Below are 576716 nucleotides of genomic sequence, written 5' to 3'. Positions count from 1 at the left end.
TACCTTCCTAACTTAGGGGCTATAGTTAGTGTTCCTTTGTGAAAACTAGGAGGTTTCTGTTGACTGCCTTCCTTAATGTAGTTTGTGGCTCTGTGTGATGGGGGCACTCTTTGCTTGCTTCCATAAACTTTTTAGACTTCTAAAAGTATTTTGCTGTTTAGAATTTTCCTTTTGAATTTGGGAGAACTGGTCTGGATGCAGGTCTGCTCTGTCTCTTTCAGGAGGGGCAGGGAGAAGGCACATCCATCTCTCCTGTGGTACTTGGGGAGTGTCATCCTGGCAGGTCATCCATCATGGGAGCATTCAGGACACAGCCGCTGGTGTACTCATTTACAGATGCTGACTCAGAAGCAGCTCAAATTAGAGTTCGATGAAAAATAGCTTGCTAAAGGGCAAGGGAAATATTTCCCATTTACTTTTCCGATATGTGGTGCTAGGTATGGGGACCTTGCATTCTGAGCAGAAGGTTGCTAATTTCTCACATGATCTTTATCAAGAAGTACAAAACCAGTGAGCAGCATACAGCCAGAGGAACGCATCTCAGGTGGCTTGTGAATTACACAGCCAGATCGCCTCAGCTGTCCAAGGACTGTTCCAAAGTCATACACATTCTTTATTCATTAATTTAAAATTTTGCTTAACATTTTTATAGGCATAAGTCTATTCTGCAAGGGGAAAAATCCATTCCAATGAGAAGAAAAAGAGTAAATTTGGACATTATTTGTTTCATAGGAAAGACAGTCCTATACTTACAGAAAAAGAGTAAATGCTAAGATAATATATGTGTTCAAAATACATTCACAATGTGTTTTTGCATATCATTTATCAAAACTATTTGTCTCACCATTATTTCCCTCTTCCTAAGATCCTATGCCTTATTAGTAGCAGATGGAGCCCTGTAGACTAAATGTTCGGTTTTAAATATAACATGAAGCTTATTGCATAGAACTGCTTCCCTTGTCCTCTTTTAGTTTACTTCTTTTTCTTAATCCTAAATGATCCTGATATTGTATTTTTAGTCAGTTGGACTCTTTACCAGTTTTATACAGAAAAAGGTACTGAGTTGGATCTCAGGGTGAAAATTTGATAGTTGGAAGTAAAAGAAAGGATTTAAGGAACCATGATCAACACCAGAAAAACTTTATGTTAAATATAGACAAGAAGATCATAAAATAATGGCTGTAACTAGATAATGTTTCTTTTTTTCAAAAACCCCACCCTCAGGAATGCCCTGGCCGTCCAGCAGTTAGGACTCCATGCTCTCACTGCTGAGGGCCCAGCTTCGATCCCTGGTTGGGGAACTAAAATCCGACAAGCTGTGGGGCACAGCCAAAAAAAAAAAAACAAAAAACAAAAACCCAGCTTGATGCTTATCACCATAGTATAATTTCTGAAGCAACTGTCATGGATATATTATGGAAGGGCAAAGGAAAATGAATCAGATATTTTTTTGCATTTATGTGTCTACTCATTCGATCGACATGTTCTTCCCTCTGTTTGGCGTAATCTGAAAGTGGTACTTTTGAAATTATTAACACAGCACAGATGGCATGCTCTCATCAGTAGGGCCTCTACACAATCCATGAACAGACCATGTCTGTTCCACTTCCAGGAGTTTCATTCTGAATCTCTCTCTTCACCTGTCCCTGTTCCTGCCCTCCAGGGTAGCACACAACTCTCTCTCACTAAGCCTTTTCTGGGGAGCCCAGTCTTCCCCTGCCTCAGAAAAAGTGTAGCATTTAATTACATGTTGCTTAGTCCTCTGCTATGTTCCTCTTTGGTATGAGTCTCTCTCTGCAGCACCTAGACCGTGGGTCCCTTGAAGATAGGGAACATGGCATCTGCATCCCTCAGCACAGAACGGGGCATCAGCTCTCAGCAGGAACTCATTGATTCAGAGTCTGCTTTCTGCTACTTTACTTTTATTATTTAATTGGGTGAGATTCTGCAGGGCATAAACTATACCCTTGAAACCAAGGCACCCTTGGGACTATATTACCTTAAGGCACACGGGCCTTATTTATTTACTGTTTCAATATACTGAGTTAGCTGTACTATCAATCACACCATCTGACAGTCTTAAAAAATGCAGTGCTTCTTCTACAGTTTCGCCTTTGCTCCTTCTCTTATGGCCTTTTTGAAGCAGTGGAGAGGGACTAGGGAGGAGGAGTGCATGTCATGCTCTGTCAGCTTCTAGAACCTCAATTAGAAAACTCAAGGAGAACAAGAATTCCTTTTGTCATATACTTTTTTTTTAAATAATAAAGAAGTACCTTCCTATAAGTATAGAAAATCCTAGTATTTCTTTTCACTCTTACAATTAGAGGCATGCAATGAGCAGGTGATGCTTCCCTTAGGGTGGCATTTGTCCAGGTGGATCTGTGGCTATGCTCCTGCTTTCTCTTTTCATTTAGAAGCCATCTGGTTCTAGTGCATCTGAGATGGCACAGGTGAGTGTTTGGGGGCTTGTTTAGGGGTGAGTCCTCAGGAACTCTCAGCCAAAGGACATTTCCAATGAAGTGTTCTAAATAGCACTTCCCTGGCCATCAGGTTTTCTGGGAGCTCTGGATTTGGAGGATGAATCTAGGGGCAATGAGCTGAAAGTAAGAGTAAGAGGGAAAAATTAATCCCAGGACAGAACCACTACAAAAACAGCCAACCTAAAGAGGTATACAAATTTTAGATGTATCCCGGTTAGTGTTGAAATACCCATTATTTGAAGGGTGTCTGCGCAGAGGGGAAAAAAAAAAAAAAAAGGTCAAACCTATCTTATGTAAGGAAAACAGAAAGCTGGGTCCAGCCCAGGCACAAGGGACTGCTAGGAACTTTGTGAAGAAACTAGGACAGTGGCCACTTTGGTTGAACTAGGACAGACCCTGGTCCTAGCAGAAATCTTGGGTGAAAACCCAAGACTTGGGTAAAAGATTCATTAGGTAAATCAGATACACACGAAGGGATCTGCAGTCTTATGCCCCTACAAGTACTCTGAATGCTAAATGTATGCTGAAACTGGGGGGGCATCTGGCAGACAGGATCCCTGACATTCTTTGCTGGATTGTGGGAGCTCTCAAGCTACTACGTGACATGACTCTGATTGCCTCAGGGTCCTGCACTCCACACACCGTTATTACTGGCCTCAGGGCAGGACAAGTGTTGGCCGGAATTCTTATAAAGACTCCTGAGAATTCAGGTCAGTTTGGCTTTCAGTTGAAATGGCACTAGGGTGGCCTCAGACTCTTGGGCCCAACCTTGTTCTTGGGTCTGCCCTAGAGTGAACCCAAACCCTCAATGCCTAAATTACTTGGATGTGTCCTCTGGCTTTCAAGACCACAAGGGCCCTCTCTAGGCAAGAGCAGACTCCAGGATTAGCCCAAGCAAAATGTATTTCTTTGGAATCCATCTAGGATGGAAATAGCCTTCCCAGGTCTGCAGCTGTGTGTGGTACAGCACTGCTCAACCCAGCACATTCTCCCTAATGTATGACTTCAGAGCGAGGGTGGCGCTAAGGCGGAGGCTGAGGGGAGAGGTTTCTCAGAAATGTCAGTTTCACAAAGCAGCTCTTTTTCTCAGTTGAACAACTTTGAGCCTATTGCTTTCATTTCCCTCAAATATCTATCAGGGCTTTGTAACTTATGAGCAAACAAACTGAGACAGAAAGCCATTTTTTAAGTTAGTTTTATATTTGGTACAGGATTAGAAACTGGGCTCTGTTCACACGCCAGCTATAGCCTGTAGCACAGAAACTGTGCCTGCTCTTCCAACCCATTGCAGTGATGTTCGGTTGGAAGGGGATTAAGGATAAGAAAAGTAAAAACAAGGTCAGTTTCTATTTGTAGGTAATTCTCAGTGTCCCCTCTCAGAATCTCAATTACTTCTTTCTTGTTTTCTTTTCCATGTGTCTCATGGCCTTAAGACTCATTGGAAACACTAACGTCCTACGTTCTCATCAATGGCCACGGACCGTAGCGCCACACACTCACATTTTACTGCAGTGTCCTGAGCTGCCCAGTCACCTCATACTAAATTTAGGATTTAAATAGAGTATTTTCGTTGCAGCACTACTAGAAAGCAGCTGCAGTAAGGATAAATGGTTCTGCTGCTTTTGTATTGCTGTAATGGGAAGCATAATTTTGAGAGTTACTTTTTGTTCTTTTTTTTAATTCCAAGATATTTTATGGGAAAATAAAATATTTTCCCACTACAGCAGGGGCAGACTACCCCCTCAGATAAATGAATTCCTTAGTTAATTTTTTTAAACTAAGCAAATATAGAGAGAAACTAATTCTTTTCTTGAGCGATTCTGAGTAAATTAATTGTATATCCAGATCTAGACTCCAAACCAGAAGTCCCAAGTTGAAACAGTGGTCATCCTCTCAGCCTCTTTAGTACCCTTGGCTGTTCAACTTCGCGTGTCTGGTGTTATTCTCTAATGATTCATACGGATGCATCTTGCTCCCCAACAAGTACCCTGAGGAGAAGGACGGATGTTAGTCTTCCTCAGACTCTCTCATAGCACCTGCCATGGACCTGGGCACACAGTGAAGCCATCAAGAAATCTTTGCTAAAGGGATGTGCCCTGTTGGCCTAAAACGATAAAAACAGACAGTTATTTTACCAGAGCAGAGTGGGCTTATTCAGTAACAGAAAAGAATCACAATTCGGGAAACGCAGGTTACGGTGAACCACAGGCAAGTCCAGAGACCAAAGGAGAGGAATGTTCTTTTATAGAGAAGGGGGAGTTGGGAGGAGCTATTATAAACAAAGAGTCCATTGGAGGAAACTGGGAGTTCAACGTGTAGTGGCGTTTCATTGGCAGAGTTGTGACAGTCTCTCATTGGCTGGGCTGTCGCTGGGCGAAGAGGAATCCTTCCTTCCTCCTGCTGGATACTAAGGTAGTAACCTTCTTGCTGCAGGAGTTGCAAAGGTTTCTCTCTTTGTTTTTGGTCTGTAACCGATCTCAAGTAGCAGGGTGTGAAATATTTCCCTTCTGCTCTACTGACTCCATTTTAAATGAGGTTTCTGTTTATTAGTTTTCACATCCTTAATATGAAATTGACATTTTAGAATCAAGACTTACTTTAATTTCTATTCTATGACCTCATCTGGACTTTCTAATTTGGAGTTTACAATAAAACTTGATTATTTTGGAGAATAATAAAAAGAGACTTACTTTAAAAAATAGTTTTTTGAACATATACAAGTATAAAATATAAAAGCCGCTACAAAATATAAACTTAAAAGGTAAGGCTGCTTCTTACCTCTATCTTCTAGTCACCCAGTTTTCTTCTGAGAGGCAAACAGAGGCCTCCTGTGTAACTCTAAAAATACTACATTCATTTACAAACACACAGAGAAATATATATGTACATTATCAAATTCTAGCAAAATATGTACACTGTCCTGCAATTGATTTTTTTTTTCTTTTACCTAACAGTATATTCTGGAGAATTTTCTGACAACACATAGAAAGCTAATGCATTCTTTTTAAGAGCTGCATAGGATATATTCTATGGTTGTATATTTTCCCAGACTTTTCACTATTATCAATTACATAGTAAGAATATCTTTGTATATATGTCATTTTATAAATGGGTAAGTATAGCTAAACCATAAATACCTAGGAATAGAACTGTTGCATAAAGGCATTGACAAATTGCTTTGAGCCAACTTTCTCTCCAGCCAACTTACAATGCATGTAGTGACTGTCTCCTTGACATGCCCTGTGATACCCAAGTAAAGAAAGTCACATTATTAATGGCAAATGCTTACATAGCACTCAGCCTGCACCAGGCGCTGGTTTATGTGCTTTACATATATTAGCTCAAACAAGACTCACTACAACCTTGTGAAGGAGGTACTTTCATCATCTCCAATATACAGATGAGACATTTTGCCTCAGGTCACCCAGCTAGTAAATAATAGATGACAGCTGAGCCCAGGCTGTCTGGCTCCAGGAGTCAGTTCTTGTAAGTATGACCCTAAACTTCACTAAATCATGACAATTTTTAAAAAATATTCTGTATGAGATATAAAAAGAATTTCTCAAGAAATAAAAGTTCAACTGTTGAATAATCATTGCATCAGACTCTACCATTGTACCCTCCTTGTTGCAATCTTCCACAGCACCCTGAGCCCCTCCCCAGCATTTCTTGAAAGCATTAGTTCCTGGTTCGCTAGTACATTTGTTCATAATTTGGCAGAATATCAATGCTCATGTAGATGAAACTTGCATTGCTCTGGCTTATCAGTTTCTCAGTCTCCTCTCCCTCAGTTACCTTACCTTTCACCTTACCTCAGCTCTTTTTCCTGCTATCATAACCAAGATCTAGATCTTGTCATCATCAATAACTGCATCTCATTTATAATGTCACTTTCAAGCATCCTACCTTCAGACCAACAGTTCCAATGTTCCTACTCACTTCCTCTAATACCCCTACTCCACCAACTCAGTGACCTTACTGAGGTCTACATTCTATTGATACCGTGAACAAAGAAAGAACAAAGAGCATCACTCATCACCCAGTTATATCAGAGTTAAATCATAACCTATGGCAGTTGCCCACCAACAGTGTACCGTGAAAGGAATTCAGGATGAAAAACAGGACAAGGCACTCTCTGCTTTGGATAAACAGCCCCTAGATAGTTGAAAAGCACTAAAATCATTAACTTGATTTTATACATACATAGAAAAGCACTAAAATCATTAACTTGAGATATCTGTTCTTGTATGCTTGACTACATGTATTTCCTAGCCAAAAAAAATCATATATATGCTAGCTTCTCCCCTATCTCTTTGGACCAGTTCCTCAGAGCTGTCTCCTGGGCTATAGTCCTCAGAAAGACCCTGAAAGAAAACTTAAACTCATAAATCTTATGTTGTGTGCTTTTCTGTAAGTCAACAATACTGTCATTTTTTCCACTGTCATCCCCACATTGGTGCCCTCACTTTTCCCATACACAGTAGCTTATCTGTCACAGTTCATTGCTGTAATCAATTTTACCCAGAATGTTGCATAGCCTGAAAAATCTCTCTGCTCCTTTGCCCCTTTCTATATATTCTTAAAACAGCAGCCAACTCTATTAAAATGTTAGTTAGATTAAGTTACATGTTAGTTTAAAACCCTCCAATGTCCTTCCATTTCACTCAGGAAAAAGGCTAAGTATTTTAAATGGTTTATAAGGCTGTATACAGCCTCTCTGGCTGTTTCATACCACTCTACTTAAGCCACATGTTTCCACCCGAAGTCTTTGTATTTGCTTTGTGACTTTGCCTGGAATATTTTTCTTCCAGATATCCACAAGGCTCTCTCTCTCACTTCCATGATCCCAAGAAAAATAGTGTTACAAGTATGATAATTTCAGTCACAAAAATCAAGTGTGCAAATGTTAATTTTGTTCCTTTTTTACTACTGAGCTCAACATAGTGTATTTCCCTTCATTAACTGAACTTTCAATCAAGCTTTAATCACTTACTGTTAAAACTTGGTGTTAAATTATGTCTCTCACACTCTTTCTCATGAGCTTTTCCTCATAGGTAATACAAATTCCTGGTTTTGGAGAGGTTTACTTAAGAGATATGACATGGGAATGGGGATACATTTGTTCCAGAGCAACAGGCTCTGCCAAGACTAATTTTTGCTTGAAGTGTATACTTCGTATTTGTTTGCAGCTTTGTTTGTAATAACAAAGAACTGGAAACAACTTCAGTATTCCATAAGTGGAAGATAGTGCTTGGCACACTTATACAATGAAATGCTATTTAGCCATTTAAAAGTAATGAAAGTGTATCTGAAAATGCTAATTTGGAAAGGTCATCAAACTAAGTGAGAAAAACATATAGAGAAAAAAGATATAAAACAGTGTATACAGTGTAGATCCTGTATATTTTCTCTAGATATAGGTGAATAATAGAGTTATAGTTAGTATAATATAAATAAATAAATATATTTCTTTTAGTATACATAGGCAACCGCTAAAAGAGTTCACTCTGGGAAAAGGGAGGCTGAGGAGACAGTTTTCATTCAATTTCTTTTTTTATAGCTTTATTTAAAAACCATACACATTAAAAAAAATTTTGTATTTAAATTTTAACGTACATTAAATTATTGAACTGAGTCAGTTAGCATAAACTTATTTGTTAGTTATTCAGTAAACAACAGATAACTCTTAGACTTTTACTGTGAGCATCGTACCATGTCAGGTGCGGGGGAGGCCATAAAAGAAAAAGAAACAATCACTGACCTAACAACACTTAAGGTAAAATAGGAGAAATAAGATTCACAGAAACAATAAGAGAACAGCATAAAAATCATATAATTCAGGCTAATGTCTATGAAGTGGATGATGGATATTATGTGAACTGAGACAAGGAGAAGACAAGTTGCCAGGTATCATCAGGTAAAAAAGATATAATTTGAATTTGGTGTTGAAAGAAATGTAAGGATTAGATTAGGGGAAAGAAGTGGAGAAGATAATCCAAGAAGGAGTAACATACATGAGGCAGCTTTAGTAAGCTCACAGGTAACAAACCAGCAAGGTCAAAATGTTTTAGGTCAGTGGATTGGCACGAGCATGAGAAGTGATAGAAATGGGTAGAGACTGGGGAGGAAATAAGTTTGAAGACTTAACATAGAAGTCAAAGCCTGAGTATTTCAGTCTAAAGTGGAAGAATAAAATTTGGATGCAAAGAAAAGGGTGAATCCAAAATACGCTGGAAAAGAAAAAACACTCTTACATTGAGCCTGATTAAATGTAAGCACTGCGAGATAATTTTCAGAAAATTAATGTTTCAGAAAAAAAGTTTCTACTTACTTTGGGTACATCTTGATATAATATATATTGATATAATATCATGTCTATCCAATTAAGAGCTGAAGAATAGAAAAAATAGATTTATAAAATGTCTGTCGATATATTACAAATAACTATAAATCTGTTTAATAAACCTGAAAGTAAATTCAAAACTCAAAAGAGATAAAATAAAAACATAATGTATTAAGAATAACCTAGATGCAAAATTTAGATATAACAAAAAATATTGAGAAACTAGGCAGATGGAATGAGAAAAATAAAAATACACTGCTAACTCATTTTCTCTTGAGGGACTGGAATGTTTTTATGCAACTCTTTTTTTTTTTTTTCCCGGTACGCGGGCCTCTCACCGCTGTGGCCTCCCCCGTTGCGGAGCACAGGCTGCGGACGCACAGGTCCAGCGGCCATGGCCCATGGGCCCAGCCGCTCCGCGGCATGTGGGATCCTCCCAAACCGGGGCACGAACCCGCGTGCCCTGCATCGGCAGGCGGACTCTCAACCACCACGCCACCAGGGAAGCCCCTATGCAACTCTTAATACACCGTTTCAACCTTGACTCCAAACATTGGGAAACAGTGTTGACTCCCTGCTACTTCCTCTGGATTGGCCCAGCTCTCCAAGGTGGTGTTAAGAGAAGGGAATAGAATCCAAGGTCTAGACTGATTAGATTGCCCTGAGCCCCTACATAGAACGCCAGAAGACTGAGCATCTGCTTTTGCTCAAGGAACATTTCTTTTTTTTTTTTTTTTTTTGCGGTACGCGGGCCTCTCACTGTTGTGGCCTCTCCCGTTGTGGAGCACAGGCTCTGGACGTGCAGGCTTAGCGGCCATGGCTCACGGGCCCAGCCGCTCTGCGGCATGTGGGATCCTCGTGGACTGGGGCATGAACCTGTGTCCCCTGCATCGGCAAGCGGACTCTCAACCACTGCGCCACCAGGGAAGCCCCATCAAGGGACATTTCTTAATAAATAAGGATTCCTTTTAAGTAACAATGCCACAGTAACTAGATGAGGCAACTTGGATATAAAACTACAAGATTTATTACTTAACATCTATTCCAGCCTGGGTTAGAAAGAGTAGTAATAAGTTTGCAATGCTCAGGTCTCTCTTATATTTCTTTTTACAGATGTCACACTCTTTCCCTTCATTGACATCATTCTTTGTCTTCATCAAAAATCCTTTCCAAACTCCTCCCAGACTCTCCCCCAATTAGGCACTCTATAGGCCACACGTGCCCCCCCAATTATTGTTCACTTCATTTGCATGTGGGTTTTCCTATTATAATTCACTTTCATAAGGTAGGATCCTGTTGTCAGATCAGTAAAATAAAGCTTTAATAAGAACCCTTAATGCCACCTGGTCTGATTTCTAATACATTCTCACTTGCCCTTCTGTAGTAAGCTGAATAAGGGCCCCTCAAAAATGTCTACTCTGTAGCCCCTGGGACCTGTAAATACGTGACATTTCATAGCAAAAGGACTGTCCAGTGTGATAAAGGTAATGGAATTTGAGATGAGGAGACTATCCCTTTGAGTCTAGTCTAATCACATGAGGCTTTAAAAGGGGAGAATCTTTCCCAGCTGAAGTCAGACAGACACAGTGTGAGAAGGATTCAAGCTATCATTACTGACTTTGAAAATTGAGGAAGGGGACTAGAAGCCAAGGAATGGAGGTGGCATGTATGTAGAAGCTGAGAACAGCTCTCAACAGACAGCTAGCAAGGAAACAGAACCTTAGTCCTATAGCTATAAGGAACTGAATTCTACCAACTGTCTGAATAAGCAAGGAAGTTTTTTTCCCCAGAGCCTCCGGAGAGGATCACAAGCAGTACCAACACCTTGATTTCAACCTTGTGAGACTCTTAGCAAAGACCAGAGCCCACTGGACTTCTGACGCATAGAAACTGTGAAATTTATAAATTTGTGTTGGGTTAAACTACTCAGTTTCTGGTAATTTGTCACAGCAACAGTAGAAAGCAAATATACCTTTGTCGTGTGGTTAAGAGGGTGCAGGTTATTCCATGGGTTTTACTTGTCTCTGTTCTTGTTCTCCTTCCCTTTTCCCCTCAATAGCTAGCTGATAAGCACAATTCTTTGATAAGCATAATCTAACTCCTTCAGTTGCTTCTGGCAAATTCTGATGCTTCTCCACCTTTATTGTACAATAGATTCTTTTTCTAATCAATGCATCCCACTCAACAGAGAAATTAAATAATTTTAAATGTAAAAAAATATTCATGAATAGGATTTAGAATATGATACATATGGTCTAAAACAACAGGAAATATGAAAACAGACAAACAAGAGTCCATATGGCACAAATTAGAAAAAAAAGAAAACATTATAAAAAAGATAGAAATCATTTAACAAGTAAGTGGAAGTAAGGCCAAATATTATTACAATTATAAATCTAAAAGGGAAATTAGACTCTAAAACAAAATCCAAATGACATACTTAAAGAAACACAAAAGAGTTAAGTATTAAAGCACTTACAGAAGCATATATAATGCAATCAAGTTATAAGACGGCATTAGTTACAGTAATAACATCAGACAATGAATTAAAAACAAAAAGCATAAAATAGAATAAAGGTCTTCTTTTTATATTTTAAACTACATAATTTATGCAAAAGATTTAAGTGATATGAATCATCTATTAAATAAAATTTTATTGAATTATATAAAGCAAAAAGTTGTAAGGAGGAATTGAAAGAAATAAATTGAAGATTTAAAAATATGTAGAATTTGACAAAAGAATAAAATAATGATGCAGGTGCTTTGAATTAAAGAATAAGATTTATTTAAATTACTAAAACGTATGCCTTACAATAGAAATGCAACTTCTTTACCAGTGACTATTAATTGGCATGCCAATGAATTCCTGAAAAGAGACATTTTATGAGTCATATTCCTATGCAAAATGCTTTAATTTATATTAGAAACCTGCAGCAATAAATTAACATTAAAAATCTAATCATTTAGAAACCTTAAAATAATTTACTTAGTATCTATTGATTCAAAGCAGAAATACAACTACAATATAGAGTATTTAGAAATCAACAACCATAGGAAAGTATATGGAACCTGGTCAAGGGAGTAACTCAGAGGAAAATTCATAGATTAATAACTGTATAGGACTAAATAAAAAAGCAGGACAGAGTTGCACTGAAAAGGATCATAAAATAAGAAAATGAAAAAGATGGTTAGATATGTTATGCTTTTCTAGAAAAATATAAATTACCAAAATTAATTGAAAGAAGATATGACTGAATCAAAAGAGATAGAAGCAATTCTTACCCCAAAATTGCCTATATGAAGGGTCTCTTGATCCATTCTAAAAACTATTACTGTGGGTCAAAATGCCATTCTAACAAGAGGATGGGAAAACAATGTACATATGTAGGTGCAATAGATGGTTTCCATCCACGATTAGTTCTAGCCAGTATGAGCAGACTGCTCTGACAGAGATGTGTCCCCAAATAATGCACAGTACCCCACCCATAAGAGAATCATTTTGCTTTAAAAATTCAGCCACCCTTAAAAGGTGTGAACCAGAAAGGCCCTTATACCTAGATGAGTTTGTCCAGTTGCTTTGCTCCACACGACAAGAGAGGTGAGTCCAAATGGACATTAATGTGGTTTTGGGAACACGTCCTTGAATTGGCTTTCACTACTTCCCTGTTTCTTCAGTTCCTCTGACCTTCATTCCATCTCCCTGAATCACTTTCTGAACAATCTCCCACACTGAAGGCTTTGTTGTAGACTCAGCTTTCTGCAGGACCTGAGTTAAAATGTGAGAGAAAGATGGTGCCGTCCTGAAAGGAAAGATGAGATTGTGTTTTACCTGAGTCTAGCTTTTTCTATGGGTGCTAGAAATGACTGCAGAGTAAAAATTTAAGGACCTAAATTTATACCATGTAGACTCGTACTGCTTTTGGTGGATAGATGGAAAGAATATTCTTCACTATTTCACTTTTGCTTTCACTCATTACTATTACATAGTGAGACTAATTTGAAAACCCCTTTACACATCCATAAATAAACTTTTCCTTATGAGAAAACACTCCCCTCCAATTTTTAAGAATAAATCATGCCTGATGTTGTTAATGCTCATGAGCTTTACTGGTCTTTAAATATATGTAATTTTTTTGGAATGCCTTAGGTTTAGAATAAAAGATTTGAAAAACAAATTTCAGGAAAGTCAGGGATACAATGGCGGAAGCTTTGCATGAAAACCCTTTGGCATTCTTTCAAAAATTTTTAAAACTTATCATTCAGCAAGAGAGTCTGTTTAACACCCTCTGTGCTTTCAGAGAAATTAACACTTCAGCGGACGCCAACGATGCTTTTTTTTTTTTTTCCTTTAAGTGACGGCCTTGCTCAAATTCAAGCTTTAGAGCAAATTTTCTAAATGCACATCCATAAAACATTTATGGACTATAATGAACACCTATTGTAGGAAATGTCTAAATTACCGGTTTGGGGAGGGGGAGGAAAAATTAAAGGCAAAAGGATGAAATAGACCAGTTCCTGTGCTTGACATTATTGTTCACTGTTTTTTTCTCTCCTCAGATTAGAGCTTTCTTTACAGCAGGCCATAAATACCTATTTCTATTTTATAATGCATGTGCTACTGCACCATGGGTAACCGAAAGGAGTTTTTCCTGTTGACTGCTACCTGTCCGTCTTGCTGACGCTGCTGGAAATGAACAGGGATACAGACCTGAGACAGGTTACCAATCCTGGGGAGAGTAATCTGCTCAGAATTTAGGGGCCCCGTTGCTCTGAGATTAGTCTGGATCTGTACAATTATAAGGTCAATCCCGAGAGAGAAGACCCAGAACCTGGGGAGGAAAAACAAGCACGAAGCTGGAGATAATTTCAAATAGTCAGAAACTGTGGTAAGCGCCGACCTTGAATGATGTTTTAGATAACTGCTTCATTCTTCCTTTCTTCACTGTGAAGAGACTTTGCAATTTTATGGCATAAGTTTTCAAGTCTCCATTTTGGCTATGGGGAAAAGTGTAAGAAATCTGATTAGATTTTACACTCAGATGTACCCTTTTTAGTTAATCTCCCTTGTGGGTCAAAGGAATTATATATGAACCCTAACTAATTGCTTAGAGGTTAGAGATATCTATTATTAATCACCAATGAGTCCAGAAATACAACCGATTTTAGGATCCACGCTCTATTCTAATTTCCTTTGGGTGCAGGGAGGGCACACCAATGGCACAAATTAAAATTTTTGTCCCATAGGGAAAACAGTGTCCAAGAACCAAATTGTTTTTCTTTGATCACCAAAAATAATCAGATCTCCAGCTGGTCAGGTTCCAATATGAATTTCCCTCCTAATGCAAAAGCTACAGAGGGGAAGGTGTTAAACATACCTTAGGGTAGAGATGACATTATCCTGCAGGGTAGCATATGCATACCATCTCTCTTCTAGATTGCCAGAGAGCACTTTATAAGAAGGATCTAGTGGCGCTTTTAAAATGCTTTACAATCTGCAATGTATGGGACTTCCTTTTCTTACTGTTTTGTATTTACAGACTAAAAATCTAAACAGCCTGGCAGCTTTCTAGTTAATTTGATTATTTGGGACAGCCAGATTAAATAATTCAGTTCCCAGCTGGAATATGATTGACCTGAATGACCTGGTTTGGTGGTCTGCAGTTATCCAGTTGACACACATATTGCCAAATCTCCACTTCATGGCAGCTTTACAGCGTTTGGAACCACTGCTTTAAGTATCAGTCCCATGAGACTTAAGCTGGCTCTTGCTGCTAATGAGTCTAGTTACACGTGTTGCCCGCTCACAACCTCCTTTACTGCCCAAAAAATCCAGTTATAGAAGTAGATAAAAGACAGTGGGAGGGGCTTCCCTGGTGGAGCAGTGGTTGGGAGTCCGCCTGCCGGTGCAGGGGACACGGGTTTGTGCCCCGGTCCGGGAAGATCCCACATGGCGCGCAGCAGCTGGGCCCGTGAGCCATGGCCGCTGAGCCTGCGCGTCCGGAGCCTGTGCGCCGCAACGGGAGAGGCCGCAACAGTGAGAGGCCCGCGTACCGCAAAAGACAGTGGGAGAGTTAGAGAATCAGGGTTAGGTGGCATTTCAAAGGGTTGAGCAAGGTCATGCCTTCCTGGTGAAGGAGGAGCCTGATAATTTCCATTTTCTCCTCGGCCTCACTGGGGACTTGGGTTAAAGCAGCCAACAGATGCACGTGACATCAGCAGTGACTGACAGCAAGCTCCTTGTATGGTTCATTCCTCTTGGGTCGAGCATTTCTCAGGAATCCTATGAGAGTTTTCACTTGCAGAGTTCTGGGGAAACAGCAGAGCTGCCCGAGAGCCCCACCCTCCTGGCATATTCTGGTTGGCAAGGCTGCCAACCTGAGTGGCCCTGAGCCCAGGCTGAGTGGCCAAAGCCACCCAGCCTGGCTGTGGAGCCAGGCAGAGTCTGCAGCTCAGCAAAGCTCTGCTTCCAGACATTTTTGGTCATAGATTTAATTTCTACTTTCAAAAATAGCCCTGAAGCAAGCAGGGAGCAGTCCATCAGAGATCTTTTCTGTCTTTTTCCCCCTGCTTCTATATTATCCACATCTAATTAAGAGGCATTTTTTCCCATGGGCTTACTTTCAAGTAGAACACTCAGTAGGGAAGTAAAGTTACGATATAAAATTGTTCTGAAAACCAACTTGGAGGAATCAAGTCACAAGATGTGCTTTTACCTCAAGAATTTTCCTCATCACCACCCTTGGTGCTGGAAACCACCCAGGTACACACCACACGAAGAAGCATATTTGTAAAGACTGAACTGTCACTCTAACTTAAACGTCAAAAATGAATGTGCATGGCAGCCGCATAGCACTCGGGAGATCAGCTCGGTGCTTTGTGACCACCTAGAGGGGTGGGGTAGGGAGGGTGGGAGGGAGACGCTAGAGGGAGGAGATATAAGGATACATGTATATGTATAGCTGATTCACTTTGCTCTAAAGCAGAAACTAACACACCATTGTAAAGCAATTATACTCCAATAAAGATGTAAAAAAAAAAAGAATGTGCAGTGCTAAGTGATTTTAATCTTATAACCAAGGTAAAAACCATCTAATACCTTTATCTAAAATATAACAGAAATAGACATACATGTGTATAAGTGTACTAAGAAAAGCAATATGTAAATATTGAAACAAGATGAAAAAATTATCTTAAATTGCAGCCAAACTTGAATTACATATTAGAAACTTTCTAAATGGAATGTTTTACTGAGGAGAAAGAGAGGTTGTCGGAAGATTTTTTAGGTAAGGTTTTATTTTTATTTATTAAAAAAAATTCAGAACATCTTGTTTATGTAGAAGTAGAGGTAGGAACTAAATGTTTTTTTTTTTTTAGTTTCTGCTTTATAACAAATTTAATCAGTTATACATATACATATGTTCCCATATCCCCTCCCTTTTGCGTCTCCCTCCCACCCTCCCTATCCCACCCCTCCAGGCGGTCACAAAGCACCGAGCTGATCTCCCTGTGCTATGCAGCTGCTTCCCACTAGCTATCTACCTTACTTTTGGTAGTGTATATATGTCCATGCCGCTCTTTCGCTTTGTCACAGCTTACCCTTCCCCCTCCCCATATCCTCAAGTCCATTCTCTAGTAGGTCTGTGTCTTTATTCCTGTCTTACCCCTATGTTCTTCATGACATTTTTTTTCTTAAATTCCATATATATGTGTCAGCATACAGTATTTGTCTTTCTCTTTCTGACTTACTTCACTCTGTATGACAGACTCTACGTCCATCCACCTCATTACAAATAGCTCAATTTCGTTCCTTTTTATGGCTGAGTAATATTCCATTGTATATATGTGCCACATCTTCTTTATCCATTCATCCGATGATGGACACTTAGGTTGTTTCCATCTCCAGGCTATTGTAAATAGGGCTGCTATGAACATCTTGGTACATGACACTTTTTGAATTATGGTTTTCTCAGGGTATATGCCCAGTAGTGGGATTGCTGGGTCATATGGTAGTTCTATTTGTAGTTTTTTAAGGAACCTCCATACCGTTCTCCATAGTGGCTGTACCAATTCACATTCCCACCAGCAGTGCAAGAGTGTTCCCTTTTTTCCACACCCTCTCCAGCATTTATTGTTTCTAGATTTTTTGATGATGGCCATTCTGACTGGTGTGAGATGATATCTCATTATAGTTTTGATTTCCATTTCTCTAATGAGTAAAGATGTTGAGCATCCTTTCATGTGTTTGTTGGCAGTCTGTATATCTTCTGTGAAGAAATGTCTATTTAGGTCTTCTGCCCATTTTTGGATTGGGTTGTTTGTTTTTCTGTTATTGAGCTGCATGAGCTGCTTATAAATTTTTGAGATTAATCCTTTGTCCGTTGCTTCATTTGCAAATATTTTCTCCCATTCTGAGGGTTGTCTTTTGGTCTTGTTTATGGTTTCCTTTGCTGTGCAAAAGCTTTGAAGTTTCATTAGGTCCCATGTGTTTATTTTTGTCTTTATTTCCATTTCTCTGGGAGGTGGGTCCAAAAGGATCTTGCTGTGATTTATGTCATAGAGTGTTCTGCCTATGTTTTCCTCTAAGAGTTTGATAGTGTCTGGCCTTACATTTAGGTCTTTAATCCATTTTGAGCTTATTTTGTGTATGGTGTTAGGGAGTGATCTAATCTCATACATTTACATGTCCCTGTCCAGTTTTCCCAGCACCACTTATTGAAGAGACTGTCCTTTCTCCACTGTACATTCCTGCCTCCTTTATCAAAGATAAGGTGAGCATATGTGTGTGGGTTTATCTTTGGGCTTTCTGTCCTGTTCCATTGATCTATATTTCTGTTTTCGTGCCAGTACCATACTGTCTTGATTACTGTAGCGTTGTAGTATAGTCTGAAGTCAGGGAGCCTGATTCCTCCAGCTCCATTTTTCGTTCTCAAGATTGCTTTGGCTATTCGGGGTCTTTTGTGTTTCCATACAAATTGTGAAATTTTTTGTTCTAGTTCTGTGAAAAATGCCAGTGGTAGTTTGATAGGGATTGCATTGAATCTGTAGATTGCTTTGGGTAGTAGAGTCATTTTCACAATGTTGATTCTTCCAATCCAAGAACATGGTACATCTCTCCATCTATTTGTATCATCTTTAATTTCTTTCATCAGTGTCTTATAATTTTCTGCATACAGGTCTTTTGTCTCCTTAGGTAGGTTTATTCCTAGATATTTTATTCTTTTTATTGCAATGGTAAATGGGAGTGTTTCCTTGATTTCACTTTCAGATTTTTCATCATTAGTATATAGGAATTCCAGAGATTTCTGTGCATTAATTTTGTATCCTGCTACTTTACCAAATTCATTGATTAGCTCTAGTAGTTTTCTGGTAGCATCTTTAAGATTCTCTATGTATAGTATCATGTCATCTGCAAACAGTGACAGCTTTACTTCTTCTTTTCTGATTTGGATTCCTTTTATTTCCTTTTCTTCTCTGACTACTGTGGCTAAAACTTCCAAAACTATGTTGAATAAGAGTGGTGAGAGTGGGCAGCCTTGTCTTGTTCCTGTTCTTAGTGGAAATGGTTTCAGTTTTTCACCATTGAGGACGATGCTGGCTGTGGGTTTGTCATATATGGCCTTTATTATGTTGAGGAAAGTTCCCTCTATGCCTACTTTCTGCAGGGTTTTTATCATAAATGGGTGTTGAATTTTGACGAAAGCTTTCTCTGCATCTATTGAGATGATCATATGGTTTTTCTCCTTCAACTTGTTAATATGGTGTATCACATTGATTGATTTGCGTATATTGAAGAATCCTTACATTCCTGGAATAAACCCCACTTGATCATGGTGTATGATCCTTTTAATGTGCTGTGGGATTCTGTTTGCTAGTATTTTGTTGAGGATTTTTGCATCTATGTTCATCAGTGATATTGGCCTGTAGTTTTCTTTCTTTGTGACATCCTTGTCTGGTTTTGGTATCAAGGTGATGGTGGCCTCGTAGAATGAGTTTGGGAGTGTTCCTCCCTCTGCTATATTTTGGAAGAGTTTGAGAAGGATAGGTGTTAGCTCTTCTCTAAATGCGTGATAGAATTCGCCTGTGAAGCCATCTGGTCCTGGGCTTTTGTTTGTTGGAAGATTTTTTATCACAGTTTCAATTTCATTGCTTGTGATTGGTCTGTTCATATTTTCTATTTCTTCCTGATTCAGTCTTGGCAGGTTGTGCATTTCTAAGAATTTGTCCATTTCTTCCAGGTTGTCCATATTATTGGCATAGAGTTGCTTGTAGTAATCTCTCATGATCTTTTGTATTTCTGCAGTGTCAGTTGTTACTTCTCCTTTTTCGTTTCTAATTCTATTGATTTGAGTCTTCTCCCTTTTTTTCTTGATGAGTCTGGCTAATGGTTTATCAATTTTGTTTATCTTCACAAAGAACCAGCTTTTAGTTTTATTGATCTTTGCTATCGTTTGCTTCATTTCTTTTTCATTTATTTCCAATCTGATTTTTATGATTTCTTTCCTTCTGCTAACTTTGGGATGTTTTTGTTCTTCTTTGTCTAATTGCTTTAAGTGCAAGTTTAGGTTGTTTATTCGAGATGTTTCCTGTTTCTTCAGGTAGGATTGTATTGCTATCAACTTCCGCCTTAGAACTGCTTTTGCTGCTTCCCATAGGTTTTGGGTTGTCGTGTCTCCACTGTCATTTGTTTCTAGGTATTTTTTGATTTCCTCTTTGATTTCTTCAGTGATCACTTCGTTATTAAGGAGTGTATTGTTTAGCCTCCATGTGTTTGTATTTTTTACAGCTCTTTTCCTGTAATTGATATCTAGTCTCATAGCATTGTGGTCGGAAAAGATACTTGATACAATTTCAATTTTCTTAAATTTGCCAAGGCTTGATTTGTGACTCAAGATATGATCTATCCTGGAGAATGTTCCATGAGCACTTGAGAAAAATGTGTATTCTGTTGTTTTTGGATGGAATGTCCTATAAATATCAATTAAGTTCATCTTGTTTAATGTATCATTTAAAGCTTGTGTTTCCTTATTTATTTTCATTTTGGATGATCTGTCCATTGGTGAAAGTGGGGTGTTAAAGTCCCCTACTATGATTGTGTTACTGTCGATTTCCCCTTTTATGGCTGTTAGTATTTGCCTTATGTATTGAGGTGCTCCTATGTTGGGTGCATAAATATTTACAATTGTTATATCTTCTTCTTGGATCGATCCCTTGATCATTATGTAGTGTCCTTCTTTGTCTCTTCTAGTAGTCTTTATTTTAAAGTCTATTTTGTCTGATATGAGAATTGCTACTCCAGCTTTCTTTTGGTTTCCATTTGCATGGAATATCTTTTTCCATCCCCTTACTTTCAGTCTGTATGTGTCTCTAGGTCTGAAGTGGGTCTCTTGTAGACAGCATATATATGGGTCTTGTTTTTGTATACATTCAGCCACTCTGTGTCTTTTGGTGGGAGCATGTAGTCCATTTACATTTAAGGTAATTATCAATATGTATGTTCCTATTCCTATTTTCTTATTTGTTTTGGGTTCGTTATTGTAGGTCTTTTCCTTCTACTGTGTTTCTTGCCTAGAGAAGTTCCTTTAGCATTTGTTGTAAAGCTGGTTTGGTGGTGCTGAACTCTCTCAGCTTTTGCTTGTCTATAAACGTTTTAATTTCTCCATCAAATCTGAATGAGATCCTTGCTGGGTAGAGTAATCTTGGTTGCAGGTTTTTCTCCTTCATCACTTTAATTATGTCCTGCCACTCGCTTCTGGCTTGTAGAGTTTCTGCTGAGAGATCAGCTGTTATCCTGATGGGGATTCCCTTGTGTGTTATTTGTTGTTTTTCCATTGCTGCTTTTAATATGATTTCTTTGTGTTTAATTTTTGACAGTTTGATTAATATGTGTCTTGGCATATTTCTCCTTGGATTTATTCTGTATGGGACTCTCTGTGCCTCCTGGACTTGATTAACTATTTCCTTTCCCATATTAGGGAAGTTTTCAACTATAATCTCTTCAAATATTTTCTCAGTCCCTTTCCTTTTCTCTTCTTCTTCTGGAACCCCTATAATTCGAATGTTGGTGCGTTTAATGTTGTCCCAGAGGTCTCTGAGACTGTCCTCTGTTCTTTTCAATCTTTTTTCTTTATTTTGCTCTGCATCAGTTATTTCCACTATTTTATCTTCCACCTCACTTATCCGTTCTTCTGCCTCAGTTATTCTGCTATTGATCCCATCTAGAGTATTTTTTATTTCATTTATTGTGTTTTTAATCGATGCTTGATTCATCTTTAGTTCTTCTAGGTCCTTGTTAACTGTTTCTTGCATTTTGTCTATTCTATTTCCAAGATTTTGGATCTTGGAAATAAAATCTTGGATCATCTTTACTATCATTATTCTGAATTCTTTTTCAGGTAGACTGCCTATTACCTCTTCATTTGTTAGGTCTGGTGGGTTTTTATCTTGCTCCTTCACCTGCTGTGTGTTTTTCTGTCTTCTCATTTTGCTTATGTTACTGTGTTTGGGGTCTCCTTTTTGCAGGCTGCAGGTTCGTAGTTCCCGTTGTTTTTGGTGTCTGTCCCCCGTGGCTAAGGTTGGTTTAGTGGGTTGTGTAGGCTTCCTGGTGGAGGGGACTAGTGCCTGTGTTCTGGTGGATGAGGCTGGATCTTGTCTTTCTGGTGGGCAGGTCCACGTCTGGTGGTGTGTTTTGGGGTGTCTGCGGACTTTTTATGATTTTAGGCAGCCTCTCTGCTAATGGGTGGCATTGTGTTCCTGTCTTGCTAGTTGTTTGGCATAAGGTGTCCAGCACTGTAGCTTGCTGGTCGTTGAGTGAAGCTGGGTGCTGGTGTTGAGATGGAGATCTCTGGAAGATTTACGCCATTTGATATTATGTGGAGCTGGGAGGTCTCTTGTGGACCAGTGTCCTGAAGTTGGCTCTCCCACCTCAGAGGCACAGCCCTGACTCGTGGCTCCTCAATTTGGGATGATTTGTTGTCTATTCATGTATTCCACAGTTGCAGGGTACATCAAGTTGATTGTGGAGCTTTAATCCGCTGCTTCTGAGGCTGCTGGGAGAGATTTCCCTTTCTCTTCTTTGTTCTCACAGCTCCCGGGTCTCAGCTTTGGATTTGGCCCCGCCTCTGTGTGTAGGTCGCTGGAGGGCGTCTGTTCTTTGCTCAGACAGGACAGGGTTAAAGGAGCAGCCTCTTCGGGGACTCTGGCTCACTCAGGCCGGGGGGGGGGGGAGGGAGGGGCATGGAGTGTGGGGCGAGCCTGCAGCGGCAGAGGCCGGCGTGACATTGCACCAGCCCGAGGCCTGCCGTGTGTTCTCCCAGGGAAGCCTCCCCTGGATCCCGGGACCCCGGCAGTTACGGGCTGCACAGGCTCCTGGAAGGGCGGTATGGACAGTGACCTGCGCTCACACACAGGCCTCTTGGCGGCGGCAGCAGCAGCCCCAGCGTCCCACGCCCGTCTCTGGGCTCCAGGCTTTCAGCCGCGGCTCGCGCCCCTCTGTGGAGCTCCTTTAAGCAGCGCTCTTAATCCCCTCTCCTCGCGCACCAGGAAACCAAGAGGGAAGCAAAAGTCTCTTGCCTCTTCGGCAGCTCCAGAGTTTTCCCGGACTCCCTCCCGGCTAGCTGTGGCGCATTAGCCCCCTTCAGGCTGAGTTCTTGCCGCCAGCCCCAGTCCTCGCCCTGTGCTCTGACCGAAGCCCGAGCCTCAGCTTTCAGCGCTGCCCGCCCCGGCGGGCGAGCAGACAAGCCTCTCGGGCTGGTGAGTGCCGGTCGGCACCGATCCTCTGTGCGGGAATCTCTCCGCTTTGCCCTACCCAGTTACATGGGGAGTTTCTTGCCTTTTGGGAGGTCTGAGGTCTTCTGCCAGCGTTCAGTAGGTGTTCTGTAGGAGTTGTTCCCCGTGTAGCTGTATTTCTGGTGTATCTGTGGGGAGGAAGGTGATCTCCACATCTTACTCTTCCGCCATCTTCCCCGGAAGCGAACTAAATGATTTTTAGGAGCCCTTGTAAATCTGTAATTCAGTAGTCTCTGTCCTGATAAGTCTGCCTGCCATGTGTAGCTGGGGCACTAAAACACAAAAGGGCATGATAGTCTCTTACTATTCTTTATTACCTCTAAAGATATTCACTTTCTCAATATTAAGAAAGTCCTTCTTGGACCCACTCAAGGGCATTCAGTAGAAAGTACTTAAGTTCAAAGTGGTACCAAGAATCGGCAGTTACGGCCACACTATAGTGGCACGCTAGGGTATACAGATCCTGGATTTCACTATAATTATCTTTTCTCTTTCTCCCCATCCTCCCTCCCCGATCCAGTCTGAAAGCAATTTTGCAACCCCATCATCCTTAGGATAGTCATTATTGACAGGAATTTGGATTTCAAGTCTTGAAAGGGTTCTTGAATTGTTAAACAAGGATAAGAAGAATGTTGTTTGGTGCAGGAGGGGAGGGGATTCTAAACACCTGGATGTGTCAGAAAGCCAGCAGTGTCTTTAAGATGCCCATTGTGAAAGCCCCTGGGAGTGGGATTTGCCTATTAATTATCACTCCAATGAAAGGCTTTGGGAAAGATGACCTAAGTAGTCCCAGGCATCATTCTCTTTTGGACTGCTATCTGTCTCTTCCATCGGGTTCCAAATAGGCCTTGTTCCTGGTGTAAGAGTGCCAGCTCTCTGTGGTATATCAATCACTACCTAATTTTTTGAATTCTTTTTACTCGTCTCTGTGTCTTCCACAGACTTCTGGAATCTGGGTCAACATGGCATCAATTATATATACTTGCAGAGACTCAGTAGCTTCCTGAACTTCATTTTCATCTTACTCTTTCTCAATGATTTTGGCAAAAGACAAAGAAAATAAAAGTTCATGAAAACAGGGAAAACCTGGGCTTGAAGCGTATTGAGGACAGACATACTGTGAACTAACGTTAGATACAGAACAGGACACTGTTATTTAATGTTCAATCTAGAATATGCCAGAATACTCCTCAAAATACAGAAACTCATTTTCATTGGACTGTTATTTTATCAAAATTAGACTAAATGAGACTGTCAGAGGCTCCACATTCTCCTAGTAATTGCATATGCCATCTGTACTGTGATTCTTAGCAACGGGTTGTTATTATTAAGCATAGGGTATGTTAAATGCCAGCAGTGTCCCCATATTCTATGGATATTTTTTAAAAGCTATGCTTTCCATTCTGACTGTCAAATAAATAGGAAAGCAGAAATTATATAAGAACATAGCCAAAACCAAGCAAAAGTTACATGAACCTTCCTGAACTGTCATTGCTCTTCGTGTTTGAAACACTCGTATTCAAGTATATTCCTTTTGCTATTTTATAATCAGATGGGCTCTCATAGGTGCAATTCCTAGGGGTGGGTACCATTGCTGATATGTGTAAGTATTCTTGCTGTGAACTGGACCCAAAGTACAACCCTATAAGCTTGCATTCCCCTGGGGATAAGATGAAGTGTTTGCTACCAACACTTGGAGTGTGTGTCACTGTCCTCTCCAAGTTACTTCCCTGGGCCAGCTTGAGGCAAAGATGTGAAGCGAGTAAAATGTGCTTTCGGTGCTCTAAGCCGTCTCATTTTTATTCTTCTGCATTCGTCAGCATTCACTCCCCTTAACTTCTTAGCCTTGTCAGAATCTACTCTCAGAAAGAGAGCTCCTCGAAATCCTTTTAAGTCTTAGTATGAAATTCTTTGTGTCACCTCTCCCAGGGTGACTTGTATGTTAGTTTCTAATGCTAACTATAGAATGAAATGCTCTTCCCCTTCTGAGAAATTCCATGCATCATTGGGCAGGTTAGGAAGAGATTCTGGAGGGACACCAAAGAAAGCCTTCTCATCACTCTGATACATACCTTGAGTTCACACACACACACACACACACACACAGAGTGTAAGAAAACATTAACAGGCATCATCTCTCCAGCATATGTTAGGAGGCATAGTAACAATCATTTGTATGTTTCTCACCAAATTCTGTACTGTTAGTAAGTAAAACTCAAGTGAGGGGTCAAGTGATTTTGTCAAGGTTACACAACTATTCCATACAAGATCCAGAATAAGAAAAGCTCAGCCAACACCCAGTCTCTTTTCTTTATATGTTCTAATCTTTTTTTTAAATATATGAATTTTATTTTATTTATTTTTTTATACAGCAGGTTCTTATTAGTTATCCATTTTATGCACATCAGTGTATACATGTCAATCCCAATCTCCCAATTCCTCACACCACCATCCCCACACCCCCGTGGCTTTCCCCTCTTGGTGTCCATACGTTTGTTCTCTACATCTGTTTCTCAATTTCTGCCCTGCAAACTGGTTCAACTGTACCATTTTTCTAGGTTCCACATATATGCATTCATATACGATATTTGTTTTTCTCTTTCTTTCTTTTTTTTTTTTTTTTGCGGTACGCGGGCCCCTCACTGTTGTGGCCTCTCCCGTTGCGGAGCACAGGCTCCGGACGCACAGGCTCAGCGGCCACGGCTCACGGGCCCAGCCGCTCGGCAGCATGCGGGATCCTCCCAGCCGGGGCACGAACCCATGTCCCTTGCATCGGCAGGCGGACTCTCAACCACTGTGCCACCAGGGAAGCCCTTGTTTTTCTCTTTCTGACTTACTTCACTCTGTATGACAGTCTCTAGATACATCCATGTCTCTACAAATGACCCAATTTCATTCCTTTTTATGGCTGAGTAATATTCCACTGTATATATGTACCACACCTTCTTTATCCATTCATCTGCTGATGGGCATTTAGGTTGCTTCTGTGACCTGGCTATTGTAAATAGTGATGCAGTGAACACTGGGGTGCATGTGTCTTATTGAATTATGTTTTTCTCCGGGTATATGCCCAGTAGTGGGATTGCTAGGTCATATGGTAATTCTATTTTTAGTTTTTTAAGGAACTTCCATATTGTTCTCCATAGTGGCTGTATCAATTTACATACCCACCAACAGTGCAAGAGGGCTCCCTTTTCTCCACACCCTCTTCAGCATTTGTTGTTTGTAGATTTTCTGATGATGCCCATTCTAACTGGTGTGAGGTGATACCTCATTGTAGTTTTGATTTGCATTTCTCTAATAATTAATGATGTTGAGCAGCTTTTCATGTGCCTCTTGGCCATCTGTATGTCCTCTTTGGAGAAATGCCTATTTAGGTCTTCTGCCCATTTTTTGATTGGGTTTTTTGTCTTTTTAATATTGAGCTGCATGAGCTGTTTATATATTTCGGAGATGATTCCTTTGTCCGTTGATTCAATTGCAAATATTTTCTCCCATTCTGAGGGTTGTCTTTTCGTCTTGTTTATAGTTTCCTTTGCTGTGCAAAAATTTTTAAGTTTCATTAGGTCCCATTTGCTTATTTTTGTTTTTATTTCCATTACTCTAGGAGGTGGATCAAAAAAGATCTTGCTGTGATTTATGTCAAAGAGTGTTCTTCCTATGTTTTCCTCTAAGGGTTATATAGTGTCCAGTCTTACATTTAGGTCTCTAATCCAATATGAGTTTGTTTTTGTGTGTGGTGTTAGGGAGTGTTCTAATTTCATTGTTTTAAATGTAGCTGTCCAGTTTTCTCAGAACCACTTATTGAAGAGACTGTCTTTTCTCCATTGTATATCCTTGCCTCCTTTGTCATAGATTAGTTGACCATAGGTGTGTGGGCTTATCTCTGGGCTTTCTATCCTGTTCCATTGATCTGTATTTCTGTTTTTGTGCCAGTACCATATTGTCTTGATTACTGTAGCTTTGTAGTATACTCTGAAGTCAGGGACTCTGATTCCTCCAGCTCCGTTTTTTCCCCTCAAGACTGCTTTGGCTATTCAGGGTCTTTTGTGTCTCCATACAAATTTTAAGATTTTTTCTTCTAGTTCTGTAAAAAATGCCATTGGTTGTTTGATAGGGATTACATTGAATCTGTAGATTGCTTTGGGTAGTATAGTCATTTTCACAATATTAATTCTTCCAATCCAAGAACATGGTATATCTCTCCATCTGTTTGTATCATCTTTAATTTCTTTCATTGGTGTCTTATAGTTTTCTGCATACAGGACTTTTGTCTCCCTAGGTAGGTTTATTCCTAGGTATTTTATTCTTTTTGTTGCAGTGGTAAATGGGAGTGTTTCCTTAATTTCTCTTTCATATTTTTTATCATTAGTGTATAGGAATGAAAGAGATTTCTGTGCATTAATTTTGTATCCTGCAACTTTACCAAATTCATTGATTAGCTCTGGTAGTTTTCTGGTGGCATCTTTAGGATTCTCTATGTATCATGTCACCTGCAAACAGTGACAGTTTTACTTCTTCTTTTCCAATTTGTGTTCCTTTTATTTCTTTTTCTTCTCTGATTGCCATGGCTAGGACTTCCAATGCTATGTTGAATAAGAGTGGTGAGACTGGACATCCTTGTCTTGTTCCTGATCTTAGAGGAAATGCTTTCAGTTTTTCACCATTGAGAATGATGTTTGCGGCAGGTTGGTCATATATGGCCTTTATTATGTTGAGGTAGGTTCCCTCTATGCCCACTTTCTGGGAAGTTTTTTATCATAAATGGGTGTTGAATTTTGTCAAAAGCTTTTTCTGCATCTATTGAGATGATCATATGGTTTTTCTTCTTCAATTTGTTAATATAGTGTATCACATTGATTGATTTGCATGTGTTGAAGAATCCTTGCATCCCTGGGATAAATCCCACTTGATCATGGTGTATGATCCTTTTAATGTGTTGTTGGATTCTGTTTGCTAGTATTTTGTTGAGGATTATTGCATCTACATTCATGAGAGATATTGGTCTGTAATTTTCTTTCTTTGTAGTATCTTTTTCTGGTTTTGGTATCAGGGTGATGGTGACCTCATAGAATGAGTTTGGGAGTTTTCCTCCCCCTCCAGTTTTTTGGAAGACTTTGAGGAGGATAGGTGTTATGTCTTCTCTAAATGTTTGATACAATTCACCTGTGAAGCCATCTGGTTCTGGACTTTTGTTTGTTGGAAGATTTTTAAGCACAGTTTCAATTTCATTACTTGTAATTGGTCTGTTCATATTTTCTGTTTCTTCCTGGTTCAGTCTTGGAAGGTTATACCTTTCTAAGAATGTGTCCATTTCTTCCAGGTTGTCCATTTTATTGGCATAGAGTTGCTTGTAGTAGTCTCTTAGGATGCTTTGTATTTCTGTGGTGTCTATTGTAACTACTTCTTTTTCATGTCTAATTTTATCAATTTGAGTCCTCTCCCTCTTTTTCTTGATGAGTCTGGCTAATGGTTTATCAATTTTGTTTATCTTCTCAAAGAACCAGCTTTTAGTTTTATTGATCTTTGCAATTGTTTTCTTTCTTTCTATTTCATTTATTTCTGCTCTGATCTTTATGATTTCTTTCCTTCTACTAACTTTAGGTTTTGTTTGTTCTTCTTTCTCTAGTTCCTTTAGGTGTAAAGTTAGATTTTTTTTTTGAGGTGTTTGTTGTTTCTTGAGGTAGGATTGTATTGCTATAAACTTCCCTCTTTTGACTGCTTTTGCTGCATCCCATAGGTTTTGGGTCATCATGTTTTCATTGTCTCTATGTATTGTTTGATTTCCTTTTTGATATCTTCAGTGATCTCTTGGTTATTTAGTAACATATTGTTTAGCCTCCATGTGTTTGTGTTTTTTACATTTTTTCCCCTGTAGTTGACTTCTAATCTCATAGCATTGTGGTCAAAAAATATGCTTGATATGATTTCAATTTTCTTAAATTTACTGAAGCTTGATTTGTGACCCAAGATGTGATCTATCCTGGAGAATGTTCTGTGCACACTTGAGAAGAAAGTTTAATCTGCTGTTTTTGGATGTAATGTCCTATAAATATCAGTTAAATCTATCTGGTGTATTGTGTCACTTAAAGCTTGTGTTTCCTTATTGATTTTCTGTTTGGATGATCTGTCCATTGGTGTAAGTGAGGTGTTAAAATCCCCCACTATTATTGTGTTACTGTCAATTTCCTCTTTTAGAGCTGTTAGCAGTTGCCTTATGTATTGAGGTGCTCCTACGTTGGGTGCATATATATTTATAATTGTTATATCTTCTACTTGGATTGATACTTGATCATTATGTAGTGTCCTTCTTTGTCTCTTGTAACATTCTTTATTTTAAAGTTTATTTTATCTTATATGAGTATTGCTACTCCAGCTTTCTTTTGGTTTCCATTTGCATGGAATATCTTTTTCCATCCCCCCACTTTCAGTCTGTATGTGTCCCTAGGTCTGAAGTGGGTCTCTTGTAGACAGCATATATATGGGTCTGGTTTTTGCATCCATTCAGCCAGTCTATGTCTTTTGGTTGGAGCATTTAATCCATTTACATTTCAGGTAATTGTCAATATGTATGTTCATATTACCATTCTTAATTGTTCTGGGTTTGTTTTTGCAGGTATTTTCCTTCTCTTGTGTCTCCTGCCTAGAGAATTTCCTTTAGCATTTGTTGTAAAGCTGATTTGGTTGTGCTGAATTCTCTTAGCTTTTGCTTGTCTGTAAAAGTTTTAATTTCTCCGTCGAATCTGAATGATATCCTTGCTGGGTAGAGTAATCTTGGTTGTACGTTTTTCCCTTTCATCCCTTTAAATATGCCCTGCCACACTCTTCTGGCTTGCAGAGTGTCACTGAAAGATCAGCTGTTAACCTTATGGGGCTTCCCTTGTATGTTATATGTTGCTTTTCCCTTGTTGCTTTCAATATTTTTTCTTTGTATTTAATTTTTGATAGTTTGAATAATGTGTCTTGCCGTGTTTTTCCTTGGATTTATCCTGTAAAGGATTCTCTGCATTTCCTGGACTTGATTGACTATTTCTTTTCCCATATTGGGGAAGTTTTCAACTATAATCTCATCAAATATTTTCTTATTCACTTTTTTTTTCTCTTCTTCTTCTGGGACTCCTATAATTCAATTGTTTGTATGTTTAATGTTGTCCCAGAGGTCTCTGTGACTGTTTTCAATTCTTCCTTTTTTTGTTTTCTTTATTCTGCTCTGCAGTAGTTATTTCCACTATCTTATCTTCCAGGTCACTTATCCATTCTCCTACCTAAGTTATTCTGCTAGCGATTCCTTCTAGAGAATTTTAAATTTCATTTATTTTGTTGTTCATCATTGTTTTTTTTTGCTCTTTAGTTCTTCTAGGTCTTGTTAAACGTTTCTTGTGTTTTCTCCATTCTATTTCCAAGATTTGGATATCTTTACTGTAATTACCCTGAATTCTTTTTCAGGTAGACTTCCTATTTCCTCTTCATTTATTTGGTCTGGTGGGTTTTTACTTTGCTCCTTCATCTGTTGTGTATTTCTTTGTCTTCTCATTTTGCTTAATTTACTGTGTTTGGGGTCTCCATTTCACAGGCTGCAGGTTCATAGTTCCCATTGTTTTTGATGTCTGCCCCCAGTGGGTAAGGTGGTTCAGTGGGTTGTGTAGGCTTCCTGGTGGAGTGGACTGGTGCCTGTGTTCTGGTGGATGAGGCTCGATCTTGTCTTTCTGGTGGGCAGGATTGCGTCCGGTGGTGTGTTTTCGGGTGTCTGTGAACTTAGTGTGATTTTAGTCAGCCTCTCTGCTAATGGGTGGGGTTGTGTTCCTGTCTGGCTAGTTGTTTGGCATGGGGTGTCCAGCACTGGAGCTTGCTGGTCGTTGAGTGGAGCTGGGTCTTAGCATTCAGATTGAGATATGTAGGAGCAGTCTCGCTGATTGATATTATATGGAGCTGGGAGGTCTCTGGTGGTCCAGTGTCCTGAACTCAGTTCCTCCACCTCAAAGGCTCAGGCCTCACACCAGGCCAGAGCACTAAGACCTTGTCAGCCATACAGCTCAAAAGAAAAGGGAGAAAAAAAAAGAAGAAAGAAAAATAAAATAAAATAAAATTAAATTAAAAAGTTATTAAAATAAAAAATAAATCATTAAAATAAAAAAGTAATTAAAAAAAGAAGAGAGCAACCAAACCAATAAAGAAATCCACTAATGATAACAAGCACTAAAAACTATACTAAGATAAATATAAAAATCAGAAACTAATCAGTTGCATACAGCAAACCCCAAGTCTACAGTTGCTCCTAAAGTCCACTGCCTCAATTTTGGGATGATTTGCTGTCTATTCAGGTATTCCGCAGATGCAGGGTACATCAAGTTGATTGTGAAGATTTAATCCGCTGATCCTGAGACCGCTGGGAGAGATTTCCCTTTCTCTTCTTTGTTCGCACAGCTTCTGGGGTTCAGCTTTAGATTTGGCCCCGCCTCTGCATGTAGGTCTCCTGAAGACGTCTGTTCCCCGCCCAGACAGGATGGGGTTAAAGGAGCAGCTCATTTAGGGGGCTGTGGCTCACTCAGGCTGGGGAGAGGAGAGGTACGGAACACAGGGTGAGCCTGCAGCAGCAGAGACCGGCGTGACGTTGCAACAGCTTGAGGCACTCCGTGTGTTCTCCCAGGGAAGTTGTCCCTGGATCCTGGAACCTTGGCAGTGGTGGGCTGCACAGGCTCCCAGGAGGGGTGGTGTGGATTGTGACCTGTACTTGCACACAAGTTTTTTGGTGGCTGCAGTAGCAGCCTTAGCATTTCATGCCCATCTCTGGTGTCCGTGCTGATAGCCGCAGCTTGCGCCCATCTCTGGAGCCTGTTTAGGCAGTCTTCTGAATCCCCTCTCCTCATGCACCCCGAAACAGCGGTCTCTTGCCTCTTTGGCAAGTCCAGACTTTTTCTCGGTCTCCCTCCCGGGTAACTGTGCCGCGCTAGATAGACCCCTTCAGGCTGTGTTCACGCAGCCAACCCCAGTCCTCTCCCTGGAACCTGACCTCAGAAGCCTGAGCCTCAGCTCCCAGACCCCAGTGGGTGAGCAGAAAAGCCTCTTGGGTTGGTGAGTGCTGGTCAGCACTGATCCTCTGTGCGGGAATCTCTCTGCTTTGCCCTCTGCACCCCTGTTGCTGCGTTGTCCTCCGTGGCTCTGAAGCTCCCCCCCCCCCCCGCCATCCCCCTGTCTCCGCCAGTGAAGGGGCTTCCTAGTGTGTGCAAACTTTTCCTCCTTCACAGCTCCTTCCCACTGGTGCAGGTCCCGTCCCTATCCTTTTGTCTCTGTTTTTTCTTTTTTCTTTTGCCCTACCCATGTACGTGGGGATTTTCTTGCCTTTTGGGAAGTCTGAGGTCTTCTGCCAGCGTTCAGTGGGTGTTCTGTAGGAGTTGTTCCACGTGTAGATGTATTTCTGATGTATTTGTGGGGAGGAAGGTGATCTCCACGTCTTACTCCTCTGCCATCTTGAAGGTCCTCCCAGAGTGATTGTAATGTCTGAAGTCTTCATTCATTTTTTTTTTTTTCCTTTTCTAAAGAGACACTTCATTTATCATCTTTGTGTCATTCTTGCTTTGGTTAATGGATGGTGTTACTCTTTGACTGCTGACTGATCTTTCATAACTTCTGTGCTATGAGGCATGAAACATTTCACATCAAAAAACATGGCATTCTCACTATGGAGTAACTAAATATTTATTTCCTTGGACATGTTCAGCAGCATCTGGGTTGTTTTGTTTTAGTATTTTCCAACTTTTCCCTTTTTGTTGATTTCATTATTACTGTCAACATTTTGTCATAAAGTTCTTTTCTTGAAAATCACACGTAAAACTAATTCAATGTTTTTCATCAATGCTACTGCCTTCTCTATTCCCTATGGAATGAGTGTCCTTTTGTTAGATGGACTTATAGGTACTCAGAACAGATAAGAAGCCTTTGTTATTGAAACTTCTCAATGTTTGACAGTCATTCTGCCTTTACTGCTCTTTAATTACCTATGTCCATCCTAACAAGGACAAGCCATAAACATAAGTTCGTAGTTTAATTATTGCTGTATTAAGCAAAGAGTATTTTAAAATAATAGATGACTTCCATTAGCAATGCAGGTCATGCAGTTTGAAAACTGTTTTCACTTATGTAGCAAGTATTGATAGCCTCCAATATTACACATGCCAGGCACTGTTTTAGAGCTAAGGAAACATTGATGAGTAAAAGATGCAGCCCTGCTCTCCTACGGACTAGTTGGGGAAATAGGTATTAGCCAAATGAGAATGCAAAAGAATGTATGATTACAAATGAAGATATGTGCTTGGAAGCAAGGGAAGGAAAAGAAGGAAGGGAAGGAAGGGAGAGGAGGGAGAGAGGAAGGGAGAGAGGAAGGGAAGGAGGGAGGAACTTCCTATGTAACAAAGGAACCTGGCCTAGAATGAGAATGTGAGGAGGTTAGGGAAAGCATTCAGTGTTCATATGAGGCAGTGGGATGAAGAAGAGCTTTATAGACAGAATGGTAAGATCAAAGGCCTGGCATTTGCAAAGAAAGTGGAGAATTTAGAAATTGAGAGAAGACAGTTTGGCCTGAGCTCATAGACTGAGTGAGAGAGTGATGATTACTGAGACTAGGGAGGTAAGCAAGGGGCAGGCCCAGTGGACCCTGAATCAGTGCTATGGATGTAGTTGTTTAGTGTAACAGTGATGGGAAGCTACTGCAGGGTTTTAAGCTTGGGGGTAACGTGATTGATTGGCTTTGCATTTTTGAAAAGATTCCTTTTTGCTCCTGGCAGACTTTGAACTTGGTGAAAGGGAACTCAATTATCAATTTTGTTCTCTAGTGTCCAATTATTGTTAAGATTTGGTGGGAGAGAAACATGAAGAATATGTTCTATAATGCTATCAGGGAATTTATCTCTGCTCTTTCTCCCCTCCCTCCTTCCCTCCCTCCTTCCCTCCCTCCTTCCCTCCCTCCTTTCCTCCCCTCTTTCTCTCTTTCTTTTTCTTTCTTCCTTCCTTCTTCCCTCCCTCTCTCCCTCCCTCTCTCTCCTTTTCTTTCTTTCTTCCTTTCCTCCTTCCTTCCTTTCTTCCTTCCTTTCTCTCTTTCTTTGTTTCTTCCTTTTTCTTTAATTACTACTATCAAAGCTGGCTTATTCAAATAGAAAAAATCTACTTAGAAAAGGCATCACTAAGCTTCACTTATAAAGATGTATAGAAAATTTTGAATTCCCATACAGAAAGAGAAGAAAGACTGATTAAATAATCAGTGGCCAAATACAGATTTATAAGCTAGGAGCAAATTTCTTTCTCATGTGAATATAATGTTGTACAGGGAGATGTGATATACTTCCTTATTTACAAAAGTATTTTAATCATCTTTGGAATGTTCTTCTAAGAAATGTGGCTGTTTTATAGAAATATGAAATCTCTTTACCCAGAGAGAAGTACACTGAAACACACTGGACAGATGTTTATAAGATTTCTCTTAGTGTGAAAAGAGGCTCATATTTGATTGACTGATTCATTCACTTATTAAACATATTTTTATGGATGTCAACCCTGTGTCAAGTACTGGTTCTAGAGATATAGTAGAGAACTAGAGATAGTTTCTGTTCTTATGAGGATTATATTTTGGGTAGGGTAGATATTAAATAGTCAAGTAAATATATAGTATGTTAGATGGTATAAACAAAGGGGGATAGGATTTCATGACTGTGATTGAAGGGTGTTTGTATATGTGTATACATTACCAGTAAGGTTTTCTCTCAGTAAGCACATACATACACATACACATACACATATGTATATCTACATATACTTGTATATGTACATATGTATATTGAGAGAAAAATCTCACTGACGAGGTGGCACTTGAGCAGGTCAAAATGCTGGCACCTTAAATCAAAGAGAATCAGAGAAAGCACTTTCAGAATTTTCTCTCCACCAATTGGTGAAAGACACACAGAGTCACCTTAATTGTTATTTTTTTTTAAACATCATGCTGAAATGGTTTTTTGGTGTTTGATATTGAGAGATTATACCACTGCAACCTCACCTTCAACTGCCACCCCCTCTTCTGCTTTATTCTTAATTCCTTATGGCTGATCTACTTCTGGCTCTGTCTGGAGTGCCTGCTATTTGATGATTATGGATGCTATGAGTAGCATGTTTGGGAAAAGATCCACTCCATTTGCAACACAGTTTAATTATAAAAGAAGTTTTTAAACTAATGTTTGCTTGCTAATTCCTTTCTCAAACTTGGTCTCTCTCTTTTGTTTAGCAGATGTGTTTTCATTACACACCCATTTGGCAATTTCAAAACAAGTTCTCAACAGACCCCATTTTCTAAACAAATCTGCACAAATATGCAAACTATGAACTTAACATTCAGCTTTACAGCTGCAACAATTGAAGGATAAATAGTTTTGTTATGAATTACCATCATGAGATGGAAGAATAAAATTCACTTTCAGGGCAGTATCATCAAACACTATTACTTGTCTTAATATCTGGAAACAAAATTATATCATATTTATTTGTAATAGCAGTGATTTCAAAGTATTTAAGAATCTATTTCTTCAATAGTATGAAAATATGTCAAGTCTAAGCACATTTAAAAAATCACTTTCATGTAAACACTTTAAAGTCGTAAGTCTGTCATTGGCTATAATACCTCATAAAATTTTTTTTAAATGGATCAAATTTCTGAAAGCACACATATGGGGTTGCATTACAAGCTGTATCTGCTATGTTAATAAATGAACTCAGTGATAAAAGCAATGTGACTGAATTACTAATCTGTATTTTCCATGTAGAGTATCAGAATAAGGAAGAAAAATTACAAAAAAGAATGTGGCAAGACACATACACAACTGGCATTCAAGTCTTCTGGTTGGGTACAAGAAAGTACTCAAGAAACTGACATCACAGGGGCCCCAATTTGCCTTGAAGACCCTTAAGATTCACAAACACAAGCAAATAAATTGCCCACCTCAGGCTTGCCTAACTTTCAATAAGGTTTGGTATACTAGGCAATATATTAAGGAAAATCAAAGTTGACATCTCACCATGGTGGTGATATTTATTTATCACCTGAAATTTTATTCTTTTATTTTAAAAAAAGTATATGGAAGTTCTACAATATTTATTAATTTAGTTTTTGGACCAGCATAGAATTATCTGAGGGGCAATTAAAGAACCTACATGAACTTATTGGTATGATTTAAATACTTTTTTTTTTGTAGAATTCTGAATAGCATGATATAGAAAGTTGGATTCAAAAACAGTTGTTATACCACGAAAGTGATCACTGTAATTTTTCCAAGAATAACATGCAGGATTAAAAAAAAAAAAAAAGCAGTTGTTAAACATGGTCTGACTTAGAGTCATGACTAAAAGTAAATTTCCTCAAGGATTTATGAAAGATAAATTATGAAAGATAATTCACACATACAAAGATAATTCACACATATGAATTTTTTCCCCTGTCCTTCTATAACCTAGAAGTGAAAGGTAAGGTTACATTACAAATATTACTGTTACCCAGAGACTAAGGAAGTGTGAGGAAAGTACCAAATTTAGTTTCTGAGTTATATTTAAAATCACATAGGTGTTTGACTCTTGGAAAGTCACTTTCTCTCCTCATTAATAGGGCCCATAATAATGTTATAACTTGCCCTTAAATGTCTGTTAAATAGCAATTAATGATTAATTACTAGGTTTTCCAAAAATTTTAATGGTTCGCTATAGGAGATAGCAAACACTAACTTAGCTCCTGGTCATGTTTTCTTTTCATATTAAATTACATTAAGATTTAATTCTATCTCAGCTGAAATGAATCACGCAGTTGAATATGATATCTTGCTCAGAGGAAAAAAAAGTCTCAAAACATAAAACACCTACCATATACAATTCAGTTAAATGTGACTGAGAAAAATTTAAGTGATATCAATTCAGGACCCTCTAGTGAGTTAACCTTTTTCAGTTTGATCATGTACCTTTAAGTTCTTTTAGGTGGATAAGAATGCCATCCTACCAAATTCTCTGTGTGTATGCATTAAACCTTAACCAACATTCATTAGCAATAGGCACATACTTTCATACCATCTCTTCTTTAAGCTCTACGTTCTTTTAGGGGCTCAATTTATATAAATAATCAATCATCAATTTGTATAAATTATCACACACAGCAGGCCAAGAGCAGACCCAAGAAGACAGCTGGATACTCATACTGCTTCTGCATTCCTGTTGCCATATGTTGCTTTGGTTGTAGTATATAAAAGGAATCTGCCTTCACACAGATATGTCATTGGAAAAAGGAGGAGCATTTTACTAGCCTTTCCTATTGCGAATATTATTCTTTGATACTATACCAATACTTGACCAATACTTGGTGGTTTCTTTAAGGTCAGTTGCAGTGTAGAATTTGCAATCATATCAATGAGCTTTCTTATAGTCTGTAATATTAAAATCCATAGGTTTGTCTAGCATTTTGAATAGATCTGTTACACATGTATGAATGATTTTGTAACATCATACATTGGTTACCTGTAAAATATTGGTTTATTGAGTTATATAGATTTTCAAAATTTTTTCAAATTTTGCACTTTACAATGTTAAAAAATCACATTCATTAATATCCCTACCGATCCTTTCAGAAATGTCTATAAGTTTAGGGACACTTTCAAGTTCACCACAGTGGATACAGTTTTTCAAAACAAATTTCCACTTGGAAGTCATATTTTATCACTTGCAACAAATATTGGAAGTTGTTTTCCTCAACTGACAGATTCACTTAATTCACTTTTGAAAAAACATATGCCAAATACTTAAGTTTGTATAACCATAATTTTTCTTCAGTCATTCTTTCAAGTAAAAATGGTATTCTGCAAAAAAGGAAAGAAAAAAAAAGAAATTGCGTAAGTGCTTTTCCTGGAGAACAGTCATATTATACTTCTATGTGCAGTAAAAATGCTTTATGTGTATTTCATATTGAGTTGCACAGAATGTTAAAAAGATGTTCACTCAGGAACAGAACCTTAATAAACGAAATTCATTTTATTTATCAAGGACCTTAAGTAAAACTGACTTTTTAATTTTTTTAAACTGGGATTACATACAGATAAATAATACACTGACCATTAGTAAAGTTTGGTGCTGCTGCCCTGATTTATGCCAACACATCTGTAAGTTTATCTACAATTGCTTTTGCAACATCAGTGCAAATATCAACACAATGAAAATAAAAATAACATTGTAGTATTATAGAAATAGCTTTTACCTCTCAGATACGCTGGAATAGTCTGGGGGACTAAGGACTCCACAGAACACACTTTGAGAACTACTTACTATTCTATATCAATGATTTTTACCTTTGTTTTGAGAGTAAAAACAAATAACACTGTAATATTGAGAAATTGATTTAAAAAATTACTGTGATAGTAAGAGCTGCCATCTGTTTAGGGCATCTAATGTGGCAAGTATATACTAAATATCTTAGACACATTATCTTATATAATCTGTACTGGAAAACAGTGAGAGATGTATTATTGTAAATGAGGAATATATGAGGATATTGATAGTCTTAAAAGGTTAAGTAGTTTTCCAAGATCATGTAACTTGTAATTTGCAGAATCGAGACTAGAAAGCTGGAATTTCTGATCTAAACCCTAGCTACTCTTAACCACTATGCTAATTTATTTTTCAATAGATATACATATTTGAATATAAATGTAAGGTGATTCGAGGACCCAGAGAAGTCTAATTATATAAACAATTATTGTTCTGGAATCTAGGTCACTTATAAACATTCCAAGGAAGACTTCCTAAGATGGTTTCTATAGAACAACATCATTTACACTTTTTCCTGTAGAAAACTCCAATTTTTGTCTCATCCATTGATTCCTATTTGTTCATCACTTTCCACTCTTTGAAAATTTAGTCTCCCATTCAGCGGAGCTTTACTTTTAAAATTTTGATGGAGAACATTGATCATGTCCTTCTTAAGGCCTAGGTCCTCTTTGAAACTGATGGAATTTCAATAGTTCATGCTCACTTGAGACCCTCATATCACTCTAGATTAATCAGGCATAACTAACTTCCTTTTCCAAAAGTGTGTTTTCTTTCAGATGCTAAGCCTATGGGAACAGGAACTTGTTTCATCCCTATATTGTCTCCTGTGTGACATAATTGGTGCTACTGCTGATTAGGAAGACAGAGTGATAAGGGGGTGTCCCCTGCCAGGGATTGATAACCCAGCAAAGTCTGTTCATTTCCTAGTTGAGTTGATTCTTCCCTCTCAGATAACAAGGCCTTGGAATCTGTGGGAACTATTCTCCAAGAGTGGTAACCAGGAGCATGGTGAATCACTGACATCTAGGCTGAGAGAGTTTGACTGATCACTAGATGTAGCAGATGCTAGCTATGTGAATGCCACATTTTCCCAGCACTTATTTCCCAGGGACTTATTGCAGGCACAGTGTTAGAAGCCAGGAAGCAACAGTGAACAGGACAGTAGGTTCCTGCCCTCAGAAGGCTTGCTGTCTTTGGGAGAAGTCAAATAGTCAATATATAATTAGACACATAGTTATTATTTACAAGCAAACATTTTAGTGAAGTTCTTACCCTTGCTTGGTTATAGGAAAAAATTATCTCAGCAAAGAGGAAAATCTTCCTTTTGGGTCAGGACCTGCTGAAGCCACCTGTCTGGTCTCATCCTCGGCTTCTGCTATGAGTACCAAGTTGCCTGCACACAAAACCTCTTCCTGACCATTTCATGCCTTCCTTTGCTTGGAATAACTTTGCCCTCAGGCTCTTCTTTCTTCACCTTTCCAGACAGAGCAAACTAGCCCCTCTGTTGTGTTCCCTGAGCATTGAGGAAGCCAGAAAGTGCACGCTTCCCTTCCGAGGAGTCAGAATCCAGAATGCTTGGGTTTGAAGGCCAGCTCTGCTCTGTCTTACTGTGTGATATTGGACTAGTTGGGTAAACTCTCCAAGCTTCAAGTTCCTCAACTATATTATAGGATAGGTGGACTGCGCACATTTCTGAAATAACCTGGTGCATAGTAAGCGCTCAGAGTTTATTAGCTAATATGTCAGTGATTGCTTTCATTCATTGATGGAGCCTTGTGAATCTGTGCGTGAACACTTAAAAGCAGAAGTTACAGCACTTCTCAATCTGCTCTAACTTCTACCATGGCTCCCCTCTTACTCAGAGTAAAAGTGAAAGTCATTCCAATGACCTATAATAGGGCTGTAGGTAATCTATCTTCTTTTATATCTCTGTCCGCACCTCCTACCACTCTTTTTCTCCCTCACTCTCCTCCAGCCACACAGGCTTCTGTGTTGTTTTACACTTCAGTGGTTTCTGCCTTTGAGCCTTTGACTCCTGCGCTTTCCCTGGAATGACCTTCCCTCCTGGATTCCTCCTTTATCTCCTCCACCATCTTTTCTTGAACTATCCTTTCAATGAAGAACCACCAGCCCCAGTCATCTACCATTGTTCTACTCCTCCTGATGTTACTCCTTAGCCCATTTAGCCCATTTCCTTGCTTTCTTTTTCTTTATAGCTTTCTTTTTCTTTCTTTCTTTTTTTTTTTTTTGGCTGCACCATGAGTGGCTTGCAGGATCCTAGTTCCCGGGCCAGAGATTGAACTCAGGCCCCAGAAGTGAAAGCGCCGAGTCCTAACCACTGGACTGCCAGGGAATTCCCTTTAGTTTTCTTTATAGCACTTATTATGGCTGTGCATCTTGTTTATTGTCTATTCCCGTACTAGAGTAGACCTTATGATGTAGACATTTGTGTCTTTCATTCACCACCCGAATCCTGAGCACCTAGAACAGTGCCTGCATCTAGTATGTGCTCAGTAATTGTCATTGAAAGAAAAAAGGAATGGTTTTACTCCTTCCCCTGAATCCCTTCATAGTTTCATTTACAGGAGATATTCAGCAAATACCAGTTTAATTTATGCAAATACCTTGCAGTGAGTGAACTGAATTAAAAGGTTACCTAATCAGTTTTTATCTTTAAAAATGACTTTGAAAGATGCTTTCCTGTGTGAACAAGTCTTTCTACTCTATGGAACTATGGTTTTTCACTGCTCGTACCAGGATCATTTTCAGAAACCCCCATGAAGGTACTTATTATTTAATGCTTCCCCCTCCCCACACCCATAACACTCTACAGCTCAAAACTGTAGAAGGTATTATTTATTTGACATTCAGTTGTTTTGTTTGAGTCTGGAGGCTTGAAAGAAGGTAGAACTTACCTTCGCAGTTGTGAAATTTTTATCTGGGCTTCTGAATCATAAGAATTTTTCATCAAAATGTTTAAATCACCCATGACCAGTTTTCACTCCAAGAAGCAGTGTCATATTTACATGGGCTTCAAACAAGTAATTAATTCTAATGCAGCATCAGGTTGCAGCCAGCCTTTACAGGAGTTGGCTTCCCCATCACTCCATTGTTATTACCATTCAAGAATTAAATCTATAGCCAGGTTGCTGTTTCATTCTTTCTCATTTGCTCAGTATTTTAAAATACAGTATAAATTATGTAATACTATTTTAAAAATATTCACTCTCAATTGTATCCATTCAGAACACATCTTTCAGTCTTAAAAACATCAATTTGTATCTTAATTCTATTACTGGAAGTCTTTTGCTCAGAATACAGGTGATGTGCATATACACTGTACAGAACTCCAAAAATACAAATACATAGCTAGAAAAGATGAATACGTAAGGTTAGAATATGAGACTCTGATAGCAGGGGAAGTGAATAAGGAGAATGTTAGTGGTCCTTAGACAACAGTTACTCTAAAAATACATATTATAAGTCTCTAATACCTAATTCCTAAAGTGGCTACAGAGATTAGTGGTAAGAGAACTTGGGAAGAAACCAGATGAATTTTCTATTGTGTTTTGTTATCATTATGAATTTTTGTTTTATCACTGAAGAAGAAAAAAATAGTTCTTTTACCGATTCAGTAATTTAACACCAAATGTAAAATGAGTCACTAAAAATAAGTTATAAGTACACGGGCAAGAAATTGCAAAATTTAAATGACTATAATCTTGAAGGAAAAAGCAAGAAGTACAGAAATGAGCCTCAGTTGGTTTGGGAAATTTTCAAACGTGGATGCTCTGAACTCACTTGCAAGACTCTCTTCTTTGGTGCTCTTTCCTTTCTACTGATCCTTTGGCAGCAGAAATGGCTCATTACTTTCTGAAAAGCAGCTCGCCAGCCAAGCTCTGTCTGCTCAGCCTGAAAGTGAAGTTTAAGGGTGATATATGAAGGCTGACTTTCTCATCAGGGCTGAGGTTAGGTCTGTGGGCTCCAACTAGTCAGGCATGTCAAGAAGGATTGAATATGTCTGGTGTATGCCAGCTTTAGTTTTGTTTAGCTGGTTCGTTCTATGGTTATTGTCATTACTGTTACCTAATTGCACTTGAGCAATTGTATACAGGACTTTGTTTCATATTAGAAAACCAGAGACTAGCAAGCATGAACCTTACATGTATATTTTATTTTCTCAACATAATTTTATCATCTGTTGGAGACAGGAAAACATATTCCAGGGAAAATGGCCATCCACTTTACCAGTTGTGAAACCGTGTACAAACTACTCTCTCTGGGTCTCAGTTTTCTCATTTGTAAAATGGGAAATAGTAAGATGATTGTGAAGATTAAATGATTTCATAAGTGGAAAACACTTAGAATTATGCCTGGCTCACAGTGTGTGCAGTGAACATTATCCACTTTAGTGTTGGAGTGGCTGTAATTTTCTGTTTAATGAACTTGCTCTAAATATAACGTCACGGGTAATAACACTGCCATTGGCCAAACGCTGCAAATGAACAAGTTTTTGGAGATAAAATTATGTCTCCAGCGCTTCCCTGGTGGCGCAGTGGTTGAGAGTCTGCCTGCCGATGCAGGGGGCACGGGTTTGTGCCCCGGTCCGGGAGGATCCCGCATGCCGCGGAGCAGCTGGGCCTGTGAGCCATGGCCGCTGAGCCTGCGTGTCCAGAGCCTGTGCCCCGCAACGGGAGAGTCCACAACAGTGAGAGGCCCGCGTACCACAAAAGAAAAAAAAAAATTATGTCTCTGCTACTCTACCCAAATCCAGTTCTTTACCTTTATCTCTGGTAATACCATCACATTTTAGTGAACACATCTAGAATCCAAGGCATACTTCATTACTCACTGGAAGAACTTCAGGTATTTCTTATAGATAAGTGGTTCTCAAACTTCAGTATACATCAAGAGCATGTGGAATACTTGTTAAAACACCGATCGTTGAGCCCTATCCCCAAAGTTTCTGATACATTTGCCTAGGGTAACGCCCAAGAATTTCCCTTCCTAACAAGTTCCCAGGTGGTGCTGATACTATTGATACATGGACCACACTTTGAGAACCAAAATGAAGTGGCGCGTTTGTTTAGGTGTCTTATAATTCCCTTTGTATTCCCCCCCCAATCTGTGTGTTTGTCTTTACTTATTTATATCTAGAGCTCTTGATTTCAGGTTTCAGATTAGAAACTAGTGAAGGCTAGGTCCTAGGAAGCACTGAAAGAGAAGCAAGAACAGAAGATCACAAAAGACAACAGAAAATTTGACAAAATGGCATTCTTTACACTTCTAATATTGCGCTTTAAAAATCGCATTACATTTTCTTTCCATTTTATAGCTGCTTTAAAAATCTTACAGAGATTTCCTCTTATATCTGTCTTGTGGGTTACATGGCCACCATTTCTAGCCCTGAGGAGCAGCACAAAATATAAGTAATAAAAATGATTCACTCTGCATATTTCTTTCTAAAAAGGTTAAAGCATGTTTTATTAATCTTTCTTTTGCTTTACTAAAATTTGGGAATCCACATTGCCTAGCAAATCAGGTTTAGAATCTAATGTGATATAGTACATATTAGACCCAATATGTGAGCAGCAATTCTATTTTTCATTGCTATTTTCTAAGTTTTTGTGGCATATAAGAACATTAGTAAGAGGAATGGCAACATCTCAGTTCTAAGAGTACTTTTTAAAAAAATTCAGCATTGGATGAGTACTTCTCAGGTTGAATATGGCAATCTCAAGATAAGTCACAATGTTCTCATTTTTTGAAAATTAAAAAAAAAAACCCTCCAGTTGATGAAGTTCAATAAACGTTGGGCCGTTTGAAATGAGCAATTGATAGGTGACAGAGGATCTATTCAGCTAATCATAGGCAATATCTAGAGACTGTCTCTTCTTACAAGTAATTTGCTATTTTGCAATCTTTTAAGAAGTGGTTATCAATAGAAACTACAAAGCCCTTTCAAGTCCAAAAATAAACTTACTCACTTAACATTATAGACTTTCCCAGTTCGGGGATGTACAGTTTCCATCACACCTGTAACTAAATTTGACCTTGTATTGGAAACACTTCACCTTGTTGGGTATACACATTTTTTAAAAACACGCATTTTAATTTGAAACATCTAATTTATTAAATTTAACCCCAAGTTAATACTCAGGAGATCCTCTCTCAAACACCTCAATCAGGAGGCCATTTGTAAGACATCCAAAGACAAATGACCACAGGCATGAGGCCTGGGAAGGGAGTTTGAAATAGCAGCCAAAGAAAACTGCATCTTGTTAAATAGGCATGTTATTTAGAAACAAAGTTGCCCTTTTGAGAAGTGTACTTTTGGAATGTTTCCAACATTGGGGTAACACTAAGCAAAATAAGAGTTAAAATGGAGTCCTTCAACCTTGTCTCATGATTTTGGAAGTTAGGCATCAGGCTGTCCACCGGAGGTGCCATTTTAGGACTGGAACGGGGAAGCAGCTGAAAGGAAAGCAAAGCAGTTTGCTGAGACAGGATGTGCCTGTGTGCTAGCTCTCCACAGCTGTGTCCTCAAAGAGGATAAATGAGGGCATATTCATTTATTAATCAACCAAGAGGATCACACACACAGAAAAAGGCCCCGATCGAGTTGCTCGGATGTTTTGGTCTTTAAGCGCAATCACTAATTGCCTGGAAACGTGCCTGCAATTCTTAGAGTTGGCCCTGGGCCTCTCTCATTGTGAGTCCAGTCCGAATAGCAAGAACTAGCTCCCCAAATCCTGTCTACAGCTGGAGCCTCAGATCTTGACACACTCAGCTGCTCTTACTGCATTTGCCAGAAAGTGGCAACCAGGTTTCAAGTGGCTGGAGAGATGGGGCTGGGAATGAAGTGGTGGAACGTCCTATCTCTTTCAGAAGAGTCTTAATCACTTAGTTTGGTTCCTCTCTGGTTTTTGTTTGTTTTACATCCCATGTAGCTTTCATTCCTACATGAGAGAGGTTGAAGACGCCACGTTTAATGCATGTCAATGAGACAGTGCAAGTCCGCTTGCAGCTGAGTTCCGTATGAGCCTGAGAGAAGAGCTATTTCCAGTTTGGAGTGAGTTATAACATGAAGCTGTGCTGTGAGACCCAGGAAGCAATTCTTCACAGCAAGAATTTATTATTTAAAGACAAGCTCAGAGATGCTTTGATTTGCTATGCTGTAAGGGGCCCTAGATTCAGTCTCTGATCTCGCTCTTTGTTTTAACTAAGAGGAAAGGAGGCCGGAGAGGGGCAAAATCACTTACAGAGGTTACTCAGTAGTGGATCCAAGACTAGTTCCCAAGGGCTGTAGTTCTCAACTACAGCGCTTCAGTTCGAAGTGAAGTGAATTTCCAAATCATTCGTATTCAAACGTGAGAAACAAAATACATTCTGAAGTGAAAGGTAAAGGATTTTCCCCAGAACACTTGCTTGCTTTGTCTTCATTAGGAATAGTCAAGTATTAATTATTATTTGCAGTGTGTATTTTAAAAAGGGAAGAGGGAATGATTAAGGCAAATGTATACCTATCCTGTAGGTATAATGGGGAAGTAACATTTTAGAAACACTTTTGAAAGAAATTTAGAATACCTTAATTAATACTCTGAATTTTATGGCGTGGTTAGGCAAGATGTAGGAAGGTAGGTTTGGTTGGGGATTGAGAAAAGGAAAGACTTTATTATTAAAATTCTCTTACCTTTTTGCATGCATGTGTTTCCCTTCAGCTCTCTAAACATCACAAAGGTTTTTTTTTTAATTTTTAATTTATATTGGGGTATAGTTGATTTACAATGTTGTGTTAGTTTCAGGTGTACAACAAAGTGATTCAGTTATACATATACATATATCTACTCTTTTTAAGATTCTTTTCCCATACAGGTTTTTACAAAGATGTTCTTACATCCTCTAAGCCATATGGGCAAGAGAGTGAGGTAGGGTTGAGTCTCCAAGCTTTGGACAAACTGCGTAAGCGTCCACTCAGGCATATGTGTTTTGCTGAGACTTACAAAGACCTTTCCTGGGAGAAAGGCAGCCCCAAAACTTAAACATCAAGACAATAATGAACATACAGATGTTAACACACTTTTAAAAGAGACACTGTATATAACAGAAAAGACAGGAGAGATTCTGCCTTTGTAAATTCTAATGTGACAGGTAGGTTTTCCTCAATAGATTTTTGACACCATGGAGTAGAGTTTTAATGTTCATATATGAGGTTTGTTTTGGAAGGTTCTATAACTTTTACCTTCTTAGCAGCCATAATTTTTCTTCAAGAATGTAATCTTTATAATTTGAGAAATTACTATATATTGAACCCAAGTTTACTAGTGCCTCAAAAGAAAGACAGCATGAACCATAAAGCACACAAAAACCATTTCAAGGCTATTCTCATCAATAGAGCTCAATAGATCACTACTGGGGTGAAGGGGCTAAAGGATTGTCCTTGGTAATTTAGCTCCATTCCACTCCACCTCTTCAGATTTCCCTCTCCTTTACTGTCAGCCATGTTTGCTTTGCAAAGATAGGATTTTTGAGACTTTAGGATGGCATTGCTGGTGGTAAAGGTTGGGGCTAAGAATAAGCATGGTAGGTAGTTATGTCAGGAAGCACATAAGTTCTGGGGTGGGCTAGAGTAGAGCTGGAATATACTATGAGGAAGGGAGAGAAGTGAGCAGGAGGGGCCAGGGCTGACTCAGAAGTTACCACTCAACTCAGCAAGCGGGTCTTGCACCAAACTGGATTTGGAGAGAAAAGATTGTCTTTATAAATTCTCATTTTTAATGCCTCCCTGTAATAATTTAGTAGTAATAACCTTTGACTGTATTAAAAAATTAAAGTAGATATTTCTTTTGTTTAAAAATAAACACATGATCATCATAAAACACTGCTACATTTTAAAGTCTTCCTGCCTATTTGTTGTATGAATACATTTTCAGAACCATGCCCAGGTGGAGACTGATGGGAGAGGCCACCCAGGTTTCAGGCTATCAGGGATCCATTGTCTGTGGAGAATTTAAGAGCAATATTAAAACCTTTAGTGTATCTGCTTTTTATTAACACCATTTGCCTACAATTCCAAAGAATGTCAGTAATAGAATATTCCTCCTCTCCAAAGAGGCCCACTACCACTGTCTTGCCCTTGCTACACTACTGTTTTTCCTTTGATGAAATTGGATCATTCTATAAATATTTTTTCAATGTTCAATGAATCTTGAACATTTTCTTTTATCACTAATCCGTATGCTTCTATATTATACATTTTGTATTTGCCTATCATGTCATCATTTATTTACACATCCCCTGTTTTTGGTTAATTTAGACTGCTTCTAATTTTTCTTTTATATTTAATTAGTTGTTTTTTTGTTTGTTTGTTTGTTTTTTGCGGTACGCGGGCCTCTCACTGTTGTGGCCTCTCCCATTGCGGAGCACAGACTCTGGATGTACAGGCTCAGTGGCCATGGCTCATGGGCCTAGCTGCTCCGTGGCATGTGGGATCTTCCCAGACCGGGGCACAAACCCATGTCCCCTGCATCGGCAGGCGGACTCTCAACCACTGTGCCACCAGGGAAGCCCTAATTAGTTGTATTTTAAAAGTGGAACTATTATTGAGTCAAACTGTATGGGAAAAATTTAAGACTTTTAATACTGAGAAAATTTCACTGTAGACAGTTATTACTATTGACAATCCCACCAGCAGTGTAAGAGAACAGGCATTTCCCAACAGTTGTGCCAACACTAGAATTTCTTATAACAAAACAACATAAAAACCTAAATAAAAATTGGTCAATTTGATAGACTGGTGATTGTGTTTGATTGTTGTAATTTACATTACTTTGACTAGTTGTGGGGCTGATCATTTTGGTGTGTTTGTTATTTTTAATTCTGCTCTTATAGTCCACCTATTAATGTCTTTTAATGATCTCTGCATGTGTATATACGTTCACACATTCATAAAATCTGTGTATGTTAAGAATGTTACCTTCTGTTCATTGTATATGTTGCAGATATTTCTACAAAATTTATCATTTGCCTACTGATTTTGCTTCTGAAACTTTGGGTTAACCAAATTTTTAAAAATTTAATACTATTCTATTCTCTCTTTAATATTTTCCGAAATCAGCAGTGGGATCATATACCCTCAGTATTTCTTCTAGCATTTTTCTACTTTAAATTTAATGTTATACCCCATTGGGAATGTATTTTGGAGTATGGTATGTTGAATCAGTTAAGATGCTTTATGGAATAATCATTCCATCCTCTCCCCTCAGATATATAAAGACACACTATATACACTGTATGTGTAATGTATATACACAGTTGGATTTAAGGGGTTTGTTTTATAGTCTATATATTCTATACTTATGATGGTGTCACTCTTTCCTAATTGTTGCTCTTGCATATGTTTCTGTGTTAAGTGCAGTATGTTCCCCTCATTAATATTCTTCTAAAATATTTTCTTGAGTTTGTCTATCATTTATTCTTTAAGATGTACTGGAAAATCATATCAAGAAATTCAAAAAAGAATTTTTATTAGGCTTTGTATTGGAATTATACTAGTTTCTAATTTAATTGCATGATAATTTTATGACATTGAAAGATGTGTATTTTTTTAACTTAATGAGGTTTCCCCTATAAATACTTCATGAATACTTAGAAGAATATGGGGGGTTTTTTGGTAGAATTATTATTGTTAATTCTGTTTTCCAAATTTCTGTATTTTCCCTCTGCTGTCCCTTACCACTTCTTAGTTTATTATTAACAGTCAGTTTTATGTTTGTTATTTTGATTCCTATTCATCCCTTTGTGAGTTGGAACACATTATCAATAAGTTTTCTATTTTTTAAAAAAGCCATAGAGAAGTATATAAGATATATTGGTTTTTATTATTGATAAATTTCTTGTATTTCTGACAGTTTAATTCCATTTATGTTGCTATTTTATTAAGTGACATCTAAATGTCAATGATTGTTGTATATTTCTTGAGAACTATTAGCAATATAAAATAGTGAATTTCTATCTCATTTAATATTTGTCCTTGAATTTGTTTCTTTTGTAGGCTATTTATATCACTGCTTTCTGGTTATTTGCATTTTCCTGATAAGTCTGTGCTCACTCTTTTATTTTGAATCTTTTACTTAATTTTAGATACTTCTCATGTAAAAAGTGTTTTTATAACAGAGGAATATAGTTAATTTAAAACCCAAATAGACTAAAACAGCATCTGTCTTGAGGAACTAAGGGAGGATATGGGAATGGGTGATGGACTAATTTATATTCGGGGGGAAAGTAAAATCTCTAACTCCCATGCACTTACATGGGAACAGGGAAAATGAGTAGTGAAATTTCAAATCCCATTCTTCTGGATTGCTAAAAGGCGAGACCTAGAGTAAAAGGGCTGTTTGAGTAGTGATATTAATAAGACTTTGGAAAAAGAAAGGCAGGATAAAAGACTATTTGTGGTTCAAAACTAGATAAACTGCCCTGTTTAATAAAGGGAGGATAGCTGAAATTTCTATAAGCACAATATTGAGGGGTTCTTGGAAATCCGAGGGGCCTGGAGATATGCAGGGCATCTTCAGAACAAAAGAACATGCAATAAATAGGTGTGTTGTGACCTTGGCATTGTCCCAAAGCTTCAGTGATGTCTGCAACCCACACCATTGCTTCTCTAGGGAGTTTGGGTGAGGGAAACCCACCTCAGAGCATTGATCTTCCTGTAAAATGTGAGATAATACAATGAGTGTTTGTTTTAATCACATCAGAGAATATGACCTCACCTGACACCTAGATTACATATGTTTAAAATTTTTGTTTAACCTAGCCTGGCCATCTTTGCGTTTTAATAGGAAGCATAATCTACTTATATTAATCATCATATCTGATATATTTGTACTTATTACCATCACATCATTCTATGCCATTTTAATCCTTATTTGTTTTTCCATCCTACCTTTCCATTCATACATATTGCGCCTAGTTTTTTTTAATCTAAAATATCAAGTAGTTTTCAGAATGGGTACATGAGTGGATACATATGTTTTAACCACTTGACTGACCGAAAATGTCTTTTTATAGCTTTTTCACATGAACAGAATCAAGGATGGATAAATAAATCTTGGGTTAAATTTTTTGTTGTTTACTTTTCAAAACTCCACAAACATTGCTTGATTGGCATTAGTGCTGGGAAGGCGATCTCTAAGTTCAATTCGAATTTTGTTCTTTTATAGATTATCTGCTTTCCTATATCATAGTTGAATGTCTCCCACCCCTCTATTCTATGAAATATGTCATAACTAGGATATAATACAATAATATATCTTTTCATTATTTTTATCTTATATTTGTTCAGTCTTTTAGATAAAGACTCAGTCTTTCTTCAGCTTAAACATTTTTTTTTTAAATTTCATCTATTACTGATTTTGTGATTTCTTAAAAATGGTTTTCCTTTTTCCTGGGATGTCTCTTATAGGTTAGATTCTCTGACTCTTTCCTCCATAACTAACATACTTCATGGTGTTATTTTCATCTTTTTGTCTTTATTTTCTGAATTCAGTGTTGATTTCTTGGGTTCATCTTCTACTACATTAAAATAAATATGCAAAACCCCATCTACTGTTCACTCTCATTATCAAGGCTCAGAATGCAGGTAAATAGGCAGTATGTTTTCTGTAGACTTTAAAAACAATAATAAAAACAACTAAAAGTCACTTTGCTTTCTCTTATCACCACATGGTAGGAACTATAATAATGCTGGCTTAGGATACAGATTATGTCTCCAATCCTAGTAGGACTACATATTTCTGCGCTAAAACAGTGAGTATAAAAATTAACAAATATGCTTTTATTTATGTCAAATCTTGCTTTCTACATGGCCAATGGAGTTGTTATTTGTGTCTAGAATTTAAAGCAGTGAAACAGTGTGAACTACAGGTGTGATATTTTTGATTGGTAAGTGAAAATTTTAGCTTATACATAAGACATTGTATTGCATTTAGATAATATTAAAAAATAAAATCTATTCTTTTAAATGATAATTTTTTAAAAATCAGTAAAATAATGATTATTACTCATTACTACATGATTGTGGTTTTTGTCATATAGAGGAAGGAGATATAAATCTGTTTTGGTCGTCAAATATTCTAGTCATGTCACTGCCAACCATGATGATAGTTAGCTTTTTGCAGCAGCTCACACCATGAGGAAGTTTGATCAATTAGGTTTTCTCTTTGGGACAGAGGTCTGTTCTTCAAAGAAGTCCCCATTTGCTGATATTTTTTCCTTCTGGCTGTTTACTCTGGGATAAAACCCTATTAACATTGACATCCTGCTTGGTGTGGCCATCTGGTCTACCCTGCCTGACCTCCTTTCTCTGTCTGCACCCTGATCCTGTGTAAATGGAACTATGTGGGATGTTTTATTTTTATTTATTTATGTTTAAATTAATTAATTAATTAATTTTTTGGCTGCATTGGGTCTTTGTTGCTGTGCGCAGGCTTTGTCTAGTTGTGGCTAGCAAGGGCTACTCTTCGTTGCGGTGCATGGGCTTCTCACTGCGGTGGCTTCTCTTTTTGTGGAGCATGGGCTCTAGGTGCGTGGGCTTCAGTAGTTTTGGCATGTGGGCTCAGTAGTTGTGGCTCGCAGGCTCTAGAGCGCAGGCTCAGTAGTTGTGGTGCACGGGCTTTGTTGCTCCGTGGCATGTGGGATCTTCCTGGACCAGAGATCGAACCCATGTCCCCTGCGTTGGCAGGTGGATTCTTAACCACTGTGCTACCAGGGAAGTCTGTATGTGGGATCTTTTTAAAGTCTCATACCCTTATTTCCCAGATAAACTGAATTTTTGCAGGTCTCTACTCCTCTTTTAGTACAGTCCTATCTGCACTCCCTCTTTAAGAAATTCATCAAAGCTTTCAATTTTTGATGGCACCCTTTCTAGTTTCCAACTGGGTAGAAGTTTTCCTCTATTTTATTTTATTTTTTATTTCCATACACATCAATGAAGATGGCGCGGAGCCAACAATGCTCATGTCATTATCTTTCCCTCAGTTCTCTGCTTTTTATTGATTTAAATTCCCCTAGCTCTTACTCACATTAAATGCATATCTAGAAGAAGTGTTAATAAGCAAGATGTGTGTGTGTGCACACAAGTGTGTTCAATGGTGTGCATATACGTGTGTGTGGATTAATTTTAAAGACTTGCAGCTGTTAGAAGGAAGCTCTTGAGTAATCCTGTAATTACAGTGTACCAAATAGTTTAATGAATTCATGCAGTTTTATTTTTCTTTCTTTTAAAGGAGTTAATGTAAGAATCTGAATAAATGTACTGTTATAACAATTTCTTGACAGAATTTTTAAAGTTTATACATGCTTGCATTCATAAAAGAGGAGACCCAGAAAATCACTTTGACCAGTTCAGGAAATATAGCCTTTATGTTCCCAAAGAGAACAACCACAGCAGCGTGTAGAGGTAGTAGAGAGGCTTAAGAATTATTGTTTTGAAGCTGAAAGTTCAGAATCAATTTAGGGAATTGTGGCATACCTAAGACTTTAAAACTCTTTATTTCGATCATATATTTCACAGCTGATGTTTTTCTCCTCTTAGATTTATCCAATGTAATGTACCTTTGATAAAACTGATTCTATAGAATGTGACTGAATCCCTGGCTTCTGAGGGAGTACTAGCAAGTTTATAATATTGGCTGCAAGTACAGAAAGGATATAAAACTCCTGGAAAACATCGGCGGGATTTAAACAATTCAGTACTAAAATGGGGATCTGGGATTAATAGGTAAAATCCTGTTACTGAGATAGTATTATTTGCCAAGTTCAATAGTTCATTTAATTGAAAATTAATATCTATGATGATTAGGAGGTAAGTCCATAAAGAATGGAGAAGGAAGGCTATTTCATCGTGACAAATTTTTAAATGAGAATAATAGCCTAGGGTGCAAAAGCAAAGTATTTGTTTGGGAGGGGGAAAAGAAGACATTTGAAATTTTGGTTCCTTGTGGGGTCTCTCTGGTTTACCTTCTGAGAGTAAGTCTCTCATTCCTCTCATATGAGGCCACCACCTCATATGTATACCCTATGATCTATCTCCAATGAACTGTGGATCATTTCCTGAACACACGTTTCTTTTCATAGCACTTCTCCTTTGTATATGCTAATCCCTCTTTTGGAATGCTTTTCCTATTCTTGCCTGCCTGAAAAACCCCTCCTCATGTATCAGAGCCCAGTTCACATGTCCCCTCTTCTGTTAAATTTTCTTACCAATTGTAAGTAAACAGTAGAAGTTGCTATGATCTCTGTGCCTATGCCCCTCCATCACCTTCACCAAGCCCAGCAGTTTGTTTCCACCAGTGCCTACCACATTGTTTACAGTGTTTGTCTTTTTCATGTCTGTCCCTACCAGACTGCATGTTCCTTGAAGACTAAACTGCGTCTTATTCAGCTTTGCATCTCCAGTACCTTAAATAGTGCTTGGTCTTTAGTAGAAGCTCATATATGTTAAATGAATGAAGGAGTGAAGAAAACAATCCTATAATGTTAGATTTAACTCCATAACATAGAGTTAAATTAACTTGTCTAAGATAGGTGGACATATAACTGCATTTGTTTTATTCAGAAATAAAGAAACTTTGAGTGCTGTGCAGCTTCCTTTGGGAGATGGGCTTTCTAGAACAATGGAAAATTAGAGTTACAGATATTGTTCAAGGGTACTTGGGTACTTGACAATACTTGTAAATAGTTCCTTTTAAAGAAGAATATAAATCATTTGTGTAAGTTTTTCTGGATTGGACATGAAAAAGACTGAGGACACTGACATAACTATTTTGCTTCATTCTTAACACTTACCAGAGCCTAAAAGGCTAATGTGGAAGCTCCAAAGGGGAGATAGAAAAACCACACTAAGAGTACTACTCCTGCAGCATCTTCTATAATGCTACGTAAAAGTGCTGCATAAATTAAGAATTCATAGCACGTGTACACGTATGGTCTTTCCCTGCCATCTGTGATCCACCGGCAGTGCTGCAAAGTATTTATACTGAATGCACTGATCACTCTCAACCATACTGCGCTTATCAAAATCGTCCTTACAATGAGGAATGTCCTTGATTTCACAGAAAAACTCTTCAGGTCTCCAGTTAAGTATTAATGGAAATGAACTTAATATGCATTTAATGTGTATCTGTAAATGAGCGTCCACTTTTGAGGTATTCACTAACATGTCTGTGGGCTGATTAAGAGGATATTCTGAGTCAAAATAACACAGTTAACCCATGGCCTAATTGATTTATCTGCTCATGAACTCATCCTCTTCACTGTTTCGCCCGTCCTTCTTTGTATGCTAGCTCCTCTTTCTAAAATTGGTTGCAATTTAAATGGAATGTTTCAGAATCTGCCTCTGCCTTGGAAAACTCTATCTATAGTAGCTAGTTATAGAGAATTATGTCATCGCTTCTCAACTATTGTGCTAAGAAACACTTGTCTGTTTACAGTTCCATCGTGTTATGCTGAGGTGCTGATTTCTTCAATCCCCAGCATAGCCAGAAAGAAAGCCCTGGGCTGGTACCTCTGGCCACAAGCAATCCCAGACTTATATTCCAATCTGCTGGTCAAATGTGATCATTTTTTTTTTTCTGTGCCATCATGTGAAAAAATTCAAGAAGGATTGAATTGTAGCATGTTGGTATAAAAATCCATGAATCATACGTGCAAGAGAACTACAAAGAAGCTGAGAGTGTCATAGTATAGTGGCTGGGAGCCTGGACTTGATGTGCTGGGTGTGAGTTTGAATCCTTAGTCTGTTCTTTACTAGTTGTGTGGCATTAGACAAATTACTTAGCTTCTCTATGCTTTACTTTTCTTATCTGCAAAATGGAGATAATAATGGAACCTAGCCTATTGGACTGAGAAGGTAAATTAATATAGCCAGAGTGCTTAGAACATGCCTGATATACAGTCAAGGTGATGAAAGTATTTACTATTATAATTTATTTTCTTGTTGAGAAATAAGCTCAATTATTGTAGAATTGAAAAGAAAGTTTGTCTCTAACACTTAGTATGCTATCATTAAGATGCATTCATCTCCAATACACTATAAGCAAGTACAAATATTTATAGTTATTTATAAATAAGTACAATATATTTACAGTTATGTAAAATCCATAGCGCTAAGGACTTCCCTTAAAAGTCTCATACTCTCACTGATATCACTTTGTAAGCAGAAATTGCTTATTCTGGATGAGTATTATAAAAATTCAGGGCTTCCCTGGTGGCGCAGCGGTTGCGAGTCCGCCTGCCGATGCAGGGGACGCGGGTTCGTGCCCCGGTCTGGGAACATCCCACATGCCGCAGAGCGGCTGGGCCCGTGAGCCATGGCCACTGAGCCTGCGCGTCCGGAGCCTGTGCTCCGCAACGGGAGAGGCCACAGCAGTGAGAAGCCCGCGTACCGCAAAAAAAACAAAACAAAACAAAACAAAAAAAATTCAAAATTTTTTTTCTTGGTCCAGACTTAATGGCTTATAACTAGATACATGGTAGAGAGGAAAAAATGCTGGTGAATAGCAACAGTTTGTTGGCTAGATAATTCAGCTCACCAGAGTGTTTTAGTAGAAAACATTGGGGGAGCAAACTGGACACTGGAAGCTCCATCATTCCTACCAGGCCAGTCAGGTTGATGGATCAGAGTATTTGCTTGGGAGAAGAACATGGACTTTTATTTGATAGGTTAGTACAAGGTAGAGGTCCCAAACAGAGCTGAATTTGTGATTTAATTGACTCAAACTATAAAGTTTCATACCTAAAAATAGGCAAAATGTGATGGTTACAAGATTCTTTTTTAAACTATAGGTGGCGCATGTGTAGTTATTTTGATTTGTAGTTAAAATTGACAAGGATTTAATACTTCAATAGCATCTTCATTAGTAGTACCAAAAGAATTGCTGTATACTTTGATACAGTTCAGGGATCTTTCTTTCTATCTATGCGATTATATGTTTGAGGAATACTAACAAAGATTTTTTTTCATTTCATACTATCAACTCAATGCTTCAGTTCACTTCTATCCAACACACATCCGATAACTGCTTCTTCCCTGAAAATTAAGTCTACCTATTAACTAACATTGCGATCAAACCATAAATTAATCATGCAGTTTATTCACCCCCCCTGCTGCAGTCATCCACCAGTAGCAACTTGGATGCCTTTGAGAGTGTGTTGACTATGGAAGTGCACAAAATGGCATCTTAATAACCCGAAAGAGCTAATACCCTTCTGTAAGTACCTTGCTAAATATCACAGAGTGACTTGGATGCTGGGGAAAGCTTGTCTCATTATTCCAACCTGCTGAGCTAAATCATTTGGATTCTCTTTACTTGCTGTTGGCCTTTCTCTTTTCCTCTTGCTGCTCATGCATAAACGATATTGATTTAAATAAAAGATACTGTAAACATGCACTTTGTTAGGGAAATCTGACTATGCAAGTACAATTTCAAAGGTCAGAGTTCTAGCAATGCTTGATTTACATTAATTTGTGCTTGAGGAAAATGCCTACTTGACTAAAAATAAATAAATAAAAAGAGAGAATTTGATTCACATATTGCTCCGTGTTTTTCTATCATGTTCTCCCAGAGCTGATCAAAGAGCAAAATCATATTTATCGGAAAATCTCACACTTGGGATCACTCAATGTAGTACAATAGATTAAACTTCTGGGAAAAATATATAGTCTGAATTTAAGTCTGAAAGAATTTGGGACCTCCATCCTAAAATGATTGCCATAGTGAAGTCAACAATTTGTATTTTTAAAGATTATTTTACAGCTTTTTCTATGACAACATACTTGTTTAATTCTGTAAAGATATATTCCATAAAGGTGTATCTTTACTGACACAGAAAAACTGAGAAAAAAATTTAAAAAGATGATTATATGCTCCATGTATTGCAAAAATGACAAATAATTTAACTCTTTTGCATACTCCAGTAGCAAATCTGCCTTTAAATGCCCTTACTTTTTGTACATAAATTCACCTTTTAGTGCTGATTTGCTTATATTAAAATGTACTTCTATTAATAAGGTTAATAAACATTTTCTTAGAGTGCTGTTCTTCTTAAAGTATTTTCAGAATTGTTTATTTACCATTTGTTACTTTATTCTGTGTAGTCAAAAGATAAAAATGAATTAAAACTTTGTAAGTTAATGACCAAATGCAGTTGACAATAGTGTCATAAGCATAAAATCCCTCTATGTAATATCATGTATTTTTTTTTTAACTTGGGATTTTTTTTTTTTTGGCCAGATTTGTTTCCAATTTGCAGATTTACCTCTTACTAGCTGAACTGTGAAAGGGAGGTAACAAGTACTACCTTATACATTTTTGAGGAAATTGCTGATAATAAAAGTGATCATTTAGTGATCATTTTATTGTGCTCACTCTCCCTGCAGGGTGTTAAGTTTCATACTGTTCCTTTTCATCCTTATGACAAACCTTTAAGGTAGGTAGCTAGGTTGTTAAATTTATTGATGAAACACTGGAAGTTAAGAGAAGTTACGTAATATTCAAGGTCACATACCTAACAAATTGCAGAAACAGGATTGGAATCTTGGTAGTCTGACTTACACACACACAAAAAGCTGAACCACTGAAGTGTATTGTTCCTACCTATAGGGATATAGAAAATTATCTGGAATCTGATAGATTAATAGTTGATTACTTTTCTTAAATATCATTATTGCTTTGATATTCAATAAAAGACATTTGAATGATTAGAATTCAAAATGAATACTGGAGTTAATGAGTTTTTACTTGTCTTGGTGGTTGAAATTCTAGACCTACAATTGGTTTGTTTATTGTTACATTGATTATCTTTGATGGCATGTACTTTTCTGTGCTTGAATTCTGACTTTAAGCCTAATACCTCCCTTCATTGTCAAATCCTCTGGAATTATACATACTTTTGACAGATTTATAATCTTTCAATTATCAGATGCTAATACAGTATATAGAATCAATTTTATTTCTGTTTGAGGTATATGTGGGTCATTTATCCTTCCATGCCCATAAGATTTCCTTAGGCTTCCTGTGCCTAGTTCATGAAACTTTTCACTCATTTGTATTATTCCCCACCCCAATTTACATCTCTACACTTTTGCTGCTTCTTTTTCATTGACTCCATACTCATTTCCCCCCATAAAACCCTTAGAGTACAAAATATACATAATATAATTTTTATATTGCTGTAATATTACTTTAGTATTTGCCTCTGTCTCCACATTTTGCTAAAATCCTCAATAACTTTTCCCACAGGAGGATATTAGAGCCCAGATAGTTTATATAAAATGTTTCCTGAATATTCTTAATCATTATTCAGGTATTTGTAGTCATTTTGTTCCAAGGTGAGCATAACCTTTTGTTGTCTCATGTTATGGCTCATTTTTTTTCTTTATAAATGCCCAGTGTATTGTGCACAGATATGGAATCATGATGAGGTTTTGTAAACTTGAGGTGTGGGTTGTTTTCAAAAGAGTGAAAGCTATTTTGTCCTAGGGATATTCCTGGTTATCCTTGTAAGAGTGGAATGAATGCTCATTGCTAGTTCTAGTGCTCCTTAAATTATTATACCTTGAATTTTTTCTGGAATAGAGGGGGTGAACAAAGGTCAAAAGGCTACTTGTTTAATCTCTGTAATGACATATTCTGTTTGTATCCATTACACACTGAAAGTTTATTCATTAAAACACACACGTTTAAGAAACATAATTGGAACAAAATTTACTATCTGTATCGATATATATCTATCTGGGGTTATAAATACTTGTTTATACATAAACATACATTATATACATTTTCATATATATGTGTGTATATATACAATCACATAAATTCTACAGGAATTATATTACTGTGTATATTATATAAGAGAGAAAATATATTGTATATAATTCAGTTGAGTAGTTCCTTTCATTTAAAAGAGCTAGATAATTAACTGTATTTTTATTTGGGTTCAATTATGTGGCTAATAGCTCTAGTTTTCCATTTCCCTGTGTGCATTTGTGTATATGTGCATCTGTGGAGTCAATTTATTTATGCAATAAAACCTAATCATAAATAGTTTTTCTATATCATCTTTTCAATTATATCAATGCAACAGAATATATTTTGAGGGTTCATTATGATACTGGGTAGTTCTCTCTCATTTTAAAAGCAAGAACCTGAAAAACGGATCCATGTCCCTCAGTATCACGTATTTCTTAATTACTTACATTGAGCATTTGGGCTTAACTTTATCATTATCCCCATAGTTTAAAAATTATAACAAAGACCCAAACAGAGTCACTGAACTCTAGAGTTGCAGTGAACCCTACGGGTCGTTAAATCCAGATTCTTCATTTTATATATTTTAAAAGGAACTTTGTGTATATATATATATTTTTATATAAAAATATAAAAAATTAGAACAAAATGCTTGATACTAAAGTGCTAGAATTTTTTTAACTTTCAGAATTTTCTGTGACATTTTAATGAGAAAGGAAAAATTATCTATTACTTAGTTTTAAGTTCCTCTTTACAATTTTATAACAGCATCACTCCTTGGGAAAGAATCTTCTAAAATGGCCTCAAGTAACCTCTATGGGATAATGGTTTATAAATACATTTTAGTTGATTCAGTGGTAATTAGTGACACATGAGTGAAGAACCATATTTTAAGTTCATGGATACTGAGCTTAGTGAATGATGTTTTGCTTTATAAGAGTCTGTTGGGGGCTGTTATGAATAATAATGAGGAAAGAACATATATTTGCATCTACAGTGAATGCCCCCCGAGCAGCAAGGCCTTGAGAATCCACAGTGTCCAGGTACCACTGCCTGAGTGACATCCCAGACTGTGCCCCCAAGCACAGCAAAGCTGCAATCAGTGTGTTGCTGCAGGGATCATTACCTTTTTGACACCACTTTCATTGCTTCTTTCATTCTAAATTTCTCTGAGAATGAGTTTTATTCATTCTATAAGTATAATACATCTAGTTTTGACACTTTTTGTCAGTAATTACAAAAGAATCAGTAGACTGGAATTTGGAGCAATTCAGATATTGTCTAACTCAAGTGTAACTCTTGCTTTTGGAGAGCTTGCTGTATGAAATAGGACAAGCACACTTTCCTGCCTTGTACAGTAAGGACCAGAGAGAGCATCTGCTCCAAATCCCCTCATTTAGGCAACCTTTGGACACATTTTCTAAACCAACACCTTTCCCATCCTTCTCTATGTTCTTTCCCTGCTTATGTTCCTTCTAGCACACATCACTCCCTAACATACTATTTAATTATTAATACTCTCTCTCTATCATTTTCCAGTGGAATGTAAGCTTTATGGAAATAGGATTTTGTCTATTTTATTTACCTTTGTATCTTTAGTACTAGAACACCGGCTGACACATTATTGTCGGATAAATGAAGAATGATGAGATTATAAGAACTTTGAAGCTGCTTATATATATTCCCTTACAGGTTGACAATTCCAGGGCAGTGGATTTCAGCAGTTATCCCACACTATGTGCTAGGCATTAGGATAAGTGAAGATGAATAAGATAGAATTCCTGCCCACACAGAACTTACCAACTCATAGGACATTCTGTTAATCTGATTTTCTGGGGATGGGTTTTAAGACTGCATAACTAGAAGAGGTTCCTTTACCTACAGAGTAAGAGGCTGAATTTGAATGTCATGAAAGATAGTTACCACAAATCCTATAAGAGAATTACTTTTACGAGTTAAGCCATTGTTTGTATCAGCTGTTGTTGAATGCAAACATGTTAGCAAGGGGTGGTAATTTACTAATGCAATGGCACTTAATAATAACACATTTTCCTTAAAATTTTTTTATTGAATCTACTCTGCACCAGGTGTATCTATTTCTATACTCACTTAGAAGAGGCACAGGAGAAGATCAGGTTTGTGGAAGGCAGAGGCTAAGGGCTGAGAGAAGTCTAGGTGGAGCATAGTGTTTTGTTAGGAGTCTCTGTCTTACCAAGGAGGAGGACCTGGGTTAAGCAGCAGAAAACATGAGGCCAGAGCACCTGGTAGGCAGGCATTAAAGGGAAGGGGAAGTCAGATAAAGAAGTGAGGTTTGCCAAAGAATAATATTTTGATTTAGGACTTTCCACAGGACTGTACAGTAAATTCAGATATTAGAAATCATCTAGATCAACCCTGCATCTATTTTTTTTTTTTTTTTTTGGCTGTATTGGGTCTTCATTGCTGCGTGTGGGCTTTCTCTCATTGTGGCGAGTGGGGGCTACTCTTCATTGTGGTGCGTGGGCTTCTCATTGTGGTGGCTTTTCTTGTTGTGGATCACGGTCTCTAGGCATGCGGGCTTCAGTAGTTGCAGCACGTAGGCTTAGTAGTTGCCGGCACGCAGGCCCTTGAGCGTGTGAGCTTCAGTAGTTGCAGCACACGGGCTCTAGGGTGCATGGGCTTCAGTAGTTGTGGCTCACAGGCTTTGTTGCTCTGCAGCATGTGGGATCTTCCTGGACCAGGGATCAAACCTGTGTCCCCTGCATTGGCAGGTGGATTCTTAACCACTGTGCCACCAGGGAAGTCCCTCTATTTTTAAATTTATTTTTTTTATTGAATGAAAGATTCTTTACATTCTATAGTGTTATACAATTTTCAAAAGTTTCACACACATGATTTCATATAATCCCGTAATAACCCTTTTTTATCCCCTACTCCTATATTGCCTTTCCCCCTTCCCTTTCCACACTGTTAACCACTAGTTTGTTCTCTGTATCCGTGAGTCTGCTGTTTTGTTTTATTCACTAATTTGTTGTATTTCTTTAGACTCCACATATAAGTGATATCATACAGGATTTGTCTTTCTCTGTCTGACTTCTTAATTCAACTTGGCATAATGCCCTCCAAGTAATCCATGTTGCTGCAAATGGCAAAATTTCGTTCTTTTTTATGGCTGAGTAGTATTTCATTGTGTGTGTGTGTGTGTACACACACCACACCACCTCTTCTTTATCCAGTCATCTGTTGATGGCCACTTTCGTTGCTTCCTTACCTTGGCAATTGTAAATAATGCTACTATGAACATTGAGGTGCACGTATCTTTTTGAATTAAGGTTTCTGTTTTTGTCAGATATATATCCAGTACTGGAGTTGGTGGGTTATATGGTAGTTCTCTTTTTAGTTTTTTGAGAAACCGCCATAATGTTTTCCATAGTGGCTGCACCAATTTACATTCCCACCAACAGTGTAGGAGGATTCCCTTTTCTCCACATCCTCGCCAACATTTGTTATTTGTGTTCTTTTTGGTGATAGACATTCTGACAGATGTGAGGTGGTATCTCATTGTGGTTTTGATTTGCATTTCCCTGATGATTAACAATGTTGAGCATCTTTTCATGTGCCTGTTGGCCATCTGCATTTCCTCTTGGGAAAAATGTCTATTCAGTTCTTCTGTCCATTTTTTTTTATCATACTGCATGGCGAATTTATTTTTATCTTGGCAAATTGTATTTTTAAAAATCCAAGTATATGCTGTATATTGAGATACACCTAAAATATAAAGACACAGAAAGGTTGAAAGTAAAAAGACAGAAAAATATATATACCCAGGAAATACAGCCCCCCCAAAACTGGTGCCACAATATTAGTATCAGGCAAAGTACACCTTAAGGTAAACACTATTAGGCACAATATGGTCACTACATTATGATGATATGAACAATCCATTAAGAAAGTATAAACATTCTTAACCTGTATGTATCTAATTATATTATCATTAAAAAGGCAAACATGGAGAAAATTACAAGAAGGATAAATACATTCAAATAGGAGAGATGTAAACATACTTCTCTTCATATTTAAGATACTATGCAGACAAGAAATTAGTAAAGCATAAAAAATGTGAAAGCACAATTAATAGTCTTTCTCTACTGGTTCTGTCCATTTTTTAATCAATTTTTTTTGAGTTGTATTATCTGTTTATATATCTTGGATATTAACCCTTTATCAGTCATAATCATTTGAAAGTATCTTCTCTCATTCAGTAAGTTGTCTTTTCATTTTGTCGATGGTTTCCTTTGCTGTGTAAAAGCTTGCAAGTTTAATTTGGTTCCATTTGTTTATTCTTGCTTTTGTTTCCATTACTCTAGGAGATGGATCCAAAAACCTATTGCTGCAATTTATGTCAAGGAGTGTTCTGCGTATGTTTTTCTCTAGCAGTTTTATAGTATCTGGTCTTCCATTTAGGTCTTTAATCCATTTTGAGTTTATTTTTGTATATGATGTTAGAAAATGTTTTATTTCATTCTTTTACAAGTAGCTGTCCAGTTTTCCCAGCACCGCTTTTTTTTTTTTTTTTTTTTTTTTTGTCGTATGCAGGCCTCTCACTGTTGTGGCCTCTCCCGTTGCGGAGCACAGGCTCCGGACACGCAGGCTCAGCGGCCATGGCTCATGGGCCAGCCGCTCCACGGCATGTGGGATCTTCCCAGACCAGGGCACGAACCTGTGTCCCCTGCATCGGCAGGTGGATTCTCAATCACTGTGCCACCAGGGAAGCCCCCCAGCACCACTTATTAAAGAGACTGTCTTTTCTCCATTCTTGCCTTCTTTGTCATAGATTAATTAACCAAGCGTGTGGGTTTATTTCTGGGCTTTCTATCCTGCTCCATTGAACTATGTGTCTGTTTTTGTGCCTGTACTGTAGCTTTGTAGTATAGTCTGAAGACAGGGAATATGATTCCTCCAGCTCTGTTAGTTTGGCTATTTGGGGTCTTTTGTGTTTCCATACAAATTTTAAAATTATTTGTTCTAGTTCTATGAAAAATGCCATTGGTAATTTGGTAGGGATTACACTGCATCTGTAGATTGCCTTGGATGGTATGGTCATTTTGACAGTATTAATTCTTCCAATCCAAGAACACAGTATATCTTTCCATCTGTTTGTGTCATCTTCATTTTCTTTCATCATTGTCTTATAGTTTTCTAAGTACAGGTCTTTATCCTCCTTAGGTAGGTTATTCCTAGGTATATTATTCTTTATGATGGGATGGTAAATGGGATTGTTTCAACCCTGCATCTTAAATATGAAGAAAATAAGGTCTAGAGAAATATTTGGTGACTTGCCTATGGTCAGTTGCTAGAACTGTGAGTATTTAATTGCTATGGTTTTATGACTGTTCAACAGCTACTTTTTTCTTTTGGTAGCAAACCCTGAGTTTGCTTAGGGATCTGCCTTCCTTATATCCCCAGCTCTTGTGGAATAGTGAGCCCTGTTCACAGATTCCATGGGTGGAGTATGAGATGTCAGCCTAACCCAATCAGAATAAGCCATCTCCCTGGACACACTGAGGTCTCACTGTGACTCACACTGTGTGACTCAAGTGACACTTGCTACTCCAAGTCTTTTCCTGGTCCCATGAGGAAGTGTTCTTTATTTCTAGTTGACTCAAACTTGAAAGATGAAAGACTAAAGCTGCTTCAGCCATCTTGTTGTCCCCAGGTAGAGCCTACCTGTGACTGGAGCCAAGGTTGAGGGCTTGGAGCTCAGGAGGAGGGAGGACTCAGAGCCTGGTGTCATTGTTGGAACCTCTGTACCAGGCAGTGCCTGGAGCACAACAATGCCTCCTGGACTTCCCAGTTTCCTGAGCCATTGAGCTCCTTCCCCCCCCCCCCCTTCTTTTTATACATGCTTGGACTAAAGATTGGGTTTGTTTGTTTTTGCAATGCAAATGTCCTCACTGATACACTGGTGGATTTCCAGTTCAGTTCTTACTTGTTTGGTGTTTGAATGTGTTTCTTGAACCCTGACATAAGGACAGTCACATAGGTGAGTGTGTCTGTTTGGTATAATTTGGTGGAACTAGTTTTAGTTCTAATGATATGGCCACAAAAAATTAGGATAGTACAGAGGTTAATAATACCAAGTTTGGAGTAGAAAACCAGGAACTCAAATCCCCTTTCTACTTCTAGGATCTTCAGTAATTTCCTGAAACTCACTTCTTTCTAGCTCTTTCAGATACACAGTAAAGATAATATTTATCCTTGCCTGGTGGGATCCTTGTGAAGATTAAGTGAGATTATATGCCTATACCATGTAACAGAGTGCAGCACATGGTAAACAGACGTATGCTATGGTGGTTAATATTATGTTAACAGTTGCTTAGTCATTGCAAGCTAAATGACAAGTTGAAAGATTGTTTTAATTTGGGATCAGGGGCTTCCCTGGTGGTGCAGTGGATAAGAATCTGCCTGCCAGTGCAGGGGACACAGTTTTGATCCCAGGTCTGGGAAGATCCAACATGCCGTGGAGCCACTAAGCCCATGTGCCACAACTACTGAGCCTGCGCTCTAGAGCCTGTGAGCCACAACTACTGAGCCCATGTTCTTCAACTACTGAAGCCCGTGCACCTAGAGCCCATGCTCCACAGCAAGAGAAGCCACTGCAATGAGAAGCCCGTGCACTGCAACAAAGAGTAGCTCCTGCTCTCCACAACTAAAGCCCCTGCACAGCAACGAAGACCCAGAACAGCCATAAATAAATAAAATCAATCAATCAGTCAATCAATCAATTAATTAAAAATTGGGATTAGAAGAGTTGACTTTATTCTCTTCTTCAAAGATTTTATTTTTAAATTCTCATTCTGGTCCTTCTCCAATTTTGTAACCTTTATTTAGGCAATTTTTTTAGGCTCTCATTTTCTCATATTGTTCTCAAAAGACTCTTTTAGGATTTTATTTCCATCCTTGATTTCCTTCTGCATGGCCAGGCTATTTAATAGATAGCCTGCCTGCTAATAAAACATGCTCTGAGAAACAGTGTCTATTTCATTTATTTTTATTTCCAACTTGTTCTTATACAGTCTCTAATGATGCTACTTGCAAGTTTTATTTTCAGAGATCCCAATAATTATTTTTTGGCCTAATAAATACCATTTTATGCTTTTGAAATATATGTTAGAACAGGTAGAAAAATAGATCTCTACTGTGTTTTCAGTTATGTTATCTTCACAAGGTAAAGTTAAAACTCCTTTTGCATTGATAGAACAATTTCATATATATATTTTTTGTATTTAAGGTTTATCCTCATTTTTGGTAATTACATATTCGGGGGTTTGGAATTCTCTGAGTATGTGTTAACAAACTCTCATCACTTTGTGTTAGCATGTACCAGAAGCATGATTTTAAGTGAGAATGGACCACATACTGAGGAGAATGGGATAACCTAGGCAGTGAGAATTTAATAAGTAGAGTAACCTGGGACTCTCCTTTATTCTCCTTACTGGGTGATTAATGAGAATCTGTGTATATAAGGTAATCCTAAGGCAAGATTTTCCAATTACTTTTCTTTTGTTCTACATAATAAAATTTTGTGTGTGTAACTGATGTCTTTCATATCCCACCAAAACTCCAATAATGAAGAATTATATTTTTATTTTTATTTTTTTATAAATGTATTTATTTTATTTATTTTTGGTTGCGTTTGGGTCTTCATTGCTGCGTTCAGGCTTTCTCTAGTTGTGGCGAGCAGGGGTTACTCTTAGTGGTGGCACGCACGGGCTTCTCATCACGGTGGCTTCTCTTGTTGTGGAGCATGGGCTCTAGGCGAGCGGACTCAGTAGATGTGGCTCCCGGACTCTAGAGCACAGGCTCAGTAGTTGTGGCACACGGGCTTAGTTGCTCCGTGGCATGTGAGATCTTCCCAGACCAGGACTCGAACCCTTGTCCCCTGCAGTGGCAGGCAGATTCTTAACCACTGTGCCACCAGGGAAACCCTGTAGAATTATTTTGAAGAAAATTATTTTATTTATAGGTCTTCAAACAGAACAGCTTCTACCATACTCTAGGGTCTGAGCTCCTAGGACCTAAACAAAAGCCTACAACTGATTTAGAATTCAAGAATATTTTTTAGAGCATAGGCAAATTAGTGGACCCGACAGCACTTCTATCAACTAGAGTCTTGAGTGGGCCACTTGGGTAAAAGCCCATTAAATGTTTTTGTCAGTGATACATGAAAATATAATTTTTTAGGATAAAAAATTCTCTGAATCCATGTGATCCAGTAGCTTGAATGACAGATTTTTATGAATTTAGTGCAATCTAGGTTGGGAATTAAAACGGTGACATCCATAGTTGTACAGATTTATCCTCTAGTAAATTTCTCATTAGCATAAATGGAATGTCTGAAAGAGGAAAGTATACTTAAGTAGTCTGGTTTCTTTCCACAACTAGAGTAAGTTTATCAGTCAGGGTCTTAGCTGCAGAAAATAAAATCCATTCTAGATGGTTTAAAATCAAGGGATTATTATGACTCATATAATCATTGGTAGACCTGTTGAAAGAGACACTAGGAGTTTTCAGGAATAGATTCCCAAACTGTATAGCAGAGCTGGACTGCAAAGGGAGCAGACAACTCTTCAAGAACCCAGGAAGCTATTGCCACAACTGTCAACTCCAGCCCCCTGTACTTCTGCCACTATCTGTACCAGAGAACGGTATGCCGTATACCCTACTCCTCTCCTCCTATGAAACTCAGCTTAGATTCAGAGTCTCTTGGGATTACATCTGATTGACAGGACCTAAACTGTTTGGAATGTTAGCTGCAAAGGAGTCTGGGAAATCTAGCCTTTGGCCTTCAAGCCACTGCAGATGGGAAGGCAGGTAGAAGCGGGTTGGAATGACTGCTGAGTGAGCTAGCTACAGTGTCTGCCACGTTGGACTGGAGGTGCACATATTTTAATAATTTAAGAATCTGATGTGTGGCATCCTTAGGAGCAGATAATTCAGATTAAATTCCTGATGTGTGGGTAGTAAATATCTGATGATTTGGCTGAGATGCATAGAGGCAAGGGAGAGAGATGGGAAGGAACAGGAAGGGATTAACAGAAGCCATGATCCTAAGATCAGACAGATTCATGTTGGTGAGATCTTTAGATTCTTCAGTTTCCTTATATCCCTATTTCTGCCCTACTTTCTTCATGAGCAGTCGCTTACATAAAACATCTTCTTGCTTTACCGCTTTATCTTGCTCATTCAACCTCTTAGCAGAGGACAGAAGCCACTTATCTCCTTGGACAAGACAGAAAGCTTTTGTCTGTGAGTGAGGAATAGTTGTCTCTGTGGCCCTTTCATTTTCTATATAACTAACATCAATTGCACCATTAAATACATTTCCATCACCACTACACAAGAAGAGGGTTAAACTGGTTCCTTACCAGAGGTGTGCACTTCATGCATTTGGAGCTTTCTTTGCAGAGATTCGTGCTACTACCAGGAATGTCTGCTTGGGGAATGCTCAAAAACTGGTGGAATTTTGCATTGGTTCAACTACAGGGACCGGAATGTGAGATTTTAGCAAACATCTTATTGCCCTGCACCAAGCTCTTAGTTCCCCAGCCCTGCTGAATTAGCTGCTTCTTTCCTCTGCTCTAGTGGCAGCATCTGGACCGGGTCTTCAAGATGAGGAGCATCTGTTCCCACCCTTGAATTTTTAGTTTCTCCCTAAAACTCAGACCCAAAGCCTAGTGCACAGCTGAGCCCATCAGCAAGTTGTGTGTTTGAGTGGCAAATTGGGGTATGAGTACCCCCTTTCTGAGCTGTTTTGCAGCCTGTCTCTTAGTCATGTTGCACATTTGGTCCATTGTCTGTGGCTCCCTAAGACTGGCTCTCTGCAGGCAGGGAAGCATTTTGAAGGCACTGAGTTCTTTTAGAGCTTCCTTTTGATGCTCTCTTGATTCTAATTATCTTTAAGTATGAGAAACTGAGATATCATGATCAAGATTGGAAAAGCCACCCTCGTCCCCCTCCCAACACTGCAAGTATTGGGAGACGTATTTTTAGGCTTCATTGGAGTGTTTGGAACAAGTATTTTCAAAGAATTATCTAGTAGCCCTTAGTAGAGGGCTTCTGAGCATTTTTGTTTCCCTTATAAAATAGACAAACTAATAGGAAAGCTATGCCAATTGTTACTTCAAAAATTCTGAATCCTCTGTGATTTTTTTTTTTATAAGATACCAGGCATTATCAAAGGTCTACAGAATAGGCTGTTACCTCGCCCACATGGATGACCTTGTCCTTTTAAACAATCAGTACAGTTGGCTGGGTGAGCCAATCCTATTAATGTCTGCTTTCTGGTAGAAAGTAAATGGTCATTTGAGTCTAGTAAAGGACAATAGTTATCTTCTAATAGGAACAGGCAATATTAAATGTTGGCTTTAACTGTGGAAGTGTCAATTGTATGTCAATTGGACAAATGCTCTTCCAAGTGAAAGGAAAATTCAGATGGTTAGAAATGTTTCCTTTTTCAGAATCATAGTCCTCAAGTTAATAAAATTTAAATTCAATAAATAGATTTTCACATGAATGTAATGCTGAAAATGTTTGTCTAACACTTGACTATTATCAACTTTAATGGCATTTATAACAAATATGCATTAATTAAAATGTTATGCAACAATAATTTTTTTGTGTTTATTAGTGTTAACTGAATTTCTTTGAAATAAATAGCCTTCGTAGAGGAAGGCTGGAGGTTTTATTTACTGTAGTAGGATGCCATCAGTGTAGTAAAAAGCCTACAGATTTTGAAATTCTGAATCCTATTATTTGGGGAAATTTGGGCAAACATTCTGCATCTGTTTTGTCATAGGTAATATGAGGATAATTATTCTGAAATTAAAAATTTATTGGGGAATTAAATACAGTCACTGATTTACTCAATAACAACTTATTGGGTACCTGCTTAGTGCCAGGCACTAAGCTATTATTCTGAAACAAGACTCATTATTGCCATTAAGAAGCTGTAATCTAGAGTATGAAAAAGCACTTTGGATGTATAAAAGATGTTAATCAAATACATGTAGTTACTACTAAAAATGTAAAGATGAAGTAGTTATCTATTTTATCTTTGAGATAAAATATTCAGTGCTCTAGTCTTAGTCTTAAAAATACCTTAAAGAGCAACTTGTCAATGTTAGACCAGTTTGGACAGTATCTGCTCTCAAAGAAAATCTCTACTTTTCAGAGAATCTATCAAAAATAACTACAATAATAGTATCTGTCTAATCCTAACTGTCACGTGATTCAAGCAAAGCCTTTACTGTCTCACCAATAACTAATTTCCAACAAGGCAAATCACTAGTTTTGCTAGTCATAGCCGGATTCAGCTTTTGTAGTGCCTGAAGCATATGCAAACGTGGGGATCTCTTTAAGAAAGCAAATCCAGTATCAAAAATACAAAATTAGGTTCAAATGTAACATAGATTTAGAATAAAATAATAAATCAAATGACAAATATTTAAAAAGGCATCAGATACCACAAACATCACAAAATTCAAAAATAATGCTTTATTAATTAATTTTCTCTAAAAGTTAGGATTTTTTTCCTATAATTTTGGCAGCCTACTCCTTGATCACCTCTCCATATGGCAACAATTTTTTTTTTTTTTTTTTTTTTGGTACGTGGGCCTCTCACTGTTGTGGCCTCTCCCGTTGCGGAGCACAGGCTCCGGACGCGCAGGCTCAGCGGCCACGGCTCACGGACCCAGCTGCTCCGCGGCATGGGGGATCTTCCCGGACCAGGGCATGAACCCGTGTCCCCTGCATCGACAGGCGGACTCTCAACCACTGCGCCACCAGGGAAGCCCGGCAATAATTTTTTAATATCACCTTCTATAGAGACAGTAGAATTCAACCTTTTGTCAAACATAGCTAATTGAAAACTGCTTTTTTTTTTTTTTGGCGGTACGCGGGCCTCTCACTGCTGTGGCCTCTCCAGTTGTGGAGCACAGGCTCCGGACATGCAGGCCCAGCGGCCATGGCTCAAGGGCCCAGCTGCTCCACGGCATGTGGGATCCTCCCGGACGGGGGCACGAACCCGTGTCCCCTGCATCGGCAGGCAGACTCTCAACCACTGCGCCACCAGGGAAGCCCGAAAACTGCTTTTTGTTAATTTAGAAATGTTTCTTTCAACTTCATAGCTCTCTACTGAGGTTGTCATATACATTTTTAGGACTCCTATCAAATTGGGGAAACTTCTATCGAGTGTCTTTGATACATGAATTATACAGTTTGGAAGAATTTTCTGTGGTCCAGTCCATTTCAAACCACCTTTCTCTTCGACTGCTCATACCTTCCAGGCACTAGACTAGAAGTTGATATTCTGATCCAGTCTCAGTTCCTGGGCCTGCGTGTCATGGAGCTGGATGAGTTGGAAGAACTAGGGGTAAATGTGTTCCTGAAACCATTCCTACACTGGATGGTCAGCGATAACTTAAGCATATGGGTAAATAACTGAAACTATATATCACAATTGAAGTGAGTCCTGAGAAGAGAAGATCAGGGATAAAGTAATGGTAGAGCCAGCCCTAAAATATTGGCAGAAAGAGTAGGAAAAACACGTAACATACAGGTGAGCACCTTGGTGCAATAAATTGACAAATATTTCTAAATATCATCTGGAGGCTGACCCCAAACTCCCAAGATCAATTTGAAGTGCAGAAAGTTAGGGAACAAATGGCATGACTTTTATCCCAAAGATTTGACCTACTGGAGCTGGCAATATCATTTCAAAATAATCTTTGAGGCATTTTTTTGTACTTTAGTTGTTCTAATTAGTAACTATCTACACGTAGAATTAGATCAGCATTATTACTCTAATTTTAAAAGCTCTCCTTTGTCTTCTAAGTATTTCTCATTTATTTATTCAACCTGTGTCATTGATTTCAAGAGGTATTTTTCTCCTTGAAACGTAGCAGTTACTTAAAAAAAAAACTTTCCTCTTGTAAAAAAAAGTCATTCTTGATATTGCTGAGTAAATATCTTTCTAATGTTATAATTATAGGACAGATACTACTTTATTTTGTAGTTAATTAAACCTTTATTTTGACCTTTTCATGTTTCCTTGGGGTATTTTTCTTTACACATTGTTATTTTAAGGATAGCAATATACCAGTTTATTAAAAATTTTAGTCCAAATCAGAAAACAACCAGAGCAGAAGAAGAAATGTGATGCTGGTGTGTTAGAAAGGCACTTGGTTCTATTCAATATTTTGTTTTTAATAATAATCTTGTTATGTTTTCTCAGTATTATTTGACTCAACAACTGCATAAATATATCACTACATATACAAGTAGAATTTATACTCTCTAAAATTTGACTTGGATAAACCTATTATTTTCATTTGGAAATAAGGTTAGTAATGACAAATAAAATATGATTATAGAATAAATACGAGGGAAGTGAAAGAATAAGACTTGTGGAGGTTCTACTGGCTAGGAGATAAGGTTAACTTTTGGAATGGGGCATCAAAATATTATTAGCTTAGACGATTTGAGCATGTGTGTATACAGATGTATGTATATAGGAATATGTATGTATATGTGTGATTATACATAATTTTATATGTACAAATAATATATATTATGCATAAATATATTATTTATATAACATAACACATAAATTATCTATTTTATATGGTAAATAATATACATTAATATCAGTATGTTATACATATTTTATATATTGTATATGTATATATATAAAACACATATAACAATAAAATATCTTTTTTTGAATTTTATTTTATTTTTTTATCCAGCAGGTTCTTATTACTTATCTATTTTATACATATTAGTGTATATATGTCAATCCCAGTCTCCCAATTCATCCCACCGCCACCTCCCCACCCTGCTTTCCCCCCCTTGGTGTCCATACGTTTGTTCTCTACATCTGTGTCTCTATATCTGCCTTGCAAACCGGTTCATCTGTACCATTTTTCTAGATTCCACATATATGCGTTAATATACGATATTTGTTTTTCTCTTTCTGACTCTGTATGACTGTCTCTATGTAAAATAAATGTATGTATATATTTATTTATTTATTTCCAGGAAGAAAGCTAGTGGAGTCATTAAGCTTTATGGGCGTGGAAACTATTTTTAAAAAATTAAAGAAATCAAAGCGTGCATTATGTCTTTAAATAATGCACTTGAGCTGTAGTTACTTGATTCATCAGTTTAAGTAGTCCTTATTGATCTCTTGCTATAAAATGTGGGCCAATCAGGGCACTAAACCTTTCTCCCACCTTCTTTCTACCATTCCATCTCCCATTTTTTGTTAGTTATTTAAGTTATTTTTGCATCTCAAAATTCCTAAGGTTATGCTTTGATTTGCCCTTGGAAACATGGCCCAAAGCAAAAGCTATTTTACTTTATATGAGTGTTTTTCTCATACTATACAATATTTTCTTCCAGAGCAGAAGAAAATCTATTGCTTATAGCAAAAACAGGTAAAAGTCATGAAACGAAATACATGAAAATAATCACTTCATAATACCAGGACGTCAAACATGGTAACAGCTTCATAAAAAGCCAGGTTCTTAGAGGCCTCTGGAAATATTAGTGTTACTGACCTGTAAAGTATTTATTTACCCCATGAATGGCAGCAGGTCCTTTGTACTCTGAGGGTGGGTTGTCAACCAATATATCTTTGAATCAATACCATTTTGAAGGAGACACCAAGCTCATTTATCCTTTGTCTTCTCCAAACAGATTGGCAGCTAGGCAGACAGCAAGAGTGTAATCCCATGTTTCTTAAAGTGAAATAGTTTGTAGAGGATTCTAGGTCACTCTAATTGCTATCACTCTAACTTAAACGTAATGGCAGGTTGCCTTTAATTCGGAGTCTGATGGTGTAAAGGGATTTGAAAAACGAAACAAGATTTTAATCCAGTGTGTTCGCAGAAGGTTGAATTGACAGTCACATGGGCAGAAGCAGGGGCAAGCTTTGAGTAAAACTGATAGAAATAATACATCTTAATTTCCATTTTCCCATAATTGTGATTGTCATGCTGATTAATCATAGACCATGTCATGAGTATCTCAAGATTTAGGGACAGGTAAAATTAGAATAATGCCTTTGATCAAAAACTGTGTGTTAATGGTTGTACATGGAATCGATCCTCTTGGACCATCTCTTGTCACACAGGAAGAAGGTTCATGCTTGATCCTCTTGAGCCCTGTTTTGCTGAAGCATCTACTTCCATTGGCTTTGACAGGAGCACTTTCCTAATGGAATCTCACTTTCCCCTTTTCCCTTCTAATTATTATTCAGAATGTTTCCGTCCTTCTCTTAGCTACCTGCATTGGAACAAAGCTGTGTTCAGTGATTTCTCCAGAGATGAAGCTCAGCTGGCAACTCACAATAGACAACGCAGATGTGACAAGAAGTTATCTAAGAATTTGAAACTATAAACAAAATGAAATGTATACCCAAGCAGCTTAAGCAAAGAGGTTATCTATGTAAATAACTTTCCTGATGCTTCAAAGATCTCCCAGAGAAGGAGCTTTTATTATCTTGCACACACTGGGTGCTTAAACTTTGCATCTTGATACTACTAATGATTGTTGTAGCTCTGCCTCTTTAAAAGGAAATACAATGTAGTAATTGTAGTCATCTAGCTGCTGAATTGCGTGGCCTTGCAAATTTTCTTAGCTGGTTATTCAGTGTTCCTTAACGTTGGCTGCACATAGAATAACATGGGGAGGTTTGTTTTGTTTTGGTTCGGTTTGGTTTGGTTTGGTTTGGTTTGGTACCTGGGCCTCTCACTGTTGTGGCCTCTCCCATTGCAGAACACAGGCTCTGGATGCTCAGGCTCAGCGGCCATGGCTCACGGGCCCAGCCGCTCCGCAGCATGTGGGATCTTCCCGGACCGGGGCACGAACCCGTGTCCCCCTGCATAGGCAGGCGGACTCTCAACCACTGCACCACCAGGGAAGCCCAACATGGGGAGTTTAGAAATATTGATGCCTGGATTCCATCATTAGAAATTCTAATTTACATGGGCCAGTGTGTATCCTGAGCCTTGGGATTTTTAAAACCTCCCAGGTGATACGTACCTGCAGCCAAGGTTGAAAATCATTGTCTAAATTGTGTTAGCTGGCATATACTGAGTGCTTATTTTGTTCCGACCCTGTGCTAAATGCATTACACATGGCATCTTGTTTGCTCAGCAAAACAACTCTCTGAAGTTGCAAATATGTAGTATCTCCATTTTACAGATGAGAACACTAAACTCAGGCTAAGTGAATTTCTCAAAGTTACATACATGTCTGGTGAGTAGCAGAGAAAGGATTTGAACCATGTCTGCCCACAATCCTGTACTGTTGACCATCCTCATTGGTGGAAGTTTTGAGGCCAATATAGAAGAAATGGCTTATTACAGGTTAAGTATGTGGTAAGGGCAGTTTCCTCACAGGGCAGGAGATTGAGCTGGCCAGTGTTTTCCACACCCTTTCCAGCATTTATTGTTTGTGGACTTTTTGATGATGGTCATTCTGACCGGTGTGAGGTGGTACTTCATTGTAGTTTCCATTTGTTTTCTCTAATAATTAGTGATGTTGAGCATCTTTTCATGTGCTTTTTGGCCATCTATATGTCTTCTTTGGAGAAATGTCTATTTAGGTCTTCTGACCATTTTTTGGATCCTACAGCCCATTTTTAAACATTTAGCAGCACACCACTGCTTAAGCATCCAAAGCTACTTACACAGGGTATTAACATTTCTGCCTGGAAAAGTCAAACCTTCACTTAAGATTTATTTTCCAATATTTTGCAGACTTTCAGTTTTGGTAAGATTTTACTTTAAAAATATTCAAATATAGGAGATTAGTGCCCAAAGTTTGAAAGACAGAATGCAATGCTATTTCTTCCTGTTAAGTTTTAAGTGATGGTGAATTTGGTGGAACAAAAGGAAATGATGTCTGTATTTTACAGTTCACATATCTAAAGAGAAGTAGGTAAATTTGATCTAAAAAATTCTGTAGAAGCCCAACCTAGGCTCAACCTAAACCTCTAGGTACTAATGTGTTATAATGCATTCATTTTTTTATGAAGTGCTTACCCAAATAGAAGTTTCACTGCAATCCATGATGGAAATTTGTTTCATGTTTACTTCATTAGAGTTTAGTATTTCTAAATTTCTATCTTGGAGACTTTATGACATAATCAAATATTTTAAGGGTTTTAGAAAAAGTTTCTATTTAAGACAGAAAAAAAATACCTGCCGATTATAAAAGCCATGTTACATGTGAAATCAGGGTGAACGTAGCTAAATCAAACTTCTCAGTCAAAGACTAGGCCATTTCTGGACTTCCCTGGTGGAGCAGTGGTTAAGAATCTGCCTGCCAATGCAGGGGACACAAGGCTCAATCCCTGGTCTGGGAAGATCCCACATGCCGCAGAGCAACTAAGCCCGTGCGCCACAACTACTGAGCCTGCATGCCACAACTACTGAAGCCCATGCACCTAAAGCCCATGCTCCACAACAAGAGAAGCGACCGCAATGAGAAGCCCATGCACCGCAAGGAAGAGTAGCCTCTGCTCGCTGCAACTAGAGAAAGACCGTGGGCAGCAATGAAGACCCAACGCAGCCATAAAGAACGAGAGAGAGAGAGGGAGGGAGGGAGGGAGAGAGTGGGAGAGAGAGGGAGGGAAGGAGGGGGAGAGAGAGAGAGAGGAAGGAAGGAAGAAAGAAAGAAAGAAAGGGAAGGAAGGAAGAAAGGAAGGAAGGAAGAAAGAAAGAAAGAAAGAAAGAGAAAGAAAGAAAAGAAAGAAAAGAAAGACTAGGCAATTTCTACTCTCTGCAACCCGCCAAACTATTCATTTGGCACTTAACACAACACCAAGAGACCTGTCTGTGCAAGGTTGGCTTTCAGGTTTCTTAAAATAGCTTCTGTCTTGTTACAAATCTCTTGCTTTGATATTCATCTTATCATGCATGTTGTTTTCTTTTTCTTACACACACTTCTTAGAATCTCCAATTCCATAGTATCTTCTGTTTTGAAGAGATTGTAAAGGTCTCCTTTCAACACCTATTAGATGAGATCTCCTCATGAAGTTTCCTCCTTGGAACTACGTAGTCATTGAGCCAGAGTTGACTTTGAGGGTGTGTGACCTGTGTGGTTAGATGGGGCTCCGTGTTCAGAAGGACCTCACACTTTGTTTAATGCTCTGCTGTTGTCTCTTGAAATTCTTCATAATTTTTGAACACTGGGCCCTGAATTTTATTTGGTGCTGGGCCTGTAAAGTAGGGAACCAGTTCTGCATCCAGCTGTTGATCCCTGGAGAACACTGACTGCCTCTTTCCTTTCTGTATAATAGTCCATTGCTCAAACTGTAATGATTGCTTCTTAGTTATTTTCTCATTGTGCGAAAAAGATTCCCCACTGATCCTTGCTGATCCCACCCAGGAAGACAGAGTGTAGGGGTGTGTCCAATCTCTATGAACGTAGAAGTTTCACAATGGTAATGGCTTTTATTGTGGAATGAAGTGGTTTGATGTTAGACATAGAAAAGGAGACTTTTCAGGTAAATAAACATGTTACATTATCTGATCAGGTAACTAACATTAAAGACAATTTTTATAACACTAAAAGTTAATGTTTTAGGCTTTGTGCATAATGTCAGTAATAATAATTTACACTAAAAATACAGTAATAACGTCAGGAAAAATCCATTTATTTTTGGATAGAATGAGACAAGAAAATGAGATTTCTTGTCTCATTTTCACTTAAGCCTGAAGGTATTAAAAACACCAGTTGGCAAATGTAGGTTTCCAATAATCAATTAGCAAAGCCTAAACCATTCCTTAATGTTTCGTTAAAATTTAAAACAAAAAAAAAGGAAAAGATTTTTATCAGAGACTCAGACTGAACTTATACTGTTCAGTGGGAAACTTTAATCAGTTCATTATTGTGTTATGTTATTTTCCTTCATTAGGTAAATGAATATTGAAGAATAAAATAATGAGCAAGAAAGTGGTCTTAGGTCTGTACCTTGAAAAACCAACAAAAGGTCCACCAGCCATTTAAGTGCAGAGTCTAATAAAATTGGAGCTTTTGATTATTGTATTTTGATGTTTGGAGGTAGAAGTGGTGAGCATGCATGACGAAAAGAGAAATCCTTACTGCTGTTTAAGGTACTTCCTCAAATACTGAGGTATTATCCAAGCAGTTTTATTTATGCCATATACATATTAATAAAACACGTCTCACTTTTATGTGGAGAGTTGCATAATTGAATGAAAGGAAATACTTAATCATATGTAATATTGTTGTAATAGTGTATTGACTTCCTAATGTGGGTAATAATACTGTTTTATGTTTAGAGAATGAACAAACTAAAAATCTTTGATATCTACTGAATTAATTTAGCCTGCCCTGAAATCATATAATTGAAGGAAATTCGACTGCATTATATTTTAAAGACGGAGGCTATATATACATAATTGTAAACACTGTAGGGACAAAAAAGGCATTACATTAGCAACCATTATTGTAATATTGAAAACGTACATTTTCTGACTGTGCAGGTAGTTTTCTATTCAAAAGCCAGGTTACCAAACTGTGGGTCAGATTCTCCCTTTGTCATTTTTATCTATTCAAGTTCCATGCTGAGAAATATTACAGGGTAAGTGTTCAACAGTAAGCATTATACTGATGATTTCTACCTAGATGTGTACTTTGTTTAAAATGAAACCATTTATTTGGCTCTGAAAAATCTGAGATTTTAAGAATTAGATTGGATGCATCGTTCCTGTTGTAAAGTGGATTGAAAGAGGCAGTGCTCTGAACTTTTAAAAGTTAAGGAAAAATTATAAGCTAATTTTTGGTTTAAATGTGAAAGAGCTCTCATATAGAGACATGTAAAATGTACTGAAAAATAGTGACTTTACAAACAAGTTAGTTGACAGTTCCCCCCCACCCCAAATACTGCATTCTGTTTTAAATAGTTAGGATTCATATATACATCCATTTCTTTGGTAGACTGTAACTCCTAGTGGCAGGGCTAACGTCTGTACAATTTTTGTATATAATACATTTGCTAAAAATATGTTTGTGAAAGGAATTGTTGAATTATTTTTCTCAGATTCTTTTCCATTATGGTTTATTACAGGATATTGAATATAGTTCCCTGTGCTCTACAGTAATAGGACCTTGTTGTTTATGCATTCTATATATAATAGTTTGCATCTACTAATTGCAAACTCCTAATCCATCTCTCCCCTTTGGCAACCACAAGTCTGTTCTCTATGTCTGTGAGCCTGTTTCTGTTTCGTATATAACTTCATTTGTGTCATATTTAAGATTCCACATGGAAGTGATATCATATGGTATTTTGTCCTTCTCTTTTTGACTTACTTCACTTGGCATGGTGCTACAAATGGCATTATCTCATTCTTTTTTTTTTTTTAGTTTTTTTTAACATCTTTATTAGAGTATAATTGCTTTACAATGGTGTGTCAGTTTCTGCTTTATAACAAAGTGAATAAGTTATACATATGTCCCCATATCTCTTCCCTCTTGCATCTCCCTCCCTCCCACCCTCCCTATCCCACCCTTCCAGGTGGTCACAAAGCACCGAGCTGATCTCCCTGTGCTACGCGGCTGCTTCCAACTATCTATCTACCTTACGTTTGGTAGTGTATATATGTCCATGCCTCTCTCTCGCTTTGTCACAGCTTACCCTTCCCCCTCCCCATATCCTCAAGTCCATTCTCAAGTAGGTCTGTGTCTTTATTCCTGTTTTACCCCCTAGGTTCTTCAAGACATTTATTTTTCTTAAATTCCATATATATGTGTTAGCATACAGTATTTGTCTTTCTCTTTCTGACTTACTTCACTCTGTATGACAGACTCTAGGTCTATCCACCTCATTACAAATAGCTCAATTTCGTTTCTTTTTATGGCTGAGTAATATTCCATTGTATATATATGTGCCACATCTTCTTTATCCATTCATCCGATGATGGACACTTAGGTTGTTTCCATCTCCGGGCTATTGTGAATAGAGCCGCAATGAACATTTTGGTACATGTCTCTTTTTGAATTATGGTTTTCTCAGGGTATATGCCTAGTAGTGGGATTGCTGGGTCATATGGTAGTTCTATTTGTAGTTTTTTAGGGAACCTCCATACTGTTCTCCATAGTGGCTGTACCAATTCACATTCCCACCAGCAGTGCAAGAGTGTTCCCTTTTTTCCACACCCTTTCCAGCATTTATTGTTTCTAGATTTTTTGATGATGACCATTCTGACTGGTGTGAGATGATACCTCACTGTAGTTTTGATTTGCATTTCTCTAATGATTAATGTTGAGCATTCTTTCATGTGTTTGTTGGCAGTCTGTATATCTTCTTTGGAGAAATGTCTATTTAGGTCTTCTGCCCATTTTTGGATTGGGTTGTTTGATTTTTTGGTATTGAGCTTCATGAGCTGCTTATAAATTTTGGAGATTAACCCTTTGTCAGTTGCTTCATTTGCAAATATTTTCTCCCATTCAGAGGGTTGTCTTTTGGTCTTGTTTATGGTTTTCCACATCTTTATCCATTCATCTGTTGATGGACACTTAGGTTGCTTCCATGTCCTGGCTATTGTAAATAGAGCTGCAATGGACATTTTAGTACAGGACTCTTTTTTTTTTTTTTTTTTCGGTACGCGGGCCTCTCCCGTTGTGGAGCACAGGCTCCGGACGCGCAGGCCCAGCGGCCATGGCCCACGGGCCCAGCCGCTCTGCGGCATGTGGGATCCTTCCGGACCGGGGCACGAACCCGTGTCCCCTGCATCGGCAGGTGGACTCTCAACCACTGCACCACCAGGGAAGCCCCAGGACTCTTTTTGAATTAGGTTTTTCTCAGGGTATATGCCCAGTAGTGGGATTGCTGGGGTGTATGGTAGTTCTACTTTTAGTTTTTTAAGAAACGTCCATACTCTTCTCCATAGTGGCTGTATCAATTTACAATCCCACCAACAGTGCAAGAGGGTTCCCTTTTCTCCACACCCTCTCCAGCATTTATTGTTTGTAGATTTTTTGATGATGGCCATTCTGACCGGTGTGAGATGATATCTCATTGTAGTTTTGATTTGCATTTCTCTACTGATTAATGATGTTGAGCATTCTTTGATGTGTTTGTTGACAATATGTATATCTTCTTTGGAGAAATGTCTATTTAGATCTGCTGCCCATTTGTGGATTGGGTTGCGTGATTTTTTGATATTGAGTTGCATGAGTTGCTTGTATGTTTTGGAGATTAATCCTTTGTCAGTTGCTTCATTTGCAAATATTTTCTGCCATTCTGGGGGTTGTCTTTCGGTCTTTTTTATGGTTTCCTTTGCTGTGCAAAAGCTTTGATGTTTCATTAGGTCCCATTTGTTTATTTTTGTTTTTATTTCCATTTCTCTAAGAGGTGGGTCCAAAAGGATCTTGCTGTGATTTATGTCATAGAGTGTTCTGCCTATATTTTCCTCTAAGAGTTTGATAGTTCCTGGCCTTACATTTAGGTCTTTAATCCATGTTGAGCTTATTTTTGTATATGGTGTTAAGGAGTATTCTAATCTCATACTTTTACACATACCTGTCCAGTTTTCCCAGCACCACTTATTGAAGAGGCTGTCTTTTTTCCACTGTACATTCCTGCCTCCCTTATCAAAGATAAGGTGACCATATGAGCGTAGGTTTATCTCTGGGCTTTCTATCCTGTTCCATTGATCTATATTTCTGTTTTTGGGCCAGTACCATACTGTCTTGATTACTGTAGCTTTGTAGTATAGTCTGAAGTCAGGGAGCCTGATTCCTACAGCTCAGTTTTTCTTTCTCAAGATTGCTTTGGCTATTCGGGGTCTTTTATGTTTCCATACAAATTTTTAAATTTTTTGTTCTAGTTCTGTGAAAAATGCCAGTGGTTGTTTGATAGGGATTGCATTGAATCTGTAGATTGCTTTGGGTAGTAGAGTCATTTTCACAATGTTGATTCTTCGAATCCAAGAACATGGTATATCTCTCCATCTATTTGTATCAACTTTAATTTCTTTCATCAGTGTCTTATAATTTTCTGCATACAGGTCTTTTGTCTCCTTAGGTAGGGTTATTTGTAGATATTTTATTCATTTTGTTGCAATTGTAAATGGGAGTGTTTTCTTAATTTCACTTTCAGATTTTTTATCATTAGTGTATAGGAATGCCAGAGATTTCTGTGCATTAATTTTGTATCCTGCTACTTTACCAAATTCATTGATTAGCTCAGGTAGTTTTCTGGTAGCATCTTTAAGATTCTCTACGTATAGTATCATGTCATCTGCAAACAGTGACAGCTTTACTTCTTCTTTTCCGATTTGGATTCCTTTTATTTCCTTTTCTTCTCTGATTGCTATGGCTAAAACTTCCAAAACTATGTTGAATAAGAGTGGTGAGAGTGGGCAACCTTGTCTTGTTCCTGATCTTAGTGGAAATGCTCTCAGTTTTTCACCATTGAGGATGATGTTGGCTGTGGGTTTTTCATATATGGTCTTTATTATATTGAGGAAAGTTCCCTCTATGCCTACTTTCTGGAGGGTTTTTATCATAAATGGGTGTTGAATTTTGTTGAAAGCTTTCTCTGAATCTATTGGGATGATCATATGTTTTTTCTCCTTCAACTTGTTAATATGGTGTATCACATAGATTGATTTGTGTACATTGAAGAATCCTTGCATTCCTGGAATAAACCCCACTTGATCATGGTGTATGATCCTTTTAATGTGCTGTTGGATTCTGTTTGCTAGTACTTTGTTGAGGATATTTGCATCTAAGTTCATCAGTGATATTGGCCTGTAGTTTTCTTTCCTTGTGACATCTTAGTCTGGTTTTGGTATCAGGGTGATGGTGGCCTCGTAGAATGAGGTTGGGAGTATTCCTACCTCTGCTATATTTTGAAAGAGTTTGAGAAGTTTAGGTGTTAGCTCTTCTCTAATGTTTGATAGAGTTCGCCTGCAAAGCCATCTGGTCCTGGGCTTTTGTTTGTTGGGAGATTTTTAATCACAGTTTCAATTTCCGTGCTTGTGATTGGTCTGTTCATATTTTCTATTTCTTCCTGATTCAGTCTTGGCAGGTTGTGCATTTCTAAGAATTTCTTCCAGGTTGTCCATTTTATTGGCATAGAGTTGCTTGCAATAATCTCTCATGATCTTTTGTATTTGTGCAGTGTCAGTTATTACTTCTCCTTTTTCATTTCTACTTCTATTGATTTGAGTCTTCTCCCTTTTTTTCTTGATGAGTCTGGCTAATGGTTTATCAATTTTGTTTATCTTCTAAAGAATCAGCTTTAAATTTTATTCATCTTTGCTGTAGTTTCCTTCATTTCTTTTTCATTTATTTCTGATCTGATTTTTTTTTTTTTTTTTTTTTTTTTGTTACGCGGGCCTCTCACTGTTGTGGCCTCTCCCCTTGCGGAGCACAGGCTGCGGACGCACAGGCTCAGTGGCCATGGCTCACAGGCCCAGCCACTCCGCGGCATGTGGGATCCTCCTGGATCAGGGCACGAACCCGTGTCCCCTGCATCGGCAGGCGGACTCTCAACCACTGCGCCACCAGGGAAGCCCTCTGATCTGATCTTTATGATTTGTTTCGTTCTGCTAACTCTAGAGTGTTTTTGTTCTTCTTTCTCTAACTCCTTTAGGTGCAAAGTTAGGTTGTTTATTCAAGATCTTTCCTGTTTCTTACGGTAGGATAGTATTGCTATAAACTTCCATCTTAGAACTGCTTTTGCTGCTTCCCATAGGTTTTGGGTCGTCGTGTCTCCATTGTCATTTGTTTCTAGTTATTTTTTGATTTCCTCTTTGATTTCTTCAGTGGTTACTTCGTTATTAAGGAGTGTATTGTTTAGCCTCCATGTCTTTGTATTTTTTGCAGATCTTTTCCTGTAATTGATATCTAGTCTCATAGTGTTGTGGTCTGAAAAGATACTTGATGCAATTTCAATTTGCTTAAATTTACCAAGGCTTGATTTGTGACCCAAGATATGATCTATCCTGGAGAATGATCCATGAGCACTTGAGAAAAATGTGTATTCTGTTTTTTTGGGATGGAATGTCCTATAAATATCAATTAAGTCCATCTTGTTTAATGTATCATTTAAAGCTTGTGTTTCCTTATTTATTTTCATTTTGGATGATCTGTCCATTGGTGAAAGTGGGGTGTTAAAGTCCCCTACTATGAATGTGTTACTGTCAATTTCCCCTTTTATGGCTGTTAGTATTTGCCTTATGTATTGAGGTGCTCCTATGTTGGGTGCATAAATATTTACAATAGTTATATCTTCTTCTTTTATCAATCCTTTGATCATTATGTAGTGTCCTTCTTTGTCTCTTCTAGTAGTCTTTATTTTAAAGTCTATTTTGTCTGATATGAGAATTGCTACTCCAGCTTTCTTTTGGTTTCCATTTGCATGGAATATCTTTTTCCATCCCCTCACTTTCAGTCTGTATGTGTCTCTAGGTCTGAAGTGGGTCTCTTGTAGACAGCATATATATGGGTCTCGTTTTTGTATCCATTCAGCCAATCTGTGTCTTTTGGTGGGAGCATTTAATCCATTTACATTTAAGATAATTATCAATATGTATGTTCCTATTCCCATTTTCTTAATTGTTTTGGGTTTGTTATTGTAGGTGTTTTCCTTCTCTTGTGTTTCTTTCCTAGAGAAGTTCCTTTAGCATTTGTTGTAAAGCTGGTTAGGTGGTGCTGGACTCTCCCAGCTTTTCCTTGTCTGTAAAGGTTTTAATTTCTCCATCAAATCTGAATGAGATCCTTGCTGGGTAGAGTAATCTTGGTTGTAAGTTTTTCTCTTTCATCACTTTAAATATGTCCTACCAGTCCCTTCTGGCTTGCAGAGTTTTTGCTGAAAGCTCACCTGTTAACCTTATGGGGATTCCCTTGTGTGTTATTTGTTGTTTTTCCCTTGCTGCTTTTAATATGTTTTGTTTGTATTTAATTTTTGATAGTTTGATTAATATATGTGTTTGCGTGTTTCTCCTTGGATTTATCCTGTATGGGACTCTGTGTGCTTCCTAGACTTGATTAACTATTTCCTTTCCCATATTAGTGAAGGTTTCAATTATAATCCCTTCAAATATTTTCTCAGTCCCTTTCTTTTTCTCTTCTTCTTCTGGGACCCCTATAATTCGAATGTTGGTGTGTTCAATGTTGTCCCAGAGGTCTCTGAGACTGTCCTCAGTTCTTTTCATTCTTTTTTCTTTATTCTTCTCTGCAGTAGTTATTTCCAGTATTTTATGTTCCAGGTCACTTATCCGTTCTTCTACCTAAGTTATTGTGCTATTGATCCCTTCTAGAGAATTTTTCATTTCATTTATTTTGTTGTTGTTCTTCTCTGTTTGTTTGCCCTTTAGTTCTTCTAGATCCTTGTGAAACGTTTCTTGTATTTTCTCCATTGTACTTCCAAGATTTTGGATCATCTTTACTATCATTACTGTGAATTCTTTTTCAGGTAGACTGCCTATTTCCTCTTCATTTGTTAGGTCTGGTGGGTTTTTGCCTTGCTCCTTCATCTGCTGTGTGTTTCTCTGCCTTCTCATTTTGCTTAACTTACTGTATTTGGGGTCTCCTTTTTGCAGGCTGCAGTTTCGTAGTTTCTGTTGTTTTTGGTGTCTGTCCCCAGTGGCTAAGTTTGGTTCAGTGGGTTATTTAGGCTTCCTGGTGGAGGGGACTAGTGCCTCTGTTCTGGCAGATGTGGCTTGATCTTGTCTTTCTGGTGGGCACGTCCACGTCTGGTGGTGTGTTTTGGGGTTTCTGTGGCCTTATTATGATTTTAGGCAGCCTCTGTGCTAATGGATGGTGTTGTGTTCCTGTCTTGCGCATTGTTTGGCATAGGGTGCACAGCACTGTAGCTTGCTGGTCATTGAGTGGTGTTGTATCTTTTTGTTGAGATGGAGATCTCTGGGAGATTTTCACCGTTTGATATTATGTGGAGCTGGGAGGTCTCTTGTGGACCAGTGTCCTGAATTTGGCTCTCCCACCTCAGTGGCACAGCCCTGATGCCTGGCTGGAGCACCAAGATCCTGTCCTCCACACGGAAAAAAGAGAAAAAGGGAAAAAATATTTATATATCCTTGCTCCCAAAGTCCACCTCCTCAATTTGGGATGATTCGTTGTCTATTCAGGTATTCCACAGATGCAGGGTACATCAAGTTGATTGTGGAGATTTAATCTGCTGCTCCTGAGGCTGCTGGGAGAGATTTCGCTTTCTCTTCTTTGTTCACACAGCTCCCAGGGGTTCAGCTTTGGATTTGGATCTGCCTCTGCGTGTAGGTCTCCTGAGGGTGTCTGTTCTTTGCTCAGACAGGATGGGGTTAAAGGAAGCAGCTGCTTTGGGGGCTCTGGCTCTCTCAGGCCGTGGGGAGGGACGGGTACAGATGCAGGGCGAGCCTGCGGCGACAGAGGCCGGCGTGACGTTGCACCAGTCTGAGGCGCAATGTGCCTTCTCCCAGGAAAGTTGTCCCTGGATCACGGGACCCTGGCAGTGGCGGACTGCACAGGCTCCCTGGAAGGGAGGTGTAGAGCGTGACCTGTGCTCGCACACAGGCTTCTTGGTGGCAGCAGCAGCAGCCCTAGCATCCCATTCCCGTCTCTGGTGTCCGCCCTGATAGCCGTGGCTCACGCCCATTTATGGAGCTCCTTTAAAGGTGCTCTTAATCCTGTCTCCTCGCGCACCAAGAAACAAAGCGGCAAGAAAAAGTCCCGTGCAGGTCCCGCCCCTATTCTTTTGTCTCTGTTTTTTCTTTTTTCTTTTCCCCTACCCAGGTACGTGGGGAGTTTCTTGCCTTTTGGGAGGTCTGAGGTCTTCTGCCAGCGTTCAGTAGGTGCTCTGTAGGAGTTGTTCCACATGTAGATGTATTTCTGATGTATTTGTGGGGAGGAAGGTGATCTCCACGTCTTACTCTTCTGCCATTTTGAAGTTCCTCCCTATTTCATTCTTTTTTATGGCTGAAGGAATTGTTGAATTATTATAGGTGTGATAAAAACTGATAACCTGATAAAGCAACCACACAAATCAGCCAGGAGAAAAATCAAAACCATTGGTAATGTGTGAAAATGATGTGAACAGAAACACTGAAATGTTCATTTTTGCCTTCTATAGACACATTATTATATGAAATACAATAAATGAAACTTCGTTGAATTTCACTGTTTCACTGAGAAGTTTTTTTGTTTGTTTTTTAATAGAATCCTCAAACTTCTCCTTGTTAAGAAACTAACAAGAGACTAGTTCCTTCAGTAAATCTAATCCCTTGGACTACATGTCCAACCTAACCTGCATGTCAAGCATGCTTTTCCATAGTCATACATCTGCAATTTATATCCTCTGAATATTTTGCTTGGAAGTCCGTAGGATGTTTAATGTCAAATCCTGTCTGTAATATCTACATTTAATTTCCGGAACTCACACAAAATTTGGCTCAAAAGTAATAGATTGGCTGCTTGAGTGGTAATCTTGCTAATTCACAGGGAAAGCTGATGCCTGCTAAGGCAGAAGTAGAGGCCAGGCAGGCACCAGGGCAGGGCTCACTTCCTGCCGGGCTCAGGGATAAGCTATCTCACCCTGCAGAGCAAGAAAGGAAGAAACCTGAAGGCCAGATTTTTGGAAATGTTATATGAAATTTGAAAACAGACTTCCCATGAAATGTAACATTTTCTCATTAAACTAATGATTGGATAACAGCTGTTGACTTTAGTTCAGTGAGCTTTGGGGCTTTCTCTTGTTCCATCTTTCATAATATGCAAGTGTCAGTGGAAGGATAAAGTCTGGGGCCTGCAGTTAGGTGACCTGAATTCAGTTCCCTTCCCAACAGTAAAAGGCTCTATGATCTTCATCAAGACTTTCCCCTGTCGTGCTTCATTGCCACTTATGAAATAGAGACAGTAATAAGGTGCCTTTTAGATATTTTTTAATTTTTGTTTTTACTATTATATTGAAAGGCAAACAGATCCACTACTTTTATTAGATAACTTCTTGTCTTTTTCTTCTGATTCTTTCTCTATCTCAAGATGTGTACACACACACATACACACACACACACACACACACACATCTTGTGGCTAAGTGGAAAATATTTGTGGCTAACCCTCTAGGCAAAAGTACCTCAGTGGTTAACATCTAAAATGTCTTTGTGTAAGTCTTCATGCAAGTTTCTTTCTGTCACAGTGAGTTTATTTTATTTTGCAGTTCATATTCCTTACTCTGTATTTATAGGTATATACTGCACACACCCTTTGGTTAAAATCTCAGTTTACATATTATTTTTGCTCACGTCAGAGGTTCCATTAATTTGCTTTGGTTCATAAAAGTCTGCATTTAGTTCACAGAAAATATTTAAAGAATGTGACCTTTAGAATTAAAATTTTCTCTGAGCAAAAGGTAGTGTGTCAACAGATTCTTTTCCTGTAGTTACACAATGATTGTCTTTTATGAAAAAATTAGACTATTTAATGCAAGTGATTTAATGATTTTAAACAGCACACATTTTATTTCTGTTTGTGATAAAACAGTATGTGAAAGAACCTGGATACCCCATGATTTTTATTTATTTTATTTATTAAACCCAATTTGCATTCAAAATGATATGGTGACTTGGAGGAACTCCTCAGAATTCATATTTTACAGAAGGTAAATATGGAGGGTCTTTAAGCTGCCTGGTTATGGGATTTAAAGTCAGATCTCCTGACTAACTTAAGCTGTTTCTATTCAAAAGAGCTCAATGAACTCTATTATTCCAAATACTTGGTTTCTTCTTGTTGTGGTATAAATCACCTTATTCCGTTTCCTTGAGATTCACAAAATTTAGTGTAGTGTTGAGATAGTAAGTGCATTTATCCAACTACATAACTTTCAAGTTGAAAAAAAAAGGTTGGAGTAAGACCAAAACTACTGTGAAAAAATAGAATCTATTATCAAAAGGTAGGATGTGACATTGGGCCAGTGCTTATGGAAGTCCCTGGTCTTATCATGTCCTTGACATCCTGAAGCAGCTGGTTTGGTAGAATGGTGGAATGACGTTTTGAAGACTCAGTTAAAACACCAGCTAGGTGGAAATACCTTGAAGAACCAGGGCCAGGTTCTCTAGAAGGTTGTATATGCTCTGAATCAGCATCCAATACCTGGTGCTGTTTCTCCCATAGCCAGGATTCATAGGTCCAGGAATCAAGGGGTGGAAATGGAAGTGGTACCATTCACTATTGCCCTTAGTGATACACTACCAACATTACTGCTTCCTGTTTCTCTAAGTTTATGCTCTGCTGGCCTACAGATCTTAGTTCCAAAAGGAGGAATGCTTCCACCAGGAGACACAACAATGATTCCATTGAATTGGAATTTATGACTGTCTCCTGGCCACTTTGGGCTTCTCAGTCCTTTGAATCGACAGTCAAAGAAAGGAGTTACTCTGTTGGCTAGAGTGATTGATCATGACAACCAAAGGGAAACTGGAGTACTATTCTACAGTGGAAGTAAGAAAGAGTAAGTGTGGAATACAGGAGATCCTTTAGAGTATCTCTTGGTCGTACCATGGCTTGTGAGTAAAATCAATGAAAAATTACAACTCAATTCAGGCATGATTACTAATGTCCTAGACCCTTCAAGAATGAAAGTTTGGGTCATCACACCAGGAGAGAATTACACTATCTGATGTACTTGCTGAGGGCAAAGGGAATACAGATTGAGTAGTGGAAGGTTGTTATAAATACCATTTATGACCACATGACCAGTTACAGAAATCAGGACTGTAATTTTCATGAGAATTTATTCCTTATTTTGTTGTGAATATGTTTGTATATACACACACAGAGAGACTAAGCAAATACATTTGTCTTCTTCGTTTTTAAATTTCTTTACCATGTAACAAGATGTATTAGCTTTATATCATAGTATTTAAGTATTATTAGTTTTACATCATAGTATTTAAGTTATGAGATGTCAAGGAGATAGTAAACATTACCCAAATGCTTTACCTCCTCTTCTGAGGAAAAGTTCAGTGTGTTTTCAGTTGTTTGAGGGATACTTGTATCATGTTAGGTGGAAGTATGATGACCTTGTCTTTATTTGAAGATTAAGTGTGGTTTAAGGAGATGTGTTAGATGCCAAGTTGACAAGAGGTGAACTTGTGATGGTTAAATTTATGGATCAACCTGGCTAAGCCACAGTACCCATATATTTGTTCAAACATTATTCTGTATATTTCTGTGAAGATTTTTTTAGATGAGATTAACATTTAAGTCAATAGATTTTGAATAAACCTTCATAATGTGTGTGGACCTCATCCAAACACTTGAAGGTCTTAATAGAAAAAGACTGGAGGCAGAGTCAAGATGATGGCATGGGAAGTTGTGGAGTTAGCATCTCCCCACAGCCAGGGTGCCTGCCAGCCGCTGGTGGGGGACTCTGACACCCAAGGAGACAGGATGAACCCCAAAGTGAACCGGTAGGACATAGGGGGACTGAGGAGGGAGGAGAAGTTGAGGCCAGACAGGATTGGTGCCCCTGAGGCTGGGGAGATCAGGAGAGGCAGGCAGGAGAGGAGAGGAGGGTGTTTGCCCTGCCCACTCAGGCCCAGGGAGCCTGCTGAGCTCCCAGGCTGATCCCCTGCCCTCCAAAACCCCCACCAGGTCACATGGGTCCTTGGGGACATAGGAGGGAGGCCAGAGAGATCAGGAGAAGCAGGTGGGAGGGGACCTCCCAGATCAGAGGAGCAGGAGAGGAGAGGAGGGCGTTTGCACTGCCCACTTGAGCCTAGGAAGCCTGCTGGGCTCCCAGGTGAGGTCCCCTGTCCTCTGAGACCAGGGGTGGGGGGCATACCTGGACCCCTTCTGTTCCCTGAGCCTAAGCCCCACCCCCACAGCCCCCAGGGCCTTCTCCAGCCCTGTGGGTCCTAAATGTAGGCCACACCCACCACCCAAACCACACCTTTGCTTAGGCCCTAACCTACACACCCAAGGCCTTTCCCCCCTTTACTTTTTCTCTTTTCCCTCCTCCTCTTTTTTACTATTGTGGCACTGATGTACCTTCCAGTTGTTGATTCATCTACATTTTTATTTTTAGATTTTTTCTAACATATCTGTTAGTTTCCTAGCCTAATTTTATTTTTTACTTTGTTATTGTTCTCTCTCTTTTTTTTTTTTTTTTGCCGCCTCACACAGCTTGTGGCATCTTGGTTCATGAGCTGGGGGTCAGGCTGAAGCTCCTGCAGTGGGAGCTCTGAGTCCGAATCACTGGACTAACAGAGAACCTCAGACCCCAGGGAATATTCAAAGGAGTGAGGTCTCATGGAGTTCCTCATCTCAGCACCAAGACTCAGCTCTACCCAATAGCCTACAAACTCCAGTGTTGGAAGCCTCTGGCCAAACAAACAGTAAAACAGGAACACATCCCACTCATAAAGATAAAAATAAAAAAAAAATGAGACAGCAAAACATATGTCACAGATGAAGGAGCAAGGTAAAAACCTACAAGACCAAATAAATGAAGAGGAAATAGGCAATCTACCTGAAAAAGAATTCAGAGTAATGATAGTAAAGATGATACAGAATCTCAGAAATAGAATGGAGGCATGGATTGAGAAAATACCAGAAATGTTTAACAAAGATATAGAACTAAAGAACAAACAAACAGAGATGAACAACACAATAACTGAAATGAAAAATACACTAGAAGGAATCAATAACAGAATAACTGAGACAGAAGAATGAATAAGTGAGCTGGAAGAAAAAATGGTGGAAATAACTGTTGAGGAGCAGAATAAAGAAAAAAGAACAAAAAGAATTGAAGACAATCTCAGAGACTTCTGGGACAACACTAAACACACCAACAGTTGAATTATAGGGGTCCCAGGAGAAGAAGAGAAAAAGAAAGGGTCTGAGAAAATATTTGAAGAGATTATAGTTGAAAATTTCCCTAACATGGGAAAGGAAATAGTCACCCAAGTCCAGGAAGCACAGACAGTCCCATATAGGATAAACTCTAGGAAAAACACACCAAGACCCATGTTAATCAGACTAACAAAAATTAAATTCAAAGAAAAAATATTAAAAGCATTAAGGGAAAAACAAAAAATAACATACAAAGGAATCCCCATTCGGTTATGAGCTGATTTTTCAGTGGAAACTCTGCAGACCAGAAGGGGGTGACAGGATATACTAAAAGTGATGAAAGAAAAAAACCTACAACCAAGATTACTCTACCCAGCAAGGATCTCATTCAGATTTGATGGAGAAGTCAAAAGCTTTTCTGACAAGCAAAAGCTAAGAGAATTCAGCACCCACCACCAAAACAGCTTTACAACAAATGCTAAAGGAACTTCTCTAGGTGGGAAACACAAGAGAAGAAAAAGACCCACAAAACCAAACCCAAAACAATTAAGAAAATGATAATAGGAACATACATATCAATAATAACCTTGAATGTAAATGAATTAAATGCCCCAACCAAAAGGCACAGACTGACTGAATGGATATAAAAACAACACCCATATATATGCTGTCTACAAGAGACCCACTTCAGACCTAAGAACACATACAGACAGAAAGTGAAGGGATGGAAAAAGATATTCCATGCAAGTGGAAATCAAAAGAAAGCTGGAGTAGCAATACTCATATCAGACAAAATAGACATTAAAATAAAGACTGTTGCAAGAGATAAGGAGGGACACTACATAATGGTGAAAGGATCAATCCATGAAGAAGATATAACAATTATAAATGTTTATGCACGCAACACAGGAGCACCTCAATACATAAGGCAAATGCTAACAACCATGAAAGGAGAAATCGACAGTAACACAATAATAGTAGGGAACTTTAACACCCCACTTACATCAATGGACAGATCATCCAAACAGAAAATAAATAAGGAAACACAAGCTTTAAATGACACAAGAGACCAGATAGATTTAATTGATATTTACAGAGCATTCCACCCAAAAGTGTCAGAGTACACTTTCTCTCAAGTGCACACAGAACATTCTCCAGGATAGATCACATCTTGGGTCACAAATCAAGCCTCAGAGAATTTAAGAAAATTAAAATCATATCAAGCATCTTTTCTGACCACAACACTATGAGATTGGAAATCAATTACAGGAAAAAAACTGTAAAAAACACAAATACATGGAGGCTAAACAGTGCACTACTAAACAACCAAGAGATCACTGAAGAAATCAAAGAAGAAATAAAAAAACACAAAGAAACAAATGACAACGAAAACATGATGACTCAAAACCTATGGGACACAGCAAAAGCAGTTCTAAGAGGGAAGTTTATAGCAATTCAATCTCACCTCAAGAAACAAGAAAAATCTCAAATAAACAATCTAACCCTACATTTAAAACAGCTAGAGAAAGAAGAACAAGAAAACCCAAAGTCAGTAGAAGGAAAGAAATCATAAAGATCAGAACAGAAATAAATGAAATAGAAATGAAGAAAACTATAGCAAAGATCAGTAAAACTAAAAGCTGGTTCTTTGAGAAGATAAACAAAATTGACAAACCCTTGGCTAGACTCATCAAGAACAAAATGGAGAGGACACAAATCAATAAAATTAGAAATGAAAAATGAGAAATCACAACAGACACTGCAGAAATACAAAGGATTATAAGAGACTACTACAAACAACTGTATACCAATAAAATGGACAACCATGAAGAAATGGACAAATTCTTGGAAAGGTACAATTTTCCAAGACTGAATCAGGAAGAATTAGAAAATATAAACAGACCAATCACAAGTAATGAAATTGAAACCATAATTAAAAATCTTCTGACAAACAAATGTCCAAGACCAGATGGCTTCACAGGTGAATTCTATCAAACATTAGAGAAGAGCTAACATCCATCCTCTTCAAAGTCTTCCAAAAAATTGCAGAGGGAGAAACACACCCAAATTCATTCTAGGAAGTCACCATCACCCTGATACCAAAACCAGAAAAAGATACCACAAAAAAAGAAAAGTATAGACCAATATCACTGATGAACATAGATGTAAAAATCCTGAACAAAATACTAGCAAGCAGAATCCAACAGCACATAGTTTTGGAAGTCCTAGCCACAGCAATCAGAGAAGAAAGAGAAATAAAATTAATACAAATTGGAAAAGAAGAAGTAAAACTGTCACTATTTGCAAATGACATGATACTATACATAGAGAATCCTAAAGATGCCACCAGAACACTACTAGAACTAATCAATGAATTTGGTAAGGTTGCAGGATACAAAATTAATGCACAGAAATCTCTGGCATTCCCATACACTGACAACGAAAAATCAGAAAAAGAAATTAAGGAAACACTCCCATTCACCACTGCAACAGAAAGAATAAAATACCTAGGAATAAACCTGCCTAAGGAGGCAAAAGACTTGTACTCAGAAAATTATAAAACACTGATGAAAGAAATCAAAGATGACATAAACAGATGGAGAAATATACCATGTTCTTGGATTGGAAAAATCAATATTGTGAAAATGAGTATACTGCGCAAATGAATCTACATATTCAGTGCCCTCCCTATCAAACTACCAATGGCATTCTTCACTGAATTAGAACAAAAACTTTTACAATTCCTATGGAAACACAAAAGACCCCAAATAGCCAAAGCAATCTTTTTTTTTTTTTTTTTTTTTTTTTTGGCTGCATTGGATCTTTGTTGCTGCGCACAGGCTTTCTCTAGTTGTGGCGAGCGGGGGCTACTCTTCACTGAGGTGTGCGGACTTCTCATTGCGGTGGCTTCTCTCATTGTGGAGCATGGGCTCTAGGCACTTGGGCTTCAGTAGTTGTGGCACGAGGGCTCAGTAGTTGTGGCTCGCAGGCTCTAGAGCGCAGGCTCAGTAGTTGTTCAGCAAGGGCTTAGTTGCTCCACAGCATGTGGGATCTTCTCTGACCAGGGACTAGGGCTCGAACCTCTGTCTCCTGCATTGGCAGGCAGATTCTTAACCACTGAGCAACCAGGGAAGTCCACCAAAGCAAGCTTGAGAAAGAAAAATGGAGTTGGAGGAATCAGTCTCCCCAACTTCAAACTATACCACAAAGCTACAGTAATCAAGACAGTATGGTACTGGCACAAAAACAGAAATATAGATCAATGGTGCAGGATAGAATGCCCAGAGATAAATCCACGCACATATGGGCACCTAATTTATGACAAAGGAGGCAAGAACATACAATGGAGAAAAGACAGCCTCTTCAATAAATGGTGCTGGGAAAAGTGGACAGCTACATGTAAAAGAATGAAATTAGAACACTACCTAACACCATACACAAAAATAAACTCCAAATGGATTAAGGAGTTAAATGTAAGACCAGACATTATAAAACTCTTAGAGGAAAACATAGGAAAAACACTCTGACATAAATCACAACAAGATCTTTTTGGACCCACCTCCTAGAATAATGGAAATAAAAACAAAAATAAACAAATGGGACTTAATTAAACTTAAAAGCTTTTGCACAGCAAAGGAAACCATAAACAAGACAAAAAGACAACCCTCAGAATGGGAGAAGATATCTACAAATGAAACAACAGACAAAGGATTAATCTCCAAAATATACAAACAGCTCATGGAGCTCAATATCAAAAAAACAAACAATCCAGTTAAAAAATGGGTGGAAGACCTAAATAGACATTTCACTAAGGAAGACATACAGATGGTCAAGAGGCATATGAAAAGGTGCTCAGCATCACTAATCATTAGAGAAATGCAAATCAAAACTACAATGAGGTATCACCTCACACCAGTTAGAATGGCCATTATCAAAATATCTACAAACAATAATGCTGGAAAGGGTGTGGTGAAAAGAGAACCCTCTTGCACTGTTGGTGGGAATGTAAATTGATACAGCCACTATGGGGGACAATATGGAGATTCCTTAAAAAACTAAAAATAGAACTACCATATGACCCAGCAATCCTACTACTGGGCATATACCCTGAGAAAACCATAATTCAAAAAGAGACATGTACCACAGTGTTCATTGCAGCATTATTTACAATAGTTAGGATATGGAAGCAACCTAAGTGTCCATCAACAGATGAATGGATAAAGAAGATACGGTAAATATATACAATGGAATATTACTCAGCCATAAAAAGAAACAAAATTTGAGTTATTTGTAGTGAGGTGGATGGACCTAGAGTCTGTCATACAGAGTGAAGTAAGTCAGGAAGGGAAAAACAAATACCATATAGTAACACATATATATGGAATCTAAAAAAGAAAAAACAATGGTACTGATGAACCTAGTTGCAGGGCAGGAATAAAGAAGTAGACATAGAGAATGGACTTGAGGACATGGGGTGGGAGCAGGAAGGTGAGGCAAAGTGAGAGTAGCATCAACATATATACACTACCAAATGTCAAATAGTTGGATGGTGGGAAGCAGCAGCATAGCACAGGAAGATCAGCTCAGTGATTTGCAATGACCTAGAGGGGTGGGATAGGGAGGATGGGAGGGAGGCCTAAGAGGGAGGGGATATGGGGACACGTGTATGCATATGGCTGAGTCATTTTGCTGTGCAACAGAAACTAACACAGTATTGTGAGGCAATTATACTCCAATAAAGAGCTATTAAAATTTTTTAAAAAGGAGAAATCAAAGACATAATGAAAGAAATAAAGGTGGGGGGGAAAGACTGGCTTCCCTGCAAGAAGAGAGAATTCATCCAGAAGAATGAACCTGAACTGCAACATTGACTCTTCCCTGGCCCTACAGCCTGCCAGCCTAATCTGCAGATTTGGGACTTGCCAAGTCCCCACAATTACGCGAGCCAATTCCTTAAAATAAATTTCTCTATATACACACTTCCTGTTAGTTCTGTTTCTTTGGAGAACGCTGACTAATATAGACAAGTCTCCAAAACAACTTAAAAACCAATAGTAACAACTTGCTCTCAGTAATATCATGGAATTCCACTAGAATTAAGCCCAGTGAAGGCAGGGGGTCTCTTTTTATTATTTTTTTAAACTTTATTTTGAATGAAAGATTCTTTAAATTCTATAGTGCTTTACAGTTTTCAAAAGTTTCTCACACATGATTTCATATAATCTCATAATAACCCTTTTTTAAAAATCCCCTACTACTATATTGGCTCTCCCCACTTCCCTCTTCCTACTGGTAACAACTAGTTTGTTCTCTGTATCTGTGAGTCTGCTTCTTTTTTGTTTTATTCACTAGCCTGTTGTATTTTTTAGTTTCCACATATAAGTGATGTTATATAGTGTTTGTCTTTCTCTTATTTCACCTAGCATAATGCCCTCCAAGTCCATCCATGTTGCTGCAAATGGCAAAATTTCATTCTTTTTTTATATCTGGGTAGTATTCCATTGTGTATATATATACCACCTCTTCTTTATCCATTCATCTATTGATGGTCACTTTCGCTGCTTCCTTACCTTGGGAACTTTAAAAATGCTGCTATGAACATTGGGGTGCATGTATCTTTTCGAATTAGTGTTTCTGTTTTTGTTGGATATATACTCAGGATTGGAATTGCTGGGTCATATCGTAGTTCTATTTTTTTTTAATTTTTAGTTTTTTGAGAAACCTCCATACTGTCTTCCACAGTGGCTGCACCAATTTACATTCCTACCAACAATGTAGGAGGGTTCCCTTTTCTCTACATCGTCGCCAACATTTGTTATTTGTGTTCTTTTTGATGATAGCCATTCTGACAGGTGTGAGGTGATATATAATTGTGGTTTTGATTTGCATTTCCCTGATGATTAGTGATGTTGAGCATCTTGTCATGTACCTGTTGGCTGTCTGCATTTCCTTTTTGGAAAAATGTCTATTCAGTTCTTCTGCCCATTTTTTAATCTAGCTGTTTGTTTTTGTGATGATGAGTTGTATTAGCTATTTATATATGTTGGATATTAACCACTTATCAGTCATATTATTTGAAAATATCATCTCTCATTCAGTAGGTTGTCTTTTCATTTTGTCAGTGGTTTCCTTTGCTGTGCAAAAGCTTGTCAGTTTAATTAGGTCCCATTTGTTTATTTTTGCTTTTCTTTCAATTACTGTAGGAGATGGACCCAAAAAATTATTGCTACAATTTATGTCAAAGAGTGTTCTGCCTATGTTTTCCTCTAGCAGTTTTATAGTATCCAGCCTTATATTCAGGTCTTTAATCCATTTTGAGTTTCTGTTTGTATGTAGTGTTAGAGAATATTCTAGTTTCATTCTTTTACAAGTAACTGTCCAGTTTTCCCAGCACCACTTATTGAAAAGACTGTCTTTTCTCCATTTTATATTCTTGCCTCCTTTGTTGTAGATTAATTGACCATAAGTGTGTGGGTTTATTTCTGGATCTCTATCCTGTTCCATTGATTTATGTGTCTGTTTTTGTGCCAGTACTATACTGTTTTGATTACTGTACCTTTGTAATATAGTCTGAAACCAGGGAGTGTGATTCCTCCAGCTCTGTTCTTCCTTCTCAAGATTGTTTTTGTATTCAGGGTCTTTTGTGTTTTCATACAAATTTTAAAATGTTTTGTTTTACTTCTATGAAAAATGCCATCGGTATTTTGATAGAGATAACACTGAATCTGTAGATTGCCTTAGGTAGTATGGTCATTTTAACAATATTGATTCTTCCAATCCAAGAATGTGGTATGTCTTTCCATCTGTTTGTGTCATTTTCCGTTTCTTTCATCAATGTCTTATGACTTTCAGAGTACAGGTTTTTGTCTCCTTAGGTAGGTTTACTCCTAGGTATTTTATTCTTTTTGATGCCATGGTAAATGAGAATGTTTCCTTACTTGCTCTTTCTGATATTTCATTGTTAGTGTATAGAAATGGAACAGATTTCTGTATATTATTTTTGTATCCTGAAAATTTACTGAATTCATTGATGAGCTCTAGTAGTTTTCTTGTGGCATTTTTAGGATTTTCTATGTAGAGTATCATGTCTTCTGCAAACAGTGACAGTTTTACTTCTTCCTTTCCAATTTGGATTTCTTCTATTTCTTCTTCTCTGACTGCGGTGGCAAAGTCTTGCAAAACTATGTTGAATAAAAGTGGCAAGAGTGGACATCCTTTTCTTGTTCCTGACCTTAGAGGAAATGCTTTCAGTTTTTCACCATTGAGTATGATGTTATCTGTGGGTTTTTCATATATTGCCTTTATTATGTTGAGAAATGTTCCTTCTATGCCCACATACTGGGAAGTTTTTATCATAAATGGATGTTGAACTTTATCAAAGGCTTTTTCTGCATCTATTTAGGTGATCATAGGGTTTTTATTCTTCAGTTTGTTAATGTGGTGTTCACATTGATTGATTTGTGGATTTTGAAAAATCCTTGCATCCCAAGGCAGGGGTCTCTTGATCACTGCTCTGTCCACCATCCAAAATATTGCCCAGGCAGTCAATAGATACTTGTTTAATTAGTGAATTATAAGCTTTCAGAGGAATAATCATTTGGTAAAGGAAAATCTATGTACAAAGTTTATGAAAGGATTAGTCAAACCTGCTAAATATTTAAAGTTTTGATTTGATGATGATTGACAGTCATTGATAGAGGGCTGGTCACAAATAGAGGAGTGGTAGAGACAGAGTCCAGTTTAATGTTGATGTAGGACTCAGTTGAGAAATAGATATACGTGTATATCTTTCAAAGAATTTGGTAATAAAAGTTCTTTCTCTGTATCTCTCTGTATCTGTCTCTCTCACACACACACACAAATGTCTTTTCACTTTACAGTGCCAAGAATTTTAAGATCAGGAGAGAGGAAAAATAAAGAAAAGGAGTGATAGAGGGACAAAGAGGAATGTGGGTGAGTTTGATGTCTATAGATTTAGAACAGAGAAGGAAGGGCTGGTTTTGGCCAATAGCAGTGCTGCTTCTGAGAGTGAAAGGGAGGGAGGCTGCCGTGTGCTGGGCTCAGATGGAGCTGGGTGAGGGAGCTGTCATAACCTTGATCTCTGTTCTGAGTGAGGGGCCCTTGATGGGGCTGAAGGACAGAGGGAAGTGATAATGGTTTAGATTTAGATCACTACTGTGGGGCACAGGAAAGGGAGCTGGCCAATGAGAGGCAAAGAGATTACTGAACAACACCGCATTATGAGTCTACAGGGAATTGGAGATGGAGAATTTGTCATAGCAGCAAACTGTATAGCACTGTCACATCCCCCTGGGGTGACATCAATCCATATACAGGCTCTGAAGAGGAAATGTTTGGGCTTGGTTGAAGGTTAGATACTTGCAGGATCAGTATGCTGGAAGCATGTGGTAAAACAGGAGGAAAGAATAAGTTTTCAATCTTATTTCTATCTACTACGTGCCAGGCACTCAATAACTATTTGTTTTGGGAGTCAAGAATGCTGGGCAGGTAAGGTCTAGATTAGTGAGGATGAACCCCCTCGGTATAGGGAAGGAAGGTTTGAAAGAGAATAGATAGCAATTATAGGAGAGTGAGGCGGTAAGAGATCCTGACAAGTGGGAGATTGTGGTGAGAGAGTGAGATTTTAAAGCTTAAAATATCAAGGGAATAATGTATCTTGTTGCTGACAGGTCTTGAAAATTGAGGAGCTATCTTTAATGACGTGAAGGAAATAGTAGACAAGAGGAATTCAAAGAACAGTGAGGTTAGAAATTATATTTGCTCCATCCTCCTGGACCTTCAATCTGCCTGACATAAAGATAAGGTGACTGCTATGGACTAAATATTTGTGTCACCTCAAAATTCATACGTTGACATCCTAACCACTAATATGATGGTATTAGCAGGTGGGGCCTTTGAGAAGTAGTTAATTAGGTCATGAGAATGGAGCCCTCATGAATGGGATGCGTGCCCTCGTAAGAAGAGACCCAAGGGAATGTGTTCCCTCTGTCTCTGCTCTCGGTTGTATGAGGACACGAGAGATATCTGCAATGCATGTTGAGGAACCTCTTCCTCACCAGACACTACAAGTGCCAGCATCTTCTTCTTGGACTTTCTGGCCTCCAGAACTGTGAGAAATGTTTATTGTTTAAGGTACCCAGTGTATGGTATATTTGTTATAGTAGCCTTAGCTGACTAAGACTGTGACATTAGGGTAAGCCTTTAAGGATGAGTAGGATGCTTCCTGATTAAAAAAAAAAAAAAAAGTGAGGAAGGATATACTAGTCATAGGGGACAGATTCAATAGAAAATCAGAGATACGAAAGCCTTTCGAGCCAAACTAGCCCAGCTATTGCCTTAGAAATGGTGGCAACAGGAACTGTTCACACAGGGATGAGAGGGGTTAAGCTGTACACGAGGCAGAAGTTCTCTCTGAGTGTCAGCTTCTCAATATATTTAGTAATATTTGATGTTTGAATAAGATCAATTTCTGTTTGCGATGTCAAAAAACTCAATTGTGAATGTAAACACATTGGTTATAAAAATGCACACTAAGTGTGTGAAAAGTTATGTGAAAGTATATCACCCCTTTAATATAACTGTGTTCTAAATTCTGATGTTCATGCACACATAGAGGGCAAAAGAAATCCTGACTTCTGGTCAAATAACATTAACAGTGAAACATGAATGAACGTGCTTAATTGAGATCTTAGGAACCATCAGACAGCTGGACGAAGGTTGTGCTTTTCTCTCTATCCACCCAAGAACGTGAACAATGGGCTTTATCAGTTCATAATTCACAGTGTGTTGTACCGTCAGTTTGAAAAATAACAGTTCGGCTCGAATCACTCTGTAGAGTGAAGAGCCCCGAAGGCAATGCGCATGGAAATTCTACCACTAATTACTGCCTCGGTTCAGCATGCTCATCAAGCAAGCCCGAGCCCCACATGCTGCTTTAGGCTCAGGAGGGCACCGTGATACTGAGCACAGAGGACAGCCAGTGGGCTCCCGGTGACCAAAGAGAATGTCAATTAACATGGGATCACAAAAGAGGATTTGCCTGAAGTGGCTGTTCTCAGGCTGCTGCTCAGTGGAGCAATTCAGTAAAGTATACAGAAGCCGTGCTTTTGGCAACACTGGCCTTGATCCTGGATGTGCCAGCTGCTCAGTCTCTCTGATGTCTGGCCTGCATCGTTGTCTTCCTCGTCGCTGTTTCTACCGTCACTGCTTTAATTAAATTCATCAGCCCACATCTACACTGTGTGGTGTTCTCCTAATGGATCTCCTCCTGCCCTCCAGACACTCTACTCACTTTCTAAAAGGATGTTTCTCAAACACAGTTTCAATCATTTCATTCTTTTTAAGGTGAGGTTGCTGTTTAGCTGAAGAATCCATTTCCCTGCTTCCCTGGTAGTTAGGTCCAGCCATGTGACTAGATTCTGTCCAAGGGGACATGAATTGATGGGTGAAAGTTCCAGTTTATGGACTTAAAAAGGAAAGGACTATGTCCTTTTCTGCCCCTTTCTCCTTTCCCTGCTGGGATGCAGATGTGACCATGGGGGCTGGATGAAGCATTTTAGGATACCTGTTCAGGATGTCAGAGCAACAAGATACAAGAGGCCTGGAACTCCCAAAGCATGACGTTGCCCTATCAGCACTGGGTTGTTATGCCCGGAACTCTGTGTAAGAGAGAAACAAACTTCCGTATTATTATTTAAGACACTATTATTTTGGCCTTAATTGTGGCAGTAAAACCTATATTCTCAGACACTTTGTTTAAAAGTTTTCATTGGCTCTCCATGGCTTGAAGATAAGTCCAGATCTGTAAGGAGGGCATTTAGGATTCTTTCAAATCTAGGTTCAGTCCACCTTTGCAACTTAATTCCCTGTCACTTGCCCTATGTCACAATCCTGTAGCCAAATTAGTCCTCCCTTTCTACCAAACATACCTTCACTTGGTGATTTTACATATGCTGTTCCCTCTTCTCCCCATTTAGAAAAAAGCTTCCCATTCACCCTTCAAGGTCTGAAGGTCTGGCTCTAATGTCACCACCTCTGTTCTGCTTTCCTGGATTTGCAACAATGTTCCCTGGCAGACTTAGAGTGCTGGCCTTCTAGAGTACTGGGTGGTATATGTGTGTTTGTGTGTGTAAGAAAAAGAGAGACACACACACTCATTTCCTATAGTTTCTTGCATTATTTGTATTTATCTCCCTCATTAGGGATTATTCCATTACAGTGTTATTGGCCAGAAGCAGACTACACTCCAGCCCTCCACTTTTAGTCTTGTCACAGGCAAAGTAAACAGTGAGTAATCAGGATGGACACAAAACTGAGGAATCTGTCTTTCATGAGGAGTGGAACCATGAATGAAATTGACATTCTGTTTGCAAAGAGAAATGGAATGGAGGTTTGGAGGTACTTTGTTTTCTTTTCTACTGGTATGCCTTTGATGACTGTAAGGAGACTGGGAAATCAAACAGCATGGGTCAGATGCCTTTGATTACTGGATTCAAGCTGGAAAAACAGTCCCTGATGAGCTACGGTCATTACTGTGTATTTCTGGAACTTTGAAAGATAAGGAGGAAATCTGCAGAGTAGCCCCATAAGGGATAGGAAGGGAATTGGGCCATTGTGGTCCCTGAAAACAGGCTTGTCTTATTTCACTGGATGCTGAGATGTCTTCCTTTGCATCTGACATCAACAGCTGCCCTTTGACACTGCTGTTCTGACATGTCTGACTATGACAGTCCCACTTGGTGTGGAGTGCAAGAAATCACAGCCAATGCATTTGGTTTAATCTGCTTTATCCCATGCTCAGCCTTAAACAAAGAACTGTTTCATCTCCTCAGTCTTCAACATTTGTGAATGAAGAATCTATACCTCCTGGCATCTTTAATTTCCATGGAAAACACTCTGCTCTCAGGTGTACCCCAGGTATCTAAGCCCTGTGAGAAGGGTCTGTGGACTAGACTTCAATGAAACCTAGTTATATGAAAGCAGGAGATATTGGGGAAAATAATGCACGCATCTAAAGTTACAAACTGATTTTGAAAATAAACTTTGAAATGAAAACCAACGATATAATTTTTGTTCCTGTCTTTTTCCCCCCCAATGTCTGAATAAGCTTAGTAGAGTAGAAGAAGCAGAATATTGAAAGAATGAATGGAAGATTGTCACTTAACCATAATGGTTGAGAACATGAGTTCTGAGGTCAGAATGAATGGATGGATGGCCTGGTTTCATTCTACAATAGCAGAGCCTACTTCAACCTGCTGTACTTTAGCTTCCTCATATTTAACCTGGAGATGACGTTACTGTTACCTCATAGGCCTCCTTTAAGAATTAAATGAGATAAATATATAAGATCTTCCTTTAGTGCTGGCACATAACAAGTACAATAAATATTAGAACTATCCATGACTATTTTATGTAACATTCATTTGTCAATTAACACTCCTTTTCCTTGACCTCCTAACAGCCTGAGACACTGGACTGTTTCAAAAATCATGTCCTATTGCCAGCACTGGGGACCTTATAAAAAGACAATGTCAAGAATTCAATATCTTTGGGACTTCCTGGTGGCGCAGTGGTTAAGAATCCCCCTGCCAATGCAGGGGACACGGGTTCAAGCCTGGTCTGGGAAGATCCCACATGCCGTGGAATAACTAAGCCCACGAGCCGCAACTACTGAGCCCACGTGCCTCAACTACTGAAGTCCACACGCCTAGAGCCCGTGCTCCGCAACAAGAGAAGCCACCGCGGTAAGAAGCCCGTGCACTGCAACGCAGAGTAGCCCCCGCTCGCCACAACTAGAGAAAGCCTGTGCTCAGCAACAAAGACCCAATGTAGCCAAAAATAAATAACTAAATTTATTTAAAAAAGAATTCAATATCTTCTTTTGTAGCATGCTAACACATGAGTTGGTAGAATGTAAGCTGATGTCTCAGTAATGGCTCCAGGTTGGATTTAGAAAAAGAGAGGTTCTATGATGCTGGTTCTTTTGAAAGTGTGGATAGGACTGCCTACGATGGAATTTTGTAGGTAGATTTTTGGAGGTGGTAGTGGATAAATGTCAAATATAGTGGAGGAGAAGGGCTCTTAAAATTAACCCACACAGCATTTTTGGCACAGATCTTTCTGTTGGCCACCCCTGAGACAGTGCGAGGGTTTGAAGTGGATTTATGCCCAAATTCTTCACCGCATAATTTAAAAGATTTTAAGCAAAATGTGCTGCCACAAAGAACACACACTCTATGCGTTATGAATGGCCTGTTTATTGCTGTGGCTCTGTACAACTAGAACGAACTGGTCTAAACTAGTCAAATTCATGCAGAGTCAGGGGGTTGTGCTTTAAATCGATCCCTCCCTTTTAAATCCACTTTCAGCTACTGTAATGTATAGATATTGCAATGAAATATACTGGCTTGTGCACCTTTTGAACGACTCCGTGTCTGTCACTATTTAACGTGGCGCCTAAAGGAATTTCTGATTCCCAGGCTTCAGTGTGTTCTTCCAGCCTGTGTGGGTCTGGCTGCAGGAAATAGCAGCTCAATCTTTGAAGCAAAGACTCTTCCTCTGCCTCGCAGAGTAAATAGCCCAAGAGAGCGTCCTCACTCCAAGGAAGTCGAGATAAGTGCGTGATAGGAAGGGAGAGGGGCTGTCTTTGTGTCTGTCAGAATGGCACCCGAAGGAAGGCAGCTGGCTCTGCTGAGTGATAAGGTTAGGGTTACACAGGCAGAGATAAAAAGCCCGCTTGGTCAAAATGCATTACAAACCAAAAGATTACCAACAGGAGTTTTGAGCGTTCCACCCCCGCAGCCTTCCTCTGAACAAAATGACGGTCTGTTCTGCTTTTTTTTTTTGAGGGGATTTAAGAAGTATCCTTCACTAAGCGGAACGAATGTAGGACACACACACCCCACCGCCAGGCAGACGCACATGCACACGCACAGAGTACTTTTTTTTACTAGCTGTAGGCGGCTGGCTTCTTCCCCAGTGGAACACTTTAAGAGGAGAAATCACTGCAAAGGACTAGAATAGACAGGACAGAGGATTTTATTACTTGAAGCAGGAACTTCTACTGCAGGCGCTGGTGCTGGTGGTGCAGGTAGTAGAGTTAGAAGTCAGGGAGTTCCAGGAATAAAACACCTACACGTAAGAGCTGTGGAAAACCTCACTAACTCAATACCGTAGTTGGTGTGTCTCAAACATTGTAAGCTCTCCTCAGAGTTGGATAACCATGTACTTCTCAGGGACACCCTTTCCCTCCTACGTTGGGGTGTTTCCCTCCCCTTCACAGCTCCCTCCGCCCCACCCCAATAGTGTCTGCACAGTGAGGATTCTATGGGGCCTTATTTTCCTCAGTTTCTTCCCCCCAGCCCCCCCAGATTAGTTTCCCCTACCTGCATAATACGAAATTATATTGTCTTGGTGACCTGGCTCCTTTCATACTGTGTGGAGAACAGTGCCTCATACCCCACGGATGGGGTTACCACCCTTTTTCACCCACATGTATTCTCTGAACCTTTTTCTAAAAAAAATTTTAAGACTTACAAGCTTCTTGACAGAATCCCCCAAACTAAAGCACTGGAATAACTAGTGAAATGACTAACCGTGCCTAAAAGAGACTTGACAAAATATGTGTTATCATATGGGGGTCTTAAAGGGAAATACTACTTTTAATTTTTAAAAAGCAAATAGACCTTCTCTCTCTTGCTGGTTTCTTTGAGATGCTATTTCAACCTCTATGTTTTTTCCATGCCTCCAAGCAACAAGCCATAGTGGAGCAAGAATTCCTGAACAAGAGCTTGTACTTTGTTTACCCACTGCCAAGTCAGATCTGTCTTACTGAGCAAGGTCGTCAGGGGGAGCTCTTTGAGTGAGCTTCTGTGAGGTCTGGGAGGAAGATAAGGTAAGACGTGTACAAGGTAGTAGAGTTGCAGGTCAAATACTTTCTGCATGCAGGGACCACAGAGACCACCTTCCCTCCAAGTTTGCCAGATAGGAAAAGAAGTGGCCCAACAGAAGTAAGGAACGGGTCAGCGTTTAAAAGGAGATGAGTATAGGGGCAATGCTTGATGGTTAGATGGGGAGGAGATCTTTGAGTATGGAATAGTTGGCATTCCTGTTATCTCCAGGCATAGTTTTTAGGAATCTAGACCTACGAACATGGATGAGAGAGGCCCCAGCAAAGACAGTAGCCTCAGGGGTGGAGTCAGCACCCAGTGACGGCCTACTGATGGAGTAGGTAAGGGAGGTGATTAAGAAGCAAAGGATCTTTGTGTTGACTACAGTACAGGGTTCGTTGGGGCAGAGTCAAAAAGCAGCTGCAATGATACTAATGTAGAAGACCAGGTTAACTGGTTTTCAGAATTGATGGAGGAAGTGGCAGATGCCACAAGATAATGGAAAAGGAAAAAAAAAAAGCATATATGAACCCTTCCATAGACCTCCGTAAGCCAGAAAGGAGAGATCTGAAGAGACCAGAGGCTTCAGAGATTTTGCTCACAGTGAGTGAGTCAGATTTACTGTTCTGATGCTGGATTAAAATCCTATCATCTAGGATGACTTGAGAAAGTGTATTAAATATTTTGCTTGCACACACACCATTTCCAAATTGTGTCCAAATTATGATTCCCCGCCACCCCCCAACATAAACCATGTTTTCTTTAGTAAAACAAGAGTGAGAAAGAGCAGGAGAAAAATACAAGGTGTAGCTTTTTTTTCCTCTCAGATTCCTGGAAGAGAATTCCACCACAAATGCCATCACATTTACCTGTCACCGCACTATAGTAACGCTGTCTACAGTCTCCCATGAAAAATGGTTTCTCGAGAACCTTTCCATGAGGCTAAGGTGGTGGCCTCTAAAAATGACAATCATTTGTTTTGGTAAATATGAAAAGCTTCTCACAGCTTTTGCTTGCAGGAAATAATTACTAAGAATTTTCATATATATTTTGAACTGCTTAATCTTACATATAGCTACTAAATATAGGATTCCTGCCAATTTCATTTAAAGTCTTCAAATAATGGAAGGGGAATACATATTGTCATAATTCATTGTGCTTTAATTTAATAAAGCTTCCTGCGTGTGAGGGCTTTATCTGTCTGAAAGTTACTCAGCTTCTTCATTTTACTGATAGGGAGACTGAAGTCAGAGAGGTTTATTATATTTTTGTTTATGCACGTGGCTGAGTGATATAGAAAGTATTAACTGATGTGTCCCTTCCTCAGAGGCCTTCATACCTTCAATCATTGTCTTCTCCCAATTCTTTAAGTTCAAGTAAAAGCTGAAAAGCCAGAGTCCAAGTGTCACACACAAACATTTTGGGGACAGCCCCTGCTGACTGCATTACTTCCCCTACACCTGAGACTTGCCAAGCCCCTTCAAGCTTGGGAGGAAGGGAGCGGATGGAAGAATGGCCCTTCTGCACTGGAGCAGGGCTTGCAGGATCTGGCTCCCCCTGAGGTAGTGTGATCAGGAGCAGAAGGGACCTGTGACTCCCTGTCAGTCTGGAATTCTGGGAGTTGGTGGCCTCACAGATGTGCTTATGCCACACTGTCTTAAGTGCCTAGAGTAGAGGCAGCTGAGTCAGGGTGTGGGGCTGCTTTGAGGGCAGCTCCATGTCTTCCTCTCTAAAGAGAACCTCAGGAGAAGTATTATTCATTCATTCATTCAACAAATTTCTACAGAGAATAGAAGTCTGTGTAAGACTGAGATTCAGCAGCACAAAAAAGCCCTCATGGAGCCTGTATTCTAGTGAATCATCTCAGTCACCCTAAGAAGGGCCGTGTCAGCTCAGGCAGAGAACAGTGGTTTGAGAGGTCATGGTAAAGAGCAGTAGCTTCTGATAGCAAGATGGAGCAGCAAGTGGACCAGTGGAGAATGGCCACCCCCATGGATGGCAACAGAGATGCCATCAACAAGAGAGGATGATTCTGTATATCCCACCAGATGCCAGATAAAAAGGAGACCTGGGTATCTCCTTTCCCACTCATTCACATGGCCTTCTAAACCCTTAAGCTTAGGCTTCACTTCAGGCTGAAAGACTAGCACGAGAAAATTAGTGAATTTGTGGAGAAATTAGTAAATTCATAAAATAACTTAGAAATCACTGAAGTAACTGAGTTTTCTTGGAAATGACTAACTTACTTTTTTGGGGTTTTTTTTTTTGGAGGGGGAGGAATTAGATGAAATGCAAAGAATAACATTTTTGTACACCTGAGTTTTGTGGTGTGTGAAACGTAAGCCTGCCACAGTGACAAAAACAAAAGTCACATCAAAAACCTGAAATTAACTGAGCAACTATATATATATATATATATATATATATATATATATGTGTGTGTGTATATATATATATATATATATATATATATATATATTTCCAGAGGAAAAAACTTTGCAGAGGAAAAACTCCTAGAAAGCTGCCCAGAGAGGATTTGATATTTGAACTCAGGGCTGTCTGATTCCCAAACTTGAGATTTCTGTTTTTTGGTAGAGGAAAACTTAGGTTCATTAACTGACAATACTAATGATACTAATTATTTGCATACATAGGTACCTTGGGTTTATCAATCTAAAGAAGGTATAGCCACCAAATGGAAGAATTTAGCACTCGTCAACAGATGCTGCAGAATCTTGTAGGATGTCTGGTGCACTCCCTAGGGATAGATTGGAAGATTTAGGTTTGTAAATAGAATTTACAATTTAAAACACCAAACTTACAGTGTGCTAATGATGTTAAAGTTTGTATATTTGTATTCTTTGAATAATGTCAATGTTTGAGCCTATGAATAACTCTTTTTTTGGAAATGAAATAGGTAGCAGAGGTAAGAATACAACTCTCAAGTGGATTAGTATTTTTATTAAAAGTTAACTCATAAAACTAAAACCATTTCTTTGGAATGAATCTATTCTGATAAATGTCCTCTAAAGTAAATTTCTGCTGAACCAGATTTATTATTTCAGGGCTTGATTTTGTGATAGGGGTCAATTACTTTTTTATTTAGGCAGTGTTACATAAATTCTGAAAACACCAAAGGGTTTGCCAATAGAAAGAAATATGACTTGTATAGGGAAAGCATTGCTTTTATTTTCCTGTTATTGTGAGGAGTAAATTTACTTAAACCAGAAGCTAACTTAGGAGACATGTGTTTTTAGTATTTTAAGAATCCCTTTAGAATATAAATCAGTGACTGTCATCCCCTATTAATTATGGAAGTTTTCTAAGGAAAGTTTTCATGGAATCACCTAGCAACTCGAGTTTGCAAAAACACAACACTTGGCCTTTCATTCCATGTTTCTCTGTAATATGCAATGTGGACCATAAACTATAATACAAATGTATAAATATTCAGTTTCATTTGCATTCTCAAATAAATTTTTGATTAAGATATTCCAATAAACATGCTTTGAAGGAAAAAGTAACTGAAATATTTTGTATGTAGGATGACAAGGTAAATCTTGGAAGATTCAACATTTTACCAGCTACAAATGTATTCTCCATGAAGGGTCAGTAATAAAGGTCTCAGGCACTTAATCAAAGGTGTCAATGCAATAAAAGAGCTTTTTCATATGGGGGGGTGCAAGTAACATCAGTTTCTTATTCTGCCTTTGGTGCCCCAAATTATACCATCATTATTAGCAAGCTCTCTCAGTTCAGGTAGAATGTTAACTTGGTTATGTGGGTCTTCAAGTCCAAGACACACTGAGTAGACACTTAACAGTAACTTTATTGAATCAATAAAGAAGATTCTAGAATTTTTGTTTTCATTTTTCTGTCCAATATGACTCACCTGATACATCCATCCTTATTGTAACTATTCTAGCCTTTATTTTTAGTATATTTATTTTATTGAAGTGCAGTTGATTTACAATGTTGTGTTAGTTTCAAGTGTATAGAAAAGTTATTCATATACATATACAGTAGGTCCTTGTTGGTTATCTTTTTTTTTTTTTTTTTTTTTGCGGTACGCGGGCCTCTCACTGTTGTGGCCTCTCCCGCTGCGGAGCACAGGCTCCGGACGCGCAGGCTCAGCGGCCATGGCCCATGGGCCCAGCCGCTCCGCGGCATGTGGGATCTTCCCGGACCAGGGCACGAACCCGTGTCCCCTGCATTGGCAGGCGGACTTTCAACCACTGCGCCACCAGGGAAGCCCTGGTTATCTATTTTATATACAGTAGTGAGTATATGTTAATCCCAAACTCCTAATTTATCCCTCACGCTTTTTCCCTTTGGTAACCATAATTTTGTTTTCTATGTCTGTGAGTCTATTTCTGTTTTGTAAATAAGTTCATTTGTATCATTTTTTTAGATTCCATATATAAGTGATACCATATATGTCTTTCTCTGTCTGACTTACTTCACTTACTTAGTCGTGATAAGCTCTAGGTCCATCCATGTTGCCTCAAATGGCATTATTTCATTCTTTTTTATGGCTGAGTAATGTTGCATTATATATGTGAGATATATATATATCACATCTTCTTTGTCCATTCATCAGTCAATGGACATTTAGGTTGCTTCCATGTCTTAGCTATTGTAAATAGCTGCTATGAACCCTGGGGTGCATGTATCTTTTTGATACATGCCCAGGATATATGCCCAGGGATTGCTGGATCATATGGTAATGATTTTTAGTTTTTTAAGGAACCTTCATACTGTTCTCCATAGTGGCTGCACCAATTTGCATTCCCACCAACAGTGTAGAGGTGGGAATGCAAATCTCCACACCCTCTCCAGCATTTATTATTTGTAGAGTTTCTGATGATGGTCATTCTAACCAGTGTGAGGTGGTGCCTCATTGTAGTTTTGATTTGCATTTCTCTAATAATTAGCGATGTGGAACATCTTTTCATGTGCCTATTGGCCATCTTTATGTCTTCTTTGGAGAAATGTCTATTTAGGTCGTCTGCCCATTTTTTTAAGGGGGGTGTGGTTTGTTTTTTTGATACTGAGCTGTAAGAGCTGTTTGTATATTTTGGAAATTAACCCCTTCTTGGTTGTATCATTTGCAAATATTTTCTCCCATTCCATAGGTTGTATTTCCATTTTGTTTATGGGTTCCTTTGCTGTGCAAAAGCTTTTAAGTTTAATTAGGTCTCAGTTGTTTATTTTTCCTTTTATTTCCATTACTCTAGGAAAGGGCTCCAAAAAATTATTGCTGTAATTTATGTCAAAGAGTGTTCTGCCCATGTTTTTCTCTAGGAGTTTTATAGTATCAGATCTTACATTTAGGTCTTTAATCCATTTTGAGTTCATTTCTATAGATGGTGTTAGAGAATGTTCTAATTTAATTCATTTACATGTAGCTGCCTGCTTTCCCCAGCACCACTTATTGAAGAGACTGTCCTTTCTCCATTGTATATTATTCCCTCCTTTGTTGTAGATTAATTGACCATAATTGACCACAAGTGTGTGGTTTATTTCTGTGCTTTCTGTCCTGTTCCATTGATCTATGTGTCTGTTTTTGTTGTTTATTTGTTTTTACCAGTATCATATTGTTTTGATCACTATAGCTTTATAGTATAGCCTGAACTCAGTGAGTCTGATTCCTCTAGCTCCGTTTTTCTTTCTCGGTGTTGCTTTAGCTATTCAGGGTCTTTTGTGTTTTCATAAAAATTTTAAAATTTTATGTTCTAGCTCTGTGAAAAATGCCATCAGTAATTTCATAGGGATTGCACTGAATGTATAGATTGCCTTGAGTAGTATAGTCATTTTGACAATATTGATTCTTCCAATCCAAGAACATGATATATTTCCATCTGTTTGTGTCTTCTTTGATTTCTTTCTTCAGTGTCTATACTTTTCAGAGTACAGGTCTTTTACCTCCTTAGGTAGGTTTATTCCTAGATGTTTTATTCTTTTTGATGTGATAGTAAGTGGGATTTTTTTAAATTTTTCTGTTTGCTATTTCATTGTTAGTGTATAGAAATGCAACAGGTTTCTGTATATTAATTTTGTATCCTACAACTTTACTGAATTCCTTAATGAGCTCTAGTAGTTTTCTCGTGGCATCTTTTAGATTTTCTATGTATAGTATGTCATCTGCAAACATTGATACTTTTACTTCTTCCTTTCCAGTTTGGATTTCTTTTATTTCTTTTTCTTCTCTGATTGCCATGGTTAGGACTTCCAAAACTATGTTGAATAAAAGTGGCAAGAGTGGGCATCAGCTTTTCACCATTGAGTATGATGTTAGCTGTGGGTTTGTCATATATGACCTTTATTATGTTCTCTCTGTGCCCACTTTCTGGAGAGTTTTTATCATAAATGGATGGTGCATTTTATCAAAAGCTTTTTCTGCATCTATTGAGATGATCATATGGTTTTTATTCTTCAATTTGTTAGTGTGATGTATCACACTGATTGATTTGTGGATATTGAAAATCCTTGCATTCCTGGGATAAATCTCACTTGATCATGGTGTATGATCCTTTTAATGTATTGTTAGATTCAGTTTGCTAGTACTTCGTTGAGAATTTTTACATCTATGTTTATCAGTCATATTGACCTGTAATTTTCTTTTTGTGTGTTATGCTTCCTCTGGTTTTAGTATAAGGGTGATGGTGGCTTCATAAAATGAGTTTGGAAGTGTTCTTTTCTCTGTAATTTGTTGGAATAGTTTGAGAAGGATAGGTGTTAACTCTTCTCTAAATGTTTGGTAGGATTCATCTGTGAAGCCATCTGGTACTGGACTTCTGCTCGTTGGGAGTTTTTAAATTACTGATTCAATGTCAGTACTGATAATTGGTCTTTTCATATTTTCTATTTCTTCCTGGTTCAGTCTTGGGAGACTGTACCTTTCTAATAATTTCTTCTAGGTTGTCCATTTTATTGGTGTATAGTTGTTAATAGTACTTTCTTATGATCCTTTTATTTCTGTGGTGTTGGTTGTAACTTCTCCTTTTTAATTTCTGATTTTATTAGTTTGGGTCTTCTCCCTTTTTTTCTTGATGAGTTTGGCTAAATGTTTATCAATTTTGTTTATCTTTTCAAAGAACCAGCTTTTAGTTTTATTGGTCTTTTCTAGTGTTTTTATTTTTTTCTTTAGGCTCTATTTCACTTATTTCTGCTCTGATCTTTATGATTTCTTTCCTTCTACTAACTTTGGGTTGTGTTTGTTCTTCTTTCTCCAGTTGCTTTAGGTGTAAGTTTAGGTTGTTTGTGTTTTTCTTGTTTCATGAGGTAAGCTTGTATTGCCATATATTTCCCTCTCAGAACTGCTTTTGTTGCCTCCCATACGTTTTGGATCATTGGGTTTTCGTGTTCATTTGTCTCTAGTTATTTTTTGATTTCCTCTTCAATTTCTTCAGTGATCAATTGGTTGTTTAGTAGCATATTGTTTAGCCTCCACGTGTTTGTGTTTTTTTGCAATTTTTTCTTGTAGTTGATTTCTAATCTCATAGCATTGTGGTCGGAAAAGATGCTTGATATGATTTCACATTTCTTAAACTTACTAAGGCGTGTTTTGTGACCTAGCATGTGATTTATCCTGGAGAATGTTCCATGTGCATTTGAGAAGAATGTGTATTCTGCAGCTTTTGAATGGCATGCTCTTTAAATATCAATTAAGTCCATCTGGTCTAATGTGTCATTTAAGGCCTGTGTTTCCTTATTGATTTTCTCTCTGGATGATCTGTCCATTGATGTAAGTGGGGTGTTAAAGTCCCCCACTGTTTTTGTGTTACTGTTGATTTCTCCTTTTATGGCTGTTCATATTTGCCTTATATATTGAGGTGCTCCTATGTTGGGTGCATATATATTTACAATTGCCACATCTTTTTGTGGGATTGATCCCTTGATCATTATGTAGTGTCCTTTTTTGTCTATTGTGACCTTCTTTATTTTAAAGTCTATTTGTCTGATATAAGTATTGCTACTCCAGCTTTCTTTTGATTTCCATTTGTATGAGATACCTTTTTCTTTCTCCTCACTTTCAGTCTGTATGTGTCTCTAGATCTGAACTGAGTCTCTTGTGGGAAGTTTATATACAGGTCTTGTTTTCATAACCAGTCAGCCTCTGTGTGTCTTTTGGTTGGAGCATTTAGTCCATTTCCATTTAGGTAATTATTGATATATATGTTCTTATTGCCGTTTTGTTAATCATTGTGGATTGGTTTTTGTAGATCTTTTCTTCCCCCTTTCTTCTTTTGTTCTCTTCTCTTGTGATTTGATGACTATCAGTGTTATGTTTGCATTCCTTTTTCTATTTTTGTGTGTATAGCTATTATAGATTTTTGGTTTGCAGTTATCATGAGGTTTTTTATAGCTCTCTATACGTATATGTGATTTTTTAAAGTTGCTGATCTCTTAATTTAAATTGCATTTTAAAACCCTGCATTTGTATTTTCTTCCCCTCACAATTACTGTGGGGTTTTTTGGTTGTTTTTGTTTGTTTGTTTGTTTGTTTGTTTTGACCATGATGAGTGGCATGCAGGATCCTAGTTCCCCAACCAGGGATCGAACCCATGCCCCTTGCTTTGGGAGCACAGTCTTAACCACTGGACAGACAGGGAAGTCCCATGACTACTGTTTTTGATATCATAATTTACATCTGACTGTTTTGTGTATCCCTTAAGTGCTTATTTTGGTTACAGAAGATTTTACTACTTTTGTCTTTAAACCTCCCTACTAGCTTTGTCTGTGGATGATTTCTTACCTTTGATGTATGTTTGCCTTTACCAGTGAGTTTTTTCATTTTGTAATTTTCCTGTTTCTAGTTTCAGTCTTTTCTTTTTCCTAGAGAATTTCCTTTGACAATTGTAAAGCTGGTTTGGTGGTGCTGAATTCTTTTAGCTTTTGCTTGTCTGTAAAGCTTTTGATTTCTCCATCAAATCTGAATGAGAGCCTTGGTGGGTACAGCATTCTTCATTGTAGGTTTTTCCCTTTCATCACTTTAAATATATGGTGCCACTCCCTTCTGGCCTACAGAGTTTCTGTTGGAAAATCAGCTGATAGGCTTATGGGAGTTCCCTTGTTTGTTATTTGTTGCTTTTCCTTTGCTGCTTTTAATATTCTTTCTTTAATTTTGTCATTTTGATTACAGTGTGTCTTGGTCTGTTCCCCTTTGGGTTAATCCTGCATGGGTCTCTCTGTGCTTCCTGGACTTGGGTGACTGTTTCCTTTTCCATATTGGGGAGGTTTTCAACTATTATCTCTTTAAATATCTTCTCAGGCTCTTTCTCTCTGTTGTCTCCTTCTGGGATCCCTATAATGTGAATACTATAGTGTGCTTGATGTTATCACAGAGGTCTCTTAAATTGTTTTCATTTCATTCTTTTTTTCTGTTCAGTGGCAGTGATTTCCACTACTCTGTCTTCCAGCTCACTGATGCGTTCTTCTGAATCACTTAGTCTACTATTGGTTCCTCTGGTGTATTTTTCATTTTGATTATTGTATTCTTCATCTCTGGTGGTTATTTATATTTTCTAATACTTTGTTAAAAACTTCTAACTTCTTGCTCTGTGCATCCATTCTCCTCCGGAGTTCTTTGATCATCTTTATGATCATTACTTTGAACTCTTTCTTGGGTACATTGCCTATCTCCACTTCAGTTAATTGTTCCAGGGTTTTATCTTGTTCCGTCATCTGAAATATTTTCCTCTTCTGCCTCATTTTATCTAAGTTGCTATTTGTATTTTTATGTGGTAGTTTAGTTATATTTCTCAACTTCGGAGAAGTGGCCTTGTGTAGGAGATGTCCTATGCACCCCAACAGTTCACTCCCCTCACTCCCCAAGCAGTATGCTCTAGGAGTTCCCCCTAAGAGGGTTGCATGGGTCCTTCTGATGTGATGGGCTGACCATGTGGGTGGTCTAGTAGGTTTGGTTGGTCCCTAGTCCAGTTGGTTGCCAGGCCCTACCTTGTGTGGATGCTGCTGCCTGCTGTTTAGTGTGTCCTGGTCATGAGATGACTGGTTGCAGAACCCTACAGGGCTCCGGGGCTAGTGTTGGCTCACTGGTGGGTGGTCAGGGTTCCTAAGACTCTGGGACTATTGCTCACCCACTGGCAGATGAAGGTAGATCCTGGGGATTTTGCCAGACTTCTGGCAGGCAGAGCTGGTACCTGGAGTCTGGCTGCAGGGCCCACGGATCTCAGAGCTCATTTCAGATTGTTGGTTGAGGGGGAGGTTCTTCACACAGTTGGCTTTGAGTTCTGGGGTGTCCTGAAGCTTTTGTTGGCCTGCTGATGGGCAGGGCCAGGGCCCAGTTGGTCACAGGATAGGGTCTGACAGGCTGTGGGATCATAATTTTTCTCCTTCTGGTGTCTGCCCCCTGGTGGATGGTGTTGGTCTATTGGCCTGTGCAGGCTTCCTGTTGGGAAGGGCTGGTGCCTGCTCAATGGAGAGTGGAGCTGGGCCTTGGCCCTGTCTGTTGGGCAGGACCGTGTCTAGGGGCATGTCTAGAGGCAGTTGTAGACTCAGGAAGTCTTTAGGAAGCCTGTCTGCTTCCTGTTTGGCCTGAGGCGTCCCAGCACAGGTTGTGGGTGGGGTCACATCTTGGTCTGATGAGCCAAGATGGCAGCTGCCAATAGCCGTGTTCATGTGTTTGAATGTTCCCCAATATGTCTGCCACTGTATAAGTACCTAGGGCGAGCCACAGCTGCCTCAACCCCCCAACCCCCATCTCACCAGGAGACTCTTCTAGGCCAGCAGGTAGGTCTGGCCCAGGCTCCTATCAAATTGCTGCTTTTTTGCTGAGATCTGGTGCATGTGGATTTTGCATGTGCCCTTTAAGAGTGAAGTCTCTCTTTTCCCCAGTCCAGTGAGGCTCCTTCAGTTAAGCCCCACTAGCCTTCAAAGCTGAATGTTCTGGGGGCTTGTCTTCCCTGTGCTGGACACCTGGGCTGGGGATCCTGATATGGGGCTCAGAACTCTCATTCCTGTGGGAGAACCTCTGCAATATAATTATTCTCCAGTTTGTGGGTCACGCACCTGGTGGGTATGGTATTTGATTATATCACAAGTTTGCCCCTCCTACCCACCTCCTTGTAGTTCCTTCTTTATGTCTTTAGTTGTAGAAAAATCTTTTCTGGTAGTTTCTAGTCTTTTTCATCAATGTTTATTCTGCAGATAGTTGCAATTTTCATTTGCTCATGAAAGGAGGTGAACTCAGGGTCTTTCTACTCTGCCATTGTGGTCACTCCCCTATTCTAGCCATTTTTAAAGGCAGGAGTAAGGGGTGGAAAAAGAGGATCTCCATACCCATTTTAGGTGCAACTTGTAATCTGTAGTACCATCAGTGGAGGGGAGATTGAAGCAAAACCTTGAATTTTCATTTTTATGCTTAAGGTTATACTAGGGTAGGAAATATTTAGAATATGCTAAATATATTACAAAAATGTAAAATAATAATAGTCTCCTATACTAGAAGATTGGCTTAATAAAATTGGTAGTTGGGCATTGAAACTAATCAAGCCTCTATCCCCAGAATATAAGATGCTAATTAAAATTAGCAAAAGTGCCTCTTGTGGGAATATGATACACACAAAGTCACTTTCTGTGGACAGATCTTCCTCAGGGTTTGAGCTTGCCGATGGAAAAGAGGCTAGACTTCAGCCTTCACTCGCATCCCTTGGCCTGTCTCCTTTGTGCATGGCACAATCTATTTGACTGTACACAGATGCCATGGACATAAATTTCACCCTTGATATTTTCATGAGTCTTTTTGTTTTGCCTTTAGTAGACACTAATTATCTCTTAGATGAGAGAGTGCCTGCAGCACAGGTTTCAAATCATTATTTACTGTGAAAATGGTTTTTAAAAAAGAAATAGGAATACATATATGACAATGTGCTTAATAAGGAAAAGAATACTGGCCCAAACCAAGACCCAGAATAACTTAATGTGCAGAAATGCATTAGAGATAATCAGATACTCATATTAGACTACAGACTGAACATCTTTCAAGCTTATAGGTGCTACTGTAAAATAAGCCTACTAAAAAGATAAACAAGATAAGGATCATAAATGATCTTTTCACTGTATTCAATGTGCCTTATCCAGTTTGAGGCCTTATATTTTCCGAAGATTATTTAAAATATTGAGTAGATTTAAAAAACATTAAAGAGAACTGAGAGGGCAAAAACAGAGTAATCACAAAAAGACCATAACTACCAGTTTTCTGATTTTAGTGAAATATATGATTTCAGCTTTAGCAAGGATATAATTCAAATATTAGGGGTAAGATTCATTGGTCATTAGAAATACTAAAGACTTACTTAGGTTATAGTACCTTTTCTTGAACACATTTAGATATCGGATGAATACAACCTAGGGAATTAAACATTTAAACAAATGCATCCTAGAGTTGATGGTCCCTTAATTCTAGTTGTCTAAGATTCTTTCAGCTTATTCTGGTTCACTGATGAATCATCGACAGAGAATTGACTATTTAAATCAAGCTATAGAAATTTCATTTACTGATTTCATGAGGTTGCACAGGGTTATTAGTCACTGGTTAAGCTCCTAATTCTACTAATTGAAAAGTCACCAGGGAATGAAAAAGATAATGCCAACTATTTATTGTTAAGAAGTTGATTCCTTAAATTGTGTTAGTACACATGCTTGATTTCCTAAGATATTGTGCACTACTCAGCTACTCTTCTAGTCAAGAGTACGTTGACTCATAAATATGGGGTACTAGAACTCAAGAAGAGGTGGTTTTATGTTTTTGTTTTTTGTGTGTGTTATTTGGAATTCTTTTTAAAAAATTGAAGATACCTGTGGTTTCTCTTATCTATTGAATGCTATTCTCAAAATTTTCTTAAGTATAAATGTTTTGATTATTACATTAACCATCTCATGCTGTACACATGGGGATAGGCTATTTACTGTGTCTTGGGATAGTAGATACTTTGACATTTGGGGCTTATTATTCTCCTTTTAATAAATCGATGCTATGAAATATCTCACAGTAGTCATTAGCTGTTCATCATTTGAGGATCTTTCCTCATATATTCGTGTGATGAGCAACACCTCACCCAGTAATTAGTTATTTCAAAAACTATGTTAGGGCTTGCCTGGTGGCACAGTGGTTGAGAGTCCGCCTGCTGATGCAGGGGACACGGGTTTGTGCCCCGGTCCGGGAGGATCCCACGTGCCACGGAGCGGCTGGGCCCGTGAGCCATGGCCACTGAGCCTGCGCATCCGGAGCCTGTGCTCCGCAATGGGAGAGGCCACAACAGTGAGAGGCCTGCGTACCGAAAAAAAAAAAATGTTAGGTAATACTGGTGTATTCAATTATTTAGGATAATATGCAAAGTTGCAAAATAAACAATAACTGCTCGTCTGGAGGCAAATCATTCCTGTTAAGTACCAGTATGTAACGAAACACATTTTCAGCAGCCTTTGACTTAAAAAAAGGAAAAAGGTATTGCAGTAGGAGGAGGATATCATCAGATCTAGGTACAGATCAGCACCCTATATCTTGGGCAAATCTCCTAACCTCTTTTAGCTTTTCTTTCTCCTCTTCCAAAGAGGAAATGTTAATCAGTTCTTCCTAGAGTTGTCATGAATAGTAAATTGGAGGTTTCAGGGGTCACGAGTATTAATTTAGACAGTTTTGATGTCATTTCAGATGTCCCCTCCCCCAGGGTGCTTTGCCTGACCTACTTCATTTACTGGTGTGAGTGCTTGTGTTCTGTGTTCTCTTTGCACTTCGAGCATATTTTTGTCACAGCACCCAATATGATTGTTGGCTTCCTTGTCTCCCCCCACCCCCACTCCCACCCTCCAGACTGTGAGCTCCTGAAGGTCAGAGTCTTTGCATCTTTGTATTTCCAGAACCTTGCATAGTTCTTAAATTTTCCTCAAAGAAGGATTTTTTTCCCCCATGGGACTTGCTGTTACAAGACTTTATTCAAATAGATAGTTTAGAAGTATTTAGGTATGGTAAACACAATTTATATCGAAATTTCAATGTCTGCAATTCAGAACAGATAAAACATCAAACAAGTAAATAAAACACAAATGACTTCAGCTTCCAGGGAATGAATATATATATATTTTAGGATGTGCAGGAAATTTCCCTTAAGTAATGTTTTATTGCTATTCTTATTGATGGGTTTTAATTATTACCTCCAAAAATAGTGCTGCTGAATAAAAGGCAGAAACAATGTATTATGAATTAATTGATTTTTTCCCATTTTACACTATTTATTTATTTTAAAATTTTTATTGGGGTATAGTTGATTTACAATGTTGTGTTAGTTTCAGGTGTACACGAAAGTTAATCAGTTATACAGATACATATATCCACTCTTTTTTTAGATTCTTTTCCCATATAAGCCATTACAGATTGAGTAGAGTTCCCTGTGCTATACAGTAGGTTCTTATTAGTAATCTATTTTATATATAGTAGTGTGTATATTTCAATTCCAATCTCCCAATTTATCCCTGCCTCCCCTTATTCCCTGGTAACCATAAGTTTGTTTTCTACGTCTGTGACTCTATTTCTGTTTTGTAACTAAGTTCATTTATACACTTTTTTTTAGATTCCACATATAAGCAATATCAGATGATATTTTTCTTTCTGTGTCTGACTTACTTCACTCAGTATGACCATCTCTAGGTCTATCCATTATTTCATTCTTTTTTTATGGCTGAGTAATATTCCATTGTATATATGTACCACATCTTCTTTATCCATTCATCTGTTGATGGACATTAAGGTTGCTTCCACATCCTGACTATTGTAAATAGTGCACTGGGGTGCATGTATCTCTTTGAATTATGGTTTTCTCCGGGTATATGTCTACGAGTGGGATTGTTGGGTCATATGGTAGTTCTATTTTTAGTTTATTAAGGAACCTCCATTCTGTTCTCCATAATGGCTGTACCACTTTACATTCCCATCAACAGTGTAGGAGGGTTCCCTTTTCTCCACCCCCTCTCCAGCACTTATTGCTTGTAGAGTTTTTGATGATGGCCATTCTCACCGGTGTGAGGTGATGCCTCATTATAGTTTTGATTTGCATTTCTCTGATAATTAGTGATGTTGAGCATCTTTTCATGTGCTTTTTAGACATCTGTATAACTTCTTTGGAAAAATGTCTATTTAGATCTTCCACTCATTTTTTGATTGGGTTGTTTATTTTTTGATATTGAGCTTTATGAGCCGTTTGTATATTTTGGAGATTAATCCCTTGTCAGTTGCATTGTTTGCAAATATTTTCTCCCATTCTGGGGGGTGTCTTATTGCTTTGTTTATGGTTTCCTTTTCTGTGCCAAAGCTTTTAAGTTTAGTTAGATCCCATTTGTTTATTTTTGTTTTTATTTTCATTACCCTCGGAGGTAGATGAAAAAAGATATTGCTGTGATTTATGTCAGAGTGTTCTGCCTATGTTTTTCTCTAAGAGTTTTACAGTGTCTGGCCTTACATTTAGGTCTTTAACCCATTTTGAGCTTATTTTTGTGTATGATGTTAGGGAGTGTTTTAATTTCATTTTTTTTTACATGTAGCTGTCCAGTTTTCCCAGCACCACTTATTGAAGAGGCTGTCTTTTCTCCCTTGTATATTCTTGCCTCCTTTGTCATAGATTAGGTGACCATAGTTGTGTGGGTTTATCTCTGGATTTTCAATCCTGTTCCATTGATGTATATTTCTGTTTTTGTGTCAGTACCATAGTGTCTTGATTACTGTAGCTTTGTAGTATAGTTTGTAGTCAGGGAGCCTGATTCCTTCAGCTTCGTTTTTCTTTCTCAAGATTGATTTGGCTATTCGGGGTCTTTTGTGTTTCATACAAATTTAAAAATTTTTTTGTTCTAATTCTGTGAAAAACGCTGTTGGTAATTTGATAGGGATTGCACTGAATCCATAGATTGCTTTGGATAGTATAGTCATTTTGACAATATTGATTCTTCCAATCCAAGAACATGGTATATCTCTCCATCTGTCTGCATCACCATTGATTTCTTTCATCAGTGTCTTATGGTTTTCTGAGTACAGGTCTTTTGCCTCCTTATGTAGGTTTATTCCTAGGTATTTTATTCTTTTTGATGCAATGGTAAATTGGATTGTTTCCTTAATTTCTCTTTCTGATTTTCATTGTTGGTGTATAGGAATGCAACAAGTTTCTGTATATTAATTTTGTATCCTCCTACTTTACTAAATTCATTCATTAGCTGTAGTGGTTTTCTGGTGGCATCTTTAGGATTTTCTACGTATAGTATCATGTCATCTGCAAACAGTGACAGTTTTACTTCTTCTTTTCCAAGTTGTATTCCTTTTATTTCTTTTTCTTCTCTGATTGCCATGGTTAGGACTTCCAAAACTATGTTGAATAAAAGTGGTGAGAGTGCACATCCTTTTCTTCTTCTTGGTCTTCAAGGAAATGCTTTCAGTTTTTCCCCCCGAGTATGACGTTAGCTGTGGATTTTTCATATATGACCTTTATTATATTGAGGTAGGTTCCCTCTATGCCCACTTTCTGGAGAGTTTTTATCATAAATGCATATTCAATTTTGTCAAAAGCTTTTTCTGTGTCTATTTATATGATCATATGGTTTTTATTCTTCATTTTGTTAATGTGGTGTATCACTTTTGAGTATATTGAAGAATCCTTGAATCCCTGGGATAAATGCCACTTGATCATGGTGTATAATCCTTTTAATGTGTTGTTGGATTCTGTTTGCTAGTATTTTGTTGAGGACTTTTGCATCTATGTTCATCACTGATGTTTGCCTGTAATTTTCTTTTTTTGGTGATATCTTTGTCTGGTTTTGGTATCAGGGTGATGGTGGCCTTGTAGAATGAGTTTGGGAGTGGTCCTTCCTCTGTTATTTTTTGGAAGAGTTTAAGAAGGATAGGTGTTAGATCTTCTCTAAATGTTTGAATTCGCCTGTGAAGCCATCTGGTCCTGGACTTTCGTTTGTTGGAAGATTTTAATCAGTTTCAATTTCATTATTTGTGATTGGTCTGTTCATATTTTCTTTCTTCCTGGTTCAGTCTTGAGGGACTGTACCTTTCTGAGAATTTGTCCATTTTTTCCAGGTTGTCCATTTTATTGGCATATTGTTGCTTGTAGTAGTCTCTTATGATTCTTTGTATTTCTGTGATGTCAGTTATAATGTCTCCTTTTTCATTTCTAATTTTATTGATTTGAGTCCTCTCCCATTTTTTCTTGATGAGTCTGGCTAAAGGTTTATCAATTTTGCTTATCTTCTCAAAGAACCAACTCTTAGTTTTATTGATCTTTTCTATTGTTTTCTTTGTCTCTATTTCATTGATTTCTGATCTGATCTTTATGGTTTCTTTCCTTCTACTAACTTTGGGTTTTGTTTATTCTTCTTTCTCTAATTGCTTTAGGTGTAGGTTAGGTTGTTTATTTGAGATTTTTCTTGTTTCTTGAGGTATGATTGTATTCAAAGAAGGATTTTAAAAAGAGGTTGGTTAGTCTTAATCTTCTCTTAATATTAATTTAGTAGTTTCTACAGTGTTATTTATGAAAGAATTTAGCTTTTATATCTCCAGTGAAAGGGAAAACATTTCAGTATTTTACAGGTCATGAAATACAGCCTAATGCTATTGTTTGGAGTTATAAGTATTTGTGATATTAGGTTTAGGTAGGAAAACTCTCAAGCATGGAATTAGTAGTATGAGTTTCTGAAAGGCTTAAAAGTTTAGATTCATGGTGTGGGGGCAATCAGATTATGGACTTTTAAAGTAGAAGTGACTGTAGAAAAATCCATTTAAAAAAAAGCATCAATGTCTATTCAAAAAAACAAACCAATCTATAAATCTGCAGTTTATTTAATCCCCCAAGTGCCAGGTCCCCACAGGCAGCCTCTGCTCATGGTACAAACCCACCTTCGGGCTGTACTCAACACCTGGGTGCATCTTCCCTAACAATGAAATGGAAGAGGAAAAAACTTATTTTATTAGAATATTTTAAGGGGAAAAGGACAAAGGGCTTTGCCTACCACAAAGAAAAACTTCACACAATTCTCTGTGTAGTATCTTTATTTGTTTTCTTAAAGTCTCTTAGACCTCCAACACCCCATGCCTCCTCTGTCCCCATCCAGCCTCTAAAAGCCTCCTATTAACAGGATCCCTCCAATTCTGGCTCTAAACTCACATTGGGCCACCAGCATACCTGTCAGCCAAGAGGTACCATGTGTTTAGAAAACTGTTCAGGGACCATGTTGCAGTGGCTTTCAAACTTTTAATGGCTGATTCAGAGTAAGAAAAATAATTAGCATGGTGATCAAGAATACATATATACACAGGAATATAAGTGAAATAAAAATGTTTTGTGAAAGAATTTTTACAGTGGACTTATTCCTCCCTTCCCTTCCCCTCTGCTCTTCTCCTTGCCTAATGTATTTAATTAAACAAAGAAATATTAGTCCTTACCCACCAATTTCTCTCCACTGGAAATTTGAAAAACATTTTACTATTGTTTAAAAGTCCACATCCCGAACAACTTATGAAGGTATTTATATCACTAAAAACAGATTCCTTTCTGGGATGTGTCTTAGTCTATTAGGGCTGCTATAACAAAATACTATAGGCTGGCTAACTTATAAACAACAGAAATTCATGGCTCACAGTTCTCGAAGCTGTGAAGTCGAAGTTCAAGATACCAGCATGGTTGCTTTCTGGTGAGGGTCAGCTTGCAGGTTCATAGTTAGTGTTTCACTGGGTAGAAGGGGCTGTGGAGATCTAAGGGGGCTCTGTTATGAGAGCACTAATCCCATTCATGAGGGTTCCACTCTCATGAACTAATCCCCTACACCATAGTCCCAACCTACTATACCATCACATTTGGGGGTTAGGATTTCAACATATGAATTTGTGGGAGGACATAACTTCAGATCATAGCAGGATGCTTCTATTGTTAAAAAAAAAATCCTATCATTACCTAAAACTTGAGAACTGAGGAAGTTAAACTCTTGGAGTTGATTATTTAGTGCTTCCTTTGTGATATACTGTTCAATTCTTTCCCAGGTCCAGGTGGAAAATGCCATTGGCCTTGAGAAGTGCTGTATTAATTATCTCTTCCAGAGCTGCTGGCCTGCTATGGTTCTCTTCCTGAAAGGCAAGTCCTTTTTATTATTTTTTTCTTTACATTTCTAAAAAGTGGGAATATTATAAAATATGTGTAAATCTATGTTTAATTTGTCATTTAAGTCATTTATCACTGAAAATATTCCTTCTGTGTCACATGCATGAAGCCTACTCCCAGTAGTCTTCCTGTTAATCCTCTACAGTGTTTTGGCCTGATGCCTAGGGAAGTTCTCTCAAAGCTGTTTCCACACTGGTCGTGGGGGATGTATTGTTTGAATGCACCATCAGTCTCACTACCACTACTTCTTTCTCAGGTGGCAGCAGGTTGAGCTTATGTCACCATTCATCATCATTATTAACATATTTTTATGTGGGCATATGAATGGTACTAATGGGGACTTTACATAAATATGGAAAATATGGAAGAGTGTGGTTCATGCCCTTGAGGATGTTAAAATTAAATTAGAGGCAGTCACCTATGCAATGCTTAATCATGTCATGTGGTGACCATTTGCTGATGCTCTTATGCCATATTTCCACAGCATTAGTGTCTTCAAAATGGCTCAGTCAACTCCTGCCAAGATATGCAAAAACAACTAAATGAGCTTTTCCCAAAAATTTTTTCCTATTTCTGCTACCAAATTCATCTAACAGAAATAAGTCTTTGAGTAAGTGCCACTTGCCTACTGTGGAAAATACTTTATTTGGTGGCAATGTTGAAATATCCAATATGGATCATAGCTACTTACTGCAGTAGAATCAAGGAATCCTGTTTCCCCCTTCAAAACCAATGGAAAACTTGCTACTTACCCTAGGTATTCTTTCTTTGTAAGGACAATGACAATGCATTCTCTTTCAGGGTAGTTCAGGTATTTCTCAACCAGCAAAGTGGTTTAATCCTCAGGTTTAACTGCTCAGGTGAGAGGGTCCTTTTGCATCTCAAAGAAACATTTGTGGCAATATTTTTCACAAATAAGTAACACACTAACTCTATTGTTAATATTGTTTTAAACTAGTCTTTGGGAAGAGAGAGAGCAAGGCATTTCTAACAGTAAAAGTTAATGTTTATTTATCAAAATCTCCACTTAAAATCATGTACTCAAAGCTGAAGTGCTGTATGTTTTAAAATTTTAGGTTATATAGAGAGAATATTTTCCATTCATGAAGTTACCTTTAGTAGATTTTTAAAGTCAAACTTCCACAGGATCAGACTTTCCTCCTTGGAAATGTTCTTGAACCAGTAATTTTAAAAGTCTCATAGTTGAAAATTTTCTGTTGAATATATGACAATGACTTTTTATCCTGTATAGATGTTGTCATAATTCTTTATTGGCCTTATTGAAAAAAGATATATATATATATATATATATATAATTGCTTGTATTTAATATAAACACATTTGTGTGTGCTTGTGTGTGAAAATTAGGCAAACAATGGAATCCTGTTGAACCATTCACATTAAAATGCAGTTAAATAGGAACATGTATGAATACATAAACATATGTAATTTATTATGAGAACTATCAGAGATTCACTGAAGCACAACTGAGTCAACATTTTTTTCCTAAATTTTTTGAATCTTAAGAAAATATCTTAGAAGTGGGAAGTACTCAGACTCAATATTTTACCAGTGACTTTCAGAGAGGCTGAAACAGGGTTTATGAAGAAGCCAAGTGTTATGATTTTCTTTAAGCAGCAGCTAAAGTTACTTGGATAATATAAGTGTTTGTGTTATTGCTTACTATTGACTAGATCTCTTCATTATACTCCTGAGAATCATGTACTTAAACAACAGAAGTAACAGCAATAGCATCTGTTTACCAATAGGCAGATCAATCCTGGAGCACAAGACTTTAAATAGGCATGAGACAAAAAGATGACTGACTGACTGGGTTATTAGTATTCCAATAAAATGTCCACAGCTAAAAGCAGGAGAAATGCACACATTTTAATAAGTTTGGAAAGGCCAATTTGGCTGATATCAATGTACATTTGAAGGCTATTGTGAGTTCCTTTTTTTTTTCCTGTGCTTGTTTCATTTTTCTGTATAAAGAAAAAGTAAACCAGCATGTAGTTAAGAGGAGTAGTGGGTATTGACATTCAGACAATTTGTGTGTTCTTACAAATGTGTTTGTTTGATTACAACTGCTTCAAAAGTAAAGTATCCCAGGTTTTCAAAAGTTTATTTTAACTCTGAAGACAAGGTCATACTGATTTTACAACATCCTACATGATTTAAGTATATATACAAAGAAAAAAACCCAACATTAGAATATAACACAGCTTGAAAGTTTGCAAAGGTTATTTGTGTCTTTGTTATTTCTGTACTTACTGACACATCAGATGCCAGCAGTGAATATATTTCATAATTTGTTGACTAGTAAAGATACAATCATTAGTACCCTAAGTCTTCAAAATTCACATAAACCCTTACGAAGCCATTCAGAAAGAGAAAGTCAACCCTAAAATTAGAATTAGTGATTATGATAAATGCTTTTAATAAGACATAGATAAACTGGATATGTTTAAAATTGTAATTTCATAGATTATAAAATTAGCATATTATAGTTACTCAATATGGTGAAGGCTAGGTGATTCTTCTGTGCCTTGTTCTTATGAGATTTTCCTTGTTTTACTGTGAATTTAAATAAATTTGCTTCACTTTGTCATTGATACAAATGACACAAAAGCTACATACTATTTCACAATAATTATTAACATTTCCACATGTAGGAATCCCTTTGTTGTCATTAATTTGGGGCATCATGGGATAAAGAGATATCCCATGATATGTCATGTTGGTGAAAAACAGAGCAGAGAGAAAATGTGCAAGCAACAGAAAGCCATTTGTATGTATTTCTAAAAGGTAACAGAATTTTAACAAACTCCCTTTGAAAATATTTTTTTGAAAAACTACCAATAAAATAAAATTTAAAACAAACATCATAAGAAGCCATGAATAATTTTGAGAAAGTAAATCATTACAAAAACTCTGAAAAGAATCAAGAATTGTGCATAACCTGCAAGAGAAAATGGCTAGAAATTTGGTGGGACAGTAAATCTTTAAAGAAATAAGGGCCATTGGCTACATAGTGAGTGTGTGTATGGCTTGGGAGCTAAGCAATTATTTGTAACATGACCTTAAAATTTAGCAAATTAAAAATACTTAAATTCCTAATTTAAAATGATCTTAAAAAGATGATATTGATGACATGGCAATTTTGTTTTTGAAAGAAAGATGCTAAAAACTGATCACCATTTCAGATGCTTCAAATCAACAATTTTATAATAAGAGCCTGAAGTAGAAAGCATGTGGGCATAGGACAAATATGTGGCCAGCCAGTCCTAATTTTGCTCTTATTAAAAATGCCATTATGATTGACTTTCTCTTTAAATTCTTCACTATGATTGAAGACCCACTCCATATATACATCATCAAGAAATGCTGTTAACACATGGACAGACAAGACAGTAACATTCTAGTGGCTTCTGTTATGCAGCACAAACAATAAGGAAAAAAAGAACTTAGCAGTGTTGCACAGGATGTCAATGTTTTGTACACATACCATACTTTCTTTTTCAGAACACAATTTAAAACCCCAGTAATTCTGTGTCTAAGCCTTATAAAAGAAATACTTGTAAAGCTTATAAATTAGATGTTGAGGACTTTCATGGAGGCAGTGTGAGCCTTAATTTGAGAGAATGGCAATGAAATCTCATTATCAATAACAAATCATTATGATAATTTCTTATTATTTTTTCAGGACCTTTGAAGCAAAATAGATAGAAATCAATTTTCACCCTGAAAATGGTTTTTGTCATTAGTAAACACTTCTCACAAATGTCTATGCACTGTGCTTTCCTGAGAAACCATCACTAATTTCAAACCTCAATAAAATTCTAGTTTCACAGGATGTGCAGAGATGAAGAAAGAAATGATGAATATGCTTGGCCAAGTTATGCAGCACTATGTCAATATTTGCTAAAAAAAAAAATAGACAATTTTTCTCTTATTTTAAAGTAAAGATAAGGCTATGGAAATACCATCAAAACAAAGATTTAAATTTTTTCGTAAAGAAACATAATGTGATTTTGTTGTTAATTTTGCAAAATGGTAGTATTTCCTTTATAAAGGAAATATTTGGAGATTACATAGCTATAGCTTCCTTCAAAAACAAGAGAATTGCAGATTCAATCTACTGATACTAAATATGCTCAATCTACTGATAATCATGTTTCATATATATATGTATATATATGTGTATATGTATGTGCGTGTGTATATATATACACACACACACACACACATGATACTTCTTTTAGGCAAGTAATAGGACAAAAGTCAATTGGGAAAAGTATGGACTTATTCAGGCAATATATAATATATAGAATATAGAATAGCACTAAGAGAAAGATCACATAATCTCTGATTAGAAATAAAAGTAAGATGAGAATCATAATTTCAGTTAGTACTGCATGTTACAGATTCTTCTTCAAATTTTGGTTAGTGTTTGTCAGGCACAGGGAAATAATTAGGATAATATAGACTCATTACAGAAGGGAAAAAAACTAATTGCTAACATTGCAGTATTCTTTTTATAAGAATAAGTTGAGTATTGATTATGAAAGCTCTAACAACTCTTGCTTTTATTTGATAACTATGAGATTTTTTTTTACCCTCGCTATCTATCAAGAGTGCTACTTTCTTTGCCTAATATATTTCAACCAGTATGAAGAAGTCAGAAAACAATGCGAAAAGTAATTCACAGCTAATGTGATGTTGCTTAAGAAATTTAAATGATACAAATCAAATTAAACCTTTGAAAAGGCAGGCTTAGACCTCCTTAAGAAGACAGTTAATGACCTACCGTAATTTGATCACTTTTTCATGAAAAATTCCATTCAGTTTCCGATAGATTTTGCAGAGTTCATTCCGTGGAGATACTTTTAGGGAAATAGAGAGGAGGGCTGTGGGATCTCCTCACTCCTCCTCTGTGCAGCCCAGCAGCTCCGACCGCAGGGTGATCCTCCCATACCAAGACCAAGGAAGGATCCTTATGTGCCGTGCATAGATGGGAGGGTCGATGACGTTTTTTCTGTGGGTATCATTGTCAAAATTGCCCTGGAAAACCTAGTAAAGATGAACAGACTATCAATCATATGGCCTTCTTTTTCTTGGGAATTATTTTTATTATTTTCTTGTTTGGATCATTTTTCTCATATGTGAGATTTGAAACTAATCTTGTTATATTTTTCAAGACATAATTCAGCTTCTTTTTAATGATCATCTTTAAATTGACTAGCCAATGAATGTTTAAAGACTTAAATAAGTTGAAAATGTATTTCAACTGTCTGAGGCAGGAATACATAGATTTATCATTTTTTTTAAAAGGTCAGGTTTTGTTTTTTTTTTTTAATGCAACAGATATTTATTTTTTGCTTCTGTCACAGGCTGCTGTTGGTTAGGCAGCTTGCTGAAGGTTTTTTCTTCTAAGGAGTGATGCAGAGATCCAGGCTGTTGCAAGTTACCACCCTTATCTGAAAAACGCGGCATCCACATTCATAAGGGGCAATGAAAGAGAAACCTGTTGGATTACACAGGATGTTTTAAAAAAACAGGTATGAAAGCAGCTTAAATCATTTCTGGATACATCTCATTGACCTTAACTAATTATATGACCTCAGCCCAACTGCAAAGGAGGCTGGGAAATGGAGAGGAGCATGTGGATATCTGGTGAGCATAACGGTCTCTATCACAATGTCTTTGGCTTACTTCTCACATAGAGAACAAAATTAACCCATTATCAAAAGAGACAACCACAATCAATGCTAGTAACTACTTTTTTCTTGCCTTGTCTATTAATTCCTGGATCCATACAATACTCTTGTGACCTATAATATTCTGACATGTTGGCATCCCATGACTTCTTCATACTTCTTTTGTTTCAAAGCTTTTTTGAGGTGTTTATGTCCATTTTTCTCCTCCTCTGTGAGGAGGAGCCCGTGGGAATCTGGTTTTGAAGGTCAGCAGGATTTGACTGCAGGAATTCCATAGGACGGGGGGAAACAGAAACTCCACTCTTGGAGGATGCACACAAGGTCTCGTGCACACAAGGACTCAAGGAAAAAAGGAGTGACCTCCAAAGAGACTGGGCCAGACCTACCTGCTAGTATTGGAGGGTCTCCTGTGGAGGCAGAGGGCAACTGTGGCTCATTGCCAGGACAAAGACACTGGCAGTGGCAGCTCTGATGAGTACTCATTCTGTGAGCCCTCCTGGAGGCTGCCATTTCCTCCTCACACCTAGTCTTACCCAACAGCCTGTAGGCTCCAGTGCTGAGTCTCCTCAGGCCAAACAACCAACAGGGTGGAAACACAGCTCCACCCATCAGCAGACAGTTTGCTTAAAGCCTTCCTGAGCACAGCCCTGCCCACCCACCAGTGGTCAGGATCCAGTCCCTCACACCAGGAAGCCTGCACAAGCCTCTTAGACAGCCTCATCCACCAGGGGGCAGAGAGCAGAAGCAAGAAGAATTACAACCTAGCAGCCTGCAGAATGATCAATCAAAGAACGATCAATCAAAGAAAATTAGACAAAATGAGATGGCAGAAGGGTATGTCCTAGATGAAGGAACAAGATAAAACCCCAGAAGAACAACTAAGTGAAGTGCAGATAGGCAATCTACCCAAAAAAGAATTCAGAGTAATGATAGTAAAGATGATCCAAGATCTTGGAAAAAGAATGGAGGTACAGATCAAAAAGATGCAAGAAATGTTTAACAAAGACCTAGAAACAAACAGAGATGAATAATAGAATAAATGAAATGAAAAATATACTAGAAGGAATCAATAGCAGAATAACTGAAGCAGAAGAATGGATAAGTGATCTGATAGACAGAATGGTGGAAATCACTGCTGCAGAACAGAATAAAGAAAAAAGAATGAAAAGAGATGAAACAGCCTGAGAGACCTCTGGGACAACATAAACACACCAACATTCACATTACAAGGGTCCCAGAAGGAGAAGAGAGATAGAAAGGACCTGAGAAAATATTTGAAGAGATAATAGCTGAAAAATTCCCTGACGTGGGAAAGGAAATAGTCACCCAAGTCCAGGAAGCACAGAGAGTCCCAGGCAGGCTACACCTAAGGAGGAACACACCAAGACACATAGTAATCAAGATGACAAAAAAATAATAAAAGAAAAAAATAATAAAAGCAACGAGGGAAAAGCAACAGATAACACACAAGGGAATTCTCATAAGGTAATCAGCTGATCTCTCAGCAAAAACTCTACAAGCTAGAAGGGAGTGGCACTATACATATAAAGTGAGGAAAGGGAAGAACCTACAACCAAGAATACTCTATCCAGCAGGGCTCTCATTCAGATTCAACAGAGAAGTCAAAAGCTTTACAGACAAGCAAAGCTAAGATTATTTAGCACCACCAGACCAGCTTTGCAACAAATGCTAAAGGAACTTCTCTAGGTGGAAAAGAAAAGGCCACAACTACAAATGAGAAAATTATAAATGGGAAAGCTCAGAGGTAAAGGCAAACATACAGTAGAAGTAGGAAATCATCCACACACAAATATGATATCAAAGCCAGCAATCGTGAGAAAAGGAGAGTACAAATGCAGGATACTGGAAATGTACTTGAAATTAAAAGACCAGCAACTTAAACAATCTTGTTTATATACAGACTGCCTTTATCAAAACCTCATGGTCACTGCAAACTGAAAATCCACAATAGGTACACACACACAAAAGAAAAATGAGTCTAAACACAGCACTAAAGTCAGTCATCAGATAACAAAAGAAGAGAACAAGCGAGGAAGGGAAGAAAAAAGACCTACAAAAAGAAAACCAAAACAATTAACCAAATGGCAGTTAGAACATACATATCAATAATTACCTTAAGCATAAACAGATCAAATGCTCCAACTAAAAGACATAGACTGGCTGAATGGATACAAAAACAAGACCCATATATATGCTGTCTAAGAGAGACCCACTTCAGATCTAGGGACACATATAGACTGACAGTGAGGAGATGGAAAAAGGTATTCCATGCAAATGTGAATCAAACGAAAGCTGGAGCAGCAATACTCATATCAGACAAAATAGACTTTAAAATAAAGACTGTTACAAGAGACAAAGAAGGACACTACATAATGATCAAGGAATCCAAGAAGAAGATATAATAATTGTAAATACATGTGCCGCAAACATAGGAGCACCTCAATATATAAGGCAAATGCTAAAATCTATAAAAGGAGAAATCAACAGTAACACAATAATAGTGGGGAACTTTAATACCCCACTTTCATCAATGGACAGATCATCCAGATTGAAAATCAATAAGGAGACAGAAGGCTTAAGTGACACATTAGACCAGATAGGCTCAATTATAGGACATTCCATCTGAAAACAGCAGAATACACTTTCTTCTCAAATGTACATGGAACATTCTCCAGGATAGATCACATACTGAGACACAAATAAAGTGTTGGTAAATTTAAGAAAATTGAAATCATATCAAGCATCTTTTCCAACTACAAAGCTATGAGATTAGAAATCAATTACAGGAAAAAGAAACCTGTAAAAAACACGAACACCTGGAGGTTAAATTTGGTAAAGTTACAGGATACAAAATTAATACAGAGAAATCTGTTGTATTTCTACACACTAACAATGAAAGATCAGAAAGAGGAATTAAGGAAATAATACCATTTACTATTGCTTCAAAAAGAATAAAATACCTAGGAATAAACCTACCTAAGGAGGCAAGAGACCTGTATTCCAAAAACTGTAAGATGCTGATGAAAGAAATAGAAGATGACAGAAACAGATGGAAAGATATACCATATTCTAGGATTGGAAGAATCAATATTGTGAAAATGACTATACTACCCAAGGCGATCTATAGATTCACTGCAATCCCTATCAAATTACTAATGGTATTTTTCACAGAACTAGAACAATAAATTTTAAAATATGTATGGAAACATAAAAGACCCTGAATGGGCAAAGCAATTTTGCGATAGAAAAACAGAGCTGGAGGAATGAGGCTCCCTGACTTCAGACTATACTACAAAGGTACAGTCATCAAAGCAGTACAGTGCTGGCATAAAAAACAGAAATATAGATCAATGGAATAGAATAGACAGCCCAGAAATAAACCCATGCACCTATGGTCAATTAATCTACGACAAAGGAGGCAAGAATATACAGTGCAGTGGAGAAAAGACAGTCTCTTCAATAAATGGTGTTGGGATAAATGGACAGCTACAAGTAAAAAAATGAAATTAGAACATTCTTTAACACCATGCATAAAAATAAACTCAAAATGGATTAAGGACCTAAATGTAAGTCTGGATACTATAATACTCTTAGGGGAGAAACTAGGCAGAACATTCTTTGACATAAATTCCAGCAGTATCTTTTTTAATCCATCTCCTAGCATAATGAAAACAAAAATAAACAACTGGGACCTAATTAATCTTAAAAGCTTTTGCACAGCAAAGGAAACCATAAACAGAATGAAAATACAACCCACGGAATGGGAGAAAATATTTGCAAATGCTGTGACAGAAAAGGGATTAATCTCCAAAATTTACAAAGAGCTCATGTAGCTCAATGTCAAAAAAACAAAAAACTGGAAGATGGCGGAAGAGTAAGACGCGGAGATCACCTTCCTCCCCACAGATACATCAGAAATACACGTGGAACAACTCCTACAGAACACCTACTGAACGCTGGCAGAAGACCTCAGACCTCCCAAAAGGCAAAAAACTCCCCAGGTACCTAGATAGGGCAAAAGAAAAAAGAATAAACAGAGACAAAACAATAGGGACAGGACCTGCACCAGTGGAAGGGAGCTGTGAAGGAGGAAAGGTTTCCACACACTAGGAAGCCCCTTTGCGGGCGGAGACTGTGGGTGGCGGAGGGGGGAAGCTTCAGGGCCGTGGAGGAGAGCGTAGCAACAGGGGTGCAGAGGGCAAAGTGGAGAGATTCCCGCACAGAGGATTGGTGATGACCGGCAATCACCAGCCCAAGAGGCTTGTCTGCTCACCCGCCGGGGCAGGCGGGTCTCGGAGCTGAGGCTTGGGCTTCTGTCAGAGCGCAGGGAGGGGACTGGCGTTGGCGGCGTGAACACAGCCTGAAGGGGTTAGTGCACCACGGCTAGTCCGGGGAAAAGTCTGGACCTGCCGAAGAGGCAAGAGACTTTGTCTTCCCTCTTTGTTTCCTGGTGCGCGAGGAAAGGGGATTAAAAGCACTGCTTAAAGGAGCTCCAGAGACGGGCGCAAGCCGCAGCTAACAGTGCGGACCTCAGAGATGGGCATGAGACGCTAAGGATGCTGCTGCCGCCACCAAGAAACCTGTGTGTGAGCACAGGTCACTATCCACACCTCCCTTCTGGGGAGCCTATGCAGTCCGCCACTGCCAGGGTCCCGGGATCCAGGGACAATTTCCCTGGGAGAACGCATGGCATGCCTCAGGCTGATGCAATGTCCCGCCGGCCTCTGCCGCTGCAGGCTCGCCGCCCATCGTGCCCCTCCCTCTCCCCAGCCTGGGTGAGCCAGAGCCCCTGATTCAGCTGCTCCTTTAACCCCGTCCTGTCTGAGCGAAGAACAGATGCCTTCCAGCGAGCTACATGCAGAGGCGTGGCCAAATCCAAAGCTGAGCCTGGGGAGCTGTGCGAACAAAGAAGAGAAAGGGAAATCTCTCCCAGCAGCCTCAGGAGCAGCGGATTAAATCTCCACAATCAACTTGATGTACCCTGCATCTGTGGAATATCTGAGTACACAACAAATCATCCCAAATTGAGGAGGTGGACTTTGAGAGCACGATTTATTACTTTTTCCCCTTTTCCTCTTTTTGTGAGTGTGTATGTGTATGATTCTGTGTGAGATTTTGTCTGTATAGCTTTGCTTTCACCATTTGTCCTAGAGTTCTATCTGTCCGTTTTGTTTTGTTTGTTTTTTACTTAAAATTTTTTTTTCTTAATTATTTTTTATTTTAATAACTTTATCTTTATTTTATTTTATCTTCTTTCTTTCTTTCTCTCTCTCTCCCCCAGTCTCTCTTTCCTTCTTTCTTTCTTTCCTTCCTTCCTTCGTCCCTCCCTCCCTCTCTCTCTCTTTTTCTTTCTTTCTTTCTTCTCCTGTTTATAAGAGCCAACTTCAGGACATGACACTGGTCAACAAAAGACCTCCCAGCTCCACATAATATCAAAAGGCAAAAATCTCCCAGAGATCTCCATCTCAACACCAACACCCAGCTGCACTCAAGGACCAGAAAGCTACAGTGCTGGACACCCTAAGCCAAACAACTAGCAAGACAAGAACACAACCCCACCCATTAGCAGAGAGGCTGCCTAAAATCATAAGTCCACAGAAACCCCAAAACACACCACCAGACATGGACCTGCCCACCAGAAAGACAAGATCCAGCCTCATCCACCAGAACACAGGTACTAGTCCCCTCCACCAGGAAGCCTACACAACCCAGTGAAACAACTTTAGCCACTGGGGACAGACACCAAAAACAATGGGAACTATGAACCTGCAGCCTGCAAAAAGGAGACCCCAAACACAGTAAGATAAGGAAAATGAGAAGACAGAAAACCACACAGCAGATGAAGGAGCAAGATAAAAACCCACCAGACCTAGCAAATGAAGAGGAAATAGGCAGTCTACGTGAAAAAGAATTCAGAATAATGATAGTAAAGATGATCCAAAATCTTGAAAATCGAGAAAAATGCAAGAAACATTTAACAAAGAGCTAGAAGAACTAAAGATGAAACAAGCAACAACACAATAAATGAAATTAAAAATACTCTAGAAGGGATCAATAGTAGAATAACTGAGGCAAAAGAACGGATAAGTTACCTGGAAGATAAAATATTGGAAATAACTACTGCAGAGCAGAATAAAGGAAAGAGAATGAAAAGAACTGAGGACAGTCTCAGAGACTTCTGGGACAACATTAAATGCACCAACATTTGAATTATAGGGGTTCCAGAAGAGGAAGAGAAAAAGAAAGGGACTGAGAAAATATTTGAAGAGATTATAGTTGAAAACTTCCCTAATATGGGAAAGGAAATAGTTAATCAAGTCCAGGAAGCACAGAGAGTCCCCTATAGGACAAATCCAAGGAGAAATATGCCAAGACACATATTAATCAAACTGTCAAAAATTAAATACAAAGAAAACATATTAAAAGCATCAAGGGAAAAACAACAAATAGCACACAAGGGAATCCCCATAAGGCTAACAGCTGATCTTTCAGCAGAAACTCTGCAAGCCAGAAGGGACAGGCAGGACATATTTAAAGTGATGAAGGAGAAAAACCTACAACCAAGATTACTCTACCCAGCAAGGATCTCATTCAGATTTGATGGAGAAATTAAAACCTTTACAGACAAGGAAAAGCTGAGAGAGTTCAGCATCACCAAACCAGCTTTACAACAAATGCTAAAGGATCTTCTCTAGGAAAGAAACACAAGAGAAGGAAAACACCTACAATAACAAACCCAAAACAATTAAGAAAATGGGAATAGGAATATACATATCGATAATTACCTTGAATGTAAATGGATTAAATGCTCCCACCAAAAGCCACAGATTGGCTGAATGGATACAAAAACGAGACCCATATATATGCTGTCTACAAGAGACCCACTTCAGACCTAGAGACACATACAGACTGAAAGTAAGGGGATGGAAAAAGATATTCCATGCAAATGGAAACCAAAAGAAAGCTGGAGTAGCAATTCTCATATCAGAAAAAATGGACTTTAAAATAAAGACTATTAGAAGAGACAAAGAAGGACACTACATAATGATAAAGTGATCGATCCAAGAAGAAGATATAACAATTGTAAATATTTATGCACCCAACATAAGAGCACCTCAATATATAAGGCAAATACTAACAGCCATAAAAGGAGAAATCGACAGTAACACAATCATAGTAGGGGACTTTAACACCCCACTTTCACCAATGGACAGATCATCCAAAATGAAAATAAATAAGGAAACACAAGCTTTAAATGATACATTAAACAAGATGGACTTAATTGACATTTATAGGACATTCCACCCAAAAACAACAGAATACACATTTTTCTCAAGTGCTCATGGAACATTCTCCAGGATACATCATATGTTGGGTCACAAATCAAGCCTTGGTAAATTTAAGAACATTGAAATTGTATCAAGTATCTTTTCTGATCACAATGCTATGAGACTAGATATCAATTACAGGAAAAGATCTGTAAAAAATACAAACACATGGAGACTAAACAATACACTCCTTAATAACGAAGTGATCACTGAAGAAATCAAAGAGGAAATCAAAAAATACCTAGAAACAAATGACAATGGAGACACAACGACCCAAATCCTATGGGATGCAGCAAAAGCAGTTCTAAATCCTACCTTAAGAAACAGGAAACATCTTGAATAAACAACCTAACTTTGCAACTAAAGCAATTAGAGAAAGAAGAACAAAAACCCCCAAATTTAACAGAAGAAAAGAAATCATAAATATCAGGTCAGAAATAAATGTAAGAGAAATGAAGGAAATGATAGCAAAGATCAATAAAACTAAATGCTGCTTCTTTGAGAAGATAAACAAAATTGATAAACCATCAGCCAGACCGATCAAGAAAAAAAGGGAGAAAACTCCAGTCAGTAGAATCAGAAATGAAAAAGGAGAAGTAACAACTGACACTGAAGAAATACAAAAGATCATGAGAGATTACTACAAGCAACTCTATGCCAATAAAATGGACAACCTGAAAGAAATGAACAAATTCTTAGAAATGCACAACCTGCCAAGACTGAATCAAGAAGAGATAGAAAATATGAACAGGCCAATCACAAGCACTGAAATTGAAACTGTGATTAAAAATCTTCCAACAAACAAAAGCCCAGGGCCAGATGGCATCACAGGCGAATTCTATCAAACATTTAGAGAAGAGCTAACACCTATCCTTCTCAAACTCTTCCAAAATATAGCAGAGGGAGGAACACTCCCAAACTCATTCTACAAGGCTACCATCACCCTGATACCAAAACCAGACAAGGATGTCACAAAGAAAGAAAACTACAGGCCAATATCACTGATGAACATAGATGCAAAAATCCTCAACAAAATACTAGCAAACACAATCCAACAACACATTAATGGATCATACACCATGATCAAGTGGAGTTTATTCCAGGAATGCAAGGATTCTTCAATATACATGAATCAATCAATGTGACACACCATATTAAAAAATTGAAGGAGAAAAACCATATGGTCATCTCAATAGTTGCAGAGAAAGCTTTTGACAAAATTCAACACCCATTTATGATAAAAACCCTCCAGAAAGTAGGCATAGAGGGAACTTTCCTCAACATAATATAGGCAATATATGACAAACCAACAGCCAACATCGTCCTCAATGGTGAAAAACTGAATGCTTTTCCACTAAGATCAGGAACAAGACAAGGTTGCCCAGTCTCACCACTCTTATTCAACATAGTTTTGGATGTTTTAGCTACAGTGGTCAGAGAAGAAAAGGAAATAAAAGGAATCCAAATCGGAAAAGAAGAAGTAAAGCTGTCACTGTTTGCAGATGACATGATAGTCTACATAGAGAATCCTAAAGATGCTACCAGAAAATTACTAGAGCTAATCAATGAATTTGGTAAAGTAGCAGGATACAAAATTAATGCACAGAAATCTCTGGCATTCCTATACACTAATGATGAAAAATCTGAAAGTGAAATCAAGAAAACACTACCATTTACCATTGCAACAAAAAGAAAAAAATAGCTAGGAATAAACCTACCTAAGGAGACAAAAGACCTGTATGCAGAAAATTATAAGACACTGATGAAAGAAATTAAAGATGATACAAATAGATGGAGAGATATACCATGTTCTTGGATTGGAAGAATCAACATTGTGAAAATGACTCTACTACCCAAAGTAATCTACAGATTCAATCCAATCCCTGTCTTACTACCACTGGCATTTTTCACAGAACTACAGCAAAAAACTTCACAATTTGTATGGAAACACAAAAGATCCTGAATTGCCAAAGCAATCTTGAGAACGAAAAATGGAGCTGGAGGAACCAGGCTTCCTGACTTCAGACTATACTACAAACCTATAGTCATCAAGACAGTATGGTACTGGCACAAAAACAGAAATATAGATCAGTGGAACAGGATAGAAAGCCCAGAGATTCACCCACGCACATATGGTCACCTTATCTTTGAAAAAGGAGGCAGGAATGTACAGTGGAGAAAGGACAGCCTCTTCAATAAGTGGTGCTGGGAAAAGTGGACAGCTACATGTAAAAGTGTGAGATTAGAACACTCCCTAATACCATACACAAAAATAGGCTCAAAATGGATTAAAGACATAAGTGTAAGGCCACAAACTATCAAACTCTTAGAGGAAAATATAGGCAGAACAGTCTATGACATAAATCACAGCAAGATCCTTTTTGACCCACCTCCTAGAGAAATGGAAAAATCAATCAATCAATAAATAAATGGGACCTAGTGAAACTTCAAAGCTTTTGCACAGCAAAGGAAACCATAAACAAGATGAAAGGACAACCCTCAGAATGGGAGAAAATATTTGCAAATGAAGCAACTGACAAAGGATTAATCTCCAAAGTTTCCAAGCAGCTCATGCAGCTCAATACCAAAAAATCAAACAACCCAATCCAAATATGGGCAGAAGACCTAAATAGACATTTCTCCAAAGAAGATATACAGATTGCCAACAAACACATCAAAGAATGCTCAACATCATTAATCATTAGAGAAATGCAAATCAAAACTACAGTGAGGTATCATCTCACACCAGTCAGAATGGCCATCAAAAAATCTAGAAACAATAAATGCTGGAGAGGGTGTTGAGAAAAGGGGACACTCTTGCACTGCTGGTGGGAATGTGAATTGGTACAGCCACTATGGAGAACAGTATGGAGGTTCCTTAAAAAACTACAAATAGAACTATCATATGACCCTGCAATCCCACTACTGGGTATATACCCTGAGAAAACCATAAGTCAAAAAGAGTAATTACCAAAATGTTCATTGCAGCTCTATTTACAATAGCCAGGAGATGGAAACAACCTAAGTGCCCATCATCGGATGAATGGATAAAGAAGATGTAGCACATATATACAATGGAATATTACTCAGCCATAAAAAGAAATGAAGTTGAGTTATTTGTAGTGAGGTGGATGGACCTAGAGTCTGTCATACAGGGTGAATAAGTCAGAAAGAGAAAGCCAAATACCGTACGCTAACACATATATATGGAATCTAAGAAAATAAATGTCATGAAGAACCTAGGGGTAAGACAGGAATAAAGACACAGACCTACTAGAGTATGGACTTGAGGATATGGGGAGGGGGAAGGGTAAGCTGTGACAAAGTGAGAGAGTGGCATGGACGTATATATACTACCAAACGTAAAATAGATAGCTAGTGGGAAGCAGCTGCATAGCACAGGGAGATCAGCTCGGTGCTTTGTGACCACCTAGAAGGGTGGGATAGGGAGGGTGGGAGGGAGGGAGATGCAAGAGGGAAGAGGTATGGGAACATATGTATATGTATAACTGATTCACTTTGTTATAAAGTAGAAACTAACACACCATTGTAAAGCAATTATACTCCAATAAAGATGTAAAAACAAACAAACAAACAAAAAACCCCCAACAAACAACCTATTCAAAAACTGGGCAGAAGACTTAAACAGACATTTCTCCAAAGAAGGCATACAGGTGACCAAGAGGCACATGAAAAGATGCTCAACATCACTAATTATTAGAGAAATGCCAATGAAATCTACAATGAGATATCATCTCACACCAGTCAGAATGGCCATCATCAAAATGTGTGCAAACAATAAATGCTGGAGAGGGTGTGGAGAAAAGGGAACCCTCCTACACTGCTGGTGGGAATGTAAACTGTCACAGCCACCACAGAGTACAGTATGGAGGTTCCTTAGAAAAACTAAAAATAGAGCTACCATGTGTTCCATCAATCTCACTCCTGGGCTTATATCCAGAGAAAACCATGGTTTGAAAGGATACATGCACCCCAATGTTCACTGCAGCACTCTTTACAATCACCACAACATGGAAGCAACCTAAATGTCCATTGACAAGGAATGGATAAAGAAGAAGTGGTATATACATACAATGGAATATTACTTAGCTATGAAAAAGAATGAAATAATGCCATTTGCAGCAACATAGATGGACCTGGAGATTATCATACTAAGTGAAGTCAGTCAGACAGAGAAAGACAAATATCATATGATATTACTTTTATATGGAATCTGAAAAAAAAATGTTACAAATGAACTTATTTACAACACACAGACTCACAGACTTAGAGAATGAACTTACTTATGGTTTCCAGGGGGAAAGGGTGGTAGGGAGGGATACATTGGGAGTTTGGGATTGACATATACACACGGCTATATTTCAAATAGATAATCAACAAGGACCTACTGTATAGCACTGGAAACTTTGCTCATTATTCTGTAATAACCTAAATGTGAAAAGAACTTGAAGAAGAATAAATATATGTATATGTATAACTAAGTCTCCTTGCTGTACACCTGAAACTAACACAACATTGTATATTCCAATATAAAATTAAATTTAAAAACTGAAGCTAGTAAATGTAAGCATATAAGGTATGTTAAAAATGAAGAAAAAAAAGAAAAGCAAAACACTGGGATGCTGATAGGAATGGCATTAAATTTTAAATTACTTTGAGAGAAATTAATGTATTTATAATATTTAAACTTGAACATTTTACCATTTTTAACCTATAGATTCTGAACATTTATTATTCATTCTGTTTTATATTTATATTTTTTCCGTGTTCAACTAGTATAGTGAAAATCTCTTCAACGTTTTGTCTTTTAGCTTTATGAGGCATCTTACAATTGGAAGATAATTTTTAGCTTGTTTTAGATAGAAACATGCCTACATAGTCAAAGAGAAACCTGAAAATAAAATTCCCCAAAGGGGAAAAAGAAACTCCATTATCTCATGACAGAATATTTAACCCATATCATTGAACATTCTGAAATTAAGGGGAATGTTTTAAAAATGGCCTTCTTCAGTTGGTTCAGTCTCACATGATCACAATAAGTCCCCTGGAAAGACCATAATAAAGATATTCTTCTCTAAAGCTCTAGAGAGTAAGAGAGTATGACACATTAATAGACACAACAGACAAGATGCGGTAATCTTTCTGCTGGTTCCATGGAAAGATTATGAGCCATTGAGGGTGAATGCAAAGGGCCATCCCCATCTTGTGGGGGAATAATTTTTCAACTTGACACAAAATATATCTCAAAGGCTGTTTCTGAATAAATATTTGAAGAAGGGAATACTGAACTGTGCCAAGTCTAGAATTCATCATCCTGGCATAACTGAATCTATGTTCTTTTAATACGAATTTTACTGTCAGCAATGTTCTGGCTTGCACTGGCCAAAAAGGAATTAGTTTTGGACTGAAATGTGTTAGTAAATAACAATGTCTCTGTTAGCAAAAGCTCACATGTATAGGATATACCATGCAAACACTCACCAAAAATCTTGAAAGATGTTGTCATTGCAACAGCAGAAAATAAGAGAGTATATTCTATGGTTTCCAGACAATCTCTCTGATGTATGGGTTCAAATGCTTCACTGAGACTGTGGTGTTAATAGAGAATCTAAAATCCAATTTCATAGCCCGGCTAGAGAACTTAATGTATATGTTTGGCATAATAGAGTTTAAATTCATTAACTTTCATTGCAAATCTGCAACAGTTCAAAATATAGTGTTTTACCACTTTTGGGGAAGGAAATACAGGAAGAAATAATTTTCTTTTAAATCACTGGTCTTCAGCCCAAGTTTCAATACAGAACTATCAATCCCCAAAGCAGTAGTTGAATTATTAGTTATACCTATCTCTTTACACATATGGAGAATACACAGAGGGAAAGAATAACAGCTCTGAAACTACATACAGCTATGACATTTCTGACTTAATGTGTGAAAGTTATAGATATTTGAGTGCTCATTAAAAAAATTAAATGAAGTTTCATAAAACAGGATAATTAAAAAACCAAAAATACCCACAGAAGAATAGCCTAAATCTGTATTGCAATCAACCAAACTAGGATCTAAAAGTACTAAAACTATACTTTCATTTTTGGAGGTCTCTCAGTGATGATACAGCAGCGAACACAAGGCACACATTTGCAAATTCTAGCATGACATCTTGTGCTTGCTGTGCAAACATGTGGCACATGTGCTGTTTCTTATCTCCAACACTAGGAAGATCCTGCTAAAGCATGCTATTTCAATGCTTTACCTGGCAAAGGAATGCAAACTCAGTATTTTTAGTTAACTTTATATAAAATCTGTAAAAATTCTGGAAAAGTGCTTTCACATACACATTTTAGAGATTTAAGCACCTAGATTGAATTCAAAGTCTGAAAAGACTGATGGAGAACATTAAATCTCCATATAGAAGGGAAAACAGTAAACCTGAGAAAGAGTTGGGCAGTTTTTAGAAAGAGTATGCCCCTGTTTACAATAGCCAAGACATGGAAGCAACCTAAATGTCCATTGACAGAGGAATGGATAAAAAAGATGTGGTACATATATACAATGGAATAGTACTCAGCCATAAAAAAGAATGAAGTAATGCCATTTGTATCAACATGGATGGACCTGGTGATTATCATACTAAGAGAAGTAAGTCAGAGAAAGACAAGTAGCATATGATATCTCTTATATGCAGAATCTAAAAAAAAAAGATATAAATGAACTTATTTACAAACAGAAACAGACTCACAGACATAGGAAACAAACTTATGGTTACCAAAGGAGAAAGGAGGGGGGAAGAGGGATAAATTAGGCATTTTGGATTAACATATACCTACTACTATATATAAAGTAGATAACCAACAAGGACCTACCATATAGCAGAAGAAACTGTACTCAGTATCTTGTAATAATCTATAAGGGAAAAGAATCTGAAAAAAAGTTTTATATATATGTATGACTGAATCACTTTGCAGTACACCAGAAACTAACACAACATTATAACTCAACTATATTTCAATTAAAAAAAAAAGAGTATGTGTAAGTTTCAGTTTTAGGAGGAGGCTTAGCTAATTAGCTGGTAACAAGTTTGCTGAGATACTCAAACATGATATGCTTAGGAGTCTCTCAGGTTTTTCCCAACACATGGGACCTGGACAAAAAGGCACTCAAGGTACTTTGGAGAGGCTTCTATAGTTACAAACCAGGAGAAAAGAGAGAGGATAATGAAACTGCTTCAATGTGATTGAGATCTTGGATTTGGTTTTCTTATGTCAACTCTCCTGTGATACTAGATAAAATTCAAATCAGATTGTAGTGAGGATTCAGATCTCAACACAGAGAGACTATCAGATAAAATAAAACAATTAAACATTGCTAGAAGCAATATTTTTTGTAAGATGAAGTTTGTCATTCTTTGGTAGGGACAATGGTCTGTTCAGGCCAGAGTAGCCATCGTCAGTAGCAAGCTCCCAAGCATCACGGAGGAAGGCAAGGTTATCTTCCATGACTCAGTCAGAGGGCTGGGCACATCCCCGGTTCTTTTAGCAGTCATGTGCTATGACTCTGCCTTTCACAAGTACTGAGAAATCCTTCAGGGATTTCTTGCACATACTACTTATTTACTAAGTCATCAGGTTTGTAAAGATGTACTTCTTTCTAATATTTGTCTTAAACTTAACTCATTAAAATTTTTTAAAAATTTAATTAATTTCTTTATTTATTTTTGGCTGCATTGGGTCTTTTTTGCTGCATGCGGGCTTTCTTTAGTTGTGGCAAGAAGGGGCTACTATTCGTTGTGGTGTGTGGGTTTCTCACTTGCGGTGGTTTCTCCTGTTGTGGAGCACAGGCTCTAGGCACGTGGGCTCAGTAGTTGTGGCTTGCGGGCTCTAGAGTACAGGCTCAGTAGTTGTGGCATACAGGCTTGGTTTCTCCGTGGCAATGTGGAATCTTCCTGGACTAGGGCTCGAACCCGTGTCCCCTGAATTGGCAGGCGGATTCTTAACCACCACGCCACCAGGAAAGCCCCTCATTAAAAATTTTAAAGAGATTCACATTGTTCTAACCTTTTGGAATTTATGTTCACATCATCCAAATAGCCAAGTGGTTTTAAGCATTTTTCTACAGTCTCCCTGAGCTCTTCAAGGCTAACGGGTCATTATTTTAGCAAGGTCTCAGGTGACATCGCTTTATCCCTGTGGCCTTCTGGTCATCCCCTTCTAGATTTCATTATTTCTCTTCTGATATGTAGAGACTAGAACCATATTTGGGATTCCAGATATTGTGGAAATAAAAGGGTTGAATCAAGCTATCTCAAGTTTCCTCTATTACTTGCATTTGCATTGTTAATGGTGTCAAACATAGCATTGGCTTTATTGAGTATACCTGTACACAGACCTGAGGTCCTAAACGGAGAAAGGCCAGAGATAAAAACCCATTTCCCTAGGGCAACGTGTGTGTGTGTGTGTACTGGGAGGGGGTGCAAAAGCTAAGAATTCTTCACTTAGTGTATATAATTTCAATTATTTGTCCTTTCATCCAGAATGCCTATAAAGAAGTTTGAAAAAAAAGTCTTTTCTAGCTCTCATCCCTGAAACACTGTTTTTATGGAATTCAGTCCATACAATGGAAAAATCTGAGACTTGGAAGAGAAGGCATAGATCTGGTAGTGCCAACTTCCCTCTCTAACATTTCTGACGTGGAACTTTCAGCTTATCTGTGGCAAGCCTCAGTATAACAAAGCAGGTATGTATTTAGACACTTTGAAATTCTGTCTTCTTATTAGGCTGAAATATGCCTCTTTCTAACGTCCATCTATCAATCTAGAGCTTTATTCTCAACAAGCATAGAAGTCTAGCTATCAAAAGAAAAACACCACTGACATATTTAACAATAACACAAACCTTTCAAACTCAAATTCAATGCTTTAGGCTAATCATTCATGGCTCCTTTAAAAAGTCCACAAGTTAGGTGATTTTCAGACTTATCTTGATTTCATTCCATTGGATACCCTCTGGTTTAACTGTGGTTCTATTAAAGTGTGGTATTTGCTTGGACACAGTACCTAGTTATTATACCAATGGCTCAAAAAATAAAGCATACCTTTGTAGTAGATACAATGCTTCTATCAAAACAGTCTAAAATTTAAAACTATTATATTACATTTTGGGTCATGGTGGATTGATTTATGGTCAAATAAACTCTGAATTTTTTCATAAAATTTTTCCAAAGCCAGAACTTCCCCAATTTCTTGCTTGTAAAATGGATTTATAGTGCATGTAGAAATTTACATTTATCCCAATTTCATTTCATTGAATTCATGGCATTTTAAAATTAGCAATTCCTAGTTAAAATTATGATCTATTTTAAAAATAGTGGAAATTTGGTAGATATTAGGATTTAAGTATCTATTTCATAAAGTAACCATTTATATATTATGTGAGCATGAAATCTGATGTTTGTGGGTGACATAAAGGACTTATACTTACTAGTTTATGGTTCAGCATGATAAAACTCATTTTTATATACTCCAACATTACTTGAAGTTTTTGGACTGTTAAAAATTTCAGAGTTACAACTTGAATCAATGTGCTGATTTAAAGTCTTATGAAAAATTTCACAGAATTAGTATGACAAATGATGTTAAACATAATATTTATCCATATGAATAGTGTTTATAAGAGGCTTCATTTGTTTCTGATGCTATGACTAGATTATTAATATGCTTTAGGCTAAGCTGCATTTTAAGTTATATCCTGCTTTGCCTTATGTTGGAGCATTCCAAAAATCAAAACTTTTCATTAAAAAAGCAAAATAAAAATTGTTTTAAAATGTATAGAAAATTGTTTTTTAAAAGTTTCAGTAAGTGGTGTAAATCTACGTCACGTTTTAAAAAATCTTATTGGAAGTTTGCACTTTGTGAAACTTCTGTTAGTGACTGGATATAAAAAGTTTGAACCTAAAGTTTGCGTCTTTTATCTGACATAGACTCTAGCTATTATTCAGTGAATTCAATTTCTAGGAAAATTCACCAGTACCCTGAAACCATTTCATGATTGAATGGCTGGTATATCATTCCTGATGGTTTTCTCTGCGATCAATTCCACTAAACCAATGAAAATCTGTAACAAAATTAGCCTAGATATACGTACATTCTTTCAGATGTAATAAGGAAACAAGAAACAAGTATCCAGGTAAATTCCAATATTCTAGGAAACATTCCTTGGAAAATAGTGCATATTGAGAATCACATTCTAAGAAGTACACCAAAGCGGGGGATAAGGCTTTGGTTGGAAAGAGTATTGTTAATAAGAGTCTACATTGATTATCAGTCTGCAGAAGAATAAGCTGGGGAATGAGTCCTCACTATAGTACATGCCAACAGTGCTGCAGCAAAAATCCTCATTAGCAGAAAGGAATAGGAAGCTGTCAAAATGTCTTCTAACCCAAAGCATCTTGAATAAAACAATTGCCCTCCAAAAGTGCAGATGAGGTAAGGCCATAGCCAACAGAAACAATTTGTCAGCAGGCGAACATTTCTGTATAGTTCAGGATTGTTGAATCTAGTATAGTGATAGTGTTTGCACATACACGTCATTCCAGTAAGGGTTGTCCAGTTCATACAACTTTGTGTAATATAAGTGTGCAGTGAAAGATTAACTTTATCCAAAGTGGTGGGGTGGGGGGTGGGGGTTTACTCTTTGCCCTCAGCTCCTGGGATGATAATCTCTATAAACCCTTGGAAAATCCTGCATTATAAGAGTGTCTTTGTGTACATGGGGGTCTTGGGTCACACAAGATAGCCCATGATAACAATGTGATGTATGGTGGGGGCTGTAAGCCACCTTGACCCACTGGAGGGCTGGAGACTAAACTCAGCCATGCAGGTGTTCAACCATGTCTATATGATTAAGCGTCAATAAAAACTCTGACCATCAAGGCTGAGGTGAGCTTCTCTGGTTGGCGATACATGATTGCTGAGAGGAATTACCACCGTCCAAGCCTCCACGGAGAGAGCAACTGAAAGCTCATGTTTTGAATGCTCCCGGATTTTGCCCCAAATGCCTCTTCTCTTGGCTGACTTTTATCTGTATCCTTTCACTGCCATAAACTGTAACTACGAATATAATAGCTTTAAGTGAATTCGGTGAGTCTGTCTAGTGAATTATCAAATCGGAGGTGGTCTTGGAGATCTCGCAACTCTCAACTGATGTCAGGAGCGAGGGTGGATTGGGAACGCCCAACTTTGCACTGAGTAGTTGATGTTGAAATGTTATAGGTTCCACAGGGCTTTTTGATATTTGCAACAATCATTTGTCTGAAAGAATTGTGTCCAACACTTCCTCTACATCATATGCCAGGCCTGCGACAGATACTCAGGCTTCAAAATTAATTGTGAAAATTTTTTTCTGATTCTTTGAATAAATCCTGACATAACAAGCTATTTAAATGTATTTATCGTGGTCCTGTGTACACTTTCTAAATCCTCCACTCTTAGTTTCTACTCTCTATTTTACTCACTTTTCTTAATTTCTAGGTGATATTTAATTCTTATGGACATAATATTATAAATACAACAAACAAACAACTGTATTTCTTTAATATTGTTTCTGCAAAGGTTTATACGTTCTTTGGAGAACATTACTTTGGCCTTCTATGGGGATTAATTCAAAATAGCCTGAGAAACTACAGTACAGTTTTCTGAAAGTTACAGAGCATGGTGACATATATAAATAATTCTGTACCATATTTCATACTGGCTACCAATTTTTATCTCTTTCAAAATACTGTTTTCTTCCATAAGCCCTTTTAAAAATCTGGTTTGAGATTTCTTTGCTTCCAAAAGCCCTCAATGAAATTATATAAGGCTTTCAAACTGCCTAACTAAAGATTTGACTTTAAAGGTCCAATTATAGAACACTTTTGTTTGACGGGGGAAGTGAAAAGTAAAACGTGGGGACAAGTTCCATGTCTTTCTTCCACCAGTGCATGAATCATTTTAAACCATTAAAATGAATATATGCATTCTCTGAGAAAATTATTTCCACCCCATGGTTGCTCTCAGGAGATTTCCTGTGGCTCTGAAGCTTGCTCTCTTTTGTAATTATGTTCTAGTAGGTCTTTGGCTTCAAGGAATGCTACATTCCACTGAACCAATCCTGCTTTGCTTCATGCTCCTGGTATATGTAGCTCTCTGATTATATCCCAAGAAATTTTTTACTAAACCACTTAGAATTTGATGTTCACTTAGAATTCTTGCTGCATTATTTGCCATCTATTGTTCTTTCTGTTAGGCATTTTTTTCAAAATGCACCAATGTGAGATTCTAATAATAATTGCCTCAAAATACAAGTATGTTGTCTTTTTTTTCCCCTACCCTGGCAGTAAAGGGCCTTTTATTGCTTTTCAAATTGTTATACATTCTCCTTCATTTTTCTGTAATTGATGTGAATGCTGGTTGGCTGATATTGAATTCTTGGTTGGGAAAGAGAGCTGTGATATCTTTCTAAAATTCCTTGTTTCCTGCGTAATCTGGGGGTTGCAAGTGTTGGGAAAGAAGAGGAAATGGCACAACTTTGGGAGTATTTTTGAGAACATTTAACTGCTGGTCTGTCATAGATGCACTCAAATGACCCAAATTGGCATGAGATTAATGGATATAACACTCCACTGTACCATCAACCTCTCTATAACTGACAAGCAAGCATAGGTTATCCTGTGATTCCCTAGTCCACTATGAGTATGACAAGTTGAGCTAAAGAATTGCTAAGAAAATAAACAAATGGGACCTAACCAAATTCAAAAGCTTTTACACAGCAAAGGAAACCATAAACAAAATGAAAAGACAACCTATGGAATGGGAGCAAATATTTGCAAGTGATGCCACCAACAAGGGATTAATTTCCAAAATATACAAACAGCTTATACAGCTCAATATCAAAAAAACCCCAAACAACCCAATCAAAAATGGGCAGAAGACCTAAATAGACATTCCTCCAAAGAAGACATACAGATGGCCAACAGGCACATGAAAAGATGCTCAACATTGCTACTTATTAGAGAAAACAAATCAAAACTACAATGAGGTACCACCTCACATTGGTCAGAATGGCCATCACCAAAAGTCTACAATGGTTGAGAGAGTATGGAGAAAAGGCAACACTCCTATGATGTTGGTGGGAATGTAAATTAGTGCAGTCACTATGGAGGACAGTATGGAGGCTCCTTAAAAAACTAAAAATACAGCTGCCATATGATCCATCAATCCCACTCCTGGGCATATATCCAGATGAAACTCTAATTCAAAAAGATACATGCACCTCAATGTTCATAGCAGCACTATTTACAATAGCCAAGACATGGAAGCAACCTAAATGTCCATCGACAGAAGAATGGATAAAAAAGATGTGATGTATATATACAATGGAATGCTAGCCATTAAAAAGAATGAAATAAAACCATTCGCAGCAACATGGATGGACCTAGAGATTATCATACTAAGTGAAGTAAGTCACACAGAGAAAGGCAAATATCATATGCTATCACTTATATGTGGAATCTAAAAAAGTGATACAAATGAACTTAGTTACAAAACAGAAACAGACTCACAGACATAGAAAACAAATTTACAGTTACCAAAGTAGGGAGGTGGGGGAGGGATAAATTAGGAGTTTGGGATTAGCAGCCACACACTACTATATACAAAATAGACAATCAACAAGATCCTAATGTATACCACAGGGAGCCATACTCAATATCTTGTAATTAACTGTAATGGAAAAGAAAAAAGAACTGCTAAGATTCAACCCAACCAGAGGAGAGGGGGAAGGGGACTGGGGACCGAGTTCCACCTCCATTCCTTCTGTGGTTTTCTAGCATAACCTTTGCACCAAGTAGCTGGAGACCTGGCAGCTTGAAAAGAGCCAGAAGAACTCCTCTGAGAAATTCATATGACTTTTGTTAATAGGTCTTGACCCTGGAAAAAGCTCCAGAGAAAAATCAAAGCAAAAGTTTCTAACTCTGTCGACTGGTATCTTCCTTCCCTGCAACTCAACTTGCTGGTATTTTGTATGCTTGCTCTAAAAGTCAGTAGGTAGGACACACTACCATATTTAAATTCTTTTATGATGAAAGTCTCCTTAAGTAACAAGAATATCCTAGGAAATATATCACATAGCATGATTGCCTATAAAGATTTATGAAACCTAAAATATGCCATTCTAAACTGTGGCTATATATTTAAACTATCTGCTTTCTAGCCACTCAGATTTTGACTGCCATAATAAATACTCCCACCGAAAAAACAGAACTGGAAAAAAATCTCTGCTTTTCAAAGATATCTCCAGGAGGTATTACCAAGAGTAGTCAGAGAGTAAGGCCATCTAATTTTTCTTTTTATTCTAACATCAGAAATGTGGAAATGTCTTTCCCCTTTTCTATAAAAGTACAGCACATCCTCCTTCTCTATTGAAGCTCAGTGCTCATCTTTCAGAATTTCCTAAATCATACCAGGCATTTTGCATTTTATCAGAACAATATGTGGTGTGACTTTACCCCTTTATAGTAGCCATCTAAATGATCTGGCAGTAGAGAAATTGGTATCTGATAATTTCCACCCCACATTAGGAACCTCTTCATCACTGTATGTCTCTTTGAAAAGCTTCACCCTATCTTGGTCAGAAATGACTTAGTACAGAGCTATATGTATGAGCACAGCAGTGATTTAAGCATCCAGCCACGTGTCTTCTAAGATAAAATGGTACTGAGGAGAAAGGAGTGTTAGGGAGCGGGAGAAGATAATCCTGGAGATGCATGAGGAGGTGGCAGAGGGGAAACTCAGAGCCGAAGCAGAGTGTGTGTGTGTGTGTGTGTGTGTGTGTGTGTGTGTGTGTGTGTGTGTGTGTGTGTGTCTAGGCACAGAAATAAGGCATTTTCCTTTCTCTTCTCCTCTGTGCATTCTCAGGAGACCAGCTGATCCAGCTGGGAAATTGGGGAGATCTTTAATGGAGATAGGGCTGTAAGATATAACATATGGGATATACATATACTAAAAAAATTCACTGTTCATCTGAAATTCTAATTAAAAGGTATCCTGTATTTTATTTGCTAAGTCTGGCAACCCTACGTGAAGAGCACAGGGAATCCTGGCCCTGAGCTGAGCCTGTGCAAACTCTGCTTTGGTCTGAGCTGAATCCTGAGTCTTGTTGTCTCAATGAGCTAAGGGTATACTGATTATTAAAATACACTTTATATCAGGAGGGAAAAGTCAACTTTGCTGTTACTTATAGATATTGATGAACTACCAAAAAGAAGAAGAAAAGTACAATATTGTATGTAAAGGTAACATTTTCACTCACTCAGGAGGAATGCCTCCCTTTATTATTAACGTTTCATTTATCTGTACAAAATTAATTTTGTTTCTAGTTTTATTGGAAAGTAGGACATTAATTTCTATGTTCGGTCTTCTGGGGTTTGGTAATCTATTCACAGCTGCAGAAAAACTGGGAGGAATGCCCTTTCATGCAGGTATGATTTCTGGATTCATCTTTTATTTTTTAAAGTTATCTTTTAATCAGCTTTGTGTTTCAAATTACACCAGAAGCTTTATAATGATGAGAAATGCATTGCCTCTTTAATAAGGGACCCAAGGGGTTTTGTACAGATGTGTGTCTCAAGAGTGCACCATACATATTAATATGTTTTTTCTTTGAGTTCTAACAAAAGGAAGTACATGAGAATCACTGCCAAATGGGTCATTTTATAGGGTGGGACAGATTCAGAAATCCTTTTATGGTTTCCAGTAAACATGGAACTGTGACAGGTATCTTTTATTCTTTTTCAGGTTTAAACTATGAAAGAGTAGACATGAATATTAATTCTTTTTTTTAATTAAAGTGAGTCTTTATTATCTCCTTAAAGGAAAAAAACATGCATATGTGTATATAAAATTCTCAATAGAGAATATACTTTAAAAGATATCACTTTGGTTGAAGTTAATGAGGGCAAATATCTTTCCTTGTTTTAAAACTTTGGTATTTTACTCTTTCATTTTAAAAGTATTAAAGTAAAGACTTAATTGCTCATGTATTGCAGCTGATGGTGTGAGGGTGGATAGGAAAATTGGCACGTGTACCATGGATGATGTCCTTGAGGAGTTTTTTTATCTTCAAAATATATTAAACAGTCAAAATATTCATTGCTTGGTAATTATTTAGAAATGAAATGGATTCATATTTTTTGCTGTATTCTAGCCAAAAGTCAGTGCATAGTTCCAACAACCAAAATAATGACATGGTTTATGTCTTAAACTGATTAAGCACTAATTTTCATAGTAGGAATGATAACATTCACATTAAATAATTAGTGTGAATGATTAGATTTACATTAAATTCACATGTGAATGTGAATTAAATGTGATTCACATTAAATAATACTATGTAATTCTTCTAGTAAAAATAATAAAAATTTTTCTCAGCTAAGTTCTGCTTTAATCAGCTTCATCACTGCCTTTTAATGAATAATAACATACTTGAATTTTCAATAATTTATTAAAGTTCGATAGCCTTGACCATTCTACTGGGGGCCTATCACCATTCAGTATACACATATATTTACTTTTGTTGAAACTTTTGTAAATTCACAGCACTCAAAAGTTGGCCTTTTGCCTCTCCTCCAAACAATACTTTTTATATCTTATAAATAACAGTGAAAACACAGCCATACAAAATCTGCGGGATGCAGCAAAAGCAGTTTCTTAGAGGGAAGTTCATAGAAATACAGGCCTTCCTCAAAAAACAAGAAAAATCTCAAATAAACAACCTAATATACCACCTAAAAGAATTAGAAAAAGAACAAACAAAATCTAAAGTCAGCAGAAAGAAGGAAATAATAAAGATCAGAGAGGAAATAAATAAAATAAAGATTTAAAAAACAATAGAAAAAAATCAATAAAACCAAGAGCCGGTTCTTTGAAAGGGTAAACAAAATTGACAAACTTCTGGCTAGGCTCACCAAGAGGAAATGAGAGGACTCAGATAAACAAAATAAGAAATGAAAAAGAAGAAATAACAACTGATACCACAGAAATGCAAAAAAAAAAAACAAACCCAAAAGAATACAATGAACAATTTATATGCCAACAAATTCGACAACCTAGAAGAAATGGACAAGTTTCTAGAAACATACAGCCCATCAAAATTGAATCAAGAAGAAATAGATAATTTGGACAGACTGATAATTAGAAGTAAAATAGAATCTGTAATTAAACATCTTCCTACAAAAAGAAGTCCAGGACCAGATGGCTTCACAGGCAAATTCTACCAAACATACAAAGAAGAACTTATACTGATCCTTCTCAAAAGTCTTCCAAAAGACTGAAGAGGAGGGAACACTCCCAAAGACATTCTATGAAGCCACCATCACCCTGATACCAAAACCAAAGACACTACCAAAAAAGAAAATTACATGCCAATACCTTTCTTTGATGAATATAGATACAAAAATTCTCAACAAAGTATTAGCAAACTGAATCCAACAACACATGAAAAGATCATACACCATGACCAAGTTGGATTGATCCCAGGTTCACAAGGATGTTTCAACATATACAAATCAATTAATGTGATATACCACATCAACAAAAGAAAAAACGAAAACCACATGATCATCCCAATAGACATAGAAAAAGCATTTGATAAAATTCAACATCCATTCATTATAAAAACTCATACCAGAGCGGGTATAGTGGGAACATATCTCAATAAAAGCTATTTATGACAAACCCACAGCCAATATAATACTCAACAGTGAAAATCAGAAAGCCTTCCTGCTAAAATATTGAACAGGACAAGGATGCTCACTCTCACCACTTCTATTCAACATAGTATTGGAAGTCCTAGCCACAGCAATCAGGCAAGAAAAAGAAATAAAGGGATCTAAATTGGAAGGGAAGAGGTAAAAGTGTCATTATATGCAGATGACATGATACTACATATAGAAAACCCTAAAGACTCCACACAAAAACTACTAGAATTGATAAATGAATTCAGCAAGGGAGCAGGATACAAGATTAACATACAGCAATCAGTTGCATTTCTTTACACTAATGAGAAAGGGGATGTAGAAAAACAATCCCTTTTAAAAATCATATGCAAAAAAATAAAATCCTTAGGAATAAACCTGACCAAGGAGGTGAAAGACTTATATGCTGAGAAATATAAAACATTAATAAAGGAAACTGAAGATGATTAAGAGAAATGGAAAGATATCCTATGCTCTTGGATTGGAAGAATTAATTTTGTTAAAATGGCTGTACTATCCAAAACTATCTACAAATTTAATGTGATCCCTATAAAATTACCCATGACATTTTTCACAGAACTAGAACAAATAATCCTAAAATATATGTGGAACCAATAAAAGACCCAGAATTGCCAAAGCAATCCTGAGGAAACAGAACAAAGCAGGAGGCATAACCCTCCCAGACTTCAGACAATACTGCAATGCTACAGTAATCAAAACAGCATGGTGTTGACACAAAAACTAACATATGGGTCAATGGAATAGAATAGAGAGCCCAGAAATAAACCCACACACCCTCTTCAACAAAGGAGGCAAGAATACACAGTGGAGAAAAGACAGTGTCTTCAGCAAGTGGTTTTGGGAAAGTTGGATAGCCGCATGTAAATCAATGAAGTTAGAACAGACCCTCACACCGTACACAAAAATAAACTCGAAATGACTTAAAGACTTAAATATAAGATATGATACCAGAAAACTCCTAGCAGAGAATATAGGCAAAACATTCTCTGACATAAATCATACCAGTGTTTTTCTTAGGTCAGTCTTCCAAGGCAATAGAGATAAAAACAAAAATAAACAAATGGGACCTAATCAAACTTAAAAGCTTTTGCACAGAAAGGAAACCATAAACAAAATGAAAAGACAACCTATAGACTGGGACAAAATATTTACAAATGATGTGACCAAAAAGGGATTAATTTCCAAAATACACAAATAACCCATATAACTCAGTAACAAAAAACCAAACAACCCAATCAAAAAATGGGTAGAAGACCTAAATAGACATTTTTCTGAAGAAGATATACATATGGCCAGCAGGCACATGAAAAGATGTTCAACATCACTAATTATTAGAGAGATGTAAATCAAAACTATAATGAGGTACTACCTCACACTGGTCAGAATGGCCATCATTAAAATGTCTACAAATAACAAATGCTAGAGAGGGTGTGGAGAAAAGGGAACCCTCTTATGCTGTTGATGGGAATGTAAGTTGGTGCAGCCACTATGGAGGACATTATGGAGATTCCTCAAAAAACTAAAAATAGAGTTGCGATATCCAACAATCCCGCTCCTGGGCATATATCTGGACAAAACTATAATTCAAAAAGTTACATGCACCCCTATGTTCATAGAAACACTATTCACAATAGCCAAGACATGGAAACAACCTAAGTATCCATCGACAGATGAATGGATAAAGATGGATAAAGAAGATATATATATATATATATATATATATATATACACACACACAATAGAATACTACTCAGCCATAAAAAAGAATGAAGTAATGCCATTTTCAGTAACGTGGATGGACCTAGAGATTATCATACTAAGTGAAGTAAGTCAGAAAGAGAAAGACAAATACCATATGATATCACGTATATGTAGAATCTAAAATATGACACAAATGAACCTATCTATAAGACAGAAACAGACTCATAGGCATAGAGAACAGACTTGTGGTTGTCAAGAGGGAGGGGGCTGAAGGAGGGGTGGATTGGGAGTTTGGTATTAACAGATGCAAACATCATATCAATATGTAGAATGGATAAACAACAAGGTCCTACTGCATAGCATGGGGAACTATATTCAATATCCTGTGATAGACCATAATGGAAAAGAATATAAAAAAGAATGTGTGTATGTGTGTGTGTGTGTGTGTGTGTGTGTGTGTGTGTGTGTGTGTGTGTGTATATATATGTAAAAAAATTTTTTTAAATAAGATACAAAGATATATTGTACAGCACATGGAATATAGCCAATATTTTTAATTACTTTAAATGGACTATAATCTATAAAAATATCAAATCACTATGTTGTACACCTAAAACTAAAAAATATATATTTTTTTATGTTTTAATATTTTTAATCGATGCATAGGGTCATAGTTGGTTTGACACTTGATAGTCCTCATGGTAGTAATACAAGCATGAACTAAAGAAAAAGTAATTCTTTTCCACTGAGGAATATTCTCATTATGCAACTGTGTCTCAAAATATGGAAGTCAAACATAAACATTAGATATCCAGAATTTTCAGTAAGGAAATTTTTATTAATTTTTGATGAGTGATGGTGGTTTAGAAAGACAAAAATTAGGAAACTTTAAGGTTTCTGGTATTTGAGTATTGGAAAAAGTAAGGCCATAAAGCAGGCAATAATAAAAAAAATTTTTTTTATTTATGAACATTTCACTTGAATAACTAATATATTCCTTGTGTTTTTCACATATATTTTTTCATTCATGCCGAAACATCTGTTAACTAGAAAGACTATATTGTTTCAAAATTTAAGGTAGTTTATCAAATTTTTTGAAAATAAAGAAGTTGAGTTTTCAAGACATATATAATTAACACAAAGAAAAAACATATATTTGTTCCTCATTACTGCACTTCTCTGTATTGTTTTCTCTTTTCTGCATAAACTTTGATCTTATTGAGAATGATGTTTCATAGCATCTGTGCTGGATGTTATCTGTCACTAAATATGAGTCATAGTGGCAGGGATGTTTTTCTTCCTCCAACCCACCCCCAAATTGATGAGTTTTATGGATTTTGTGCCTCATGTTTGATTTTTCTTTTTACTACCTGATGATATGTCCTTAGACAAGCACTCTGCTTTTGCTTTTTGTTTTAAATAAAGATTAAAAAATCCAAATTCCTTCTAAGAAATTTAAACACTTCATTGGCCAGAATTAACCATATATTTTACATTGCTAGTTTTAATATTATAGAATGTGAACTGACTTCAAAATTGATCCTTGAAGAAAGGCAACTAGATTTCTAATTCTGTCTCCAAATAAACCTAATGTCTTTTTAAAATTAATGAGCTCCTTCAGATACATTGGCTTCTGATGGTTCCTGTGGCTAGTCTGTCACTCTAGCTTGTCTTTTATTTCTAGCATGCAGATAGTTACTTGATTCTACACTTGTAGTTCTTTAAGTTAAATACTAACCCTCTCCCTGCTCAACTTCATCCCATAAGCTCCATTTCCTGTTCCTCTTCCTTTCCTGCTCTTAAACCCTTCTTCACCCTAGGTTCAGGAACAAACATCTTTGGGTAGGCAGGCCATTTGGAGGTCATGTTAAACATGGAAATGGAAATACAGGTCACCTTATAGCTGATCCAACCCTGTTTGCCTCTAGACTTGCAACCAGTCTTCTGCCTTGTTTCTGACCCAAAGCCCCCACTTCACAACTGACTCTGAGTTCCCATTATGTTCTTTGTGCACCTTACCAACTGCTTTCACACTACTCACTGGTGATAATATGCTGCTTTCCGAATTTAAATTTGTTCAATGTGTCTGCCCTTTCCCGATCCAGCAGGCAGATCTAGGTCTGCAAACAACATTTGATGGATCAATTCTTCTCTGCTGGAATATTTCTTGAGATGCAGCCATCTTGGTCAGAGGCCTTAGCAAAATTTGCAGGGATCCCATTCTATTTTTGGCAAGATCATGCATTATAAAAGCTATATAAGGAATTACAGGATTTCCTTGAATTTTGCAGTTGGTGTATGTATTGAAATAACTGAACTTATTTTCTTTTAATCCCTGAATTCCATGCAGCTTTTATTGCATTAAAAATAGAATTGTGACATTAACTATTTACCTCCGTTTATCTACTCCTGGGCAGAGCTATTTCATACAATTTAAAATTTAAAAGGATGAGCTCATCATTGAACTTTATATTCTGCCAAAGTGGAAATATTCTCAGGTGTTGTCCTAAGTACCAAAGTCCAGTAACACCCACATTTATGTGAACATAGGCAATTTTGTATTCTTTACACCAACTGTATCCTAGTCAGGTCCCATAATTACGACAAGGAAGAAAGCAGATAAAATTTTAAATAACAGTTGATACCAGATGGCGTTTTTTAAAATAACACTGTCCTTATTTTTAGACAACGCTGAAACTATATCCTTGTTTCTTTAACTTCCAATTAAGTCACTCACCAGATCCCTAAGTAAGTACACTACCGTGACTACATTACAAATCTCTAGCAAATAGAGGCACAACTCACTTGCTATTTTTGAATTTGAGTGTTTTGTGTAAAGTCAATTAGTTCTTGGAAATTGCTTTCAGAAAAGCAGCTTCTTTTCTTTCCCTCCCTGCCTTACTGGAAAACAGCAAAAGGACTCTGAGTGGATGAGACTAAGGGTTTCCATGAAAGATTGAGAGATCTGTCCTTGATCTTGCTATTCAGAAACATGTGGCTGGTCCTCCTTGAAAGACAATTCACCCCCTTTCATTTTCCCCTCCTAGCATCCTTCTCACCAATTGCCACTGAGGATCCCATTTATTTACTTCCTAGAGCATTCTTCAGGTTCTAAATTTCTGATCCAGATCAAATTTCAAAAGAACAGCATGGGTATTGATTACTGGACTGATGTCTTATTCAGTCTGCTTCACTGATGAGCTGGACTTTTGAGGCTTTAAATATTCAAATTTAATTTCAGCTACCTGATAGTGCTAGCATCAGCAGGAAGGACAGCATGTCCTGTGGCATCTCTAATTACTCTTGGATTTGAATATATCCTCCAATACAGATTTGGAGGCTTTATTAATGAGGGTTATGCTGCTGTTTCTCTTTTTCACACTGATGTTGAGAAAAAAAAGTAGAGAAGGACCAGGAATTCTTTTTTTACTATTGGAGAGTCACGAACTTTTTGAAATGGACATCTATGTGCTACTTCTTTCCTAGAGTTGTTTTATCAAATGATACATTGGGTAGATGATATTTTGATTCTTCAAAACAAGCTGACTGAATCAGTTTTTCCACCTTTCCTGAGCTCCTTATTAGACTGGGAGTTCTTTGAGCCACTATATCATATTCAGACTCCCCCCTGCCCCTGCCCCATACATCTAGCATAGAGTAGACAATAACTGCTAAACACACATGTCACATTCTCCTAGATGCTTTCCCACATAATCTGTGTTCCTAACTACTTAAATCTATTTAAATTTAAAATTTGTTTAAAGCTAGTACCTGTTTACTTTCTGATGTTCATAAGAGAATTGGCAAACATATTAAAATTTAAACTTAGTTTTGGAAACACTGATTCATATTGACTTCCACTGACAAATTAGAGGCCAACCAAAGTCTTGAAGAATTATAATATAATAAATTCCACTCGCACTAGAAAAATACAAAACTACATTTAGTTTCAAAATCTTAATTTGAGTTTTGGTATCAATTCGAATCATCTTTCCCACACTTACTTATTATTTAAATTAGCTGGGATTTCTGTAAACATTTAAATTCCCAGTTCCTCCCCAGAGAGTCTGAAGCAGGGCCCAGAAATCTATATTTCTTTCTTTCTTTTTTCTTTAAATATTTATTTATTTATTTGGCTGCATTTGGTCTTAGTTGAAGCATGCAGGATCTTTCACTGCAGCACGTGGGCTTAGTTGCCCTGCAGCATGTGGGATCTTAGTTCCCCAACCAGGGATCAAACCTGTGCTCCCTGCATTGGAAGGCAGATTCTCAACCACTGGACCATCAGGAAAGTCCCTGTACTTCTTAACTAGCTCCACCATGAGTCTGTTATGATCAGACAATTTTGGTAACCACTGAATTAGAGAATTCCAAGATGTTGCAGAATAGTTCTTGATGAATATGTGGAATTCATCTTTTTAAGAATCAATAAAAAACAGGGTTTGGGATTTTCTTTTACAGAAAACCCAGAGTAAAGTTGTAATTTTTTGACTTATGCTTTTAAAAAACCTGGGTAATTTCAGGGGGAGAGACAAAATAGACTATTACCTGCATTTTTTCTCTTCTCCCAAAGAAGAAAGCTCCCATGGTGTAAACTCAGGTTTACTTAAACACCATGACATTATGACTAATATATTGGTTAAGAAAACCCATTTTCATTTCTAAGTTTTCCATATAAATACTTTTCCTGAAATTTATTATTGTTTTACTTTGACTTCTAACCTTAAAAAGTAAATGCAGAAAATGTCTGTCAAATTTTGCAATTTTCCTGCTAACTGCAGTGAAACAGCTCCAAGAGTATAAAAACAAATGTCACTTTCATGAGAGCAAAGGAACATTTGGCTTTTAAATAAAAGTGTATCTGAATCCATGTTGTAGAGAAGTACAAAAGTTAGTTAAATGTTAGAAAATATTGTAGACTAGAAAGAGAAAAGTAAGAATGCAGGGATTGTATTGAGACAGTATCATCACATGTTCAATAACAAAAGATTTAATGTGGAATTTTGTCCAAAAATAGAACACTAAAGTAAATTACAATTCTTATGAAAACTTGGAGAGAGTAATGAGAAAGTGACATCTCAATGAAGAGAACAAGGCACCTTTTTTTCTGCAAGTGACTTCTGCTATGTATGTACATGTACACATACACACACATATATACATGCACATTCATACATATGATTAGCTTTAAACTCCTATGTATGTATATAATTTTTCCCTGTCATTGTTTTCTTGACATTAACCTTGTTTCTGGATCAATTGATACATTAGACTTCCACATCCATACTCCCAAAATCAATTAAAACAATTAAAGCAGTCGCTAAAAACAGGCATAAAAAAGGAGTTAGAAAACTCTGTGAGAGGGCAGACAGCAGAAGCAGGAAGAACTACAATTTTGCAGCCTGTGGAATGAAAACCACATTCACAGAAAGTGAGACAAAATGAAAAGGCAGAGAACTATGTACCAAATGAAGGAACAAGATAAAACCCCAGAAAAACAACTAAATGAAGTGGAGATAGGCAACCTTCCAGAAAAAGAATTCAGAATAATGAAGATGATCCAGGACCTCAGAAAAAGAATGGAGACAAAGATCAAGAAGATGCAAGAAATGTTTAACAAAGAGCTAGAAGAATTAAAGAACAAACACCTAGAAGAATTAAAGAACAAACAAACAGAGATGAACAATACAATAACTGAAATGAAAAATACACTAGAAGGAATCAATAGCAGAATAACAGGCAGAAGAACGGATAAGAGAACTGGAAGACAGAATGGTGGAATTCACTGCCATGGAACAGAATAAAGAAAAAAGAATGAAAAGAAATGAATACAGCCTAAGAGACCTCTGGGACAACATTAAATGCAATGATATTCACATTATAGGGGTCCTAGAAGGAAAAGAGAGAGAGAAACGACCCAAGAAAATATTTGAAGAGATTATAGTCGAAAATTTCCCTAACATGGAAAGCAAAATAGCCACCCAAGTCCAGGAAGCTCAGAGAGTCCCGGGCAGGATAAACCCAAGGAGAAACATGCCAAGACACATAGTAATCAAATTGACAGAAATTAAAGACAAAGAAAAATTATTAAAAGCAACAAGGCAAAAATGACAACATACAAGGGAACTCCCATAAGGTTAACAGCTGATTTCTCAGCAGAAACTCTAGAAGCCAGAAGGGAGTGGCACGATATATTTAAAGTGATGAAAGGGAAGAACGTACAACCAAGATTACTCTACCCGGCAAGGAACTCATTCAGATTTGACAGAGAAACCAAAAGCTTTACAGACAAGCAAAAACTAAGAGAATTCAGCACAAGCTCTATAACAAATGCTAAATGAGCTTCTCTAGGAAACACAAGAGAAGAAAAGGACATACAGAAACAAACTCAAAACAATTAAGAAAACGGTAATAGGAACATACATATCTATAATTACCATAAATTTGAATGGATTAAATGCTCCAACCAAAAGAAACAGGCTTGCTGAATGGCTACAAAAACAAGACCCATCTATATGCTGTCTACAAGAGACCCACTTCAGATCCAGGGAAACATACAGACTGAAAGTGAGGGAATGGAAAAAGATATTCCATGCAAATGGAAATCAAAAGAAAGCTGGAGTAACAATACTCATATCAGACAAAATAGACTTTAAAATAAAGACTGTTACAAGAGACAAGGAAGGACACAACATAGTGTTCAAGGGATCAATCCAAGAAGAAGATATAACAATTATGAATATATATGCACTCAACATAGGAGCACCTCAATACATAAGGCAAATGCTAACATCTATGAAAGAGGAAATTGACAGTAACACAATAATAGTGAGGGAGTTTAACCTCTCACTTACACCAATGGACAGATCACCCAGACAAAAAATTAATAAGGAAACACAAGCTTTAAAAGACACAATAGACCAGGTAGATTTAACTGATATTTATAGGACATTCTGTCCGAAAACAACAGATTACACTTTCTTCTCAAGTGTACATGGAACATTCTCCAGGACAGATCACATCTTGGGTCACAAATCAAGCCTCAGAAAATTTAAGAAAATTGAAATCATATCAAGCATATTTTCTGACCACAAAGCTATAAGATTAGAAATCAATTACAGGGGAAAAAATGTAAAAAACACAAACACATGGAGGCTAAACAATACATTACTAAATAACCAAGAGATCACTGAAGAAATCAAAGAGGAAATCAAAAACTACTTAGAGAAAAATGACAATGAAAACAGGACAATCCAAAACCTATGGGATGCAGCAAAAGCAGTTTTAAGAGGGAAGTTTATAGCCGTACAATCATACCTCAAGAAACAAGAAAAATTTCAAATAAACAATCTAACCTTACACCTAAAGCAATTAGAGAAAGAAGAACAGAAAACCCCTAAACTTAGCAGAAGGAAAGAAATCATAAAGTTCAGATCAGAAATAAATGAAAAAGAAATGAAGGAAACAATAGCAAAGATCAATGAAACTAAAAGCTGTTTCTTTGAGAAGATAAAATTGATAAACCATTAGCCAGACTCATCAAGAAATCAATAGAAATCAGAATTAGAAATGAAAAGGAGAAGTTACAATGGACACTGCAGAAATACAAAGGATCATAAGAGACTACTACAAGCAACTCTATGCCAATAAAATGGACAACTTGGAAGAAATGGACAAATTCTTAGAAACGTATAACCTTACAAGACTGAACCAGGAAGAAATAGAAAATATGAACAGACCAATCACAAGTAACGAAAATGAAACTGTGATTAAAAATCTTCCAACAAAAGTCCAGGACCAGATGGCTTCACAGGTGAATTCTATCAAACATTTAGAGAAGAGCTAACACCCATCCTTCTCAAACTCTTCCAAAAATTGAAGAGGAAGGAACAATCTCAAACTCATTCTATGAGGCCACCATCACCCTGATAGCAAAACCAGACAGAGATACTACAAAAAAAAATTACAGGCTAATAACACTGATGAATATAGATGCAAAAATCCTCAACAAAATACTAGCAAACAGAATCCAACAACACATTAAAAGGATCATACACAATGATCAAGTGGGACTTATCCCAGGGATGCAAGGATTCTTCAATACATGCAAATCAATCAATGTGATACACCATATTAACTCATTGAAGAAGAAAAAATATATGATTTTCTCAATAGATGCAGAAAAAGCTTTTGACAAAATTCAACACCCATTTATGATAAAAACTCTCCAGAATGTGGGCATAGAGGGAACCTACCTCAACATAATAAAGGCCATATACGACAAACCCACAGCAAACATCATTCTCAATGGTGAAAAACTGTAAGCATTTCCTTGAAGATCAGGAACAAGACAAAGATGTCCACTCTTGCCACTATTTTCAAAATAGTTTTGGAAGTCTTAGCCATGGCAATCACAGAAGAAAAAGAAATAAAAGGATTACAAACTGGAAAAGAAGAAGTAAAACTGTCAGTGTTTGCAGATGACATGATACTATACATAGAGAATCCTAAAGATGCCACCAGAAAACTACTAGAGCTAATCAATGAATTTGGTAAAGTTGCAGGATACAAAATTAATGCACGGAAATCTCTTGTATTCTTATACACTAACAATGAAAGATTAGAAAGAGAAATTAAGGAAACAATCCCATTCACCATTGCGACAAAAAGAATAAAATACCTAGGAATAAACCTACCTAAGGAGGTAAAACACCTGTACTCAGAAAACTATAAGACACTGATGAAAGAAATCAAAGATGACACAGATGGAGGGATATATCATGTTCTTGGATTGGAAGAATCAATATTGTGAAAATTACTATACTACCCAAAGCAATCTACAGATTCAATGCAATCCCCATCAAATTACCAATGGCAGTTTTTATAGAACTAGAAGAAAAAAATCTTAAAGTTTGTATGGAGACACAAAAGACCCCAAATAGCCAAAGCAATCTTGAGGGAAAAAAACAGAGCTGGAGGAATCAGACTCCCCAACTTCAGACTATACTACAAAGCTACAGTTATCAAGACAATATGGTACTGGCACAGAAACAGAAATATAGATCAATGGAACAGGAAAGAAAGCCCAGAGATAAACCCACACACCTATGGTCAACTAATCAATGACAAAGGAAGCAAGGACATACAATGGAGAAAAGACAGCCTCTTCAATAAGTGGTGCTGGGAAAACTGGACAGCTACATGTAAAAGAATGAAATTAGAACACTCCCTAACACCATATACAAAAATAAACTCAAAATGTATTACAGACCTAAATGTAGGATCAGATACTATAAAACTCTTAGAGGAAAACAAAGGAAGAACACTCTATGACATAAATCACAGCAAGATCTTTTTTGACCCAACTCCTAGAGTAATGGAAATAAAAACTAAAATAAACAAATGGGACCTAATGAAACTTAAAAGCTTTTGCACAGCAAAGGAAACTATAAACAAGACAAAGACAGCCCTCAGAATGTGAGAAAATATTTGCAAACAAATCAATGGACAAAGGATTAATCTCCAAAATATATAAACAGCTCATGCAGCTCAATATTAAAAAGACAAAAAACCGAATCAAAAAATGGGCAGAAGACCTAAATAGACATTTCACTAAGGAAGACATACAGATGGTCAAGAGGCACATGAAAAGCTGCTCAACATCACTAATTATTAGAGAAATGCAAATCAAAACTACAATGAGGTATCACCTCACAACAGTTGGAATGGGCATCACCAAAAAATCTACAAACAATAAATGCTGGAGAGGGTTTGGAGAAAAGGGAACGCTCTTGCACTGTTGGTGGGAATGTAAATGGATACAGCCACTATGGAGAACAGTATGGACATTCCTTAAAATACTAAAAATAGAATTACCATATGACCCAGCATCCCACTACTGGGCATATACCCAGAAAAAAACATAATTCCAAAAGACACATGCACCCCTATGTTCACTGTAGCACTATTTACAATAGCCATGTCATGGAAGCAACCTAAATGCCCATCGACAGACGAATGGATAAAGAAGGTGTGGTACATATATGCAGTGGAATGTTACTCAGCCATAAAAAGGAACGAAATTGGGTCATTTGTAGAGAGGTGGATGGACCTAGAGACTGTCATACAGAGTGAAGTAAGTCAGAAAGAGAAAAACAAATGTATATTAATGCATATATGTGGAATCTAGAAAAATAGTACAGATGAACCAGTTTGCAAAGCAGAAATAGAGACATGGTTGTAGAGAACAAATATATGGACACCAAGGGGGAAAGTGGTGGGGGGTGGTGATTGTGGTGGGATGCATTGGACATATATACACTAATTATGTATAAATAGATAACTAATAAGAGCCTGCTGTATAAAAAATAAATAAAATAAAATTCAAAGAAAAAAAAATCATGAGGAAACAGATGAAACCACACTGTGAGACCTGTGCAAGACATCTGGCCTAGACTCTTAAAAATGCCCATGTTTTGGAAGAAAAAAATGACAAGAGAATTACTCTAAAGGAGACTAAAGAGATATGATAAATACCTCATGTGAATCTTAATTGGATGCTCGATCAAAAACAGAAAGCTCCAAAGGGCATTTGGAGAACATTGGGTGTTTAAAAAAAAAAAAAAAAAGAAAAGAAAACCTTGTAAATATTTCCTTTTGAAATTTGCATATATGAAACATCTCACAGGCATATATTTTGCCCTGAAACACTCAATTCATTTATTATATTTATCTCCAGGAAAGCTTGTAGTTGAATTACACTTTTAAATATTGAAGACTTTTTTCCCTTGTGGAAAGCAACCATGGAAAACAAGACACAAATGATACTAAGAATGAATAGAAGATGGCTTATTCAACTTTAGAAAAATTAATTAATGAGTTGTATAGGACCTCTGGAAAGAAGAAGAGCACTTCTATAAAGAATATATGAAATGATACCTAAATTCCTAGTAATAATAACAACAAAGCATAATAATCACTTGTATATATATATAAACATATATTTTGATTGGGATATATATGTGTATATACGTGTGTGTGTGTGTGTGTAAAATGCCTGTATTTCCAAGTGCTGAAAGAACTCATGCAATGCATTTTCTCATTTATTTTATAAAATTTCCTTCTCTGTAGGAATGGAGATGTTTATGTCCTGCATTTCCTTCTTATACATAAAGTATTTCTTTATTATAATAGCAACTGCAGCATTCTATGTATTGTTTATTGGTGTTAGTTGTTTCCTTTGGTAATAAATAGTAAACTTATTAAGGTATTTCTTCAATGTACCAAACTAATTATAATATTAAAAACAGCCTGGCTAAATTTAATTTTAAAACTAACAGTTATATTGACTGAGTTTAGCCAACTGTCATATTTATAATTCTAAAATGGTTTATTTTTTCAGAAATTTTACATTGGATAGATGACGTGACTTATTGTCTCACATGAGGATTCTGGCTTACATCCTTTTCACTGAACGTGTCAGTTTACTCTCATGACTTTCCAACTTGCCTAATGGGAGTCTTTTTCTTTCTTTACAATAAGGCTTATTTGGGGAATGGCAAGATCATGTGTTATAGTAAGTGTGGCTCTTAAGTACACGGATTTATAACTATAATCTATTTTGCTAGTGCTTATGGAGGTATGTTTCCGGGGCTCTACATTAATTTGAAGGTAGACTCAATAAGTTTAAAATGTATATTACAAAACCGAAAGCAATGACTAAAATAACAAAAAAGTTATAGCAAATAAGTCAACAAATGAAGCACAATGGAATAACTAAAAAATTCAATTAATTCAAAGGAAGGCTGAAAATAGGAAAAAATGAAAGAAAAGACGAGACATATAGCAAATAAATAGCAAGATGATAGACTTATACCCAATTACTTCAATACTCATATAAATATAAATGCTCTAAATGCTCCAGTTAAAAAGCAGAGATAGTTGAATTGGAAAAAAGGAAACAATTATATGCTGCATAGAAAAAATGCATTTTAAATATAAAGTAGAAATAGTTAGAAGTAAAAGGATGGAGAAAACATATACCAATGTAGTACTAATCAAAAGGAAGCTAGAGTACCTCTATGAATAGCAGCAAAGTAGGTTTCAGAGCAAAAATACCACCAGGAATAAAGAAGGTCATCTTCTAATAATAAAAGAGTTATTTGATTAAGAGGACATTACAACCCTAATCATTCATATATCTTTCAACAGACTTTCAAAATACATGAAGCAAATACCAATAACTGCCAGGAGAAATAGAGAAATCAATGGTTAGAGTTGGAGATTTCCACATTGCTCTCTCTGGAATTTTTAGTACAAGAAGCTAGAAAATCAGGGAGGATATAGAAAACCTGAACAACACTATCTAGTCACTTGGCCAACTTGACACAAGGTTTTATGTACATTTCAGACTGAGATAATGAAATAAAATGCATAAATAACAATGCCCAGTCTATCAATTAGGGAAATTTTAAAAATGATTCACAAATAATCATTAAATCATATGCTTAATATAAATGGAGACAAGAAGTATTTCACCAGCACAATGGTTTACACCTCTTCCCTAAATCAAGTTATATAAGGATTTAAATATTACAAATGTGCTTTTCAGTGAATACTGCACATGGATTATAGATGAGAATACTTATCTTAAAATTAATTTCAAGAACTGTATAATTTATGAAGTTTAGAAAATTTCATCTTATGGAATATATTTGCATTCTTTACACATCAAAATGCCTACTGTAAAAGGTGAAAACAAGAACTGAAATAGTCATTTGCTGTAAATCATAGCAGATACTTGTCTACACCTCAAAATTTTGAAGACATTGTTACAAAATACTCAATATTCATTCAATCTAAGAAGCCACTGATTATAAAACATGCCATTATTTTACATTCTTCTAGAAAATAGTAAGGACTATTAGATTGTGACATTGAGATACACCAATTTCTGAGATGTTAAAACGCAAAATGTGTGTGTGTTCTGAGATGTTAAGTGAATATGTCTGTCCTGAGATGCTAAATGGGCATATTCTGAGACATTAAAAGGTAAAGAGTTGTGGTTTTGTAATCTTAACCTAAAACACATCTCCCCTAAAATAAATTTTGTGTGAACTGAATTCATACTTTATAGTCTCATTGAAATAGTCACTCCAGTCTTGGTATTTCTGGGAAAATTAAATTAATACCTTGGATACTTGAAGAAAGAAAGATATTCCCAACCTTTCTATTGGTTAATAATACAACAACAGTAAGGAAATAAAGGGGTTACATGAAATGGAAAAATCATTATTAACTCAGAAATGCTTAACATGTATGAAAGTGTATTATATTTTCCCCGATATCACTGAAATAAGAGATTACGTTTCTACTGATGTCTTCAGAAAGGTACAGTTCTTTGCACAGAATCTAAGCAACAAATTCATTCAATTTCATTAATCTAAGGCCATATTTTAACATCTGATCCTATTAGTTATTGATATTACCCTTGAGCCCTTTCATTCTGCAGAATCCCAGAGACATTCAGACCAGTAGCTACCAGTAGATACAAAGATGTTCAACATAGTAAGAACTTTTAGCAAAACAATTAGAGATCATACGGTAGAAGTTTAAGTGCATCAATATATAATGATCATTATAATATTAAAACACAGATTTTGCAGGTCAAATTCATTAATCCATGAATTAAAACACAATCAAGGAAACTGAGCAGAGAAACATCCCTATTTTAATTTCAATGAATTAATATAATCAACAAATCTGTTCACTTCTATAATTATAATTCTACAATTCCTAATTATCAAAATAATCAAGGAAATAAAAAATGTTAAACAATTTGATCCTCTGCTTCTGTATGTCATCAAACCACCAGAATGACTTACCTTATCTTTTCTTTGCTTTTCATCCTGGTATACTGTCCAGTGTTCTCCATCATTGCTGTAAGCTAGTTTGTAGGAGCCTACAAACTGCACATGACCAAAATCTTTAGCTCCTTGTGTAATAATGCCAGTCACTTTGGTAGGGACCAGAAGATCCACCTACAAAAAGGAAAAGACATAATTCAAATGCCATGATAGAGTCCATTATAAATTTGCAATTCTTTTGAACTCAGATTAAGAAATATATATGCTAAAGCCAAAAATCCACTTGATTATTTGTATTTTGAAATAGAAGACTGAGTCTATTATTGGCATGTGATTTTGATTATGCCACTGGGTAAACCTGGCTGAAAATTTGAACAACCATTTTGAACATTTTTAAATAAAGTGGTGGTCTTTTCAGTCTACCAATCAATTTTATATTAAACTGACTCATCTAGCATGTGGTTTTTGTGTAATTGAGATAGTACAGAACTGGCAAGGCTGATCTTTTCAAGACTGATCATCATCTCCCAGAGTCTGTGCTTATAAATCAATTTTCTGACTTTATTGGTCAATTTTATAGTAATAAAAATTATAGCTGTGTACACATCAGGAACAAAAAAATTTGATGTTTCCTAATTAAGCATTAAAAAGTCAACCCTGCTTCCATGAATTTTAATCAGTTCAGTTATATATAATTGAGTAATAGTAATCATTGGCCAATGAAAATCATCTTTCAGATAACTACAACCCTAAAACTGTTGAGGAGGAAGTCAAGTATTCTTCAAAAATGAGAGAGAATTAAAATATGCATCCATGACCTGTGGGATCTGTGCTCATAATGTGCTCATTGTTGCAAAATATATATTAAAGGGCATAAGACCCACGGTGATTTAGTAAGCATTGAATTCATCAACTGCAACACTGAAATGCAAAAGATAGGAATGATTTTCATCAAAGAAGAAAACATAACATTGAATAGTATTTCCCCTCTTTGTTCTCTAATTCATGCATCTTCTCTTATATCTTATGATGCTAATTAAAAGAAAAATTATAGGAAACTTTGTTTTCCATGTGGACAATTCCTATTAAGACCTTTACCATTTGCTGTACTAATGTTCCTTGATCTATAACTTCCTCTCTCCTCCCACAATAGCCACCTACTTCTTCCTACTTCCTATGACTAACTGCACTGCTACATCCTTGATCTTATCATATTCAACTGTCATGATCTCATGTGTGACCTTAGTGGCTTTCAACCACTATGACCTTTTGTTTCTATTTCAGGTTCTCCATCCTGAGAGATGTTTGTGGCTACAAATAGACAGTCATGGGTCAGACAAAGGCCATCAATGAGAAGAGGGGTCTAGGGAGACTGCATTGAATAGACCATATTAAGTGACATAGATGCTCATCAATAAAGATATGAAAAAGTTCCCAGTGTTTTATGGCATAAGATTATATTTCTTAAAAGATTCACATGGGCTTTTTGCCCTCTTTTTTTTTTTTTTTTTTTTGGCAGTACGCGGGCCTCTCACTGCCGTGGCCCCTCCCGTAGTGGAGCACAGGCTCCGGACGCGCAGGCTCAGCAGCCACGGCTCACGGGCCCGGCCGCTCCACGGCATGCGGGATCCTCCCAGACCGGGGCACGAACCCGTATCCCCTGCACCGGCAGGCGGACTCCCAACCACTGCGCCACCAGGGAAGCCCGCCCTCTTTTTGTAACATTCATCAAAGACACTAGGCTCAAGCTGGACAATGGATTAAGACAGAAAACCACCCTTAATGCTTTATTAAAACATTGTAGAAAGTTTATAAAAAATTATAAAATATAATGTTGTTACTACTTTCCAAACATGTATTATGTCACTTAAAATATCTTGCGTGTCCAGCGGCAATGCAGGATGGCAAAATTATGATATCCTGGGAAGGAAACTGTTGCTGCCTCACATAATGATAAATGCTTTGTGGTATGTCTTCAGTGACTCCTCTTAATACTCTTTTCTGGTAGGATATCATCTCCACTTTAGAGGGAACAGTTGCTAGGGAGGTAACATAACATGACATGAGATGCAAAGATCAACAGTCAGTAAAGGGAGGATCCCAGATTCAAATCCATGTCTTTCTGATTCATAGTTCTGCATATGGATTCTCACTCAATGATTTCTTCCCATTCTCTGTGACTATTTCAGAAATTTCTGAAGAATCTCAAAGCTTTCTCACCACACTCATCAAACGTACAGCCCTCTAAGCCCCAAACAAAAGCAATCCGGGCTTTACAATATCATGAGAGCCCTGTCTTTAAACATGAATTTCCTCTCTGTTCTTTAGCTGTCTAGGCTTAAAAATATGGATTGCTTTTGCTGTACTAAATCCAAATCTAATTGCGCAGAAACGTCTAGGCCTAGCCACTGGTCTTCAAAGTGCTCTTAGTGTTACTGACAATAAATGGAAAAAAAGTCTTACAGTACTCTGAGTCACTGTGTTGTCATCAAGGCTGTAAACATACAGGAACTCAAACTGACACCAAGAATACCTCCAGTGGATTCTTCAGTGCCTAAATGTCTATAAGTCCTAAGCTAAGATGATGCAGTGAGGAGTCTTGGAGCATTTCTTTTTCAGTGGCATTTCTTAAAGTCAGGGTTTCCTGCTGGGTGGAGATGTTTTCTCCTTAAGTTGTGTGTCTTGGCTCTTTCTAACAGATCTGTTTTTCTCCCACTTTAACAGCTCCCCTTCTCCAGCTTTTTTTTTTTTTTTGATCCAGAAATGTTTTTCTTTTTTGTTCCAGTTAAGTCAACTCCTCTATTTAAATAGTCAGCAATCTGTTTCAAGCTGGGTTTGGTCCTAAAATTTGCTACATTATAAACTTAGAATACCAGACCTAAGCAAACCTTCTTTCAGTATAAAAATAATCAGCATCCCACACTTAACATGAGGTTGTTACAACAGGGATGTACAGATCTCACTCTGCGACACACTGGAAGGACACATCACTCTCATGTTCATCATACAGGATGATCCCAGAAAAGCCCACTCTTCTGGACCTATGCCTACCCCTGGCCCAGGACCACTCTGTCCTCTTGCAGATTTTCTGAGTTAAAGTTGTACTGCAAATATGATTCTGCTATTTTAGACCCTCACCTCCCAAGGTTTGGCTCAGATAGAGCAGGTTATTTAGGGCACTAAGCTGGGACATGGGTAGACATTTGGCTTAACGCACTGCACTTCATGTCCGGATCTGCATTAAAAGTACCTAACATGGGGCTTCCCTGGTGGTGCAGTGGTTGAGAGTCCGCCTGCCGATGTAGGGGACACGGGTTTGTGTCCCGGTCTGGGAAGATCCCACATGCCGCGGAGCGGCTGGGCCCGTGAGCCATGGCCGCTGAGCCTGCGCATCCAGAGCCTGTGCTCCGCAACGGGAGAGGCCACAGCACTGAGAGGCCCGCGTACCGCTAAAAAAAAAAAAAAAAAAGTACCTAACATGTAACTGTCCTCAATAAAGGTTTTGCTGGATTAAGCTGGAGCTACTTCCAAAGTATGTTCTGCAGACAAAACCAACCCATGGCTAAGGATGCTGCAGTGTATCACAGCAGAAAATGCTAGTTGCTTTCCTCTTGTTTCTCTACATGGCATTACTGGTTAAGGAAACATCATCATAGTTGTACCAACAATTTTTATTGGGAAGGCAACTAGTTAAAAATCCTCTCCAATCTGCAGGAATGTGATTGTGAAAGCCAGCCTATTCTAGTAGAGCTGAATGGTCTGGGTTCACAAACTGGCTCTACCCTTACTAGCTATATGCCTTTGGGCAAGCTACTTTACCTCTCTACAGCTCAATATCCTCATTTGAAAAAATGAGAATAGTCCCTTTATTAGGATTTTAAGGATTTTATGAGGATAAGATGAGTTAATATATAAGTGTGTAAAATAATATATAGGAGTATTAAAACTTTGTTAACAAACAAACAATGAATAAATCTGGGGGAAGAATCTAATATTGGTCTCAGAGTACCTTTTAGTAACATAAATATGGAAACAGGGAAATCGGGTGGCCAGATTGTCCTAGAAGCAACTTCTTGATCATAGCATATTTTGGCCAGCTTCTCAGGATGTACACAAAGTCAGTCATTTCATCTTTACTGAAAGTAGAGAAAATATTGAGTAACTAAAATTCACATTTATGGGTGAAATGGGTAATTAAGGATATAATTAACTTTATGGAATGTTGTGCATCTCTATTTAAATATTAAGATTTTATTACAGGAGGGAAATGGTCTCACTCTTTGCAGATGACATGATAGTATACATAGAAAATCCTAAAGATGCTATCAGAAAACTACTAGAGCCCATCAATGAACTCAGTAAAGTTGCAGGATACAAAAGTAATACACAGAAATCTGTTGCATTTCTATATACTAACAACCAAAGATCAGAAAGAGAAATTAAGGAAACAATCCCATTTACCATCGCATCAAAAAGAATAAAATACTTAGGAATAAACCTACTTAAGGAGGCAAAAGACCTGTACTCTGAAAACTATAAGATGCTGATGAAAGAAATCGAAGATGACACAAACAGATGGAAAAATATACCATGTTCTTGGATTGGAAGAATCAATATTGTGAAAATGACTCTACTCCCCAATAAAATCTACATATGCAATGCAATCCCTATCAAATTACCAATGGCATCTTTCACAGACTTAGACCAAAAAATTTTGTGTGGAAACAGAAAAGACCCCATATAGCCAAATCAATCCTAAGAAAGAAAAATGGAGCTGGAGTAATCAGGCTCCCTGACTTTGCACTATACTACAAAGCTACAGTCATCAAAACAGTGTGGTACTGGCAGAAAAAGAGAAATATAGATCAATGGAATAGGATAGAAGGCTCAGAAATAAACCCAGGCACCTATGGTCAATTAATCTACAACAAAGGAGGCAAGAATATACAATGGAGCAGAGACAGTCTCTTCAATAAGTGGTGCTGGGGAAACTGGACAGCTACATGTAAAAGAATGAAATTAGAATATTCTCTAACACCTTACACAAAAATAAACTCAAAATGGATTAAAGACCTAAATGTAAGAGTGGATACTATAAAATTCTTAGAGGAAAACACAGGCAGAACACTCTTTGACATAAATTGCAGCAATATCTTCTTTGATCCATCTCCTAGAGTATGAAAATAAAAACAAAGATAAACAAATGGGACCTAATTAAACTTAAAAGCTTTTGCACACCAAAGGAAGCCATAAACAAAATGAAAGGACAACTCACAGAATGGGAGAAAATATTTGCAAATGATGCAACCAAAAAGTGCTTAATCTCCAAAATATATAAACAGCTCATGCAGTTCAATATCAAAACAACAAACACCAAATTAAAAAAATGGGCAGAAGAGCTAAATAGACATTTCTCCAAAGAAGACATACAGATGGCCAAAAAGCACGTGAAAAGATGCTCAACATCGCTAATTGTTAGAGAGATGTGAATCAAAAATACAGTGAGGTATCACCTCACATTGGTCAGAATGGCCATCATCAAAAAGTCTTCAAATAATAAATGCTGGAGAAGGTGTGGAGAAAAAGGAAATCCTACACTGTTGGTGGAAATGTAAATTGGTACAGTCACTATGGAGAACAGTATTGAGTGTTCCTTAAAAAACTGAAAATAGAGTTACCATATGATCCATCAATCCCACTCCTGGGTATATCTGGAGAAAACTCCAATTTGAAAAGATACATGCACCCCAATGTTCAGGGCAGCACTATTTAAAATAGCCAAGAGATGGAAGCAACATATATGTCCACTGATAGAGGAATGAATAAAGATGTGGTACATATATACAATGGAATATTACTCAGCCATAAAAGAGTGAAATAATGCCATTGGCAGCAACATGGATGGACCTGGAGATTATCATACTAAATGAAGTAAGTCAAAAACAAATATCTTATGATATCACTTATATGTGAAATCCAAAAGAAATGATACAAAGGAACTTATTTACAAAACAAAAACAGACTCACAGACTTCAAAACAAACTTATGGTTATCAAAGCGGAAAGGTGGGGGGAGGGATAAATTAGGAGTTTGGGATTAACATATACACACTACTATATATAAAATAGATAATCAGCAAGGACCTACTATATAGCACAGGGAACTCTACTCAATATTCTGTAAAAACCTATATAGGCAACGAATCTGGGAAAGAATGGTTATATGTATATTTATAACTGAATCACTTTGTGGTACACCTGAAACTAACACAACATCGTAAATCAACTATACTACAATATAAAATAAAAATTAAATTAAAAAATATTAAGAGAAAATTAGACTCCAAATTATAGTGGGTGATTTGTTTTCCTTTAATTATAAGAGTGAAAAAAGAAGGAGCTATATAGAAAGAGGCTTAAGTGATATATAAGTAAAGAAAAAAGTATTGCATGAGTGTTATATAGGAATATACCTTTTTTTGTTGTAAAACATCCTACAATGTTTTAGCAAAGCATACATATTTTTAGAGTGTCTAGCTTAGAAAAACAGTGTAGAAAAACTAAGAGCATTTGTTTGAAAAAGGTCAAGATGAACTACATTTCAGATTATCTGCATAACACCCTGACAGATGGCTCCCTGGGAGGAGACAAGGCAGACCAAGGAAAGCCTGCTGATTTTCATGGAGATGTTCTTAAAGGGGTGAAGAAAATGAAAAGCAATATAAATAGGTGTTTAAAAAAAGTGAACAAAAAGACCAAAGAGATTTATCACAGAAATATGGTGCTCTGCTACATCTACAATGCTCTAGTTTTTGCTTTTATGTTATATCAGTTATTTTGGATTATGGATTTTATAACTTCAAGGAGCTTTGTAAAATTAACTCATTAAGCAGAAATAACTTTGAAGCTAATATAATTATCTATATTTAATAATTAAATTATAGGCAAAATATTTAGACTTTTTGGTTTCAATATAGAAGTTTTTACCTTAACATTACATGAAACAATTCTATATAATTGTAGCCACATTTAAAGCACATAAAGGCATACTTTGTTTTATTGCACTTTGCAAATATCGCATTTCTTATGTACTGAAGGTTTGTGGTAACCCTGTGTCGAGCAAGTCTATCGCACCATTTCTCCAACAGCATTTGCTCACTTTGTGTTTCTGTGTCACATTTTGGTACTTGCAATATTTCAAACTTTTCATTGTTATATTTGTTATGGTGATCTGTGATCAGTGATCTTTGATGTTACTATTATGACTCACTAAAGTCTCAGAAGATGAGTATTTTTTAGCAATATTTTTTAACTAAGGTATGTCATGTTATATTTTTAGACATAATGCCATCACACACTTAATAGACTACAGTTATAAACATAACTTTTATATGTACTGGAAAACAGAAAAATTCATGTGACTTGCTTTATTGCACAGGTCTGGAATTGATCCCACAATATCTCCAAGGTACGCCTGTAATTAACTATACTTGACATTTGGACAACATTTTTGGTTATCAGATACTGGTCACACTTTTACTCCATATTTGCAGGCTAACTAGTCAATGTGATCAACTTATGATGAAATATTATCCAGTCCCTGTATCTCATACAAGTTAGTAGCTCTAAGATTATGGATTTAGAATCCTTAAAATACTATTGAGGCCTCATAATACACTCATTCCAGCACCCATGATTGCATTCCTCCTCTTACTAAAAAAAGTTTTAGTTTCCAATAATATTTAAAAACATTTAATAAAGCAATTGCTTTTCCTATATTGCATTTTAAAATTATGAACACTAATACAAAAAATATATACTATAAAATAACCTTTCAAAGAGAGAGGGAATGTTCTGTTTTATTGATGTTTTCTAGTGTGCCTTTTACATGTAAAACCAAGCATGATATATGTTTGATGCCATGAACAAACTTTTTATGCTCAGGAGTGTGTTTTGCAGCATATCAGACATATTGTAGACATTCCAAATATCCAGGAATGATCTGCCCTGGATTCAAAATTGAGATAATTCCATATTTAACAATTATCTACAATTATAACATAACTGCATATGTCAACCTGAGCTGCACCCCATGATTGCTGTCAGCTCATAACTATGAACTTTTTAAAAGAGTTTGTTTAGAGTCATGCAGGTAGTTCAACTGCTTATCTTAACTGAGGATGGGAGGCAGAATAATTATGAATATTTTATATGTAATATTGTTATTTTAATAATCTTTCTCAATATAAAATACATGCTAAGAATAAAAATTAAGAAATACAGAGAATATTAAAAAACAGCTCTGTCTTACCATCAGATACAATCAATGATTTTCATACCCCTTAAATGTGGATATTTTAGACAAATTTGTTGTATTTGGCATTTGAACAATATTATTGGTTACCAGGTGTTGGTTGCACTTTAGTCCACATTTGCATGTCAATTTATTCCTTTTTTTTCTTAATATTTCACTAGTAATTCTCTATGTCAATAAACTATTTTTAAGACTTTTTTTATCCTAACAAGTCATTTCAAGAGTTTATCACAATCATTTATTTACTGTAAAACATTTATTCCTCCCTGTATCCTTAAATTTTCTATTAAAATTAAAACATTCATAAAATCCTAGTCCTTTCATTTGGCCACATAATCTCATTTATTGGGTTGGCCAAAAAGTTTTTGTTTGGGTTTTTCCATAACATCTTATGGAAAAATCCAAATGAACTTTTTGGCTAACCCAATACATAGGATAAATTAATAGAATTTGGTCAGAGAATATGGAAAATAGGATTATTGCCTAAACATAAAAGTAATAAACAGTTGTGATTATTTCAGATGGTATGAAGAGATATAAGGAATCCAGATAAAATAACCAAAACTCTATTATCTAGAGTTAATTCTTGTTGACATCTTAATATTCATATTTGCAGACATTTCCTATTCCCATATATCTATCTTCATGAAAATAAGCTCACAGTATGAATGTGGTTTTATAATTTGCATGTGTATATTTTTATATCTAAATAATAATAATACTTTGTAATGGCTGTGTAACAGGCTCACAGATACAGAAATAAATATGAAAATTATTTAACCAGTCCACTACTGATATTTTAAAATTTTTGTTTCTAATTCTTCTTCATTGGTAAAAACCTAAAATGAACTCCTATGTGTATTTATCTTTGCTCGTTGGTGCAACTGTTTCCTTATCGTCATGAAGGACCTGTCATTTGAAATGTGGTGTATACATTGTTTCATTTGTTTCTGGAAAAATTATACACTTCCAACTGTGGTATATGATAATTTTTTCTCTACATACTCACTAGTCCTATGTTTTATATAATTCTATATTTTTTACAATTTGAAAAATGGCATTTTTATATTTAATGTATATAAATGGTGAAAAGTGGCATTTCATTTGCATTCTAATTATTCAGTCTCATTAATAATGTATATTATTATTAATGTCTCATTAGTATCCTTTATTACTTCTGGGATTAGGGATTTTCTTGTTGCTTTTAAAGAATTATATAGCATCAATATTGGCTTCTGTTATATTTATTACATTTTTTTCCTAATTTGCTATGTCATTTAATTTTTTTGACACAAGTTTTTAATTTTCCTGTACTCAAGTCTATCAATCACTCCATTTGCAATTACATATTTTCATATGCCTAAAAAGACCTTCTATTTAATTAGATTGGTGAAAAATGATTTACATGTTCCCTTATAATTTCCTCTGGGTTTTCTTTCTAAGTTTTCTTCTTTACGTCCCTCCCTTCCTTCCCTTCTCCCTTCCTTTCTTCTTTCCTTTTAACATCTAAATCATCTTGGATTTCTGTGTACATGTGATGTGACATAAAGTTCATACTTTATTTTTTATAAAGATGTAATTTTCTCAATACTTTTTCTTGAATAATCCATTTTTAAAATTTTTGTTTTTTCCCCACTATCTGGGTGATAGTTATAAGGTCTGCTCTTTATTCTTGAAATTAGTACTATAAATTATCATTGTCATCATCGTCATATAGCAGGATATACCTTGGTGAGAGTCTCTTTTATTGCTTTTGTATAGAATAAAGTGGATTCATTCAAGCTGTAGACTTGTTCCTGGGAGAGGGAAGTGCGCTCAAAAGGTTTTCTGGTCTTATATTTTAAAATGTTGCTTCTGCTTCTTTTAGTATCTCCCACTAGAAGGTCAATTATCCAAAGACTAGCTCTTTACTTCTAATTTTTCCTATTTATAATATTTTCTCACTCATCATTAAAAAATATTATTCTCCCTTGTATTTTCAGAGTTTCTCCACTTTATCCTCAATATTATGGATTTTAAAAAAATAAATTTATTTATTTATTTTTGGCTGCATTGGGTCTTCATTGCTGTGTGTGGCTTCGTCTAGTTGCAGTGAGCGGGGGCTACTCTTCGTTGCAGTGCGTTGGCTTCTCATTGCTGTGGCTTCTCTTGCTGCTGAGCTCAGGCTCTAGGTGCACGGGCTCAGTAGTTGTGGCTCGCAGGCTCTAGAGTGCAGGCTCATTAGTTGTGGCACATGGGCTTAGTTGCTCCACGACATGTGGGATCTTCCTGGACCAGGGTTTGAACCCGTGTCCCCTACATTGGCAGGCAGATTCTTAACCACTGCACCACCAGGGAAGCCCTGCATTTTATTTATTTATTTTTTTTTTTGGGTACACGGGCCTCTCACTGTTGTGGCCTCTCCCATTGCGGAGCACAGGCTCCGGACGTGCAGGCTCAGCAGCTATGGCTCACAGGCCCAGTCGCTCTGTGGCATGTGGGATCTTCCCGGACCAGGGCACGAACCCGTGTCCCCTGCATCGGCAGGCAGACTCTCAACCACTGTGCCACCAGGGAAGCCCCGCATTTTATTTTTCATAATGGAATTTCCACTGCTAAATTTTTAAATTTCCTTGAAATACATAATTTAAGATCCCTCCCTCATCATCTCAACTTTTGTCTCATTCTATTACTCAAGGAAAAAATATGTTTATATATATTCTACTAATCATTTGTTTCTGTAAAAAATTTTCTACACTTACAGTTTTCATAATAGCTTTTGAGTAATTTCTATCCTTTTCCTGTTCTGCATATTAAAAAATAAGCCTGATATAATCTTGTATTATTTTCCCTTACTTGAAAAGAGAGAGAATAGTCCTGGTGTTTGGCAGCACACTGCTCATAAGCATTCCCCATTGTCTCTCACCATCTATCAGGCTGTTTTATGAATTCTTACTGACCTTCAGATATAAACACTGCCAAAGGTCTTATTAACAAGGTCCAGCAGACATTTAGGCAGTATAGCTTAGCTGGTCTGAAGGATGAACCACTCCTACTCTTGCTGTTTATCCTCTACATACAGGAAGGATAACCTATTTTCTTGATAATACAAAATCCAAAGCATTCTCCTATCACAAGTAAAATCACAGTGGCAGGCACCTTTGTCCCTGTTGTTCACTGTGCACCTGGCATACACAAGGTATTTCAACAAGTATATAATGAATGAATGGCTTCATATTTTAGGATTCAGTGAGCTAACATGTAGCCAACATGTACTCTATTCCACTTTTACAGGTTTGCATTATGGGGTAAATGGGTGTGATGGGACATTGGGAAGTAGAGTGCTGACCACAGCTTGCAGTCTCTGGCTGTAGTAAACTGACCTTAGGTCCCTCGGTCCACAGGGCAGCCTCTGGGTCTTGGCCAGCCCTGTTCTGATTCAGATGTTGGAATCCTCACACTGTAGTTACAGGAAACTCTGCCTAGAGCCTGGAAAGTCACCGGCTGGCTTATATTTGTATGCATACTGTATGGACGATGGTAAGGGAATCAAAGGCGGCAGCAGTCACAATTGAGAAGTTGAATGTAATAAAATAATGTAAGTGATTTCCTGATAAGCTCAACATAGGAACATTTAAAATCAGGTCTGCTTTTGCAGCTCTAGAGGAACCTTCCAAATGTAGTTCTCACAAAAATGTTTGAGAAAATTCATTCAGGCTTCACTAAAATTCTCTATGTAAAAATAGTTCTAGATGAAAGTCCAACTATGATGAGTTTCTCACTAAATCTCAAAGAAATTTAAAAGATAAAAACAAAGAAATTGAAGACCACACAAACAGGTTTAAAGATATACCATGTTCTTGGATTGGAAGAATCAATATTGCCAAAATTACCATTGTACCCAAGACAATCTACAAATTTGATATAATCTCTATCAAATTACCAATTGCATTTTTCACAGAACTAGAACAAATAATTTTAAAATTTGTATGGAAACACAAATGACCCCGAATAGCAAAACAATCTTAAGAAGGAAGAACAGAGCTGGAGGAATTATGCACCCTGATTTCAGACTATACTACAAAGCTACAGTGATCAAAACAGTATGGTACTGGCACAAAAACAGACACATAGATCAATGGAATAGGATAGAGAGCCCAGAAATAAACCCATGCACTTATGCTCAATTGTGGTCAATTAATCTATGACAAAGGAGGCAAGAATATACAAAGGAGAAAGGACAGTCTCTTCAATAAGCGGTGCTGGGAAAACTGGACAGTTACTTGTAAAAGAATGAAATTAGAACATTCTCTAAAACCCCATGCAAAAATCAACTCAAAATGGACTAAAGACCTCCATGTAAGACTGGATACTATTAACATAGTATCTAAAACATAGGCAGAACAGTCTTTGACATAAATCACAGCAACAGTTTTTTGGATCCCTCTCCTAGAGTAAAGGAAATAAAAGCAAAAATAAGCAAATGGGACCTAATTAAACTTGAAAGTTTTTGCACAGAAAAAGAAACCACAAATAAAACAAAAAGACAACGTACGGAATGGGAGAAAAATACTTGCAAACGATGCACCCAACAAGGGATTAATTTCAAAGTTATACAAACGGCTCATACAGCTCAATATCAAAAACCAGACAACCCAAGAAACAAATGGGCAGAACAACTAAACAGACATTTTTCCAAAGAAGACATACAGATGGCCAACAGGGACATGAAAAGATGCTCAACATCACTAATTGTTAGAGAAATGTGAATCAAAACTACAATGAAGTACCACCTCATAACAGTCAGAATGGCCATCATCAAGAAGTCTACAAATAATAAATGCTAGAGAGGGTATGGAGAAAAGGGAACACTCCCACACCACTGGTGGGAGTGTAAGTTGGTGGTGAACAGTATGGAAGTTACTCAAAAAACTAAAGATAGAGTTACCATATAATCCAGCAATCCCACTTCTGGGCATATATCTGAAAAAGACAAAAACTCTAATTTCAAAAGATACATGCACCCCAATGTTCATAGTGGCACTATTTACAATAGTCAAGACATGCAAGCAACCTAAATGTCCATTGACAGATGAATGGATAAAGAAGATGTGGTGTATATATAGAATGGAATATTATTCAGCCATAAAAAAGAATGAAATAATGCCATTTGCAGCAACATGGATGGACCTAGAGATTATCATACTAAGTGAAGTTAGAGACAAATGTCATATGATATCACTTATATGTGGAATCTAAAAAAAATGATACAAATGAACTTATTTACAAAACAGAAACAGACTCACAGACAGAAAACAAACTTATGGTTACCAATGGGAAAAGGGAGGGAGTGGGATAAATTGGGAATTTGAGATTAACATACACACACTACTGTATATAAAATAGATAAACAACAAGGACCTACTGTATAGCACAGGGAATTATATTCAATATCTTGTAATAACTTATAATGGAAAAGAATCTGAAAAAGCATATATACATATATATGTATATATATATATATAAAACTGAATCAACTTGCTGTACACCTGAAACATTGTAAATCAACTATACTTAAATTAAAAAAATATAAAAACAACCAAAATTATAAACATTTAGAGTTAATAAAATACTATTATAAGGATTGAATCTAATGCCCTTATATTTACTTAAATCATGATATATAAAGAGAAATTAAAATAACTTGATTTTCTGCTTTTTTAATGAGCAGATTTTTGTAATATTCTATACAAATTTTGTTTGAAAAAATATTCTCAAACAATTATACTTACAAGTAACTAAAATTGACATCAAATTAACAGGTAAGCTATTACCCAATTTCTCCAAAACCTATATCAGAAACACTAAAACATATGTGAAGAAAAATATGAAACTTAGGAAATTTTAGGGAAAAGAATCATACATTTCTCATTAGGCTACTGAAAGTGATTTTCTGCTGAGTTCATCAAAAATAAGATCACCCTGAGAAATTAGAACTAACATATCTACTTTATTTACCTTTCAATCCTGATTTTGATTAGGCTGGGAACTTTGATTTATTCCACAAACAATAATTCAGGGTGGTGACTAATTGTATTAGTCTGTAATTGATAGAGTAATTATTAATAGGTTAATGGAGACTTAATACAAGTCTTTAATCAAACAGCATGATTATATCCAATAAATGTTATTTAGGTACTTTAATTATAGCAGTGACAAAGCCCAAATGAAGTAGAAAACAAAGAAAATTACTGGTAAATTTATGCATGTAATTTAGAAAATAATAATATAACTTTTAAGTAGGAATTGAAATAGTTTTTTATTTAGTGGTTTTGAAAGCACAGTGAGAGGAGAGCCTACGTAGAAACTGTCAGCATCTCTTTGTAAAGCTAAAGATTCATTGAACTGGCATGCACTTCAGTAGCCAGAATTTGATTGGTTGTTGACTTGAAAGAGCTGTTGACAACTACTTCACTGAATAATAAGTTTATCAAAGGCATTTGTGTTTTGTATAACCATTATATATCTTATAGACTGACATTTACAAGCACAAAACATCTATACACAAATATGTGTGTCAATATGCATATTTACATAAATCTTGTTCTGTGACAAATAAATGAAAATCATGAGAACTCTCAAAAGAAAACATCCACAGCATACAGTATACTGCAACGGCAAATCACATTGCATATCTTAAATATTTAGAGGCCCATGAAAGGTAGGAAAGTTGACAAGAACGCACAACATATTTTTATGTACTATGCTTGCTTGAAGGAGCTGCGCATTTTATGTTGATATAAAGCTTTGCAATTCCCACAATTTGTAAATCATCTGTAGAGTCCTGTACATCATTTTGTTTCATCAGATCATGCGAGCCTTAATTCTAGATTTTTCAGTCCTAACTGGACCTGTGCACATTTTATCGTGATTGATTTTTAGGCTAAAACAACAATGTAAAGAAACCTAGATGTAATTTTTCTCCCCTTGTCCTTGCAAAAGAAAGTAGAAAGGGGCATGGCCTCTCAGGAATCAGGATGGTTCGGGAAAATGGACCATCAATGTCAACAGTTGAAAAACAGCCCGTTAGCACATTGCTCTGAAACGATTGGAAAGGAAAGGGTGGGAGATGGCTCAGCAGGAAGAGAACTGACTGCAGATTATAGGGTTAAGAGCCATTGACACAGAAAGTGGACTGCCTTAAAGGGCTACTTATTAAAAAAATATTTTGTCCAGAGTGTACATGTAGTATGGATAACAAGGATACAAATTATTTTCATTCAAATACATAGTAACACTGTCAGCATTTTATTTGTATAAGAAGGACAAGCCCGACTGGTGAAAATGGCAGGCAGGGCTATCTAGCTCATCAAAACTCCAGTCACCACAAATTATAATTGTCATCTTAGAGAGCCTCATTAGAAGCCACAGTTAGAGTCCCTCATTGAATATGCATAGAGCCAACATGTTTTATTTCTTTATATTTATTTATGGTAAAATGTCTTATCTATATTCTTCACCATTATTGACATTAATTTCCATTTGTTTTGCTCCCAAGTGGAAATAAGGAACAGCTGTTATACACTTGAAATCCCAGTCTCATCAAGATTTTCCTTTAGGTCCCAATATTAATTTTCTGTTTATTCTCCTTAACACTGTATCCAAGGTCTTTTGAGCTTATTAAGAGGAAAAATGTAAAACTGGGTGCTGAATGCTGATAAAATCTGAATAGTATCTGATGAACATATTTTAATTAAGCCCCACAGTACAATATGGTCTGGATATATCTTTAATGAAGGCCCCAATAGGTATATGCCTAACAGTTATAATGATATGGCTCAAGTATAGGGTATACAACTTTCAAAAAATATGTGTTTTTTTTGAATTTTTGAATTTTATTTTATTTATATTTTTATACAGCAGGTTCTTATTAGTTATCCATTTTCTACATATATGTATATATGTCAATCCCAATCTCCCAATTCATCACACAAAAAATATGTTCTTCTTGATTGCATGTGAACAAGATGCTCATGCTCTCCTTCTTTCTAGAAGTGGCACTTTATTTAAGGGACGCTCGTATATATTCCTGTCTCAGAACAAGGGTTCATTTCTTTGTGCAGTCAGCTCCAAACAATCTCATATTTTTAAAATCACATTCTTTAACTCTAAAACTATTCATGCACTATATTTTCTATTACTGTAAAATAGCTTATAAACCACAATGTTAAATTAGGTATGGAATTAATAAATCACTTGAAACAAACTCATTTTATTAAATGTACTTATTTTTTTTGCATATGTATTCAAGATTTTAAAACTCTCCAAGTTATACCTCACTTCACTGAAGGCCCAGTTATAGATTTAAGTGAAGAATTTCAAGAGACATCCCCCAGTGGTTGAACATCTTTGCAATATCTATCTTTGATATTCCATCTGAGACTTCAGGTGCAAAGCTTCTGACATTTTAAACATAATTTGAAAAAAAAAAAGAAGTGAAAGAAACAGAAAATTGAGGTATACCTCCCTTTTATTTGATATAAGTGCTTAAGGATCCTGAGATCCAAAGATATTTTAATGAAATTCAAACACTGATTTAAAGAAAAGAGGTATCATGTAGAAATTATTAGATAGAATAACACTAAATGTATAATCTTAGAAAGTAATTTACAGCAGAAACAGTCAGCAGGGAAGTATAAAAACAAAAACAAAAATTTAAAAAATGTTCATCCTCAACCAGCTCACAAGATTTGTCTCTTATCTTGTGGCTTGTCATTCCTAAACAGGTTATTTTGACATGTTTTTCCCATCATGGAAAAATCTGGTACATTTCAAGAAATGCTGAAATAACTGTTAGTTTATATATCAGAAAATAAGCTTTGACACTTCTATATGGTAAACAGAATCACTATTAACCCAACACAAATGACTTCTCCAAGTCTCCCTTTAGGGGACACTTAGGACAGAGCCCACAAATATAATTTACTACCTTTTAAATGGTTCTAGGCACTTTTGCCATAAGTATCTTTGCTGTAGACATCTTTGCTGCAGACATTTCTGCCACATAACTAATTGGCTGTCAGGCAATTTTGCCATAAAAGATAAAAATAACTAAAAAGAGGGACATTAAAAAGGACATAAAAAATAAAAAAATTAAAAAGGACATAAACACTATGCATAAAAATGAGTAACAAAATTAAAAAGACTTTATTATGAAATACAAAATATTTGAACACGTTTAAAATGCGTGTAGTTTCATAGCAATACTGTGCAAGTAACAGATTTTTTTGTGGGTTGTACCTATGCACTTATCTTCCAAGTTTTTCATTCATAGTTATCTTTTTTTTTCTTGCTTGTTGATTTGTCTCTTTATTGGGCATCACACTTGTTTCTTTTTTGCTAAAACTTCTTCCTTCATTGAGAGAGGTATTTGTTTCCAAATACTAGGATGCATATTTGTATCTGACATTTGTATCCTATTGTGAAAGCCTCTATACTGTTGTTGGTTCTTGACATACTGTTATATGTCCATTGACAGATGTTCCAAAGTCCTGTAGGAAATGTGGTCAGTCAACTCTGTACCTTCCAGGCCCTTGGCCTAGGCCTCCTCCTACTCCAATGCAAAGTGTTTCAAAATAAGGAACCAACTCCTGGGGCAAACCATCCTCATCTGTCAGCTTGATAAAGCCACCTACAACGTCGCTGCCTGGAAGAAACACTAACGCATTTCGACCAGTTGAAACCAAACTGTCAAACCCAAAACTGTCAACCAGTTATTTTATCTTTCATGGCAAATTGTCTCACGGCTAATTATTTATGCTGTGAAAATATGGCAAAAATGCTTATAGCAAAGATGTTTAGGACAGAAAAACTAATGGCAAAAATACCAGATATGCTTTTTAATACCCTGTATTCTAAAAAACTGTGGACTTATAATGCATTGTCTCCAACCCCTTTGTAGAGAGACACTTTCTTTAACAAGTTACAGCAAGTGACAAAAACGATCAGGTAGAGAGTATGCTTTAGGAGCAACACACGTCACTATTGTTGGGGAGACTGAAAGTTAAAATGTGAAGAAGCATTCAGAAATAACATATTCTCTTGAAAACTTTCAGGTCACAACAACATCATGTATTTTCAAGATGGATTCACTTTGTTATACAGCAGAAACTAACACACCATTGTAAAGCAGTTATACTCCAATAAAGATGTTACACAAAACAAAACAGTATGGCTGACTTAAAAATTGCTTCAAAATTTAAAAGGCTAGACCTCATGTTAAGTGCTCTTACCATAATAAAATTTTAAAAATTTAAAGTAAAAAAAAAAAAAAGTAACCCAACAATAAAAATCCAGACATTAAAAGAATGTGTCTAACATTTCTCCACTGAGAATGCTTTTTGATATTGTTTTTTAAAGATATATTTTATTAGATTAAGGACTTTCCCTTCTATTGTTTGTTTCTGAATTTAAAAATTATGAACAGGTGTTGAATATTATTAAATTATATGTCTATTCATATTGAGATGATTATACAGATTTCTCCTTTAATTAATTAATTAATTAATACATAATGAGCAGCCACAGACCCAAGCAACCCAAGAACTATAACACTGCCAATACCTATGTGGGTGTCTTCCACTGTCTTTCTGCTTCTCTGAACCAAGGTTATTCAATCTTACATTTCCCATTATTTCCTTGCTTTTTCAAGCACAGTTTTATTAGATATGAAAGGATCTCTAAATAATATTTAGTTTTCAGTGTTTATAAAATTCATAAAAAATGACATATAGTAATCTTTTGGGACTTGCCTTTTTCATTCAATATTATATTACTAAGATCTATCTATATGTTTATAAAGCATATTTATTTTAACAACTGTGTAATATTCCATGTGCACATATAAGACAATATATTTACCTATTCTACTGATATGAGTATTTGATTATCTCCAGTTTTATCTTTTAAAATCAATGTTATGAGACTTACAGATATAGAGAATAGACTAGTGGTTATCGGTTACCAGTGGGGAGAGAGAGGGGAGGGTAAATACAGGGGTGGGGAAGTGGTAGGTACAATCTATTGGGTGTAAAATAGGCTACAAGGATGTATTGTAAAACATGGGCAATATAGCCTATATTTTGTAATAAGTGTAAATGAAGTATAACTGTTAAAAGTTGTATAAGGGCTTCCCTGGTAGTGCAGTGGTTAAGAATCTGCCTGCCAATGCAGGGGACATGGGTTCGAGCCCTGGTCTGGGAAGATCCCACATGCCGCAGAGCACCTAGGCCCGTGAGCCACAACTACTGAGCCTGCACGTCTGGAGCCTGTGCTCCACAACAAGAGAGGCCACAAGAGTGAGAGGCCCGCACACCGCCATGAAGAGTGGCCCCCGCTTGCCACAACTAGAGAAAGTCCTCGCACAGAAACGAAGGCCCAACACAGCCAAAAATAAATATAAAAATAAATAAATAAAAATTTTAAAAAGACCTAAAGAAGAAATACATGGCGAATATCTTTCTTAAAAAAGAAAAAAAAAAGTTGTATAAAAATAAAAAATTAGAAAAATATCAATGCTATGAACCTTCTTGTACTTGTCTCCTGGTATACATACACAGTACTCAGAAATTTTGTGATCATGTACCTATAAGTAGAATTTTTTGGTTGTAGAGTACATGAATGTGCAATTTTATAAATAAGCTGAACAATTTCCAAAATGATTTAATCAATTTACATTCCTACCAGTAAGATATATACATTCTTCACATTTAATTTTCTATCTTGGAGATAACATTAGTAGATTTTTTTGAGTGTTTTCTTTTTTTAAGTTTGATCATTTTATACATTCCTGGGATAAATTCTTCTTTATTAGTAAATGTATTTAAACCTTGATGGATTCCATTTAGTAATGTTCTATTTAAGGCTCTTCCATTTTACAAGTGAGATTCTAAATAATTTTCTTTCTTTTACTTTCACTCAGTTTTAGTAACAGGAAACCATGATGTCATAAAAGAATTTGGGAAGCCTTTTTCTCTCTGTGTTTTTTGTGTGGAATATTTCATGAAACACAGAGGGTATATGTTTTTTGAAGGCTGTAAAATCTGACTCAATGTCTTTAACAATGGTAAGTCTATTGAGGGATTCTTTTACTTTCTTCCTCTCTCTCTTTTTTGTGTGTGATTTTTCTTGGCCATATAGGTTCCCAGTTTTCTTTGAGTAAATACATTTTGGTAATGTACCTTTCACTATAAATAGGTATATGTATAAACATGTAATATATATATGAAGTAAATATGGCATGATGTTAACTTTTGTTAAATTTGGGTATTATATTGTCTTCGTATTTGTTTTCACTTCTTAAGAAGTATGTGGAGGTGAGGGCTGGGTAGATTTTCTCCAGTAATATTGACACTATGTATTCAGTTGTGAAATATGCCCTTAAAACACATTCAATCTTCAAATGAAAAGTAACATAATTAAGCAACTTCTGAATGTTTTTAAAGAAATTCTGCTTGTCCAACAACTCTAGGCCTAACAAAAGCTAATGTATTTAAGTGTTTAAAAATCAAAGTTCTTTATTTTATTTTTTGGCATTTCACATAACTTCTGTTTATTACTGCAGCCCTACCACTAACATTGAGCTATTTATTTTAAAGAAAGATTTTTTTCTGTTAGCTGAATTTATTGTACAATTAGTTTTCATGTTTCTGCATTTTTGCTACCTTTGGCACAAGACAGCTATAGCAAAATCATGTAAACATGAAATAACAATGAAATCTGAAATATTTCATAAATTATATTAAAAATCTAGGTATTTCATAATGACAGATAGGTAAGGAAAGTAAATATAATTATATTCCATAAATTTTATCATCTTCTTATTATAAGTTTTATGGAAAACAAAATGTAACACAGCGACCTTAGATTTTTTTAAAAACATGCATAAGAGTAAAAGTTAATGGAGGTAATTGAAAAATATTTATTGCCTTCATAACAGGTTCGGCCACCCCTCCACCCCAACCCAGCTTTTCTTATACTGCATGATGCCTAGTACAGAACTAGATGCTCAACAAATTTTATTGTTTTTCCCATTACTGAATGGGACAGAAAATTAGTATGTCAATTAACACATCAAAATTAATATATCAACATTTGATATTCTGTGAAACACAAATGTAAAGGGCTCTAAGCCTTTTTCCAACTCTCAATCTATGTTCTTTAGCCAATCCCTCCATCATAGTAGGTATCACACTGTGTTCATAATGATCTGTTTATGAATGTCTGTCCTCCAGTAGATTTTGAGCTCCCTAAGTGCTCCAATCATGTTTTAGTCATCTTTGCATCTTCCAAGTTTATTGCAAGGTCTGCATATATTAGGTATCCAGGAACATGCTTATTAGATAGGTGGACAGATAAGATGGAAAGAAATTGGATCAGGAACATAGGTTGGGGTTTGTTTTTAAAATATAGCAGGGTCAATTTTTTCTTCATAGAAAAGCAGCAAGGAAAAATGATGTGTAAATATGTAAAGAAATGTTTGAGTGAAGGAAAAGATTTTCCTGAGAGAGAAGTTTTAAGGTGTAGTATTAAGAATTTCATGTTTATACTCCTTGGCACTGTGAACTTGGCAACACTGTGAAGTACAAACTATGGCAGGAAACAATTAGTGAGGATGACTTTAATGCTTTGTCAGTAATGCAGAATGAAGTAAAGGTCCCTAGATTCAAAGAGTGGTAATGAGAATGGAAAACCCAGTCTCTCTCTCTCCTTTTTGTGCTTTTTTTGCACTGTTCACTCAATTTAATCAGCTTATATCAAGGTAAAGAGCGCCAAAATGACAGCCAATGACAGCCCTCAGGACTTAGAGTGAGTTAACATGTCTAGGTCAGAAATAGGTAGGTAAGGATCTGGGGACAAGTAGAAGAAACTAGTAGAATATCAAGTCCAAAGTCATTTTGCCAAGTAAGTTTCAGAATCAGGAGGCTAAGGGAAGCAGTATGGGTTGGATTCTCTTACTAGGGCTGGAAAGGTAGACTCTGCAAATATGAAATCCACATGGGCTGAAGAGGCTGGACCAGTGGACTGACAGACACAGAGGCAAGGAAAAGAGATGAAGTCAGGCCAGTTGGTCCAGAGTGTCTTGCGAGACAACATGTTAAGTTTGGCTGATGGACGTTTGGGGACCCAAGAGTGACAAAAGACAAGGGAGCTGCTGCAGAAAGTTGTAGATCTCAGAGAAGTCCAGCAATAAGCACTATATAAGTAGAGTGAAAGAAGTGGTACCAAATGGGGACTGTCAGGGGTTTTGCAGATGTCTGGCAGAAAACAACAGGTAAAGTTCCAAGCACATAGACACTCTATATCATGGAGCAAAGACATGGGCATAAAACTGTGCCCCCTCAGTGGCTGGATTCTGTTCTCAGGGAATATTGGTGAAGCTAAATTTGGAAAGGGATGGAATATCATGCAGGGGATCAACTGGGAGATCAAATAGGATTGTTGTCCAAAGCTGCCTATGGTGACAGAAAGGAACAGCTGCATATGACCCAGAGTTCATATGACAGGATTTTATATGTCCATTGTCTTGGAACAAGATAAACTCCAAAGTGTGGGACTCTGGTGGATGATACTGCAAGAATGCATGAGGTGCCCTCAGTTGTGGGGATAGAAGTACACAGAAGTAAAGAGCCAGAGTGGTCATTAGACTGATGAACTCCATCCAGATCAATGAAGAGCTGAGGGTCCTGAAAATTGCTGCACCAGATGTCATCTGTTCCTCCACCTGTTCCCTGGCATAAATGCATCCCATTCACAACCAGACAGCTTCTGCCTATGACAGACTGGATATTATGATGAACGGAGGCTTACCCACATGGGTAACACATCATAGTACTAAGCAAAGATGTGCATGGACACACACACACACACACATTGAATGAGTATGGTTTCTACAATTTTTAAATTACATTGATTTGCTCCTCAAATATTTCCTTCATTCTCTCTTCTTCCATCCCAGACTAAGTAAAAGGAAGAATGCAGGAGAGTTAGGAAGGCTCTTTCTGCTTGGTGTCTGTAGATTCTTTTTCATGCTAACTGAATGTTATATTCCCTGGTATGCTGATTACTCCAGAGAAAAATAATCAGAAATAAATATAATCAAAATCTCTCAAAATCAATATAGGGCACTGCACTAGTTTTCTGTTCTGGCATAATGATTTCTATAGTTTACCAAGGCTTGGTTTGGCATACCCGCTAGTAAAAATGGAAGGTATTCTTTTGATTGGACAAAATATTCCTTAAGAATCCTCATTTTTTTCTTTACTCTTGGTTATAAATATGAAGTATGGGCTTTTAGTGACAGGATTTAATTGAATTTAATTGTAACATCTGTATGTTGGTGCTGTGTCTAGAAAGCTTTGGGAAATGGATAACTTTTGTATACTAGAGTAGTAAATAAGGGCCATACACTCTCTGCTCTAAAATGTCTTGCTCATTCTTGTTCCTGAAATCAAGTTTTGGTTAAAAGAGAAAAAAAAAAAAACCTTATCTTTTTGAAATGAGTAAACTGGCCTTGATTTTACGTTTGCTTGAACTCTCCTGATGATTGCTTTATGTACTTTACCTGTTTAGTGCTAGGTAAAATTTAGTGCTAGGTAAATTCATTACTTTAAAATTCAGTAAATTAATTCATGCAATTTGAAATCTGCTTTTCATAGCTGTGTGTTTAGTTTTGTATTATTATCTTAAGTACTAAGATCTGAGTTGTTTTCGGTCACCCTGATGTTAGAATTGATGCATTTAAAAACTTTTAGGGTCAACTAAGGTTTACAGTGAAACATAAAACTTCATATTAAAAAGTATAGGGTTGCAATGCAGAACATGAAAATAAAAACTGGAAATATTATTAATGCTTATTGAAAAAAAAATGGAGAGGCTCATAAGTGCCCTGGTTTAAAAATATACATATATTATAAAATGCTCAGTACCACTTCTTTTGATCTAAAAAATAACAAAGATATAATCAGCAAACCACTCCAATAATTAAAAAAAAAAAAGAAAACAATCATTTGCATGAAAGATCATTCATCAAGTGCTCACTAATACTTGCAAATATTTTTATATTTTTATGAACTGGTACAATTCCAAATAACCAAGATATAGTTTATATAACAAAGTTTTTTCATCAGATGGTTTATGATATAAAATTAAAACTAGACGACATGGATTTAAACCTTGAATCTGTTGTATACTAGCTTGGTAACCTGAAGTAAGTGAACTAACCTCCTTGAACACACTTGTAAAATGAGACACATAGTTTGCAGCAGTCCCCAACCTTTTTGACACCAGGGACTGGTTTCATGAAAGGCAATTTTTCCACGATGGGGGTGGGGGAGGGGAGATGGTTCAGGCGGTAATGCGAGTGATGGGGAGCGATGGGGAGCGATGGGGAGCGATGGGGAGCGATGGGGAGCCGTGGGGAGCAGCAGATGAAGCTTCACTTGCTCACCCGCCACTCACCTCCTGCTGTGCGGCCCAGTTCCTAACAGGCCACAGACCGGTACCGGTCCATGGCCCAGGGGTTGGGGACCCCTGGTGTAGAGGATTTTCAAGTTTCCTTTGTATTTGAAAATCTCTGATTCCCTATGCTAAATGTTAATCGATAATAACCCTATTACATTTCCTCTTCTACTCTACTTATCCAAACATTAATCCAATACTTACTGAGTGCCTACTATGTGCTAAGCCCTCAGGTGACTAAAATTCCCTGTGGAGCTCTGGTGTCAGGGGAGAAGCAGACCCCGGTCTGCACAGGTTACAGCAGTGGTATAGACCCTTGAGACATAGGAACAAAGTGCCTGCAGGGTGTAGATTACAGCAGGGGAATGGACCCCTTGAGGCATAGGAACAAAGAGCCAGCAGAGCCCAGGTGAGCCTGAATGTTGAAGGATTAGTATGAGTTGGACAGTGAAAAAAAGAGGGAGGGACATTCCAGACCAGGAGAAGTGTGCTTGCAAATGTACAGTATCTTTAAAGAGCTTTCTGTGTTTAGAGAAGGAGGAGAATTTTCTTGTGGCTGGAATATATGGCAGAAGAATCTTTGGAGAATGAGGCTGGAATGGAAGGTTTGAACAACTTGTAAAGGGCTTTTCTTAGTCAGTAGCCATAGGTAGTAAATGAAGAAATTTACGGCCTAAGGAATTTAGATTTTAACTTAAATGTGCTGTTTTAAAGGGAAACATAGTTAGGTTTTTATCATGTACTCTACTTGAACAAATCCTTTAACATCTCTAGATTTTAGGTTCTTTGTAAAATGCCTAAGCCCACCCTTCAACACTATGTTTCTGGTTTTCAATCTTCTTAGGTTTATGTCTAAATTTGGGGAGTCCCCAGCTATCAATTTTTATATAAACCATCCCATTTGCAAATGGCTTTGTTTCTTCTTGTTTCAGTGTTCAATAGCATAAAAGTCTATTGCCAATACATAATTTGTGAGTCCAGTGTGCAATTCAGTAGCATTATATGCATTTTAAAAAAAGTACCATGTATTCATATGGTATGATGTAAATTTAAATCTTTTGACTTAGCCAGACTACCAAATAGTATTCTATCTTTAATTTCTGGTGACATTAGTATGCTGATTTTTTAATGTTTACTATTTGTCAAAGTATATAGCCAATTTTTCATCTAGGGAGACATTTCCTACATCACCGTTTAGGTGTGCTAGAAAAAAGGAAGATGCTAAAAATCAATTTTCCATTTCTGAAAAGTGCAGATCCTTTGTGTATCTGCAGCTTATATCTCAAAGTGTTTCTTCTTACAGCTTAATCTTTTAAATGGTTACTGCAACTTTGCCTCATTAACCATATATAGGTCCAGTATATGCAGACTCATCACTTGTGTCCAAACCTCCACATTTTTGTTATAGTCTCTGAGGAGGAAAAATTACATATTTAACAAAGAGTCTGAAAAGAATAATGTAACACATTCTTTTTCATATTTCTTTGGAAATACTATATTATTATATATAATATAGTAATTAACTATGTATCATATATTTAGTTTATTAAGAAAAATCTCAAATAACATTTGTTATAATATAACCAATATCTATTTTGCTAGAAAGAAAAATAGAACTGGGGCTGGGGCCCCACCCTGGAACACGGTGAATATCACCAGACCTCTCTTAGATGTGGTATTTTCTTCTGACTATACAGGATACACTTGCCTGCAACTTGCTTTTTCCCACTGAAAATGACTCTCCTTGTTTAGATATTACCATTTCAAATCTATACTAAAATTTATCATAAAGGTATCTTTGTAAGTTCTTTCTCATATTTGAGGAGAAAAGTAACGGCAGCATTAAGGCAGCCAAAATCAACACATTTGTGTATTGACATTTCAAGTGATTTATGTGCTTATCAGACTGCTCAATAAAATAATGCATAATTACCAAATCTACTGACACATAAAAGAACTAATCATATTTTCCTGACTTAGGCAATTTCTCTTTAAAAGGTAAATGAAATTAAGTCAGTTTTATGTTTATTAAATTCAAATGTATTTTCCTCTGAAATTTAAAAAAAAAAGATCAATTAAAACTGTGCTCCCACAAGAGCAAGAGGAAAACAGCCCTTCTTTAATGTTCTCCTCTAGATTTGGTGTCTGTCCCATTTTGCACAGAGCTCATCTGTTCTAGCCAGGAAGTACATGGAAGAGCTTTCTCTGTAGAGCTGGCAGCCCGGATTCACTGGGACCTCAGTCATTTTTGGCCTGGGTATCCCTGGATGATCATGTATCCTTTCTGAGACTGTTTCTTATAAAGTGGATTCATATCAGCTGTCACTATCCTCTTCATATAATTGTTCTCTGGGTCAAATGAAATATGAAAATATTTCTATAAAAGTAAAATGCTATACCAAGATATATTTTTTAATGATTTTCCTTTATATTTAGTTAGAAACATGTTTGCTCCTAAAGCGCAATATAAGCTGAGTTTCCTAAAAATAAAAGGACACCAATTTAAAACCCAACATAAAGATGTAATAAAAAGTAATAGCAGCTATATTATGACCACCAAGGATGACATTTCTTAACCCTAGATCAAGAGCAAATATCACTACTTGTAGAAGTGGTCAGCTTTTTAAGTTGAGAGTCCTTTGAGAGGGAGTATTTTTAAGTCGTGGGAAGATGATTTTAAGATACAACTGAATCAAATATTAAGGCTTTTATTCACAAATTGATTTAGGGTTACAGAGTAAACTTCAGATTGCTTACTTTCACTTCATGAGGTTCAGGATAATTGAATCCCTAGCTGTGGAGTTACCAGTTCTTCCTTAGGTACTTAAACACTGAGAACTGAGCTTGTGGAGAAATATAATTTCTCTTACGTTTTAACAAATGCTAAGCAGAGAGAAGCAGCAGCTCCTCTCCATCTGCTCTTCCTCTCCCAGATACAAGAACAGATTAGTCCCATTAGATAAAGATCTGGAATCTCACTAACTTCCTTTTTGCTCCTCTCCCCCACCCCATGTGCGAGGGTTGCCTCTGTTCCCACTGTCCAAATGTGAGGCTTTGCTAACAGCTCTACAGAATGGAGATGGCTCCCAGACAGAGGAGATATATTGCCAAGAGAAACGTTCTGATTTTTTCCCTTGCTGATGCTATCTTGAAATATGTATTACTCTTTATTTTTGGGGAAGGGGAGATGGAATGTTCCTGATGGTTATTTTGAGCCTTTATAGAGTGTGCTTTGGGATCAGTCCTTTGAGTGAAAGGGGACAAAGGACACAAGGAGATACAGGATGGCTAAAGAGATAAATGGATCTTCTAAGAGGTATCTGACTAAAGTATAGACTTTAGGTGTGGCCCGTGGGCTTTCGGGTGGCCCCATGATTTCACCCTCCCTGCTGTCCACACTGTTGTATAACCCCTCCACCGAGTGCAGGCAAGACCTGTGACTTGTTTCTAACCAATAGAAAATGACAAACACAATGGAATTTCAGTTCCTGTTCACATCACATTATATAAGACTCTTAGCAGATTGCAGCTAGAGTTTCTTCTAGCGGCTTTCTAAATTCAGAGACCATGTTGAGAAATCTATGTGTCAGGAAACCATGGGCTACCTCTAGGAGAACATGGCCTCTAGCAACTAAATGTGTCCTCTAGCGCATGAGGGCAGCCTCCAGCTAACAGGCAGTAAAACAGCTGGGCACTCATACAGGGACAAGGAAATGAATTCTGACAACAATCTGAATTTGCCTGGAAGCAGATTTTTCCCCAATCAAGCTTCCAGATGTGAATACAGCCCAATTGACACCTCGACTGCATCATTCTGAGTCCCTGAACAGAGGACCCAGTTACTAGACCCCCTGACCCACAGAAATATGACAAAATAAACATGCATTGTTTTAGCTTGTAATAATTTGTTATTCAGCGACAGAAAACTAATACACCAGGTAACAGGAAGAAGTCAGAAAGATGATGAAATGATTAGATGTCAAGTAATAGAGAAAAGGATGAAGGCAACAGATTAACTGAAGGGCACAGGGGAATGGATAGCATAAGAGTGTCTGTATTATTTACGAAGAGAAAAGACCTGTATTTGTGAATGTAATGTGAAGCATTGCTGTTCAGCATACCCTTAGAATGCAAAGTCATTTCAACTTATCCTGTATTTTTCAGATTCTGAATCTTTCCTTCCTATTAAACATTTATGTTGCTTGCTTCTTAAGTGCTGTCCCTGTATTATATATTTCATTTCACAGCTTTGTTCAGAATCCCTATAGCAACTGGTCTACTCCCACTTTCTTTCCTTACCTAGTTGAACTGCAAAAACTCTACTTTTCCTAATAACATAAACAGTGAGATTTCACACTGTAAAAGTCTCTTTTATTAAGGGTAAGAGTACAATGAAGTCGTTAAATCTTTTTTTTAATTAGGAAAAGCTAGATGTACTTTCTGGTAACCAATCGCTCTATCTTACTGTATTTGCCTCATCGATTCACCATCTGCTTCCAAATTTCATCCAACAACATGTTTTTTCTTCTTTGATCACACCTCTTATTTTCTCACTTTTATTTAAATTCACATGAACCTTATGAAAGTTCACATGTTCAATGTTCTCAACACTGCACATACGATCAGAGTCTCTTGGCCACTCACTACCAATTAATCTGGGCCATGAGTTAAACAGCACAGGGAAAACGGTATCTGGACGACTTGGTGTTGATGGCACTGGGTAAGGGGGTGAGGGGAAACAGGGTTGTATGTAATTGCATGCTGCACAGCTACAAATAGCATCTCTTAGGCTTTGGCAAGATGCTGACATATACTTTGACTATCTGCCACCCTTATCATAGGCAGAATGTGGGTTTTCCTTACTGCTATCTTTCCCCCTGATGTCTTGGCCAAAGGAGCCTATCTCCCCAGAGTCCCCCATGTCAAATTGTGAGTGTACTCACATCCCCTGCTTCAGTGAACCTACTTGTCATCCACATTTGGCAAATCTGTAAATTCAGATATGCTCTGCCATGTATTAGTAGGCCTTTGGAGGTTTCACAACGCTTAGCAGGTGCAACATAAGGATTCAATGATGCAAGAATGATGGTAGATATGAAGTGCTACAGTTACAGTGCTACGTTTCTAGATGGCAGCTCACAGCATGGACCTATAAAAGTACCTAAAGGTAGATTTTGTGTAACTCCAAGCCAGTTCATAGCAGCAAAGAATTGAAAGAATATGAAAACTGTGTTCAGAAGTTCACTTTATACACTCTCTAGTTAAAAAAATCCACATTTCGGGCTTCCCTGGTGGCGCAGTGGTTGAGAGTCCACCTGCCAATGCAGGGGACACGGGTTCGTGCCCCAGTCCGGGAGGATCCCACATGCCGTGGAGTGGCTGAGCCCGTGAGCCATGGCCGCTGAGCCTGTGCGTCCGGAGCCTGTGCTCCGCAACGGGAGAGGCCACAACAGTGAGGGGCCCATGTACTGAAAAAAAAAAAAATCCACATTTGTTTCATAGACACAAAATCATGATGCTCAGCTGTTGAAAGAAACCAGAAAGAATATAGCCTCAGGGTGTCATCTGAAAGTGAGAGAGCCCTACTGCCATCAGTGTGGGTTTCCAGGCTGCCTTGGGCTGTGTCTGCTGCAGCAAAGTCTTTTAAAGATACTTATTACAAAGAAACAAGCAACAAAAAAATACTGATTTGACCATTATCAGGTCAATTTAGATAATATGCTTCATGATTATTCATAATTAAGACTAAACATACTCTTAATCCTCAAAACTATCTTCATAATACATGGTCTTACAATGACTATTTCAATCAAAGATTCAAGACATTGCCATCTAGACACTGATTAACAAAGTAGCAAGGAAGAGATGGAGGCAAGTTAATAAATAGAAAATTTTGCAAGCATCTAATACTGAAAATATGTTTATATTTAAGTTATTAAGTTCATAGCCAATTCCAGTTTTAAGGTACTTTATCAATGAAGACACTGTGATATGCATGTATTTCAGGGTTTTTTTTTTCACTATTAAATTATTTTAAACAAAGTGCAGCCTGGGAAAATGAAAGGTGTTTTATTATACATAAATTCATTTTTAATGGTACAGAAATATTGTTGGCTAATATTTTATCATCACATTCTGAAAGTTATGACTATCAAACTATTTTTAAAATGATATTGTTTGATTAATTAGTTAATGATTATTTAGTTTTCTCTTCTGGGTTAGTAATGTACAAACATAAAGCTTTAAAATTTTGGTCCAGATTAAGTGCCTACCCAAATCAACTACTGCTGAATTATCTGTGGAATTACCTGTTGCTGTTGTAGAAGATTCAGTTTACCTAAATAAGAGAATATCTTAAAATAGTCACTAATATGGAACATTAGAATGAATAATTCCAGTGAGGAAGGAATAAAAGAGACCAAGTGGTAATAAACTTCCCTAAATGCAAAACCTTAATTATAGTAAAGCAATATTTCTTGCCTTTATAAAAGGCATGCTTCCCTTTGTTGAACATAAAATTTCACAACCTTGTTAATGTTATTTGAAATTTTAAAAACATTCCATGAATAAAACAAAATCAAAGTAATGTGACAAATGGTGTTTTATTATAAATCACACATATTCTCCTCCATTTCCCTTTAAATTAAGAAACCCTAGAGGTGCACTACTTTCTCCTATCTGCATCCTTACCCTTCCATTCTGTAAATGACATCCTTTAATCATATTAAAGGGAAGAGTGGAGAGAATCTTCAGATCATTTCTATTGAATCCCCTCATCCACCTGCCATAGACCTTCTTAAATTCTAAACCAATGGTATTCAAGCATGCTGAATTTTAAAGTGATCCCAATAGGAAACAAATTTCTTTGAAAAACAAAATGAGGAATGATTTATTTGTGTATAATTTAGGTTACACCTTATTTTTGCAAACATAATCTTCCATGGAACCTGAGTCTGCAAACTGGACTGTTCAGAGTGGTTGAGGGGGGGAGCAAGGCTGCTCTAAACTCACTTTTTTTTTTTTTTTTGCGGTTCACGGGCCTCTCACTGTTGTGGCCTCTCCCGTTGCGGAGCACAGGCTCCGGACGCGCAGGCTCAGTGGCCATGGCTCACGGGCCCAGACACTCCGCGGCATGTGGGATCCTCCCGGACCGGGGCACGAACCTGTGTCCCCTGCATCGGCAGGCGGACTCTCAACGAATGCGCCACCAGGGAAGCCCTAAACTCACTTTTGAGTCTTTCCTTTGCCCTCTAGCACCCACTTTGCACCCTCTAAGGCAATCTGGAGTTCTGAGGTATATAACTAGAAAACTCCCAATTTAAAATAGTTCTAAAACCTTCTGTTATTGCTCATATTGTACCCTTCCTCTTCTGATTCAATTCTTGGCCACTCTACTCTCTAAGGCTATCCAGAACAGTTCCCTTAAGGGGAATGTGGTAACAGTGTTTCATAACATGGTTACTTTAAATTAGGACATAATTGGAAAACTTGCAAATTACATATCGCCATCATTTTTGTATTTAAGCATTTTGTGCTTCCTTTATGGTGCAAATAGTCTTAGATCATCCCACAGAGTATGAAACAATTTATAAGATACTTTCAGATAATCAGATTCTTTTTCAATAATTATATACCTGCTATACTTATATCATCAGCAGACTACGTTAAATAGAAGAGATTTTGATTATCAAGTTACTTTTTGGAAGAGTATTTGAAACTGAACTTACAGAGATCCACTGGGGACAATTTCACAACACTTTTTCCCCCCATTTCATTTATTCTACCATTTCAGGCTATCCTGCAAAGGTTTTTATTTAGCAAAAAACAGTTTGTTTTAAAAGTTTCATTTTTTTCTCTATACTCAAACAAATGTAAATTGCATTAAAAGCACCCATTTAATAACTTTTTTTCCTATACTGGCTGACAGAAAGAAAGATCCGAATAAAGTCTTAAATTTGGAGTTTGGTAATTGTTATAGATTCTCTTTTTGGCTGGCATTTTATGAGAAAAAAACACTGTTTACCAACACCACATTGCTTAGTTCTTTCCAAATCACTTCTTGCCTGGAGAGAAAACCTGGATCTACTGGATGTATTTCCACCTAAATAATGTGCAGAGTAAAACATTTCTCATTTTGTTTTTCAAGGAAACTTGTTTCTCATTGGAATTACTTAAAATTTGGCCAGCTTAGAAAATACAGTTATGTGTAAAACCCTTTCCACAATTTCTAACCCCTCCCTTCTTCCCTCCCTCCCTCCCTTTATATCTTATTTATCTGGACTGTTGGTAAGTGAAAAATATTGTCTCTTCCCTTGCAGGAACAATTGGGATTAAACATACACACACACACACACACACACACACACACAGTCTGGGTTGTCTTTTCCCTTTCTTTATAGCGGTAGTTATACTTACAATACCTGTTTATTGATAAAAGACATAATGTGAAAATAAGCATTTAAGAATCCAGTGACTTTTTTTTTTAAAGAAGGTGTTGGGGGTAAGAGTTTAGTAATTTATTTATTTATTTTGGCTGTGTTGGACCTTCGTTTCTGTGCGAGGGCTTTCTCTTGTTGCGGTGAGAGGGGGCCACTCTTCATCGCGGTACGTGGGCCTCTCACTATCGCGGCCTCTCTTGTTGTGGAGCACAGGCTCCAGACGTGCAGGCTCAGCAACTGTGGCTCACAGGCTCTAGAGCACAGGCTCAGTAGTTGTGGCACACAGGCTTAGTTGCTCTGCAGCATGTGGGATCCTCCCAGACCAGGGCTCGAACCCGTGTCCCCTGCATTAGCAGGCAGATTCTCTACCACTGTGCCACCAGGGAAGCCCACAGTGACACTTTTAAATGCATTTTAGGGCTTCCCTGGTGGCGCAGTGGTTGAGAGTCCCCCTGCCGATGCAGGGGACATGGGTTCATGCCCCGGTCCGGGAGGATCCCACATGCTGTGGAGAGGCTGGGCCAGTGAGCCATGGCCACTGAGCCTGCGCGTCTGGAGCCTGTGCTCCGCAATGGGAGAGGCCACAACAGTGAGAGGCCCGCGTACCACAAAAAAAAAACCAAAAAAATACCCTCCCGCCCTCCTCTCTCCTCTGCTGCTCCCTAATAACAGGTTTACAGGACCCTGGCTGGGAGTCACTACCTTTGTATATAGGGGAGAAGGGTGAGGAGCTAAGGGAAGGCATTTATTCCACAGATGTCATTTTCTACAGTGTCCCTGCACCAGTACCTGGCATATAACTGATGAACAATTTGCAAAGTTATTTCTACAGCAGTCTAAAGGGTAGAATTATCTGGCAATAATAATTAAAACTGCTGAGCTGTTACATGCTAAAAATAAATGTCAAATCTAGGAAGTTGAAATTTTAATCCATTTTCATATACTCTTAACATTTTTAATAAAATCCAAAGTCTGTAACACATCACAATCACTTTAGGGATTAAAAATATCATAATCTTGCCTGATGAGTCATTTTAATGGTCAGTGAAATTTGTATGCTATCTGTGATCTTACTTAGTGGATATGTTTCAATTTCTGCTTTATTACATTCCATTACCATGTTTTATTCATTTGCCTATTCCTCTCCTGCTCAAAATTTCCAACTGAGAACAGAAAATGCCTTAACTTTTATGAAGGCTCATCCTCCCTCCTACCCAGTAAGCAAGGCTGTGAGTCTGATTATGTTCTTGACAGACGTATGTTTATCCATAATGAGCTAAGACAATGTGTACCTTAAATTTACCTTGGCTTCTGTAGTTGATCAATTAGGAAGCATAAAGTATAGCTACTATGTTCATATTTTCCCCTGACCTGTTTATGAGTAATCTTAAGTTTCTCTCATTTCAGTAGTAAAATTTAATGATCCCGGGTAAACCTAAAGATATTTTGAGATGAATAATCTAGATGAAAAGAGGGCAAGGTAGTTCTGATTGACTTTAGTTGTTCCTACAAGCATGTCAGCCAACATATTATGTAAGTGCCATCGGACAAGTGTAAACCTTTCTAATAATATTGGACACAGAGTGATTAAGTAGTAAAATCTCACACTACAGTATTGAACAAGGATGTTCATGATGACTATATTTCTGGATAACTATAGCTATGCCTTCTACTTTGGTATTCAAACAGAAGCTACTCTGACTGAAAAGAATGCAAGTACCCCTTCTCTCACCCCAATATGTGGAAGGCTATAGAACTGGAGAGAGAACATGGCTTCCAGAGCAGCACAAAACACTGATGGTGCCAGAAAATGCACTCACCATAGAAAATGTGAGTATTCTCCAACTGAGAGCCAGTACCACAGGTGATGAGGGAGCAAAAGCAGACACAGCAGCAGTAATGGCAGAGAGCAATATCAGTATGGGACACACTGTAGCAGATCAAGAGTGTTCTGGGCATACTGTGGGTTAGGAAGATTGAAATGGAAGTAGTCTTGTTCAGGCTTCAGAGACGCTATTAGGCCTCTAACTGACTCGTGACCTTGCCTGGACTACGTGCTTGCTAGTGAGTCTGCCTGCCGCCAGTGAATACGGCGGCACCTAAGAAAAAGAAGTGAGTGGATTGTGGAATTTCTTGAGCCTCGGGGACCTGGCCAGCTCCCAGGGGTCTAGAAATTCTCATGATACACGAAATGAGATAAACAGCATTGTTAAAGAAACCTAGAGCTGCATATTTGCACGCAAACTGACGATATCAGTGTGCGGCCTGGTATTATAAGTGAGACTCCCCTAAACTGCAATTTGAAGTCTCACTCGCGGAGTGGACGCACTGCCTGGGACCTTTCCCAACTGGGACTCCAGATTGCTGTTTTCGGGACTTCCCAGCTGTTTGCATCTGGATGTAGGTGTCGGCCCAATTTGGTGATGTACATGCTTTTACTTTTCTTTCCCTTTTCATTTCTACTTCTCTCTTTTTAATGACTTTCTCTTGAAGTTAAGTTGAAATTGTCTATTTGTGTGACGAGTCATGTCTTTTTGCTAACGAATCCTTCGAACCTAAAACAAAAGTAAAACCTTCGGCAAAACGCTGTGATATATGATGATGTTGCTGGTCCATTAGACTCGGGTAACATTACAATAAACAGGCAGTAACAACACAGGGTCATGAGTGATATGTGGGAATACTCCACATGTTAATAAAAGCAGCTTTCTAACCTAAAAGGTCAGGCAAGTCTTCCCAGAATGAGTGATATCTGAAGTGAGTTCTAGAACCTTCCTAGTCGGAGTGTCATCTACCAGACTGTTGCCATCATCCGGAAGCATTTTTTAGAAATACAGAATCTTGTGCCCAGTCTGGACCCATTGAAACAAATCTGTATTTTAACCAGACCTACGGGTGATTTGTATGTATAGGAAAGTTTGAGAAGCACTGTTCTGGAAGACAACTTGTAAGCAGCCAAGTGAACAGGCAGGAAGATAGCCTTCCAGGCAGAGGAAACAACATTGGCAAAGGGCTGGAGGGAGGACGAATCTGTCCTGTACCGGGAACTGCAGGCACATACTGGTTAGTATGGGCAGGAGGCAGAGTTTAATGTCCCATTAAATGTCACTGGAAATGAGGCATGAGAAATGTGCAGAGGTTGGATACTGATAGATAGATAATGCTATATAAAGGAGTTGGGCCTTCTACAAGATAATGATGAAGAGCACTGGTTTTGTATTTTAGTATGATCCCCTCAGCTGTTATATGGAGACATTTTTGGCAGAGAGCAAGTACTGAAGCAGGGAGACCACTTAGAAGCCTACTGTAGCAGTTAAAGGGAAAAATGATGATACTTCGACTAAACAGTGGCAATGAGGGTGGGAAAAAGTACACACATATATGGGATAGTAATATGAAAAATGTGAACAGATTTAGTGACTAAGTGAATACAGAGAACCAAGAGGGTGTAGGTATGAGAGAAGGAGAAATCACAGATACTCTTAAATTTCTGGCTTGGGCATTTGGGTAGTTGGTGGACCCAATCCCTGAAAATAAGGATTGAATTTGGATAGAAAAGGTAAGCAACTGGTCGAGCATGTTGAATTTAAGGTATCTGAGGACATACAAGTGATATTATCTAGTAGTATTTCGATATGGGGGTCTACAGCTAGAAATTTGGGAGTCATCAAAATAGAGTTGTTGACAAAGGATTAAGAGTGGATTGTGTTACCCAGGGAAGCATGGAATTTGAATGGCAGAGGAGGCAGAAGAAGGAGTACTGGGCAACAGAAAGAATATCCCTAAAAACATACCAGAAAGGATTAGCCAAAAGGTTAGAAGAAAGAGAACATATTATTTCCACAAGAAGGAACTTCCTACGTCAACTGTAAAATCTTGATTGCTGATATGATCTTGCTGAAAGTTTCAAAGTGATGGGGCAGAAGAGTGAGCAGGAGATGAGAGGAATGTGAAAAAAATGAAGGTAATGAATAGTTGGTTGACTATTAATGGCAAGGCAGAGAGGGGATATCTTGGAGTCTCATGTTAAAAAGCTGCATCTGGGATTGTTAAATATACATATCTGAACTCGGTGGGCCCCCTCCGGTTGTCTTTTTTTTGTTTGTTTCATTTTAAACTTTTGGCCAAAATAGGAAAAATAAAGACAGCCATTTTCTTGATAAAAATCTGCTTCATGAGGCTTATATCCATTTGACTTTGTTCATATTATACAAATATCATAACTGGGAAATTATGGAAGTGATCATCAATAACCTGATGATCATTTGATTTAGGGCCAAGAACAGAAGGAGCCAGTGGGATCTCCTGACATTCTTTCTGAACTTGGAAGATTCAGACTGCAATCTGAAGAGTTGGTGTTTTCACTCCCTGGGCCTTATTAAGCCTTTGTTTTGAATAACAAATATCTTTAACACATCGAAGTCACTATCAACCTGTGATATGATCATCTGTAGAAATAATCTGAGCATGCTAACATTATTGTCAGGTTATTAAGCAAAATTATAGGTCGATGAATATTTCATTTAATGAGGCTAACATTTGAGTTAAGAACTTGTGAGCTTAATGACATTGAGAAATGTCAAGAGTGAAAAACACTGTCATGAATAGGCTGCTGCACACACATCAAAGTGAGCCTTTATAAAAGCACACGCGCCTTTATAAAGGGGAATTAGATGGCTGGAAACTGGAAGGTCTCTAGGAATTGCTGAAAACTACAACCAGAATCAGATACCTGAAGTGATGAGAATGGAGAACTTTTCTACTGACCAGGCAGGATGGTCATCAATGCCACATGCAGTCTTTCTTTTCACCACATTGGCCCTGACCCTGACCCTGGAGCTGGCCCTGGCCCAGATGCCAGCCCACTACCACCAATTCAGGCACAGGGTCAAGTTCTATCCTGTTATTTATTTCATGGACAACAATTCGTTAGGTCAGGCGTAATTATCCCTATTCCAAAAAGGTGGGAACTGAGCATAGTGAGGTTAGGCAGCTCCCGCAAGTGACACAGCAAGCGGATGGGCTACCTGGGACTCAGTCTGGCAGATGCCAAGACTCATGCTTGTTACAGCGAGGTCCCTGCCTCCCAGGAACTCACTGACTACTTATTTTCACGTGCATGGTTGGGTTGTGTTTGAAATATAAGTTTAACATCCGAGCTTCCCATTTCTTCCTCTTTCTTAATACTAGGGTATGACTTTCTATTTCTATATCAAGTTAACCTTTTCCTACAATTACCTCACGTGCATTTCTTTTTTTTTAAATTGGGGTATAGTTGCTTTTACAATGTTGTGTTAGTTTCTGCTGTACAACCAAGTGAATCAGCTATATGTATACATATACCTCCTCCCTCTTGGGCCTCCCTCCCCACCATCCCACCCATCTAGGTCATCATAGAGCACAAAACTGAGCTCCCTGCAGAAATCCGGGGACTTTATAACAATCATTCTTTCTACTCATATAATCTCATTCTTTGTAACATTTTGCTTGTACTTTTCACTCCTACTATGTCAGGCTGTTCATTTTCTCCAGCTTTGTCTTCGTTTACTGTACTACATTGTCCTCTCCTTCAAACATATTATTAATTCTTCCAGATTACCTTTCCAGGACAGGTTCTATTTCCTTCAAAATTTAAATGTGTGGTTGTAGTTGCTTTTACAAGTGTAAGGTACAGTTTCTTTCATATTCTTGTCTAGTTTCACAGGTATTATTTAATGTTAGTAATGCTGTATACTGTTTTGTGCTTCTCAGTTTACAAAGCATAGGCATTCTCTCGAGTAAGTATTCTTTGTCATTTACATATATAATATCCCTCATTGTATTGCTAATTCTATCATGTTCTTCATGCATTGATTATATCTGGGATCTGCTAGCACTGGGGGTTTTATAAATGCATGTCTAAGTGGCAATTCACACTTACATTCAATCACATTCTCCCCTACAGGAGAGAATTTCAGCTACACTTGAAGCCTGAGGCAGCCAGGAGTGCTTCTGGGAAACAGACCTAGACTTCAGTCAAAAGTAAATCTACCCTGGTGACAAGGTGGCACATAACAAGAGTCTCCAGAACAGGGTGGGGGTCATGTGTGCAATGGGAGTCAGCAAGCCTCCCCGAAAATGGCTTTATATCACATCTCAGTGTGGGAGGTTTCATCTATGCTCCAGCAAAAACTCTGGGGCGCTGGCAGAGCCAAGTCTCTTGACTGTAGCCTGTTGTGCTACCAACTGCTTTGTGTAACATTGCCTTTGCCTTTAATGATATTTCACATCATCTGTGTCCTTACACTTCTTTAGTCAGCTACATCACCATCCACTACAGACCCACAAAATGCTAAACTTGCTCTTCTCCTAATCTTCCCTATCTTGGTAATCAGCCAAAAACTTAGAAATCATGCTTGATTTCTCTTTGCTCTCAAACACTACATTCACTCTATCAAGTCTTTATAAGTCCACCTTCAAAACTTAATCAGAGGCCCTCTACTTCTTATCTCCACTGCTGTCACCCAAGTTCAAAATCTTCTCTCATTTGAGTACTGTGCTGTTCTCTTAGATGATCCTAAATGGTCTCACTGCTTTTATTCTTGCCCTTCTATAGTCAGTCCTCTTCATAGCTGCCAATATCATCTTTAAAAACCATACATGGCTCAGATTCCTTCCTCCTGGTTTAGAGTCTCCAGTGACTTCTCATCACACACAAAGCAAAGCGGGTGGCCTTGTGTGGTATGCGCCCTGCCCACCTTTCCAACCTCAACTACACGTGTGTCTGACTTGTTTACACTGCTCTGACCATGGTGTTCTTCTTCTGTTTTCTCTAGTACACCAGTTTATTCCTGCCTTAGAGCCTTAGCTTTTGCCTTTCTCCCCAAGAACTTACTTTGCAAGCCTTGCTTCCTCACTTCATTCAAGTATCTATTCTAACCTCAAGTCTTTAAAAAGGTGGCCCCTCTGACTATCCTACTAAAATAGCAGCCCCACTTCTATGCATGCACACATATGCACATGCACCCTCACTCAATTTTACCAATTTTGCCCTGTTTGGCATTTACTTTATGGCATTTCTCACTACCTGGCATTATCATTATTTTAAATTCTTCGTTGATTAATTGGCATCCTCTCCGCTAGAGTATAAGTTCCATGAGGGTAGGGATTTGGTGCATCTGAGTCTTCCCTTTATTCCCAGTGCTTACCATGATGCCCAGCACATGGAATGTACTCAGTAAATGTTGGTTGAATAAACTGTAATTATTCATATCCATCTTTTCAGGAAGAATTGAAAAAGGAAGGCCTGACAGGGAGGGTTCCCTTAAGAACCAGCATGATAGATGAGGGAAGAGGATGTGATTTGGAGTTAGACAGACTAGGACTTGGACTGGCTAGAATAGCATGTCTGCCCTTAATTAGCTAACTGTGTGATCTTAGGCAAGCTACTTACCTCTCCAAACCTGTGGTTTTTTTTTTTCTTTGTTGACTTGTAAATAGTGATGATGAGACTTACTTTTCATAGTTTTTGTGGAGATCAAAGATAACTTCTATGGAAATCCTAGCATTCTGCCTACCACTGCAATTGGTTAATTCCTACAGGAGTGTCACCAGACAGGGTACAGTCCAAGTATCAATACATTGACCTCATTCTGAGTTCAAGTCACAAATATCAATTCAATAAAACAAACTGTTTGGATTTAAACAAATGTTCATGCTCACATTAGAAATACAGTCCAATGGCATTTGGAATAATGCCTGTTTAATATTGACTGTACCAAAGCTTTTTAAAAAAAAATTGCATTTAAAAAAATTACACAGATTTTGAGCATAGTGGACCAGCTTCCCATTGAATTGAAAGCATTCCATTTGTAACTGTAAACACACTTTCTCAATTTGCTGTTATCCATGGTTTAAGGCATATTTTTAAATTATAATTACTCTATCCTAACCTACTGAAAGAGATGATAAAGTAATCAAAGAAATTCCAAATCCTTCCAGATATGATTTAATTTTTTTCCCAATTGAAGAAGCCAAGCTCATTACTCTACAAATAGCTTTCATTTTCCATGACTCTAACTGAATATATAAAATCTATTAGGTACATTTCCATTTATATGAAGATTTTTACTGTGTTCAGATAAAATGTGCACTTCGAACCTTACTAGAGTTTCCTTCTAATTAAAGAACATATGGCTGGCAGATTTAAAGAATTTGAAAACATTTTAAATTGCTTTACAAATATAATTTTTAAATGATAAGAAAACATTTCCATGCTTTCAGGGAAGGATTTTTAACCTATTATGCTAATTTTATTTCTAATAACAGAAGCTTAAAAAGTACATCTTCCATTTTAACGTAGTCTCATATACTAGTATAATATACATTAAGGGAACTTCAAAATTAAATTTCAAACCTTTACTCTAAAAACAATAAGGGGTATTGTTCACTACAAAAAGGAACCATTCTATTATGAATTCACAGTTGAAGTGCTAAGCATGGTTTGTGATTTACAGCAGGGCTGATTAAGAGCTGGAATGGCTGATAGTTTAGTTTTTTTTTTTAAGAATTCTTTAATCATGAAGACTGAAACGATCTGATATTTATCAAAAGGCTTCAGGAATATTATTCTGCCAAGCACAGAGATTCTTCTTTGTGGGTAGTGATTGTTAATATATTAAATGAAGAAATGTTGACGTATATCAGATAAACACATCATTCACTTATTCATTCTTTCTTTCATTCATTTAACACATATTTACTGAATGCTGACCACATGGTAAGCATGGTTCTGAAGGCTGGGATTCAGCAATGAAGAAAGAAGAATGTGGTGTATAGAAGGTGAAGTTTAAAGTACATGCTCAACCCAAGTCAAATGATGCAAAATATACAAATATATCTTCTGGAACAAAATATTTTGTAAATCTAACCTGTTTTCTGGGCATAACTCTTAAGTGGAATTAACAAAATGCTGAAGTACTGAATCAATCTGGTTGAAAAGTTAGCCAATCCAATGATGTTACATCATACAGACTGAATTGTAATAAACTGAAAGCTATTTTGTTCTTTCTCTGTTTTTAATGAGTCATGATGTACCTTAAAATCAGCCACATCTACAGATATTGTTTTTGACTTTCTAACCTTCAAAATCTTCAACCCTAATAATTGGACAGCTCTATATCTACTCTGTATGGTAATATTTCATTTGGTTAAAAAAAATCTTGACTCCATTATGCTTAACAGGATTTTTCAATGTGCTACTTTCACTATTCTTCTGAGAGCACATAACTGTCATATCAGTTGTCTAGAACAGTTAACTCACTTTAGAAAAGTCTTTGATCACATTTGTGACTAAAAATTAGACTCTCTAATGAAGTATAATGTGAAATGAAAAGCTGCTTTAACAAGAATCAAAGAGAAAAAAAAAAAGAAAAGGAAAGAAAAATTAGCTAACTACCTAACTAACCAAGGAAACTACTTTTCTCTGTCTGTGGGTCAGCTGGCTGTGGGTTTGGCTAACTGAAGAACAGATAAGGAGCTCTGGATAACCAAATAATACCAGAAATCATTGTGTCCTGCATCTTGGCTACAATAAGATTTGCAGTTAAAAACAGAAGGAGGCAGGACAGAGTGCATAGTGACCTCTGTACCATAGAGCAGTTTTGTAGACCTGCTACTTCTGATGATTACAAAATGTACTGTTCTTCTTTTACAGATGAATGACCTAGGTCACTTCGATGAGCTGAAGAGTGATTTTAGTATGTGGTACACTTTGGACCCAACAGGGTAGAGCTAGTGACTGCTTCGTAAGCATGGCTTTCTGAGAAGTGAAAACACTCTTTGTGAGTGAAGCACTTCTGAAGGGAAAAAAATCTAGGTTGAAGAGAAAAGCAGGTACATCACAATAATACAAAGGCATGTTAGAGCTGGATAAATGGTACAACTCATCTACTCCAAAGGGGAAGTAAGTAAGACTACTCCCTAACAGGTGGCATAGCTCAGACTGAAATGCTAGACTCTGGTTCTTAGGCCAATATTTTAGCACAGACCCATACCTTCATTCTAGAATTTACTCCTAAGTTTCTTTTCTAGGTATAGGTCACCCATTTTTTCTCCAAAGGTTGCAAAAAAGAACTTGGAATCAAGTAAATAAGAGTATTTGATTCCTAAAATGAAAATTTAAAAAAAGATTATTTTTATACCAAAAATGCATGTTTTCCTAACAAAACTCTCTGTATGGTATGAAGAAAATCCCTTGGCTTAGATGAAGCAAATAATAATGTATATCATCAACTTATAGTGAGAAATATCTCAAGAGTACATGCATAGGAAGATGGCTGGCTGGTGTTGAAATAGGGTGAGGAAAATAAGGTTTGCATCAGCACAAAAAACTCATGGAACTTCTATTAAAAAAATGAACCAGGCTGAGAAGCCTTTAAGAAATGAAAAGATTCATATGAATAGCAGAAGTTCTCTTAAGAAGTAAATGTTAAAATTGTGGCACAGCCTTGAGAGTTTTTATTTAGAAGTACAGCTTTTCTAGAGAACTACTTTTCTTCTATACCTTTGTCATCTGTTAAATCTGTTTATTACCGTGTGTGTTACAGTTCATACAGCAAATTTGCTCTAAACGGCATGTGATGAGATTTGTAGCCAAAGGAGAATGTTTAAGCCAAAGGTGGACATAAGTCTAGTTTATCTTCATGCACACCAAAACCCTGGTTAGCTCTAATAAAGCTTATCTCATTTATTTCCCTTCTTCCTCTAAAGTCTTTTCTGATCCCAGTGTTGTGAAATGTGTGGAAATTAATGTTCTGAATTTATATTCCATATTGTATTTCATATTTGACAGGTGCTGTAATTCATCTAGTTCAACAGATATTAATTGAGTGTAAAGGCTTTGTGTTAAGAATATATGAGATAACAGATGGTTTAAAAGTCCTAAGATTATTAGAGCTGAAAAGGTTTCAGATTATTTGTCCATCCTTCTTATTTAAAAAAATAAAGATACTGAGAAACTGCCAAAGATTTCTGTACTTGTTGGTGGGGCTGAGACTAAAATGGGGGCCCCCTGAATTCTGATCTACTTTGCTTTATACTACACCTCAGCAGGCCAGAATCCCTGAACTTCTGAAGCTTATTATTTTGCAAGGATAATAAATAAACATTTTTATAGTTGGCTTAAGGAAAGGTAGAAATACAGGATGCTATAAGGGCTCAAAATATTATGTTGGAAACAAAGAAAACTTCAAACAAACAAGAGCATTGTGGAATTTATTACAGTAAAGGTGTGATACCTATAGTCTCTGCTGTCTGGACACATGTAATCCATTTGCAGTAAAGTTATTTCCTCCACTTGGATTGCTATACTTCTTGCTGAAGGCTACCCAACTGCTACTATAGAAACAAAGTGTGAGTCAAGATGGGTGGTGGTCATAGAGAGAACTAACAACAGGAGTCTTGAAACTACCCTAAACTCTTCTCTTATATAAAAAGCCAAATTTAATCCTCTCAAGGATCCTCTGAAGGAGCTAGCAGATATCTTCTTTCAAAAATTATAAATAAAGAGCTGAGGAAAACATTACCTAAATGAGATTAATCTGGCTATCTGGAGTTAAAAGTTTTCGTGGAAGAATGTGAATTCATACCCAGACCTTACTGTTCAAAAGTATATGCCCTTGGGGCTTCCCTGGTGGCGCAGTGGATGAGAGTCCACCTGCTGATGCAGGGGATACGGGTTCATGCCCCAGTCCAGGAAGATGACGCGGAGCGTCTGGGCCCGTGAGCCATGGCTGCTGAGCCTGTGCATCCAGAGACTGTGCTCCGCAACGGGAGAGGCCACAACAGTAAGAGGCCCGCATATGGCAAAAAAAAAAAAAAAAAAAGTATATGCCTTTCTTTCACAGAACTAGAACAAAAAATTTCACAATTTGTATGGAAACACAAAAGGCCCCGAATAGCCAAAGCAATCCTCAGAAAGAAAAACGGAGCTGGAGGAATCTGGCTCCTGGACTTCAGACTACACTACAAAGCTACAGTAATCAAGACAGTATGGTATTGGCACAAGAACAGAAATATGGATCAAGGGAACAGGATAGAAAGCCCAGAGATAAACCCATGCACATATGGTCACCTTATCTTTGATAAAGGGGGCAAGAGTATACAATGGAGAAAAGACAACCTCTTCAATAAGTGGTGCTGGGAAAACTGGACAGCTACATGTAAAAGAATGAAATTAAAACACTTCCTAACACCATACACAAAAATAAACTCAAAATGGATTAAAGACCTAAATGTAAGGCCAGACACTATAAAACTCTTAGAGGGAAACATAGGAAGAACACTCTATGACATAAGTCACAGCAAGATCCTTTTTGCCCCACCTCCTAGAGAAATGGAAATAAAAACAAAAATAAACAAATGGGACCTAATGAAAATTAAAAGCTTTTGCACAGCAAAGGAAAACATAAAAAAGACGAAAAGACAACCCTCAGAATGGGAGAAAATATTTGCAAATGAAGCAACAGACAAAGGATTAATCTCCAAAATATACAAGCAGCTCATGCAGCTCAATATCAAAAAAACAAACAACCCAATCCAAAAATGGGCAGAAGACCTAAATCGACATTTCTCCAAAGAAGATATACAGATTGGCAGCAAACACATGAAAGGATTCTCAACACCACTAATCATTAGAGAAATGCAAATCAAAACTACAATGAGGTATCATCTCACAGTGGTCAGAATGGCCATGATCAAAAAATCTACAAACAAGAAATGCTGGAGAGGGTGTGGAGAGAAGGGAACCCTCTTGCACTGTTGTTGGGAATGTAAATGGATACAGCCACTATGGAGAAGAGTATGGAGGCTCATTAAAAAGCTAAAAATAGAACTACCATACAACCCAGCAATCCCACTACTGGGCATATATCTGAAAAAGACAAAAACTCTAATTTGAAAAGATACATGCACCCCAATGTTCAGAGTGGCACTATTTACAATAGCCAAGACATGGAAGCAACCTAAATGTCCATTGACAGATGAATGGATAGAGAAGATGTGGTGTATATATAGAATGAAATATTATTCAGCCATAAAAAAAATGAAATAATGCCTTTTGCAGCAACATGATATGAGACTCTTACATCTGATATTTTTCTAAAACCTTTGCCTCAGTGCAGCATCTGCTTTATTAGGCAACCATACAAATCCTGTTGAGATTCATGAAGCAGTGATGGCTACGAAAACTTCCTGATATTTTTAACCCTTATTTCCCCAAGCCGACTAATTCCCTTAATGACAAGAGGCATGTCTGGCTCCTCTAATCTCTCTGAGTTTAACAAACTGGTAGGCAAGAGCGGCATGAATGAAATGCTCAGTGAATCTCTCTACTGCTGTCCTGACTCTCACATTTGTCCTTACACTCAACCTTGTTCTATTCCCAAGAATCATAAGGTACCATCAGTACCTGGCTTCTCTCACTCACTCCTTATGATGTCCTCTACCTTCAGATGGAGTAACTGGGGAAGCTCATAAGGTTCCCCATTCAAAGAACTGTTCGGGTCTTCTGAGGCAAGCCTTTCTCCTGTGGTGTTAGAAAGTTATTAACTTTGGAATTACAAAATTTCAAATCTCCAAAAGGTAAAGGGAAACTCTGCCTCTGGGGCTGGTTATAATGTATATTGCAAAGACTCTTATTCCTCTCTTAAAATGCAGAAGAGGGATATAACACAGGGAGTCTAACACACCTTTCTTGGGTTTTTAAGTAATTACAAGTGAAGGGTTGGATATGCAAGGCCTAATTTCATCTGATTTGCTAGCAACATAAATTTGAAAAAGAAGCCCAAAGTAGGCTGATCATGCTGGTTCTAGCTGAATCTTTGGTTCTGTTCCTGAGTCCTTGGAACTTGTGTTCTAATTTAGTCTAGCTTTCTGGTAAGACCTCCTTGGGAGGTCCTGGGGCTACTCCACAGAGCAATGGGCTGGCAAAAGTGCTTTGCAACCAAAGGGCTCCTTGGCTAAATCAGCGTGGGGAACATTGCAGTTAATGGCCCTTCCCTGATATTTATGTGTATTAGTGTATTAAACTGTAGATTTAACTTTGTGCAGAAAAAAAAGGCTTTCCTTTTACAAGCTCATGTATTTCCTTCATTATTAGCTTTCTAAACATAATGCTTTGTAAAATGCTGTTTTGGTACAATATACAATATACCTTTTACATATACAGAGAGGTACTTCTTAGATGCCTACAACAGATTTCACCCTCATCTGAGCCTTATACTCAGCTATTAATTCCTTTAATAATTTAGGATACTTGAATGGATCGGGAATGACTCAAATTTATATTCACCCAAAGGAAATATGGATTAAGAAGATTGCTTTCTCATGGGCCATTTCTCCAGAGATAGTTTGCTGAATTAAGGAATAAAATGTCAGGTCAAACTCATTTCTTATTACAATCTAGCAATCTAAATGGCAGCCATTGAGATAAGTCCAGAGGGGGTTACATTTACAAGGGAACGGGTTTATTGACTATTTAAAATCAATCCTTCTTTGCATCTCTTCGACTTTTAGAGGAATAATTTTTACAGGGTTAAAGTGGTCATTCTCTTTTAAAGAAATCTTGACCTCGATATGGTTAACTTTGCAATGGGATGTAACAAGTTGGTTATACACATATACACACACACAGACACACGCACACACAAACATGCAAACACATATCCCATGTAATGACATCTGTCCCAGTGATTCATCTCTCTATATAACTAGCTGCTTCTCTCAACAAGAACAGTAATATTTGATGGGAAAGGTCTAAATATATACATAAATCATCTTCCCCTCTAGAAGAATTGTATTAGAGAAATATCTTTCCAATTCTTTTACATTTCTTTACTAAAAGACTACATAAGTATACCAGTAAACAGTCATGGTGTACATGCTAACAGTTTCTACTTTTAGGTAGAATAAGGAAAAAAATTACTTGTATTTTTAAAAAGAGTTAAAAGTAAATCAAGGAGAAAAAAATGTTATTATGGGATTATATGAAATCATGTATATGAAACTTTTGAAAACTGTAAAGCACTATGGAGTTTAAAGACTCATTCAATAAAAATACATTGGAATATTTTAAAAATTTTTAAAAAGGAGAAAAATGTCCAATGCAAAAGAAGTGCATTAAAACTAAAGATAAATAATAATAAAATTGGAAGAGAAAATAAGTGGATTTTAAAAATGAGCTAAAGAAATGACTAACAAATTCATTCTTTATATTCTAAGACAGTAAATTGTGGAAATTATTTATGCCTTTTATATCATACAGTAATGTATGGAGTGGAACATTAAGTACCTTTTGTAAATATTTGAGTTTATTTTAGTCCTATATGAGTTCAAGAACAAATAGATATTGGATAGCACAAATTTAGTCCAAGTACTAGTAACGTATCATAAAATCTTGTCCTTTGGAATAAGATAGCTATTAAGCAATATTTTGATGTGAATGTTTATAATGATTTAACAATTTCAAGATTGCACAAAATGTTTAAGTATAGGCTATTTGCCTGAATACTGCCTCACACGCCCTGTAATAACATGTTAAATGTAAATGCAAAAAATGTATTTGACTATTTAGATTGTATTCAAATTTGAAGCTGAAGAGATGTGTTCTGTATAAGAAACAGTTGGGTGTCAAGGTTCCTATTAACCTGTCTCATTAGGCCTTTCTTCTTTATTGTATACTGTGGACCCAATTAGTAGCTAATATAGGGCAAAATGACAAATCATTCCATTATCAACCAAAAAAGAGAAAACCTGAAAAATTATTTCAATATTTATATCACTTGCAAGATTACAGTTCAAATGACCCAATAGCATTGTTCAATTTAAACTTACATCTTTCTGTAAAACTGAAAAGCAGATTAAATTTGAATAATTAATTTTAATGTTTTCATTTATATGAGGTACATTAAAATTTTACTTGCTCTGAGCTGTCAATGATGGCCTATAACCCAGTTTCCAGGATTTAGCGATTATTTCCACACAGATTAGCCTTGTTGTTTATACCAGGCAAACCTTCTAAGAGGCAATGCAAAATCTGTAACTATACTTTACTCCTAATTGGCCTGACTCAGGCATGCTATAACTAAGACTCTTCACAGTATATGATTCTCAAAGGTATTGCAGCTATTTTCTGGGAAATATCCTGTGTTAATTAATTTTCAATCACTTTTAAAGTACAATATAGTCCTTTAAAATTATTCTTAACAGTCTACTTTAAATCAAACATTATTTAGTATAGCCAAAAAAAATGTTTTAATAAACTCCTATAATACCTCAAATTTTCAATCACTATTCATTCATTTAATGTCTATGTGCTAAGCACCCACCATACCTAATGCCCTGAGCCAGGCACTTTTCAGAGTATAGATGTTTAAGTTCAGAACCTGGTCACTTTGTAGTTTATTGCAGTGGTGATATACTATAAGGCAGCGTGGCAAAACCTGGAGGAGGAAGAAAGGGACTGAACAGGGAGTCATAATCTGTGGGTTTTGATCATGAACCTGCTACCTTCTAGCTGTGTGATGCTTTGAGCTCTAAGTGCCTGAAAAACTTAATCCATAATGGCTTAACTATATCATGAAATTTATTATTTCACATAACATGAAGTCTTAAAATCGGGTTGCTCCAGGATTAGTTAATTGAGGGGCTCATTAGCCTCACCAAAGACACAAGTGCTTCCTACTTTTGTCACCCTACCATCTTCAGAATATTGATTTTATCCCTTCAACTGGCTTCCTTCAATATCCCAAGATGGCTGACACAACTACATACCATATTACACGCCAACACAACATTCAACATTCAGTATTCAGCAAAACCATGTTTATTAAAGAAAAGGAGTTGTCCCTTCCTTTGTAACTATATGCAAAAGACTGGGCTTTTGCCACCATGAGTTTACTATGTGCCCTTTTTACCCTTTGCCGCTTCACTCAAACTGCGTTAATCAGATTTTCTCAAAAAAATTGAGACTGAGCAATGGCTTATTAGTTTGGTCTAGTTGCCTGATGAAGATATAAATTCGATTCCATGAGAAATCCTAGTACTTTTCTACTCAAAGTGAGGTCTCTAGTCCCCTTCTACTCAAAGTGGCATCACCTGAGAGTTGGTTAGAACTGCAGAGTATCCGGCCTCTCTCCAAGATGTACTGACTCAGAATCTGCCTTTTAACAGGATGCCCAGGTGATTCATATGCACACTAAATTTTGCATGGTATCACTCTTGTAGAATATAAGATTCCTGTTTTGATCCCACAGATGTTTTGAATTCAAATATTTCATCAGAATTATGCTAACATTGACGCTTTTATAAGAAAGCATTTTCTGCAGTAAATTGCTTTGAGCCAGTTTAATTCTTTAATCAGTTTTCTTTTCAGAGAAAATGTTTCTCTTTTTTATTTTCTTCAAATTATTTTATTGGATCAATTCTTCCTTAAATAAATTTTACAACAAATTCAATTCACTTATCTTTTATTTTTCATATAAAATTATAGTGTTTAACCTGCTGCCACTGTGTCTTTTTTTGGGGGGGGCATTTCTACTAAATTCAATTTTCCTGGCTTAAATTTATCAGTTCTTTTTTCAGAAATATTTCTTACTATATTTTGTTTTAGCCACAGCTAATTTTATTTTTATTTGATTATTTCTAACTGTAATTTTCTTTATGAATTAGAAAAAAATCATCTCCAAATACTTATCTTAAAACCAATTAAACAGCTGCAGCTATCCTGATATGTTGTCTACTAAGGACTTCAATGAATAAAAGGTCTTAATATTTAGGTTCAAAATGACTCATGTGAGAGCATCTTGCTTTAGCTCTGGTATCATTTGAACTCAGGCTAGATTATATTAGTTTATGTTTGTACAATATAAAGACATTATCATATAAAACAGTATGTGTTGGTTACTATATGAGTATCCACAAATAAAGATCCTACTGGATTATAAACGCCTAGAGAGTAAGGTCTATGTCTCTCATGTTTATTCCCCTAGAAGAACCTGTGGTACAAGTGTTCAAAACAATTGTTGAATTAGAGAGAAATAATAAATATACCAATCTTCAAACACATGCTATGAGAATTCAGAGAAGGAAAACTTGCTCCTATCTGGGTTATAAGAAGTTTTTATGGAGTAGTTGGTATCCTTCCAAAAGGTAAAGCATAATCCAAACATGGAGATGGAAAATGCCCAGAGATTTTTCTGGGACACTGTCCATTTTGATTAAGTGTAAAACACTCATGAACTAGCATTAGAATGTAAATCTGGACAGGTGGGAAGACTTTGAAAGAGAGTCTGAACATTCTGATCAGTGAGATAATTAATCTGATAGTCAAGTGCATACTAGATAGAGATAGAGAGTGGAGCAGGATGAGAAGAAAGTAGTAAAAAACTGGAGAAATTAATGAATAGTATATTGCACAGGTAATACGAGCCTGTACCTAGAAAATAGGAACTGGAGTGGAATAAAAGCGATAGATCCTGAAGACGCTTTGTAGCACTGGTGTCCATTGCCTTTGACCCTCTTCTCTTTTCATGCTGTACATTCTTCTTGAGGAATTTAACCCTCTGTGAAGTTATTTGCTAGGAACTTTCAAATTCTAGTTTGCTTTCCCCTAACTGTAGACAACATTTAAATCACTTTAGTCTACCTGCTGGGCATTTCTACTACCATGTTTTATATGAACTTAGGTGTCCCAAGAATAATCCTCCATGTTCTTTTCCAAATTAAGATTTGCTTTCTCAGAAACTACCTGGTGACATGTAAAAACAATCTTATATACTACTGTCATGCAGGGCTACTAATTATAACTCTTAATTTGCTCTTCCAGTTTTCTCCCTGCCAATTCCCACTCCTACTGCCTCTACTACACTCAGGGCCTTATTATCTTCCACTTACCTTTACAATTTTTTTTCCTAACTTGTCTTCCTGTCTTATGTCTCTATCCTCCCAGTTCATCCTTCACACAGCTAACAGACTAAACATTCTGATATGCAAATATAACATGTCACTCTTTGACTTAAAATCTGTCAGTGGTTCCTAAATCTTGTCTTTGGGAAATGTAGTGAGTTATAATGGAAAGGGCAATATGATTTAGAATTGGACATGTAAATCTGAATCTTAATTCTACTATATATTAGTCATGTGGCCTTGAGCAAGTTATTTATCTGGTCCTCAGTTTCCAAAACCTTTCCTTATAAGACTATTCTGAAAATTAAATGCAATTGTATACATAAAGTGCTTAGCACAGCACATAATGGGCATTGATTAAATACATATGTAAGAAAATTACCATTGAAAAATAGACAATAATAAATTGTAAAATATTCTGGGCAAAACCAAGATTGAATATTTTCTTAGCCTAATATGGCTAAATACCATCAATTATCTAATGAGGAAGCAATGAAGTTAATATTAGGATCAGTGTTATTGTTTAGGAAAACACAATTCAATTTAACTGTAGAATTACCTATTTTTGGTGAATCTTGGCTTACATCATAATAAAGTCATACATAAAGAAACTCTCTTTGTTATGTTGGTTATTGGTCTCTGAACCAAGTAAACCCAAGTAATATGTCCTGAAAAAATCCTGGTGTCCTATATAAGCACATTAGGTTGGCTCTACTGCTTTTGGATTTTTGTCCAAGTTAAGTACCATTTCTGTCTGGACATGCCACATGGTAACTGATGGGGAGAGAAGTGGCAAGATGTGGCCACCTTTGGAAGGAAAGAGAATTAGCAGTGACGGAAGTTGAGGAAGTGAATGGGATGAAATTTATCTTTTGGTGGTGGAGGGAAAAGAAATAAAGGATTATGCTTTGAGTTATATTTTTCTAGAATTAAGAGATACCTAATCTTCTTTGTAGATAATGAATAGGAAGAAGTGAGAGACTCAACCTGTTTCTCAGGTTGCATATAACTGAAGAATCAGATGAGGTAGGGGGTGTAATCAGAGGTAATACTTGATAAAGGATCCTTGATTAAAAAAAAGGATATTTGATAAAGGTAATCCTTGATAAAGTTAAGTCTTGATAAGAAGGAAGAGTCCTATTCTATTGAAATAGAAAGAAAGGGGTCAAAGATTCTTGTAGTCGAGATAAATTTGCGACCATGAGTGATTTCCAACCTTGTCTGCACATTAGCATGACTGAGGGAGCTTCAGTAAAATGACACTAACGGGGCACCATTCCGGGATTCTGATCTAATACATCTGGACAGAGATTGGGCACGGGAATTTGTTTACGCCCCCAGGTCATTTTAATGTGCAGCCAGGGCTGAGGACTACAGAGTTGCTTTGAGGTAGAGGAGATAAAATGGAAGGGAAATGATATTAGGAGAGATTGTCTTGATCTCAGTAGCTATGAGGAAAGTAGTTTTTTGCAGGATGAGGGAAGCGTTTATGGGATGAGGGCAGGGAAATTGTTGAAGGTTGTGAAAAAGCTTCCATTTCTTGTCATACTCCTTCTGCCTACATCTGTATGTGCTAAGTAATACTTAAAGACATCAAGAACACACTCTACAACGAAGAGGAGCTTCATGGAACCATCCATCCATCCAATTCCCAAGGTGATGTTTAGTGGAAATGGGGGTGGCTGATTTAGAAAGAAGAGATGGCACAAGGAGTGGTTTAGTGGCATATTTTTCTTACCCACATTAGAGGAAAACCCAAGAAAAAAAATTAGAGGAAAACCCAAGAGAAAAATTTACATAAAGAAATACCAAAACAAAACAAGGGCACTGTTAAGAATGTGTATGTGTGTAGATTATACTTGCAGTAGGTATTATGAATTTATACTTTTATTCAACGACTTATAATTCTGCCACATAAAACATCTAGTATAGGAGAGCCCAATTAGGCAAACCTGATACATGAAAATATACACAAAAAATCAATGGAGAGTTTACTGGAAATTTTAAACTTCAAAAAATATTTCCAAAGGTTTCTAATAGTCCTATATGTACATATGTAAGTATGTATATACATGTATGCATATATATAGTTATACATATATATTCACACAGTCTTTAGATATATATAATATTGTTTATGTATAATTTTAAATTTGCATATATAATATCCATCTGTACTGAAGTTCTAAACAGAGACTTATATATTTATATTCCATGAAAAATAATAGAAATAAAAGCATAGAAATAAGTTACCTTAATGCTTTCACTAAAAGGGAGTATTCAACTTTCCTAAGGCTAAGGTGATCTTTATCACAGGTATATCTTTGGGAATTGCTTTGGCAGCCTGCAGTTGGAATAGGAAACAAAATCTTAAAATTTTATGCTGGGGTATACTAACAACATGCAATAACTTCTCTCCTCTTTTTTCCTGTAAGAAATGTAATGTATACCAAAAGTGTGATAATACTGAAAGAACAATAAGAAAACCTTCCCTAGTGCTGGGCTGCATTAATTCAAGTCCATGTCTACAAACTCAGAGGCAGGGACACCCTCACAGGGCACTCTGCCCATCTCACTCCACACTGATTAGAACAGTTACGGAGCACTGTGATCAGTTCTGAGGACCACATTTTAAAAGAGCTAATATCTTGTATCTTGTAATAATCTATAATGGAAGAGAATGTAAAAAAAGAATATTATATATATATATATATATATATATATATATACACACACACACATATATATATCCGAATCACTTTGCTGTACACCTGAAACCAACACAACATTGTAAGTCAACTATATTTCAATAAAAATTTTAATAAACAAATAAAAATAAATAAAAGAGCTATTAAATAAAAAAAATTGTATGGAGAGAGACAAATGAGTTGGCTAGGATTACCATACTTTATTTACAATGTGAAGGTCACAAAGTGGCTAGAAACTGAGGGAAGTTTTTTTTAAAGCAAGGGCAACTTATTATAAAAATCTAGCAATGGATGGAGTTTCCTGTAACTGGAATTATCTAGGCACAGGCTCAATGCTTATATGTCTATAAAGTCTATGTTCAAAGGATTCTAAACATCAGGTAGGTCTGACTCATCACATCTGATTTTTCATTTGGATGACCTTAAAGCCTCTTTCTAAATCTACAACGTAATTATTAGGAAAAGAGACACATGCAGGAGACAACCAGTTAATGGTATAAAGGTGTCTGGGTTTTTCTTGTCTAAGTATTTTAAATATCTTATATGTGAAATACTTTATATACATATTTGCATATCTAAATGCAAGTAATATTCTTTAAAAAATTACATTTGTCAGAAAGCTCAAACCATTTATCTACAATTTTGTTATTTTGTTTACTTCCAACCTTGTAACCTCTACTTCATAAGCATTAAACATGAGGTTAAATGGCTTTCCCTAAGGAGCAGATGCATCAAGAGTTCTAAAAATATCTTATCTACTAAGCAAAGCAATTTTCTAAGATATAGCTGGGATATGGTAAATAGCCCAAGAGCATGTATATTGGATTTCTGTTTATTCTTAGGTCTGTATTTATATATTCATAATATAGAAGGGCTTAAAGGACATTCAGTTAAACATGTATCTTGAAGCATCTGACAGATTGTTGCGATGCTGTGGATTGCCAGTTTCTGGGATTTGGTTTTATCATGAATGAGGCAGCATTTTCTGTCCTCTCTAGGTTATGTCCAGGGAGGAACACTAGGGCACCAATTCTGATTTCTAGAGTAGCAGAGTCACAGGCGACTTAACAAGTAGGGCGCAGCCAGGGCCCATGAGCTGTGGCAGCCTGCACTTCTGGACCGTGCCTTCCTTGAGTTTCTCACACAACCCCAACCATCGTTCTACTTCTCCCAGACCTCATCACTTCAAAAACTCCTGCCACAGACTGACTAGTTTCAGTAATTGTATTCGTTTGGTAGGGCTGTCATAACCAAGTACCACAGACTAGTGGCATAAACAACAGAAATTTATTTTCTTACAGTCCTGGAGGCCAGAAGTCTGAGACCAAGGTGTCAGCGGATGGCTGACTTTTCCCTGTGTCTTTACATGGTTTTTCCTCTGTGTCCTAATTTCCTCTTCTTATAAAGACACCAGTTATATTTGATTAGGGCTTTCACATATGACCTCATTTCACTTTAATTACATTTTTAGGGTCCCCGTTTCCAAATAGAGTCACATTCTAAGGTACTAGAGGTTAGGACTTCAGCATACCAATTTGAGGGCGGGGTAGACACAATTCAGTACATAACAACAATTTTAAAAAGTAGTAATATACTAAGCTGATTTTTTATATGAAATACTTGTTTGACACCCTTGTTTTTCAAGCTTTGATTAGATGTTTTTGCCTTATGGAATCTTGGTAAATTAAAGAAGATAACTGCACTTTCAGGCAAAAGTCTGGATACTATTTTGAAGTTGTGACTTAGTTGATAATTCTACCTGTTCACTACTTATTACCAGAGAAGCTCTAACTAAAGATGACACAAAAACCTTTTTAATAACTTAAAATATTACAGAGGAATTTCAGATTTGCCGGACTTATTAGCACAAAACTTCTTTAAAGTTTGTTAACATGCCCCATGAACCATAAGAGAGAGAAGTGCAGAGTGGTATTTGAAAGGTGTACTTCTTCTTTACATATGGAGAAATCAGTGTTTTCTTTTTCCTTTGAAAGAACTCCTCAGAAAAGAATTCATGCAAGATTGCTAAGTGCCTTTCTTATTTAATTAAAAATAAAGTTTTATCTGAAGTGGATTAAACACAACTACTGTTTAATTAAACCAAAAACCTTTAAGAGGATCATTCCAATAAGATCAATTAGCATTCTGTTCCATATTGAACATAATAAGAAAGGCAATTCTTGTATTCCACTGGCATAACCTTTAAAATATGCTTGGCCTTTATGACATATCTATATGGCATTTCTTTAAAAATCCACATAAACAAAAAATTATATACTAAGTTTAATGTTAGTCCTCATTTAAAATAAAAGTTATTCAAAAAATAGAACTAATAAATCTTATTTGATAACTGGTACTTCTGATTAACTTGAGAATTCTCCATGAAAAATATATTCCCATAGGTGAAAAAAAAAGAGACTTAAAGCTTAGATTAGGGAACTGGAATACTGAACAAATACAAGAAGAATTTGAGTTTACATATTCCTTTTTAAATCTGAAGAGTTTTCAGTCAGGTTTTTTGAAATATTTGCTTTCAATTTGTGAGTCACACAGCTTAAATACACATAGCAAGATCTCATTAATGCCAATAGCAATTTGAAAAAAAAAGCTTACATTTTCAAGTATTTGTATGAAACAGCGAGGAAAACTTCAAGACAAAAAAAAATATCAAAGTGACCTCTGACCACTGTTGCTTTGTGGTACAGTGATTATTAATGGAAATTTTAAAGTATGCCCTACACTTTAAGAAATATACATGACACTGTTTGCTGCCAAATATATGCAGCTATATTTTTCCATTGAAAATATTTTGAAATGTGCTCTAAGGCAACTAGGTGAGTGGTTGAGAAGATGTTTGAGTGTAACATTCAACAATGCTCAGGTGGGCTAAGCGACCCTTCAGAGGGATCTGGCCTTGGGCATGCTCACCAGGGAAAGCCAAGCCACCTGACAGGGTAGAGTTTCAGAATGCACAGGTTTGAGCAGCTCCTTAGTTCTAAGGTCATATTTTCAGGCCTTGTAGGGCATCAGCCCCAGCAGGTGCACCCATTAAGGAGTTGCCAGGGGTTGCCCTCGGGCTCTTTTTACATAATTAGCTTCTCCGATCCAGATCCACTATTCCAGTATAGGATGTTTCTCTGGAGAGACGGTGCTTAACTCCTACACTTTCTTTACTACTTGCATATTGCACTGCTATGTCCCTTGCTATTTTGGTGATTCAACTTGATTATTTCCTGTCCAACACCCAAATTTGCATTTGAAAACTCCAATCACTTGACCAGTAAGAATTAGTAACAAATCTTCATCTTTTCCATACTTTCTTAAAAATTTTTTTCTTGTCTTGTTTCAAAATTAATCTAAAGCAACCTACAAGATACAATTAATTCAAAATTATTAAAATATTAATCAGTTGGCATGTGACACCTAAAGAAATAAGATTTGGGGGAAAAAATGTCTCTAGAGCTCTAATACACTTTCCTGTGAGCCACGAGTTACCTCTAGACAGTTGTACTCTGTGGGATATACTAAGTTAGTGATCTGGACTCTGAGTTGTACTGGCACGACATTTTAACATGATAGTCAGACAAAAAAGGGTCTGTTCTCTTAAGCCCCATGGCTATTTTTCTGACGCAAGAACAAAAGTTCCCTCTCTCCCTGAACAGTCCTTTCTAGAGGTGAGGCTCTTTTGGGAGGGAAGAGGGGGCACTGTCTGGCTTGTTGCCACTCTCAACTCAGCAGAATACAGGGCAAGATTCTGAGCGTACTGGAAAGAGTCCATGCTGTCCTGTTGGATATAAAAGCTGTGTGCAGCTACTGCATGAAATTAGAAGACCAGAAATCTGATAGCTATAAAGGCTTCAGCTTTAAATTTACTCATTTTAAAGGGGTAATTTGTTATGTATTTTCTAAATAATCAATTTTACTAAAATTAGAAGAGCTGCACATCGCAGGTGCATAATTACACTTGCCATTAAACACAAACACAGATGCTCACAACAAAATTAGATGTGATCATTTCATTGAGAAAAGAATGGCACTTGTTTCCCATTTTTCATTTTTGATTCAAAAAAAATTAAACTAAGCTTTGGTTTTTCTCAAAGACCAAAGGATATGTTGTACTTTAATTTTTTTCCCCACATTTTAGTGGGAATTAATGATCAGGTCATTCTAGAAGTAACAGAAAGAAACTTTATCAGACTGTAGGCTAGGCCTCCTTCACTATAGTCATGATAATCATCACCATGTCATAATCAACTCTACAAGATAGGCATCACAAAAAGCAAATGTGCCTTCAACCAATCTAGAATGGCCCTTGTTATAATTTTGTCTACTGTATCCATGTGGGGAAAAGACATTGCTTATGTGACAGGCAGTGTGGTAACAACTTTCATGGATGCCCTTTCATTTCAGCTCCACAAAAATCCCTTGAGAAGCCCTGGGGTGGTGAATCCATTTGCCCTGCTAGTAAAGACAGTAAGAAGCAGAGCTAGAATTAAACCACAGAAATTGGAATCTATCCTGGCACTTCATCTCCTCATCATTCAATAAATCCTCAGAAGACCAAGCCTTGTCTAACCTTGGTAAGACTGGCCACACCACTGTTATCAAGTCTCAGCATATAGGTCCTGTAGGCAGAGTGAGTGACCCCTCTCTGCATTTGACCTTTTGGAAGACAAAAGTCATGGACATTTACTTTTATTTTCCTGTGATTTTGCTTTTTATCATAGACTGTAAGACCATACTGATGTTTCTAAATTGGGCTTATGAAATTAGAATGAACTTCTCAAACCAACATGACCTTAGGAATGATAAACTGAATCGCACATCAGAATTCTCATCTATTCATTTAAGCATCTGTATAAATAGAGCTTTTTATTTTAGACTTCATGCAACTTTAGGGGCAACAGGGAGCAAAGTTCACCCTCATGTTGATATAATGTCTAAATCTCAACAAAGCTATGCTGATTAATTTAGGTTTCTTATGCTAGAATCATAATCTCAATTCTCTTCTCCAGCTCTTATTATAGAAACTTTCAGTTTTAATATTAAATGCTGTGGTTTAAAATTTTCTTAGCTAGAGGATTAAGAAATAAATCAGTTACATTTTAAAAAATGATGCTCCCTTAAAATTAGATTAACTTAATTCATAATAAATATTTATTAGTTACAACTAACTCCTGCTTATACTCTAGGTCTCAGCTCAAACATCACGTTCACAGAATGTCTTCCCTGATCCGCAGGCCAGATCAAATTTCTATTATATGTTCTAATAGAGTCTTCTATATTCCCAGGATACTCATTTTTCTTTTCTTTCTTGTTTATAGCTCTGTCTTTATGAGCAATAAACTTCATAAGGGCAGAAACCTTGTCTTTCTTCTTCACCTCTGCATCCCCAGAGTTTGGAGCTAGAATTCATTCAGTAAATATCTGCTGAATGAGTGAGTGATACTGAGTACTCTTGCAAAAATGTGCAAATTTTGTTTAAAAATCTCATAGGATAGCATAATAAAAAGTATTGAAATGAGGACCAGTAATCACTCTTTGCATCATTCCCTCCTGAGTAGCCTGAACTGAAGGTTCGGGATAAATAATGATAAACACCCAGGAGACCTCTATCCTGGCGATGGCAACTGGGAACACAACATGTGGCTCCTGGGGTAGGTATGTGTTGAGTCAGTGCAATCAAATCTGTGCTTTTGTGGAGGATCATTCTGGGTTTGGCCTGTATCAGATAGGGTCTTAAGGCACAACTGTAGACATGACACTTTTCCTCCCTGTATAGCAGGCAGGTATCAGTAAGAAAGATAAGCATTTTTATTTCTGTTTCTGGGATGATATCCCATCTACTTTAGAAGTAAGGAAGCTGGACTTCAGAAGAGGCAGGTCAACTGCCAAGGGACTTCTCTACTTTTTCATACATTGTAAGGCTAACCTTTCTAAACACCTCATTTTAAGACATTACTTTGGAATCATACCTTATTGCCAAGGCCAACAAATCTTAGACAGGTAGGGATTTTAAGGAGACATGCATTCAACATCGATAAGGGGATGATTCTAAAAGCCACTAAAGACTTAAGGGATTACAGTACAATGCGACTGCAAAAGTATAAAATCTTAGTTCTGTGAGAGAACTCATCTCGTTTAGAGGTGCTTGAGAGCCAACAGTTTCTTCACTCCTATTAAAGTACATCCTTCTCTTTCTGATGTTTAGTCTCTGCTTGTCAGGAAAAGATCAATGTCTTTCACTGAGAAGGTAAGGGGCTTGGCCAAATGTATAAGACCTTGCTCTCCCCAGCTCCCCTAGCTGACCCCATCTCATTCAAAACTAGACCAAGCCTGACTTGAAGCAGGAGGTGTTACGTACCTTCTCCCTATCTGTCGGGTCACCTCAGGTTTGCAGTGTATCACTGTACAGGTTGTGTCCACACAGGGCATCCAGCTGAGGGGGCTGGGTTCTGCTCACCAAGTGCCTGGCCTCACTGGTCCACTCAGAGGAAGGGGCACTTTCACACAAACATACCTTATGGGCATGCAGTGGCCCGAGCTTACTCTTATTCTAGAGCTGTGATGTTCCCTTGTTTTCCCCCCACCAAGCTCCTGTTCTGTCCTCATGTGTCAGCTCCCATTTTTTGTGGTACACGGGCCTCTTACTGTTGTGGCCTCTCCTGTTGCAGAGCACAGGCTCTGGACGCGCAGGCTCAGCGGCCATGGCTCACGGGCCCAGCCGCTCCGCAGCATGTGGGATCTTCCCGGACCAAGGCACGAACCCATGTCCCCTGCATCGGCAGGCGGACTCTCAAACACTGCACCACCAGGGAAGCCCCCTGGTATCACACTTGAGACAAGAACTGGTTCTGCTTCAGGAACCGTGGTTCCACAGCTGAGGTCCTGCTCAGGACACCTCTCTCCTACTGAACACTTCTCTCTTATTACACTACAAAACTGCTACAAGTGGTGTTCTAGTCACTGTGCCGATTCTTTGCTGGTACCTGGGCTACTTTGTGTGTGTGTGTGTGTGTGTGTGTTTATCATCATTTACAATTATTTGCCTGACCTTTACATTTTGTTTACCATTCTTTGTTTTCCTCCTCACCTGACCATGTTTAGTCATTTTCCAGAGCTGGGCAAGGCTCTGCAACAACCTCTAGTCCCAAGCCCCCAGCCTCAGCTTTTCAGCCATTCAGCACCTTTCTCTCTGCCCTCTGTTTTGAAATAGGATAGAATGACAGAGCAAATTACAAATTAAAGAGCTTTGTTTTCTCTAAGTCATATCTCAAGACTGGAAAAAGCTGGGGGACTATCTCTTCCTTGAGGTTCTTAATTTAAAATCAACTGAAATCAAAGCCTTTTTGGTTGTCTTGAGCAAATGAAATGTCTCCACAGGCCTGCAGAGAATGAATCAAATGACAATTTGGGATCAAAAAAGTAAAATCAAGTGGTGGATTGTGGTGAATGAGTGGGCATATGCTCCATTTAGGCCATTCAAATTAGAGATTAAAAAGGACCCAGTGCCATCTGAAAAAAATTAGGCTGAATTTGAATCCAGCCCACTGCTACTGGTCTGCAATCTATGTCTAAACATTCTTTGCAAAGTTAGCTAATTTTGTGCAATTATTATCATTACTACTATAAAATGTTTGCTTTCTCACCTGGTTCTTATCAATTCTACTTTATTGACAAATATCTCCATCTGGGTGAGGTCCAGAGTAGCACTGCTGTGATGATCACTATCTGCATTCTCCTTATCATAAACTATTTAATGAGGGTTTACTAGGAGCAAGGCATTTTGCTGAGTATTATACCTAAATTATACATTTTAACGCTTAGAACAGCCCTATAAATTAGTAAATACTATTACTCTTTTTTTTTTTTTTTTGCGGTACATGGGCCTCTCACTGCTGTGGCCTCTCCCGTTGCGGAGCACAGGCTCCAGACGCGCAGGCTCAGCGGCCATGGCTCACGGGCCCAGCCGCTCCGCGGCATGTGGGATCTTCCAAGACCAGGGCACGAACCCGCGTCCCCCGCATCAGCAGGCGGACTCTCAACCACTGCGCCACCAGGGAAGCCCCCTATTACTCTTATTTTGTACATTCTCTCCCCTCTGGCTTCCAGACGTGTAAAGAATTTTATGGTTGACTTCCTTCTGTCTTCATGAGAAGCTGTAGCTGTCAGATGAATCTATGTGACAGTGATATCATGCTCCTGTGACTAGTTTTATGATGTAAATCAGGATCCACTTTTATTTTTCTTTTCATTTCCAAAATTTTCCACTCAGAAAAAAAGAAGCATTACTTTGCTACCATTTGTTGGCTAAGATTAAGTCACATGACCAAGCATGAAGTTAGCGGTTGAAAAGTTTTAGACTTTTTCAGAAAGGAGAACTGCAGGGAAGAGCAGCAGCAAATCTTTTGAACAACAGTATAATCTTTCATGCTTTATCTCTTCAATAGGTATCATGTGTCTAGATAATCATGGGCTAGATTCAGTACTTGGTAGTCTAAAATTTTTAAATTAAATTCCCATGTGAAAAACAAACTGTATAACTTATCATACTGAGATACAGTTGTTTTACGTTCTTGCCGCATTACTATTATATCCTAACAGGTATGGGGCATCTATGATTGAAACTTGAAGGTCATGGACAGCACTGTCTCCTGTTAATTAGCATTAACTAGCCAGCTTAATGCTATTGTTCATTTCTCCATTTTCTTTGTGATTCTGTGTGTATTTGGTTAAGTGGTAGAAAAATAGTAAGACTGATTTACTTGACTTTTACTATGAAATAACTGCTGCTTCTAATTTATTTTGGAGATATTGAAAAGTAGGTAAACTTTTCAAAATTATAAATGAAATACTAAGAAATAAGATAGATTTCTTTAATATGTTTTGCATTTATTTGATCCATTAAAAAACCCACTCTGGGGGCTTCTCTGGTGGCGCAGTGGTTGAGAGTCTGCCTGCCGAGGCAGGGAACACAAGTTCATTCCCCGGTCTGGGAGGATCCCACATGCCTCGGAGCAGCTGGGCCCGTGAGCCATGGCCTGCGTGTCCGGAGCCTGTGCTCCGCAACGGGAGAGGCCACAACAGTGAGAGGCCCGCATACCGCAAAAAAAACAAAAACAAAAACAAAAAAAACAAAAAAAAACCCCACTCTGGAAATGAAAAATTTATGTTCTATATAAACAGATTTTAGTATATTTTAAAAAACTCAAAGAATAAAACTTCCTAAAGAGATTCTATACTTTCTATATTTAAAACTAATTAGCATTTTTAAAAATTAATTAATTTATTTTTGGCTGTGTTGAGTCTTCATTGCTGCACGCGGGCTTTCTCTAGTTGTTGCGAGCAGGGGCTACTCTCTGTTGTGGTGCACAGGCTTTAGGTGTGCAGGCTTCAGTAGTTGTGGCACAGGACCTCAGTAGTTGTGGCTCTCAGGCTCTAGAGTGCAGGCTCAGTAGTTGTGGCACACGGGCTTAGTTGCTCCGCGGCATGCGGGATCTTCCAGGACCAGGGCTCGAACCCATGTCCCCTGCATTGGCAGGCAGTTTCTTAACCACTGCGCCACGAGGGAAGTCCCCTAATTAGCATTTTAATCCACGATATTATTTACAGATAAATTTTTTCAAGTGCTGTACTTTTCAGTTGCATTTTTTCCCAAGACCTAATAGGCAGAATAATGTTTTCTACTACTATGTTCCCATAGAACTTCAAAGCCAAAAAACAAACAAAAACAACCCCCAAACAATCTAGTGGATAGACTTTTCTACTTTAGGTCTTTCACCACAAATTTTTCTTAAATACTGGCCATCCTCTTGTTGGGTACTATGGCCTGGCGGATAGAAAAAAAAAAAAAAAGGTGTCAATTGATATGAACAGTGAGCTCAAGAAAGAGCAAGGCATGTTGGGATTCTCTTCTCCACTAAACACTACTGGAGTGGCTCTCTGCATGTGGTAGTTTGGGAACAGTCAGTACCTATCCTGTCTCTCAATTTCACACTTGAGGGTGGAGTGGGTGCTCCAAGGAGTTGGTGGCCCCAAGGTGGCTGGGAGTTTTTAGTTTCTCCTTCAGCTCTCCATAAAGCCTCTCTAATAATCATTTTGTCATAAATTATGGTGTTCTTGCTCTACAAGGGCAACTTAAAGAAATGTCTCCTACTTCTGTTTTTACCTTTTCTGTGACAGCTCCAACAAGATGTTTCCCTTTTACCAGGAAGTTCTGGGCTCTGCCCTGAAGAAAGCTGCGGTGAGTCAATACATGACTCTGTTGGCAGATCCTATTACAAATACCAGCTTAGACTGGCATTGATCCCCAAAGGGAGTAACTTTCCAGAAGGAAAGATGGGCTGATAAAACAATGGATAATCTCACAAAGGGGGTGAGGGAGAGGAGTTTTGTAGCATTTTCCAGATAGTTAAGTAGAACTATTGTGGAAAAATTCAGGAGTCTAGGCAACTTTTGAAATATATGAAATAATCTGATTGAAAGCTAGAGACACAAAGTAGCCTTTGTTTCCTCCTTACTTTGTCTTGTGATTAAATATAATATAGCCACAGGATTTGGGGTGAAAATTGGTTCCACTACTGCTAATCTCTAAATTTTCTGCCTTAATGCTATAGAAGAGGCAGGGAAGAGAACTCACACAGGGCACTTAGCCTGTTCCAAGAACGCTGAATTATGTTTTTCTTCTTTTTTTTTTTTAACATCTTTATTGATTGAGGTATAATTGCTTTACATTGTTGTGTTAGTTGCTGCTGTATAACAAAGTGAATCAGCTATATGTATACATATATCCCCATATCCTCTCCCTCTTGTGCCTCCCTCCCACCCTCCCTATCCCACCCCTCTAGGTGGTCACAAAGCACCGAGCTCATCTCCCTGTGCTATGTGGCTGCTTCCCACTAGCTATCTATTTTACATTTGGTAGTATATACGCGTCCACGCCACTCTCTCACTTCGTCCCAGCTTACCCTTCCCCCTCCCCGTGTCCTCAAGCCCGTTCTCTACGTCTGCATCTAGTATCTCATGGTCATTTTTAGCAATATCTATTATTGTGCTATACAAATCAAAGGACTAATTAACAAAAATCCATGATAATTTAAATTCCATAATTCCACTAGAGCTATATATATTTCATACCGAGAGAATTCAGTCTTCCAACAGCCCTGTGGAATGGGCATTTACTAAATTTCTCAGATGAACAAACTGATGATGGAGTTTGGGAGGGATACCATCTCCAGTGTCATTCAGGAGATCAAGGGTCGGGTCCTAAGGACTGTGTGTGTCTTTTTATAACATAAACTCAACTGAGCCAAGAATCTTTGAGGATCCTAAACGCCACCTAGTGGTAATTTCTACAAACTGTAGACACAATATCCCAAATGTCATTGAGAGTCACTTAGGGGCATTCCTGACAACTTCAACACATTCACATGATGGAAAATATTATACTGAGTCCTTTTATATTGAAAGAGACTGACTTCCTGCATAGATCTCCTTGCTCTACGTGTGGATCTAAAAGGGTTCATCTTACCCCCATAAATCCACTAGACACAGAAGAGTCAGAATAGAGAATACCTTCTTTTTTTTCCAGAACAAAATAGGGATTAATAATTTTGAAGTGGAGGACAATTTAAGCATATTTGTCCGGGATTAGATTTCTAATATCTATTCATCTGGAATATAGGCACAGTATAAAATAATTATAGGTGAGCAACTTATTCAAACCATTATCTACTGATGAAATCATCACTATATCACCATGATAGCTTAGTTCAGTTAGAGATTCCAGGGGAAAGAAAGCAAACTAGACAGTGTGAAAATAGGGTTGCTGGATTTAGCAAAATAAAATATAGGATGCCCAGTTAAATTTGAATTTCAGATTAACAACATTTGTGTGTGTGTGTGTGTGTGTGTGTAAGTATGTCCCTTGCAATATTTGGGACACCCTTATATTAAACAGTAATTCATTATTTATTCTTAACTAAAAATTCTAGACTTTTTATTTGGCAACCTTAAATTAAAGAAAGTGCTATATATAGTTTCACTGGTAACTGATTCGTTCTGATTAATAAAATAATAGTAACACATTTTTATAGTAATTTTTAAAAGCACTTTACTATGTTAATTCATTTTGTCCTTAACACAACCCTATAAGATACTACTGTTACTATTTAGAAAATGAGACTTTTGAGACACTAATGTGTAGAATCGCTCTTCCATAGTCCCACAACTGGTTAGTGGCAGAGAAAGGGTCTGAACCCAGACAGTTCTGCTATAGAGTTTACCATCCTAACATTACAAACTACCTTTTCTTATCAAATATACTAATTAATCTAAAATTAACTCTGTAAACTGCACATACATCGACAAGTTTTGAAAACATAATTCAACAGACTTTCAATAAGCACCTACTTTAAACAAGGCCTCTTTATGAGACAAAAACAGTAAACTTAATACTCTATCTTCACTGAACATATTTTACTCTCTTCAAATGTTACTTCAGAAATTGGTAGTATCTCACGGTAATTGTTAGGAATATCTGTTATTGCACTATACATATCAAAGGACCACTTAACAGAAATCTGTGATAATTCCATAATAACTCCATAATTCCATACACTAGACCTTACTTCTATCTATCTATCTATCTATCTATCTATCTATCTATCTACCTACCTACCTACCTACCTACACACCCACCCAGCTACTTTTCATAGCCAGAGGATACTAGAGATACAGAAACCAACACAGATCCTCTTTCTCGGATTTTAGATCTGGTTCTATGTGAGTATGCTCGATACAACCTATTTCCTATAGAATTAGGAGAAACTAAAGATTTGTTGTTGGATGCATTCATTTAATAAAAGTCAGATCAATATAAGGCTGAAATTTTTGAATTCTGCCTACTGGTATAATGACATTTCCTTAATTTGAAGTATCTGATACTCTTCTCCTAAGGTGCAGTTAGATACACACTCAAACAATTTTCAATTCAACATATCTAAGCAAGTCCCATTAAAATGGTAGCCTCTAAATGAATATGTTTATCAGTCAAGCCATAAATTACCAGTTCCTTTCTCTCCAATTTCACACAGTGCAAGAATCCCTCAATATATATCCAGAAATGTACATTTCTATGCACATTCTAGACCTAAAAACATCAGTCTTTGGGAATGGCATTTGGGCATCCACATTTTCAGCCAGCTCATGCCAGCTGATTCTGAAGCAGGAGGTCTCTAAACCACACTTTGAGAAAATGACTTTGACACCAACATGCAAAAAGATACAAGCAGCTGGTGGTGTGCTTTTTCCCAGTGAGGGCGTTAAAGCTGCTTTATTTTTAGAATTTCCCCTATTTCCCATTATGGAGCTTTGAGGCAGGTGTAGAGACATATATATATATATATATATTTAATGTTACATTCTAAGTACTCATAGATCCATTACCTTGTATATACAGCTCCTTCCACATCACCAGGCATATACCTAACAGAACAGATGGGTCCTGTGGTACTCATGAAGGGCCATCAAACCCTATAGCTTTGGGATTAAAATCCATAGTGCTTCTTATGAAAGAAACAAAAGCTGAGCCTCAAATAGCTGGTAGCATGTTGGGAGAAGGGAAAAAGGTGACTCAGAGTTTAACTGGAATGACAGTTATTCAATTATCCTTGCTTTTATTTTATTCATTTACTTTCAGCCCTCTTAACTATATTAGGTTTTGTCAGCTATGTTGCCTATAAAATGGTAATAATAATCATTATACAATGCCACAATGATAATTAATACAATTTTGAATATAATCTACAAAGTTTTATTTTAATTTTAAAACTATAGATATCATATAAATAGGTACTAATTAATAATTATTATAGGTAAATATCTCTTGATTTCTCTCATATTGGATAACCTTGGGTAAAATGCTTTTTATCTGCTTTTAGCTTTCTCTATCAAAAGCCACTGAGCACGTATAAGAGAAAATGTATGGGGCAACAGAAATCATATTCAAAGAGACTGCAGTCTCACTTCTTAAGTGAGGAAAACCTGCAAGGAACGTATCTGTAAAATAATGATGAGTTCACAGTTCTGAGCTTGCTTTGCTCAACAGATGGATGCTACAAAATATCCGTTGCATGTATTTAGTGTCCTATTTTACTGTAAAACAGTAAGTATACTAATATGAATTCTATGTTTAAGTTTAATGCATGTCAGTTACAAAAGCTTCCATCATTGGAATGAAGAGAGAGACCTTTACACCGTGAACGCAGAGAAGGCAAAGCCAAAGGGTATGAACATTTTCAGGAGGGCCAACTTTACAGTTTATTTAAAGATAAGTTCCAGTGAAAATCTGTCATTTTAAATGAGAGGGAAACAGTTTTAAAGAAAATTATCAGATACACTTTTCAACAAATGGGAGAGAATATTTTTTACCACTTGAGTTGACAAACATTTGTGTGCTGCTGTGAACTTCTCTAGCTAATAAGCTCATTAGCTTATAGGAACTGTTTCTTAAGAGGCAAAACTGTTCACATGTTACTTTCTGTGCTTAGAGTGGTCAATGTACAGAGTCCATTTTATTCATGACATGGGTTGACTATGCTTCAGGCACACCTGGGCTAACTTTAGCTTATGTGCAACATTCTTTCTGAAGAGGAAATGAAAATAATGCTTTGAAAGCACGTAGGCAATTTTATTTTATTTTATTTTGCGGTACACGGGCCTCTCACTGCTGTGGCCTCCCCTGCTGCGGAGCACAGGCTCCGGACGCGCAGGCTCAGCGGCCATGGCCCACGGGCCCAGCCGCTCCGCGGCACGTGGGATCCTCCCGGATTGGGGCACGAACCCGTGTCCCCTGCATCCGCAGGCACATAGGCAATTTTAAATGCTTGGTTTGTACATATATGGACATAGAATTGATGAAATTGTGATATTGAGTAGGTCTATCACAAAAATAGAAGAATGAAGTGAATTGGAGAACCATATTTCCAAATACACATATTTTGCATATATTTTGCTGTACTTAAAAAAAAAAACCATGAAAATCACGAACAAAATTCACACACAAAAAAGGCTACTAAGGTTAGACTTCTTCCTACATGATGTCAGATGCAAACAGCCATGAAAAATGGCACTCAAAGGAAAAGAGAGAAACTGGAATTTTGAGTCAAGTTCTGATACTTACAGGATTAAGTCATATAACCTCTATAAATTTTTTCCTATTTTGGGACAGAACACTTTACATAAATAATTATATGTCTCCAGATTATTATAAAGATACAGATTATTAGAAAAGCCTTTTGAAAACAACGAAGTGCTACAGAAATGCAAATTAATTAATACAGAATATTCTAAAGTGGTTTCTGGAGATGTTAAGGTAGTTATTTTTATTTTTAATTAATTAATTAATTTAAATATATAGTTTTTTTTTAAAGATTTTTTGATGTGGACCATTTTTAAAGTCTTTATTGAATTTGTTACAATATTGCTTCTCTTTTATGTTTTGGTTTTTTGGCTGTGAGGCATGTGGGATCTTAGCTCCCCAACCAGGGATCTAAGCAGCACCCCCAGCACTGGAAGGCGAAGTCTTAACCACTGGACCACCAGGCCAGTCTCTTGGCAGTTATTTTTAAAAAGCACTCCATGACCAAATAAGTTTGAAAATCACCAAATAAAACAAACCTCTTTCCTATAGGATTCTTAAGCATCCTATGTTAATATTCATCTGAATCAGTAAGAACAGAGAAGAGGATATAGACTTTACTAAATATATTTCGGCATAGAATCTTTTATTTATTTATTTATTTTGTGGAGAACCTTATAGAAACTGTTTTTCAGGGTACATTTTGAAAAATGCTGATAAAAATGACCATTGGGGGAGAAAGGGAATTTAATTCATTTTAAAGAACACACATCTTCAGGATGAAAGAGTGATATACGTTATCCTAATTTCATCAGTTCATAATCAGACTGAGAAAGAAAGGACCTTTTAGAAACTCTGGGTCTGTAGTCAGGGGGACTGGATTCCGCTGGTAGAACTATGTGAAAAAAAGATGCATCTGGAAAAATAAAAATTTTGAATGCCAGGACCAGGAGCTAAGAGAGCTAAGACTGAGGTCAGCTATGGCCCTGTGAGAGCCAGGGCAGGGCTGAAACTCCACAAAGATGAAAATGAGCTGATGATAAATAGGCAATGAGCCTTCAGAGGGCAGGCTGGAGCCCTAATGCAAGACCAAAGAGGAGATAAACCAAAGAACAAGGACCCAGCAAAGCTCAGATGAGAAGAGGGCACAAGGGGAGGGCAGTCAGATGTGCACCAGGTTTTGCAGGGAGTAGCAGGCAGGCCAAATGGAAGAAGCAGCATTGGATATCTAGACAGACCTGGGCAAGGAGCTTAAGTCATGAGTTAAGAAGTCAAAACTCTGGTTGGCCTTGATATTGAACCCACAATCTGTCCTGGCCAAGGAAATTGATATCTATTTTCCTCTGAAATATATACTAATTCCAGAAAGTGATTAAAATATATACTAATTCCAGAAAGTGATAATTGGTAGGCAGCTATGTCCTTAGGCACATCATAAAGGATATGAGAGAATATTCTAACCAAAGGCTAATACGGAAATGAGCAAGGGTAGATGGACCTACACTTTCCAGTAGACATACCATGCCAAAGAAATACAATAGCAGCATAAAACGGAGACATAAGAAACTTCAAAGACATTTCACTGAGGCATGTTTTCCTCACAGAAATGCTAATTTAATAGTGAAAGAGAAAATGAATGTAATATTTGCTATAAATAAATTTATTTTATGTCGACATTAGCTGGCAAATAAATACTTCACAAATGAAAGACACCTTACTCATAAATGTAAATGGAAACTGAATGACTATTCATCATAGCACCACTGGTTTAGAAGAAAAATTACAAAGATCTCTAGTATAAACCAAAGTAACCAGGCCAGGTGAACTTAACTACAACCAAGAGTGTTGGGCAAAGAAGCGCTGTCTAAAATGTGGTGTGTGCACAAAGGACCCACCATCGAGTTGTAGGAAGAAAGCTAGAATATTCATCATATTTCCTATTTGTTTTATCTTAAACCAAAAAATAGATATTATATTTTCTAAATATTTAACTTGTGTGTGTTCAATATTTAACAACGTAAGGGGTATACAATTTTTACAGTGTAGAAGCACAGATTTAGAGGGCAAGCTGGATCCAAAGAGGTAGCAGAAGCTCTCCTTCAAGGAAGGTATGGCCAGAGCTATGCTATGCACTGGACCCTGGAAGAGCTTCCTAATCCAACAAACATTCCCTGAAAAAAGGAATCCCCTCACTCACTAAATGGTTTACAAAATACTGTGGTAAAAATCATTGCGTGAGTTTCCTGGTGTATTGAGCTCCCCTTGTACTGCTGACTGGCTGTGCAATCTTTAGCAAATCTCTCAGAATCTCTGTAGCCTCCTAAAACAGAAATAACTTAGTCACTGAGTGGGCTGCTTTAAAGACAAAATGAGATCACTGATTAAAGTTGATTCCCATTTTATTTGAAAGCCTTCACAAATGCTCATCTTACTTGAAACAGTATTCCCAAGTTCTAAATTTTACTCACTGGCATATTTTCAGTTCATATTTTTAGAGGGAAATGATTACTATTCTTATAACTATATTTTGTTACTATAAAGATAGCTAATATGCCACAAATTAAAATTTATCTGCATACAAAGGAATCAGAAGTCATTCAGTTTTCATTATCATAAAAACACGAATGGGCCTGCTGTGCATATACAATTCTTTTAAATCCTGCTGTTCAGTTTTTCAGTGGTTTCAAATATGGCTTCTAAGTAGAAGCATCCAGCTTCCCACGTTCCTGTTTATTGCTTTTGGAATGTTGAATCCATAACAATTAGGGCATCAGTAATCACACCTGCAGGTGGACACAATGCCGAATGTATCTTTCAATTCCTTGCACGTGGTATTGTATTTTGTTGTAAGAGGGGTTGCAAAAATATTTATTTGAATTAAAAAATTATGAAGCCATTTAAAATAATCTCCGAACCACAAAGCTTCCATCCAATTTTCATGTACCATCGGGGCTTGCCTTCCAAAACTGCACCCTGCACTCAATCTGATCTACTCCTTCCTCTGCCACCAGAACTATTGCTTTGTGTATTTTTCATGATGTGCTATATGTAAATGCTAATGTGTTAGTACTTCATAATGGCTTGATGGGTCTCATTGCCTTGTCTTAGGGAATTCTTTTCTTTCAAGCTGTTTAAAGAGAGATATAAAACAAAGAAATGACTCAAAATGAGAATGGGTGGAAAGGTAGGGGGAAAATTTTGGGTATTGAGTAGTTATAATATGCAGAATATAAAAGTTAGCTTTTTTAAAGGTTAATTTTAAGATTATATGGCTATACCATAACACTAATTAGATTATATGATGTTGTTAACTTCACCAGAAATTATCTGGTAGGTTTGGTAATTTTCTGACTACTTTGGATTTGGCCAATCATCATTTAGATACTAGAATCTTAATGGTGTGAGAGTTTTTTAAAAGGGAATGTTGCCTGAGAGATTATCTTTTTTTGTAATAGCTACATTTTAGAAAAAGAGCAAAAACTGATCCCAGAGTATTGCTGTGATTTGTCAGCCTTCAAAACCAGATTTTTGGAGTTCGAATTATGCCCTCAGTACAGCTACACTGATGTTTATGGCACTTTTCTTTGTGCTCTAAGTATTTTCTGTATAAATATCCTATTCAATTGTGTTTTGCTCATTAAAAGTTTTTTTTCCTAATGGATCATGGAGATTTCCTTTGATATTATAAAATTATAAAAAAATTAAAGATGAATTCATAATCCAAGCAAAGTATAGACCTCCTTTGATTCATTTCATACACTCCAAAATATATTGCCACTTATGAAAGATGGAAGATGTTTTACAATCCTGCATAAATTGTTTCATTATTTGATCTCTTGTAGATCTGCTTTATAACTGAAACCTTCCTGCAGGCTTACTGTTTACTAGATATGAAAGACTGAAATAGTGAATTGGAAATCAGAATATTCCTTCATATTGCCAAACGTTTCCCAGTGGCTTAGAGGTCCCTTGATCCTCAAAAACCGTTCCTTTAGCTCTTCTGTAAATAAATTGTCCAGAGAGCAAGGGAAGTGAATGGCTTTAAAGAAGTTATTAAATTTATGGCTAGAATACTCCCTTTTAAAAATCTGAAATGGACTAAATTAAACAAGGCTTATTTAATTTGAAAACCTAAATTCAATTGCCTTCTTACACATTTCCACAAAATTAGTACTGAAATGAAACTATAGGGTTAGCTGCAATTTTGACAAAGGTCAGCATTAAAATGTGCAGTCTAACAACTCTATTAATTCTACTAATTTGATTGAAATACTATGCAGACTACCTTAAATTAGCAAATGTCCCATGAAATAGACCAAAAGGTCATTTCCTAAGTGACACTCGGACATTTTTCTTCCTATTAGTCATTTATATTATGCTACCCTTTATGAAATCTGAAAAAATTTTCATAGATTCAATTATGGATGATGAATTATCCATTTTCTATAGTCACCACCAAAAAATAGGGCAATGAGTATATACACAGTGTATTCACTATAAGAGAATTGATGATGTCTTATTTAAAACAAGTTTTTAATCAATCCAAGTTAATTTGTAGAGTGTTCTTTGTTTAGATGCAACTACTCTAGCAAAATATTTCTTCACAATTTATAAGATTATCATCAAGAATGTTCCTACTCCTGATAGAATGTCACTAAACACCTCAACCTCATGATGAATTTTAATCAGTTTGTATAATCTGAGCATAAATAAAAAGGAATTTACTCAATCTGTTGAAAAGGCCCTGAAAATGAACATTAAAAGCACATAGACATTCTAAGAAGAACATGATTTCAGTAGAGAATAATATAATATATAATATATATATAATATATATATAATATATATATAAGATATTCCTTAAAAGAATGCATAAAGATTCCTTAAAATATATCACAATTGGGTAAAGGATTTTTTTTTTTTTTTGGTTTCATTTTCAACAATTGTATTTCCAGATACTATATGATCAGGTTTTGGAAAAAACTATCAAACTGAAATAAAATTCTCATTATTAAAGCGTTACATGTATAGTTGTCATATAAAAGAAACTTCTTAAAAAACAATTAGTAGGAGACCGATAATGAAGAAATAGGATTTAAATGGAAGCCATGCTATTTTTCAGAATTGATGCATTTTAGTTAAGGTCACAGCCAAAATTTATAAGTTCAGAAGCCTTAAATAAGGATAAAAATTGATTCTATACCAAAAATTAAAAAGAAATCACCCTATACATTATCTATGAAAATATTAGTCTTATTTTCAACAAAGATACTAACAAGTGTAACAATGTACAGTTGAACAGATTCTACTCTCTTGAGGAGAAAACACTAAAAATTGTCAATTCTGGAGCATTTTCTTGCATGATGTCAAAAAAGAAAAAATAAAAATAAATAAAGATGTCAATTCACCTTGCCTTGGAGATTCTGAATATGTTTTGACACAACAAAAAATAGACATATACTACGAACAACTAGTTCTTGAATTGTCAGAAAATCTGTCACCAACAGAATGAATCAATTTCAGTATGCAAGTGACTTTAAGAAGACAGATGAAAAGTCATCTTAAAAAAAGTGATGGGGGCTTCCCTGGTGGCACAGTGGTTGAGAATCTGCCTGCCAATACAGGGGACACGGGTTTGAGCCCTGGTCTGGGAAGATCCCACATGCCACAGAGCAACTGGGCCCATGAGCCACAAATACTGAGCCTGCGCATCTGGAGCCTGTGCTCCGCAACAAGAGAGGCCATGATAGTGAGAGGCCTGTGCACCGCCATGAAGAGTGGCTCCTGCTCGCCACAACTAGAGAAAGCCCTCGCATAGAAACGAAGGCTTAACACAGCCAAAATTAAATAAATTTAAAAAAAAAAGTGATGGATGAAGGTTTGCATTGAACATTACACCCTGATTCATGTAAAAATACTTGTTTTATTTTGATCTTTCTAAAAAAATTTGCCATTGGCAATACCATTATGTGGGTATTTCTAGAGTCTACCAGCCTGTCTGAGTTACTTATGGGGTGTAAAATATTTTGTCTTATTCCACATGGCATTATGATTCACAAATAATGTTGGCCACACCCAGTTAATCTTAGATATGACTGAAATGTTTTCAATTTTAAAAATATTATACAGCAACAAAGAACAAGTTTAGCTTCACCATTCAAATCTAACAAATGGAAAGGATATTTTCCATGGTTTCTTCTAATTAAGAACTTGAAAAGTTCATAAAGGCTATCAATTATGAAAATTTAGTTCCTTTATTAAAAAGGCCAGACCTTTAATATGAAATTTTAGATTTATTTTTCAAATATTACTTAAAACTTTGAGGATATTAGCAGTTGATCTCTTAAATTGCGGAGCAAATTATATGCATTTTAGGCCCAAATCACTAAATTGAATAGTACTTTGATCGATTCACTCATTCTTTCATTCAATGGCACTTATTTTGGGAATGTAAATTGGTACAGCCACTATGGAAAACAGTATGGAGGTACCCTAAAAAACTAAACTTACAGTTACCATATGATCCTGCAATCCTACTCCTGGGCATATATCTGGAGAAAACTATAATTTGAAAAGATACATGCACCACAATGTTCACTGCAGCACTATTTACAATAGCCAAGATACGGAAACAACCTAAACGTCCATCATCAGATGAATGGATAAAGAAGATGTGGTACATACATACAATGGAAAATAGCCATAAAGAATGAAGTAATGCTATTTGCAGCAACATGTATGGACATAGAGGTTATCATACTAAGTGAAGTATGCCAGACACAGAAAGACAAATATCATATGATGTCGCTTATATATGGAATCTAGAGCAAAGAAAAAGATACAAATGAACTTATTTACAAAACAGAAATAGACCCACAGACATAGAAAAAAAACCTGTGGTTACCAAAGAGGAAAGGGATGGGGGAGGGATAAATTAGGAGGTTGGAATTAATATATACATGCTACTATATATAAAATAGATAACCAACAAGGACCTACTATATAGCACAGGGAACTATACTCATTACTTTATAATAACCTATAAGGGAAAAAAATCTGAAAAATATATATATATATGTTCACTGCGCTGTAGACATGAACCTAGCACAATATTGTAAATCAACTATACTTCAGTAAAACAAAAACAGTACTTATTGAATGCCTACCACATGTCAGGTATTGTGACAGGTATTTAGTTAGGTACTGGACAACAGACTGAGAAAGTAGAAAAAGGCAAATGTGGTTCCATCCTTCCTGGAGCAAATAATGTAGCATGAAGATGCAATAGAGTGTGATAATGTGACAGTGAGAGAATTACAGGGGACACAGTAGTATCCAGATGAGAACTTAAGCCAGATTTGGTGTGGGATGGAGCTGGCAGCAAAGTCTTCCCAGAGGAAAGTGCATCTAAGCTAGAGTTGAAGGATTTAACCAACAGAAGGTTGGGGATGCTCTGGGCAGTGGTGCTGTCTCCATTCTTTTCCTCTAGGAAGAGCACATTTATAACGGAAGGGGAAGAGAGAGGTAGTGTATGGTTTGAGAAACTGAAGCAAATTTAGAAGTGTGGTTAAGAGGTGAATTGAGGCCAAATCACGCCAAGATTTTTAGGCTATCTTAAGGAAGCTGCACTTGATTCTGAGGCTGATGGGGAACAATTGAAGGGCTTAAATAAAGGAGTAAAAGAATCACATCTACATTTTAGGGAAAAAAAAAATCACACAGGTTACAATTTGGGAAACAGGTTTTTAGAGAGTCAGACCAGAAACCAGAAGGCTGGTTAGGAGGCTTCTGAAAAACCAAGGTGAAAGAGGGTGGCAGACTAGATCCTGGAAGTGGCAGTGGGGATGGTGAGAAGAGAAAGAATTTTAGAGAAGTTGAATCCTTTTTTCAGTAGTTGAAATAAACAGTACTCACTAAATTGGCTAATGTGAGTGTGTGGAGTTGGTGAAAATGGGGTTGTCAGGAAGTTAACAGGCAGAGGAAGGGTGGCCTGGAGGACAGTGGGAAGCAGCGGCTAGATGGATGAAGAAAAACAAAGTGTGGTGTCATGCAAACCAAATGAAAGGAATGGTTTATGAAAGAGGTAATGTCTTAGGAGCAAGAATAGTGTGTTGCTCACTCATGTGCAATCACTATTTATCATGGTATGTGACACTTCAGAGGTACATCACAAACATTTGTCAAATGAATGATTTAATTTAGTAGTACTGCTACATATAGGCAAGGACATGAGGCTGGGTTCTGGGATGATAAATGTGTCCTGTATTACATATATATATATATATATGTATAATGCCTACCTTCCAAAAGTTCACAGAATAGTAAAAGGAGAAAGACATACATAATTATCCATTATGTATGGTAATGAAAGAACTAAATAAAGCTTCAGATCAATAAAGATCCAGGTAGAATGTTAGGGGACAGTAAAGAAAAAAAAGTGAATATTTCTGTAAGAATAGGGAAAAGTAGGGTCAAGAAAGAAGAGACTATTGGAAATTTCAGGTGACTTGGTAAGAACAGTTTCATATGTGGCAAATCTGGTTTGATGAGGGGTGACATTTGCTATTGTAATTGTTTTCATGATTTCCAGAAATACAATGAATTACCACAGTTTTGAAACTCATACATGCAGCATAAAAATCAATAAGAGGAGAACACATATCTTTCAAATACAATGACCTCATCATAGAATTAAGCTGTCTTACTTTTCTTTGCTGCAGAAGACATTAACAAATATGTGTATACTTAAAAGTACTCCACAAATAAGTGCGCTTCAAGAAGGTTGTTTTAAGAAGCACTGACTATAATCTTACCTCATTTGCAAATGATAAACAGACTGCAACGTCTATGCTCTCCTTCTACAAGCAAGCTTTCTTATGAGAATGTAATCAAATTGCTCCATTGCTTAGCAACCACAGATAAAGAGCTAATAAGTCATGAGTCATGATTCTATGGGAACAATCTGCTGGTCAGTGGCATGATTTCAAGGCAGTTTGGATTCCTGCTGTGATGCTTTCAAACCAATATTGACACAAAGCATTAGAATAGATGAGGGTTAAAATGCAAATCCTCTCACAATCAATCAAATTGACCTATATGTAGTGTGATTTGGTCCACCCTGCTGCATCAATCTCACAGTAGCATCTATAAATCAACATCAGAGTAAAAATAACACATGAAAACAGATTCATAAGGAATTTTTGTTTTACCCATTTAGTTAAGCCACAGAGGAAGGCGCATTTAAACTAGTATGAAGATAATGACTCCGATATTTATCTAACCAACAGGAAATCCTCTAAGGAAGAGGAAAAGTGGGTAGTGAGACATTTTTAGAAAATATTACCTGTAACCATTGTGACTGGTCACTGTGGCCGGAGGTCCAGGCATTCACTTTGCCCTGCTTGTCCAGCCGAGCTTTCCTTGGTTCCCAAGTGAACATGTCCATATTGAGAGTTCTGAAGATGCTGGAAGCAGTGATCTGATAGTCCTGTATGTGTCCTGATTTCATCCCCAGAGGCTCAGAACAGCCTGGAAGAAAATGATAAGGGCTCTATGAGAAAAACAGTTGATCATGCTGGGAAGTTTTCTGCATTCATTTTGGATAGGCAAGAGAAGATTAAGCATAATGCTATTCATTCCCCCAAAGAGAGAGCATCTAAATTCAAAAAAAGGCTATAATCAGAAATAAATCGGGAAAAAAATCAAAAAACAAGATAACCAATTCAAGTTATTTTGTCTGAATATATTTTGGAAAAATTGAAAACAAGACAGACAATTCAAACTATTTTTCTGTGATAGATGATTTTGCAAAATGAAAGCAATGTTGACATGCTCTCTCCTGTCTTATTACTGATAACCTCATGACGGTTTCCCGGTTTTCAAGAGTTCCATTTTGTCTTTAAAAATGGAACATTTTCTCAGAAAGGATATTTGGTTTTCTTTTATTTGTTTTCATAATAATGAAAATGAAAATTCCCTCAGTACAAGGTCACTTTCACAAACTGCTCCAATGGTATATTCTAAACTGGACAGCATTTGTTTTCTAAGAAACCTGTTCATCATTATCACTGATTCTTATAATACCAACATGGCTTCTTCTGGAAGATAGGAAACTAATATTTATTCAGCATATACCATATACCTCACATTGTGCTAGTGTAGAATTTAAACTAACAGATAACAGAAAAAAAATAAGCTAATTCTAGCAAAAACCATTACTGGACAAGACTTTTCATAAATTTTTATGTTTTAATCATACTCCATAACCTCTAGTATTGGATATTTTTTGAAGATTTTCAAATCTGCCACATATATTTTCAGGTTTGACATGATACAGAATTTGGGTTTGTTTGCCCTTGAAAAATCTTGTATGTATGTATGTACATATATACAGTATTTCCCAATGTTGAATTGCAATTGTGACAAAATTACATTCACAAGGCTTGTAATGGAAAGTATGATTCTATTATCATATTAGCCAGAGGCTGAGTCTCCCATATGTAAAATTTTACCTTTTGGCCAAGGAACACACAGGTAAGTTTGATCATCAAGAAAGCCAAGATAAAATAGGAGACTTCTCTGATCAATGTCATCTCCTCATACTCTGCTAATGCCCTACATACTAGTGGTGTGGCCTTGTACTCATTATTTAACTGCTTTGTGCCTCAGTCTTCTCATCTATAAAATAGTGATAATAATCAAAATTATCTTTAAAAAGTCTTCTAAGAAATTAGTTGATGAAATATTTAGAAACAGTGCTGGCATATAGCTAGCATTCAGTAAATGTTAGCTATTTTTATTATCTCCATAAAGCTTATTCCAACAGATGACAGTATTAAGTCCCCAAATTAGCATACCAGTGAGTATTAAAGAATATCTTATGATTGGTTGCAATTTCTGAAACTAGACCATTTTCAGTCCAGGCTCTAAGAGAGGTGGTTTAGAACTTTTCACTGATAAATATAATTCTTAATCACAATTACTTGCTTTCTGTTCTAGTCGATCTAGATCAAGTCTTCCTTCTTGAAGCTCCTCCATATTTGCCTTCACCTCCACCTTCTAGGAAATTCCTATCCTATGCAAACATGACAGAGACTGACATAGAGGGCTAGCCAATTGTATGTCTTAGCTCAAGTTTTGTTGAGTTGCAGGCATAGGAGACCTATACCCCAAGTTTCATGATATAAGTAGTTCTAAATCCTAAATACAAATTCTGAAAAAGAAAAATTTCAGGACAAAAATCTCAAAGATTTTAGAAAGTTCTAAAGTCGTAATAGCATGCTCTATCTTCAAGCAGTTCTAAGGTAACGTGCGTTGTCTGTATTATGGATTTCTGACTTTTTCTTCTGTTATCACCACCAGCCCCCCACCTTGCCACTGGAATCTTTGTACAACTGCTTGGCTTGCAGAAGAGACACAAAGGAAAGAGACACAAATTTGCTTTTCTCCTTTTTGAGATGTAACACAGTTTTTGAAGTATTGGATAGAAAAGGCATACCTTTACTTTGACCATTTCTGCTTAGTTATAGAATTCATTTCATTACCCACTCTGCTGTCTCATACTCAGCCCAGGGAAGTGCTGAATAATTTGTTTAAAGAATGAATGAATGACTATTCTTCTACTAATTACGGTCATGATCCATTTCATTCTAAACATCTTAAATCATATCTCTTTCGAGAATTTAGGGGAATTTTCTTTGTAAGTATCTGGAAAAAGATTAACTGCTATCTTCTAGGCAGGCTGACAGCTCTTATTAACAGTTTATTGAATACAATAAGGCAGCCTTGGGCTTTACAGTGTTACTCTAGATTGTGGGAAATAGTTTGGTACATTCCACTAATGTTTATTTCCAAGTGTTATAGCTAACCTCTCTGTCAATTTGCCTCACACCACCAATTTCCCTTCTCATCCATATGATTTTTATATGTATAAATTAACTCTTTTACCAACATGGAGAGCACCTGAACAAAATGAGGTATTAACAACAAAATTGATTATTTCTAAAGTGAGGTGGTGCCCTAGCTTTACATTTTTATTAATTTTTTTGGCCACACCAAAAAAATATGGGATCTTAGTTCCCCGACCAGGGATCAAACCCATGCCCCCTGCATTGGGAGCACAGAGTCTTAACCACTGGACTGCCAGGGAAGTCTCATTGTTTTTTAAATTTTTATTTATTTTTTCATAAGCATTCATTAAGAGATATTATTCTCTGCATACACTTTCAAAATCATTTTGTGGGGTTGGGAGATGAGGTGTGGCTTCTTTTTGAAAACAAAAATCCGTAAAGGGTCAGGTGTAACCTCTTGTCAAACTTGAAAGTAAAATATATTCATATCTTAGGGGTGTAACTGTGCCATGTCTGAGAGACTGGCCCTCATGAATCAAAAGACTGAAAAATTGGGGAAGGCGATGTTGTAGCAACTAAAAAGCATGGGACTTAACAGCAAACTTCATCATATGGTGGCTTCCTCTTGATTGCTTTATGATGAATGACTTACTGATGACACTGGCCTGTGGTGATATAGTGGCATGCAATATAAACACCGTGCAGCAATAATTCTGCTGAGATTTACTGGTAGTCAATAAGCCAGTTCAAATTACCAAAATAAGGAAAACATCCCCATTACGATAATTAATGGTACTAAAACTGTATGTTGATTGCTTCATAAAAAACAGCCATATATAATATGAAAATGTGATTCTTAAAATCTCAATAGATTTACTCATCTGCCCAAATGTCTCTAACTCCTTTGAATGTAATGGGTTCATTTAAAGTTTGGTTGTTTTTTAATAGTAACTTCTGTTTCCCTGAAAATCATTCCCTTTCTTAACATCACAAATAAACACAAGAAGGGAAATAGATAAAGTGTGCATTTTAACCTATATGCAACAGTTTGAAATGAATAAAAAGCTCTCAGTTGTCTCTTTGCAAGGATGTGTCCTATTTTTAACTAAACGGCACTTCTGTAAGTATGACAAAAGTCTCTCATACTTGGAGGTTACACTAAAAAGTGGGGCACACATGAATTTTTAGTTTTCTTAAAAACACAGTGGTTTGAACAAAATCTCAGGCCAAAGTGGCAAAGATAGTTTGTAAATGTTGATGACAGAAATATAAGAACAACCACCAAAAATATAGCACAGTGAAATGCCTAGACAGATTTTCTGTTTAGTTCAGAATCTAGCTAGATTGAAAGTGAATGACTGTGAGATCCACTCATAAAGTCTTTATCTTTATATCTAGTCCTGGTGCTCCTGGAAGACAAGGATTATTTATATCTGAGTCCCTTGATAGATTATCTTTGTGTTCGAAAACCACTGTTCGTACAATAAGCAGGTTGTTAGATAAGAATGATCTAAGAATGAATTTATAGTGGCAATCTTGGTTGTAAAGTATTGTCTCCTTGGAAGCAATGATAAATTTACATGTTTCATAAAACCTAAAAAAAAAAAGAGACAAAACTAAATTCTTATGGTAGATGTACAAAGATAAAGCTTACTTTTGTATGCTGTATAGCCTAAATGTAACTGCAATTTAAGAGGACAGGCAGATTCCAGTTTTTACTGAAATTTTGTCATAAAACATAAATCATAGTTACTATTAAAATCAAGAAGGAACATTTATATCTGACAAAAGTTTCCAATGAAAATTTGTTGTACTTTCTTTGACCACTCAAAGAAATACATTGCCCTTCTACATTAATTCTATTCTGTAGCATGTTTTAGAACTTGTTTATCCTCCTCTCTCTCTCTCTCATTGAACCAAGCCCTAGACATTTTGTAGCAGAAATGAACATCTACAAGTGTTGAAAAATTGCAAGTTCATAACACACTACATACAAATGTACTTTTTTTTCCTTTAAAGAGAGTACAGAAATACATAATATGAGACTCACCTGACAGTTCACATCCAAGAAGCTCCATTCTCAAAGTACAGTGTCTTCGACAAACTTGGGGATAGAGTCTCACATACTGAGCTTTTATGGGGGGCGTGAAAGAGTTAGCATAGGGTGTGTTGTTATCAACATTTCCACGGAACACCTATGAAAAGAGATAACATAGAGTTTAAAATTATTAATTGCAACAGCTTTTTTTAAAAACCTATTTTCATATATTAACCCTATATCCTACATACACAATGTAATCTCTCAAAGATTGGATTAAATAATCCAGGGGTCTGGAGCATTTAGAAAGCACCTTGCCATGAGGAGTGAATATAAATATAATTTTCTGTAAATTCAATATTTAATACCTTTCTGCAACCTTAGTATTTTATTTTTCTTCTATTGATATAAATAAAATATCATGCTTTTTTCCCTAAAAAAAAACCAACAAACCTATAGACAGAATCCTCATTAAAGCTGTAAACCACTGTGACCTATGGCTTAATCTATACCCTACTATGATGGTCATTTCAATTTAAGGCCAGTCCTTCAGACTACCTTAATCTTTCAACTTAATCTGGGACAGGGGTCTGTCTGCTCATTTTGCTACTTAGTAATTATAGTTTTTTTGTTTCATTTTGTTTTTAGGAACGAGTCTTCACTATTGCTTCTTGATCACTCAGTTTCTCTAATACTGTGATCAAATTTATGACATTTTAGGGTCTGATTCCTCAAGATTACTTCCTTATCAGTCTGTCCCAGATAAGAGACTCCTAAGTCTTCATATATATATCCAGTGAAAAGCTAATTTCTCTCTAAAACTTAAGTGCTAAAATGTGTTATTTTTAATTCCTTTAAATCTCACTCTCATTTTACCCTCTACATAACCTGGTAATCAGAAAACCTATTTAAATTCATTTAAGAAGGTAACTTAAAAAATCGTTCATAAAATATATGAGAGTCTAGTCTAATGACTCAGTTTTAAATGGAATGAGCTGCAGTGCTGATTTTTTTAAATTAAAAATTGGGGGTAAAATTAATTTAAAAATTAGAAATATCATATGAAAAGGCAAAGGATACATAGAATATTATATCCATTTCTTCTAAAATATTTTATTCTGCTAAATAACAAAATTTTCTTCCAATATGAAGTATATAAAGATATTTATGTTTTCTATAACTTGGTGTTTTTCTTTAAAAATTATATTTTTTCTTTAAAAATAATAGTTTTGATCTGTATTTATTTGATTAAGGAGAGTGCTAATCTGTCAAAGAAATAAAATGAAATTGAAAGCTGACTGTTGTTAAAATAAAACTTAATTTCATACACAGGACTATGCTAACCTTGTGATAAAGTGTTTATAGGACCACCAGTTAAAATCTGAGAAAGATTTAAAAGGTAGCTACTGTACATTGATAATTTGGGATAACACTGTACCCTCTCCACACCACTGGTCCAATTAAAAGAATCATAAATTTATTTTCAACAGCATAAGACTTCTGTTGAATATTCAGTAATCATTTGGTAATCCATGATCATTTATGGGAGTTTACTTTCAAATTAATAATGTCATGTAAGTCTTACCATATCCTCATTGGTGCCTTTCACTGTGTACATTGTCCAAGTCTTTCCATCATTACTATAGGCAATTTTGTAGGATTTTGTATACTCTGGGCTTCCAATCCTCTTGGCTCCTTGAGTAATCACACCAGTAACTCTCATTTTTCTTTGTAAATTTATCTGAGGAGACAAGGCATAATCAACTATAATTTCATTGCTTTCAGGATAACGATGCTGATGATATCAAATTTGAAAATGGAACATTTTTATTTATTAGTAAAGATTTTAAATAATACAAAACAAGCATATATCAAGCTTAGCTTCAAAATGCCTTTCTCTGATGGTATACTTTTTTTTTTAAAGTAAAGCAATATGTAGGAACAAGATTTGAAAAGGGCAATGTGTCCCCAAAATATAAGTAATGAAAGCATTTGGTTGATTATGATATGTAAGTATGAGTTAGCAAAGTGAAAAATGAGAATGTTATCTTCTCAAAATAACCTCAATGACATTACTATGAAACTAATGTCAATATAACTGTTAATGTATCTCAACTGCTTTAGCTTTCAAGAAATTACCATTAAAATAAAACATGCAAACCTCTTTGAGAACTTTGAGTATTAGAAGAAGAAAAGGTAAAGACAACAATGATGGCAAAAAACAAGTACAAAAGTATCTTCAGTTTCTCAATCTTTATACTGTAGTCTCTGCTATGGGTTGTGTAAGTACACACTGGTCATGGAGGGTTTTTCACCAAATACTTCTCATTTCATTATATGGAGATGTTCTAACTGATATTTTCTTCCCATTCCAAATCACCCTACAATAGTTTGCTGCAGCATAACTGTCACCTAATAAAATTTTCAACATTTTTCTCATATTTAAATAGAAGTCTCCTTTTGACAGAACATAATCATTCATTAAATGCTACCATGTAAGAAAAATACTTTATTCATATATGGGCAAACATTAAAAATTGTTCTATTCACTTTAAAATGCCTTTATGATGTCTATAAAATCTTAAGCTCAGTAGAAAGGTACTGTTTCAATGTTCTTGACAAATCGCTATAAAGCTCTCCTCTCCACCAATTACAAATCAGAATAATTTAAATCTGTTATACTATAATATTGTTAATAATTCAGAGACCATTTCCTGAGAAAACCAGAAAATCTTAAGATTCATGTAAGTGATAAGGATTTTCCACTCTTTGATGGGACTGTAAGAGTTAACATTTGAAATGGCGGAGGATGTGCATGAAGAAATCAGTGCCTCTAGAATTATTGTTTTTATATGATGAAAAACAGGTCATACATTTAAAAAGTCAAAAATTGGAACTATGAAAGCAATCATTAAAGAGTTCCCACCCCAGACAAACACCGTGACTCATTAAAAGACCTACAATGTTTTATTTCCCTGGATTTATAGATTTTAAATGTGTTAATGTGTTAAGGGCAATCCTGAATCCTGCATGTAGCCAGTGCCCTTTCAAGCTTCTGAAAGTTTGCTAACATGGCACAGTCCACCTTCCTCTCTATTCTGAGTTTCCCTAAGTCTCATCTTCCCTCTCTGATGGTTCTTCCCCAACTAGTGTTCATAAAACGAGTCTCTGTCTTACTCATGTATAAAGAAAATCTGGAATTTGGATGAGCTAAAGAACTGGGGTGGATGGTCCCCAGCCTCTTACTGGCGAGCATGCCAATATTTCACTCTTGTAAAGCAAACCTATAACAACATTTTTGTTTTTAAATTCTGGGCCTGTGGTTCCTTTTTTCTTCAATAGTGTGAAGTGAGTTGACTCATATATCTGATTTTGCTTTTCTCATTTTAATACTTAAACATCAAAATTACTGACATGAATACATTTGATGTCCCATTCTTGTTTGGAGGTACAAATAAAAGAATACTCCCCATGAAGGTAAATTTTACTTATTACTCTTTTATCTCAACTAGTTCTCTAAGGGCGATTTTGTGATTTTAACTGTGAGATATGGTAAAGGTAACCTCCGAAAGAGACTTTATCTGTATGTTAGGTAAATGAGCACATTGCTAGGAAAGAGCCATATTCTTCCACTATCATATATGGCATTCCTTTTTCAAATGGAGACTCTTCATAGTCTAAATCTTTCTAATATATATAACATAAACAGTGGACACTATGAATCATGTTTCCTACCATTTTGGAAGCCAAACTCCACACTTGATACTGCTGAACATTCCTTTTTCATTATCTTTTATCTTGTAGATGGCCAAATTATCTCTGCTAGAATTTTAGCTGATGAGCTGTAGACTAATTTTCTGAAGCTTAAATCATGTAACAATCAAAAAATGAAAATCTGAGTAGATGTTTCTCTCTAAGTCATATCAGAAATGATGTTTTAAAAGATTCCTGTTTGCTCTAATATTTACAAGCTCTGAATATATATCTCAAGGAGCTGGAATTTCAGAGAGTAAACAGCACCCAACTTGGGTGGTATCTACTTTTAGTAGGTATTTGGAATTAAATATCAGTACTGTTTTCATCAAATAAAAAATAACAACCAAAAAGTGATTCATAGGATACTGGTTCAGGGATTATTAGCAATTACTAGGTTTTAGGCTTTTGAGTTCTCCTGTATCTAGCATTATTAAACTTGGAGTGTGGAATCTGAAATCTACCAGTGAACTTCTCATATTCGTTATGTTAAAATCCATTGGTTTATCTTGCACTGTGAATGGGTCTTTTACCCATGCATGGTTTTGTAAAATCACGCATTGGTCATTTGGAAAATATAGACTCACGGAACTATGTGGACTCTCTAAAAGATTACACATTTTATTATATAATATCAAAAAGTCACATTCATTAATATCACCACCAATTTCATTAAAAAATCTTAAAACACTGGAAGCTCTCAAGTTCACACTGGCAGTTACATTTTTTCCAAAATTCTAATTTTCCCTTGAAATTTCAAGTTATATCTAGCAACAAATACTGTCAGTTGTTTTCCTTAATGTGGCAGGACTACTTTGTTCATTTTCAAGAAAATATCTGCCAAATACCCAGGTATGAATAGTCATGGTTTGTCAGTTGTTCTCTGAAGTAAACATAAGGTTCAAATAAGGAGGGGGTAGTTCAGCTTGCAAATCATACAATCTCCCAAGTGCTATTCCTCGAGATCATCCTCATAGTTCAGTACTCAGCAGAAGTGCTTTATGTGTGATTCCCACGTCATCACGCAGAATATTAAAGACATGGCCAACATCGGCATTTAATAAAATTAATGATCGCTACTGTTTCATCAAGGATATTCTTAAATGAGCTGGAGTTTTCTCTTTTTTTTTTGGCCTCCAGCGTCTGCATAATGGGGGTGAATACAAAGACTACTAGTACAGTTTGATGCTACTGTCTTGATTTGTGCTAAAGCTCCAGCAATTTTACTCACCATTGTTCTGTGGCAACAGTACAAATGTCAACACAGTGAAGATGGCAAAGAAAATCTTATAATTATTATGGAAATAGTGTTGATCTGTGAACTTCCTGGATGGGACTTGAGGGTCCCTGCCTCCACAAGACATATGGGTACTTCAAGTTCAGTTGAGAACTACTGATGTGAAATATACAAGGGGTTATTACACACACACACACACACACACACACACACACTCCAAAGAGATGGAAAAAACAACAGAAAATGGAGCAAAGCATATTAAAGGGCAATTCAGAGAAAAGGAAATGCCGATAGTTAAATTTTCACTATTAATTAAATAAATGCAAATTAAATAAAAAGAGCAATTTATAGCCAACAACGTATAGCCAGAATGATGAGCTAATATCAAGTATTGCTGAAGTATTCCTCTGCTGATGGCGGGAGTCCTTATTAAAATTAACCTATTCCTGGGTATTCCTCCCCCCACCCCACAAATTTCTGCATAGGTGCTCAATGAGAAATGCACACACATATTTATTGTAGAATTTTTTATGTTAGCAAAGAAGAGCAGCTTAAGTGACTATCCCAAGAGGAAGAGAGATTGAAAATATAAAATGTATGTGTGCACATGCATGTGTCTGTGTGTGCTTTTGCACACATACACAAAAGCATACTTTCTGAGAGTCAGAAGTGATGAACTGGATTCATACATAGCCATCTAAAAACATAAGAATGTGGAAAAAAACAGAATGAAATATACACAACACCATTTATGTAAATTGAAAAACAAACACATGTACAACATAACATCATGCACTTTCCCATAATTCATGTGTCTAAATCAACACAGGAGGAACACCTCTTGAGCTCCACAGTGACTGGGGAACCCATTTTACTAGTCGAAGGGTAAGCTGGGATGAAGTGAGAGAGTGGCATTGACATATATGCATTACCAAATGTAAAATAGCTAGTGGGACGCAGCCACATAGCACAGGGAGATCAGCTCCGTGCTTTGTGACCACCTAGAGGGGTGGGATAGGGAGAGTGGGAGGGAAACACAAGAGGGAGGAGATATGGTGATATATGTATACGTAGAGCTGATTCACTTTGTTATACAGCAGAAACTAACACAACATTGTAAAGCAATTATACTCCAATAAAAATGTTTTAAAAATTAAAAACAAACAAACAAACAAATAAATAAATCAACCCAGGAAAGGTGAAATGAAAGATTACACATCAACTCTTCTAGGCTGAGTTTCTATAAGAGAAGGGGAATGAGACAGAAGGTGGGGAATGAGTAACAGTGCCAGGAAATAAGGAGGTTCATCCTCAAATCGGTGCTGGCAAAAGATATTCAAATTGGGGGAAGGGATCATTGGTTCCTCTCATTTCCTCCTCTGTTCTCAAGGAAAAAGACTTAAGTATGGCCATCTGATGTAAGAGTACCATTACATACAAAAGTATTTTCTGAGACTCGTTCCCCCGTATAAAATACAGTGCCATAAGCATTTCAAGCATACTTATTGTATAACATACTTGAAAGTATTTATAGTTGTACTTTAGGCAAAAGCTAGTATTAAATAAGCAATTATGTTTAAAAGTAGCTTTATGAATAGCTAATTGTTTCTCTCTACCTCAACCTAGAAGTTGTGATGCACCTAAGTAATGCATTTCAGTGTGGGTCTGACTGGTAGCTGGTATCACTACATAAAAACAATATGAACATAAAATGTAAACAAATACAGCTTGCCAAAAGGAACTACTTTCTTATTTTATTAAACTGAAAGAAAAGCTTTCAGTTTTTTAAATGTTGTAATACTTGGGAAGTGGAAGAGGAAGAATTCCTTTTTGAAGAAAAGGAAACGTTTGCCAATTAAAGATTGTTAAAAGATAAACTGAAGCATATTAAAAATTTTAAGAGTTTATTTGATCAAAAAGTGATTGGAATGGGGTAGCACTAAACAAGAAGTGGTTAAGATTGTTCCACAAACAGGAGCTTGGGGGAGACTTACAGAGAAAGGGGGGAAGCAAAGCAAAGAAATTATGATTAGCTATAGCTTAAGGAGTTGCATCATTTGGGAAAGCCTAGTTGGCTGTTTGTGATTGGTTGTCCTTAGGTTTCCATTTCTTAACCTTGAGGAATTTACAGGCTTAGGTCTGTGCTTGCCTACGTAGGCTGCTAAGGCATTAAAGTCAACTCAGTCTAAAACATATAAACAGCACATACAACTCAATATCAAAAACACCAAACAACCCAATCAAAAAATGGGCAGAAAACCTGAGTACACAGAAGATATGCAAATGGCTAACAGGCACATGGAAAGATGCTCAACATCACTAATTATTAGAGAAATGCAAATCAAAACAACAATGAGATATCATCTCATATTTGTCAGAATGGCTATCATCAAAATGTCTACAGATAACAAATGTTGGCAAGGATTTGGAGAAAAGAGAATCCTTTTGATGGGAATGTAAATTGGTGCAGCCACCATGGAAAACAGTATGGAGGTTCCTCAAAAAACTAAAAATAGAGCCAGCAATTCTACTCTTTGGTGCATATCTGGAAAAAATGAAAACACTAGTTTGAAAAGATCCATGCGCTCCAATGTTCATAGCAGCACTTTTTATAATAGCCAAGATATGAAAGTAACCCAAGTGTCCATCAACAGACAAATGGATAAAGAAGACGTGATATATACATATATGAATATTACTCAGCCATAAAAAGAATGAAATTTCGCCATTTGCAGTAACATGGACAGACCTAAAGAATGTTATACTTGGTGAACTAAGTCAGACAGAGAAAGACAAATACTGTATGTTTTAACTTATATGTGGAATCTAAAAAAGAAAACAAATGAACATATATAGCAAAAGAGAAACAGACTCACAGATATAGAAAACAAACTAGTGGTTACCGGTGGGGAGAGAGAAGGAAGGGGGGACATGTTAGAGGTATGGGAATAAGAGATACAAACTATTATGTGTAAAATAGATAAGCTACAAGGATATATTGTATAACACAGGGAATTATAGCCATTATCTTGTAATAACTTTTAATGGAGTATAAACTGTAAAAATACTGAATCACTATTCTGTATACCTGAAACTAATATAATATTGTAAGCCAACTATACTTCAATAAAAAAGGCAAATCAGACTAATGGTCTCCTTGTTTAATTAATTTAATAAGATCAATCAATAAGAGAAATAAATGCCTGATTCATAACTTATTATTAGGAAAATCATATTAAAATCAAACACTTAGTGGTTGTTTACTTCATGATTATTGGGGCACACAATCAGTAGTCTGTGAGTTGCTACGGAAAAAAATGCAGATTTGAAGATTACACAGCATATTACATTAAAGTACTATGTAAATAAATAGTACTTAATGATACCCTATAGCAATCATTATGCATACCAATGTTTTAATACTTTGCACAAAATTTATGTAAATTGACCACTAAGCGCTAGTGAAGAGAGATTTTTTTTTTTTTTTTTTTTTTTGCGGTACGCGGGCTTCTCACTGTTGTGGCCTCTCCCGTTGCAGAGCACAGGCTCCAGATGCGTAGGCTCAGCGGCCATGGCTCACGGGCCCAGCCGCTCCACGGCATGTGGGATCCTCCCGGACCAGGGCACGAACCGGTGTCCCCTGCATCGGCAGGCGGACTCTCAACCACTGCGCCACCAGGGAAGCCCCAAAGAAAGATTTTTAAATTACTAATTTTTCTTTTCCTAATGATGAGGGTTATGGATTATCATATAAATATTAAAAGTATCAAGATTAAGTAATGAAAGAACCTGTGAGACAGGACGATGTTGATATATGTCCATCATTAGAATTGTTAAAACATAACTTGAGGAATTTGCTATAACTGTGTATTAGCTATGAACACAATCATGCTTAAACTAAAAGAAAAGCACATTTCTTAAGGAAACAATGACCAAACTACAACCATCTTTTAACTTAAGGAAATGAGTATTTCACTCGAATATCAGGACTGTCCTTATGTTGAATTAGAAACATTATTTTTTGTGTGGTTATTATAAAGGACATGAGTAATTAGAGAGAATTAGAGCACCCTTGAAATTGTAAATCATCATTATTCATGACACTTTCATCTTAATAGAGATTTTATTTTATGTACTAACATTCTACCTCTGGTGGAGTGGAGATGCAAAAAGACATGCATTCAATTAGCTCTGGGTCTGGAAGTATGAAAATAAAAATGTATATATATATACACACACATACACACACACATATGTATACATGTATATGTATATTTGAAAATTCCAGATAACCATTTTATATTGATGGAATTTAAACTTTTAAATCTGTAAATGAGATTTTTTTTTTCTCCACAATATTTTTCATAATCCACCTCATTTAAGTATGCTTTCACAGGTCACAGTAAGGACAATCCCTCCAGGAGGGCTGTCATTTGGGAGCTGGCAATACAAATAAGCTTCAGGCAAAAAAAACAGGGAACCATCTCTTTTGAGTGATATGAGAAATAACTTGAGCCTCTGAGGCAGTTCTAAATATTTGGATTGTTCAGATGTCACTTAGGGGTTAAAAAGAAACAGGAACATTATTACCAAAAGTTTCTAGTTAAAAATTACAGGGAATTAGACTCCCCTGTAATTCACATTATCTTATTAACATAAAGTATTTTATCGATTGCATCTTTAACATCTTCTGTGGAGACCTGGGTGGTGGGAAGCATCATGAACGTGTCTAAGGAGGAAGACCTCTGGGGTGTGTCAGGATGAAAGGAGTAACTCAGACCAACGGTGCATAGTTTCATGGTTTTGATATGACTGGCCTAGTTATAACAGAATTTCCCTTAAACAACCTCCATACCACCAACGACCTGATTCACTAACACTTCATCCCCCCTGTTAAACACATGCACTGCTCTGCACATCCTGGCACTTTGGCTGGTCTCTGCCAGGCCTATTCTCCTTGTTGCCAGCTGAAACGCACAGTAACCGTGAGTCAGTTGTGTTTGATCCTCAACCTGTTTTTTTTCAAGTTGTGCTTGTTATTTTAATTACGTAATTTGATTAAACATAATTGCTAAATGTGACTGGGAAAGGAGAGGGTTTTTTTGCCTATGAAAACATGAAATAGCTTTGAAAAACCTCAAAAAGGCAAATTACTGAAAACAATTAATATTATTGGGAAAGTAATTAATACCTAGGGTTCTATGCTTGAATAACTGCCAATATGTTTAAGCAACAAATAAAATAAAAACTGAAATCAATAATGCTTCATGGGTGTGATTCATCTAAGAAACATGAAACAGAATTTAAATGCTTTTTTCTTTTAATAGGTTTTTATTAATAATCTAATACTTAGTTCTGAAGCTCCAGATAAGAGGGCTCCTAAATTGCCCTCCACTGTTCTGAATGCTGGTCAGCCTTTGATATGTGTTTAATTAACCCAACTGTCTTCTTTGAAAAAAAGATGGGACAAGAACACAAGCAAGTAAGCATAAAAACTATAATCTCTTTATGACTCTTTGCACCTGGGAAAATTTCCAATCAAAGTGAAACACCTCATTCACTAAATAGCATGCAACAGAAGGAATACACACACCATCATGGGTGTAACCTGTTAGTTGTTCCACGAGTCCTGGCATAACAGCTTCCTCTGAATTTCCCCCTATTTCTGAAGAGCTTTCAGTATATTGAACTCTTCTCCTGCTTCTTGGTACTTGCTGTGGCTAGAGTTTCTTCATATCCTCCAGTATTTATATTCAGGAATGAACAGAACTGTGGCTATTTTGTTTAAAGACTTCAATCTGTATATTAAGTTTCATGTAATAGTATATATTAAGGTAGTGGTAGTCCAGAACCCTCATAAATAAAGTTTCATGGTCTGAGGTATGGATTTCAATTCTTGCTCTCTGAAATTTAGATTTTTCTTGTCTTTTTCCTGGTTACTTTATACGGCCAGGGCAAGAATTAAAGGAGTCATTGTCTGTAATAAACCTGGTAATTTGAATAGATTCAGTAAAAAGATGGAAGGAAGGAAGGAGGAAAAGATGGAAGGAAGGAAGGAGAAAAACAGAAACCTCAAAGAAAAGATAGAAGATGGGGAAGAAACAAGAGGAATTAAAAGAGAAAATGATGACATTACATGAGTAGGAATATTAACCTCAATAAAGATACATTAGAAATAATAAAAATAAGGTCACTTTGCTAATCTATATATTTTTAAAGAAGGCTGAGGTGATACCAAAAAGGAAAAAAAAAAATCTTGATGCACAAGCACATGAGCAGTGGGTGCACCATGAAGGGGAGAGGAAAGAGGGAGGCTGTGGGCCAGAGACTGGACTTGCTTAAGTTCCTATAGGTGGCCAATGTCAACAGCAATAGCTCCTAGGTGGATGTGAAGAGGGCAATCACCTGCTCCACCAAGAAAAGAGAGAGGGGGGAGGAGCGAGAGAGGGGGGATAAATGAGCATGTTGAAAAAATTTAAAAAGTTTATCAATTAAAAAAAAACTTCAAGGCAGATGTTAGGAGAGGTGCATTACTTTCTTTTCTTTTTTTTAAACTTAATTATTTTATTTTTGGCTGTGTTGGGTCTTCATTGTTGTGCGTGGGCTTTCTCTAGCTGTGGTGAGTGGGGGCTACTCTTTGTTGCGGTGTGTAGGCTTCTCATTGCGGTGGCTTCTCTTGTTGTGGAGCACGGGCTCTAGGCGTGTGAGCTCAGTAGTTGCGGCTCACGGACTCTAGAGCGCAGGCTCAGTAGTTGTGGTGCACGGGCTTAGTTGCTCCGTGGCATGTGGGATCTTCCTGGACCAGGGCCCAAACCTGTGTCCCCTGCACTGGCAGGCAGATTCTCCACCACTGCGCCACCAGGGAAGCCCCAGGTGCACTACTTCTAATAGCTGGCTCAGGAACAAGGGGGAGGAATTTCACTTTAAGGCCCACATGAATGTTCTCCTCCACTTCAACCACCTCGCTGAGTGGCCTTCAAAGTGAATGTGACTGAGGACAGTACTGAGGGAATAGGAAAAGAAAAATAACAACTGGATCTTCAATTACTTTAACTATAGTCTTAGTCAAACCTGAGAATTCCCTGATGTTCATATCCCTAACCAGGACGATGAAGGGTTGGCAGGTAGAGAAGAACGTATTATCCCCTGTGTTCTCTAATTTTTCTTATTTCAGCTTGTTGATTATAGCACACAAACAACAATGCCAACAGAACAGTTTCCAAGTTTTGCTATGAGAACACTCTATACTTTTCCCTTCATGAAGATATTATTGGTAGTGGCAGTAAGTGCCCTGAAATTTAAAATGCTGACATGGGATCACTTAAACATCAAGACAGAAACAAAAATCACATAATAAAAACTTAAAAGGTACTTCTGGGAAGCAGAATACTATGATACTCTTCATTTTTTATGTACTGAAGGAAAAAGTCTAAGCAAACATATGCTCTAGCAAATAAAGTGGCAAGTTTTCTAGGATATTATTTTCTAGCATTGAGCAATATGAATGAATTAACCAAAAAGAGAAATCAGAGGGCTAAACAGAAGGAGTGGAAACCTCTGGGAGACAGATGCAGCAGCCATTACCAAGAAATAACTTAGTGTTCTATAGTCTTTGTGTACTTCTGGCTTTATTTTAATCTAAATAAGTACACTCTTCCATCTGTGTTTCAAAAATAAAATTAAATAGTTTTAGAAATTAAATTTCATTGTCACTTTGGAATATATCAGCAAACATTCTGAACAATAACCAAACAGACAATATTTCATGGCTTTTTCTGAGAACTTAACTTCATGATTCAAAAACTCTGTTTAAAAAGACAAATCAAGGGCTTCCCTAGCGGCGCGGTGGTTGGGGGTCTGCCTGCCGATGCAGGGGACACGGGTTCGTACCCTGGTCCGGGAAGATCCCACATGCCGCGGAGCGGCTGGGCCCGTGGGCCATGGCCGCTGAGCCTGCGCGTCCAGAGCCTGTGCTCCGCGGCGGGAGGGGCCGCAGCAGTGGGGAGGGGCTCACGTGCCACACACACACACAAAAAAAGACAAATCAAATAGTGCTTGGTTGTTTTTCCTTATTATTAAATTGTTACTCTAGACCTAAAGGTAGCTGCTAGGAATGTTATTACCTGAGCTAACCAGATTATTTAATTTCAGACATGCTGAAAGTAAGTTTTTAATATGACTCCAAAATCGGACGCACACTGGCAATATTCCATAGTCTCTTAAAGTGCTGCCTGATACAAAAGGTTCTTTGCAGTCTATAGTGAAGTCTCCCTGGAAGAGGCAAGTAATATCTTTTAATCCTTCTACCTGCTTATACACTTCTATGGTAAGGATTAATTTGTAACTTGCATTGTATTTCTATGGAAAGTGTGGGTACTCCACTTAAATATCTAATTATTTTAAAATAAAATATGGAAGGTAAAATGCTTTAAGCTGTTTGAACATTTTGAATCCCTTTATGAGCAAATAAATCTTGAAATTTGCAGTCAGTTTTTCACAACAAACCAACATCTGGAACTGGACTTGTTGAGTTTGGGACTTCTTATTAGGTGTTGGGAGAATGATGGTGCTATGGGAACACTGGAAAGATGAGAAACAAAGAGAAGCAAAAGCCTGCAATCGGAAGTCCTGTACTGCATGTCTTTAAGATGTGCATACAGACCCCTCCTTTTTAGGTGATGATCAGTAGTAAGAACCACTAAGACCCAAAATTGCTTGCTTTCACCAAGGGGTATTAGAAGGAACAACACAAATTCTGTTTCTTTAGGGTGGGAGAAGATCACTGTACTTAAAATGTTTGTCTTCTGAAAACCCATGCTGGAAAACTGGTTGTGCCACTGTGCTTCCTAACATGGCCTTGGGCAAGGTTCTTAACCTTCCTGAACCAGAATTTCTTCATCTGTACAATATCTAACTCACAGGGTCTTCTGAGTATTAAAGGTGATGTTGACCCTTAGGTCCCTAGCATCTTTAGGGATTCTTTGATTGTTTGCTATCAGTACCATTCTTTCTAGGAAAGAGGAAAGTTGAATTTCTCCTTTATAAATGTAGGAAAACAACAAAAAGAAGAAAATGATTCTTTAATTCATACTGATCAGGCATATTAGACTCCATTTCTTTAACTTTTACTTTTCAAAGTGCTTTTATACATATTACACTATTTCTTTGCTCTTTATATTAACCCTAAGAAATAAATTGTATAATTCTGGTCTCCCATATGGGCCAAGATGGGAAGATGATGGGGGAATTTTGGTCATCTATGCTCCCTTAGAAGTAAGGAGAAGAATACACAGCGGGCAAAGGTAAGCACAGAAAAAACTCTACTCCCCACACAGCACTCTTGTCCAACATGGACTCCTTGATAAGGTAGAAAGATAATATTTTTACATGTTTTCAAAGAAACACAGTTTCACCACTACCAAAAAGTCTGCATAGCAAAACATTAAAATATTTCAAATTTAGGAGGAAGAAAATAGAATACACCTCATTATTTTAAAATAATAATTTTGCTGAACAGATGCTGGCAATTAGACAGTCTTTAAAAAATGTAATGACTGTACTGTTCATAAACTTTCGTTCCACTTCCCCTAACTAAATACTATAAAACAATTTGATCTAACATTTTCTTTTTTTTTTTTTTTTTTTTTTTTTTTGCGGTACGCAGGCCTCTCACTGTTGTGGCCTCTCCCGTTGTGGAGCACAGGCTCCGGACGCGCAGGCTCAGCAGCCATGGCTCACGGGCCTAGCTGCTCCACGGCATGTGGGATCTTCCCGGACCGGGGCATGAACCTGTGTCCCCTGCATCGGCAGGCGGACTCTCAACCACTGCGCCACCAGGGAAGCCCTGATCTAACATTTTTGAAACCTTGAATTAATTATTTTTAAATGGAAAAATATCACTTTTTAATTTTTATAATTTCATTAGAGTGTGACTGGAATTTAGAAAACAAGTTATTTTTTAATGGTCAAGAACTACACATACTAACCACTGACCAGATTTATTCCTATAAAAATTACATCCGTAACTCTAGCCTTACAGTTCATTTTATGACCCATTATTCTAAGATTCATATGATTTTAAAAGTGACATAAAATTTCTGATGACAAAATACTATAATCATGTTATTAGGACATTCAAAATAAGGCAAAGTACATTACACTTGACTTTTTCTTTTTTTTTTTTTTTGGTAGCTTGAACTGTAGATTTTCTCCAGTCTTAGATCACTTCTTCGTTTTCAAACCTTCAGTGGTTTGCCTACCCACCACCAAATTAAAACATGCACATCTTTCACTCTGGCATGCACTAATTCCTACCATGTCATTGCAACTTATATTTTCAGCTGCACTTCTGATTATTTAATGGATTTAATTTGTCCCACATGTCTATAATTTACAAACATGATGATAGAGACAGTGGGAAATGGAAAGACAGAAAAGACCTTTGCACATGTAATCTAAAGAGGACAAACACACAATTACCTGTAATTCGAAGCAGAATATTACAAATGATAAAGGGACCAATGGGTTGTTATGGACATAAAGAGAAAATATCAATTAATAGTGACTGGAAACAGAAAACTAGGTCTAGAAAGGTCAAGTTGCCTCCCCAAGGTCACATGCCAGGATTGAATGGTCATCTCAGACCCAGAGGAGAGCAAGAGAGATAGCCCAGGAGGTGGAGCACTCACTAAGCTAATGAGGGTCTGGCGAGGCTGGACAAAAAGGTAATTCTTCTGTTGTTATGTCTGTCTGTCTGGAAGGCCCCTTTCATCTATTGGGGCAGTCTGAAAGCTTCTCTGCTCTTTAAGCCTCCTTTTAAATAGCTTCCTTTGCACTTACATGTAACACTTAAAAATTATTATTATGACACTAATACATTTAGCCTTGGATCTAATATTGAATATGCTATTTTCAGAATCATATTAGGTAAGATTCAGTTCAGATGTGAGTGACAAAAGCCCGAATTAACAGTGGCTTAAATAAGAAAGAATTTGGCTTCTCCCTTGTGTAAACAGGTGACTAGGCAGAAGGGGCTGATATAGCAGGGCCCCGGGTGCCTTCCATCTTGTTGCTACTGTATGTAACGCTGATCTCATGGTCCAAGATGGTGGCATCTGAGTTTCTGGCAGCAGGATGAAGAAAGGGATAAGAGGGGAGAAGAGGGCATGTGGGTACAACCTCTCAAGGAAGATTCACAGAAACCACACTGTGATGCTTTTGCTTATATGCCTTGGGCCATTTAGTGGCCTTGGGCCTACATCTAGTGGAAAGGGAGGTTGGGAAATATAGCCTAAAAGACTATATTTTTATATAGAATATATAGAATATTACACTGAATAAGATATATAATCTTATACAGAATAAGACTATATTCTGAGGTAAAACGTGCTTATTAGCTAGTAATCCTCTTGCTATGGAAATAGGTGAAAAGGATGTTGGGAGACAGTTAAAAGTCTTGGCTACAACTCTCAATAAATATTTGTTAAATGAGTGAGAATGTACATTTATTAATCACTTGCTGTATGGTAATATGTGACAACATCCATTATAAAATTTTCACAACAATCTTAAAAAGCTACTCTATTGGGCCTCCCTGGTGGCGCAGTGGTTGAGAGTCCGCCTGCCGATGCAGGGGATGCGGGTTCGTGCCCCGGTCTGGGAGGATCCCATATGCCGCGGAGCGGCTGGGCCCGTGAGCCATGGCTGCTGAGCCTGCGCATCCGGAGCCTGTGCTCCGCAACGGGAGAGGCCACAACAGTGAGAGGCCCGCGTACCACAAAAAAAAAAAAAAAAAAAAAAAAAAAGCCACTCTATTTTTGTTACCACTTTATATATAAAGAAGTTGTATCTTAGAGTGGTTAAGTAATTTTATCCAAAGTGACAGTGGCCAGTTGAATCCAGAACCACTGATCTTGGACACCATATTGCTTTACCATAGAATATAACTGCTTATGCAAATGTGTTTTACTTGTGTTAGATTTATAGGTAATGTGGCTTATCTTCACATTATTTATTAATTCACTTAATAAATACTGAGCAAATAAAAATTGTTCTAGGTCTTGGTGATACCAATTATGATAGCATATATTTCCTTATTTATTAAAGGTTTAGTCACTGGGATTGGTGAGAATACAAAGTGACCAACAGTCCCCCTACCCTCATTCAGCTTACTTAATAAAATAATCTCTTATATAGTCTTTAATTATAAGCAACAAGCAAAAAAGAATAAGAAATTATAAGAACATATATTATGAGAACTGTATCTAGTCTAGGGTGAAGAGTTGAGTCAGGGAAGGCTTCCTTGATAAACTTGCCTCTAGAAGAGAAATTGGCACATGGGAAATGCTCAGTGAATATACTGAATTAATGAATGACTGAATTTATTAATTAAAAGGGAGTTGGAGGTCACTTTGGAAGATGTTTTTGCCAAGCCTGGGAAGTAGAAGGGAATACCCTTCAAGAAGTCCCATGTGGCTGGAACTCAATAAATTCTCCCCACTTCCCAGAGCACATCGTTGAGTTCAATTATTCGTTGAATTAAATCAAACAGCGGTTTTTTTTTTCCCTCTCAAATGTCCACACAATGAAGTAAAATTTTTTTGCATAAGGTCATCTAAAATGTTTTCTTTACTTAAATAAGCTCCACATAGGCTCAGAAAACGTGTCTATTGCCCAAATAGTTCTCTGCAAGTAGGAGCGGCTAAATAAATACTGATTCATCTACAGCAGATTCGAAACTAAGGAAAACATTCTAAAAAATTTTTAATGTACTCTTCTTTCAACATTTACATACATCTTTCCAAATCTGGGTTAATGCTCCTAAGAAAGAAAAGCTAAGATCCACTGGCAATATCAAAATGTCCTATTTGTTGTTTTGTTTTACAAGATAATCACTTGAAAGAACTTCTTGAAAGCTACCATTATGTAAAAATACTGGCTTAGGTTGGCCTCCTGCTAGGAAAACTAAGAAAAATTTACATCTGCTTTTGAAACTCAGCACTCACTCTCATAGCAGTGCTAATGATAGTAACTAAGGAGACCTGAGTTTAACACAGCTTTCTTTTAAATCTGAAAAATGAAAATATAGCCTATTATTATAAACTCAGAGAAGAATACTTCAAACTTAAAGTAGCATTAAACACATAATACAAGCAAAAATCTGAGAGCCCATTTGTGGGAAAAAAAAAAAGAAGATCTTTGTTAGTTTTTTAAGAACCAAAATAACAACAAAATAAAACAATCTACACTAAGTACACCAATGTTAAGTTGAAACAGCTACTATTCTAATTAAATATATCAATCTTGGGGAAAACAGCAGCAACCACAGCAATAACAACATTAAAAACAAATACATGGAGAAAATGTAACCAACATATAGTACAGAAATGAAATGTCCTGAAAAAGGTGTTAATGTGTAGAATGAATACACTTATTCCCAAGCTCAAAGTTCAGCTCTTTTCTTCCAAAGGGTCCTGTGCAATGGTGCTCCCAGGTGAGCTATGGTCTTATACACTGTTTTGATGAAAATGGAAATAGAAGAGAGAGAGACTTTCACCTCTGTGGGAGGATACTCTGTTTTAGAGTTCTCATCTGTCCCCTCAAAAATCTATTTCAACTCTATGTGGACAGGCGTGGCCTTGTGACTCAAAGTGGCCAGTGGTAATAAGGAAGCGTGTCACTTGGTGGTGGTGTCCACTTGATCCACTTCTACTCTCTATACAGAGCAAACTCACTTTTCCAGCTTTATGCTGGATATTATTTTCTCTAGGTAAATCACTGAGGCCCAAAATATATGCATCATTTTCCAAGCAGACCAACTCCTTTTCCTGATTTCTACATTTCTGTTAATGGTACCAAAATCATGCTCAAGCTCACAACCCTGGAATTTAATTTTTCTTACTTTTTTCCTCCCTCCCCTCCCCTAACACACAGTTGAATCAGTTGTCAGTGATGTACCCTCAAACCCTCTTACAGTTTGATCTTTTATTTTTATTTCAACAGCTGTCAGTCTCATTCAGGTCCTTCTCTGGGCAGTTAGCCATAAAAGCCTCTCAACTGGTGTGCCTGCTCCTAGACTCGTCTCTGCATTAAACACAGCATTTATTCAATAAATTTTTACTAAAAGCCTCGTTAGCACTAGGCTTTGTGTTGTATACAACACGCACCACACCACTGACATGTCACCTTCCTAAACTCTAGTTCTGACAGTATTAATAACCTGCTGAAAACTCTTCAATAACCATCAAGTGCCACCTTCATCCAGTATTGATTTATTTCACCTTCTGATGTCTCCTTACCTTTGTAGACCCTTATCCTCTTATTCCGCACCCTCCCGCCCCCCTGCCCCCCCAACATGTACCCAAATTTTCAGTATAGTAAACCAGTCCCTGTGGTACCTTGAGTTCCCTCCATCTCCTTTGTGACTTTGTTCATCCTGTTCCTTCCCTCTGGAATAAGCTCTTCAAAGTCAGCCTCAAAAATGGTGAATATACTAAATTCACCTTTAATAATTAAAATGTAAATGGCTTTTTGATGTTTTCATTATACTCTGGTTGCATAGAAAATAAGTATTTCTTCCTTAAAGACTCCTAAGACCCAGCTGAGGATTTAAAAATAAAACATTTAGGGCTTCCCTGGTGGCGCAGTGGTTGAGAGTCCGCCTGCCGGTGCAGGGGACACGGGTTCGAGCTCTGGTCCGGGAGGATCCCACATGCTGCGGAGCGGCTGGGCCCATGAGCCATGGCTGCTGAGCCTGTGTGTCTGGAGCCTGTGCTCCGCAACGGGAGAGGCCACAACAGTGGGAGGCCCGCGTACCACAAAAAAAAAAATAAATAAATAAAAATAAAATAAAATAAAATAAAATAAAATAAAACATTTAAAGCCTGGTCTTCCAGAGATGTGGATATTTTACGACCCTTTTACTGTTTAATTATGACTTAATTATTGAAAGCCTCACGTCATAGGCAAAAATCCTTTGAAAACGATTAAGCATTACTATTTCCAGTTCATGGAGGAATGGGGATTCCACTTAAGGCAGACAACTCATACAGGCAGGTTAATAATAAAATATCACCAAAGTAGCTTAAGTAGTTAGGTCTTAGAATTGTGATGTCTGGATGCCATCCATTACTTTAAAATATCCCACACTGATGTCTCATTTGGAAGAACAATATACTATTCTCCAACATCTTTATTTAATTAAGTTGCTTCTAATAGTGAAAGGGGCACATTCAAGGAGAAGTGTATCTCTCTTGCTAGACTGTGAGCTCCATCAGGGTAGTGATTACTACTTTTTCCCTAAGGATCACCACCATCACAATCCACCTGAGGTGTCTGCTTATTATGTAGTCCCCTGGGTTCCAACTCTGACCTATTAATTCAGGAACTCTAAGGATGGGGACCATATTTAAAAAGCTCTCCAGGGGGCTTCCCTGGTGGCGCAGTGGTTGAGAGTCCGCCTGCCGATGCAGGGGACACGGGTTCATGCCCCGGTCCGGGAAGATCCTACATTCCGCGGAGCGGCTAGGCCCGTGAGCCATGGCCGCTGAGCCTGCACGTCCAGAGCCTGTGCTCCGCAACAGGAGAGGCCACAACAGTGAGAGGTCCATGTACCGCAAAAAAAAAAAAAAAAAAAAAAAAAAAAGCAAAAAAGCTCTCCAGGTAATTTTTATGTAGTTGACATTTGAGAACTACTGCCCCAGCCTAGAGGTGCACATATAAATCTTATAAAATACAATAGCTACTTTATAAAGCTTTAAGAAAATCCAAGACTCCCCCCATACCCACTACCAGTGCCCACCCCGTACCTCCAAAAAATAAATAAATAAAAGGGCACTTCCAAGAGCTTTCAAAGTAAGGATAGTACAGAGGTTAGGAATGGCTTAGCGCTGGCCTCTCACACAAGCTGTCTGTGTTTAAATCCCAACCATGCAACTTACTAGATTAGTCAATTTGGACAATTTATCGTTCTGTGCCTAGATGTCCCTATCTGACTAATGGGTATAAGAACAATACCAATTACATGGAATTATGGATTCAATATGCACCAAGTAGTTGAAACAGCATATAGTGCTAGCTGTTCGATTATTTTCAAGCTAATACATAATAGTATGGATAATGAGACTCAGCTGGATCCAAAGTATAAGTGACTAGAGTAACTTTTTCTGCACTTAAATCTAACCATATTCAGTTAGTTTTAAACAACAACTGAATCCCCCAAATTGAAATGGCTTCCAATTAATTACTGTCTCAATAAACTAAAGCTTTCAGAATCAGGCCAAGTGGCTTGGTACTTGGTCACATTTTCAACACAAGGAGGTTTTCAGTGAGGCCTTGGGGCAGAATAAATTTGTTCAGTGTCTGCAGTGGAAATAAGGGTTTCCTTCAGCTCAGTCCAAATAGTAATCCCACTAGTTCCCAGACGATAAACATAAAGAGACAATCAAACCTTTAGCTCAGACTCTCACTTTTCCCCTTGCTTCTCGGCCTTTCTACCCCACCTAAGGGCTCAGGACAGGCTGCCAGTAGACCTCCTCTGCCCTTGCAGGAGGTGCTGCTTCAGCCCTTTCAGAATGAACTGTTGCATTTGAGGCAGTAGCTGACACGGACTCACAAGCAAAATCTCCCATGGGCAGGTCTCATAAGCACGGTTAACACCTTGGATTGAAGCTGGACCCACAGGCATGGCAGACTCACGTTCACGAGCACGTTTGGTAACATCGGAGAAAAGTTACTAGAAACTCTGAAAGATGATAGGAACTTAGGGTTCTGTCTCCTTTAGTGCTAAGTGCCATAAATTGGGATATATAGCCCAGAGGCTGCCCAGATGGTCACGTGAAGATATTTGAAGAGGGAACCAGAGTAAGTTTGCCATGAAGGTGATCAAGGTAGATTGGAAAACCAGAGATATTAAACTTTGAATGTTTTGTTTTTTCCATGACAGAGAGTTATTTTCAATCAATTCAGATGATCTCCATTTCAATCTACCAGTATCATAAACTAAAAAAAAAAAAAAAATCACTCTGGTAATACTCATGAGACATTGGGAACTAAACGAACCACAAGACATTTAAAATCTCAACCTTTGTAAATACAGAAGATAAGTTGGAAATGTTTTCCTCATGGCCAAAATGTATAGCAAGTACGTATAATGAAAAAGTCTTTTATATATGAGTGTTTTACTGAATTATCTACTAACAGTTTAATAGATGCTAAAAATTGTGTTAAAACAACTCCCTGTAATCTTCATATTCTATATTTTATAAATAATACTAATACATTTAGTTGGGATTTTTTTGACATTTTTGTAAGGGCAAAAATGACATAGTGTAAGCTTGGGAAATACTAGTACTTCAAATGTTTCTCTATGGTAAATTAATCTTAGAGAGAGACTAAGAGAGACATTAAAATATGATTATTTTAACAACGGTAATGTCTAAAGTTTCAAACTCTGGTGGTGTGATTATAATAACAAACTTATAAAAATTTTGCAAGAAGTTAAAATAGACGTTTTTTTTCTTTAACATTTCTGGAACAAAACATAACCAGGATAGGAGAAGATGAAAATTTTGGTGTTTGGCACTCCGGGTTTAATTAGCAGACTTCCTGGCAAACACCTTACAAATATTACCCACGCTCATATAACGTTGCATATAAAAGTGGTTTGCAGTGGTTACGGAGGAAAGTATGGGCCACTGGAATTACAGAAAGCTTGATTCCTCTGTTGCCCAGATGCGTGAGGAATTCCTTATATTGTGGAGAGTTGTAGCTCATATGGCACCAATGGGATCATGTTTAGAGGGCACAATTCACATGTAAGTATACAACAGCTGAACATAGAGATGAGCTAAGTTGTTTGGACATTCTCAGTACCACTCAGTGCAGTATGATTACCACGTGAAAACAACCACTATCTCTCTCCCATCTATTTTGTTCAATAATCTCTTTTCTTCTATCAATTATCTGCATCTATCCAACACAGTTTTTTTTTTTTATTCAAGGTGCTATGGAAATAGACTTAAATCAGGTGTAATACTAACTCTCAAGTGATATAGGAGAAAGGTAAACAAAGACCCTTTTATGTTAAGTATATTAGCTGCTATGATTGAAATATATAGTTGGCAGAGTGGGAAAAAAGGACAGTGTAGGCACTTATGGCTTTGGAGATAAACAGCAGGAATTTCAGGAATCACTTTATAGAAAAGGCAATAAAGGAGCTGAATCTAAAGAAGGTTGGTAGATGGTCAATAGAAAAACCATGAAGTGTATGTGCCTAACCACAACAGCAGCAACCAGCCAGGTGAAGTTGAGCAACAGCAAGGAATCCAGGTCAGTGAGGTCTTGGGTGCTGAAAGAGAGGAAGCAGCTTAGAGGAAAGAGAAGAGATTCCCAATGCAGCTTCTTTTATATTAGAGAACAATTGCTATCTGGTTAGTCATCTATTCCATAGCTCAGAGAACCTGGAGTTAAGACCCAAAACACATCCATTAAAGCAAATAAGCAAGCAATATGCACTAGTATTAGTATAAATGTAATTAGAGACTAACTATATTTATTGTCAATATTATATATTGATAATATATTTATTATCAATATATTTATTTATCAATAAATATATTGATAAATATATTATATCAATATATTTCAGTAAAGATGCATCATGTCATTTTTAGTTAATGCTAAGTGCCTTTTTGTTTTTAAACATTAAAAAGTAACATTTTTTAAAAGCATACACAACTATGTGTGGAAGCTCACTTCTAATAAACAACTTAAAGGAAAATAGTAATTTTCCATACAAAATTACTATTTTAAACAAAGATGATTAGAAGCAATATATTAATGTCTAGGTGTAATTAACCTTAGAGAGATGTTTAGTATGAATGGGAGTGTATCTGAGAATGCAGCTTTTTTCATGAAAAAACAGGCTAAGACATATTCTACTTGAATGAAGAAGTAGTAAAGACAGATTTGATTCTGTGCAATTCAGGTTCTGTAACTAGAAGACAACCTGGAAAAAAAAATCAACTTTTGAATTTTATGATTTTAAAAACGGTTTTTGTGTTTCAAGGAGCTCCAGGTGCCTATAAGTACCAAAAAAGTCTTCAAACATATTATATATAGGCTTTTGAAATGAAATACATGATTACTCTATTTTCTGCAGCATTTTAAATACCTAGTTCACAAAGTTTAAAAAATCCCACCACATATGGAATTTATATTCCAGAAATGTGAACTTGTAACATAACTTGTGCTCACATAAGTCTCTTTTGGGTCCATGTATTCTACACTAACTATTATTTTGTTTAAATGCAAAAGTCAGATGGTCTTGCTTTTGGGTATTTAAACTTTTCTAACAAAGAAGAATCTAATAGCCATTTAAGAACACTAACTGTTGAAAATACTTAACGACTTTATGACTAATGAATAATGACTACTTAGGAATTGCTGCTAAAGGGGGGACGCACTTCTGACTAGGATATACAACATGGTTCTGCCTCCCTCTAGTTTACAGACTTTTTGCGGGTCACATAATTCCTACTATTCTTCCTCATTTTTCTTCACTGTCGTTTCCTCTCTTTCCACCCATGCAGTTATCACTACTTGCAGTTCCAACAACAAAGTGCTCAGATCATCAAGCAAAAGTGTTTTTTGCATTTTATTTATTTATTTTTAATGTATCTCAGGCAGTACAAAACCAGGCTTTATGAGCTGATGAGCCCTGTTTTTACAGTGCAGTCTGAGGCTGACCTGCAATAAATAGGTCTGTGGGACAATCCAGAAGTTTTTATTTTTATCCAGTGACCTATGTGATTCCTAGGCACATTAAAGTTTGAGAAATAACTAATCCCCCTCACCGCCCACTAAACTCTGTGGGATATAGAAAAGGAACATATTAAGTTCATATTCACATTTTCTAAAAGGGTAATGAATTATTTAAAATAGAAAGATCTAGATCTATTTTTCTGTGATAAAATACTAACACTGAAACAACTACTGGTAAATTAACTTTCAAAGGAAGATTATGGCTTTTCCTTAATATACCCATCAAATAGATCAGCATATAATAATATATCTATGTAATATATAGTGTAATGGGAATTTCTCTCCTTTCATATTCTATAAATATGCCAAGCTAGTTTTTAGTTTAACAAAAGCTCTATTAAAAATAGACTGTTTGGATATAATAAAATATTATGGTTCAAATAGAATGGTTAGCAGATGATGTAAGACCAGGCTACACATGTTATACTATTATGTTTACTTACTTTTCTATATTCTAGATTGAAAGCATTGTGAAGGCAAATACTATCTTTTTTCTAGTGCCCAGTAGAGAACAGACCACAGGGTAGACATTCATTTAGTAAATGTTTGTTGAATGGATGAATAAATAAATGCCTGGAAATCCAATGTATATGCATCCCAGAAAGAACATATACAAATAAAATCACCTTGGAAATTTAAAAAAACCAAACAAACAATAAATGAAAACTACTTGTAGCTATAAAAAAAAGAAGAGAAAAATAACAGGAATAGAAAATATTTATCTTTTAAAATGAATAATAAATAATCATCCTGGCTTATCTGATTCAGTGAGCAAAGTTCCCAGAAGGTTTAGATAAGCTTTTAATTTTTATATATTACAAGGCATATTTCCATAATTGTGCAAAGTTGTTATTTCTGACATATCAGTCAAAAGGGAAATTGATATTCCAGGGTGCTAATGACCCAGTTAGTGTTGAAGGTTATTAATTACTTGGAAAAAAATCTGGGTGAGGAAATAAAGGTCAGAAAAACTTGAAAAAAAATAGGAAAAAAACCTCCCTTTTTGTTTAACTGAATTTACTGTACTAACCCCTTAAATTCAGAACTAATTATGAATATTGTGGTACTATCCATAATTGCATGCTGAGTGTGTAAATTTAAAAATGGCCATTTCAATTTTCATTTCATCAAGACAAGGAAGAAAATGAAATTGAATACTAATTAGGGCATGTGTCTCATACACCTGAAAGATTAGGGGAATACTGTGCTCATTATAAGTGAGTTTAAGTAAAGTACTCAAATGTTTCATTTGAAGGACTGAATATAAATAAAAGAATTAAATGATAAGGGAAATTACTAATGCTCAAACAAAGAATATTTGGTACATAATTAGACTTCCCAGAGCCTCCTAGATACAGTTTTCCTTTAAGAAAGGGATACACGTTTTCTTTTTAGAAAAATAACTTAGAAAATAAGATGTTATTAGAGAATATAATAACATAATACTCTGAACACAATCATGAAGTACGTATTGAATAACAATGGTGAGTTTTCAGTTTTCCTCCCATCATATGCAAGATTTCCTCATCTAATATAAACCCTTTTATTTTACTTTTACTTGTTTTTCTCTAAGAGTTCATTATCATCTTCACACCAAAAGAAAAATAATAATAACCACAGTAATAATAGTTAAAGACTGTCCTTAAAAGAAGTATTTAATTATTCTACTTAGGTTGATAAAGTTATATTTAATCTAAGTTCCTCTAAGAGTCTACCACTGTCCTGTTTCACTGAGGTTATTTCTACCTATAATCACTGGGATAAAGAACTTAAAATTCATTCACACTCTGAAAGACTTCTGCATAGTGTTAAGTAGGCAATAAACTGTGACAAAATAAATGAAAAATCAGGATATAAAACAATCATAAGGTGTTTCTCAGAGAAAAAAACTGCCAAAGTGTGTTATTTATGGTTTATTGAAATAGGAAATCACTGACGCTCACAAACAATTTGTCAAATAGAAACCCTGATGCAAACTTGTGACATCATCTCTCAATTGCTCTACAATTTCTGCTATGAATCATAATTTCTAAAGTTTTATCATGACCTCAATCCTATAAATACATTTCATAAGGTCAACTTAAAGAATGATCTCTGGAATGATTTTTAGCAAATAGAATACAAGCATTTTTTGTCGTTTTGTGTTTATTTAAAACTTAACTGTAACTTCATTAGTCTACGATCAAAACTGTACAAAGGTGCCATTTCCACTCTCTGGAATTTTCTTTGTGCATGTGGCTGTAGATTAGAAAAATCATGTGCAACTTAAGAAGGAATTTCTGCAAATGCATGCAAATTAAATTCATAAAACAAAACAAGAATATCAGGCAACCACATGGAGCCATATAGATAAAAGAAATGTATATAAGATATGTAAAAATTCATAAGAAATCTGAGCAAAGATATATCTGAAGGAGCTTTTGGCCCTGTTTTGAAAGTACTACAGAAATCATACTACTTGGCCGTAAATCAATTTCCCTTTCTATTAACTGCCTATAAAGCAGTCTCTATCTTCTGCTATAACATCACATCATGGATTCCTATCTTAAACATTACCTCGGACTCAAACTATGTAGTCAACAGATAAAACAGATCAGCTACCTAAACAAATCAAAATTCTCTAATAACTCCCTATTCCAATGGAATAAAGCCAAAACCTTTTGGTATTCATAAACCCTACGGCGTGCTGAACTCGCACACTAAATCTGAACGCATTCCTCTAGCAACCTAAACACAAGTCATGATTTTCTACATGGCGTTGCCCAGATTCTCACCTAGCATCCTGGATCATGCTGTTCCCTCGATATCTGGTCTCTACTGAAAGCCATCTTCCAAGGCCTATCTTAAAAGCTATCTTCCAGTGAGGCTTTCTCCTGATAATTAATTACTTCCTCCTCTGACCCCAGTGTATACTGGATTTTCCCTCTCTTCAGCACACATCAATGACTTATTAGATGTTGTTAACATGCTCCCCACCAACAGAGGTATAATCTTTCACAGAAATCATGGTTTGATTACCTTTTCTGTCTCCAAATAGGTAGTTTCCTGTCTCACTTCAGCTAAGGGCTCAAAAAGTATTTAAGTAGATAAAATATAAGAGGCAGGCATTAGTACCCTCCATCACATCTTTGGGAAATCACTTAGTCTCTTGGTATGGCACTGTTTTCTCATGTCTTAAAAAAAATAGCTGACTGATGCTAATAAATAATAGAGTATGAATTGAAACACACTCAGCTAGTGAAAGAGGGTGTTAAGACATTTGAGTTATTATCACAATCCATTGCATATTCTGTATTTGCACATATGGAACTACTTAAGACAGAGAAGGAAAAGACACAATTTTTATACTCTTGAAGTATCAAAAGTTGCTACTAAATGTTAACACAGTACTAAGGAACACATGGCATATGTAAAAACCTCCCTCTTTGATATGTACCTTAAGATTGTGATATAACCCAAGAATTTAAACATTTTTAACCCCCTTAACACACTTTCCAATGGAATGTGCATGTTTCCCACAGTTTCAGAGTTTACAGTCCATTTGGACTCTAGCTAAATCATCCTTTCCTCTGTGACCATGAAGAAAAGTCACACTTTGGACCCTCACTATCTTCTTTGTGAAATGACTCTGGTCATTCCCTGCCAGTAACCTTGTTCCATCCCATCTGTTACCTGAATCCATGGCCATCTGTCATTTTCTGCAGCTGTCCAGGCATTTATAAGCCCCTTCTTATTAAGACGTGCATAGTAGGGATACCATTTCTGGAGTCCAAAAAGAGCTCGGTGGGTAGATGAAGCCGTGATTTGCTGATTTGAAATGATTCCACCTTCAATTCCCAATGGGCCTGAGCATTCTGGGAACAAATGAGGGAAAAAAATTGAATGTATTAGAAATAATCCATATCAAAATATGGCTGTTAGATTTGATGGGAGATATTTTTAAAGTGATTTCAACATGGACCATCATGCCATTCAAGCCCCTCGGAATTGACAGATTTGTTACTGATCACTACATGAAGGAAATAATTCTTGCTCTCATGCCACTCTCTTCTTCCTTTGCTTTGAATGTGGCACCTGAACAGACATGTCCCTTCTGCACTGCGATTCTGCGTTATGTACTGTTATCCTTTGCTGATCAATTAAGAAAAGTGTAATGTCCTTAAAAGGTCTCTCTCATATTTTATATTCCCATTAGCATGCCCCACAAATCATAATTCCTCAATAAATATCTGTTGATCCATTATTTCTTGACTAGCCTACGTCTGAGGTTTGTATCAAAATCATTTTCATACTGACTTAGCATTTCTCACTTCTATAAATTTTTTAAGTTAAATTTTTATAACCACTGTCAGTTATGTTTCCACAAAAAGGGCAATGTGTAACTCTGTCAACATTTAAAATTATTATAATAATAACTTGTGATATAAGTAACAGGAAATATGTAGACAAATTATTTTTATAGAGTAAGCAGGTAAGCACTCAGACATTATATAGAGCAGTATAAATAACACTCAGTAAATCAAGATATTAAAATATTTATATTTTGAAATCCACAACTCTACCAATTGGGATTCTACACAGACATTTTAGCTTTTTTCTTTTATTGTTCTTTAAATTTGCAACTTGGAAATTCAAGATAAATTTCCTAATAAAAATTTTAAATACTAAGATTAAAGCATAATATACTCAAATAATATGTTCTCAGATACCAAATGTGTTTAGATTTTAAGATTAGAAATGAAGATAAATCAATCTAAAAATTATATATGTACCATATATCGTATACATTCGAATTTCTTAATTATTTCCTAAAATTTCACCAGAAAGTACATTTATTGTGAATTCAGTTTTGAAAATTCAGAAAAAATAATATGATATAATGAAAAGTAATACCTAGTTTTCTTAATTTCATTAACATTTCATATACTACATTAAACTTACTGCAAAATTAGATTTGTAAAATAAATATGATAATTCTATTATAAAATACACTATAATAACATACTAGAATTCCTGAAAATATGAAAGAAGCATACTGCTGTTATTAAATGTTAGTGTATATAAGTCAACTTGATCAGTGATTGCTACCAAGCATATTTTAGATTTTAATTACTATTGAAGTCTAATGATTGTCAGTAATTAAATGTTTACACTCAGATTGAGATTGCAAATATGAAAGGAAGAACTTTACCATTGGACTATAATATTTTAAAAAGTTACTAAGATTTTTCTCACTGGTAACCATTTTTTTCACTAGGTGTAAACATGTTTCTTTTTTCTATTCCAAGCTCAGATAATAAGTAGTTATAAGCACATTACTTACTAACATTTCCCCAATGAATTTAGAACCTTTAACACTTTTTATAAAAACAAAAATGTGTGGATAAGTAATCATCTTAATCAGTTGTTATTAGTAAAGATGACATTAATACAGCAAAAATTGCATCTCTGTGATTGACAGTTGACAAATCATTCACTTGATAAGTTAAATTTAGGTAGTAAGATCTTTTCTAAAGAATTGTATCTAGAACTCTTTAGCACTTTATAAAGGTGCACTATATCACTTTGAAGTCATTAAATTAAGAAGCCATTCGTTTTTAGAATAGCAGTATTAGAAGCCACCAATAATAATCTGATTTTCACATTCCTAAAAAATTAATGTTGAAAACTCAAATGTTGAGTCTTTGGCCTCTTGCTTTGCTTTGCATTTCAAATTTCAAGATCTTTACAGATTTCATAAAAGCACTAAGAAACTTTCATGATGCTCTTTGATTTTAAGCAACTGCAGGAGCCTGGCTTTTTAAGAATATTGCCATTAAAAAGAGTCTCAAGGATGCCTGTCCTTGATTTGTACAATGTTTGGATGGAAAAATGCAGCAGGCAGGGAGGCCATTTATTGTAGGCCAGTCAGTGGCATGGCAGAGTTAGAGAGCCAGCTTTGATTAATTAAACTGCTTAGCCTTAGAAAGAACTGTGTACCATTTAGTTGCTTACTTCTAAAAACCTTCTGCTGAATTGGATACCTTCACCAAATTTGTAACCATTTTAAACAAAATTAGACCTCAAACTACACTATTCAGTATGTCTACTTTGTCAGCATTCTTAACCTACCAACCTCCCCTTATTAGCTACTATATCAACAAACACAGTGGCTGTGAACAGTTGCATTATCATATAGGCCAAACACCAATGAGCAATGTAAAAAATATATTTGCAATTTTTTACTCCGCCATAAGGCTCCCAATCTTTGTCATGCCCTCAACAGTCATTCATTCAAATAAAATATAATTTAAAAAAATTTGACATGTTATACTTATATAGGGCTTCACAGCTTACAAAATATTTTCACATGAGCTATCTCATTGTTGTGATGTCAAACTGATGAATATTTCTTTTCTCAGTCCTCAATTCCACAATTTTTTTTTTAAATAAAGTTTTGTAACATTCACTTACATACCATACTTTACGTTGCTGATCACTAAAGCCCAGCAGAGGGAACATGACTCTGGGGGGTTCTTGACCAAAGCATGAGTCTGTGAGGTATCAGTTTAATTCCTTAAAAATTGAGTGGTCCTCAATTTTTCTCATTTTAAAAATTGTGGTTATGGTGACCCCTAATTCACCAGCTGTGAGGTACGGAAAGGTAAACAGTGCTTTGCCTTTGTGACTATAAATTGTGAATAATGAGCTTGGTTCTACAAGTCCACTTGCATTTCTCTCTTTAGAGATGAGGTGATCCTGGCCTTTTAGCTCCTGTGGAGAAGGCACCAGATCTTACACTGCTGCATGCTTAGATGCTCACAGTGGCTTGGCTTGTACACAAGAAGAGCTCAATAAATAAGTGCTGAATATTGGTATTGGGTTGTTTTTTTTTTTCCCTAAACAGCAAACTAATAAGCAAATCCAACTCTTACATTTTATTTCACACTGGAAAGTTGTCACAACACTAGCTTTTCTTCACTCATCATTTGGACCACAGTCAAATGGATGTCATCATAATAAAAGGTCCAAAATCTAATTTCCTTTTGCCTGTGCCATCCATTTCCCCAATGTCCTATTAAATGCAACAATTAAAAACTAATGAAGGAGTTGCAATTCAGAATGCAAATGATTATACACCTAAGATTAAGTGACCTTAAGCAGCAAACAATAAGATGCTTAAAAGAAAGATAATATGGAGATATACACTGCTATCGCTATCCATAAGTGAGGGAAGGATATGAAATAATACTTGAAAAACAATATTAGATGAGCATTCTGAAGTTTGAAAAATGCATCCACATATGTTTCCTCACATAATCAAAATAATATTTCAAGGAAAAAAGATTATCACACCTATTTCATAAATGAGGAAACCTTTGAGGAGGGAAGTTAAACTCATAAAAGATGAGTCTAGAATTTAAGCCAAATGCTCTGTGCACAAATAGAAAATAATGTCAATTGATAGAATGAAGAGTTCAGTAATTCTTTAAAAGTTGATTCTGAATTTCTTTTTCTTCTGTGTTTTTATATGGGGATGTGTGTATAAACATACTAGGATAGAAGATAGGAAAATTAACATGAAGGAAACGTGTAGAATATTACTAGTGGTACTTAGGATATGACAGAGCTTTCACAAATTGGGATACCTTAAAATAGTAGACAACAGTCTGTGGCAGTGAGTCACAGAAGTAAATATTGAGGTATTATGGTGGTCTGTGTCCCTTTACAGGTGTTAAAAAATTGACCTACTACCATTATTGGCCTATATACTGCTTATCTAATATGGATAGGTTTATTCAGTCTTGACTAATTTATTGACCTCTTACTACATGCCCATCTATTCATCAATATATCCATCCATCCATCCATTCTCTATTCATTAAATTCAGTTTTGAAAAATGCATATTCATTAAAGGCCTACTATATACCAAGCACTTTTCCAGGCAGTGGAGATACAGGGATGAACAAGGCAGAAAAAGTCTCAGCTCTCAGAGTTCATATTCTAGTGGAGAGACAAACTATACACAAACACTTAAATAAACCATAAAGTGATAAGTGAAAGAAAAAAAAAAGGGTGAACCAGGTGGGAGTATGAGATGATCAGAGATGGCCTTTCTGAGAGGTGACATAAATCTGATCTCTGAGTGAGAAACAGAAGTCAGCTACTGAACTAGATTTACTGCACTGGTTTTCTGAAGGAAACATTTTAATATAATAGAGTAGAGGCTGTGATGTTGGATGCACAGGATTCCCTGGGAGAATGGGAGAGGGAATTATAAGCCAGCTTGGGCTTCAGGGAAAGACTTCCTGGAATAGAGTAGGGATTAACATAGTGAAGAAGAAAGGGAGGGCAGACAGAGAGATAGGAAACAGCCTGGTATGATTAGGGACATAGAGGCAGATCAGTATTACTAGACCAAGATGGGCTGGTCAGAGGATAGTCAACGATGGGATGAAGAAGCAGAGATAGCCTAGATTATTTTGCTGAGAAAAAATTGATTCTATTAGTGATGGGGAGCTTTTGAAGGATTCTAACTATGGTGATATTGTCACTTAATATAAATGACTTAAGAGGGGACAAAACTATGGCCAAATAGCAAGCTACTACCATGGTCCAGGTGAAAAATGATGCAGGTCTGAAAGAGAAATGGAAAAGAAGAAGAGTTCAAAGCATACTTAGAAGTTAAAATTGAGCAGAGCTAGTATGAATTAGATGTAGAATGGAAGAGAGAAATGGAGTATCTTCCAGGGTGACAGATAGTAAATAGCAGATAGCAGCTCCCAGTTAAGGGATTGGCCATGTCTCACAAATAACACCTTTGAATCTAATTCCTTCCTTAAAATTTTCTCAAAAATTATTCTCGCTAGTGGATTGCATTTGAGGGGACCTGTTTTAGTCTCACCTGCTATTACCATGCAGAACCCTATGGGCTACCTTCACATCAACCAGGCTGCAGGGACAGGATTGAAAATTGAAAACCTGCCTCTAAGCTGAGGCCACACCCAGAACTTCCTTGCCCCATGGCTCATCCATGTGTGTACATCTGCTGTCCCACAAAATGGGGAGCCCCTTTGTAGACAGGGATTATGTCCCACATAGTATCCAGCAGCAAGCCTCATTCTTAGCAGACAATTAATCTTCAAATAAATATAAAAGGTAAATAAACAGTAAAAATTACAGCTAACATTGTAACATTTTATTTGTGTAATTTATTTTAAAATTAAAAAATTATTTCACTTAGTCTCTCAAGAGTACACAGATACTGAAGCCTTTAGACATGGTTTACATGCTGAGTAAAGAGGGAACGCATTTCTTCCAGAAGAAAAAAAAAATGGACTTGCAGTCAAATGGGTTACTTCTCTTTCAACTAGTTGCCACAAAGCAACCAGGTATTTCTGAAATTGTCCACCGTTACCCTTAGAGTGGGACCAGTGGCAATTTGATCACTGTCAAATATGGCAGTAGGACATGGTGGTCTACATTTCCTGACCATAAGAGCTGTGTTTATGTATCTTTGGTATTGTGCTTGCTTTTGCCAGATTCAACAATAATCCTAAATTAATGAGTCCAACCAACAACGATTACCAAAGGCTTTTAGGTGTCATTTACATAATCAGTTAAATAACTGCTTTGCCTGAATTGTCTGAGTGGCCTGGAAATGCCTCTGACCTGAGGCCCTGCTGTTCAGATGAACTGAGCAAGTGAGTGATGTCACCTGGAAGGCTGAGCAAGAGCAACTGGGCCAGCTGGGGCCAAGCCTCACATGCTGTCCCCAGAGTGACTTCTCTGCCTTTGCCAAGTTCACACGCAAATAAAATAGCTTCAAAGTGAAGTTCTTCTCACTCTGCAAATTCATTTTCTGGATCGTGGCAAAGAATGGCGTCTGCATTTTATTGATCTTTCAGCTGACAAGGAAGCAGTGCCTCAAGATGTCTCACATCTTGTTCCTGAGTGTGCTGATTAAGCCTTTCAAAGAAGGGAGATGCTTGGCTGAATCTGTAACAGGAATGTACTGCTTTCATTCGCTCTATCTCAGTATCCAGACATCTTCAGAATGAAAGGATTTCAAATTAAAGCCATGTAAGAAACAAATCTTTAAACATCTCCAGTCTTCTCTTTCTCTGGGCATCTCATCTTACAGGAGTGTGAGACCTCTGCTGTGCTTAGCATAGCACGATAATTGTGCTGAACAGGAGCACTGGCGAAGGAATTACTGATGACCTCCAATACTGCAGAAGTGAATGCTGATTCAAGCAGAAACTTCCCTCTGTGCCACTTGGACCATGGCCTTTCTTTTATTCCTAGTGTTTGTTCTACTTTAGAGTTGTCTTGATACTAGGTTCTAAATTGGTGAGGGAGAGATCAAGGCCACCATTCCTCACACTGCAGCTCAGAGGTTAACAGGAGCCCTGAAGATTTTTTGCTTGTGAGTCTTGTCACTTAAGTTCCCCCCGCCCCACCACACACACACACACACACACACACACACGCACACACACACACACACTTGCTGATTTCTCTCAGGCTATCATTTTGCTGGTGTTGTGGACTGGTGTCAGAGGAAAGAGGACAAGGGATAGAACGACGACAGGAAGTATAAGAAAGGCTGACTGGGCTTCCCTGGTGGTTGAGAATCTGCCTGCCAATGCAGGGGATACGGGTTCGAGCCCTGGTCTGGGAAGATCTCACATGCCGCGGAGCAACTCAGCCCGTGAGCCACAACTACTGAGCCTGCGCGTCTGGAGCCTGTGCTCTGCAACAAGAGAGGCCGCGAGAGTGAGAGGCCCACGCACCACGATGAAGAGTGGCCCCCACTCGACGCAACTAGAGAAAGCCCTCGCACAGAAACGAAGACCCAACACAGCCTAAATAAATAAATAAATAAATAAATAAATAAATAAATAAATAAATAAATAAATAAATAAATAAATACATTTATGAAGGGAAAAAAAAAAAAGAAAGGCTGATCTCAGGAATAGGGTTTGGATGCACTGGTTTGGTGGTAGGAGACCAGGGAGGTGGGAAGGAGCTCCCTGCACATGGTGTGAGAATGTGAAAGTGGACACGCACAGCACAGCCTTCCCTTCACTCACAAACCCCTGAAGAGCACCCCGGGGGTCAGCCAGCCACTCCCCATTGCACTGGAAGTGATCACCTTAAAAGGACTTAAAGCGAAAATCCCATTTGGTGATGTTTGTTTCTCTCCACACTTAGAGAATGCTGCTTTGTGTCAAGACATAGATTTCACACATGGCCACAGTAACATTGCTTAGGGAAACCAGTAGCTGAAAAATCATCAAAATGTTTTCCAAAAATTAGTTAAGCATATTTGGAATTCACATAAAATGAATGTGTAACTTGGAGAAAACTCTATTTCTTTGCATCAGATGGGCTGCTTACCCTTGATAAATGCTAATTTTCTTCACAATCTTGAAGATTGATTCTGTGATACGTGGCCACTAAAGAATTTTCCCCATTCTATTAAGAACTGTATTATTTTCAATATTGAGAAGCTCAGAGGTGCCCGAGATAAATGATGAGGAACAACTATTTGTGCATATTTTTTCTCTTAGATAATAAACTTCTTAAAGGTAGAAACCAAGCCTTTTGCATTAGTTATGTTTCCAAAGCACTTAGCACAGTGTCTTACAATTGGCAGTTCTCAATATTGTGGGTTAACATAAATTAAAACAAATCATTGTTGTTTTGGAATTACTTCTCTTCCTTTCTTGAAACTGAATTAATCTTCTGAATGTAGATATTATCACTCTAAGGATTCTACATACTGGGTGGGTGTTAAAATCAGAAATTCTTTCTTGGTATGCTGGAACACTTGAAATATATAAGAAGTAGCTCTTGGAGGTAGGGGAAGTATCTGGAATGAAAACCAGCCTTCATAAAGTTACAAATTCAATTCTCAGCCATCTAGCTATTTTCCTGTAAAATGTGGTTATGCTTTTCTTCACACTGTATTATCTCAAGTCAATTATGATATACTATCAGTTTAAATTGTTTTAAATTCCAGAAAAAATTAAACTCATGAATAATCTAAATTTGAATAGGAAACTGTCCATTAATATTTCCCCAATCTAATTTTTGAGCACATTGATGCAGAATGATAGTGTTACTTAAATAGCAGGGCCAATGGATTCTAGTATTCAAAGGCCAAAATTTGTATTGAGATAATTCACAAAGGTCAATCAAATCTAATATTATCATCCTGTCACAGCTAACAGCATTGCCATAAGACTATCAAAGAGCACATTTTAGTTTGTTTAAGATATATTCTTTCAAAAGAGAAAAGCATACGGGCTTTTCAAGCACTGAATGTACTTTTGCAGCCAGGCAAGATTTCAGTAACTTGTACTCAGGCTTCCACTTACACTACACAATTCATCTTCTACCAACTATGAAGATAACAACATGGTTTGATGAACCATTTGTCTGTAGAGTCAAAAGCCTGCAATTCAAAAACCTGAAGATGTATACCTATTCTTGCCTTCCGACAAAACATACATCTGCACAGGAAAGAGCTAAAAAGGGGTATAATGCCGAGGTAAATGCTAAAGGTGGGATGCAGTTGTTCCAAGAAACATGAGTCGAATAACCATGTAAATATCCAAACACTGCTATGCAGAAGGCACTTTTCCACACTTATAAGTTATTTACATCTTTTAAGTGTCTTTGGTAAATGCATATAAGGATAAGTACCGCAAGGTGTTGCCTCTGATGTTTTATTATAGCAATATGATTGGCATGTCAAACAGACTTTTATTTGAGAGATAAATCACTGTCCCATATCCAGTTATCAGCTATCTGGTCATTTTTTTTCCTGTACAATGCAGCTTTGCTTTTCTTCACGCTGGATATTATCTCAGGTCAAGTATGAAGTCTCAGTGTTCCAGAGGTCAAAAGCAACTAAGCAAGAAGAGGATAAACAGGAAGCCATTGCAGATGGCAGGTACAGCATAATGAGCCCTCTGTAATGCTAGCATAATTTGGAAAGTTGGTGGAACAAAGGATGGAGGGCAAAATGGAGCCTGGAAGTACACAGTAGATGATCTGATTATTTGAATTCTAGAGATGTCTACATGTACATTCACTGCTAAAAACATAAAGAAGCATTTGTCATAGAGAAAATAAGTACACAATAATCATAGAATCAGAGAACTGTTAGTGTTGGAAAAGGGAACTAAAAGTTCTCGCAAGTAATTTTTTTAAGTCTGCTCTCAATGTCACAACCTCAGCTCCATTATTTTTCCTCCTTCCAAACTAAATAAAAAAGTAAATCATTTGTCAGCATTTCTAGTAGAGAACTGAGACAGAAGATGAATTCTTGATGATAATGCATTTACTAATCGAACAATCCTAGAGAAGAAAGTATCACAAATGCTTTGCATATAGTATTTGCAATGATTTTGGTAGTTCTGAAAGGGAAAACCCAATGTAGAATTTTAAACAAAACAAATGTAAAGCTACAAAAACAAAGGATGCTTTATGAATTTTATAGAAAGAGCATTCTAGGAGAATTTAATAGAGTAACAATTTTATTACAAATCTGTAGAAGCTAGGCCAGCTTTTCATACATTAACTCTTATCTGAGATTCATATGAGATCTATTTTATAATGTAATGAATATAGGTCAGCCTATTAAAATAAGAAATTTAACTTTTGTTTCTTTTCAAAGTAATTTTATATAATAATGGTAGACCCTGATATTTTGTTATGCTCAGGTTAAATGTTCATTTTTGTTGGACAATATTTGTAGAAAAAACAACTAAAGTGTGTATCAGAGCTACCTAATAATGCACACATATATTTCAGAGAAGTAAGGTACTAAAAACCTTAAATCTGGATTTAAATCTTCAACTGCTGAAAAAATGATAGAATATTAGCCATGGTCAACAAAATATTCATAATGAGATACATTGCTACTTTCTGGTATGTTCAAACAGAATATATTATTATTATGTAGTCTGACCTAATGATTAAATAAATAGGTATGCTTCTTACAAACTTATGTTAAGAATAGATGACAAGGAGGGCCCTTCAAGATGGTGGAGGAGTAAGAGGTGGAGATCACCTTCTTCCCCACAAATACAACAAAAATATATCTTCATGTGGAACAACTCCTGCAGAACACCTACTAAATGCTTGCAGAAGACCTCAGACTTCCCAAAAGGCAACAAACTCCCCACGTAGCTGGGTAGGGCAAAAGAAAAAAAGAAAAACAAAGACAAAAGAATAGGGATGGGACCTGCACCTCTGGGAGGGAACGGTGAAGGAGGAAAAGTTTCCACACACTAGGAAGCCCCTTCACTGGGGGGGGGGGACGGGGGATGGGTGGCGGTGGGGGGGAAGCTTCAGAGCCATGGAGGAGAGCACAGCAATAGGGATGCAGAGGGCAAAGTGGAGAGATTCCTACACAGAGGATCGGTACCAACCAGCACTCACCAGCCTGAGAGGCTTGTCTGCAGGCTGGGAGATGAGGCTCAGGCTTCAGAGGTCAGATACCAGGGAGAGGACTGGGGTTGGCTGTGTGAACGCAGCCTGAAGGGGGCTAGTGTGCCAGAGATAGCCAGGAGGGAGTCTGGGGAAAAGTATGGAACTGCCTAAGAGGCAAGAGACCATTGTTTTGGGATGCACGAGGAGAGGAGATGCAGAGCACCACCTAAACAAGCTCCAGAGATGGGTGCAAGCCACAACTATCAGTGCGGGCACCAGAGACGGGCATGAGATGCTAAGGCTGCTGCTGCCACCACCAAGAAGCCTGTGTGCAGGCACAGGTCACTATCCACACCTCCCCTCCCAGGAGCCTGTGCAGTCCGCCACGGCCAGGGTCCCATGATCCAGGGACAACTTCCCCAGGAGAACACATGGTGCCCAGGCTGCTGCAACACCACGCTGGCCTCTGTCGCTGCAGTCTCGCCCGGCAATCTGTACTCCACCCTCTCCCCAGCCTGAGTGAGCCAGAGCCCCCTAATCACCTGCTACTTGAACCCTGTCCTGTCTGAGCGAAGAACAGACGCCCTCAGGCGACCTACATGCAGAGGTGGGGCCAAATCCAAAGCTGAACCCCAGGAACTGTGCGAACAAAGAAGAGAAAGGGAAATTTCTACCAGAAGCCTCAGGAGCAGCAGATTAAATCTCCACAATCAAATTGATGTACACTGTATCTGTGGCATAACTGAATAGACAATGAATCATCCCAAAATTGAGGCGGTGGACTTTGGGAGCAACTGTAGACTTGGGGTTTGCTTTCTGCATCTAATTTGTTTCTGGTTTTATGTTTATTTTAGCTTAGTATTTAGAGATTATTATCATTGGTAGATTTGTTTATTGATTTGGTTGTTCTCTTCCTTTTTTTAAATATATATATGTATTTTTCCTTCTCCTTTTGTGAGTGTGTATGGGTATGCTTCTTTGTGTGATTTTGTCTGTACAGCTTTGTTTTTACCATTTGTCCTAGAGTTCTGTCTGTCCATTTTTTGGTTTGTTTGTTGCTTTTTGTTTTTTTTAGATGTTATCATTGGTGGATTTGTTTCTTGGTTTGGTTGCTTTCTTCTTTCTTTCTTTCCTTTTTTATTATGTTTTTATATTTTTGATTTTAATAATATTTTTTTCTTTCCCTCCCTCCCTCCCTCCCGCCCTCCCTCCCTTCCTTCCTTCCTTCCTTCCTTTTTTCCTTCTGAGCTGAGTGGCTGACAGGGTCTTGTTGCTCCAGCTGGGTGTCAGTCTTGAGCCTCTGAGATGTGAGAGTTGAGTTCAGGACACTCGTTCACCAGAGACCTCCCAGCCCAATGTAATATCAAAAGGCAAAAAACTCTCCCAGAGATGTCCATCTCAAAGCTAAGACCCAGCTCCACTCAATAACCAGCAAGCTACAGTGCTGGACACTCCATGGCAAACAACTAGCAAGACAGGAACAAAACACCACCCATTAGCAGACAGGCTGCCTAAAATCATAATAAGTTCACAGACACCCCAAAACACACCACCCGACGTGGTCCTGCCCACCAGAAGGACAAGATCCACCTTCATCCACCAGAATACAGACACCAATCCCATCCACCAGAAAGCCTACACAACCCACTGAACCAACCCTATCCACTGGGGGAGACAGCAAAAACAACAGGAACTACAAACCTGCAGCCTGTGAAAAGGAGACCCCAAACACAGTAAGTTAAGCAAAATGAGAAGACAGAGAAATACACAACAGATGAAGGACCAAGGTAAAAACCCACCAGACCAAACAAATGAAGAGGAAATAGGCAGTCTACCTGAAAGAGAATCCAGAGTAATGATACTAAAGATGATCCACAATCTTGGAACTAGAATGGAGAAAATACAAGAAGCATTTAACAAGGATCCAGAAGAATTAAAGAGCTAAAGAACTAAACAAACAATGATCAACAACAAAAGAAATGAAACTAAAATTTTTCTAGAAGGAATCAATAGCAGAATAACTGAGGCAGAAGAATGGATAAGTGACCTGGAAGATAAAATAGTGGAAATAACTGCTGCAGAGCAAAATAAAGAAAAAAGGATGAAAAGAATTGAGGACAGTCTTAGAGACTTCTGGGACACCATTAAACACACCAACACTCAAATTATAGGGGTCCCAGAAGAAGAACAGAAAAACAGGGACTGAGAAAATATTTGAAAAGATTAAAGTTGAAAACTTCCCTAATATGGGAAAGGAAATAGTCAATCAAGTCCAGAAAGCACAGAGTCCCATACAGGATAAACCCAAGGAGAAACATGCCAAGACATATTAATCAAACTATCAAACATTAAATACAAAGAAAATATGTTAAAAGCAGCAAGGGAAAAGAAACAAATAACATTCAAGGGAATCCCCACAAGGTTAACAGTTGATCTTTCAGCAGAAATTCTGCAAGCCAGAAGGGAAAGGCAAGACATATTTAAAGGAATTAAAGGGAAAAAGCTACAACCAAGATTATTCTACCCAGCAAGGATCTGATTCAGATTTGACAGAGAAATTAAAACCTTTACAGACAAGTAAAAGTTAAGACAATTCAGCACCCCCAAACCAGCTTTACAACAAATGCTAAAGGAACTTCTCTAGGCAGGAAACACAAGGGAAGGAAAAGACCTACAATAACAAACCCAAGAAAATTAAGAAATTGGTAAGAGGAACATACATATCTATAACTAACTTAAATGTAAATGGATTAAATGCTCCAGCCAAAACACACAGACTGGCTGAATGGATACAAAAACAAGACCCGTATATATGCTGTCTACAAGAGAGCCACCTCAGACCTAGGGACACATACAGACTGAAAGTGAGGGGATAGAAAAAGATATTCCACACAAATGGAAATCAAAAGAAAGCTGGAATAGCAATTCTCATATCAGACAAAATAGACTTTAAAAAACAGATTATTGGGCTTCCCTGGTGGTGCAGTGGTTGAGAGTCCACCTGCCGATGCAGGGGACACGGGTTCGTGCCCCGGTCCGGGAAGATCCCACATGCCGCGGAGCGGCTGGGCCCGTGAGCCATGGCTGCTGAGCCTGCGCGTCTGGAGCCTGTGCTCCACAATGGGAGAGGCCACAACGGTGAGAGGCCCCTGTACCGCAAAAAAAAAAAAAAAACAAAAGATTATTACAAGAGACAAAGAAGGGCACTACATAAGGATCAAGGGATCAATCCAAGAAGAAGATATAACAATTGTAAACATTTATGCACCCAACATAGGAGCACCTCATTACATAGGGCAAATGCTAACAGTCATAAAAGGGGAAATTGACAGTAAGATAATCAGAGTCAGGGACTTCAACACCCCACTTTCACCAATGGACAGATCATCCAAAATGAAAATTAATGAGGAAACACAAGCTTTAAATGACACATTAAACAAGATGGACTTACTTGATATTTATAGGACATTCCATCCAAAAAAAACAGAATACACTTTATTCTCAAGTGCTCGTGGAACATTCTCCAGGATAGACCATATCTTGGGCCACAAATCAAGCACTGATAAATTTAAGAAAACTGAAATTGTATCAAGTATCTTTCCGACTGCAACACTCTGAGACTAGATATCAATTACAGGAAAAAATCTGTAAAAAATACGAACACATGGAGGCTAAACAATACACTACTACATAACCAAGAGATCACTGAAGAAATCAAAGAGGAAATCAAAAAGTACCTAGAAACAAACGACAGTGAAAACACGATGACCCAGAACCTGTGGGATGCAGCAAAAGCAGATCTAAGAGGGAAGTTTATAGCAATACAATCCTACCTCAAGAAACAAGAAACATCTCAAATAAACAAGCTAAACTTATACCTAAAGCAATTAGAGAAAGAAGAACAAGAAAACCCAAAGTTAGCAGAAGGAAATAAATCATAACGATCAGATCAGAAATAAATGAAAAAGAAATGAAGGAAACAATAGCAAAGATCAATAAAACTAAAAGCTGGTTATTTGACAAGATAAAGAGAATTGATACACCACTAGCCAGACTAATCAAGGAAAAAACGGAGAAGACTCAAATCAATAGAATCAGAATTGAGAAAGGAGAAGTAACAACTGACACTGCAGAAATACAAAGGATCATGAGAGATTACTACAAGTTGCTATATGCCAATAAAATGGACAACCTGGAAGAAATGGATAAATTCTTAGCAAATCACAACCTTCTGAGACTGAACCAGGAAGAAATAGAAAATATAAACAAACAAATCACAAGCACTGAAATTGAAACTGTGATTAAAAATCTTCCAACAAACAAAAGCCCAGGACCAGATAACTTCACAGGCGAATTCTATGAAACATTTAGAGAAGAGTTAACACTATCCTTCTCAAACTCTTCCAAAATATAGCAGAGGGAGGAACACTTCCAAACTCATTCTAAGAGGCCACCATCACCCTGATAGCAAAACCAGACCGAGATGTCACATAAAAAGAAAACTATAGGCCAATATCACTGATGAGCATAGATGCAAAAATCCTCAACAAAATACTAGCAACAAAATACTAGCAAACAGAATCCAGCAGCACATTAAAAGGGTAATACACCATGATCAAGTGGGGCTTATCCGAGGAATGCAAGGATTCTTCAGTATACCCAAATCAATCAGTGCGATACACCATATTAACAAATTGAAGGAGAAAAAACATGGTCATCTCAATAGATGCAGAAAAAGTTTTAGACAAAATTCAACACCCATTTATGATAAAAAACACTGCAGAAAGTAGGCATAGAGGGAACTTACCTTGACATAATAAAGGCCACATATGACAATCCAACAGCCAACATCATTCTTAATGGTGAAAAACTGAAACCATTCCCACTAAGATCAGGAACAAGACAAAGTTGCCCACTCTCACCGCTATTATTCAACATAGTTGTGGAAGTTTTAGTCACAGCAATCAGAGAAGAAAAAGAAATAAAAGTAATCCAAATTGAGAAAGAATAAATAAAACTGTCACTGTTTGCACATGATATGATAGTATACACAGAGAACCTAAAGATGCTACCAGAAAACTACTAGAGCTAATCAATGAATTTGGTAAAGTAGCAGGATACAAAATTAATGCACAGAAATCTCTTGCATTCCTATACACTAATGATGAAAAATCTGAAAGAGAAATTAAGGAAACATTCCCATTTATCACTGCAATGAAAAGAATAAAATATGTAGGAATAAACCTACCTAAGGAGACAAAATATATGTATGCAGAAAACTATAAGACACTGATGAAAGAAATTAAAGATGATTCAAACAGATGGAGAGATATACCATGTTCTTGGATTGGAAGAATCAGCACTGTGAAAATGACAATACTACCCAAAGCAATCTACAGATTCAATGAAATCCCTATCAAACTACCAATGGCATTTTCCACAGAACTAGAACAAAAAATGTCACAATTTGCATGGAAACACAAAAGACCCCGTATAGCCAAAGCAATCTGGAGAATGAAAAACAGAGCTGGAGGAATCAGGCTCCCTGACTTCATACTGACTTCATCCCTGACCATACTACAAAGCTACAGTAATCAAGACAGTATGGTACTGGCACAAAAACAGAAATATAGATCAATGGAACAGGATAGGAAGCCCAGAAATAAAACCATGCACATATGGTCACCTTATCTTTGATAAAGGGGGCAAGAGTATACAATGGAGAAAAGACAGCCTCTTCAATAAGTGGTGCTGGGAAAACTGGACAGCTACATGTAAAAGAATGAAATTAGAACACTCCCTAACACCATACACAAAAATAAACTCAAAATGGATTAAAGACCTAAATGTAAGGCCAGACACTATAAAACTCTTAGAGGAAAATATAAGAAGAACACCCTTTGACATAAATCACAGCAAGATCCTTTTTGACCCAACTCGTAGAGAAATGGAAATAAAAACAAAAATAAACAAATGGGACTTAATGAAACTTAAAAGCTTTTGCACAGCAAAGGAAACCATAAACAAGACAAAAAGACAACCCTCAGAATGGGAGAAAATATTTGCAAACAAAGCAACTGACAAAGGATTAATCTCCAAAATATACAAGCAGCTCATGTGGCTCAATATGTAAAAAAAAAAGAACCCAATCCAAAATGGGCAGAAGATCTAATTAGACATTTCTCCAAAGAAGATATACAGATTGCCAACAAACACATGAAAGGATGCTCAACATCACTAATCATTAGAGAAATGCAAATCAAAACTACAATGAGATATCACCTCACAGCGGTCAGAATGGCTATGATCAAAAAATCTAGAAACAATAAATGTTGGAGAGGGTGTGGAGAAAAGGGAACCCTCTTGCACTGTTGGTGGGAATATAAATGGATACAGCCACTATGGAAAACAGTACAGAGGTTCCTTAAAAAACTAAAAACAGAACTACCATATGACCCAGCAATCCCACTACTGGGCATATACCCTGAGAAAACCATAATTCAAAAAGAGTCATGTACCACAATGTTCATTGCAGCTCTATTTACAATACCCAGGATATGGAAGTAACCTAAGTGTCCGTCGACAGACAAATGGATAAAGAAGATGTGGCACATATATACAATGGAATATTACTCAGCCATAAAAAGAAACGAAATTGAGTTATTTGTATTGAGGTGAGGTGGATGGACCTAGAGTCTGTCATACAGAGTGAAGTAAGTCAGAAAGAGAAAAACAAATACTGTGTGCTAACACATATATATGGAATCTAAAAAAAAAAAAAGGTTCTGAAGAACATAGGGGCAGGACAGGAATAAAGATGCAGACATAGAGAATGGACTTGAGGACACAGGGAAAGGGAAGGGTAAGCTGGGACAAAGTGACACAGTGGCATGGACCTATATACACCACCAAATATAAAATAGATAGCTAGTGGGAAGCAGCCACATGGCACAGGGAGATCAGCTAGGTGCTTTTTGCCCACCTGTAGTGGTGGGATAGGGAGGGTGGGAGGGAGACGCAAAAGGGAGGAGATATGGGGATATATGTATATGTATAGCTGATTCACTTTGTTATACAGCAGAAACTAACACACTGTTGTAAAGATATTATACTCCAATAAAGATGTTAAAAAAAATTAGATGACAAATATAAAGTTTTAAACTACAAATAATCCTATGACTGCCCATTAGGAAGTTTTACATTTTGAAAAAAATAGTCAAAACTAGAATTTCATGCTTTTTCTTAAGCTTTTAATTAAAAGAGAACTTAACGTGTCTCATACTTTGGAGTTATGTAAAAGACTAGTTTCTCCAGAAGCTTTCATCTAACTCATGTTGGACAGCTCACCAGGAATCTGATAAAGGCCAATAAATCACGAACATAAAATAAAGCCCAGTCATTAACCCAAAATGGAGATGGAAGAATTATCATGATTTCTAAAAATTCCTGTGCAAATGAGGAAAATAGTGATTTACTTTTCTTAGGAATCCTTCACTTTAGTCTCATGCTTCAAAAAATTACTAAAAGCAGTTATTTTGTACCTTAATGTCATTAAGATACTGCAAGATATGAATACTATTATTAATATACAAGAATGATAAATTACACAAAAATAAATAGAACCAGGGATATAAATTTTACCTGCATTACTAATATTTCATTTGTTGAACATTTTTTTCAATTACCCAAAACCTCTTTAGCTATAGAAAAAAGAAATGACTGTGTGAACTATAAATTGCTCAGGTTGGGGTTTACGACAATATATTCTTGGCACCTCAGTACTTTCAAAAGTTATCTGTTCAGCTAAACCGAAACTGCAAAGATAAAAAGACAATAGAAACACTCATTTTATATTAATAGAATTAAAGTTCCACAATTTCATAGGATCATACAGTTTACAAATGTAAGTAATTTATCTGGGAAATAAGGTAACAACTAACTGTAATATACTGGTGATTTGTGATGTATATAAAGTGACTTATTGAGTCTTAGAGAATTTTCTGTTATATCAGTTCATCAAGACTGTTTTCATTGCAATTTTGGTTAAGGGCATGAACAAAAATGCAGTTCCAGGTATCTGTATTTTTAAAAACCTGGGTGATACCAATATATAGCAAAGTATGGAAACTGTGAGTTAATCATCTTTATTACTGGGAAAATAACACCCACCTTAGGTTTGTGTCATAGGTTAGAAACAATATATGGTAAGCACATAGTAAACCATATGGCAATCAATATGCCCTTAGTGAATGGTAGCTCTTCCACTGTAATTGTTATGGTTGTTATTTTATTGTTATAAAGAAAAAGTTAGAGTTAAAAGTTATGGTGGGAGAGACTGACTTCCACTGTGACTACCTGAAGAATCCAAGATTGAAAAATACACTGCCAGTTCAGCCAGGTTTTACATGCATTTACTTCTTATTCAGAAAATAAAAGAAGAGTAGAACATCTGTTCCCATTTCCCATACAAAATATTCTTTAATAAAAATACATACATAAGCACAATTATTAATCATGAACAGTTACTGAATATGATTCAAAATGTCATGTCACTTGGCATCCCTTAATATTATATTCATCATCACATAATTCTGTCCCCAAAGCATTCAAATTGTCAGATAAATCTCTGCCTGGGGGAAATATAAACTATAGCTTCTTATAATGAATGAACATGAAATGATTCCCCACAGTATAGCACCAGACTCACTGGAAATAAAAATAACCAATTAAATAATCTCTTTTTAAAATAGGTCTGTGACTGGCAGGCACTTTTCTTCATTGTGGTAAAAAATAAGGATCTCTCCTATGGAAAAAGTCCCATATTAACACTTTGATAAACCAGATTACAACTCTGAAAAGCGCCTTTATAATCAAGGTTTTTTTTTCCCAATTTAATATCCGAGTAATCCTATCTTTAGGTTAGATGGAGATAAAGTTTTAGCTGGTGGCAATTTTGCAGTAATCTAAGAAATCTCATTTCCTCAAGTCCATAACTGAGAGTAAAGTAACAAACCTTTTCTCCCCAAATTGAATAATACCTGCTTCCCATATCTTCAGCATAACCATTTTTGCTTCATTTTTCCAATCAATGTGAGAAGAATGTTAATATTCATTGCTTCAGATTTCCAAAGACATAAAGAGGATGTATTGGAAGAAAAACCATGAAATGCCCTTAGCACCTAGCCAACTCTTTTTTGATCTGATTTTGAGGTATATGAAAACCATGCATGAATACTGTTTTTTTTTCTGAAATGTCAAATAAACAAAGTAAAGTGAAGAGACAGTTTCAGAAGAAACTTCTTTCCTCCAAAGGTATGGATCTTTTCTCTCACTGACATTCCTGAAGAATAAAAATGAAGCCTGAACATATTTATTGCAGAGAAAAATATGTCAGGCATTTCAGCCTCAAAATAACCCCGTGAATAGCAGGTTCATTCCCAATTTTAATTAAGGCAACTGAGACTCGGAGAGGTTAAATAACTCCCGTAAAGTCATAGAAGGAAGATTTGACCCCAGGTGAATCTATTACCAAAGGGTCATGATAAACACTGTGATACAATCTGTTTGCTGGGGACATTCTGTTTGCTGCATTATGTCTTAAGCAGTGTGGAGAAGTGATGAGAAATGACAAGCACGGCACTTGGCTATCATGTTTATAAAGACAAAGAGTAGTAACCTAGCTCACTGTGTGTTCTTCATCATTGTTTCTGCCATGGCTTGTAGACTGAAGGGTCAACATTGATTGTTATTCATTAAACATTTAAAAATATTTGTTGAACCTCTTCTTTGAGCAAGGCAGAGGCATGACATTTCATACTCTAGTCTTTTAAGGTTCAAGTGATGCTAATTTAAATGCTAATGATGCTAACTTAGCATCATTTTATAGCTAGAGATCCATAAAAAAGGACTAGAGTGAACTGCCTACCTCAAGGTTTTCTACATCTTTATTTTTCTTCTCTCTCTCGCTCTTTATTTTCTCCCTACAATATACGAACTGCTTTCAATGTTCACTTATAAGAAAGCCAATTATGATATAAGGCTTTATTCTCTGGTTAATGAAATGCCTCTGGCTAAATTTTGGAGGCAATTGTTTTCAATGTTAATATTTTCAAACAAGAAATTAGCGTCTGGGTAAGTATCACAACATTAGTCTAATTTAGGATACAAAGGTTTGTGTATAATTTCCAAAAGTTGTATCATTACTTTATCAAGAACTTTGTGTTCTAACCCAGAATTGCTTTTGCAGTAGCTGTTAATTTTTGTTTTTCATAGCTTTATATTTTAGGTGCACAATAATCATTAGAAAAATAAATAGACACCAATTAAACATTCATGTGCACATAAACTTGGATTTCCCCAGTATATTTCTCTTTTCTCCCATATTCACTTTATTGTAGATCCATATTTCATTACCTGTGCCAACAGATTAAAAAGTAAATATGAAGAAAATAAATCTATTGACTATATTTACTCCACATACCTTACAATCATTTTAAAATTCAGTTTTAACTCCCATTTCTCATAAGCATGGCTATTTAATAACACTAATTATTAACTGAAACACGATTTTTACAGTATTTAACTGCTATCAATACTCTCTGGTTAGAGTAGAATACTAAAAGAAAAATTCATTTCAACCAGTAATAAAAACAGCCTGTAGACCATTTACTTGGCTTGCCAGCTCCTGGAACTTCAAAAACTGTATGTACTATTATATTCTTGGGAGTATAGAGGCTGCTACTAGAATATAAAACAGTCATTCCTTTTTACTTATATGCTGTTAAAAAGTGTAAGACCAAGCCCATAAAATTTTCCAATATTTTTCTTTTTTAAAATTCAGTTTAAATTTGGATTATATGTATCTAGTGGTCTGTTCATTATGTTTAAATAAGTGATAATCTGCTTCCCATTTTTATGTTAATATAGATGAAGCCATCTCTCCTTTCTCTCTCTCTCTCTCTCTAACATTTTTTTTTTCTCTCTCAAGAAATCTTAGCTACTCAACTGCCTGGGTTTGTCAAATGTCTAATCTATCCATGCAGGGAATTGAGGTGTTACAGAGACTAGGAAAGGAAGTACTTTGAAGAAACAATGTCTCCTCTTGGAAAACTTTAGATCTGAAATGGGATTTGACCAACTAGACACATGTTAGACACACTCTAGAAAGAATAAAGTAACAATAAATAAATGTTATAAGGGCAGTCTTTGGTAGTATACTCTAACTGGTGGATTTAAATGGACTCTATTTCAGAACGAAAAGAAATTAAAATGCTAATTTTGTTTTCCAAGTGTTATTTTTTAGCCATATATGTAACTTTGTAATCAGAAAAACAAAATGTTTAAAAAAACATTAAAGGGGTGCTCTCTTCGGCAGCACACATACTAAAAAAAATTAAAGGGTCATTCAAAACAAGTGAAATGTAAACAGTTTTTCAAGTTAGACCATCAGAGATGTTATCACCTGTTGCTAAGTGCACAGAGATACTCACTAGAAACTACCTGATAGATAATTGTGTCTAGAAAAAGATAATCTATTTTCTAATTAAGGTAGAGGTGTGTGTGTGTGTGCATGTGTGTGCATGTGTGAGAGAGAAATGTTATGTAATGATCTTATTGGTTTTGAATTATTCTGAACACATCTATGTATTTGGGAAGGGTAATCTCTGGACAAATACACTGGCTTCTATAGATGTGGTCTGACGTAAATAATGGTAAAGTATTCATACAATGGGAAATAAAAATGGACAGCATGAATTTATGCATCATTTTCTTTAGTATTAATCCATATTTTTATTTTATTGATTTAAAAATCATTACTTGCAGAGCTTAGCTTAGATATAAATGCTTGCTGGTAGTACATTTTTTGGAATGGTCATGTTACTTGAATTTCTGTTTTATTATTAATTTAATAGACTTTAGTGAGACAAAGATCCCATTATTGTGTACCATTTTCTTAAGTACCATTAACATATCAATGATTTTAAGATGCATCCCAAATTCAGAGATGTTAGTATAAAGGCATACATTTTAGAATTGTGGAAATGAGGAAGTGTATATGATGAATGTTTATTTTTTCTTTTAGGGGTGCATGTTTTAATTTTTTTGGACAATTCTTTATTCCCATATTACTGGTATTAGGCAATTAGGTAATTCTACAATTGATACAGTTAAACCAGAACTACAAAATTCTCTCTTCCAGGTCATACTAGAAACCAAAATCTGAGGGCTTATTATCAGACTGGGAAAATGAAAAAAATTTTTATCTTTTATATTGGCTTATCCATTTCATTGCACAGAATTTTATATATTACTGTGTAATATTTCCAGGCAACAGTGCCATTATCCCCAGAATATAAAAAATTTTTTTTACTTTTTATGACTAGACAAAACACCAGGACACAGTTAATACTTCTGTGAGGACTTTTGTAGTGTTTGTAGTGTTCTGCATAATGAATGAACTCATTTAGGCTCCTATGATAAAATCCACCTGACTGCTCAAAAGGTTAAATGTGTATAAAAAGCTGGTATTTTGCTACGCTAGGAAGAAGAGTTAAGAGACACTAAATGAATTGTTTTCCCTTCTCAGATACAATTGTAAGCTTATTGCATTGTTGTATTATAAGTAACCTTTTCATGTGCAATCCATAGCACTATTTATTATTCATTAAAAGAAGCTACCCCAGGTAAAAATACTGTTATAATTGAGGAATATTCAATAAATTGAAATTCATTATTCATGCAAAGAAGGAAAGATAATTAAAAACAGGGAAAAGCAAAAATTCTATGAGAATCTATGTGACCTAGAAACAGGAATAAAGACATAACAAGAAAGCAAGACAGAGGTCCAAGTAGTATATAAGCCTTCTTTATAGTTTTGGTTCACATGTAGTCTTGAAAATAGCCCTCTTAATGAAATAAATTGAGTGGGTATATTTTTCCTATAATCAAATAAAAAACGCCAGAAAAAGTACATCAGAGCAATATTTCAAATGTTTTAATGTCAATGACCTTGTGTTATATATTTTGATAGTTGTCTCAGCATCTAGCGTCATACTATTTTCATAGTCCTGTTGCAAAAGATCTAGGTTGTTAGATGTCCAGTCATTTCCACCTTTTTATTCCAGTCCAGCCCTCACAGATCTGTGCAAACTTATCCTCCATAAAGAAAGAAGTCCAAGTAAGTGATAGAATCACATGAGTCTTGGAAGCGTACACTGCTTAAAATAACTCTAGGTACCTGTAAACTATGAAATAAGAACTAAATTCGAAAATAGACTTAATTATGCATTTAGTGACAATACCCTGATGCTTTAAAACTGATGTGAACATCAACTAAAAATATAACTTAATAGATTGGCGCTTTTTTTTTTTTCTCATGTGATGAGCATTCCACATTTACTTTGTACTTGATGCTGTGATTCTGGACCACTAGCAATTTTGGGTTAACTCATATACAAGTTGCATTCTTTTAAAGCAACTGTGCATATGTCACTGGCAACCCAAATAACTAAACTGATTATAGAATTTTACACAGATTATAGTTGGTTTTGAGAAAATTAAAAAGGTCCTGGTAAAAGGCAGAATGTGCTCAACTTCAGACTGTAGCCCTTGGATGGAAGGGATATTATTTAGTTTATCTCTTTTCTCTCATCTTTTAAATATGGGTTAGTATCCATATCTAACTCAGAATACATCAATTCTCTATAGGGTTACACACTTTCTAAACCTGCACTGTTGGTGAGAAGCAGCCATGGGTTCAGTAAAAACTCAACCCTGCTATTAAAACACCTGTAAACACAGTGACAAAAATGTGGCTTCACAGTATCATTTTCTGCTATTTTGCTTATATTTTTTATACATGGAGCTAGAGAACAAAACTCAGAAGCAAGCCTAGAAATGGACATTCAATGAAAATGGATCATTAATAGCTTTTATTTCCAAAAGCTTCATCCATTTTATCCAGGAGGAAAAAATATCTTTTGAAACCAATAAGCCAATAACTCAGGATTCTGAACTTTTTTGCACTACGGATATTTCTATCAGTTTTGTAAAGCCTAGAGGCCCTTCTCAGCATAATGTTTTTTAGTTCATAAAATGAAATAAACAGAAGTACAAAGTAATTACCAAAATATTTTAAAATGTGTGATACAATAATACGTGTGCTCATCTATTAACACATTAAATAACAGAGGTGGTGGCAGGACTACTATAATTTCTTACAGTGAAAATGGTAAATGGTATTTTCAGCTATGTACAAGTATAATGTGGTATGAAAATATCTGTGATTTCTATTAGTGACAAAGTCATTGGTATTGCTAATGCGATGATTCATTGTTGCCTACGTTTGTAATGGATAGAAATTCTAAGTTTCAGGGAGCCATTAGTAAAAATAAACATATGATTTTTGTTTTCTCATCAAAAAACACAGACACTCTGAATTCTATCCACCCCCGAAGATCCTGTACCCTTGGTCAAAAACTCTGCATTAAGCACTTAAGGGGGTGGGACTGAGAACATCCTTTATATTAATCTCTGTAGGAAAGTGCTCATGTTTTGTTATACTGAAAACTATTAACAGTGGTAGAATCCAGGAATAATTCTAATGGGAAAGGAAAAGGCATTATTAAGTGACTGCTGAGTGGATATGAGACAACATTTATAAATGAAATAGTCATTTTATGGATATTCAAAAAGTTGTGCGTCTGCCTGAGTGTACCAAAAAAATATAAGGTGAATTTTATTTTGAACATACCATTACAAATATCCTCGGATTTCTTGGAGCTAAGAGGTGCGGTTTCAATTCTTCAGTGTTTTGTAGTTGGATAGCAGTGCTGAGTATTTATAGGCTCCCTTATTATAACTAGAGTTCTGTCCATTTTTCTTGTCAGAATAGTTTATCTTCTGTCCCTGCTCCTGTTTTCCTTGAATTTTATTATTGAATCTACTGACTTTGCTCTGACTCTACTTCTTTTTATAGAACCATATTCCTCAAGTTCAATTTATTTATTTATTTTTTTGCGGTATGCGTGCCTCTCACTGTTGTGACCTCTCCCGTTGCGGAGCACAGGCTCCGGACGCGCAGGCTCAGCGGCCATGGCTCACGGGCCCAGCCGCTCCGCGGCATGTGGGATCTTCCCGGACTGGAGCACGAACCCGTGTCCCCTGCATCGGCAGGTGGACTCTCAACCACTGCGCCACCAGGGAAGCCCTCAATTTATTTATTTTTTTATTTTATTTTTTTTTGCGGTACGCGGGCTTCTCACTGCTGTGGCCTCTCCCGTTGCGGAGCACAGGCTCCGGACGCGCAGGCTCAGCGGCCATGGCTCACGGGCCCAGCCACTCCGCGGCATGTGGGATCTTCCCAGACCGGGGCACGAACCCGCGTCCCCTGCATCGGCAGGCGGACTCGCAACCACTGCGCCACCAGGGAAGCCCTCAATTTATTTTTAAGTTGGATAATTTATGTGTCCATTCCCTTTAGAGCTCTAAAAAGAATGTGTATTAGTGACCAGATAAAGCTGGTCACTAAAAATATATTTTTAGGTCCTTGGCCACCTTAACGGCTCTTTGAGTTTTAAGATATGCTCAAAGTCCAGGGCACTATAATCTGGGAGGAGCGGTCTGTGGCTATTATTTCTTCCTCAGCACCTGATTGATCTGGGAGAGCTGCAATCTGGCATTCTCTTTACCACCCACCACAATTATTTAAGGACTAATAATGATTTCAGGATCCAAATTAAAAAGTCTTTTCTTAGGTATCCACTTCCTTGACCAGCTCCTGTTCTGGAAACACTATTTGCTTTGCCCTCTCTAAGTCTTGATTCTCAATTTCTCTAATTACTTTTATTTTTTGTCCCTTTGCAGATAGAACTTCTTTATCTTAAATTCTATCTTTGGTAATCTTCTATTCTTTGTTCTTTTTAATATCTCTGTTGGCACTAACATTCAATCTTACCACTTCACCATTCTCATCTGGTTCTTGAATCTGAGTCTTTGTTACCTATGCTTCCCTGAGTTATCACCCGCATTTTAATAACTAGCTGTCCTAGCTTACCAGGATGTGCCAGTTGCACCTATAATTCAATAGGCCTATGCAGGAAAGAAATCTATTGGGCCCTTCTCCTTCACGTGAAGAAGAATGCTTTGAAGATGAAACTCAAAACATGTACGAGGCTCTTTGTGTTACATGCTGCTGGAAGCTATCACTTCCAAGTCTACTTATGTAGCTGACAACTGCAGCCAGGGGCATGCTGGGATTGGTGTGCGCTCAACTCAGCTCCTTGGGTGCCAGTAAAATTTTACTGCTACTATTTGAAACCCTTGGGATTTCAGGAAATCCTGGAAAACTGTGCACATTTGGTAAAAGATCAGAAACCATCTATGTTCTTTTCTTTCTCCTTTTTGAGAAAAGCATTATTTATCTCTGCTGTTCAGTGACTCTGATAAAAGCAGAAATCACAGTGATTTGTGCTTGTAATTTCCCCATTATGAAACCATGATTTCAGCCTCACTTTGATATTCAGACCCAAAATTTCACCTAAGTACCCAAAAATGCCATGGCAACACATGTAAAGAATAATGACTAGCCCACAAATTACATTTTAACCATGTTTCAACTTTCAAGTCCTAGGATGACTTCTTTTCTAGCAGTTTCCTTATAGAGAGATTTTTGGTATTCTATAGTGTAATATTTTATTTGAGTTCTACCTTTATTTTTTGTCAAGGGTGAGGATGGGGTGATGGTTGAAAAGATTGATATTTACAGTCTGAGAAAAATACAACATTTCTCAATCTTACACTACCATTCTAAATGTTATGAAGATGAAATCAAGTTATACTGTTCCCCAATTCTCCTGATCTCTGCATACTTTATCTTATTTGGTTTCTGAGATAGGATATATTAAAATGAGTTTTAGCCTGGAGAATAAATGCAAAACTAAATTTTAATCCCTGGACATATGCAGGTTAGTGCATAATGGGAATGTTAACATAATTTGAAAAACAAGAAGGTCTTACTGAATGTTTCAGTAATTATTTGTAATCAAATACAAAATACAGTTAATAAGAATCTGATTCAATTTGTTAGATGTATTTAGTATGTCCTAGGGGGTCTATTTGAGCATTCTGCAGATATTTTTTCTGTCTTTCCTTTTAGATTATCACTTTAACGTAGAGCAGGTGAACTTTCAAAGTGTGATATGTCTGAACAAAACTGTTGGGCAACATTTGGAAAAATATACCCAGAGGCAACTGATTGAAGATGGAACTTCCGTGTAAGACACAGAAAATCCAATCCGGTTTTGTCATTGAGTCAATTTTTTGTGTTTATTGTTGCAAAGACTTCATCCTGCAGTAATGTTGGAATCACTTCTTTCCTTGAGGGCTACTGATATTCTTGCATAGTATTCTGGGTTTTTTGTACTTATTGTCATGTCTTTAAAAAGAATTTGAGAAATTAAGTTAAAATAATTATCTATACTCAAGTATTTATAGTTATGGTTATTTCCACTTATATCTCTATATATTTATGGGTAGGTTTTTAAATATTGTGTATATTGGATTAACATTATACAGTTAATCCTGAATATAAAACTTTCATCAACCCATAGTCAATTTCTTTCTTTCTTTTTTTTATGTTCACAAAAGGTGACAGCCTGAGGTAAGCTGTCCTTCTCCTGTCCTATTGGAGTTCTGGATTAATTCCTATCCTATGTATTCAAGGAAAGTAATCTTACATTGATATTAGGCAATGCATTCAAAGACAAAAATTGTTGCAAATCACCATTTCAAAATTCTAAAACAGCGCAGTTATTTTTTATCTGGAAAAAAACTATAATTAGCATTAATGATTATTTTTCTTTGTTTTTTTGATTTCTTGTTACACTTGTAAAAGTTAAAGTCTATTTTGGTGTTTTAAAAATCCCTTGTAGATACATAAAAAGATAGTTTATGAGATGGATTATTAATATATAAATATGCTTGCCATCAACTAGTCTTGACCCCATATTGTCAAAGCCTAAAAGGTAAGTGATCATTCTAAAAACCTCATCATATGATTATCATACAGCAATGAGAGCTCATCCACTTAATATTAAGATTCTTAAGGACAAAGGGTCTGTTTATCCTTGAGCATATTGTCCTTCTTGTAAAATTTTCATCTCCATAGCCTGCCCTCTGTTTGGTACCTACTATATGTGCTTCTGGCCTCAGTTCAAATGTTACTTCCTTAAACTCCCCAGAACAGAACAGGCACCCCTGTCATGGCTCTCTCTTCTTTTCATTCATGGTACTTATCATGTTTTGTAATTAGACATTATGTAATTCCTGTTTTTCTCTCCCACTAATCTCTATACTCCATGAGAATAGGAACTGAATTTAACTGCCATTGTTGCCCCAGCTCTAAGGGGTGGCTAGTGTTGGATCCAATTTGGTGAATGAATTAATTCCTTAATACATGTTCTGAAAATTCTGTACATAGTTAAGAAAAACTCAATAAATATTTGTGGCTAGTTTATTTATTGAACACATAATTATATACATTCAGTATGTTTTAATACTGAACTTAACACAATTGTCTCATTAAATTTATGTGTCTTAATTCTAATCTTTACTTCCTCATAAACACCTTTTATTTTTAAAACTCCTTATTTTAATCAGAATCTCTTATATTTTGCTTTTGGATCTATGTCATAGCTGGATATAGCAGACTAGGAATTTAGTGTTAGATAGGATAAAACTATAATCTCTGACCATCTATATTAGGTAAGAAAATACTGAAATTATTTTTCCACTGTTAGTTCCTGTTCATCATTCACTAAAGTACTTGATCAAATAACAGTGACAGCTTACAGTAATTGTAAACATGAAAACATAAAGAAATGAACTTAGGTGTTTGTGGTTCAGAAGTATGTTATGATGTCATATTTTTCAAAAACTAAAGCAACTCCTATCTCCTATAATGGTTTTGGTTGAATTAACAATATTTGTTTATTAAAAATTATGTTAATGCCACTGGATTTCCTAAATTTATGTACTTGTAAAACATAGTATGCAAGGCATTAAAGCTGACTTCTACATATTTTGTTCTCAATACACACAGTCAGTTACTAAAGATAGGCAGTTGTTTAAAAATTTAAAATTTCACAAAATTATAAAAAAGAAAAAGGGGACTAAACTAGATTTAACTTTTTAGAAAACTCAAAATCCTTGTGTCTACTTATTTATTTATGCAATTATTTGCTTTTTTACAAAATGTATTGACCTAGGTATTTTACTAAATGGTTGATATATAGGTTTCTCATTCCAGTTAATCATCATTGTCCTTTCAACCTGTTTAAGAAAATGGCTATCTGAACACTTGAACTTATATCATTTAAAAGTGACAAAGGAATATAAATTAGAACTTAAATTAGAAGAGTATCTGTAACACTGTAATAGATACTATGGAAACATCTAAACGATTTTCACATATCAATCAAAAGTAACTTCAATTAAAATAAAAAATAATCAAACTTAAATCCCCTGTAATGAAAAATGAAGAATAAAACTAAAAAATAACTGAGATTTCTCAGAGTCAATGATAAGTTGTATGAACCCTATATGGAAATCTAAACTGAAATTATATAAATCAGATGTATTATTGCCTTAACTCACCTGTAAATATTCATTAGGAAATAATTAGTGTGAAAATTACAGGCAGATCCTTTGCCAAGTATTAAAACATTTGTTGTTAACATCTGAAATAATTATATTGTTACTGAAAATGTTTAATAGGTGATTGATATGTGTAATAATTATTACCACATAGGCATTGTGTTATAATAGATAGGGTTAAATATAAATTTATTCCTTACAAAGTAAAAGTACTTAATAGCTATATTAATTAAAGACATACATTATAAATAAAGAAGTCACATAATTAAAAAAATAATATTAAAGTAGCATCTCAGCATAAACATCTTACCTTTAATGGTTTAACTGAAAATGAATAAATATACTTAGGTTTTTAAAATGTAGAATATCATTAATATTAAAAATATTTCATTTAATTACACTGATAAAGGTAGTAATAATAAATTGGTTAAAATTGAAGGTACAGTAAATATGAGAAAAATGCAGAGAAAAGGTTAAGATCTGAGAAAAACAAATCTTTTGATGATAAAGTAGACAGATATCAAGATCAGTCTGTCTGCACCCTGAAAAAAGCAACCTCCAAAATTACCATTTTTATATTTTCAAGGCTCATTAGTAGTAGTAGTTGGTCAGATCATAGCATTCATATGTCTGTTGATTATTTGAAATGAGTGAGAAATAAATAAGTGATCTCAGATAAACTATCAAGATGTCCGCATGTAGAAATGGCCTAAAATGAGAAACAGATCCCTGTCTACCTCTTTTATTTCAAATCCATTTGCATAACCCCATTGCAAAATATACTAAAACTTAATTAACCCATCAGTATAAATAAGAAAGAAGTGGTACAAGTGAGGCAAATATAAGTGCAGCAGCCCCAAATTAGGCTGACAGCTTGAATGTGAACACAAGGAAAACAACACTTCGGTATGGGTGTCCTCTAACCCCCCAGCAGTTAGTCTCCAACATTCTTCTTTCCCTCTCTCACATGAAATACCTGCTGAAACAAATGGCTTCTCTCCCATTATTGCAGGTGTAAGTTGACCTAGTGGACCCCTGTGGGAGAGCATACGAAGCCTGAAGAAAGTTCATCAATCTTACTTCAGAGTGGAAGTACGCAAATTGGTTATAATCTATGTAATGTCAACTCCTAAGATCCTAAACTCAATCAGCTGGGAGCTAGCATTACCTGTAACCTGCAGGTGCTTCTATATGCCATGTAGTGAGTGAATGTTCTATGTTCTCAATGCATATCACTAAATCATCACTGTGGCAAGATGTACTTTCTTACTGTGGATTTTCTAAACATTCTAAAAAGCCACAAAAAATAAAGCAAAACCATAGCCTCAGAAACCTAGACAATGGGAACAATCAGAATCCTGAATTTATTATATACTCTTATAAATCAATGCAATAGAAACAAATACCCCAAGAGGAACATATTTTAGATTGTACCTTAGGTGACCTGTTCTGATATCTGTCAGGGCACAGAGATGAACAGAGGGAACAGTAGAATGTCAGAGCATATGATAGGTTAAGGGAGGCACCTCACTATCACATGCGTGTTCAGAGAGCAGTCTGGATTTACATATAAATATTTTACAAATATAAAACCAAGTCAGAGAAAAACAAAGAATTTCATTAAACCAATAAGAAAGCCACTAGATACGAACTTATGGCCATTAAGTTCAAAGTCTATTTCAATACATCCTTCCTAACCTATCAGGTTTCTTTCTTTTCAAGGGTATTTTCAGATGTGGTGACCTCAGTAAAATCTCTGATGGAGGGATGAATAGGCTTTAGTCACTGGTTTCAATTTCTAGCTCACATCAAGGTCTCCTTCCATTTTCAATAGATAGGAAACAAACTGGCTGTCTAGTTGCTCCTTGGTCAGTACAGGGGGCAAAGGCTGACTAGGCAGCCATATTCAGGTCCCATGAACCAAAAGAAAAAAGATGCAAGAGCTGGGCCTGGGTGGGCCAAGGACCAGTTGAAACTGAATTTAAGTTAACTTAGTGGGCGGTCAGTTAAATGCTTTATAGGAAGGTTGCTAGGTTTGTTGACTGGGTGGCTATTGGTCAGCCAGTTGTATGATCAACCTGCTTACTCATACTGTCCTTTCCTTCCATTCATCCATGCCTGAAGCTTCCTTTATTAACTCATGCTCCATGTCCTTCTCCAATTATTTTTAAGCTTAGAAATATTTCCCCCCATCCAAGGTATTTCTTTGATATTCACAATTTCATTATTATTATTATTATTATTTTTTTTTTTTGCAGTACGTAGGCCTCTCACTGTTGTGGCCTCTCCCGTTGCGGAGCACAGGCTCCGGATGCGCAGGCTCAGTGGCCATGGCTCACGGGTCCAGCCACTCCGCGGCATGTGGGATCTTCCCGGACCGGGGCACGAACCCGTGTCCCCTGCATCGGCAGGCGGACTCTCAACCACTGTGCCACCAGGGAAACCCTTCAATTTCATTATTTTAATGAAGTTTTTCAGGACTAGGGTAATGAGAATCTCCAGATCATCATTTTGTTTATATATATAACCCAAATAAATTCTTCATTAATTTTCCTTGTTTTATTTTATAAATTACCATTGTCAAGGAGGAAGAAAGAGAGGGAAAGTGAGAAATAAAATTGTTACTCTGGCTAAAGAGAGAGAGTGAGTGAGTGTGTGTGTGTGTGTGTGTGTGTAAGAGACAGTGGAGGTGGAGGGTGCTTTCAAGTTTATCTTGTTCAGCTCTATCCAAAGAGATATCATTCTTGGTTTAGAGAAAAATACACTGAATTGGGAATCACAAGACCTGATTCTAGATTCCTTCCAGTCCTGGTTCTGTCACTGACTGTGAGAACCCGGCAAACCACATAGCCTATGTGTCTCATTTCTATGTCTGAATTCTTATCTGCATTTGCCCTTTGAATTTGCATAATGTTATGATGCTCTAATAGCATTATACACAACAAAGTAGTAGCACTATGAAGTTTCTATAAATGCCCAACAATTATTAAGCTACATGACTACTGTTCTTGTTAGCATGAATTTGTGCCCAATTCCAGTCTCCTCTCACTGACTATAATCCTGTTACTACCTCTCCCTAGGTTTTTTATTTGTTTTGGAGAAGGTGGGGTGCTTTGTGTTTGTTTGTAAACACTTCAGGCAAATTATTATCCTATAATTTGATCCACCATCTCAAGACCCTATTGTCTTAGGCTTTCAAGAAGACAAATAAATAGCATGTAAAACTCTTACTGATGTGTTGGCCAGTTCAACATGAACCCACATTAATCTCTACCTTTTATTTGTGACAAAGGTTATCTGATTAGAATGCGCTGAATTTACTGTTTGAAACAGAGTAACCACTCCGGGAGAAAAATAGGTCATATGCTCAACTCAAAAGCCAAAATGTGATTCATGGGAGAGATGCACTTGGGTCTCTGAGGAACTGTTGACCTCCTTTGAGACCACAAGGCAACCAGTCCTATGCCTACCATGCTCCAAGTGAGACACATCCTGGAGGATAGATGCACATTAATAACATTAACGATAACAAATATGAAATGTGCCATTTCAATACATTATGAAATCTGGAAACAAATTATTATTGATTTTGGCCCAGATTCCATAATAAATGGAGGCTATGCATATAAAGGTTTATATATATATGAATACTTACTGTATTGACAATTTCTTCCCATGAATTCTCCTGGGCACTCACAGGAATAGTTAGCAACAAGGTCTGTGCATATTCCACCATTTTTGCAAGGCTCAGCTTCACATTCATTAATATCTGAGGAAAATAGAGAGAAGAGAATTATTGGTGAAAAAACAATCAGTTATTAGAAGGTTTTAGGCGTTTCAAATAAAACAAAGTCTAAATAATGCTGTGTGTGTGTATGTCTCTAGTCAATAATATAAATGGTGCCTACAATCGACAATTTATTAGCAATCAAATTAAATCCAGTTCAAATGGAATTGAGAATCCAAATCCAGCAGAACTAAACCACTCTCCTATCCTGAAAATAAATATGAATAGTTTGAGGAAATATTCAGCGTATCCTTAGAATTAAATCAAACAAATTAACCCAGATAGAGAAATGAATTGGTATCACAAGATCTAGAAACCTCCTCAGCAGCAACCACTGCCAATTAACACTGTCTCATTTCATCTTAATTCATTAAAATTCTAACTGACAGAGATGTTTAGCTTCTAAATAGTTCGCCTTTGATGAATGTGATGAGAAGTAAATTGGAGTTAATAGCTAAATCTTGTTATATGCAAAGTATAATAAATATAAATGATGATCACTTCCTAATCTCGTTCAAGGGTTTCTAAAGTTAGGAGGGCTAAAGGGACTTACCTTTTATATATCATTATTATACCTGATGCAAAATCATACAAAACATTCAGCAAATTATACTAATTTCCATGCTAATTTTGGACAACAAGGACAACAAATGGGATTTTGAATGAAAAAAGAATTAAAGACTAATTCAGTCAAATATAATCACTGATATTTACACATCATTTCATCTAAGCTCAGCACCAAGCTAGGTTCTGTGGGAGCTAGTAAAGTAATTGGAGGACATGCACTCTCCCCATCACTTTCCCTTCCTATCATCTATCTCAATTGAAATCCTGCTCTGCTCTTATTCCCACAACTTCTTCTTACATATCTAAATGGTGTTACTTAGGGACTGTCTGTTTATGTGCCTTTCACCCTTTCACCTAGTCAATCTGTGAAGTTTACAAATGCAGCTCCTGTCCTGCACTGTTCTTTGTACCTCCACAAATGTCACACTCTATCTGGAAAACCACTAGTGCCCAAAAAATATTTCTTGATAATATTTATAACAAAATAGTGGTGCAAACAATCTGAAAAAAATTATTTCAGATGTGTAATGTGCCTTCGGATACACTACAACGTATCAAAAGTTATTCTAAAGTCCTGGGTTTTCATAGTGCTTTAAACAATATGATCATTAAACTACCCCCTCAATATCAAACAAGGACAAAATACTAGAAAACCTCTATTTTGCCCTTTCCTTTAACTTCTTTCTTATAAACAGCATCTCCTCCTGGAAGCAGATTTGGTCATCCTTTCATTCTAAGTTTATGGCAAAGTTTGGTCTAAACTTCTTTAGGCAGGTGACCACTTTCTCTGAAAAAACCATCCCTTTTGGTTTCTGGTCAAATGGTACAGTTTGAGAGTAGAGACAATTCATGACTGTGTTCAAACAGAATCTGAATAATTTGATCATTTTATAATATCAAACAATAGGATAAAATCAGAATCTGATCATCTCTAAAAAACAGCTGTGTACTATAAAATATAATAGACTCACAAATATTTGACACTAAAACTCTTAAGCAAGAAGGGAGGAAGGAAGGAAGGAAGGAGGGAAGGAGGAGTATGTCACTTATTCATTTTCTCATCTGATGAAATATTTAGCTCTTTTTGTCTTAACAAAAATTCACTTTTTATTTATATTGGACTAACATGCAAAATATTTTCATTAAACTTTGAAAATAGCACAAAAGTCACTGTGCTATTTATTTTCTTACCAGATGAATGTCAGGAAATGGCAATGACTGGTTACTTTGGAACATGCTTAATATGTCTTTCCCTGTATCATATCTACTACAATTTGTTTTAGGTGAGATATGTCAGAGCCTGACAAGAAGTTAAATCTTCATGTCTTAAAGAATGCATTGCCTTATTTTGTAAAGTTAGACATAAAAAGCTACTCTTTTATATACTTATAGGGAAGAAACTGAGAATTAATTAATGTCTGAAAAAGAGCACATAAGGGAAATAGAATTTGATCTTGGATTTGAAGGAAAGTTTTAATTAGGATTAATAAAAACAGGATGAAGAGGGTATTGTATTTCCAAGCAGGGATCCAGAATAAGTCACAACTTTGAAGAGAAGCGTTCATGGTATGACGGTGTGTTCAAGTACACAAATAGCACAGTTTGTCTGGGGGACAGAGTGGGAAGGGGGTGCTGGGAACCAAGTCTGAGGATGTAGATAGGGACCAGATTACCATGAACTCTTAGTGCCAGCTGAGGGAACTGGCCATTCTCTTTTGGCACTGAAGGCTTGGAGCCAGCTGGGAGGTTATCCTCTATACCCTTGTACCCTAGAAAGATTTAGAAAAGCCATATGTGGGATGGACTTAAATAAATGAAAGGAGGCTGGACAGAGACCCACCCAGGATTTGATGCTAAGAGTTACAACATATGTTTTAATTCTCAGGTAAGAGAATTACCTTACCTGAACATTTCTCATTTTTATATTGACCTATGTCATGAGTAAAATCAAACCCAGCTCTTGCTACTTTGAAATGTTAATAGAAGGAAGTTTTCATAGTTGATGATGTGAGAACAATCAAGAGTCATTATATGTATTATTAAGGCTATGCAGTTACCGTTGTTCTTTGCTTCCTCATTTCTTCTAAGTTTTTACACGATAAGTAGTACTTAACACGAGAATGTGAATTTAATTGAGACTAATCGATCTTTGAACTTCTATCTATTTGTTCATCAGACCAGGTCTACAATCATCAACAATGGAAGTTAAAATTAAGAACATTTGTTTCTAAAAATACAGTTACACATTTACCCAGAGGTTAACATGAGGTGGAATGAACTGGAATTGCATTTGCTGAAATGAAAATTCTTTCTAGCCATACTTAGTTTGTGATTAAAAAAAAATGATCCTTTACTGTTTGTGCATTTTTTTAAACCAAAAAACTACCTTGATCTAAATTCATAAAAATAAAAACATTATATTAAATGAGTTACATACTTTAATATAGTAGCAAATAAGTAAAACATTTCTGCTTATGTACACATCTAGTAACATGTAGGCTCAGATAACAGATGCAAATTACACAGAAGCCTTTATATATCAGTATAATGCAAGAGTTCTTTCAGCGGTGAAGGCTATTTGCACTGTGATTAACACTGCAAGCAATCTAAATGGAAACAGACCTCAATTGGAATAAATCATGTTTAATTAAAGACTAGATATAAATACTCACAGAATATAATGAAATGAAAGTTAAACTTCTTTGTAATAAATCACATACATATTTCTCTGTCACAGATCATGACATTATTATTTCCAGAAAAAAGTCCTCATTTATTCCAAATATACTGGGATATAATAAATTATTTTATAACTAAGAAAAATTTGACATAGCAGTTCCATACAAAATAGGAATTTCCATATTTAGTCATTTTTATAGTTCATTTATAATAATAATAGCTATCATTTTTTGAGGATTTTAGTTCTATGACTGCTTCCTGAGAATTGTTTTTAAAAAATAACATCATTCAAAGCTAGATTTTATAATTAAGACACCCAGCTGAGTCCTGATTCCTTCCTCTGAAAACATAAATTTTTGCTGTCCACCCTCTAGCTGACTGAAGCACAGTGGTAGGAGCTGAGCATGCTTTCCAGATACAAACTCGTGATGTGTATATGTGTGTGTGTGTGTGTGTGTGTGTGTGTGTGTGTGTGTGAAGGAATTAAAAAGCAAAGTGAAGCAAAGCAAAACAAAGCAAAGCAAAGGAGGGAAGGAAGGAGAGGAAGAGATGAGAGAATAGATAGTTGGTCACAATAGCATGCGTATCTTTGAAACAAAAGGTACTCTAAAAGGATGTCCAGACACTTTTTCTGTTGTAAAGACTTACATAGATTCATTCATATTATATGCATAATTTAATCTCTTTATCTTTACCATTATTTTGCCCTTAGCCCACCTTATACAGATTTGGGAAGGTGTGCTGTAGTCTTCCCTCTTATGCTTGCCTTTTTACTAACAGAAATAATGTCAACCCATGCACCCTCTGGAGATGTCACTGTGAGAAGCCTCCTCTAGTAATTGAAAAACACATATATTCATTAAGATCATTCTGAGTACTCCTGAACTTATACACATGTGCATCATGAGAAGTGTTCAGTTACTCCTAGTCTTTTTTTCTGGATCTTTGTCAGACCCATCACTGTGCAAATTACAGCCCCAAAGCCCATGAAACGGACTTTGGAGTGGTAGGCTGTCAAAGAGTTTTTGAAAATCAAAATTATATTTGCTAGTTCCTTTATCAGTGCCTGCAAAAAACAGTGGCTTCTCTGGGCATGATTTCTTGCCACAGAAATGATGTTGCTTCTTTTCAGATCATTATATTTAAATATTCAGAAATCCCATTCTTCATTATAGACTCCACTAGCTGGTCAGAGAGGAAATGGAGATTTGCGGAGTCTAACTGCTAGGGCATCCTGTGGAAACTTTCAAAATTAATCGATTAACTAAATAACTAATTAATTAATTACTTTTCAAACTGGCTCCCATTTGTAATCTGCAGAACAGGAATGATTGCACATTGCACTCTTGGGCCATCAGTGTCCCAATTCACCCTTGAGTCTCTCTAGAACTCCTGAGATGGATGCCAATTGGCCCCAGTAGTTCAACTACATTTACTTTGCCAACTTGGCCTAGAATATTTTGAATATTGACCACCATTTAGACTAGGACATCCAATCCTTTTTAGGACAGAAATCTATGTAACCTCCTCTTGAGTGGAGGAAAAAAGACAACTTAATTCACTTGTGAAACTACCTCCTTTTGATCCCCAAGTATATCCAGGTCCCATGAGCATCAAGAAAGGAACAACTGATTCTCAGGCTGAGCACCCCTATTTTGATATATTAAAAGGACACCATAACTAAGCCCTTTTTTTTTCTTTGCAAAGATATAATTTCTTGGCTTCCTTATTCCCTTCCCTTGGACTGTCTTTCCTCCTGCAATATTGTTATTGACTGTTAAATAGCCCGCAAGGGCTTATTTTCAAGAGTCTGCGATTTTTGACCCTTTGTAACCCATCTTCCCTGGGCTCCCCATTAGCTATTAAATATTCTCCAGACTTCCTGTGAGTGATTGCCTTTTAAAATTTAACCTTTTATATTTTTTCTTACCTAAAGTCAATGGTTTTTCAATTTCTCTTTTAAGGCTGAATAAATTATGATGAATTTCTAGCAATTCTGTCCTCCCACTCAGGTATTGAATTTAATTATGTCATAATCAGAACTATCTACAGGATTTCCCAATCATTTGGGGGGCAAGTCAGTATATTTTTAATCTTGTGTGCTTGAACTCTGTTTTGATCTGGCCTTTTGCTATATTGCTACTAATTTATTTTAAAGTAGCAAATTAAAATGAGCATTCTTCGATGAGAACATACCACAGGGAAACCTTTTATAATAATTTACTGATAACCTTTATTTACCAAGAACAATAGTGCAAAAAAATATCTAAGAGGTATTTAACCATCACCGCTTACTAACAAAGATAATACTCTATGCTCATCTGTATCCTGGCATCCTCACATTTATTTTGAGATCTCAATTTTAATGCAAGAAACTTTGTTATTGGTACCCAGGTAGAGCCCAGTTCTCTAGGATGTCTCCGTTTAAAATTATTTCAGTACGGCTTTAGTTGTCTTAATTAGATATTTGGCCAGCAAGATAAGACAGCTATTCCAAGATATTTATAAAGCCAAAACCAGGGAAGATAGAAGAAGGGTTCAGGGAGGGATAGTCAAGAAGGTGATATAACTCAAATATTTGAGGCCTTGAAGAAATTCATAAATAAAAGCTACACGAAAAAACACAGTAGAAGCCAAAATGAACCAATGCCTCTGGTAAAATTTTTACCAAAGAGCAAACAATTGCAAAGAACATTACCTTAGGGGTATGCAGCATAGTAACTTGACCTGCAATAAATATTCATTGATTGGTAAGAAAACTGAGAATATAAGAGACCTGGGGAATCATCACCTGTACTGTGACAGTGAGTTCCTTGATTTGGGCAGATGTACCTGCCTACTTCTAAAGGGGTTCTATTAAGGAGAATGGATTTAGAACAATGCTCCTTTTAAAAGTTAGGACCTTTAAAATATACCAATGCAAAGCCTCCACACCAGAGATTCTAATTTAAATGCACTTGGGTGGAATGAAGGCATAAATATTGTTTTATAGGAGTCCAGGTAGCCAGGGTTGACAAACACTGCATAGAACCTCTGTGTATGAAGTCCATCTATCCATCCACCCATCCTTAGTTCTCTGCTAAGTTCTAAGAATGCAAAGATTAATATATCATGGACCCTTACTTTTCTCAAGGCTCTTATAGTACAGCAGACAGACGAGGAAATAATCAGTTACAGTACAAAGTGACAAGTGCTCTAATGAATGAACACACAGTTTCTCAGAGACTTCAAACAGCAATAACTAAATTAGTCTAGCAGGCTAGAGAATGTTGAATTTTAGAGGTGTCTATCTGACTGTAGAAAATGCTTCTGAGTTATGTCAAGTTATAACTAATTACTCTGTAAAGTTATTTTTCTAAATTAATATGCATCTCATTATTCTACATATCCGAGAGTGATTCTTCATTGTCCCATAGTTCTCTGCTCCAAGTATAAAACTCATATATTTCCTTTTATTATGTATGTTATAATTTATATATTTTTGTATATTCATAATGCTTTATCCAAAATCAATCACTCTATACTGTCAAATGCATGTTAAATTAGTTTGCTTGCAGTTCTCTCTAGTTTTAATGGTCAATACTAAAGATCAACAATTTTGGATTTTTCTATAGTGAGTTATCAGAAATCCATAACTGGTTAAAATGAGATGGGATTCACATGGGAAGCATAGCTATGATTCACATGGTTGCTTTCATACACCCATTCACTCACTCATTCATTCATTAAAACTTTGATGAGCACCTTCCATGAATCAGGCTCTAAAATACTGAATATATGATTGGATACATCAGTGAACAGGGATAGTTGCAACTGTTCTAAGAGGTCTCACCTTCTATAATTGGAACATAAAAGGACACAATGTTTTCAGAGAGAACTGAGCCCTTTTAAATGTCTGGATATGCACAGGGACTATGTGGAACTACTAGGGATGGTGGTTACTAGGTAGTCTGGGACCAGATTTTTATGGCCTTACAAATCAAATTAAGGAGTTTGAACTTTAGTCCTTGGACACTGAGAAGTTAATAGAGAATTTAAGAAGTGTGGAAAGGGGGCATGGGATTGAATAGATCTGTGGTTTAGAAAGATCATTCACTCTAGAATTTCATTACTGGTAACATTTGGAAAAATAATTCAAAGAGTTGAAAGGGCAATTTATGTTGAGTCTGCGTCACTCAGACCATACATACAACGTGATGACTACAGCATGTATATTTAAACATTTGGCTTGGTTTGAAATGCATACAGACTTCCTAATATTTAGGGTTGCCAGATTCAGCAAATAGAAATACAAGATGCCCATGCAATATTTGGCTCATACTTTATAAAAGAAAAAATTTTATCTGCAATCCAAATTTACCTGGCCATCCTGTATTTTATTTGGGAATCCTACTTGAATAGTCAACTAGAATATGATTTCCCCATATTTTCTTTCTTTCTTTTTATATAAGCACTTTAATTTCAGCATATGGTCATGCTTTCCATTTTGTATATTCAGCAGACCCCAAGGAAAACTACCTACAGTAGAAAATCTTTATTGACAAATGAGTCCTCCTCAGGCTTTTGCTCAAACTAAACTTCGTTGCTTGCAAAGCAGTTCATAATCTTTAGAGTTTACCTGTATGTAAGCTTCAATGTACTATTTATATAGTTATACTTGTATACATATCAATACTTCGGCTATATAAGAGCCAAAGTAATCCATTTCTAAATAGACAAGCAGTTATGGATTTTAGGAATAAAATTATAAGAGATGCCCATTAAGCCAAAATCACTTAAGATTTTCAGAAAAATTACTAAGAGGAATAAAAGAACTGGGGGGAAATTTGCACTCTTATCATCAAATTAATTCATAATGGTTTGGAATATATAGTATGCATGAAACTTAGAGTAATCACTTATTTCACTTCATATGCAAGTTGTAAGTAGAAGGACAATACCTTTGAGATGTATTTTTTTATCGAGAGGCTTTTAAGGGAATAAATTAAAACTTACCACTCACCAGGTTGAATTATTTTTCTCTTCAATGACAGTAATTTTTTCAAAAAAACCCCACATAGACAGTAACTTATACTAAAAATGATGAGCCACTAAAAGCATACAAGCAATGCCACATTTAAATAACAGGCAATGATACACAGTTACATTGCATATATACAGAAAAATAATTTCACTTAGTTCAGAATTAATTTCTTAAAAATAACTCTATAACATATTAAGTATGGACAAACAGCTCATCAGGATGACAATTGATTGACAACAATTAGCACATTCACCCACTTGTATTATGAGCCAAACCTTGTTTTAAACATTTTGGATATATCATCACACCCTCTGAGCTACTATTATCATAACTGTTTTCCAGATGAGTGAATTGAGACATGGAAAATATAAATAATATGTCAGAGTCACATAGGTGGTGAAACTGAGATTAAAACCCAGATAATTTGTCTCAGGAATCTATGCTTTTCAGCAGTTAACTTTACCACCACTAGAAAATATGAATTCTCCTTCACCTTTACTTCATACTTGCCTTCAAGGTACCACTCTATGTGCTGAGGAGGACAAAGAAGCCAGAATACAGAGCCCTTGATCTCAAAATGTTTAAAATGTTCTAGTAATATTACTATTACTACTCTAGGTCAAAGACTCCAGTCCTAAAATCTTAGTTTGGAACACTTTTCCCCCCTAATTCCTTTATTCCTTTTAGTATTTTTTCTCAAACTCTTAAGTAGTTTGGGCTTAATGGGCATCTGTTCTAATTTTATTCCTAAAAGCCATAACTGCTTGTCTGTTGAGAAATGGATGTCTTTGGCTCTTACACTCTTTTATACTTGACTTTTAACTTTACATTCTGATGAAAAGAATACATTTATTTTTGTTTCTTTCTTTACAGAGGACATGGATCTATTTTATACATGTCAGCTGAAATTCTTATTTTTCAAAGAGGATAATCCACATTTTTTAAAATCATTATTTGCAAGATAGCATACACATAGAAAAGTACACAAACCAATAGAGTTAAATGAATTATTGTTAAGAGACAACCTGTTTAACAGTCACCAAGGTCAAGCACAAGAACAATGCCAGCACTTGAGAGCCTTTCCATGCCCCTTCTATTCACAACTTCCCCTCCACCCTCACAAAGGTAACTGACCTCTTGCTTATTATGGCAATCACAGCCTCACTCTTTTCATGGTTTAGAGTTTTGTTACTTCAATACTCATTCCTAAATAGTATCTTTTATTCTTGCCTATATTTGAATTTTATAGTAAAAAAAAAAGAAATCATTCAATACATGCTCTTTTGTTTGTAGCTTCATTCACAATGTTTTTGCAGGTGGTTACAGTGAGTTCATTGTCATTGCTTTATAATATTTCACTATAAAATGCAAGACAATGCATTTTCCCTTTCTATTGTTAATGGCATTTGTGTTGTTGCTATAAATAAAAGCATCCATGAGTGTGCTTGTACATAAGTATATTAAATTTCCTCTGGGTATACCTAGGAGTGAAATGGCTGAGTCATTTATATACTTTAGTGGATAATGCCAAATTGGTTTTTAAGTGGTTGCACCAACTTGCACTTCTAATCAGCAACTTAATTCATAGTATTTTTGAAGATACAATACACGTGAAACTTGCAGGTAACCACTTATTTCACTTCATATACAAGTTGTAAGTAGAAGGACTAAACACCAATATATCATTTTAAGATATATTTTTATCAAGAGAGGTTTTTAAGGGAATAAATTAAAACTTTCAACTCACCAGGCTGAATTATTTTTCTCTTCAATGACCATGCTTTTTTTTAAAAAAAACATAGACAGTAACATACTAAAAATGATGAATCGTTGAAAGTATATAAGCCATGTCACAATTAAATAAAAGGCAGTGATACACAGTTACATCTTGTATATAAAGAAAAATAATTTCTCTTAACTCTAGAATAATTTCTTAAAAATAACCATAAATCAACTCTTACCTATAGTTATATGTAGACTCAGGTAATAAAATAATAATAGTTCCTGCTTTTGCATTTCAATATCTTTGAAATTTTATATCATAGGCATAATTAAAAATGATGAATTCTATTATACTTTAAAGCTACTCTAAGGATTAAATGAGGTAATTTATGGGAAAAATATACACTTTAAGGACTGTAAAAAAAGCTATTTACATTATTATAATATGGACTAATCGATATTTATATTGTTCTGTTGAATGTTTCTTCATTAGATTGCTGGATAAAAATGATACTGCTGCTTTTGGGGTTATCATCAGAGTAAATAAATGGGTAGGATTTTCATAAATGTTCTACAGAAGAGCAGCTCTGCCTTGGAGAGGCATAAAAGATAGTATTATCCTCATAATTGCAAAGCCCATGGAAATTTTGATCCCCTGAATGGGATAATTCAACAGATACCCTCAGTATATTTCATTCTAAAATGGCGACATTTACTATTTTCTAAACATTGACTCTCCATACATTCGGCCTGAGAGATCACTGAGCTCTATATCTGATAGACATACATTATGGCTGGTAAGGTAGAGAACACTCCTTTTAAAATTCTTAGGCATGTCAGTTTCCATCAAAGTAAAAGAACTGGGTGGCTAGATTACCCACAGTTCCAGAATCTCATTTCATCATACTTATAGGAGGTTTCCTGGCAGAGCTGGAGGCAACAAAACATCTGCCACACTCAAGGCCACCACGGAAGAATCTGCTTCAGGAACCAACTCAGTTCTCAGCGCCAAAAAAGTGCTGCCTACAAGCCGTTAATTTTTATATTTTATTTTTTCTCCCGTATTTATTGCTAAGGATGCCAAATCAGCATATTTTCTTCATTAAAAGTGACAACACATTGGGAGATTGGGATTGCCATATACACATGACTATATATAAAATATATAACTAATAAGAGCCAGCTGTATAGCATAGGGAACTCAATGCTCTGTAATGGTCTATATTGGAAAATAATCTAAAAAAAATGAAAGAGTGGATATATGTATATTTATAACTGATTCACTTTGCTGTATACCTGACACTGACAGAACATTGAAAATCAACTATACTCCAAAAAAATTTTTTTTAAAAAAGTGGTAACGCATTGGGATTCAAGAGAACTCCTGCTTCTGGCCAAGATAAAGTTCAGGGACCAGATTTGCCCTCCTGCCTGAAACAACCAAAAAAATAAAACAGACAAAACATATAACAGTTTTCAAGACACTGGATATTAGGAAATGAAGGATAGTAACAAACCAGATGAGTTCTACAACTGCCCAGGTTTACTGCCTTAAGAGAGATTCCAGGCCATGGCACAGTGAGAAAGAATCCAGGTGGAACCTGGCCAACTCTATGAATTAAAAAGAGGGAGCTGAGAGTCTGGAGAGCCCAGGAGGCTAGAGTTTGCAGGACAGAGTAAGAGGAGAGGGCTACAAAGAGGCAGCCCACAGGGACCTACAGAGCATATCCTGTATACTGCAGTGCTCCCTCAGGAATTCAGCAGAGCATGCAGCAGCCCATGCAAGTGAGGAAACTACTGAGGAAAAAACCATCTAAATGGACCAGAGGGAGAAATATTTGGAGATCACACTGGGCCAGGAAAACTTACAGTTCCCTCCAGTGGGACTAGAAAATAAACTAATTCCTGGGGCACCGAGCAGAGGACTTAGAAGGGCCTTGCCTCAGTAGTGGGGAATAAATTAGTCCTGGACTAAAGATCTCATTTGTCTCACCTAACAAATCTCAGAAGTAAGACCCAGAAGAATCAAACCATTTCCAAGAAATTTAACCATGTAAGAGAATTAAGCTCAAGAAGATATATAGGACTACAGAGTATGAGCACTCCCACTCAGCGAGGTAAAATTCATTAGTCCTGATGGGAATCCCCAGTCAGGATTAACAGACATGTGCAAAAGCAGGAAGCGAGCCAGATTTTAGAATTATCAGACAAGGATTTCAAAACAGGTAGTATAACTGTGCTCCGTATATTGAAAATGTTAAGTACAGACATGGAAAATAGAAAAAGAGACCCAAATTGAACTTCTAGAGATGAAAACCACAATGTGTGAGATGAAAAATACACTAGAAGGAACTAAAGCAAATTAAATATTGCAGAAGAAAAGATCAGTACATTTTAAAGATATAATAGAAACTATACAGAATAAGATACCAATAGGAAAAAAAAACTGGACATCTGTGAGTTGTGGGACACATGTATATAGGTAACCTAAAATAGATGTGATTGGAGTCCCTGGAAAGAGTGAGCAGAAAAATATTTGAATAGACAATGGCCAAAAATTTTCCAAATATGATGAAAACTATATCACAGATCCAGGCACCAGAAATCCCAAGCACCAGTCAGTATCAATGTGGTCAAAATCTGGAAGAATATTCTCCCAACTGTTAATAGTATTTACTATCAGAGCATAAGTGTGGGTGATCAGATGAGTGGAGAGCAGATTTTCACCTGATGTTTAACTTTTTTTTTTAAACTTTTTGAAAAAAAAATTAGTGGGATTATGAGTAAATTTTTCTTTTGATTCGTAGTAGTATTTCAACCAATAAAAAGAAAAAAGAATAATAATTAAAAAAAAGAAAGCCCAAGCACCAGAAACATGAGGAAAACTAGACAAAGGTACATCATGATTACAAAAGATGTAAAAGTCATTCTGTAGATAGACGTAGTCTTTTCAGTAAATGATTCTGGAACAACTATTTAAATAACTACATGAACAAACAAACAAAACCAAAAACTCAGGTCCATATCTCATGCCATATACAAAAATTAACTCAAAACGGCTTGTAGACCTTAGAATAAAACGAAAACCTATAAAAAATTATAGGAGAAAATCTTTTGGGGTTCAATTTAGGCAAAGATTTCTCAGATACAACATCAAAAGCATGAGCCATCAACACTGATAAACTGTACTTTAACAAAATTATAAGCTTGTGTTTTTCAAAATCAATTTTAAGAGAATGGAAAGACAAGCCACAGATTGGGAGAATATATTTTCAAATCAAACATCTGATAAAGCACTTGTAACCAGAATATGTAAAGAACTCTAAAACTCAATAGTAAGAAAAAAAGTGACAAAAAATGGACAAAAGATTTCCTTCAGAAAAAAGAAAAAAATATATATGAATGGGAAAACATATGAAAAGATGTTTGACAACATTTGTCAATAGAGAAATGCAAATTAAAATGAAAAAGATATCACTACACAACTATTACAATGGCTAAAATTACAAAGATTGACCATAGCAAGTATTGATGAAGATGTAGAGAAATTGAACTCTCAAACACTACTGGTCAGAATGTAAAATAGTACACTTATTTTGAAAGATCGTTTGACAGTTTCTCCACTATTTAAACATAGAGTTACCATATGGTCCAGCCAGTCCACTCCTAGGTAGTGACCCAAGAGAAGTAAAATGTCATGTCCACGTGAAGACATTTATGAACGTTCATAGCTGCTTTATTTGTAATAGCCAAAAACTAGAAACAACCCAATGTCCATCAATCAGTGAATGGCTAAACCAATTATGGTATAGCCATACAATTGAGTCCTACTCAGCAATAGAGAAGAATGAACTATTGATACAAACAACAACATGAAGGGTTCTCAAAGTAATTATGTTGAGTGAAAGAGAACAGCTAAAAAAAGAGTATATGTATATTTGACTACTTATATAAATTTCTAGAAATGCAAACTAATCTATAGAGACAGAAAGAAAATCAGTGGTTGTCTGGGATGAAGTTGGAGGGACAGATGGAAGGGATTACAATGGGTAGGGAGAAACTTCTGAGGGTGATGGAAGTGTTCAAAATCTTGATTAAGATGATGCTTGGGTAGGTGCATATATATGTCAAAACGTATCACATTGTGCATTTTAAATATGTGTCTTTTACTGTATGGCAAGTATGGCTCAACAAAGATGTTGAAGACAGTGATCATGTCAAGGTTCTTTTTACAATCCACTTATTTACCAGCTGTGAACTTGGTTCTACACACTCACACACACACACACACATGCATCCATGCACACACAATGCATCACAATAACAGGCCCACAAAATTAATGAGGGACATCAGCCTTCTGAAATTCACATCAGAAGGGGTTTGTTTTCCTTTATGCTTACACCTCAAACTAAGAGCCATGCGCTCAAATGAAATGAGGCAGGCCTTATTGGAAATATCCAGTAGTTTAATAAAACATACTAACAGAAGGAGCTGTATTCATAAAAATGACAAAAATACTAATTTTTTCACAGTAGTTCACCTCCTGCTTTGCAGGTTATTTTCATTACTCAAGAAAGGCTTTGCAGGAAGTCTTAAATGAAGACGAATGGAAAAAAAGTAACATAACTGCAAAATTTTCTATTACTCATATATTTTTGGTTTTAGATTGGATTTATTTCTGCTATGACTGACTATCAGAATACTGAAGATTATTAAACTATAACTGATGTTACCCATACCTACCCTAATAGTTCTTATTTCCCAGAAATTTTTCTGCAGTAAGTTCATAAATTATATTGATGTGTATGTTTCCTGCATTCTTAGGATCTATTTAAGAAGTTGTGATTTTCATATAAAAAGCATGAAATAACTCTTCTAGTTCTCTGTGGTCCTCCTATATGAGAGGTATAACTTTAACCTAAGGATTTTTATTATTAATTTCTTTTAATATACAGTAAGATGGAAATCTTAATGCCATTAATTACTTACTATGTAATTTCACATTTTAAAAGTAAGCCTTCAAGACAACAATTTCCATCATCTGCAATGAACCTGATTGAAATAATTGGCTATTTCCATAACAAGCACTTTAACAAATGGTCCTATGTCAGAGAGGAGTGGGTCTGATTAGAAACTGCATTGCCGTATTATGCTATTATCAGATTAATGCAGAAAGAGTTTAGCTCCTTTTAATAAAATCCAGTGACCTGTGAATTGAACTAAATATGAGTTAATAATAAGTGTAACCCCATCTACTTAACTTAGTTGTTTAGTTTGGCCCTGAGCATAATGATTTAAGCTTACACAGCAAAACTTACTTCCCTACCCTCGTTAAATCTCCTTCTGTGTTTCAGAGGATAAAGGAAGGCTTATGTAGTCTCAGTTAAATGTACTACAGAGTTATCTTCAGAAGTGATGTTAATATTTTCCCAAAGTAGAATCCATCCACAAAGTACCACAATATTTAAAGTATTTTGATTAAGTCATGCAGAGGTAGAGAACAACCAAAATCTACTGATGAAATCTATTACACTGAATATACAAATATATTTTTGAAATCTGTAGATCTCTTTATAGGTACTACCACTAAAGTATACTAAATTCATATCTTAAAGAAATTTAGAGGTTATTGTAATTATACATAGTTAAATACAATAGACACTTTATCTACCTGCCATGTATATATTATATATATAATATATATACACATAATTTTGCAGGTGTACAATTATTTAGTCCATGGCTTTTATATTATTCTATCCTATTCATTATCAATAGTAACTCATTATACAAGTGAGAAAATGATCTCCAGAAACTACCTCCTCTTATTCTCTGTGCCTTCTAAATTTTCTTAAATAATTATTTTCCTTCTTCTATTCATTATTTTTACAATCTTATCCAATATATATAAACCTGCTGTTTGTGCATAAGCTTTAGATATTAGAGCTATACATCACTTTTCACATTTTCTTTCCTGCCTCTAGAGTCCCACTGTTTTTCTTACTACCAAAATGTTACTTATGTTTTTCCAACACGTTCTGTTTTATGGTGGTATGTCAGTCAATGAAAGCTACAGTTAGTCTGTGTAATAAGCACAAACCTCTCTGGCACATAATATGCATATATTTATTTCCCAGTGAGAGGCGGTGGTGTCAGGAGATCTCAGGTGGGCTCCGTAGAGGAGCTCAGCTTTGACCTAAAGATATTGCCATGCTCAGCCCCTCACTGACATTTGCACTCAAGTCTGCTCCCTGTGTGACCATTCTAAGATCCAAGCTGAGGGTATAGCAACTGTCTTTTAACCTCGTCCATGTGACAACAGAAGTTCAGAAAAGAAAATGAAACATGCAAGACCTCTTAAGGCCTGGGCTCATTCAGTTAGCCAAACCAAGTCACATCTCTAAACTCAAAGTCAAGGAATGAGAGAAATATATTCCTCCTTCACAGGAAGATCCAAAGTCACATATGACAAAGGGTGAGGATATATGGAGAGATGAAGAATTGGGGCAATAATGCCATCTGTTGTATATTAATTCTCCAATGTCTTGTGTATAATTGTGAGAACTGGAAAATGAAGAGCATTTGCAATGACATGATGATTTATAAATATTATTCACTATAGAGCCAAGGAGAAAAATGTTAATGTATCTCACCAGAAATGTACCACACTATGGAGGCACAAATCTACTTCCTTTTGATATATTTTATGAATTGCTTAAAATCATGTCTCATTTAAATGCTTCATATTTACAGAGGTTTTTTTCTCTTTCTCTCATTTTTTTCTGGAATATTTAATTGTTCTTCTTGTTGCAAAAGTATAAAGGTATTCACCATATGATCACAATCTTTCCATATGTTGATTGAAATTTATTCCCATGCTTCTTGAAGACGTTCTTGTGGAGCTCTCTGATTTCTTGTTCTGAGCTGGGCTGACTGCTTTCCAGGCATGCTGCGAGCTACCTCCTGGGACTTCTTTTCCTTGCTCCCCTTTCTTTCCTTTTATACTTTCCTGGAGGCTGTTTCTTTTTCATATCCACTTTTCTTTTGCCAGAGAACATCTTCAGGTAATTTTCATGAAAGGAGTAAGGAAAGTATTATTTTGTGCCTTTGTCTTATTGTCCCTGCACCTGAATAAAATCTGGCTGGTAATAGAAGTCTAAGTTCAAATTCATGTATCCCCAGAAATGTAAAGGTACATTCATTTCTTCATTAAATTCTAATATAAACTGTCACTGTCTGAGAAGTTTGAAGTCAGTGTAATTTTTGTGTCTTTAGAGTTGACATGTTACCCCTCTTAGGGATTTGGGGATTTCCTCCATATCCAGATTTCATTAGAATTTATCTGGATACATCTTGCTTTGTGTTCACTGTGTTGGTACTTCTTATTTCAATATGAAGACTTGTTATTACCTCCAATTTCTCTATTTTCCCTGGATCTACAAAATTAGTCCTATGTTCAATTTCTTAAATAGATTCTCCATGTTTGCTAAACATATATCTCATGTTTTTCATTTCTTTATATTTTTATCTAAGTTTTGCAAGACTTCTCCAACTTTATTCTTGTACTGCATTAATTTTTTTCCAATCATATTTTTCATATCCATAATGTTTTTTTCAATGCGACATTTTCTAGTTTTATGAATATTATATTTTCTTTATATTTCGAATTAAGACGTTTTAAAAGGGTCTCGCTGATCCATGAATCATGCTTGCTTCATCTTGTATCAGTTATTCTATGTGCTCATTTTGGATCTTCTGTTTTGCGTAGTTGACTTCAGTGATTGACTACTTTTCTGAATGAAAAACTAGGTTGATTAATATACTTAACTGTTGTGGTCTCTTCAATCTCTTTATAAGTTTATTTTTACCAAGTCTTCCCTCCTACATTGAGGGACTGACTGGAACCTCTAAGCACGCGGGAACGTAAGGAAGCAGGCAGCAAGGCCCCCTCCATTTACCGAATGAAAAAGGTTTTGTTCAGTGATACCTACTTCCACACTAGGAACCCAAGCTCTCCCCAAGGAAATTCTGATTAAGGTTTTTAGATAGCAATCTCCCAGTTTTAGACTCAGAAATTATGCTTTGTATATGGTGGCGGCTGGTGGGAAATCAAAGGGTCGCTGGGGTCGCTGCTGCAAAGAGAGTTCTTAATGAACGAACCTGCCTTCTGTCCACTCATCTCTCTGTACCAGCTGACTCCAGGTGACTCCTAGCCTGCACTCTTCCCCTAAAAGAAAAATAACCTTTGACACTATTTCAGACTTTTCCCGATCAAGGATGTAAATTCTTGGCCCCCTTCTCTATTAACATTATTCGTTCCCACATTCCATCATCTAGAAATGTCTAAAATCACTGGGGTGCTAATAGTCCCATCTCACTATTTTTGTACCATTAACATCCTATCCCTTAAAAAAATCTTCACTGTCACTTCCATGAGATCTGAGGATCTGAGAATAAAGGGTTGGTAAATATGTATGCTCAGTTTGCCATCATGAAAGGCTAAATTTAAATAAGTAAATAAATAAAAATTAGGTGGAAACATGGAAGCAAGAGGAAGGTAATCCATTGGGGCATCCTTTTCCCAAACAACTTCACTGAAATATTCACTATTTATTTTAACAGTGTAATACTTTACACTATTACAAGGTTGTTAATAAAATAGCTTTTTAAGCACTTGGAAATCAGCCTCTTACTACAGTCCCTTGGACTTAAAGATGGCCCTCTGGGGAGGGTGGCAGCCCCACACACAAAACCGTTTCTTCTGACTGTTCAGTAAAGTTACAGGAGAGCATATTCCCTGAGACAGCAATAAGTTCAGTACCAGAGTTTGTTTAGGAAAGCTTCAGGAGAAGTTATTCCTTTTTTCAAATCGAGCATCCACTAGATAAAATCTTCATTATATTCATTTGAGACACCAGAGTACCGTCAGCACATGTCAGAGACAGAAAGAGAAGTCAACACAGTTGGACGTCCTCCTTCTCCAGTGCCACCCTTACCAAAATTTTTGTGCCAGAAATTAACCATAGTCCACAATTTTTCTATAAGTTTCCTTACATGAAGAAAGAATAGAGGATTCTTAATAAACCTCTGAAAATATCTTTTTTACCATTTGATTCTAATAAAAAGTTGAAGAGTATTTGACAAGAATCTCAGTATAACCCTTTGCTTCTTCCTTTAAAACAAAGTGGGGGAATTACATCATTGACTCTAAAACAGCTTTACATACAATCCACATGTGAAATAAGGTGCCCAGTAAACAACATTCAAACTACCATGAAGAATCAAGATGAAGAAAGGGGTTGGTGATCGTTGGGGGATAAGACACTCAAGCCTTTTCAATTAAACACACACACACACACACACACAGAGTTACACAGTTTCTCGAATTATTTACTTAAACTCTATTTTCTTGAATATTCACATTCTGCACATCCAACTAGTTTTAAAATTACAAAGCCTGCTTCTATGTTTTCCTAAAATCAATTTCTTGGACCGCTTCCATTCTGCCCACATCATATAACTCAGTGTCACTGACAGTGGCAGAGCTGCCAATCTGTGTTATCTCTGTAAGGAGGCCTGTGGAGAGAATGATCTATAAGATGATGAGTATTTTTAATTCTTTTGAAGTCTTTTTGGCAAATTTGTTTTTCCCATTTAATTACTCCTTATTAAGATGTGTTATGAATTAAAAGTAGTGGCATATAGAAAAGTGAATACATTACTAAATGCATAAATATTCAGAGGACATAATTAAAATAAAACAATATTTCAGCCTTACAATCTTGCATGTTTTGGTGACAAATAAAAGTGGTGGATGTTTCTGAAACTTTCTAGACCACAATAACTAGAATATATTACTGAACAAAGTGTCACTATAATGAAGCAGCATGCTGCATATAACTGAAGTATTAAAATAGTACACAGACAAAACTGGTAGGCACAACAAGCTTCATTACATACAAGGAAAGAGAGAAAAGAATACCTTTGTAAAACCAGATGTCCTAATAAGTAAAAGTAAAAATAAATTGAAATCTGACTGGTTTATAAATCTACCAATTATATTGTACAGAGTCAAGTAACTTTTGGCATTCTCATTTCTCTACTTTTATCTAGCAATTCACAAAAAGAGGTAACCTTAAGGGTTTTACCAATTTACTTCTTAACTCTCAAAGTGAACACTGCTCTGATATTTTAAAAAAGAGTATCAGCATTGAAGAAAATTAAAGTGAATACTGGAAAAATAATTTATCCAATTCCCACTAGCAAAACACAAGAAAGTTCAACTGCATTCATACATAGCCAAATATGTCAGCATTTTCTCAGAGCCATACCTTGAATTATCCTACAAAACAGAAAACCTGGGAGATGAAAAAGCATTCAGAACATCAACACAGAAATACACTGATTACTAAAACATAATTTTAAAGTGCTTCCAGCATACACAGATACTTTTATATTCCATAGTTATGTTGTGCATAGTCCTACCTTATTATAAGATAAGCTTTGCATCTATTTGCTATTTATCCCTCAATTACATGGTGAAATTGGATAGTTAAAAATAGAGGACATATAGAAATGTTTGGTTTTATGTCCTAAAACCTTTTATCTTAAGATGCTTAAGATGTGCAAAAAAACTATTACTTTGAAAACAAAGTATTTATGATAAATTCTCCATTTTCTGTAACAAGGTGTTTACCTTAATTTTTGAAACATTCAGGTCGAGATGCAATTGTGTCATTCCATACTTTTGTGTTTCAGTGTTATTCTCAGTATATTGACCTAATAATCATACTCTACTACCCCAAATATCTCTAGTCATTTTATATCCTCCCAAACTAATTTATTATAAAAACCCATAAAATTAACCCCTGTAGTGCCTATAACAAAGGAACTAACAGAACAATAAAAAGACACAATGTACATTTTTATTATATTTTAATGATATCCCCGTTGCCTATACATGTACAGCCAAGTGGAAATATTTTAGCCACAGGCATCTCTAGAGATTCACTTTTTGCCACTTTGCAATACAAATTAATGGGTAGAAACTTCCATTCACAAAATAAGGTAAAAGGCAACTAGCTATCCATTATAAATAAACAGTGCATTTATGAGTTAGCTCATCTTAAATCACTGTATGAAAACTAGGGGGCAGACAGTGTTTACAAGTACTGTATTTCTCCGAGGGCTGCATAAATCCCTCTGACTGAGGTTTTATATTGTATCGATAATCCTAATGGACTACCAACTGTTAGGTAGAAAATGGTGTCTTTGAGGTTAGCTAGAAGCAGAGGAAATGGGTTAACATAAATATAATAAGACATTCATTTGTCTTATAAGTTGAAGCATACATGAGCTCAGATTTTGTATTTTTTTCTTTCAAAAAATGTAAATACTCTTTAGTCCTTTCTAATCATGACCTCAAAATTCTTGATCATATATCAAGTCTTACTAAATGAATATATTTTTTACAGTATAGAATATATGTAGGAAATATAAATTTTAAAAGAATGAGAAAGGTTGCAATACAATTTTTAAAGCATCTTCCTAATTGTGATGGCTTCATATTACCATTAATATCTCAAAACATGGTATCTACTCTGGGTGAGTTCATCAATAATCATGGTAGACGTAAAATATATATCATGTTGACAGTCTCAATTTGGGGGCCAATCTCCTGTTAGCTATGATAGTTTGACACAAATTATCTCATAATTTTTTGTGCTTAGGTCACAAAGAAGAAACCTTAGCTACCATTTTCTTCTCTTCTTGCATCATTGGTAATTTCTCCAATCTGACATTTCCCTGTAGATTTCTTTTTAGGCCAATTGTGGATTTGGTGAGGGTTAATTTAATTGAAAATAAATAACATAAGCAGCCACATTGTGCTGATAGTGTGCTGCTCTGTAGAACTCCTACCTTCCCACAGAACCTCTGCACTGGTGTCCCTCTGACAGATAAACCCAGTGAGGTGCCTCTGTCAATCCACGTGGCAAATAGTAGTATGATTAATATATGTAATTGTTAACAATAAAAAAACATAAAAGTTATCTTACTTTCTTTGCACCTATCAGGATTGTCTCTTGCACTCTTCTGGAGTATGTGCATCTCAGTGTGGAAACAACTACACTATAGGTAAAGTGTCTAGGAAGATGGATCTGGGGCTGTAACATATGTCCTATTTCTTTTTAATCATAAAAACATGCTCAACTACTTATGACTTGTAGAGAATAACTAATAGTTAATAGAATTAGACTTTTCTTATTTCAATTCTTTCTAATCTAATGAAGTATTCCAAATTTAAGAAAAAAACTGTTCTTCAGCTAACTTCAGGACAATTGCCTTTTTAAAACCTGGGTTTGGTATGACTAATCTTGTACTCAAGCCTATGTATCTTGGACAGGTGCTATGATCACAGGGTGACTATAAGAGAATGATCCACCCAAACAAACAAACAAAAAAATGAACACTGGGTTCTTTATTAACCAAAGAGTTTCCTAGTATGTAAGATTTAAAACAAAATAAAAACATCCTTTATCTAATACTAGATATTTATTTCTATCTATCACTGAATCAAATCTTGAAGCAGCTTCCACAGTTTTTCTGGTTACTTTTGGGTAAAAACTATGCTTAGCTTACTTTCAGTTAATAAACTGTCACTTATATTTTACATACTAGAATAAATCCACTCTTGTAGCATCTAAAAATCCATAATCATACCCAATTTGGAAATTTCTTCCCCAGCTTAGTTTTACCTTAGGCTGGGAAAATTGCAGTGGGGAAGGAGCAGGCCCTCCCTTAATATTTGCAGTGTCTCTTACATGTCTAAATATTTAAAAATCATAAATAAGGTTAATACATTTATATATATATATATATATGTATATATATTAATTGTGTGTATATATGCCTGCCTGGAGAGGTCCAAAGACAAGAGATTGTGACTGAAGCTGCCTCTACCTGTTATGGAGCAAGGGCAAGGTATTGTTTGAGGAATGGACAGCACTTGTAGAGTATGGCAGGGAAGGGATGTGTATATCTAAAGGATATATATATATATATTCTCCTACACTTCTAACACTTTGGAAGACCAAGTTTCAATTGATAATCCCAGATACTTCAGAGTTCCAGAAAACAAAGTGAGGATGCTGGGGGAAAGGACTTTCAACTCACCCTTCTCCATGGATACCCAAGCTCTACCTCCCACCCAGCAAACAGCTACCTAATGGCCTGTCACTGAGCTGAGGCGGGGTATGCACACTAGTGACACAGTCCATTCATGGAAGGGCAGATATGGAGAAGAGGCATGCATAGGCCCTGGAAGTATGTTGGATGCCATTTGACACAGTATTCTGGGGTCCTGAGTACCTTGAGCATGGTCTAGAAGAGGGGAATCTGTCTCCAGGTGGGCATGCTCTTTATGCCCATTGACTCCTTGCCCCACGGAGAGGGTTGATGCCAGAGGAAAGCCAGAGCAAGGTTGCCAGTGTGAGATACAGAGCAGGGGACCCTCCTGGCAGTGTCCAAAGAGAGAACTGGGAAGGAAGTGAGGGACACACTCTCTCTCATTCCAACCTATCCTCTACTCTCTAGCTGTATTTTGGCCTTTCCAGTTTCAGAGTAGATGAGATGAAAGTCTTCCCTGATATTCAGGTTGAAATATGGCATTGGTGACCCTGGATGTGGCAGATGTGTAGTTGTGACCTCATTCTCTTGTGGAGCAATTCTGTAGGTTCTTTGAAAATATCTCATCACTAGGAGTTCTTTGCCTCTAGCTTGCCTTCTCGGATGGGTCACTATGCTCTGCCCCTGGTTCCCTGAGGACCACCATGTTGGCGGGTCAGAGAGCTTCCCTGGGCTTTCTACTTAGGCTCCATTCCTTTTAAGACAGCACAGTTGTTTGGTTTGGGGTCATATCTGACCCACAAGAAATCTACACACATCCTTTCCCTGCCATAGACTACATGTGCCATCTATTCCTCAAACAATACCTTGCCCTTGCTCCATATCAGGTAGGGGCAGCTTCAGTCACAGTCTCTTGTCTTTGGACCTCTCCAGGCAGGCATTAAATCACCAGTATGTAAGTGAATATAAGAAGTCATTGCAAAACAAACAAACAAACAAACAACAACAAAAAAACAAGTATTGTATTGCTTTCTGATCTCCCATGGTTTCTTTTTCCTTTATTAGCGATAATGTACTTAATATATGCCATGTTTTTTAAAAGGAAATATTTGGAGGAAAAAAGGTTGTCTGCTTTTAAAACCTACCAAGGCTCATGTGTTTTGTACTTGAGAAACTTTTAAAAATAAAGTGGGAAGAGAAATTAGAACCTCAAAGAGTGATTCTGCTTTCAAATGACAAAACCAAATCATGTCCAAAGTCCCTGAAAAACAGAAAATGACCAAAAGGTTCATTTTAAATATACTCTTTGAACCATTTGAGAATGGCAGGCCATAAACTACAGCAGAAAGATAGCTGGCAATAAACATTTTTCTTCAATCCAATCACTCTGAATAGGAAAGAAAAAAATTATGCTCTCAGTTAAAACGTCATTTACATTCTTACAAGACTACACTTAAAGAGAAATTGAAATAAGTCATATTGCCTATGAGTTTAAAATATCAATTTAAAAAAACCCCAGAGTCCATTGAGAGTTAAACTACCCCAAGGGAATAAGACAATTTCACATCTGTTTAGCTTTTGATATATAAGACCATCAACACAAAAATATACTAAATACTTTATATGACTTTATAAGTTAAAAAAGTAATTGACAGTACAGGAACTTACCTAAGCAGACTTAAAAGATTAACCAGTGTATCTAGAGATAACAATCAGCCATCCTGAGTCAATCCATCTATATCACTTAGGGTAATGTTGATAGTAATGCATTAACACGGACATTATGTTATCTTTTACTGAGAGAACAAAGCACGTAGCAAGTTTTAGCAAAAGAAAAAAAAATTCACAGGTGTAGACTTGCAGATATACAATGAACTTCATCCTAAATGAAGACACAGAAAATGATTCTAGAAAATGCTAGCCATATTGTCAGCCAAAAAATACCTTATTAATGTCTAAGTGGACTCTATTGCTTGCTCTATTCAAATATGGTAAATCATTTATACACAGCTCCTTAGAAATTTGGAGTAATTGCTCTGCCTCGAAAAAGGCCGACTTGGACCTCTGGAGCTGGCCATGAGGGATTTATCTTTATTGCTATACATGCTGTGCTATGCTGTGCTGTTCTCATTATATACGCCAAGCCAACATGGAAGCATTTGGAATAATTATTTATTTTTAATATATACCCTGCTTTTCTACAAAGCAGTTGAAACAGCTTGCAATAAAATCTCTACAAATTAAAATAGCTGAAAATAAAAATAGATGTCCAAAACCGATAAGTAGAGTGGGAGCAATAGGAACTTAGGATAGAATACTTAGTGGATTTGAACACTAAGTTTGTCTAAGCCAGCCAAGCAAAACAGCTTTTATAGTTTTCAGTATCTGATGACATGGAGCATCTTTGTACCTCAGAAAAGAAAAACACATGCTTCCCTGAATTTATATAAAATATACAAGTAGTGCATTGATAATGTGTCCTCATATTTATTGACTCAACAAATATTTATTATTGTACACCTACTATGAGACAGGCACGTTGCTAGATATAAAGGGTAAATTGATATATAAAACATACACATAACTCTGCCAAGTAAGGGCAAGTAACCCCAACAGGTCTAATGTCTAGAGACAAAACAATTGCAATTATCTCTGCTGTAATTCACCATAGTTTTCTCTAGATTTCTATTTTAGTATTCAAACAATAAGGAAGGGTTTACTGAGCTCTTCTTAGTCACTCATTTATTCATTAATTCATCAACTATATTTTGAGTACCTACTACATGCAAAGCACAATTCTAGGTTGTGATCAGAAATCGAAGATGACTCAGGTGGAAAGTGTCTTTAAGCTACCTAGGGAGACAAGAAATACACAAATCAATACAAAGCAAGGTAGACAGAAGGAAAAAAAAAAGTGCCATGCAAGGTGGAGAGCAGGGGGGCTTTCTTGCTTGAGGATGGACTGGGAATCATGGAAGTGCTCCTGGAGGAGCCGGGGCTGGTTTTATAGACAAGTGATGAGGGGAAGGGCTCCCGGCACAGAAAGCACATCAGCAGAGGCAGCGTGATGGGCATTTAAGGAATGTGAAGGAAGAATGGCAAGTGCTCAGTTGGGTGACACATTTGGTGAATAAAGGGGAACACAGAAATAAAGTAGGGAAATTAGGTCAGGGCTAGATTTTAGGAAGAGAAGAGGTTCAGCTTATGCAGCTGGTACCCCTAACTGTGCCGCTTGCTATGCAAAAGCTGGTAAAGGAAACACACAGCTAGACTCTTGCCCTCAAGGACTTCACGATCTAATATGTGCATGGCCAGGCAAATGCCAGATGCTTGCATTTAATTATTCTCATTTACCTTTCTTCTACCACATGATGCATAGAGCGCTATACAGAAAGCAACTACATACCTGCCACAGCTCTGGGAAGGGCACGGATTCAAAACCATCTGATCAGAACCAGCTCTCCCTGTGTGTACCTTTTATGTATGACTAGGGTTCTCAGGACCCATTTCTCCCACAAGTATAACTCTTGTGCCACGTTCCTCTCTGAGTGCTGCTGGAATCTGCCTTACAACGTTACTCTTGAAGGATTCACTCACTGCCTAGGTTTCAAAAACATAGCTCACAAAGCTCTTGAGTTCAGTCTGAAGAGAAGCAGCATTAAAGTCTATACAACAGGAAAAAGGCAGCATTGGACTGAGCTGGTACAAAGGTAGAGGAAGAAAAGTGACTCCAAGAAAAACAGTGTGCTGGCTGTATACCACAAATAATGACAAAGACTCTCGTAGCAAAAGTGGCAAATGGCTCTCTAGATACTCTTGATGGAAAGCATCACTCATCACTCCTTCACCTCTCAGACAAAGGGGTCACCACAGGCAGGGCAACATGAACATAATCACTGTTTCTGGGAGAACTTTAAATGCTGAATCAATGCTCGTAAACAAGTAGGCATGGGTGGACATTCCTCTGTGTGTGTATTTGCATTAAAACATGAATATGTGCAGATGCAAAGGATCCCTGAAATAACTTTCTACCTCACCTTACCCTTGCTTCCTCCATATTTACCATTCATTTGGCAATAACCCCCTCACCTTCAGTGTCTCTACCTCACTTCGTTTTCATCTGTCCTCTCTCCTTTGCCTAAAGTTCCAACCCTCCATCTGAGCTTTCACTGTCATTCCCACTCCCACCTCTTCCAGATTATTGAGTTAAACAATATTAACCAAGTTTTTAAAATTATCTAACAATTAGTTATCAAATAAATTGACAATCAATGTATCGACAATCTATTGGCTTTCTCCAAAAGGAGGAAAAAATGGACCGTTCTCAAACTTATTTGGCCATAGGAGTCTTGCTAGATGACATGTTATTTTTCTCCACACTAATTTCACAAGCTATTGAAGGCAAATTCTTAGAGTTTTTTGTTCTTCCACGGAGCCCAGCATCATGGAAGACAGGGTATTAGTAGATGATACATTAATGGGTTAATTGTATAATAGACTAATGGTTTAGTTATTCCCTTATTCATTTAACAAATATTTACTGAGTACTTACTAGGAACTTTTCAGGCATAGAGAGCACAGCAAAAAGTAAACAAATCAAGCCCTTGCTCTCAGGAAGCTTACTGTTTAGAGATAGATAAATAAATAAATAAATAAATAATATTTCAGGTGGTGAGGAGTGCTAAAAAATAAAGAAAATAAAGAAAAAAAGGTTGGAGAGTAGAGATAGCAGAGGAAGGTTTTACAAAATGACATTTTATTCAGGGTAGTTGGATAAGGGCACTCTGGAGAATTACCACTTGTGCAAAGGTCTAGTACAGAAAAGAAAGGGAGAGAGACTTGTGCTTCTCTTGGAAAGAGAGGTCAGGTAAGTGAACACAAATGCAAAAGCCCCAGATTGGAAGCAGGCTTGGATGTTGGAGGGCAGCCAGAATGATGTGACCCCAGCTGAATCAGCACCATAGAGCATGGTTGGGAATAAGGTCAGAAATGGCTGGGAAGAGAATGCATCAGTCTCTTGTGGTCGATACAGGACTTTGGATTTTACTCCAAGTGCACTGGGAAACCGTGGAGGGTTTTATACACAGAAGTGACTTAACATGAGCTGTGATCTAAGAGGACCACTCTGGTTGTTGTTTTGAAAATAGCCTAGGGACAAGTGTAGAGACAGTACAATCATTAAGAGTTTGTCCTGGCGGATAATGGTGCCTCAGGGAAGAAGTGAAGGTGGTAGGTGGTGATCAGAATGTTATATAGTCTTTAAGTAATCACAGAGCATATAGAAGACATTGAGTATAGATAACTCTTCTAAGGCGCTTTAATGAAAAGCAGACAAATGGAACCAAAGTACTAATGTGTTTTGCTCTCTCTCTCATTCTCTTTCTCTCTCTCTCTCCCCACACCTCCTCTTCTCTCCCACCCTCCCTCTCACTCTTCCTCTCCCTCTATTTCTATGTCTATCTCTATCACTGTGTCTATGCCTAGCTCTCTCTTTTCTCCTTCCTCTCTCCCTAGCTATTGAGAAGGTGTATACTCTCAATGACAAGATTTCACTTTTTTCAATTGAGGCATCTAGGCTTCCTATTCTCTCTGTTGCAAAATTCGCTCAGATAAAATCAGTGTTTATTTTAGTACCAATTTCTTCTATAATGAGTAAAGAAAATGTATTTTGGAAACTAGTCAGAAACAGTAATGAGAGTTTATAAATGTACTTCTAAATTGTCCGTAACACTTTCACATATATTAAATTGTCTGGGCATCATTAACTTGGACCTAAGAGAAGGCAAAGGGTCCAGTTCTTTCTATTTTACAAAGAAGGAAACCAAGGCTTAGCATAATCATTAGTTCAAACTGATATGACTTATTAATAACATAGAAAGAATTCAAGTTTGACTCTCTTCTACATTTAACTTCTTAACCCCCTTAACAATCATGCCTTTACTATTCAAATTAACTATACTCATTTTATTTAGCAAGAGTCAAAAGCAATTCCTTTACTTACCACCGAAAGAGTCTTTTTCATGTGGTTGGGAGGAAGAATACTCATTTAGAAATGTTTTAGTTTAAGATGTATCTTATAAATTGGTTAAAACTTCCTGAATATCTAAGAATAATTTACTTCCAAGGAATATATTGCCTCAGATTTCTCTAAACTTATAGGCTGTAGCGTGATTGCAAAATCAATTAGGAATCGTGAGAGCAAAACTGATCAAGTTATATTCTAAAGGCTGATGTTAAATACCCACTCAATGCAATTGTGATTTCCGGATTTCCAATTAAAATGTAAATGTTGTCCTCTTTTTCAAAATCATTATTGTATTTTAGTATGTAATTGTATTTGTCTTGATTTACATATCACTTCCATTATAATGTTTTCTTTAAAATATACTGTACTATATTATTATGACTCAGCTAATGTGAAAGATAAAGTGACACAATGTATCTGGCCATCATCAAAGTCTAGAAACAATAAATGCTGTAGAGGGTGTGGAGAAAAGGGAACACTCTTGCACTGCTGGTGGGAATGTGAATTGGTACAGCCACTATGGAGAACAAGATGGAGGTTCCTTAAAAAACTACAAATAGAACTACCATATGACCCAGCAATCCCACTACTGGGCATATACCCTGAGAAAACCATAATTCAAAAAGAGTCATGTACCAAAATGTTCATTGCAGCTCTATTTACAATATCCAGGAGATGGAAACAACCTAAGTGTCCATCATCAGATTAATGGATAAAGAAGATGTGGCACATATATACAATGGAATATTACTCAGCCATAAAAAGAAACGAAATTGAGTTATTTGTAGTGAGGTGGATGGACCTAGAGTCTGTCATACAGAGTGAAGTAAGTCAGAAAGAGAAAGACAAATACCATATGCTAACACATATATATGGATTCTAAGAAAAAAAAAATGTCATGAAGAACCTAGGGGTAAGATGGGAATAAAGACACAGACCTACTTGAGAATGGACTTGAGGATATGGGGAGGGGGAAGGGTAAGCTGTGACAAAGTGAGAGAGTGGCATGGACATATATACACTACCAAATGTAAAATAGATAGCTAGTGGGAAGCAGCCGTATAGCACAGGGAGATCAGCTCAGTGCTTTGTGACCACCTAGAGGGGTGGGATAGGGAGGGTGGGAGGGAGATGCAGAGGGAGGGGATATGGGGATATATGTACACATATAACTGATTCACTTTGTTATAAAGCAGAAACTAACACACCATTGTAAAGCAATTATACTCCAATAAAGATGTAAAAAAAAGTATCTAAATATAACCAAATTTCTGAATCCTTTAAAAATATCAAATTTTGAAAATTCAATATCTTAATTAACATCGTACATATTTAAAGCATTGATTATATATGTATATATGTATATGTGTATATATACCTTTTTTCTTTAAAATTCTAGATTTTATCCTAATGATGATGTTAAAGTCTAAAAACAAATGTCAGTAACAAGGCATAATGAAAGTTATAACAATATATTATACTGCCCAAGTTCATGACAAGAAATTAAGTAAAAATAAATAATAATTATAATGCTATCGAAATTAATTAGAAAAAAAGAAGTATTTACGACCCCAGTGTAATCCACTTGAAATGATTTTCCAAATCTGAACATTGTTCAGCTTCCCTCAAGTCCTCATTACCACCTCAGTCCAAGCCACCATCTTCTTGCCCCCAGCAGAGCCTATTCTTCACCAGTCGTCAGAGTCATTCTCCAAACAAATGAATTAATATACTCCCTTGCTCTCCGCCCTCCAAAGGTGCTCTTCCAATTTCAATAAGATAAAAAGTCCTCTCTATGGCTTACAAGGCCCTACCTGATCCAGCCCTTGACCAGGCCTCCTTTCTGCCTCCCTTCTCATCATTCATTGTGCCCCAAGCACACACCCCTCTTGGGACCCTAGCATTCGCTACTCCTTCTGGTTTACTTGGCTGACCCCCGACATCATTCACATCTCTACTCAGGTGTCAATTCCTGGGAGAAAACTTTGGCCATGCTCTAAACTATCACTCAAAAACCTCTGCTCCTTAGTCCTTATCCTTATAACACATATTATTATTGTTGATATTACATGTTACTACTATATTACTATGCATTATACATAATATATATTGCTACATTTTTAATTAAATTTTTATTAAAATAATTGTAGAGTCAAATGCATTAGTAAAAAGTCAGACAAAGAAATATGTACACTTTACCGAGTTCTCCACAATGGTCAACATTTTGCAAAGCTGTAATATAAAAGCACAACTAAAATATTGCTATTACTATATCAACCTTATTCAGATTTCTCCAGTTTTACTTATACTCATTTGTGTATATGTAAGTAATTCTGTACAATTTTATCACATAAGTAGGTGTGTGTATCCATCATGCTAGTCCATATACGAAATAGTTCCAATACCACAAGGATACCTCATGTTGTCCTTTTAAGGACTCACCTTCCTCTATTCCTTCCCTAACACTTGGAAATCTGTCTTCCCTTTCTAAAATTCTGTCTTTTCAGAAATGTTTTACTTGGAATCATCCAGTAGGTATGCTCTTGGGATTGGCTTTTCTTTCTTTTTTTTTTTTTTTTTTCACTCAGCTTCATTTCCTGGAGATTTATCTAAGTTGTATTTATCAACAGTTTCCTCATTTTCATTGCTGAGTACTAAGTATTCCATGGAATGTATGTACCAATGTTTGTTTAACCACTCACCTGTTGAAGGACATCTGGGCCAATCTGAGACTTTGTTTATTACCAATAAAGCTGCTATGAACATCTACATACAGACATTTGTGTGAATTTAAGCTTTCATCTTTCTTGGATAAATGCTCAAGAGTATAACTGCTGAGCAATATGGTAAGTGAGTATGTCCTATTTTTTTAATTATGTTTTTCTCCATTAGAATGGAAGTCCTATGACACCAGGCACTTGGTTATTTTGGTCTCTTTCCTTGTTCCTGGCACAGAGCACCTAAAACCCTTGTAGTTTCCAGGGTGATAGGAGTGTCTTTTGTTTTAATGAGGCAGCTGTGGGTGGTCCCTTGGGTGAAGGATGGTCACCAGAAAGACCAAACCACGATTAGAAGCTTGAAATTTTCAGCCCTGCTCCCCATTTTCTAGAGAAGGGAGAAGGGCTGAAAATGGAATTAATGATCGATCATGCTTACATGAGGAAGCCTCCATAAAAATCTCAATAGTATGGGATTCAGAGAGCTTCCAGGTTGGGGAACATATCCATACTGGGAAGGTGACACCCCAATTCCACAGAGAGAACCTCCTGTGCTCGGGACCCTCACAGACCTCGCCCTGTGTATCTCTTCATCTCGGCTTTCACCTGTATTCTTTATCACATCCTTTAATAAACTGGGAAATATAAGCAAGAGTTTCCCTGAGTTCTGTGAGCTGCTCTACCAAATTAAGAGAACTTGAGGAAGGAATGTCCTATTTGTAGCCAACTCTGACAGAAGTCATTGGTAACCTGGGGACCATCCGGAGTGGGCTGGAGGCAGTCTTGTGGTACTGAGCCCTCAACCTGTGGGATCTGACACTATCTTCAGGTATACAAGGACAATAACAGCCACCACCACCACAGATAGAGAGAAAAAATGGATGGCTGCAAGAGGCAGCGGGTGAGGGAGTGGGTGAAGGGGGTCAAAAGATACAAACTTCTAGTTACAAGAAAAATTAGTGCTGGGTATGTACTGTACAGCAATGGTGACTATAATTTTAAATACTGTATTGCATATTTGAAAGTTGCTAAGAGAGTAGATCTTAAAAGTTCTCATCACAAGAAAAAGAATGTATGTTGCACACCTGATATGAGTATAATGTTATGTGTCAATTGTATCTCAATTTAAAAAAAAGAAGGTGCAGTTAGGTCAGGAAGTTGAGCAGTTGTGTCCATAAAGGGATGTATGAGGCTCTGGGGAAAGCCCTGTGATTCTCCAACCCCAGGGAACACAGTAGGACCCAATGTCCTTAAAAAGGCTCAACTTGGCCTGATGGTTCCTTAGACCATGTGCAGTTTCAGGTGCCTGGGTGGCCACCAGCAGAGGAAAGTGCAGCCAGCCCCTGAGCAATATTTTCAAGGTGGAACCGTCAGCAGAGCCAGGGAGCTCATACTCATTCCTAAGCATGTGGCAGCCTGGCAAAGTAGTAAGTAAGCTCTCAAAAATTACTTGTCAAATGCGTAAATAAATAAACTCCTGGCCTGAGTGAGGAAGACTTCAGAAGAGAATGAGGCCCCACAGGGGTAAATGGCACTGGAAAATGGTAGCTAAGAGGAACAGGAATTAGGAAATCAAAGTTAAATATTGCCACAAACTGAGAGGCCTGGGAAGTTTGGATTACATGCAACAAATTTCTTTTCTTAAACTGTATTTGTGGTACCATTTCTATTCCTGGAGAGATCCTTTATGAAATCATGAGTGAATCAGTTCTAGAAGGTCAAGCCTATTAGTATAAATACACCACCCTCATGAGTCTAACCTTTCTGGTAAATTTTAACATATTTTTTTCAGAACTTATGGTTTCCTGACAATCAGATTTCTTTTAATAAGTAACAGGGAAAAAAATGATATTTAACTGTCATTTAAAGTAGCAATTTTCAAATATTTTGAGTTTCACAATATCTGAATATTTCATTGCAAAAAATCACAGACTGTGTCTATATTTGAATAGTGTTTCTGTGTAAATATCTAGTACATAGCTGTGCCAGGACAGTGCTCTTTGTGAGACTCCTGAAAAGAGTGAAAACAAGAAAATGAAAATGCCTTGGAATGCTGACTGTTGCAGATAGATTAAGGGATAACATATTTTAAGAACAGTAAGCTAATATCTTCCTCTGGCTTGATTCTTTCAATCAGTTGAGGGTTCTTGCTGTAAGATGATTTCCGTTATATTAAGTAAAGCTTGAATGACAAAATTCAATAAGTTTGCCTGATTATACATTTAGTGTGGAGTTATATTTGTGTATCCTAAGCTTCATTCTCTGTGAGTATTTCTCTGTTTGGTATCTTTAAGACATAGTAATTCCTGGCAGTATAGTTCTAGAACACTGATTCCCAGCCTTGGCTGCACATTAGAATCATCTGGGGAGGTTTTAAAACTCCTAATGCCTAGGCCATACCCCAGACCAATTAAATCAGAATCTCTGGGGTGGAAGCCAGGCATTAGTAGTTTTCATAAGTCTCCAGGTGATTCTAATATGCAACCAAAGTGAGAACCGGTGTTCTAGAATTGTTTATGTCAGTTTTACTAGGGTAATTGTTAATAGGCAGACCTGGGTCCAAAATTACTTCTATTGAATTAGAATCTCTACAGATGAGCAAGACGAATCTGAATATTTATCTGTACTCCCAGATGATTCATATGCACACCAAGTTCGAGAACCTTTGGCTTATAGAGTTAAGGGGTCTAACATTGACCTGCAAAGTCCTCAGCGAACAGAAAACTCTGAATTCTCTATCTACAGTCAGAAACCTTTTGAGGTTGGAGGCAAGTCTATTTTGGAAGTCTCTTTAGAGGTCTTCTTTTAGCCACTGTGGTTATATAGCTTGCAGGCGTCAGTAATAACTCCAGGTTGTTTCCACACAGTTTTGAAGTGAATACTTTATTAGGACAAATTTATCCTCTAGTGGGAAAGCTAAAATAAAGAGGCCATCAAGCTAAAATTAGAAAGAGTAATTTAACAAAATAATAATTACCTCTTAGAATTAAGGATGTAAGAGAGGAATTCTTAGAGAAAAGCATAACGTTCCAAATTAGGCTTCCCTCCCTGCCCTACAACTCATTTTTTCGAAAAAAAAAATTACAATTAAAAATTTTTTTAAGAGAAGGGAAAAATTAAACACCAATAGGAATCCCCATTATATTTTAAAATATTCATCCATTAGGAATTTGTTACCCTTTAGGATATGTAAAGTATGTTCTAAAATGTTTCATCTTATTCTAACAAATATCCTATTTATGGAAGCAGGGCAAAGGATTATTAATTCTACTTTTTATAGACATATTATTCCCAGCACATAATACAGTGTGAAGTTCTCAGTGTTTATTGAATTGAATTGAATCATTAGATGAAAAAGCTGAATCAAAGAACCATTAAATACTAACCAAGTCTTCATCAATTGATCAAGATAGAACTGCATCAAAAATCCAAGCCTGATCCAGAATTCTTTCCCTAAAAGCAAGTTTACTCCCGTATAATTTGGAAATTAAAGGTCATTCTTTTAGCCAGTAGTCCTCAAGCTTGGTGCACCTAAGGACCATATAGAAGCTTTTAACTACAACCAGGGTATCAAGCAAAGGTTGTGATTCAATAGGGCTGAGGTGGAACCAGATTCTAACAAGCATCACCTATCAGAAAACACATGTAACTGCAAAATATGTAATTAATCCAATTAACAGTGATTGTCAAAACAGCAAATACCATTGGCTAACTCAGAAAAGTGAAACATGTAATTTAAAAAAGTAAAATGACACATGTCCCCAATAAATATTTGTTGAATGTTTGAATCCATTAGTTAATAGTATAAAATTAACACCAAACTGGTTTACAACATTTAGCATAATATACAAAGAGGAAAATTTTAGATTCTGTCATTTTTCTGGCGAACTTTCTCAGTTTGAACTTTTTGGCCAACCCAATAAAAGGAATTGAAGGTTGCAGAGCTGTGCACAGGTAGGGAGAATGCACAGAATGCCTTCAGTAGTAAGATAGGCAAAGAATTCTGAGAATGAAGAAACAGTCCTTCCCTAAGGCATTAGATTTGTAACTAGGCAACAAATAAAATATGATTACTTCTAGCCAGCCCAAAATGCAGCTCCCACCAGAAAAGTGCTTGCTTAAAAATGCCTTTCAGGAGTTCCGGGTAAGATGGCGGAAGAGTAAGACGCGGAGATCACCTTCCTCCCCACGCATACACCAGAAATACAGCTACACGGGGAACAACTCCTACAGAACACCTACTGAACGCTGGCAGAAGACCCCAGACCTCCCAAAAGGCAAGAAACTCCCCACATACCTGGGTAGGGCAAAGCGGAGAGATTCCCGCACAGAGGATCGGTGCCAACCGGCACTCACCAGCCCGAGAGGCTTGTCTGCTCGCCCGCCGGGGCGGGCGGCGCTGGAAGCTGAGGCTCGGGCTTCGGTCAGAGCGCAGGGAGAGGACTGGGGATGGCGGCGAGAACTCAGCCTGAAGAGGGCTAATGTGCCACAGCTAGCCGGGAGGGAGTCCGGGAAAACTCTGGAGCTGCCGAAGAGGCAAGAGACTTTTTCTTCCCTCTTGGTTTCCTGGTGCGCGAGGAGAGGGGATTAAGAGCGCTGCTTAAAGGGGCTCCACAGACGGGCGCAAGTCGCGGCTGAAAGCGCGGAGCCCAGAGACGGGCGTGGGACGCTGGGGCTGCTGCTGCCGCCGCCAAGAGGCCTGTGTGCGAGCGCAGGTCACTGTCCACACCGCCCTTCCGGGAGCCTGTGCAGCCCGCCACTGCCGGGGTCCCGGGATCCAGGGGCGGCTTCCCTGGGAGAACGCACGGTGCGCCTCGGGCTAGTGCAACGTCACGCCAACCTCTGCCGCTGCAGGCTCGCCCCGCACTCCGTGCCCCTCCCTCCCGCCCAGCCTGAGGGAGCCAGAGTCCCCGAAGAGGCTGCTCCTTTAACCCTGTCCTGTCTGAGCGAAGAACAGACGCCCTCCGGCGACCTATACGCAGAGGCGGGGCCAAATCCAAAGCTGAGACCCAGGAGCTGTGAGAACACAGAAGAGAAAGGGAAACCTCTCCCAGCAGCCTCAGAAGCAGCGGATTAAAGCTCCACAATCAACTTGATGTACCCTGCATCTGTGGAATACATGAATAGACAACAAATCATCCCAAATTGAGGAGCCACGAGTCAGGGCTGTGCCTCTGAGGTGGGAGAGCCAACTTCAGGACACTGCTCCACAAGAGACCTCCCAGCTCCACATAATATCAAATGGCGAAAATCTTCCAGAGATCTCCATCTCAACACCAGCACCCAGCTTCACTCAACGACCAGCAAGCTACAGTGCTGGACACCCTATGCCAAACAACTAGCAAGACAGGAACACAACGCCACCCATTAGCAGAGAGGTGGCCTAAAATCATAAAAAGTCCGCAGACACCCCAAAACACACCACCAGACGTGGACCTGCCCAACAGAAAGACAAGATCGAGCCTCATCCACCAGAACACAGGCACTAGTCCCCTCCACCAGGAAGCCTACACAACCCACTAAACCAACCTTAGCCACTGGGGACAGACACCAAAAACAATGGGAACTACGAACCTGCAGCCTGCAAAAAGGAGACCCCAAACACAGTAACATAAGCAAAATGAGAAGACACAAAAACACACAGCAGGAGAAGGAGCAAGATAAAAACCCACCAGACCTAACAAATGAAGAGGTAATAGGCAGTCTACCTGAAAAAGAATTCAGAATAATGATGGTAAAGATGATCCAAGATTCTATTTCCAAGATCCAAAATCCTGGAAATAGACAAAATGCAAGAAACAGTTAACAAGGACCTAGAAGAACTAAAGATGAATCAAGCATCAATTAAAAACACAATAAATGAAATAAAAAATACTCTAGATGGGATCAATAGCAGAATAACTGAGGCAGAAGAACGGATAAGTGAGGTGGAAGATAAAATAGTGGAAATAACTGATGCAGAGCAAAATAAAGAAAAAAGAATGAAAAGAACAGAGGACAGTCTCAGAGACATCTGGGACAACATTAAACACACCAGCATTCGAATTATAGGGGTTCCAGAAGAAGAAGAGAAAAAGAAAGGGACTGAGAAAATATTTGAAGAGATTATAGTTGAAAACTTCCCTAATATGGGAAAGGAAATAGTTAATCAAGTCCAGGAGGCACAGAGAGTCCCATACAGAATAAATCCAAGGAGAAATACGCCAAGACACATATTAATCAAACTCAAAAATTAAACACAAAGAAATCATATTAAAAGCAGCAAGGGAAAAACAACAAATAACACACAAGGGAATCCCCATCAGGATAACAGCTGATCTCTCAGCAGAAACTCTACAAGCCAGAAGGGAGTGGCAGGACATAATTAAAGTGATGAAGGAGAAAAACCTGCAACCAAGATTACTCTACCCAGCAAGGATCTCATTCAGATTTGATGGAGAAATTAAAACCTTTACAGACAAGCAAAAGCTGAGAGAGTTCAGCGCCACCAAACCAGCTTTACAACAAATGCTAAAGGAACTTCTCTAGGCAAGAAACACAACAGAAGGAAAAGACCTACAATAATGAACCCAAAACAATTAAGAAAATGGGAATAGGAACATACATATCGATAATTACCTTAAATGCAAATGGACTAAATGCTCCCACCAAAAGACACAGATTGGCTGAATGGATACAAAAACAAGACCCATATATATGCTGTCTACAAGAGACCCACTTCAGACCTAGAGACACATACAGACAAAGTAAGGGGATGGAAAAAGATATTCCATGCAAATGGAAACCAAAAGAAAGCTGGAGTAGCAATTCTCATATCAGACAAAATAGACTTTAAAATAAAGACTACTAGAAGAGACAAAGAAGGACACTACATAATGATCAAGGGATCGATCCAAGAAGAAGATATAACAATTGTAAATATTTATGCACCCAACATAGGAGCACCTCAATACATAAGGCAAATACTAACAGCCATAAAAGGAGAAATCGACAGTAACACAATCATAGTAGGGGACTTTAACACCCCACTTTCACCAATGGACAGATCATCCAAAATTAAAATAAATAAGGAAACACAAGCTTTAAAGGATACATTAAACAAGATGGGCTTAATTGATATTTATAGGACATTCCATCCAAAAACAACAGAATACACATTTTTCTCAAGTGCTCATGGAACATTCTCCAGGATAGACCATATCTTGGGTCACAAATCAAGCCTTGGTAAATTTAAGAAAATTGAAATTGTATCAAGTATCTTTTCTGACCACAATGCTATGAGACTAGATATCAATTACAGGAAAAGAGCTGTAAAAAATACAAACACATGGAGGCTAAACAACACACTACTTAATAACGAAGTGATCACTGAAGAAATCAAAGAGGAAATTTAAAAATACCTAGAAACAAATGACAATGGAGAAACGACAACCCAAAACCTATGGGATGCAGCAAAAGCAGTTCTAAGAGGGAAGTTTATAGCAATACAATCCCACCTTAAGAAACAGGAAACATCTCGAATAAACAACCTAACCTTGCACCTAAAGCCATTAGAGAAAGAAGAACAAAAACATCCCAAAGTTAGCAGAAGGAAAGAAATCATAAAAATCAGATCAGAAATAAATGAAAAAGAAATGAAGGAAACAATAGCAAAGATCAATAAAACTAAAAGCTGGTTCTTTGAGAAGATAAACAAAATTGATAAACCATTAGCCAGACTCATCAAGAAACAAAGGGAGAAGACTCAAATCAATAGAATTAGAAATGAAAAAGGAGAAGTAACAACTGACACTGCAGAAATACAAAAGATCATGAGAGATTACTACAAGCAACTCTATGCCAATAAAATGGACAACCTGGAAAAAATGGACAAATTCTTAGAAATGCACAACCTGCCAAGAATGAATCAGGAAGAAATAGAAAATATGAACAGACCAATCACAAGCACTGAAATTGAAACTGTGATAAAAAATCTTCCAACAAACAAAAGCCCAGGACCAGATGGCTTCACAGGCGAATTCTATCATGCATTTAGAGAAGAGCTAACACCTATCCTTCTCAAACTCTTCCAAAATATAGCAGAGGGAGGAACACTCCCAAACTCATTCTACGAGGCCACCATCACCTTGATACCAAAACCAGACAAGGATGTCACAAAGAAAGAAAACTACAGGCCAATATCACTGATGAACATAGATGCAAAAATCCTCAACAAAATACTAGCAAACAGAATCCAACAGCACATTAAAAGGATCATACACCATGATCAAGTGGGGTTTATTCCAGGAATGCAAGGATTCTTCAATATACGCAAATCAATCAACGTGATACACCATATTAACAAATTGAAGGAGAAAAACCATATGATCATCTCAATAGATGCAGAGAAAGCTTTCGACAAAATTCAACACCCATTTATGATAAAAACCCTGCAGAAAGTAGGCATAGAGGGAACTTTCCTCAACATAATAAAGGCCATATATGACAAACCCACAGCCAGCATCGTCCTCAATGGTGAAAAACTGAAACCATTTCCACTAAGATCAGGAACAAAACAAGGTTGCCCACTCTCACCACTCTTATTCAACATAGTTTTGGAAGTTTTAGCCACAGCAATCAGAGAAGAAAAGGAAATAAAAGGAATCCAAATCGGAAAAGAAGAAGTAAAGCTGTCACTGTTTGCAGATGACATGTACTATACATAGAGAATCCTAAAGATGCTACCAGAAAACTACTAGAGCTAATCGATGAATTTGGTAAAGTTGCAGGATACAAAATTAATGCACAGAAATCTCTGGCATTCCTATATACTAATGATGAAAAATCTGAAAGTGAAATCAAGGAAACACTCCCATTTACCATTGCAACAAAAAGAATAAAATATCTAGGAATAAACCTACCTAAGGAGACAAAAGACCTGTATGCAGAAAATTATAAGACACTGATGAAAGTAATTAAAGATGATACAAATAGATGGAGAGATTTACCATGTTCTTGGATTGGAAGAATCAACATTGTGAAAATGACTCTACTACCCAAAGCAATCTATAGATTCAATGCAATCCCTATCAAACTACCACTGGCATTTTTCACAGAACTAGAACAAAAAATTTCACAATTTGTATGGAAACACAAAAGACCCCGAATAGCCAAAGCAATCTTGAGAACGAAAAATGGAGCTGGAGGAATCAGGCTCCCTGACTTCAGACTATACTACAAAGCTACAGTAATCAAGACAGTATGGTACTGGCACAAAAACAGAAATATAGATCAATGGAACAGGATAGAAAGCCCAGAGATAAACCCACGGACATATGGTCACCTTATCTTTGATAAAGGAGGCAGGAATGTACAGTGGAGAAAGGACAGTCTCCTCAATAAGTGGTGCTCAGAAAACTGGATAGGGACATGTAAAAGTATGAGATTGGATCACTCCCTAACACCATACACAAAAATAAGCTCAAAATGGATTAAAGACCTAAATGTAAGGCCAGACACTATCAAACTCTTAGAGGAAAACATAGGCAGAACACTCTATTACATAAATCACAGCAAGATCCTTTTTGACCCACCTCCTAGAGAAATGGAAATAAAGACAAAAATAAACACATGGGACCTAATGAAACTTCAAAGCTTTTGCACAGCAAAGGAAACCATAAACAAGACCAAAAGACAACCCTCAGAATGGGAGAAAATATTTGCAAATGAAGCAACGGACAAAGGATTAATCTCCAAAATTTATAAGCAGCTCATGCAGCTCAATAACAAAAAAACAAACAACCCAATCCAAAAATGGGCAGAAGACCTAAATAGACATTTCTCCACAGAAGATATACAGACTGCCAACAAACACATGAAAGGATGCTCAACATCTTTACTCATTAGAGAAATGCAAATGAAAACTACAATGAGATATCATCTCACACCAGTCAGAATGGCCATCATCAAGAAATCTAGAAACAATAAATGCTGGAGAGGGTGTGGAGAAAAGGGAACACTCTTGCACTGCTGGTGGGAATATGAATTGGTACAGCCACTATGGAGAACGGTATGGAGGTTCCTTAAAAAACTACAAATAGAACTACCATATGACCCAGCAATCCCACTACTGGGCATATACCCTGAGAAAACCATAATTCAAAAAGAGACATGTACCAAAATGTTCATAGCAGCCCTATTTACAATAGCCCAGAGATGGAAACAACCTAAGTGTCCATCATCGGATGAATGGGTAAAGAAGATGTGGCACATATATACAATGGAATATTACTCAGCCATAAAAAGAAATGAAATTGAGCTATTTGTAATGAGGTGGATGGACCTAGAGTCTGTCATACAGAGTGAAGTAAGTCAGAAAGAGAAAGACAAATACTGTATGCTGACACATATATATGGAATTTAAGAAAAAAAATGTCATGAAGAACATAGGGGTAAGACAGGAATAAAGAGACAGACCTACTAGAGAACAGACTTGAGGATGTGGGGAGGGGGAAGGGTAAGCTGTGACAAAGTGAAAGAGCAGCATGGACATATATACACTACCATATGTAAGGTAGATAGCTAGTGGGAAGCAGACGCATAGCACAGGGCAATCAGCTCGGTGCTTTGTGAGCGCCTGGAGGGGCGGGATAGGGAGGGTGGGAGGGAGACGCAAAAGGGAGGGGATATGGGAACATATGTCTATGTATAACTGATTAAATCTGTTATAAAGCAAAAAAAAAAAAATGCCTTTCAGAAGTCTAACCTCTAGACAATTTTGGTGTTCAACTCATCTTATAATTTACATCTTATAATTAACACACACATGTATGTGTATATATACATATATGTACATATACATATATACCCATTATTACATATATATGTATATGATACACACTAATGTATGGTATTTTAAGAACATGTATAATTTGATAATTCTATATAAAAGTCAATACTGATCATTATTAGTTATAAAGTTAAAACCTCATGCTATTTTAATTACCAAAAAAGCATTTGTAATGGCTAAAATCCAAAATACTGACAATAACCAATGCTTGTGAGAATAGGAAACTCTCATTCTTTGCTGACAAGTATGCAAAATGGTACAGCCACTGTGGAAGGCAGTTTGGCAGTTTCTGACAAAACTAAATGTACTGTTACCATAAGAATTACACTCTTAGGTATTTACTCAAATGGGTTGAAAACTTATGTCCACACAAAAACCTGCACATGAAGTTTTATAGCAACTTTATTCATAATTGCCAAAAATAGAAGCAACTAAGACGTTCTTTAATAGGTGAACGAATGAACACACTGAAGTACATCCATAAAGTGGAATATTATTCAGTGGTTAAAAGCAAAAGGAGCTATCAAGTCACAAAAAGACATGGAGGAAACTTAAATACATACTGCTAAGTGAAAGAAGTTACTCTGAAAAGTCTACATAGTATATGATTCCAGCTACATACTGTAGGATTCCAACTGTATGACATTCTGGAAAAGGCAAAACCACAGAGACAGTAAAAAAAAAAAAAAAAAAATCAGTGGTTGCCATGGGTTGGGAGTAGGGAGGGAGGGATGAACAGGCAGAGCACAGATTTTTAGGTTAGTGAAACTATTTTGTATGAGGCTTTGGTGGACACATGCTATTACGCATTTTTCAAAATCCATAGAACTGTACAGTACAAACAGTAAACCCTAATGTAAACTATGGACTTTACTTAATAATAATACATTAATATCAGTTCATCAACTATAACAAATATACCCGATTAATGCAAGAAGTTAAGAAGAGAGAAGACTAAGGAAGGGGGATATATGGGAACTCTCTGTACTCTCTCCTCAATTTTTCTGTAAACCTAAAACTGTTCTCAAAACCAAAACCTAATTAAAAAAAAAAAACATATGTAGGTAATATTAATGCTAGCACTGGAAACATTTTTTCTAATTTGTAACATACTGATAAAATAGTTGTTAAACTAAACCTATTAACTATGTATTTGTCACTCCTATATCATGAAACATAAAATTCTTTAACTATTTAGCATATTCCAAAAGATATTTAATTCACATTCTGTCATATAGAACTAAATTAATAAGCCCTGCTATAATTGGATGTCTGAAGAATTTTTTTCAATTCTTTTCCCAAATAAAATGTTCATATCATATTGGTTCATCTCTGATTTTCACTATAGTTTTTATTAGCAAAAAATAATAAATATTTTTCCTATAATTCATTGTTATGTAACTGAATGCAGAAGTTGCTACCTTAACCTATGAGATGACTAGTTCTAGCTACTGAAAGCCTTGTGCAATTTTTCTCAAACTTCGATATGTGTGGGAGTCAACTGGGGATCATTTTAAAAAACAGATTCTGATTTAATTGGTTTGAGGTGGCACCTGGTAATCTGCATTTCCAACAAGCTTCCAGGTAATGCTGATGCAGGACTACACTTTGAGTAGCAAGGTTCTAGAGTATATCTAGGCTATAAGATAATTACCATTGTGAAACACAAACCCAAATCCCTAGCAATTCTTGCAAGGGACTAAACAGCTGCTGTTTTTGGTTCTCCCTCCCGGAAAAGCTCTTAGGGCTTCTGGCACTTCTAAATTTGCTTTCCCAATATATAATCCTTTTCAATTTTATCTGTAAAGAGGAAGACCTGATAACCTTTGTGCAGTAAGCAAGCTACCCATTTAGTCATAATACTCTCCTAGCTTGTATGAGCCAGACATCATTTATTTCTAGTTCAATTCCTCTGTTTATATGTCTTCAAGCACAGAAAGGTCAAGTGACTGGCTCAGGGTCACTTATCCAATAACTTAGAGGTCAGGTCTCAAATCCAGGTCTCTGATTTCAAATCCAATCCCTTTCCCTCATTCTCTGCTGCTTCTAATAGTGATGTACTTCAGAGAAGAGGGACCAGTTTGTTTAGACCACAAAATCCCAGTTCTAAATTGAATCCCTCAGCCTCCAGCTTCCCATAAACCTTAAACATAGGTTTAAGGTGTTATAGAACCTGAGTCTTGAAGGAGGAATAGGATATTGATCAGAGGGAGGGGAATAGGGGAATGGCGAATGTCCTAGCATGAGTAATGAATATATAAGCCATGAATACTACAGAGATGATTAAGACTGTGATGTTAAGAATGAGTAAGGCAAAACTGGATATGTCAGACAGAGCCAGATTTCCAATCATCAGCAAAAAATGTACAGTGCATCCTGGCTCTGAGACTTTGAGAATATTGTGTACTTTCCTTGAGACCTGCAATGGCCAGGAATTTGTGGAATTTCTGTAGAAGCCTGTTAGAATACACATAATACAGCCTACTGTAATACCTACACTGATTGTAACTGTCTCTAAGGGCTCAGATCACCAACAAGGGACTGAGAAGCTCCTGATTTTCGTCAGGCTGAGTCCAAAGTCACCACAGCTGATTTTTCCTTATTGTAGCATCACTGCTCAGCCTTCACACATGAATATCTCAAAACATCTCTGGAAAGACAGAGATGGGAGCCCAGAATCTTGGCTGCCTTGACATTTACCTAACCACCTGAAGAGAATACTACTAACTTATTGGCAAAGCTTTGTGACATAGTGTCAGAGCAGCATCCAGAGGAAGACGGTCTGGCAACCCCACTTGAGTCCCCCAATCAAGGGCTGCTTGCATAGAGCACACACACTTACAGAGGAATCGTCTCTTGAAATGAGAATAGAATTTTCATAATGGGATGCTGTCCAGTGTTTAGTGGCAAGGACTGCACCCAAGGTCATATCATCCTAACTTTTTTTTTTCCTGTGCTGCAGGGCTCTAGGGTGGAGAGTGTAAGAGTATACAAAGGCAGACTTTTACTGTTAGAAATCCTTAGAAGGAGAGTAATGTTGAGTCATACTTCTAAGAAGAAATCATCACAAGTGGACATATTTTGTTTAACTTCAGGTTAAATAAGAACAAGCATAAAAGAGAGATATGCAGATAGCACACTTGTTGAACTTACAAAGATTTTCACACTAAAAATGCTGACATGTGTGAAGGAGGAAACTGGCTTATAGATAGGGCAGAGTGGGCAGTTTTCTTTTCTGGGTATCATCTCTGAACCTAATCAACAGAATAATGTCTAGGAAGCTTAAGAATGCAGCTTTAGGACAAATGTGAAAGAAAGAAACACATATCAGTTCAGTATAAAAGCAGCATTTTGCAAGTATGGCTGAACAACTATGAAAAGGGCCAACACGCCTGGGAGTATAGAAACACAGTCTAGGAGTCAGTGGGGAATGTGCTGTATTCAGTGGGAGAGAAGTAGCATTAGCCAATGTCCAGGGTTCTTTGCTGCTCAAAAATTCTATCATTCTACTACAAACAAGAATAATGACTTGTATATTTTGCAATCAATGATAGTAAAAGCACAGTGACTGTGGATGACTTACTGTGCTGACAGTGAATCCCATTAAATCCTCGGGGACATTTACAGACATAGCCTATGAATGTATCCCCTCGGTATGCTTCACTTATTTCACAGGTTCCTCCATTATGGCACGGATTAGGAGTGCAGGGACCTGAAAGATAGAAAAAGAATATTGCTGCATGATGCATATGCTTTAAAGTAGACATTGGGTCAACATTTTGCAATTAATAATTTTATAGAGGAAAGTGTTCTGGATATTAGCGCCATAGGAAATGTAGTAGTTGTGGGAGTTCTAGAGATCAATGGCCTGGGTTTGAATCCCGGTTTCATCACTTTCTAGCCATGTGGTCTTGGACGATTTATTTAACCTCTCCTTACCTCAGTCTCATCTTCTGCTGAATGCAATACTAATACAATCTACCACAAAGGGGGATGATAGAGATGAAAAGAATTCCTACAGGGCTTCCCTGGTGGCACAGTGGTTGAGAGTCTGCCTGCCAATGCAGGGGACACGGGTTCGAGCCCTGGTCTGGGAAGATCCCACATGCCGCGGAGCAACTGGGCCCGTGAGCCACAACTACTGAGCCTGCGCGTCTGGAGCCTGTGCTCCACAACAAGAGAGGCCGCGATAGTGAGAGGCCCGCGCACCGCGATGAAGAGTGGCTCGCACTTGCCGCAACTAGAGAAAGCCCTCGCACAGAAACAAAGACCCAACACAGCCAAAAATAAATAAATAAAATTTAAAAAAAAGAAAGAATTCATACATATAAAATACCCAGAACGGACACATATGAAACACTCAGAAAGTATTAGCACTAAGTAAAATATTGTTATTAAGGTCTCTGAATTATAACATCTCTTCTGCATGTTTAAAAAGTAATAGTGAATGGCAATTTCTAGAGTCACAAACACAGAAGAGTTTTTGTATCCTCCTGGTGAAAGTAGCATAAGCTTTAAGTGACTATAACCACATGGGTCAAGTGGAGTGGATAGCTGGTTGCAATAGTTTTTTCGACTATCTGTGAGCTTGTGGTGGGGCATACTTCGGGAAAACTACAATTTTTGCCAATGTATAGGAAGTAGCTCATCGAAAGTTGCAAATATAGAGAAGAGACGCTGAGAGTTATTTTTAAGCTTCGAGAAAGTAACTTCACCAGAGTGACTGGTACTATGAGAGTCAATAGGATTGTGGTGCTCCACCTCCCTTGGAGAGAACCAGCTGCTGGCACGGTGGAGGTGTAGAGCTGGGCCAGTCTTGCCTGACCCTGGGACTCCTCTACTGCACATTCTTTACTCTGGGGTGCCCCTTTGGTATGGCTGAGATTTTTTCAACTGGCATAGCATCCAAGGCTTTTTCTTTGCAATATTCCCTCATTCCTTTTCTCTCTTCAGAGTTGACAGGCTTGTGTCACAGTCTGAAGGCTCATCCTACCTACTCTTGCTCTCTCCCGTTTGTCCATCACAGTTATTCCGCTCCCCCCCCCCACAATAAACCTTTTGCACGTCTAATTCTGTCTTATATTGTTAGTTGGCCTCTTGGAAGATGCTAATTGACTCAGGGCAGAATCCAGATTAGAGTTTGTGAAGAAAAGTTGAAGGAAGAAAAAGTTCTCCCTGGGAGATGAAGAAAGGCTAAGCAAAATATATAGTATTCTCTAATTTTGCCCTTTTTTTTTTAATTGGAGCGACTAGAACACACTTATGTGAAACAAAAATCGCTGAAGAGAAAGTTAAGATGTACATACTAGAAAAGGCAAGCAAGAGTAATTAAACCAAGTGTCTGACTCTGTATGTAGAGATAAATTCCTGAGTCTGGAGGAAGATAAGAAGAAAAGTGAGTGGTTTCAGCAGAGACTAGAAAGTAAGTGAAAGTGTTGGCACAAGAATGGTGATAACCAGAGTCAGCTGGGTGGGGGAAAAGCTATTAAATAAGGGGTCCCCAACCCCTGGGCCATGGACCAGTACTGGTCCGCAGCCTGTTAGGAACCGGGCCGCACAGCAGAAGATGAGGGGCAGGCGAGCGAGCGAAGCTTCATCCGCCGCTCCGCATTGCTCCCTATCGCTCCCCATAGCTCCCCATCGCTTGCATTACCACCTGAACCATCCACCCTCCCCACCCCTGTACGTGGAAAAATTGTCTTCCATGAAACAGGTCCCTGGTGCCAAAAAGGTTGGGGAGTGCTGTATTAAAAGGTCGCAATAGTGAATGGCTACCCAAGTGTGGGTCAAAGCCATTTAATAACTTGATGAGAGAAAAGGAAGTTCACCATCATCACAAAGTTGACAACAGAAAGCACTCAGAGTTTGGGCAACGCTATCCTGCAAGACTTCATAATTCTATCATCTCCTCCAGTAGCTGTTTGACAGTTTCTTCCAGTTTAAAATTTCATGAAATTCAATGGTTGTAGAATCTAATAAAGATATTTATGAAATAGGCAACAATGTGGCAACTCTGGTGTCTAGATCCTCAATTCTTGGTAGGGCTGACTTTCAAAGAGTGAAAAGAAATCAATGTACCTGTGATTTTTCTTCGGATATCTTCATACCAATTAAAAACAATACATTTATTCAAGTAGGTAGTTTAGTGCTATGCAGTACTTGTCAATTAGACCAACTAACACCTGTCCTTGAGGTGGTATGTTGTAGATGTTTGAGACAGGAAGAAGGTGTTAACACCAGTGGTCATTTTTTTCCATCACGAAGAGATGCAAACCATGTTACAGAATCCCTCCGTCATTCTCTTCTTTCTCACTTTCTATTTCCTCCCTCCTCTCAAATTAATCAACATTAACGATGCCTGACAACTTACAAATTCCTTTCACATAAATAATCTCATTTATTCCTCCTAGCAACTAGATGACGTAGTTGTCCTTACCATTCTCTTTTACCTTTTTCAAAAACTTAAAGACAGAAAGATTAGATAATATTTCCCAAATGAACATCTACGAGTGATGCATTTAGGTCTCAAGCTAAGAATCTATGATCCTAAAACCTATATTCTTTACAGAATCAACCAACTGGGGAGGAGTGAAAGAAATAAAAGTGACATTAGAGGGTTGACTCATCAGTTCACTCAAAATAAGAAAATACATGACTTAGATTTTTTTATTAACTGATAACTGATAGCCATGCATATAATTGCCAAAAAGATATTAATAATTATAGCCTAAGAATTATATAATTTTGAACAAATAAGGAGCGTTTGAGATCACCTAATCCAATCTTTCAATTTTACAGACGAGGAAACAAGCCTAATAAGAATTCAGTGATTTCTCAAAAATAAAAACCAAAAACCTCAACTAATATGAGGAATGTTGAGTTTAAGGAATTCTCTCTAGTAGGAAAAAAGTTATTAAAACCAAAAATGATTAAGCTATTTCTGACCCCTCAAGAGAGTGATATTATTTATATCAGAAAGAAAATAAATATTTTCCATGTTCCCTTCTACTTTCAGAGCTGGGTGAGGGAGGGATAAAAAGCAAACAACTGAAATAGTAAGGCCTCTGCCAGTCCTTGGGAGCAGTTAAAGCTGTGATTATGAGGAAAGTGGTCAATGGAAGTCACTTGGAAGAACAAGGAGCAAATATGAGCCTGGAATAGATGACTCTGTTTACTCATGCTTCCTGCATCTCTGGAAAAGTAGAACTTGGCTAGAAGCTGAGGATGAGTTAGTGGCTCTGCCTTATAGAAGGAAGAACTTAGGAATGAATGGGGACAACCCAGGAGGGGAGACCCCACAAGCAGAGATGGAAGTAAATTTCAGGGAGCGAGGAGGGTCAAGCAGTATGCTGTGAGGCTGTAATATGGGAAGAAAAGTAGCTGGTAGGAAACTGTGATGTCTAAAATTCAGGTTTAAGTTGTTGGCACTGCTGCAATGTGACCTGTCTCTGCTGGACTATCCAAATCGACAGTCAGACCTGTGTGTGGTATTGGGGGAAATCAAGGGGAAAGAGCTGTGCTATTCATCTGGCTCCTCCTGGCAGAAGGGAAGAAGTGTTGCAGGACATGACGCCTGAGGGACTCAAGAATCCAATGGATACAGGAACCTGAAGACCGAGCTGACAGAGGTATCTAGTCCTAGACACTCTAGATATTTCCTGAGGGCACAGGCAAAGTCTGCCCAGCAATCTTGGTGCAGCCTCTGAGATTCCCCAAAGATATGAGCTAGAGAGTTGGAGCTCATTTTATTTATACCCCCAAAGACATCATGACCTCAGCTGACATCTGGGTTTCAGAAAAAGATTATCTGTTACAAAGGTTGTAGCTGCTGTTATTTTTCCTACTCTAAGAAATTCAATGATTTTCATTTACAGGGCGAGGATGAGGTAAGGCAAATGGGGCAAGGATTTAACCTTTCTAGAGTGCTTTATATGCTAAGCAACATGAAATACATAGTATTCTTTATGATGCTCTGTATCTTTGTTCTACAGGCAAGAAAACAGGTTTGAGCAGAGAGGTTAAGTAACATGTGTAACTGCAAAAGCCAAGATTTTCTTTAACACATTCTGCCCGACTACAAACCCAAGCCCTTTCCATTAAACCACACTTCCTGCCCTGTTGAAGATCTGTAGATTAATATGTTAATCTTGACAGATGCCTACAGAATCAGCATGCACTCACTAAGCACATTCCTATAAATAATATAGGACTCCAAAGGCTTCCTAAGTGGAAATATTTCAGAGTATTTTCAGCAAATGGGTCAGTGTGTTAGATATTATGAATATAGAGAGGCTCTGCTATGCTAACAGTACTCCACTTCAGCTATGTTTGAAATCAACTGTCAAACGCATTTCCCCCTATTATTTTGCAATAATATATTTGGTATGTGTATACTGTTGCTTATACTGTGAAGATAAGAAGTTGACCCTGCCCAACATACAGATTTTTTTTTTTGTCCCTAATAATTATACCATGAAACTGATGTTATATGCCTTGTATACATTCTTTTGGAGAACTCACGGTAGAGTGTTGAAATGACTGGTTACCTGATACTTTTCTCCATTAGACTCTTAATTCTCTGCGGTAAGAGTCATGGTCAGCACACAGTAGGTTTCTGATAAATTTTTAATAAACAACGATATGGGACTAATGAGTGATAACCATCATATCTTTTGCGGGGACCCCATTAAAGCTTACAAGGTTTATAAGCTATACATATCTTTTGGCATTTCAACTGGTAATTAATTACGATACTTTCTGTAACTTTTCTAAACCTTTTAAGGTTCAAGTCCTTTAAATTCATAATTAGTTTCCAATATTTTTTGTCTCTAATGCGGTTTAAGCTCCTAGAGTATTACATTTGTAATATTATTATAACTGTAAATAACAGATCATTAGAATGTAAACTTTTGCCTAATTATTATACCTGTATCCTAATTCTTTGGCAAATATATGATCAAGAAAAATTTAACATCATATAATCTGATTAATAGTGTTTTAGTCTCCTAATTTAATAATTCCTGTATAAAGAAAGACATTCACTTAAAACATTAGCAAAAAGAAATAATGAGAAAACAACTTAGTACATAAAGATAAGATAACAAATGTAGCCCAAGTTCTCAACTCACAAAATTTTCTTGGTAGCCAAAAAATTTTATGTTTGATGTTAAATAATGAAAATTAAAATATGTATCAAGAGTTTCCAGGTTTCTTTCCCCAGATGATAAGTGAGCTGGTCATCTGAGAATTTGACAGCCTAGGAAACTCTTGTGTTTTTAAGTTTTCCCCCACATCCAATAATCTTCTCTATTTTGATACTGAAAGTAAGTAGGTATTATTTTAAGGTCTTGGCACACTGAAAAATAATAACGATCACCTATAGCATATACCATTGCTTGTACTGTGAGAATAAGAAAGAAACTGACCCTGACCTTGCTCAACGTAGAGGTGTTGTTAATTTGTTTTTTCCAGTTAAGCTTAAATAACATCTATTCATTAGGCATCTATTATGTGCTGAGTTCTGCTAGTAATTTGTGATAAATGTTTTGAATGGAATTGTCAGCAGCTGGATGAGGACGCTAACAACAAAAGAAAATACTTAGTGATCCAGTTTATGTATCTCATTTTTTAAACGTAATTTTAATGGCTATCTTTCACTGCAAATATACTATGCTCAGTATTAACATTTTTTAATTTATGTAATGGTTTCTGAAAATTTAATTCTAGAATTTCCTTAGTGATAATCATATTAACAAATGTTTGTAATATGGCCACATTCTTAACTTTTGCTGCCAAAACTTTGGAATATTTAGGACACCTCATATATTTTTTTGTAACACGTCAGTGCTAATCTATAACTTATACATCGCTTTGAAAACAATTTAAAAGCAGAGCAAAATTTGAAATCCAAGTAGTGTTACTGAACCACTCAGAGCTTGTAAAAACGAGGGCCATCTCAATTCATTTCCATTTCAAAAGTCTGCTTCTTTTTGTATTACAGGTGTACAGAAGAAGTATACACAATGGTGGTTATGAGCTTCAGTTCTGATTAGTATTCATAGAAGTCGAAATTATCTGATTAGACAACACTTGGTAATGTCATTCATTTTTTTTTTTTTTTTTTTTTTTTTTTTTTTTTTTTTTGCGGTACGCGGGCCTCTCACCGTTGTGGCCCCTGCCATTGCGGAGCACAGGCTCTGGACGCGCAGGCTCAGCGGCCATGGCTCACGGGCCCAGCCGCTCCACGGCATGTGGGATCTTCCCGGACCGGGGCACGAACCTGCGTCCCCTGCATCGGCAGGCAGACTCTCAACCACTGCGCCACCAGGGAAGCCCGGTAATGTCATTCTTAATGAAGGTATAAGCAGACTTGCAAGATACCAGAGGTTTCAGGGAGTTTTAAAATCGATAACGCTGTAATACTTTTGTAGGTAATCTTTAAGTAGCTCCTAACACAATGGGGGCAGCATATGATCAATATTAATGAACAACTGAAGTCAACAACATGCTTTTCAGGCATTTTTATGCAATTTCATATAAATATGTCAACAAGATTAATTGCTCACAAAAGCAATAGATCTGTATATGGTTTGCTGCTTTTCTGCATCTACCTTCTCACAATTCCAACAGTAGAGAGTTGAAGTGATTTCTATATGTGTAACATGGTTAGCTTTTCACACATTTAGAGACTATGCCCCACATCATGAATTCCTCATGGTGTGTAAGCAGATTATTAGAAAGTAAATAGGTTAACACTGTCCTGTGACAATGTGTACACAGACCTGGTCAATTTTACAAATTACACTCTCAAAACATTGGCACTTAGATATTAAAAATAAATGTACATTTTAGATTATGTAATAAGGAAATGCCAGTAAGACTATTGCAAGAGCTTAGTTTCACTAGTTGTTTTAGTAATGCAAGCAAATAGGAAGAGTTATGACCCAAAAGTTCACTCCAAACTCTCATCTTAAAAACACGTTAAAATTCTATCATAGTGTTGCTTTTATATTTAATAAGGTTTGAACATTTTGGCAGTTGCCATTTTGAGCCATTGCCACTCTATTTTAAACTAGTTGAAAAAGAAGGAGTTATTCTGGGAATGTTTACATGATTGAAACTTTCATTCCATTTTTAACACTAGTTGATCCTCTTCCTCTTTTCTACTCCTCCTTTTTAAACATAAATTGTAAATTCAGCCATTTGAGGAAAAAACTCTCAATATTTTCTGGGTATTTTGTATATGTATAGAGAGGTAAACTATAAATAAACCTAAAACACTCCATTTAAGGGGAGAATCAGCAAATTTAACAAATTGTTCCTTAAATATAAAATACTTGAATACATTATGAAAACTGAAATCTGAGGCTAAAGAGAGATTTTTTTTTTAATACCTATTGAAAAACTTTCTCCTCGAGAATTAATGCTGGACTCTCTTCATATATAACTGTCTAGAGGAAGGCACTGAGATGACTAGTGGCTACAAAGGTGTTTAGGGTTCCTGTGTTAGTTTCCCAGGGCTGCTTTAACAAATTGCCACAAACCTGGTGGCTTCAAACAATAGAAATTTATTCGCTCACAGTTCTGTAGGCTAGAAGTCTGAAATCAAGGTGTGTCGGCAGGGCCATACTCCCTCTGAAGATGCTAGGGCAAAACCCTTCCTCATCTCTTCCAGCTTCTGGTGGCTCTTGGCGCTCCTTGGATTGTAGCAGCATAACTCCAATCCTTGCCTCCATCCGCACATGCCTTCTTTCCTGTGTTTCTCTGTGTTCTCTTCTCTTCTTACAAGTATACCAGTCATTGGATTCAGGGCCCACCATAGTCCAGAATAATTTCATCTCAAGATCCTTAATTACTTATACCTGCAAAGCCCTTGTGATGGGCTGAATTATGTTCCCCCCAAATTCATATGTTGAAGCCCTAACCTCTAATATCTCAAAATGTGACTGTATTTGGAGATACAGACTTTAAAGAGGCAATTAAGGTGACAGGAGGCCATAATATGGTCCCTAACCCAATCCAATCTCCCTTATAAGAAGAGGAAATTTGAACACACAAAAGAGATATCAGCGATGTTCCAATACCAGAGGAAAGGCCATGTGAGGACAAAGTGAGAGGGTAGCTATGGACAACCCAAGGAGAAAGGCCTCAGGCGAAACCAAACCTGCTGACACCTTGATCTTGCACTATGAGAACTGTGAGGAAATGCATTCTATTGTTTAAGCTACCCAGGCTGTGGTATTTTGTTTTGGCAGTCCCAGCAAACTAATACAGACCCTATTTCCAAATAAGGTCACATTCTGAGATTCCTAGTAGACAGGAATTTTGGACAGGTACTCTTCAATCCACTGTAGTCCCTAAGTAGTTGTTTCTTGTAGCAATGAAGCTGACTAAGGAAACCAGAGCCCTTGTCTATTCTTAGAGTTGGCTGACAAAGCACTCATATTTATCAACAATTAACACCTTAGCTAAAACTAATTTCACTTGGCTCTCATCACACAGAGTGGTAAAAAATTTGATGATTTTGGAGATCAGGAGAGCAGTTAAGTTTGGAGCAGTGCCTAGGAAGAGTGCAGAAGTGGCTATTTAGGTGCCATCAAGGAGTACCTGTCACTGCACGATTGAAGAAAATACTGAAGAAAGAATTAAGATTTCTTGGGGTTGATCTTTAGCCATTTACTCTAGTTTAGAGTTGGGCTTACCAATGGTAGTACGTTTTTTACGTAGTCAGCCAACACTCTGAGGAAAGCCATTATACACATTATTTGTATAAACACATGTAATCATTTGAGTGACAATAGTTGATATGTCCTCTTTTCCCAATAAATAGATATCTTATTAAATATTAGTATGACTTTTAAAAATTATTAACAAAATATAGCAAGAGGATCTATCATTTACAAAGTGATAACTATTACTATAGCTCCATCTTACATTTCTTCCTCTGTCCATTCATCCTGCACTGATGCCAAAATAAGCTTCCTAAACTGCCACGTCAGCTCAGAATGTTTTATTACTCAAACAGAAATCTGTCTCATTAGTCTGTAGTCACAATGCATATACATTTTTTTAGTCCTTCAAAACATACTGCCTGTTTTGGGACATCTTTTACCTAGCCAATAATATTTGCTTCATGATTGATTATGTGATATAATCATTAACAGAACAATATGTACAGAACACAAGACAAAAGACAATGTTGCCCTTTGATTTCCTTTCTAAAATAAAGGACGCTAATTCTATAGAAGCCTTTTATAAACTACTGAATGCTGTATAAATTAAGTAATTATTACTGTTGAAGCTAGTAACAGAAGACCCAAGTGCACCTTGAAATCTTGGGTCAATAGGATAAACATTTCTAAAATCTACAGGAAACATGGATATCTAAAGTATGGATCATCATGATAATCAATGTCATGTTTTCCTTTTTTTCAGATAACCATTAGAGTAAGAGAAGGGATTTCCTTGTGAAAATTCCTATGAAACTTTAGAAACCATAAATGCAATCCAATCTAATTGAACAAATGGGCATTCAATAATTTTTGATTAATCTAGGGGGGAAAAATCTCTTTCTGCTTCCAGTGATTGTAATAAGCCAGCTCTGGTTATTGCCAATAAATCATAAGAATTTCTCTCTAATTCCTTAAAAAGCCCTTTAAAATCAGGGAGCTGCTTCCAAACAGAACTCAGCAAATCACCTGTTTGAAAAGTACATCTGTCAGAACTCACATTGCATGCAATGCAAAATACAATTCGAGCTCCAGAATACACATCAGCAGGTGGTGCAAAGTGGTAAGATACCATTTAAGTTTGCCATTAGCTACCTCTTCTACATGTCAGTAGGATGGGACATGGAGTAAAGACAGAGGAGAGACCAATGTGTTTCTGTTATAAGCAAATATCTGAGCCCAGGTTTCAGGAGCATCAAGCAATCTCATTGTTTCGAACGGTGTCTCTAAGCAGCTACAAAATTTCCATGTTCTTCATCAATCTTCCTCTGACAGCTCATCTTTTTCAGGCTTCTACTGAACTTACCGCTTGTACTGCATGATTAGCATCTCACTGTATACTGCTTCCTTCTCTAATTATTTTATGGGTCTCTTTTGTCTCCCTGACGAGATTATAAACACTCATGCACAGGAACCCCTACTCCTTGTATTTTTTTTTATCCCCATATATGCTGATAAAGTGCTAGATACTCTGATGTTGCTTCATAAATATATGACGATTGACTGAAAATTAGTATAAATTTTAGGAATAACAGCATATAATCTAAACTACTTTTCATAGTCTATAACAAAAACCTAAAGTTTAGAGGTTGGTTGGATTTTCATTTGTAGCCCTTTCTCATCTACACCTAGCAGGTTGCAACAATCCAATTTTAAGCCTGGAGCCAAGCTCAATTTTGTTTGCTGAAGGCTGTGGCAATTTGTAAAATATCAGATTGTGGATAATCTTTTAATTACAAATAGGTATTAAAAGTAGGTGCACTCTTTCCCCAAAACTACAGCTCTTTCTTTTGAAATTTAGCAAAGTGGCTTTGATTTTGAAGGCAATGACAGGAGGAGGGGGAAAGGATTTCTGTTTTTACTTTTGGAATCTGCCCTCTGTGACTGCCATCTTAACCATGAGGCAGTGAGATCCCTGTAGCTCAGGGATCCAGCTACACTCAGATGGGAAGAACACCTATCCAGACTGCACAGATGAGAATACTGAAGCACAGCTGGACAGGCAAGTTACTGTTTGGACAGCGGCCTTAGGTCTCGCATGTGGCTTCTTTGTGGCAGATTTGAGAAGACATGAAACGAAGCAGGCATGGATTCCGGCCAGCTGGCCATCTGTTCCTTCACCCACTGTGATAATTTGGTCTTGTAGAATTTTGTTAAGTGAGCATTAAGTAATGACCATGTCAAACAGAGTGTGTAATGAATGCTTCTTAATCACTGGATAAAAGCTTAGGGGATGCTTGCCCAAACACAGAAAAGGTCACCAACACAAATGAAGAATTAAAAACAAGAGAGCAATGAGATAGATGCAGAACAGCAATAATTAACTTATTTTCCATTTTCACTTTTAATCATATTGAATCCATGTCAAATGGAAGATAGGGGTCTCATAGGGAAGCTAGGTAATAGCATCATAGTTCCTACTATCCCGCTATGCATGTATCAAACTCAGGAAGAATTTTACAATAAAGAAAACAGGGCTTCCCACCAGTGGTTGAGAGTCCGCCTGCCGATGCAGGGGACACGGGTTCGTGCCCCGGTCTGGGGAGATCCCACATGCTGCGGAGTGGCTGGGCCTGTGAGCCATGGCCGCTGAGCCTGTGCGTCCGGAGCCTGTGCTCCGCAACGGGAGAGGCCACAACAGTGAGAGGCCCGCGTACCGCATGCATGCATGCATGCATGCATAAATAAATAAATAAATAAAATGAAGAAAACACACAAGGGGATTTATCATCCTGACCTGAGTTGAAAGCACTATGGTTTTAGTCATTAACACCAAACTTTTCCAAATAATTCTCCAGAATAAGACCAAGTAGTCACTGATTGGAAAAATACTTTCTGTATTGCTTGTTTTTAAAGATTAATTGAAATATCCTATTCTGAGAAAGCACCTTTTTGCAAAGTCATAAAACTTTTTAATTCTCCCAATGGAATGATGTACTAGATAAACTGTATTATTGGGACAGTCTCCTACTGCCTGGAATTCTGAAGTCCATACGTTTAGACTAATCTTGGATAGTCAGTGTTAACTCCACTGTTTATAAAAATGAACCAGAATGCTTTACCTGATTAAGTTACCATCTTATCACCTAAAGAAGATAATATCTATTCCTAATATTGTGCTTATGTGGTTCCCCAGCTCAGAATGCCTTTCTTCACCTTACTGTCTCTTCAAAATCTTTCCTTCTTTCCAAGACCTCCCCAAGTTTCATAACCTCCATTAATTTTTCCCTATCATTTATTCTAATTCTCTTCAACAAATTTTTTTCTGTTACTCTCTATTATAGTCATTGTTTCATTCATTCCTTCATTCATCCTTTCATTCACAGAATTATTCAGTTCATATTTAGAGCTCATACTGTGTTCCAGACACAGTGCTAGGTACTAGGGTTATAATGGTGAGCCAAACTGATACTCTTTCTGCTCTCATATAACTTCAATCAAGTGGAAGAACTGACACCAACCAAAAAAATCACATTAAAAAATGTAATTTTTTAATGAGTCATGAAGGAAAGGTATACAGTATCCTGAGAACCTATTAATAGCAGGTTTCCCGAGGAAGTTACACATAAGCTAGGAACGAAAATCCAAGTAAGAGCTAAAGTAAGGAAGGAGATGAGTTTTCCATTCACAGGTCTGTGGAAGGGTCTTCAAGGAGTCCAGTATAGCTGGAGTAGACAGAGCAAAGACAGAGATAGATAGGGACCAGATCAGGCAGACTGTCAAACACCATGTTAAAAAAAAAAAAAAAGAAAGAGAAAGGGCTTTATGGGGATACACTGACATATTTAAGCAATAGGATAATATGATTGGAATTTCAATTTTAAAGATAATCTGTGTGCTATATGGACAATACTTTGGAAAGTATCAGCACAGATGAAGGCAGACCCGTTAGGAGTCTTCACTCTAGTCCTGGTGAAGCATGATGGGAAGCCTGGATTAGAGTGGTGGGCTGGGGGATATGGAAGGAAATAGACAGATTTGAGAAAGAAGGGTCAAGGATGACTTTCGTGTTTCTAGATATCACATCTCAATGGTGCGTGCCATTCTCTAAGACAGAAGTACTGGAAGAGGGTCTAGATTGGAAGGGAAGATCATGAGTCAACTTTTGGATCTGTTATTCAACAGGAGGTATCAAGAAGGCAGAAAAGAGTATGGCCTAGAGATATAAATGTTAGTGTCCCCAGTATAGGTGGAAATTAATGGGTATGGATATAGCCACCTATGGAAAGACTAGAGATAATACGGAGAATCGAGGACCAAGACTCAAGATATGCCATGACTTAATGGCTGGATAGAAAATGCAATGTTCAGAGAAAGCAACTGGAGAGGTAGGAAAAATATTAGCAGGAAATCAAGTGAAATGATTATGGCACTTAACATATTGCTTTACATTATTAATAAACTATTTAACATGTATACATTTTATAATTCTGAGTAGATGTTAAGGTTCCAAAAACATGAGATTTCTGTTTTACACTTCTTTTATAACCCACTCGGTGTTTTATATACCATTTAGCACACAACAAATCCTTGCTGGATGGATGAAAAATGTTCACAACTCTATGGACTGAATATACTGGCAAAGTATGTTAGGGATTTAAGTGACATTATTCTATACCAAGAGGACATTCTAGTCAATCCTTTTGCTTATCTAGGGAGTCATTTTCATATAACTACAGGAAAAGTCAAGTTGGATAAACTGCCAATACTTTTTGTTGCTTCCAAAATAAGGCTTATTTGGTCTATAGGAGTAAAAATTTTTTTAGCAATCTCAATTCCTTTTAGAATCCACAAGAGGAAAAGAAAAAACATGGAGAACTAAAAGAGTGATATGAAAATGAAGAAAGGCAGGAAAAATACATGTTAGAAAATATACATGTTTTCCGATTTACCTAAAGGCCTTTGGCTGTTTTTGATTTTCCATGATCTCTCTGGCACTACTCTCAGTGTTGTACTGTCATTTCACTAACCTTAGAAATCCTTTTGTTTAACTACACTTCTAAAACTGGTTCCCATAAGATCATTCTGACAAGAGAACCCAGTTAATACTGCCATAGTATTAGGTTGAGAAAAACCTCTATAAAGATTTGCCCATAGGCATACAGACTGAAGTAAGTCATAAAGAGAAAAACAAATACCGTATGCTAACACATATATATGGAATTAAAAAAAAAAAGGTTCTGATGAACCTAGGGGCAGGGCAGGAATAAAGACACAGACGTAGAGAATGGACTTGAGGACACAGGGAGGGAGAAGGGTAAGCTGGGACAAAGTGAGAGAGTGGCATGGACATATGTACACTACCAAATGTAAAATAGATAGCTAGTGGGAAGCAGCCACATAGCAGAGGGAGATCAGCTCAGTGTTTTGTGACCACATAGAGGGGTGGGATAGGGAGGGTGGGAAGGAGACACAAGAAGGAGGGGATATGGGGATGTATGTATACATACAGCTGATTCACTTTGTTATACAGCAGCAACTAATACAACATTGTAAAGCAATTATACTCTAATAAAGATATTAAAAAAATGATTTGCCCATAGGGATAAGCACTGTGTATGTAAAAAAAAAAAAAAGGAAAGCCATTTAAAAATAATAACATCACACTTTATGTAAAGTTCTTGTCTGTTTGCTTCCTAGTAGATATGAAAATGTAGCAGGCAGTTAAATATTTGAGAACTCTGGAAATCCACCTAAAAATGTGTATAACAATTTACTATCATTGCAAACCCAATTAAAAATGTTGAGCTATTAAACACAATTCACTTTCTAACCCATGAGCAAAAGTATTAAATGTATGCAGTACAGATCTGCATTATTATAAAAATCTTTATTTCCACTTTTCCATCATTATGCATTTAAATTTGTAAATTCCATGTTACATTAATCACATGAACATAAATAGGCAACTTTTAGATAGAGAGCTATTGCAATCACTGTATTCCCTATAAAAGAAATCATTCCTGCTGATAATTTTGTGGTGAATTTTGTTAAAATCTGACTGTAGTTCATAAAATGGTAAGGTTTCCTTCACAAAAGTTATTAGATGTTTAAGCCCTTCTCAGCTTTATCAAAATAATAAAAAATTAAATACTACACTTTAATAGCACTGTCTTTGGACTCTGACATTGTACTCAATACTACATAGAATATGGCCATATAACCATTAAAAGAAGTAGCAATAACCCATGTTTGACTGCACTGTGATTTAATATTTATAGTGTTTTCATGATCCAAATAAAGTATGCTGATTAAAATGATCATGATGTCACCATCTGGATAGAAAAAGAAGCTGAGGTTCACATCTTCAGTATAAAATGCCTCAGGTTATTTCTGCCTGTTGCACCTTCTTATTTCCAACACAATTTCTGTTAGATGAAATATCATAATGAAGAGAAATTATATGCAGTAGTCAATAATTGAATTAGTCAATGAATGAATACCTTAAATAATTAATTCAAGAAGTTATTACCAACATGCTATTTAAATATAGTAGGTCTGAAATTTAAATACATTAGGTCATTCTTTAAGGTCTGCATATCAAATATAAAAGATTTTCAGAGCAACCAATAATTTACTAGAAGTGACAAGAACGTGTAGCTGCTACTTGGTCAATGTGGTATGGCTTTTAGTGTAATTTTTCCTGCAAAAAGCCTTTTAAAATAATTTAGGAGTCTGATTGAAGTAGGTAACAAACAATGAAGAGACTCATGATTGTTTATTTGGTGCTTCAAAAAAATCAGTTGTCAATGTACAGACATGGTAATTTCCAAAGAAGCAGCTAAGCAATGTCTTCACATCATTGTACAAGATACTATGGAACTTTGATAGGAAACACATGCTGAATTCTAATGAAGATTGGCAAGCAGCAAAAATGTCTCTAATTTGAGTATTCAAGGATAGCCACATTGTTCAAGATTAAATACGTTTTAGATGTGGACTCAGGCTCACCCTCATAACTGTAGTAGGAATGTTATTACACTGTTTTAATATTTTTCTGAATAAAATAATTTTGATCATGCTTTATGTCATTGAACTTGAGATGGGGGCTCCAAATTTTCCTTGATCTATGTGCTAGAGGGGAACCTGAAATCTTGAGACTATCAACTCTTTACACAGAAGCTACCCTAGTGCACCTCTGGGCTAAAAAGTGCAGTCTTTGATTCAGACACTTGTGCTCATCAGGCCTCTCAACTTCGCTAAGAGGAGGTCCTTCTGAACTCTGCCTATGTTGCCCCTTGGAGCATAAAATGTGTATATGCCTTTACCCTGCATCCAGCTCATTAGGAAATGCTACTGGTTCTATCTTCAAGTTATCACTGAGTGGCTATAAAGCCAGGGAACACAGATAAATACTCATAACAAATGATATATTGATATTACAGTACAAAACAATGAAATAATTTGTGTCTATACGGCCCCTGTTGCTGTATTGAACAGGCCAGTCAGGCTTCCACTTCAGGAACTTTGCACCGGCTCTTCCCTCAACCTAAGAAATTCTTTTGCTAACTCCTTCACCTCTATCAAACCTTTGCTCAAAATGATGTTACCTGTTTTCTACTCAAAATTGCAAACAGTACCTTTACCCCCAATATTCCTATTTCTCCCTTACTGTGATCTAGTTTTCTCAAAGCATTTACCACCTTCTAATATAACCTATTTATTTTTATCTATCTATCTCCCTATCTATCTATCTCCCTATCTATATATCAACTATCTTTTTGGTTTTTGCTTATTGTCAGAAAGCCCCCTTGCTAAAATATAATCTCCATGAAGACACAGAAGTTTGTTTTCTTCACTTATATAACCCAAGTATCTGTCAATGATATACTCAGAATATTTTTGCTGACTGAATATTGCATTTAAGTGGCTAAGTTTTCCAAGTTTTCATCAGGAAACAATATTAAACTTATTAAATACTGATCAAGGCTGGATCTAGCCCTGCATTATGCCAAAAAGGCCATTATCCATGTACATGGAATCATTCTGACAAACAAAAAAGTGCTTTTATAGGATTATTTTTGCTGTAATCCCACTGACCTACATAAAAACCAAACAAAATGAACAAATGAAAAAAACTTTCGGGGAAAAAAAAAAACCCACCCTGCTTAATTTACTGTGAGGATTCATGTTATCCAGGATCCAAGGAGCATCTCTGAACTTAAGACCAATAATAGTTTTCTTTTTCATGAGTGAGAAATCTAGTTTATTCTTATGAACAATTTAAATTTATAACATCATTCAGTCATCAGAAACTTATTAGGCAGCTGCCATGTGCCAGACACTGGGTATAATGAACAATATCAAAAACAGCCAATGACCACAAGAATCCTGTATGCCAAAGAAGATTACAGACAAGTAACTAGAAAACTTCAATATAATGAATTAGGTGCTAATGTATGGCAAGTACAGAAAGCTCTGGGAGAATGTAGGGGGAATACCTAATTCACTATCGGAAACTCAGTATGATATCTTATAATAATGAACATTTAAAGCTGAGATCCACAGGATGAATAGGAATAGGCTGCTAAGGAAGGTAGGTTATAACCCTCCAGGCAGAGAAGGGCTTTATCATGCATGAATACTCAAAGTAAAAAAAAAAAAAAAAAAGCATGACTAATTTGTAGAACTGAAATAAATACAGTGTCATTAGAGCCTGAAGTGCAAGAGGGAAACTGGTAGGAGAAAAAGTCAGATGGATTAGCAGAGCCTAATTATGACAAACCTCACAAGTCAAATAAGGGATTTAGACTTTATCCTGAAGATAATGGGAAGTTAAGAGTCTTAAGCAAAGAATGACTAATCAGATGCACACAAACTGAATGTGTAGGATTAGCTACTTGATGGCTTTACCAAGGGATGATTTCTATTTCCTCTACAAACTGTATGTCTGCCTCAATAGTAGAAAAGATACAACCTGCAGCCACTATGGAAAATAGTATGGAGGTTCCTCAAAAAACTAAAAATAGAGTTGCTATATGATCCAGCAATTCCACTCCTGGTCATATACCCAGACAAAACTATAAATTCAAAAAGATACATTCACCTCTAACTTCATAGCAGCACTATTCACAATTGCCAAACATGGAAACAACCTAAACGTCTATTAACAGATGAATGGATAAAGTGGATGCAGTATATACATATATATATATATATATAATATATATATACACATACATACATACACATACACACTATAGAATATTACTCGGCCATTAAAAAGAATGAAATAATGCCAATTGCAACAACATGAATGCACCTAGAGATTATCATACTAAGCGAAGTAAGTCAGAAAAAGAAAGGCAAATACCATATGTTAACACTTATATGCAGAATCTAAAATATAATACAAATGAATATATCTATGAAAGAGAAACAGACTCACAGACATAGAGAACAGACTTATGGTTGCCAATGGGGATGGGGTGGCGGAGGGAAGTATTGAGAGTTTCGGATTAGCAAATGCAAACTATTATATATAGGATGGATAAACAACAAGATTCTACTGTATAGCACAGGGAATTATATTCAATATCCTGGGATAAACCATAATAAAAAAGAATATGATAACTGAGTCACTGTACAGCAGAAATTAACACAACATTGTAAATCAACTATCCTTCAAAAATTTTTTTAAAAAGATAGTGGGAGGTAGTGTGATAGGAAACATAGCAGAAGACTTTTAAATAGCAACTTGTGGGGCTTAGGAGGTATCTGAGGAGGCAATCAGAGGATCTGTAGGTAGTACTGATGTTCAGTTGATGCTGAAGACTAGGAAACTGTAATGGCACCATTCTCTGCATGACATGACATTTCTTCTGCTGAGAGAGAAGAGAAGGATGATGATACCCTTAATCCAAAGTTAGGAGCTTTCTAGTTGTATGTGGCTCAGGAATGGCAAGGCAAAGGAAATGAAAATGCGTGCAAGAGAGTGTTTTTGATGATGGAACTTGTGGTCTTTACTAGTAAAAGGAGGGTGATCAGGCTCTAAGGAGATGAAAGAGAAGGCTGGAGTAACACAGGGATTGGAGGTTGGAGATCAAAGAAAAGGTGTAATTTAAGAACTAAATTAGTTCTGGATCTGAAAAAAAACAGGTAGTACTGAGTTAAGTCACATCATAAAGGCATATACACATTTTGAATATACGTTTACAAAATGTTAGAGACCTGTTAAAGATTACCAACATACTGAGCCATTCTTGACTTGATCAGAACGGGTAAAAGAGAATTAGCACGAAAGTAACATTCTATGTAACACTGTGTCATTCAGGGTTATTAATGTCTTGTTTGCCCACCAAGCTCATCCAATGACAACCAGCAGTAAGTACCATAATTTTGGAAACATTGTGTTAAGACAAAGGACATTTCTGGGAAGATGCCCAGCATGTCATGGAATTTGTGTGCCGTGGAATGGGGCTATTCAATTTCCAGAACAAGGTGAGCAGCAGAAATTTGGATGTGACCAGAGTAAGCAGAGCTGTATGAGAACATGGACTAGTGAAAATCACTAACCAGAAGGCTTCCAGTTTTAGGAGTCACCAAGACATTACGGTTTCTGAGATGGAATGAGATTGCCTGGTTGTAAGATTTCCAGACTGATTAATTCCCAATAGGATCCCTACTTGCTGGAGAGACTCAGACCTCTGTGTAAAGAGCAAATTGCAACTTGGATTGATTTTGCTTCTGAAGAAGTCTCTGTTCAGTGGGTAGTGATGAGATAGACTAATGTGTTAGGATCTTTTATCTGTTGAAAACAAATAAAGTTAAGGAAGACGTTTAGAGCCAAATTCATAGCTCACCTCTATCCTACATGTCTATGCCAAGAGTGTGCAACCCCTTTAGACACAGACCTCACCCCAACTTCATCTTAATTTGACTGCTTTAATTTTTTTTCCTTTATCACATGTAGCCAGAAGAACAATCATCCTCACTCTTTCTAACCAGTTTTGGAAAGAGATGGGAAATCCTTATACTACATATATTGAAAGTTCAAACATCACAAAAAAGGAAGACAATAGGCCCCAAAGGGTGATCCAGCCCAAAATGAACACCTCTTAGGTAAGTAGGGTGTTTTGCCTGGCAATACTTTCTAATGAACTTGTTCTCTTATACTTAAATAGGTCTTTGCCATTACCTGGAAGCATGAGATTTGCAATGGGAGAATTGAACAAGGCGACAGATTTCACAGCAAGAGGGAGGTTATTTTCTTTTTCTCTATTTTTTGGTTGTTGCTGTTGTGTCCTTTTTATTACTTCCAGGGAGCCTCAAATCTCCAGTAAAATTTTTGCAACGGGAAGCTTTTCTGTCAGTGGGATTGAAGAGGCTTTAGTGGTGCACAGTAAAAGGAAATGCTAGCTTCCTCCTATCATACCTCAGCTCAACTGAGGGTTCCATTAGCAGCAGCATATGGAGGAGCCCTGGAAACTTATCCTGTGACCAACTACGAAGTAAGCAAGGGCTGATAGCCAAGCTCAGAGCAACTAAAGCAAATGGTATCTAATGACTGAGGAAAACAAGCCTTTCCCAAGTCTATAGATTTGGGATTTCTAATAGTATATTGGTACAATTCCCCAAGAAGCTTCAAAACGTAGGGGAACTGGGGTGATTACAATCAGGATTACATCCAGGGGTTAATTTTCTTTCTTTTTTTCTTTTTTTTTTTGCGGTACGCAGGCCTCTCACTGTTGTGGCCTCTCCCGTTGCAGAGCACAGGCTCCAGACGTGCAGGCTCAGTGGCCATGGCTCACGGGCCTAGCCGCTCCACGGCATGTGGGATCTTCCCGGACCGGGGCACGAACCCGTGTCCCCTGCATCGGCAGGCGGACTCTCAACCACTGCGCTACCAGGGAAGCCCAGGGATTAATTTTCTTGAATGAGTTTATTTAGAATATGAATTATAAATGTTGTATAATTTATATCTGAATTTAAAGATGCCTCTGTAAAATCATTCTGAAAAAAAGGCAGAGTATTAATTAATCAACCTATCTAATGAGTTCAAAATTTCTCAGGGATTAAGTATGATTCTATGTAAAGATCTTCAGCACACATAAACAATGAAGCATATTCGTTTTCAATAAAACAAACCAGATAGAAAAATTAATATTTATGAGTAACTGAAGAAAATATAGCAAACTTTCTTTCCAGTTCTACGAAAAAAAAAATCACAAGTTTCAGAATCAGAGTCATAATATACATAAAGAAGAATAGCTATATCATCTTAAATTGTTACATATTTTAATTGATATTTGATGAGATTTCAAATTTAGAAGTAGGAGTATATTTTCATATGACACATCCAAATAATTAAAGTTATTACATAGTTTTGTGAAATATTATACTTGTCTTAATAAAACTGAAGTGATTAGTCATATAATTACTCTAATGAAACTGAAACTCATTTTAAAAGAAACAAAGATAAAATTTTAAAGTCCATATCAGGCCAATGTTAGCAGCAGATAGGCATTACTGATTATGTAGATTTTGATAGTAAGAAAAGAACTTCCTTGGAAAGTACTGGCATAGTGGGAAAGAAACTGGAAAAATTGTCTTATATGGGTAAAAACTGAGTGACAAATCTTCCAGTTGATATGATTTCCACTAAAATTCATCTTCACAGGAAAGCCTAAGATAATTATTTATCAAGCATAAGGCACTTAGGCATAGAGCACAGTAAAGCTGAGTGTTTTGTAATATTTTAATAGAATATATTTGTTTGGGTAATGAAAAAAATAATTTATTGTGTACTACATCTCAAAGAAATAATCTGTGATATGAATACTAATTCCCAAAGATATACCACTTTTGTCTTGTGGCGAGAGAAGCTAAATAATTAGTTTATAATCCATTTTTCTCCTTTTATCAGGGGTATGATCCAAGGGAAAGGAAGGCAGATATTTCTGTTCTTTGTAAACATACAGATAACTAAACCTGGTAGCAAATGTTTGCTAGGAGGAGACATCTTATCTATGAATGTTTTTAGTGGTATATCTCTAAATTTAGGATTATTTCTGGTGAACAAATCTTCAATCCAGAATTTATAAGGCATAGTTCCATGGCAAATGTCATATAAGCTAAGAGCTACATGAAGATAGACTATTATCTAAACACCCCCCGTAGACGTCGTAATCCATGTCCAAACTTAGAGACCTCATCTGTTTTTCTGGGTCAGACAGCATGTGTCCAGTGAAGGAAGAGAAAGACCTGGGGATCTGTCCTCAATGTCCTAAAGCTCTCTGTTTCACTCGTGCCTCTTGACTACCTGTATCCTTGAAATCATTAGTAAGCTTTGATATTGGCTAAGATCTCTGATTTGTGTAAGGCTGATTTGACAATCTAATCTTTTGAATTAGATCTACTTACTCAACCTTTATAGAAAAGTTTTATAGTAAAAGTGCAACACTTAAAAAAGTACAAATGCCCAAAAGTTGAGGAATAGTTAAGCAAACTTCAATATAACATAACTATGAAGTATTAATAGAATAGAAAATTGCCAATTAAAGATATGAAAACAACTTAGCTATATAATAAAATCTACATAAAATTCTATTAAGTACAGAAAGAGCACAGTTTATGCTACAACAAAGTAAAATGTGGTAAAAGTAAAATAACAGGCACTGAAAGAATAGATTTTTTTTTAAAATCTATGGATTTTGGATGGAGAATTTTTTGAAAAGGGTTTGAAGAAGGGAAAGGTCAATGTGGGCAGGAAACCAGTGTGCAGCCCTTGTAATTATCAGATTAAAATCATCAAGACTTCACAAATATTACAGGTCTCCTAATAGACAAATGGTAGTGTTGTACTTCCTCACCCCTTTCCAAGTTAGTAGTGGCCATGTGAATTTCTTTGACCAATAATGTGAGAAGTAATGTGTGTCATTTCTGAGAGATATTTTCAGAACTAATTAGTGGTTAATCATGCCTGCTTCACACTGTGTTAGTGATTATAGAAGCAACTGTTGAGATGTAGCCTTTGCTGGCCCAGGGCCCTGAGTACAATGAGCAGAGATCCCTTACTGACCCACACTGGACCTGTGTGACAAGCCACTGAGATCTGGATGTGGCTTATTCTTGAGGCATAATGAAGTTCATCCTGACTGATTCAGTAAAAAACAAAAAAACAAAAAACAAAAACTGTAATGGGAGTCTAATTCCTTCACTGTTTAACATTTTGTAAACCATAAAGAGCTAAGCAAAATTTGTGCAAACACAGATTTTTTAGTCCTATAGGATACCAGTTGGGAGTATTTAGTAGGGGGATAGACTTAGCAGTATTGCAGAGTAAGAACCAGATGATTGGGCTTCCCTGGTGGTGCAGTGGTTGAGAGTCCGCCTGCCGATGCAGGGGACATGGGTTCATGCCCCGGTCCAGGAAGACCCCACATGCTGCGCAGCAGCTAGGCCCGTGAGCCATGGCCGCTGAGCCTGCACGTCCAGAGCCTGTGCTCCGCAACGGGAGAGGCCACAACAGTGAGAGGCCTGCGTACCACAAAAAAAAAAAGAAAAGAAAAAAAAGAAAAGAACGAGATGATCTTAACAGGTCATGTTCAAGAAGAGAGTGAAATAGAAGGTTACGTGGATGTTTTATGCCTGACAGAGAAATTGGTAATGCCATTGAGAGAGGTAACACATGAAAGCAGGGGGGAAAGAAAGTTTAGAATATTCATTTTTGCCATAGACCATTAGATGTGTCTGGCTGATGTCTGAAAATGGAAATATGAAACTCAGGAGAGAGGCCAGAGCTAGAGAGAAGAGGGAGGAGAGAAAGCAGCCTCCCATATTTTATGAGCTGAGTATTCCCCTGGGTATTTTACATATAATATCTCCAATAATAATTAAAATGTCACCATTGCACTGAAAAAACTGAGTCACTAAGAGGTTTAGCTACCCAGATTTGGGAATACTCTATCCATATAGGAATTAAGAGAAGCCTGGGGGAGAAAAGGGGCAAGGAGATAGTAAAAGCTATATTCAAAAGACAGGCAAAAGAAAGAGGACACTAAGTAAAAACAGACAATTTTAAAGCCAAACAAAAATACAGAGCCACTGAGGTCAAGGGGGAAATGTCAGGAGGTAAAAGACTGTTGTTCACGTTGAATACTACAGAGAAAACTAACTAGATTCATTATCTTCAAACTACTGAATTTTGACTCAAAATGGTTAACTTATGAGAGGCAAAAGCTGAAAAGTATCCAGCTTTTAATATAATAATATTCTGCAGAACATTAAGCTGAATGAATCTCAGAGATGGGCTGTTTTATGAGCATTACACCTCATGTTTGCCTAAATTAAAATCTAGAGAATTAAGTAAACACCACTAGGAATATTTTTTATTTCTTTAGATAAAAAAATCTCTAGCAAAGATGACCCAACAAATGAATGAACCCCTTGACAGGCCTAAATCATATAGGTAAATTAATTCCACAAATTGCTTTCAAAAGGAATTTGAATCTTAGCGCTGATTTTGGTATGCCAACAGCACATATTCCTGGTGGGTCGTAATGCTTCATGAGATGCATGGGGACCTCTGAATCAGATGAATATTCAAAGTGATCTTCAGGGAAATCTTAAATTAGAATGCACTCCAATGATTTAATTGAAAGGTCACATAGGTGAGTGACTATTATAAAATCTATAACATAATGGAAGCATTGTACTCTCACAAGTGGCAGTTAAGAACTTTAGGTCAAGGGCTCATTGAATTTCTAGATTTATAAGAAGACAATATTCTTTACTTATAAAAAGTGTTCACATTTCTCTAAGGAAAAGAAACCTCTTTTTAAAATAAAACTTAAGACAAAATACTTGTATTTCTAATGTTAACTATCTCAGAAAAGAGGCAAATTTTAAGTAAAGCAAGTGCACGTTTGTAGATACATTCTTTTTTTAACATTTAAATTGTTAGAGGCTTTTGCCAATTCCTTAGACATGATGGACAATACTTGCAGATACTGAATTCTTCCATTAGAAAATAGCTTGGACTTACCTGTTTGTTCCACTTTTGTTGCTCTGTACTTTTATTACTTTTATTTTAAAATAGGTGTGAAAGCAAAACATCAAACACTAGTTTACCTTACTGAAGAATGTTTACAGCATTTTTGGGACAAATAAACCCAATAATCATTATTATAAAATTTATTTAAAATACTTCATTAGAAAGTTATTAGTTGTCCAAGGACAAATTACACATTTATATAGTCCTATTAGTCAAATTCATTTTCATATATATATACTTCAGGGAGTAATGTCTACTGTATATCCCCTGAAAGTAACAATATAGAATACAACAGATTTTAACATTAAAATATTTTGAACACCATTTATCCTAATTATATTTGGTACAGAATTTATTTCCTTTATTTTCATCAAAATGTAGGTAAAAATGTAACTGAATTTTCACAATCAAGATATTATATTTTTATAACCAACTTCTATACTTTTGATGTTCAGCCCATTCTTTAATTAAAAAATTATTTCTTTTTCTTCAATTCTATCATAAAATTTGCATGCATCTCCATTAAGAGCCTAGATTTAGTTATTATCCAATTATTTTCTGTCTCTAGGTCTACATGCAACCTGTTCTTCCCTTATTGGCTTGAGTTCCAATTAACTTGGAAATTCAGCAGGCCCCTTATGACTGTAATATCAGTCTCCTTCAAAGAGACTTCTGCTCTTCTTTGAAATAACATATTAGTGATCTCAAAGTAGCTCTTAAAATTCTCTCTTTTCTATTGTGACCATTTATAAGCATAAGTTAATTGGTCCAAGGCCAACTATCAAAAAATGGCTATATGACCTAAAAGGGAAATGTTACTTTTGTATCACTTTTAAATGCAATGTGTCTTATAAGAAGCCTTAATAAATAAAATAGTAAATTTCTACATAGTCATGTCTCTATGTTTGTACCTATCTGTGTCCTGCTTTTCTTCCAGGAAGGATTTTAGACAGCCCCAAAATAATGTAAAATAAGCTAGAAACATTCAAATAATCAACAAAAATAAAGATGAGCAGTAATGTAATAAAGGAGCAAGAAAAACAATGAAGGCAGCTGTGTCATTGCAAAAGACTACATCTCTTTCACAGAGGCAATAGGAAATGTGTAAGTCATAATATTTAAAATCTTGTAAAGAAGCGGTGTCCACTTGAAGAACTTGACTCTTTAATGACAGATGGTGAACAGTAAGGTTATTCTTAACTTCTATCAATCATAGGGTAGAGAAGTTGGCAGTGCCATAAACACTCAGCAACAGAAATATATGCATTTATTGGGTATCCTATTCACTGATAAATAAAGTGGAAGAAATTCTGTTAAAATGTTTTCTTGACACATTTTTCATAGCAATCTACTGGTATTTTCTGCTCTATCCCTCAAGTTACTCAACATGATGATTTCCCAAGGGTCATTTCCACATCACACTGAGACACTTGGCTTTTGTTACCTGAATCTTAGAAAGAGCTCAGACTCATGCCCAAGCACACTCTAATTCATCCTTTATTGCCACCACCTTCAAAGAACATTTTCTAGGTATAAAAAATGCCTTGACTTAACAACAAGATTTACTATATGTTAAAATTATCATGAAAGTAAAAGCTTAATACTAACAGTTTAAAAGTTCTGTATTCATTACAGTAAGGTTAAGCTTTGGCTCCCAAATTGCTAAAATGAATTTGAACAAAAGACTGTTCATATTTGCCACAGTAAATACTTGTTTTCTACTTAAAATAGATTACCCATATTGAACTTTTTTCTGCCAATAAATAATAAAACTAAAATAAAAATAAAGTAAGGTTTAATTTTATGTTTTCTCATTATGTGTTATTTTAACTAACCTGACTGGATAAAATAAATGCATTTTAGGCTTCTAAAATCTGGGGCTCTGCTTTTCTTTTTTTCTTGCTTTTACAAATAAATGAATCCAGCATTAAAGTTGGAGAAATTATAAAACATCAAGTAATTATAAAATTCTGTGAAAATAATTAGAAGAAATTTGTGAATAACACTTTTCTTCTTTAAAATGGAAAGGAGCTACTTTACATTGTGGTTAAGATGTTGCATATCTCTACTTTTTCCCTGCAGATGTTACTAAACATGTCTATTTAAATATATATTATTATAGTTACTATCTAATTTTATTTACTTAGAGCCCATTTCTTAGAACATATAGAGTTTCCACTGATACCGAGGTTAGTTCCATTTCACTGAATTATATTAGACTTGACAATGCCTTTAGGCTTTATGAGTGCTCTCTGTGCTGCTTTATTGAGTAAACTATGATTTCATCATTATAGTTTTATGACCAGTTTTTAAACAAGGAAATAAAAAATATTCAAGGTTCAAGAATAGTCTACCATTCTTGCAAATCTTTCATTATACATTAATATGTTCATTTACTTAAAATTTTCAGGTCCCAAAAAAGGACAACCAAATTCACTGTACATTTATTTACCACATTTACTTTAGCTGATGAAGTATGTTGAATGGTGTTCCCCAGAAAGATATGTCCATGACCAAATCCCCATACGTCTGAATGATACCTTATTGAAAAAAAGGGTCTTTGCAGATGTAAGGGGGAGGACCTTCAAGACAGCAGAGGAGTAAGGCACGGAGATCACCTTTCTCCCCACAAATACATCAAAAGTACATCTACATGTGAAACAACCCATACAGAACACCTACAGAACGTGGGCAGAAGACCTCAGACTTCCCAAAAGGCAAGACTCCCCACGTACATGGCCCTGTGCCTAACAGGGTCTTGGTGCTCCAGCCGGGTGTCAGGCCTGAGCCTATGAGGTGAGAGAGCCGAGTTCAGGACACCAGACCACCAGAGATTTCCCGGCCCCACGTAATATCAATCAGTGAGAGGTCTCCCAGAGATCCCCATCTCAACGCTAAGACCCAGCTCCACTCAACGAACAGCAAGCTCCAGTGCTGGACACCCCATGCCAAACAACCAGCAAGACAGGAACACAACCACACCCATTAGCACAGAGGCTGCCTAAAATCATAATAAGTTCACAGAAATCCCAAAACAAACCACCAGATGTGGTCCTGCCCACCAGAAAGACAAGATCCAGCCTCACACCAGAACACAAGCAGCAGTCCCCTCCACCAGGAAGCCTACACAACCCACTGAACCAACCTCACCCACTAGGGGCAGACACCAAAAACAATGGGAACTATGAACATGCAGCCTGTGAAAAGGAGACCCCGAACACAGTAAGATAAGCAAAATGAGAAGACAGAGAAACACACAACAGATGAAGGAGCAAGGTAAAAACCCATCAGACCAAAAAAATGAAGAGGAAATAGGCAGTCTACCTGAAAAAGAATTCAGAGTAATGATAGTAAAGATGACCCAAAACATTGGAAATAGAATGGAGAAAATACAAGAAACGTTCAACAAGGAGCTAGAAGAACTAAAGAGCAAACAATGATGAACAACACAATAAATTAAATTAAAAATTCTCTAGAAAGAATCAATAGCAGAATAACTGAGGTAGAAGAATGGATAAGTGAACTGGAAGATAAAATAGTGGAATTAACTACTGTAGAGTAGAATAAAGAAAAAAGAATGAAAAGAATTGAGGACAGTCTCAGAGATCTCTGGGACAACACCAACACTCGAAGGCACCAACATTCGAATTATAGGGGTCCCAGAAGAAGAGAAAAAAGAACGGACTGAGAAAATATGTGAAGAGATTATAGTTGGAAACTTCCACAATAAGGGAAAGAAAACAGTCAAGTCCTGGAAGTGCAGAGAGTCCCATAGAGGAGAAATCCAAGGAGAAAAACGTCAAGACACATATTAATCAAACTATCAAAAATTAAATACAAAGAAAAAATATTAAAAGCAGCAAGGGAAAAGCAACAAATAACATACAAGGGAATCTCCATAAGGTTAACGGCTGATTGTTCAGCAGAAACTCTGCAAGCCAGAAGGGAGTAACAGGACATACTGAAAGTGATGAAAGGGAAAAACCTGCAATCAAGATTACTCTAACCAGAAGGGATCTCATTCAGATTCGATGGAGAAGTTAAAACCTTTACAGACAAGCAAAAGCTAAGAGAATTCAGCACCACATAACCAGCTTTACAACAAATGGTAAAGGAACTTCTCTAGGCAGGAAACACAAGAGAAGGAAAAGACCTCCAAAAACAAACCCAAAACAGTTAAGAAAATGATAATAGGAGTATACATATTGATAATTACCTAAATGTAAGTGGATTAAATGCTCCAACCAAAAGACATAGACTGGCTGAATGGATACAAAAACAAGACCCGTATATATGCTGTCTACAAGAGACCCACTTCAGACCTAGGAACACATACAGACTGAAAGTGAGGGGACAGAAAAAGATATTCCATGCAAATGGAAATCAAAAGAAAGCTGGAGTAGCAATACTCATAGCAGACAAAATAGACTTTAAAATAAATACTATTATAAGAGACAAAGAAGGACACTACATAATGACCAAGGGGTCAATCCAAGAAGAAGATCTAAATATTGTAAATATTTATGCACCCAACATAGGAGCACCTCAATACATAAAGCAAATGTTAGCAGCCATAAAAGGGGAGTTTAATACTAACAAAATAACAATACTGTATTTATTTATTTTAACAGGACTTTAACACCGCACTTTCACCAGTGGACAGATCAACCAAATGAAAATAAATAAGGAAACACAAGCTTTAAATGACAGATTAAACAAGATGGTCTTAAATGATATTTATAGGACATACCATCCAAAAACAACAGAATACAATTTCTTCTCAAGTGGTCATGGAACATTCTCCAGGATAGATTATATCTTGGGTCACAAATCAAGCCTTGGTAAATTTAAGAAAATTGCAATTGTATCAAGCATCTTTTCCGACCACAATGCTATGAGACTAGATATCAATTACAGGCAAAACTCTGAAACAAAGAAAAACACATGGAGGCTAAACAACCAAGAGATCACTGAAGAAATCAAAGAGGAAATCATAAAATACCTGGAAAAAAATGACAATGAAAACCCGATGACCAAAAACCTATGGGATGAAGCAAAAGCAGTTCTAAGAGGGAATTTTATAGCAATACAATCCTACCTGAAGAAACAAGAAAAATCTCAAATAAACAACCTAACCTTACACCTAAAGCAATTAGAAAAAGAAGAACAAAAAAACCCCAAAGTTAGCAGATGGAAAGGAATCATCAAGATCAGATCAGAAATAAATGAAAAAGAAATGAAGGAAACAATAACAAAGATCAGTAAAACTAAAAGCTGGTTCTTTGAGAAGATAAACAAAATTGATAAACCACTACCCAGACTCATCAAGAAATAAAGGGAAAAGACTCAAATCAAGAGAATTAGAAATGAAAAAGGAGAAGTAACAACTGACCCTACAGAAATACAAAGGATCATGAGGAATTACTACAAGCAACTATATGCCAATAAAAAGGAAAACCTAAAAGAAATGGACAACCTAGAAGAAATGGACAAATTCTTAGAAAAGGACAACCTTCTGAGACTGAACCAGGAAGAAATAGAAAATATAAACAGACCAATCACAAGCAATGAAATTGAAACTGTGATTAAAAATCTTACAACAAACAAAAGCCCAGGACCAGATGGCACCACAGGCGAATTCTATCAAACATTTAGAGAAGAGTTAACACCTATCCTTCTCTAACTGTTCCAAAATAGAGCAGAGGGAGGAACACTCCCCAACTCATTCTACAAGGCCACCATCACCCTGATACCAAAACCAGACAAAGATGTCACAAAAAAGGAAAACTACAGGCCAATATCACTGATGAACACAGATGCAAAAATCCTCAGCAAAATACTAGCAAACAGAATCCAATAGCACATTAAATGGATCATACACCATGATCAAGTGGGGTTTATCCCAGAAATGCAAGGATTCTTCAGTATATGCAAATCAATCAATGTGATATACCATATTAACAAACTGAAGGAGAAAAACCATATGATAATCTTAATAGGTGCAGAAAAAGCTTTTGACAAGATTCAACAACCATTTATGATAAAAACTCTTCAAAGAGTAGGCATAGAGGGAACTTACCTCAACATAATAAAGGCTGTATATGACAAACCCACAGCCAACATCATTGTCAATGGTGAAAAATTGAAAGCATTTCCACTAAGATCAGGAGCAAGACAAAGTTGCCCACTCTCACCACTGTTATTCAACATAGTTCTGGAAGTTTTAGTCACAGCAATCAGAGAAGAAAGAGAAATAAAAGGAATCCAAATTGGAAAAGAAAAAGTAAAACTGTCACTGTTTGCAGATGACATCATACTATACATAGAGAATCCTTAAAATGTCACCAGAAAACTACTAGAGCTAATCAATGAATTTGGTAAAGTTTCAGGATACAAAATTAATGCACAGAAATGTCTTGCATTTCTACACACGAATGATAAAAAATCTGAAAGAAAAATTAAGGAAACACTCCCATTTACCATTGCAGCAAAAAGAATAAAATATCTAGGAATAAATCTACCTAAGTAGAGAAAAGACCTGTATTCAGAAAACTATAAGACACTGATGAAAGAAATTAGAGATGATAAAAAGAGATGGAGAGATATACCATGCTCTTGGATCAGAAGAATCAACATTGTGAAAATGACTATACTACCTAAAGCAATCTACAGATTCAATGCAATCCCTATCAAACTACCAATGGCATTTTTCACAGAACTAGAACAAAAAATTGCACAATTTGTATGGAAACCAAAAGACCCCGAATAGCCAAAGCAATCTTGAGAATGAAAAATGAAGCTGGAGGAATCAGGCTCCCTGACTTTAAACTATACTACAAAGCTAAAGTAATCAAGACAGTATGGTACTGGCACAAAAACAGAAATATAGATCAATGGAACAGGATAGAAAGCCCAAAGATAAACCCACGCACGTATGGTCACCTTAACTTTGATAAAGGAGGCAAGAGTATACAATGGAGAAAAGACAGCCTCTTCAATAAGTGATGCTGGGGAAACTGGACAGCTATATGTAAAAGAATGAAGTTAGATCACTCCCTAACACTATACACAAAAACAAACTCAAAATGGACCTAACTGTAAGGCCAGACATCACCAAACTCTTAGAGGAAAACCTAGGCAGAACACTCTATGACATAAATCACAGCAAGATCCTTTTTGACCCACCTCCTAGAGAAATGGAAATGAAAACAAAAATAAACAAATGGGACCTAACGAAACTAAAAGCTATTGCACAGCAAAGGAAAGCATAAACACGATGAAAAGACAACCCTCAGAACGGGAGAAAATATTTGCAAACGAAGCAACAGACAAAGGATTAATCTCTACAATATACAAGCAGCTCATCAACCTTAATATCAAAAAAAGAAACACCCCAGTCCAAAAATGGGCAGAACACCTAAATAGACTTTCTCCAAAGAAGATATACAGATTGCCAAAAAACACATGAAAGGATGTTCAACATCACTAATCATTAGAGAAATGCAAATCAAAACTACAGTGAGATATCACCTCACATTGGTCAGAATGGTCATCATCAAAAAAATCTACAAGTAATAAATGCTGGAGAGGGTGTGGAGAAAATGGAACCCTCTTGCACTGTTGGTGGGAATGTAAATTGATACAGCCACTATGGAGAACAGTACAGAGATTCCTTCAAAAACTAAAAATAGATCTACCACACAACCCAGTAATCCCACTACTGGGCATATACCCTGAGAAAAACATAATTCAAAAGGAGACATGTACCACAATGTTCACTGCAGCAATATGTACAATAGCCAGGATATGGAAGCGACCTAAGTGTCCACCAACAGCTGAATGGATAATGAAGATGTGGCACCTATACACAATGGAGTATTACTCAGCCATAAAAAGAAACGAAATTGAATTATTTGTATTGAGGTGGATGGACCTAGAGTCTGTCATACAGAGTGAAGTAGGTCAGAAAGAGAAAAATACCATAGGCTAACAGATATATATGGAATCTAAAAAAAAAAAAAAAAAGGTTCAAGAACCTAGGGGCAGGATAGGAATAAATATGCAGACGTAGAGAATGGACTTGAGGACACAGGGAGAGGGAAGGGTAAGCTGGGACAACATAAGAGAGTGGTATTGACGTATATACACTACCAAACGTAATATAGATAGCTAGTGGGAAGCAGCCACATAGCACAGGGAGATCAGGTTGGTGCTTTGTGTCCACCTAGAGGGGTGAGGTAGGGTGGGTGGGAGAGAGACACAAGAGGGTGGTGATATGGGGATATATGTATACGTATAGCTGATTCACTTTGTTATACAGCAGAAACTAACATACCATTGTAAAACAATTATACTCCAATAAAGATGCTAAAAAAAAGAAAAAAAAAGAAAGTTAAGGATCTTCAGATGAGATCATCCTGTGTTACCTGGGTGGGTCTTAAATCCAATGACAAGTGTCCTTATAAGAGACAGAAGAGGAGAAGCCACAGACAGAAGAGTAAAAGATGATGTCAATATGGAGGAAGTGATTGAAGTGATGTGGCCACAACCATAAAAGCCAAGGAATGCTAACGGCCACCATGAACTAGATTAGGCAAGGGAGGATTATCTGCTAGAGCATGCCCTTCCTGACATTGGTTTCAGACCTCCCTCTGGGCTCCAGAACCGTAAGAGAATAACTATGTGTTGTTTTAAGCCAACAAGTTTATGGTAATTTGTTACAGGAACTTTGGAAAACGAATACAGCTGTAGTCAAAGTGATTAAGGAATGATATAAATCAAGAAATGTGACTGACATAACTGTAATTTACACAAATCCAAGAGGATATAGTAGCTGCATACGGGTACTATCACACAGCTTACATATTTTGTATATTTGAAAAGCACTGTGTTCATTTAATTTCTCTTTTTTCTTTTTGTCTTATGATCCTAAGGAGTGATGATAATTTTAATGATATGTATCTACTGGGCACAATACAGATATTGATCCCTGACTCCGTCTTCAGCATTGCTGGGAATACAATAGAAGGATGAATCACAGTCAGGAGTGAGTCCCCAGTCCAAGTAGAGAAGTAATTCCAATGCACTTCCAGTACATAATAAAGGAACCCAAATCCCTTTAACGATAGAAAGTATTGTCTCCCCAACCTCTATTCTATCCCTTCTTTCATACTTACAGAAACATGGTTTATTTAAAAGGTAGTAGTGAAGATCCTGTGATCTCAGAGAATGTACTCCTTTCCCAGTCATGGTAATCTCAGTTACCTGCCACAAGAACATTCCTAACAGATACACAAGTTGAGACTTGGGAAAAGAGACATCAGTGTGGGTTACAGCAGATGGGAGATGTAGGACATGTGATGACTGTGAAAAGATGGATAGGTTTTGGAGATATAAAAGGGAAAGAAAAGTATGCCCTAGACAGACAAACATGAATTAAAGCTTTGAAGTGAGAATGAGCACAGCACGTATGACTTGGAATAACAGAAACTGTTTGTCTCCTAGGGAGAAGAAACACGGGTGTGATGGGTCATAAAAGCCAGGCACAGGTTTCATGGAGTGAAATAAAAGAATGTCTTTAAGAGGCCAGCTTTCATTCGTTTCCTCATTTTCAGAATAAGAATAAAATTAGTGGGAAGCAAAAGATTTGTCTCTCTATCTCCCACCACCCCCTAAACTGTCAAGGAGCATAGAAATTGGATGATATAAACACAGAGTACTGAAAAAAAACCCACGGTCTGAAAACTCAAGTTACTTAAAAATATGCTTATCTCCCTCTTCTGTAGTCCTATGAATCTTGAAAGTTAGACAACTTGCTCGAGCATTCTGCCTAAAAATATCAGATTAAGAATGGCATATCATAAGAAACTCAACATGGATCAGAATTCTCAGTGGTTTCTTCATGATATTATAAATAAAACTTACTGCAAAACAATGTGTTTAGATAGGTAAAGATGATGAAGGTTAAAATTCTGGGGGATAAATTCCCTCTTTATTCACTTCCTGATCATTCTTATTTTAGCTTTGTTTATATTCATGGCTTAGTACCTGCACAATTCTTCCCACACATTTTTAAACACTAAGTTATGGAATGAAATAGATTTCAGAGGGCCTCAATCTCAGATAGGTATCACAATGTCTTCCAAACAACATCTAAAGCCTTGGCACAAACCATTAGCTGATGTGAACAGTGGTTTTTATTTCTTGTTTCTATTTTTGAGAACTGGGTTGTTCACTCTTTTTCAAGAGCCTCTAGTAAGTTTTCAAAAACAATCAACAATATTGTAACATATTATTTAAATTAGGTAAGAAATATTGGATATTTTCTCATTTAGATTTATGTTTAGAAAAGCAGAAAATTCGATGCAAAATATGGAACGTATCTCTAAATCTTGGTGAATTCTAGCAGTTGAAGAACTGTATGGGATAAATAATTAGAAACAAAAAGGTGTATCCCAAGAATACTATACCCAGGTACATTTTATTTTATTTTATTTTTAAATGTATTATTCAAAAACTTAAAAAGTCTACCACCCACACAACGTTGAAAATAAAATTACCTGAAAATGTCTGTGAGCTTATTAATGAGACATGCATTGATAACAACGCAATAAGGAGGAAGTTATTGTACCAAAAAATTGCAGGCCCTTTTTTATTCTACTTGGAGTCCAAACCCAGGAAGCCAGTGGCCTTGCCCACATCCTTCTGCTGCCTCCTTGACCTAAGCCCACCCTCTCTTCTACCCATGCTCAGCACTAGATAGTGGTTGTTGCCAGGTTTGAAGTTTTTAAAATCACTGCTGCAGGTTCCGTTCAGTAATTCCTAACAATGGCTAAATTACTGACATTGTTAGGACACCACACTCAAAGAAGTACTAAACAAAAAGTATTTTAGCCTACTGCAACCAAAACGAAAAACAAAGATCAATGTAGTGGCTTTTCACTGCCATGGGATTTAAGTAATTTTAAAACATCTTTAAGATTCTTATCAAATTATTAGTGTTATCCTTTTATTTATTTCTTAAATTGGGAAACATATCTATCACCCCCTCTCTCTTTATATCATCATACAGGGAATAACTATGTATGTTCTTGGCTTAACGGTGCTTTAAAATCAGCATTAAATCAGTATGGCTGAATTTATTCATTAATTCAACCATACAACAAATGTTTATTAAGCATCTACCATGTACCAAACAATTGTTCTAGCAGCTAGGGATTCAGTATTGAATAAAATAGACCAAAAAAACCCCATCCCTGGGGGAATTTATATTCACACTGGACAGAAAATAAACTACATAAACTGGGCAGACTATGCAAACATTAAAAAATAAAGCAGAGCAGGGGACCATGACAAGGTGGAGAAGTTGTGACAGTTTTAGAGACAAAAAGAAGGCCTTTCAGAGAAGGCATCTTTAGGTCAAGACATGAAGGATGTGATGGAGGAGTCATGCAGATACTTGCAGGAGAAGCTGTCAGACAATGGACCTATGAGTGCAAAACCCTGCCCAAGACTGGGATGGGCTCAGGGTTTGTGTTTGTTGTTAGAAAAGGAAGGACAGGGTGGCTGTAGAGGAAATGCACCCAGGGAGGTAACGAAGGGGGCAAATTATATCCAGTTTCAATCCTAAATCTACTGCAGGGTTGATTGAGAGGTACTAAATTAGCCTTAAGGCTGAAGACTGATGGGATCTCATGGTCTTGTAGGAGAATTATCCTGGGCTCTCTGTTGAGAAGGACCTGCAGAGGGGTCAAGGGTACCAAGAAGAAGACCACTCAGAAGGTTACTGCATGATAAGTGAAGTGTGAGAAGATGGTGACTTTGACAAGGGTGATGGTGTATGTGATGGCAAGAAGTGATTAGATTTTGGGTATATTTTGTGAGAAGAGGCTAAAAGGGTCTGGTGAGAATGGGGTGTAGTGGGTGTTATCAAAGTTGACCCTGAAGATTTGGATTGAGCCCCTGAGATGGAGAAGAGTGTAAGAGCAACTAGATTGAGGCAGAATGTTTTCTGAAAATGCAAATATTCAATATGGATGAAGGTAGTCAGAGGGATTTCCATTTCCTATTTTATTATTTTAAAATTGTCTATAAGGTCCATACAATTACTATAGTAATCAGATTATCATTTAAAATAATAGGTAAAATTTTGCATGTTATTAGGTACAGCTTTATAATATATGCATGACAAAAAACTTGAATAACTGCATTACTTTTACAAATGAAAGAAATATATGTTATTTAAAACTATTTATAAGTGAATAAAAGGCAGTTTGCTTCATTAGAATAAGTACAAGTTTCTCCAGAGAAACTTGAAATTGAATCCTCCTTTTGTTGCTTGCTTATTATGTAACCTTGGGCATATTTCTTTATGCTTTAAAATTCAGTGGTCTCCTCTTTAAGTAGGAATATATATATATATATATATATATATATATATATATATATATATATATATATATAATTAGCTTCATTGCTTTATTGTGAAAATTAAATAAAAAACTGCACCTAAAATGCTTAGCACATTGCCTGACAAATAATCATAATCAAAATAACAATAATATGGGAAACAACACTGATGATAATAAAAGTAAAAAACAGCTTAGATTCCTTGTACTTATTATAGGATGGGCATGATGTGATAAACACTTTAATGTATCATCATGTTTGATCCTTCCATCAAACATTTAAGGTGGGCACTATTATTAATCCATTTTACAGATGATGAAAATGAAATCTGTAAAAGGAAAATACTGTACAGGTTGGAGACAGCTATTTATCTGAAGATAAAAACACCTAAAGGCATAGGTTCAGGCCTTCGGGTACATGGGGTTTTACCGTACCCATCATGAACGGGAATGCTTAATGCCTTCTTTGAGCCAACAAATCCCTGGAATATTAAATTAATACTTCTCAGTGCTCTATTTGTAACAAACTTGAGGTGAAACTTGGGACAGCAAAGAAATTGACCCAGACAATTGGAGATGGCCTTAAAGATGAATCTATCCAATGCAAGGAGTACTAGAAATTAAATAAGGCTTGAAGTCTAAGTGTACACAGATAGTGGGGCAACATGCATTGTTATTAAACATTGCAAATTATGCTTGGTCTATTTTCCTGAAGTAGGTTTGTTGAAAATTAAAATATTTTGTGTTTATATAATTTTTACTCACTTTCTGTGATGGTTAGATTTTAGTGTCAACTTGGCTAGACTGTGGTACCCAGTTGCTTGATCAAATACTAGCCTAGATATTGCTGTGAAGGTATTTTGTCAATGTGATTAACATCTACAATCAGTTGACTTTAAGTAAAGCAGATTACCCTCCATAATAATATGGGTGGGCTTCATGCAATCAGTTGAAGGCCTTAAAAGCAAAACGTGAGGTTTCCCTGAGAAGAAAAAACTTTGCCTCTAGGCTGTAAACCAGAACTCCTGCCTGAGTTCAGCCAGCCTGCCCTATAGAATTCAGACTTGCCAGCCCCACAATCACATGCGCCAACTCCTTAATATAAATCTCTTTATTTTATATACATATATAGCCTTTTGATTCTGCTCCTCCAGAGAACACTGACAGATACACTTTTCCTTTCCATATATATACCTTTATTACTATTTTTAAGTTTATCTTAAATATGAAATTTCTTAAATATGAAATAAGAAAAATACTATCTACATATAATAGAAATTTGAAAACCAACTATTTTTCTCACAATTCAATGTCACTATCAAATATCTATCAATAAGGAAGTTTTGTTTTATTAAAAAAGAAGTAAGCAGTATTTGTTCTTTAACGAATGTCTTAGTGAACTGACCAAAGATAAATCTTTAGAGGCAATGATTTCTTCCCTATTCCATTGAGAATCTACAAATAATGACTTCTTTCTATTTTTTAGAGATTATAGCAATAAACTTTTTTAGTTTTATATATTGGGTTTTAATATTTAAGCCTGCTTAGCATATATTTATGAACAAGAATATACTTGACAATATAATTAGAAATGTTGCTACAGGCACTAGAGGGAAAATAGGCATGTCTACATAAAAAAGGAGAAAATTTACAACAAATGTAAGGTGAACAAAAACGAGGATGTGAAGCTTTACTTTAGACCCCCAAGGAAATAAAGTGCTAAGATCAAAATGCAAAACAGTGTTACGCTCATTAGAGAATAATATGATTAGATATCATTCCTTTTCAAAAGCATGAGTTGTAGAATAATTGAGCATAGTCTGCCATGCAGAATTAAATTCTATAAGAAAACAGGAAAGAGATCTAAAAGAATCTGTAGCATAATTAAGAAAATCACAAAATCCACCATAAACAGAAGTAATGTTTTTGTAGGACTAAGATTGAGTATTTCAAAAACAAGAGAAAAATATCTAATCACTGTGTCCTGTGTTTAGCTGCACAGATATATAACATATTTGTTTTAAGCTATATATATAGTTTGTTTATAAAACTATGAATATATATTTATATGTAATATAGCCTGAAATCTTTATTACTGCTAGTCAATGTTCTATTATATGTATATATTATTAATTCTTAGGTGTACTTCCTCAGTGGCCAAACTGATCATTTAAAAGATTAAACAGGGCTTCCCTGGTGGCGCAGTGATTGAGAGTCCGCCTGCCGATGCAGGGGACACGGGTTCGTGCCCCGGTCTGGGAAGATCCCACATGCCGCGGAGCAGCTGGGCCCATGAGCCATGGCCGCTGAGCCTGCACGTCCAGAACCTGTACTCTGCGACGGGAGAGGCCACAACAGTGAGAGGCCCGTGTACCACAAAAAAAAAAAAAAAAAAAAAGATTAAACATACTAAAAGATTTAGAAGGAGCTAGTAAAAATGATGAAGTTCTGCTGTGCTGAATCAACACTGTCTCCACCTCTGATGGGCATCACAGAGGTCACAAGAGTCTACTATAAACTATTGTATCCAGGCAGTAACCTGTGTCATCACTACCAATTGGGATCTGATATTAATAGGTCAGAAATGCACTTTTACATTTAACTAAATTATGAAATTTTAACTTTATAAATGTGAAGAACAGTATGGCTTTTGCACTTTAGTGTTTTAACATAGCTGATTGCTAAAAAGATTTTCCTTTTACATTCATCTGAAAATTCCATTTTTTCTAATCATATTTTTTTATTATATGAGCTAACAGTATTAATAACTACTTTTATACAAATTCAAACTCAGTCGCTTTTTTTTTTTTTTTTTTTTTTTTTTTGCGGTACACGGACCTCTCACTGCTGTGGCCTCTCCCGTCGCAGAGCACAGGCTCTGGACGCACAGGCTCAGCGGCCATGGCTCACGGGCCCAGCCGCTCCACGGCATGTGGGATCTTCCCAGACCGGGGCAGTCCCCTGCATCGGCGGGTGGACCCTCAACCACTGCGCCACCAGGGAAGCCCCAGGCTCTTTCTTTGAAATTAAAAAAATGACAAATGACAATTAGAGCAATTAAAAATCTCCCTTTAAGCAAGAGAAGAAAAAAAAATAAGATTTGCTTCTGAGGTGGTATAAACAAAAAATAGTAAGTTGTGGTTTTATTAACTTTAGCCACTGATTTATTGTACAGCTACAATATCTCAACTGTGTCATTTTCTGACTGATTGATCCCATTCAGTAACATTTTCCATTCCTAGTACTCTTTTAATTCTTATAATGATTTCATTAATTTGATGAATAAATGGTATTTATAGAGAGGTAAAATAATAGCTAATAAGACAAAAAAAATAAAGAGGAATGAAGAAATTTATATGACAATAAGGCTAATTTGATAGACCTTATAGTTAATAAATTAAATTTTATATGGATTAGTTCATTTGTAGCAGTCAATTTTCTAATGTAAATGTCTTAATTTCTTAAAGAACACAGACAAAGGCATTGGCGTAATCAGTTTATCAAGTCTCTCCTTATTATGAAATTTAAATAGAAGATAAATAGAAATTGCATTTGTGCAACATGGGAGAAGCAGCCACTGACTTAACTCTATTAAAGAGTGTTATTAAAGTTATAAACAGATCTGTATCTTACACCTACAGATACACACACACACACACACACACATGCACACTCTCTTAATATTTGCAAATCTTTGTTTTTGAAGGCCTATTTTTTAGACCAGTGTCTGATGAATATAGTAGCACAGTTCTGAGACTATAAAAGGGAATAACTGATGTTGCAATATCTGAAGGAAATTTCAAAAGAGAGTTACCAAAATTATTTGAGCAGCAGCAACATAATTGGATTACATATATCACCTCTAAACATGACTCATTTGGAGGTACAGTATCTGTTATGGTTTCTTTAAAAAAATGAATCGCATTAGTTTATAATTAGATCTTAGGATATAACCTAGTTTGAAGGAATTTCTTGTACAGTTCATAGATGTGTTTTTGTACTCAATGATAAGATGTTTAAATAGCTGAACATAAGATTCAACTAAGATAAATAAAAAGAAACTTCTGGTAGTTAAAGAAACAGGTGTTAGGTGAAACTGCCCTAGTAACTCAGATACTACAAACATGTTGCTCTGGGCTAATGCATCCCATGAGAACATTTGAAGATGAAAATAATTAACAAATGGATGCTCCATATTCAATAAGGGGATACATCTCCATGAGTAGAAACACAGATGTGACATATTATGCATCCCCTCTATAAATCAACACCAAAAAAGCAGTTACTAAGCACTTGCTTTTTGCATGGCAATTTAGAGGTTCAAATAAGAGAAATTACACATATTTGAAAAAATGACTAAAGACAGAGCGAAGCATAAAAATATTGTAAACAGAAACATATGGTAACAGAGTAGAGGAATCACTTGTCTGTTTTAATGATGGCAGTTATAAAAATTCAAAATTTAAGTCAAATCAAATATACTCTATTGTAAAGAGAAAAGCACAATCATTTTGCATCATTATAACACAAGTAAAACACTATCTAATATCTCATTAATTTTCTCAGAGGTATATTGTCTCTTTCTAATTTTTTTTATACTATATGTTAGTCCAGACAGAAACCTATTATTTTCTCTAAAAAGTATTCTGGACAATGAGAATTTTTCTGATTATTGAATTATAATTAATCCAATTCTGTGTACCTCTGGGGTAAAAATAACTTAGATTTGCTATATAATATCCATACATTGCAAATATTTAATAAATAGTATCATTCAGTAGTATCCACTAGGCACCTGCACATTTAGATAAACCATGTATATATTTGTTTTTAAAAATATTAATTTTTAACTTATAATTAATATATTAACAACTGGTGATCATGAGCCTGTGACTATCTGGCAGCAAGAAACACCCCCATTTACTTTATTCCTTCTACTGTTGAGCTTTGAGGAGTAGCAGATCTATTAGAAATATCTGAATTATTTAATTTAAAGAAACTATTATTAGAAGAAGTTACAGTCCAATTATGCCATGAAGCTGAAGGAAGAATGTGAAACTGAAAAAGATATCACGTGGGGACATATGAAAGTTTAATTCAGGTACAATTTCTGTGGCAAACAGATGATTGCATTTCACTGATAATTTAAACAGAATAGAGAAATAACAGAAAGAAAGATAAATTAAAGAAGGATCAAAAAGATAAATTAAAGGAGTCTGAGCATGGGAAAGATCATTCTAGATAAACTGTTGATGGAAGGAGATGAAAGTTAAAACAGAGACTATCAACAATATATTAAATATATTTTGGGTAACAGCTTAAAATAAAAGATATATTTTGATAAATATTACTGAAAAAAGACACATAAACAGAATAATAAATATTTAATTGAGAAAAATAGTTGTTGAAAAAATTGGGGACAAGAAGTACCAAAAAAGCTCTAAAACAAAATCACAATCCACTTTCCACAATTATTCATATTCCTTATGAAATCAAGCCTTTACAAATCTCATAGTACCTTGTCAAAAGTTTTAATACAACTACACAATAATACTTTTTATTATACACTTTGATAAAATTAACGGAAGAACATTTGGCTCCCATTGGCATTTTTATATAAAAGGAATGTCTGCTTTACTAAATGCAAATTTTCTTAATGTTAATGTAATCTGTATGTGAAACTATTTAGTTAAAATATTACTTAATACATTTGCTCTATTCTAATCATCTATGCTAAAATCACAACAAAAACATCTGGTCATATATGAAAACAAACATATTTTAAAAACATAATTTAAACTCTATGATGTTCAGATCACTCTAGAGTCAAATAAATATTTGGGGAAAAATGTTCAGTTGCATCTACAAAAGAGTTTCTTAATAAGCAGAGAAATTATTAAAATAATTTTAAAATAAGAAAATTACACCAAGAAATAGTTATATGTATTACTTACATTAAATTAAAATTAATCTTCATCATGCAAAAATAATAATTCTTTTGCAAAGTCACCAAAACTGCTTGGCAGGCAACATAGCTAGGAATGAGGTGTAAGAATATTAGAGGAATGAAACTGCTCTAGAAAAACATAGGCTCACAAGGACTGGTACTCACACCAAGAGAAAATTCAACTAAGGCTGAGAAAGACAGAGTCTTTGAGCAACGCTGTCAACACTAAAGCCTCAAGTCAGGGCAAAAAGAAGTCAGAAACTAGGCAGAGGAAGGAAACTCATAACAACACATAAGTCTGCTACTGAGTCATGTGATTAGGTTGCTCCTAAAAATAGGCTACATAATACGGACTAGAGTAGAAGAAAATTATAGGGAGTTCTTATCATCCAAATCAGGTTATAAACTATCGAACAATATTATGAAAATGAAACATTAACTGAGAGTTTATCTTCTGTGATTCCATTTCAAGGCAGTGATAATGAGTAAAATGCAATATGGCATCCTTGGAGTTTACCAAAGATATTTGTAAGATGTCTATTTCATTTTCTTCCATTGAATTTTTGATGTTTTGAACCACTTTTACAGGTAAAAATCCCTGCCCAGTTCCAGAAGAAGGCAGAAATCAAGAAGTCTCCTACCAATTGAAATAAGTTAGGTCTATGAATTGAAAGGACCCTATTCTGTACCTGAGTTCCAATAACTGGGCTACATTCCCCATTTCCTATACAATCAAGCCCCATTTTTGTCCATTAGCTTCAGTAACCATTTCCTGCTCCTGTCTCTCAGGCCTAACTCCCTTCCTCAATTGCCTAAGAAAGAATCTGGTGCTAAGTTCTGGTCTTTCTCTTCCAACCAGCGTCTAACCCCTCCATCTCAGGGCTTTATCCCTTTTTGCTGATGTTGCTAGTCTGCTAGCCTGGGCTTTTTATTATTTGCTAACCAGATTGGCTGTGGTGCCTTCTTTCTCCTTATAAATGTGCCTGGTCTTTGACCCATCCCACTGTCCTAGAACCAAGTTGAAAATACCATGCCTTCTCTACCATTTGCATTCCTCACCGTATTTAGTTCAGACCTGAGCCTGTTCTTGATCAATGCTGATTAGATGGATGAGGAGCATAGTCATGATGCCAAGTTTCACTACCATTAAGTTATAACTGCAAAAATTATTTTCTTAATGAAAGTGAATATTTGAGGCAACAACATGATTTTTATCCTTAAACTTAAATGAATATCATATTCAATGTCAGTCGTATTTGATAACGCAGTATTCTATCATAGTAAGTCATATTTCTGAAAGTATGTTTTATCATTTTCCTCTTTTTTGTTTTTTTTTTTTTGCTGTACGTGGGCCTCTCACTGTTGTGGCCTCTCCCGTTGTGGAGCACAGGCTCCGGACGCGCAGGCTCAGCGGCCATGGCTCATGGGTCCAGCCGCTTCGCAGCATGTGGGATCTTCCCGGACCGGGGCACGAACCCATGTCCCCTGCATTGGCAGGTGGACTCTCAACCACTGCGCTACCAGGGAAGCCTATCATTTTCCTCTTTTTAATTTCAGTCTCCTCATTTTATTATTTTTCTGCATTTTATCATTTTAGTTTTTTCTCCCCATTTATTACTTACTGGCATTTTTCTCAATGTTTTAATTTTCCAAATTTCCTTATTCTGTAATAGTGATGTGATTTTTTGTGTTATGATTTCCTCTGTGACAGTTCATTTTCAATTATTTTCTCTTTTTATTTAAAACTTATAACCAACATCATTTAGTCTGGGACTGCATAATGGGTTCAAGAAATAAAGTAAATAAATAAAACTGTGCCAGTTTTGTGGTTGAAATCTGAACAAATACATTTCAAATGGTCTATATTATTAAGGGCATTAAAATAAATAGGAATAATCTTTACAGCACAGGAACTTTACCTGCTGAAGTTGGCTCTTCTTCATCTGATGCTATGATAGAGGAAAAGAGATGAGGTGGGAACAAAGAGAGGGAATGAGTGAGATGAGAGGGAAGGAGTGAGATGAGAGGGAGAGAGAGATGGGGCAGAGAGAGAGAGAAAGAGAAATTGAGATTGAACATAAATATATTTCACATTTCTAAATAATGACTAAAAGTCTCTGACTTGAAATTTTGTATATACATTAGAAATTTTTCATTAGATAATTAGATAATGACAGATAAATGGATAGTACTTACATTAAATTAACACTTAAAAACTCTCATATTTTAAAATAAGCAAGCATTAGAAGAGACCATTCGGTTGTCTGAATTTGAATTTTCTGTCCTTTTGCAAACAAGGTTGAACTTTTTTAGCTTGAGTGGAAATTATTATAAATAATATTGTTTAAAATATAAATTGTATATAACATAAATACCCCAACCATCCACTTTGTGCGAATTTTCTATTAGCAAAGAGGAATTAAAAGGTATTGTTGACAGTCAAAAATTCTGTTCCATGAGTTAGAAATTATAAAAAGGTAGGAATTTTTAAACCTTAGAGTGAGTCAGAATCACTCTGAGTGTTGTTAAACACAAAGATTCTCTCTCTCTCTCTCTCCCTCTGTCACATACACATACAAACACACTCAACTCATGTGTACCACACACTTCAAGATTCAGTAGTGGTGATTCTGCGTTGAAGCCACAGGAACCTGCATTTTAAAGGTTGACCCCAAGCACACATGGATAAGCATGGATATTACAAAAGGAGAGGTCACATTACAAAAACATAACTTTATGCTAAAGCAGTGGTTCATAACCCTGCATCTATACAAGAATTGCCAAACTCTGGGCCCATCTCAAACCAACTAAGTCAGAGTCTCTCTCAATGGTACTAACTTGTAGCCAGGATTGAGACACGACTAAATAATCAATATAATGTAACATGAACTATAACTCAAAGTGTGAATCATTTTGATTCCTTCTTTAAAAGGGGACGTTTTTGAGAGCAGCACAACTCCAAGGGTAATAATCTGCTGCATGTATGTGGAGGATGGATCATGGTGTTGCAAAAGTGAAGTAGCTTCACCATTTTGCCTAGAATGCATGTCTTCATCTTTATACTAACAGACTTGCTCTGTGAGAAGATATTTCTGCTCTGTGCACAACTGCAGCTTTATCAGAATATTACTGTTGAATTATATTACTCTAGCCAGTACTACTTCATTTGATTCATGTAGTTTTAAAATAAAAATTTACTCAGCTGAATTGCTTATAAAGGAGTTTTGTTTCCAGGTGATTTGTTCCTCAAGGTATCACTGTGTAACTAGGGAGCAGTCTCCACTATTTTCCATTAGGGTTACATCTGCACAGAGTACACATTAGACAAGCTTACTTTGTGTCCTGACAGTATTTTCCTCTCACACTGTTTGGCTTGTCTCCTTGGCACAAAAAAAAAAAAAAAAAAAAAATAGAGCAAACACACTTGGCACGCATGGTGTGGAGAACATAAATATTTAAAAGCTGTTTGCTGCTTTATCATGTCCAAAGTACTTCACAACATGTTCAAAGAAGAAAACTGTTGGTAGCTTCCAGGAACTCGCTTTTAGGAAAATACCACAGGGGTTTGTAGAAGTGCTGACTTAGATGGGTCATTGTTGGTAAAAGTCTGGAGATTCAAAAGGAACAAGAATAAAAAAGCTTACACTTATAGCTGGTCACTTTGTGTATGTGAACCGAATTTATAAAGCAACTGATGAGATGAAATGTACTCTTATTTGATAGATGAAGATACAGAGATTCAGAGTGACTGAACAATTTGTCTATGGTCAGTTTGAATTCAAGCTCACGTGACTTTAAAACCAAACTCTTTCCACTGTGCTTTACTGTCTCACAAAGTGCTAATTCAGTATCCACTAAAAGAGAAAAAGAAATGGGAGAAAGGATCATGGAATAAAGACTGGCTAGATTTCAGATAATGTTCATTGGACTTAGCCTAAGGGAAAAAACAAAAACAAAAACTGGTTGTAAGGGCTACAAGAGAAATTCCTTTAAGAAATGAAGTGGTCCCTTGGAAACTTCTTCAAGTCCCTTACAATCCAGGAACAGACATAGGCAGGAGAGGGACTGACTAGGAGGTTAAACAAAACATACCAAGCCTGTGATGCCTAAGAAAGAAATATCACAAGGGCTAAGATTTTATTCCTCCATTATATATGGATAAGCAAGAAATTTTAAGAAAGGACCAGCAAGCACAGAAGTTAAGACAATTCTAAACTTACAGGAGTCATAGCAATTAGATAGTCTTAAAGCCAAAGCTCCTGGGGTGTACTACCCTACACTTGAGCCTATAATACCTGAAAGCACGTTTGTAACAAATTAACAATATTAGAGGGACTTCCCTGGTGGTCCAGTGGTAAAGAATCTGCCTTCCAATGCAGGGGATGCAGTTTCAATCCCCGGTCAGAGAACTAAGATCCCACATGCCCGGGGGCAACTAAGCCCGTGCGCCACAACTACTGAGCCTACATGCCTCAACTAGAGAGCCTGCATGCTGCAAACTACAGAGCCCATGTGCTCTGGAGCCTGTGCACCACAACTAGAGAGAGAAAAACCTGCACGCCACAACTAAGAGCCCTTGTGCCGCAACAGAAAGATCTTGCATGCCGCAATAAAGACCTGATGCAGCCAAAAATAAAGAAATAAAATAAGTAAATATTTAAAACAAACCAAAAAACAATATTAGAATCAGCAGGTACACAAGTCTGCACAGAACTGTATTTCTTTGAAACATCTCCATAGTGGTGGTCCCTCATACCTTGCAGATGTAACTATATTCATACTACTAAACATATTCATACTATTAACCAATATACGTACTATTAAAATACACACACATATTCACAAAGGCACATATAGTGTTAGGATTGGTATTAATTCACCATTTCAGTTATTGCTGGCAAAGATGGCTTTGTAAGCTAACTACATTACCAAACAAAGCATCATGAACTATTAAAAGGTGGCAGCCAAGAGCCCCAGAAGTACAAATAAACTTCAAAGTGGACATTAGTAGTCTATTTAGGGACGTTTAAGTGAAATTAAGGATGATAGAAGTAATTTCATGGTACCTAAATGATTCCTTACTCTTCCTATTTGCTTCTTGGAATTCATGAATCAGCAAATAAACACACACACACACACACACACACACACACACACACACACACACACACACAGGTCTGTGTCACGTGCAAGTTCCTCTAATCCTGGAAATTAAAAACACATGCACCAAAAGAAATAAAAGCAAACTAACAACTCTGTATTGTTCTGCCTGGTGACAATGTAGACGAATGTATTGAAATTACGGTGATGGTAGGAAAAGAGAAAGTAAAAGTATATATCTAATATACAGAATTTAACTCCGTGTGGTCCTCTCATTGCCCATAACAGAATCACCTGGGATTTTGTTAAAATGCCACAGATCTAATGAGTTTGAATTCTGGGTGTTAGCCCAGGTTTTTGCATTTTTAAAAAGCTTAGCAGGTGACTGTTATGAACACTAAGTATTGAGAATTATGGCTCTAGCCATAAAAAGTTTATTGCAGAGCCATGGGTCCAATTGTTGGAACTGCAGCAGTAAATCAGCAGGCTTGTAGAAAACCCTTTGCAATGTACTCTGTGGTTGTTTCGCCGACTTTCAATGCTCTTTCTCTTGTAACATCTTCAGGTTTATTTGGGTATCTACATTGATGCCTTGGGGGAAGATGACTCTTCCTTTGGATTTAGAGAGAGAGTCTGTATCTCAGAACTAAGTAAATCTTTTCCTTTTTCCTGGCCACAGTTATTGGCTAGATAGGTAGTATATGATCCAACTGGAGACAATAATGTGTAAGGACAGGTTTGTAGGTGTTTGGTGAGGAGAGCTCTTGGAAAGACACTTTCTTCTGTGGAAGTACCTGCAAATAACCCTCTCTCTCACTTCTTTAGGTAAGGACCGGGAAGTCTGTGGCCCTAGAAGCAAATTGGTAGACATCTTGCAACCATGATGGGATCCAGCTTTAGAAATAAGCCAATTCTCAAAGACTGAGTAGATAAACAAAATGAAATTAGATTACTGATAATATTATTGAGCCACTGAATCATATCCTGACCTTACTCTAGACTTCTAGCTCTGAGGAAAAAATACTTGCACTTTATTATTTATCTAGTTTTAGTTGAGCTTTCTCTTATTTGCAACTAATGGCATTCAACTGCAATGGTAACCAGTTTTGTTGTTCTGATTTAAAATATATTAGAACGCCTGAGAAATTAATCATCTCTGAGGCAGGCGAGACCGGAAATACATACAGTCTAGGGCTGTGCTTTGAGGGCAGCTGGGCTTTCAGCAAATTTTTATTTTAATTTTCCCACAGAGTTTACCACCACATTTTGATACAATAAACCCATTCCTCTGATTCTGAAGTTGGTCACAGTTTTTTTCAGGACAGTCTGGCAGTGTACATGTTCATGAACTGGGTTGGTGCTTAACCGGAGAAGAAGGCATCCTACAGATTTTCCTTCCCTTCTCTCTTTCCTCCCTCCCTCACCTTGCTCCTTTGCTCACAGGATCAACTGTCAAGTACAATAACTACACAAACCCAGTGAGTTTTGTATTACCCTGATATACATGTGCTAGCAAAACACGCATACTTCTTCATTGAACAGGCTCTAGTCTCTTCATGTGGTCTCAACAATTTTGATATCTCCTGGGGTTTTTTTCTTTTTGTCTTATCCTTGGGTGTTTTAAGGAAACTTTCATACCTTGGAAATTCTATCCATTTAAAGCAATTCTATACCCAGCTCAGTATTGTTCACCATCAAATAGGAAAATCTCATTATGAAATACATAAAGTACATTTCTTAGCATATAATAATCTATTTTACATAGAGATGTTAGTTCATATTGACTTATGGATCATTTTGTTTGCTATACTATAAATCTAGTTAATTATGCACAAATATGCTTTGCAAATATACAATTATCTATGTAATTTATTATTTCCATGAGCAAAGCAACAAGAAGTATGTATTCTTGTACTCTCACAACATTTTATTTTATTTTTTAATTTTTAATTTTTTTTTTGCGGTACGCGGGCCTCTCACTGTTGTGGCCTCTCCCGTTGCGGAGCACAGGCTCCGGACGTGCAGGCTCAGCGGCCATGGCTCACGAGCCCAGCCGCTCCGCGGCATGTGGGATCTTCCCGGACCGGGGCACGAACCTGTGTCCCCTGCATTGGCAGGCGGACTCGCAACCACTGAGCCACCAGGGAAGCCCTCTCACAACATTTTAGAATCTTTTTATTCAACTGCAGTGATGCAAAAATAATGATGATATGTATGCATGATTATTCATGCCTGCCTAGAGGTTAAATGCTATAAATGTGTGTGTGTGTGTGTGTGTGTGTGTACGTGTGTGTTAGTACTAAAACAAAGAAGAGTAAATTAACATTTAAAATTTGTGAATTCAGTCATTTAAGTAAGTTGTGGAGTTGTCTCTGGAAGTATACAGAGAAGTATTTAGAAAGAGGTTTTATTAGTTTACATGATCTTTGTTTTATTGTTTGTTGATTTGTTTGTTCTTGGCCAATGGCCCAATGAGAATAAGCCTCAGGACTTAAAAGTTGCTATTACCAACTCCTTTTTTGTGAAAGTATGAAGAGAAGTGTTAGTCTCTCCTGGCCAAAGACTTCAGACAGCATACTATGTGGTCAGTTCTCCACTCTCAGAACTGCAGAATAATTGGGTCACTGTGAGGAGCAGCAGTCAATGGATTTGCAGAGAAAATGTTCAGAGAATTACAGTCTTCTCTGTTCTATCAGTCTTCTACATGCAGTTTGATTCTTGTGCTAGATTTAGAGGACAGCATTTATTTGAATACAGTTAATAATGTGTAGTACATAAAATATAATTATGTATATATGTAGTTAGCCTGTAAGTATGTATTCTTATTTGTATGTTTACTAGTCTTTTCCGTTAGACTAGGAGTTTCATGAGGGCAGGAATGTGCCTCTTTTGTTCACCCTTATAACTACAGTTTTTAGAATAATACCTATAACACTGCAGGGCTCAATAAATATTTGTCAAAAGAAAGAAAGAAAATATGTATAAATATTTAATACAGTCCTCTGTGTTACTCAATAAAATTTAGTTGCTTCATTATGCTACATTACTAGACTTGCCAAAGAGAAAGCCTTAAATGTCATCTATATTTTAGTTATATAAATTTATATATAATCATATATAATAACATATAACTATATAATCATATTTTCTTTCTTGGGGCAGGAGAGAAAAGGAATAATATTTGAAAAGACAATGATTGCTCTAATGACCATTAGAGCAAGAAAAAATAAATCTCATGAAAAAATAAATCTGTGATTTTAAATTAACTCAAAAAGCATCAAACTATAGTCTATTAATTAAATACATTCATTAAAATAGAACCACAAAAATGCACTTTCTAAAGTTAAGTAGTAATATAGCTCACATGAGTTTTACAAGCTACTTATACAGTTAATTATGTTAACAGCAATTAATGCATTTGTGATTTTATCATTTTAGAAAGAGGTACAAATGGGGAAAATAATAAAGAATAAATGAAAGCTTTGGTTTCATTTTTTTCTACTATGTAAAAAACATATGTAATTTACAAAGTATTCCCAGAGTATTGGGTAGCTGGGAAGTAATATGACTTAAGTAATAGGCCTATATTCATACCCCAGCTAGTATTAAAGAAACTTTGGGGACATAATTAGGACACATTTTGCTACTTAAAGGAAGCACTAAAGATCTTTAGGCTAGGTGATTTAACATTACAAAAGCCTATAATTCAACATTTCATGTATTTATACAACTGTCCTCAAAAATCCTTTGTTTATTCAATGTGCCCTCCCTCCCTATCCAAATTCACCTCGTCATTGTAGACTGAATGCAAGTCTCACTACCCTCATTTCTTTAGTATTTATTTTAGTTTCCTGATTTAGTTGCCTCCAAACATCCCCCACTAGCTTTTAAACTATAACCTAAAGCCATTTCTAAACAAAATGGCAATAATATTTTCCAATCTTGTTCCCAAGCTGGACATTATCCATGCTCCTTCTTTCAAAGGCAGTGGTTATGTTTCAGTTTTGTATAGTGCACATAATTAGTACTGAGTAAATATTTTTGGAAAGCTATCCAGTTTTAGACATGAGAAAACGAAGTCCAGTAAGTGAATTTAATGGCTGTTTTACATTACTGGGAGCCATCTAAAATGAGAATTGGGAATTAAACGTAAGGTAGCCAAAGAAAATTCATGGCCAAATAGAAGAAACTTGTGAAGGATAAAGCAGGTCAGAAGTTAGTATAAATGGCTGCTCACATTTATCAATTTTCAAATAAAATTAATTCATAATTTTTTGAAAACTTAATACAGGAGAGGAGGGAATAGTTCTGGAAGAAGAATGCTGTTTAATGTGACAGAAAAGCCATGCAGCTGAGGTTACTTGCTTATCATATGTGAATTTCAGATGGTTAAACACCTATATTGTTCTGTTTCACAGCAACTGACAGAAGGAAGCTAATACCACCAGGCTCATATTCTATGGATTTCTGCTTTATTTACGTGTGGGCAACTGCTCACTTTACCCTCAATTCATTCCCATAAGTCTGGACAAATGAACTAATCTAAAAAGTAAATCTGTTAAAACCAAAAGCACCAAAAATGAAAAAATAATGGATAAGTCAGCAATACTGGCACAAATTCCAGAGATAACATCCACTTAAAGAAACCACGGAATCACTGCACATAAAATGTTAATGTCAGAAGAGATTTTGTGATTAAGGGATTGGCAAAAAACACATTGTTATAATGGGTTAAGATCTGCATTAGAAAATAGGAATATATTTATTATATTTATTAAATCAACTAAATTATCAACTAAAAACTCAAAACAAACTGAATTTTGAAGTAAAAATACTTAAACAGGGCTTCCCTAGTGGCGCAGTGGTTGAGAGTCCGCCTGCCGATGCAGGGGACACGGGTTCGTGCCCCAGTCCGGGAAGATCCCACATGCCACAGAGCGGCTGGGCCCGTGAGCCATGGCCGCTGAGCCTGCGCTTCCGGAGCCTGTGCTACGCAACGGGAGAGGCCACAACAGTGAGAGGCCCGTGTGCCGCAAAAACAAACAAACAAACAAAACCTTAAACATCTGAATACATACATAAAAATATATGTAATTATAATTAAATATTTATACTATAAATAAAACTAGGATTATATAATATATGATGTTCTTTAACTTGCTTTCATTAATATATTGCACATATTTTCTATCTCAATATTATCAGTGAATATGGACAATAATAATATTTTATTTTATGGATAAACCATGATTTATTTAACTAAGTCTCTACTGAATGATATTTGGATGGATTCAGGGTTTTTCTCTTAGAAATACTATTTCAATGAATAATCAGACTCCATTTGAACAGTGGTAGAACCATGAAACAAAAATAAATGACCAAATAATTTCACTAAATAAATAAGAGCTCATAATCTTAAACACAATATAAAATATTCATTTTTTATAAATAAGTCTTTTAAAGGATCCTCTTTTATGCTGTCGGCCTATCTTTAGTAACATGCTTCTTAAATATATTGGACAATATTATATTTGTGACCTCTTCCTGTGAAAGTTACCTCCCTTGCAATAGAGTTACTATTAATGGAGATCAAGTAAAAGTTCCAGTGACCGATGCCCAAGCACAAGACACAAGAGACGAAGAAATGGCTGAGCTGTGGACTTGAGGAGATGCAGCCTTAGACTAACAGATTTCCCTGTCCATCACCCTCACCCCACTAGAGGGTATGTAGGGCTGTATACTGAATATAATATTCTTATATTAAACACTATAAAACTTCAATGTTTAAGAAAATTAATGGTGACTACTTGAAGACAGAAAATTATCTTATTACAAAATATTGGCATATAATGTGTGTGTGTGTGTGTATGCACACAAGCAAGTATTTAATGATACAGTTATTTTGAACATGACATTTATACCATTTATGAAATCTGAGAAGCCTTTTAGTAAAATATCATTCCTTTTTCACTACTTATATTCCAAAGAGGAATTCAGAAATTTTATGATGGCTTTGAAATGGTGGGTTCCCAAAATACAGATCCACACATCTGGCTTAATTAAAATATCTTTTGAAACTCAAAAGATGAAGGGAAAAAACAGTGGAAGGTGTAACTTGAATAGCGCTGAGATATCTCTGGTGGATCTATCTGTTTCTCTTTGGTCAAGGGGAATTATTTTTTTCATGTAGCTTGAACTCATCCCAAGGATACTAACTATAAGTGATAAAGCACAGTCTCTGCCTGCCTATACAGAGCTCAGTTAATCTAATGTGCCACTGACTTATTCAGCAGTGAGTTAATGACTGCTATAGAGGATTTTTTTCCTGCCTGTTAAAATAGAAGCTAAAATTAAATGCTTTCTTTTCAGAATCATTAGGACCTTCTTTAAAAGAAAATAGTCAGTGTATCTACGTTCAGGTGTTAATCAAATGACATTGACAATGTAATTTCCCTATCTTCAGAACTTGTCTCCCTAGGATGAATTTTTCCTTAATTGGAACGTCTTTAAGGAACTCAACTGATAAAAAAAAAAGTGGACAGGTCTAACTTTAAGGCAATGAAATTGAGTAAAGGTACAAGGCTATTCAGGGAGGGCCCAAGCCCCATTCTTCTTATCTTTGAGGTTATTTTCAAGTTGTGAATGCACACTATTAACTTCTACTTTTCCAAACTGTCAAGAAACAGTCTAGGAAACAGCCTGTTCAGAAAACAGGATGTAAGCGACTTTGCATAAATAAAAGTTTAAATCCAAACTGAAATTAAAGGTTACTTAGTCCAACCTGCCAATCAAAAATCTAAACATTGCTTCAAAACTTCAAGTGGCAGGAAACTCATAATCTCACAAAGACACACATCATATCACTCTCCTAAAGACAGCGTCTGGAAAACAATGGAATAATGTGGCTTTCTTTGACATAACAGCCATTCAAATATTTGAAGACAACTAACATATTCCCTATAATTCTCTTCTTAACTGAGACAAACATCTCCACTTAATTTCACAATCATGACGTACAACCTGGTCATCATTTTTGTTAACCTCCTCTTGATAAATTCAAATTTGTCAGGGTGTTTTAAAGCATAGCAATATGAATGAAATCTTACGGCAACAAGAATTAGATGTCCAGATGAGATCTAGCTAGCACAGAATACAATGGCGTTATTACCTGCCTTCTTCATGCTGCTGAAAGAATTAATTTCCTTTCTTCCCTTCCTCCAGCCTCATCTTATAGACCACTTCCTAGAACACTGGGGGCTACTAATCTTATCTCCTTTCTATCTGAGGGCAAGATTGGGCAGGAAAAAAAGAGGGGGAGGGAGATATGAGATGAAGGTCAAGAGAGAACAGACTGGCTTGCAAGCCAGTATCTAAAAGTACCTTAGCAATAGGAAAAATTGCAAAAGTTTGAAACCAAGCAAAGCCCTAAAGATATTTTTCCAATCTTTCATTTTCTCTCTAGCAAAGAATCTAGTTTGCATATATTTCGTACGTAGTTGATTACGTTCACAGACAGGAAAACCAAACATCTGTCTTCACTGAAACAGTTTCCTTAGTGTCCAGGACTAGGTGTCCATCCAGATGGATATATATATTTTGTGGTTTCTCATGGGATTTTCCACATGTCAATTGACATTTCTGTTCATAGGAGGGTCTCCTGAAAACTATTTTTGAAACTTTGCAGTTGCTTCTTTCAGCAATTAACTTCTGGTTAGAAATTAACACTAATTTAAGTCAATAAGCCACACTGAGCCTTTTCCAAATCAACTACCTATTAGACCGAGTCTTATTGAAAACAATCACAATAATTAATGAGTTGAAAGACAGGTTTATCTTGGAGGCAGAAAAAAACATAATGGGAAAAAAAAAAGTACAATTTAATCCTCAAAAGAAAAGCCTGAGGTACTACTTAAAAATTATCACAAATTTTGTTAATAAGAGTTTTGTGTTGTTTTGTTTTTATAATGTTGGAATGCTTCAATTATACATTATCAAAAGAGATTACAGAATCATGTTCCTGGGATGATATTGTTAATAACATTGAAAACTATATTATGGAAATAGTTCAAGAGGATGACTAAAGGCCCTATACAGTGTAGACCCAAACCACCTTCCTGTCTGGCTCCTCAGCATCTCTGCAAACACCAAATAATCTAGGCAACCACTAATGCTAATTCTTCCAGAAGGTTCCCATGTTTCTCATCTTTGTGCCTTTTATCATCCTGTATTTTGCTTAAAATATTCCCATCAAAAACTTTTTACTGGTGAAGTACACTTCCAACCCAGCCCATCTCAAAAGCTATCTCACCCATCGAATATGATTCCTAGGACTGGAAATAACCTTTCCTCCTCTTGATACCTACAGCACTTTGTTCTCCTCTCAGAATGATTATTTTCTGCATTGTGTAATGACAATTGATGTGTGTGTTTTAGAATCTTTCCCAAATTTATCTCAAGGTCAAGCTCTTTATCTTGGGGGCATAGACAAAGGGGAGGTTAGGCCCTGGGGGTCAGGAACAGCTCTCCAGAGATGCTCAGTAACATTCATTAAATGGAAGATTCTACTGTTCTTTTCTGCTCTGTGATTCTATCTTTATGCAAAGCCACAAAGAGCTTATTGTTGATGTATCACATCTGAGAATCTAATATTAATACATTGTCATAAATTCCAACTTTGTATTTATTATGCCTTTACAGGATTCCCATTTTGCAATCTTATAAAGAAAAATCAATTCATAAGTTATTTGCTATAAGCATAAGGAAAGCTCTATTCCTGCAAGGCCAATTCCTAATTATGCAAACATTACTTACATTACTCATAATTTTCAAATAATAAAACATAGGGTTCTCTTTTTTCCCATAACAAATGAGGTGATTTGTCAAATTATACACTGAAGAAAAGAAAATTTTGAAAAATTAAAAGCTGACAGCTAAATTGCCCCAGTTTGCATATTCAAGCACAAGCAGAAAAAATCCTGACATAAAAATAATAGGTCAGGATTTATTGGGCATTTCAATAATGTTATTAATGACTGAAACGATGGAAGAATATTCAGGGATTTAGAAACTTGATTTCTGCATGTAACTTTTGAATTGTCTGTAAGGTCTATCTATTTTTATTTACTTATTTTATAACTGCTACATAGTTCTTTTATAAGTCGGGAACTATTCTAAGAACCTTACCTATACGAATTCACTTAATTTGAACAAAACTATTTTGAAGTGGGTACTATTATTACCTGGATTTTACAGGTAAGGAATGAAGGCATCAAGAGGTTAAGCAACTTGGCCAAAGTAACAGATAGTAAATAGAACAGTCAGAATTTGAATTCAGTATGGCTGAGTTCTTGATCACAATATCATGATTCAATTCTTTAGAGAATGTGTTCCTACAGAATTCCAAGAGCATGCTCAGCATGACAACACTGGAATAGAGGTTTTAATACTATTATTATTGTTATTATATCTCCAGGTTCTCTCACTGCTTCAAAGTATCCCTCCCCATATGTGTAACAGGTACACTTTACTTTGGACACAAACACTGGACTGTAGAAAAAGCATGGGACAAAATTTCAGGTTTAATGCCTGTTCTGCCCACCTCTGAGCAGGAATTCATGACCTTGGTATAGTCATCGTGTTTATCACAGAATCCTTTTCCCATTTAACACTGAGATTGGTATTGGCTCAACTGGTTATTTCAAGATTATTGCAAGAATAATGCATACATTAGCCTTTTAATGGATAGAGTACTCTAAAAACACTATTAAAAGGAAAAGGTGAAAGAAAAAATGTCACTGGCATTATGGTGATTGGTAAATTTCATAAATGTCCCACTTCAATGTTCATTGATTGGTAAATTTCATAAATGCCCCACTTCAGTGTTCACTACATGATGACCTGATAACCAGAATGTCTGGGTGTGAGGTGAGACTTACCACAGAAGATTTGGGTCAGGAAATCATTGTGGAGGTAATATAGCTCAACCTCCATAGTTGAATAATTAATGGAAGCTGACCTCAGAGCCCAGAGCATGTTGTGTGATGCACCCTGATTTATGCCATTTATGCTATTCAATCAATGACATTGATTGAAATAGAGCTGAGTTGACACAAACAACATGTGTCTTGTTGAAAATATTTAGTAGCTACCGTGTTGACGTGTAGCAGTAATGAGTTCTATACTCAACTGCTCTCTATGATTTGGATGAAGCACTTGGGGGTCTGATTTCTCAATTAAAATTTTACCACATAGAGACACTGTGGGGATTTATCAATATACTATGCAAAGAAGGTGCTAATTCTTACTTGAAATTTGTTATATTTTCCCAGGATTAGTACTTAAGAAAACACCCTTATCTGTGGTTCGTTTACTGAGGAACTGAAATTGTGTCATCCTACTTTATTTGCCAAGCTTTGATTAAAATAAAATAAACAGAAAATGTTGATTATTGTCCATTTTAAATCATAGTTCAGTGAATTTTGTTCTTTCAGAGGGAAAAATTAAATTCTGAAAAGGATTCTGCCCCAATTCTCTCTCATTATATGACTTATTTAAAAATTATGTGTTGCCACTGTACTTTCAGTAATATGGATTCCAGAATTTGCCTTCACATAAATACTTTGATATATGTTGAAAAATAAATTGTCCTAGAGTACAAAGTTACCTTAAGGTGTCGCCCAGTTTTCCTATGACTTCAGGGACTGTGGCAAAATAAGCCTTCACACACAATGACATCTACTTGAAACTCCTTGAGAAAAGTTTCATGCTTTCTATTTCATTGTAGTAACCCTTATGCTTTACTCTAGCAATTCCTTGTAACAAACAGTATGAGCCTAGCACATAGTAGGTGCCAATAAGATTTATTGATCAATCTAATTTACTAATATTATAAACTACAGGGGGTTCTAATAGTTTTAAGAAATAAATATCATCCTATCAAAATACAAATTTCAATGAATTCTTAATGCTTCGTCTCTTTCTCTTCATTCATGTAACTAATGGTAAATGGAAAGAAGAGAGCAAATGTTCCCTCATTCATCCAGGAGCCTTTCACTTTCCATTTGAGTCATATTAATCTTTCCCTCACTTCCTACCTTTATCTAGCCTTCTTAGGCTCTCCTTACCCAGGCATTCTAAGTCTGTTCCATACTCTAGATGCTCTAGAGCCATTTTTAAGGTTTCTTTGATAAGATGCCTGCTCCCTCTCTCATTGGTCTTACTTTTATAGAATAGCCTTTTCCTCACAGTTTTTACCCAACTGGACTTTCTATATGCCTATCTATAGTTTGTCCTTTTTAAATGATTTATGGCATTATATAATAACTGTTTAAGTGAAAATAAAAGGGGATGCAGTCTTCATATGGTATTTAAAAAATATATTTGATAGGACAACAATCTCTTCTTTTGCTCTCCAAGTATATTTTTCTTCTCTTATTATACAAATCAAATAACTCAAAATGTACATTACTGTGATTAAGTAGATTTAAGCCCATTAAGCTTTCTTTTCATTAAAACAACCATCATGATAAACTGTTTATGTTTCCTATACAATACTTATGATAGTAAAGATTCTCAAATAACTCTTATCCCAACCATTTACTTTTAAGAATTTAGTCTAAGGAGACAATGGTGAATGTACACAAAATTTAGTTAGAAGAGTATGTACCAAAATATTTATAATAGAGGAAATTTGCAAGTAACTTATATGTCCAAAAATAGGGGCTGATACAGATTCCCAACAAACATATGAAAGGATGCTCAACATCACTAATCATTAGAAAAATGCAAATCAAAATTACAATGAGATATCACCTCACACCAGTCAGAATGGCCATCATCAGAAAATCTACAAACAATAAATGCTGGAGAGGGTGTAGAGAAAAGGGAACCCTCTTGCACTGTTTGTGGGAATGTAAATGGATACAGCCACTATGGAGAACAGTATGGAGGTTCCTTAAAAAACTAAAAATAGAACTACCATAACACCCAGAAATCCCACTACTGGGCATATACCCTGAGAAAACCATAATTCAAAAAGAGACATGTACCACAATGTTCATTGCAGCACTATTTACAATAGCCAGGTCATGGAAGCAACCTAAGTGTCCATCAACAGATGAATGGATAAAGAAGATGTGGCACATATATACAATGGAATATTACTCAGCCATAAAAAGAAACAAAATTGAGTTATTTGTTGAGAGGAGGATGGACCTAGAGTCTGTCGTACAGAGTGAAGTAAGTCAGAAAGAGAAAAACAAATACATATGGAATCAAAAAAAAAAAATGCTTTTGAAGAACCTAGGAGCAGGACAGGAATGAAGATGCAGATGCAGATAATGGACTTTAGGACGTGGGGAGGGGGAAGGGTAAGCTGGGATGAAGTGAGAGAGTGGCATGGACATATATACACTACCAAACGTAAAATAGATAGCTAGTGAGAAGCAGCTGCATGGCACAGGGAGATCAGCTCAGTGCTTTGTGTCCACCTAGAGGGGTGGGATAGGGAGGTGGGAGGGAGACACAAAAGGGAGGAGAAATGGGGATATATGTATATGTATAGCTGATTCACTTTGTTATAAAGCAGAAAGTAACACACCATTGTAAAGCAATTATACTCCAATAAAGATGTTAAAAAAAAAATAGGGGCTGGCTGAATAAAATGAAGGTAAGTGATGGAATGTTACCCTGATATTTTAAATAATGTCAGGAAAGAATTTTTAATGAATTGGAAAGATTTTAATTTCATATCCTAAGTGAAAAAGAGTGATCAAAGAATATGCTATGTATATTATGTTTTATGCACATATATGTATACACATAAACATATGTAGACAATTTTATATAAAGGTGTCAATTTAAATTGCTATCACTCTTTATTTGACTGTATATGGCTATAGACACAGACATAGATAGAACCTTAGATGTAGGTAAATGATACAAAAGATAATGAAAGCATATATAACCTAGGATTATGATACTTTTTACTTCTTTTATTTTATATTTCTTAAGTTTTCTTCTTTATTACTCTTGTAATGAAGAAAATCAATAATTCTATGTAAAATATAAATTCTTTTTTTTTTTTTTTTTGGCCTTTCACTGTTGTGGCCTCTCCCGTTGCAGAGCATAGGCTCCGGACGTGCAGGCTCAGCAGCCATGGCTCACGGGCCCAGCCACTCCACAGCATATGGGATCTTCCCGGACCGGGGAACGAACCCGTGTCCCCTGCATCGGCAGGCGGACTCTCAACCACTGCGCCACCACGGAAGCCCTAAATTCTTAAATATAGCTGGCTATGTCAAGATAAAAACAATGCATACACTGTTCACTTTTCTTCCTGTTAATGGTATTTAGCAACTCAACCTAAATTATGTTTTCATTTTCTTGTTTCTATTGTAATCATAGGAAGAAGATTTTGTTCCTTATATCAGTTTCCCTGAAATGATAAGATTTTAACACCTTGTCACAATTGGTTAAAAACAATGTTATTTTTTAATGAATTGCTCTGTTTAGGATACCGTGGGTTGATGGGTACTTAATTCAATTGAAAGGAAACAAACAATAGCTATAATTGTTAAAATCAAGCAGTAGATTAATGGTGAAAAATCAATGAAGAAGATACAACCAAGTAACAGTATAGAAGGTTTTAAAGATTGTTGGGCATGTTTTCTCTATTTTATAAGTCATTTGCAAGTCTCCTGTAGACCTCTTTTCCATTAAATTGGAAGAGAAAAATTTCCCAGAGTTTAATGTTAAATATGTCATTTAGCCTACCACATTAAAATAGTAATTTTCATAAATATGCAGAATTGTACATTTTGGTAGTGCCACAACCGATTTCATGCCACTCCATTTGGAATCTGAATAAAAGGAAAAATTAATGTCACTTTGCATTTTCACTTTTCTAATTTCTTCAATGTATTTCCCTAAAATAAACAGAAAATAATCAAGCTTTTCCTTTTAAAAGAGTTTTTACTTTTTCCTCCCTTATAAAAAATAGAGGATTTTTTGGATAAAAATCAGTGTTACTAAAATTTTTGTATTCATAGCTTGTAACATAAAAATAAATATCCACAAACATATCTATATGTTTACCAACTTTTTACACTGCCAATAAAAACTGTTAAAAAATCAAATAAAAAGAAAAGCAACTAACATTCTATGGTAAATTATAAAACTGGCTATAAATTCTTCCCCTTCTTGCATCCTCGCCTTTGCAATATGAAGCGGCAAATCCTCCCATCAAAACCGTAGTTAGCTAATGTGACACAGGCTGAGGTTTGATAAGTGCTTGTAATTGTGATTTGATCTTTCTCACTGCTCTTGGGACCTTCCCACCACCACTATGTAAGGAAGCTTGATCTATCAGAGAAAAGCCATACTAGCCAAGCCATCTTCAACTATCCAGTACCAGTGAACCAGAATACCACTTAAGTGACTTACAGAATTGTGAGATGAATTGTTGTTGTTTAAAGCCTCTAAATTTGTGATTTGTTAAGCATAAAAAGCTTAATGATACACATCTACTATCTCTTCATTCACGAAGTATTTATTCCGGTTTAAATGGTATACATCAAAAAAAAATAATTTGTTACATTAATTTGTTGTCTTTTCCTGAAAATAAAAGCCTTACCACAAATTGGCACTCATCTTTTGACTGGGCAAGAGAAGATTTCTGTACTTGATATTTTCTGAAGTCCTTTGATGTTATACATGTGTTTTCTGAGGTTAGTATATAAATGTTAGGGCTTGGAATTCCCAGCTAACAAACTCTGATTATTATAATTAACAGTAAATTAGAACCACTTTAAAATTAATAAGCTGGTTTATAAGCTATGTTATAGAAATTTAAATATATATAAAATAAAATTATTTTTCTATAATATATGCAAAAAATGGCAAAACATTTCTCTTAAATTATTAATTCTGTCATCTTAACTGTGTAATTCTATTTGTAAGAACACATATTTAATCATTTTTATTAACAAACAAGTAAGTAAACATAACTCTGAAAATAAATGCCTTGACTCTTATTGACTGAGAAATTTCTAAGCTATCATCCATGGCTAGCAGCTTTTGAGAAACTATTTTAGTGTATGCAGGATAGCTCTCATTATGATAATTTCTAGAAATATGGATTCAATCATGAGCTATCTTTCCTTAGTCCAAGAAGTAATCTTAAGGGGAAAAAAACCCTGACAATTACTCATAATTTCATCTAATATATGAATAATTTAACTGAAATTTACCAAATCTCTCATTTGGTAAACAAAGTTCATAAATCTAAAAGTAACCTCACTCTACCGAAGAGATCTACTTAAAGCTTATCAATATTCTGATATTTCACACTCACTAACAAGAAGTCTTTTAGACAGACTCAGCCTCTACTACAATACTTGAAATTCTGACACTGGTCATCTTCTAAAAGATAAACATGAATATGGTTATGCACGGTTCAAGACGTACAGTGGAAATTGGTGTGTATTTTTTTTTTAATTTTTACGAGATACTTTGTGTTTCTGGGGCAAATGTAACCAGTTTCTCATAAGGAAATGGAAGCAGAAGGATATTTAGAAAAAACCTGATTAGAAGCCAATGAAATGACAGGATAAAGAGGAAGAACTAGAAATGAAATTATATGCTTTGTTTCCCTGTACTGAACTACTCTCAGAAACACAGGTACTTTGAATTCTTTCTAAAAGTGATGATGGATTTTAAATTACTACAAAATTCCAATGTTTATGTCCTCTGTTGTCAGACTGATAGTTTTAATAGGTTAAGCATATGCTAAATATCATTAAAATATCTATATGAGTCATCTGATTTAGTTTATTCTTAGTAAAACACAAGCTTAGGTTTTATATCATATTTCTGAATCATAATGCCATTATATTTCTATTTTAAAGGAAAACCCCCCTGGGCCCAAATTCCTCTTTAGTTACTGTCCTCATCTGCTATCTGTATGCAGTGAAGTTATCTCAGCTCTTCTCTCTGCTCGAACATCAATCTTTCAGTCTTTCCTAATAGTCCTATCCAAAAATAACCTCCTTTTATTCTACCTCACGCTTGTCTTTATTTTTTTAATAGAGCTTACCATGATAAGTGTAGTGGTTTACTGTCTAGTTCCCCTTTTGACTAGAAGATTTGTGAAGGCAAAGCCTCTTTTTTAATGGTCATATCCTCACTGCCAGGAAGAGTGTCTATCACATAGTATGTGCTTGCTAAATATTTGATGGATGGGCAAATAAATGAATAAATTGATGAATGTTTGTTATAGTCATTTTTAAAAATTAAAGACTACTTTTTTACATCAGTTTTAGATTCACAGCAAAATAGAGGAAGGTAAAGAGATTTCCCATATGGTCTCTGATGCCGCACAAGCACCTCTCCTATTATCACCACTCCCCACCAAAATGGTACATTTGCTACAACTGATGAATGTACATTTACCCATCATAATCATCCAAAGTCTATAGGCTGCATTAGGGCTTACTCTTGGTGTTGTACATTGCATGGGTTTGGACAAGTGCATAGTAACATGTATCCAATGTTACAGTATCATACAGAGTATTTTCATTGCCCTAAAATCTTTGTTCTATTGCTATTCATCCCTACCACCCTGCCCCAGCATCCACTGATCTTTTTACTGTCCCCAGTTCTGCCTTTCCCAGAAGGTCATAGAGTTGGATTCATACAGTATGTAGTCTTTTCAAACTGGCTGTTTCACTTAGTCATATGCATTTAAGCTTCCTCCATGTCTGTTCATAATTTGATAGTTCATTTTTTAAAGAGCTGAATAATACTCCATTGTCTGGATGTACCACAGTTTATGTATTCACATACTGAAGGACATCTTAGTTGCTTCCAAGTTTTGTCAGTTACAGATAAAACTGCTATAAGCATCCGTCTGCACGTTTTTGCATGGACATAAGTTTCCAACTTCTTTTGGTAAATACCAAGGAGCATGATAGCTGGATCACATGGTAAGAGTATGTTTTGCTTTGTAAGAAACTGGCAAACTATTTTCCAAAATGGCTGCACCATTTTTGCATTCTCACCAGCAATGAATGAGAGTTTCTACTGCTCTACATGCTTTAGAGCATTTGGTGTTGTCAGTGTTCTAGATTTTGGTCATTCTGATAGGTGTGTAGTGGTATCTCGTTGTTTTAATTTGCATTTCCCTGACGACACATGGTGTGGAACATCTTTTCACATGCTTATCTGCCATTCGTATGTCTTCTTTGGTGAGGTGTTTTTTAAGGCTTTTGGCTCATTTTTTAAATCAAGCTGCTTGCTTTCTTATTGTTGAGTTTTAAGAGTTTTTTGTATATTTTCGAGAACAGCCACGATTTTTTTTGGAGAACACCTATGTTTTTTCCAAATATACTCTCCCAGTTTGTGGCTTACCTTCTCAATCTCTTGACACTGTCTTTCACAGAGCAGAAGTTTGATAAAGGCCAGCTTATCAATTCTTTCTTTCATGGATTATGTCTTTGGTGTTGTATTAGAAAAGTTATCTTCATACTCAAAGTCTTCTAGATTCTCTCTCATGTTATTTCCTAGGGGTTTTATAGTTTTGCACTTTACATTTAGGTCTATGATCCATTTTTTTTTAATTGGAGTATAGTTGATTTATAATGCTGAGTTAATTTCTGCTGTACAGCAAAGTGATTCAGTTATACATATTATACACACACACACACACACACACACATATATATATATATACACACACACATATTTGGTCCATTTTGAATTAACTTTCTGTGAAGGACATCTATGTCTATATTCATTTTTTTGCATTTGAATGTCCAGTCGTTCCAGCACCATTTGTAGAGAAGACTCCCTTTGCTCCATTGTATTGCCTTTGTTCCTTTGTCAATGACCAGTTGACTATATTAATATATATCTATTTCTGAACTCTCCATTCTGTTCCATTGATCTATTTGTTTATTGTTTCTTGACACCACACTCTCTTGAGTACTATAGCATTACAGTAAGTCTTGAAGTCAGGTATTATCATTCCTCCAACTTTGCTCTTCTCCTCTAATATTCTGCTGGCTATTCTGTATCTCTTACCTCTCCATATAAGCTCTTGAATCAGTTTGTTGATACATACAAAATAACTTCTTGAGATGTTGATTGGGATTGCTTGAATCTATAGATCAATTTGGGAAAAACTGACATCTTGACAATACTAAGTCTCCCTATCCATGAACACAAATACCTCTCCATTTATTTAGTTCTTCTTTGATTTCATTCATCAGAGTTTTAAATATCTAATTATTTAATTTTTGTGGGTGCTAGCGTCAATAGTACTATGTTTTTTTAATTTCAAATTCCACTTGTTCATTGCTGTTATATAGGAAGATGATTTACTTTTGTATATTAACCTTGCATCCTGCAACTTTGCTATGAATCCTCATTAGTTCCAGGAGGATTTTTTTTTGTTGTTGACTAGGATTTTCTAAATGATTATGTCATCTGCAAACAAAGACAGCTTTATTTCTTTCTTTCCAATCTGTATACTTTTATTTCCTTTACTTGTCTTATTGCATTACATAGCACTTCCAGTACAATATTAAAACGGAGTGGTGAGAGAGGTCATCCTTGCCTTGTTTCTGATCTTAGTGGGAAAGCTTTGAATTTCTCATCATTAAGTATGATGGTAGCTGTAGGTTTTTTATAGATATTCTTTATCAAGTTGAGGAAGTTCCCCTGTATTCCTAGCTACTTTTTAAAAAATTTCCTCTAAATCTTCCATGTGCCACAACCTAGCTCTTTCCTCACAACTCCAGCAAAATTGATCTTGGCAAGATCATCCATAAGTCACATGTAATCAATGTAAGTGTTTACCTTGGTCAACTTCTCCACAGTATTTGACATTGCTGACCACCCATTCCTGTCTACCCTTAACTTTTGGGGCATAATGCTTTCCTGGTTACTCTTCTGTCTCCCTAACTACTCCTTCTCAGTCTTCTTTATAGCTTTTACTTTCTCTACCTATTGCTTAATTATTGATGAACCTCTCATCAGTTTCCATTTCTTGGTCCTCTCTTCTTTTCACAAGTTATTCTGATTCTGGACAGATTCATACAGTCCCTGAGCTTAAATCACTGTCTATATAATTATGACTTCCAAATCTATGCCAGACTTCTTTATGAATGTCTAGCAGATTCCTCAAATTCAGTATGTGAAATACTCAACTCATTTTGTGCCTTCCAATCCAGTGTATCCTCAATTTTCACTGTCTCAGTAAATGGCCCCAAGTTGCTCAGGCCAGAAATTTGAGATGTTTCTTCTTTACTCCTCCCTTTATGCAAACCCCTTTTATCCAGTAACCCCATAAGTCATGAAAATTTATCTGTTGTATCCTTTAAATACTTATTGAATCTCTCCTCTCCATCCTCTTTGTTACTACACTGACCCAGGCTAAGATTGTCAAGTCTGACCTGGTCTCTGCAGTAGCCTACAAATTGTCCCCTGCCATACTCTGCTCTAATTTTTTCCCCATATTGCAGTGACAGTGATCTTCTAAAAGTACAAATCCTCTCCATCACTCTTAGAACGAATTCCAAATTCCACAAAACATCATGCAACCCTGCAGAATCTGCCACCATCACCATCTCCAGACTCAGTAATGGCCATAATGTCTCTCCCCTTTTAAGCCACAGTAAATTTCTTTCAGTTCATGGAATTATGACTTTTCTTATATCCTGGTTTTCCTAAAAATTATTTCCTCTGTCTGGAATACTTTTAGCTTTCTGCCTGGTAGATTAAAATTATTTTTTAGAATTATGTCAAATTATTATTTTTTTCAGGTAGGCATGCATTCTCTGACACCTAGCTTAAAAGAGGACACCTGCTTTATATTCTAATGGCTCCATCTACTTCTCCTATTACAATACCCATCATATTTATCTACTTATTTATTTATCTGCTTTCCTAGATAAACAGTAATTCCTGTAAATTTGTTTACCAATGCATCTCTACCATTAAGTAACTACTACTTAGTCAGTGCTAAATAAATATTTGTTTAAGAAAAAATGAAAACTAAGATTTTATTTATTTTTAAGTCAATCACTTACACTGTCCTCTTTGGTTGCATTAATATACTATGTAATTGAGTTTTAAAATATATATTTCGGGCTTCCCTGGTGGCTCAGTGGTTGAGAATCTGTCTGCCAATGCAGGGGACATGGGTTCGAGCCCTGGTCTGGGAAGATCCCACATGCCGCGAAGCAGCTAAGCCCTTGCACCACAGCTACTGAGCCTGCACGTCTGGAGCCTGTGTTCCGCAACAAGAGGCCACGACAGTGAGAGGCCCACGCACTGCGATGAAGAGTGGCCCCAGCTTGCCGCAACTAGAGAAAGCCCTCGCACAGAAACGAAGACCCAACACAGCCAAAAATAAATAAATAAATATATTTTAAAAAATAAATAAATAAAAAATAAATAAAATATATATTTGTTATTAGTTTACAGAAATACTCCGATAGCATACAGAGGAGAATTATACCATGGAACTTGGACAATTTAATAATTCCCAAGGTTTCCATATATGAGTGCTAGAATGTTCACTAGTAATACAAATTTTTCTATGGAATAAATGTGTCAACATTTGGCTCCAAACTACACAGTGCCATTCAAGAATGTGAGCGAGTAACTGGGGAGTAATTAGGGTCTTAACCACATGGTGCTTATCTACCAGACCCCTGGAGAAGGTTGCATTGTCCACTGCAGGTCTATGCAAACACTGGTAAATCTGGCTGATGTCTTCAAATCAGAGGATGCTAACTAGGCTTTTTTCCTTTCCTTTGCTTATAGAGATGCTTTCCTATTGCCTTTTGTGGATATCAGAAGTTGAGTTTTCATAACTCTAAGAGGCTGAGAACATCACAGTCTGTAGGTATGTCTGTATAAGGGTGATGTGTGTGTGCTGGGTGGGCAGACAAAGAGACAGGGAGTGATAGAGAGAGATAAAGTATGGATATTGGAGTACACAGCCAGATCAAGAATTAAGTACAAAGAAGAGCAATGCTGCCTAGAGAATGAAGTTCACAAATCTGAGCAAGTTAATCTCTCCAAACTTCCACAGGTAGCATAGGAATGTAAGTGATGTGAGGATTGGTCACAAAGGGAGTAAAGTGTTTTGTGCTTACCTGACACTAGATGCTTTGAGAGGGAAGAGTAAAAGTCCAAAAATGAATGAGGCTCTCTTTGAAATAAGTAGCAGCAAGAACTTATAATAAGGCTACTGCAAAGTAATGAAGTTTGAGGTAAAATCAAGAATCAACTTTTATCTCTGAGAGTAGCATATGTTTGATATTCCCCTCTCCAAATGCACTACAATAGAGTATATTTTTGATTGTAGAATAAATAGAGTAATAATAATTTTTAAAGTTAGATCAAAATGCAAGTTTTAATAAGGTGATTTAGAACTTCATATAATCACAAAATATATATGGTTCAAAAGGCTAGCAGCATATCTCCATCTTTGCAAGGATTAATGTTAAAGTAAAAATACAGCAATGGTGACAGTTCAACTCTTTTGTCTTTTATGATATCACATCAAAATACCTATAGCTTTTGAGGTTTTTCTGGTATAAAATTCTAGTATTACACTCTGCTCTTCTGCACTGGTGCTACCCAACAGCAGGGAAACAACAAGAGCAATGTCCCAGAACTGTTCCAGAAAAGTTGTAGATTTTTTTAAATTAAAAAGGCAGGATTGTCTTTAATGATCCAATGTTCATATATTTTGTACCAATAATTAGTTTTAAAGACACGAAAAAAATAAGGTAGGCTAGATATTAAAGGCATTGCTATTAAATATTTTTATTCAATAAATACTTAGTATTCTCTGATTATATGCAAGAGTTAATAAAGAGGTAGAAGAAATGTGAGGTGTTTTAATAACAGAGAATAATGAATCTAAGTAAAACTTAATTCTATAAGCATTTGATTTCTCAAAGTCTCATTGAACTAAGAGGAATATGGCAGTATGTTTAGTTTTTAAAGTGTTGCAGCCTATAGTATCATTCTTCTGATAAAATGACAAATGTTGAATTAATGTTTAAAAATATGGCCTGAAGTATTCAAGTATTTACTTCAAAATTCTATAAAGATACTGGTTTCTTAATTATTTAAACACATTTGCCCTTCAGTTCCAGATATGACTCTTACAAAGTAGCAACAAAAACATTATATACTACAAATCTATGGCACTGCCGATTTGGGGTCAGTAGGCTTAAATATATAACTTAAAATATAACTTAAAATATAGCTTAAAATATAACTCTAAATTTTTATTCTATTCATATATTCCTGTTGGGAATATTTATCATTCTAATTTTCTTCAGAGATAAAGACTTTTGGGAGGATAGAATTCTCATATTAAACTCTGAAACTCACTGTACATATTTGGAGACTTGGTCAAAGTGGTTACAACAGTTTTATTTCTATGGTACTGAATCAAATCCCCTAAAATAGCAGCAAGTTAATAAAAGCCTTAAAAGAGAATTGTCTTTGAAATGAATCAAATGAACATAGTACTTTTCAGCAATAATATAATTAACTTTTTCGAATGTAATACATTCATACCAATGTAACATAAAAATACAAGTAAAACACATTTAAAAAATAAAGCACACTAAAATGCAATTAGTAGTGGTCAAAAATGGCTGGTTAGTGGTTTTATTTAATTATTCTTTCATTCATTCAACCAAGTTATTGGGTATTGGGCTCCTACTACACATAAAGGAACTAGTTAGGTGCATTAGATACAATGGTGAGTAACTCACACTGATCCCTTCCTGTAGACAGAACTACTTTTCTTCTTCAAAACTATTTTTGAAAAGCTATGGACATCTCTGACTTTTCCAAGGTTTATGCTGGCTGACTGAACTTTAATCCAATACATGTTTGGTTTTCCTATATTGAACAGATATAGTTCACTTTTTTCTTCTTTGTACTGACATGAAAAAAATTTTCTTCCAGCTTAACCATGGTATTACTTTTAATCAGAGAAAAAAAATCTCTATACAAATTTATGTAGTGCTAAATTATTTAAAATACCGATATCTTCTTAATGGAGAACTATTTGGAAATTATGGAAGCTACCCTGAATCTACAGCTATACACGCCAATGAAGTACTTCACAGATGAAAAACATTTTGAAATGTGATCACTGACTAATATTTGCCAAACGTGTTTTTGAGACTTTGAAGAACAATGCAGCTGGAATATTTTTTCTTTCATCATGTATTTATAGTCTTAGAAAAGTAATGATTAGAACAGCTACAAAATACTGATGAATATTTTCAGTCACTAAAATAAGTTCTATTTTATTCAGAGTGACTATCTAACTTGAATAAATTGACTTGGGAATTGCTTTCCAGTGAAAATAAAATTTAAATGTATATTAATATTAGAAAAATAAATTTATTATATTCAAGTAGTACATGTAGTGCCTTTAAAGTATAATGTTAATCACTAAAATATATTTTTAAATTTTTGGAGAGCATTATGAATAAAAATATACTTTAAATATAAAATAAAAATGTTAAAATTAAGAGGCCTACAGAGAAGTAAACTAATTAGCAACACATAAGAATCTTATACAGAGTACCCATAATGCACTGACAGCCAAATTTGTCAGTCACTCATGAAAACAAAGAGGATAACTATTAAAATGCTTAAATCTTACACTTACCAACCTCCACAACACTAGAACAATTGGGATCTGTGAAGCCATCTGGGCACTTGCAGGAAAAGGAATCATCAGCCAATCCTGACACACAGGTACCTCCATTTTCACATGGATTGTGATCACAAATATCACCTGAGGAACAAAAAAACAGATATTGACTTTTCTTGCCTTAGGCAGTGAACTGTACTATTTCACATACCCCACTCATCTTCCTTTGGTAAAGTCACCATAATATTTAGATTTATAGGTAAGGTAGGCAAGACCCATTTGAAACCATGTGCTTCTAAGAGAGATAGTATGTAACATGGTAAAAATTAAATTTTACGATTCAAACACTGCATATTGAATTGCATACTAAAAGCGATTAACTCAGGTTGGGTCCCTTCATTACATGTAAATGAAATATTGTCTAATTTGTTAAAGAAGATTAACTGAAATATCTGTGGTTGACTGGTTTATTAATTATTCCAATAAATAACCTATCTATATCCACACGCTTTGCTCTGTAACTTTGCAATTTCTCTCAATAAAGGGGTGGGGTTTATTTCTTGATCCCTAGAGTCTGGGCTTTTCCATGTGACTTGCTTTGGCCAATAGGATGTTAGGAGACCTGAAGTCAGCTGAGGTTTGAAAAAACACTTGAATATTTCTGCTTCCTCTCTTAGAACCCTGCAACCGCCCTAAGGATAAAATCTCTCTCTTGCTTGAGAGAGTTGAGAGAAACACGGGAGGAAAGAGAAATAAGTTGTGCAGTAACAAAAACCTAAAATATATGGCCTTGGTTTTGATACTGGCGGCAGATGGAATCTGGAAAGGCACTGAAAGAATGGCTACAGGAGGCTAGAAAAAGGGCTCTCCCTGCTATATAGAGAGAAGCAGTTGGTAAAACTATCACCTGAGGATACTTGGGTGATAGAGAATGTACCTAATAAACTTTTGTATATGAATAATGAGATTTGTAGAATGTTAAAGTGTCACTTGACTCTTAATAGCTGTATCTGATAAGGCACTACAAGAAAGAGACATGCTAAATAAAGAACTGATGATTTTGAAAGTAAAGAAAAGGAATACAGAGGCAGCAGGACTTGTGATAGAAAATAATTTCTCAACTTCAGCCTCTCAAACCAGTGAAAGATCAAATCCAGAGCTTTGTCAGAAAGATGGCCTCAACATAAATATAAAATGAAGGATGTAGCTACAAGACCTTTGTGAAAACATTTCACATAATTCAGGTGTAGCCTGAAAGAATCTCTCAGCTAAATAAAAAAAGAATTCTAGAAATCTTAAGGGTGTTATCCCTGAGCAGCCTTAAAATACACAAAGTAGCACAAAGTAGATTAAGTCTGAAGTGAAAAACAGGGTTCAGAGAGTCACGGGTGTGCTTTTATTTATTTATTTTTTAAACAACTTTACTGGAGTATAATTGCTTTACAATGTTGTGTTAGTTTCTGCTGGGTAACAAAGTGAATCAGCTATATGTATACATATATCCCCATTTCGCCTCCCTCTTGCACCTCCCTACCACCCTCACTCACCAACCCTCTAAGTGGTCACAAAGCACCAAGCTGGTCTCCCTGTGCTATGCAGGTGCTTCCCACTAGCTATCTATTTTACATTTGGTAGTGTATATATGTCAATGCCACTCTCTCATTTCGTCCCAGCTTCCCCTTCCCCTTCCCATGTCCTCAAGTCCATTCTCTATGTCTGTGTCTTTATAAATGTCCTATCTCTAGGTTCACCAAAACCTTTATTTTTTTTTGATTCCATATATATGTGTTAGCATACAGTATTTTTCTCTTTCTGACTTACTTCACCCTGAATGACAGACTCTAGGTCCAACCACCTCACTACAAATAACTCAATTTCATTTCTTTTTATGGCCGAGTAATATTCCATTGTATATATGTGCCACATCTTCTTTATCCATTCATCTGTTTTGTTTGTTTGTTTGTTTGTTTTTGAGGTACACAGGCCTCTCACTGTTGTGGCCTCTCCCGTTGCAGAGCACAGACTCTGGACGCGCAGGCTCAGCAGCCATGGTTCACGGGCCCAGCCGTTCCGTGGCATGTGGGATCTTCCCAGACCAGGGCACAAACCCATTTCCCCAGCATCGGCAGGTGGACTCTCAACCACTGCACCACCAGGGAAACCCTGATTTCATCCTTTTACATGTAGCTGTCAGTTTTTCCAGCACCACTTATTGAAAAGGCTGTCTTTTCTCCATTGTATATTCTTGCCTCCTTTATCAAAGATAAGGTGGCCATATATGCGTGGGTTTATCTCTGTGCTTTCTCTCCTGTTCCATTGATCTATATTTCTGTTTTTGTGCCAGTACCATACTGTCTTGATTACTGTAGCTTTGTAGTATAATCTGAAGTCAGGGAGCCTGATTCATCCAGCTCCATTTTTCTTTCTCAAGATTGCTTTGGCTATTCGGGATCTTTTGTGTTTCCATACAAATTGTGAAATTTTCTGTTCTAGTGCTGTGAAAAATGCCAGTGGTAGTTTGATAGAAATAGCACTGAATCGGTAGATTGCTTTCAGTAGTATAGTCATTTTCACAATGTTGATTCTTCCAATCCAAGAACATGGTATATCTCTCCATCTGTTTGTACTGTCTTTAATTTCTTTCATCACTGTCTTATAGTTTTCTGCATACAGGTGTTTTGTCTCCTTAGGTAGGTTTATTCCTAGGTATTTTATTCTTTTTTGTTGCAATGATAAATGGGATTGTTTCCTTAATTTCTCTTTCAGATTTTTCATTATTAGTGTATAGGAATGCAAGAGACTTCTGTGCGTTAATTTTGTACCCTGGTCCTTTACCAAATTCATTGATTAGCTCTAGTAGTTTTCTGGTAGCATCTTTAAGATTTTCTATGTATACTATTATGACATGTGCAAACAGTGACAGTTTTGCTTCTTCTTTTCCAATTTGGATTCCTTTTATTTCTTTTTCTTCTCTGATTGCTGTGGCTAAAACTTCCAAAACTTTTGAATAACAGTGGTGATAGTGGGCAACCTTGTCTTGTTCCTGATCTTAGAGGAAGCAGTTTCAGTCTTTCACCATTTAGAAAAATGTTGGCTGTGGGTTTGTCATATATGGCCTTTATTATGTTGAGGTTTGTTTTCTCTATGCCTACTTTCTGGAGAGTTGTTGTCATAAATGGGTATCGAATTTTGTTGAAAGGTTTTTCTGCACCTATTGAGATTATCATATGGTTTTTATCCTTCAGTTTCTTAATACGGTGTATCACATTTATTGATTTGCAAATACTGAAGAATCCTTGCATTCCTGGGATAAACCCCACTTGACCATAGTTTATGATCCAGTTAATGTACAGTTGGATTCCGTTCGCTAGTATTTTGTGGAGGATTTTTGCATCTATGTTCATGAGTGATATTGGCCTGTAGTTTTCTTTCTTTGTGACACTATGGTCTGGTTTTGGTATCAGGGTGATGGTGTCCTTGTAGAATGAGTTTGGGAGTGTTCCTCCCTCTGCTGTATTTTGGAAGAGTTTGAGAAGGATAAGTGTTAGCTCTTCTCTAAATGTTTGATAGAATTTGCCTGTGCAGCCATCTGATCCTGGGCTTTTGTTGGAAGATTTTTAATCACAGTTTCAATTTCAGTGCTTGTGATTGGTCTGTTCATATTTTCAATCTCTTTCTTGTTCACTCTCAGAAGGTTGTGCTTTCCTAAGAATTTGTCCATTTCTTCCAGGTTGTCCATTTTATTGGCATATAGTTGCCTGTAGTAATCTCTCATGATCCATTTTATTTCTGCAGTGTCAGTTGTTACTTCTCCTTTTTCATTTCTAATTCCATTGATTGGAGTCTTCTCCTTTTTTTCTTGATGAGTCTGGCTAATGGTTTATCAATTTTGTTTATCTTCTCAAAAACCACCCTTTAGTTTTATTGATCTTTGCTACTGTTTCCTTCAATTCTTTTTCATTTATTTCTGATCTGATCTTTATGATTTCTTTCCTTCTGCTAACTTTGGGTTTTGTTCTTCTTTCTCTAGTTCCTCTAGGTGTAAGGTTAGGTTGTTTCTTTGAGATTTTCTTGTTTCTTGAGGTAGGATTGTATTGCTATAAACTTCCTCTTAGAACAGCTTTTGCTGCATCCCCTAGGTTTTGGGTCATCATGTTTTCATTGTCATTTGTTTCTAGGTATTTTTTTATTTCTTCAGTGATCTCTTGGTTATTTAGTAGAGTATTGTTTAGCCTCCATGTGTTTGTATTTTTTATAGTTTTTGTCCTGTAATTGATATCTAGTTTCATAGTGCTGTGGTTGGAAAAGATGCTTCATACGATTTTAATTTTCTTAAATTTACCAAGGCTTGATTTGTGACCCAAGATATGATCTACCCTGGAGAACGTTTCACGAGCACTTGAGAAGAATGTGTATTCTGTTGTTTTTGGATGGAATGTCCTATAAATATCAATTAAGTCCATCTTGTCTAATGTGTCATTTAAAGCTTCTGTTTCCTTATCTATTTTCATTTTGAATGATCTGTCCATTGGTGAAAGTGGGGTGTTAAAGTCCCCTACTATGATTGTGTTACTGTTGATTTCCCCTTTTATGGCTATTAGCATTTGCTTTATGTATTGAGGTGCTCCTATGTTGGGTGCTTGTATATTTAGAATTGTTGTATCTTCTTCCTGGATTAATCCCTAGATCATTATGTAGTCTCCTTCTTTGTCCCTTGTAATAGTCTTTATTTTAAAGTCTATTTTGTCTGTTATGAGTATTGCTTCTCCAGCTTTCTTCTGATTTCCATTTTCATGGAATATCTTTTTCCATCCCCTCACTTTCATTATGTATGTGTCACTAGGTCTGAAGTAGGTCACTTGTAGACAACATGTATACGGGTCTTATTTTTGTATCCATTCAGCGACTCTATGTCCTTTGGTTGGAGCATTTAATCCATTTACATTTAAGGTAGTTATTGATATGTATATTCCTAGTACCATTTTCTTAATTGTTTTGGGTTTGTTATTGTAGGTCTCTTCCTTCTCCTGTGTTTCCTGCCTAGAGAAGTTCCTTTAGCATTTGTTGTAAAGCTGGCTTTGTGGTGCTGAATTCTCTTAGCTTTTGCTTGTCTGTAAAGGTTTTAATTTCTCCGTCGAATATGAATGAGATCCTTGCTGGGTAGAGTAATCTTGTGTGTAGGTTTTTCCCTTTCATCACTTTAAATATGTCCTGCCACTCCCTTCTGGCTTGCAGAGTTTCTGCTGAAAGATCAACTGTTAACCTTATGGGGATTCCTTTGTTTATTATTTGTTGCTTTTCCCTTGCTGCTTTTAATATTTTTTCTTTGTACTTAGTATTTGATAGTTTGATTAATATGTGTCTTGGCATGTTTCTTCTTGGATTTATCCTGTATGGGACTCTGCACTTCCTGGACTTGATTGACTATTTCCTCTCCCATGTTAGGGAAGTTTTCAACTATAATCTCTTCAAATATTTTCTCAGTCCCTTTCTTTTTCTCTTCTTCTTCTGGAATGCCTATAATTCAAATGTTGCTGCATTTAATGTTGTCCCAGAGGTCTCTGAGACTGCCCTCAATTCTTTTTATTCTTTTTTCTTTATTCTGCTCTGTGGTAGTTATTTCCACTATTTTATCTTCCAGGTCACTTATCTCTGTTCTTCTGCCTCAGTTATTCTGGTATTGATTCCTTCTAGAGAATTTTTAATTTCATTTATTGTGTTGTTCATCGTTGTTTGTTTGCTCTTTAGTTCTTCTAGGTCCTTGGTAAACTTTTCTTGTATTTTCTCCATTCTATTTCCAAGGTTTTGGATCATCTTTACTATCACTACTCTGAATTCTTTTTCAGGTAGCCTGCCTATTTCCTCTTCATTTGTTTGGTCTGGTGGGTTTTTACCTTGCTCCTTCATCTGCTATGTGTTTCTGTATCTTCTCATTTTGTTTAACTTATTGTGTTTGAGGTCTCCTTTTCACAGGGTGCAGGTTCGTAGTTTCTGTTTTTTTGTTTTCTGCCCCCAGTGGGTGAGGTTGGTTCAGCGGCCTATGCAGGCCTTCTGGTAGAGGGGACTGGTGCCTGTTTTCTGGTGGGTGGGGATGGACCTTGTCTTTCTTGTGGGCAGGGCCACGTCCGGTGATTTGTCTAGGGTGTTTGTGAATTTATTATGATTTTAGGCAGCCTCTCTGCTAATGGGTAGGGCTGTGTTCCTGTCTTGCTAGTTGTTTGCCATATGGCATCCAGCACTGGAACTTGCTGGCCATTGGGTGGAGCTGGGTCTTAGTGCTGAGACAGAGATCTCTGGGAGAGCTCTTGCTGACATATTACATAGGGCCGGGAGATCTTGAGTGGTCCAATGTCCTGAACTCGTCTCTCCCACCTCGGAGGCTCAGGCCTGATACCTGGCTGAAGCACCAAGACTCAGTCAGCTACATGGCTCAGAAGAAAAGGAAGAAAGAAAAGGAAGAAAAATAAAATAAAATAAAATAAAATAAAATAAAAATTAATTTAATTTAAAAAAATTTAAAAATATAATAAAATTTAAAAAATAACAAATTTAAAAAAAGAAAAAAGAAGAGCAACAAAACCAATAAACAAATCCACCAATGAAAACAAGCACTAAAAGCTAAACTAAGATCAACATGAAAATCAGAAACAAATCAGTCACAGAAAGCAAACCCCAAGTCTACAGTTGCTCCCAAAGTCCATAGCCTCAATTTTGGGGACATTTGTTGTCTACTCAGGCATTCCACAGATGCAAGGTACATCAAGTTGATTGTGGGGATTTAATCCACTGCTCCTGAGGCTGCACGGAGAAATTTCCCTTTCTCTTCTTTGTTCGCAGAACTCCTGGGTTTCAGCTTTGGTTTTGGCCCACCTCTGCATGTAGGTCGCCCTCAGGCATTTTCCCTGCCCAGACAGGAGGGTGTTAAAGCAGCGGCTGATTAGGGCTCTCTTGCTCACTCAGGCCAGGGAGAGGGAGAGGTATGGCAGTCATAATTGGAATTGGGGGTGAACCTGTGGCAGCAGAGGCCAGCGTGACATTGCAACAGCCTGAGGCGTGCTATGTGTTCTCCTGGGGAACTGGTCACTGGATCTCGGGACCCTCGCAGTGGCATGCTGCACAGACTCCTGGGGGGGTCAGGGTGTGTGGATAGTGACTTGTGCTTGCACACAGTATTTTTGGTGGCAGCAGCAGCAGCAGCATTAGCATTTCATGCCCATCTCTGGGGTCCAAGGTGATAACCTTGGTTTGAGCTCATCTCTGGAGCTTGTTTAGGTGGTGCTCTGCCTTCTGTGGGCACACAGGGAAGGAATCCTCTGTCCTCGCATACCCCGAAACAATGGTCTCTTGCCTCTTCAGCAGGTCCAGACTTTCTCTGACTCCCTCCCAACCCCCATCTGCCCCAGCGGGTGAGCAGACAAGCCTCTTGGGTTGGTGAACGCTGGTTGGCACCGATCCTCTGTGTGGAAATCTCTCTGCTTTGCCCTCCGCACCCCTGTTGCTGTGCTCTCCTCCGTGGCTCCGAAGCTTCTCCCCTCCATCACCCTGCAGTCTCCGCCTGCAAAGGGGCTTCCTAGTGTGTGGAAAACTTTCCTCCTTCACAGCTCCCTCCCAGTGGTGCAGGTCCCGTCCCTATTTTTTGTCTCTGTTTTTTCTTTTTTCTTTTGCCCTACTCAGGTACGTGGGGATTTTCTTGCCTTTTGGGAATTCTGAGGTCTTCTGCCAGTGTTCAGTATGTGTTCTGTAGGAGTTTTCCCATGTGTAGATGTATTTTTGATGTATTTGTGGGGAGAAGTTCATCTCCAGGTCTTACTCCTCCACCATCTTGAAGGTCCCCCCACAGGTGTTGCTTTATTGCACAAAGAGGATGTGAATCAGATTTAGAAAAGCCCATATAGTATCTAAGGGAGCTTTATAGGTGAAGGTGCCACCTCCTGGATTAAAAAAGAATGAGGCTTTTCAAAATTTAAGAAAGCAGTGAGGTCTCAACTTCCTTACTGCTTGGTATTTCTTAGGAACTTTATTCCCTCACAGGAGCTTTCCCATGAATTATTTCACCTCTTTTCCAGACTAATTGCTTTAAAATTTTAGAAAAATGAAAATGGAGGTTAAGATATTTGTTAAGTTTATAAAACTAGCCATTAGCTATATTAACATGATAGAGAAAAATACTACATTAGAACTGGAGCATATATTAGAAAATGGAGTCATGAAATAAGTAAATAAATGAATGAATGAATATATATTTTTTGAATACTATAGAATTTAGCATGGCTGGACCCTGGAGTATTTGATTGTCAATGGCTGAGAAAGTATATTTATGTCAGATCAGGGAAGATTAAAAAGTGACAACATAATTTGTAAGATGAGGAACCAATGAATGTTTTTAACATACATTTTAAAGTTTGACATGGTCAGATCTATTTTAAGAAGACTCTCCTGGCAGAATTCTATAGAGTGCCTTTGAAAGTGGAGGTTGATGACTGGTAAAGATATTTCAATAGACTATCTGTCTGTCTCTTTATATATTTAGCTAGTGAGCCATTCAACCATCCCTCCATTTGTCCATCCATCCATCTATTCCTTGAGCATCCATTTTATGATAGGCACTGAGGTAAGTGCTAGCCATACAGAATTAAGACAGTCCTTACAATCAATAAGTACAGAGCCCACTGTGGAAGATTAAAAAAATGGGAATGATTACAGCACATAGTAATAAGAGCTGTGATTAGTATACATGATCCAAATCTTAGGACCACAGGAGACTTCTAAACAGATGCAGTGCTGTTAGATGATGCAGAAGAGGAAGGGGGTATATGCTCAACATTCTAGGCAAAGAAAATAACATATACAAAGGAAAAAGATCGTGGTTTATTCCAGGAACTTCAAGTAGGCCACTATAATTAAAGCATAGACATCTATGATGAGTAGACAGAAATGAGCTCAGAAGGGTAAAGGCCCTGTATGCTGTACAAAAAATTCTGAAGTTTATCTGCAAGCACTGGAAAATCATAAAAGGACTTTACATATGGGAAAGTATATTATCACATTTGTGTTCTGGAATGATGACTCAGGCAGCATTGTGTTGAATCAAATGGAGTAGTCTAGGCTGATGGCAGAAGGACTAAGCATTAATCTTTTGAAGTAGTCCCAGCAAAAAATAATGAGGATTTTCTTAACCCTCTTTAGAGATAGCTGTGGACAGGGGAAGCAATGCAGGCACCATTTAAACCCAATCCAGTTAATAAATACTAGGTAATAAAATAGGAAATGAAAGTCCTCCCAGGTCACTACCCCCCATTAGAAACAAGGCATTATTGTTGAGATTTTCTAGAAAGAGCCAATTACCAGTTCAAAAGTATGATCCTGCCTCTCTGCCTTTGGTGTGAGCAAAGCAGCGCAGCTTTGTACAATCAGACTAACAAAACTGCCATCTTTTAACTCTGTACATTGTATGAAGATGAGTACTAACACTCAAACTTTATTTGATAAGATGTCAGTCATATTTCTGGTATTGTGCATACTATAAAAAGAGAAGTTCTACATTCCCCAGACCAGGGTCTGTTGTTGCAGCAATTGCAACAGATCAAGTGACACTGTAGATGTTTATACTGATTTATTCACACTGACAGAAGCAATCTCTATAGGAGAAAGGCAAGGGATGAACAGTATCTTAGAGGTTCTGGAGAATACAGACTATATATATTTATCCAAAATCAAGATCTCTCATTCTGATCCCTCTCACTCCCACTGCCAGGTTCCTGCAAAGTTTATTAACTGATGTGAGCTTACCCAAGGTCACATGAGGCCACAATGTCTGGTCCCTTTGGTTATGCCATCATCATGGGGAGTCTTGGTGTCCTAAGAAAACTTTCTTGGTACTTGTGCTGCCCTTTCTGGTATTAATACTTAATAGGTTTTCTACCATGTATGTGTGGCAGTCATATGATGCTTCTGTGGTCAAAATGAGACAGGACAATCTGTTCACCTCTCATTATATCTCGTAGATGCCAGCTGCTGTTCAGCTGACCTGTTTTCTCTCTTGTCCTTGTACTTTTTTTTCTTTCTTTCTGCTTACTACTTATTTCTAAGAAATTAATACTTGTGAAAACTCATATTTTATCCCCAGTATTGAGATTTACTCAGTGTCTTTTTGAAACATAGAAAAGAAGTAATAGGTATGACCAAAATGTACCAGGTAGAATCAAGATGACACTGTGACCAAATTGATGTGGGGTTGAGGGAGAGCAAAAAATCTGGGTTGATTTCTAGAGCTCCTGTTTGTATGACTATGAGGCCATCTTTCATAAGCAAATATAATGGGCTTAGTGTCAAAGGAATTATTGTGTTTGAGAAGTCTGTGGAATATTCAAAATGAAAATGTCTCATAAAGCTATTGAATAAGCAGATAAGCAATCAGAGAGCTTTTGCTAAAACAGGGATTGTTAAGTACGGACGTGAATACAGTATTCCAGTGACAGTCATTAAAAGGAGGGGAGTGAAGCAGAGAGGAAAGGAGAGGGGAGGAGAGGTCCTTGGGCACACCAACAAATAAGTGAGAAAAAAGAAGGAAGATTCTTCAAGAGAGAAAAAGGAGGAAAATAGTGATAGGTCTTTCCACTACCATATGAATATCCAGTTTATTCACTTAGGGTCTATTATGTCAAGGTCTGCCTGAGATTAAAGGCTCCCACATGTACCTGTGATAGATGGACAATGTCAGCAAAAAACAAAGTTTTGATGGGCACAACAGAGCCCATCAAATATAATTAGGGTTATTAGAGGCTGTGCTATATATCTGTTTCCCCACACCTAATTATCAATAGCACCCCTTTGTCAGTTGGGTTCTCCACAAAGACAAAGAGTACATCAAGTTTATTGAGAAGTAATGCCTAGGAAAGATAAAATGGAGAGGAAGCAGAAAAGGGCAGGAAAAGCCCTTCATCTTGTGATGCAGATCTGACATCTGTGTAAAGAAAAGGGTGGAGGGTGGTTATTGAACGAGGATTGAGCAGGGGAGCCTCAGTCCATAGTGCAGACTTGACAAAGTCTTAGCCAATCTACCAGGGAGCTCCAGAGCAAAGATTAAACTTTAGAGGAATCCCCCAAGGGCAGAAATGACCAGGCACTAGTGCCCTTCCTGTGTTCAATCATTGGTTGGAGGAGGCTCAAGGCTCAATCATAAGGCTCAAGTGGGATCATAAAAGTGCTAGAGAAGAAGGTCACTGGAAGCTAATTATATTCTTTGCAGCCAAACAGCTTGTTCTTTCTTGAAAGGACATTGGAGCCATGCAACTCCACTGGTACCATAGTCTCCTTTCACTCTCAAAACTGTCCTGGTTTGGATAAGTTACATAGTTACTTTTGTCAAAACCATCAGATCTTAGCCTACTTTTTTTCTCTCTACACCCACTACCTCAGTGGGTGGTACAGATGTAGGCTGATACCTTAAGTAGAAACAAACCCTCTCTGGCTAAAATTTCAAGTCTAATTAAAATGCACTTTAGGGACTTCTGATTCCCTGTCATTTCAATTAATCTGAGAAAGCATCAGTTTAGGCAAGAATCCTGATTAAAATGCAAGAGACTTCCGGATTTCAAGTTTTGTTGTCTCTTTGTTTGTTTCCCAGTGGATGTATTGGTTGAGTCTTAAAACTAAGATGGCAACCAGTACAAGAAGGCAGGCTCAGGAAAGGAAAATAGGACAATACACGCTTTCATGATTCTTTATTTCACTGTCAGCAGGCTCCTAACATATACTTCCGCATATAGTAATCTGTGTGCAGTGTTATACCTTGATGCATCTTGGCTGGCTGGCCTCACCTGCTTTAGATTAGGACAGATGTGTTTAATTTGAATCTAACTATGTTTTATGATTCCATCTGCAGTTTACGGCAGACTCAGGCAAATTAAGCTGATGCCTATTTGCCTTTTGGCAACAGAACGAAGCAACTGTTTTTCCCAGGGGCAAGAAATCATTGCAGGCTAAATTTAACTTCCCATTTGCCTCCTCTTCCCCACCCCCTTCCCCCGCTCTCCAGGGTTCAGCTTGGACTGGGACCATCCTGTCTGTGTTCAGTGTCCGCTTCATTCTTCTCATTGACCCGCCACCTGTTGCCAGTTACCTCCTGTTCAAGGTGATTCAGGGACTGTCTTATTTCACTTTATTATCAATTTGCCTGAGCTTTTAGCCTGGATTGCAAAGTGTGTATGAATCTATAAAATATCATATAACGCTGCCCAAGACAACGCAAATAAAAAACTCCAAAACACTAAAAGTTGTACCATTATGAATGTGGTTGTGTTTTTTCTGTGAGCTCAGTATACAATCGTGCAACTTGTAATGCCAAGTAAAGGAGGAAATTCTATGTTGGCACTACAATGGGAATCAGGTGGATAGAACAGCTAATTTCTCTCATTGATATATAAACTCTTGGATGGTGTATGCATTCAGTTTTCTTTATATATTACTGCCTATCTCCAGTTCATAGATCAGAGGCTCACTGATCCAGTTATCATTATTGATATTCCAGCAACCACATTAGACATTGGGAATACAGCTTAGATGAAGACACATGGCTCCTGCATTCCTGGAATTTACAGTCTAGTGGAGCAGATGCATAATGAAAAACAACAAATAAATAAGCAAGGTATTAACCACTGTAATAAAAGCCATGTTAGGGGTAGGGTGGGTCAGCGAGTAGAGAGGCGAACAAACTGGATGAAAAAGGCTGTTAATAGAACTGGTTACTTAAGATAGCTAGTCAAGAAAGTCTTCTCTGAAGAGGTGCCACTTGAGCTGAAGGATGAACATTAGCTAGGCATGTTAAAACCTAAGGAAGAGTCTTGTAGGCAGAAGGAACGGCAAGTGTGTAGCCCGAGTGATAGGCAAGACAGTGATGAATTCAAGAAATATGAAGGAGGCCGAGTATCTGGAACACAGTAACTAAGTGTCACTAAACTTATTTTGTCAGCAACACAGTTTTAGTAAGAACCAAGTTATAACCAAGTTAACTAAGTTATAATTTAGAGCCCTACATTTAATTCTCTGTCCTCATGATTATCAAGGACATTTCTGCTAAGCCTATTCTTCCTATGTTATCAAACATCTACTGAAAATATATAATTGTATTTACATATTAATGTACTTATATATTGATATCTTTTTTAGATATTAATATATTTACACAGTATTGCTAATGTACTCCTGTATTTACATAGTATTGTAAATATATTAATAATTTATTTGGATGAATGCATGCATCTCCATTTTCTCTGTTCCTTTAGCAATGCTAGAAGCCACCTAGAATATGTCTGTACCTTCATCCTTGCCCTCTGTTCATTTCTGAAAAAAAATTGGTATACAGATGTAAAATAAAAACAAAAACGTAGTAACATATCTCTCAAGCATGTAACTATACTAACACAAGATATTATTTAATTTCTTCAACATCTCTGCAAATTAAATGTGAAGAATATTACAATACATATTTATATGTGATAAAGTAAAAGAGACTATATTTTTGTTTGTTTTACTTTTTGATCTTTTTTAATGGAACTATAATTGACCTCCAATATTGTATTAGTTTCAGGTGAACAACAAACACAGTGATTCAATATTTTTAAACATTACAAAATGATCACCACAATAAGTCTAGTTACCATATGTCACCACAGTTATTACAATATTATTGACTATATTCCCTATACTGTACAGTTAAATCCCTGTGACTAATTTATTTTATAGCTGGAAGTTTGTACCTCTTAATCCCCTTCACCTATTTCACCCATCCTGCCACCCTGTTCTCCTCTGGCAACCACCAGTTGCTTCTCTGTATCCATGAGTCTGTTTCTATTTTGTTTCATTTGTTCATTTGTTTTGCTTTTTAGATTCACAGTTAAGTGAAATCATATTGTATATGTCTTTCTCTACCCGACTTATTTCACTTAGCATAACACCTGCTAGGTCCAAGCTTACATGGTTAATTAATCTATGACAAAGGAGGCAAGAATATTCAATGGGGGAAAGACAGCCTCTTCAATAAAGGGTTTTGGGAAAACTGGACAGCTACATACAAAAGAATGAAACTGGACTACTTTATTACACCATATACAAAAATAAACTCAAAGTGGATTAAAGATTTAAATGCAAGACATGAAACCATAAAACTCCTAGAAGAAAACATAGGCTGTAAGCTCTTTGACATCATTCTTAGCAATATTTGGGGGCGGGGGTGAGATGTCTGCTCAGGCAAGGGCAACAAAAGCAAAAATAAACAAATGGGACAACATCTAACTAAAATCTTCTGCACAGCCAAGGAAACCATCAACAAAATGAAAAGACAACCTGCTGAATGGGAGAGGATATTTACAAATGATATATCTGATAAGGGGTTGATATCCAGAATACATAAAGAACTCATGCAACTTAATATCAAAAAAAAAAAAAAAAGAAAAAGAAAAAACAAACAACCTGATTAAAAAATGGGCAGGGGATCTGAGTAGACATTTTTCCAAAAAAAAAAAAAAAAAAAAGACATACAGATGGCCAACAGGCACATGAAAAGATGCTCAACATCACTAATCACCAGAGAAATGCAAATCAAAACCACAGTCAAAGCCACAATGAGATACAAGAGACCATTTAAATTCATGTTCCACAACCAGGACAATGCAGGTCTGTGTACTACAACCTTATCTTCAGTTTATTGCTCTCCCACTGAACTTGGCAGCTATACTATCATTTTATTTAAAAACTGAAAGAAAATAAAAGCTTTGTCTTCAATCGCACAAGTTAGAATTTGAACCAACCTGTAAACAGAGTACTTGGCAAAATGAGCCAATTCTAGTACACAAGTGAGCAATAACTCTAGTTAAAATGAGAATTTGCATACTCAACCTGGTAAAACTCACAGAAAATGTTAGCACGCTTATGACTTACTGCCAGTGAAACTGTACAGAACAAAATAAATGTCACTCTGAATCAACAATAGGCCTCTCAATTTACTTTGGTGCCTCTTGAGGCAACTTTTATGCTGAATATTGAAATTTTATTTGTTGTATGCTCTAATGAGTCTGATGCATGGATTTTGATTTTAAAGCCTTCTTTCACAAGCTAAAGCTTGATAATATGTCCAGTTATAAATTTCAAAAAAAATACAATTCAAAAGGTATGATGTGATTGTTAGCTTCATTTGTGCTTTAAAACTAAATTTTAGTTGATATTTCAGACCATCCTGCAATTTGGAAGAATAGAGAAGGAAATAAGATAAAAAAGCCATTAAGAATAAGTTTATTCACGTTGAGAGGATCTGTCATTTTACCAGAAAATCACGAGACATACTTGTAATAAAAGACCATCCAATTCTACACCTTAATGTTCACAGTGCCCCCCAAATGACCACGTGCGGTCATGGAAGACACAAATCTAATGAATGAACAAAGAAACTTTGTAGATTCACTCAGAGCCATACTAAAGCTAATTTAAAGCAGAATGTTTCTTAGCTGTTAGCCTGTGGTTTATCCCACTATTTTTAAAGACATTTTTTCTTTTTAGATAACTTTTTAATGCTAAGGAAATACAGTATTGAATAGAATTAGAAGAAAATAAGCAATAATTTTGAGTGTTGACTATTTGAATTTTACATCCTTTAACACACGGCTTTAATCAAGGCTAACTACTTGAAAAGACAAAGATATTTTGGGCTCTACATTTTGAAAAAAAGTCTTTTGGCATATTTTGTATTTTAAAACACTCCGGAGAGTCCCTTAAAATAACAAAATCTAGAGTTTTTAGAATTGAAAGGGACATTAGAGATGATCTAACCCGGTGGTTCTCAAACTTTGCTGAATATTAGAATCACAGGGGAGCTTTTAAAATTCCTGATGCCCAGTCCAATTAAGTCAGAATCACTGGGGTTGGAACCCAGCCCTCCACATTTTTTAAAGCTCATCCAAAGATTTCAATTATTAAAGAAGAAGGAAAATGAATAAGAGAAAGTGAGGAAAGAAATAAAGAAAAGGAGGAGGAAGGAGAGATGGATGGAAGGAAGGAAGGAAGTTTGTATTTTCCTACCTTCAATTGAGAGGAAGACAAAGGAGGAAAGAAATTTATTAGACTAGCTTTCTTTGTTGGTTCACTATGAGTTGTGAAAAAAATATTTGCAGGAAACTAGAATCAGCAAATTGAAAATAAAGGCACACAGCATGTTAGGGAGAATAGAACAGATAATACTACTAACAAATATTGAATTTCCATAGAATACTTAGCTGAATTTCATAAATCACCAGAAAATTCAACCATATAATGGAATTCCCAAGTGTTTTTTGACTACATTATTTCTACCTATGAAGAATATCTGTCTAGTTAATGTAAACTGAAGTCCATTTACATGACATTAAGTGATAATTGCTGCACATATTATGGGGCCCCTGACAGACAATTACCTGTTCTTTAGAGTCTAACAAAAGGCACAAATAAGTTGACAAGTAGTCACCACTATATGTTAGGTCTATGAAAAAGTAAATGCCTGATGCCAAAGGAGCACAAGAGGGGGCACCAAACTCAGCACTGTGAGTAAGGAAGCCTTCCCAAGGCAAGTGATCTCCAATTTAATACAAGAGGATTAGCAGAAACCAGCCAGACAAAGGGGTGGGACCAGAAAGACCATGCAGAGGGGAAAGCATGTGCAGACACAGGGAGAAGAGCCAGAACATGTGCTTAAGAAACAGCATGAAACTCACTTTAGCTAGAAAGAAGAGAGAAAACAGAAATGGCAAGAGATAAGACTGAAGAATAGGCATTGCCCAGGGTATGCGGTGTCTTTAAGACACTCCTAAGGAGTCTGGGCATTCCTGAACATAAAGCACAGCCATTTAGCGGTCTAATCAGGAGGGTGACACAATTTGGACTTCAAATAATTCACCCTGGATGCAATGCAGAGAATGGATTACAAGGAGGCAAAGTCTAAGGGTGACAGACCAGTGAGGAAGAGGCAAAGTTTATTCTGGCACAAGGGATTGCCGGCTTGCATCAGAGTACTAAAAACTAAATGGAGAGAAGTGAATTCCAAAAGACATATTGAGAGACAAAATTTATAGATCCAATGTGATGGTTGAAAAGAAAGAGAAGAACAAAGGAGGAAACTCATACATCAAAATTTAACAAAAAGCTCTGCCTTTCATTTTGATAGAAAATATGGTCTAAGGAGCAAGTTTGGGGATGGTGGTGAAGGGGAATGAAGAATTCTCTTTTGGAAATGCTTGGACTGAAATGTCTATAGACATCCATGTGGAGATATTTAGTGAGAAGTTGATATTATGAATTTGAACCTGTGGAGAAAGATTCAGGTTAGAGGTAGAGAAGTTAGCATAAATTTGATCTTTTAAGTCATGGGAATCTAAACAAAAATTCTGAGAGGTGTTTTTGGAAACATGGTCTAGAAGCAGACACATGTTTCTACCTTGTAAACTCTCTTAAGTTTGGAATCAACTTATTCACCAAATTCTCCCCGTGCCAAAGATCAGTGCCTGGCATATAGTCAGTGTTATTCAAATAAAATGTTATCCAAATGAAAATGGGGTGGGAGACAGGGTTGGAAGTGTATTTAAAATGGCAGAAACCTGACAGTGTTTGGTGCTGATGGGAAGCATCTACCAGAAGAGAAGTTAAAGATGCCATAGAGAAGGAATACTCAGAAGAGTAGGGGGTGAGAAAACACTATGAAGGGTGGGCTTCAGAGTACATGTGGAAGGAATTACCTCTGGCGTGAGGAGGGAGATGACAGAATATGAAGTTTCACCTGGATGCCTGCATGTTTGTAGATGCTGTTAGACAAACCGAGGGAGCTCCTACCTGGCGTTTTCTGTGTGTAGTAGGGCTGCTGAAAATGTGATGGGATCACATAGAAAAAAAGACTGAGGGAAAGAACTGAGGGCCCTGCTGGGTTTGGAGTCAAAAACTGATATTTGCAACATGTATACCCAACCATGTGTCTGGTTAGAGGACAGCAGCTAGTGCTCGTACAGGAAGGAGATACCCTGATCCAGCTTTGTTGTTTTACCAGATAGGTGTGATGAAGGTCAACAAAACAAAGGAGTGACACCTGACTGCTTTGGATTTTTTAAAAAAGATGCATAAATAAGATAGCTTATTGAATTTTATGCTCTAAGATTATATATTTTTATAATTATGCAAAAATTATAAACCCAGTTAATTGTTCTTTCAGACTACCGTAGTTCTTCAGTTGACAGCAAAGGACAAACTAAAAGATAGAATTTGATTGCTTTATATAAATAATGCAGTACATCATGATGATAACACTTAGTCCATCAATCTTTGTCAAGAGCACAAACTCACACTGACTTTACAAAAACAATCAGGTGACACAAGAAGATGAAATCCAGTGCCATGTCCAACGGTGGAAATTTCACATTGCCTTCTTATTTAGGTCTTAGATTGTGAATTCTTCCTTTTCTAAATGTAAAGCCTCATGGCCACAATAGAAATATAACCTCCAAGTAAAATGGGTAGGAAAACAAATTGGCTACATTGATCACCTGTTAAGCACAGTGACCCAAAGAAACAATGGGACATTTTATTAATCACTAAATAATCCATTTAATCTTTTTTTTTTTTCAGGTAGAAAGGATATGCCATGTTAAAATTACAGAAAAAATTTGCAAAGTCTACTTTTGTGTTTTATTTAGAATCTTCTTTTAAAAAGTCATAATTTAAGACAGCTGTAAAATGACAGTTTCAAACTACAGCATGTAAAAGCTGAAGCAATATATTTCACTGTTTTAAGGGCAGCCCCAACTAGTCACTGCTAGAATGTTTAAAGTAGTCAATCATCTCATTACATAACATGTTTATAAACTGTGCCACTGACCCTGACTACATATGTTCATCCATTTGGTGGGTGGAGAAAAGAAATCACAGGAATTAAAGCTAGTCCTCCTTCAACTAAAAATAAGTGACAGACACCTATCTAATTTACAGAATGTAAGTCATATTTTAAAAGTCTGATTTAGATCTTGATTAAATTTTGTAAAAAGTGAATGATTTCATATTCACCTTTTACAGCAATATTTTCACATGAAAGCAACACTTTATAGAATAGTTGCAGAATGCTCTAATTCCAGATAATCTCTAACATTTCAGAATTTATACCTTTTATCCACAGACAAAACAGTCTTAGCTTATCACTTTGATAGGCCACTCTCTGTAGACAGCTTCCTGATAAACGTGACAACAAATGAGCTCTTTAATTCTTTTAACAAACATGGAATCTGCTATTCAGATTTAATGGCTATATGGCCAATGTGTTTTCTTAATGCAGGGGAGTTCCTGACAACTCAGTGGAAGTCAGAAATTATGGGCGCTCTTTCCATCTTCCCAGTTTTCCTCAGGTATCGGGTTATTGCTGTTAGCACACCAATTTGCATCTTTCTAGGGAACAACTTGATTGTAAAGAGGAAAGCAAAGTGCCCTTTCTTCAGGAGTTCTAGATGCCTTAATGGAACTCCATTTAGAATATTAGTGCTTTTATACTAAAAAAGACCAGGGAAATAGTTCGGAAGTGAAACTGTGTTATCCCTCTGGCCTACCAAATAGAGATGTGACTTGCTAAAAGAAGCCACTAAGCACAGAAATGGACAACTCTTTGAGAAATTGAATGCATTAAAAAAACCACTGTCTCTATTTTATCAATAGTCTGGATTCTGCTTTGGATCACACAGTGTGAGGTCTTACCTGGTATTCAATCTCTGTACCCCTCCTGTCCTCACTGTTGTGATCATTTGATACCTACCAGCACCTTCCCAGTCCCTGAACCAGCCCTGATCTGAAATGGGAGGGTTTTATGCAGCTCTGGCCAAAGGCTCAGAATCCAGCATCAGTTTATCTCTGCTATTAGTGAGGCTTTGACTTTGTCTCCCTTTTCTCGTTGGCTGAGTTACTGTCTCTGCAATTTTGTCAGTGACTCTCATACAAGAATGGTATGAATGCAGTTTAGAATAATCTGGGGTATGGGGCTTCAAACTACATAAACCTTTGGGAAACTCCTTGTCCCAAGACTCATAGAGCTCCCTTTTGACATAGCTGTCTTGGTGACATAACTATCCTTAGTCCTAAAATCACGCAACCTGTTCCTGAAATTTTTTTTTTCTGATACAAATTACCTGCTTGCTTAAATTTCCATATTTCATATATCCTTTGATATTTTTCATTCCATTACTCAGCCAATCTGTTAGAACATTTCATTATTTTTTAGTAATATTAGTTAATAATTTTGTGCCTTATGTGCCAAACATTATACTAGGTACTTTATGAGTAGTATATCACTTAATCCTCATAATATCCCTATGATAAACTTTGCTGATATTGTTAATAAGCCTCATTTTATATATGAAAAATTAAAATTTACTAAAGTTCCAGAATTTACCTAAAGGCATAGAATAACAATGGCAAAACAAAATTCACATATAGTCAGCATGGCTTCAGAAATAAGAAACTATGCATGTTGGGATGGTTTTCCTTGGCCTTGTTTTCCTTCACCTTGCTGTTCACCACTTCAAGTTCTTTATCTTTTTCAAGTTCTTTTCATTCTCTGACTAGAGGCCAATTATTTAGTATTATTGTGTGTTGCCTACCTTCTCATCTTTGGATAATTTCAGCCTCTTGGAAAATTACATGGATGAACAACATATGAATCACTGTTTGAGTCAATGATAGCAAGTACTAGAATAATATCTGGTTTATAGTAGGTAATATATATATATGGGGAAAGAATCTCATATATTTACATTTGAATGAACTTATGTATAAGCTCTCTTATCACAAGAAATATAATGATGACAAACAATTAACTGAAAATAACAAAACACTTGCAATAGAAATAAAGCTTTTAGAAGCTTGAGGTAGCATATATCAGCAGTAATTTGCCTAGAAAGAGGTCATTGTCCCTCCTATTTAATGACAGATGTAGATTAATAATCACTAAAATAGAGCTAATAGCAGGAGTAATGAATGACTTCTGGTCTGTGTGGCTTATGATTGTTTTTCTTCAAGTGTTGAAGGATATTTTAAGGAATAGAATCTCTTGTGCTTTTTCTCCATGTAAACATCAGTCCCCTCTGAATCACTGTTATAGTCAAACCTACCTATGAAAGTAAAATGGTTCATCATTGAAAACTTAAGTATAAGAGCATACAATGCAGTTAACATTTCAGACATTGATATCACTCTCATTCTATTGATGCAGTCTGTACTGTATATAAACATGCTCTGAACATAAAGTTTTTCCCTTAGGTTTTAAGATAACAATAATGATAAGACCTCCATTTTATTGATCACCTACTGTGATCCAAGCACTTTCATTTTTAGAAAAAAATTAAAACAATTGCCTATATTCAGAGCATTTGAACTCTGGCAATATAATTCAGGACCCTGAACTATTAATCACCATTTTTTAACATTCTATGGAAAAATTCAACATTTCTTCTCCTAATTCTAAAAACAGTATATGTTCTAGGAAAAATTGGATAGCCACATGAAAAACAGTGAAACTGGACCCCTTCCCTGCATTTCATTCTTGAACCCTAGAAGTAGCCACTGTTAGCTTGTTCTTTTGTGTCCTTTCTGAAATTTACAAATCAGTACTCTCTTTTATGTTTGTTGTACACAAATTGACAGAAATGGCACTTATACTGGGACTATAACCATAGAAGTAGGTGTTTGCTTCAAAAATGTTATTGACATTGCCTAGTAGCCTTTCAAAAATATTATCCCAATCTAGAATATCACAAATAGTACATTGCTCTTCTTTATGGTTCATGTCATTGGGCTGGGACAGTTTGCAAATTAACCTACATGATTGTAAGCAATATATACACATATGGTTTCCATTCCTCCTTAATAGGAGCAGTTTACAACTTAGTTCCAACAAGATAAACGATGAGTTTTTGTCACCTGGAAAGAAAAAATAAAGGAAGATCTGCTTAACCGCTTAACTAATCCAAAAGGCATACAAATATGGAGGCTCTTAAAGCTTTAATTCTATTCTGAATGTGGGCCACGTAGGTAGTGAGATTATTGTTGGCCATTTTCCCAAACTCAGGGTTAGGAAACTCAAGAGGCATATCAGTACACACTAAAGTGTTTCCAGAGGACCTACCTGCCATACTTCCCCCTTTCTCCCCAACCTTGACGTTAGAATAACTTTACAGGTGATCATTAGAATTTGTAAGCAAAGTGTCAATACACAAATGCTGTTGGATCTTGTCAAAAACCTGTGTTAAATGAAAAAGAAGGAAATGTTCTACGAGTTCTTTCTAAAGTTGGAGAGAGGAAGAGAAAGACCTGGAAAGGTATACGCAAAAAGATCAAGAGCGGCCATCTCTAGATAGGGAGGTCTTCAGAGTATTTAAATATTCTTCATTGTGTTTATTTTAATTTTGTAATGTTTTGGACAATTATGTGTACTGCTTTTTTGTAATAATAAAAAAACTTAATTAAAAAACTCATAACATTTAAAAATGCAATTAGCATCTAGCTAGAAACAGAAAGGATAACTACCAAGGTTGAATTGAAAGAAATAGAGGTTAGTGAGCATTATGATGGGCCATAAGTGTTTAATGTTTACTTAATGCAGGGAATACTAAAAATGTGCTCTTTAGGAGCTCAGCCTATTCTCATCATAGGCACATTACAGGTGTGAACTCTCAAGGTTTATTATAGCTGTTAAACTCATAAGTGTGACTATATATAGATATTTGTCAGTAAATATGCTGATATTGTTTGCTTACTTTATGCAGTGTTCTTTGTCAACTTACAACATCTCTCTGATAAAACTAATGCATAATTCAATTCCAATTCATTTTTTTACTTTGACTGATAAGTATTCTGGGAGGTTAAAGTTTTTATTTAATTTTATTTAATTTTGAAAATACCAACACCAACAACTATAAAAGCTAACTGTTAAGTACTAATTATATACCAAGCATTGTTCTGCACTCTTTATAGATATTATCTCAGTACTTCACAATAACCATATGACATGGATACTACTATTATCACTATTTTGGTGATTAAAAACAAATAGTGAACTAACACACCATTGCAAAGCAATTATACTCCAATAAAGATGTTTAAAAACAAAACAACAACAAACAAATAGTGAATACAAAGTAAGGTTAAATAACTCAAGATTCCACATCTCATAAGTAATATCACCTAAATTCAACCCCATTCAAACTGATTTCTTATTCTCTGATCTAGAACCTGACAAGGAATGAAGTAATATCCATGGAGTAGGCAGACATGAAAATATTATAAGAAATATAACTAGTGGTCTAGATCACTTATACAGCCCAGTCCTGAAAAGAAGTCTTAGTCCTTCATCCATCACTTGAGTCATTCAAAAATAATTCATCATGTCCCTACTAGATTCAAGGCAGAGGGTTAATTAGTGTGAATTAAATTACAAACTTATGACACAGTCTGGGTCTTATTGAATTTATTCTTCAAATTTTATCTAGACAACTTAAAATTCACCTTTTCTGGGTCTTCCTAAAAGAAGAGAAATAGACAAAATTGACTCTATTTGAAAGCATTCCATTATTAGTATGAAACTTAATGTGAAACTAGAATGCCCCTTTAAGTGTCACTTAAAATTAAAAAAGGGGGCATAGTTTATTACAGAAGGAAAACTAATGCTGATGTTCAGAGGATCCCTCATGAATGATTTATATGCCTTTGATTTTCCCCATGAAGCCACTAGATACTGATGTATGTATTGTAAGCTTGTAAGCCATTGAGATTTAGTTTACCTCTGGAAAGAGACTCTATTTTATGTTCATTTCAAATCCCTTCACAGGTTTCTCACTTTGATTAATATAATTATGTCTCATGCTTTTTAAAGTAATTACATAATTACCATATAAGCTACATTCTAATACTATTGGGAGTAGAGGTCAATTTTAGTAACTTTATTGACAGGACAAAATCTAGAAGTATTTTCAGGGTCAATATAGAAACTCTTCAGGCAGAATGACATAAGTCATAGCAGTCAAAGGAATTATACACTGCATCCTCAGTTGGGGAATTATTCAGATTTGGATACTCCACTACCACTATTTTCTTGGAGCTTTTCTTCTTGATTTAAAAATTTTTTTAATTTAGTTTTGTTCTTTAACAATAAAAGGAAGGGAGGCAGGAAAGGAGGGAGGGAGGGAGGGAGAGAGAGGGAAAAGAGAAAAAGGGAGGGAGGGAGAGAGAAAACTTGGAACTACTTACGATTTCTACAGTTCCTATTGTTTAAGGGCATGGAGTTAAAAGCTCAAGAAGCATCCAAGCCTGTGGCAAGCATCCAAGCCACTTCACGTGGTGGCTTCTGAGTAGACAGTGAATCTACCTATGTTCTCTGCAGTTCTCTTGGGTTTGTTTGTCCCTAGTCCCTGGTAAGGTATCAGAAGGGCTTCTCATACAGTGCCAAAAAACCCAAAGCAGTAATAGGATTTGAAATCTCACACTATGATATCCAGAAGAGAATCTCTTATAAACACTCTTTACTAAGAGCAAGGGGATTTCTTTCCCAGAAGACATGGGAATTTTCCCCACTACTTATCGGTCCTAAATGTGTATATACAGTACATATTTCTGATTTGATTCCTATCTTTACGGGAAGTCTTTGTGCTAATGTCCTTAATCAGAATTCCTGAATCAATCACTCAGCCAAAGAGAAGGGTCTTTTTTTAGAACAATCAGGCCCATTTGTGGGACAGGCAGAACATGAATCTGCTAATGATGAACCCCGCTGGACTCTTGGGGTCAAATTTAGCTTTCCTGCATACTTGGGCAAGTCCCTTAACCTCTCTCTGCTTCTGTTTCCGCATGTAAAAAGTGGGGTTAATAATAGTGAGTACTTGACAATGTTGTTGTGAGAACTAAATTAGTTGATATTTATAAAATGCTAAACAAAAAAGCTCATACTTAACAGGTAGTACTTTATTTAATCGACCCATAAAATCGATTTAACAGTGAGACACACAACATTGTCACAGTGCCCTGACAGCTCTCAACCACACATTGTTTCAGTTAACTGTTAATGCAAACTCCAACCCTGGCATTTCTTTAATTTCTAGTTTTACTTCACCAAGGTTTCTACTATAATTCTCACATATAGTGCATTTTCATGGTAGCAGTCCTATGGCACTGCCTTCTTTCATGCCTCGAAATAGTTCTACACACCCATCGTCTTGTATCTCCAGGTTTTTATAATATGGAAAGAGGTTAGGCCACCTTGCTTCATTCCTGTACAATTATTCCTTGATTATAATCTTAATATTAGTTCACATTCTTCCCAGTGTGAGCAAGTACGTTTTATAATCAAAATAAGGCCAAGAGCTTGACAACAGGTGGAGATGAACTGACCTATTTTTCTATTGTCTTTGTGCCATGCCTTTTGTTTTTGGTGCATATCTGCTTTTCCTCAGAATGCTGTATTTCTGATTTAAAATATTTTGTTTGAATTTGAACATCCTAAAATATTTTAGTATCATTTTTACTCCTCAATATCTAACCTCTCTACATTCACCATTTTCTAATTATATTCCAGCCCAATTTTTACAAATATTAAGACAAGGTTTTTAAGTAGTGCAGGAAAGAGTACTTTATTTATTTATTTTAATATGCATTAGAAAAAATAAAATTGACCTATGAAACTCACTTTATGCATATCATTGTTAACTTTAAATTAAATGTGAGATGATTTTTTAAGATATTAAATAATTTTTGTATAAAAATATTGGTAAAGAGACATAGTAAAAATTCTGGCTATCATAATGATGACTGATATTTGGAAATACTATACACCATTGAAAATCAACAACAGCAAGAACAACAACTACTACTACTACTATACACACACACACACACACACACAGAAAGATCTTCAGAGCACAATAGTCATCAGAATGGTAATAAAAAGAGTAATAATAAGGTAATAATTCATTGCATTTTATACCAATTTAATTCTTTGGGCATATGATCACAAATGTATATTTTATTTCAATCTCACAAAATAACCCTTTGACTTCATATATAATACATCAATAAAATTTCAGAGATAAAGAGGACCCCAAAGATTGTATGATCCATCTCCCTTGTTTTTTACATGAGTAAAGGGAAGTCTAGAAATGTAGTGATGCGCCACCCAACTAAACAGTTTCACATTTGGGATTGGAATCTTGTTAATCTCCTGATCCCCGAAACAGTATTTGGTTTTTATTTAATTTTACTGTACCACACCATCTACCCCATAATTATTCTTATTTTAGGGAAGAAAAAACTTAGGCTCTGGTGCTAATAAGTGACTAGAACCCAGTTTTGATAAGTCAAGCTCATGATGTTTCTACTACCTGCTACACCACAAGATTGAGAACATAATAAAAGCCACTCTCCAGTTTACATTCAGTAAAGATTTCTTTTTGTCAAACGTGCAAAATAATTGACTATCACAAAAGTCTTACACCAGTTTTTGATTTCCTACTTTAACCACTCACTTAAAATATAGTCGGTTCATTTAGTAGCACAAGAAGGAAATCAGAAGCATCTATATAAAATGTATTAACATACTCTTAGCAATCACTCTCAATTATGTATAATTTATAATTTGTTGGTTTCATTTACAGATTGAATTCCTGTTGAATGTCCTTCCACTTCTTCCCAACTGAACTGGTTTTGGCGTGTGATATCTGTTAGATATTAAAAGAATACTCTGGAAGTTCTTTATTTTTATTCCGAAGGCAATCTAACGAATGGTGGGAGGTGATAAACTGCAGTGCTAATGAGTGATTAAAGAAGCATCATTATTCACAGATAGCGGATATGAGAGAATTGCAACAACTAGGCAAATATATTAACTGAGTCCCTTGAGGGAGGTGGTGAATGATTTTGACAAATATGTGCTCAGAAACAAAGATCTGATAGGTAAAATACAAAAGCAAATCTTAAGCATCAACATTTTTCTTGTCAAATAGAACTATTAATACTAGCTCAGTTTGCAGGGCAGAAATAGAGACACAGATGTAGAGAACAAACGTATGGACACCAAGGGGGGAAAGCGGGGGGTGGGGGTGGGGGTGGGATGAATTGGGAGATTGGGACTGACATATACACACTAATATGTATAAAATAGATAACTAATAAGAACCTGCTGTATAAAAACTAAATAAAATAAAATTGAAAAATAATACTAGCTCAGGGCCTCATTACGGCAAGACTGAACTACTTTTTATTCATTGGATTTATATATTTGCTGCAGGCAGGTTTCCTAGTTTGCATTGTTCATGCATGAATATTCGGTAAGTTTCCCCTTGTTGGTGGGATCTCAGTTTCTTACTACATTGAGTCTTTTAAAACCAGCCCCAAGTTATCTACAGTTTTCCTTTATAAACCTGTTTGAGCCTTTACAGGCTGGTCCTTTGCCATCTCATCCTATTGCACGTTATCTCTTTTGTTGGATGATTATTCATATTCATCTGTTTGTAAAACTTTTGGTTTGCTTAGTAATACAGGGAATCCCAAAATAAGAAATATGGCTCTCTAGTTCCAAATCACTTTTAGAACACTACAGTGTGAAGGTGTGCCAAAATTTACACTCAGATGAATTTAGAAAGTATCTACATTTTCTTGCTTATGAATTTTCAATGCAAATTCAAGATATGTTTCCAGAATTCTCAGCTCTGGTTGTTAATTCTCCTCCATTAATCGCTAACTGTGCTTTAATTGCTTTTCTGTAACTTTTTAATACTTTTCTTCACAATCTGTCAATATGAATTTGCTTTTTGATCTGTTTATTTTATTTGCAAATATCTCTATTTCCTCCTTGGCATTAGTTTGTTGCTATACCTTTTGACTTGATGTTCAAGTCAAATAATATTGGTTTTACATAGCACACTCTAAGAATAGATAAACTGAATCAAAAACATTTTTCACGATTTAAACTTTTAAAACATATAATCTATAATAATCACAACTCTGTTACTCTCGTACCTTGGTCCATTAACACCAGCAGTCTATAAAACACTTCCTCTCATATAAAGTAAGCCATTTTTAAAATTAAAAAGCTTATGTCATTTTTTGCTTAATTAAAATTTCAATGATTGATTATTGGCTATTTTATGTTATATAAAGAATTATATTTATTTGAAAAAAATATTACCATTCATTTACCTTCACTTCAAATACATAACTACTACAGTTATTAAGACCAGTATTTTAAATATCTTATATGTTTACTTCTTAACAGTTCATAAAACATAGTTCAGTATTACTGTCATAATTTTAAGATTCATTCATTCATTCCACATGTATATTTCAAGCACCTACCTGTGCCTAACACAGTGAAATAGCAATTTATAATGTCACAGGTATAGTTTCTACCATTTACATGGAGATCTTGTAATATATTTTCTTTTTTTTTTGAAAACAGTGAACTAATAACAATCAAATTAAAATCACTTATGTTAATTTAGAAATCAGTTTCAATGCAAAAAATTGAACCCCTTACTTTGAAAGTTAATTCACATCATAATGAAGTTATTTTTAAAAATGTATGCCCTTTTATTAGTACTATACCCCTGAAGTACTATCCCTGAAGACTCGGCCTTTTAATGTCTCCATCAATGTGACTAGAATTCTAGTAATACCTGATTGTGTGTAACATATCTTCCCCCAAGTAACTCAAAGCACTTATACAAATCTTTTTTCCCTAATGGCCCATATCAATCACATCCTCTAGGTTGTTCCTTTGATTTTAGATAGAAAAGCTGTATGGGAATAGACAGAAAAGGGAATGTCTGAGAATGATCTTAAGGATGAATGAGAGTTTATGGAACAAGAGTAGATGGAAGGCAAGAAAATTTAGTACAAAAAGTGTAAAAGAATGGATGCATAATATAACAGGGTGTGAGTCCCTCTCGTGTGTCTCACAAAGTACTTCATTCATTCATTCATTCATTCATTTAGACTACTGCCTCTTTTACTACATTGAGAGTATGCACTTGAGCATATGGATTGAGTCTACTAAATATTTGTGTTTCTAGCATCAACCTTTGCACGAAATAGAGACTCAAAAATTATCTGGACTTTTATAGAATCAGGTAGGTAAAATTACTTCCTCAAAGACACAAACTTACACATAAAGGTTGAAAATTCTGATCTTTTCATTTTCATCCTTTCAACACAAATTAGCATATCAAGGACCTACCAAGTGCCCAATCTTATGTCAGGGATAAGGGACGAGAAAGACTGTCTGATGCCCCCAGCACTGAGGAAAGGAGCCATTAACATACCTGTAAGTCCACTGTTACTCCCTAAGTTCTAACCTTGCCTCAAAGAGACCAAAATTCTTCATGGAAAGAAAAAGAACAGTGCAGAATGTCAGTACATAACACTTTTGCCTTGATCAAGGGCTTTTCAGAAGTAAATGCAGATCTGCTAACTCCTCTCCTGGGGGAGTAGAGATTCCCCATCCTCCTAGAGCTCTTCTTGACATCTCTGACAGGGAGTCACCAGTAATTGTCCCTACCCAGGTTCCCTGCTCCTCTTGAGAGCACACAAAGGACAGTATTTCATAATACAAGGGCTGTAGGCTCTAAGAGCCAGATCCACTTCTTTCATACCCCAGCTCTACTACTTTTAGCCTTGTCACCTTGGAAAAACCTTCTCTGCCTCAGTTTCTTTTTCATTCTTAAATTGGGAGGCTTAAGTGGGATAACAGAATAATGCGTGTAAAGCAAAGAGCACCACGCTTAGTGCATAATAGGCATTCAATGGCTATAAATTCCCTTCTTCCCTTCTTTTGATGAAAGAAAACGTATTCAAATCCTGCACTAGAATAGAAGTCCAACTCCCTCCAGTGAGAAGAGAAGGAATAATTTAAATAAATGTGGAGTCATCACATCAAAACACTCTCTTAACTATTAGTAAACACAATCAATAAAAGAAAACCAATACTTTCCTTGGAGAAGTTCCCTCAGCATCCCACTGACATGCTAAAAATTGTTTTCTTATATTTTCCTTAGGAATCCAGCCATACAGATTAGTGTAAACACTGTAAACTGCATTCTACATATACATTCTTTATCTGTATGCAGTGGTATTTACAGAGATTACCAACACCATGTGCTCCAAAACCTACAACGGCAGCTGCTTTATGAACAGATTATACTATACTGTACCTATCTTAAAACCGTTCCTTTTTGTATTTGCAGTCAAAGCTAGTATTTGCTGAGCCCTTTGCTGTTTGTAACACTGTCTCTCCTGTTTTACTTTTGGATGGATACGTTGGTCTGCAAGGATCTCTGCCCTTCACCACTGCTCTATCTTGCTCTTCCTGTTACTCGTGACTTGCTGCCCACAGCGAAACCACAGGGTTGAATCTTCTTTCAGATATTTCTCCTGCCCTTTCTGCTGACACCTTCTCTTTTCCAGCTCCCATTCCAAAATTGTTTGAATACTCCACTGATGCACGTTCTCTCCAGACACCCAGGAACTTTGTACTAAAATAAGCATTCCTTTAGTGCCAGTGGACTGATACACACCAGTACTTAATCCCCAGGGTCTCTTTCCTGCTATTTAATGCACCACTGCTCAAGATTTGAAGCTGTCCAGTTTTCACAGATGACTGAAAGCTGCACATTCTCATTGCTTTATGGGCTTGACTCTTTGGCCACATGGCTTTTCATTCTTCCAACATGACTGGTATCACTGAAGGACAATGGCTAAGTGAAGGGAGGGAAAGCTGTAATGTTCTTGTCTCTTCACTCTCAACATGCCTAGCAAAGAATTGTTTCCCTGTGGCATCCAGGATTCATGTCCCTTTTTTGCTCTTCCCTTTCTTTCACCATTACTGGGTAGCAAAGGGTGTGTCATTTACAAATGTCATGAGGGATAACAATAGCATCTCCCAAGAATCCTGCCAGACACAATGAGAACATGAAGCCCAAATAGAATGTGCTATGGTACAGAGACCTGGATCTCTGGTCCAGAGACCTATGTTCAAATGCCAGCTCCACCAAGTATGAGATGTACAACCTTGTACCAATTCATTAATTTCTTTAGGGTTCAGTTTCATCTCCTTGAAAGTAATATCATTAAATAAGATAATGATCATCCAGCAGGCCTCTATTCAATGGTGGCTACTGTTTTACCAGTACATTGTAAAAGCCCCTCTTTACAGTGTTTTCTCTTCACTGTCATGCTATTTGTCTGTAAAATTTTTCTTGGTAGACTGTATTCTTACAACTATTAAATAATGTTGTTGTCTTTTCTTCACTTGTGAACTACTGTCTGCAGATATAATTTTTCTATCACTTTTTCACATCATTACTGTTGGCATTACACTGTGGTTAAGAATGTGAGCCCTGGGGGCTTCCCTGGTGGTGCAGTGGTTGAGAGTCTGCCTGCCAATGTTGGGGACATGGGTTCAAACCCTGGTCTGGGAAGATCCCACATGCCGTGGAGCAACTAGGCCCGTGAGCCACAACTACTGAGCCTGCACATCTGGAGCCTGTGCTCCGCAACAAGAGAGGCCACGACAGTGAGAGGCCCATGCACCATGATGAAGAGTGGCCCTCGCTTGCCACAACTAGAGAAAGCCCTTGCACAGAAACGAAGACCCAACACAGCCAAAAATAAAAATAAATAAATTAAAAGAAGGCTCAACATTAAAAAAAAAAAAAAAAAAAGAATGTGAGCCCTGGAATTCTGTCCTCATAACAAACTAGTTTTGTAAATTTGGGAAAATTGCTTACAATTTGTGCTTCAGTGATCTTTTCTGTAAAGGAAAAAAAATCTAAGGACTTAACTCACAAGGGTCATTGTGAGAGATAAATGAGTTCATGTTTGCAAAGCCCTTAGAACTGTGGCTAGCACATAGTAAATGTTCAATAAATTACCGCCCTCATCAACTGCTAACTTTCCATGATCTAGTTAATAGATTTGGTACGCTTCCTGAAGTGTAATATGTTACTTTTTTCTTATCACTTTATTCTCATTCAATTCTAATTCTTACCTTTACTGTGACCATTAGAAATCAAAGCTGACTTTTATGAGTTCTGGTGTTTTATGCATAGGCTACCATTTAAATCAGTTTAAAGTGGAAAGCAAAGTTGACTCCAAATAGAGGAGGATGGGGTCTATCTTATATGATATCACTTCATCCCCAAACACATTATTCATTTGACTTTTAATGCCTTTTGTAACCCACATTCCTTGTCAGTAATGGGTGGTCCACTCTAAAGCACTTTAGGTCTCAAATGACTTTCGTTTTCATCTCACTCTAATGCCATAATCCACATAAAACATTCAGCAAAATATCTAATCAGTGGTTTAAAATGGTAGCTGTTAGTATGACTTGTGGGCGACATGTGTGATCACAGTGTGGAAATGGCTTGGTCTTCTTCTGCATGAGCGGTTGTGTGTACAGGCCTGACTCCCGCTTATTCTCTTCTGATTATGACAACCAAATGCTCTCCAGTCCTGCCTCTGCTTATAATAACCTGTAACCTCAGGCAGTTCAAGTTCTTTTTTCAAATTATGAAATATTTCAAGAAAACAGAAAAGTGTGACTAATATAATCAATACCCATGTATTTATCTCCCACCTAATTTTGCCAAATTTTAACATTTTTGACTGTTTCACTTTTTTTTTTAAGAAGCAAAGCATTAAAGACATGGTGCTAAGTTCATATCCACCCCTCCTTGATTCCATTTCTTTCCCTTGCTCATTCTAAAGAGGAAACCACTAATATAATTTTTATATTTATAATTTTAATACATGATTTATACTTCTATATAAGTATGGATCCACACAAATCTAGAGTTTTATATTACTCTCTAAACTTTACATATAATATTATAATCAACGTACCCTTCTGCATTCTTCGCTTTTTCTTAAAACTGTATTTTTGAAATATATCCATGTTTACCCACAAAACTCCAATTAGTACATTTTAATTGCTTTGTTGTATTCTACTGTACACATATACTGGAATGCATTTACCTTTTCTCCTGTTGATGGATATTTAGGATTTAGGTTTTTCCAGTTTTGCTTTGTTTTTGCTAATACACTTTAGGATGTTTCTCCTTAAACACTGTGCAAAAATGTCTTTTGGATATATATCTAGAGGCAGAGTTGCTGGGTCAAATGATATGCATGTACTAAACTATTTTCAAGTTGCTCTGCAAAGCAGTGGCACCTACTAATATTCCCACTATCAGTGTGTGAGTCTCCGTTATTCCACATTCTTGCCAACACTTGGTGCTGTTGGGCTGTTTATTCTCTGCAAACTGATACGTATAGTACCACCTCTCTTTATTGCTTTAGTTTGCATTTTCCTGATTACTGTTCAGTCTTCTTCTATTTAAGTTGAGGAAGCTGACATCTGTAGTTAAGTATCCAATATTGACATTCACTAACTGACTATCCATTATGTATTTTTCAGTGTGTTTCTTAACATTTTTTTGAAAAACTACTACATATTGATTATATTTTATCAATGAATTTGTTCTTGGGATTACCTAATCAAATATCATGTAAGAGAGATAAAATGGTACAAATTAACTTCAAATAAACTGTGTCTGTTTCTTTCTGTTCTTCTTTATTTTTAAACGTACATGTCACTGTGAAAGAAGATAAGCTGGTGAAATTCCATATTGGGTTGCTATGTTCAGTATTCACTTATAAGAGCAAACATGGAATATAAGAAACATATTAAAGAATTGACTATAAATACCCACTAAGCAGGGCTACAGTTTCTTCCCAATTATACCATCTCATGTGATTATTTAATAAATAGCTGCTGATGCTACAATAATCATAACATTATGATTGTAATCATTATAAGAATTATAAGATCAGTTAACTATTCAGGTTTATGTTCTAAGAGTTAGAAAATGCTCTGATTATAGTTGACTGCTTTTTTCAAATAAACAGTTTTCTTCACCCTAACTCTATTTTTCTTTCACGAGAACAAACTGAGATAACTCCGCTTTGCCAAGGTATCTTTACTTTAAGGACTCCTATTTTTACAGCTAAGTATAACCCCAAGTTTTCCTTTAAAGGTCATTTTAAAGTAAACCAGACTATAACTTAATATCCTTCAGAGGTGCACCATTCACTTTAAAAGAAAAATCTCAATTATTTAGAATTAGACACAAACTCTTGTCCATGTCTGGCCATACTGAACTACTACTACTTGCAATTCACAAATCTTTCTCAATCTCTCATCCTTTAGCAACACAAGCATTATCTCTTCAGGAAACACCTTTAACATATATTCCTAGTTTCCTAACATATATTCCTAGATTTCTTCCTACTTCTCTGGCCATTGTTTGTCTTTTTTTGTCAATTGATTATCTCAATTCATATACCGCTATAGCACCAAGTTTATTATATTCAAAATTGAACGTATGTTCCCTCTAACTACCCCAGAGCCTTCAGGGAAGAGCACAACCATTCATCCAGCTACACAAGACAGGACTGTGTACAGGAGCTCTCTCCTCCCTCATCCCCAGCATTCAGTCTATGACCGCCAAGTCCTCTTCATCTTCTACCCTGTAAATCACCTTGGAATCCACTCCCTTCCCTCCACCTCCACTCCCAACACCAGCAACACACCTCCGCACTTTCCACACACACTTGACAAGAATCCTCCCCCCAACACACTTCTGAGTCTTCACCTCTTAACTACGGACTGACCTTCCCAAGCTGGAGCCCCTTTCCCTGCCCTCCCTCCACACCCATTTCTGGGTGAAAGAACTCCTCCCAGAAACCCCATGGCAAGTCTCCTATGGCACTGCTACCATACACATGCACCTGTTCTGTGTACTGGTCCTCCCTCACTAGGCCACAGCATCTCTGTGGACAAAGGCCTATCCTTCACCACTTTATCACCAGCACCTATAATGGTACACAGTGCCATCATCATGTTCAAAAACCATTTGCTTGGGCTTCCCTGGTGGCGCAGTGGTTGAGAATCCGCCTGCCGATGCAGGGGACACGGGTTCATGCCCCGGTCCGGGAAGATCCCACATGCCACGTAGTGGCTGGGCCTGTGAGCCATGGCCGCTGAGCCTGCATGTCCGGAGCCTGTCCTCTGCAACGGGAGAGGCCACAACAGTGAGAGGCCTGCGTACCGCAAACAAACAAACAAACAAACAAACAAACACACATTTGCTTGAAGAATTGATTATAATAAATCTAACGAGATGGACATTATTAAGGAAAATAGTCTTAGGGTTACTTAGTTGCTTTTCCTCTTTGTTTGCTTTTGACGAAAAGATGTTTCTACCTCATATAACAATAATTCTAACTTCTAAAAGTCTTTAAATAGTTTTGTCCTAACATCGTAATTAAGAGGACTTCAATAAAAACAAAAGTCTTGAGGAATTCAGACCAAAGAGCATAACTGGAGACAGATGCCACAGCTTATTGCTGTAATGCTACCTTTGTTTCCAGTACAACAAAGAAAACGCTGTCCCACTCCTTCTTGAAAGATATATGTTTTGATTAGTTGCTAAGCATCAGTTATCATCCAGAAGACAATGGGAAAAATCTATAAAAACTATTATTTTCAGTGACATTCTGTGTACCAGTGAAAGCTCTGTGATGGGTTGAAATTTAGTTTAACAAACAAACCAAACAACTGTCACAAGAAGTCGATATCTACAAGAATGTTTCTAAAGGCACCTGTAAGTGAATCTACGCTTAACAGCACTATGATGAGGGTATGGTTAAACTATGTACATAATCTGTGTAACAGTGAAATTGAATATTTCTGAATAAGTAGGCTCCTTTTAAATGTCAAAAAATTGTGAACTCTCACATAATCTGAATTGCGTTTTCAAGGTTCGTTGATTAAGAAAAAGCTAAATGACAAAATGCTATTAAGTAAACTAAATTTAAATGTTCTAATCCCAACAGTGTCCACATATCTTTCAACAATAATAGTGTGTGTGTGTGTGTATGTGTGTGTGAACTTAGCCTTCAAATGCTACTTTGCCTACATAGAGACTTGCTAATCTGAAACCGGTTGAGAGCTACTGATACCTCACATACAAGCATTACCAGTTAGAAAGCAGGGACCATGTCTAGGAGGCTTAGCATCCTTTGTGCTTAGCACAGTGTCTGCCATATAGTAGGTATGCAATAAATGGCCATTTGAATGAAACAAAACACTTTGCCTTTACAATATTAAAAAATTAATATGGTTCTTATTACCTGAGACAAAATACATTCATAAAAGGAAACCATAATGAAAAGATAATCTTATATTAGACTGAGGCTTCCAGGTTGTTGAAAATAAATTCCACCATGTAGCTACTAAGATGTTTGGGTCCACTTGGTATGCATTACTGCACTTTCAGTGATAGCTGCTGCTTTCACCATGGATTTAATGAAGGGAAGTGATGGACTGTGGAAGGCCTCAGGTAGAAAGGCTTAACAGGAAAAGTGTCAGGGTGATTGTTCTGTCAGTGGTATGAGGGATCCAGTGGCACTGAATAATTTCAGTACTTTATATGGGAATGGGGAGAGACACAGAGCACTAAATTGGAACTATATTATACATGGAGTTCTTTTTATCTGTTTGACCATAATTGCTGGCAGCCAGAATTTCGATCTATATGATTCCATGGGAATTTTTTCCCATGGATTTTCCTAAGATGAAACTCTTGTCCTGTAACTTTAAATTCTTGTTTTAGCTTTAGGCTCTATAGTCAGACTGCATAAATATTCTTGAGCCGTGCTTTGAGAAGCCAAGCTCTCCAGACGATAGCATAGGCAGTAGACTGCAGTTTAGGATATTAAAAATGTTTTTAATTCTGTGATACGTATTTTCACAAAAACTGATGTGTGTTTTAGCTTGCTACACTCTTTCCATTCTATACTTTTGAAGGGAAAGGATCATAACGAGTAACAGTCTGTCCCTGATTTAAAAGAGAAAGACATAGCTATCCATCCACATGAAGGAACGGAAGATTTATTAATGGAAAACAGAGTAAATAAAATACTCTTTAAAGTAAAAAAAGGTGATTCAGCAATAAATCTTGCGCTACAGGCTGATAGGCTGTGCTTAAGGTCTTATCAAGCCTGTATTGAAGGAATTCAGTAGACAGCCACACTCTGGATCAAGACAATATACTTAGCATCTATTCTTTGAGTGCTTGCTTGTTTTATTTTGATAAATGTAAGTTAGAGATCCACAACACTATATATATATATATATATATATATATATATATATTTAATTTTTTTGCGGTACACGGGCCTCTCACTGTTGTGGCCTCTCCTGTTGCAGAGCACAGGCTCAGCGGCCATGGGCCACGGGCCCAGCCGCTCAACCCATGTCCCCTGCATCGGCAGGTGGACTCTCAACCACTGCACTACCAGGGAAGCCCACACAATGCTATATATTTGGTTGGATTCTTTATACAAAAACCCTTTATTGCCCTTTTTGTATATTTTATACCTTATTAGGTTAAATAGGGCAGCAGAATATCGAGAATAATGTAGAATCTATGTATTCTCTCTAAAGATTTCAGATGCAATGCTTTCTCTATTCATGGTGTTTCTCTTGCCCTCATAAAACAAGGCCCCACACTTCAGGTTAGAATCAATTAGGCCGATCCTCAGCTGTTCATAGGTCAGAGTTCCCAGTGGGGCAGCCCATACACAGTACCTGCTTTCCCCATTGGGGCTTTAGGCTGCACTCTCGGAACTCCACCCACCTTTTACACCCTGCACAATGTTCCAGCCAGGCTAGTGTGTAAGGCTAGAGAACACTGTAAGAATCCTGCTTCCTGGTGATGGTAACAATTTATTGGTATGCTGGGCAGAGGGAAATTTCCCCCTCCACCCCTCTCGAGTTCTTGTGCCTGGACTAATAATAAAAATGACACAAGGCAGATTAATAGAAGAAAAAAAAAGTTTTAGTTCATGCACAGAAACGAGATCTAAGAAGTGGCCAAAGCAGGCAGCTTTTATACATTTTAGACAAAGAAACAATAAATTTATGAGGAATTGACAGGACAAAGAAACAGGTTTTAGGTGCCCAATTAGCAAGGAATCTAAACAGAGTTTGGGCTTTGGGTAGTATAATAAATTAAAGAAGTAGCAAGGTTTTTTATATAGGCTTCTTGGCCCAAATTCTCTCTCTTTGGTGATAAGGGTGTCCTTCTAAATCCAGAGGCAGGGAGCACACCTCTGACATGAGAGACTTATTTCCTGCTTTCAGGGAGACAGAAGAGGGTCAGAGTATCCCTCTTGTGTTGACCATTTCTTAAATAACTTTAATTCAAAATAATCAATATGTCATTGAGGCACATTTGGGGGTAGGCTACTCTGGGCCCCAACAAGTACTCTTCTGAAAACAACCCCCTACCTAAGATGTCTATAACTGAAGACTATTCCCGGAAATGAGAGAGGAAGGCAGCCACATAACAGCAGACACAGACTTTTGGTTGGTGATGATTCACATAATATTGTTGAAAGATGTAATATATGCATATGTTTTATAAACTGTAGAGTTCTACTGATTTTAAACCTGTGTTTGTCAACTAGCCTTATTTCTATAAGGTATACATAGTAATTTACTTTCCAAAGAAAAATGTGCTATTTTGATCCTTTATACAAGCTTAGTTCTGGATGTAATATGATATGTGACATTATTTTAAGTGGAAAACTTATTAAGAATATAAGAGATTGATGTCTGACTTCCAAAGGTGTTGGTCTTATCCATGGCATATCTTTACATCATCATTAAAAGAACTGAGTTGAACAAAAATGAAGAAAATAATAATACTGCTTTTCAGAGTCTGACTATTTAGGATATTACATTTTGAGGTGAGATCACTATGTAAATATTTGTCAAAATGATTTCCAATGTTGTTTGGAATTCTGGTTGAATTTTTAAATTAATCAACAAAATTACACAGGTTTAATAACTGGGGATTGGAATGCAAGAATGTCTCCTAGAAGGCCTGATTTCTATATGCTCATATGGTAAAATGAAATGAACGCTTTAAAGTTGAAAATGCTACTTCATGCAACTGTCAGTTCTTAGTCTTCATCTTACTTGACTAGTCAGGAGTCTTTGACATAGTTAAGCACTGCCTCCTCTATAAACTATTTTCTTCACTTAGTTTTCAATACACTTCTTTGCCCTGGTTTTCCTCCTACTTCTCTGCCATTTCTTCTTTGCAGGCTCTTTCTCTTCCTCCCTAACTCTTAATTTCAGAGTACTGCGGGGCTCAGTCCTTGGACTTCTTGTCTCTTTTATCTATACTCACTCCCTTTGTGATTTCATCTAGTCTCCTGGCTTTAAATACCACCTATAGACTGATGACTTAACATTTTTACCTCCAGCCTGGTACATCCCATTAAATTCCAGACATGTAATTACAAACTCCCTTGGATGACTAATGGGCATCTTAAATTTAATGCATCCAAGCTCCTGATCATCTCTGTCAAACCTACTTTTACTTTCCTGCTGTCTTTCTCATCTCAGTTAATGTCAATTCATTCTTCTAGTTGCTCAGGCCAAAAGCCTTAGAGGCATTCATGACTCATTACTTTCTCTCATACCCACAAGCCTCTCTGTCAGCAGTTTCTGTTGCCTCAATCTTCAAATTACATCCAGAATTTGACCACAACTCACCCCTCCACTGGTTACACTCAAGTTCAATCCATAATCATCTTTTGTCTGGATTATTGCAATAACCTCCTAACTGGTTTCTTTACTTTCACCCTTGTCCCTTTCAGTATTTTCTCATATGTCAGCAAGAGTGATTTTGTAAAAACATGTCAGATCATGTTACCCCTCTGCTCAAACTTCTCAGTGTAAGGATATATTCGAAAACTTTAACAGGGAATATAACATGGCTCTGACAGACTGAAATAGATGCCAGCGTCAGTCTAAGACTGGATCAGTACCTACTAAAATAAGCCTCACATCCATTTCCAATGTGGGTGTGTGAGGGGGGTCCCCATACCAACAAGCAATTCTCAGACACCAGCTGGGTGTCCTAAAACTCAACTTAATTCTGACAATATCTACTCAGAGATAACATCAGATTCCACAGGTTAAGGGTTCAGTCCTACCAGACTGCCCCCTCCCAACACACTTCAGATGCCAGTCACAAGCACAGGTTGTCCCTGTGCTTCAAACTGACTGGCTATTATAGATCAAAGGTTCCAATGACCCCCTCCTTAGGTTCCATTAATTTGCTAGAGCGGCTCACACAGCCCAGAGAAACACTTTACTTACGACATTACCATTTTACTACAAAAGGATATAACTCAGAAACAGCCAGATGAAAGAAATGCATAAGACAAGGTATGCGGAAAGGGATGGAGCTTCCATGATCTCATGGCGTATACCACTGTCCCTCAAACATCCACATGTTCACCACTCCAGAACCTCTCCTAACTTTTGTTTTTTTATAAGGGCTTCATTGCACAGGCATGGTTGATTAAATCATTGGTCATTGGCAACTGATTCAACTTCCAGCGCCTCTCTCCCCACTTGGAAGTGGATGACCTGAAAGATCTAACCCTCTAATCATGTGGTTGGTTCCCACGGCAACCAGCTTCCATCTTTAGGTTACCTAAGGGTTTCCCAAAAGTCACCTCATTAACATAACAAAAGACACCTTAATTGCTCTTATCACAGGAAATTCCAAGGTCTGTGTCAGAAACATAACAGATATATATTTCTTATTATAAACCACAAGATTACACTTACCAACTAAATATCAACCATACTCCAATGGCTTCCCAGATTCTTGTTATCTCTCTGCCCTCATCTCCCAATCTTCTTTCTCTCCATCTCTCAGTTTGTTCCAGCCCACAGACCCCTTGCTATTTCTCAAATATTTCAGCCATGCATTTACCTCAGGATCTTTGCATCTAAAAAACTTCCCTCTGTTAAGAATGCTCATGATCCACGCATGAGAAGACCTTGTATCCTTGCCTTATTTAGTCCTTTACTGAGATATTACCTTCCCAAAGGCCTCTGCTGACTACTCAACTTAAATTGTTAAGTTCCTTGCCCCCAAATCCAGGCATTTCCCTTATAATACTTATCACCAACTATCATACTACTAATTTTACTAAAACATTTTGTATATTGTTTCTCTTTTCCACTAGAATGATCACTCACAAAGGTAGGATTTTGTTTTTTATTGCTATACCCATTACTTAGAACCAGCCTACATATAGTAGGTGCTTTAGAACATTACTTAATTTTAAAATTAAAGCTTAATGATTGAATGAATCTATAAATTTGAAATGTGCAGTATAGAGCTAAGAAATGCAGATCAAGGCTTGGGGATTGTGACTAAAACATCCCTGCCCTACCTTGGAATGCTGCATTTTAACAATATTTCTGTTTTTTCCAGGCAAACTGCTAAATTCAGTAGTTCACATCCTTTAGATTTCTAAATGGAGCTGGGCATATAAAAACAATCAAACAAATAAAGAGAATAAGTTCTACAATGTAAGCTTGGCTTTTGGTTTTAATGTTACATACTTAACATTCTGTTCCTTTATCTAAATAAATTTACTTAAAATTAGCCATTAACAACAATAGAGTGTTTTGTTAAATATTTCTTCCTTTAAGTTAATAAAAGAGCTTAATTAGGTAGACAGATTGCTGTTTGAGTTTTCTATACTATGTCTTCTTTCCAGAACATACTCTTTTCCACCTCCTCATTGGTGAGAGATGTTAGCCCCTAGGTCTCTGTTCTTTGAATTTCTCTTCATAAGCTCCTTCTGGTCAGCACTGACACATGTTCAAATTGTCAAATACACCTTCTCTCTTATGAATCAGTCAATCACTTCTTCACTCCTTGCAAGCTGTTAATCGGTCTCCAGTTCTTCACCTTAAAAGGAACTAAGGACCACTTGGTTGTGAATCTAGTGGGTATTCCTCAGTCCATATCTTTCTGACTTCCTGTCAGCAACTAACACAGTTGACCATTCTCTGATTCTTAGAACACTTTTCTCTTGATAGCATTCACTCCCTTTTATCCTTCCATCCCTCTAATCTCCCTAGGTTAGTCTTTCTGATGTTACTTCCTTGTCAGAAAAAAATAGTTTTACTGAAGTTATCAATAATCATTTCAGACACCTCCACCTTTCAAGTTAAGGAACTACTTAAGCACTAAAATATACTGAGGAAGTGAAAACCTTAATATATGAATTGTATACTCTTCCAGAGAAACATCCTGACTGTCCGACATAAGTAATGTCATTGTAATACCCCAGTGCTTAATGAAAAGAATTAAACACAAACTTTTCCTCTCTTCTAAGTAGTATGTTGTAAAAGATATATTGGTGGGCTTCTTGGATCCCCTGTCAGGAACAAAGCATTCATTTTTCCCCAGTTGGGAGTATTAGCTCCTACAAGCTCAAAAGTTAGTTCCTTCTCAGTAACTGCCTGGACAAGGGAGCTGCCTCACTAGAGACTGCACCCCCTCCCTGGGGACAGCAAACATCCAGGGACTGGTTGATGCTGGAGTACAGAAGCACAGACACTGGCTTCAATGCCAGACAACTTGCAAGGGCCATCTCAGCTTCAGAGCTGCCCATGATACCACCTGAGACTTCATTTACAACCTCATCATGGTCAACCTCTCCTTCTGCCCATTCCTGCTTCCCTTACTCCCTGCAAGTATTCTTCCTGCATGCAAACTTCCATTTTAGAGTCTTGTGTCTGGGGAGTCCCATCTGGATATACAGCATCTCTAATACTAAGATACTGAATATCTATGCTATTTCAAGTAGCTCAGTTTCGATCCTTGAACAGACTGCTCACTGAATACTTGCTATTTTGGCTTTCCTCTGACTGCAACATTTAAGCTAAAATATTCTCCACAAGGGAACATTGTAACCAGGATAGCTTGCTCATATTATAATATGCCTGATAACCCAATTTAAAATTCAATATATGGTACCAAAAAAATGCAAGGTAATGCCTGTCCAACAGTGAGGCTATGTGACATTTAGAATCATACAAGTTACTTGGTAGCTGTTTGTAGAACTGAACACAACTAAAGAGAGAAAAGAGCTCATAACTTTATATTCACCTAAATCAATTAAGAGCTACTGTTTCTCCTTACTAAATTGATTTTCATTATCTGCACCAGCATGTTAGACAAATGATAAGAGACATTTAATTATATCTTAACTCTATTTACACACACACACACACACACACATAAGCACACACAACTGGTTTGCTCAAATATAGTTAAAGAATACTAGAACAAAGGAATCATTTCACGTTTTAAGACAGAGGTAATCAGACTGAATTTTTGGAAATCCATTTCTAAATATACCTTTTGAAAAGGGCAGAAAGCAAAACAACTCTGAAAGACAGAAAATAATATGATACTCTGTGTGTGTATATGTACGTATACACAGATATACCTATACATAACTTATAGAAAAACTATATAAATATTAAAAAATGAAACTTTAGACAAAATTCTACACAAGGATTATAAGAGAAGTGACAATCCATCAAGAAGTAAGAACATTGATTATCACATACACACATAAACACATAGCCCATGTATACAGAAGATAATAACTGAAAAAATGTATAGCACAAAATATAGAAAAAATTTAATTATGCTTTATAGTCCTCCCTCTACACATAAAAAATATACCATTGTTTTTTTCAGATACAGTTTAAAAAAAAACTCTAAAGATGAACTAGAACTTTACTTCCAATATGGCAGCACTGGTTACAGTGGCTATGTGAATTTAATTAAAGTTAAAAATAAAATTACAAATGCAAACTCAGTTCTTCAGTCACACTAACCTCATTTTAAATGCTCAATTAGCCATGGGGCTATTGAGTAGCTACCTCACTATATTCATCAGACACAGAACATTTCTGTCATCACAGAAAGTTCTATTGGGCAGTGCTCTTCTAGAGTACAGATCAAACTTTTAACAGAGAAGAAACAGGGATTGGGGGGAGTCACTGAAGACTAAGTTCAAATTACTTTTAAAAATGAATGACCACTCCTCACAGAACTGATGACTTCAGTGAATGATTCTATGCATGATAATGTCTTAGATATTTACATTTATGTAAATTTTGACCTACATCATGATATGTCACAGCTGGAAGAAAACTTATATAGACCAGATCAGTTAAGTGTCTAACTAGACTCTTATTGTTATAGCAAAACAGAATCAGACACTTTGCATCCTGACACACAGGTACTTGGGGCCCAATTGTGTCTTCCCAAATCCATAAGTCCTAACCCTCAGAACCTCAGCATGTGACTGTATTTGGAGATATGGTCTCTAAAGAGGAAAATAAGCTAAAATGAGGTCATTAGATGACCCCTAGTTGAGTATAACTGGTATCCTTATGGGAAGAGAAAATGTAGACACAGAAATAAATGTACAGAGGGAAGACCACCTGAAGATACGGGGAGAAGACAGCCATCCACCAACAAAGGAACAAGGCCTCAGAAGAAGCCACATTTGATGACACCTTGATCTCAGATTTCTAGCCTCCAGAACTGTGAGAAAATAAATTTCTGCTGTTTAAGTCATGTAATCTGTGGTACTTTGTTATGGCAACCCTAACAAACTCATACATCAAGCTTGACATCTTTCTGCTACATCATGCTCATACCTGTTCACCAACAGTGACTGTGAATATCAATGTGGTGATCATATTATTTAGGAAAAAACCTTCAAAATTATAATTTTCAAAATTTAGACCTTGTTTTCAGAATAAAACATTAAAAGGCCCTCACAGTATCAGAATCTATCTCATGCTGAATAGAATATAGTGTTCTGGAGCCAGGAAAGCATTCGCTCTCTATTAAAGCTTTTTTGTTCAGTTATCTCAGCTGTGTGCAGAAGAGGACAAGAGCATGGCACAGATTTACACGGCAGATTGTCAAGCCAACAACAATGATACAAACTCTTCATGGCAGAAGAGCAGCTATCTGTGTTTATCATTAATGGCTGAAGATAGAAAGAAGTATGCTACAATTGCATCTTCACTATTTTAAAATTTTTTTGAGAATACCCTACCATTAAAATATTTGGCTCTCAGACTATATACTCTTAGTGATTTCACAGACTGATGAATATATCAGATATTGGAAATTCATGAGTATGTTGAGTAAACCAAGGGTTATTGCTAACAACACAATTATAACAGTTGTTATATTTACTTAGTAAATGCAAAGCACTTTACCAAGTCAATTAACTTTATTTTTCTAACAATCCTATGATTTAACACTATCATTGTAACCAAGCAGGATGCTATAGGGCTTTCCTGGACAGACCCCTCCCATCATGTCCTCTGCTTGCCTCTTGTTTCTAGAAAAGCTGTAGCCTCCCAGGCTTCCCCTGGCTCAAGAATCAATGATTAAAAGGATGTGAACACGTAGTGACAAAAGTAGCAGGTGGGCCATGAGAACCGGTAAGAATTTAAACAGTAAATCAGCCATATGGCAGTCACAGAATCTTTAGTTCCTCCCTGAAGTACCTAGATAACAGTATCTGATGCACATTTCCTGAGTTGTTTTACAGATGCTAAAACCCCCACCAAATGGAAGAAGTTAACTACTTGTTGAACATGAGCCCATAGCCCTCAGACCTACTGGCACCTGAGGATTGATAATGTTAACCCCTATGACACCGCCCTGTTACCTCACCATCAACCTATCACAGAACTGTGCATGAGCTGTCACATACCCTGTGACTCCCTTCCCGCACCTTGTCTTTAAAAATGCTTCCCTGAAACCCATCAGGAAGTTCGGGTTTTTTAAGCAATAGCTGCTCCAGACTCCTTGTCTGGTGCCTTACAATAAATGCTGCACTTTCTTTTACCACAACCTGACCTCAGTAGATTGGCTTTACTGTGTGTGAGCAAGCAGACCCAAGTTTGGTTCAGTATCATCATTACTGAGTTATACAGTTTGAGGAACCTGAGGTACAGAGGTGTTGAAAAACCTTCTCAAGGTTACTGAAGCAGAGCCAGCATTTGAACCCAGGTTCCCCAGCTCTACAGAGTCTGTGCTCTTAACCGCTGAGGCTCTGCTAATACTTGTTTTCAAGTAAAGACTTACCCATGTGTGGGGAAAATGAACCATGTCCAGTTCAATCCATATGTGTCCCAGTAAAACCTTTACATAAAGACAAAATTTTAAACTAGCAAATCTATAGCCTTTAGGGATACATTTTCAGGTTGTAATATGGTAAAGAAACCAAGAAAAATGATAGCCATACAAATGAAGATACCATTTCCTTTGCCAGTTGGGAAGAACAAGGGAGGGGAGGGCTGTGGATAGTAAGGGGCACCAGAGATAGCATATCAGGGCTAGAGATTTTTAGACTAGGTGATGGTTACATGAATTTTTTCTTTTAAGTAATTCAGTCATCCCAATGTATACTTGTTTTTATTCACTTTTCTGTTTCTATATAATTTTTCACAACAAAATTTTAATATATAGACATACAAATACATCTTTTGCATTTGTTGGAAACAGAAGAATGTACCTCCCATCTGCAAGTATTTATATGAAATACATGAAGTATGGCAGCATGTAAAATATAGGTCAAAATTACATACTGCAAAGTAATAGATTCCTTTTAAAAACAGCACAGGGAGCTCTATTTAATGCACTCTGGTGACCTAAATGGGAAGGAAATCCAAAAAAGAGGGGATATATGTATATGTATAGCTGATTCATTTTGCTGTACAGTAGAAACGCACACAACATCATAAAGAAAGTATACTCCAAGGGCTTCCCTGGTGGCGCAGTGGTTGAGAGTCTTCCTGCTAATGCAGGGGACACGGGCTCGAGCCCTGGTCTGGGAGGATCCCACATGCCGCGGAGCGACTAGGCCTGTGAGCCACAACTGCTGAGCCTGCGCATCTGGAGCCTGTGCTCCGCAACAAGAGAGGCCGCCATAGTGAGAGGCCCGCGTACCGCGATGAAGAGTGGCCCCCGCTTGCCACAACTAGAGAAAGCCCTCCAACAGAAATGAAGACAGAACACAGCAAAAATAAATTAATTAATAAACTCCTATCCCCAACATCTTCTTTAAAAAAAAAAAAGAAAGTATACTCCAAGAAAAATTAATTTAAAAAGAAAAAAAATATCAAGCAGGACACCTTAAATATAAGCAACTTTATTGTCAATTTTACCTCAACAAACCTGAAAATAAACCTAAAAAACCCCAAAAAACTGCATGTACCATAATGACCATAAAGTGACCCATCATAAGATAGAAATGCTGTGAGAAATTCCAACTAGCCATATACACTATACAGATATTCCTAAGAAATAAAATGTTTTGAAACTAAGTTATCATCAGAGTGTAGTCTTTTAGCAGATGTATAATACATACATACGTATATACATGTGTATATCTCACTTGAGTACTATACCAAGTCAAGGTATTCCTATTTAGAAAACCCCTGCAAAACAGTCATACTATCTGAAAGCATTTTAAAAAGCCAAGTGGATCTTCCAGTTAGGAAATATATTAGCTAACATTTACTGGTTAATCTTTATTGAGTACTTAAGATATGTCAGATGGCGTGGTAACACATTATGTGTACTACCTCCCTAAACCTCAGCAATGAATTAGGCACCATTACCATCCTCATCCTACAGAACTTAGAGGTTAATAACCTGAAAAGGTTACACTGCCAGTACATGCTGATTATAGGACCTAGAGCAAGGAAGACTTTAGAGGCATCACGTTACTTCACAGAGGCAATGGCAAAATTGAAGTGTGCAAGTAAGTTGAACACAGTGTACATTACAATGTAATGCATCTTCATATTTATACATTTCAATAAAGTGTAAGTTTATCTGGAGCTCTTATCTAGTTCCCATTGATGTTGAACAGGGAATTCAATACAACAATGGTAGCCAGAAAAGAAAAAGGCAGAAGACACAACAGTCATGAGAAAATAGAAAATTTTAGTATTTTTCTCTCTTCCTATGCCACACATCATAACAAAGAGGAAATTAAAGGAAAATGTCATTGTCTATATAAATTTTAAAAATAACAACTCTGTAAATGTGAATATGTAGGCGTGTCTGTTTTAAGCCATACATTTAACTAGTATGTTATTTGAAGAAAAGATGTTACCCCACCCTAAAATAATATTAAATTGCATTTGTGTTCTAAGAATATGAAACACCATAGGAAATCACCTAAAGTAATTCAGACAATGGTACTCATGCATAATGACAAATTTAGCAATTATTACCGAAGCAACAGGAAAGTCTGTCATTATAACGATGGGATATTAAAGCATACCTAACATAAAGGTTAGCTAAATTAAATTGTTAAGAGTTTAGGCATTCTTTTGAATATTCAACAAAGATTTCATGTGTAAAGTAGGAAGAAGGCAGACCTACTAACTTTTCCTAAATTTAATGACAAATTTTTGAAAGCTGCAGAGTTCATTCCTTCATTTTAAAAATAGCAGTAAGAGTAATAATTAAGGATATGGCTCTTTAATTTAAATATATCACTCTGAAAAGACAGCTACAAATTTTTCTAAATTGTTTATAATACAATAAGGCAAACTGATATTCACTGCCACTGTCTATTATACAAAAACATAGGTTGGATCATTCCTCTATGTTTCCTAACTGCTACAAAAACACCATTTACTATATTGTAATAGAAACATTTTGAATGCCCAAAGACTTTGTCTCCCTGAGAACACTGACTTAGGATGTAAGCAGTCATATAGGGAAGGAAGACTTATCATAGGCATTAACAAAAGTTAGTATATCTTTACTTCAAAGTTGGGTTTTACCAATTTTCTACCTGGGCCACATTTACAGACAGTAAGAAAGAGGTAAAGTAAACCTCTTCTAGACTTAGTCTCCTCATTTGTAAAATGAGGATAATCAGAGTTACTACCTCTATTTGTTAAAAGGATAAATTTATACTACACAGAAAGCAACAAACTCTGTATATGACACATAGTAGGCAATTTACATCTGTCAGTTACTTTCCTTCCTCCAACTCTAGCAAGGATTAGGTAGTCACAGAAAAGATATTAAACTTCTTCCCTCCTTCCTCGCCCTAGGGTATTCATCTTCCTTTCTACATCATTGGAGCTCCAGGCAGTAAAGTTCAGACTAGCTAGGTAGGTACCTTATTACTGTGTATCAATGTTTACTTAAGTATTTTAGTGATGTTTATGGATAACATTTATATTCTAGAATAAGTTTGTTCTATTCTGTATTTCCCACAGGACCTAGGAGAGTGACACATACTCAACGAACATTAAACATGTAGTTTGAAATGAAAATGAAACTATATTTGTACCTGAAGAGCACAAGGTATTTATTTCTTATTTTGAGAAACTTAATGTGCCTTTAAACTGATAAAACTAATCATATAAGTTAATCTTTATGTCACCTAAATTTGAAACAAAATGATGTTTTACAACAAGGGACCTAAGGTAAACTTGTCACCACCATGTGATGCATGCCCTCTCTAATTCACTCCAGTGGAGCGATTGGCTCCAGGACTCTGAAGAAACTGCTCTTGCCAAGGTCACATATAACCTCCGAATTGTGAAAGCAATGGTCACCTCCTCATCTTCCACTCAGATTGAATGTAACTGACCTATCCATCCTTCTTGAAATCACTCCCCTCATGTCTGCCACCATCCACTTGTTCCTCTCTTGTCTCACTGAATACTGATTCTTAGTCATTCTGGTTGGGGCCCCACTGGGTTCAGCCCTATGGTTGCTATTTCAAGGACTACCTCATTCTCTCTAGAAACCCCATAGAGCCTCATTTACAAGCTGCCTACTGGTCACTATAACATCTAAATCTGCCGTGAAGAGGGGACCCATAACCAGCAGATTAAATATTTAACAAATGTCTAGAAAACCTATGAGCTTGTGCTGAGAAATTAAATACTGAGAGGGACAACTTAGTTCAGAATACTCTGTTAACAAGTTGCAACGGAGATAAGGAGGATCTGCCTCTGTAATCCACTAACAGGTAATGGATAGAAAGACAGGTACAATCCTCATTACATGTGGTAGGACTCTAGTGTCCAAAATTGTTGAACTAACAGGTGGTGGTAGACATACATTTTTAAAAGCATGTAGGCTAACACGAAAAGAAGGAGCTAAAGCAGGTGAAAGTGGTGATGCCTAGAGCAGCAGGATAGGGCTGGGTGGCAGGGGATTGCTATTTCCTCTATGAGGACTTTTGACATTATTTGATATATTTTAAAAACCATATAAATTATTAATTAAATATATTTTCCATTATATGTATATATAGTTGCCTTGAGATCCCCATTCCCTATATATACCTACACAAATGTATATTATCATTAAAACAGACCCAATAATTCTACCTCCTTGAGTTGATTTTCTTTTTTTGCAGCAGAAAATATTTTATCTATCTTTTGAATCTATCCTCCATTCTCCCAATATAAATTTAACTATATTTATATGGAATTGTTTCATTTTTATGACTATAATTATTGTTCTCTGCTGTTCTAAGTAGTCTCGATTTAGTATATTTACTTTCATTTACAAAGTTCAGGGGTTTTTTTAGAGTTAGCAACAGCCTTTTTTTATTTTCATGTGTTTAGTGATCTTTGTATGTAATGCCTCTATTTCAATTACATCTCAGAATGTATAGGGGGTAAACACAAATGATAAGTTAATCACCAGAATCCCACATCACCTATATTTTTGTCTATAGAACAATCATTATTAACCAATACATTTGGAACATTCTGTATATCATTAACATATTGGAAATTTATATTACCATATGGTATGTCTCTATTTTTCTGAAATTTATATTACCACATGGTATGTCTCTATTTTTCCTATCTCTCTCTCTATCTATCCATCCATCCATCTGTCTTTTAAAAATCTACCCTTTTGGTCTGAATTTACCATTTCCCAGTACAATAATTTTCTACCGTTGTCATAAAAAATTACCACAAATTTAGTGGCTCAAAACAACACAGATTTATTATCTTAGAGTTCTGTAGAAGTGTGACATAGTTCTCACTGGATTAAAATCAAGGGGTCAGCAGGGTTGCATTGCCTTCTGGAGGCTCAAGGGAAGAATCTGTTTGATGCCTTTTCCAGTTTCTACAAGCTGCCTACATATTTTGGCTCTTGGCCCCCTTCCTCTACCTGTAAAGTCAGCAACATTGCACCTCTCTGACTACTCTGTAGTCACATCTTCCTCTCTTCTGAGCTCAGCTAGGAAAGCTTCTTTGATTTTAAGGCCCATGTGATTAGGTTGGGTCCACCTGGATATTCCAGGATAGTCTCCTCATCACAAGGTCCTTAACCTTAATCATACCTGTGAAGTGCCAAGGAAAGCAGCATATTCATAGGTACCTTGGATTGGGAAGGATGTAGACAGCTTTGGGAGGCCATTATCCTGTCTCCCACATATTACCAATGCAATCTTATCAATAAAAGCTCTTAACCATGGGTATGCTGTATGGTCTGAGGGAATCATTTTATTTCCTGAGTTAAATGTCTATAATTTCAAATTATTATTTTTTATTTTTTCAAATTTTTATTGGAGTATAGTTGATTTACAATGTTGTGTTAGTTTCTGCTGTACAGCAAAGTTAGTCAGTTATACATATACATATATCCACTCTTTTTTAGATTCTATCCCCATATAGGCCATCACAGAGTATTGAGTAGAGTTCCCTGTGCTATACAGGAGGTCCTTATTAGTTATTTATTTTACATATAGTAGTATATATATGTCAATCCCAATTTCCCAATTTATTCCTCTCCCCCTTCCCCCCTCCTTTTTAAAAAAATATTTATTGGAGTATAGTTGCATTACAATATTGCGTTAGTTTATACTGTACAGCAAAGTGAATCAGTTATATGTATACCTATACCCCTCTTTTTTTGATTTCCTTTTCATTTAGGTCACCACAGAGAATTGAGTAGAGTTCCCTGTGCTATACAGTAGGTTATCATTAGTTATCTATTTTATACATAGTATCAAGAGTGTATATATGTCAATCCCAATCTCCCAATTCATCCCATCACCACCTTTCCCCCTTGGTATCCACACATTTGTTCTCTACGTCTGTGTCTCTATTTCTGCTTTGTAAATAAGATTGTCTATACCATTTTTTTCAGATTCCACATATATGCATTGATTATATAGAAAATAAAGTGTATATCCTTACGAAAAACATAAACAGAAATCCATCCTTAAGAAATATTTGTTAATTAAGAATGAATGTACAGCATGGGGAATACAGTCAATATAGTCAATAATAATGTAGTATTTTTGTAGGTTGACAGATGGTAACCAGACTAATTGTGGTGATCATTTTGTAATGTATAGAAATATTGAATCCCTTATGTCATGCACCAGGAACTAACACAGTGCTGTAGGTCAATTATACTTCAAAAACAAACAAACAAACAAACTCATAGAAGAAGAGATCAGATTTGTGATTACCAGAGGTGGTAGATGGGTGGAGAGGGAATTGAATGAAGGTGGTCAAAAGGTACAAACTTTCAATCATAAGATAAATAAATAAGTACTAGGGATGTAATGTACAACACAATTAGTATAATTGATGCTGCCGTATGTTATATATGAAAGTTGTTAAGAGAGTAAAACTGAAGAGTTCTCAGCACAAGAAAAAAAACAAAAACTGGGGTAAAAACTTGACTAGAACTAGAATCCAGGTATGATGAGTCCAAGCCAATCACACATGCTCATAGGCACACGTACACACACACATATATAGCTCATAAAATATTTTAGAAATTTTACAGAATCATATGGAATCAGAATGTCAAATGCAAACTCATGAAGTAAAATGAATCCAACAGCATGAACTACAAAAGATAGTTATGACAGGACAAATTTTAGACTTGCCAATTTCAAAAGAATCCTTTAAATCAAGTCATATGTAATACAGCATACTCTTATTCTTGCAAGCCTTAGTATCTGCTTGCTGTAGTGGGCCAAGTACAGAAATAGAAATGTCAGATCCATCCCTGCTAAAATGTCAGCCTCCATCTTGTCATATAAATCACAGTTATCATCACTTTAACAAAAGTCTGTCATACTTGTAAAGAATGAAACTACAACTGTAAATCATCAAGTTGCAGGCCACTGTGACTTATGACTTTGTAAATAAATCATGAATCCAATAAATTCTACATTTTAAAAAGTCATCAAGACCAAACTCTCCTTTGTGATGATCTTTGCTGATCCTTTCATGGAGTATCTCTAATTCTTTGGCACTGATTGGTCCAAAGAAGATAAAGAGAATTTGAGGAAGAAGACGAAAAAGTAACAGGAATTCTGTTTCTTCACCTGGTGTCCAGATGTGTGTGTTTTGTGTGGGATTATTTTTTTCCTGACTAGAGAGGTCATAGTTTTCATCATATTATCAAAGTAGTGTGAGACACAAGAAGTTAAGATCCATCCTAAGATGAATTTAAATAGCTGCAGAAGCCAACAATAAACTAGTTTTTTTGGTAACATTTTCTCTATCAAGAGTATTAACTATGTAGAGTGTATATTTGTATAACATCTGTCTTAAAAATCAGTCTTTTAATGCAATTAAAAATCTGATTGGTAACTTCCTGAGAGATTTAGTATTAATCATAGAGTCTTCATTTTATTTTTTTTGTCAGTTCGATTTTAATGTTTTACTCCTTTTTTTCTGCAGCTTACATTACCACATTAACAGTTATACATGATTTTTTTAAACTTGAAATATCAAGTACTTTAATTTAAAAAAAACCTTTGTATTCTGTAGATGGTTCAGTATGGATTTATTTCCTTTCATTTCTCAAAAATGTCCATGAAATGTCACTTCCCAAAGTCTTTCCTGTGTTATCTATCTCTATTATACATCTTCTATTCTAGGCGACCTCATTGTCTTATCTACTGGTGATTTTGAGCCCACAGGAACAATAGTAAAAACTAGTTCAATCAGCGTTAGAAGGTGGCCAATCCTCAAAATTTGTGGAGAAGATAGATTATCTAGAAGAAACCCAATGAACATCATTCGTTTTTTACTCAGGATAAAAATATTTCATTTAATGCTTCCAACGAACTTTGAACTGTGCTATCATGATGCTTACAACATATGAAGTTCCTAATTGAGCCGTCTCAGAGGCAGAGATGATTTCTTTTCTATAGAGAATTTCTCTACCTGCACTCTGGGTTTCATCTCTTGCCACACCTGCTACGCTTTTATTTCTGCTGTCATTGCCCCCAGCACTTTAAATTATTCTCTTATCATGAAGCTTTTCTTTTGAGCTCTTATTTGTGCCCAGGTCTTTCTTAACCTTAAAAATGAGGGACTATACTTAAGCCTCAAAATTCATCTAGTTTCTCTGTTAATATCTTCAAAACAGTGATCTCTATAGTCTCCACTTCACTGCCCCATCTCAGGCCCTTTGAGTGGAACAAAATCATTTAATCATACATTAATTTACTGTATTCAATGAATAGGCTAGACATCGTGCTTACTAGAGCTACCTCCATCATAGTTTGCGGTATGAGCCACAGTCTCTAAAAGCAAATGAAAAATACTGATACTTTTCCTTGAAGCAATTTTCTGATCAAATCATGAAGATCTCTTTCAGGACAGTGTGGACCACTGAACAGGTAGTGCACTGCACAGCTCCAGAGGTGCCTTATATAAGGATGTGAATGGTGGCAGCTGCAGTTGTATAATGTAGGGGCCTTGGTCTCTTTAATCTTGTGCCTCTATTACGTAAATTCTACCTCCGTCTTCCATGGGTCCTGCTTGGACTGGTCTGTCATTATCCACACAATCCTGTTCCCTTATAAACAGCTGAATGACAAAACACGTCACCTAGCCCCCATCTTTGAGTCATTGCCTATATAACCTTTGTGCAACATCAAGGTGAACCTGTGCACTTATGCTCTAAAGAACCATTATCCATTTTCTTTCTGGTATCCACTCTCTGCTCTCTTTCTTAGCTGTTTGGCCAGAATCCTCCCCACCCCTATTTCTTTTCATTATGTATAATATCTAAAGACTGGCTTCAGTGTGTTTGGAAATGCTTTCTGCTACTTCTGTCCTGATTTCACTGTCCTCACATCCCATTAAGAGAACTAGAGAACCAAGAACCACCTTCAAGCTAAACACACTACTCATCCTAGCCTTGCTCTCCTAACCTGCCTTATAGATGTCCACAATTAATTTAGTGATTAACATCCATGTGGGAACATAATAAATAGTTTATATTTTAATTATTTCTATATTTTATTATTATTAATATTAAAATATATTGTTAATATATTTTATTATATATTTTATTATTATTCGTAAAGTTAATCAATAAACAGTTAAATTTTTATTAGGTATAAATTATTTTTAATAGTTACAACTTAGTTTTTACAGTACAGAAAAACATAAGATGACAATTTAAAATTCCTTCTTTTCTTCCCTCTCTCAAATATGACTTTCCTAATGCAAGCACTTGAACGGGTGTGTTTTTGTGTGTATATGTGCGTGCATATTTGTGTCTGAGTGTGTCTGTTTGAGATAAAGTGGATCATGCCATATAAACTGTTTTGCAATTAGCTTTTCCACTCAACAATATATCTTAGGCCGCTTTTCATGGCACCCTATATAATCTATCACTTTATTTTTAATGGTTGCAGAGTAATGTTTTCATTGGTGTGTACAAGCCATAATTTATGTAAAAATCTGACTCTAAATGCTTTTGGAAAAATCTGCTATAGCAGTAAATATATGAAGATATGCACAAGTAGATGGTCCAGTAAACAATACAGCTCATGTTTAATATTTTCACCATTGAGTAACAGGGATGTTTTCTAGGTAAAAACTGAATTGGTAACAGAATATCTGGTTTTAACATTAGGCAACAAGCCTGACTACATTTTTTGTTATATGTCAATGGACTGACAAGAATGTTGAATTTAGGATTTTCAACTCAAAGTCACCTAGGGTACACCAAATTTTTGTTAGTTAGAATATGGAGCTTTCTCAATGTGTTAAAGAACATTTCTGTCACTTAATTGACATGCATGACAGACCACCAAATACTGAATGCCAGCTCGTATTTTGTAGTTTTGAACAGGCAGCCTCTATTCCACTCTTCTTGCTTTAGTGAAGCTGACACAAAAATACCAGGGAAAAAGTTCTTATTTTATGTATCCTAAATGAAAATTTGAAACCAAACCTCAGAACAAATTGTTATAAAGATCAATTAAGTGTGCAAGGTGAAATTATGTTTTGAATATCATATTGAGGATATGATGAATGATACATATTGTCTTGGGATAAGTCTCATTGAAATCCATTAATTAGTTTTATATCTTTATGACTAAATCTTCAAAAAGTTACTTCAATATAAATAAATCTAAGAAGCCAAAAAATACTACCAATATGGATACAAGGCAAGGAATTCCAGGGATGATGAAAACTATCATGTTTTAAAAGAAAGAAAGAAAGCCCTCACTTTGTATGTGGTAACATGGTTTAGAAATGTGTCAGAAACAAGGATCTCAGTCACTGAAAATAACAAAGAAAAATAGTCTTCATGAATATAATCCCAGATATGGGAAAATATTTTTTAATATAACTTTAATGTAGCTAAAAATAAATCTAAAGCTCTTAGGAGGGCAAAACACTGCGTTAGTTAGTGGCTTGGAATATTTTGGATAAACTAACAAAACAACTCATAGTATTTAAGATGGTGAATAAAATTAAGCAGTCAGAAAATAAATCTAGAACTAACAAATTCAGGGTTTAAGCAGTAATTAAATAATCCTGACTTCATCATTCTTTAAAAAGAAAAGATACATTTAAATGCTATTAACATTTTTTTAAATTTCAGTGATTTCTCCATGGGTACATATGTGAACAATTATATTAAACATCTCCTCCCTCTCATATGGTAAAACTGTTTCTTTGGACCACCCTGAAACTATTTTCTGTGCCTATCTTGTACACAATTTGTTCTACAAAATTTAGCTCTTAGCAGTTTTTGTGGAATCACTCCCAAAGGCACAGATTAGCTTAGTTGCCCTAGGTCCCAGGAGCCTTTTTAGATACAGGCTGTAATCCACTAGCTAAATGAAGCAAGGTCTCTCAGAAGCTCTCAACAGTTTCATTTGGTGCTACACTGTACAATTCCAAGCTGTGAGTTCTGTTACCAGTTACTTAAAAATAACTTCAAGATACACTGTCTATATGTTTTCTTTACTTTTGTCACATGTCCTTCAAATTCTCTGATCTGTGAATTTGAGCACATTCCTTTTCAGATTTATTAAAGCAATAGAGTTTCCTTTTTTGTGATGAGAATTGTTGTTTTCTAACTTTCTGCTTTTTTAGACAAAAGCAAAAAAGCAAGCTCAGGACATTACCTTAGGAACAGTCATCAGGCACAAGTGAGCCCTTTTCTTTCTTTCTTTCTTTTTTTAAAAAATAAATAAATTTATTTATTTATTTATTTTTGTCTGTGTTGGGTCTTTGTTGCTGTGCACAGGCTTTCTCTAGTTGCGGTGAGTGGGGGCTACTCTTTGTTGTGGTGCGGTGGCTTCTCTTGTTGTGGAGCATGGGCTCTAGGCACGTGGGCTCAGTAGTTGTGGCTCGTGGGCTCTAGAGCTGAGGCTCAGTAGTTGTGGCTCATAGGCTCTAAAGTACAGACTCAGTAGTTGTGGCACCCGGGCTTAGTTGCTCCGCGGCATATGGGATCTTCCCAGACCAGGGCTCGAACCCGTGTCCCCTGCATTGGCAGGTGGATTCTTAACCACTGTGCCACCAGGGAAGTCCCAACCCTTTTCTTTTTACATTTCTTTCGCTGTTGGCAGAAAAGTATTAGAATCAGCTACTATGTAAAAAGGTCACTGGCTTGGGTTGAGCATTGGCTAGAAACATAGGATGAAGACCAATCACAAGAGAAACCAAACTGATGGTGCATTTGGGATTGTATTCCTTAAAGTCAAAGTTTGATTAATATTGGAAACAGTAACATATGAACTAACTGAAGTCTAATGCTCATAATATACTTCTAAAATTAGGGCACACTTGATTGAAAACACCACACTGGTAAATATTACTATTATAAATAACAATAATTTTACTCTCATTTCCCACCTTCTATAAACTAAATAGAATTTTCCTTGAGATCTGGGATTATGGCAAATGGGTAAAGTATATTCTACAGTCAAATTGTCCACAACTCTCTCTTGACCAATACAGCTTAGATGGTATCAGAAAAAATTTAGAGCTTAGTGAATAAGTTAGTCCTAAATCATGAGTCAAGTGCTAAACACAAATCCATTTCTAGTGAAAGCAATTCTTCCCAGTGCTTCTGTTTTATTATTTTGTGGTGGCAAAACTTTCAGGGTTGTAAGCCATGCTCCCTGAACAAGTAATTTCCTGAGAAGATTTAACCAGCAGCACCATGTTCTGTAGCCCTTTTAAGCCATATTTCCAAACTGAGTTAGTGATTATGTACAAGGCTCCAAACCCCAGCTTCACTACTCACCTGCCATATGACTTACACAAACTGTTTTACCTCCTTGTGCCTTAGTTTCCCTATCTGCAACAGGAGAGTAATAATAGTACCACTTCAGAGGAGGTTTATGAAAAATATATGAGATGATTCATGTAAAATACTTTATATAATACTTGACGCCTAGTGAATACTCAGTAAGACTTAATTATTAGTCATATACTCTTCCAGTAAGCATCAACTAGGTATCCACTTCTTGTGTATTAAGTACTAGAAATTAAAAAAAGACAATGACCTGATCATAACATGAGAATAAGAAAAAATGACATGATCATAACAGATAAATAATCTAGTTAGTGAGGTCCAATTAAAGAACAAAAAGAAATACAAGAACACACTTTAAAAGCAGAAGGTAAATCCAAAGTGAGTGACAGGAGAGAAGTAGGGTTAGTCAAAGGTTTCACAGAATAAGTGGATCCCATCTGTGTCTTGTGTTAAATAATACCTGCAGATTAATGGAAAATTGGGAAGGATATTCAAGGCATAGAGATCAAAAAGAAGTCACAGAAAAGAAAATAAACAACATGATATGGGTAAGATCAGTGCTGAGGTAATGTGGATAAGGAAAAATAGAGAGCCTCCACAAAAATAGAGGGGATGTTTGATAAGAGGCCCCACAAAACAGAGAAGTCATTTGCAGAAATGGCATATACACTACAGTTATAAAAGAGGTATTTATACTAGCTTTATCCATATATACACATGAGCAATAAAAAAAATCACCATAGGTTCTTGAAGAGGAAAATAACTGGTCCAAAATTATGTTTTAGAAAGGTTATGTCAGCAGCTGTAGGCTTCATGCTCTGGGTTGAGGAAACACGGGAAGCACAGAAGTGGCAGTTGAAGCTCTGAGAGCAAATGAATTCTCTCTGAGGGAGTTATTAGAGGGGGAAAAAAAAGCAGAGGGCAAGGCCAAACTTGACGGAAGTCCACAATTAGCTAGAGCCTGTACAGGAAAGAGAGATAGAAAAAATACAGGAGGAGAGATGAGAAGGTGCCGTATATAAAAACGTTTCATCTCTAGTGAACAAAGCAGTGAAGAGGTAGAGGATAATATGAATTAGGAGGGGAAAAAAAGACAAATTTGGGTTTGAAAAGAGTGGCTTAGTGTAGAAAATGAAAACAGAAAGGTATATGAGGCCAGAACTTTGTAGAATTCTTGTATTATCGTTTCACCCACTAAAAGATTTCAAATAATCATGATTAGATCTATATTTCACAACAGTAACTCTGGACAACAGTGTAAAGGAAATATGGAGGGCAGAGGAGGTCAAAGGCAGGGAGGCAATTTCGGGGTCACCTGGGATACTCAGTGTGAGAGAAGTGGATACAGGAATAAAGTGGAGAGGAATTTAAGAGACAACTGTGATGTTGCATCAGTCTGACCTCGTGGCCTCCTAGCTTTCTGGCCTTTATTACTAATAAATGAACCAGCCTGGGCAGACAGAAGAGAGATTACAAAGTATGTTTTGGAACTGCTGAGTGTTAAGGGCCTGTAGGATATCCGGTAGGCAGGTACGAACACGTATCTGGAATGTAGAAGAGAGAGCAGAAGCTGTTTGTGTACAGGACTGTAAAGCTCAGGGTGATTTGTGCACATGAATAGTCCTAATGTCTCTGGCACTCACTCCCCAAGTGAAATCTCCTAACCATCTGCAGAACAGTCTAAACTAGTGACACCTTAATTGCAATTGGTTTTTATATGAAAGATACATGCCCTCTACTGTTTTTTTTTTTTTTTTCGGTATGCGGGCCTCTCACTGTTGTGGCCTCTCCCATTGCGGACCACAGGCTCCGGACGCGCAGGCTCAGCGGCCATGGCTCACGGGCCCAGCCGCTCTGCGGCATGTGGGATCTTCTCGGACCGGGGCACGAACCCGTGTCCCCTGCATTGGCAGGCGGACTCTCAACCACTGAGCCACCAGGGAAGCGCCCCCCTCCACCCTTACTGTATTTTAAGTTAATTCCATTGAGAATTATTTCTTTGGCCAGGTATAAAGATAAATTTAAGACTTGTTTTTGGCTACTGATTTTTTAGAAATATTGAAAATGATAAAAAGTAAATTATTAATTTAGTATTCAGATTTTATAAAATAGAAATATTTGGTATTCTATCAAGACAAGATTCATAATATTGGATGCAAGACTAAAAAATATATTTTAAAAATAATATCATTTGTATAAAGAAATCTATATATTTGATATATATTTGATAGTGATTTTTAAAAATTAAGTTGATACTTCTTTTTCTAGCAACATATTTTTCAAATAAAGCTTCCTCAGGAGATGCGACATAACCTTTAGATCATGCAAGTGGGAAAAATTCTATCATCAGTCACTCAGTTAATTCATTTTAAACCCAGGAAAACAGTTAATAATTGTTTATGTAGACTAAGAGATTTTTTTTTTTTTTTTTTTTTTTTTTTTTTGCGGTACTCGGGCCTCTCACTGTTGTGGTCTCTCCCGCTGTGGAGCACAGGCTCCAGACGCGCAGGCCCAGTGGCCATGGCTCACGGGCCTAGCTGCTCCGCAGCATGTGGGATCTTCCCGGACCGGGGCACGAACCCGTGTCCCGTGCATCGGCAGGCGGACTCTCAACCACTGAGCCACCAGGGAAGCCCTAGATAAGTGATTTTTATCGGACATACAAAAGGAGATATCATGTTCACATTTTGTCAAATAATTTCTTTTCAGAGTTTATATAAAGATATAGGATTTAATATGACATGTTTATATTTCCTTTTATGAGCTATGTACTGGTGATACATATGGAGACCACAATTTTTACCTGAGCTCAAACTTACATGATATGATTATGTTGAAGATTTTCCCATTTACCTTCTCCTGTCCCTTTATATGAAATCGTTACTTTTAAAAAACTGTTGCTGGGAATTCCCTGGTGGTCCAGTGGTTAGGACTCGGCACTTTCACTGCTGTGGCCAGGGTTCAATCCCTGGTTGGAGGACTAAGATCCAGTAAGCCTCATGGCAAGACCCCCAAAAACCTTTTTTAATAAAAATAAAAATTAAATTAAATTAAAAAATAAATAAATTTGTTGCTGGTTTGTTTGTTTCTCAAGCCAACATGCCTGTACTTATTTGGTAGTAATCCATGTTCTTCCTTAGACCCTTATGTCCACACTGGCACTCCATGCTATCATTGCCTCCCCTCAGTTCCAGAAATGTCTTACAAATGTGATATAGAAAATACCCATTAAGAGAGAAAGATTTTCATAGAAAACAAATAACTGAATTCTGACACTGAGACCACACAATTTAAAAGAGTTCTCTAAAATCATTCTCTTGACAAAGAAATAACTGAACCTTGATATCTAAACATTTTTCATAAAGTACTTTTTAGCTCAGAGTAGGACTAAAACAATAGTTATTGTTGTGCAGGATGCTAATGATGATGATCAGGTCATATTAGAAATCTCTGTAATGGTTGGGAGTAATTTACCCAAAGTAACTGAGAGAAAACAAATATATTTTTTAATATGGGGGAGAGCACATTAAGGGCAATGTAAAGTTTTAGGCCCTGCTGTCGTTATGTAAAAACCATGTATTGTAAGAACGGTATGCTCAATTTCCTTTTGTTTAGACTGCAATTTAAAATTATTTGAAGAATTTACAGAAAAAAATTAATTCTATTGCACCCCAAAAGACAGGCAAATGTTGGAAAATAGCTCAGTTATCTAAGCACTAAGGTGAGTGACACAGCCATCTAGGGTGCTAATTCTAAATCTTCTGAGGTCACAATTAAGTTTTCTTTATGCTTATACAAGTATTTGCTGTGTCCTAAGGTCTTGCTCACTCAGGTGTCTGTCCTTTTAGACCAAAACTTAAAAAAATAGATGCACAAATTCAAGCGCACACGTGTATACATATACCCAATGTACTCTGATGGAGTTACAACTTGCATAAAGTGCAGAAATCATGTGTGCAACTCTATGTTTACACAGGCGTGCTCCCTTATCACCTCCCAGATAAAAATATAAGGCATTTTCCACACTCCAGCCTGCTCCCTTGTGCTCTTACCCACTCAACAATCATCTCCCAAAGGTAACTACTCCTGTGACCACCGTCATCATAGATTAGTTCTGCCTGCCCCTGGATTTCATATAAACAGAATGCATTCTTTTGAGTCTGGTTTCTTTCATGCAACATTATGCCTATGAGATTCATTCATATTGTTGCATGAAGTTTTTCTTCATTGCTGTAGAGTACTCCTGGGATGAATATACCAATTTATTATCCTTTCCACTGCTGGTGGACTTTTGGGGTTTTCTCTAACTTTTTAAATTCATAAATGATGCCAGCTTAAACATTCTTTTACAAGCCATGTATTACGAATTGCTTGGTCTTAGGTTATGTTTAGTTAGTTAATTAACATGCATTAGCAACAGTAGATATTGACAAAAAGCTTCCAAGAGGTTACCTACCGCCCTCTCACCATTCAATGCACTTTCTGTTGAACGTTTTAACACTTTTGGTAGGATGTTTCTTTTTGTTATTAGGTTACGCTTCTTGTCAGCTGTACAAAATAAACAAGCAAAGTGCTCTTCTTTTAAGTTAAGGTGACTCTTTCCTCAACAAATGAATGATTTAAATATAAACAGTAATTTAGCAGATAGAATGAGGAAGAGGAAATCCATAATTTAAAGTAGTTATCAGGGGCTTGCCTGGTGGCACAGTGGTTGAGAGTCCGCCTGCGGATGCAGGGGACACGGGTTCGTGCCCCGGTCCAGGAAGATCCCAAATGCCGCGGGGCGGCTAGGCCCATGAGCCATGACCGCTGAGCCTGCGCGTCCGGAGCCTGTGCTCGGCAACGGGAGAGGCCACAACAGTGAGAAGCCCGTGTACCGAGGAAATAAATAAATAAATAAATAAATAAATAATAAAGTAGTTATCAAATAGAATATTGGATTATCTTGAATAAATATATTTCGAAAGAAAAATGTAATTTTAACAGGCCTCAGCAATGTTTTGAGTGGCATTCCACTCCTGCCATAAAATTATATGAATTAAATGATAGTAAGGTCTGGTTTTTATGAAACCAGGGCCCAAAATATTGAAAACACACACATATATTTAAATGCATATATAAAATTAAATAGGAGAAGATTAGAATTCCTTGTCATTAAATGAAATATAGCAAATATCAAATAGCTACCTTGGCACTGCTGGTCAGGTTAAAAGATATAATGTACCAGTTTAAATTCAAATGGACCACTGCAGCTTCATAATGAAAGGGAAAAAATAAATCATTCTACCATTATAGATGAAGACAGTTAGTTTTATATATAAGTAAATATTGTTTCTTTAACTTTTTTATGAAGACTACTAATATCGCAATACAATAAGAAAAGAGTCCTTGGCTTTGCTAAGAATCTGGGTCACACAACATAGAATTAGGCCTACTCCCTCCATAAGGGGAAGGAGCCAGGCTGCCATCGTGGAAAACTTGGATAGAATCCTGTGGCTACCACGTACTAGTGACATTAGCCTTAGGCAAGTGAAAAGTAGCAGAATATGCTATTGCAAATTACAACTGTAGAAGCTCAGGACAGGCTACTCCAAAATATGCCACTTTAGTATATTGATTATTTTGAGCTATAGGCACTTGAAAAACAGCAGATGCAGGGAGAGGCTTTCTGTGAACTCCCTTTATCTGCCTAAAGACATATCCTCCAAAGGGGACTCAACTGTCATAAATCCCCTCCTGGGGAGTTTCATCAACCAGGGAGGACTGCCTTTTATCACAGGAGACTAAAGGTTGACACCACACTCAGACAAGCTGTCATAAATTATCACACCTTCCATTTATTCTTTTAAGGGCCCATTTGTCTCTCTTAAAAGTCATTTACTTTCCCCTAAGAGGCCTACATTCCCCTCCCCCTCAAACTTTCCTTATTAAGATGATATTTAAGCCTGAATTCTAAAGCCACCTCTTTGAGTTACCCTTTTCCCCCAAGTATCTCGCATGTATGCATGAGGTACACAAGTTAGTAAATTTCTGTTTTTCTCTTGTTAATCTGTCTTTCATTAGAGGGGTCTCAGCTAAGAAGTCTGAAGGGTAAAGTGAAAATTATTTTCTGCCCCTATACCAGTTATTTAACCTTTCTGATATTCCATTTCCTTTTTTCTACAATGTATGTAATATCTACCTAGAAGGGTATTTTGACATTAAGTAGAAGGTGATCCCAAAGAGACAGGTAGACTTCCCAGTACATTTCAGTGGTTCTCAAATTACACATTAGTCACGTGGAAAGCTTTTTAAAATCCCAAAGCCCAGATATCTCAGATCAATTAAATCAGAATCAATGGGGGTAGGACCTAGACACCAGTATTTTTTAAAGCTCCCAAGTGAGTCCAATTTTGCAACCGATATTTACACAAGATCCATATACTGAAGGTACAGAGAATATAGGGCAGATATCATTTAGTGGGGTCTGGGAGTTGAGAAAGGAAAGAAAAGGAAGACCACAGTGGGAACCAGAAGGGAGTCCACATTAGGACAAAGTAATCTGAGATGCACAGATCATGGGGAAGGGTGTAAGGCAGTGACTTCAATGACAAATCTCTGCCATCATAATTGTGACTTGCTCTGCTAGGCCTTTACAGTATCAGAAACATCTGCTTTATCTTCATGCCCAATTTGCTTTATCTTTTTCCTTCTTAATTTAGCGTCTGACTTTCATATAATAAATGCATGCAAAGGAAAAGTCATTTTTAGGTTATGGAAACTTTTTTATTAGTACAGATGTTCAGAAATATAAGTTAAAAGGTTTCTTAGATTTCATAAATTTCACCATGCTAAAATTATGAGGCCAATTTACCTTTGCAGGAAAGAACATCAATCTTTCTCCAAAAACACTTTGAAGATAAAAGGGAATCATTTAATCTTTTCCACTATCTCTCTCCTGATCTATAATGTGAAATATTTAAAATATATAAAATATAACTTTTCTATGATGTCCCAAAGAAGATATTATAGAGGGTAAACTTTTGAAAAGTCTTCAAGACAACAAGCTTTAAAATCTACTCCTAATTTAATGAATAGGTATGCTTATTCAATTTTCTAAATGAATAAGCCTCAAGAATCAGAGAAGGATTAAAGCAGAAAAATGTAACTGGCAAAACAAAATGTTTTTGCTGTTATCGAAGTAGAATTACTCAAGGTATGGAAAGTGGAAAAGTTGTCAAAAGGACAATTTCTGAGAACACCTACTGAATGGTGGCAGAAGGCCTCAGACTTCCCAAAAAGAACAGAAGCCTGAGGTCAGCCTACACACTGAGGTGGGGTCAAAACCAAAGCTGACCCCCAGGAGCTGTGTGAACAAAGAAGAGAAAGGGAAATTTCTCCCAGCAGCCTCAGGAGCAGCGGATTAAATCTCCACACTCAACTTGATGTACCCTGCATCTGTGGAATACCTGAAGAGACAACAAATCAACCCAAAATTGAGGCAGTGGACTTTGGGAGCAACTGTAGCCTTGGGGTAGGCTGTCTGCAACTGACTTGTTTCTGATGTTTATGTTTATCTTAGCATAGTTTTTAGCACTTGTTGTCATTGGTGGATTTGCTTATTGGTTTGTTTGCTCTCTTCCTTTTTTTTTTCCTGAACTTTTTAATTATTTTAATTTTTAATTTTTTAAATTTTAATTATTTTACTTATTTATTTATTATTATTATTATTTTTGTCCGCCCTTTTCTTCTCAGCTGTGTAGCTGACAGGGTCTTGGTGCTCTGGCCTGGTGTCAGGCCTGAGCCTCTGAGGTGGGAGAGTCGAGTTCAGGATATTGGACCACCAGAGACCTTCTGGCCCCATGTAGTAACAATCAGCAAGAGCTTTCCCAGAGATCTCCATCTCAACGCTAAACCGAGCTCCACCTAAAGGCCGGCAAGCTCCAGTGATGGACGCCCCATGCCAAACAACTACCAAAACAGTAACACAACCCCACCCACTAGCAGAGAGGCTGCCTAAAATCATAATAAGTTCACTGACACCCCAAAACACACCACTGCATGCAGGACTGCCCACAAGAAAGACAACATCCACCCCACCCACCAGAACACAGACACCAGTCCCCTCCACCAGGAAGCCTACACAAACCACTGAACCAAATTTACCCCCTGGGGTCAGACGCCAAAAACAATGGGAACTACAAACCTGCAGCCTGCAAAAAGAGACCCCAAACACAGTAAGTTAAGCAAAATGAGAAGACAGAGAAATATGCAGTAGATGAAGGAGCAAGGTAAAAACCCACCAGACCAAACAAATGAAGAGGAAATAGGCAGTCTACCTGAAAAAGCAGAGTAATGATAGTAAAGATGATCCAAAATCTTGGAAACAGAATGAAGAAAACACAAGAAACGTTTAACAAGAACCTAGAAGAACTAAAGGGCAAACAGCAATGATAAACAACAAAATAAATGAAATTAAAAATTCTCTAGAAGGAATCAATAGCAGAATAACTGAGGCAGAAGAACAGGTAAGTGAGCTGGAATATAAAATGGTGGAAATAACTGCCAGAAAAAGAGCAGAAAAAAGAAAGAAAAGAATTGAGGACAGTCTCAGAGCCCTCTGAGACAACATTAAATGCACCAACATTTGAATTATAGGGGTTCCAGAAGAGGAAGAGAAAAAGAAAGGGTCTGAGAAAATTTTTGAAGAGATTATACTTGAGTTGAAAACTTCCCTAACATGGGAAAGGAAATAGTCAAGTCCAGGAAGCACAGAGAGTCCCATACAGGATAAATCCAAGGAGAAACACGACAAGACACCTACAATCAAACTATCAAAAATTAAATACAAAGAAAAAATATTAAAAGCAGCAAGGGAAAAGCAACAAATGACATACAAGGGAATCCCCAAAAGGTTAATAGCTGATCTTTCAGCAGAAACTCTGCAAGTCAGAAGAGAGCGGCAGAGAATATTTAAAGTGATGAAAGGGAAAAACCTACAACCAAAAGTACTATACCAAGCAAGGATCTCATTCAGATTCGACAGACAGGTAACATAGAAAATTTTCTGAAACATAAGTGTAGACGTGTGTCATGTGCAATTAAACATTTCAGCCTTTCTCAGTAATCCTCTCCTACAGAACTAGATGTTCTATATATAGAATGTGTTTCTTAAAGCTGTATCTTAAGAAGAAATCAATCCAAGCATATTAGATTTTGTGAACATTTATACCATGGTGAAATTAGCTATACAGAAAATCCTTCCCACCATTACCATCCACCTCCCCTCCATCTTTATGCTCTGACTCTTTAGATGTGGCTACTGCCCTAAGAGAAGGAGCTTTAATAACCTCAAGGGAATAAACCTTTGCATATTTCCTTTGAGTGGTGCAATTCACCTAACAACAAGTGCTTCAGGTGACTTTTGATTTCTGAAACCTGAAAAAATATTTCTGAAATGGATACATGATTCCTATATGCCTAGGGTCTCTTCACGTATATTATTGGTTCTACAGAAATACAAAGTTCACCCACTATCTCCTTACCATGCCTCTGCTTCAGTGAAGAAAATGGCAAATTTCTTCAGCTCAAAGAATACCAGGAGGACATTCAGCTGAGATAAAATGCCTCATATCATTCCATCAGTAAAAGAATTGCAGTACCCTGAATGAAGTAAAATTCAAGTAACTGTCAGTGGTTCATATTATCTCTCACTGCATCTGTAAGGTTATTTCAGTTGGGAAAAGGAGAAGAGGCAGATACTTGTAAAGTTTCTTACAAACACTTGAAATTTTCCTCAGGGAACTTTCAACTTCGCTGTGTTTGACTCTTCAGAGCATGAGCATCCTCTAAAAGAACTACAGTTCTTTGCCACAGTCATAGCAGTGCTGGGAAGCAGGCAGCACTGAACCTCTCTCACTACTTATGAAATTCACTATCTGCATATTAAATGATTTTATGCTAAGTACTCCTATTCTGCCTATATTGGTCTGTCTGTATGCTTGGATTGATTTCCTCCTTATAATATATGCAAGAGTATATCTTCTTTGAGAACAGGAAAACTGCTATTCGGTTTCTTCTTCTTCTTCTTCTTCATTTTTTTTCCCCCAATAACAAGAGAGAGAAAGGCATGGAAAGGAAAATGACCATTGTTTTTTCTCTTCCATGGCAACCCCTTTTTTGAACAACCTAAATGCCCTATCTACCAGCTGAATTTTACCAACATCCCATACTACAAAGAAGACAGGAAAAGTGAAGTAAAAGTTGGGCAATTTCCATTAAATGTGTACTGATGTTTTTCTATAATACTAAGATTTATCTTGAATATTCAAGATAAATACTTCAGCTCTGTTTCTGAATTTTGTAAATACACAAAATACACTCTTTAGATGCTTTACTATGAATATATCTGTGCCTATTACACAGTGCTTATCATGAAAGGCTCCCAGAATTGTATAGCTCCTCTGACTGCATTCCACAACACTGTACCAGGTATTAATTTAGGTAATTTTCTTGGAAGTTAGCATATTGATTATACTTCCTATTGTCTATACTGCTTGTCTCTATTTCTGCATTTGATAGTCTGTTGCTACTTCAAAATTAATAAATTATTACTGGTATTATTTTGCTTCTTCATTCTACTGTATAAACTTATCACCATTTTTATAATAATGCTAAAGACAGTTTTAAAAATAATAATAAACACAATAATAGCACTTTTCAAAGCATTTTCACATATACTATTCACAACAATATTGACAGATAAGAGAGATTATCTCCTTTGCACAAAAGGAAAGAGACTTAGAATTATCAGATGACCTGTCCAAAATTATACAATTTGTATTTTTCTACACATTACTTATAGATTTTTAGAAGAAATTCCATTTCAGAGACTACAAAATTATCATTAGTTTGATTTCCAAATATCAGATTAAAATATCTAAATACCTAAATACCTAGATTTCTAATTACTTACAGCTGTCAATAGAAAGTGAGAACATAATTTTCCAGAGACATATATTATACATGATTATTCAGTTCTAATATTAACCTGCAAATAACTAATTCATTCCAAATAAATGTAAAATACAAGTAAGTATGATAAGCTGAGAGACTAAAATTCCCAGAAAAACTACCATTTTCTCCTGGAGTAACTAGTTGCTTTTTCTTTTCAGTGCAAAGAGAAAAGGTTTAGTTCTAAAACTAGCCTTGTAATTCTGGGAACTCAGAATGTAGCAGAGTACATCTTGCTTTCATTCAGATGACAATAAACAAGCATAAGACAGATAGACCAATATAGGCAGGCTGCAGTGCACACTACACTGAGTTGCCAAAAATGCTTCCTGAGAGGTACAGCTTGTCACATTAATGTTTAAGTACTCAAGTAACTTATACAACAAAGTCTCAGGATGGTTAATTTCAATGTTTAAACTAGTACAATCCATACTTTCTATGTATGTACATTTCCTTTTCCTTAATTGTCAGAAAACTCATTTTATGAAAATAAAGATGGAATTAACTTAGTATATGTAGTTGTTAGGATAGAATTAGTGTAAGTACAGCTAGCTCTCAGATTCATACTTGACATCTTATTTTTTTAAATACACGAAGGAGGGACTTCCCCGGTGGCGCAGTGATTAAGGATCTGCTTGCCAATGCAGGAGACACGGGTTTGATCCCCAGCCCGGGAAGATCCCACCTGCTGCAGAGCAACAAAGCCCGTGCACAACAACTACTGAGCCTGCACTCTAGAGCCCGCATGCCTAGAACCCGTGCTCCTCAACAAGAGAAGCCACTGCAATGAGAAGGCCGCGCGCTGCAACAAAGAGTAGTCCCTGCTTGCCACAACTAGAGAAAGCCTGCACAGCAACGAAGACCCTACGTGGCCAAAAATAAATAAATAAATATAAAAAAATTAAAAAATACATTAAGGATATGCATTTTATATGTAGTCGTGTCTATTCCCATTGGAACAAACTGAAAAGAACACAATTTTTAAAATATTTTTCTTATTAATAGGATGATTCCTCACATTCAGCTATTTTCCTTTATCTGTCTTTATAATGAACAGAGTCAGTAAAATATCTAGATGAAGACACAGACATAAAAAATGTGGTCAACATTTACAACAGAGATCAATTATCAATAAAATTCTCTAGTTCTTTTGTTTTATTTATAATCCAACTTCTCAGTTCTGCCTAACTTTTAAGTAGACAGGGCCACTAAGGAGGCTCCTGCAGGGCTGCGTGCAAGCTTGTGGTCAAGCTCATCCTTCCTGAGTAGCAGAGCTGCCTTCAGTTAACAGCAATAATGAGCATGGTTGATTCCATGAAAAATGGATCAGGAAGGGGTTGGCATTCCAGCTCTTACAGCAACTTCTCTGTTATTTTATTTCATTTTGTTTCCTCACTGATATTTATCTTCAAAAGATTTTTTATAGAACAGTTATATAAATGTCCCTCTGTATACTATTTTTTTCTTTAACAGTAGGACCCACCTGGGTACAGGGCCTATTCATTTTTTTAATGCATACACATACTCAGAACTGAGTATGGATCCTCAGTCAATACTTGAAGAAAAGAGAAGTAAAATTATTAAATGAGCTCCCCCAAATTACTGAATTATTCACCTATAGAGTTAGGGGCAAACTGGAAAATATGTTATGAGGCTGAATACATCTGCTCACTAGGAAACTCACTGAAAGCCTCTCCAGACAATCCAGTGGAGAAGTACTCTCTGATAGAAGAGAGAATCTAATATCAGATTCTTCTAGGAAAATAAAGTGTACAGAGTACTAAAAAGGTCAATTGCCTAAATCAGGTTAAAGCCGAAAGCCATTACAAAGCTCTCAAGATAAAGTTCTGATTATAGAATTTTAACTTTCAGTGCAAGATTTCATGAGCTGAAGTGGCTGCTTTCCTGATTACACTTAACAGGACACCTCTCCCTGCAGGCACACAGGATATATGCCAGACTCTCAATTGGCAGAGACATAAGGTCCTGAGAAAGGAGGACCCAGGGCAGTATTGCTGTATTACTATTACTGGTTTTTGTCACTGATACAATAAAAAATGTAATGGCAGGAGTACAGCTTCAATAAGTAACTCCACAGTTCCTCAAAAGGCTATGATGAAAACAAAGAGCTTCTTATGGTAAAGATCACCTTGAAAATCCCACCAGCCTATTGCAGAATCAAGGTAAAACTTGACAGTCTACATCCTTCTTATTGCACTGAGGATAGTCAGGCTGTGTTAAATGTGTGTCTACACATTCATAGACAGGTGATGTAGGTAGGTAGGTGGTAGGTAGGTAGGTAGGTAGGTAGGAGTGAGGGAGAAGACAGAAAGAGAAAGAGAGAGAGGTGTGAATGAAAATGAGAAGAGTTAAGAAATATAAAGGGATAGAGGGAAAGGAGTGTGGCCAATAAGAAAAGGGGAAACATGATAATATTAAAAAATAATAATATTTGCAAAAGAAGGGCACAAAATTATACTAAAGCTCAAGGATAACCTCCTGTTGACTTATGATTATGTAATTTGGTACTTCTCCTTACCTTAGGTTGTGAATTAGTACATTTTAAATAATTTCTTATATTTAAGTTGCAAACAATACGGCTGATCACCAAGAGCTGAAGCTATAATAAGAATTTAGCAACTAAAGCTATGCACTTATACCCACTCTCACCTCTTCTATTCAACATAGTATAGGAAGTCCTAGCAACATCAATCAGACAAGAAAAAGAAAGAAAATGTATCCAAATTGGAAGGGAAGAGGTAAAACTGTCATTATATCTGCATATAATTGTCATTGTATGCAGATAATATGATACTATATATAGAAAACCCTAAAGACTCGACACAAAAACTACTAGAACTGATAAACAAATTCAGCAAGGTAGGATACAAGATTAGCATACAGAAATCAGTTCTATTTCTTTATAACAACAATGAAATATCAGAAAGGCAATGTAAAAAAAAATACTTTTTAAAATTGGAACCCCCAAAATAAAATACTTAGGAATAAACCTCACCAAGGTAGTGAAAGGCTTATACACTGAGAACTATAAAACATTAATAAGGGAAACTGAGGATGATTCAAATAAATGGAAAGATATCAAATTACCCATGACATTTTTCACATAACTAGAACAAATAATCCTAAAACTCATATGGAACCATAAAAGAGCCAGAATTTGCCAAAGCAATCCTAAAGAAAAAGAACAAAGCAGGGGGCATAACCCTCCCAGACTTCATACAATACCTCAGAGCTACAGTAATTAAAACAGCATGGTATTGTCACAAAACAGACGTATGGATCAACAGAACAGAATAGGGAGCCCAGAAATAAAACCACACAACTACAGTCAATCAATATTCAACAAAGGAAGCAAAAATATACAATGAAAAAAAGACAATTTCTTCAGCAAGTGGTGCTGGGAAAGTCGGACAGCCACATGTATATCAATGAAGTTAGAACACACTCTTTCACCATACACAAAAGTAAACTTAAAATGGATTAAAGACTTAAACATAAGACATGACACCATAAAACTCCTAGAAGAGAACATAGGCAAAACAGTCTCTGACATAAATCATACCAATGTTTTCTTAGGTCAGTCTCTCAAGGCAATAGAAATAAAACCAAAAATAAACAAATGAGACCTAATCAAACTTACAAGCTTTTGCACAGCAAAGAAAAGCATAACAAAATGAAAAGACAATCTACAGAATGAGAGAAAATATCTTTAAACAATGCAACCAACAGGGGCTTAATCTCCAAAATATACAAACAGCTCATACAACTCAACAACAACAACAATGAAAAACCCAACTGAAAATTGGGCAGAAGACCTAAATAGACATTTTTCCATAGAAATACAGATGGCCAGTAAGCACACGAAAAGATGCTCAGCAACACTATTAGAGAAATGCAAATCAAAACTACAATGAGGTACCACTTCACATCAGTCAGAAGGGCCATAAATAAAAAGTCTGCAAATAACAAATACTGGAGACGATGTGGAGAAAAGGGAACCCTCCTACACTATTGGTGGGAATGTAAATTGTGCAGCCACTGTGGAAAACAGTATGGAGGTTCCTCAGAAAACTGAAAACAGAATTACCATATGATCCAGCAATCCCACTCCTGGGCATGTATCAAGACAAAACTATAATTCAGAAAGATACATGCACCCCTATGTTCATAGCACTATGCACAAAAGCCAAGGCATGGAAACAACCTAAATGTCCATCAACAGATGAGTGGATAAAGAAGATGTGGTACATATATACAGTGGAATACTACTCAGCCATAAAAAAGAACAAAATAATGCCATTTGCAACAACATGGATGCAGTTAGAGATTATCATACTAAGTAAGTCAGAAAGAGAAAGACAAATACTATATGATATCACTTATATGTGGAATCTAAAATATGCCACAAATGAACCTATCTATGAAACAGAAACAGACTCATGGACATAGAGGACAGACTGGTGGTTGCAAAAGGGGAGGGGGGAAGGAGAAGGATGGAGTGGGAGGTTGGGGTTAGCAGATGTAAGCTTTTATATATGGAATGGATAAACAACAAAGTCCTACTGTACAGCACAGAGAACTATATTCAGTATCCTATGATAAATGATAGTGGAAAAGAATATTTACAAAAAAGACTGTATATATATGTATAATTGAATCACTTTGCTGTACAGCAGAAATTAACACAACATTGTAAATCAACTATACTTCAATTTAAAAAAAGCTATGCATTTCACTTGCTTAAACACTGTGATTTATCCCCTTTTGAAAATTAATGTAATTTGCCTTTTGAAATTGGGGTTGAAAGGAATTCAGTTTTTGACAGAGGAGAAAACTAAGAATAAAAACTGATGAGTGAAAAATTAATCAAGATTTCAAATAATAAATACATGCATTAACACATATTCTATTTAATTTCAAAGGAACAAGCTATTAATGAACTAGGTAGACAGAATGAAAGAAAATCTGCATAATACTCTTAAGTCCTCATCCTTTTAGAAAGGAATGAGATAAATATATTTTTATAAATAGAAATAAATACTATTTCTATAGGGACTTCTGAAGATAAATTATATACATTCAGAAACCATTAAAATCCAATAGTGAAATAATTATAAACATTAGAATATCACTAAATAATACATTACTTATATATGCAAATTGAAAATTATGTATAATAAATAAGATAATAAAAAGAAAATGCACAGCTTTCTAGGGAGGAACAAAAGGAAATATTTTCTCCCATTTTATACCATGGGTATAAAATTAACATTTCACTGGAAATATTTTAGAAAAATAGTCCTGAGAAACGGAGATATGCATGATACAGCGATTAGTTATGATTTCTTAACAACAAACTAACACAAAGATCAAAAGTACAAACTTAATGAAAGAGTTACTTCACACTGAAAGATAATTTCTGTGTCAGAAAATAAATAAACAGAAACTAAGTGTTTTTAGGACATTCTCTCATGATAAAATTTTGCTTTTTATTGTTTATTTTTTAATCTTTGAAGCTTATACTCTTTATTAATCAATAGGGCCACAAATACTAAAATCCATAAATAGTAATATCAATATATTCTATTTCCTATAATAACATGCTCAATAGGAAAAAGATATTGACACAAAATTCCCCCCCAAACATTAAGAAAAATCAGTAACTTATTAGATTCGAAGTTCTTATTTGGAAGAATTTCTGAATGCTACCTGATGGAAGGTAAAGAAACCAAAGATACCTAAGATGTAACCTTTAGGTGGGGGAAATGGAGCAACCGCCATGACTTAAAAAGTGCAATAATTATACAATATGTTTCTTCCTGACCAGAATAACAGAAGCAGGTATCAGTAGACATCGAGTTTCTTTCATCCTGAATCTTTTCATGTAAGAATGATGCCCTTGTACAGGGGCCATGTGGGATGAATGAAACACTTTATTCTTCAAATAGTGCAACAAATAGTGCAACTAAAAAGAGGGAAGACTTTTTTTCCTACAGAACAAGTAACCAAGTTCTACTACCTTCTTCATTTTAAATTTAATCCAAACATCCCATTCAGAATTTGTTGCCAGTTTACCCTGATTCATTCTGCCTTTTCAGTCTTTGGCATTCAATTTCCTCCCTGCCCTTTCAGAGGGACATACTTATTCATTAATTTGGCAAATATTTATTGAATGTATTAAATGTGCTGGGCAAAAATGGTGAAAAACCTGGTTCCTGCATCCATTGAGCTGGAAGTCTCATTATAATAAAACCTCAATCTTTTTTAATGAGACCTTTACAGGTTTTAAAAATTTATTTAGATGTATTTCTTTATCTTTTGCCCCAAGAATCATCTTCTATTAAGTCCTCCTAAAATGATCTCCTTTACTTATTTTATTGAGGTAACACTGGTTTATAACATTATGTAAGTTTCACATATACATTATAATTTGACTTCTGTATTATACACTAGAGTGTGCTCATCACCAAAAGTCTAGTTTCCACCCATCACCATACAATCGATCCCCTTTACCCATTTCCTCTCCCCATTTCACGTTTCACATTCCCCTCCAGTAATCACCAATCTGTTCATATATATGTGTTCGTTTTGTTTGTTCATATTTTTTATTCCTTTTATGAGTGAAAACATACAATATTTGTCTTTCTCTGTCTGACATTTCACTAAGCATAATATGCTCAAAGTCCATCCACATTGTCACAAGTGACAAGATTTAATCATTTTTATGGCTGGATAGTATTGCATTGTGTGTGTGTGTATGCATATATACATACACCACATCTTTATTCATCTGTCATTGGGCACTTAGGTTGTTTTCATACTTGACTATTATAAAGAGTGCTGCTCTGAATAGTGGTGGGGGGTAATATATCTTTTTGAATTAGTGTTTTCATATTCTTTGGATAAATATGCATAAGCGGAAAAGCTGGATCATATGGTAGTTCTATTCTTAATTTTTTGAGGAATCTCCATACTTTTTTTCCACAGTGGCTGTACCAATTTACATTCTCTCTAACACTTGATAACAGCCATTCTCACAGGTGTGAGGTGATAGCTCATTGTGGTTTTGATTTGCATTTCTCTGATGATTAATGATGTTGAACATCTTTTCATGTCCTGTTAGCCATACGTATGTCTTCTTTGGAAAAGATTCTATTCAGAACCTCTGCCCATATTCTTTAAAATAGGGTTGTTTTTTGCTATTGTTGAGTTGTATGAGTTCTTTACAATTTCAGATATTAACTTATCAGATATAGAATTTGAAAATATCCCATTCTTTTGTTGTCTTTTGTTTTGTTGATGGTTTCCTTTGCTGTGCAAGAGCTTTCTTGTTTGACCTGATCCCATTTGTCTATTTTTATTTTTGTTTCCCTTGCCTGAGGAGACATACCCCAAAAGATACTGCTAAAACCGATGTCGAAGTGTGCGCTTTCTTTTCTTCTAGGAGTTTTATGGTTTTAGGTCTTATATTCACATCTTTAATCCATTTTGAGTTAATTTTTGTATATGGTATAAAATAGTGGTCTAGTTTCATTCTTTTGCATGTATGTGGCTGTCTAGTATTCCCAACACCATTTATTGAAGAGACATTCCTTTCTCCACTTTACTTTTTTGGCTCCTTTGTTGTAAATTAGTTGCCTATATATGCATAGATTTATTTCTGGGCTCTCAACTCTGTTCCATAATCTGTGTGTCTGTTTTTCTGCCAATCCAATCATCTCTTCTTTTAAATTCTCCCTCAATAGATACTGGTTGTTTGTTTCTTAACATTCTAACTAACCACTGATTAATATCTGATCCACATGCCTTTTTTGTGCAATAAAATTTTAAACTAAGTTTGAGTGAGAGGACTCTTAAATCCTCTTCCACTCTATTCTCCAGGTCAGAGAACATAAAATAACTGGGAGATAAATATAAATTTTATATAAAGTAATTCTTGTTACTTTTCATTGTACTACTTATTCTTGATCCTCTCAGTTACACCAAAATTAAAGAGAGGTCTCCTAATTTCCCAGTACTTCACAAGTGGAACTTTGTAACTGCAAATACCAGCAGTATATCAGCCCTATGAATTCATTCACTGAGGTACTGTGGTCCAGTAGAGCATGTTGGTTAACAGCTGGGCTCACTATGAAGATTTGAATCTTGTTCCTCCTCTCACTAAATGGTTGGGAACAAAATGGTTTTGTCTTCTCTAAACCTCAGCTTCTTCTTCAGACAAATGAGAATAATAATGCTACCTACCTTGGAGAGAGAGTTTGAGGATTAATGAGATGAATGTAAAATGCAGCTTCTAACTCATAAGTAAGCCCCTGGTAACCGTCAGCCCTTACCATTGTAACATGACACATTTCCAGTGATTTTAGCAGGAGCTGACTGTGCGGGGACATTTTTCCTCCAGAATCTGTTAAACTGGACATTTTCAGATATATTTACACTACACATAGTAACTATTTTACAGTATAAAACTATCTAGCATGTACAAAATGACTTCACTGTAAAAAAACAATAACAGTGACTGGCACTTAGATGTTGGACCTCCAGCCAGTCATAACTGGCTGATCCCCAATAAGATTTAATACTTAAACCACAGTAGTAAATGATGTGACATTTAATGACCAACATAGATCAATTTAAAAAATAAATTACTTTGGTTATTAAAAAACTGAACACAGGAGTGGGAGAAAATAGAACAGGAGTGAGGGTGGGAAATCAAGTTATATTATGCCCAAAATTATAACAGAGCAATGTGGAGAAATAACCCTGATCTTACCTGCCTCGCAAGGCCTGAAGCTACTTCTAAGTGAACCATCCAGTCAGCCCAGCCATCGGGGCAATGGGGCTCCTCCTCCTTTTTTTTTTTTTTTTTTTTTTTGCATAGAATATTTATTGATTTAAAGAGAGAAAATAGTATGTTTGCAGTAACGAAACCTCACAGACACCACTTTAACTAACACGTTAACATCACCAGTAATGGGACAAATCAACATTCTGTGCCTTTTGACACTATTCACAGAGAACATACCTCACTTATGTAGTATTATTGCCAAAAATGTATAACTGAATGTAAGCATTAGGAATTATAACATACACAAACAGGAGATACTTTTCAAAAATGTTAAAGGTCACAAAAGACAAAGATTGAGAAATTGTTCAGATTAAAGGGCACTGCAGAGATGTGACAAGATACAAGAAATACAATACATGATACAAAATACAATACATGACCCACCTCCTAGAGAAATGGAAATAAAAACGAAAATAAACAAAGGGACCTAATGAAACTTAAAAGCTTTTGCACAGCAAAGGAAACCATAAACAAGACCAAAAGACAACCCTCAGAATGGGAGAAAATATTTGCAAATGAAGCAACTGACAAAGGATTCATCTCCAAAATTTACGAGCAGCTCATGCAGCTCAATAACAAAAAAACAAACCCAATCCAGAAATGGGCAGAAGACCTAAATAGACATTTCTCCAAATAAGATATACAGAGTGGGGGCTTCCCTGGTGGGCAGTGGTTGAGAATCTGCCTGCCAGTGCAGGGGACACGGGTTCGAGCCCTGGTCTGGGAGGATCCCACATGCCGTGGAGCAACTGGGCCCGTGAGCCACAACTACTGAGCCTGTGTGCCACAACTACTGAGCCTGTGTGTCTGGAGCCTGTGCTCCACAACAAGAGAGGCCACGATAGTGAGAAGCCCGCGCACCGCGATGAAGAATGGCCCCCGCTTGCCACAACTGGAGAAAGCCTTTGCACAAAACAAAGACCCAACACAGCCAAAAAAATGAATAAATAAATTAATAATTAAAAAAAAGATATACAGAGTGCCAACAAACACACGAAAGAATGCTCAACATCATTAATCGTTAGAGAAATGCAAATCAAAACTACAATGAGGTATCACCTCACACCAGAATGGTCAGAATGGCCATCATCAAAATATCTAGAAACAATAAATGCTGGAGAGGGTGTGGAGAAAAGGGAACATTCCTCCTTCTTTAATCCAGCTGAGTCCTGTGATGAAGCTTAGCCCTGGACTCAGGGATGCTGTTACTCTCACAGAGGCTGACCGGCTCATGTCTTCCCTCCTCTGAAGTACCAGCTAAAGCCTGGCATCTTTAAAGTGATGCTATAGTGAAGGACAACCTAATGGTGATGGTTCCTTGCACCAGTTTACCTTATACATATTCTCTTTCTTATTATCTTCTTTCATGTTATCATTCATAAATAAGAGGCTTGAGCTTGATATTTTGTCCTCCTTTCTGATGGGACAGGAATAGTGTATTTTAGAGCAAACCAAGAGTACAATTTACAGTTTCTTATTCCATTTTGTTAGTAATAATGTAATTCTAACAGAAATTAGATATTATTTTTAAAAAGGGATCCCATTTTCTTTATAATTCCAAATTTAATAACAGTATTTCACTAAACCCTTCACAGTAATTTTTTTATTCTTGCTCTTAGCTTACACAGTGACCATTTCTATTACTCCCCATCACTTCTTCACTTTTAATTTTATGCCCTTGGTTTGTGATCTTGTCTATACCTCCTTTTGGCATAGCCACCATATATTCAAAATGTTTAGTCTGAATTTACTTGTCCATTCTACACAGTGCATTCTAGACAATCTCTTCGTCTACATTAAAATTTTTTTTTAAATGTTACAAGTGTTCACCTTTCCTTTCTCTGGTAAGGGCTTTGCAGTTTAATTTGTCCCTGATTTCCAAATCTTCTCCTTATTCCTCTTTCTGACCTCCTGTCACTAGGATCTCCTTTCTTCTTTTCATTCTCTTTTTACTAGCATTATTATATCCTCCAATTTACCCCAGGTTATTTCTCCTTTTATCGTATGATTTCTGTACTGGAAGGGAAGCCCTAACCCAGACACTGAATGTGTTAAGTAGTGCCATTAGTTGGAAAACATGTGCAGAACAGCTATTCTGAGTCATCCCTTAAATAAGAATCTAAAAATATTTCAAAAAATAGAAAACAAATAAACAAACAAAAAACTAAGGCCTTGGCTTCTAACTCAAAACATATACAATCAAATGGAGACCACAACTTGTAAATAAATAATTACCATACCAGTGGCATTAATTTTTACAAACAAGGAAGGGATGCATGCCTTGGGAAGGAAGTGGAGGAAAGGGGGAGGGGTTAGGGAATATTTGAACTGACTTTGATATTCAAACAGAAACTTAATGAATGGGTATGAAATTACAGGAACTGGGAGTGCAGCAGCATGTTCAAAAGCAAAGAAGTGTAAAAAAGGCTTCATGTGTTTAGGTCTACATGTAGTTGAAGAACATGAAGATAGAAGATGAGACTGGAAAAGTCAATGGGGATCAAATCATGAAAAGCTTCATATGTGATTCTTACGACCTAGATTTATTCCTGTGCACTACGGTCTGTCATTGAAGGATTTCAGGCAGAGGGAATTATCTGCACTGTGAAGGGACACTATGAAGAATGGATTAATGGGATTGAAACATGATTCAGAATTGATGGGAAGTAATTATAATAATGCAAGAAAGACATAATGAGAGTCTGAACCAAGGCAGTGAGAGAGGTGATAGAAAAAAGGCAAAATACAAATTATTTTTAAACAAATGGTATTAATAAAGCTCAGTTACTATGACTGGGAGAGGAGAGAGGGTGAGAAAGGTGGTTCATAAAGAATCCTTGGACCCAGGCTTGGTTCACAAAGTGGATGATGGTGTCTTTAATTTAGATATATTTAATCCATAATTAAGTTGACATTATGCTAAATATCACAATAAAAATAACAACATTCTGCAGCTTTATAACTCTTATATAGAGACACAGATGTAGAGAACAAATGTATGGACACCAAGGAGGGAAAGTGGAAGGGGGCAGGTGGTGGGATGAAGTGGGAGATTGCGATTGACATACATACACTAATATGTATAAAATAGATAATAAGAACCTGCTGTATAAAAAATAAGTAAAATTAAAAATAAAATAAAATAAATTATAAAAAACATATAGTTCCAAAATAAGATGTAAGGACACGTCTGCCCTGTTCTCCCTTGAAGTGAGACCATATCTCAAAACTCTAAGATAAATTTCTAAAAAACATCTTTGAAGTTTAAGGGACTTGATCAATGTCACAACAAAATTCTTGTCTAGGCTGGGGTAGGTCTTTTAATCATAGGGACTCCATACAGTTGCACAGGTTGTTCATGGCACAAGTGTGCCAGGACAAGCAACCAAATAAGGGCTGAGTTCCAGCCTGCATTCCATTGGCTTAGTCCTGTGCACTGACCCAAGCCTGCATATAAAACTTTGAAGAGGTGCTTTTTCCTAATTTGTAGAAAAGATACCAAGCTGTGTACCCTAAGAACTCTGTCTTCTTGGAGGGGTGAATTCTTCCAACTTGCACAAAGGTACCAAAGCCACCTATGGTCTTGTGGTGGCTCTTTATCCACTGTATTTTAAGAACTATCTAGGTACACATTGATCTGCTTTGGCAAACAGTATAGGGAAATTATGCCAAAGCTAGAAACTAGAAGGGAGGGCACAGGATTCACTCTGAATTTATACGTAAGAGACTATGGGGTTGGAAATTTCCTGCATTTGGTTCCAAATGGTAGCTACATCTTTAAATTAGAGAACAAAGGCAACTAATAATAAAACCATTGCTTTTCTAGTGTGAATAAAATTATTTTTATATATATATATACACACACACACACACACACACACACACACACACATATAGATATTGCCACTTTCTGTTCTGAAACTAGTGAGAAAAATATTCCACACTGAGGGCCTGGCTCTAGCACATACACAGAATATGATTCAGATATAACACAGAATAAAACCCCCTTTTCTGGCACTATGTAGGTTTTATTTTACATTACCTACAAATTTATGACTCAGTGACTATATTCAGACTGACCTTCAATATTTTACATAACTATTTTTGGTCATGGTAAATGATGAACCATAATCAGGAGAGGGATGTCTTCTATAACGATGCAAATATTTCATTTTTACTATAGAACTGTAATATTCAATTCCATACTGAATTAGAAATCATAATGATATGCAACACTATGCAAAAGCTATGAGGTTGTTCTTTTTGTACCATAATAAAATATGAGGTTATTAGTCATCAACTTTAAAAGAACATGCATTTTTCATTCTGTCTGCATCAAGCATCTATGCTTCTCTGAAGTTTCATAACTATTAAAATACTAATCTACATACTTAGATACATACATATAATGGTGAAATAATTGGATACAGAAACATATTTAGAAAGCTAACTCTAGATTTATGTTAATCAAATTCTTTTTTTCCCCCCCAATAATACTATCCAGGCTAGAATCTCCATAACAAACTACCACTTGAAGTTACACACTAACTCTTGGGAGGATGAGGACTAAGGAGACCATCCCTTAAGAAGCTCATTTCTGACTAAATATATCTGGCTCTGTAACTTGCTTTGGCTAGCAGAATGCAAGCAGGTGTGATAAAAACAGAAACATTAAAATGTGCTTCTGCAGTTTGGTTAGCTTCTTGCACTCCTGTCATTTGTCATGAGAAGACTGTTCCATGAAAGATATGAACATAAGAAGTAAACATGAATTCAAGTTGTAGCCTGTGGTCAAGCCCAGACAACCTAAGGCAGGAAGAGGAACTATGATTCTGGGCCTAGTCTAGATCTGAGCACCAGTTGATCTGCAGACACATAAGCAAGACTAATGTATTTTGTACATGTGAGCAAAAAATTAATGTTTCGTGCTTTAAAATGCTGAGTTTGTCAGTGTTTGTTATGCAGCAGGAATTTGGCAGTAGCCAACTAATATAGCAGCCATATGACCTTGAACAAGGTATTTAGTTTCTCTGGATCTCACTTTCCTCATTTATAAAAAGAAAAATGGTTGGCACATAATGATAATACCTAAGGTCAATGGTGGTTGTAAAATAAAATGAGATAAAATATGTAAAATCCCTAGTATAGTCCCTTAACTACCTTATTTCACATAAGCAGTTGGCAAATTGGCCCTGGCTCTGCTCTATGTTGATACTATTGAAGCATAAATTTTATCCCTTTGCCTAGATAAATCTTGTGACAAAACCCAACATCACTGGGTCGAGGAAGTAAAAACTCCTCTCACTTTCATGCATTGTAAGTTCACACGATGAAGAACTGAGAATAATAATCCAATCCACCAAAACCTTTCCCTAGAAAAAGAGATTACTGCATCTCTTTCCCAAGGTTAAGGCAGCTCCCCAGGTCTGGCTATATGGGCATGAGACCTATGAAGTCATACAGGACCCTACACTCTGAAGTGTCCCTCACTTGGTTTAATGATCTCCTATTGCTGCTTTGTCTTGATCATTTTTGAACAAGGAGTCCCATATTTTCATTTTGTACTAGGCTCTGAAAATTATGTAGCTGGACCGGAAACTCAATATTTCTGCCTTCCTATCCCTTTTCTTCCTTGCTTTTCTTTGTGCTGGGGTTGTGGTAGGTGCCAGGGAGACAGTAAAAGTGAATGACTAGGACCTACTTTACCTTCCTGGACTGTACAAGAAGCCATTTATCAATTCATCATCATGGTTAAAAGCAAAGACTCTTAAGTCATGCTGTGTGGGATCAAATTTCATTCTGCCGCTCTTCACCTGTGTGACACTAGGAAATTTACTTAACTTCTCTGTGTTCCAGATCACTGTTTGGATAATAGGGCTAATGTAATAACAGCCTCTACTTCATAGGGTTGTTGTAAGAGTTAAGTAGCAAAGCAATAGTTGCTGGGACAGAGCTTGACATGCAGTAAGCATTATGTAAATTATACTGGTATTATCTGCATCATTATAATTATTTTATGCTTTAAGAAAATACACTTTTATCTCCTTTAACTTCTTCTCAGGAACTCTATCAGTCACCCTGTAGTTTTTATATTTAATCTTCTTCTTAACTGGGTGCCTTCCCTCTGCCTATAGATTGGTTCAAATCCCAAGTTTGTATATGGATATTTTCCTGTCTACTTGTATGGTTGACTTATTCCCTTAAATATACTGTGCTTTAAAATACTGGAATAACTTTTTGAATTTTTGTAACATTTTATTTATTGCTTTTAACAATTATCTTTATAAAAATCCTACATGTTAATGTGTGACACGCATGATATTTAATCATAAATCCATCATGGACCAAGAATGCACAATAAAGTACACTTGATATATACCTGCAATTGGAGTAACTTCTAACTCTGACGCTAAAAGAAAAAAAATAAGAATTTAGGAAAGATGAGGAATGAGGAGCAGGATATCCTGGAGGGTTTTTTCTTTAAGTCTTAATCTGTGAAAATATACTTAATGATTGAATTTCACTTTTGTTCTAATCTCTAAAAAATAATTATTTTAATTTCTGTAAGTGTAGAAGATAAATTAAAAATACATTAAAAAGAAAGACATTTTAGTATGGACGAATAAACATATCTTTAATAATGGTTGATTTTCTGAAGTATATAAATACTACATTTCATAACATTCTAGGCTACTGAAGGATTTTTTGTTGTTGTTGCTTTGCTTTTATTGATACTTCCTTTTATTCACTGTTCAGATATCACATTACAGGTACTGTTACTGCTATGAAGAAAACTTACTCCTGATTCCCAAGTAGATTATGAACAATACATTTTACTAAACTTATAATTTCATGGTCTTCACAAATGTAAATAACACTTTTACATTAACAACAATAAAAAAATAAAAAACAATTTTAAAAAGTTAGTGGTTTAGAGCACAGACTCTAGAATTAGGCAGCTCTGCTACTTATAAGTTCTATACCCTTGGAAAGTACCTCTGTTTCCTTATCTCTAAAATGGGGATAATAATAGTCCCCTTCTTATTTGAATAATGTAAGACAAATGAGTTGATGTTTGTAAGTTAATTAGAACATAGCCAAACAATGTGAATTAGTGTTATTATTCATGGAATTTCACAAAGGGAACATTATTATTTATATTTTTCTATAACAGAACTATTATTCCAAGTAAAATGCATGTCTCTGGCCTTCAGATTCATCTGGAATTAGAATCCTTACAGTATTTCAACTGTAATGGCATGCCCATTGAAAATCTAACACTGGGTGGACTTATGCTTGGTCCCTCACACCTGCACATGCCTTCCAATTATTAAATAAATACAAAAATGCACTCTCACTGTTATTTTATTCAACATAGTATTGGAAAGCCTAGCCACAGCAATCAGACAAGAAAAAGATATAAAAGGAATCCAAACTGGAAAAGAAGAAGCAAAACTGTCACTGTTTGCAGATGACATGATACTAAATATAGATAATCCTAAAAATGACACCAAAAAAACTTAGAACTCATCAATTAATTTCATAAAGTTTCAGGATACAAAATTAATATGCAGAAATCTGTTGCATTTCTATATACTAACAACCAACTACTAGAAAGAGAAATTGAGAAAACAATCTCATTCACAATCACATCAAAAAGGATAAAAGACCTAGGAATAAATCTAACTATGGAGGTAAAATATCTGTACTCAGAAAACTATAAGACGCAGATTAAAAAAACTAATGAGGACACAAACAAATGGAAACATAGACTATGTTTATGGATCGGAATTAATATTGTTAAAATGCTCATACTACCCAAGGCAATCTACAGATTCAGTGCAATTCCTGTAAAAATACCAGTGACATTTTTCACAGAACTAGAATAATTCTAAAATTTGTATGGAAACACAGAAGACCCCAAATAGCCAAAACAATCTTGAGAAAGAAAAATGGAGCTAGAGGAATCAAGATCCCTGACTTCAGACTATACTACAAAGCTACAGTAATCAAAATAGTATGGTATTGGCAAAAACAGACACATAGATCAATGGAATAGAATAAAGAGCCCAGAAAGGAACCCACACTTACATGAACAGTTAATCTATGACAAAGGAAGAAGAATATACAATGGGGAAAAGACAGCCTCCTCAACAAATGGTGTTGGGAAAACTAGACAGCTACATGAAAAAGAATCAAACTGGACTACTTTCTCATATCATCTATAAAAATAAACTCAAAATGGATTAAAGACTTGTAAGACCTGAAACCATAAAATTTCTAGAAGAAAACGTAGGCAGTACACTCTTCAATACTGGTCTTAGTAATTTTTTGGATATGTCTCCTCAGGCAAGGGAAATAAAAGCCAAAATAACCAAAAGGAACTATATCAAACTAAAAAGTTGTCAACAAAAAAAAGGTCACCCACTGAATGGGAGAAGATATTTGCAAATGATATATCCAATAAGGGGTTAATATCCAAAATATACAAAGAACTCATACAACTCAACAACAAGAAAGCAAACAGGGTGATTACAAAGTTGGCAGAGGACCTGAAAAAACATTTTTCCAAAAGACATACTGATGACCAAGAGGACATGAAAAGATGTTCAACATCACCTGCCATCAGGGAAATGAAAATCAAAACCACAGTGACATATCACCTCACACCTGTCAGAATGGTTATTACTAAAAAGACAATAAATAACAAGTTTTGGTGAGGATGTGGGAAAAAAGGAACCCCCGTGCACTGTCGATAGGAATGAAAATTGGTGCAGTCACTATGGAAAACAGTACGGAGTTTCCTCAAAAAATTAAAAATAGAACTACCATATGATCCAGCAATCCCACTCATAGGTGTTCATCTGAAGAAAAGTAAAACACTACTTTGAAAAGATAACATGCACTCTTATGTTCACTGCAGCATATTTACAATAGCCAAGATATGGAAGCAAATTAAGTGCCCATCAACAGATGAATGGATAAAGAAGATGTGGTGTATTTATATACAATGGAATATTATTCAGTCACATAAAAGAATAAAATCTTGCCATTTGTGACATGGATGGACCTAGAGGGTATCATGCTAAATGTAATTTGTCTTTTTCAGAGGAGGACAGATACTGCACAATTTCACATATATGTGGAATCTAAAAAACAAATTAACAAAAATAACAAAAGAGAAACAGATTCATAGATACAGAGAACAAACAGGTGGTTCCCAGAGGGGTGGAGGGCTGGAGGATGAGTGAAATAGGTGAGAGAGATTAAGAGGTACAAATTTCCAGTTATAAAATAAATGAGTCCCCAGTATTAAATGTACAGTGTGGGGAATATAGTCAATAATTATGTACTATCTTTGTACAGTGACAGTTGTATTTTTTAATAAAAAAAAATTTCTAGTCTTTCATCGCCAGTAAGATAGAGATCAAACAGCCTAGAGGGGATGATGTGGCCTGTGAGCTATACTCTATCAACTTTCAAAGCTCTACTTACTATTTAAGTCTGTTCCCAATCTCACAAATTTTCTTTTAGTTTCTCAAAGGCACCATATTTCCTTCTGCCATAGGGCTTTGCCTGATGTGCTCCTCAATGCCCCATCCAAAACCCTCCCCACCACCACTGCACCACTTCAGTTATGTCAACTCCTCCACTCTTCATGGCTCAGCTCAAGTCAACTCAGGGAAGATTTATGTGAAAGTGGTCCTCAGCTCTGCCTCCACCGAGGATTGTGCTCTCAAAGCACTGAAGGGAAACATAATTCGCAACCCTAAAATAAGCCTTTTTGACATGAAAATTATAATCTGCTAATTATTTTTGAAAAGCTGCAGACACAGGGGAAGCTCTGAAAAGCAAGTATAAGTTAGCCTTTTATGAGAGACGTTTACATTTATAAGGGAAATCTCCATTTTTAATAGTGTGTCCCTTTCTCTTCTCCTGGGAAGAGAAGGAGGACTAAACCTCTAGAAATTCTTTACCCATGGTGAAGGCAGTGACTTAAATCTGCATCACAATCATACCCTTGTTTACTGAGCTCTTCCTGCTAACCTCCCAGCACTGGCTTTCCCCTCCCCACATCTTCTGTCTTTAGCTGAAGACAGAATATAAGGTGGTGACTCGGGCCATTTTGCAGAGTTACTCAGTTTTCCTGGGTATCTCCCATGTATACAGGAGGTAAACCTGTTGATCTGTCTTTTATTACAGGGGGAGTCTCCACCAAGAACCTGTAAGAATAGAGGGAAAATTATTTTTCCTCCCCTACGGCACCCATTGCATTTCTTTTTCAGTTTACATTCATTGCCTGATTAATGTTTATCTTCCCTGACAGACCCATCAGGCTTGGTACCAGAACACATCTTCCTGGTAAAATATGTTCTCAAAAATATTTAGGAACTCATACACATTTATCTTTCATTTTCACATACCTCAATATCTTACACATAGCATGCACTCAACATGCTTCAGCAAGCATTGATGGAGCTCCTGCTATGTGCAATATTCTAGACTGAAGGTAGAGCAGTCAATAAAAGACACAAAAATCTTTGCATCGATAGGCTTTATATTCTAGTTAAATGAACAGCTGTTTGATAACTGTGCCTGACTATAAAAAAAGAATTCACAATAATCAAAACAGAGCTGAGACTCATAGAAACCAAGGGAAAGTCAAAAAATGTTTCAGGTTAACAGAAAAGACGAGTGTTTCAAACATTTCTATAATGTTTGTTAAATATTTCCGTATGCTTTTTTCAAGGTAAGTTTGAACAGCTTCTATTGTCATTTATTGTATGGGTCAGAAGTCTCACACAATCACCTCAAATCTTTCTAAGAATAGACCCTAAAAAAAAATGATCAGAGAAAACTAATATAATCTGAAATGGGGTCTGCCAGAAAATCCCATTTCAACTAATTATTTTTTAAAACATTTTTAACTTTCTGGTGGATGAAGAAGTTTTGAAAAAGGTCCTTCTTTTTGCCACTGGCACACAGGTATATTTCATATGAAAAACCCAATGGAGCAGTTAAATATAATATCCCTTCTATGTATCCAAATGCCCGTCATAACAAGGAACTGAATACAAATATTACAGTTTATTTTAAGACAGCTTCTTTCTCCCTAGAAGCTCAGTATGCAGTAACTGCATTATCAATGCATGCTTCTTCCTTATACCATTCTTACGTATTTAATAAATATAGCAGCCTTTCTCTCTTTTTTAAATGAGGAAGGTTTACAATCACTTTGTGCTCTCTTTTGGCTCTGAGGGGGTGAATTGATTTCTTTCCTTTGAAAGCAATTTTATCAATAAAATTTATGAACTACCATTACTCAGTTTCCTAGAACTAAATAAGCCTTTCTTTCATCTATTCTTTGAACACAGAACAGCAAGTTAATCTTTGTATGATGATTTATCTATCCTTCATGACTGTTCAGTATTACATTTCAGTTTTAAGTTTAAATACTGACTTAGAATCAAGCTGTCTGGCAGAATATCATTCCTCATTTTTCATTGTTTCCTCCTCATTTCAGAAACTTTCAAACTTCTAGAGCTGAAAGCAAACTTAGAAATCATCTATCCATACATTTGTAATCAAGTTTCCTTTCAAATTTAGATAGTACTTTTTATAGCGAAAGAGTATTTTCACTGAACTTCTCAGCTGTTAAGTAGCCATGAATTCTATTTATACACCATCCCTATTCAAAGAAACCTTAATGTTTCAACACCAAGGTGTTGAAAGTAAAGTTAGGACTGTAATCCTTCACTTATTCACTGTCCAAATTCCTTTCCACTTTCTCATGAGTTACTTAAAATCATCATGATCCCAAACTATAATTTTCTACATTTTCAAAACTCAGACTCATGGTAAATATGTATGTTGAATTTTTTAATGGCTAAAATGCAAGGAACAACCAATTTTTAATGGCTAAAACACAAGGAACAAACGCAAGTATTTGCCTGTTCTTTATCTTCTTTAGAGATAAATTTAAAGAGGTGTTTAGAAGTCATTTAAATTTGGCTCATTTAAAATTTGAGATGTGCACTGTCTTTGCCTACAAATATATATTTTTTAAGTTGGAAACTTTCATCTGATAAAATTCAGCACTTGAAATAACTTGTTTTTCTTTTAACTCTAGCTGAGTTCTTATTACATTTAAAATTAAAAAAAAAATAGTGCTTGGCATAACTTCTATTCTTGGCTGCATTCCTGAACTGCTGTAACAATGGGTCAGGTCTTTAAGTCCTTTTAACCTGAAGTAAAAATGGTTTTTTGACATTCATGTTATGTTGTTAATGAATTGCTTTTTTTCTTTTTGGAGGAGAAATAAAATTGTCTAGCTTTATCTATTTTAAGATGGGCCAGCTCATCTGTACTGGGGCAGGAAGTACACTTGGATTTACTTTCATTTTTTTGAAAACTGTGAGAATTAACAAGTGATATAATATTTCCATAGAAACTTCTTCCTACCTTAGGACTTCAGAAAGGCAATCCAAACCAAACAACTATTAAGGTATATTCCATACATATCACATGAGTAGCTGTAAATTTAAACTTCTTTGTCCACAGGAGGTGAAGAATTGAGATTGATCTCTATGGATTCTCGTTTGCCTCTAACTCATAATCTCTAGCAGAACGCTTTGGCTTGGAACAGAACCTGGGAAAGAAATAGGGGTGTCTTCTCTCCTATGGGAAAGCTCTAAGTTGATCCTAAAGGCCCGGGGCCTCTGGCCTCCATCACCTAAGAGTCACTCTGCAGCCAAGTCTCAGGAAGAGTTTCAGACTAAGGTCCCACCAGGAGTCTGACATGAAACTCTTCAGTATTTGGAAAAACAGAGCAATATACTTTAGATGAATGTTCCTCAATAAAATAATTCTATCAAAATAAACGTAGCCCATCTATCTTGGAAAGCTGCTATCTGTGGTAGCAGAGGCTCTTTAGCTGTGGAAGAGAAGCCACTATTTGAGGGGGAAAAAAAAAAGAAACATCCAAAATGCCTACAGAACACATGCCAGTGAATTTTTCGTGTGAAAATTCATTTTAATATATTTTGTTACAACTGGCATATTGTAAATATTCCTATTCATATGTTTTGTTATTATAAGGAAATAAATCACAAGTATTTGAAAAATTTGACCTGTATGACTGAGTAACGTCCTACACCTGCACTGCCCAATGGTATCCACTAGCTACCCGTGGCTATTGAGCACATGAAATGTGGCTAGTGTGACTAAAGAACTAAATTTTTACCTTTTTGCTAAATTTATGAATTTTAATTTAAATATAAATCTAATAATGTCGCTATTAGAAAATTTTTTAACGTTAGCAGCAACGTGGATATGTGGTTCTCCTCTTTCAAATATAATTTTATGAACTATAAATACAGATAAAGTATTTTTGATGAAAACTTAGCATCTAAATTGAGATGTACTGTTATTGTAAAATACACACCAGATTACAAATACTTAGAATAAAGCATAGAATGTAATATATATCATTAATAATTTTATACTGTTAAGTTTTTAAATGAGAATATTTTTGACATACTGGGTTAAAAAATAAAACTACTTTCTAAGTTTTATTGAGGTACGATTCACAAAACTGTAAAATATTTAAAGTGCACAATGTGGTGATTTGATATATATACATTTGAAAGGATTCCCGATGCCCCCTGTGCCCCCCAATTGAGTTAATCAACACGTCTATCACCACACATATTTACTTTTTATTTTGTTCTGATCAGAACAGTTCAGTTCTACTGTCTTGGGAAAGTTCAATTATACAATACAGTATCATCAACTATAGTTGCCATTAAACTGTTATTAAAATTCATTTAACCTATATCTTTTTGTGTTTTTTAATATAGCTGCTAGAAAAATTTAAATTACACACATGCGGTTTGCATGACATTTCTATTAGATAGAGCTTCCTTAGACTACCATAAAACATTTGCTGTGTCAAATGCTAGGGCTCTTGATTTAAACATTTTATGTTGCTTCAAAATTATAATATCATTTTCAACCAATCAGTCATATCACTTATACTTAAACTGGTGGCGCCATTCTAAAATCTCTTGGATTGCTTATGAAGCATTTTAAGAGGATTATTATTTTCACAGAAGTATTTGAATGACCAAGTTGTTATTCTCTCATCTTTTCCTGTGGCTCATTTTCTTGGCCTACACAGATAATATTCTACAGGCTCTACAGTATAAATCTATTCTGTAACATTTCCCATTTCACCTCAGAGGAAATACCTAACCACTGAAATATTTCTGTAATTACATTATTGGGTAACATGCCACTAATTCTCTTGCCATAGAAAGATAGAACCCTACTAAATAGAGACATCTGAAACACATATTCTGCCAAGGAAATGCCATTTGAGTTCACCAACTTGCAAAAAGAAAGAAGAATTACTCAAATATCCCTTTCAAAGTATCTATTACTCTTGGGGTAGTTTTTAATGAGAAAAATAAACAGTGATAATAAAAAATAGGATACCAAAAAAGCCAGATACTCTCCAAATCTAAAAGCTATTGCTTCTATGTGGAATCTAAAAAAATGGTACAAGTGAACCTATTTACAAAACAGAAATAGAGTCACAGATGTAGAAAACAAACTTATGGTTACCAAGGGGTAAAGGGGGGCAGGGATAAAGTGGGAGATTGGAATTGACATATACACACTACTATATATAAAATAGATAACTAATAAGAACCTACTGTATAACACAGGGGACTCTACTCAGTACTCTATAATGACCTATATGGGAATAGAATCTAAAAAAGAGTGGATATAGGTATGGCTGATTCAGTTTGCTGTGTAGCAGAAACTAACACAACATTGTAAATCAACTATATTCCAATAAAAATTAATTTTAAAAAATTAAAATTAAAAAAAAAGAGGAGAGACACAAAAGACATGATCTCTCTCTCTCTCTGCCATGCAAGGATATAGCAATAAAGTGGCAGTCTCCAAACCACGAAGAAGACCTTCACCAGGCGCCATATTGGTCAGCACCTTGATCTTGGCCTTCCCAGCCTCCAGAACTGCGAGAAATACATTTCTGTTGTTTAAGCCAAAAAAAAAAAAAAAAAAAAAATTAAAGTGGAGATATGGCTCTCCAATTACAGTGTTGCCAAAAGCTGACTGAGTTATCATGTAACAAAATATCTACAATCTGAGACTCTCCCACAGATGGTCTACTTTAAAAAAATATACCACAACATTATTAATTGCTCCCTAATTAGTTGGGACTCAGGATGGTACAGAAAGAGATAATGTGTTTAAATTTCATTTTTAATTTATATGGATTAAAAAAATCATTAGGTATTGTGAATACACATACACACACACACACATAATTAAAGAGGCATTTTGCAAAGTTTTCCAAAAATGAAATGTAGTCAAATGCAAGTACAAAAAGAAAAAAAAAAAATTCCAAGCTAGTAAGTCTGGTTCAAAACCTCTAAAAATAGGTACAGATTGAAGAATCTCACTCAGCAGATCCCTATGCAAGCAAAGCAATGTTTCATAAACTACTGAAGCAGATGATTTCAGAAAATTCTCTACTGGAAAAGGTTCAAAAAGCAAAATGTCTGTTTTAAAAACTGATGCTTGTACAAATTTTATTTACTCTATTAAGTGCACCAACTTAATTCTATTATTTTTCTCTTAAATCCTTATTTCAAGGTCATGAAACTTTTTCCCAAAAAAAGGCAGATAATGAGTATTTTAGGCTTAAGGGTCATACTGCCTCTATTGATATTACTCAGCTCTGCTGCTGTAGTGCAAAAAACAGCCAGAGATAATATATAAACCATTGGGCATGGCTGTGTTCCTATAAAACTTTATTCACAGAAACAGGCTGCAGGGGCTGATTTAGTCTAAGGGCTATAGTTGACTGATCCCTGCTCTATATCTCTGAACTACTGATCTTGCCAATTTAATTTTGCTTCTCTTGGTATTTTCATGAGTACTCTCCTTAAGAATGTGAGTAGAGTGGACACGTTTGGTTTTGCCTGCTGGACTTCTATTCCTTGTCTTCTGTTAATAGCCCCTGATGTTCCTTGGAAACTTCCCTCTCCACTAGTCTCCATGTTTTAAGTGGCTGTGAGAGTAACTCAGGGATGATGAGGTGAAGCAACATGGACATCTGAGGCAGTGATACTTACTGCAGGACTTTTGTGAAACTCTTCTGAGACAGAAGAGCTCATCCCTTTTCTACTGGCATTGAAACTAATAACCTGTATGCTTAGAGCCACTGATAACCATCTTGCTACTGTATGGGGAGAGCCTGTCTGAGACTGAAACCAAGACAGAACCAAGGGATGAAGTGAGACTGAGTCCTGACAGCATTATTTAAACCCTTGGATCCAGCTGTGTGTGAACTGGAACATTTCAATTCCATGAGACAACAAACTCTTTTTTTTTGCTTGAGCTGGTTTAAGTTCATTTTCTGTCTTTTGCATGCAACAAATACTAACAAAAATACATTGATAAATTATAATATCTTAAGGCTTCTAAGCCTAGCTCTGGGACTTAAGCTGCACAGGTGAGCCTTGGCTTCTTTTATGACCTGTAGGCACTCCCAGATTGTAACATGGTGTCCCTTTGTTCACAGTTCTGTTCTAGGCAGCATTAAATATATATGAATGGAAGGAAAATAGTAAATATGTGAATGTATTCAGATCCCATCAGATACAAAACTCTATTTTTATCTGTTCTCTTTATCAGAAAACTCATCTCATATTGCTCTAAATTTACAGATCTTGTATCATGAAGCAGAGGACAAAAACTGAATATGTATAAGAGGAAAGAAATGTTATGCTCCATTTGGGAATAGCTAATTGACATTTCCAGTAATATTTGCCCTTAATTTTATTATAATGCATTGTGCTAACATCATTAATTATAGTAACTAAAACTATACTATCTTCTTTACCTAAATATACATAACCATATTTTGGCTTTTTTTCCTATCATCTCAGATATAATATCTTAGCTTCTAAAGACAGGGTTGGATTAAGATTAATTTAGGAGAAAAATTTTAGTAAACATTAAGATCTAATATGCATTCAATAATAGGAAAATTATTTAATTTGAATTCACATATTGCACTTGTCTGTCTTATTATAATCATCTTTATATTCACTGTCTCTCCCAATAACTGCAATTTCCTGGAAGGTAGATATGTATCTCACTAGTTTTAGCCCCTGCAGGGCTACTGGAGTTTCTTCCATGTTGAAAGGACTCAATATCTACTTAATTGAATTACTTTTCTCTATAAGATACATTTAAAATGTTTGCTCACATGTATATTTTAAAGACCTGGAATGTTAACTTTACTATTTTGCATGAATAAGATAAAGACCTTTCCGACTCCCGCCCCTATTCTGTTACCTCATTCAGGTTCCCCAGAGATAAACCCTGACACTAGGTTCAAGCCCAGGAAGCAATGGTGAGGGACTGGAGAAATGATTCATGGAAGGAAAGCAGCCAGGAAAGAGTGCTTACAAAGGAAGCTGCTGCAGAGGGTGACTCGGGCTAAATTCTATGGGGGAAAACTCTGTAAAAGGTGGAAAATGCACTTCAGAGATTTATACCATTTGGAGAAGAGAGCCAGGCTATTTAGACACCAACTCCCTGAAATTATTGATTGAAGACTAATCCATAGGGAGTGTTCATTCCCTGTTATCTCCGTTCTACCTGTTCCAGAAAAAGCCTTTAGGCATGGAAATAGTATGGTGGCTGGACATCATCCTGAGCACCCCAAAATGCAGAGCCTGAAGGATTTAGGTGGGTCACTGACAGCATCTGCTACATCCATCTTTTCTTTCTCCTTTCCACTTTTCCTGTGCAATATTCTAAAAAAAATACCTATTTTATCAAACTTCCTTATTCAAAAACTTTCAGTGATTCCCTCTCTTTGGTTTCACCAAAATCTAAAATCTCTTATCTGATTTTCCTGTTTTGTTTTTTTGTGTTCTTCTATGGCAAAACCAAACCGAAGCAAACATAACAAAAACTATCCACAAAAAATTGTCAATTCGGGATGCTGCATGGCTAGGTGGTGGATTAAAGATGCATAAGTTGAAACATATTAATGATTTCCAAATATGCTAAGCTTATCTTTCTGACCCTGTTACCCAGAAAAGTCACCAACACATAGAAGGTCAATGTCTGTTGAAGATATAAGTATCCTAATGTTTTCAGAATATTTAAAGTACCACTTCAACTACTACAAAATTCAGTTTCTAGTTAGCATTTGTTAGCAATGTTACATTTGATACATCTTTCATGTTTCATTAAATAAAAATCACATATCATTATCTCAAACTATGAAAACTCAATCATCATTTTAACAAATACTACAATTCCTACTTATATGTCACAGCCCCAGTCCCTAATCTTAATAACTCTTGCATATTATAGCTCAAAATTTCATCTAAAATATGATGATATCTCTTCTCTTTACTAAGTAATATAGCGGCCTTTTTAAGAGATAAATAATATTCTTGTTAACTTCTATTGCCAAATTTAGAAACATGTTCTACTACTGTTATTTATAAAAAATATAGCTTCTTTCTCATGCATGGGTCTCGAGGCAACAGTGCACCAGACATCTCTGAAGCCTGCGTTGTAGAAAAATCACGGTCCAGAGGAGTCTAATTAGTGACAGCCCTTCCACATGGGTTCTCTGGCCCTGCTCGACCTTAAGCAGCTTGTTTCTTCTTCCTATAACTATACATTAGGGTGAATTGTAATGAAGTGATCTAGTTAGTAGATAAAAAAACTAACCCTCTTGTCCTAAAAGGTAACTAAGAGTAGTAATACACTTACCCACTTGCTGACTCAAAAAGTACATAATTCATTATTGACGAAAAGAACTATGGATTTGTGACTTACATTTTTAAATAAACTTAAATTTAAATATTTTAAGTATTTAAATATTTTAAATATAATTTGAATTTAAATTAAAAAATTCAGGATCGCTTTCAAAAATAAAAACAAGTCCATTTTATAAAGCAAAATTCCATTTTCAAAAGAATCATGTTCACATGTTTCCAGTCATTTTTCTATGAATAGACACAAAATAGAATAATACTACATATTATGTAGTTAAATGAACAGCATCAACACTCTTCCATGTCAATAAATACAGCTCATAACATTTTAATGAGTACATATTATTTTGGATATACCATTCATTTAAATTCTCACTTTCAATTTTTGTATTATATGTAATATCAGATTTTTATATGTACATATATCTTAGCAAATACTTTTTAATGAACTTAAAAATACAAATGTAATTTACTGTGTATCAGGCACTGTTCCAAAAACCTTAGCAATATTAACTTATTTAATCTTCACAACAGCTCTATGAGGTAGCTATTACTCTTGCTTCAATTTTACAGATGAAGAAACTGAGGCACAGTAGAAGTGGAAGATTGTGGTGTCTAACTCAGGCAAACTAGCTCTAGGATTTGTGCTCTTACCCACTGTAGTAAGTTATCCTTGTGTATTTATCTGTCAATATTATGTGACTAGTGATTAGCGGTTATTTCTCTCTCAATATTATGCCTCAACTTTAGTTACTATATTAAATTCTTTAAACACTTATGTCTATTGTCAATTTTCCCACCAGAAAATTTAAACCAATTTGCATTCTCTCCAGGAATCCATTACCAGAATAACATTAGATATTAACAAACTTTTAATTTTTGTTTTACTGACAGGAGCAAAGGCTATATTATACCATTTTAATTTGTACTTATTCGTTTACCGGTAAAGCTGAGTATTTTTGACACATCTATTAGTCATTTTAGATGGATGCCATATTGATATAAATAAGTACTTAAAAGAGTTTGGTTTTGCAACCACTTAAAAGATTTAGGACAATCTTATGTATATTTAAACTTCTCAAACTTGTATGTACTGAAACCATAGGCCAAACATTTACCTGACAATTCACAAGAGATTAATAAGACTTAGTCTTGAAATAACAAAAAATAATATTACTAAAGTAATAGTATGCTATTATCTACCTTTTAAAATAAAAGTGAGCCAGAATTATCTTTAAAGGGCTGCCATACTATGTATCATTTAAATTTACAAACAAAAGTACTCCATGAGCAGAGGTCCTGCTTCTGATTTGAATATTCACCATTATCTCTTATTCTAATCTAGCAATGTTCAAGAGAAATATAAAGCAAGCTAAATATGCAATTTAAAATTTTGTGGTAGCCACTTTAAAAGGAGGAAAGACACAAGAAAAATTAATTTTAATAAAACTATTTATCATTTGAACATGTAATCAATATAAAAATTAAATGAGATATTTTACTTTTTTGTGTGTTAAGCCTTTGAAATCCAGTGTGTGTTTTACACTCACTGCATATATCAATTCAGACTAGCCACATTTCCTATAATCAACAGCCATGTGTGATCAAACTACCATATTAGATAGCACAGCAATAGCCTTCTTCAGCTAGGGCATCCCCTTCCCCTTTTAAACCTTTAAACTAGCTATTTGGGGTATTAAAAAGATGTTCATAGGTCTTCCCTGGTGGCACAGTGGTTGAGAGTCTGCTTGCCGATGCAGGGGACGCGGGTTCGTGCCCTGATCCGGGAGGATCCCACGTGCCGCGGAGCGGCTGGGCCCGTGAGCCATGGCCGCTGAGCCTGCGCGTCTGGAGTCTGTGCTCCGCAATGGGAGGGGCCACAGCAGTGAGAGGCCCGCGTACCGCAGATGTTCATAGGTCAGCAAGGACAGGTGGTTCTGGGAAACTGTATGATCTTATTAGTGCTATTTGTATATTTTTCATCTATTTTGACTCCACTCAGGATTGTTGAGGGAATAAATTTGCAGCATCATTCTTATTTTGCAGTATTATCGGGTTCAGAATCTATCTACAATCTTTGGCATTACTTTAAAACCTCCTGTTGACAAACACTGTGTTCTGGTCCTAGGTATGTTCCTAATCAGGTGTGCGGACTTGAGCAACCCAAGCTGCCTGTTCTTCATCTCTATAGGAAACAGATAGTGCAGGCAACCAATGAACTAGGCTTTCAGCCCTACAATTCTGTCAGGGCTCATGTCCTGTCTCGCTGTTGATGAGCTGGGTGATGGTGGGAAAGTCAATGAAGCTTTCATTTCCCCTGTTTGTCAAATGGAGGTAATACTCACCTACTAGAGCTGTTGTTAGGGTTAAATTACATACTGTTTACTCCGCATTGAACTTCAGCTACATTTAACAATTATTAAATGTAAACTCCCTTATCTACAAAATGAGGATTGGATTTGAACCAGAATGCTCGCCAAGATTCCTTCCAATTAAAATATTCAATAATTCAGTGAAATCTATTAAACCTTGGCCTGTGGATAACAGAAGTAAATCTAAAGAGAACTCACCCCCTTCAACTGCCACCACAGGGGAGGGTAGGTTAGTTTTGTTTCCCTAATGGCTGTACAAAGACAGCCTGGGTAGAGGGCAGGACCAGGAGTCCCTGCAGCAGGCCTAACTGGGAAGAGTACTTCTTAGAGGCAGTAGAGTCAGGGGTGACAGGCAACATATGTAAGAACGGGTAAACCATGAACACCAACCAATCACAACAGTTGTTGCAACTAATCAAAAGGAAGGGCAGTTTACATGGAACTGCCACACTGGTATCTCCCGGTGAGTATGGACACTGGCAACGAGGCAGGTTGTAGGGAAAAGTTTGAGCTCTGACGACTTACTTAATGTGCAATCTTGGGTAAATAACTTAAAGTTACAACTCTGGGCATGTGCATAATAAATACTTGTGTAATAAGGACCTTGTACATGAATCGGTTGTGACTCTAGTGAAAGCCAAATGAAGTAATGTCAACTAAAACACAGTAGGTACATAATAAAAGCCAAAGCCTAGTCTAGTCTTCCATTTGACATCAGTGGGCATGAAGGGCAGATGCCAATCTTGGAACAGGATTCTGGGAAGCAAGCCATGTTGGGGCCTCTTCCCTTGCGCTTTGTATGTTGACAATGCTTAGAAACCAAGAAAGGAAGGAAATACGTTTCTAACTGCCAGCGACTCCACCAAAAATAATTTTTAAATGTTCAGCTAATCAATGCTAATTAAATAGCTATCATATAAAAAGGCATTTAAAAATAATTAATTTTATATTTTCTTAGGCTTACATGTATCACAATTCCCCAAATATGTATAATTAAAATACATTCAAGACATAATTTGGTGTAGAATCCCATCTTATATCTTATATAATTTTTGCATCTTAACAATTTTCTTCATTTTCTTACGAATTTTTATATCATTGTACATGTTTTCCTCATATTTTTTAAGTACCTAATTAAAAATCACCTATCAAATTCTGTTAAAATGGTACTCTGGATATATAGATCTCTGTGTGAAAGGAAGAATGCTTCCAATTCTCAGCAGATGGTCCATTTATCTCAGGCAATATTAAATATAACAATATTTTAGTACTGAAATTATATAGACAACTTTTAGGATAATTTTTAACAAAGTTACAGGAGTATTAGTATAATTTCACATCAAAATTAAGAAAAAGGAACACACTCTTGGGAGAAAATTGTAATCCAGTTCATCACCACTATTAAGTTTTTTAAATGAACTGATAGACATATTTTTAAACATACTGTCCTCTAAATTAGTTTCTAATTCAGATAATTCACTCTATGAATGTTTTAAAAATCTTAACCAATCACATAAAAATCATGTGAAAATATATTATTCCCAGGATTCAGGGTGCCAAAGAAAGAATGGTGATAAGGAGGGAATGGCCAGGATTATGTAAGTGGGAGAGATGCTCTTGCATCAGTATATTAGTTTCCTGTCACTGCTGTGACAAATTACCACAAAGTTAATAACTTAAGACAAAATACATTTATTATCTTACTTACCATCTGAAAGAAAGAAATATAAATGGGCTTCACTGGACTAAAATTAAGGTATTAGCATGACTGCATTCCTTTCTGGAGGTTCTAGAAGAATCTGTTATCTTGCCTTTTCCAGCTGCTAGAAGCTACCCACACTCCTTGATTCGTGAGGCCCCCTTGCATCTTCAAAGCCAGCAATAGCCAGTTGAGTCTTCTTCACGATCCTCACTTTGACTCTGCCTCAATCATCACATCGCCTTCTCTGAATCTCCTGGCTCCCTCTTATGCTTTAAGAGCCCCTTGTAATTATCTTGGGCCCAACAGATAATACAGGATAATCTCCCCATCTCAAGATCCTTAATTTACTCATAACTGCAAAGTTTCTTTCTCACAGGTTCAAGGGATTAGGATGTGGAAATCTTTGGGGGACCATTATTCTGCTACCACATCAGATACAGTGTTATTACTTCCTCATCTATATTATCTTAGACCTAACTGGTCATACTTATTTTCTTCCAAGTAGTCATTATATCAATGATTCAGGAATTCAGTCTTCAAATATCATTTATTTGGCTTTTCTGACCTTGAGAGAACAATCTTTCTGATGTCAGTTCCCACTTTTAGTGGCAGCCCCACTCCCACCCCCAACCCCTGCCCCAGGACTCCCATCAGGTGCTTATCTTTCTGTGAGTAAAATGGGAAGGACAGGATCACTAGGAACACGGGCAGAGTGTTCACCCATTTCTTTCTCTCCAGGGCTGCTGAATCAGTCATGGCAGCCACAAGGAAGCAGAATTCACATAGAAAACCCAGACTAACCACAAGAATACTCCATGCAGCCAAGGAACATTCTGCACAGGCAATAATTAGCTCTGGTATACCCTGGAACCTCATAATTTTGAGGTTTAGAGGCCAGTTCCAGCGAATGAATTACAAATGGAGATTGTGTTCTGGAAATACACCTGGCCTTCTCTAACTATTTAATGCATCTTCTCTTCTCCTGAGACCCTAAGTGGGGCACTTGTCTCTAATCATGTGTAAGCCATAAGGCCACAGAAAAGTGTTGCTCATAATCACGAATATCTACAATAATGTCACATGAGCAGGTGACACAGAAGTTGCTCTGAAGCAGCACAAGGTTCCCTTTTGAAATTGCTTTCACATATTGTGCTATAATATACTGAAGAACCTAAACAGTGGTAGTTTTTGGTCATTTGAGGTTATACACAATTTTCAGAAGAAGTAAAACATCTCTCAGTATCAAGCCCAGTAAACTAGTTAAAAATAAAGCTGAGTTTTGGGACAGAATCTAACTGTGGCATGAAAAACATGGTACTCATTTTATCCTGTGGCTTTAAAGACAGTTCCAAAAGGAGTTTAAGATACCATTTGAACAACTGTGATATCATTTGGAAAAAAGGAATAAACATCCCTGGGTGATTACTTTAAAGGACAGCACTCACGTAGGTACGGGAATTGGGGTTTATTAAGAACTGCCAGTTTAATGTTTCTGCTGCTCTGCTCCATATGAATTAATTTTTATATTTTTTAGCTTGTGGTTTCAGCCTAAGATGACTTAAATATGATGAATAAACTTTTTATCAACCATTTGACTGACTAAGACATTACCAGGCATGTCTGACTTTATAGCATTTCATAAAATGTGCAAGGCAGCTATACTCAACACAGCAAGAATTTGGAGAAATGTCCTCTCTAGTTCCCAACTTTTGCCCGAAATTTGATCACATAAGAATTTAATTAGATAAATGATATAACACGTTGCTAATAATTTAATGTAAGAGCACAAAGGGCATTTCTAGAATATGCAATTTTCTTTCTGAAATAAATAACAAACCCGAGATTTTAAATTCCAACATTATGGCCCTCTAGTTATATGGCTCAAGTATACTGAGGCTGTAATTTTAAACAACTTGGGAGTCCCCTGAGAACTTGGAAAACTAAAAAATAAAATTGCCAGCTGCTGGTTAAATTATAAAATCCCAACGGAAAAGATTGGCTTTTCAGGATAGCAACAGTTGACATGGAACTAACAGAATGTATAATTGTATCCAAACAAAGAATGTCAGAATGCTTTGGTGGATCAACAGGATTGGGAAAAAGAGGTTATTCATCAGTTAAAACACCCAAACCTGAAAGTCAGAGGCTAACCTTGGCATTGCCCATCCAAGCACTGACCAGGAGAATGGGGGCTGCAGCACAGACTGTGGGACAGGTTTATCTCTGCTGTGGTCAGATTATCTCAGCCTCAGACCATTAAACATTCAAGTTGTTCAACTAACTCCTTTTATCTAAATCCATAATAAATAAGGAGTGAATGACCAGAAGTCTCCAGTGTCTTTTTGTATCCTCAGTGATTATAATTAGCATTATGGAATTAAAAATTCATTCTGATATAAGTTTTAAAAATTATACATACACCTGCGAGATGAATCTGTTCTCAATGCACCTACTGGACGTGTTTCTAGGACTGAAACACTAAACTATTACTACCATCTACGGCTGAACAAATACCAACCGAAAGCAGCTCAAGGCCTGGGGGAGTTGAAGATTCAGAGGGCAGCAGCTCACATGGGGCAGAATGATATAAGCTGAACTGAAAAGTAAGGGAAGGCAAGATGAGGGTTAATAGAGGGAAAAGGAGAGATTTTTTGAGGTCAAAGAACAGGTGTTACAGGTGTAACTGAGTAATTCAGACTCTAATTCCTTTCCAACAGTTTGGACCCTACAGAAATGTGTGAGAAAACATAGGAACAACTATTTGTACAGCCCTCTCCGAATTCAATTAATTCAGTAGGAACCCAGCTAATTTACTTAAAGGCTGAAGTTTGACAAATTAAAGGCCAAGGTGTTTGAAGCCTGGGAATAGATTCACTGCCCTCAAAAACGTCTCGTAATGTGAAGTGAGTAGATAAATCAAATGCCCTTTGTCAGTCATTTCCTATTAAATTAGTAAAGAAGGAATAAGTAATGCCATCACTTGTGTAGGTTATAACCTCCAGAATGGTAATTATCTAAATAAGAACCTCAGTAAACACTGAAAGGAAAAAAGACCTCAGCAAATTTCAAAGTAGTGCTTGGTATAGATCTGAGAAATCTTATCACAGATCCACATGACAAAAAGTAGTCTTTTAGAAGATTTTTATTTCATTTCACTGTGATCATATGTGGTATATCTAAATCATGGGAGGAGACTGGATATAAATACACTGCTAATAACGGCCTCTCAAGCAGGAAGAATGCAATCCCTTTTCCAATAACTCAATCTACCATTTAATTATCATATAAAGCAACAAAAATAATTTACTTGGGGAGTGGCTTACAGTTATATAGCAAGATTCTTCTAGGAATATTTTTTTCCTAAAATGTTCTAGGTGCCATATTAACATATTAAATATTTTCGAATGTGCTGGAAAGGTACCAGCAATGAGTGGCTCAAGAGCATATGTCTTGCCTTTCAGTATAGCTTTGGTCCACTTTCCTAAGTCAATTCTGCAAACAAGTGGTAATAGAAAAAATAGACAGTTAATGGGTTTTGCTCAACCTGTTTCAAAGAAAATCACATTCGTTTGGACTTGGTTCAAGAGACAGTCAAAGCAAAAGCTTTCTGGTGATAACACTCTTCTGGAATAAGGTCATCAACACATACACACACAATCTTTAAGCTTCTAAAGCAGGATGAAGCCTCTGTACAATGTCTTCCTGCCTTAGGAGCCTGACTACTCTGTAAAAAGCTAGAAATAACTAAAACTACCATTATCTTTATAAATAGAAGACGCATTTACCTATCCAAGCTGGCTAAAGTGCAATCTTTATTTCTAGGAGAATAAAATGCTCACAGGTACTCTAAATTTCTCTGATTCCATTAACTACTTCCCAGTGTTTTAAAGGTTTTGTCATTTCAGCTTTTAATAGGTCTAATGATATGAATCTCAGTTTATTTTTCTGGAAACTTGCATATTTGTATACTTCAATTAAAAAAACTTCATTATTAGAAATGCTATTTTTTTTCCAACAGCATTGTCATGTTATAAAAGTATTAATAAACTGGTTTTCTGGGAATTCAATTTGTCTATCAAGTAGACGTGCAAAGTGCTTCTGTAAGCACTGTGAAGCACACTGTGGTGCTGAATGATCTCCACTTTTTATACTTAATTTCTGTTTTAAAACAAGATAAAGTATGAGTAATCAATGTAAAAATGCTTTATATTTTATAAAACTCTACAAAAATAAAAGGAATTAGTCCTTTTGTTAAATATGGATCCATACAGATATATAAATGAACAACTATAATATCTTAATTGATTGGAAGATATAAGATTGTTAATATGGCCCTTCCTCTCAAGGTGATCTATGAATTTAATGCAATGTAAATCAAAATCCCAGTAGGCTTTTTTGAAGAAACTGACAAGTTAATTCTAAAATTTATATAAAAGTACAAAAGATATAGAATAAAATATATTTAGAAGAAATTACATAAATTCAACCCTTACTATATAGCTAAAGTAATCAAGGCACCCTGGTATTGTTGTAAAGATAAAGAGATTAAAGACACAATAGACACAACCAAGGCACCAAGTCAATTCAATGGAAAAATCAGTCTTTCCAACAAATGGTGCTGAAATAACTGAATCTCCCTTTGGAAAAAATAAATCTCACCCAGCACCTCGTGATACATACAAGAATTAATTTAAGAAGGGTCATAAACCTAAATGTAAAAAACAGAAATATGAGAATTTTAGAGGAAAAATTAAGACAATATATTTGTGACATTGGGCCAGGCAAAGACCTTTTAGGACATTAGAAACACTGACTCTAAAAGAAAAATATTGATAAAATGTACTTCATCAAAATCAGTAAGTTCTACATCAAAAGACACCATTAAGAAATGAGTATCAAGCCACAGACTAGGGAAAATATTTGCAATATGTATCTGGCAAAGTACTCATATTCAGGATATATACAGAACCAGTACAAATCAGCTTTAAAGTACCCAAACAACAGTAACAAAAAGTAATATTTGCAGAAGATTGGACACTTCACAAAAGATACATGAATGTCAAGAAACTCATCTGTCCTCAAATCCTTAGTCATTAAGAAACACAAATTAAAAATACAGTGAGATACCATTTCATATCAACTAGAATAGCTACAATCAAAAGACTAATACAGTTGACCATTGAACAACAGGGGTTTAAACTGTGGGTCAGTTTTACGTGGAGGGTTAGTGACCCCAACCTCTTCATTGTTCATCAATTGTAGAACAAATTTTGGTGATGATATGGGAACAATTGGACCCCTCATAAATAGCTGCTGGGAGAGGAAAATGACACAATCACTCTGGAGATGTGCTGAATAGGTTTTCATCAAGTTAACATATATGTATCTATGACTCAGCAATTACATTCTTAGGTATTCATCCAAGAGAAATGAAATCATACGTCTATGGAAAAAAAACCTTCTATAAGATTTTTCAGATTACCCTTATGCATAATAGCTAAAAACAGGAAACAACCCAATTGTCCATCAACTAGAGAACAAATAAATTGTGCTATATTTATATGAAATACTATTCAAGAATAAAAAGGAATGCACTCATGATATGTGCGATAACAAGGATAAATAAACTCATCATGTTGAGTGAATGATGCCAGACTAAAATTCTCTCTCTCTCCCCCCATACTAACAATGGTATGAAGTCCAAAAACAGACAAAGTTAATCTATGGTGAAAGAAATTAAAAAAAACAGATGTTGGAGAGAGGAGGGGTAAGGATGGAATTTGGCTGGATATAGCATGGGAGAATTTTCTAGGACTATGGAAATATTCTATATCGTGTTTTAGTTAGTGATTAAATGGGCACATACAATTTTGAAAATTCATTGAACTAGACACTTAAGATTGTTATGGTGTTTTGCATATCAAAAAATTTATAGTACCATTTTGTTACTACAAATATATCAGCAATTTTCATAAACCTAAAAAACCAACAGTGACCATTCCAACATAAGACTAATAACTTAAATTGGAAGTCACAAATACTCTGGTTACACAAGAGTTTTCTGTATGTTGCTCCATAGCAGCAGTTTGAGTAACACCCTACAATAACAAGCTTATATAGATACATAACAAAATGAACTTAACGTAGGATATATATAAGCCAACTTCCCAAATGAACAGTAATGTCAAAAGAACCAATTTTTAACTATAAACATGTATTAGTAGGTTTCCTGGAGTGGTTTCCACTTAATTTCTGGACTATCAGTTTTAAAAGCACATATCAGTAATATCTTTTTGCCTTACTACACACCTTGATTATTACTCCAACAAAAGAAACAACAGGGTTTAAGTTCCTGAACTGCAACCAAAGTATTCATCAATTCATTTTACTTTAATTTCCTTTTGTAGGAGTCAGGGAACCAGCGAACCATCTGAATAAGCTCTAAATTGTTAAACTGTATCTTCCTCATAGTCAGTGTTTTCCTACAATTTCTAGAATCAAAAAAAAAAAAAAAAAAAAAAAAAAAAGGAAAGAAAAGGTTGATCCAAGCTACACTGTTCTGGAGTGATAGTTTACATATTGCCAAATGACCTAAATATCAAGTTTTCTATAATGCAGTTACTTTTTTAAAATTTTTTTTTGGGTTACGTGGGCCTCTCACTGTTGTGGTCTCTCCTGTTGTGGAGCACAGGCTCTGGACGCTCAGGTTCAGCGGCCATGGCTCACGGGCCCAGCTGCTCCGCGGCATGTGGGATCTTCCAGGACCGGGGCACGAACCCAAGTCCCCTGCATCGGCAGGCGGACTCTCAACCACTGCGCCACCAGGGAAGCCCTGCAGTTCCTTTTTAAAATGCATACTTTCAGACTGATATGCTGACATAAAAGAGCCCAAGAAGTCACTGTTAAACTTTGCATGCTTCAGCGGGCTCTGATTCTAGGCTTTGCTCCTAATAATTGCTTTCACAAACAATTGATCCTGGAAGAGTTCTTTATGCCTCTTATTATCCCAAAGTCAATTGACTTATTAATTTATAACATATTCCCAATTAAAGTTAAACCAACAACCTGAAACCACCAACCCTAGATTGGTTTACTGTGCAACTGCTATCAGTAATAACATTTTAAATATTTCAAGGTACTCGAATTATGGGGAACGCAAAACTAAAAAAATAATCTCTTTAAAATAATCAAGAAATGTTCATTCAAATTGATCTATACCGCTTCCCAAAGAATATACAGAAATTATTTTAGCAGTAATTTTGCTTATATTTTTGTTTCCCTATTTGTAAAGTTGACTTCTGAATACATTTTATTTTTAAAGCAATCACCAGGTGAACTCTATTACTAACTAAAGAGGTCATTTATTAAGGTATTAAGGTATTTATTCTTCCAATTTAATACTTTACAATAAAGTATTAAATTTTTACATATATATAGTATACATTTATATCTAATGGGGGGAAATCTCAATAATGTGCTTGCACATTGGTAATAGAATCTAAGCTAATTCTTGTATTGAAAGGTATCAAAAAATTGCTAATTCAAAAATAAGTTATGGTTTATGATCCATATATAACTTTGAAATTGAGCTTTTTAGAAACAAAATAAAGCATGTTTTTCTGGAAACAATTCTATAATATTAGCTAAAATATTTAAAATAGTGTCACTGCTACTATGTTTAAGGAAATTTGTATTAAGCTATTTTTGTGGACTGGCATTGGGAGAAGAAGAAGTTGAAGGTTTGGGTAGCAGGAACACAGCAAGAATGTAGCAGGAACATAGCAGGAGAGAAGATGACCCTGATTCCTTTGGAGGTGGCAATTTTGTCAGGAGGGTGAGAGGCTGATTTAACTTTTTAATTCTCTGCATTTGCATGAACAAAACAATTTTCTAAGACAGCCACTCTAGATCTCAACCTAGGGTTGAAAAAGGCAGGTGAAATCAGGGACATTTGGGGATACCAGATATAAATATGCCCATTTTAACATGTAGGAGCTGTCTGATCACCACCAGTTAAGTTCTCATAATGCAGTGACTACCTACATATCAGATTTGTCATCATTTCCAGTGTGTTTATGTTCCTTTTCCAAACAACTGTAATCAAAAGTTTTCATGGCATCTGGATATGTTCAGTTAAACATACAAAAACAAATGAAGGGAGTATCATATAAAATATCAAGAATCATCACGACTTCTAATACTAGCTTACTCTATAAAGGTATAGAAAACGAAGCAAGAATCTGAAGCTACCACCAAACCAAACGATTTATAGGACAGTTTTCAGGTTCCAAAATCATTCCCAGTATATTGCTTCATTTTCATTTTGATCACTATAATAAGCCCAAAAGACAAATAGTGTAGAGGCTATTATCTCTATTTTTGCCAAATAAAGAAACTAAGAGATTAGAGTTTGCTCAAAGTCACAAGGCAAGTACTTGGTAGAGCCACGAGTAGGTTTTTTGAGACCTAAACTAGTCCACACTGCTACAGCAGATGAAGTTATACAAACCTGTATCTACATGAGATTATGTATAAGAACAATAGTAGGATTCTGGTCCCATGATCTTCACTCCTTGATGTTACACACATTAAATATGTTATGTTACATGGCAAAAAGGACTTTGTAAATGCAATTAAAATTACTAATTAGCTGACCTCAAAACAGGTAAATAATCCTGAATCTGTGTATTACCACTGCCCCTTCATGGAGACTCTCTTATAATACTCAAAATAATGTTTTTAACTGTGACTTGACTTGGAAATAGTCCATGCATAATATATTTTCTTGATAAATCTCAACGATTTTAACCATGTAAATCTCACATGGAATCCTGCTTGCTTTGGCCATGAGATAATTTTAGTCATAAATGTTACTTTGAAAATAAGTACAAACTGACCTAGTAGTCTTATACCCTAAAATCATTAATGTCTATTTCTTAATTCATCTGAACAAACTGAGTCATTCTGTAGGAAATCATATACTTCTACATTAATTCTTAAAACATGTTTGTATATCTATTTCTTGTATTTAATTTAAAAGTATTCCCTGAATGGAAAGTTTTTTGTTGTTGTTGTTATTTTCTGGCAATTTTTCCCCCCAAAGAGGGGACAGTATAAAAGTCAATTATTTAAAATGCAAACAGAATTATTTTATTTAAAAATCTTTAGCTCAACATGAACTTAATTTTTACCCATTTAGATACATATGAGATAATAGTTTTCTGAATACTAAGTACTGACCACAGAGACCACCAGTCACGAATAAGCAGATTAAAAAATCTTCATGCTGTAAACTTCCCTATATACCATATTCACAATTGAGGCCTCTAAAGCAAAATGTGAAATAAAAATAACTTAAAGTATTTTAGAAGTTTCTATTATCGCTTATAAATCAGGACACAACTCACAGTCAATATTCAGAGTAGAGAGTAAGTGCACCTAAGTGGAAAGGATATAAAGGAAGCAAAGACTTCCTGTTGAGTTAGGAGACGTTGAAGGCTATTCTACTGCAGATGATACTACAGATTGTTTATGTCCCCTAAGAATCCACATGTTGAAACCTCATCCCCAATATGATGGTATTTGGAAGTAGGGCCTTTGGGGGGTGATTAGGTCATGAGGTTGGAGGCCTCATGAGTACTGTTAGTGCCCTTACAAAAAAAGCCTCAGAGAGCTCCCTTGCCATGTTGACCACATAAGGTCACAGTGAAAAATGGCCACCTATGACCCAGGAAGTAGGCTCTTACCAGATGCTGAATCTGCTGGCACATTGATCTTGGACTTTCTAGCCTCCAGTACTGTGGAAACAAATTTCTGTCTTTATAATCCACCCAGTCTATGGTATTTTTATTATAGCAGCCCTAATGGATAAGACAGTTAAATACCCCCTGAAATACAAATAAAGCCAGAAACATAACCAAGATTCATTTAGCATAAATTCAAGAATTGCTAGACTTTGTTGATCAGCCAATTTGTCAGATCCATCCAGGTTCCCATCCCCTCTTTATACCGTTCTCTTCGGGAATGTGTCCCAAGGTAACTGCCCCCTTTACAGTAACAGCCTCAACCACAATTAAGAAAATAATAATAGATAATGTTTATTGAGGTTTATATTGTGCCAAGATCTATAAGCACATTACATGGATTATATCTTTTAATCATTACAAGCCCTATTAGATTCCTACTGCTTTATCCATAGTCTACAAGCTAGACTAACTGCAGAAGGCTTCAGAGCTACTGACTGTTTGACCAGGATGCAACTCCCAGTCTATGTGATTCCATTCTCTAAACAACACGTTATATTAATATACCTGTAAGTTATATCTCAGTTAAAAGACTGAAGTCTTGATAAATATTGCACCAAAAAGTAAAATAATAATTAAATGAGAAAAAAATTGATTGTACTCCATTCATTTACCAGTTAATTTTTTATCATAATGTGTGCCAAGCATTGTGCTATGGCACTGGAAATACTACAGTGTCATCATCATCATTATCATCATATCCATCACAGGACACAAATATTGTTCTAATCATTTAACCTGTATTAAATCCTCACAATAATTCTAGGAGTCAGGCTGTATTACTGCTATCTCCATTTTATTTATTTATTTATTTTTGAAAACTAAGGTTAGTCATCTATTGAAACTGAAAACTCTTGACTCCTGAGCCTGGGAGCTTTATCTTGTTTTATGTTTACTTTTTCACTTTGTGGTTATCACACTGTATATAGATTACTGTAATATGTTTCATTTTGCAAAAATATGTAACTCTTCACAAACATTTTAATGCTATATATAATGTGAATAAATTAGAAAATATTCTAATTTATTATATGATACATACTTTATTTTCTAACAGTTTTTTTAAGTAGTGTTGGAACATACCCAACCATTTGGTTGGAGAAACAAAGGGCAATTCTTGTGAACTTAAATATGATTCCAAAAGCAGAATTCATAAAGGAAAATATGAATTATTTTACAAAATAAATTTGTTTTACCTTTTGCATATTAAACATAATAAATATAATATAAAGATAAATGAAACTTGAGACAGCATACTTGCAACATGTAAGTAACTTCCTTAATGTTTTTGAACAGTTAGGCTTGACATAAGTACCCTACATAAAAATGAAATCCACTTCTGAAATCCCTACTCTCTCCTTTTAACCTACAAGACAATTTCCTTATCCTCTGTTCCACTTCATTAGAATGTAAGCTCTACGTGAGCAAGAATTTCTGTCTGTTTTGTTCACCGTCTGTAATTGCAACACCCAGAACAGTTCTTGGCATCCATCTCTACTTAATAAAATGTTGTTGAATAAATTATAAAACTAGGTGGTATGATCTACTTCATGGTTAAAAACATTACTTTGAGATATTTATTTATTGAAACAAGTCTCTAAGTATAGACACCAAAGTGTTACCATTACAACTTTTCTTCAATGAGTATATACTTCAGGTTAAAAAATAATTAAAACTAAAACAAAGATGAGGAAGTAACTCTCCCTCAAAAAAAATAGCCAAGGTTTCTTTCTTATCACATAAGAAAGAGCAAAGCATTAGATTTTACCATTTTTATTCTACATAATCCTTTGCCGTTTTATACCTTTTTTAGAAAGACACGTCATCTTCAGAGCTTTTAGACTAGGAGTTGAAATCACACAATTACTGGGGTCACAAGCATACAAATTGTTTTAGAACCACTGAGGCATTTAAGAAAGGTAGAAGTCTAGTTGCACAAAGGGAAATAAAAAGCAGTTTTCAGTGACATAAAGACGGTCATTACACAAACAACTCTAAACAGAGCTGTTTCAGAGGCTCTTGGCTCCTGGGCAGACACAGTGCCCAGGTGCTGTCTTTTCCCCTCTGCCAAGTACATCTGGGTTCAGCAGGTGCGACTTCGTGGTGGGAGGAGGGAAAGAAGTTATGGTTGGAGGAAAGTTATCGCTGGTGGAGCTCATGGGAGTGATCACCAAGGCACTGGGGCAATTAGCAGATCAGACGGCTAGCTGCAGCTCCTCCACCTGACAATGAAAAATCACTAAGTGCTTTGATTTTGTTGCATATACATTTCTTGTCAACTCCTGATAATAAAATGATAGTCTGAAGCTTACTGTCTATCTTGCATATACAATTACAACTATTTTATTGTAATTTGATAATTTAAGGTAAAATCCGAATCTTGATTTTAAAGTGTTTATACATTAGACAGAGATGAAAACAAGTTAGTAATTTATTTAGTCAGCTCTTAGAGTTTGCCTCTACTTAAGTATTTATTGCTTTCTAAAAGTGTATCACTTGTGCCATAAATCACACGTCAGTGCATCAATGCAAGTAGATAAGAATTTATTAAATTAGTTAATGGGTCTACTAAAGGAACACATTTTTTGTTTTAACCAGAGAAAGATTTATACACCAGCAGAGTTGTTTTTCATTCATGTTTTTCACTCCTTCATGCATGCAAAAACTCAGCCAACAAATATTGAGTGCCTATTGTGTACAAGGCATCATGTTTGGAGCTGGATATACCCATTAGGGAATAAAACAGTTGTTCTTCCAGCCCCCATGGAGCTTGCAAGAATACATTACAAACAAGAGAGAAAATAAGATAATAAACAAGTGATTATATAAATGTGATTTTCGAAAAATGCATAATTTCAAAAAAGAACAGTAATAGAAGCTAGTGACAGGGGTATATTGTTTGTATCTATGTGTATGTTGACGCCTCAGTACTTAGAGAAGGTGATCACAAAGATTCTCTGAGGTTGTGCAGTTTAAGCTGAGGAATGATCTGGGAGCAGAAAATGGCAACATATAGAAGGAGATAGCTAGAAATAAAGAAAGAAATAGGAAAAATACAGAAATAGAGACAGATGATGGTTTCAAGAAGATAGTGAATACTTCAAGGCCCCAAAAGAAATCAATATGCAAAAAAAGGTAAGGATAAGAATTTGTACATTGTATTATTATTTAGCTGATATGTACATGATATTAAAATAGCAATAAGTAGCAGAATAACAATTTACAGTGAAGAAATCAGGTAATTCTGAGATTCTGTGGGCAGAGAATACATCATACAGTAGTAATGGTCATCATTCTGAATGCAGAATGAAGAAAAATATAAAGTAAAACTCCAGTGAAGGCTAATGTAAAACAAAATTATGAAATAAAAATGACATAGATAAGTATTACTTGGAAAAAGGTGGTCTGATAGAAAAAATTAACCAGCAAAGCAATAGATTAAAAATTAAGATTGTATATGCAAAATTAAAAAGTACAGACTAATGTGTGTGGTGTTATTTTAGGGAAGCACATCCCTGGAATTCGCTGTTGAGTTTTTGGCAAGCCTGTTGCATAAATATGTAGGCTACTTGGACAGATTCCAAATGACACAACTAAAATGATGAAAGGAATGGCTTACAAGGACAGATTAAAGGAAAAATATGTACAACTTTAGCATCTCAGAAACTAAAGAAGAAACAGTATGGTTTACAAATATTTGAAACATGTAAATTGAGGAAAAAGAATTCTTTGTGTACAAGGTTGCATAATTATGAGCATATTAAAAAGGAAAAAAAGAACAAAAAAAACTTCCCCTAGTAATAATGTTGTTTTCCAGTAAGAACCATTTGGACAAATAATCCAAGATGGGCAAGGATTAAGGCCACCAAGCAGATATAGACATTCCCAATAACCTAAACTCTGCAGAACTCAAAATACATAGAGGACTATCTGAATACGACAAAGTAGGACATCTTCCCATTACTCAGCTATGCTTTAAATTTAGAAGGGATCCTCCCTCAGATTTAAGGCTTTTCTCTGCAATTGTGCTAAAGTGAAAAGAGTCCTGGACTTGGGTCTACAAAACCTAGTTTTGAGTGTTTATCACTGGGAATAGAATTATTCTGTGTATAGCTTCATCTGTCAATGGGGATAATAATAATCCACTAGGTTTTTGTGAGGTTTAAAAGAGCTGTTGCATATGAAAACATATTTTATGTGCTTGAAAGCATAGCTCTTAGTGAATATATCAATTATCATAATGAGCTCAATGTGTCAAAAGGTGTAGGATGAAGACTGTCAAAGTGCATGATGCCTGGGACTAGGTTATTACATCTGTCTTCCTGCTCTAGAGAAAATCAGCTCTCCTCTGAGTTACTGTCTACCCTGCAGCTCTCTGAATTGGTTACCGTTTTCTCTCCCATAGCTTATAGAGATGTAGCAGGAGTCCTCTTGTTCCTCAGTGCAACTTCCTGAACATTCTCTCCTTCAGCTCAAAAAAAACAACAGCAAAAAAACCCTACCCAGTTTTAATTTCATGCCATAGATCTCTATTCCCAAATCCTACCCCCCTGTTATAGTTATTTCCTCATCTCTGTACCTCTCTCACTCCTTAAAGATTTCTGTTCCTGGTTCACTATCATCCTTGCCAACATTTTTCTCCTGGTATAATTTTTTGGAGAATTTCAATACCCACATAGATAATTTTTCCACATGTTTTGACTCTCCTCTTCCAATGATCTTGTCTTCTACCCTCCCTCAACCATAACTCCTATGGTCATACTCCCAAATTTATAATTATCAATATCTGTAATTATAGTCTAATTACCACAATGCCCCCATCACCTTACTCCTCATACCATCACTTTCTTTCTTGCTCATTCCCCTTTGGACCCACAACTCAACCTTTCAAATTCACCAGGATTTCCAGTGGATCCTATTACCTCTTGACAGAACTCCAGTTTTCTCATGGCCAATGGGGGGAAAGGGACGTTGGAAATTACCTTAGTTTGAGATTTAAAGAAGCAAAAATGATGAAAGCACGTGGGCTGAAAAATTCACAAATGGTTGAATACATCTTGAAATGGATAACCACAAAGATCAGGTTGGTAAAGAAGAGAGATAAGAAGAACCAAAAATTAGAGCAATGACAAGAGTGGGTTTACTGGGAATGAAGGGCAAGGAGAGGTAGAAAGACAGAAAATTCTGGCAAGAAATGGGAAGTCTGAGAAATTTAAAGTACTAGTAAATGAGCAAATCATGCGACGAGAAAGTCTAATGAACAGCATTGCCAGCAGGTACCTAAGAATGGAGCTGGGAATCATTAGTGTTGGGAACTTCCAGGAAATTTAACACCAGAATATTAAAAGGGTCACAAGTTTTTAAGGGAACAAATAATAGAGAAGAAACAAGGTTCTGAAGCCTTTGAGGAAGTTCAGGATGTTGTGATGGTTAGTAATTGGCTCCAGAGAGGAAAGGAGATGTTATAGGCTGATGGCAGGAAAGTGTGAATGTCGTACTAAGAGGCAGTTAGAATAGTTTCCGAAAAAGCAAGTAGTACACCAACTCCTCCTTCTCATCTTGTGGGTCCAAGAACTGAGAAAAAAGCACCAACTATAGCTACCTAAAGCAAAGTGGTATAGCAGAAAAGAGTAAAAGATAAGCTGGAATCACAGTCAAGTTCAAACTCTGTCACTGGTTGCTTGAATTATAGGACATGTTGAATTATACTTGATGTGACTTTTTCAAACCTCAGGTTCCATATCTGTTAAAGGAGATTAAGAATGCCTTTTCTGCTTATGTTTCCTAGAATAGACATGGGAAATGCTGAAGAAATTTTAAATATTGTTTTTATTATTATTATTTTAGGGGAATAAATATAATAAAGCATGTAGAGGTCCATTTCAACTATAAAATACCATACAGATGTACAGAAGAAGATATTAACAAGGTGATCTCATATGATGTAATTTTCATTATTTTGTAAAATACTTAAAGTTAATCCAATTCTAGTTTTAAAAAATAAATATCTTGGTTAAATAACTCTTAAAAGAAACCAGAAGATATAATTTTCTAGCTGATATGGTTTGAGACCATTTGGTGCTTTTGTTTGGCTCAAATTTCTTAATGGGGTTACACAGAAATAAAATTAAATGAGGATGGGATGTAAAGCAAATAAAATACCTTTATTAAACTAGCAGAAATAAAAACCTAGTTAACCTTTAAAATCACTATGTCCTACATTACGTATCTGTTAACCTTTAAAATCACTTTTTCCTACATAACGTATCTGAAAATTATAGAGAAAGCATGCTCTTACATATCATACTGAATAACAGTGGAGCAATGGAATCCTAGAAAACCAAAATAAATTATAAAAATCATGTTGAAATAAAATTGAATGGCAAGGTTTTGAATCACTTCCCGAGTACTCCTCTTCTTTTTAGTCTTCACTATTCATACTAGTGATGCATCTTTCTGAAAGACACATTAACTCTGTCTGACCAAACAGAGCATACTCCACACTTTATTTCTGAATGTGAAAAGATGTATTGACACTTTACCAAATTAAATTTGAAATTTTAAAAAATTTTGTCCCAAGAAAATAAATATAATTTACCGCTTCCAAAATATCTACCTGTTAAATAGAAATTGGATATGATGTGTGTGTTTTACAAAAAAGAAAATCATTTAACAAAATATTTCCATGAGATACAGGATGTGTCAGTCACTGAAATACAGCATAGTTCAGTAGTTAAGAGAGCAGGCTCTAGATTTAAACTGGATCCTATTTCTAACAAGCTACTTAGTAGATTATTTATTTGGGAGATGACTTAACCTCTCTGTATCTCTCTTCTCATTCATATGTAAATAATAATAGTACCTGCCTCATAGAATCATAGTGAGAATCAAAGATGGTACTTAGAACAGGGGAACAGATAACATGCACTAAATAAATACTACACTTACTAACTATACTTAAGAAAGATATCCGAATGTATGCTCCTTGTTAAGTTATCTAGCAAGATGCTTAAATAGACATGGTGGCAGTCCCCAAATAAAGAGAAGAAAGGAAAAAACAGATGTCTGAAAAATTATTGTTTCTAGATCAAAATTAAAGTTAGCTGGAAATGTTAGAACCTTGTATCTAACAAAGAAATTGATCACTCAGAGGTAGTTTTTCTTTTAACTGAAGATGCACAGAAAACACAGCACTTCTTGTCATGTCTGGATGTTAATATTATGTGTTTAGCAATGCTCTTGCAGGAGTATTGAGAAATATTTTCAAAGTAGTTCACTCTATAACGTATATTGTAAAAAAAAAAAATGTTAATATAACAAAGTGAGAAACAAAGCTTTTAAAGTTCCTGGGACTACTTTGGACTTATCTTTTATAACATACTGCTGTTTAAAATATGTGGGTATCTCTCACAGAACACTGATGGGGGCGGGGGCGAGGAGTGGATAGCTCCATTCATTTGGATATATATTGAGTGTTTCGGTTTTGTTGTTGCTGTTGCATAGTTGTGTTGTTTGTTTTGCCTTGCACTGCTCTAAGCCCTGGCTCTGTAGGAAGCACAACATATGACACAAGAATTTATAAATAAATATGAAAGCATTTTGAATGGTAATTTGCATTTTGTTTGCCGATAGACAATTTCAAAATGGTGTTGACAATACAAAAGTTAAACTATAGAAAGAAAAAAGATGAATAAACAAACAGGAAAAAGTGTGTGGATAAAATTAGAGTTCAATTAGCATTTGGAGCCAAACATGTGAGGGGAGAAGGGTATCGGAGATGTGAGCAAAGATAAGACTGATGCCTATAATTGGGAGACTGCTTTATGCTACTGGGAGGGATTTGCTAATTTATTTCAAATAAGAATACTCTCCAATGTTCCCACTTGACTGTCCCAGTCTTTTCTGCCCAAGGGTCATGAGCCCATTTGACCTGGGCTGTCTTCATATGATCTCCAGTAGCAGTAAAATGTAAATGATCATCCTGACCTCAGTACAAGAAGAGACTTAAGAGGATTATCGTGCATTCCCAAAATAAATGTGTTCATCAAATACCAAGCATAAACCTTAAAGAATACATGGTGCCCTAACCCATTCAGAGACCACTTTCAATCATGCACAAACTCATTTAACAAAAAGAGATTAAAACCTTGGCCTTTCCGTCTGTGGGCTGTTATTACTATATTAAATTAGCTTTAAAGAGACAGATCAGTTTGATACAGACCTGTTTTAGAAAATAGAGAAAAGTAAAGCTTAGATCTAGAGTCAATTTTCTTTCTCCATAGTAACAATCACATTCAAAAGTGCTTTAGTACTCAAAAAGCCTTCACTTAAATTCTTGAACTTAAATCTTCCATTCTACTTTATGCACTATTAAATCTTCTGTTGAACAAATCCTACACAGCTTCTATCAGCATAATAATGCATATTTTAAAACAAAATAGTAGTACTTTTCTTCTAAAATATTACCAAATAATTGCAGGGCATCGTATCTGCATTCTGAGATCTACTTCTTTTCTACAAAACTGAGTCCCCTGTTTCATAATTTGTACCTTCATTCATTACTTTAGGAGGAAAATCAATAAAAAATGTTTAACAACATATTATCTGAAATGATGGGAAAATAAAGCTTCAAACAAGCACATTCTTCAGATATGTCTCTTTCACCTTTAAACAGGTTTTTCAAGCTTAAACATTTTGGACAAAATCTCTTCAACAATGCACATATTTCACTGCCTTTGTATACCCCAAATGTTGAACATATTGCAGTGAGTCTTTGTCTAGGATGCAAGATCAATACTGGCATCAAATACAAGCATATTCTCTCACAGGGTAACGCCTTTTGGCCTTTAAACATAGCCCCTCTCCCACTCCAAATAAATGTCTCTAGTTTTTTACACTGTAAGGTAGCTCTGCTTCTACATATACTTTTTCAATCTCCTCTTTGTCTAACAGCTGCCAGGTTTTATTGCTCTGATTAAGTCTGACCTATTACCTCATAGGTCTTTAATTTTTTGAATTCAGTTTATAGAGAGCCCAGGAAATTAAAAACCAAGAGAAATAGACTTTTCTATATAATTTAAGGCCGAAATGCATTATCTATTTTAGGTGGTCAGGAGTTTTTGATGTTTTCTCCTAGGTTCTCAGCTCTGTGCTACAGGCAAAGCAAGATACTTCTCTACAAGTGGGGCGGATATAAGTTATTGCCCAGTTGGTAGTTTTAGGCAGGACACTGTGATCATATCAAGGTGTAAAATCCTGAGTTGCTCCATAATTCAGATCCTAATTTATTTCTGTTTATGTTTTAAACCTCAGGATTTAGTAGTAGAGGCTTTACACTGTCATTTTTTTTTTTCTCACAGGAAAGCAAATTGCAAATGTCACAGTGTTTTGCAGATTTGCAACCTTTTAATAATGATGACAGAATTTTATAGTGGATGCTGTGCCCTAGTTGCTATCCAGCAAGGAAATGTTGGAAGGAGGGTTATTTAAGGAGGACTCTGACACAGAAAGGATGCCACTGGAGACAGACTGCTTGACACGATATCAGCGACTTTATAAAACACAGAGAGAACGTGTAGAAAAGGTGTGACGGTGAATCTGTAACACTGTTTTAAGGGCTATATCAGCAGATGCTAGAACTAACTTTTGAGGAATGGTTATCAGTTAAGAATTAGAAACAAATAATGTCAAGTCACTGAAAGCTATTGAAACATAATAGGCACATACATAAGGAATAATAACTGGCTTAAATGGGTAATGACAAAACTTTATCATGTCATTTAGTCTCTTTCGGCCACGTGACTGAAGTTAGAAACTTACAAGTTTCAGGAAACATACACTTTACCATTGTGACAGAAAAGGATAAGCTGTAATCTCTTCCAGTACTTTAGATCTGTACATATAAATAGTTGAATATACATCCACGTAAGTCAATATAACAAGTACTTACTTCTATGTATAAAATTTACAGTTGGTATGGAGAGTAAGCTTAAAAGTACGCCAAACATTTCAGTAATAATTGTTTTACTACAAGCTCCTCATAGCTCTATGTGCATTTCCTTGGAAGTTACTCAGGAACACCCTGAGAAATAATGGCTCAACCTAGACATATAGTTATTTGTGTGTGGCAGTTAGAGCAACTCTGCTTCCAAGTTAAAATCCTGTGGTACAAGCAGCAGGTCCTTACAACTCACCCTCCTTCTCTTTCTCAGGGGAGCACTGAAAACTTTAATAATATCAGTTTCACAGAGAGTAGAAAGTCACTTTATGTGGATTTGCAGATTAACGTTTACTACTTTACTTCCCCCGCCCGCCACCCAACATCTTTCCTTTAAAAGATCTCCATTGATTATCCTGACACCTGCTGGCAAGGGCATAGTCGATGATCCTAGTCTACTTTTCCCTTCAACAATTTCCCCAAAGCAAAGACTGTTTAGAGGTATTTTCAGTAACAATTAAGTGGTCATTCATTCAGTGTAAGTATTTATAGTACTTAATTTTTAGCATTATCACACAACCATGAGAAAATGTTCAATAATCCATTTCACATAGCCAACAACTTAAGTCTTTATATATAAATACATGTTTGCTCTGATTAACTAAAAGATATTGTAATCATTATATGGACTGTGATTTAAAAAACAAGAACAAAAACATGCTAGACATCTTCCTTAAAAGACAGGTAAGAATTAAGTAATAGGAATGGCTTGGCTTTGGTTTTCTACTATTTTTTTTCATAATAACATCAGTTTGCAAACTACTTAGGAAATAAACTCAAACTCATATAAACTCATAGGAGTAAACTGATTAGCCTGAGAGAAGCCATACCATTAATTAATTACATATTTGCAAAATTTGCTGTTTGTTTCTCAGTACCCAAGCGTTCTGATTTGCTCTGACTTGAACTGAGTTCTGAAACCCGCACTGTTTTTCATGGGTTTATTTGGCAAGGAATATAATGAACCTACTACATCATAAATGATACTCAAAGCTATTGGCGCCTGCAAGTATGTTCAGTAAACAACAAATATCAGAATTACTTTCTTAGGCTTTAGGAAACTCTCAGATCAGGCGGGTTTTCAAAACTGTACACAAATGATAACATATACAGTCCATCCCATTATTCAAAACCCTTCAAAAGATGAAAAGTTTTAAAAATAAATTACTTAATTAAAATTTTTATCTTAATTAATATCAGTGAAATTAAGAATGTGGACTACTAATTTAGAGTCTGAAAACTGTTAAACTTATACTTTGTAATGGTTTTGAGCAACCAAGCTTTTTTAGTCTAGTCATGTATATGGTATTCTTATTTTGTGAGAAGGAAAAATCATACGTATCTAACAAGACAGGAAAATTTTATGAAAATATTTATTAAAAATAGCCTACATCCTGAATACATGTTTTATATAAACACTGATCTTAAGATATTTGAGAAAAATACAAGAGAGTTTTAATTTAGAGAAGAGTTCAGAAGTAAAATACATTTGCCTGGTTTTGAAGATCTTTGTAAATTCAAGATTACAGAGGGGAGAACAGGCCATTTCAATTTTTGTAACGCTTAATGTGTATTATTATGAATGTTTTCCCCAAACAATATAAATTTAAAACAAAAATACATTTCAATTCTAAGAAAATATTTCAAAAATAATTAGAAGAAACTTTTTTAAGGACCGGAAGGGAAAAAATGTGTTTTGTATCATAACAGTGGTCAGGGCTTTGCATTAGTGTCAAACTGTACCAGCAGGATACTTTATCTTCAATTACTTATTATTTTTAATTCAGTATTTCAAAATTATTTTTTTAATGTTTCACCTGGAATCTGTAGCTAGCATTTATTTTTAAAGTATACAATTAATGATCATGTAAATCAAGTAATGAAGACACTAATGTTTAATAATTTTTTAAAGTACAGTAACCTGTTATTTCAGCATCAATATTGCTATACTAATCATAGAAGCATGGGTGTTTTTACCTCGAGTGAGACTGTTCAGGTACTAATTGATCCCCATGTAGAATTAACTAAAAATCGCCATTGATTAAAAAAGGAAATGTGAATGCCAATGATTCATAGTATTTAGGACATGTCTAGACATTTTTAAACAGTACCATTTGCTTAAAGACTTCAGACACAAACTGCAAGCACAGGGACAGATTGCATAAGATGTCACGTGCTTGCTGCAACTGTATGCATGTAATTGGATTTTTTAGAGCAACCCATAACAATGAATAATTTAAGAGTTAATGAAATATTCAATCTGACTGATCCATTGGTTTAATTTTAAAATAAAAACTACTAAGAAAAGGAATTACATGTCCTTATCAAATCCCAGTCATTAATACACGTAAATTGCAACCCACACAGGGAAACACCAATTTATAAAACGTATACATTAGACAAATGATATCTGGGGAGGTGGGGTGGGAGAGGTGCAAGGTAAATTCTCATCGTTAACACTGGCCTCAGTAAGTTTGCTCAAAGTTGAATTGTTTGGAGATGTCACGTAAGCTGTACTCTGCCTTTCTGCAGAGCTGAGGGAGAATAAATTAGAAAGGTGCAAGTTTAACAAAAAGAGCTCGTGGAAAATGGTCCATTTCTTTCCTATCCCTCTCCTCACAGGCTGTCTGGACAAAAAGAGAAATCTACGGAAGAATGTGGAGTACACACTGCCCAGCATTGTCTAGGAGATGGAAAGAGAGCCCAAGCAACACACCAAGGTTGGATTGCCTGGTGGAGTAAGCTGTGCCCTAGGCATGTGTATCTTTAGACAGCAGAGCTTCCGGCTGCAGCGAGACGGGACTCACCGCACCCGAGGGCTCCAGCAACCAGACCTAGGGAGGCTAGCGCAGCACACAGGTTAGATACACTTTCTCCTCCTCCACCTGCGCCGCCCTCCGCCTAGGTGCCAGGACTGATGATGGAGGCGATGGTGTCAAGGAGTAGGTGCCTGTGAGTGGGTGAGGGTGTGTTTTCGGTTTGGGGTGGGAACGGAGGCGGGGAAAGGAGGAGGGGAGGGGAATGCCTGCCGTTCTCCCCCTCCTTTCCTGCTGAGGGATCAAAGTGCAGAAGGAATCCAGACGGGAAATGAAAGAAAGGAGAAATATCGGTAGTGAAAGCACTGTCTTTTTCGTATAGCTGGGGCAGCCCGCGGTGCAACTACAGAGCCATTACCATCCCTTAACCTTCAGTGGAGTGGCTGGCTGCCTCTGCCTGATAACTGGAAGGGCACACAGTAAACGTAAGCGAGGGACACACCTACTCGCAGGGGGAAATAGCCACATTCTGGGGGAGGGAGGGAGGCCGAGGAAAGGTACGGCCTGGATAGCTACTGGTAGGGCACCGAGGGCATCTGGCCAGGAACACCCGGCTTCTTAGGCAAATAGTAGCCCAAGAGTTTACAATTTTCCTGTGAAACAAATAGACGGATGGGTACATGGATGAATGGTGTAGAATATTCACTCAGCGTCTAATCTCAAATGGATTTGAGTCAATGCATCTTTTAATCCAGCCACCTTTTTTGAGAGGCACAGCATTTTAAACCCTGTAGTGCACTCAGCTCTCCACTTGAAGCAGCCTGTGGAGGGTTTCATTACCCACTGAACGCATAGAAGGAGCCGCCTGTATATGTGGGCGCAGAAGGGACTCAGGTCCGCCTCGAGCAACCTACCCAGAGTCCCTGCAGCTCCCCCTGCCCTTTCCAGGCGCCAACTTCAACCCCAACGCGAGCTTAGATGGAACCAAGACCAAGGCTTGTATTGACAGGCCATCCTTCCCAGGGACCTGGAAGCCAACTACGCAACTCAGCAGGAGACTCTTCAAAGTCCTGTGTTTTTTTTTTTTTTGTTTTTTTTTTTTTTTTTTTTTTTTTAACAGACTGGTTTATTTCATGCAATTCATGAAAACCACCACCAGACCACCTCTTACAACTTTTCTGCTCTTGGGCGGGGGCGCCAGGGTTGTCTCGCAACGCAAGATTCCTTATTACCAAGAGTTAGGCTCCTACCAGGAGGGAATGCTGAGCAAAGCTTGAGGCCCTTTGGGCTACAGGAAGGGCGGGTTCCTGGGGTTTTTCTGCTATTGGTGCTGCGCCTCCAGGATGGGGAGATGGGAGAAAGCCGAACTGACTTATCAGACCCGTCTCCACCGCACCCACCGCCCAAACTCCCAACACCGGGTTCGGATTTGCAAACTGCTTGGCGTGGGCCGGGCACCAGAGCACAGCACCCTGGAGGCGGACAGCCCTACGGCACTCTTCCCCTTTCCACTCCTCCACTCCCGGGGCACCCTCGCTTCCCTCGCTCCCCAGCGAAAGCCCCGTCTGGAGCCGGGAGCCGGCATCACCCACACTGCCCAGGGAGGGTTCGCGTGGCTACCCGGGGGCCAAGTAAGCCGTGGAAGATCTGGTTTCCCTCCCGCCTCCCCTGCATCCCCGTCCTTCCTCGATCTCATCTGGGTACCCCACACCCTCTTCCCGGCTCAGCCCCGCACACTCCGCTCTGACTTTGCGAGCACTTTTCCTGGGCACGCAGGGCAGGGCGCAGCCTCCTCGGTGCCGCCCACGGCGCTCGCCACCCCTGGAGCGCCCGGGGGACCTCCTCCAGCCCCCTGCGCAGCGTTTCCCAGGGGACTCTCTGCCTGTCCCGCAACCGGCGCCCGGGGCCGTCGCCTCACCTTTGCAGAACTGAGGGACACCAAGGCTGAGCCCAACCAGGAGCCAAGCAGCCACCGAGCGCTTCATGATCCCGTCTCTCGGACGTGACCCCGCTGGTCAGGGGTCCTAGTGGAGGGTAGTGTCGCTGAGGCTGCACCGCAGGGCAGCGGCAGACCCCGCCCCGACAGAGGATTCAAGAAGATGTCTTTTTCGTGCAGCGTCTCCTTAAACAAATTCTTGGAGAGAGCAAGAAAGAGCGGCGACCAAAGAGAGGAATCTTTCTTCCCCTTTTGCCTGCGCTCCGGGGCGCTGGGAGGTGGGCGAGCTCCGGGGAGTCGCCAGCGGGCTCAGCCTCCTCTGCGGGTGGGTCCCAGCCGAGGCGCGGCGGGCGGGGCCGGGCGCCGGCTCCGGCGGCGGCTCGGGGTCACCCGCGCTGGCGGACCCGCAGACTGTGTGCTCTGCTCGCGCCGCCGCGGCCGGCTGCGGGGCTTCTGACTTAAGAGAACAATGAAGCGTGAGCAGGCGGGGAGCGAGGGAGCGAGCCCAGAGCGCACTGTGTACAAACAGAGGCGGCGTGCGTGTGAGCTTGAGCCTCGCAGGCGCCCGCCCGCCCCGTGCGCCCCTCCTTCCTATTCCCTCCAGCAACCTCCCCCTCTTTCTCCTCCCCCCCACCCCCCAGAGGTGGCTCCTTCTGCTGGAAGAGAAAAGGGAGACAAGTGAAGCCACACCCTGGCACCTGCCACCACCTCTGAAGTTCCTACAGTGCCTGTACCTTCTGCACACACGCCAGAGACTCCGGGGTTAAGGGAAGCAACCCTTGGTGTCTGAGATTCTCTTGGTTTCCAGCACTGACTTTATAATTAACCACGTTAAGGAATCCCCTGAAGTCCCGTTCTCTGCATAGCCAGAAAAAGAAGTTAAGAGATTTTGAAAAGTGGCTCTTGGGGCACAAAGCTGCCCGAGAGACAGAATGCTGCAAAGTGAATTGTCCCGGATTCCAGGAAACGCAACCTGGTCAGCAAATAGACTCTAATCAGCTAAGACAGGGCTTTTCTGCACTTTGGTTGGCTCTAGGGTTGGGGAGAGAGCCCTGTGGGCTCATCTGTCCACCGGGGCAAAAAGGTGAAGGCACAGGGCAAGCCAGTGGGAGGCATACATCTCCTCAAGGAGGACATCTGTTTCAGATGAGAAATAGTGGGGCGAGTTTGGGGACCGTGCAAGAAAATAAAAGGCAAAGACAGATTCTTGAAGCATCACCATGGTAGATCAAATTTCGCTGCTACCCACCAAAAGCAATATAAATTGACTGGCTTTTGCAGTCAGAGTGGCTGAACCAAACTACAACCCATGGCTTACAATAGTGTTTTCTCCTCTGTTTTCGGTTTAAAATATTTGCTTAGGGTACGTGGATTCAGCTCTGGCAGTTGCAGGTACCAAAATGAAAAACAGCCTTTAATTTTTTTTTTTTTTTCCTTCTAGAGAGGGAGGTAGGAAGAGAGACAGAAACACCAACAAAGAAACATTGAAGGAAACATTCTTGAAGGCAAAGATTTGAAAGGAGAATGTACTAAGAAAAGGATAGCAGACAATTGGTCATGCAATTCATCTCCTTTTGCCTCCTTGAGTCCTTTAAACTTCAATTTCTACCTTCCTTTGGAATTTGAAGTGAGATCAAGGATGTAAGGCTGATGGAAAAATAACTGCATACTGCCACCGAGAAGTTAAGGTACTGCTGGCAAACAAACAAACAAAAAAACAACAGCAACAACAAAAATTATTTGAAAATAATTTTGTTCAGATCTCATGTTTGGCGGGGGTACAAGAACATTTTTTTAAAAATGATTTTGCTAAGGGAAAGAGAAAGAATCATTTATTTACATTCTGTTTTCTTGCTTAAAGCCGCAGATATTAGTGTAAGCTACCACTGTCCAGAGCTGCAGCAAAGCAGTTTTAAACAAGCAAATTCCAACTTTCTGTCACATCACTGTTACTTAATTTTAAAAGTATGCTTTTTATCAGTCATGTGGTGGCATGTCCATCATAAAGTATCTCTTTAACTTTTTGAAGTGAGATGTTTAATATTAGTTTTAAGGTATTATTTCTAAAACATAGTACTAAATCTCAAAAACGAACAGACACACACTACTATATATATGATAGGTAAACAACAAGGACCTATTGTATAGCACAGGGAGGTCTACTCAATATTCTATGATAACCTATATGAGAAAAGCGTCTAAAAAAGAATGAATATATGTATTTGTATAACTGTATCACTTTGCTGTACACCTGAAACTAACAAGACATTGTAAATCAACTATACTCCAAGAAAATTTAAATAAATAAATAAATAAATAATAAAATAAAATCAGAAACCAATGACTGTGATGAGACATTAAAGAAAAAAGTGTGCCAAGAGTTTTGTTTATTTTCCTATTTATTCCCTGTTTCCACTTTTCTGATAATATATGACCTCAGTAGGCGTGTTAGAAAGTTAAATAATTTTTTTGGCAACAGTGTATGTTACTAAAATTTTCTTTCTTTTAGTTTAAGTTCTTAAAAAAAAAAAAACTCCAGGAGAGCATAAAACTACACTAAAATTCATATTCTATGACCAAATGCCTAAAATTGTGACTATAAATGCCATTCTGTATTACCTGGTAGTCGACTTGTAAAATATGTTGCCAGTTTAACACCTCTACTTTCTTAGGTCCCATTTCCAATCTAAATTTGATACATAATCTTAGATTCATACCTCCCTGTACATAGTTACCCCTTTTTCCCCACTTACTGATAATCATCATGTACTAATAATCCTTTCATTTTGAAAATTCCAGGCACTTTACCTAATTTACAGTTATAGGACTCATTTCACTCTTACTAAACTCATATACAGCCTGTCCAGAAGTGGAATATAAGAAATGTTAAAGGACCACAAGAAATAGACATTTTATAAAAGGAAAAGAAAAAGGGTGGAATTCTGTTAAGAATTTTTACCTCACATAAAGTGCAAAAGGACCTTTACTAATCACATATGGTCCAACCTACAGTTTTATAGCTTCTCCAAATATATGCCTAGAGCAGCAAAAATGAATCTATACATCACTTGAAGACAGCAGATCCCAAAATATTTTCTGCAGGCTTACTTTCCCCAAGATGTTAATGGGGAAAAGAAAAGTTTCATAGTCAAATAATTTTGGGAAACATCGCCAATCAAAGCAACCTCTTAAAGATTCATGGTGAATGTTAGCATATTAAAAGCTTTGAAAGGTCCTGTGATTAAGAAACTTTTTCAAAAGTGTTAATCCAGCATCTTACAAAGTTTGTGTTTTTGTTTTTGTTTTTTTACTAAGGTAAGGTTTTTCTCTGCACATCTGTTAACATATTGTATTCAGCACTATAAGGAAAATAACTTGGGAAATGTTGTCTGAAAATAAAGCAGAATAAAGTATCAGCAAAACAAACAAAAAAGAGACTGTGGGAAGTTTACCGGTTTTCAAGAACTATTCTTATTGACTCCTTGTTTAGATTCTGGAACAGAACATGTCTGAATTGGAATACTGTCTCTACCACTTTAACTCTTTTAACATAGGCAATTCAGTTAATTGCCAAGTCTCAATATTCTTATCTGTAAAATGGAGTTACTAATAGTATCAAACTCATAGTGGTAAATTATTGTGGTTACAAAAGGGCCTAGGCCAGTAGTGGGCACACGATGGTGGTGATGGTGATGATGATGATGATGACGATGACAGAGACAATAATCAAATACAGAATTCCAAAAGAATTTTCCTCAATAGCTGATTATCTCAATTTCCCATCTCCCATCCCCATTAAATTATCTGGAAAAAAATTTTTTAACTCATCTTTTAATTTTTCAATCAGCAAATAAAGGAAGCATTTTGTATTCCTGTAATTATTGAAAGATATTTATAAATAAACTAGATATAGGAAGCATCTTAGATTATTTGATCAAATTACACTCAGTAGTACTAATTTTAAAAATCATTTTGTGCTTAAAAACTTTATTTTGCATTTCAAAAACTCTATTTTCTTTAATATCCCAAATGCCTCTGAATTAAAATCTCAGCATTGTGGGATCCAAAGCAGAAAACCCAGTCAAGCCCACCTAGACTTCTGACTTACAGAACTGTGGGCTAATAAATTGGTGCTTTAAACTGCTAAATTTGTGATAACTTGTTAAGCAGCAAGAGAAAAGTAATACAGTAAGTCACTATCATCATCCCTTTCTTAGAGAGAAGGAATGTGGCACAGGTTGGTTAGGTAAATTGCCTATGGTCTCAAGTTAGTGTCAGTCTGAAACCAGAAACCACTTTACTCTACTGGTAAAAATCATGGAGGGTCAGCTGTATGCTAAGCACTAATGCATCTTTAAATATATTGCTTCACTAAGTCATCCCAACAACATTTATGAAGTAAATATTACTATTATTTCTCTTTACAGTTGAGAAAACCAAGGATCAAAACATGTAAGTAATCTGCCCAAGATTAAGGCAGCAATGAGGGATGGAGCCAAGAGCCATGATCTGAGCCCTGGTTTGATTCCAGGAGCAATTTTCATAACCATTATGCTGTAGCATCTATTTAGTCAGGGGTCTAATTTATCTCATTCATTTATATTTTCAATTTAAGTGGCTATAACTGTAACTGTCATTTTTTTAGTACAGTCTGCATTCTCTTTGACCTTGATTTATCATTTTAGAGTATACTTTGCTTGACTGTAGAGTTCCAAGTACATTTTAAAATTCTCTAAAATATTTGCATAACTCATAACACTTTTTTTCATTGCTCTCCACAAACACCAAGCTAATTCTTTCCTCCAGTCCTCTGTTCATGCTGTTGCCCCGATCTGAAAGGACTTCTTACAAATTCTACTAGCTGAATTCCTGTCTGTCAGACCTCCCAAATTATTCCAGCACCACAGAACCACGATTTCTTAGAATTAGTACTTCTTATTTTTTTCTAGTTGTTTCATTGGTGCTAGCCTTATCTTTCCAAATAATTACAAACGGATCTTGCCGTGAAGATAACTGCATTCCTTGGATATAGCTGAATGTTATGTTCTAAACTTCTTCAGTCTTTCCACTATGAACACTAAGGAAAATTCATTTGTAAAAATACACATTTTATACCAAATTCAGAGTTTCCAGTATTTCCCTGCTTGATTCCCTGATGGATGCTGTTTCCAGAACATATGCAGGGCCATTACACAGGGGTGAGCCTTTGCCTTCAGGGTCTGACCCTGGTAAGAGAAATTTCTGGTGCCTCTAATTACTTCCCTCCAGTTTCCTGCTCAACCCATTGAGCGACTTAGTTTTCACCTCCCTAAAATATTTTTTCAATAACTAATACATGCACATAATAAAAGCTCAAAGGTACAAGTGGTTGTACAGAGAAATAAAGGTTTCCTTCTTGATGACCTTCCCTCTTTACACAGGGATGCTTCCCCAGGGCCAACAGCTGGTAGCTAGTAGCTATTGCTGTGTATCCTTCAAAAGATATGTGTATATATACATACACACATACAAACACACACTTGTGCACATGTGTGTATATAGAGTATTGTACACATGCTTTTGAAAAAATTGCTAAATTATACAAATATTATGTATCTTACAGTTTTTCACCCAAAAATTATATATTTCTGAAGTTGCATCAAAGACTGGCATAGTATTTGCATAACATAAATCCTTTTTGATAGACATTTCTTTCCAATCTTTTGTGATTGCAAGCAATGTTGCAGTGAATGCACATCTTACACACATGTGCAAGATAAACTCATTAGAATAGACTGCTTGAAGTGGCATTGTTGGGTGAAAATTGTGGGACTTCCCTGGTGGCACAGTGGTTAAGAATCTGCCTGCCAATGCAGGAGACATGGGTTGGACCCCTGGTCTGGGAAGATCCCATAGGCTGCAACTAAGCCCAGGCACCACAACTACTGAAGCCCATGTGCCACAGCTATTGAAGCCCACACACCTAGAGCCTGTGCTCCGCAGCAAGAGAAGCCACCACAATGAGAAGCCCATGCACTGCAACGAAGAGTAGCCCCCGCTCGCCGCAACTAGAGAAAGCCCGCGCACAGCAACGAAGACCCAACACAGCCAAAAATAAATAAACAAATAAAATTAATTTATTAAAAAAAGAAATGATTAAAGAATAAATAAATAACAAAATAAAATTGTGGTAGATATTGCCATGCTGCCATTCATAAAAGATATATGAATTCATCCTTCCACCTATAATACATCGAGAACTTGTCTTCCTTACATCTAGGATGATACAATGTGTTTGCAATTTGCGGTCTTCTCAATCTTGCAGATGAAAAGTGGTATCTCATGGTTTTGAATATTTTTTGAGTGGTTTTAGGAACTTTTCACATATTTAAAAATAATTTACATTTTCTTTATGTTACCTACATTTCATGTGTTTTGCTCTTTTTTCTACTGGGTTGCTGACACTTTTCTTGATTGGTAATCTGCATATAATAAAGAAGTTAGCCCATTTTGTGTCATATTTATGACAAACAATTTATCCAGCTAGTTTACAGCTGCTTTGTTTGATTTTGCTGTGCTAAAATGTTTTATATTTAGAGTGATAAAATTTAACCACCTTTGCTTTATGATTTCTAGGTTTTATTTTTTTGCTAAGATAGACCCTCACCATTCTGAGTCTATAAACATATTCTCATATATTTTCTCATAGTACTTTTATGGATATTATGTTTTCATGTGTGTATTTACAATTCTTACTCAACTGAAATTTATTTTTTAATTAATTAATTTATTTATTTATTTTTGGTTGCGTTGGGTCTTTGTTGCTGCTCTCGGGCTTTCTCTAGTTGTGTCGAATGGGGGCTACTCTTCATTACAGTGCATGGGCTTCTCATTGCAGTGGCTTCTCTTGTTGCGGAGCATGGGTTCTAGGCATGTAGGCTTGAGTAGTTGTGGCACGTGGGCTCAGTAGTTGTGGCTTGCAGCCTCTAGAGCACAGGCTCAGTAGTTGTGGTGAATGGGCTTAGTTGCTCTGCGGCATGTGGGATCTTCTTGGACCGGGGCTCGAACCTATGTCCCCTGCATTTTCAGGCAGATTCTTAACCACTGGGCCACCAGGGAAGCCCCATAGGTATTTAATATTTTTATGTACTTATTTAAATGTTTTTTTTAGTTATATTTTGTAACTGGCTGTTTATAAGAAGGCTATTTGTGTGTGTGTGTGTGTGTGTGTGTGTGTGTGTATACTTATGTTATAGTCAGTCACTTTATCAAAGTCTTTTACTGTTTATATCAGTTTTTTTAGTTTATTCTTTTGGATTTTTCACATATACAATTATATCATCTGAAAATAATATTAGTTTTACCCCCTTTTTACAGATTTTCATACTTATTTCTTTTCCCCGTGAAATTGTTGTAACTGCTGCCAAATAAATGCTAAATAAATGGACACACTTGTACTGTTCCTGACTCTGATGTGACCATTCTAGTGACCTTTTATGGCATAGCACATGGCCTCTGGTCTCCTGGGTCCAGGTCAGGTGGTACAGTCATTTTCTATATACCAACATTTGCTCGAAAAATAACTTTAAGGGGTGAAGACGTTACTGTCAGTGTAGAAGGGAAATCAGTGTTCATGAATGCACAGGATATGATAAAAAGAAAAATGATGTTTTCGTTAGCAAGAGAGGCTTGTGAAGATTCGGCAGGATTGGATGTCGTAAAATTTGAGGTTGCATTTGACAGAAATCTGGAATGCAACATCTGTCTTCTGATTTAAAACAAAATGATAAAAAATTCTTTTGTGCCCACCATACCCATAGCTATTTAAATATATGGTTTACTGGGGGGAAATGATAGTATAGCAGTCCAAAGGACAATTTTAGACTATTTCCTCTTTTATCTAGCTTTCACTGGCATTTCCCTCTCTTTTTCCCTCCAGATATTTATTTATTTAAAATATACAGGACTTCTGGTTTGATACATCAAGCATAGTAGTTGGACCAAAACTAAATGAAACTTAGAGAAAAATGTTTCTGTCTCCATAAACAAATGAACACAAAAGATCTTCTTTGATTTCCCTGGTTCCAAAAGACTACAACTTAATGAGAAAACTCTGTCAGTAAAAATTTTTCACAATTGCTGGTTCATCAAAAAACAAAATAGAAAGTTCAAATGGAATATATTTTAATAGATGGTATTTTGGCAAATGCAATTTGAAATACAGTATGTTTCCTCAGCCATGGGGAGAACATTTGGTTTCTTGTGTTTAAAATTGACATTGATTCTGTTACTTTTATCTGAACGCAAAATACTCCTAGCACATTCCCTAACATACATAGTAATTTTAAATACTTCACTAAAATAAAATATCATGCATCTCTCATATTAAAGTTGTAATTTGTCTTAAATTATTATTGTATTAACATAATATGAAATACTAGATTAAATATTTTTAACCCATACTTTTCCCATACAAACCTATACAGAACCATAATGCCTATATTAAAATTGGAGGGGCTTCCCTGGTGGCGCAGTGGTTGAGAGTCCGCCTGCCGATGCAGGGGACACAGGTTCGTGCCCCGGTCTGGGAAGATCCCACATGCCGCAGAGCGGCTAGGCCCGTGAGCCATGGCCACTGAGCCTGTGCTCTGGAGCCTGTGCTCCGCAAGGGGAGAGGCCACAACAGTGAGAGGCCCGCCTACCGCAAAAAAAAAAAAAAAAAAAAAAAAATTGGAGGATTCAGGAAATGTCATGGTTCTCACTGTGAAGAAAATTATAATATCTTGACCTTATGCTTTTGAGGGTGAGCAAAACAAAACAGTAATTTAAACCAAAAGATTTTAAATAAGGTTTTGAAAACACAATGGCAGCATGTCTTTTTTGTTTTATTGGATGATCTTGTGAACTTTAATTCATAGGGAAGATTTTATTTTCAAGGACAAAATCATAAAGCATATATAAAAACTATGAAGCAAAATTTCACCACTGTCTCACTAAATCCTTAGAGAACTGAGAGATTTATAGTTTGATTCTAATCATTATATTTTTCTTAAGCAATAATATATAGGAATGCAACTTGATTTGTAATGAAATTTATGATCTGAAATATAATGAAATGGATAGCTCAAACTGAAAAGTTGTGGCTGCTATAATAAAAACCCATTGTAATATGGGCCTTCAGTTATCTAATCATCAATAAAAATATTTAAAAATTAATTTTCTACTTAGCTGAATTATTATTTACCATTTTATTGTAAGGAATACATTCCTGAATGTTTTCTATAAAATAATGTAATGAAAAAAATTAATATGAATTTGAAAGTAGAGATTATAAAGCAACCTAAAAGTCAGGGTTTTGTTTTTTTTTTTTAATGATGAGTTTAGAGGATACCTGAAACTGTCAAACTGGAGATGAATAAATTAAAAGTGTATTCAGATGGAAGGAAGGTAGGTACTCTTGCCAAAAAGTTTTAAAATTGCATTTGTCTAATTTTAAAAATAAAATTAACAGGAATATTGATATGTAAATTATTTTCTAGTCTTCCTATATGAGTAGGATACATCATAATAGTGTGTAGCATGAGGGGTGGAAATGCTTCTAGTATTGCCTATGATGATCTGACTCAGCATCAGCTGAAAACACCCTTGTATTATTTTAACATTTTCCGTTCCTGTATTAAATAATTTGTCACTCTGGGCTATGGCTAAAGCTGGTGACTCAGTTCTGTCCCTGACTCTGACTGGGAACCTTGAGCAATGACTGAAAAGGCCCAGAAATTTTCCCCTTGGAAGAGCCTTGGTTTTGGTAACTTAAGTACATAAACTATTGATCTACAACTTTTAGCCAGTTTACTTAAAATAAAAGGAATTGCTGGGCCTCCCTGGTGGCGCAGTGGTTGAGAGTCCGCCTGCCGATGCAGGGGATACAGGTTCGTGCCCCGGTCCGGGAGGATCCCATATGCCACGGAGCGGCTGGGCCCGTGAGCCATGGCCGCTGAGCCTGTGCATCCGGAGCCTGTGCTCCGCAACGGGAGAGGCCACAACAGTGAGAGGCCCGCGTACCGCAGAAGAATTGCTAGTCCCTTTACCTTTAATATTTTTTAACCATAGCTAAATCTTTTATTGTTTTATCTCCTTTATTTTCTACTTTACTTATATTTGTATTATTATAATATTTCTTTTAGCTTTTTTAATTTTTCTTTTTCAAATGCAGAAAAATAATCTTATGAATTCTCTGAATAGCTTACATCCCTAACAAGGGAGGTGGCCAGTCCTTTTGCTTCTAATTAGTTCTGTAAAATCCTTTTGTAATGCTATAAAACAGCTCTCCTATTTTAATCCCAGATGGCACCTTTGCCCTAAAAGGCAGTCTGGCGGAGGAAGTGACTAGTACTGAGCTTAAATCCGTGCTCCTGGCAGTGGCTGGCACTGTTGGCTGAGGATTCCTTCCCACAGGAGCAATAAGCACCAACTCATAGACATCCCAGGGTAACGACTAGAGTATTGTTGCTTTCTAATTTCTAAGATCATTCAGTCCTTAATAAACAAATCTACGAATTAAAGATAACTTCCTGACAGTGACAAAGCCTTACATTCAGCCCACAGTATGGGGTGAAAAGGAAATTGGAAATCTCCATAATTCCTTTTATTTTATTTACTTTGTCTGGCACTTCCAAGCAAATCTAAATAACCCTCAATGCTATGAACTTCCAGTGGCATTCTAGTCTGACTACAGCACCAGAGGTGGGCAAACGTGAGCAATTGAGTAACGGATAGAAGCACATGATAAATTGGCTAGTCTCTGCCCCCTGCAGGAATCTCCCAAATACCTGAAGCTGAGAAGGAAGATATAGCATACCTCTTTGTATAAATCTTTAAAAAGAGTAGTGATTCTCTCCCTAAGTCCACTTAAACAATTTTGTGGTTAAGAGGTCTAACAAAGGAAGTTAATTTCTAGGTTGATTTTTGTCTCTTCTTTGAAGACAGACAAAGTAGAAAAGGGGTGTGGAGGAAGCGGGGAGGGAATGCAACGTCCTCCCGGAAAGACAGGTTAAGGATATCCTCATGGATACCTTCTGATATCTGGATAACTGGAGCTCAGAGTACACATTGGAATGCGAGAGGTTGGTGATGGGGTGGGGTAGGGGTGGGTGAGTGGAGGATAGTCCTAGAAGGGCCCAAAGCAGAACACTCAGCAGAAGTTAGGAAGCGAAACACCTGGATAGCACATTACAGGAAGCAGAGGCCTCAGCAACCATGAGAGAAGAAATTGAAAAAAATCAGAAGTGGGCATTAGCCTGCTTTTCACTTGCATCCTAAAAATAAAAAGATTTTAATTATTTTCTGCTTATTAAATTTCATTCTTCAGAATAAGCCTCTATTAACAATTCTTGCAAGCAGGAGTGTTGGTTGTCTAGTATAATTTGTTTTCCTAAACTTTACTTCATCGTCGATATGTCAAGAGAAGTTTGATTCTCTCAGAAAAAAATGTCCAGATGTACTATGCATATATGTCTTCAGATAAACAGGGAGCTGTTTTTGCATTGACCAGCTACCTCACAGAATTAGACCAACATAAGGGGTCTAAACATTATACCCTATTTTCTTAATTCGAAACATCATCTAATAACGTTTTTAGCTGTTAAATTTTCTGATCAGTCTGCTTCTTTGATCAATCTTCAGAGTTAAACTCATGATGAGCATTACCAGCTCCTCTGTCACTTGGTATTATTTTCCTCCTCACTTTGAGCTCTAAGTTTTTTCAGCAGTTTAGGTTGTCTCTCACTCAGTTAATTTCTCTTGTATCAGCAATGAAATCTACTTGTGGGATGTTCAATCACTCATCTATCATACATTCTTAAAAGTATCAATTTAAGGCATTTTACTACACAGTTCTGATTAAATCACTAAATTTAAGATATTCTTTTGTTGACTAGTGTTACTGTGCAGCCCAAATATTCCACTAACCAATAGGTCTTGACTAAATTCACCAGAATACACCCCCATACTCCACTTATACACCCCTAACACTGGTCAGCCAAGACTACACAGTCACTTGAACCTAAAAGACATTGGAACCCATTCTGCTCCAGACACCAGCAACAGCACAGGAAGGAAAACAGAGCCCAGATTAATCCTGATGTCTTTTCTGTGAACATCTACTTAATCTATTATTTAAAATAAAAATTCACACTAAACGCCTACTATGCCAAAGCAGGCACATACAGGAATGAAAATAGACCCAACAGAACACAATAAGGAGTGGTGGCAAATTGGAAAATGCATGCAATCTAAAGGGGGTAGCAGCTACCCAACTACAGTTGGTTGTTGCCTTGGGGATTATGGGCCCAGAATAGCCAGAATCCAAATTTTCAAAACCTGATGTGTAATATGAAATTTCCCAATTTTTAATATGCAGGTGTAACTCAACAGTTCTGCAAATCAAATAAAGTAAACATACTTCTAGTAATTGAAGTTTTTTTGAAAATAAAAATTGATTTTCAATCTAATTAGGTTTCCTATCAAATCACATATAATAGAAAACATTTAGGTCAATATTTTAATCTATAATTTTTGAATAAGTAAAAAACAGTTAATGAAAATATGAAAGAAGTTAGTGACAAATCTCCTTGTCTACATAAAAATGAAGATAAAAACTTCTGTACATCAAAAAAATCATAAAAATAATTAAAAGGTAAATATGAAACCATGAAGAATAATTTACTGTGATAACTGATTGTCATATACCACTAGTGGGAATGTCAATTTCTTCTATCTTCTAAGAAGCAATTTGATACTATAGATGAGGGACTTAAAATATAAGTTTTGGTCTAGTAAAACAATTTCTAAGAATTTATCCTAAGGAGTTAATTTAATATAGTTTTATATATGATTATAATTCAGTTAAAAGAGTATTTATTATTAAATTATAGTATATATATATTATATATATATATAGTATATGACATTATTTATTATATCAAATATCTGAAACAAGTTAAATGTCCAGCATTAGGTAAAGTTTAAGTAATCTTAACCAATTCAATAAATATAGTTTTATACTTTTCATAACATAATGGTTTTGATTAATTTTTAAGACATTAAGGTAAATGTTTATGTTTAATCTAGATTTTTTTAAATGCTAGAAAAAATTCACCCATAAGTTCACCACTGCTTCTTAATGACTGCTAACATTTTAGAATATACCTTTCCAGAATGTATCCTAAATGTTTACAGAGTATATGAATATGTGTACATTACATCTCTCTCCCTTTCTTTCTTTTTTTTTTTTTTTTTGCTGCACCCTGTGGCATGTGGGATCTTAGTCCACTGACCAAGGATGGAACCCATACCCCCTGCATTGGGAACGCAGAGTCTTAACCACTGGACCACAAGGGAAGTCCCTCTCCTTTTCTATCTTCGTTTTTTCCTCTCTCTCATTAGGCCTTAAACAATGTATCATAAATATATGTATTGTTCATTACGTATTTAAAACGTAATTTTAAA

General features: G+C 36.6%; 1 protein-coding gene across 2 annotated transcripts; it reads right to left on the bottom strand.

Moving 5' to 3' along the window:
- Window positions 1-130626: 130626 nt before the first annotated feature.
- On the bottom strand, window positions 130627-563280 carry EDIL3 (EGF like repeats and discoidin domains 3; the record flags this gene model as incomplete). 2 transcript variants are annotated; one of them, XM_079703476.1, is made up of 11 exons in its annotated part: window positions 130627-130776; window positions 172186-172341; window positions 251548-251732; window positions 256104-256248; window positions 257677-257832; window positions 284575-284756; window positions 318639-318752; window positions 365041-365169; window positions 410453-410482; window positions 437347-437475; window positions 563214-563280. In XM_079703476.1, 11 exons carry the CDS (start codon window positions 563278-563280, stop codon window positions 130627-130629), a joined length of 1443 nt encoding a protein of 480 aa, XP_079559602.1. The 2 variants fall into 2 exon arrangements, with proteins under 2 accessions (XP_079559602.1, XP_079559603.1); XM_079703477.1 differs by lacking the exon at window positions 410453-410482.
- Between the last annotated feature and the right edge of the window lie 13436 nt (window positions 563281-576716).

The sequence above is a fragment of the Hyperoodon ampullatus genome (genome assembly GCF_949752795.1).
Source record: "Hyperoodon ampullatus genome assembly, chromosome: 4".
In the NCBI taxonomy this organism is placed as follows: Eukaryota; Metazoa; Chordata; class Mammalia; order Artiodactyla; family Ziphiidae; genus Hyperoodon; species Hyperoodon ampullatus.
This window is presented reverse-complemented; position numbering and strand designations above follow the sequence as displayed.